General features: G+C 40.1%; 3 protein-coding genes across 10 annotated transcripts; 1 reads left to right on the forward strand and 2 right to left on the reverse strand.

Annotated features, from left to right (window-relative positions):
* The first annotated feature begins 48684 nt into the window (after window positions 1–48684).
* On the forward strand, window positions 48685–308128 carry SLC10A7 (solute carrier family 10 member 7). Of its 7 annotated transcripts, none has more exons than XM_045998437.1 (13): window positions 48696–49320; window positions 56600–56682; window positions 62742–62878; window positions 67289–67364; window positions 120609–120647; window positions 162472–162537; window positions 235373–235408; window positions 256926–257009; window positions 267432–267597; window positions 268508–268559; window positions 277895–277968; window positions 305090–305235; window positions 307319–308128. In XM_045998437.1, exons 1-13 carry the CDS (start codon window positions 49221–49223, stop codon window positions 307364–307366), a joined length of 1107 nt encoding a protein of 368 aa, XP_045854393.1. In that variant the 5' UTR covers window positions 48696–49220; the 3' UTR covers window positions 307367–308128. The 7 variants fall into 7 exon arrangements, with proteins under 7 accessions (XP_045854400.1, XP_045854393.1, XP_045854395.1 ...); XM_045998438.1 differs by having other exon boundaries at window positions 48697–49320; window positions 307360–308128; XM_045998439.1 differs by lacking the exon at window positions 120609–120647.
* Window positions 308129–328514: 20386 nt separating this feature from the next.
* Window positions 328515–338885, reverse strand: REELD1 (reeler domain containing 1). Its single transcript, XM_045998385.1, has 6 exons — window positions 338678–338885; window positions 335310–335532; window positions 334090–334253; window positions 330678–330990; window positions 330092–330155; window positions 328515–329266 (listed from the first exon to the last, which is right to left on the reverse strand). Exons 1-6 carry the CDS (start codon window positions 338883–338885, stop codon window positions 328658–328660), a joined length of 1581 nt encoding a protein of 526 aa, XP_045854341.1. The 3' UTR covers window positions 328515–328657.
* Window positions 338886–360228: 21343 nt separating this feature from the next.
* On the reverse strand, window positions 360229–374195 carry LSM6 (LSM6 homolog, U6 small nuclear RNA and mRNA degradation associated). 2 transcript variants are annotated; one of them, XM_045984842.1, is made up of 5 exons: window positions 374078–374167; window positions 372525–372629; window positions 365794–365909; window positions 362448–362561; window positions 360229–360518 (listed from the first exon to the last, which is right to left on the reverse strand). In XM_045984842.1, exons 3-5 carry the CDS (start codon window positions 365885–365887, stop codon window positions 360484–360486), a joined length of 243 nt encoding a protein of 80 aa, XP_045840798.1. In that variant the 5' UTR covers window positions 365888–365909; window positions 372525–372629; window positions 374078–374167; the 3' UTR covers window positions 360229–360483. The 2 variants fall into 2 exon arrangements, with proteins under 2 accessions (XP_045840798.1, XP_045840806.1); XM_045984850.1 differs by lacking the exon at window positions 372525–372629 and having other exon boundaries at window positions 374078–374195.
* Window positions 374196–548744: the final 174549 nt, after the last annotated feature.

Raw genomic sequence — 548744 nt, forward strand, 5'->3', positions numbered from 1 at the left:
CCTGATGCAGGACTCGAACCCAGGACCCTGGGATCATGACCTGAGCAGAAGGCAGCCATTTAACCGACTGAGCCACCCAGGCATCTGGAAAAGATCACATATTATATGATTTCATTTACATGGACTTCCCAGAATAGGCAAATCTATTAGCTTTTCAAAAACATTATAATAAAATACACATAACATAAAATTTACAATCTTAACTATTTTTAAGATGGTTTGTAATAATAAAAAGCATGTTATTAAGTACATTCACATTGTTGTTTAACCATTACTACTATCCATCTCCAGAACTTTTTCAACATCCCAAACTAAAACTCCATTCCCATTACACCATAACTTCCCATTTTCCCTTCCCTGCAACTCCTGGTAACCACTCTTCTACTTTCTGTCTCTATGAATTTGTCTACCCTAGGTACCTCATATAAGTGGAATCATACAATATTTGTCCTTTTGTGTTTGGCTTACTTCACTTAGCATAATGTCTCCAAGGATCATTCCTGTCAGGATTTCCTTCATTTTAAAGGCTGAATAATATTCCATTATACATACAGATCACCTTTTGTTTATCCATTCATTCATCCATAGACACTTGGTTGCTTTCACCTTTCTGCTATTGTGAATACTGTTGCTGTGAACAAGAGTATGCAAATATCTCAAGTATCTCTGGTCCCAACTTGGGTATACATCCTGAAGTGGAGTTGGAGTCGCTGGGTCATATGATAATTCTATTTTTTGGTTTTTTTGAGTAACCACAGTACTATTACCATCAGCTTTTGTAAGCAGTCACAAGAGCTTACAGTAACTGAATGATTTCATCTTCTCTATTTTTTATATGGAGGCAGGCCAAACCTGCTGGACAGTAGTTAAATTCCAGACTTTCAAACAAAGATGTTAGAAACAAGCAACCTAGCAACATATTCCCCACCAAAAGCACTGCTTTTCATAAACTATCAAATTAGTGAAATGTCTTATTTTTAAAAATTCAGTGACTAAAACCAATATCATTCTGCTTATTGTCTGTTAACTTCAGGAAAACTTTTAAAGGATTACTTTACTTTTAATAATCTTGTGAATCAAACTTTTCTCCATGCTTGAGCAAGAGCCTGCCCATGAATGTTCAGAGGAAAAGCCCATTTGTGAATGGGTAGCTTCTGCATGTGGTCCAAACAGTATATTATACACTGAATTTTAGTCATAGAGGATTCAATTTGCATCCCCTAATGGTATAGTTATATAGTCGTGCCTCAAGGCATAAGAATAGACTGGATTTTGTATCACTTTATTTTTCTGACTCATGAGGATGAAGGCAGATTGAAGCAGTTTCTGACTTGGAAAGAAGGAAAGAAGTACTACCCATTTTCCCTTACCCTCCAGTGCTTTCCTTTTTCTCCCTCCTAAATGTCACACTGTCTGGAAAAAAAAAAAAAAAGATATTCATAGTCTTAAATTCCTCAGTTTATTACTAGCATTTTCTTTGGAGAAGCAATGGATAGGAAACCACCATATGATCCAATCAGTGTCAATGCCCTGTGGGAAGGTCGTGGGCAACGTAAATAATCTTCTTGTGTTGGGAGATATAATTCAAGACTGGCCCTTAAAATAGGCTTCGTTTTAATAAGCCAGTGAATGTTTCCTACCAAAGTCATCTCCTTCTCAATGAAACTCATAATAAGCCATTTCAGAATGCATTCATCCCTCAAACTCCAAACCAACAAAAACTAAGAATCTTAAGTAATTTTTGTTGAAGTTTGTCTCAATTACCTACTCTGTGGAGCACTCATTTTTTTCACTAAAAAGAAATCAATCTGGTCCTCCCTTCCAGGGATGCACAGGGATTGTGTGTTCTTGAGAGCAATGTGTAGAAAACACCAAGGAAAACATGTGCTACATCATCCTTTTAGGGGGAGAAAACCAATTTGTCCCTACTGATGGAAGGCCATCAAGAATGTCTTAGTTAGCTCATCACTAACTAAGGACCCGTTGCCTAAACAGACTGCCTGATGTGCCTGACAGCTCCTGGTACTATTAGAGCCTCAAAATCCATCATCAGAATGACTCACCCATGAACTCTTAGAGCTCCGTTGGCTATGGGTAAGAGCCCTGACTTCCCTCTTGAAGGTACTTACAGCCTCTTCACCTTTGCCTGCCCAAGAACCCACCAGGGATAATCCCATCATATTCCCTGTCCCTGCTTACTTCAGCAACCTCAAGAGGACCACCACTCTTTAGATCATGTCTCTTCCCTCCAGTATTCCTCCCCTAAGGCTCTTTTGATCCCGTAGTAATCTGATTCAATCTTTCTTTCCTCTGCAACCACAGTCCCTTCTGGTGTTCCCTCTAGAACTCACATCTGTATTCAACAAAATCTCCTATATCCTCAATCACAGCCTGCTAAACTCTGACTTGTCTCTCCCCTGAGGATATACTTCCCCTATAGTCCATCAGGTAGTGACTCTTTTTGTCTCCCACAACTGTGCCCAGAAGTGATAACTGTCCTCTGTGTCCTTCATTGTCACTTCCGGACCATGCGTTCTCATCTTCCCTAAACCTATCAAATCCTTTGAAGCTCATGTCTTTGGTCAATTCTACTAAATATCCCTCCATGTTGCAGCCAGCTACAGCCCTCCAAGTCACTCTCCATTGGTCCTTAAAGATCATAGCTCTTGGCTCAATCTCTCCAGTCATCTCATTATCACTGGGACAGTCCTTCCATTCATGCTTGTTCTCAAGCCCTTGACTTCTCTCACCACCTACTCCCAAGGTCATCTAGACCTCATCATCACCTGTTCTATACCTCATTTTCAAGAACTTTTCTTCTAACCCCACTTCACTCCCTTTAATGTCTTGAAACAAATGATTCTTCAACCCCACCAGAACCTTAAAATCCATGGTTTTGGCCACATTTCACTTAGCCTTACTCCCCTTATGTTTTTTACTTCTCTCCTGACACAGCTTAGACTCAATTCTTCTTCATTAAAATTATGTGTAGTAATACTGTCCAAATTAAAAACACAAGAAACCTCTTTTGATTCAGCTCCATTCAAATCTCTATTAGTTATAAGCTCATTCTTTTTTTTTAAAAATATTTTATTTATTGGGTACCTGGGTGGCTCAGTGGGTTAATACTCTACCTTTGGCTCAGGTTATGGTCTCAGGGTTCTGGGATCAAGCCCCACGTTGGGCTCTCTGCTCAGCGGGGAGCCTGCTTCCCCCGCCCCCCCCCCCACCGCCTGCTTGTGATCTCTCTCTCTCAAATAAATAAATAAAATATTTTAAAAATGTTTTTTAAATATTTTATTTATTTATTTGAGAGAGAGAGACAGTGAGAGAGAGCATGAGCGAGGAGGTCAGAGGGAGAAGCAGACTCCCAGTGAGGTGGGAGCCCTAGGCGCCCAAAAATAAAATATTTTTTAAAATCTTAAAAAAAAGATTTTGTTTATTTATTTGACAGAGAGAGATCACAAGTAGGTGGAGAGGCAGGCAGAGAGGCAAGGGGGAACAGGTGCTCCGCTGAGCAGAGATCCCGACGCTGCACTCTATCTCAGGACCCTGAGACCATGACCTGAGCAGAAGGCAGAGGCTTAACCCACTGAGCCACCCCAGGCACCACCCCCGCTTTTTTTTTTTTAAGATTTTATTTATTTAACAGAGAGAGAGAGACAGCGACAGAGGGAACACAAGCAGGGGAAGTGGGAGAGGGGGAAGCCGGCTTCCCATGGAGTGGGAAGTCTTATGTGAGGCTTGATCATAGGACCCTGGGACCATAACCTGAGCCGAAGACAGCCGCTTAACAACTGAGCCACCCAGGTGCCCCATAAGCTTATTCTTTTCTCCTCTTTATAGCAAAATTCTTAGACAACGTTTTCTATTCTCACTGTCTACTACCTCTTTCCCTATTCTTTCCTGAGTCCACTTTATTTTTTAAGATTATTTATTTATTTTGGCGGGGGAGGAAAGGCAGAAGGAAAAGGAGAGAGAGGATCTCAAGCTGACTCTCCACTGAACTTGGAGCCTAATTTCAAGACCCTGAGATCATGACCTGTGCCAAAATCAAGAGTCAGATGGACGCTTAACTGACTGAGCCACCTAGATACTCTGAGCCCACTTTCATCAGACTTTTTGTCTCCACCGTTTTGTTAAGCTTCTCTTGTCAAGATCACTAATAAGCTCTGTCCTCTTCCTACTTGTCTTACCTGTCAGACACAGAAAATCACTCTCTCCTTTTTGAAACATTTTCCGCACTTGGTCTATGAGACTTCACCCTTTCTAGATTCTCTTTCTAGAGGTGTCTGCATGGCTCAGCCATTAAGTGTCTGCCTTTGGCTTGGTCCTGGGATCGAGCCCTGCATTGGGCTCCCTGCCCAGCAGGAAGCCTGCTTCCCCCTTTCCCTCTCCCAGTCTTGTGTTCCCTCTCTCAGTCAAATAAATAAATAAAGTCTTAAAAAAAATTCTCTTTCCAGCTTTCAGGCTCCTTGGCTGATTCCTACTCCTCTTAGAGATTTCTTCAGATCTCTTCTCTCGTATATTCACCTATATTCACCTACTGGAAATTTTTTAAAAGATTTTATTTATTTATTTGAGAGAGAATGAGTGAGAGAGAGCATGAGAGAGGAGAAGGTCAGAGGGAGAAGCAGACTCTGCAAAGAGCTGGGAGCCTGAAGCGGGACTCGATCCTGGAAGTCCGGGATCATGACCTGAGCTGAAGGCAGTCGCCCAACGAACTGAGCCACCCAGGCGCCCGCCTTATCTATTTATTTTTAAATTTGTTTTTGATTTAGAAAACTCCATTTATTAACCTCCAATTATAATAAAACTAAGAGATCTGCACAAGTGTTTAAGAGGACTTTGAGCTTTTCCCCAACACTCTGCTCCCTGAAGTCAGCTCGTTTTTGTTTCTGGAGCCTCTGGATGTTTTCTGAGTCGCTAAGAGGATTTCGTGTGCCCACTTCCTTTGCAGCCTCTCAGCATTTGTGATCATGATGGGATGCAGAGGGAAAAACCCAGAAATCCCCAAAAGTTACTCTACAGGCTCAGAGAAGTGGGCCCCAAAGTCAATTCAATGCTGGATCTGGTTGCTCTGGATTTTTTTCTCTGTGACTGTAGGCCAGTGGATCACAGGAACCCAGCTGCTCCACTGAACAGCCATCCCTGGAACACTGTTACTGCGAGCAGTTACACTGTGGTGGAAAAGCTGGTTGACACAGCCATTTGGGGCAAGGCGGACAGTTAACTGGCCTCCGTGGTAGACCTTGCAGAGGACAGCAGTGAGCGGGTCCCTGGTGCAGCTGGCCTGTGGTGCCAGCACTGATTCCCCAGCTCTACAGTTTCCGGCAGGATGGAGGAAAGATGTGGAGAAGCCCAACTCCATAGCTTTAAATACTCCCTATTGAGTCTCCCAAATATGTATCTTTAGCCCCTTTCTCTCCTCTGGATTCCAGATCCATATAGCCAACTGCATACTGAAACTCCTCATTGATGTCTAGCAGAATTTCATATTGAACATGAAAAAAAGGTCTTGATTTCAGCTATACATTCGTCTCATCCCCCAAAATCTGTTCCTTCTTACAAAGTGACATTTCCGGACGTCTAGCCATTCAGCCCATAATGTTGGAGTCATCTTTTTTTTTTTTTTTTGAGTCATCTTAAATACTGTCTATCACATTCCACATCTATTATCTCCAATTCTGTTGACTCTACCTTCTCAGTATTTCCAAAACCTTACCATTTTTTACTATCTCCACTGATACCGTCAAGTTCTGCTTGATGATGGCCTGTGGTTTCCTACTGACTTCCTAACTGGCCTCTCTGTTGCTACCCTTGACGTTCCACAACCTTTGTCCCTTAATTTTATGCTTGCTTGTATTCCCTTACTTTAATGACACATTTCCCAGAAATATTACCAGCTATGACAGGAATCATCAGTGTTTGTATTTCAAAGAATTATTTAACCAAAACCCAGAAAACACATGTTGAGCACCTACTGTGTGCCAGATATTGTTCTAGGTGCTGGGAATATAACATTGAACAAAACAAATAACATATATACTCTACCCTCATGTATCTTCTAGAAGAGGAGACTAAATAAACGAGGCAAATAAGTACACATATAGAATGTGAGGTCATGTTAAGTGCTAAAAGGAAAAATAAATTCAGGAAGGGAGAAACAAAATATTGGGGTTGACGAAATTAAAACTTTAAGTAGGGTGGCTGTGGAATGCCTGAAAAAGAAGGTGATTTTTGCAGGATGGGAGGGAGCTAGCAAAGTGAGAAATCATACGCAAAGGCCAAGAGAGCATAGACTATATGTTCTGAGACTGGTGAGGAGGTAGTGTGGCTGTGGCAGAAAGAATGGGGTGGGGGAGGAGGAGGTGATAGAGAGGACAAGGGGCTAGAGGAGTGGGGCCTTTCAGGTAACAGTGAACAAATTATTGTTTACTGTAAGTGATGGGAAGCCATTGGAAGGTTTTGAGCAGATAAAAGACATGATTTGACTTAAGTTTTTCAAGGTAATTCTGGCCACTGTGCTAAGAATACACAGCAGAGGGGCACCAGGGTGGCTCAGTGGGTTAAGCCTCTGCCTTCAGCTCAGGTCATGATCTCAGAGTCCTGGGATGGAGCCCCACATCAGGCTCTCTGCTCCGCAGGGAGCCTGCTTCCCCCTCTCTCTCTGCCTGCCTCTCTGCCTACTTGTGATCTCTCTCTCTCTGTCAAATAAATAAACAATATCTTTAAAAAAAAAAAAAAAGAATACACAGCAGATGTAAGAGTTGAGGAGAACAGGCGTTTTCATAATCCCAGGAAGAGATGAGTGGTTTGAACTAGAGAGATGATAAAGCCGATGATGAAACTTGGCCTTATCCTAGATATATTTCAAAAGTAGAGCTGCCAAGTGTTGCAAATGAACTTGTGTGAGTAGCTAGGAAAATAAAGCAGTCAAAGATGACATTGAAGTGAGACACCAGAGGAAGGAGATGGCCAGAAACTAAGGTGGTGAAGATTGTAGGAGAAGGTGAGGAGAATAGCAGGAATTCAGTTTTGAATACGTTTAGATGAAGATGCCTATTATGCATGGATCCAATTAAAATATCAAGAAACAACTAGATAAGGTGATTCTGGATGAAAGAGTTTGGAACATTAAGTCCAGATTACTATAAAAAAAATTTTAAATCTTTACTTGTAATAGAAAGAAAAGGGTGGGAGTGGTCTATATTTGTCTTGATTATCTACAGATTTTGAGCAGGACTAAATTATTCCAGGGAGTTAGAAGTTCACATAATTACTGGAAGAGAGAAGTGTGAAGTCAGGAAGATTTTTCAGGAAATTCAGAAATACAGTATTCATAGAGAAGCACCTCCATTTTCTTGATGAAGACTCAAGTAAAATGCTGAGAATGGGAGGGGTAAAGAAGTTTGAGGAAGGGTTTGGGGGAGCACGAAAAGTTGGATTGGTCACTAAAATATTTCCTCTGAGCCTGCTCAGGATTTGTCAAACAAATGCATGGGATTTCAGCTTAGTTTTCCTTTCCTGCTGCAGCTCTATAGATATTTAAGTAGTTCTGTTTAAAAGATCTTTCAGGAGCACAGTTGCATCCTACTTGTCAATAGGAGGTCAAGCAGAAATTCAACTCTGAGTTTGTAAAAAATGCAGATTTTCAGCCCATCCCAGTGATCCTGACTCATTAGGTCTAGGATGAGGTCCAGGAGGTTTTTTTTTTTTTTTTTAAGATTTTATTTATTTATTTGACAGACAGAGATCACAAGTAGGCAGAGAGGCAGGCAGAGGGGGAGGGGAAGTAGGCCCCCAGTCGAGCAGAGAACCCTATGTGGGGCTTGATCCCAGGACCCTGAGATCATGACCTGAGTCAAAGGCAGAGGCTTAACCCACTGAGTCACCCAGGCAACCTGGGTCCAGGAATTTTTAACAAATACCATAAGTGATTTTGCACACTGATGAACATGCCCGAGTTGCTTGCACACTGCACTGTGACTGTTGATAGAAACAGCTACTGAGAGTTAGGAGTGCCCTTGATTGGTGCTAGAAGCTACCACACTTGCTCCAGTATCAGAGAGAAAAAGTTGTATTGTAACAAAATATCAAACATCTCCGTTATTTTAGAATATCCTTTATTTATTCTAGAATGTAGCTCACGGCCCACTGGCTACCCAACAGCTGGGGGAAAAGTAGAGTTTTCTGATCTTGTGTTGTAATTCTTAGTGAATTGCAGAAAGAGCAATTCTCTCCAGAACATTTCCTGGGGTTCAGCTCAACAACTCTGGTCTATGAATCTTATACAAATTTTTAAGCAGTAACCTGGCCATCGAATACCTAGGCAAGATGATGTATGCAAGAGAAACTTAGAAAATATTAGTTTTTCCTACAGCTAGTATTAACTTTTGACTGTATTTGGCAAAGTATGAGATGAAGGCAGAGAGAATCATACAGCATTTTAAATGTGCAAATAAATACCAGGCAGATCAGCTCCATAGGGTAGCTGTAGATTTTTCTCTTAAAAAGGCTGATTTCATTATAAAGGAGGTTGTTTGTTTTTATGTTTTTCCTTTTTTTCTTTAAGTTTAATTAGCCAACATACAGTACATCATTAGTTTTTGATATAATGTTCCAAGTTTTTCATATTTGCCTTAGAAGATTTTTTAATCCAGGTGTAACTGTATTAACATTAAAGAAGAGTTTTAACCATTTAAATAAAATCACTATGGCAGCGCGTACTTAGTATATTTTCCTAAAAATTTAAAAATTTCTTTTTATTACTAGCAACCACTTAAAAACTCTTAACTAGTCAGCTCAATCAATTAAATTAATCCCATGAAATAAAATGTGCAATAGAGATGATATCTGAAATCATTTTTATTCATGGTTAGAGACTATGAAGATTCTTTTGACAAGCCCTTAAAAATCTTGTGGGTGATGTTGAGAACTTCAACGTACAAGTGCTGACTCAATGAGGGGGGTGTGCTCCTTGTCGGATAAGAGTTAGATCTACACAGAGAACATGAGAATAGCAAACCCCCAAGCTGTACAAAGCCTGATGGAGTTTGCACATGCTCATTACCGGAATTTTCTAATGCCGAACAACTAAGGAATATGAATATGCAAAGCTCATAGACTCTGATCAGCATCTGCCTCTTTCAGCCTCTTCTTCTGAAAAGGAAGTCGCTGTGCCTCCGGCTTTCCAAGCTCTCTGTGCTAACTCCCTAAAGCAAGCAGGAGAAGAGAGGAGAGGGGGTGGATTTGTTTGTTTGTTTTTATAGCAAAAAATGAATTTGCCTTTTATAGAGCATATGCTTTCAGATGAATATCAGAATATAGCCAGTGAGGTCTCATGCATTTGCCTACCTGCCTACTGAAATGAGTGCACATGGCTGTCCCAGAGGGAAAGAAAAGAAATCTCAATGGCTTGGCACCTTGAATTAACCTGAATAATCTGCAGATTCTCTCAGTTCTCTGTTTCTGATTATTTTCACCCAAAAAACTTTTTTTTAGACAAGTAAATATACTGTGTACTTAATGTATTTCTGTAATTACATTTTTGCTCATAAAACAAAAAGACTTTCTGAGAATTAGTGATTGTCCATCCTATGAAACGTCAGGTTTGTATAAGAATGATTAACTCATAAAGAAAGATCTCCTAAATCTATCAGTATACTTTACCTTTTCCCTAGTTTTACCTAGAACCACTCACTGCCTTCTCTCCATTATACCCTCTGTGACCTCATTCCCTTCCCTTCCCTTCTCCCTGCCAACGAGCAACCAAACTATCTTGGGACAACAGTACCACCTACTGGTCATGGTAGTAAATTGTCTAGTAAGATTGCTTTAGTCTATGCACAAACCACATTCTCCCATCATTTTCTGTACTTGAGACTTGTAAATTGTGTTGGAAATTTCTCTTCAATTGCAAATTACATACACCCATGCTATCTCAGTCACCAAAAGTAGCCCCAACACCACACTCATCATTTTAAATCACATCCCCATAGAGCTCTGTCCATCCCTTTCTATGATCCAATGTCCTTCTTTCTCACAACACAAGCTCTTCCACTGTACCCTCTGGAACTCAAGGGCATCAGCAAAATTCCCTATATCCTCAAGGTCTTCTCCGCATTACTGCCACCTCTTTATTCTAAGTGAAATTTGTTGTTACAGTTACGAGTATTCACTGCCAATTCTTCCTTCTCCCTAAACATTTTTGCTTCCTCTGAAGCTCAGCTAGAAGCCCAGAAGTCATCTACTTCTCCATGTGTCAGTCTATAGACTTCAGAGTCACTTCTCGTCATTCCTGAAGATTCTCACGCCTGACCCACTATCACTTTCTCCCAGAGTACTTTTCTCACCGTTTCTTGGTGATTTCAAAATCATTGAGAAGATGCTTGCAATAGCCTCATCTCAGGCTCTTGATGTCTTCTCCTCCGATGACCTTATTCTGTACATCAATTCAGCCACTTGCTCTCACGGTCATGCTGCAGATCTAATCAATGCTGGTAACCGTGTTCCCTTCAGGGTATCAATTTCAGATACCATACACTCCTTCCACAACATCTCATCTCTCCATCTCACTGTAACTATTTGTTGAGCCCCAAGGAGGAACACCTACCTGTTGACCTTAGCATTTTCCCTTACCTCCTCATGTGTTAATTTACCTCTTTAATCAATTAAGACTTAGTGGCTCAACATGGTAATCATTACCTTACACATGTCCCAATTCCCCTGCTCTTCTCATCCACTATCAAATGTACTTGTTCTTACTCCTGTACAAATACCCACTCCACTCCCTTCTGCCCCTGAACTGTAGAAGGTGACTGAAAGAAAACACACTTATGCAAACAGATCTTACTTCAATTACTGACTGCTAATGTCAAGTGGACTCTTAAATTGTTGCCAGGATAGTCTACCACCTTTGAATCATCCCATTCCCCTCTCGTTCTTCTAGACAACTATTTTGCACCTTTTCTCTCTCCTTAAATTTGCAACTCTTCATCCTTTATTTTCACTCTTACTTTTAATGATCTTGCTCTTCTTTTTACTAGAAAACAGGGGCAATTAGAAGAAGCTTCCACATGCTTCTAGTATTTAAATCTACAAACTTTCCTCCCTCTATGCCCTTCTTCTTGCCTTCTCTTCTGTTACACTGAATACACTGCCTCTGCTCCCACCTGAGGACAATCCCTCTATGTACAAAATGGATCTCCTCTTCCATCCAACAGCATCCTATCTGGAGTTGCTTGTCTTCTCTGCGTCAGGGATATTTTCCTCTTTAATTGAATCATTTTCATCTTTAAAAATAAAACCCAACCTTGACCACACATGCCCCTCCAGAAACTATCCCATTTCTCTTCTTCCCTTTTCAGCAAAAATCTTCAAAGTGGTGAGCGACATTTGCTATCTGCATTTCTTCTCCTAATATTTCCTGAACCACCTCTAATTAGGCCACTCAATGATCAGCAATAATGTCCATTTTGCCAAGCTAATAGTTATCTCTCAGTTCTCATTGTCCTCCATTATCAGCAACATTTGGATCAATTGATTTCTCCACCTTTCTTAAAATGTTTTCTTTGTCTGGCTCTTTTTTGTCTTCCTGTTTCTCAGATCATTCTCCCTATCACATCCTGCTCATATTCCAGACCTCTAAACTCAACAATGCCAAAGGATTCCATCCTCAAATCTCCTTATCATTCACTCTTCACATGATCTCACTCACTCCTCTAACATTAAATGTTGACTCTCTATAGATTATTCCAAATTTCTATTGATAGTTCAGACCTCTCCTTTGAACTCTGTATTCATATGATCAACCCCTAGTTGATATTATTATATGGAATTCTAACAAGCATCTCAAACGTAACATATCCTAACTCAACCCACGGTCACACCTCTCAAGCATGTTTCTTTCCATGCTTTTGTTTGTTGCTGTAAATGGCAACCTCATCCTCCCAGTTTCTTGAGCCCAATATCTTGAGCCATTCTTGACTCTTTTGTTACTTTTGTTACAGACACTAAAAAATACAAAAAAATCGGGCGCCTGGGTGGCTCAGTGGGTTAAAGCCTCTGCCTTCGGCTCAGGTCATGATCCCAGAGTCCTGGGATTGAGCCCCGCATCGGGCTCTCCGCTCCTCACATCCAGCTCTCCGTTCCTTGGGGAGCCTGCTTCCTCCTCTCTCTCTGCCTTCCTCTCTCTCTGCCTGCCTCTCTGCCTACTTGTGATCTCTGTCTGTCAAATAAATAAATAAATAATCTTAAAAAAAATACAAAAAATAGATTGAACTTTGATTCCACTTTTTTCATTGACGCTTCATATCCATCAACAAATCCTATTTGTTCTACTTTCAAATAATATACAGATCACTTCTCAGCATCCCCACCATTTTCACTCTCACCCATCTACAATTAGTACTGGAAGAGTCTTCTAACTGTTTAACTTCCTCCTTTTCCACTATATTTTCAAAACAACAGTTGGAGTCATTTTTCTGAAATTCATGCAAGATCATATCACTATTCTGCTCAAAACTCCCTTCTCGTCTCCCTTAAAGGAAATTTTAAAGTTCTTAATATATCTGTGTCCTACATCATCTGACCCACGGCCATGTCTTATTACTTCCCTACTCATGTCTTCCTTCTCTCATCTGGTTTTTTTTTCTCCTATAACTCACTGCCCATACTCTGGCCTCAGAACCTTTGCACTTCTTCTTACTCTGCCTAGAATGTCATTCCTTTACAAAAAGTCCTTCCCTGACCACCGTACATTTGAGCATCTTCCTCCCTCCGCCCTCATCCCTTAGATCCCTTATTTTGCTTTATTTTTCTCCACGTTTCTCCTTTCCACGGGCAGTCCTTGTTTGTTTCAATTTCTTCCTGCTAGAATAGAAATTCCATGAGAGTAAGGACTTTGTTTTATTTACTGGTTTTTACTGAGTGTTTTCAACCTTGCTCAGTGCATGACAGGAACTAAATAAACCTTGCCAAGAAAATCTTTTTTTAATTTTCTCTAACTCTTGCTTCTTCATCTCTCATCTTCTGTCTTTCATTGCGTTTCTTAACATATATTTTCCTAAGGTCTCCCAAAGTAATATAATCTAGGACAAAGCAACAATAAACAGCAACAATAGCAATGCCTTTGGCACCCAGGTAAATTAATGTGTAAAGCAGCGGGTGTAGAAATACAAGTTGGGTGGAGTGCACCCGCCCCACCCTAAACTACCAAATTCAAATTTTAAGAAGTAAAACAATTCATCTCTAAGACAACTTTGGGCAGCAGGCCTGCATTTGCCACCCTCGTCCTGGCCGTGCCCTATACCTCTTGTAGCCAAGAAAATGCCATAAATTTTGAGATTAAATTTGACAAAATACAAACACACAGTAGTCACTTTCAGAATTTCATGTTTCTTTCCAACACTTCATTTACCTAAAATGAAACCCACTTTTCCTCACGTTCTAGCATTTGAAGTGTTGTCTTTTAAGTTTTCACTATTGGCATTTTGACCTGTTTTATAAAATTGCCTTTCTACTACTCCTATGGGAATGTTGGTATTTAGTACATAGTATTTTATAGACACTTTATATGGCCTCCGACCCCCAAACACAACCAAAATGGTGACTCTTCTTACAGGAAGCAGATGGGATTAATGAATTGTGATCAGTGTCTATTTTTTCCTAAGCAAGGTAGACCAAAATCTGTGTGCCACTTTCTAGAAGACAGAACAAAGAAAGAAAACACATCGTGTTTGAAAATCCTCAGCTTAAAGATACTTTATTTTAAAATCTTGCTTGTTTGTATACAAGAACAGGAAAACAATGGCCCCTCAGGGTCCCCAGACAAGGTAAGAGCTGTGTTGGATGTTCACCTATGGCTGTAATCTGTGCCCTACTCAACTAGAATGAATCATAACCCAACCCCTGATGCTACCTTTCCATGCTCCTCTCCGAGTCATCACACAGTTCCTTTCAAAGGCTGAGTCTTGTCTGGACCCTGTACCGTTTCCACAAGGGGCGGATTCGAACAGCAGGCCGGGGTGGATCAGTGTGTGTATCATCTGTTTATTCCTCAGCACTGCCTCTGACCGGCCAGGAGCAGGGAATAAAGGACAGGGCTTTTGTGGTCCTGTAACTCGTTTCACTGAAACTTTTAAAAATCATGCATATTCCACCCTGCCCTCTTCATTCTTGGGAGTGCTTGAATGATCCTCCAAAATGCCTGTGTGCGTTTCAGCCCCTGATTGTTAACAGTTTAGAAAACGAGTTCTAAGCAGCTGGCTAATGGATTAAACTTTGGAACCCCATCCAAGTATAAATTGTCAATATTGCTTCCTCTCAGACAGGACCAAATCTGAGAGAGGAATGCTCCGGTCAGACTGGGTGGCTGCAGATGAAGGTATGGGGAGCCCAGCCCTGGCCTAGATATTATGAGTGTAGGCAGACCTGTAGGAAAGCAAGACTTCTGAAACACATGGGTTATTCTCTTCAAGAGCGTGATTTAATATCGCAAACAAAGACATTTTGCAGAATGAACCAGGTGACACTCAAGAGTGGGTGATGAAGAGAGCTAGACAAGTATGTCCATCCAAAATGGACCCTGAAAGAAGTAGAATTCAGATGTTCCATCCCGAATAAGGAAACTGTCCAAGCTATGAACTGTATTGGCAGTAAAAGGTCACATTGGCTCTGGCTCCCGAGCTCAGCCATAAGATTTTCTGCTTCGGAGCTGAGTCCTAATATGCAAACAGAAAAGTCAAACTCTGAGGCTAACAGGAAACAGTATATTCTCAGAGGTCAAATTTGCTGAAACTTTTGAATAAGGAACGAAAGGGCAAGCAGACCAAAGACCCTGGCGAAATCAGGACCCTGTCCCCTGAAGCCAATGATGAGGGGGAAAATAATTTCATATCCTCATGCCTGGATTTTAAGTGCAGAAAGCAATATAGTGTGGCAAAAATATGGAACATAAATTTAATAAAATGAGTTTTATGAGTTGGAGCATGGCAGAGCTTCCCTAATTAAACTTTATCCTCACGTTAGGGCAATTTTCTTTCTTTTTGAGGCCAGCCTACCCTTTATTTCTTAACTTCCTGTCATTCTTTTTATTGGTAAAGCAATTGTTTTTACTGAAACCAGTGGACAGGGCTCATAAAGTGACATTGTTTTGCCCATACTCTGCATTGTTGAAAGATATAAGGAATAAGTATACACTTTTGGAGGGGAAATAAACCACCCAAGTATTACTCCTCTTGGGAGATTGTGCCCATGATTATAATTTTAAACTAGGTTTTCTGGATGAAGATTAGAAAAATATCCCTTTTCATATAGGAAAACAACGTTTGCTTTTGGACATATTATATGAAATAGATTTCAGATTAAAATATTAACTCATAGGACTGAAGGAAGAAGTCCCCCAGAGGTTTTTTAAATATATTCTCTTTGGTCAGAAAATCATACCTAAACCTATCGTGACTGCCAGAAGCATTGCATGAAAGTGACTCCCAGTGACTTGTTAGCCCCCACAGCCAAAATTGCTACCTGGGATTATATCCACAGGGAACATAAACTTGTGATAGAAGTATCTAGAAACTTTTACCAAGAAAAAAAAAATTGAAGTTTCATGATTAACTATCTTTATCAGTTCTTGAGGAGTTAACCAGTTGTATACCGAGCACTATCCATTGGGAAAGTACCGATACCAAAATGACTTTGATAATTTAAGGCAAAATCCACCTAAAAATATCTTAGTGACAAAGTTTTACAAATCACTTGCTTTATTATATCGGATTAACTTTAGACTAGATGGAGAGACGTTTAGGAGAATGTTTAGACTAATGAGCTCTAGTCCATTCAAAAAGAGTCATATTGTCATTTGTAGAAGGGGATGAAACACACAAGACCATTAGATATAGTTCTGTTGTTGCTTTTAGATAAAAGACCCTAAACTGAGTGTAGTGATAAAACATACTACATTCTTTGAAGTCAGTATTTTCCAAGATATCAATGTAGTCTACCTGCTGGGATTCTATAAAGAAATGCTGAGTGGGGTTGGCAATAGCTTCAGACTGTTTTCTTTGAAAAAATAAAAATGATTCTGATTTATGGACCACCAGATGCCATGTTGGATGCAACTGTAACAAGAAGACCACAAGAACTTCAAAGCGGCTTGTCTAAGATAGTTTCATGAGGCAGTCTCTGTAAGATTAATTTGTTTTTGTTATTTGTTTTTCATGAAAAAAAAAACAAAAAACAAAAAACAAAACAAAAACCTTCCAGGGATTTTGGCAACGTGAAGTGAGTGGAGTGGTGTTGAAACCCTAGGGCTAAATAGATAAGAATCTGGAGAAGGGGACTCTGTTCATCAACATTACAGTTTTTCTCTCAGAAACAAAAGTTTTTGAATATAAATATAGGTGGATACCTTGCTGTGGGCTATGTTCCACAGAACCTAAATAATATGATGCAAGTATTGGTTCAATCGTGTCTCTTAATGTCACAATATAGGCTTTTTCTTAATTTTCAAAAGCAGAGTAGGAAAATTTAAAAAGCAAACCGGTATTCAGGCATATTTTACTTACTATTTTAATAAACCTTTGTTTATGCCTAGAGGTGCCATTAAATTACCAGGCAGACGTGAATATACAGCTCCCTGGGGACCGGCGTCGCCGAGTGACTATTGCCGGGTGTTTCACTCGAGGCTCATTCACGGCTCTGTTTACACGCAGCTGCTGGACACAAGATTGGAAACATAGTCCGTGCTTTATCTATATCCCTATTGTTTTTCTATCAGCCTTGGAGATGAATAGTGATTTATGATGGGGATCAAATGACCATGATAGCAGGTTTGAAAAAAAATATTTAAGACATCTCTAGTCATTTTTCCTGTGATTACAGTGGAAGATAATTTAATTTCTTTTTCATTTGAAGAATTGACTGAAAATACAGTGGTTGATGTTAAACAGTACGATGCCTCACCGGTTCCCAGCCTACAGTGCCGAACTTGGCCTGAGAGTCAAAGGGTAGGAGACTGGGTGTACTTGGAGGAAGACTGAGAAGTCAACTTTCACTTGTACAAATATTCACCACTTATATACTTCGGAAAATCAATCAGAACATTGCCATGAAATCCGAGCCTAAATGTATTTGGTACATTACCTCTAATTATAATATTTAGATTATAAATAATTCATCATGTATCAGTGCAATGGGTTAATGGCATTACATTTCTTTTGATGAGTGATCTTGACTTTTTTCCCTAGAACTTAAAAAATAAGACTGCTGGGCACCTAACTGGCTCAGTTAGTGGAGTGAATGACTCCTGAACTTGGGATTGTGAGTTTGAGCCCCACGTTGGGTGTGGAGATTACCTAAAAATAAAATCTTAAGAAAAGAAAAAAAAAAAAAAAGAATGCTACCATGAAACTGAGACTGAGACTCATGGCTCTCTGTTGATTTTTTTTTTAAGTTTACAATGCAATCTGAGTATAGAAATCTATTCAATGATTTAAAATGCATTTTTATATTGCTTTCACGTGCTAGAAGCAACTATTACAGTAGCAGGATAAAAATCAGAAAGTCATGCTGGCAAAATGGAGTTGTTTTCTTCTGCTAAAGGGAAGTCAGACAGCATTCTTAACTTTAAGAACTGGTGGGATTAAGCATATGACTTCCCACTGTGGCTCTCAGGACTGTCAGCGATCATTCTGTTTGACTGCCCAGCAAAGCTCTATTGAAAGCCTGTTTTCCTTATTTTAGAAAATGTAAATGATCCATGAGCCAGGCCAAAAACTTGAGTAATTAATCAATTTTTCTAGCATCACAAATAATGTAATGAGCCTATAGTAACTACCCCCAGTTATGTATAATTGTATGTATGTTGTATGGGGATAAATACTAAAAATAAATATTGGACATGCAAAGAGGAAAAGCAAAGAGGAAATGTAAACTGTTAACATCTTTTGAGAATGCAATTCTGGACATATCTATTAAAGTTACAAGTAAACACACATTTTCCCTGAGCCATTCCACAAAAATAAAAGTATCAGCACATGGGGGTATGTGTGCAAGGATGTTTACTTGTTTTTGTTCATAGTGGCAAAAATTGAAATACAAAGGAGTGCTCATCTCTAAGGGTCCAGATAAGCAAACTGTGGTTCATCCACACCATGAAAGAGAATGGGTTAGATCTATATTAGTTGATTTGGAGGGATTTTTTACACTATGTGTTCAAGTGGGAAAAAGTTTTTTAACTTTATTTTTTTATGGTAGTGGTGAGGGGCAATGGAAAAGAGAAAGAAGGGAAGGAGATAAATTGAACAAAATGTTTTAAAACTAACCTCAGTAAAATATGTATAGAATATGATCCCAGTCACTCAGAAATTTATATTTAGGTCTGCAATATGAGTCTGATGTAAGTTACCAAAGTGCTAATAGTGGTTATCTTGTCTTGGGTGAATCTTAGTTTCTTTTTTAACATTTTTGGTGCTGTCGTTCTGGTAGACTAGAATTTAACATATTTTATGTGTATAATAAGTTGAAAAAAAGCTTAAAGAATTATCAGTAAAATAACAATTTCAATGTTATAAGTAACATTGAAAGAAAAGACTTTAAAATACAGAGTATATAAACAAGTTTTCAAAAGGTTAAAAATAATATGTTTTCAAATATGAGGCTTAGTATATACTGCAGACAACTGGTAATTTTTTTTTAATTTGGCAGTTTTTAAAAAATTTGCATAAAGGATTTATATTATGCTGATATGTTATGGCCAAAGTTCATAAAGTAGACCATTTGCAAATTCTGCTTCTGTTCATAGGCCCTTAATACCAACTAGATGATCTGTCAAATTGGATTCTCAGGATTGGAAATGTGGGTTTGATACAGAGAACCAGAATGTATAGCAGAGTCTGTTCCTTCTGGGGAGGAGTTAGGTCCCAATTTCCTCCAAGGACTTGAAGCACACAAGCCCAAAGCTTTCAACAAGCCAAAAAAAGCCATCTAGAGATACATATGTGTATCCAACACCATGGATTTTTCTTGTCTTTGAATATAACGAAATAAAGATCTTGGTTGCCACCTATAGAAATAAGAGTAACCTCTCCTTATGGGGAAAAATATCTTTCTCCTCTACCTTCTAAATTCTTGCCTGGAATTTACAACACAATTAATTGATTATACACAACACAACAGATTAATAAGAGAAATCTTATGTGACACAGAGAAGTTCATAACGAAGTAAGACCTGAAGAAGTGAAAAAACCTGTGTTTTATGTGAGGCTCAATGACGGGAGGGAGAGTTGTGGGAAAAAGTGGTAAGAAAAGAAAGGATGGGGGGAAGCAGCAAGGCCCACTCATTCAGATTCCTCTGGGTGTCCCTTGGTCTTCACAGGTGAGGATGTTCTTTCCGAGGAAGGCACCACTCATGTGGGGATTTGATGACCTATTTCAGGAGAAGGTGAGAAAGTCCTGCCGGCCCTTTGCCATTTCTTAAATCCTTCAGCTTGAAGTATTTGGTATGCCAATGTGTCTTATGTTGGGGTATGGAGTGTGGGGTTCTGAGCGCTGTCACCACCATTGCTGATCATCAAGGATGGACCAGGCACTGAGATTAGTGATTTCTGTGCATCGTCTAATTGAATGCTTCAACAACAGATAAGCCATGTTATTCTCACATGACTTGCTCTCACTTCAGATCTCAAACAGCAGCTCCTCCAAGATGCATTCCCTTGTCACTCTGCCTAAGTTAGAACATCTAGTAGGGGTGTGGTTGTACTAGTTGAGAGCCTCTGAATCTTCTAGAACTTCTTAGGCACTCAGTCAGTATGTGCTGAATGAATGAATGATTTTTATTTTCCCAATTATGTGAGGCCATAAGCCTCAACCTCTCTGGTTCCTTTATTCTTTCACTTATTCATTCAACAAACATTTATTAAGCACTGACTATATTCCAGGCCTGTCCTAGGACTTTGGAATGTCTACTGAACAAAGAAATAAAGTTTCTGCTTCATTGGAGCTTACTTTTTATCATTAAAATATTAATTTTTTTCACATAGTTTCACTGATTGCCATAACAGAAGTAACAAATAAATAGACACTGTCCCAGTTGCCTTCTATGTCATTTTAAAAATGTAGATACGCTCTTTTCAGAATTATAGAAATTAGCAAAACCTTTACATTTCATTTTTTGTAAATACATAATTCTATACTTGAGTACTTGGGTGGTCTTAGGTGGCTGAAGACATAAAATGGACTTATTATAAGCTAATAATAGAAACGTCTATTTAATAAAGCCATTGTCCTAATATCCAAGGTCATGATAAAGAGGTCAAGGAAGAATTAATTTTGAATCCATTTTTTCTATTCCTTGGTTGTATCTTTAGATTTTAACAACTGAAAAAATGGTTTTACCAAGCTTAAAATATTACATCCCACATATTTTCTTCTTAGGAAAAAAAGAATGTTCTGTAATTGCCTATGCAAAAGCTCTTTTCAGGAACCAAATAACTTGATTTATTTGTTTGGTGTGAACCCAACATTAACCCTCGGTAAATGTGCTTGGAGTCAGAAACCACCCTGAGTTTTCTTGTCAGTAAAACAGGGGTAATAATATCTGTCCTGTATATACTATAGGATGGGGAGAAGCAAATGAATTCATTGGATTTTCATGGTTGTAATGTACTAAATACAATTTTATATAAAATATAATTTTGGTAAAACTTTAAGAACACAAAAATGGAGACTTTAAGAACATCTATACATATGTAAACAGGTTTGGATTGAGAAAAATTAAATTTAGTGATACTTTTCAACTATGCTTCACCTTAATGAAATGAATGCCTGACTCTAAGAATAACCAATGTCAAGTCTGCATTGGTCATTGACGATAGTGTAAGAATAAGAATAAACCAAGAATTCACTTCACTGCAAGATCAAATTTATAGCTCTTGTAGAATGCCAAAAAGCAAGATCAAACTGCTAGGAAATTGTATCTTTTGGTATTTTTCCTTGATAATTGAATTGGGTGGATTAATATAAACACAGAAAGTAAGATGTTCTTCAATGTAGATAAGAGAAGATTTTGATTCAAAGCACAGGATTAAAACTGATGCTTGGCATTTATGGGATAATCCTCTACAGAGGATGGTGTCGACAGGAAGGATTGGTCCCACACCTGGGCTTTTCCCCATTTTGTATATGGGGGCTCTCCTATAATCCACAGCTGTCTTAGACAATGTCCAGCAAACCTGATCCCCCCGGGGCATGGTGACCTTTTATCTTTTCTATCAATTGTTGCCCAATTCTCCTTAATTCCTTTGCATAGGGTTTTCCACACATCCCGCAGTAGGCGTTTGCTGGGATTAGAGAAACATCATCATCTGCTGTCCTGGGAGTGTGAGTGGCACCTTCTAGAGGAAACAACACTTAAATTTGAGTCCTGAAGAGTGAGTAGAAATTGTGCCAGAGAGAAAAACCACTAAGGCAAGAGAAGACAAACTGAATCAATGAAACAGGAAAGGTTCTAGATAACAGAAGTCCTGGTACTTTATGCCAGGAGGTTGGATTGAGTCTGATAGGCCAAGAGCACCTTGATGGGTTTTAAGAAGAATAGTTAATAACTAAGATTTGGGTTCCACATAAATAAGGTAACCCAGCTACAGATTTGACATGAGAAGGAGTAACAGGGATGGCAAATGGTTAGATGCAGGAGCCCAGCTGGGAAACCATGTAATAGTTCCATGTTTCACTAGTGACCAGAGTAGCTGTACACAAAAGGCAAAATTAATTTCAGCAACATGCATCATGGAAGCCTTTAATTCTGAGAACATCCCTTTATAGCAAATATGACAGGAAGTGAGAGAATGGTACCAGTTCCCTTTTTGACTCTGCCCAGATCTCACAAAATGAAATGATGGTGCAGTGGGCAGAGATGCAGGCAAGTTTGGCCTTAGTACGTGGACTTGTTAACAACCTGCCTCTGTGTCTAATCTCTCCCACCCCACCAAGATAAAGGGACAGAAATGAAAAACATGTAGAGATGGAATCCAAGGGACTCGAGGATTGGCTGCAGGGGGTGAGCAAGAGAAGACCTTGAATGGCTCCCCAGTTTGCCATTTCGGGTGACTGGGAAAGCAGGGTTGTTGAGAATGCTTAGGCTGGCATTTCTCAAAATAAAACTTTCATTAGAAATGAAAACAAATAAAAGCACAGCAACACATAATTTTACACAATAGGAGCTCCTAATTGAACATTAATTAAGATCTAGATATTAATTGAATAGTTGGTTGGTTATCACAGTTCAGGAACCTTCCTTGGATATTTCTTCCTTCTATCAGCTTCAGTTCTCTTATTCACTCAAAGGGAGAGTCAGGTTCATGTGTAAGTTTCCTGCAGACTGGTGGGAATATATATGACTCAGCCAATAAGATTCCCAAATTAGAGAATGACAACTTTATAGGAGAGGCCAACTTCTTATCCAGAGATTTCAGAACCTGCAGTGGGTTAGTTCATTGAAAATGGCTGTTAAAGTAAGGATATCTATGAACTATTTTTTTCAAAGTCTAAGTTTCTACATACTTCATGTGTTGTCTATGTGTATGTTTATATATCCTAAAAATACAAATGTCTATTCAATTTTTTAATCTTTAGGTGTTAGACTAAGGCTTTTTCTTTCACTTTTGCACCACCTTTCTTGAATAACCACAGCCATATGCATCATGTACAATCTTCAATTTCCATTTGAAGTTGTAATAAGAATTGTGAGGTAAAGGTGCCTTGGTGGCTCAGTTCAGGTCATGATTTCAGCATTGTGAGATAGGATCCCCTTACCCCCACCGTGGAAGTGTGTGCTAAGAGAGAAGTCTGCTTGAGATTCTCTCCCTCTGCCTCTCCCCTCACACTATCTCCTTTCTCTCAAATAAATAAAAAAAATACTTTTTTTTTTTTTTTAAAGAGAGAGAGAGGATGCATGTGCACTTGAGCAGGGGGAAGGGGCAGAGGGAGAGGGAGAGAGAGAATCTTAAGCAGACTCCATGCCCAGCACGGAGCCGACCTGAGATCATGACCTCAGCTAAAATCAAAAGTTGGACACTTAACCAACTGAGTCACTCAGGTGCCACAATAAATAAATCTTAAAAAAAAAAAAGAATTATGAGGTAATGTCAATGTAGAATCTTAGCTTCTTTGTGGATTTCCCCCAGAATTTTCTGGTGTCTCACCCACATATATATGATAGCAATGTTAAACAGTGTTCTAGAGCATTCTAGTTAGTCTTTGTAGAAACAATAAACCTTTGGGGGAGGAGCAAGATGACAGAGAAGTAGGAGACTTATATGTCATTGGGTCATGGGAATTCAGCTAGATAGTTATCAAAATATTCTGAACACCTACAAACTCAACGGGAGATCTAAGAAAAGAAAGGAGCAACTCCATGAACAGAAAAGTGACCACTTTATGGAAGGTAGGACATGCAAAGAAGTGAATCCAAGGTGATATTTGGGAAGACAGACTATGGGGGAAGGGACCCTCTGTCAGCTGGCTCCTGGTAAGTGATAGAGAAGCAGAGCACAAAACCAGACCTTTTAGAAGTCTGCTCCACTGAAGGATGTTGTTCCAGTGGCTAAGTGTGGGGTGGAACCCTCCCTGGGACAGTGTGGTCTCAGGACCCTCAGGGTCACAGAAAGAACGGAGGTGTCTGAGTGTGGCAGAACTTCCAGGTATCAGAGTGGGAAGCCGGCTGCAAAGACAGAGCCGAGGAGTGGGCTCTCAGCTCGGAGTTGCCATAAACCATTATCTGCAGCACAGATGGACCGCTACTTTTGGAGCAGGGACCCCATGAGTGGCATATCCAGGAGACTCCCCTTCCTCCCCTGGGAAGAGTGGCATGGAAGCACACTGCAGGAATCTGCTAGGTTTGGAGACTCCGAATGGGGCTGTGTGCCAGAGATAGAAACACTCAGTCACAGGCTGGGTGAGCTCAGAGTGCTGCCAGAGACCAGGGAGATGGGAAGGATTGACTGGTTTTCTCTGAGGGTGCACTGAGGAGTGGGGCCCTGAGCTCTTGGCTCCTTCGTGGCCAGAGATTGGGAGGCTGCCATTTTCATTCTCCTCCTTCAAAGCTGTGCAGAAAGCTTTTAGGGAACAAAAACTCCTGAGAGCAAAAGCAACCACATTACTTAGCATGGCCCCTGGCAAGGGTGGTGCAATTCTGCCTTGGGCAAAGATGTTTGAGAATCTCTGCAACAGGCCCCTCCCCCAGAAGATCAGCAAGAACATCCAGCCAAGGCCAAGTTTACTGATCAATGAGAACTGCAAAACTCCAGCACTAAGGGAATACAGGACATAGAACTCATGGCTTTTTTCCCCATGATTCTCTATGATTTCAAAGTTAATTTTTTTTAATTTTCTGTATTTTTTCTTTTTCTATTTTAAAATTTTTTCTTCTTTTCTTTTTCAACCAACAACTTATCAATTCATCATATTCTATCCCTTCATTGTGTGTGTGTGTATATATATATACATATATGTGCCTATATATATATATATATTTTCTTTCTTTCTTTAAAATTTTGGGATACAGTTTCTTCTAATAGACCAACATACACCCTAAATCTAGTGTATGGCTTTGTTCTAGTCTCCTGTCTGATCTCATTCTCTCCTTTTTTTTTTCTTTCTTTTTTCAACCAACTTCTTATCTTATCAATGCCTTTTTTAAAAATTCTTTTTAATTTTCATCTTTATAGTCATAGTCCTTCACTTCATTGTATTTACCCATATTTTTGTGTATAAATGGGTTTCTCTTTCTTTAAAATTGCAAGAGGCATTTTTTCTAATAGACCAAAATACACTCAAAATCTAGTGTGTGACTCTGTTCTATTCATCGTCATGATCATTTTCTTTTTTTTCCCCCCTTTCTTTTCCTCCCAGTTTCGGGTCTCTTCTGATTTGTTTGGTGTATAATTTTCTGGGGTTGTGTTAACCTTTTAGCATTTTGTTCTCTCACTCATCCGTTCTTTGGACAAATGACAAAATGGAAATCTCACCTCAAAAAGAAGACCAAGAGGCAGTACAAACTGCCAGGGTCCTACAGATATTAGTAAGATGTCAGAACTAGAGCTCAGAATGATGAGTATAAGGATACGAACTGGGTTTGAAAAAAAGTATAGAAGATACTAGAGAATCCCCTTCTGGAGAAATAAAAGGACTAAAATCTAACCAAGTTGAAATAAAAAAGGCTATTAATGAGGTGCAATAAAAAATTTTGGCTCTTACTGCTAACATAAATGAGGCAGAAGAGAGAATTAGTGATATAGATAACCAAATGATGGAAAATAAAGAAGCTGAGAAAAAAGAGAGACAACTACTGGATCATGAGGGGAGAATTTGAGAGATAAGTGACAATCATAAAACAGAACAATTTTAGAATAATTGGGATCCCAGAAGAAGTAGAAGGAGAGAGGGGGCAGAAGGTATGTTGGAGAAGATTACAACAGAGAACTTCCCTAATCTGGGGAAGGAAACAGGCACCAAAATCCAGGAGGCACAGAGAACTCCCCTCAAAATCAATAAAAATAGGACAATACTCTCTCATCTAATAGTAAAACTTACAAGTCTCAGAGACAAAGAGAAAATTCTGAAAGCAGTTCAGGACAAGAGGTTTGTAACCTACAATGATAGAAACATTAGATTGGCAGCAGACCTATCGACAGAGACTTGGCAAGTCAAAAATGACTGGCTTGAAATAGTCAGAGCACTAAATGAGAAAAATATGTAGCCAGGAAACTATATCCATCTAGACTAACATTGAAAATAGGAGAGATAAAAAGCTTCCTGGACAAACAAAAACTAAAAAAAATTTGCAAACACCAAACCAGCCCTACAGGAAATATTGAAAGGGGTCCTCTAAGTAAAGAGAGAGCCTAAAGGTAACATAGATCAGAAAGGGACAGAGACAATATATAGTAACAGTCACCTTACAGGCAATACAATGGTACTAAATTCTTATCTTTCAAAGTTACCCTAGATGTAAATGGGCTAAATGCCAAAATCAAAAGTCATGAGATTGGAGATTGGAGAAAAAAAAAAGACCCAGATATTCTGTCTACAAGAGATTCATTTTAGACTCAATGAAACCTCCAGATTTAAAGTGAGGGGGCGGAAAATAATTTACCATGCTAATGGACATCAAAAGAAAGGTGGGGTGGAAATCCTCATATCAGACAAATCAGATTTTAAACCAAAGATTATAATAAGACATGAGGAAGGACACTATATCATACTCAAAGGGTCTATCCAAAAAGAAGCTCTAACAATTTTAAATACATATGACCCTAACATGAGAGCAGCCAATTATACAAATCAATTGATAACAAAATCAAAGAAACACATCAACAATAATACTGTAATAGTAGGGGACTTTAATATGCCCTTCACTGAAATGGACAGATCATCTGAGCAGAAGATCAACAAGGAAATAAAGGCTTTAAATGACACACTGAAAAAGATGGACTTCACAGATATATTCAGAACATTCCTTCCCAAAACAACAGTTTTCTCTAGTGTACATGGAACATTCTCCAGAATGGATCATATCTTGAGCCATAAATCAGGTCCCAATCAGTACCAAAAGATTGGGATCATTCCCTGCATATTTTCAGACCACAATGTTTTGAAACTAGAACTCAATCACAAGAGGAAAGTTGGAAGTTAACGAGCATCCTATTAAAGAATGAATGGGTTAACCAGGAAATTAAAGAATTAAAAAAATTCATGTAAACAAATGGAAATGAAAACACAACTGTTCAAAATCTTTGGGATGCAGCAGAGGCAGTCCTAAGAGGAAAGTATATCGCAAGACAAGCCTTTCTCAAGAAACAAAGAAGGGCTCAAATACACAACCTAACCCTACACCAGAACAGCAAAGAAAACCTAAACCCAGCAGGAGAAGAGAAATAAAGATTGGAGCAGAAATCAATGAAATAGAAACAAAAAAATCCAGTAGAACAGATCAACGAAAGTAGGAGCTGGTTCTTTGAAAGAATTAATAAGATTGATAAACCCCTGGCCAGACTTATCAAAAAGAAAAGAGAGGGTGCCTAGGTGACTCAGTCATTGGGCATCTTCCTTCAGCTCAGGTCATGATCTCAGGGTCCTGGGATCGAGCCCTGCATTGGGCTTCTTGGTACTGGTACAAAAATAGACACATAGATCAATGGAACAGAATAGAGTCCAGAAATGGAGCCTCAACTCTACGGTCAGCTAATCTTTGTCAAAGCAAGAAAGAATGTTCTGTGGAAAAAAGACAGTCTTTTCAAAAAATGGTGTTGGGGAAATTTGACAGCCACATGCAGAAGAATGAAACTGGACCATTTCCTTATACCACATACAAAAATAGACTCAAAATGGATGAAAGACCTCAATGTGAGACAGGAATCCATCAAAATCCTTGAGGAGAATGCAGGCAGCAACCTCTTCAACCTCAGTCACAGCAATTTCTTCCTAGAAATATCACTAAAGGCAAGGGAAGGAAGCAAGGGCAAAAGTGAACTATTGGGACTTTATCAAGATAAAAAGCTTTTGTACAGCACTCGGGCATCAGGGAAAGACAAATCAAAACCAGTGAGGTACCACCTCACACCAGTCACATTTGGTTAAAATTAACAAGTCAGGAAACGATAGATGTTGACGAGGATATGGAGAAAGGGGAATCCTCCTACCCTGTAGCTGGGAATGTAAACTGGTGCAGCACCTCTGGAAAACAGTATGGAGGTTCCTCAAAAAGTTGAAAATAGAGCTACCCTACGACCCAGCAATTGCACTACTGGGTATTTACCCTAAAGATACAAATGTAGTGAGCCGAAGGGGCAGGCACATCCCAATGTTTATAGCATCAATGTCCACAACAGCCAAACTATGGAAAGAATCTAGATGTCTATCAACAGACGAATGGATAAAGAAGATGTGGTGTGTGTGTGTGTGTGTATATATATATATATATATATATATATATATATATATATATAATGGAATACTACGCAGCCATCAAAAATGAAACAATTGCCATTTGCAATGATGTTTTATGGAACTAGAGGGTATTATGCTGAGCAAAATAACTCAATCAGAGAAAGACAAATATCATATGATCTCACTGATATGAGGAATTTGAGAAACAAGACAGAGGAACATAGGGGAAGGGAGGGAAAAAAATGAAACAAGACGAAACCAGAGAGGTAGACAAACCATGAGACTCTTAATCTCAGGAAACAAACTCAGGGTTGCTGAAGTGGAAGGGAGTTATGAGAGGGATTGGGGGGCCGGGTGATGGACATTGGGGAGGGTTTGTGCTAAGGTGTGTGCTGTGAATTGTACGAGACTGATGAATCACAGACCTGTGATTCAAATAATACGTTTTATATATATATATATATATATATATATATATATATATACACATATACGTATGTGTATATATATACGAATACGAATATAATACGTATATATATATATACGAAACAAATAATATGTTATATGCTAATAAAAAAAGACTAAACCTCTTTCTTTTGTATTCATATTTCACTAGTCTAGGTAAGATTTAATTAAATAATACAATCCAAACAAAAGGTACAAAAGATGAAAACTGGCTTGGGAACAAATGAAACTGACTCTTGGTAAAAGAGTTTCTGCTATATTCCTGAGTAATTCACATTAGCATATGAGAACAGCTCCCAAGCAGCTCTTTAGTAGAGTGTAGGAATTAGAAATGTCTGGGTGGAATCTGGACTCTGCAGTTTATTAGCTGTGTAAGTTATTTATTGAGTCGGCTGTCTATTCTTTCTGAGTCCTGGTTTCTCAGAAGTTAGCATGATAATCACAATTCCCAAGATTCAGTGTTATGTGAATTGCATGGATGAACTCATCTATGAGTTCCTGGGACAGTGTGGATACTAGATAAATACTCATTTCATGTCCTTTTTGTGAAAGAAAGGGAAAATTTTCTATCATCATCACCTCTTCCACCTCTTTTTTCGATGTTATGTGTAGTTATCGAAAGTTCCGCTGAAGAATTTACATAGTTGAATCAAATTGATTTAATGTAGGAAATAAAAGATTCTTAGGATATCTTTAATGAGTTATCCTAAGCACTTGAAAATGCTACAGAATAAAAATTAGGTAAGTATTTCAAAAACAAGTAGCAGGATGAACATTTCATGGGCTCACATACCACTTTGCTCCATGTCTCCCCTCCCAACCTTTCTATAGTAATAACAACTGGTAATGGAGAATGGAACAAAAAAAACAGAAGATAGAGGGAGTCCTCAACACAACAGGTTCATTTCAGAAAACCTCTTGTCCATCCCCCACCTTTCTTCTGTCCTCAAGAAAGTGCTATTTGGTTGGGGTGATAGAATTATGTTTTCCAACCCTTTGCCAGTTTGAATATTCATGTACAGCCATAACAGGCCTATTCTTGGTTCCATCGTGAGTTCTATTCTGGTCTTCTAGAAACCCTCTGTGTTGGGCCTTTTGTGTGCTTTCATTTAAACATTGGGTCTGATGATGATGGGGGAGGGTAATATGGGCTATTTTCCCTCACAGAGATGTTATAAGGATAAATTAAATGATACTCATACAGCACTTTAGGGTGTTCTTATTAAAGGCACCTTTGTAAATATGAAGCATTCTAAAAGGCCAGTGACTGCAACTTCTATTTAAAATAAAAATTGCTGACAACGATTTCAACCCTGGAAAGGAAACACATCAGCTTGAAATTGAAGTGCACTTTGCCAGGTAGCAGAAGACTGTTCTCATATTGGGTCCTTATTGCAAATAAGGCTAAATATTAGCATCGATCACTGTGTACAGTTTATCCCTCTCTGCTATTTGGAAGCTTCCAAAGGCAATGACCTTGTCCTGTTTTCTTTGTGATCCAGGAGTATCTGGAAGTGTGGCTTGATCTTTGAACCTGTCTATCTCAAGAAACCTCAGATCGGGGACATCTCGAGGATGTTGAATTGCAGCAGGATCTAAGCCTGCTCTCGTGATTCACTGCAGTCCCTTGGAGCACACTAAAGCCATCCATCGAAGTTACTCTGAAATCAGGTCAGAATGACTCTCTGAAAAACCTTCAACCTGGAGACGAGAGCAAAACTGTCCTCTCTCAGGTGGCCATGATCTGCAACATGTTTGCTGCTGTGTGTATGCAAACGCTGTAAGTTACCCACTCACAATATACTGGATGGTGTTCCAGCGTTGTCACAGGGTACTGGTGAGTTTTATATTCTATTAAGCAAGAGACGGCCTAGAGATTGCACTCTAAGTTAGCTTCCTGAGAGCAGAAGGCAATGATCTAGCAGTGGTGAGACCTGTGTGAATTGACAGCCAAACCAACAAATGCAAAGGGGAGAAATAGGAAGAAAATGGGTCTTGGGGTGTGCAGCCCTGGTAGCTATCCCAGGCTACTATGTTATGGGACCTGCCCCTGGAATAGCATAGAATAAAGTTTCACAGATTCAGCAGTGCAAGCATAGGAATTTCAGTAAGAGTTAGAGAACGAGGACATCAACCACTGGAAAAAAAAATAGCTTGTCAAAGAACCACAGCCATGGCATCTTCCCGTGCACCTGCTCACTTAAAGACTCATTCTTTACTTTCCACGGTGAAGGTCTCCTTCAGCTGTGTATACCTTCCTGATCTCAATGTGTAACTCACAGAAGAAATATACAAGTTAAAAATAACTCGTGACTTCACCACTGGCTGCTGATACACAGAAATATACACCAATAATATCTCAAAATAACGTGCTTGTTCTTAGAATTTCGAACTTCAAATGTGGAAATTCTGATATTCTTTTTGGATCAGTTCTTTAAGTAACTTTAGGGAAGGTATTAACACTTTGGTGGTTCTGTATTTTTAAAATGAGACAAACTAAATGGATGAAGGAGAGTGGGAGGTAAATGCTTCCCGTTATGGAATGGATAAGTCATGGCAATAAAAGTCATAGCATAAGGAATATAGTCAGTGATACTGTAATAGCAATGCATGAGGACAGATGGTAGCTACATTTATGGTGAACTTAGCATAGCACATACACTTGAAGAATCACTGTGTTTTACACCTGAAACCAATGTAAAATTGTACGTTAACTATATTCAAATATATTCAAAATATTTAGAAAAAGGAAAATTGTAGGGTATTTCCTCTGAGCAAAGATTCTAGAAAGGTATTAGATGTCTTGTCATCATTTTAGGTTTTTCATTAAAAGACTGAGACTGTCATCCTATCCTGTCCCTAAATCCATTTCACAAATATTAATGTTTAGAAACACTATTGACTTTCCCCCTCTTTAAGAACAGGAAGAAGAGTGAAACAGAAAGGGGAAGGAATTGAATTTATTGACCATTAACTCTACAGTGCGGTGTTTTCTCTATATTTAACACTCATGACCATCTTATGATGTAGAATTTATGAACATAGCATGTGCCACTAGAAAGTGGAGAGATCACTCGTCTCTAAATGCAGTAGTATGAGATTTTTACACAATTCTTAAAAGTAAGAAAGGTTTTTTGTGTGTGTGATTTTGGGGAACTTAAGTTTGTCGGACCTTAACTCTGCTCCATGACATTCTCAGATGAAGAAACAGACCTGAAACTGTGGTTAGGTAATTGACTCAAATGGTGGGTGTGGAGTTTGAAGCCTCCAGGTTTTCAGCTCTCTTGCATTCTTAAGTGTTTTAAAGTAAGGCATTTCAAATGGGTTTTAGAAGTGTATTCATCTGTAATCACCACTTAGCCTTCAAAATAAATCTTTAGGTAGATGACTAAAATGATCATGAGAAAGTGATAAAGCATGAAAATGGGGTCATTTAAAACATGTTTATTCTTTCCTTCGTTATTGTTTGTAGAGTGTTTGGTTTTAAGAAATTCAACAAGTAGGAACAATACTATTATGTGTGATAGTCCCCAGCTGTTTGCAATGTGGTACCAAGAGAGGAAGCATATGATTTCAGGGAAAAAAAAGTGGGGTGGGGGGGTAGAGGCAGGCAGGGCAAACGGACTGTTTGCAAAGCACTTTTTAAAGAAAATTTTTGCTTTGTTCTAGAAAGCAGCATAAAAACAGATTTATCTTGTTTTGTCGTTAGTCATTTCTTAAAGTCTCAAGGTTTATACTTTGCTTTCTTCGATTAGGAGGTTAGTGGGTGTATAGGCATGCTTCCTACAACATATGCCTCAAGTGTAGACTCAAGTTGTGAAGAGATCAAAGTATTTGTCAGATATTCCCAGCTCTTTACAAAGTTAACCCAGTGAAGACAGACCCATAACCAGAGGAAATGATGATCTTACTCTTTGAGAAAATCCCAGTTTTTTTACAAGTCTCAGAGCAGAGAACCAGAAATAGCTTTTTGAAAAGATATTTTAGTTTAAAACACAACAGATGACAAATCCAGTCCGGGAGCCCTCTGAGGACTTGGTTACCAAACACTGATATATCGCAGCAACATTTATTTTGTAAGTCATGTTAATGATATCCTCAGAGCTCTGTGTTTATTGTTTAACACTGCTATCATTTATTGATGACTAATGGCCAATAAACAGAGCCTCTTGCCTTTACTCTGGCTTCTAGTCCGTATTTATGGATTAGGCACATTAGTCTCCTTTTGAAAGCCTTTGAGACAATGCAGCTGGTCCCCCGCGGAAGAGGACATGCAAAAAGCATCTGCCACTCAAGTAAAGACAAAGAATTAAACTTGTTGGGAAGATATGCTATAGCAATCACAAAGAAGCACTTATATAAGTACTATTATGATGAGTAGTATCTAGTAGTATGGCTCACATTTTATTCTAGCTTCTATCTCTAATAGTCTCCACATTCTCCAAAACTGAGAGTTCCATGAGAGACTATAGCATACAGTGGTTGAGATCCTTTTGAGGAAAATAAATGCTCAGGCACTTCAGTATGTGGAAATAAAGGAATGACAGAAAAATTCAATTACTGAAGCAAGTGGTTAAAAGAAGATAGCACACAATTCATAGAAAAATACATTAAAAAGACACAATAACTAAAATACTCAAAAATTTTTATTAATTCTATACCACATAAGGAAAGAGGAAAACGATTAGTAGAGTTTTCCTTCTCTAATCTTAATTTAATGATACAGTAGTTCCCTTTTCCTTTGGTTTTGCTCTCTGCAGTTTGAGTTACTGAGGTCAACCCCAGTCTGGAAACAGATCATCCTCCTGACAGCCTCAGAAGGTCAACGATGGCTTGACCCTCAGTCTCACAATGCCTGTGACACCCGCCTCACGTCTTCTCGTCACACAGAGACTCGGTCATCTCACATCATCACGAGAAGAAGCGCGAGTATGGTACAATAAGGTATTTGGAGAGAAAGATGACATTCACATAACTTTATTACAGTATAGTGTTATGACTGTTCTTTTTTTAGCATTACGTATTGTTGTTAATCTCTTACTCTGCCTAATTTATAAATTAAACATTATCATAGGAATGTATGTGTAGGAAAAGACAGTACGTTTAGGTTCAGTACTATATTCCTGCAGTTTCAGACATCCATTAGGGGTTTTGGAAAGGATCCTCCGCGGACAAGGGAGGGATACTGTATACTTGGGTTATCGATGTCCTGCTACATTATTTCCACTTTGCAGCAAGCACCTGTGTACTTTGGAATTCACTTTATCTTTCGAGTGAACTCCTAAAGGCTTATCTGCCAATTGTTTAAGATGACTCTAAATCTCTAAAGGTTTTATACTTTCCCAAAATTGAGTTCTGTATCTAATAATCTTTGCCACTAAAACAGCTCTTCTGGAAGAGGGTGTCCCAGTGTTGTGTACATGGAAGAGAGAATGCTGTGAATGGGAACTGTGACAGCCTGACCCAGCTCTGTCACTCTGTAGTGTGTGATTTTTAGGAGCACAATTGGTTCTTGTTGATATAATGGACATATTGGACGACAGTTATTTTAAAGTTCACCTTTGGTTTTAAATTTCTAAAATTCCAAATAGACAAATTCAAGTAGAATCAATTCCCTAGCAATCTTTTTGATTAAGCCTTTGTGGCAGAAACATGTGAATAACTTTCACCCAGAAATGAATGACTCAACCAGGAAAGTCAAACTGTTTGTCTTATCTGAATTACTTCTGTCTATCTCGATACACGGTCACACTGCTTTTTCCCTATGCTAAATTGTCTTAATTCTCTTTAATTTTACTTATTTCATTCAGCCATATATCTGTCTTCTGGATCTTTTTCTGTGTTTCTGTTCTTGATCTTCGGTCGGTTTTATTTCCTCTGCATTTTTCCTACATTCCAGAAAGGAACAAAAATTATGTCAGAACAACCTCTGGCTACCCAAGGACATAAGTTTCTAGATGAAGGTACTAATTTCCATCCATGTACTTTTTGGGTTCAGGTCTTTATATTGTATTTTCAGGAAAGTGCTCCTTGTTTGGGATTGATGCAGGCAAATTTGTCAGTGGGATTTAATAATAAATTTCTGCTTATACCCTAGCAAAGTTTGTAAGCTGCACCAGGGAGTAGACAGATCCAGGGTGTTATTTTAGGGTAGGAAGACCTTAAAACTCAAAGGTGAAACTTAGGAATCTTAACTTTTTCTTATTTAAGGTTTATGGTATAGGGATGAGGTGGCAAACTTCTTTTAAGAGGCAAACCTCTGAATGGGTCAGATAATAAATAATTCTGGCTTCTGTGGGTGATAAAATCACCTTGCAACTATTCAGCTCTGCTGCTGTAATAAAGGAGCTATAGACAATACTAAAAAATTGGGCAAAGCTGTGACTAAGTTTCGATGTAACTATTTATAAACACAAATGTGTTTCTATTTACAAAATCAAGGGCTTTGGTTTGCTCACTGCTGATGTAATACAAATCCTAGGCTAGCAATTTGGAGATGTGAATTTAAGAGCTCTGCTTTGATAAGCTGTATAGATCAGGAAATGCCATTGGTCTGGTTAATCAACTCTTTCTTTCCAGAGAAACAAAATTGCAACGGCCCCTAAATTAGAAAAAGAAAGTTCCACTTCCTTTGGAGGATGGTAGTGGTACTTGTTTTCTTCCTCATTGTCCAAGAGGGCCACTTGAAATTTGTGAGCCAGCCTCAGCACTGATGCTAAGAAATGCAGTTTATTATTTTTTTTAAAGATCTTATTTATTTATTTGACAGACAGAGATCACAAGTAGGCAGAGAGTCAGGCAGAGAGAGAGAGGGAAGCAGTCTCCCTGCTGAGCAGAAGAGCCCAATGCGGAGCTTGATCCCAGGACCCTGAGATCATGACCTGAGCCAAAGGCAGAGGCTTAACTCACCGAGCCACCCAGGCGCCCCACAAATGAATTTTATTAAAAAATAATACTTATAGCCTGGCTGGTGTGGCTCTAAGGTATTTTCAGATTCAGCTTCCGGCCTCCAGGCCAGAATTTTCTTTCTTCCAGTACGCACAGGGCCACCTGGGTGGCTCAGTCGGTTAAGCAAGTGCCTTCAGCTCAGGTCATAATCCCAGGGTCCTGGGATTGAGCCCCTGTGTCAGGCTCCTTGCTCGGGAGGGAGCCTGCTTCTCTTTCTTTTTTTTTTTTTTTTTTTTTTTTTTTTAGATTTTATTTATTTGTTTGACAGGCAGAGATCACAAGTAGGCAGAGAGGCAGGCAGAGAGAGAGGAAGGGAAGCAGGCTCCCCACTGAGCAGAGAGCCCGATGCGGGGCTCGATCCCAGGACCCCGAGACCATGACCCGAACCGAAGGCAGCGGCTTAATCCACTGAGCCACCCAGGTGCTCCCCCTGCTTCTCTTTCTTTTCTCTACCTGCTACTTCACCTGCTTGTGCTCTCTCTCTCTCTCTGTCAAATAAATAAATAAAATTTTTAAAAATGCACAAGTTGGATTTACCAAGACAAGTAGGCCAACCACAATAGCAAACTCCAGTCTTTATTTTTCTACTTAATAATCAGTCACTTTTCTTCAAGGCTATCAATTGAAGAAAGTACATAAAGCATTGTCAGCCAGCTGCCCAGGCACTGGTGCAGCCTTAGCAGTACAATAAGGCCCATGAGTGTTGAAGATGTATCAAGAGTGATGTGATAAATGTTTTCTAAGAACTTGCCATAGAGGATAGCTGTTGAAAAAAAAAAAAAAACAAACAAAACACTAGGACCACAGCTGCATGTAATGAGCATATGGATTGCTTTAGATGAAAGTTTAAGTATTTAGGTATAATGTTCATAAATGTTTCATTGCCTCAAGAGTGGCATGCAACAATTTGGAAGGAAAAATGAAGAACTGGTCAAGAAGATGTGAATGGGGTGCCTGGGTGGCTCGGATGGTTAACTGTCTGCCTTTGGCTCAGGACATGATCTCCAGGTCCTGAGTCTTCATCAGGCTCCCCACCTTAGTGGGGAGTCTTCTTCTCCCTCTGTTTCTGCCTCTCCCCCTGCTGGTGTTCTTTTTCTCTCTCAAATGAACAAATAAAATCTTAAAAAAAGGAAGACATCAATAAAAGCAAATAAATGATCAAGTTCAATATTTATTTGACATTGATAATCTCACAATAAATGATGTAAAAAACCAAAACAAAACCCACAAAATAATCTATCACCAAAGATTCAGCTTCTACTATGTGAAAGTTCAAAACATTTTATGAGTTGAAAGCAATAATCAGGCATTATTCAGCATTAGCAATTCACTTTTTGATCACTCTTCGGATCAAGAGATTACTGCTCACTTTCCTAGTTTTCAAAAATGCATAAAACATTAAGATTAGCCTTGGCTATAAGTAAAAGAAAACTCAAAATAATAATGATAAATAAGATAGAAGTTTTTTCTCTCTCATATACATCCAATCTGAGAGTAGGCAGTCTAGAACAGGTAGGGCAGCTCCACAAGATGCCTTTTGTGCTTTGCCAGTTTTAGTGGAAAGACAGATGCTGGGATTTAAGCCTTTCCATCCGCATTCCAGCTAGCAAGAAGAGAAAGGTATAAAGAGGTGCACACCCTTTTTCTTTGAGGTTCTTCCTAGAAATCAGGTCCTTCCAATTACATTGCATTGGTATAACTTGGTCCTATGCCAATTTACCAGCTACTAAGGAAACTGGAATCTTTCTTTGGCAGCATGTGCCCTGCTAGAATCAGGAGTTCTATCACTAAAAAAAAAAAGGAGAAAATGGACAAGGGGAGACTGCCAGCAATCTCTACCACCCATTCTGATTACGCAGCCCTTGAATCAGCCAACCCCGTTTGTTCTTTGAAACACGCAGCCTTCAGGAGCATCAAGAACCTAGTAGAATGTACATATGTCTGCAAATTACAGAGACATAAGGTATCTAAGCTTCTTTCAGATCTTTGTTTGTTCTTAAACTGGACTTACTATTCCAGTTGACGTCCAATCTTACGGGACAATCAGAGATATAGCTATACATAACTTTCTAATAGGAGAAAAAAATGCCTTCTGGAGAATTTTAATATGTTTGGCAGTTCTGTGAGGGATATGAAGTGGACAGCTACTCTATAAATGATCTTGGACCTGCCCTAGAGGAATGCAGGCAGCTATCTTTTCCCCAGCAACCAACATTTCAAGAACAAATTACTCAGGTAATTATCATATATTAATTTTTTCAGATAATTGTAAGGTAAATCATACTCTTATTTTAAGCAACAAAACCTATAGTATTCATGCTATTTTCTACACACACGTTTTTGAATTTTTCCTTATCTCCGTCATTCTTCACTAATGGTGCCAAGTTATGTCTTTTGTTTTTAGCTTAGCTAGTTTTTCCAAGTGATTCTGTGATATTGTTATGCACAGTGTTGGCTTTATTTCTTTTACTCTTTCTATCCTTCATCATTTATTAATGACATAGATTGTGTGATGAAGAGTTGTCAAATTATCATTTTTCTATATTTACAGGTATAATAACTGCATTGAAGTGGATTTGTCATCTAATAGCCTTAAATGATCCCTGTCTTTCGGGCTGCATTTCCCTCCATTATTTACTGTGCTTCCCAATAGCTTATCATCCACTGCTGTCTACTCTCCTCTTTGTCCTTAATTTCCTGAGACAGATTTCCACTTAAGAGACTGAAAAACTATTAGATGGAGACTTTCCACAAACCACGGGAGCATAAGGTCTTCTGCAAAGAGACACATTCACACACTGTGGGTTAAGGAAAGAAAGTAGCATTATATCTTCCACACGGACAAACCCAGTTGCTATCAGTGTGAAGAGGGCATAATGGCATTTGAATTGAAGGAATCTACATGCATAACTCTCATTAATACAAATACAATAGAAGCTAAGTGCCTAAATTTCTGTGCAGAGAAAAGAGAAGTGGTTATACTCCTAGTCTAATGTAAAACATGACCTCCTATATTCGAGTTGGAATTTTCATAACTGTTTAATATTAGTCTGTGCGTTGTTCTTTACCAAAGAATAAAATAGTACTCTATCTCTGTAAAACATTTTAGCAACACTCAGAGAAGCTGATTACCAGATATTTATTTCGGAAAGTAGATAGCTAGCTACAATATGTTTTCAAATTAAGCATGTATTGGTAGTATTCTGCTGTAATTGGCGAGGCCACTGTAATTTTTTATCTTTGCTATATTTAGAATACAGGAAAATAACTCAGTATTTTCTTTCATGATAACATTTTGGGGCTAAAAATACTCACTAGCATAAAAGTATTCTCAATCAAAACTATTGCTCTTAAATATACATGTATCTGAAGGTTACATGACATGTCAAGAATTATGTCCTCATGGATCTTTTCATTTAAACTGTAATTACGTCAAATAATTAAAAAAGCATACATGATACTTATTCAATTTCTCAAAAGAAAAATATAAAATCATATCATCATGCCATGGTCATTTTCACAAATCATCCACCAGTGATAAGTGAATTACATGGGTTGACTATTGAACCATACACTTCCATCTAAATTATGTTTCTGTACATCACTGGGGGGCTTTTTATTTAACTTGCCTGAATGGAGTACTGCACTTCCAATTTCCTTATAAGTCCATGCTGAGTCTTGAGTTCTCTCTCTTTCTTATTTTTAAAGATTTTATTTTTAAGTAATCTCTGCACCCAACGTGGGGCTTGAACTCACAACCCTGATATCAAGAGTTGTATGCTCCACCGACTGACCCAGCCAAGTATCCCAAGACATGAGAAGTTCTTGATGGAGAGTGTGGGAGTTGGTTGAGTTAAGAGCAACATAAAGACAGGAAAGTGTTGGTGGTTTGGGTGAAATATGACAGTATAGGTAACCAACTTGGAGCATTGGGAAGGAACTAGTTTGATCATGAACCTAAGAACTAACAGAGGCCAAATTTTAAACTTTTCATTTGTTTTTTTGGTTAGGTTCAAAGACTCATTTCCCTGGTATATACTTCATTACTCAAGCTCATATGTATGTATCATGAGAGACATTTATGCCATGTCTACACTATACGCTCATCAGCATAGGACCTGAAACACCTGGTTTGCTCTGTCAACACAGTTAACACTCAGAATATATGCTACCCACAAGTGAATTGACAAGGTGATATGGAAATGAAACAAATAAATTAATCCAGGAAAATTAACTTCTGATACACAGCATAATAATAACATAAAGGTAAATCCTGCTTTTTTTCTCTCTTTACATTATATCCTCTGATTCTGCATCAATTATTCCAGTCAATAAACATATCAAATGTTTATTATATCTCATGGTGCTATGTTAGTTGGTGTGGGTGACAGTAAAACAAACAAACAAACAAAAAAAAAACTACAATCCTTATTCTTAAGAAGCTTCCAATATAGTAGAGGAAAGTAGGTAAACAAATAACTTTAATGTAACTGTAACAAGGGAGGAAATGCACAACAGGGAAACATTATTTCTGGCTCAAGAGAGCAGGAAAGCTTTCAGAGAAGTTGCACAATTTGATGTGGGTCAAGATATAAGGGAGAAAGTATCATAATTTTTTTGACATTGGTTATGTTTCTGACATATTTACTTATCATCCTAACAGCCCATAAAGGTAGATATGACAATTACCCCCCATTTTCAGATGTAGAAACTGAGGCTAAGTAATGTCAAGGGACTTTCCCAGAGTCACGTGGGAATAGTAGTAAGAAATAGAGCCAGGATTTTAACCTGGACAGTTGGATGCTTGAAGATATATACTCTTAGTCACTAAGGTCCACTGCCTGAGGTTCTGAGGTCAAGCTTACTCAAGTTTGAAGCCTGAATCTGCCACTTGTTGGTCATGGGAAAATTTAGCTTATCTTTCTTCATTTTTACATTTGTAATATGAGGAAAATAATTCTTGTCATAGTTTAAATGGCAATCTACCAGTGGGGAGTTACCAGGAAAAGACAACCTGGCTGGCCACTAAGGAGTTACTTACTGTGGTGGTTTCATTACCATTCAGGGGCTGTTTCCCAGTTTAGTAGGCTTAGAAGTTTGACCCTGTCAGCATCACACAGCTGACCGAATTCAGGGAGGCTTTCATGAACACAAAACCTATTGTGTCCCAGGCACCTTGTAGGAAGATATGAAATATTACCTGAGCAGAGAAGTGGTATTATTAGAATTACAGAGATGGAGAGATCAGTTACGCAGAGCTACCTGCAATGGTCCAGGTAAAAGGAAATGAATAATTGAACGAAGGTAGTAATAAAACAAATGGGGTTACACACAAGTAAGTACAATTTTGGAGGAGGAAAAACTAAAATGGTGAGCGATTAATTATAGACTAGGAAAGGAAGAAATCAAGGCGAATGCTGTGGTTGGAGTGTGGATACTGGAAAATGAGGACTCAGGGCTCAATCCCAGGACCCATGGGGTTCAATTCCAGGATACTGGAAATATGACCTGAGCCAAAGGCAGATGCTTAACCAACTGAGCCTCCAAGTCACCCTGAGAGCTGTATTCTTAAGAGAAGTAGCAGGTTCATGTTTTAAGCCTCTGTTTTGGGGTGGTTTGTTACACAGTGATAATCAGAATATATAGCTGGTCAATTCAGTATCTCTTCTTTTGGATCTGTCTCCATCTGGTTACGTATCCCTTAAAGAAATCCTAAACTATCATATAGAAAATATCTTTTTCCAGGACAAATGGTCATTTGACAGGTTAATATGGTCTGGTGATACAGAGGGGTTGCCTGTGCTCTAAATTCCTCCAAACCTCAGCTATAGGAGGGCCAAAAGATTCTATCCTCCTTCCCATCTTTATAGAAGGGTCAATATTTGCTTTCTCAAGTACTTAAGTTAGCCAATATATGAATTTGCTATAGCTGCTGTAACAAATTATCATAAATTTAGTAGACCAAAACCCCATAAATTTCTTATCCTACAGTTTTAGAGGTCAGAAATCGGAAATAGGTCTTATTGGGCTGAAAGTAACGTGTTGGCAGGGCTGCCTACTTCTGGAGGCTGGTAGAGGGGTGGGAGGGGTATTTCCCTGCCTTCTCCAGCTGGGGGAGGCTGCCTACATTTCTTGGCTCATGGACCCCTTCTAGTCATCTCATCACTTTAAATCTTCTCCTTCCATCTCACATCTCCTTCTCTGACTCCTGCAGCCCTCTTCCATCTTTTAAAGTCCCTTGTGATTACATTGGGCCTACTGGATAATCCAGCCTATTCTTCCTATCTTGAGGTCCTTAACCTAAATACAACTACAAAGTCCCTTTTTGCCATGTAAAGTAACATAGTCACAGGTTCCAGGGATTGAGAAGTAGACATCTTTGGCAGAGGTCATGATTCTGCCTATCATAATCCCTATTTCTCCTTCATTGATAAGGTTTCTCTCTCTCTCTCTCTCTCTCTCTCTATTTATTTATTTATTTATTTAAAGATTTTATTTATCCATTTGACAGACAGTGATCACAAGTAGGCAGAGAGGCAGGCAGAGAGGGAGAGGGGGAAGCAGGTTCCCTGCCGAGCAGAGAGCCTGATGTGGGGCTCAATCCCAGGACCCTGGGATCATGACCTGAGCTGAAGGCAGAGGCTTAACCCACTGAGCCACCCAGGCACCCCAAGGTTTCTCTTTCTAATGGATCATTTTACCAACATATGGAAATGCTCTAATATCACTCATCTTCAAAAAAAAAAAACAACTCCTCTTTGATTCACATCTCTCCACAGTTCCCAGATAGTTCCTGGGTTCAACAACATAATAAAACTTTCTGACTGAGTTGTCTATGCTTACTGTAGCCTTTTCCCAACTATTTCCCATTTGGCTTGGGTATTACTTCTCTATTACTGTGTAATGAGCTCCTACCCAAGTTTCCCATCTTAAAACAACAAACACAATTTATCTCACAGCTTTTAGGGGTCATAAATCTGGGCATCACTTAGCTGGGTGCCACGGGCTGCAGTCAAGGTGGAGGCCAGGCCTGCAGCCTTGACACTCTACTGAAGGATCCACTTCTAAGCCTTAGGTTCTGGCTGGTTATAGGAGGGAGAGATCACCTCCTTGCCACTGGCCCTCTTGACAGTAGCTTACCTCATGGCAGTTGGCCTCCCTCAGCCAAAACACAAGCTGAAGAGAAGATCCCAGATGGAAGCCATAGTTTTTTGAAATCTCCTTTTGGAAGTGCCATGTAATCACTTCAGTCACATTCTCTAAGTCCACTATTATAGGCTGAATTTTTTCCCCTCAAAATTCATATGTTGAATTGCCAACCTCCAGTTCCTGGAAATGTAACCTTTTGGAGACAAGGTCTTTAAAGTGGGACTAAGTGAAAGTAAGACCATTAGGGTGGGACTCCCATCCTACAAGACTATTGCCCTTATGACAAGAAGAAAAAGACAACAGGGATGTGTGGGCACATAGAGAAAAGACAGTGGGAAGAGGCAGCAAGAGGGCAGCCTCCTGCAAGCCAAAGAGAGTCAAACTAGCCATGCCAGTACCTTGATCTTGAACTTCCAGTTCTTCCAGAACTGTGAGAAAATAAATTTTGTTTAAGTCACTCACTCTGACCTGCAGAATATGTAGATCATGGTATGTTAGACTAAGGAATGTAGATTTTGTTCTACAGTATATATAGGACCATTGAAGATGTTTGAGTAGAGCAGGGTTGTATGTCTGAAAAGAGGGTGGATCTCTGGAGGGTGGTAGTTTACCTGTCTTCCTTTATTGTGATTTTTTTTCTGTACACACTAGCTCTCTGGGTAATTTTATCCAATCCCATGGCTTTAAAGACCACTCATTCCAATGACTCCTAAATTTTTAACTCTAGCCCTGCCCCTACTCTGAACTGTTTAGCCAACTGGCTAATTGCCAGGTGAATTTTTAACAGGTATCTCAAGGCTGTCTCAAAATAAATCTTGATTTTCCTTACTAAATTTGCTCTTTTCTATCTTTTTCATCTTTGTGAATGATACCAACATTTACCCAACCAGTGGATTTAGCTAAACCTAGGAGTCATCCTGAATCATCTAAACCTAATCCAGCAGCAAATGCTATCTCTGCCTCTGTAACAAAACAGAAATGATCTACCTTTCTTCCTCCACTACCACTCTGTCTCCTGTGTAGGCCAACAAGAGTTTTCCTTTTAACTACTCCCAAAGCCTCCTAACTGGTTTTCCTTTTTCTTTAAAGCTCCTGCATCCCACAACAGCCAATATGATCTTTCCTTGCTTAAAATTTTCCTGTAGCTTCCCACCACAGTTATATAAAATCTGCACTTCATAATCTGGGGTCTACAAACACATACATGATCTGCCACTTCCCATTCCTGCCCCCTTCCCCTGCAACACACTACATTGGTCATATTGGTCTTTCTATACCTATTACATGCCACATCGGCAGAATAAGTGCCCCCAAAGATGGCTACATTCTAACCCCCAGAACCTGTGAATATGTTACTTTACATGGCAAGAGAGACTTTGCAGTTGTAATTAAAGTAAGGATCTCAAGATGGAGACATTGTAAACTGAGAGAACCCATTATAATTAGAAGGGTCTTTATAAGTGAAAGGAGTGGAGAGTCTGTATCAGAATGATTCGTCATGAGAAAGACAGGGTGGGCAGTTGCTGACTTTGAAGATGAAGGAACCCAAAAGTCAAGGAATGCAAATAGCCCCTAGAAGCAGGAAAAGGAAATAGATGCTCCTCTAGAAAGCCAGAAGAGTGCAGACATTAATATGCTGATTTTAGCCCAGCGAGATCCATTTTTGACTTCTGAGCCTGAGAACTGTGAGATAGCACATTTGTGTTGTTTCAAACCACGAAGTTGAGGTAGCTTGTTACAGCCTCAGTAAGAAACTAATATACATGCCAAGATCATCCTACCTTAGGGCATTAATATAGGTTGTTCACCAATTGCTCCCTGTGCCTTAAAGTGCTCATTTTCCAAATATTAGCATTGTGGACATTTTCCGCATCATTTGGCTCTTTGCTTAAATTGCACACCTTCAGAAAGGTTTTCTCTGATCACCCAGAATAGCCTCTTTGTTACTCTATCATGTGATTTGTTTTCTTTTCATATTGACATTTATCACTACTTATTCGTTTTCTTTTTTATGAAATTATTGGAATACCGAAGCAAAGCTGAAACCTTGTCTCTCACTTTTCCTTGTAACTCCAGTATCCAGAATAATGCCTCACACAAAGGAGCTCAAGAAATATTTGTTGAATAACTGAGTGACTAAGCATCTGTTCCATGCAAGGCAATGTATATACACTATCCCACTGAATCTTTTCAACAGCCTGATGAGCTCGAATTCCTATCAACATTTTATTAAATATAAAGTCCACGAGAGTAATCACAAGATGTACCACTGCTTGAAGTGAGTTGGAGGAAATTGGAGGGGGAGACAAACCACAAGAGACTGTGGACCCTGAGAAACAAACTGGGGGTTTTGGAGGGGGAGACGGTGGGGGGTTGGGTGAGCCTGGTGATGGGTACTATGGAGGGCATGTATTGCATGGAGCACTGGGTGTGGTGCATAAACAGTGAATTCTGGAATATTGAAAAGAAATAAAATGAAATGAAATGAAAAAAAAAAGATGTACCTCTGTTCTTGGCACATAGTAAACATTCATTAATATTATAAGTAAGCAAACCATCTTCAAAGAGACTGAGTGACCAATGTGAATAATAAAGTTTAAAGGTAAATATTTGCTACATTAACAAGTATGATTTCCCGAAGTTATTGTTGAAGAATCCAGGAGCTATAGCAACTCTGTTTCCATGAGCTCAAACCTTCATTTTAGCTACCTTCTAGACATCTCTCCTTATATGCCTCAGTGTCTTGAACACAAGACACAAACTAGATTTAAAATCTCCTCCCCAAATCTGCTTTGTAAAGATTCCCTGGCTGAGTGAATGGCACTGGCATCTATCTGACAGACATTCTGGGAGTTATTTTAGCTTCTTTCCCCATTCCCCTAGAGATGACTGTCATTTGTTTTTGATTCTTTCTGCTTAACAGTTTTTATACTAATTGCCTTTCCCAGCTCCTTTCACTTAGACACTTCTTCCTGAACTACGTGTGCAGAGTTTGCTTCTTAAGGAAACTTTCCAGCAAACTGAACAGGTCACCACTAGCTAGTCTAAAATCCTTTAGTGGCTTCCTAGAGTATTTAATAAAATCTGAATCCTTGACCAGGACATAAGAGGTCACACGTGATTTGTTACCCTGCCCAGTTCTCTCTGCCCTTTCCACATCACTCTCCTTCACTGATTCACCTAGCTACTCTGGTCTTTGAATTCCATGGTGTCAAGTTCTTCCTTGCTGAGCAATAGCTTTCTCCCACCTGCCTGCTCAACCTTCTGATCTCAGGTGACCTTCCCCACTCTAGATTATTCACAACATACTGTTCCTTTCCAATGGCAACTTGTAATTACATGTTTGTTTACATCTGTCTCCTCTACTAGAGTATAAACTCCTGAGGGCAGGTTTGTTTTTTTTTTGGTTCATAACTGAATGTGCAATATTTACATATGCTGGCACATAGTGGAGACCATTAAATAATTGTTCAATATACAAATATAATATTTACTGAACAAGGAGCGTTTCTCATTTGTCTTTTACAGATGTGTGTTTTCACATGTACATTTTCACTGGGATGATGTCAGATGAAGTGGCAGGGGTAATGAGAAAAGACTAAGGTGAAGAGAGAGAAGAAAGGAAAAAATGAATGAAAGAGAAGAGGGATAGAAATATTGAAGAAATAGTAACGGAAGAAAGAGAGGGCAGGAAGGGGTTGTAGTGGGTTGAACAGTGGGCACACCAAAAAACAGGTCCACATCTAATCCCTGGAACCTGTGAATGACCCCAGTTCTAGTTTTCTAGAGTTGCTAGAACAAAGTACCACAAACTAGGTGGCTTGAAACAACAGAAATATATTCTCCCACAGTTCAGGCCAGAATTCAGCAGTCAAGATGTCAGCAGGGTTGGTTCTTTCTGGGGGCTTTGATGGAAAAATCTGTTCTGTCTTTCTCCCAGATTCTGGTGGTTTTATCCAAGGAGTAATCCTTGGCATTCCTCAGCTTATGGACACATCACTCCAGTCTTCTGCTTCCGTCTTCATACAACTTTGTCCTCCTTGTGTCTCTTTTGTGTATTACCACATGTCCTCCTTATAAGGACACCAGTCACTGGATTTGGGACCCATCTTAACCCAGTATTACCTCAACTAATTACATCTCCAAGACTCAATTTCAAATAAGATTACATTCAGAGGTTCCAGGTGCACATAAATATTTGGGGGACATATTCAACGGAGTACAGTCACCTAATTTGGAAAGAGGATATTTGCAAGTGTAACTAAGTTAAGGATCTTAAAATGAGATCATTCTGGATTATCTGGGTGGGCCCTAAATTCGATGGCAAATACCTTTGTAAGAGACACAGAGAAGAGGAAACATAGACAGAAGAGAGGAGGCAATGTGAAGACAGATGCAGAGACTGGAGTGATGTGGCCACTAGCCAGATACACAGTGGAGAAGATGATGTGAAGATGAGGGGCAGAATTTGGAGTGATGTGGCCATAAGGCAAGGAAGCCAAGGAAGGCAAGGAAGCCTCTTCCAGAAGCTGGAAGAGGCAAGGAAGAATTCTCTCTTTAGAGCCTGCAGAGGAAATATGGCCTTGCCAACACTTAGACTTTGGACATTTGGTTTCCAGAGCTATGAGAAAACATATCTGTTATTTTAAGGCAACCAGTTTTAGATATTTGTTAGGGTAGCCATGGGAAACTCATATAGGTCTTACAGTAACAGAACAGAAATCGCAGCACACTGTATTTTCCTTTAAGTACTATTAAAAACAAACAAACAAAAATCCTTCCCATGAGTTAGATTTTGCTGTAAACAGATCAAAGAGCTCTTAGTAAATAGAAATTTGCAAGCAGCCATAAAATTAAACCAGCGCAATTCTCTGTAAGCATAACATTTAATTATTTTTAAAAACACATAAGAACATACCTTCAATGACTGAAAATAATTGTGTTCTAAACTATCTTTCATCTCCACTTATCTGGTGACTGCCTGATAATTAACATCAGATTTCATCACTGCTCATGTGCTTTCTTTTCTGTTTTCAGGTTAAGTTGTTTAATGTCATCTGTGTCTTCCTATTAAGTTCTTTTTATCTTGAGTTTTATTTTTTGCTATTCTGCCTGATGTATAATTTGATGACACTCCATACTGTGTAACCTACACTGGTAGTATAACTGCACAAACTGGCTTAAGTTTTGGGAAAACAAGTCATGTCATCAAGATAAAGCTAAATATGTAGAGGACATTTCCAAATGAGTCTCTTTCAATCTTCGAATAAATTCAGATTTAAAGGCTGGAATCACTGAACAATCCTAGAAGGCTTACAACCTGAGGTTCCACAGTTAGATACCACACTACTTCAAAATGTCAGATAGTATTTTATTTGTTCATTTATTTCGGTGCATATTGGGGAGAAGCTGAAGTCCATTCATGAAATGATCAATGTCACTGAGGTGCCAGAAAACACCTCAAGGGAGAAACTGGGGGACGCAAAGACTCTAGCACGAGGGCCAAAGGAAGGCGGGAGCTCCCCTCTACTCGGTTCCTCATTTCTTTCTTTTTTTTTGGATGGGCAAGCCTTGTGGGGTCAATCAAGAGAGTGCACTCGGGCACCCTCCAGACTCCTTTGCTCCCACACCATCCTGCCCATCCTTAGCTTCGCTGTGGAAGGAGTTTGAGCTCAAAGGAAGACCTGGTCCCCAGCTCCCGGGAGGGGACTGAACGCTTGCAGGACCCCCCCCCCCCCCTCCCAGGGGCCTGCGTGGGTTCGGGGACTCGGAGCGGAGCGTCCAGCACGCAACGGACCTGACTGGTCCCGCCCGCCCTCCCGGGATGAAGAGGATGCTGGAAGGCAGGGGTCTTGTGGACTTGGGCGTTGGCTCAACGCGCAATTTTCAACCCACCCTCGGGGCTAAAACTCCCCGAGAGAAGCAACCGTTTCCCCGCGCGGACCTCGGAGCGACTCTAACTCTCCCGGCTCCCGCCGAGAACCTGGAGACCGCGAGTGGCCTCTCCTTCCCCCGGCGCACACGTCAACGCCGGCGTCGGGGAAGCGTCGTAATGCCCCGAAGAAGCACGCCATCGAAAACCCCCCTGCACCCCGCCGCCGCTGTTGTCAGCCGAGAAATCCCAGCGCAGAGTGCATGCTAGCCTTTCCCGCAAGTTCATGGCGAAGCAAAAGAAACTTTCTCCATAGATTTGCTCCAGGGACGCGGCCATCTGTGCCTAAAGGTTTAGTCGGAGCGGGAACCTTGATAAGGCTGGTGGCTGTGAAGCCTAACGTCGCTCAGAAAAGCAGTCATTCCTAAGGTTCCGCAGGTCCTGGCGGTGGCGAGTCTGTCAGTCCTACCCGGCAGCCAGTTTTCCTTATCTGATCGCCTGCGTTGGCCACCTGGCCCAAGTGTCCGCTTCAGAGCGTTTGTGCTTGGGAGCCGCGGCCAGAGCTGCCGTGGTAAGGTGCGCGTCTATTGTGAGGCGCGTGGTAGTGATGGCGGCGCTCTGTGAGACTTTCCTGTCACTGGATACTACTACTCCCAGCCCTCCTCAAAGCCGCCGGAGCAACCCCCAGGTCTTTAGTTTACAAGTGGCAATTTGACTTGCTCTGCTGCATGTCTGGAGGGACCGCGGAAAGTGTGGAGACGCCCCGGGGATTAAGCGATCTCAGCTTAAAAAGAAAAAAAGCCAAACAAATAAACAAAACCCACCCACCCTAACAAACATGAGGCTGCTGGAGAGAATGAGGAAAGAATGGTTCATGATCGGAATAGTGGTGGCGATCGCCGGAGCTAAACTGGAGCCATCCATAGGGGTGAATGGGGGTAAGTGCTGCACCTCCGAACGCTCCATCGGGATTCCCACTTCAAAACTCATTTTCGAGTCTCGGAAAGGAGGGGAGACCGTAGTTGGGAAGTGGCTGCTTCTCTCAAGAGCACTGACCAGCTCTGGGTGTCCTTTGGCCGTTTTACTGATATTTTAATTTACCAACCCCAGAGATTGTAACTAGGAATGGGGCAAAAGAATTTGAACGCAGGTTACCTTTTCCACGAGCAATCAGTGAGTATCCTTAGTGTTAAAGAGTGAGCTTACTGAGAATGAAACTTACTCCTCCTGCCTTCCAAGTAGCATCCTGTCCTGAGGGACGCTAGGTTGCCAGGAGTTCCTTATCTATCTTGGAGTGGCCACCATTACCTGGTCTATTTCCGGATCCCACCCCTTCCCCGCCCCCACGTTTAAAAAAAGGGATGGGGGAAGGAAAAGAAAAAGGGATACCCCTTCATCCTCCAACTCAGATTTTGTGGCCCACATGTTGCAGAGTGATGATTTGCTGCAATTGCCGCCGCTTCAGAAACTCCCAAGCCTGCTGACACGTTGCACTTTTTCATTACAGGACAGTACTTCCGTGTGCTGCCCGGACTCCGTTGTTAGTACTCGACAGATACAGCCTGTGTTAGGCCATGTGTAGTGTGTATTTTGGCAGGGAAATGTAGGCAGGCTAAAATCATACCCAGATTTCTGAATAGTGGGAGCCTTGTAATGTGGGGGGTAGGCATTGGTGGAAACGGCTGGAAATATCATTAGTCTCTTATTCTCCTCCCTCTTTCCACCCTTAGACAATCATGCCCTACTTTTCATAAATATTAATTGAATTTCCTCAATTCATTTTCTTTTTGACCTTGTCAGTTTCCACCTTTATTGACAGTTTTAATAGGTCAGTCGTACAACATACTTCCTGGTCTTTTAGGAAGTGTTCAGGAGGCTATTTGAAGTTACATGTACGTCTTTGTTAAAACATGTTGGAAGTGAATGAAATGGTCTCTCATTAGAACAGTGGTTCCTTCTACCCTCTACCCTCAATTCCTCCATTTAGAAGTAGCTTCAGGGAATATTTTAAAAAGAATTACTTGAACGAGGATTATGAGGATTAAAACTTATTTATTTAATTTTTTTTTTCCTTCTGTGTTCAACTTAGTACAAGACGTGTAGAATATGTAGCTGAGAATGAGGCTGATATTCATCATGGTTTCTTCTTCTGAAGATATTTGACCTGGCTTCTCTGTGAATGCTGGTATTTCAAGTTCTGCCAAATGAGTACCCTCTGTCCCTGGAGCTAGCTGGATAGGCAGAATTAAAGTTAGAGTGTCTTTGTGGTGATCTGGAATGTACACTTAACTAGCTTCAGTGGCACACTGTCTAGCTTATGGTTTTAGGTCTCTTATTTGCTCATAAGGTGTAAGTACAGGTCATGTATTATCTTTATGTTTAAATCTGCAGGGGCTACCTTTGTTAAAATACTCTTTATCTTACATTCCTAGGATGCTGTGGAAGGAAGGGTTCTTGAAGCCTGAATCATTTTACTAGGGCTTCTTCAAAATGAAATGTGTAAGATGGATTCTGTAATCTTATTTGTTCCTTCTGACTCTGCTTCTCGAAGTTTTGCTATATGATCCTATCTTAGAAATATTGCTTCTGATTTTTACCCGTACATATGCCATTAATCCAGGATAATTCGCTTCTTTGTTTAATTATAAGAGTAGAATGTTAAGAGCTGAAAGGGACCTTTAAGTATTTTAAGTCAACAAGCTGCTTTTACAGTTGAAGATACTGAGACCTGAAGTCAGGTGACTCATCCTTGGTTAGTTGACTAGATCAAGGAAGAGGCACTGGACACCAGGGCTCTCCCTTTTTTTCATACTAGTTGCAAAACCCATACAAATATTCTTGACAAAAAATAATTTGCAATGAATATTCAAAAGAAGGGCTCTGTGCAATAAAGACATTTTCAATGCCTCAATTTTAGCCCAAAAGAGCAGAGCAGAATCAGCTAATATTAAATAACAATGTACTCATGTGATTTGATAACTGTCCATGTGTAAAAGTTACTTTTTCCAAAAAATTAGAACAAATGATTGCTTGGAATTTCTTATATAGGCTGTCAGGCTAAATTCTTGATAATTCTGTTGAGCTTTTAATTGACCTTCCTACCTGTGAAAACTCTTAAGCTAAAATAAACCTCCAGATAGTACCAAATAACACTTTCATTTCACAAGTTAAAACAACAAAAATCTAGGAATAACGAGAGGAATGGTTGCTGAAAATGATTCTGTTACATCTTGCTCTTTAGAATGGTCAAAAGCACCTCTTTTTTTTTTTTAAGATTTTATTTATTTGAGAGAGAGAGCAAGAGAGAGCGTGAGCTAGGGGAGAGGCAGGTGGAGAGAGAAAGGCAGACTCCCTGATGAGCGGGGAGCCCCATTTGATTCGGGACTTGATCCCAGGACATGACCTGAGCTGAAGGCAGACGCTTAACTGACTAAGCCACCCAGGTACCCCCAAAGCAGCTCTTTGTACTTGTAATTTTTATTTTTTTATTTCTATTTTTTTTTCTTGTAATTTTTAGTCATGGTTTCCGTTTACAATTCTGTACTTGGGAACTGTGACTTTTAGTGCATTTACATTGACTGAACAATTTTCAATAGAACAGTTTCCTAGATTCTTTTAAATAGGAAAAGTTTTGGTAGTCTTAAATTTTTTAAGATGTTCACATCATCTTTACCTGGATTAATACCTCAGTGACTACACTCTTCATACTAAAGTGATTTAATTGCAAGACTGCTGCACTTAGAAGTACCATACCTATGATCTAACCTCCCTTTAAAAACAGTCTGTCAGCCAGTAGGTGAGTTATATATCACAGGAAATTTATAGGTAATGGAAACCTGAAAATTAGAGAAGTTGAATGACTTTCCAAATGGGAAAAAGCATAACATGTACTAGCCTAGATAATTTAATTCTTAGTTCACTGTCCTTTTTTACTCAGGTACATTTCATTTTTAAATATGTAGAAGACATTGGAAATAGAGAGCCAGGGTAAATGTAAATGTGTAGATTCTAAAGTGTTGATAATCAGTACCAGTTCTAGTGCAATCCAGGGAAGCCCTGAGCTATGCACGCCTTAGAGTTTACCAGAGTCTTAACACTGTGCTGATCATTCTCTGGAAGAGAAAGGTTTCCTTCTTTGGAAGTACCGAGTAAGTTTCTCATTTCTACCTGCATCTTAATTTAGATTACCGACATTAATAAGACAAAAATCCTGAAAGCAAACTGCTTTGTTTTTCCTTTAAAAACCATAAGCAGAAACATACTGAAGCTTAAGTGTGTTAGCATTAGTATCTTAGATTAAGTTTAGAAGTGAAATTTATTTGGTGATGAGTAGGAGTAGGTTTTATGAAATGGTAATAGTTCATTGTATTCTTAATCATTTTTATTTTATTTTATTTATTTGACAGAGAGAAATCACAACTAGGCAGAGAGGCAGGCAGAGAGAGAGGAGGAAGCAGGCTCCCTGCGGAGCAGAGAGCCCCTTGTGGGGCTTGATCCCAGGACTCTGGGATCATGACCTGAGCCGAAGGCAGAGGTTAAAGCCACCCAGGTGCCCCCTTAATCATTTTCTTAATCATTGCATTCCAAATCATTTTCTTTTATCTCCCCCATTAAAAAGCATGGATTTGGGGAGCCCAGGAATTACCTCATTTTTTTCCTGGCTCATTTTTCTTCTGATTTTGCTACCCTATTCCATTTTCACTGAGAAACATTTTTTTTTTCTTTTGTTTAAAGGAAAAGCTAACACTTTTATTTCTACTTTGAACTTTATAGCCATCTTAAGATTCAGGTCTTATTCATATCTATTTTGGTGACATGGAGGATATAATCATTATCTTAGACATAGGCCACATCTCATTTTTATATGTTGTCTCAACTCTCACCTCTGGGCAAATATTTACCAAGTGTTTATTTTTGCCCTGTGTGACTTCTAGGTCCCCATTCCCAACTTGAGCAATCTATTAGCATTTCAGTTGATAACATATCAAAGGGGCTTTAGGTTTCTCAAAATCAGAATTAATTCCTTCTTCCCGCCCATCTTTTTTTTTTTTTTAAGAGAGAGAGAAAGGTGGGGGAGGGGCAGGGGAAGAGGGAGAGAGAGATCTTAAGCAGGTTCCATGCCCAGCACAGAGTGCCGTGCAGGGCTGGATCTCATAACCCTGAGATCATGCCCTCAGCCGAAATCAAGAGTTGAATGCTTAATCGATAGAGCCTCCCAAGCTTTTGAAAGGTACATTGTAGGAAGCCATGGAATATCCTCACCATGTTTTTCCATGGATTAAAGTTGTTTAAATGTGCATCTGATACGAAAGACAGTATACCCCGTCTCTAGAATTTAAAACATTAAAAGCTGGGAATCATTCCACTGAATTATGCTAATCAGTTCATAGTTATGTGCCTTTATGTGTGTGTGTGTGTGTGTGTGTGTGTGTGTGTGTGTGTCTGTGTGTGTGTAGCAAAAAGAATTAGCTTCTTTTTTTTTTTTTAAAGATTTTATTTTATTTACTTGTCAGAGAGAGAGAGAGAGAGCGCGAGAGTGAGCACAAGCAGGAGGAGCAGCAAGCAGAGGGAGAAGCAGACTCCCTGCTGACCAAGGAGCCAGATGGGGACTCAATCCCACAACCCCAGGATCATGACCTGAGCTGAAGGCAGCCGCTTAACCAACTGAGCCACCCAGGTGTCCCACAAGTTAGCTTCTTAAAAAAATGTAGTTGTTGGCCAACTAAGGTAGATGCTTTAGCTGCCCCAAAGAAACATGCAGTCTAAGTAAACCGTGTCCTTGCTGTGGAGGTACATCTTTGGACACGTCCCCTGCTCTCCCTTGTGACCACATTGCTAATTTTAACTCATCCTATATAGAAATTCTGGGACGCCACTGTGGGCAGAGGTGTAGTTGACAAGAATAAGGTCTCATAAAAAGCAAGGGATTGGAAGAAAAGAAAAATGAGTACAAACAAACAAAGTATTTAAAATTCCTGGAAGGCATTTACTTCCAAAACAAGTCAGATTCCTTGACTTAAAAATATGTTCCTGAGTCAGCTTCCTCAGGTGTAGAGAAAATAGTTCTAAATGTGAGCTGCAGAGACAGATTCACTCACAAGTATAAAAAAACGTACCTCTTTTCAAATTTTGGAACACTTTTACTGCCTTGAAACGTGATGTCTTTTGCACTTGCTTTCTTCCTTTTGCTCCCTTTTCTCAGATCTCAGCAAAAGAATTTGTTTAAATGCCAACTATATGCAAGAATTTATTGCTATGTTTGAGAAGATTGTTTCTTTTTGTTCATTGATATAGTACAAATGACTAAAATATCAGAGTTGCTTAGTAAGTATTTGCTGACTAAATGCTGATTTTTCCTGAGCTTGGTCTTATTTATTGAGCAATACCTGTGGGTATGGTGGTGGGCTGCAGGAAACAGAGGAGCTGTGATTGTGGTCTTTTGGCATAAGGGGGGTTCTTAGTTTCCTAGTGCTGCCGTGCCAGATTCGCACAAACTGGGTGGCATAGAACAGCAGAGATTCATTTTCTAGAAATGATTCTGGAGACTGGAATTCTGAAGTCAAAGGCCATGTTCCTACTGAAGACTAGGGATGAATCCTTTCTGGCTTCTGGCTTGTGGTGGTTGCCTGCTGTCTTTGGTGTTTCTTGGCTTATGACACTATAGCTCCAGGCTTTGCCTCTTTCTTCCGCTGGCCACCTTCCCTCTGTGTGTGACTCTGTCCAAATTTACCTCTACTTGTAAGAATACAAGTCATTGGATAAGGGTCCACCATAATCCAATAAGACCTCATTTTGACTTGGTTACATCTGCAAAGAACCAATTTCCAAATAAGGTCACATTCATAGGTTCTGGGTGGACTTGAGTTTTGGAGGACACCATTCAACTCAACATAAGAGGGTTGAATAGAATGCCAAATATGAGGTGATCACATTTTAAAATGTTGGCATATACCAGTGTTTCTCAACCTCAGCACTATTGACATTTTGGACATGATAATTCTTTGTTGTTGGGAGGGCTGGCCTGTGCCTTCTAGGTTGTTTAGCAGAACTCCTGATTTCAGTCTACTAGATGCCAGTAACACACCCCACTTGCTGAATTACAACAACCAAAAAGAGTTTCCAAACATTGCCAAATGTCTGTGGGAGGCAAAATGGCAGCTACTGGAGAACCACTAGTACATAAGTACAAAATGGCATTTTCTCAGATGACATCTTTTTTTTTTTTTTAATATTTTATTTATTTGACAGAAATCACAACTAGGCAGAGAGGCAGGCAGAGAGAGAGGAGGAAGCAGGCTCCCTGCAGAGCAGAGAGCCTGATGCGGGGCTCGATCCCAGGACCCTGGGATCATGACCTGAGCCGAAAGCAGAGGCTTTAACCCACTGAGCCACCCAGGCACCCCTCAGATGACATCTTTTGAAAGAATGTTGTTCTTTGCTTAACACATTGGGTCTTTAAGACAATTGTATACAAATTATAAAAAGAAGTATCAGGGTTGCCGCTGTTGTCCTCATAGCATTAACACGTTTGGGGAGATGCCAGCCTGATTCCTGAGAGGTTTTTCCAGAGGGCAAAGATCAGTATTGTCTGGTTCACTACAGTGTAGCCAGGGCCTACACGGTGTAATAATAACTGGAAACCTAACCTATTGTTAGTACTCTATTACTCTGTATGCCTTATCTCATTCGCATAGCAAGTGCTCCTTCACAAAGTAAGTGCTGAATAAATAATTGTAGAAATGAACCCCCTTTGGTGGAATTGAATGTGTGCATGAATACCAGTTTTTATTTCTGGTATCCTAGAAAGAGTAAAGTAATATTTGGTAAAGAGAAGGGAACTTCCTCCATGGATTCTCTCTCTCTCTCCTTTTTTTTTTGGTTTGGGGAATTTTGATTGTTACATAAACACTGATGCTGTGGCAGATGCAGTTAGGTCCTAATACTAAAGGATGTTGCCTATCTGCTCTCACCCGGGAGAGTGTTCTTCTGGTCTGAGGATCCTGTGCTGAACTGGACAGCCATGGTCCTTTCTTCTGGAAAATCCCCTTCGGAGTTAGACTGCATCACGGCAAATGCTTAACCCTGTCAGAACGGTAGTGCACTAGGGCAACACTAAGATTTGAAGTACTATTTGCCCTCCCCCAATGGATTCTTCTTTCATACCAAGTTATCTGCTGGAAATTCTTTTCTAACAGTAACTCATTTCTCTCTCTTTAGGACCACTGAAACCAGAAATAACCGTCTCCTACATTGCTGTTGCAACAATATTCTTTAACAGTGGACTGTCATTAAAAACAGAGGTACTGTCACCTATCGGGCATGTGATAACCAGGGAGAAAAGTTTAATTTCTGCTTATTATTGTGAAATTTCAGAATCCTTTCGTAAAGATGTATGTAACTATGGCTTAAAGGCTTCACTGTAACAAAAAATAACTTGAACTTCAGCAAAGGACTGTGTTTTGAAATTGTATATTACAGAAATTTTGTAGTTGAACAACATGGACCCTGAGGGTGTGGTTATAATGGGTATGTTTTTAATACAGCAATTGAACCGAATGAAGCATCTACTTTAGGTCTTCCTCAGATTATGGTGGTGACTATGGTGGTGAAAGCTATGGTACATTTCAGTTGTTTTTTAGTTGGGTTTCCATAACTTTTGTGGATGAACTTTTGTTGTCAGGACTCATGCTGCTCAAGTGATGCATGTTATGCTGTGACTTTTAACTAATTTGTATGTTTTTTTTTTTTTTAATATTTATTTGACAGAGAGAGAAATCACAACTAGGCAGAGAGGCAGGCAGAGAGAGAGGAGGAAGCAGGCTCCCTGCGGAGCAGAGAGCCCGATGTGGGGCTCGATCCCAGGACCCTGGGATCATGACCCGAGCCGAAGGCAGAGGTTTAACCCACTGAGCCACCCAGGCGCCCCAACTAATTTGTATGTTTTAAAGTATATCCTTTGATGGCTTATCTATTAAAATTAATAAGTGTTTTAAGAGAGAAATTGGGATTTTTCATACTATGTCACAGTTCATCATGGAGACATGTAGATAATATTATTTATTGATCCAGGTGTCACTGAACATGGGATTCTCCTAGAATTAAAGAAATCAGACATTTTTAATATCCAAGAGAAGAATTAGTAGAATTTATGATACTCCAACTTATAATAGAAAGGAAAAAAAGGAAAAAATGCCCGTTTATTTTTGAAGAAAATTCTTAGGGTTTTAAAGTTCTTATTCTAAGATGCTTATTCTTATGTAGATAAGGAAATCTTACTAAGCAAGAATTTTTTTGTGGAATAGCTTTAAAAGTTGAAATTTTGTTTCAGCATCATGTTGTGCTTTACTTATTTTCTTTTAAGTGTGATTTGAATGAGGACCAAATTTAGTTACCTCCTTCTTTGACCATTCTGTTGTTATCTGGTTGGTATAAATCTTTCTATTGGAGCTATTTTTATATAGATGGGGTCCCTGGGTGGTACCTGATAAATTTGTCTAAAAAATTCTGAATATCCTTACTACTTGTTCTTCTGGAAATAACTGACATGGAACGTAATTTCCTAAATGTGTTAAATCTAGTTTTTGCAAAGTGTATTGACACGAAAGGACTGTGATCAGTTCTTAGAGGACACAGATTTTTTTCCGTCAACATCTTCGTTCTATTGGTTCTCAAATATGGGACCTAGTGATACAGAAAAGTATTTGCTACTCCCATGGTGCTGTTCTGTTCTTCCTTGGAGGTCTTCCTGCTGGTCGTGGCTAACGTCCTTTGTGGAGCAGCTGCCTTATCCAAGTCCTCTTCTTGGGACATTGCTCTAACTGTGTCCCCTGGTGGTTGCTTAACGGCTACAGCTGTTACTCATGCCATGAGAAATCTGGCAAGAGACTTGATTCTCTCACTCCTAGCTTCTTGCTTAATGTGATTCTGTAAAGCAGCCAACTTTGGGATGCAGGAGTTTAAGAAGGAAGAATGTCGCAGCTTATCAGCATTTCTCTAAGGACCAAATTCTTCTGTAAATACCTAGGAAACCATCAGAGTCATCCTTCTAATTTGGATCTAATGATGAAATGCCTTAATCCTGTGCTTTATCATGGTATCTAAGTAGCCATCAAAGCCATTTCTTCCATCAATGGCCCTTTTCAAACTATACTACATTAAGTCATTTTCAGGATCCATTTAACTTAAGATGTTCTAGGTTGCATCACTGTATAATGTTAAACCATCTTTAAGCCCTGCTAATTTCCTGGGCAACTGAACAGTTTTAAGTTAGGAGGCAGCGATCTTGTTATTTGTTTTCTAGTTAATAATCTTACGTTTATTTCAGCTGGGACTACTATTTTTGATCCCTATTAGAATAGTGCATTTTCACACACAGGAGATAGTAAATTATTACTGACTTGAGTTTCTTTTAGAGCATTTAAATTGGTCCTATTCGAGTTTGATTTGTACTGATGTTTCATATAGTATTACCCATTCATTGACATAATGGTGTATATTCTAAAATTATTTTGCTAATTTATTAAAATATAAAGAACTCTGTGTTTAATACTTAATACTAAAAAGATTTATTGCTCTCTTCAGTTTTATGACTATTGATTTCTAGATTTTAAAAAATCTTTGAAATGTTTTCTGAAAATTTGTTGTATTAAAGTCAGATAAGTCACATTTGAAATATATTTTATGTTTAACTAATTAGGAACTACAGTTTCAGAGGATTGGTCATTCAGCATACCATGGCAAGAACAATCTCATATAAACCTATGAAATCTCATAATACCTATGAAATGCCTGTGGCTACTAGGCATTGTGTTTGGCACAGGGTTGGAAACAAAGATGAGCAAAATGCTCAGGGCCTGGAAAGGGTCCTTAGTAGGGCAGAATATACAGGCCTTTCCTTATTTTCCTAAAAAAATTTATTTTTGAAGTTCTATTACCTTAGAAGCAAATATAGCAAATTTTAAACTTTAGGTTCTTCTGCTTATTTCCAGCCCAGAGCTATGAGACTGATTCTCAGGAAGTGAATCAAATAAAGGTCAAAGAAGGGTTAGAAGGGAAATTGGTATGTAATAGAAGTATTTCTACATCTCAGTCAGAAGCCCTGATTTTAAGCAATTCTTGATACTGTCATTATAACTCTGGTAATCAGTATTGGGAGTATCTCCTTAAGTTTATTTTAATGCAATTTGACCTGTATTACATGTGAGTAAATAAAATGTCATGCAGAATCAACTTTTCAGTTATTCGTGATGGCATTTATCTGAGTGTCTGGCCCTAAATTCTGCATGGGTATGTATGGAATAATACTGTTTTGAATGTTATAGTGGCCACTTGCCTTTTCTTTTCCATTGTTACCTCTGTATACAAATACTTTCCACTGGTACCTTATCTTTGTGGTTGTATGAAGAAGATATGCTGGGCTTTGTGATAGCCTGTTATTTCCCCGTTGTCAAGAGGCCCTTTATGACCAACATGGTTGGCCTTTGTGATTCATTTTGCTGGATTCTTTATTGTTCCTTTGTTCTGATGCAATGGCAATTGCTTAATTGTCGTTTATTGGATCAGATAGTATTTTTAAACTACATTTTGTTTTTCATAACTTTATCTGATTATAAAAGTGGTATTTCCCCATTGTAGAAAGATTAGAAAGAATGAAAACAACTAGTAGTAACACCTCTGTGATTTTTAGTCCCTTTTTTCCTAAACATGTTTTACATATAGAATATTTAAAAAAGAAACATTTTTAAAAATTATGTATATATGCAAGTATACACAGATGTATACTTGCATATGTATCACGTATGTCCACACATAATCTTTTTTCCCTTGTAACATTGTATAATTACGATTTTCCATGTAATTTAATATATTAATTTAATTTTTCTTCATGTATATAAAATTTACATTTTGTTTGCTTTTATGAACATAAATCAAAAGGTACAAAGGTATATATGATGAGAAGTCCTTTTTTCTCCCCTCTATCAGATATCCGGAGAGAACCAGAAAGATAGTTTGTATCTTTCCAGAGATACTCTGTGTAAAACATATGTGCCTCCCTTTCAAACTGTGGTGTTTGTACTGCTTGCCACCCTGTCTTGTTTTACTCAAAAAAACGTGTCTTGGAGATTGTTTCATATCCACACATAAAGAACTCCTTGTTTCTTTTTGTATGCTGGAAAACATTCCATTTTATGAATGTGTCATGATGTATTTTATTAGTCCTCATTGACAGACATTTAGATAATTTTCAAGGTCTCGCTATCACAAAAATGCTGCAAAGGATAACCTAAAAATTGTCCTTTTCCCCACATTTGGGAGCAAATGTGAAGGATTAATTCCTAGAAGGAGAACTGCTAACTCAAATGTTATGTGCAGTGTAAGTTGTGACAGATATTTGAAGTACCTAGAGGAGTGTTGGGTTCTTGGTAAGTGTTTGTTGACTGAAGGAATGAATTGCCAGATTGCTGTCCCCAGGTTGTGCCAATTTATACTCCTACTGGTTAAGTAGGGAAGGGACTTGTGTTACCACATGCTTGTCAACACAGTTTTAACATGGTTTTCACTAACTTGTAACAGTCTTGTTATACCTTAAGTTATTTAATTATTCATTCATTTTTGGACTTTTAACTTGTTTCCTAGTTTTTGCTGTTGTGATCAATTTTGTACAAAATACTTATAGCCACATTTTTTATCCTTAGAATAAGTACCTAGACATAGCACTTTGGGGTCCAAGACTGTGAGTCATATTATAGTCCTTGATACATATTCCCAAGTTACTTTTCAGAAAAGTTATGCTGTTTCATATTCCTAGCTCAAGTATATGCAAATTCCTTAGTAACTACATTCTGGCTAATCATTTTGTTATAGTTAAAAAATTAAAATATTAATATTGACTTGGTATTTATCAAATACATCTGAGTATATCTGAGTGAGATTTGGTTTTGAAACTGCTGAGCATTCTTGAAACTACTGGTGCTCATCTTTTCTCTGGGTGAAACTTTAAGAATTCTAATTCAGCGTAAGGATGGCTCCTTTGATCTTAGATCTGATTCGTGGACCTGGTGTGGCTTCTGGGCTGCCCAGTGCTTTGCATTTGTCTGAAGTTAGACCCAGGTTGCCAGAAATTCCTTAGGTGTCATTAGAGATGTTTTGTGACCACACTGGCACCGCTGTGTGTCTTCATACAGGGAGATATGTAGTGGGAGCCGATGAGACAGATCCCTGAACGTGGCGATCAGAGTCAGCATTAACCTAGTGTCCATAAAACTGATGGGCTTTTGCTAATGTCTCTGAGGCTCAGGATTTCTTGAATGTCTTACTTGAACTAGGGGAGACATTCCAGTGCTTTGCTTATAACCGGTGAATCTCTGGCATCTTTGTGCTTTAATGACTTCTTGCATATTTTATAGGACTTTTTAAAAAAATAGTACTTATTTTTATAGTATTTTTTCTACTTCTTTCTGAATTTGTTTTATTTCAACTGAATAATGCTATAACTCAAAGAAATTTAAATACAAGTGCTTGTTAGTTTGTACATATTTGAACCCCCAAATGTAACTCATTATCCTTTTCTAGCTGTGAGACATAGAGCATGTGCCTGGTTTGTCGTGTTTATTGTGAATTTCTTCCATCTGGGGCAGTAGAGTGGCATGATGGAAGAAGCAGACCTGAGTCTGCTAGCATACCAGAAATGAGTTTGATTCTGAGCTGCTCTATATGGTGGCTCTCCACCTCAATTTCCTCTTCAGTCAAATCGGTTAATAGTATCTAGTGAGGCTGTCGTGATGATTACATGAGATAACATACATGAAGTGACACACTCAGAGCATGGCACATAGCCACTGTTCAGTAAGCATTAGCAAGGAAATCCAGGAAGTTGGTTTTTGGGGGAAAAGCCATTTTGAATTATAGAATATTGTTGGGGAAAACATTATTAAAAATTATGATTTGTGTGTGGATTTGGTAATATCTTGCCAAGGGGAGGCCTTCTTAGAGATTAATCATATTTAATTAAAATGTGATAGGTCCTTAAGTAGTTATATACATGTTTGTTCATAGTGTCAACTCAGGTCTATATTAATGTAAAAGTACTTGGCTCGGTCTTGTCCAGAATTTTACAAACCTAAATTGTTGGGGTATATTGTATATTCAGAAAAAATTAGAATAGTTGAGAAATTTTGTATAAAAATACCTATTTCCCCCCTTATAGTCTGTCTGTTATGCATATACTTAGGGGTAAAGATTTTAGCTCTGAAATAACTCCAAATTAAAAAGTAATTTATTTGATGTTATTGTACTATCCATCTCTCCTCAGAAAAATGGTTTTCTTACCTTTGCTGTTTTGTGTCTTTCGTTTTTGCAGGAGCTGACCAGTGCTTTGGTGCATATAAAACTGCACCTTTTCATTCAGATCTTTACACTTGCATTCTTTCCAGCAACAATATGGCTTTTCCTCCAGCTTTTATCAATCACACCCATCAATGAATGGCTTTTAAAAGGGTACGTTTAAATATTTTGAAGGGTCCACTTTTAATGAGGCATCTGTGGTGACTTTATTGTTTCTGCGGCAACTATATACAAAAGGGCCTATGTGTGGTCTTTTATGAGGAAATAAAACACTTGAAAAACTATATTCTTTAAAATGAAAGTGTTCCTCAAGGAGATGCATCAAAGAATTTTATAACGCGATACATTTTTTTTCTTATTTCAAAGGGTTTTATTAGTAAATTTTTTAAAATTGTAATTTTGCTATTGTTAACATACAGTGTGGTATTAGTTTCGAGTGTACAATATAGTGATTGACAATTCTATATATTACTCAGTGCTCATCGACATAAGTGTGCTCTTAATTATAACACAATCTTAGAATACACCCTCATGTTTAATCCTAAAGTTCTGGGATGGACGCTGTTCTGGGAATTTGAAAAAGCTGTGTTGGGAGAGAGATGGGAGGGAGTAGAGAGATGTAGGTCTGCTGTCAGTCAGGTGCTTTAGTTTGTACATTCTGTATCTCACTGAATGTATACAGATAATGGGTGAATCTAATACAGGTCTCTTAAATGTATGGGAAAGAAAAATTATATATAGGGAACAAACACTTTTTTACTTGTTCTGAGTTTGTTATGATAGTTGAATTAACAATAGATCTTTATTAGACTCTTTTCTTCCATTAAAAATGCCATGTTTAGGGGCGCCTGGGTGGCTCAGTGGGTTAAGCCGCTGCCTTCGGCTCAGGTCATGATCTCAGGGTCCTGGGATCGAGTCCCGCATCGGGCTCTCTGCTCAGCAGGGAGCCTGCTTTCCTCTCTCTCTCTGCCTGCCTCTCTGTCTACTTGCGCTCTCTCTCTGTCAAATAAATAAATAAAATCTTAAAAAAAAAATGCCATGTTTATTAAAAGGATTTAATGAATTTAAAAAATTATTTGAACTGGTTTAAAACTAACCACATTTTAGCAGCATGGTATAACAGTCTAATAGTTAAAGCACTGAACTTAGAGCCCTGAGATCACTTTCTGACCCTATCCCTAACTTGCCATGTGATTTTGAAGAAGTCTTGTAATAGATTTAAACCTCAATTTCCCTGCCTATAAATAATGAGGACAGTCACATTTTTACTGCCTACTTTGGTAATAGTGTGGAGGATCTCAATTGAGATCACTTATTCATCTGTTTAAGTCACTTGTTTACGTGCCACTGTGTGCCAGGAATTATTATGGGTGTTGGAGAAACAATAGTGAATAAAAATGGCAAAATTCCAGTAGTTTTGCAGGTTGAGAAGACTTGGGTGTGATTGGCAATAACCAAGTAAGTGGATAACCAAGATAGAGATAAGTGATGGGAAGTAAAACTTTGGAAAGGTTGAAAGTGGTTGGGTGGGTGGGCCAGTGATTAATTTAGATGACAGAGTTCTAGGGGTAGAATGTTCTAGGCAAAGGAAGAGAATGCACAAAGGCTGAAGGGCAGGAACAAGCCTGGTGTGTTCTAGGGTCAGGAAAGTGAGGAAGAATAATACGACTTGGAGTTGGAAAGGTAGGCAGGGGTCAGGTCACACAAAATCTTGTAGGTCCACGATGAAAGCATTCAGATTTTACTCGCATGCAACAGAAGGCTACTGGAGGGATTTAAATGAGGCATTGTCGTGGTCTGATTTATATGTTCAAATTATTGTCCTGGCTCCTGCATGGAGAATAGATCATAGAGGGGCTGAGAGAAGGCTAGGAGAGCAGCTTGGAAGGCTCCTGTGGTAAGGTCACCATGTAGTAGACAGAAATGGGTGTTGGAGGATGTACTGTAAATTAGAGTTCTTGGGACCTGGAGGGGGATAGGATGTGGAGAGAGGAGGACAGGGAGGAATCAAGGATGACTTCTGGATTATGGGTGTGAGCCACTGGGTAATTGGGGGCATCCTTTTCTTAGCTGAAGAGAAACCGAGCAGGACAAGAAGGGAAAATTAAGACCACTGGTTTGGTCAGATTGAGTTTGAGAGAGTGAGCTTAAAACTTTCACTAAAAAGCATAAAATTCCACAGGACTATGATGACATCATTTTAGAGCAGCAATGTGTGATGCATATTGAGAACCAATAGTTACTGAGTGTTTCCCATGTAAAAGGCACTCAAAGAATAGGAAGATATTAACTCATTTTTCTTGTATTCAGGGAATGTCCAGGGTAGATGGATGTGTGGGAGATATAAATATAAAATAGTAACCAACCACAGTGGGATAGCATGTGAATTTGTTAGAAAAGTAGTATAATGAATTAAAGGGTAAGAGGTTCAGCAAAGGTTGTGTATTCCTAAAATAGATAGTTAAAAATAAGGCATTCAGGGGAGGTAAGGATAAAAAATTTCCTCACAGCCACATTGCAGAAGGCCTGAACTATTGGACTGAGGAGATTGGCCTTGCATCTGTAGATGATGGGGAGTTCTTAAATACATTCAACAAGAGAACAATATGCTAAAAAGTGGTCATTAAGAAAGATTAATCTGATACCATTGTACTGGGTATGTTATCAGTAGAGTAGGGGTTACAATCTCAGGATATGAAGCTTAAAGAAGTACACACTTGGCCTAATTAACTTAAGGAAAGCTCTTCCTAGCCCACTTTTTCTGTTTCCCTCCCCAGTTTGAGAGTACACAATATGTTAACTTAAGGGAGTTACAGACTCCTACCTCAGGATCACGTTTAACTCATTGAAATAAAGATTCTAAGCACATCCTTCTTACTTTGCTATGTAAAGGGAAAGAGTGGAGGTAGAGAGACCATTCATTTACAGAAGTCCAAATGTGGCAAGAAGCATCTGAAGGGGAATGCTGGCAACAGTCATGGAGAAGAATGGAAAGTTTACTGTGGTAATAAATTGATTTATGAGGAGCAAGTGGAGCCACATATAACTCCAAAATTTCAAATTGGATATTAGGGAAAAAACCCCACCAGAAGTATCCTGTTGATAGAAATAAGTAAATTCAGAGATGAAATGGATTTTTTTTAAAAGATTTTATTTATTCATTTGACAGATAGAGATCACAAGTAGACAGAGAGGCAGGCAGAGAGAGAGAGGAGGAAGCAGGCTCCCCACCGAGCAGAGAGCCCAACGCGGGGCTCAAACCCAGGACCCTGGGATCAGACCTGAGCCGAAGGTAGAGGCTTTAACCCAATGAGCCACCCAGGTGCCCCTGAAATGGATTTTTAGAAAACATTAGACATGTTTAGTTTGAGGGGGTAGTCATGGGAAGCTACAGATTTGGGAATGGTGGTTGGGTCTAAAAATGTAATGGCAACAGTACTCATTTTGCTGTTACTTATTTATATTTGTATACTGAATATCCTTGGAGGTAGGAATATATGTATGTGTGTATATACATATATATTCCTTTGTGTAGTATCCTAACTATAGAACACATATGTAGCATGTATTCAGTAACTAGTTAAGTAAAAAGTGTGTACTTTTTTTTTTTTTTAAGACAGGGGAGGCAGAGAGGCTAGAATAGTAGGGCTAGACAAGTCTTTGTCCTGGATTCCAGAATAAAAGTTTAATACTTGGTAGGTAACTTTGTGAATTTGGACAAGTTATTTAACTTCTCTTTTAACTTCCGTTGTCAGGAAAATGAGAATAAAAATAGAATGTATCTTAAACACTTGTGAGGAAGAAGTGAGTAAAGTATCTAGACTAGTATCTACTGTAAATGGTAAATGCTTAGTAAGTATCAGTGATGATTATAGTGATGATCATGAGAAAGGCTCAGAGATTGGGAATTGATAATAAGACAGACAATTTAAGCATCACTTGGGAAGACAGACTTTAAAACAAGACTTAGATTGGACTGGAAATTCTTTTAAAGGTGTTTTCTCATGTTTTCAGTCAAAATGAATTAAAGCTTTCTTTTTCTTTTTTCAAATTCATTGCATTAATTTTAAACAGTATATTCTTACACAAGCAAGTAGAGGTCATCTGTAATCCTGCACTTAATATTTGTTAAAGTCAGGCACTCTGTGACCTCTGTTCCCTGTATGATCTTTCTACTTTTACTCAGGTCAGCTACTCACTATGTCTAGAATGTATATTCAGTCTATGTGGAAAGTGTATCCATGCTTTGGGTGATAAGTAATGTTTTGTAATTTTAGTATTTAGATTTACTACTCATAGTTTCATTTGCTTGTTATGCAGTGTGTTTTCTATTCTAAACTAAGAGAATCATGATCTGGGGAGTATACATATAATTTAATAAAAACAAATTTAGAATAGGTACTAGAATTTACCACAATTTAAATCCAAGAAGTATATGATCATGTCATGCTAGTTCTTCACTGATGTTACAGCAACTTGAACTTTATTTTATGAGTTGAAAGTTTGAGAATTGCTATTTATAATAGAAAAAACCTTATAATTGCATTTTCTTTTATTTTCCAGTTTGCAGACAGTAGGTTGCATGCCTCCCCCTGTGTCTTCTGCAGTGATTTTAACCAAGGCAGTTGGTGGAAATGAGGTGAGTTATAGGGCTAACTTTATTTAAACATAAGTAGATGCTTTACTTTTATTTATATTTTATTTTATTTTTAAATTTTATTTAATTTATTAAGAAGTCATGTCACAGAAAATGCATAACCATAGCAGCTTATGAAAGAAGTGTAGGTATATTCATTAATTCGGATGATGCTTAAATTAATGCTGAAGAGTGGAAGTTAGTATTTCAAAGAGAAGGAGGAAGAGAGGTAAATGAAATAGAGATGGTGGTTTTCCTACCTCAGTGGGAAATTGCGAGACAGAAGACAAGGAATCCAAGGAAGGGTTCTTTTCATCTAAGACTGATGAGCTGAGAATACCTCTATGGCCATTCCTTAGTTATCAAAAAAATTACAGCAAACTACATTTGTGGAGAAAGGGTCAAAATATATTTAATGACAAGTAAAGATTATATAAAAAGGAGAAATGAGGCAAGGTTTCTTTCTTTCTTTCTTTCTTTCTTTCTTTTTCTTAAATATTTATTTATCTATTTATGTTAGAGAGAGAGAGTGCATGGGAGGCCAGGGTGGGGGCAGGCAGACGAATTCAAGCAGACTCCTCCGTGCTGAGCTGGGAGCCTGACGTGGGGTTCCATCTCATGACCCTGAAATCATGACCTGAACAAAACCAAGAGTCGGTTGCTCAACTGACTGCACCATCCAGGTGCCCTGAGGCAATGTTTCTGAGACGAGTTCAAAAAGATTATTCAGCATCTGGGGGACTGTGGCAGAGTGCTTGCATATTGGGACAACAGTTGTCCATTTCCGGACTGGCTGAAAGGCACTACAACTTCATACTGAGGGTCACTGCTTCGTGATAGCTTATTCCTCCTTTTCCACTTACAGTTTCTCATTCAGAAAAGAATACTATTCAAGAAGGGAGGATATAAGGGGTTCCTACTTCACACACACACAAAAAATGTTTCTACTTCTGTTCATTCTAGGATTTTGCTTTCTTAGCATTTGTTTTTACTTTCATCCACTTTATTTATTCTGAAAATATTTATCAAGTACCTGCTATATTCTTTTTAAAAATAGGTTTATTAAATTATTGTGGACATACAATAAACTGCATAAATGATTTAATGTTTTGACATATGTATACCTGTGATACAGTGACCACAGTCAAGATAATGAACTTATTCATCACCCTCAAGACTCTTTCGTGTTCCTTGGTAATCCCTCCTTCCTGCCTGTCTGAGTGTCCCTCTTCCTCAGGCAACCACTGATCTGCTTTCTGTCATTGTAGATTAGTTTGTATTTTCTAGTTTTATATACTGGAATTAACTGTGTGTGTGTGTGTGTGTGTGTGTGTGTGTGTGTGTGTGTGTTCTTTTCTGGCTTCTTTTATTCCCCATGATTATTTTGAGATTCATCTATGTTTTAGTCCTTTTTATTACTGAGTATTTTTTTTTATGGGTATACCATAATTTGTTTATCTTTTCACTTGTTGATGGACATTGGGCATTTTCCACTTTGGGGCTGTGAACATTTGTCTGTGAAACTTTTAAGTGAATGTGTATTTTCATTTCTCCTGAGAATAATTAGGAGTGGAATGTTTACATCATCTGGAGGTGTATGGTTTAGTATCTTTGAACCAAGGGAAGAATCACCAATACATAGTTCTAAGTCATATCTTAGTAGCTTCTGAAGTAGACCATTTCTGTCAATAAACACTCTTTTTGACCACAGGTGTATATTTAACTTTTTAAGAAATTGCCATGCCACTTTCCCACGTGGTTGTACCATTTTATGTTTCAAACAGTGCTCCATATATTGTCAGTCTTTTTAACTTAGCCATTCTAATATGTACCTAGAAGTATCTCATTGTGGTTTTAATTTATGTTTCCCAGCTACTAGTAATGGTGAGCATTATTATCTTTTCATATCTTCTATACGTGTCTTCTTTGGTAAAATATCAAATCCTTTGGCTTTTTTTTTTTTTTTTTAAACTAAGTGGTTTGTTTTCTTATTGATCAGCTTTTTGAGTTTTATATATTCTGGATACAAGTCCTTCATAGATATATGCTTTATAAATTTTTTTTTACCAGTCTGTAGCTTGTCTTCATTTTCTTGTATCTTTTGAAGAGTAGGATGGTTCTAATGAAGGCAGTAAATGTGGTTGGATTCTGGATGTATTTTGAAGGCAGAGGATATGCTGATGAATAGAATGTGGGATACAAGAACAAGAGAGAGGTCATGAATGACTCTAGGCCTTTTGACTGAGTAGGTGAAGAATTGCAGAGGGTTTTTATCATGAATGGATGTTGTACTTTTGTAAAATGCTTTTTCTGCATTTTTCTCATAAAATGCTTTTTCTGTGAATATTGAACCACCCTTCTGTCACAGGAATAAATCCCACTTGATCATGGTGTATGATTTTTTAAAAAAAATATATCGTTGGATTCAGTTTGCCAATATTTTGTTGAGGATTTTTGCATCTGTATTCGTGAGGGATATTGGCTTGTATTTCTCCTTTTTTTAATAGTGTCTTTTTGTGGTTTGGGTATAGAGTAATGCTGACTTCATAAAATGAATTTGAAACTTTTCCTTCCTCTTGTATTTTTTGGAATAGTTTGAGAGGAATGGGTATTAACTCTTCTTTAAATGTTTGGTAGAATTTGCCTGTGAAGTTGTCTGATCCTAGAGTTTGTTTTTTGAGAGTTTTTTGATTACTGATTCAATTTCATTGCTGGTAATTGGTCTGTTCAAATTTTCTGTTTCTTTATGCTTCCGTATTGGTAGGTTATATGTTTCTAAGAATTTATTCATTTCTTCTAAGTTGTCCAATTTGTTGACATATAGGTTTTCTTAATATATTCTGTTACAAATATGTGTATTTCTGTGGTGTTGGTTATTATTTCTCTTCTTCCATTGGTAATTTTGTTTATTTGAATCCTCTTTTTTTTAATGAGTCTTGCTAGAAGTTTATCAATTTAGTTACTCTTCTCGAAGAATCAGTTCTTGGTTTCATTGATCTTTTTTTTTTTTTAAATCAAAGGGTATTTAAAGCAAAAATTGGATGAGATTACTTGCAGAGTGAGCCTAGTTAGAAAAGAGATGAAGTTCAAGGACTGAGCTCTGGGACCCTTCAACATTAAGAGGTCAGAATGAGTAGTAACCAGCAATGGGACCAGAGAAGATTAGACAGAAGGAAAAACAAGAGTGTGGTATCCTGGAACCAGGTAAAGAAAAGTGTTGGAAGGAAGAGGGTCTGATCAGCCATGTCAAATTCTGCTGATATAACTTGTGTAAGATGAATTCTGAGAATTGACCATTGAGTTAATGTGGAAGTTACTGGTAACTTCGACCAGAGTGGTTTTGTGGAGTGTAGGTGCAAAAGCTTATTTGGGATGGGCTCAAGGAAGAATAAGAGGAGAGGAGTTAGGGACAGAAATTGTACACAACTGTTTTGAGGTCCTTTGTTACAAAAGGCAAGAGAGAAATGAGGCTATATTTCAAGAGGGATATGAGGTCAAGATTTTTTAAACTGCAGAAGTGACAATGTATTTTGGTTTTGTTTTTTTACGATTTATTTATTTTAGAGAGAGAGAGCATGAGCAGGAGGGGCAGAGGGAGAGGGAGAGAGAATCTCAAGCAGACTCCCCACTGAGTGCTGAGTGGGACTCAGTCTCATGACCCCGAGATCACAACCGGATCTGAAACCAAGAGTAGGAAGCTTAACTGACTTGTACCATCCAGGCTCCCCAGAAATGATAGTATGTTTCTATCATGATGGGAATTATAAAGTTGAGAGGAAGTTGTTTAGTTAAGAGAGTTTAGTTAAGTTGTTTAGTTAATTGATCAAGTGGAAGAGGAGGGTTTTGGGTTGCATGAGCTTCAGTAGGAGCTTGGATCGTTTATTGATGATAAAGAGAGAAAATAGAATGTATGGATAGAGATCCTTAAAAATGGGCACCCCAAAGGGTGCCCTTCGGAGTTTCTAATGACTTTATTTCTTAGCTCTCTTCTCATTTTCTTTGTTGTCTTCTGATTTTCACTTTCTTCTCAGCAGCTGAGAGGGATGAAGGATTAGATGGTATTAATGTTTGAGATGAGAGGATAAAATGTGCGATTGCCACCTAGGAGAGTGAATTAACTGGAGAGTATGGGAGCATTGCTGGAAGCACTAAGGATCCAGCTGAGACCTGTGGTCATGCATTGCAAATGAAGCCAGGCATCATGGTTGTGTGTTTTCTCTTCAGTTTCTTGGTGTAGGAATGGAATTGGCAGAGAGTTGAATTTAACTGGTGTTTCATTATGCTGGGTAGTTATTTTTAGTTGCCACATAATTAGTGAGCTAGAGGAGTTAACAGGAGTCTTAGACTAGTCCTTGCTGTGATTATCTTTCTTCCCCTTTGAAAGAATTAGGATCTGTTTTTGTATATCTGAGACCAGTGGTAATTGACTTAAAGGTGTCACTTATCTCTTTCTCTCTGATGTGATTCCCTTAAGAGCTTTACAACTAAACAACCTTTTTGTTCTCAGATGACTTTTGGCAGAAGTTCAAAGTTCACTCATTTTCTTGACATTAACATATAGCATTGGAAATTATATTTACATGTTTATTCCCCAGTAGATATTTAAATAATTTACATTAATGTTACATGTTAATAATGTTGAATTTATGAATATTTCATTTGTTTTCTGATATCATTGGTCTAGTTTGTTAAATGATTATATTGTGCAACTTTATCATTATCAAGCATTTTTGTAGTCTTGGGGATTAAGTTACAATTTTTCATAGATATTGAAAATTGAGCTTGCAAAATCCAGTTGGGTCATATCTTCTGATATGAAATGAATAGACTTTTAAAATATTTACATCAGATTGTGGAAGAGAGTGATCTGCAAGTAAGGATATTAGATGATTTTAAGTTGAATGTTTTTTTGAAGTAATGTTATAAGGTAACTGAATATAAGCTTTTACTAAAGTAAATGTAAAGGGAGATTAATCTTTTGTACAATGTATTGGAAATTATCTAATCGAAGGCTGCTTTGTAAATAGGTGCATGTAAATGAAAAAAGGTCCACAAGCAGAGTCCACTGACAGGTACCATTAGGAAAAGGTTTTCATTCTACTTCTCTGTGATTCTCTGCTCTGCCTTGCACGTAGCTGACTTACACCCTCATGGATTTCAACATGCTAAGAAAATGGCTGGGCACCCCTATGTGTCACACTGTCCTTTGAAACTGACTGTTCTCGCAGTGGTTGTGACATGTAAGAAAACTCTTGTCCTTCTAGATTTTGTGTCATTAAACTTGTTCCATTTAGCTTATGCTCTCAAATATTTCTATATACATATTTAGTATAAATACACATGTTTAGGGTATGTTCTCCTGTATTAAAGGAAATGTGAGATTATGTAGCAATTTATATTAATGATTTGGCGGATGTATGCAGATATTAGAGTGTTATTTGAAATGATTTCTTTTTACTTTGCAAAGTTGTTCTATAACATAGAAGAAGGATTTTTCTGTTACACACCTTTTATTTGAAATGCTTTTTCCATAAAACTGTTGGTTACGGAAAGGTTTTGTCATGAATTCAAAGTTACTGCATTCCTTAAGCTCACAGCTTGCACTTCGGCAAGAAATAGCCTTATTACTTGTTAAAGTAAAAAAAAAAATTTTGTTTTTATAAGTTAGATTGCTTTTGTGGCATTGAGCCAACTAGAGTTTACAATTATTTTTAGCATGAAAGGAAGTAAATGTATGTGCATAGCAGTGCATATATGCTAGAATGCTAGCATATCCTTTAGGTATTAAAATGAGACTGTTTAAGGGCATAGCTGACTGGCAGTCTCATTTTGTGGCTTTCAAATTTTAAACTACTTTCATTTAAATATTAGAAACACAGCTTGGTTCTTTTTTTGTGATCATTATTTATTCATTGCAGCGTTTTAAATGCAACTTTTCAAAACTGGAAGATTATAGGGTGTGCTGTTGACATGGTCCGACTGGTGGTTATGTGGTAGTGTGTATGTTTGTATGTGTATGTGTGTGTGTGTGCATGTTGGCACGCATGTATGTGTGTGCACACATGTGATTTTAGTTCCTTTTTTAAATAATAGAAAAAGTAATAAGACTTGGTAAACCCTAATCCATTGCCAAATATAGGGAGGTGATAGGTCAACATGTTTTCTATTTTATTCTAACATGGGAGACATGAGATAAACAGTTATGCTTTGTTTAACTCTGTATACATTCGTTTGGTTTAAATTTATGTTCCAAATGTAAAGTTCTGTAGTAAAAGATGTGATCCCCCCCCCACCCCGCAAAAGCTTCACAAATGTTAAAAACCTTATGGGACTTGTTAAAGGAACCATTGTATTTTTAAATTCAAGGAATTTCTGCCTTGTAGTAAATACCACAGGGATTATGAAAGAAGTTTTCCTTTAAGAAACCAGTACCTTATTTTTCCAAGTTTCGAGAGACTTATATGGTTTCCATGCTGTTGTTACAGAGGTATTTCATTTCTCTTATCACTTACACTGCTGTTTCATGAAAAAAGCTAGAAAGGCAGGGTTTGGGAAAAATTGACACTATCTCCCTTCGCTTCAGTGTTTCTTCTTTTGCAAGCTGAGAAGGGGAAGGATGCAGCTAATAGCCAATGCCTAAAAATATGAAGTAAATACCTAGGTCTTGGTTCCTGAGTAAAGTTACAAAGCTGTATAACTTTGTAAAATTTTTAAGTCTGAACCTTAAACCATGTAGGAGAGAAATATAATTAACGATTTCTGCCTTCAAATATCTGAAAGAAAAAAATAAAGAGAAAAACATTACGAATCATAATAAATAAAAGTCAGGGCAGGGTAGGAAGGAGTTTCCAGTCAAGTCTCAGAGTGTTTTATGCTAAACTCTATTTCATCTGTTTTTAAGGCCAAGCCCGGTAGTTTGAACTATGAAAATAAGGCACCTCCACCACTAAAAGCATTGTCCTGATTACATGCATGTAATTTATGTTGGTTTGTTTATTTTTTGTTTCTCAAGGTGAATCCCATAGGTCACCCATACCAGCATTATGGTTGGGTGATCAGGGTCGGGGGTTGGGGGGACCTTAGATCTATTGAATTAGAATGTGTGATAGATCATCCTCAGGATTCTCCTTTTAAAAATTATGAATTATGTCGACAAAAGGTGTGTAAAACATGCATACAGCTTAAAGCATAATAAACAGTCTCGTGTTCGTTCACCATCTAGCTTTAGAAATAGAATGTAATACTCAACCAGAAGTTAAGCTCCCACCTTCTGTAGACACTGTCTTCTACCACAGGGAATAAAAAGGAGAATGAGACCTGCCTTCAAAAGCCTACATTGAGGGTCAGTGGGTTAAAGCCTCTGCCTTCGGCTCAGGTCATGATCCCAGGGTCCTGGGATCGAGCCCCACATCGGGCTTTCTGCTCCGCGGGGAGCCTGCTTCCTCCTCTCTCTCTGCCTGCCTCTCTGCCTGGTTGTGATTTCTCTCTGTCAAATAAATAAAATATTTAAAAAATAAAAAAGCCTACATCGAGTGTGATATTACACTATTCAAAACCTCTGTTTTACTGTGGCTTTGTATTGGTCCATTTTTTTTTTTTTTAATATTTTATTTGACAGAGAGAAATCCCAACTAGGCAGAGAGGCAGGCAGAGAGAGAGGAGGAAGCAGGCTCCCTGCAGAGCAGAAAGCCCGATGCGGGGCTCGATCCCAGAACCCTGGGATCATGACCTGAGCCGAAGGCAGAGGCTTTAACCCACTGAGCCACCCAGGTGCCCCTGTATTGGTCCATTTTTATCAAATTATTGTTTTCCTTTTTTAGTGTGCAAAAAACCCTAAAACGCACCCCAAGTGAGTTGGGCCCCACTCCCCCATGTAGGACAGCTAGAACTTCAGCTTAGTAATCTGGACTGTGGGGCGCTTGGTTGGCTCAGTTGGTTAAGCAATTGACTTTGGCTCAGGTCATGATCCTTGGGCCCTGGGATCTAGCCCCATATTGGGCATTCCCTGCTCTGCAGGGAGCCTGCTTCTCCCTCTCTGCCTGCCACTCCCCCTGCTTGTGCTCTCTCTCTCCCTCTGTCAAATAAATAAATAAAATCTTAAAAAAAAAAAAAAGGAATCTGGATCATGTTTGCTTCTTGTAGGCAATAGGCTGTTCCCTTGCTGAGTCTCGGCTTCAGATGGCATGCTCCTTTCAATATAAACATATTTAGTTGGCATTTTTATATTTTAATTAGCAGGCTGAAGGATTTTAGAACCCTTTGCTAGTCAGGTAGAATTCCAAATACATTTCAAAGGAAAGTTCTGCTTTCAGCTATAGCAGAAAGGTAATTAAGTTAAGAAGAGTGTGTGTGTGTTTGTGTGTGTGTGTGTGTGTGTGTGTGTGTTTAATTTCATCAATGGGACTATTGCCCAAATCTCTTCAAAGAAAATTTAGGAATGTCTCCTGAGCAAAGAAAATTCTTATATGTGGTGAACTCTTTAAGTCATAGATGAAGGTCATGACAGTCTGATTGTATTTAAGAAAAGGTTTTCTATCTGCTTGGAAAGCAAATGAAGCACTCATTACTAACTTTAAAATTATAGCTATGAGAAGATTTTTGCTAGAGGTGAAAGATCAAGATCATCACAGTCCAAATGGAGACAGAAAGTTCAATTTCTGGCTTATCAGTCAGGCATGAAACATTTCAGGGTTATTTTGCATTATCAGTGGGGAGTTGATCTTGCTAATCCAATGCATGAAGATAAGATTCATTGAAACATTTATAAAGGCATTTTGAGTAGATCTGATCAGCAGAGAGCAGACTAGAAGTGAGAAGGAAATCTGACCTGTCAGTCACTGTCTCAGCTTTCAAAATCACTTGGCTTTTCTGTGCCTTGCCTTTCTCTTCTGTTAAATGGGGTCCATTACTGCTTTTGTTTACAGTGGAAGTTTAATGGCCTCCTGGAGAAATCTCGTATCTGAAAAAGGCTGTCTGTGTTGAGCCCTCTTGCTAGCTGGCATATGGGCACCTATTTCCCTGCAGCCTCCTGGGCTCTCTGGGAAATGGTGCCTTGTCTTCCTCTCTGCCAGCTGGAAGAACAGAACAGCAGTGGCTACAATAGCAGCAGAGAAATTGCATATCCTTACCCTTTTTCTGTATCTACCTTTTAACATGATTATCATCTTCTGGATGGGCTTAGCGTTCTTCAGAAGCCCTACAAAGAGTTGCCTGTATTTGTTTTAAGCTGCAGTAAAACTTGTTTGAAACATACCTAGATTTCTCAAGAATTCTGTGTGTAACTTAGAATATTCTCATTTAACCCCCTAATTCCTCTCCAGTTGTCTTCCATTCATACCACCCTAACCAAAAGGACCTCCTTCATGGTTGGCAGTAGTCTGTGCTCACTGAATTTAGTGGCTCATTCTCAGTTTTCATCCTCCTTGACTTAACTGTAGACTTTGACACCACGCCCGATTGCCTCTTGTATCTTTTTGCTTTCCTGACACTCTTCTCTCCTAATTCTCTTCCTCCTGTCTCTCTTCATTCCTTTTTTCCCTGTCGGTCTCCTTTTCCATCCCGATGGAAATGTCTTCCAGGGACCTGGTCTTCAGATACCTTGTTTAGCATTGCCAGATTCCCGTTTCTGGGCCCTTCTCTCTGTAGCTGAAGTCTTTTGATCCGCACCTTTCAGTCTATCTCTGCCTGAGCCATAAGGATCAGTCCTGATTGTGGGTGAGAAGTATTTAAACAACGCCTGCCTAACTAACTAACACACTGTGGCTAACATCACCACCTGCACAGCTAGGCCATCTGACCTTTAGCAAAGGACGTATTTCCTGAGCAATCAGAGCAGGTGTTTGATTCCTGGTTTTATCATTACTCACCTGGTGGTCTGATTGGTCACCAGGTTAGCCCTGGACCTCTCTGAGCCTTGATTTCCTCACCTGAGTAACAGTGGTATTTGCATCCCTAGTTCATTGGATTGCTTTCAAGGATCTTATGAAATTGAATGCAGAAGTACCTATAAATGCTCAGGAACATATCAAGCAAGCATCAGCATCATCTTTGTAGAGATTTGTCATTGATGAAATCACCTTGTTATCATTGCTTTCTCAGAAATTTGATCTTCTGAGTTTACTCATTCACTCACTTCATTCATTCGAAACTATGTGTTGAGTGCTTGCTATAGCTTGCTATATATAGTACATTCATAGAATTGTCAGTTTAGCAAGTGATATAAAGCATAAATAGTAAGCTGTAATATAAGATAGCTAGTGTTTAAATAAATTTAATAAGCTGGATAATCCCAGTTTACTTGTTTGTATTAGTTTATAGTATAGGTCTTCAATATTTTTGTATAAATATTTCTTACCATACCCTGGAATATTAGTTAGATATTCAAGATTACCTTCTGGGAATGGAAAGGTCATGGGGAAACATATTAGTAGTAGAAAAGTTGCTTTGGGAATTTAGAATCAGATAAAGGACATTGAACAGATTTGTAGGATGTTTCCTCTAAACTGTAAAGCCTGGAAGACCACCTGGTTCCATTCCAGCCAACAAACCAACCAACCACAAGAACAATCAGGTTAACATGTCTCCCTTAAACATTCCTACATAAACACTGAAAATTTGTTACCTAATTCTTTTTCAATATCAGAATGTCTGCATATATTAGGACCCACATAAAATATTTCCAGTAATTTGGCTTATTTCAATTAATTACATTTAAATGTCAAACTTCCTTTTTAGGAAGGTACTCTGGGTTCATTAGTGATCTTGAGGAGACACTAGTTTAAACAACACACTTACAGTGTCTTTCTTCACTAACCTAATTTGATTAATATCATATTTCTGTATCTGCTTATAGAGAATTTGATTATTTTTACCTTTATTTTCAAATTCTGGGCATGTACCTTTTTTAGGTTCTGTGGCTTAACTGTGCATTGACTGTATACCATTTTCTTATGTATTTGTATATCTTTATAAAGTTGTCACTATAGGAGACTTACTCTCAGAAATTTGTTGAACCAAAGAGTTACAGAAATATGAATAAATTGGATGTGAGAAGACTTAGTTTCTTCCCTAACTAGCTCTGTGATCTTGGGTATTTTCTTTTTTAGCTTTTTAATTGTGTGCAGATAGGGCTGTTTTATTTATTTATTTATTTATTTATCTTTCTCCAAGTTTTAATTTAAATTCCAGTTAATTAGCATGCAGTATAATATTAGTTTCAGGAGCAGGGTTGGTTTATTTTCTTTTTAAATTTTTATTTAAGGATTTTATTTTTAAGTAATCTCTATACCCAACATGGGGCTGGAACCTACAAACCTGAGGTCAAGAGTCACACACTCCACCGACTGACTGAGCCAGCCAGGCACCCCAACAGGGTTGTTTTAGATGAAAATACTTTGGGGGGGGAAAAAAAGGCCCTGTATATTTGATTTACTTACCTATTTTTAAATTGAAGTACAGTTGAAGCACAATGTTACATTAGTTTCAGGTATACAGCATAGTGATTTGACAAATCTGTATGTTATGCTGTATTCCTGTTCCGTGCCTTTCATCCCAGTTGCTTATTCATTCCATCACTGGAATCCAAGCCTATACCTCCCATTCCCCTTCACCCATTTTGCCCGTCCTATCACCCTCCTTTCTGGCAGCCATCAATTTGTCTGTGTTTATGCTAAGAGGATATGGGTGGATATGGGAAGCTGTTTGCTTCTTGGTGAAACATGATCAACTTTATTTCATTAATTATAGATCTTTATGTTTTCTCAACTTAACTTCCCCTATGAGATTATATGCTTCATAAGAAAGGATTATATTATATACATGTATCTTTCATTTGGAGGTATTCAGTATCTATCAGACTAAAGGAATCAAGCTTAATTTTTACTGCATTGCTACAAACTTTGAAAATGATCCCTTTAAACTTACATTATGAGGACATCAGATTGTGTCTCCCAGGTACCTAATGAGAACATCTTGCTTAGTGCAATAAGATTTTTCAATCAGGTTATTCATGACCAAGAACACTTGGATCCAAACTAATGGTCTGAATATATTGAGTGGGACTGAGCTGCATTCTTTTTTTTTTTTTTTTTTAATTTATTTATTTGACAGAGAGAGATCACAAGTAAATAGAGAGGCAGGCAGAGAGAGAGAGAGAGAGAGAGGGAAGCAGGCTCCCTGCCGAGCAGAGAGCCCGATGCGGGGCTCGATCCCAGGACCCTGAGATCATGACCTGAGCCGAAGGCAGCGGCTTAACCCACTGAGCCACCCAGGCGCCCCGGGACTGAGCTGCATTCTAATCAAATGAAGAGATACTGGATTTGCAGAGCCCTCTAAATGAGTGATTTTCATTTTTTTTCACATGCCACAGATAGAAATTGAAAAGTTCCCAAAGTATAGTAACTCTATTGTCTAATTCACTTTCTCTTTTCCTCTTCCTTACCCCCTCCCTTCCACCTTTCTCCATTCCTTCCCTCTTTTTCCTTTTCTCTCTTGCATTTTAGAAAGAAAATGCCAAACAGTATTCACTAAATTGATTTTGTGAACTACAGTTTGAGTAATGTTTTCCTAAACCGTAGTGGAAACCTACCATCCATATTTCCTCTTGAGTCAGCTCTTCTGATCCTCTAGACAAACTTATTGGCCTTTGATCTATTCACAGGGGGGTTCCTGGCCATCTGTCATTTGTAGATGTCTCCTTTGGTGTTGGCCCTCAGACCACTTTGGGAACTTTGCGTTCCTGATCAATTCTCCTGCTGTTTGTGGTCAGCTCATTCAAGTGGTCTGTTCCTGCAGTACAGATCTCTTCATCCTCCATGTCTGCCATATGAAGTCCTGCTTATCCATCAGGGTCTAAGTCAAATACCACTTCTTTTCTAGAAGCCTTTACAGATGCTCAGTCAGAACTAATCTTTCCTGCCTTCCGTTGTACTTCTTTGTGCCTCCGTCATGACACGTACCATTTATTAGATGTTTTTGCTTGTATTTGGCTCTCTAATACATTTTTGAAATTTCTTTTCAGGAACTGCTTTTCTCTGATCCTTTTAATACTGTACAAGGGTATCCATAATAACATGACAATGGAAGATTTGGGGCCAGTTTCATCCTTGTCATATAAGGGTCCCAGACAGAGTTGTTCAGAACAACGATGAAGTCACTTACCTGACAGTAATTTCCATAAGTTTGTTTTCTCAATCTCTCCTTCAAGGATATTTTTATATACTTACTGTGCTAGAATAAAGTGGGATAGACTGAAACATACTCTGTCTAGATTAGACATATTTTCTCATTCATGCAAATATATTTTATTTATTTGTATATTTACTTATTTAACAATACATGTAATATTTATTGGCCATTATTTCTGTGTCAAAGTCTAAGTTCTTTTTGGGGGGTGGGGTGGGGACTGCCTATTTATTTTTTAAATATTTATTTATTTAGTTCAGTTAGCCACTGTATAATACATCAATAGTCCATGATGCAGTGTTTGGTGATTCATTAGTTAAGTATAACACCCACTGCTTATCACAGCATAGGCCCTCCTCAATACCCATCACCCTGTTACCCCCTACCTCCACCCTGCTCCCCAGTGAAACCCCCAGATTGTTTCTCGGTGTCCTCAGTCTCTCATGGTTCATCTCCCTCTCTGATTTCTCCCCCTTTGGATTTCACCCCCTTCCCTTATGGTTGTCCATGCTATTGTTTATGTTCCGTGTAAGAGTGAAACCAAATGATAATTGTCTTTCTCTGTTTGACTTACTTCACTTAATATAATCCCCTCCAGTTCCATCTATGTCAATGCGAATGGTGGGCAGTCATCGTTTCTGATGACTGAATAATATTCCATTGTATATATGTACCATACCTTCCTTATCCATTTGTCTATTGAAGGGTGTCTCTTCTCCTTCCACAGTTTGGCTATTGTGAACATTGCCGCTAGGAACATTGGGGTGTACATGCCCCTTCTTTTCACTATGTCTGTATCTTTGGGTAGTGCAATTGCTGGGTCATGGGGTAGCTCTATTCTTAACATCTTGAGGAACCTCCATGCTGTCTTCCAGAGTGACTGTAGTTAAGAGACTTATTGTGGGAAGTTTTCAATTGATGCTCTGTAGTGTTGCTTATTTAATGATGCTCAGACATTGACTCTAAGACAGTGTTATTACAAAGTTCCGGTCTAATTACAATTACATTAAGTTCACACTGTTTTGAAAATGGTACATGTTCTCAAATAGTACCATGATAGTTTAATTCTGGAAAACAGTCTGAGAAATTAACTGTATGAGGTAAAGCATATTTATATATTTATACATACTCATATTTTTAAAATGCATATTGAGTTAGCCTATGAAAAACACTTTTGAATATTTGTGGCTCTCCTTATCAGGGACAAGAGGGAATAATATGCCTTAATTCTCATTTCAGTTTACATTAAGTCCCTATCAAAATAAGCCACTGTGAATACTCATTACACTTGTGCTCTGCCTTTGTTGGCATGCATTTATTCTTTTTGTTCTTACAAGGTGTGATATTTCCTGTTCCTGAGTAGTTTTACTTACCAGCTATTCTGGTTTGCACACTTACCTTTAAAAAGGGGGGATACAGGGGTGACTGGGTGGCTCAGTTGGTAAAGCGTCTGCCTTTGGCTCAGGTCATGATCCTGGAGTCCTGGAATTGAGTCTTGCATTGGGCTCCCTGCTCAGCGGGGAGCGTTCTTCTCTCTCTGCCTCTGCCTCTCTCTGTTTCTGTCTCTCAGGAATAAATAAGTAAAATAAATAAATAAATAAATCTTTTTAAAAAGGTGGGGTACATAGTCACATTTTCATATGAAAAATGAGAGCTGGCATTAAAATTAAACAAGGATCTACTATGTTCAAGTAGTCTATAAAGAGATGTGAATTCTGTTGGGATATCATCATCTTTTTGTAGATAAGCAAAGATAGAATTTTTGTGGGAGGAATTATATACTCCTTAAAAAATTTTCATTTTCAAATTGTGTTTGAAATACTTCTGAGGGTTAAAAAGGAGCCTACTTTAAGAAATAGTTGGCCTATGGTTGATGAAGTTTTAGGACTTAAGACCCAATTCATTATAAGTTGACTATCAGTTGAGAAAGAGGAAAGAAGTTAACTGAGTTAGAAGCTTGTTTGCTAAATAAAGGAGAGTTTCACGGGTTGGAAGGAGCCCAACTGCAGATTTTTACAAAGTCCTTTAGGAACGTGAAGAAATGCTAGCATTTTTCTGCACTTCCCTAAAAAGGCAGAGCAGGATGGTGGAATTATTCAGAACTATAGGAACGCACAATCTAGAAAACACTGTTATTGTGGGCAATCCCTGTGCCCTAAGTGGATTTAGCTAGCTGCTAACCCACACAGTAAGAGACAACTGCAATGATAGTAAGCGCTTGTCATCAAAACAGTAAGAGCCAGGGCTCTTATAGGGCACGATATGGGTCAGTCCTTGTTCTCAGGGCTTTGCGTCCATCAATTCCTTTACTCCTTTTAACAACTTTTTGAGTAAGGTACTATTATCCCTATTTTATAGATGAAAAAACGGACACAAAAAGAGATAAGAAACTTGTCCAGCATTATAGCACAGAAGCAGATCTGGGACTGATTGTAAACTGGCACTCAGCTTCCAGTGCCTTTGTTCTATCCTTCCCTTTTTGGCCAGTCCCGTGGTTAATACTGGAGCTAGGACAGGTGCACTGAAAGCTCTCCATCTATAGATGGCTCAGTGCCCCAGCTACCTAGGTCAGAAAAATAAGGGTTGACCTATGAGTAGATCAAAAAACCAGTAGTTGGATAAAAAATGATCCCTCCGAAGTTGAGTAGGCATTGATTTTTCTACCTGACTGCAAGTCTCCCTTCGAGAAGCTTTTCCGTCTCTCTGACAGGGCCCTGCGGTATTCACCCCATCACGGCACATATAGCTCAGCCAACGCCTCTGTATCTCACAGAAGCTTCTTTCATTTGACAGAAAGTAATGCGTATTTCTTATTTACAGCTGTATAGGTTCTAGTGCAGTATTTGGCCTATGTCAGGGGCCCAGTAAATACAGTGTGGGTGGGTCTGTGGCACAGGTCGGGCCAAAGCTGTATGCATTGTGGTGGTCATGGAGTTAAAAGAAAAGGTCACCACTGCCCTAGTCACAGGGAAAGGCTTCAAATTCATCTCAGCAATTTCCATTCCCTGCCAGATGAGAAGGTGTAACCGTATCTGAGATTTCCTTCCATACCTCAAACACAAGAGGTTTTCGAATTTGTTTTGGTACCATAGGCCCAAACTCCGATCCCACCTAGATATTCCCCTTTCTAGCTGGCATCTGAAACTGTAAGACACATGTAGTTGTTTTTTTTTTTTCTTTAAATGTTATTTAAAGAAAATTAATTTAATTTTTTCTTTAAAGTTTATTTAAAGAAAGATAAAAAAAATTAACTTCAATGTTAGAAACTCTATTAATATATACTCACTTTCCTCCCTAAATCCATGCTATTGATTAGGTTATAGAAAATATTTTCTGGCAATAGGTACATGTTGTTTAGTGTTAATTGGTTAAATTATTAAATTAGCACATATGAACATGCTTTGCAAATTACAAAACATTATAGTTATTTTGCTAATATGTTACTGCCATTAGATGATTGGCTTTTAAAAATTTTGTTTAGGAAGTCTATTTGATAAATTAATTGAGTTAAGTACTGGATTGTCTTATTGAATGTTATGTTACTACTTTGGGGGTTAGGAGTTAAATGTTGTATTTTCCACCTTGCTTTAAAAACTATAGTTTTATCATGATCCCTGAAAAAGCATTTAGTATTTTCTTTCCTTCCTTGCTTAAAGTGCTTCACTTATTTTTTATTTATTTATTTTTTGCCTCAAAAGGCTGGGAAGAGAGAAGAGAGAATACTATGATAGTTTTTTTTTTAAAAAGCTTCTTCATTTTTATTTTTGTATTTTTAAAAATCTGTGTCTTTATCTTTTCAACTTTTCCCTTTTTCATTCCTGTCCTGTTCCTGTTTATCTTTCATCATTGTCTCTCCCTCTTTTCTTCTGATGAATTTTAGTTCCTCTACTAACTGGTCTTAACCAAGCTGGACTTGTTAGTAGGTCTCCGTGTGGTCCTCTGGCACCTTTGTTATTGTCACAGTCCTCAGCATCTCGTCATTGTGTGGTTTCTTCCTCGGCGCATAACTCTATTTCAGCCTAGAGTGGAACATCTCAGGTTTCCAAATCCTGAACCTGCCCTTATAATGACAAAGACATGTACTTCCATAGCACTGTCTCTTCTTATAGAAGCTGTCGGGATTGATCCATCTGCTCTAGCAGTGGACAGGGAATTACCTTTCACACTGGCGCGGTGTATAGCAGGTGTTTGCAGGGTCCCTGGGACTCCATGAGGCCTTTTGCCCTCAGCACCAAGGTGTTAGGAAGCTTCCTTTAGAATGTGTGACTAGGGCTGCCTGGGTTGCTCAGTGGGTTACGCCTCTGCCTTTGGCTCAGATCATGATCTCAGGGACCTGGGATTGAGCCCCTCATGGGGTTCTCTGCTTAGCAGGGAGCCTGCTCCCCTCCCCCCCAGGCCCCCGCCTGCCTCTCTGCCTACTTGTGATTTTTCTCTCTGTCAAATAAATAAAATAAAGTAAAAAATCTTAAATAAAATTAAAAAAAAAAAAGAATGTGTGACTGCTTTGCTGTGACCACAAGACCCATCCTCAAGCCTGCTGCTGTCTTGTACCCTCCGGCCTTCCTTCTAGGCAGCTACCTACTCTTTTTTTAAATTAACATATAATGTATTATTTGTTTCAGGGGTGCAGGTCCGTAATTCATCAGTCTTACACAATTCACTGCTCTTACCGTAGCAGAAAACTGCTTCCTAAGCCTTCTCAGAATGAATCACTGCAGCTTTATTTGGATATTGCAGAAGTCAAGGAGATAGATGGCCAGCTGAGAGGAACTTGAGCTCTAACTGTAACTCTAAAATCTCTAGTCAGAGTCAAATCATTTAATCTCTTTAAATTCCTTTTTGTATGATTCTGTAGAAATAATTCTACATTTGGTCTGGGTATTAGGGTCTAATAGGGAATTGGTTTGGTTATCCTGATTTACACTTTTTTACCTCCTTTCTGATATCTCCCCCACCCCCACCCCAGTAGTGGCAAAGGATGGGGGTGGGATGATGGAAAATCATTGACTTAAGTCCATACCTAAGTTATATTCTGTTTCTGCATTGACTCAGTCTAAGCCAACACCGAATATTAATTCATTGGGAGAATCTGCCCAATTCATTTATTTAGTAAGTGCTCAATTCCTACAAGGAAATAAAGGAAATTCACTGTGTTGCAAGGAAAGGAATTGATTCCCTATGTCTGTCTCTTCAATTGGATATTATTTTCTCAAATTGGCCCAATTTTATTTTATTTACTCATTTTAAAATAGACTTCACACCCAATGTGGGTCTTAAACTCACGACCCCAAATCAAGAGTTGCATGCTTAACCGACTGAGCCAGCCAGGCACCCCAAATTGACCCAATTTTAAACTTTAGATTTCATCGTGGTGATTTTTTAACAACTCCCATTTTTTATATAAATTACACTAATTAGATACAAATAATAGTAATGGATTTTTTTTCTCTTTAAAGAAAACCATTTATTTACATACAATAGTAGTTATATTTAACTGACTATTCTAGTGAATATATGTATCAAACACATTTTCTAGTGCTATTCTCCTTTCATCTTTAGAATAGAACTGCATCTTTCAGCTGGGCACATTGCCATTCAGCTGAGACTGTATTTACTGGAATTTCTGGTGTTCTGATGGTCATGTAACTAAATTTCTGGTGTTCTGATACTCATAAACTTCCAGTGAAATGTAAATGGAAGTATTGCATATCACATTCAAGATATATCCTTAAAAGTGGGTGGTGCAACCTTCATTTCCTTCCTCTCTACCCTTACTGGAATGTTAGTTTGATGGCTAGAGGCTGAAGAGAGGTCTTAGATTGAGAGATGGCCTGCTAATGACAGTGGAGCCGCCAGAATAGGATGCTGGGTCCTTTTGACTGTGGGGCTGCTATACCTGGATTGCCTCCCCCCAGACCTCTTTTACCTGAAAGAGAAGAACATACCTGTCTTGTGTAAGCACTGTTATTTGGAGTGGTTTTTTGTATGCAACTAAACTTGATTACAATTAATGGAATATATCTGTATTCCAGATAATTTTCAAACAATAGGATAAGATAAAGTATGCTTAGTACTGGAACTACACTGAATATAATTCAAAATAATATAATATTTCGAAGCCACTTGAAGAGCAGTAGTTGTTCCTGGGTCCATTATAACTTAGTAGTGTGCAGTATTATAAAAAATATCTCATTGGTTGTCTTGACTTTTCTCTCTCTTGATTCTTTTGGAAATGCAGATTAATATTGAGTAATAGTTTTGTTATTTAGCAGCAGTATTTCCTAGTGCTAAGTACAAAACTCTGGATGTTTAGGGGAATTGTTGAAAATATTCTTTCTGGAATCCTTTTAGCTAATGTGTTCTGAGACTGACTTTGTGCTTTTTTGATGGTGGTATTTCTTGAGTGATGATGATAAGAATATATGTATTAAAGTGTGATTGGTAATCTTCTCATAAAATTTATGCATCTTTGGTCAAAGACAGATATTCAAAGTAAAAGAGCTCTGATTTTTCATTATCTTTGACTTTTTATGTTATTTTGTATCTAATGTAATTTAAAAAAATCATGGTGAATATACCTAACATAAAATTTACTCTTTTAACTATTTTTAGGGATACAGTTTATTGACATTAAATACACTTAACTTACATTGTTGTATAATCATCCCCACCATCCATCTCCAGAACTTTGTCATCTTCCCAAAATAAAAATACATACTCATTAAATAATAACTCTCCATTCCTCTGTCTTCCCAGCTGTGGCAACCAACTTTCTCATTTTCTGTGTCCATGAATGTGACTACTCTAGAAACCTCATCTAAGTGGAATCATATATTATTTGTCTTTTTGTGACTTGCTTATCCCACACTAATATAATAAGTCCTTTGCTTTACTTGGGGAATTACTTAATCACAAATGAATTATTATTGCTTAAGATTGTCTTTTTTACATTTATCTTCTGAAAACTTTCATCTGTAGTGGTGATTCTATGGATGTTAACAGAGTGGATGGTGTTGTGATAAAATAGGATATTGGAATCGTTACTTTATGAAATACAGCCCAAGGTAAAAGTCACTGTATAGTTTGGTGTTTTTAATATTAGAAAGGCAGTCAAAACTTAAAACAAGGACTTTATATTAGCAGATACTACATAAGAGATAAATGTATTAGGTATTTTAGCTAATCTGGTGAATTTCTGGTCATTCTGCATAAGAACATAGATCTCATATTGTAGTGTACCATTTGATATCATACATTATCTGAATATATTAGAAATAGATAAAATGTGATTTTAGGATAAAATATTAAAGTTCACAGATGAAGTGCTTTTCTCACTTGGCTTATATTCTATTTGTGTAACAAATGGTAAATTCATTTTTCTTTCTCAGAATGTATAGATTTTTAGGATTGAACAAAAATCCCTAAAAAGGAATTAAGATATTGATGATTATTTATTGCCTTGGGGAAAATATTGATGATCTTCCATTGCTTCAAAAAAAAAAATTTGTCCTTGATTTAACTGTGGTTTTTTGTTGTTGTTGTTGTTTGTTTGTTTCAATTTGTATCTCTTCTTCTTGCTCCTTCTTGGTTTCCTCAGAGACACTTTACAGACGTACACTTCATTAAAACCCTGCTGGTAGATTGGTGGCTAAGATTCTTTCAAAAAAATCCCAATTAAAAGAAGAAATATGATAGGGAGTTGGCCTAATGGGAGGTATGTAACTGTATTTGCAAATCTTAGCCATTATCCCACAATTTTGGTGTAACCCTTCAGCTGACAATTAAAATCTTTGTTTTATCAGTCATCACCCAACCCTAACAGATGGGTGAAGAATTAATCTGATTTGTATTTTTCCCCACAACTTTCTCTTACATGTTGTAAGATTCTGTGATTTACTTTCGGTGAGTTCTTGAAGATAGTTGATGGCTTATAGATATAATATTTATACCCTATTAAAATTATGCCAGAGTAAAACCACAGAACAGAAGAGCTTCTAAGACCCCTGTAGAAATTTGAAGACAATTTTGATACTCCTGTCCACTCAAGAAAAAAAATCTGCTAACACCGAATGTTTTTTCCCTTGCCAGGACCCTCCTTGCCTGGTGTCATTTCTTGAGCTCTCCTGGGAGGAGATTAGTCTAAAACAACAAAGTAGCCAGATGTCTGGTTCTGAGAGAGTCCCAGAGGCCAGGCTACGGTAGGCAACAGAAACCGCGTGGGGCTGAAGATCAAAGATACCTGAAAATTACTTATGGGCACATAATATGTGTCATTCCCATTATTAGCAGTCTGAGAAAATTTGTTTCTCTAATTAACCCTTTTGTTGGAGTAACTTTAAATTTTAGTGAGTATATTTCTTTTTTGATATGTTTTCTTTTGTGTGGTTTTGAGAAGTGTACATACCAAAAAAGAGAAATGAAAAGGAACCCATGTGCTTAATTGAAATCTCTAAGCACTGTTCTTCTTATCCACAATAGATGTGCTCTCCAGTAGATAATCATTTATCATGAAATAAGTGGGCATAAGGGTTCTAAGTCAAAATTACAAATTAATAGTCAGGAACTACATCGTTTAATGTATGAAGAGCTGTTCTTAAAGCCCTAATCCTTACTTTAAAAGTACAATTATTTCAACTTTTAACTGCTTTAGAGTGGAGATTTTTAGATCACGGCTTCCTGGTCTTAAAATGAATTCAGAATAAATCCCAGTGGTGGGAAATCTGTACCTTATTAATAGTTGACCTCTTTCTTTTTGCATTGGTATTATAATGAAATGCTAATTAAAAATTCTTGCTATCCTTTACCTGTTTGCTTTATAGATACAGTTTTACATTGCGGAGACATAGACGGATTTGGAAAATGTGAATACATTTGCTGTTTTGAGTTTGTTTTAATCCTAAAGCTTCTAAAGGCTTTTAGCTGAATTTATTCCAAGGCATAGGTAAAAATCTAATTATAACTTTTGATATGTTAGCCTCTAGATGAGAGTATCAAAAGAGAGAACAAAAGATTTTGGTTGGCATTGCCACTTATTTTTGTTTCTGTTTAGCATCATCGTGTAACAACAAAATTGTGTAAAAGCCTTATTCCTGCTTTCCATGAGATATAATCATAAACCATTGTTATCAAGAGCCAGCTTTAGCGCTATTAAGTGCTACAACACATTCTTTAACATCTAGTAATATAAACTTGGCATAAAAGCTGTAAAAATGTCTTTAAGCCTAATTGGAGATATGTGTTAGCAATATAGTGCAGAGATTTCATATTCTTTGTGTGGTGGTCAAGGCTTCTTTTAACTCCTTGAGGAAAATGAAGCTCCTAGGAGCAGTTTGTAAGGATTAATTGATTTATCTCTTTGCTTCTAGATTTAAGTATTGAAGCAAGAATAAAATTGTCTTCTTGTACAAAGAATAGAGAGGGAACTGTATTTTTTTTTTTTTAAGAGCTGAATTTGTGTGATGATTGGTGTTTTTGTTCTTTACACCTGTCTTTCTCTTACAGGCTACCCTTTGTCAACAATACCATATACCATCACCCAAGAGTCTGGTTGTGTGTTTTCCTATTTTCAGTGCAAGTTGAGTCAGTTACAACCACTGTGCCATAAACATTTCTAAGCTCCAGTTAATGGCTTACTTTAAACAAGTAGTATTCAGAGTAATGAAACACTTCCCAGCATCACAATGTTCTTGTCAGTTCCTTGGAGTTGGTTATGTAGCAGGATTTGATCCAAAGGAATGAGAGTCCTAGTTCCAGGACTAAAGTCCAGTGGTAGAAGGAGCATTCCATTCTGTTGTGGTTCAGGGGGCTGTTTTTATTTCCTCTTTTCAAGGAACTCCTCACTTCTCCGCTTTTCCCCTCACCCCCAAGACGCACATGCTTGTGTATATACCCACATTTAAAATAGGGATTTGCTAAGGAGAAGACCAAAAGGAACACCCTTTTCCCCTATCTTTCCGAAGTTGCCAATGTTGCTGGTGGCTCACCTGTTAATGTATTTGTCTTAAGCTGCTTCATTGGTTATTGGTGCTCTCCTCCACCCCCACCTTTCTCCCTCTCCCATTTACCTTATGGACTCAATGATACTGTGAGTATCATCTCTTCAGGCATCTCCCACTACACTGTGTACAGAGAGGTGCTTAATTGCACTTTCAAATTATAAGCATTATCAAATGTAAGGAGGTGAAGAGTGTTAGTTTTCTAGTTCTGCTTTTTATTTATTCCCTCTATCTTCCTTATTCATAGATTTCTTTGTACATTATATATTCCTCTACCCAGTCATATTTTGTTTCTCTATTCTTCATCTTTTAGTTCTTAATTCTGTTTCAGCAGTCTCTCTAAAGCTTTCCAGGATGGGTTCTGATTCAAAATAAGAGCTAAGTTGTAAGAACAGGCAATTAAGCTCTCTTTTTAAAATTCTTTTAATAGCTTAATGTGTAATGATTTAGTACTTGAGCGGGTATTGAGGTAATAATCTATAAACTCTTTGTGATAGAATTATGTGCTAAATAAAAATGCTTGAGATATAAATCAAGTTGGCTTTGTTAGAATGTGATGATTCAATATGCATTTTAATTTCTCTTAATTTTAAAAGCTTTGAGGTTAAGTGTGCAGTCTTAAACATTTTTTTCTAATCTCTGATGGAAGATCTTAAGAGCTATTTACTTATTTACCTTTTTTACTTCTTTCCTAAATTTCTTTACTTCTAAAGGAACATTTTTCCTCAGTTGAGGTTTGGAGGAACAGCCCTCAGCACATCTGTCACAATTTAAAATGGTGGTCTTTGACACACAGTTGCCCAAGAGTCTGAGTCTGCAATGTGATAGGGTTAGATCTTAGTGGATGGGAGGGTCTTTTCCCCAGTGGCAAATGAGGGGTAGCTCCCTGCTTGGGAGGGCACTCTTGGAAGGAAAGTTATGTCTGGAGTATAAAATGATTAGTTCTTGAATCCTTGTGACTTTTCACTCTATTGCTAAAACAAAGAACAACATTTTAAAAAGAAGGAATAGAAAATTTATTGTCATTGACTGTATCCAGTATGAGCATTTGACAGGAAAGACATGTTTTAAGTGGCATGTTTTTCCTTTTTCAGGTAAAATTTACATGATTAAATATGGACTGAAACGACAGCCGATAGATAATCAGATACCTCAGAATATGTTTGGGAAGCTGGGCTTCCGGAAGATATGAGGCTTAGTTATTTTAGCCTGGGGATTATGCCTGGGGAAAAATGTATGTGCCTCAACAGCTGAAGGGCTATTCAGGAAGAAACAAAGTAAAATGGCATCTATTTTAACGTGTAATTTTGCTATTTCATACTTAATCTTATCCTTGGCAGAAATGTCAAAATATACTAGCTGCAAACCAGCTCTGACGCCATATCCATACCACCAAATTGAACTGGGTAGCTAAAATCCTTAAGAATCAAATAGAAGAGGGTCCTTTCTAGTTAATTCTCTGGAGAGTAAGGAATGCTCTGGTGGTATCAAAATGAAGATGTGGTATATTTCAAACAGGATCATACAGCCTAAGAAAAGCTGCTCTGGGGAGGGCAGGGGGCAGACTTAAAAGTTAGTTTATCATACTTAAATATAGCTACAGATTCTTTCACATCATTTTCTACCTCTATATTCCCACTTAAATTTAAAATAATACTTCCTCCATTTCTGTTTAGGTTTTTTAAAAATTCTAACTGGATCTCAAATTGAATTGTTCACGCTAGAAATGATACTACAGTTCCCTGTGCCTTATTTCCTTCTCTGCTGTCCCTCAGAGGCTAAATTAGTCTAGCTGTACAACCTGTACAAACTATTTAAGTGAAAATCAAGTTCTTACTAATGGACTAGCTAGATTTCTATTTTATATAAATGCTTTTCTTTTGTTTACCCTGGAGTGGAAGCCTACCCCTTGAAGGAATTAAAATGGTAAAGTCTAGACTACAATTTATCCTGTCATTACATGGCTGTTGTTGATTGTTTTTTAATCAAATATCAAGTTCCTGTATTTAATGACTTGGAAGATGCATTACATTTCGTCAAAATGTAAGAATTTATGAAGAATAAAGAGCCTCTGGAATCCCCAAAAGATCAAGAAGGGGATATGTATAATTTTGCTGTTTAACACATATATAAGCATTAATATTTATTATTGAGTTTAGTATTTTGTATTTTCACTTCCATCAACAAATAATATATTATAGTATATTATTTAGAGACCATTAAGCAGCTCAGGATTTACTCACAGAAAAGAAAATTTTAGGGTGTTTTTTTTTTCTTCTTCTTTTATTTGAATTTTCCCCGGGTTGTTTGGTAAAGAGCAAACAAATTTGTTTACGATAAGGGCATTTACCTTGAATAAAACCCTGTCTGGTATAAGGAAGTAATTCGAAGAACTGATAAGTTGCTGAATGGTCACCATCGTCTGTTAACATAATGCACAGGCTGTTAATGTTAGGTAACAGAGGTAACCTTGACAGTGAAAATCAGTGCCATGTGCAGATATGGCCCTTGATACTTAATTTCTACTTAATTATTAGAGAGCACATAAAGCATATCATGTTGGTAGACTTTAGTAATAGTATTAGTTTCCTAACATTTAAAATTCATAGAAATGTTAGATAAATGCACTTTTGTTTGACCGGAGGATTCATTTTTTATTAAAATAGCCATTAAAAAACAAAAAACCAAAATACAACATGCTTAGAAACTCATTTTTTTGAAGAAACACTTGATCAGTAGAAAATATTTCCCTAGCCAAATTGGTAGCCTCATGCTCTTTTTAAATAGCATCATTTGGAATACTTTAAGAAGTACCTTTTCCCCATAAATGTCCAATTATGCCTTTTCTTTGTAACCTTTGTAAGGGGAAATTTTATTAAGGAACAAGAGCACTGTATGTAATTCAGTGAAGTGAATTATAATTTCAACCATCTGTTTATGATGTTTTAAAGATGATGTATACATATCTATTTAGTGGAATATACCCTTTGGCTTTTCCTTATTTGATAGGTGTTATGGCTTGGAAAGAAAACCACACATACATAGAGTAAATCAAAGACGCTAGGAATGGAGCAGCATTTAATAAAACATGCAGTTCAAATATGCAAACAGTAAAAAGCATGAGCTTCTTTTTGGTTTTCAATGATAACTTAAGATTAAAAAATAGTTTTGCTGTATCTTTTGTGATTCTCTACTCTTTCAGCCAATTATAGTGATCCATACACTTTCCTCATGAGGGGATCAGTGTACACAAAAGCTTATGCTTTGTGAGAACCTTAGAATATATGCTTGGATTAGAATAAAAAAAAAAAATCTACATTTCAAGAAGACATTGGTGTAGGATTTTCCCCACCCTTGTCCACTTAAGGAAATAGTGATGACAGCCGTTCAGATCTTCCCCACACCTCTGGTCCTCTGTATTGATGGAAAAAGCACTCTGGACAACTGATGACCAAGCAGTTAGCTTTACCAGTCTGCGCTTTGGTATTTGGAATTTGGTTTTCAGTCTCATTTCCTGCCTACTGCAGCGATACGGCCTTTAGATAACTAGACTTTCAAAAGTTAAAAGGCAATAAGTCAATCCCCCGGAAATGGAGCAGAAATGTAGATTCACATTGTAAATAAGGAAATGCATTGAGTACATTAAACAGACATAGAAAAATGGATTTCTGTCTTTTGTAGTAAGGTAATTGGGCACCACTGCTTGGCAGGAGCTGGTGCTATTGAGCTGGCTGTAGCTGCCACAGGTTGATAGGCAGGTGATCAGGCAGCTTCCGCCAGGGTCTGCACAGGAGGCCTACCTAATATGCTGTCTGCCCTAAGGGCCTATGGGAACACAGTTGGATTATTATGTTAATGCATGAGCCTGCTGCCCTCTTCCTATCCCAGCTGGGTTCCCTGTTGTTAGGAACTGCTTTGCACTGACAGTGGAGTAATATGCTTCATGATTGAAAGGGCAAAGGGGCTTGGAGGAAGGAAAAAAAAAAAGAATAGGCCTGTACAGATATGTAAATGAGGGAAGGAAATCTGTAGGAAGATTTCACTCTATAGAGAGAGAGTTTATTAGAAAGTTCTTTTTCTCTCATAGCACTCTGTAAAACCACTCATTTCTTAATTAATTTCCGGGCTTGCTCTCCTTCCCAACACTGCTGTATAGTACATGGCAGTGTTTTCCCAAACAGGCACTTAGGTTGATTTTTCAATGGAGATGCTCTAACACATTGGTACCCAGCTGGAGTTCTGACAGTAGTACGTTTTTTTGTACCTTCATTACTCTTTAATACTCATCCTACACCTATCCCACTGTATTTTATAGGAAAGTTTTTTGTTTGTTTGTTTGTTTGTTTTTTTAAGACGCTGAAGTATTTATATTTTGTGTTGATGTCACTTTTACTTTCCTTCGTTTTTGGTGTGGCTTTGGAAAACTGCATAAACCTTTTGGGAGTGAGTGGAGGTGGAAGTGAGGAAATGGCTGGGTGGAATGGAGGGTATTTTCTTGGGTTGATGAGTTTGGTATGAATGGTGGTTCAAATTGCAGTAGCGTGTTGTTTTCAGCTGAGGTGTTTAATGTTGACACCATATCCTAGTGAAAAGAGTGTGGACTTTTTTGTCCCTAGATCTGTACAGATTCTGGCTCTTTTAACTAATAGTTATCCAATTTTGGATAAATTGCTTTACCTTTCATCTACCTCAACTCTAAAATGGGTATAATATGATTTTTAAATGAGAGGATAATGATAAAAATCATTAAGTCTGACAAAGTGAGTAGTCGTAAATGCTTGCCATAATAAGGATACTTAATTGCTGTTATAACAATTATAATTTTCAACTATTAGACCATTATTTTAATATTATAGCTGTATACTTTCAATGGTTTGAAGATTTTCTGTCTTTTCCTGTAGACTTTTTCTTTTAACCAAGCCTCAACAAATGGGAATGACTTCAACCAGAATTTGAGATGAAAATATTCAGACAGATATTATTTAACTTAAAGGGTTAATGTTAGCATATGTTCCTAAACAGTTAGTTTTATAATAAGCCATATTTCAAATGCTAAAAGCAAATTGAATGGAAAAGAAAATCTATTTGCCAATATTCTAGACAGCTTCTGGAAATACTTTTAGTGGATGGCTAAATTTGGAAAGTTTACAAATATTTCTGTATGTTTAACTGTGTCTAACACATTTGTTTATTTAAACTAATTAGAAATGACAGTATATAGCTGGGAATTATTTTAACTCTATCTCTTGTATTTTTTTACTTAGAAGATGTATGTAAAGATGATGTGTGCACAGTACCTGGTTCATTGAGAAATTGAGAAATGATGGTCATTGTTAATTAGTGTCTGTGCATGTTTCATATCCACAGACCAGCCTGCATTAGTAATGCCTTGCCGATTTAAAAGGAGGAACTTTAGGGAGATTCTCAAGGTCAGCAAATATAGAAAGTTGGGTGTACTATAGGATCCATAGGCTATGTTACCATGCATCTGGTGAAAAGAATTCTCATGATTTAAAAATGATCCACTAATCATTTTAATACTCCATTGAAAACTTTGTGTTAAAGTTTGAGGTAGATACTTTGTGTTAAAGTTTGAGATAGATACTTTGTGCTATATTGGAAAAGAGACTCTTTTCTGAAAGGCAATTGTGCATTTAACCATACACATACAGAATATAGGCAGAAGGAACCAGTTCTGTCTAAGCAATTCTTTGTAGTAATAGCAAAATTCTTTTATAACACGGCTTCATATTACCCATTTAGTTGGTTACATATATGGTGTGTTTGGGGCATATGTAGATATGTGTGTGTGTGTGTGTATATATATATATATATATATATATGCATATGTGTGTGAATATATATGTGAATATATATGTGAACACATGAATATATACATATTTATGTATGTGACTATATATAATGTGTGCATTATATAAAATCTCAGAATCTGACTTATACCTAAAAATATTTCAAGAGGAGCTCTAGTCAAGTACATTCCTTAATAGTGGGATTTTTAAATAATGCATTAAGTTTGAGCAATTGTTGCTAACTTGTTAATATTTTGAAGAAAAGGCATTAGAGGAAGCAATAAGACCATGAGATAGGTAAAGAAGAGTCAAAGGAGTGTGCCTTTTTTTTTTTTTTTCCTTTTTTATCAACCAACAGTGCAGGCTGCTTCACTACCTGTTGTCAGAATCCAGTTCTACATCTGCCCCCAGTACAACCATTGTACATTAAAAGAAGCCCATCACAGAGTAAATAAACTCTGTTTTAAATGAGGTCTACTTTAAAGAAAATCCATGGAATCTATTAGGTTTATATAAATGTTTGTCCAATAGCTTGGTTTTCTTTAATGTAGCTGTAGATTTGACACATCTGGTAGCCCCTAATAGGTTGAATGGTATTAAGGACAGAAGTCTTATTTTATAGCAACAACAACAACAACAACAACAACAAACAAAGAAACAAAAAAAGAATGAATGAAAGAAAGAAAGAAAGAAAAAGGAAAAAATAACAATGTGGTCCCTTAAACACAGTAGGAATTCATCAAATGCTCATTTACTGAATAATTGGGTCCGTATAATAATGTACCATAATAGTATTATAGTACTTGGATTTTAGTCAGTGGATCCCAGTGTACATTGATTTCTCTTACCTTTACTTAGTATTCTCTCAAGAAAGCATTATCCATGTGCCCTTTGGCAGCTTTGTGAAGCTGCTGAGTTTACCTTTCCAACCTCTCTGATACCAGTGGTAACTTCTGCCTCTCCTGACCATCTTCCTACCTCCACCAACCCATCACACCTCTTTGTACACTCCCCACATTGTTATTCAGAAAGACCAGCATTGGAGAAATGAAGACTGGGTGAGGTGTTTTATAGGAAAGAATAAAAGAAACAGCCCCAGAGGGGTTGTTGGTTTCTGTCCTGCTAGAAACTATTAGCCTCTCTGCTGACTATGTTGCCCTTCTGGTTGTGTTCCCCATTCACCCTTTGCTCTTCAGAAACTGTAGAAACACCCTGAATGATTCTTTTATTCCAAACCCCGATCCTAACTAGAATTGTTATAAGTTTCCCCTCCCCACAAGACTTCTTTCAGCTTTTTTCAGATGTTTCCCCCAAAGATGGTAAAATATTTTTGTTGACTTTTTTCCTGGGGCCTTACAAATCTCTAAATATCAAAAAAGAATTCTGCAGAACAGGTTATGATTCTAAATTCTAAATTCTAAAATCACAGTGAGTTGTATTGTAAATACAATTGTATTTGTATTGTAAATACAATTGTAAAAAAACTGCATTTTTTAAAAAAGGCTTGCCTTACCTCCCCATTTCCATCTTTCCTCTTCTTTCCCCCTTAAAATGATTATTTGTCTCTATTTTTCCAAATTTACCAGAAATTTTTTCTCTATTTCTGCGTCTCTAATTTAGCAAGTCGTTGATTAATCATTCTTACCACTTAGTAATATAATGTTGATAATGATGATACAGTTAATAATAGATAATATTTATAAGTACTTACTATGCCATTAGGTTATATAGTCTCACTTAATTTTCACAAATGCTTACAAGTAGATACTAATTTTACACCCATTTCTGAGACAGGGAAACAGAGGCTTCCTATGTTAAAGTTGTTCAAAGTCTTCTCTGTGGACCTGGATTCAGACTTGTATAAGCTAAATGTAGTGCCCTCTGGTGCCTATATCTTACGTCTGTTTTAGGTGGTAAACTACATACTGAATCTTAGCCTTTCTTTCCCAGCCACCTCTGTCCTATCTTTGGATTGTGTCCAAATCTATTCTTGTGTAGGAGGTTGTGTCTCATTAGGCATAATCATGTCACATAGATCTAGAAGGATGGATCATGGATAAATAAGAGAGAAACCTTTTTTTTTTTAACCCTGTTTTTCAAGGCTAAATGGGTAGACAGCTTAGTAACTTGGTATTATTTCATGACAATCTCAAAGGAAAAAGTAAGAGTCAGCATAACTAGTCCTTTTAGTGGTAATGTTTGGTAGTGAAAGTGGTGTGAATGGTGAAAAGTTATCAGGAAGCTGATAGTTTAAGGGCATGAAAGCCAGAACGGAAATTTACATTAGTTTCCTTAAAAATAAACCTACTCTTGGAGCTAACAGTCTAGTAAGTGTATAGACGGACCCCGAAGATCAATTGGTAAAGTCACTTGCAGTTATAAAATACAGTTAACCCTTATACAACATGGATGTTAGTGGCACTGACCCCTGGGCAGTCAAAAATCTGTGTATAACTTCTGCCTCCCTAAAAACTTGACTAATAACCTGCTGTTGAATGGAAGCCTTACCAATAACACAAATAGTTGATTCACACATATTTTGTATATTACATATTTTATATGCTATATTCTCACAACAAATCCAACTTCTTCTTAATTGTTTTTAGTATTTCTTGGCTATGCAGTTCATCTGTGAGTTTTTCAAATTGTTGCAAATCTCCAAAAAAATTTCCCATATGGTCATTGAAAAAAATCTGCCTGTAAGTGGACCCATGCAGTTCAAACCCATGTTGTTCAAGGGTCAACTGAAAATAAGTCATGGGGATATAACAGAAAGCATGGTGACTATGGTCAATAATAACTGTATTTCCTAGGAGAGTAGATCTTAAAAGCTCTCATCACAAGAAAAAATGTCTTTATAACTTTGTATGGTGACAGATGGCAATTAGACTTAATGTGGTGGTTATTTTGCCATGTATACAAATATTGAATCAATATGTTGTACACCTGAAACTAATATGATGTTATATGTCAGTTATGTTTCAATTTAAAAAAAAAAAAAGGAAGATTACCAAAAGGAAACAGGGCATAGATTAATAAACCAGATCTTTATTTCATGATAAAGCTAGTCCTGACTATACCAGACACTGAAAAGACAGTGAAGTTATCCTGGCTTTTCAGCAAACCCCTAGATTTGTGGAAAGAACTCCGAGAGCCCCAAGAATGAAACTTCTTGAAGCATTCTAATTGGGCTTACACCAGAGATGAAGGTGTCTTCTCAGGCCACTGAAATCCCAGCAGCCTATTTGAGACGATTATAGCTAAATGGACAATGGAAGATAAGTGCTTTGTCCTAGGCTTTCTTCCTGAGGTTCACATTTATATGACGGTCCTTTTACAAGAGCCTGGGTTTAAGAGTCCTGATTTTACCACTGATTCATTTCACTTACTTCTCTCAACTACTTACCTTCTCTGAGGCTTATTTTTCACATCTGTAAAATGGAATAACACTTATCTCATGGGGTTATTTTAAGAATTAAGTGAAATAACACCTGCTGTCTGGCATAGAGGATGCTTAATAAATGTCTCTTTTTTTCTCCTTCTGCTTGTGTAGTGCTATTTTGACAGAAAAGTAAAGTTAAAGAAGTTAAATCATTTTATTATTAATTCCTGGGTCAGAAAAACAGTTTTTATCTCTTGCTCTTGTAGAATTTTATGCATCACCTCACCATGTGAGCTACTAATCTTGGGGAAAAAATGAAATTCAGTTGGTTAATAGCACCTCTTGCAAGGCAGTTTTTAAACTGTGATGAAGCTAGGTTAAATGGGAGCCAAGTGGGGCCATTTCCAAGGGTTGGAGGTGAAGCAATTTGTTTTTGTACTTGTATCACTGCTTTTACTCCTTTTAATCTCATTTCTAGTCCCCTAGGTTCCATAATAAAGTCTTCAGTACTATACATTTTTATTAAACGTCTTTTTGGACTCCAATTTGCATTTCAGATAGTATAACAAAATGTATGTGTTTCAAATATTCACTGCATAATTGTGATTAGAACATGTAATCCCTCAAAAGATGTTAATTGCAATTTAAATTCACGCTGAATTTAATTAAGTGAGTTGGGGATTAGAAAGTAGATGTAAGGAGTAGTTAAGGGAATACATTTTTAAAAAGCATCCATATTTTTTCTAAAAAAATATAAACCTCTTTCAACTTTAAGATTAGAAAAATAAGAGAAATATTGAGAAGAGGAGAAAGCAGGTTAAAGGACAGATTAGAAAAATCTTAAAGCTATGCTCACAATTGGGATCCAGAATTTAAGCTAATGTGGTTGAAGAAGGAGGGCTGTTTTGAGTATCCTTCTCATTTATATTCTTAAAGAGTTTTCCAGTAGACGTTAACTCACTTGGTGTCTGATAAAGACTTCAGTTGAACAGAAATTTTTAACAACTGCAGACAGTGATTGGGAAGGAAGTAGCAACAGAGGTCTTTCAATCCAGCTGTTTCGTTGTACAGCAATCTTCCTTACAGTGTGCTGGCCAGGGGGCGGTTTATGTATAATTATGTAATAGGCACTTTGTGCATCGACAATTCAGATTTAAGTAGTGCCTTTCTATGATAACTTTGCTGTATTAATGGAAATAAAGTGTAGCGTTAGAAGAAAAACAAATGCCTTATTTTTTCCTAATTTATGAAGAATACCAAACTTGAGATTTATAGTCTTAAAAAAGTGTATGAGTGGTCATATCTTTCAGTGATTGGGAGCATGCAGTGTTTAGTTATTTGATGTTGAATCTGAAAACAGTTTTTCAAAAGGCTACTGGAGTAACATTGTGCTTCATTTTTTACTATGATTATTTTTAAAGATTTTATTTATTTGAGAGAGAGAGAGTGAGCACGTGCTCACATGCCCAAGAGCAGGGGGAGGGGCAGAGGGAGAGGAACAAGCAGACTCTCTGCTGAGTAGGGAGTCTGACTCAGTGTCCGAGATCATGACCTGAGAGGAAATCAAGAGTCAGATGCTCAACTAGCTGGGCCACCCAGATGTCCGGCGTTTCATTTTATTTTAAAAATTTTTTAGGAATGCATTTTAAATCAAGAATCCCTTTTAAGGTGCTCTAAACACAGTTTTAAAGGCAAGGATATTATTTCTACTTTTAAGTAATGTCTTTATTTTTACATATGTCTAGAAGAGGAAAAATTACTTCATAAACCTGTTTTGAATGAGTCATACCATGAATGTGATACACAAAACAGTGTGCGTTAGTTACACATACTGACTACCTGATATTTTATTGGACTCTATAAGCATAATTTTTTAAGAAACAAATTTCAAAGTCTTTTAAAATGTTCTCTTAGTAAGAAATGTTTGAAATGAAAATTCAGATGGAAAGCTCTGTCTTTGTTTCCTAAGAAGCGAGCATCCTAAAGAAAAGAATCGTGAATCTGGCTTTATATCTAGAACAGAGTTCTTCAGGCTTTCTGCTGTGGTAAGGAGTCAGTTAAGGGAATATGTTTTTTAAGTGAGTATAGCAAACCCTTTTTTAAGGGAAACAAAAGCTCTGTTTTTACCTAAGACACTGCAGCTTTAAATATGTGAATCCTTATCCATTTTTGCTTGCAACCTAAAATCATTCCACATAAATGTCTTCATTTATTTGTAATTTAATTTCCCTAAAATGACTACTTTGATAATGGCTGTCATGGGTGCTTTTTCTAATTCCAATAAAATTACTGTTATTCTCAATGAAGTGACTTTTTTTCTTTTGGGTTAGGTTCACATTATTACATAAACGTAATTGTTGACTGATGGCTTATCAAGGAAAAGGCTTACCATCCATTCACTGTCCTAAAGCACATTGTGTGTGGCATCTCCTAGTAACATATAGTATTACAGAATGACTAGGAAATGTTATGTTCTTGTATTGTTTAACATTTTTTAATATCTTAATTTTTTTATTATAAAAGCAGTTATGTATTCCTAGTAATCTAGAAAATATAGGTAAACGAAACAAAGAAATACCATAATCCCACTGGTCACATAACCATGCTGGTATTTTTATGTGTGCTTTCTAGACATTTTCATTTGCATATGTGTTGAGTAAAATGAGATCATATCATGCATACTGTTTTGTAATCCTGTTTGCCCACTTAGCAATACATCGTGATCATGTCGCCACAGTGTTCCACAACACTGTTTCTAAAGACTGTTTACTCTTCTCATGTGTGGATTTGCAGTGTTTTATTTCAGTCCTGGATAATTTTGGCTATTAAAAAATAACTTTATGATGAAGATCTTTTGAGCTAAATCTTTTCCTGGATCTGTATTATTTTCTTAGATAATTTTTTTTTAATGGAATCTCTGGGCAGAAGGGTATGAGTGGGCATCTGTAAGGTTTTGCTGCTTACTGCAACATTACCATCAAGGTAATAAAGAATGTAGAGCCAGCTTTTCCCTGAACTCTTATCAATCATATGAATTATTATTATTATTATTATTTTAAGAAATGTGGAAGTTGTTTTTTTTTTTCCCCAAGATTTTATTTATTTATTTGACAGAGAGAGAGATCACAGGTAGGCAGAGAGGCAGGCAGAGAGAGAGGAGGAAGCAGGCTCCCTGCTGAGCAGAGAACCTGATGTGGGGCTCGATCCCGGGACCCTGGGATCATGACCCAAGCCGAAGGCAGAGGCTTTAACCCACTGAGCCACCCAGGCGCCCCTGAATTATTATTTTTAAAAATCTTTGCTCATTCAATAGTTTTCTCCCTACACTATGTTCATTTTCTCTTCTCAGTGCAAGTTAGTTCATGTTGTAAAGATGGGGAGTCCATGTAATATTTTACAGAAATGCGTATTTAAAAAAAATTTTTTTTCATCCTCCTCCTAGCCACCTGATTTCTTTGCTCATATTTTAGAGTAAAAATATTGATGGCAATATTTAAAATGTTACTCTGTTTCTTTATTTTATTTCAACCAAAAGAAAGATACATTGTTGTTGCTGGAAGTGTTGTTTAACTAGACCCCTAACCGTGTTATAAATGGTGCCTGTGGAAAGATCTGGGGACCAGACCTTTAAACTTTTTTTTTTTTAATCACATCTTAAGATCTTGGAGAATCTGAACTTATATAAGAATGTTTGGGCTGCTGTTATTACAGTTAAACCTTCTGAGAGTATCTTCTCAGGTAATTTTTTTAGAGAAAGTCACTTACAGATATAAAACGTTTGACCAGAAGAAAGCCTCAGGTTGTCACAGTTACTTATACACCATTGTTCAGCTGGGCCTCTTTATTAAATCATCTCTTGGCAGTCCATTAGTTGTGGTGCTACAGCTATTGCATGGCCCACTAAGCTAATATACCTTCAATCACTAACAGAAGGATAACCTTAATAAAAATTTGAAGTCGATTTAGTGCTTCACTGCTTGCTGACTAGTGTTTTACATTTTAGTATGTCTCTACAGTTTCTGTTATGTGGGTTTTTTTTTTTGATATTCACAAATATCTTATATATGTAATATATTGGAATCAAATAAAGATTAACGGCCTAGAGAAGGCAGAGTGTTTGGAAGTTCTCGTGATCCTGTCTTGCCATGGCCAGAAACTGTGTGATCTTGAGCCAGTCACTTCCTACACTGGGCTTGAGCCCAACCCTTGTATGTAAAATTAGGAAATTGGGAAGATGTTCTCTTAAAATTTCTAGCTGTATTACTCTGTTATGTGTAGAAAATTTAAATTACATTCTGAAGAATATAATACCTTGAAACTTGTTTTTTTTTTTTAACTTCAACTATGTCTTTTTAGGAAAAAAGAATTGCTCTATTCTGTCCCTCATAAAAACTTGAGTAACTAGAATAATAAAAGAGAAGATCCATGTTATTCAATGGTAAATGATACAGGAGAAAGCTCACTTAAAGTCAATTAACTTTGAAAAATGAATTAATATTTAGCTACTAACTACTAACTACTAACTTTAAACTTTTAAACTTTTAACTTTAGCTACTAACACTAACTACTGAAAAATGTTTGCTTTTTTTAGATAATGAAACTAAATTATGAAAATAAACCTCGTTTACTTTATTTAAACTTTATTTAACAAAATTTGGGTTATTTTATAACTATGCACTGATTCTTGGAGTGAAGGAAGAAAGAATCAAGTATTGTTTTGGAATGTGGGGATCAGTGTAATTTTCCCAAGAAAATTGTTAAGATGACATGACTTCACATCTTTTGCTTCTGTTTATTTTGCAACACAATAAAAAAGGTACAAATTTACAGAAAGTTGAGGTTTCATAAGTGTTCACAGATGCTCTCATTTCAAAAACTAGTCCAGTTACTCTCCTTTTACTCCCTCCTGTCATTTATTTTTTTCTTACTTACCATTAACATTGTGCCAATTTCATTGACTTCATGAATTCCTGTATCTTCGGGACGCCTGGGTGGCTCAGTCGGTTAAGTGTCTGCCTTCAGCTCGGGTCATGATCCCAGGGTCCAGGGATTGAGCCCCACATCTGTTCTCTGCTTAGCAGGGAGCCTGCTTCTCCCTCTCCCTCTGCCTGCTGCTCCCCCTGCTTGTGCTCTCTCTTTCTCTGTCAAATACATAAAGTCTTTAAAAAAAATGAAATCCCACATCTTCTTAGGACTTACAATTATACTTAGCAACGTATTTGTGTTTTATTTGTGGTGTGTTGTCAGGTGTTTAAAATACTGTGCAATCAGTGAGAGTAAACCAACTGAAGCTGAAGTACAGAGATAGATATTATTGTGAAGTAGTTAGGGTGTGAGTGTGAAGGGAAAATGTCTTCTTGGGAGTCTGTTAGAAATGGTAGATTCATTAATGAGCCTTTGCCTGCTATCATGTCCTCCTTTCCATGTACAATCTATATTCTTCAGGGACTTGGACAATGAATACCTGTGTAACAAAGGCTTGCTGGGCCCTTGAATGGTCCCTTGAATGGTTGCTGGAGACCTTGGGGTTTTATATCTACCATCTCATTTAATCCTGACAAAAATTTTGTGAAGTGGAAGTTGTTATTCCCATTTAATAAATGAAGACACTGAGATTTTTTTAAAAGAATTTTTGTAGCTGAGTATGTGACCAGGTTTTTTTGAAACCAAGTCTCCTGACTTTATTATCACAACTTTTTCTAGTATTTCCCAGATATCTCTGTGATGATTTTCAATTAAAACATTTTACTTAACATGAAATCTTTGTCATCTTTAAATAAGTATAAAACAAAAGTGTCTTTTTTGAATATCAGATCAACCCACAGAGTCTTTGAGTATCAACATCATTATTGTTGAAAATAATAATTTAAAAGACAGTTTTACAAATTACAAGCAGAGCTCTGATGCCTCAGCTTTCATAGGTAATAAGGAATAATGGTAGCTCAGTGGTTTGAATTAATTTATGTTTTTATTAAGTAAAAACATATTAATGATTTTTTATTGAAATTTTCTATAAAACCTCAAAACCAATATGAAAAAGTTAAACCATAATGTCATAGTTATATTTTTCTACTTTTCTGTTTACTTTAAAATTTTTTATAGATTTAAAAAGTCAGGTTGATGGATATATAATTCACAGCAAAATTCACCTTTTTAAAGTATATGGTATGATTCATTTTGGGTAATATAATGTCACATAGAACATAGGCATCATGATGGCAAGAGGCACAATCATCTTTTGTGCCTCTTTTTTCCCTTTTCCTACTTGTAGTCCCTGATAGCCAGTGATCTGAATTCTGTCTGCACAGTTTCGTCTTTTTGAGAATGTTACATGCATGGGATCATACAGTATGTAGTTTTTTGTATCTGACTGCATTTATTTAGCATAATACTTTTGTCATGCATCCATGTTGTTGCATATACCAATAGTTCATTTATTTTTTATTGCAAGTAGTATTCTACTGCATGGATGCATCATAATCGTTTATCCATTCACCATTTGATGCATATTTGGGTAGTTTCCACTTTTGGGCTATCACAAATAAGGCTGCTCTGAACATTTGAGTACAAGTCATTGTATGAACATATCCCTGTCGGTCTCTTGGGTGAATACCCAGGAGTGGGATGGCTGGATCATATGTAACTGTATGTGTAACTTTAAAAGAAATGGCTAAACCTTTCCCCCCAGTGGCTGTATTATTTTGGATGCATTCAGCAATACATGAGAGTTCTATTCGGTCCACATCCTCACCAGCACTGCACTATCCATTTTTTAAAAAGTTTTAGCACTTCTAGTAGGTATATAGTGGTATCTTATTATGATTTTAATATACATATCTCTAATAACTAAGGATGTTGAGCATCTTTTCATGGGTTGATTTGTCATCTCCTTTAGTGAAGCGTCTGTTCAAATCTTTAGCCTCCTTTTTTGTTGGATTGTTTTAGTGTGAGAATTTAAAAAAAATCTATCCTACATATAAGTTCTTTATCAGATATATGTTTTGCAAATATATTCTCTCAATTTGTGGCTTGCTTTTTCATTTTCTTAACAATATCTTTGAAGGAAAGAAGTTTTAAATTGTGATGAGGTCCAATTTATTATTTTTAAATTTTAAAGTTATGACTTTGGTATCCTATCTGAGAAATGCTGTCCTCAACCAAAGTCATGAAGATTTTCTTTATGTTCTCTTCTAATTGTTTTATAGATTTAGCTCTTAGGTGTAGCTCCATGATCCATTCCAACTTACATTTTATGAGATAAGGATTAAAGTTCTGTTTTGTTTGTTGCTTAAAGATGTCAGTTACCACTTGCTAAAAAGATTATTCTTTCCCCATTAAATTACTGTGTACCCTTGTCAAAAGTCAATTTGTTATATCTATATAAATTTGTTTCTGGACTTTTTATTCTGTTTCGTTGATCAATACATCTGTCCTTAAGCCAGTACCACATTGTTGATTAGTGCAGCTTTATACTAAGTGCTGAAATCAAATAATATGTTCACAAATTCTTATCCTTTAAATATCTGAAGGATCTCAAGATGTTACCTCTTTCCTGATATTGGTCATTTCTATATTCTCTTTTTCTCCTAAAGCAGAAATGGAGAAATGGCAAACTACGGCTTGTAGGCTAAATCAGTCTTGCTGTATGTTTTTGTATAGTAAGTGAATTAAGAATGGTTTGTACATTTTTTTTTTTTTTTTTTAGAGAGAGAATGCACAAGCAGGGAGGGGCAAAGGGAGAGAGAGAATCTTAAGCAGACTCTATTACCATTGCCAGGTCTGATCTCAGGACCATGAGATCATGACCTGAGCCAAAATAGAGTCAGACGGCTAACTGACTGAGCCACCCAGGTGCCTTTGTACACTTTTTTAACAGGTAGAAAAAAAGAGAAAATTTCGTGACACATGAAAATTAAATGAAAACAAAATTTTAGTGTCCATACATAAAATTTTATTGGGACACAACCACACTTATTCCTTTATATGTTATCTATGGCTGCTTTTGTGCTATAACAGTAAAGTTAAGAATTTGTGACCGTGTGGGTTACAAAGCCTAAAATGTTTATTATGTTGCTGTGGGATAATAAAAATATGTGTCTAATCTTGGTCCCAGACTCTTGGCACAGAGCTTCAAAAACTGCTGGAATTCCCTGAGTGATTAGGTTTTTGTTATGTTAATATTGCTAATTAGCCAACTCTTGATGGGCTCCTAGGTAATCTTAGGATGTGGGCTGGTCACTGACAAGATCAAGCCTGTGACCAGAGGATTGGAACTTTTAGCCACTCCACCTTCAGAAGAAGAGGGGCCTGGAGATTGAGTTCAATCACATGGTCAATGATTTAATCAATTATGCCTATATAATGAAACCCCGATTAAAAACCTTAGTTACTGAAGTTCACTGATGCTTCCTGGTGAACATACTGATGAACTAGGAGATGAACATACTGATGTGCTGGAAGAATGACCAGACCTCCCTCTGTGTATCGCTTATAATCAAAGTGTAATCTTAACTAGCACGTTCAGTGAGTACAGTGAACTGTTTTATTGAATTATTGAACCAGACAGGGTCATGGGAACTCCTAAATTTATAGCCAGCTGGTCAGAAGTGCTGGTGGCCTGGGGACTCCAGAAGTATCTTCTGAAGTGAGGTCAGTCTTTTGGAGGACTAAGGTTTTAACTTGTGGTGTCTAGGCTAACTTCAGAGGGTTAGTGTCAGAATTGTATTGAAGTATATTTAGTTGGTGCTAGACCAGCTGGGTTGAAATGGAACAGTAACCCTTTACAGAATAGTTTTACAATTCCTATTTTAAGGCTTTATCAGTTTTACTGATTTTTCCCCCCAAAGAACCAGCTTTTGATTTCATTGATCTCTACTGCTTTTATGGTTTTGACTTCATTCATGTCTGCTCACATCTTACTTAATTTCCTTCCTGTACTTATTTTGTGTTTAATTTGCCTTTCTTTTTCTCATCTTTTTAATTTTTTTTTTTTTTTTAAAGTAGGCCCCATAGCATGGGAGCCCAAAGCAGGGCTTGAACTCATGACCCTGAGATCAAGACCTGAACTGAGATCAAGAGTCAGATGTTCAATCTACTGAGCCACCTAGGTGCCCTTCTCATTTCTTATACTTTGGGGATTATGCCAGCCTTCCTCTCTTGGTGTTCAGCGACATCATGTTTGCAGATTGAAATTGGCCATGGTGGGAGTATTTACAGCTCAAAAATCAGCGAATATTACTAACTGATGTTCCTCCCTCCATCCTGAGAGCCAGTTGTTAAACATTTACCAGCATACTACTTGTAACAGCAATAACACAGCTCTTTTTTAATCTTCTCAGAAGACCTAACATAAAAAGATGATCTCAAATGAAAAGTTAATTCAGAAAAAGAAAGACTTGGTAGTGAGAAATGTAGATTAATAGTGAAAAATATAGATTTGAAGTCTAGAATTTTGAAAGAGATTATACAATCTCTGATCCTGAAGATATGAAGAATAGGACAGTAGGTTCCTTCTGTTAGTGATTTCAGTGTAGTCTTCTTTGAGGAAGAGTGCCTTGATTAGATGATCTGCAAAAGTCCATTTCAGTTCTGTGAATCTATGGTAAGTTATTTCCCAGAAGATGGTAGGAAAGCTGTTTTATTTCTAATGAAAAGCTGATGAGAGAGTTATTGCTGAGGGATTGATCCATTGCCCTCTTAAGAAGCTTTGTGATTCCCAGACCTAATGGATGGAAAAGAGCAGAAATAACAGAGGTAGGTAGCTAGAGTTTAAAATTTGTAAGAAACACTAGATGGTTTGACGTAGGTTGTCACTTACGTTTTGTGGATGCCCTTCTAAACAAATTGTTAAGGGAATTCTTGGCCAATTTCTCTGTTGGTGTGCTGAGAGCTTAGTTCATGGTTGGCATTAAGTAGAGCTTCCATTAATTGATCAGAAAAGTGCTTGTTGTCTGTCACTCAGAAGTATTGAAAAAGCCACTTTAAAGGAAATTGTAGTAGTTAATTTCTGTGCTGCCATAACTCCGATCCCATTGATCTTATTGTGGTATAGCCATTTGATGTCTAGCCTAATACTGTGAGCAGATACTCTGGCTTTTAGTTTTGTATTCTCAGTGCTTAGTGTAATAAATTAATAAATTTGTGTTGAAGTGAATAATTAAGGGAGCATTTATTTTATTCCCTCTTGGAAGTACATAGGAAATCCAAAAGGTAGGAACAATTAAATTTCAGGGATATTGAGAAATTGGCATTTTAAAAAAGGTATAATGTCAAGTAGTATGGTTTTATTCAGCTTCATAGAAATTCGTAAGTGCTTAATAAGCTAGTAATAAATAATATGCATTTCAATTTAATCGTTGATAATCTGAATTATAACCACAGTTTGTTCCTGAGTATTCAGTATTAATATAACAAGTAAGTCTAGGTAGATTTTCTTGGTATTATCCTCAATTTCTTTCAATTTTTAGTCAGACATTGAACCCCTAGTATGTACACAACATTAAGGTTTGCCTAAATATTAAAGCGAGAGCCTCTAAAATGTTTGTTGTACTTAATATTAGCATTTTTGTATGCTTTTTTTCTAATATATAATCAATACAAAACCCTTGAAAATCAAGGAAAATCACAAAGAAAAAAAAATCCATAATCGTATTACCCCAGCATAACCGCTATTAGTGTTTTGGTTTATGCCCCTTTAGATTATGTATTTATAAATATCTGTTAAAAATAATACGTAAAATAGATAGTGTGGGTATGATAGAGAGGGTACAGGGACTGTCAGGGGATGAGTTCTATAATAGGCTTTGCCACTAGCCAATATGACCTTGCGAAAGATCCTTTTACCTCTCTAGAGTTCTATTTCTTCACTTATAAAGGGATTGTCATAGTATCTAAGGGCCCTTAACTGGTTGAAAATTCTGATTTCATTGAAATTGAATACCTTTGAAGACTGAGATTTCAGGAGGATGAAATTGCAAGTGTTTGATTCATAGTCTATATTCATCTCAATTATGAGGCAGGTTTAAAAATCTTGAATTTGTAGAAATATTTCCTGCTAATATCATTTGGTTTTGTTAGTATGAAGCAGTTATGCTTAAAGTAACACATTTTTCTTGGAGCAAGAATCACAGTCTCAATTGCTAAAGGTACTTGAGGTAATAAATATGTTTTTAGGAAAGCGTTAAAGTAATCCTCATAAGTGTGCTACCAGAACTAAGAAGTACAGAATCTCCACTATTTTAAGTATGTGCTATTTTATCAAAAAAGCACACCAAGAAGGAAATCAAAGTAGCTCTGTTACTTGATTCTTTTTGCACCTCGAGAAAATTGATTTTGTCTTCCCTCCTCTATGCCACACATGTGGTGAAAATGGTGGGTTGCTGTGCGAGAACTATTGCATATTACACAGCAAAGCTTTAAAAGTGTTAAAAGGTGTCTGTTTTGTCTTAGAAGGGTCAGTTTTCATATTAAACAATTTTCGTTGGACATTTAAGGTGTCCTTTTCCTTTTACTGTTTTGTAGAAGGGGTTTTTTGGTATGCATTTTAATGGTTATTTAAGAGTCCCCATGCGCTTAGAAAGGAATCTGAATATATGTGCCTTTTTTTTTTCAAAGCCTCAGCACAATGTGGGTTCTTCCATCAATACCATCAAATGACTGGGAGCTGTAGTTGGAACAATATGTAAAAATACAGCTTGTGAAAGATTTCCTTTATTAACTGTCATCATCCGCAGAATATATGTTCAAATAAACGTTGTGTAATAACTAAATTTGAGATTAATAGGCCCCTTAAGAAACAGCGAAGTCATTCAGAATAGTCAGTGAAAAATAGCCCGTAAGACTGTAACACGCACATATTGTCCTGCTTACATGCTCTCTCTGGTGTCATTCCCATTTATCACTGTCGGCGGGCTCTGTTCTCATTAAAACACTCTTGCACAAAAGCAACTTAATTTTCTTAAGAGGAGAGGACACCTGATTCAATTTAGCACCCAGAAATGGTAACTTGAATATATTTTTTCCTGGCCTGAATTGAGATGAATAGTTACAAACAAGAATAGCCGCCCCCCATTCACCTCAAGATTAGGGATATTAAATAATTTTTTTCTACTGGTAGCAAGAAATGAACCTGTAGAAGCAGGCACTGAGAAAACGGACTCTGAGAAAAGCAGCTGAACGTATTGGCTGGCGTCTAGATGAACTTCTGTTCATTCCTGTAATGTTTTTAAGACAAAGAATTTAAGTGGTTATTAAGATGGTGAATTTTAATCATTCATGTTCTAAAAGTAATCTTTCTTTAAATTGGGGAATGCCTGGTAGTAGTTCTATAGTCTTCATTTGGACCTCTTTGTTGACAAAAAGTATTCAGCGATGATTGTAAAATAACAGTCTTCTTTTTAGTCACTGCTGCTTAAAAAGTGCAGAAACACAAGTAACGGAATAAAATGAAGAGTGCGCCTTTCACGTTGAGCATGGTGTATAAGCTCACATTTTAGCTGATGTTCCATATATTTACTTTTCTGTGGTATGCTTCAATATTTAAATATTTAATATCAAAATGTATAATTCAAATTTTACTTGTTACTAGATATATACAGTGAAAATAGTGGTAATTAAGTAGTTAGTATTAAAATGCCCTAGCAGCTAAGATGCTTCTCAGAAAGCCAATTATAATTGGCCTTTAAAGCAAATGGGATAAATTTTCCTTCTTTTTTTTTTTCACATTTCTATAGCACTTTGCGAAATACCATACATGTAAAAAGAAGGTATTTTGTGTTTCTGTATTTAATAGAAGACCAAGGATTGGAATTCGACCTTTGATGTCTTTATGTTTTTTCAAACTGAACCTGTGCTTGGAAAGGAAATAAATAAATATTAAATAAAAAATTTAAATATTAAAAATATTATATTCTCCTTGTGAATCAGAGGCTGGACTGATAATGAATTCATATAGTTGAGGAACTTTTCCAGGGCAAGATAATGCAACTTTGATTCATCACTAATAGTCAATTTTCTTTTCCTTTTTTTTTTTTTTTAATTTATCTAACCTGCCTGATTAGCCCTTTATTATTTTCTGCCTTATTTAGGAAGTGATTGTTTCTGTTGGGCTTCAAGTAATAGAAAATCATACTAAAAGTAGCTTAAACAAGGAGAGACTTACTTTCTCAAATACCAAGATGCCTGGAGGTGGGGGTTGCTGGCATTTGTTCTGTGGCTCAATGATACTAGAGTGGCCGTCTCTGTACCGCTCTTGGCTCTTGGCCTTTCTCTTCTGGATGCCAGAGAGCTTTCACTGCTCTGGGCAGGAAGAACAGAAGAAACCAACCTCCCTAACCCCCCGCCATCAAGCTTGTATCAATTTATATCTCATTGGCCAGAACTTTGTTGAATGGCAACCCTAGCTTTTCCCTTTTCATGTGTACTTTTTGTGTCTTATTGAAAAAATTGTTTCCTTTTTGGAAGGCATAAAGCTAGTCTCATTTTTTTTTTTTTTTTGTAGAAGTTTTTAAGTTTTACCTTCCAACTCTGGGTGTTTAATTCAACTAGTATTTTCTTTATTCCCTTTTTCTTTTAAGACGATTTTTTTTAGAGAGAGAGAAGGGTTGGGTTGCAGGGAGCAAGAAAGGGAGAGGGAGGGAGAGACTCTGAAGCCGACTCCCCACTGTGCTGTCGGCTGCCCGCAGATGGAGCCCGTGAGCATGACCTGAGCCAAAATCAAGAGTCAGATACTTAACCGACGACTGAGCCACGCAGTCGCCATCTAGAATTTTCTTACCGTATTATGAAATACTCCGTTTCTCCTCCTTTCCTAACTGCTTTATGATGGTGTCCTCATACACAGCTTCCTCACATTTGACATTTTTTATTGTAAGCTTCTGTTCAGTAGGGATTGTTTTATCTGGGAATCCACTGTGTTCTGGATTGTTTGAAGTGACCCCAAAGAGAAGTTTTCATTTGCCTCTTTCTGGTGCTCATGGGTTCTATTGGTCTTTGACTGGTTTTGTCTTTTGTTTTCTTGGTTGAGTCATTAGGCTGGGACTCTTTTTATTTATTTATTTATTTATTTATTTATTTATTTATTTATTTATTTGACAGAGATCACAAGTAGGCAGAGAGGCAGGCAGAGAGAGAGGAAGAGAAGCAGGCTCCCTGCCGAGCAGAGAGCCAGATGTGGGGCTCAATCCTAGGACCCTGGGATCATGACCTGAGCTGAAGGCAGAGGCTTTATCCACTGAGCCACCCAGGTGCCCCTAGGCTGGGACTCTTGAATCACATCTGTAGTTGAGTGCCAGTTCAGCCCTGTGCCCACCCTTGATGCAGCTGGCCTTAGGTTACTGCCTTGATTCTGTCAGTAGGGTTTTCTAGGTGGCCCATGTGGTGGGGCAGGCCTTCCAGGGTGCTGCTCTGCTTGCCACAGGCGGCGTATCCCCAGGCATCCTTTCGGCAGGTCAAAGCTGGGCTTGCTGCTTCTGGGGCACAGGGCCCAGTCTGTTGTCTGAGAGTGTGCAGCACTGGCTCCCCTGCTTTCCCACCCTGGCTTTGCCTAGCTTCTCTGTGTCTAATCTGGCTTTTCTAGTTTTCTTTCAGCTCAGCTTTACATTTAGAATGTCGTGCTATTATTTTCATCTCTTTATCGAGTGGCCTGAATTTAAAGCTGATGTACGTGGAATGCCATTTCTTCCTCTGTCCTTTGACAGCATCCCTGACAGATCTCATGGTTTTCTGATGTTTCTGAGGAACCTCACACAGAACCTCTGGCAGCCTAGTGAGGGCTTTCTCCCCTTGGTAAACAACCAGCATGGGGCCTCCGTGCCATCTTGCTTCCTTGCAATATCTCCTATGCACACTGTTGGTTCTTTTGTATCTATCGCCCCATTCTCAACTGGAGAGGGGTAGTGGGAGGTCAGCTTTCTCCTCTAAAGAAGGAGTAAAAGTCCAAAGACCTTCTACTCCTGGAAATTTCCTTTTATCAATCCTTCCTGGAATTTCTAGTCTTTTCTTATATAGTCTGCACATTTGGGTTTTTTGTTTCTTTTTTTCTTTTTTTTTTTCCCCCTGTAAGTACTATATGGCTATGTCTGGTATCTTACTTTGAGAATAGTGGGGTATTTGCCACATACTCTCCTCAGTTTGGAGTATTATTAGAAATTCTGAGATAGCTATAAATGTCCCACTTTAACATTTGGGTAAACATTTCTGATTTTGTTGAGTTGGGAAGTGGGGTATGCAACAGTGGAAACTGGAAATTTTATCAATTATCTTGGAGTAGATCATTAACACCGAAAGTGGACAGTGGATTTCATTTCTTTCTTTAGTGGGCTGATGATGATGGAAGGAAAAAGAAGGGGATGGACCAGCATTATGAAAATTTTAGATACTCGGGACACCTGGGTGGCTCAGTCGGTTAAGTGACTGCCTTCGGCTCAGGTCATGATCCCCATGTCCTGGGATCGAGTCCCACAACGGGCTCCCTGCACAGAGTGGAGCCTGCTTCTCCCTCTGCCTCTGCTTGCCACTCTCTGCCTGCCTGTGTGACTCTCTCTCTGACAAATAAATAAAAATAAAATCTTTTAAAAAGATTTTTAGATAGAGTGTTATAAGAAGAGACTTAGGTAGGACCCAGCAGTGTTTATATATTTGTAGCACAGTCATTTCAAAAAAGGGCTACGTATTTGTGTACCTCCAGAGCATGGAACACAGTCCAGGCATGGCTGTAACAAAAGATAAAGGTTTCAAGTTTACTGTCAGTTAGAACTTCATAACATTTAAAGGCATTCGGCATTGGCAGAGCTTGCTTTTATGAATTAGAGAACTCTCCATCCCCCTTGTTTTCAGTTTTTTTTTTAAATTTACGTTTTTGTTTCAAGTAACTCAAAGTAGGTTATAAAGAAATTGTTTTTGAGCTTGCTCAGTTTTCCAAAATAATTTACTGATGACATGCTGTGCAACATATAACAAAATATTAACAAAATGCCATATATTGGGTAAAATTGGGCAGATACTAAAAGCAATATATTATCTAAAAATGTGTAATATAAAGAAAGTTAATCTACTTAGTATCAAAAGAACACCTCAATAATTAACTTTTTTAACTGATCGAATTATACATCAAATGTGATTACACGAATGTATATGCTTTACAGATGGGATTCTTGAGTTAATAATGAAAACATTACTGTGCAGGGCATTCAGTTAGCATAAGTATTCATTTGTTTATTGTTTGACTCAATAATATTTATTGAGGTTCTACTACAAGCCAGGTGCTGTTCTAGGCACTGAGGACATGATCTTGTACAAGTTAGGCAATATTCCTGATGTATTGGAGCATAATGGACAGAGAATGAGTAATTACATTATTTCTAGCAAAAATGATAATAACAAACAAAAGGCTACATTTAAAAATCAGTGGACTCTCTCAGATATAACTTCTGGAAGGCAAGAGAGAGGAAGCATATCCTGAGAAAGTCTGGTTGTATAACCTGAAGGATCCCACCTTCAGAGCAAATTGTCCTGGGTGGCTCGTGTTTGATCCCAGTTCATTCTTTATAGCCATCTTTGCTTTACACAAAATTAATGGTGGGCCTTGTGTTTATTTTTAAAACTAAATATTCACATGCTACAGAAACTCTGGAGAGATGCCCTCTGTTCATCCAGTAGCTTCCTATGCCCCTAGCACCATGATGTCTGCTGCAGTGGGTGCTCATCCTCCACCTTGTCAACCAAGAGAGGTCATGAACCGGCATAGAGATTGGAATGTTAATTTTATTTTAAAGTAACATGTTTCTTGCATTTGTAACACAAAGGGATTCAAAATGCAAACAATAAATGGCTCAACATCTCCCTGCCCAGATGACCTTTTGTTGAAATACAAAAAAGTAACATGTTAAAAACCAAACAAGATGAAACAAAATGAAAAATAAAAATGACCCCCACACAATCCCTTTCAACAAAGGTAACCATATTAGGGTTTTGTTTTTTTTTTTTGTAATCCCTTTTAGAAAAGATAGTATTTTTTTATACTTATCTGTGTATATATACACACTATGTACCTGTGATATGATTTATAATAAGAAATATGTATTTGGTCTTTGTCCCAGTTTCTGGCACAGAGCTCCCAATACCCTTGGGATTTCCTAAGTGAGGAAGGCTATAAAAATTGTCTTTTGTTAATTAGTTAATTAGGCAACTTTTGGAAAGCCCCCTTGCTGTCTTAAGGATGGGGCTGGTTATGGGGGAACCAACCTGAGATTAAAGGGCTAGAATTTTTGGTCCAACTTCTGTACCTCTGGGGAGGAGAAAGGGCTGGAGATAGAGCTCAGTCACCAATAGTCAGTGATTTAATCAGCCATACCTGTTTAATGGAGCCTCTCTCAAACCCCAAAAGGACTATTTAGGAGAGCTTCTGGGTAGCCAAACACGTGAAGCTGCTGAGTGTGTGTCATACCTGGAGAGAGCCTGGGAAGCCCAGTCTCCCCATACCTTGCCCTGGGCATCTCTTCCATCTGTTCCTATAGAGCCTTTTCATAGTAAAGTGCTAATCAAGTGTATAAAACTGGTTTCCTCTACTCTGTGAACTGCTCTAGCAAGTTAATCAAACTTGAGGACATGGTTGTGGCAACCTCTGATTTATAGCCAGTCTGTTGGAAGCACCGTTGATGGGAACTTGGCCTTTGTGATTGACATCTGTAGTGGGAACAGGCTTGTGGGACTGAACCTTCAAGCTGTGGGATCTGACACCAGTTTCAGGTAGATAGGGTCAGAACTGAGTTGAATTGTAGGACATCCAGCTGCTTGTGGGTGTGGGAACAAACATGGTAAAGGAATTAAACATACTTTCGAAACTTGCTTTTTCACTCTAAATATCTTAGCCAGCTTTCATATTGGTAGATGCAGATCATCTTCTTTTTACTGGGTTCAGAGTATTCCTTGTTACATAATTCTAGGTTTTATTTAGCCGACGCTATTGCTACATAGCAGTAGTAAATTTTAAAGCATTATTTAAGCATACTTATGTAACTGTATCATAATAGGGAGGCTACCAGAAGTAAAACAAGATGTGAAAGAGATGCTCATGCTGGGTTGTGACTGAAACCTTCATCTGCCATTGCTGTTGCTTGCCTATGGAACCAGGGCTCAGATCCAGTCTTTGGCCAACCCTTGGATTCTGCCAAACACATAGAATAACTTAGTAGGAGAGGAAGACTTGAGACATTTCTGGGAATCTTATTTATTTCAGCAATTCAATTAAATAAACATGTAGATGCTTAGGATGGGCTTCATTAGAGTCTTTCCTCAGAAGACTTTAATTTCTAATAGGGCAAGGAGGCTATCGATAGGTCATTTCAGAGTGTGACAAGTGCCATGGCAGAGGTATGCTCAGGATTCTGAGCAACAGCTGTAGGGACACTCAGTCCCCTGAGAAGTGTAAATGTATCTGTGTGGGAGAAGGTGATCGAAAACTTTTTGGAAGGAGTTGCTAAGATAAGTAGGAATTACCTAGGTAGAACAAGGAAGAAAGGCATTCCAGGCCAGGGAACACAGAGGTCATCAATAGCACAATGAGTCTGAAGAATCACAAGTAGTGTAGTGTTGTCAGGATATAAAATTGGAGGCAAGAAATAAGATGGACAGAGACCTGTTCATGGAGGGCCTTGTATGTGGTGTTCAGAAGCCAAAAATTCCTCCTTAAGTCTGAAGACTTGCATGCCTTTTATGTATCTATTAAATGCTCTCCAAATAGTTATCATCACTCTTTGGAACTCTTGAAAATATAATCCCCTTATATGCTTCAAAGTAGAACTAAGTCAACTGTTAGCTTAATTATTTGTTACTGTTGAGCCCAAGATCCTTGGTTCTGTGTCCAGTTTCACATGGTTCTTCAGGGTACCCAGAACCTTAATCAGCCATTTCACAAATGATTGCCAGATCTCACAGCTTGGGAGCACCGAGTGTAGGTGTCTGAGTTCACATTCATCAGTGCTGGCAGAACAACTAAGAAGTTGGCCTGCAGTATCTTCGGGTACCTTCAGATAGCCTGTCCCTGTCATCACCATTGTTTTATAAAATGCCAGTCCACATAAAATACGTTGCTTGTGTTTGGGTTAAAGAGAACGGGGTGGTGTGGGAGAATGGTGATTTGATCTGATGAGTAGTAGTTGACTTATTTTGCTTTGACTTCTGAGTCTTTTTACTTTTAACGATCCATGTTTTTTTCTGTTTGTTTGTTTTGTTTTGTTTTTTTAAATGCTATTCCATTCCATCGAATTACCTTGAAAAAGTTGGTGAAAGGCACTGGGAAGAAACACTTTTGGAAGAGAGGAGCTCGAAGAGGAATACCTCATTCCTTTATTAAGAGATGATCAGTCTGTTTTAAGCACAAAATAGAGTTTAGAATTAAACAGTGTGGGGAAGGTGCATTTTTTTTTTTTTTAGGAAGGAAGGCAGTATTTCCAGTTGATCTTTACAACTCATGTATTTATACAGTTTTACCTAATATTTCTCCACACAAACTTTTTCCTGAATCATCCATAATGGAATTCTAGGAAGATGGGTTAAATATGTTGCTATAGTTTACAGTTGTCATCTGTAATGTTTTATTTAGCCAGATCTTTTTTTTTTTTCCCCCACTACTCCCTGTACAACACAGAACACCATATGCCATTGTCCCTGTCAGGAAGCAAAGGTTTCCCTGGTCTGTGCCTGTGCCTGTGTTTATGCCACAGAGGAGCTGTGGTCCAGTGCCATCTTTTATTGATAGGGCCAGCAAGGGAGAAATCTAATGAAATTATCAAAGCTTTGAATTAATTATGAACTTGAATAGGAGAGCTAAGCTCTCTGGAGCCAGGGATCTCATTACCCATGCACTCTCATTGCATCCTCTTCTGGAGCAGAAGGCATTTTCAGCTACGGCTCTTAGCCTGGCTTTGGACTTTATTCAAACTTGCTAAACTGACATCCTTTTCTTACTACGACGTGGCTGCTAATGTCCATGCTGATTAATTTAATTCTGCTCTGGATCTACAGGAGATGTCAATAGGTTTTCTCTACCCCTCCTTTTGCCTTTTGTTATTTTCTCTTTCTCTCTCCTTTTTTTCCTCATCAAATTGGATGTTATACAAGTTTTTATCCTTTTTGGGTAATGTGAGAAGCTTTCAGGATTCAGGTATAGCTTCATGGAGTATAGTGATTGATTTAAATTTAAGAACTATATATTCCATCTACTATGTATTCCCTGGATATTTAGGTAAGCACAAAGTCAAATATTTCTTCTTTGAATTTTGAACACCAAGTGGAAGTTTTTCTTTCTTGTTTCTACTTTAGAATTAATGGTATGGGAGTAACTTCCATGGTCTTAGCAGCATTGTTCATATTTTAATGTGTGTTATATGGGAACAACAGATCTCACTTTGTGGGTGTAGCTTATAAAGCTCCTGATGCAGAGTAATTAATGTTTGCTTTACAGTTCTCATATTTCTTTTCCTGGTTAAAAAAAAATATTTTTTGATGAATAAATCAACCTCTTTTTTAAAGTCCAATAACCAAATCAATAACGACAAGGTTTCAATTTACTATTGGTGATGATTCTTTGGTACTGTCGTATAGATTCAAAGCATCTCATGGCAAGTCTTTTCTGCTTGCTTTGAGACCCATTATTTATGAATTCCTAAGCTGCAACTCATCTATCTTAGTAAAGTACAGGCCACTGGTGATTTTTTTTTCCTCCCCACTGGTGATTTTTGTAAGCAGTGACTAACTTTGCTTTATAGAGTCAATGTTTTTAAAGGTTTTGAATAGTGGGGGTTGGGAGAATGATAATCTCTACTTTTCCTTTTTCTATTTACTTTCAGTGAGTTTTTCCCCCCATTTATTTTCTTTATAGGCAGCTGCAATATTTAATTCAGCCTTTGGAAGTTTTTTGGTAAGTAAACACGATTTAACTTGTCTATTTTAACTTTTGTTGTGATGTTGTTTGTATGAAAGATTTAGTGAAAGTTGGACTTCTTTTACCATTTAGTTAAGTACAAAAGTTCTTGAGTCTTTTTATGTGCCATTAGCCATATCCTGAAAAATTAGTTGATAAATAAAGGAAATGTTCTCTTACAATATAATTTGTAGGCTTGACGTTTAATATTCCATTTAATGGATTCAAGGAATCAATTAAAACACTGTGTGTCTCCTTATAGAAGTTATGTCAATATATTGATCATTTAATGAGGTCTTCTAGATTATTATTATTTTGTATCATGAGACTGAGGATTTTGAAAAGGAAACATGACCCAGCTGGTCAGAAAGGGAATGCTAATTTACTTGTTGACATGTCATTTATTTTGTACATTTCACTGTCAAAGAAGCTACTGGCATGGATACTTCTGAGAAATCTGTGTGAAAAAAATTTGAAATGAGGAAATGATTGAGTAATTTGCAAGAGAATGCAATATTTTTTTGACATGTGATCTATAAATTGTACAAGGGTTAAAAAATAACTCAGTATTCATAAGTAGAACCACTATAATTATAAGAATAATACTATTTTAGCATTTTCAATTGTTTTTTAAGTAATAATATAACAAAGACTTGGTTTGTGTTATCAAAGAATGAGAAGGAAATTGAGTTTTCTGTTAATTGAATATTTTTATTTATATCTTCCCTAAAACTTTGCCAAATTCATGAAAATAAATTAGAATATTTTATTTTTAGGTACATAATTCATTGAGAGGTATGAAGTACAGTGACAATTGAGAATAAAAGCAATGGGGTATAAAATAGTTCATGAATTTAGGCAAAATATTAATTACTTCTGTTTAAAATGCTGTTTATCTCACTTATGATTGTATGTATTTGAATGTACCCAAAGCTTTTAAAGGTATTGTTACACAAGGTTAATTCTATGTAGTGCTACACAGCTTTTCAGGTCCCAATGTTACAGACCTTTTAAGTGATGTAGCTTCTGCAAAATATATGCTTAGAGTATATCTTATTTTTAAAGAAGTAGTAATGTTATTCCCAATGCTGTATTATTACTGGGTTTTTGAAGAGAGGTAATAGTGTCTATTTAATGAAAATGAGCTCTGGAGCTACTTACTTCAGACTCAGTAACATTTTGTAAAATCGTTCTTTCATCTAAGTATTATTTTCCATATGTTGTCACGATTGACAAAATAATATCTATAAAATATGATCTTACTGGATGCCAGATTTTTTTTTTAATGTGGTTTGGAATCCTATACATCTACTATCAAAACATGGTTTCTAAGCTAGATCTCTTACTCTTTAAAATGTCTATGGTTATTGAGAAAATAAGTTGGAGCTATTGTCTGAATAACTGAAGTAAAGTGCACTGTCCCTTAGTTGGAGGGTAAGCTCGCTAAGTATAGTTTGAGTTTTGCACTGATTATATGAACAATGAACACATCTGAATATTTGTTCTCCCAGGCCCAATTCTTTGTAAGGTCCAGGGAAGTAAAACTCATTTTAGGGACTCTTTAGGATTTTTTTTTTTTTTAATGCTCTTTCGCTTCTAAGAAGTTGTGCATTCTCACTCCTTAGGTTCCTGCTTTTTTTCCTCTTTTCATCTTTTTTCTCACCTTAACCTCCAGTAATCAAAAGTATTGATCTCCTGCCACACAGAGGTGGTTTTCTGGGTCCTACTGTGTTGTGGAGATGACACACAGAATAAGAAATATAAGGTAAAAGTTAACAAGTCACACAAAAGATGTTACCAGATGACGTATGATTGTGAGATGGCACAGGTAACAGGCACTCAATTCAAAAGTCAGACAGAAGCAATTTCGCTGAGCTGGACTTTGAAGTATGGTAGGACTTAGCTAGTAGACAAGTGAGGAGAGGAACTGGCAGAGAGGCAGAATTGTCATTTTCCATTTTTCCTTCCTCTTCTGTTCCCTCCTTTTTCTGTTCCAAAGTTGGAAATGACTGGAAAGGGTTTGAGAATGAAAATAATCATTGGAGATGTTTTTGTTCCAGAGTTATAAGAAATAGTAATTCTCTTTCTCCCCCCCCCCCCCCCCCACCCCATCACAGTTAAAACAAACCTTAGATTATGGACTATATTTGAGTCTGGGCTAAACCAGTTAGAATTAGGTTCAGATTATTGATGATAACAAATAACAATTGTGGCATATACAGGATATTTTTCAGTTATCTAAAACCTGGAAGGAGGCTACCATGTATGGTGGCTTCATGGTCTCATTGTGGACAGATATGCCTGTCTTTCTCTTCCATCCTCCACAGCATGCACTTTTCCTTCCTCAGACTTGCCTCAGTGTTGGAGATAGCTGCTGGAACTCCAGCTCTAAAGATACCTGGATAGTAAAGTCTTTACTTTGGGAAAGCACAGAGCAGCTCTCCTAAAATCCAAGTTTGCTTTCTTTAAACAGCACTCCTGCAATTCCAACAGTATACTTGCAATAATATTTTATTGCAGAGCTTACTCATACGATCATACTTAGCCAATGGAGAGGTTGGGACATGTGGCAATTTGCTAAGAGCTAAAAATTGGGTTTCTGTTACTAAGAAAGAAGAGAGTGGATATTAAAAGACAGCTAGCACTTTCTGCCTATGAACAGTGTACAGCAATTGCCAAGAATTCAAAAGAAGAGATTAATCTCAGTTAATGATATGAGAAGGCTTTAGGGAGAAGTTGGTGTTTGAGTTTTGATGGGGAAAAGGACTTATTTTAGAAGAAGAAATTCCAAAGTATGACCTTCATGTTTTAATTTGTAATTCTTTAAAAAAATTTTTTTTTACTTAATTTACTTAAAAACAAAACTTAAGTTTTTATTTTAATTCCAGTGTAGTTAGCATAGAGTTGTTATATTATTTTCAGGCATACAATAGAGTGATTTAGCACTTCCATATATCACCCAGTGCTCATCACAACAAGTGCCCTCCTTAGTCCCCATCACCTCTTCCACCCATTCCCCACCCACCTCCCCTTTGGGAACCATTGGTTTGTTCTCTATAGTTAAGAGTATGTTTCTTGGTTTGTCTTTTTCTCTCTCTCTTTTTCCCTTTGCTTGTTTGTTTTGTTTCTTCAATTACACAGATGACTGAAATCATATGGTATTTGCCTTTCTCTGACTTATTTCACTTAGCATAATATTCTCTAGCTCCAGCCATGTCACCGCAAACGGCAAGCTTTCATTCTTTTTTATGGCTGAATAATATTCCATTATATATATATATATATATATATATATATATATATATATATATATATATATACCACCTCTTCTTTATCCATTCATCTGTCAGTGGGCACTTGGGCTGCTTCCATAATTTGGCTATTATAAATAATGCTTCTGTAAACCTAGGGGTGCATGTATCCCTCTGAACTAATGTTTTTGTATTCTTTGGGTAAATACCCAGTAGTGTGATTACTGCATTTTAGGGTAGTTCTATTTTTAACTTTTTGAGGAACCTCCACACTGTTTTCCAGGGTGGCTTCACCAGTTTATATTTTCACCAACTTAAATTTTCACCAATTTAAATTCTTAAAATTTAGGATTAGGGGTAGTAGTATGGTTTCTGGAATCAAACTGGTTTGATTTAAAGGCAAGTATATAAAATGGAGTAGATAGTACCTAAACTATACATTGTTGTGGTGAAAACTAAATGGGTAATCTGTATAAGATACTTGTGATCTTAGTTTGGTCCAAGCTCTGCCATGAATTTTTTTCTGTGCCCATGAATATCCATAAAATGAAGAATTGGTTCCCTGTGACTAATGATTATTCTCTGGTTATAAGTGACCATTTCTTTTGTATTTACATAACGGAATTTGAAAGGGGTATGTACTTCAGTTTACATTAAAACTTTGAATGAAAGCCTTTATTAGAGGAATTTTTGAAGAAAGAACTCTGAGGGCATTTTTGTTGATTATTAGACATCTGGGTATACCAAATAAAATACTGTACGTATTTATAGCTAGTTTAATAATGTCCCAGGTCTAATTAAAACACAGTGTTTTTAAGAGCTAATTGTTACAGGGAACTGTGTTGTTGTTGTTTTTAAATGTAGCGAGGCTGGTAATAACCAATGATAGATGAATTCAATTTACATAAATTTGAGACTAAGAGAATATTTTAAAATCATGCCACAGAGGATTGCTTTAAGTTAAGAAGTTAATGTCATTATCTCCTCCTCTCATTTAAATTGTTTTGTTTACAATAATTGTGGAGCATAATAAGTGTTTTAAGATTTCCCACTTGATGAGATTTTAATAGAATTTGATAGTCACCACTCTGAATAACTAAACTGTTATCAGAATTTATATATATATATATATTTTTTTTTTCTATGTAAAACCAGGCGTTTCGAGTTCAACCATCTTATGTGTTGCTTCCTCACCAAAAGAAAGATTTTTTAAAAAACAGATATTGGCAACTTTTAAAATAATTCCAATTGAAAAATCCTCTCTTTAATGTGAAAAGATTTAACTATTGAAAAAGCTTTGGTCACATGTTTTGTTACACTTTTGGCATTTTTTTGGTCGGAGGCTGAATTCAGTGTTTCTATGTCTTCAAGAATTACAGGTTAAAATTTAAAAGGAAAAGGTAGAACTTTTACTATTTAGACTCCTCAGCCTATTTTATTATATTTGGTAACTCTTGAGGGAGTTTGGTAACGCATCAGGGGTAATTCTGAGGAAACCCTGGTTAAGTGACAAAGTTGATCGTGCCAAGTTGAGTTTCTAATAACTGTGTCACACAACATTATAGCAATTCGTAAGTGTAAGGATTTTTGAAACGTTATCAAAGAGTTGCAAGCAAAGTGAAATCATCTTTGTGAATGCATAATACCAAGCCTAAGAAAGATCTGTAAGAGTTACTGTTTACTTTCTAAATCTCTTCATTTAAAGTATCAAGAAAAGAGTTTGTTTTACCTAATTCTTTTAAAGTAGTCATTATTGGAACCAGCAAAAGCTATTCTAAGATGAATAAGGATTAAAAGGAACTCCTTGCCTTAAGCTGAAGGAACTAGCCAGAAGATATTTTTCTTCCCTCTTCCCATTGTCGTCTGTCTTCCCTCTTTGCTTTAGCTGGTCCGCCATTACTGCCCAGCTTTGTAGTGAGATTTGAATAGTTACTGATACTGTTATAGTCACTGAAAGAAAAGAAATTTTAAACACAAATGCTATGTTTTAATAACTTAGGATGTATGTTTACCACCCTGTTTTATTCTTCATTGCTTGTACAAAAATGTACTCAGCCATGCTTAGCATGGTCAGAGAGGAAACACATTTACTTTGTTATTCATTGAATGCTGTGTAACAGTGCTTTTTCAAAATCAGAGTAAGAATCTCAAACATTAATGAAGAGGGTTAAGGGTGGTAACCAGAGAAGACTCAATTGTTGCATTTGCTTTCATTTCACCTAAATCTAAGATGTCAATTTTTAATTTCATTTATGTTTATGGAATACTCATTTTATGTAACACTGAAAACTGTGCTGATTTTTTTTTCTTAGTTTGCTTAAAATCTAACCAACCCAAATTACTCAGTTGAGATCTTGGTTTTCCCCCCAAAAGTTCATGACTCTTTTATAAAACAGTTTTTATTTTCATTGAACTTACATGGCAAAAAAAAAACAAAAAACAAAAACAAAGATAAAAAAACCTAAGTTTTTAAGCAGTTTTTGGTACAACCTTATACGATGTTATTTTAAATTCGCCCATTTATTACTAAGGACTTGATAAAACCAGGATTTAAAATAACCTATTTTAGACTTTAAAATACCTTATGACGGGGCACCTGGGTGGTTCAGTGGGTTAAAGCCTCTGCCTTCAGCTCAGGTCATGATCCCAGGGTCCTGGGATCGAGCCCCGCATGGGGCTCTCTGCTCAGCAGGGAGCCTGCTTCCTCCTCTCTCTCTGCCTGCCTCTCTGCCTACTTGTGATCTCTCTGTCAAATAAATAAAATCTTAAAAAAAAAAAAAATACTTCATGAACTACGTTCAGACAATGGGAAACTGGTTTCTCCCTTTATAAAATAGAACCTGTCATCATGCTGTATATATCATTGAATCACCTTTTTGGGCAAATGAATATCAGAAAAGCTGGATTGCTGAGAGCAGACTACTTATTCCTTAAAAAACAAAAGGCAGTTGGTTCAGTTAGCAGTATGGCACAAAATAGAAAAATTGGATATAAATTAACATACATATATTCGGAGTCCATAAGATTCAAGGCACTTTTCCATGAAGCAAATACACAAAACATAAATACATGAAAAGAGTAACAATAAAAGATTTAAGAAAGAGGGAAGAACTGCCTTCAAGACAATGTGTTCCAAATTTTAGGCACCTTATGACTTTTGCCATCTTGGCATATTATTTGTATTATTAAGTTAAAACTCCCTTTTTTGTTAAAGATTTTATTTTTTTAAAGTAATCTCTACACCCAGTAAGTCTCGAACCCACGACCTCGAGATTGAGTCAGACACCCATGCACTGAGCCAGCCAGGCACCTCTAAAACTCACTTGTAAAATTTAACTTTATTTTAAAGTGTAACTTGACATCAGCACATAAACAATCTTGTCATGAATAGACGATAACTGAAATGAAATCAGATGGAAAAAAGCTGTTATTAACTTGTAGCTAAACTCTGCTGCCTACACAAGGCTTTCAGTCCGAAGTCTGCCCCCTTTTTCATAAAAAGTAAAATTAGCACTGGTACCACACCAAGAACGATCTGCTGCGACCTAAAAGACTGAAAAGAGAGCAAGTTTTAGCACTAATTCTCTGCTCGTGTGTCCTTTAAGCCATCTTGCTTTGACTTCCACTTTGAGCAGCACTGCTCTCCCAAGTCATTTCTCAATCATTTCATCACAGAGGTGAATTACAACCATCTGGGGAGGTCAAATGAAGAAACCCGCAGAATCAGGGACTCTAGCAACCTGAACACGTTATTGTTTCTTTCCTCAGAGTTATTTCCCCACATGACATTTGTCCAGAAAAGCAGTATGCCTGAGAGCCAAACATGTTTTTAGAGGTAAAAATATGCTGTAATGCTCGAGGCGGGAAAACCCTGTGATAGCTACATTTGGGTTTGTTTCTAAAACAGACTATTGTTTGAAATGCCGTCATTGTGAATAAGATGGTCTTTGTACTAAATAAAAATGTATAGAATCCTTACCTACTCCATGTTAGCTATGTCTGTGTCGTCTGACAGGACTTGTGTAGCAAGTAAATACATTAGTCACAGTGACCATTTTTCTTGCAAATTTGTGACATAGATTTAATTATAGGAATGACCAGCAACTTACAAATCTAATTTTGGTGGAGGCTGAGGCAACTTTTTTTTTTTATTTTAATAATGATGGATTTTTTTTTAAAGCAATGATTTCATTACTATTTAAAGAAATCTAGTGGTGTAGAACTAGCCAATTGACTGAAGTTATTTTATTACCCTTTAACAAATGCCATGTACTTTCATTTCTGTTTTTATTAATTTTTAAAATATCATTCTGGAAAATACTTGCTCCTATACACATTTAGATAAAAATAAATATAAATGGGGGGAGGTAGGATACTTGTAAAGGGTCTCCTACAAAACATGACCCTAGTGGTTGGTTAAAATGACTAAATTTCCTTACTTCGAATCCAGCCTTTATAGAACTGCTTAGTTTATGGCCTTTAGTAGGAGATCCCCACTTACAAGCCATTGTGGTAGATAGTTCTCATTTCTCTACACTGGAAGTTTACCATGATTAATCTGTTTATTAAGTTAATAATTGGGGGACCTGGGGATAATAATGTGGTGAGCCAAACAAGGTTTCTGTCTTCATCTGCCTTACAGATTCTCAAGGTGAAAATATCAAATCCCATGACAGGCAGGGGAGAGGAGGTAATAATTTTCCATTATTATTAATATACTTCATTGACTCAGACACCACTGCCATTCCAAAATAAATCTGGACATATGGAGAGAAGCAGGAGGGCATCTGAGCTTGCATAAATTGTATTAATTTTTGGATTCCACCAGCCAAAAGAATCTTTTATTTAATTACTGGCCTTTATGATAAAGCAATGCTAGACTAATCTAAATTTCATCTAGGACTCAGGTTTTTGAGTAAACATTTAGCACTTCTCAGTAACAATAGTCTGTGTTATTGGAAATGGCAGACTGTAGTTTGAAATAAACAAAAAATCAAACCTCAGTTTTTTTTGCTCTAATTCACTTCACATCACTGACCTTATATCAATTTTACTTAATAAAGCATTTATGGACTTCCTACTATGTGCTAGGCTCTGGGTGAAGGCTCTTCTTTGGAGTTCTAGAACTCCAAAGAAGAAGAATAAGAAAGGAATATATGATCCTTGGCATCAAAGAGTGTGAAATTTCTAGACTTAAATGGTGTTTTGGGGATGCTTGGGTGCCTCAGCCAGTTAAGTGTCTGCCTTCAGCTCAGGTCATAATCCTAGGGTCCTGGGATAGAGTCCTACATCCAGCTTCTTGCTCAACTCAACTCAGCAGGGAGTCTGCTTCTCCCCCTGCCTGCCACTCCCCTGCTTGTGCGTGCTCTCTCTCTCATAAATAAATAAATAAAATCTTTAAAAAAATAAAATAAATGGTGTTTTTCACTGCGTGATTCCCCAAACTGATTCCTTAGTCATGAATTGATGATTTGGACCTACAAAGTTTGAAGACTACTTATTTTAACGTAGAACTTCAGGTAAAGTAATAGATCATCATCTCCATTTATCATGAAACAAACAAACAAAAACACGATTCCATCTCTATTACAACTTTAAGGAAAACTGGGTTTTAAATTTGTGTGTCTGCCAACAACAAATTTAGTTGTTTTTAAAAGCTATTTGTCAGAGTCCAGATTAGTTTCTAATATATCAAAAGCTGACTTACAAAAGTATCTTACAAATATAACTTATTCTGTGAGAACATTGTGTTAAAAATTAACTTTATAGTAAAGGTTGAAATCGGGTAACGTGATGCCGCCAGTTTTGTTTTTGTTTCTCAACATTTCCTTAGCAATTCGGGGTCTCTTCTGATTCCATACAAATTTTAGGATTATTTGCTCCAGCTCTTTGAAAAATACCGGTGGAATTTTTATCGGAATGGCGTTAAAAGTATAGATTGCTCTAGGCAGTATAGACATTTTAACAATGTTTATTCTTCCAATCCCAGAGCATGGAACGGTCTTCCATCTTTTTGTGTTTTCTTCAATTTCTTTCATGAGTGTTCTGTAGTTCCTTGAGTACAGGTCCTTTACCTCTTTGGTTAGGTTTATTTCCAGGTATCTTATGGTTCTTGGTGCTATAGTACATGGAATCGATTCTCTAATTTCCCTTTCTGTATTTTCATTGTTAGTGTATAAGAAAGCCACTGATTTCTGTACATTGACTTTGTATCCTGCCATGTTACTGAATTGCTATATGAGTTCTAGTGGTTTGGGGGTGGAGTCTTTGGGGTTTTCCATATAAAGAATCATGTCATCTGCGAAGAGAGACAGTTTGACTTCTTCCTTGCCAATTTGGATACCTTTTATTTCTCTTTGTTGTCTGATTGCCGTTGCTAGGACTTCTAATACTGTGTTGAACAAAACTGGCAGCATCACGTTACCCGATTTCAAGCTTTACTACAAAGCTGTAATCACCAAGACAGCATGGTACTGGCATAAAAACAGACACATTGACCAGTGGAACAGAGTGGAGAGCCCAGATATGGACCCTCAACTCTATGGTCAAATAATCTTTGACAAAACAGGAAAAAATATACAATGGAAAAAAGACAGTCTCTTCAATAAATGGTGCTGGGAAAACTGGACAGCGATATGTAAAAGAATGAAACTCAACCATTCTCTTACACCGTACACAAAGATAAACTCGAAATGGATAAAAGACCTCAACGTGAGACAGGAATCCATCAGAATCCTAGAGGAGAACATAGGCAGTAACCTCTTCGATATCAGCCACAGCAACTTCTTTCAAGATATGTCTCCAAAGGCAAAGGAAACAAAAGCGAAAATGAACTTTTGGGACTTCATCAAGATCAAAAGCTTCTGCCCAGCAAAGGAAACAGTCAACAAAACAAAGAGGCAACCCACGGAATGGGAGAAGATATTTGCAAATGACAGTATAGACAAAAGGTTGATATCCAGGATCTATAAAGAACTCCTCAAAATCAACACACACAAAACAGATAATCATATCAAAAAATGGGCAGAAGGTATGAACAGACACTTCTCCAATGAAGACATACAAATGGCTATCAGACACATGAAAAAATGTTCATCATCACTAGCCATCAGGGAGATTCAAATTAAAACTGCATTGAGATACCACCTGACACCAGTTAGAATGGCCAAAATTAGCAAGACAGGAAACAACGTGTGTTGGAGAGGATGTGGAGAAAGGGGAACCCTCTTACACTGTTGGTGGGAATGCAAGTTGGTGCAGCCACTTTGGAAAACAGTGTGGAGATTCCTCAAGAAATTAAGAATAGAGCTTCCCTATGACCCCGCAATTGCACTGCTGGGTATTTACCCCTAAAGATACAGATGTAGTGAAAAGAAGAGCTATCTGTACCCCAATGTTCATTGCAGCAATGGCCACGGTCGCCAAACTGTGGAAAGAACCAAGATGCCCTTCAACGGATGAATGGATAAGGAAGATGTGGTCCATATACACAATGGAGTATTATGCCTCCATCAGAAAGGATGAATACCCAACTTTTGTAGCAACATGGACAGGACTGGAAGAGATTATGCTGAGCGAAATAAGTCAAGCAGAGAGAGTCAAGTATCATATGGTCTCACTTATTTGTGGAACATAACAAAGAACACGGTGGACATGGGGAGATGGAGAGGAGAGGGAGTTGAGGGAAACTGGAAGGGGAGATGAACCATGAGAGACTATGGATTCTGAAAAACAACCAGAGGGTTTTGAAGGGGCGGGGGTTAGGAGGTTAAGGAACCAGATGGTGGGTAATAGGGAGGGCCCGTACTGCATGGAGCACTGGGTGTGGTGCAAAAACAATGAACACTGTTATGCTGAAAATAAAGAAATTTAAAAAAAATTAACTTTAAAAATTAACTTTTTAGAAACTATTATAGTAGTATATATTTATTTCAGAACTTTTGAAAAATAGAGATAGAATTTTCTAGATATAACTACTATTAGCATTTTGGTGTATGTTTTGTGTATGTTGTTCCAATTTTAGTATATGTGCTGTCAAAGTGAGCACAAGTCCTATGTATTCTGTACATACAGTTAACAAAAGTGGTATTGCAGTGTATAGACGATCTTATTTTTTATTTTTCCTTTTAACAATATAAGCATTTCCACATATTCTGATTTCTCCCTTGACAACTTGATTTTGCTTTATATAATAAATAATATAATTTATAATACTCTTTTGTATGGTATATTGATACTTATTTAGTTGTTTCTCCATTGGTAGACATACGGGTTGTTTATATTCTTTTACTATTATTAAAAAAAAAAATTCCACAACATTTTTGTGCATAAGTATTTGTAGTTCTCCCTGTTAATTATCCTTTTTAGGAAAAATCCCTAAAGAGCAATAACTGAGTAAAATGATACAACCTTTTAAAAGATTCTTTTTTTTTTTTAAGACTTTATTTATTTATTTGATAGGCAGAGGTCACAAGTAGGCAGAGAGAGAGCAGGGGAAACAGGCTCCCCGCTGAGCAGAGAGCCCGATATGGGCTCAATCCCAGGACCCTGGGATCATGACCTGAGCCGAAGGCAGAGGCTTTAACCCACTGTGGCACCCAGGCGCACCCTTTTTTTTTTTTTTTAAAGATTTTATTTATTTATTTGACAGATAGAGATCACAAGTAGGGAGAGAGGCAGGCATAGAGAGAGAGAGAGGAGGAAGCAGGCTCCCTGCCAAGCAGAGAGCCCAATGCGGGGCTCGATCCCAGGACCCTAGGATCATGACCTGAGCGAAAGGCAGAGGCTTTAACCCACTGAGCCACCCAGGCGCCCCCAGGCGCACCCTTTTAAAAGATTCTTGATGCTGCTAAATTGCTGTCCAGAAGTAGTGAACAAAATTATCATCATAGTATATGGATGTTCAGAAGTATTCATTTTCCTTTATCTTCACCAACTCTGGTTATTTTTTTTTAAAGTTTAAACAAACTGGTATTTTATCTTAATTATAATTTTTTGAGAAGTTGCTCTTTTATTATCGGTTTATTGGCCATTTGAGATCCTTCTGTTGTCATTATTTGTTCATTTCCTTTGCTCATTTTTCTTAGTGAGATGCTTATTTTGGTTTCAAAGGGCTCTTTATATATTGAGTATATGAATATTCTACGACATATATTGTAGTTTGTGTGTGTGAGTGAGAGGACTTTAAATCAATACAAGTTTAAAATTTCTTTAAGTCAGATTTTTTGAGATAAATCAGTTTTTACGCAGAAAATTGACCCATTTTAGATAGACAGTTCTGACGTTTGACAAAATGTGTACAGTTTTATAACGACCACCTTATTCCAGATAAAGAATATTTTTGTCTCCTCCAGAAGCTCCTTCTTGCCCCTTTGTAGTTAGTCCCCTTCCCTATCTTCAGCCCTTGGCAATCACTGGATTTTCCTGTCCTCACAGTTTGCTTTTTCCCAGGAGGGCATATGAATGGGAGCACACAATACATAGTTTTTCAAGCCTGGCTTCTTTCACTTACTATATGCTTTTGTGATTCATCTTTGTTGCTGGATATACTACTAGCTCACTCCTTTTTGTTGCTAAATAGTATTACATTATCCGTTGACTGGTTGATGAACTTCATAGTGTTTCCTGTGTTTGGCCATTATGAATAAAGTTCCTCTAAGTATTTGTGTATAGGTTTTTGTGTAGATGTATGTTTTCATTTCTCCTGGGGAAAATACCTACGTGTAGGCTTGCTGAATTATATGGTAAATATATGTTTCATATTGAACAAAGCCACCACACTATTATCCAGAATGGTTGTACCATTCTACATTCCTCCCAGGAATGTACAAGGAATGCAGTGCTCCACATCCCGGCCAGCCCAAGCATTAGCGATACTTTTTATTTTTGTCAGTCTAAAAGGGGTACAGTCATTTGTCATCATAGCTTTCAGTTGTATTTCCCTAATGGCTAATGCTTTTGGACTTCTTTTTATGTGCTTATTTACCATCTGTATATCTTCTTGGGAGAGTTTTCAGATCTCTGGCCCTTTTTTTTTATGGAGTTTTTTACCATTGGATTGTGAATTTCTAAATGTATTTTGGACAGCAGTCATTTAGGGATATGTGTTTGCAAATGTTTTCTCCCAGTCTGTGGCTTTTCACTTTCTTAACAGTATCTCTCAAAGAGCAGAAGTTTTAAATTTTTATTTAATTCAATTTATCTATTTTTTTTTCTTTTATGGCTCATGGTTTCTGTGTCCTTGCTAAGAAATCCTTCTTTAACCAAAAGTCACAAAGATTTTTCTCCTATGTTTTCTTCTAGATGTTTTAGAATTTTTGTTTTTACATTTAGGACTTTGCTCTAATTTGAGTTAATGTTTGTATATGGTGCCACGTATAAGTTGGGATTCATTACCTTGCATGTGGTTGTAGAAATTTAAAGTTCTTATGTCTGTCAAATGTATCCATCTTTCCCTTTACAGATTTTTTGTAGCCTTTAAACTTATTAAGCCCCTTTCTACTCACAATGTCAGGTAAAATTTCACATGTATTTTCTTTCAGTTTCACAGATACAGTGTATATCTTCTTGGTGTTAAAAAGCAAAGTCTATTATGTGAGAGTTCAGTAAATACAAGTAAGTTTGAAAGCACTTCACCTGATTATGGTGTCATTAGATAAAGAAGTCAGTTTGTGTCACTACTGTCCTTACTGGCTTTCTTTTTTTTTCCCCATGTAAGTTCAGCTTTGTGGTGTTACTTTCATTGCTGCATAGTGACATATATGCATGTCCCTGAAAATAATTAGATCAGTATTCATGACTGTTAAAAATTGTTTATCTTAGGATATTACACATGACAGTAATTACTACTAATAATTACTAATAATTACTTAAAATTATTTGTTTGAAGTGTAAATGGGTATGTACATAGAAGAATGAAAATTCATTTTGATCTTCATCAGTTCATCTGCAGATAGTCACGCAAATTAACTGCAAAATGTTTCTATTTGGAAGATTGTAGAGTCAGGTGAATAGCTCTCTTAGTAACAGAGTTTTGAGTAATAGAGGACTTTTCAAAAATAAATTTATAATTTAGAAAACCTGATCAATTTGACTTTAGCTTTTATAATTGAACAGGCTCTACTGATTGGGGGAAAATCTCAGAATGTGCATATGGTGTCTTGGGCATTAACATCAGAGTATCACAGACCTCTGTGAGGTGAACGCTGATTTGTATTTTACATGTCCACTGATAATTAAACTATGAGTTTACAGTATATGTGTTTTCTTTCCATTTTGACAGTTCCACGTACTTATTTACTTCTTCTGGGTAGTTTTTTTCTGGGATGTTTTTATGTATTTGTTTGTTTATTTATTTAAGATTTTTAAAATTTATTTGACAGAGATCACAAATGGGCAGAGAAGCAGGCAGAGAGAGAGGAAGGGAAGCAGGCTCCGTGCTGAGCAGAGAGCCCCATGCAGGGCTCGATCCCAGGACCCTGGGATCATGACCTGAGCTGAAGGCAGAGGCTTTAACCCAGTGAGCCACCCAGGTGCCCCTCTGGGATGTTTTTAATAAGCAGGATAATTAAAAATGTCCACTGTGTGTATAGTCTTAATTGATGGTAAAGTTTGGTCTAGTGGTCATTATTTATGGTTTCGTTTTTTATCTTTCAGGCAGTTCTTTTGTAAGCAGTTATTTTCTAACATCTTTTTATTCCTTTATTTAGGAGAGCTAAAGTTTATTAACATTACTGTGCTTTTGGTAATTTCCAAGAGCCAGGGTGATATATTCTGTCTTCTTTCTCATCGCCACCCTGTACGTTGTTGAGAGGCTAACTATCTTCACCACTACGAGGTTTTATGTCACTCCTATGGTCCAGTGCTTTAAGTGGCTCTTACTTGCCCACTCACCACCTTACTGGCCATTCAGCAGTCCTCCCAGTGCAGCCTCCTTCCCCCTCTCTGTGCACCCTTCTCCCATTCTGTGTTCACTACTGATTGACTCTTCTCTACCTTCCCCTCTCACCTCTTCACTTACACTCTTCTCACCCTTTTTCTACCATGTCCATCTCTCGAAAGACTGTCTGCCCCTTGAAGACTACTTCCAGCATTTTTGGTTAATGGTTATTTAGCTCTTAGGAAGACTTTCCATCAAGATTGTAACTGATTAATAAAATTAGCTTAAAATTCTGACCTTCTTTCCCATCATCCTCTTTTTAAATTTTTTTTTCTATAATATGTCTTCTCTAGCATATCGTATATTTATTTATTAGGTTTACTGTCTGTAAAAAAGCCAGGTTTACTGGCTTTCAGATGAAAGCTTCCATAAAGGCAGGTATTGGCTTTGGTTGGTCTGGTTGGTTTGGTTCACTGCTCTATCCACAGCACTGTATCCACAGTATCTGGCATATGGTAAGCACTCAAAAAATATTTGTTAAATGAATAAATAGAAGTCATTCAATGAATGCTATTTTAACCTCTCTTCTTATATCTAAGATTGTAAAATATCTTATATATGATATGCAGTTAAATGTGTCTTAATTTTTACAATTAAATGTTGAATAAATTTTTTTTTTTTTTTTTAAGATTTTATTTATACATTTGACAGACAGAGATCACAAGTAGGCAGAGAGGCAGGCAGAGAGAGAGAGAGGAGGAAGCAGGCTCCCCGCGGAGCAGAGAGCCCGATGCGGGGCTCGATCCCAGGACTCTGAGATCATGACCTGAGCGAAAGGCAGAGGCTTTAACCCACTGAGCCACCCAGGCGCCCCTAAATGTTGAATAAATTTGACAAAAATCCTGATATCACTTTAGTTGGTTATCTACCAAATTTTCTTACTTATGTTAAAATGATTTTAAATTTTAAGTTTTTAGTTTCAATAAAACATATGCTATAACCAAAATATGTATTGCTTTATAGCTACCGTGTTGATTTAGAATGGGAGTGAAAACTCACTAGTACATCTCAATTTGATATTGTGTAATTTGTAAGACTATCTTCTTTTTATTTTATTTTATTTTATTTATTTACCTGACAGACAGAGATCTCAAGTAGGCAGAGAGGCAGGCAGAGAGAGAGAGAGGAGGAAACAGGCTCCCCGAGGAGCAGAGAGCCCGATGTGGGGCTTGATCCCAGGACCCTGGGATCATGACCTGAGCCGAAGGCAGAGGCTTTAACCCACTGAGCCACCCAGGCGCCCCTGTAAGACTATCTTCTTACAATAGCTCTCTGTGAGTAGATTATGGCTGATTATCCCTATATAATAGACTGCCAACCTGTATGGTGTTATCACTGAAATATGTCAGAAAGTTTTCTAGGAAAAATTGCTATAAGTGTGATTACTACATATATAAAGAGCTGGAGATTTATAAATAAGGGGATATAATAAATGAATGCCATTATATGGCATTGAAGAGAATTGTTGCACTTAAGGAAAAGCATTTTATCATTAAAGTTTATTTTTTAAACAATTTGTGAAATTTATGATAGAATTAAATTGACAAGTGAAAGCTGTATTACTAGACAATGCTGAAAATTGTACAGTATCCTAGAGGAAAGATAAAAATATGTCTGAAAAATAGAAGAACCAAATCAATGGTGTATAAAAACTAGATCAGTTACATATCTGAGAGTCATTTAAAGTACTTAGGAAAAAGAAATGATCAGAAAAGAAAAAGAAAAGAAGAAAGCCAAGATGATAATGAGGGAGTAGGTAACTTGAACTTGGCAATATAATATGACAGCTATGAAAGCTAATGCAGTTCCTTCTTTAGAAGCATCATGTTACAGCCCTCTGCATTTGAGTTTGCTAGGTTCACAATTCAGATTATTGCTTCGACTTTGGTCTTATAATCTTGTCAGGGGTTAAAATTTGTTAAATGAGATATAGAAAATGAGATGTGACTTGGGCTGGAGGAGGTTTGGAGAGTGATGTATTTCTATATAATGGAGAAAGAAGAGACAGAATTTTAAGATACTCCAAAAAGGGGTATGTAGTTAATCAGATATGATTTTTTAATAGGAGAGTTGATCCCATTTTCCTATGATAACCTAAAAAAAACTCATGCCATCTATATTTGTTATAGCAAACTAGTAGGCCATTGAGAATTCCTTATCAGTAACTGCTGAGGTATACCGAGTTGGAGCAGAACAGCTTTTCAGTCTTTTCAGTAACTAATATCAGCAAGAAGAAAGGTTATTTCTTGTTTACAGAAAAAAAAAAAAGACAGATTGACATTTTACCTTTTTCTTTTCTTTGTTTACTTCTACTTCTTCAAACTGAAGAAGACAATGAGTAGAGATCATGAAAAACATGAAAGAAATATAAAGGCTTCCTGCCTTTTGTCCTTTAGTTCATGGGCATTTTCTCTCAACGTCGTTGAAAATATAAGGTTTAAGTGTGTAGCAGTGGAAAATATCAACATCAGGAAGAATACTTCCTCCTTTAATAGAATGCTGTTCTTTTTTGTATGGATTTTCAGCATATTTGAAAAGTAACATTGAGATGTCCCTAAAGAAAATCTCAACAAACAACCATTAATCTTGAAATTAATCTTCCATCGTGTCTGGCTTTTTTTTTCCCCTCCAATTCTATCAACATGGTACTATAATCACTATGGGTTTTCTAGTGACAAAATGGTCATCAACTAATGAAACTCTCAAATACCATTGTGCGTCTCTTTTAGTTTTTCTAGATGTTGTTGGCCTTCGTGACTAAATGGGAACTGTAAATAGTGAGTCACCTAAAATATATATTTTGATAGGTGTTTTTAAGAATACAAACAAATTAGAAGGGGAAGTTTTTCTTCTTAAAGGATGAGAAATTGGGTGCCACATAGTTCTTAAGGAAGTTTTTCTTTCTATGCTAGAAATTACTCTTGATACTTATAAGATCTGAGATTTCTTTTCTTTGTTTCAGTCTTTTCTTGGCATGATGTCACCCCTAGGCAACATCAGTAATATTATTGGGTTTTTTTCTTTGACTATTGAATCATCCATTTTTAAGCTATTGAGCTTCTCATTGCCTGGGATGTAGGTGGCATAGACTTTGTAAATTTACTGTGGTCCTCTTTCAGAAACTGATTCTATGTCTCCATCTCACAGGGATGGACTCCCATTGATCATAATCACAGATAGTAATATATAGAGCAATTAATTAAGAGTGAGGGAAAAAATGAGAATCTCTTAGTTGTGTTGGTACCTTCTATCCTCATGGTTAAAACCACATGAGAAGATACTTTAATAAGGGGTTAATTTGGTAGGAATGGAATTAAGAGGAGAGATAGGGAAATAATTCCCCAGTTTGATTCTATCGGGCAATTAAAAGTAAATGTATCTGGCTCCATTGCCCTTGGAAACAGGTTCACCATTCGGACAAGGGAGCTTCTTTCCTAGATGGTGTTAGATACGCGTTCTTAATGGTCACTTTTAGCTATTTTCTCATTGGTTCCATTGCTGACTGGTTTACCCTTTTCTTGATCCACCATACCTTAAGGTGAGGTCTTGCTGACACTGAAACCATTCTAATGTTTTAAAGTGATTTAACTTGTCTTCGTGGCAAAGGCATTTCCTTTATTGCCAAGTTCAGAGATAGGGAAGATACGTTAATCTCTCCATTTTGTATTATCTATACAGCTGAACTGACCAACATGGAAGCCACAAGCCACATGTGGTGATTTAAAATTTAATTAATTAAAATTAAATGTAATTAATCATTCAGTTCCTCAGTCACAAAACTCACATTTCACACATTCAGCAGCAGCACATGTGACTGCTGGTTGCTGTATTGGACAGTGCAGAATACTGAACATTTTTTTCATTGGAGAAAGTTCTGTTGAACAGCACTAGAGAGAGAGATGTTTAGTTGGCATACTATTTTGCAGTTATCTATTTTAATGTAATTTGGAGTCTAATATTTTCATATGTCTTCACTGTGATATATTTATTTCAAATAATAGCCCAACTTACTATTCCAGTCTTTTCCAGTGAGTTTGAAGTCAATCATATACACTTGTTCAGCTTGACAGGGATTTTGTTGTTAAAATACTGGTTGTTTAAGTATGTAGCATTTATGCACTTTACTTATGATAAAGTTCTCATGAATTGCATTTGCAGTTCCCTTCTACTTACTGAGAGGACTGTTTACTTTGATGTATTAGAAAAAACTAGTGCACAGCGAAAACACTTTTTAATGGTTATAATTTTCATAATTTTGACTTCTATAATGATAGATATCTTGCCTTTTCCAGCACTGGACTATTTTAATAAATTAATAATACTCCTTCAGAAATGCTGACATTGCCAGAAAATAAATGCAACCTTCTATGTATAAGAAGTGTCCTTCGGAAAGTAGTATACTGTTATACTAGAAGTGCCTGAAAGTCAATTCATTTTCAGAATCTGAATATGATTTTATTATTAACTTGTGTGCCCTCCTGTGCATTTAACAACTATTCTCAAGGGACTATTGTAGTTTTTTTTAATCTGCTTTAACTCCTTTCACATTTGAAAGATTATTTTCAATGAGACAGGTCTTTCTTGCATGGTGGTTTAACTAGGACACTGATTTTCTAACATTTGAATTTCCCTGATCAGTAAAATTTCAAAAGAAATTTTGGGATATGCCTAATGTTTTTAGTTTTCCATTTTGCTACCACTTCTTATCGTCATCATTTTATGAAAGTGTGGACTTTTAAACATGAAACTCAAGAGGATAGGTGTTATTGTATTCATTTATCCTTGAATAAATTTAACCTGAGGATAGTTATACTATATTCTTCTTATTTTGCCCCTTTATTCCTTTAAAGTTTTGACTAGTCCCAAGCCTAAACTCTTCACTGTGGAAATTATCAACCTTTCTTTTTTGGTTTCCTTCTTCTCCATTGATCTTTTTACCACTTCTGTTCGGTGTTTTGAATTATAATTTTGATTTAGGTTTTATGCTGTTAGTTAGGCAAAGCTTGTCACTATTTAAAGAAATCCTGTAATATGATTAGACCAATTAGAGCATTTGATACATGATAGAGATGTATCAAAAAGTTATTTAACAGTTTTAACCATCCCATCTGTTAACCAAATATTCATTAGTCTAATTCATATTCAGAGTTAAGTTTGTCCAAGTTATACTCTGCAGGGGCTCAGAAGAAATAGATATCTCTTCCAGAGTTGGAGGAAGATGAAAACAAAGGAATAAAGGCAAAATGACTTAATGAGGCTTGAGAATTCAGTTTCAAAGAAAAGCCTCTTGGGGGAATATTTGGATAATATTGCTCACTTGTTAAGAACTTAGAACTTTAGAAAAAATATGTAGTTTGGAAAAATACACTTTTAAGTTAACATTAAGTATATATATTTATTTATTATTATTATTGTATATATAATATCTACTTGTGGACTTTTTATGTGTTTGGTGGACTCATGAAAGAACTCCTTGGAATGTTTTTATATATACTTAAATATATATTTATTCATCCATATTCTTATACACAATTCTTCTTGTATTAGGAAAGGTCACTTTTTACTGAGTACTTTAAGGATAGTGGCTTCAGTGCAGGGGCTGGAAGGAGTACAAAGGTCTCCAGGCACAGCTCCTCTCATAGAGTTCTCACTGCATAGCTAAGGTATGGGCAGTAGGGAATGCCTCCACAAGGGATTGGATGAAAAGAAGCTTTGCAGAATAAATAGAATTTGGGGAAATACTAATGTTTATTGCAGACTGGGGCTATGGGGATCTTACAATTACTGATTCTGTATTCAAAAATCTATCTAGTAGGGTTAGTCTTTCATGAGTTATAATGTTAGTATCTTGTAGACAGAATCTGGAATAGTCCAAAATGAACAAGTAATATATAGAAGGAAGCCTGGTGTACTATTTATCATAGGTGAATTTCTTTGAGAAAGGTATAATTTGACATGAAAAGCCTGCCAATTAATTTATTAGATTTTTTATAATACTTTTATACACGATTAAATTATAGTAATGTTCTTTTTAGATAAATGTAAAAGATGTGTCTGTGTGTGTGGCCTCTATATATAGAACATTAATCTTCACTTCTGTTGAAAATAAATTTTCTTTCAAAAAAGTTAAGGAAGTAAATACTTCATTTACTTTTAATCAATATTATTGACATCTTAGCAGAGCCCTATTAAATTTGGCCTATGGTATGGTCTCCATTATGTTCTACAAAATATAAGAATTAAAGAAAAAGATTGATGCCTAAACTAAATCAATTAAATTAAAGAAAAAGATGTTATAATACATATAACAAAATATGTGTTAATTAGCTATGTGTGTTATCATTAAGACTTCTGGTCAACAGTAGACTATTAGTATATTTTTATTTGTGTATTATATATTAGCAATAGTAGACTATTAGTAACAGTAGACTCTTAGTAAAGTTTTTGGGAGTCAAAAGTTATAACTCGGGGCACCTGGCTCAGTGGGTTAAAGCCTCTGTCTTCGACCGTTCCATGCTCTTGGATTGGAAGAATAAACATTGTTAAAATGTCTATACTGCCTAGAGCAATCTATACTTTTAATGCCATTCCGATCAAAATTCCACCGGTATTTTTCAAAGAGCTGGAGCAAATAATCCTAAAATTTGTATGGAATCAGAAGAGACCCCGAATTGCTAAGGAAATGTTGAGAACCAAAAACAAAACTGGCGGCATCACGTTACCCGATTTCAAGCTTTACTACAAAGCTGTGATCACCAAGACAGTGTGGTACTGGCATAAAAACAGACACATTGACCAGTGGAACAGAGTGGAGAGCCCAGATATGGACCCTCAACTCTATGGTCAAATAAACTTCGACAAAACAGGAAAAAATATACAATGGAAAAAGACAGTCTCTTCAATAAATGGTGCTGGGAAAACTGGACAGCAATATGTAGAAGAATGAAACTCGACCATTCTCTTACACCGTACACAAAGATAAACTCGAAATGGATAAAAGACCTCAACGTGAGACAGGAATCCATCAGAATCCTAGAGGAGAACATAGGCAGTAACCTCTTCAATATCAGCCACAGCAACTTCTTTCAAGATATGTCTCCAAAGGCAAAGGAAACAAAAGCGAAAATGAACTTTTGGGACTTCATCAAGATCAAAAGCTTCTGCCCAGCAAAGGAAACAGTCAACAAAACAAAGAGGCAACCCACGGAATGGGAGAAGATATTTGCAAATGACAGTATAGACAAAAGGTTGATATCCAGGATCTATAAAGAACTCCTCAAAATCAACACACACAAAACAGATAATCATATCAAAAAATGGGCAGAAGGTATGAACAGACACTTCTCCAATGAAGACATACAAATGGCTATCAGACACATGAAAAAATGTTCATCATCACTAGCCATCAGGGAGATTCAAATTAAAACTGCATTGAGATACCACCTGAAACCAGTTAGAATGGCCAAAATTAGCAAGACAGGAAACAACGTGTGTTGGAGAGGATGTGGAGAAAGGGGAACCCTCTTACACTGTTGGTGGGAATGCAAGTTGGTGCAGCCACTTTGGAAAACAGTGTGGAGATTCCTCAAGAAATTAAGAATAGAGCTTCCCTATGACCCCGCAATTGCACTGCTGGGTATTTACCCCTAAAGATACAGATGTAGTGAAAAGAAGAGCCATCTGTACCCCAATGTTTATTGCAGCAATGGCCACGGTCACCAAACTGTGGAAAGAACCAAGATGCCCTTCAACGGATGAATGGATAAGGAAGATGTGGTCCATATACACAATGGAGTATTATGCCTCCATCAGAAAGGATGAATACCCAACTTTTGTAGCAACATGGACGGGACTGGAAGAGATTATGCTGAGTGAAATAAGTCAAGCAGAGAGAGTCAAGTATCATATGGTCTCACTTATTTGTGGAGCATAACAAAGAACACGGTGGACATGGGGAGATGGAGAGGAGAGGGAGTTGAGGGAAACTGGAAAGGGAGATGAACCATGAGAGACTATGGACTCTGAAAAACAACCAGAGGGTTTTGAAGGGGCGGTGGGGGGCGGTGGGGGGGGGTGGGAGGTTGAGGAACCAGGTGGTGGGTAATGGGGAGGGCACATACTGCATGGAGCACTGGGTGTGGTGCAAAAACAATGAACACTGTTATGCTGAAAATAAACAAATAAAAAAAATAATGAAATGGGGAAAAAAAAAAGCCTCTGTCTTCGGCTCAGGTCATGGTCTCAGGGTCCTGTGATTGAGCCCCATGTCGGGCTCTCTGCTCAACAGGGAGCCTGCTTCCTCCTCTCTCTCTCTCTCTGCCTGTCTCTCTGCCTACTTGTGATTTCTGTCAAATAAATAAATAAAATCTTAAAAAAAAAAGTTATAACTCAGATTTGCACCTGCAAGGGGCTGTTGGCACCTTTAGCCCTCATGTTGTTGGAAGGCCAACTATATTCATGATTGGTAGACACTTAAACCATACAGCAGACATTTTAATTTCTGTCTGGAATTGAATTAAATTTAATTTAATTTAATTAAAACAAAAGTTCCTTTTGTTTCCATTTGTATAACTATACTTTTTCATATACCTCTTTATTCCCTGAGATCTTTTTGGTTTTTTTTTTTAAGATAAATTTGGTCTTGGCCTATTATTAGTTTGACTGAGTATTCCAGACTTATTTCAATACCAAAAGCTGTTTATTAAGGACATGCTCTATACATACTATCGAATTGAGTTGACCCACTTTCAGTGGGTGATGAAGATTATAAGACACAATTTCTTTGTAAGAGACAGTATAATTGAAGAAATGAGCTATGTCTAATTAAACACTTGGAGAAAAAATATAGTCAAGTGCTTAAATGTGTGTTATCATCAGTTAAGAATAGGAGAGCAAGAGGGGCGCCTGGGTGGCTCAGTGGGTTAAAGCCTCTGCCTTCAGCTCAGGTAATGGTCCCGGGGTCCTGGGATCAAGCCCCACATCGGGCTCTCTGCTCCACAGGGAGCCTGCTTCCTCTCTCTCTGCCTGCCTCTCTAGTTGTGATTTCTCTCTGTCAAATAAATAAAATATTAAAAAAAAAAAAGAATAGGAGAGCAAGACAAGATAAAATGACCAGGAATGGATTCTTACAGGATGTTAAATGTAAGATCTTGAAAATCAGGAACAACCCAAGTGTAGTTGATCAACCTGAGAGTGGATATAGTCCAACAAAGGCAGGAACCATACCTGTTATATTCATCATCACCTCTCTCTTTGTGTAGCTATAATGGCAAATATAGCGCCTGGTACATAGTAGTCAATATATAATGAGTAAATGGATTAATGGGCAGTCGCAGGCAAGAGACAGTGAAAGGAGGGATGTTTACTGGAGTAAGCCAATTCTTGCTGACTGGTGGAAATTATGTGAGACTGTATTATGAAGATCCTTGGATGGAAGGCTAAACTTGAGTTTGGTACCATATGAGGCATTTATATTGAGGAGTTTTCAAGGAGTGTATCATGCCAGAAGTGGTGTCTTAGGAGGAATGTCCGGACAGCAATGTGTTCGTTAGTAAGATTGTGCATGGAAAACTGGGAAGTAGGCTATTCTGAGTCTAGACAAACAATGATGAATTCCCTGGCTACTGTCTTTCACTTTTTTTTTTTTTTAAACAAAGAAAGAACCACAAGCACAAAAGAAAAAGGAAATGCTTTCTTATTAATTTATTCAGTTATTTAGAAAGCTAATATTAACCTTGAACCTACTATAGGGGAAGCCCTGTACAGAAGGAGTCTCACCACCAAGCTTTGAACCAGGAATACCTGCCTACCAGTACTGTTAAAAAAGAGATTCAGTAGGATCAAGTCTTGGCGATGCTTAGCAGAGTGTCTGGCACATTAACATGACCTTATAAGTGTTTGCTGCTAATATGAGTCCGTTTATTTTAGAAATGATGGCAAGAGGGTCACCTGGGTGGCTCATTTGGTTGAGCTGCAGACTCTTCCTTTCGGCTCAGGTCATGATCTCCAGGTCCTGGGATCAAGCTCCAGGTTGGGCTCTGTGCCCAGTGCAGAGTCTGCTCCAGGTTCTCTCTCCCTTTCCTTCTGCCCCTACACCCCACCCCCACCCCAGTTTGTGTGTGTGTACTCTCCCTAAATAAATAAGTTTTTTTTTTTTAAAAAAGAAGTGATTCTATGACCCTCTCCAATCCCTATGGCCAAAACCCTCTCTATAATCCCATATCTAGACTTTTTACCTACTCCTTAGATAGAATATTTTCCTAAACCTCTGGTTCCTTAAAAGCAACAACACATTTTTTCTCTTAGAGACTTTGAAACTTCTAGAAAGCAGATCAAGTAATATTAGAGAACCTTGTGTACCCATCTCCAGCTTTAACAGTTAAGTCACTCCAGTCTTGTTTCCTCTACACTCCATCCACTTCAGTATTATTTTGAAGCGAACCCTAGCCATCTTCTCATTTTCATAGGAATCTAATAGATAAGGACTCTTGTTTTTCAAATACAACTATAATGTTGTTTTCCTACTTAGAGACTTTTACTGGCCAAGTTTTTCTTGAAAGAGTCTGGGATATCTTTATGTAGAAAACCCAGGAAATGCAAGGAACATAAACAGACTGGAGACCCAAAGGTCTTAGGATTAATAACCATGATGTCATGAACAAACCAAGGGGTTTAAGCAAAAGAATAATTTTGAGGGAGATGATTAACTTTGACTCAATAGGTATTAGTTACATAGTGGTTCAGGGACATCCAGTGGCGGATACCCGCGAATGGATATGTTTGGTATCTTAAATCAATGTAGATCCTTTCAGGTTGACCATCAATTTCTTTCCCTCCTCTCCCTCCTCCTCTTCCTTCCTCTCCTCCCCCTCCTCCCCCACCTCCTTTTTTAACTTCTGATCTCATCCTTTCTGTGTCCCACCCTCCAACTCTCTACTGCTACTCCACTCCATTCCCATTCACTTTGGGGGAATACTAGGGAATCTGACTTTCTATTAATTATGTTTGTTTGAGTTCATTCTGTTAAAATGTTTATTTTTTCCTTTCTTTCTGACCATACTTAGAGTCAATGATGATTAGGTGATGAATGAATATTTATTAGAATGGATGATAGCTTCAATTTTGATTTTATAGGAATTCCAGCTGAAGGCATTTTTTCAAGTAAAAGTGTAAAATAATATCATAGACAAAATCCCACCCATCAAAGGAGCACAGAAGTAAATACCCCTGATTCCTGAAATTAAGTTAGAACTCAAATAAATGCTCATAAGTTAATAACTTCTTTTTAAAAAAAATTCTTAGCTTTCAAAAGATCTCCTATTTCGCCTTTGACAGTAGTGTAAGCAATTTAGCTTATAGGCCAAAACAGAGATCTTATTCTTTTTGATACCTAGGTATCATCACATTAATGCTAATTTGGGTTATGTGTATTCATCAAGAGTAAAAATCAGGCTCTTTTTACCCAATTTAAGCCTGCAGCAGGCATTCCCATTAGAATTATAAACCCTAAATGTTAGAGGTTTGTGTAGCAAGTGGAGGTATAGTAGGCCAGGACCTCCTTCAGCTTTATAGCATACATAATTATTACAGTGATATCCGTACTATTAATGTCGGACACTGTTTGAATGTTTTCTGATAATTTATAGAGTTGATTACTCCAGCCTCAAGTGGAACCTTACGAAGGCGAGCAGCAAATGGTAAATCTTTGCGAGGGTCCCTAGGGCAGTGCTTCAGTTTGGGGCTCTGAGTTATGTGGTTCTTAGCCTCTTTTCCTCCCCAGCCCTTCCTGTGGCTCAGTGTCATCATCATCATCTGTTCAGATGATGCCTGTTCAGAAATCACAGGTCCCCAGGGAGGAGAGACAGGAGAGAGTCCTGTTATAAGCACACTCGCTGCAAACCTTTCACCTTGCTGTCAAGGTGACAAATGTTTGTCCTTAAGGGAACACTAGAGGTTAAATCACCAGTGTTTTTCTCACTTATCTTCTTTCCCATACTATCCAAGCTCTTAGCCAAATTTATAGCTAAGAGAATCTCAGAAAATTAGGCTACCCGTGACCTTTATGAATCTTGTTCAGAGATATGTTTTGTACAAGCTCAAAGTACTGATTACATTATGAATTGGGATCATAGTAATTAGAATTTGCTAAAAGTCATTTATGTCAGTACATTTTCCTTTCAGGGATTACTCAGAACAAAAAGATTTAGGAAAGAAACATTTAAATTTTGAGAGATAGTATAGGGAACTGTACAAACACCATTGTGATAAGGTGAGCAAGGACTTATTTTTACATCAGTATGTGTTAATGGTATATATATATCCTTGCATAGAGAAACACCAAAATGTGCATTAATCATGACAATGGCAGTTGCTCTGGATTTCTTCTTTTTTGACCCATTCCATTCCATTCTCCATTTAGCAGTGAGAATGATCTTAAAGGATATAAATTGATCATGCCATTTTTCCTGCTTGAAATCCTTCAGTTTTTCTTCATATAAATAAATACCAAAATCCCTTATGTGGCTTATAAAGTCCTGCATGATCTAACCCTTGCCTTCTCCCCAGCTCCTGTCATGCCGCCTCTTCTTTACCAACAAGGCAGCTGCCCTATGGGCAAACTTGCAGTTTCTCTAGTTCATTCATTCAGCAAATACTTCATTGAGCTTCTGCTCTGTATGGAGGCTACAAAAATATACAAAACAGACAAAAACTCATGGAGCTTACATTCTAGTTGAGGTGATATAACAACTATAAAATATATAGATTTACAACTGCAACATATATAATGTATATCAAATATGTATGTAATGCCACACATATGTCTTGCCTCATTCTCTCCCTCCCTCCCCCCCATATAAATAAATAAATATCTCTATCTCTATCTGTCTATCTATCTAAATATGGAGGAAAAAATGAAGGAGGAAAGGGAGGAAGATAGGGAGGAAGCTAGAGGGGTTGCATTTTTTTTTTTTTAAGGTGGTGAATGACAGTCTTTCTTAGACTGTTTGAGCAAAGACTCGAAGGAGGTAGGGGAGCAAGCCATGAGGATATTTGGGGAAACAATGTTCCATACAGGGAGAAACCACAGTGCAAAATACTCATGTAGGAGAAAGGCCACAACAAGGTGGGCAATAGAGATAAATTCAGGAATGTTAACAAGGGGCCAGATTATATAGGTAGGGCCTGTGAGGGCCATTGAAAGGCCTTTGGTTTTAAATCTGAGTGAGATAAGTGTGTTAGCCAGCTTGAGCTGCCCTAACAAAATGCCACGGTCCAGGTGGCTTAAACAATAGAAATTTATTTCTCACAGTTTTCTGGAGGCTTGGGAAGTCCAAGTTAAGATATCAACTAACTGTGGTCCTGGTGAGGGATCTCTTCTGGAATGTGGACCATGGCTTTCTTACCACATCCTGACATGGGGGAGGGAGGGATGTGTAGAGAGAGGTCTAGATGGTGCATTAATCTTCTTTGGATCAGGGCCCCACACCACCCTTATGACCTCATTTAGCCGCAGCCTCCTGGAGACCCTACCTCCAAATACGGTCACACTGGGGGTTAGAGCATCAACATGGAAATTTGGCCAGGGGCACACAGTTCAGTTCATAGCAGGTGGGAAGACATTTGGGAGTTCTGAGCAGAGCAGGAGCATGATCTCACTTAATGACCACGGTATGGAGAATGGACAGCAGAATTAAGGGCAGGAGCAAAGAGACCAGTTAGGAAAGGATTGCAGGAATTCAGCTGGAGCTCGTAGTGATTCCAGCCAAGGTGGTAGCTACTGAGCCGAGCTCATTACCACCTCAGGGCACTTGCATAGGTCGTTCCCTGGATTGCTTTTACACATATTGCGTCTTCCAGGCTTCAGAGGTCTTTTATATTCTTTTCTCAGGAAGCCCCCACCTCTCCTGGGAGGCAGGTGCAGTATTGTGAAACTTTTGAATGAGCCTGATTCTGGAGTCAGACTGCCTGGGTTTGTAGTCTCTCACTGTGCCTCTAGTTCCTAGGCACGACAGCTATGCCAACCCTGTGTAGTGTTGGGTAGGGTTGATGAAATAGTCTGTGTTAAATGTTTGGTAGAGTATTTGGCACATTAATAAATAGTAAATATTAGCTGTCATTACTTCTGTCGCTTAATAAATAATGAAATTCAGAGTAAAAAAGGTCAATTGTTTGTCCAGGCTTATCTAGCTAGTAATAAGAACCACAGCTAGAATCCAGTTCCAGTTGTTTCTCATACGCTCTCCTTTCCATTACATCATTTGGTGAAGGAGTTCCATCTTAAAATATAGGATAATTCAAGTTACAGAAAGCGGTAAAATTTCTATCAAAATAGTCTATAAATTGAACTTTTCAGTACTCCATTCTGACTTACACTCTCTTCATCCTCTTAAGAGGGTGCTTTTATTCGTAAAGCTTAGCTTTTTGTTCCCTTGAGGAACCTAGACGTTTAAATCTCCTTCAGATTGTTAAATGAATCCTTCTCTAGAAATTGTTTAATTTCAACTATTTTTTCCTCAACAATTCATTGTTTAGTATATTCATTAGGAACGAAAGTACTGATTTGGGGGTTGTTAAATTAAGGCTTTATGGAGGTATCTGCTCCCATGTCTGACTTTTGCTGCTGTTTTTGCTTGGCCTCCACTGGTGTGTATTTTATTCATGAGTAGTACACAGGTTCCTATAGAAAGTCATGGCCAAATGTCTCTGCAGTTTCTCGGTTCACAGGCGTTTTCTCAGTGAGTCCTGAGCACTGATGAGTTTTATGTCAGCCTCTGGCGGAATTTTGAAATAGGCTAGAAGTGTTGTTAAAAGCCTTATGAGTAGTTCTGGGTTGCTGTGTATTTCAAATGGCACCTTGGTGTCTCCCTACTGGGGCACATGGCCGTGTCCAGATTCCTTGTGCAGGAGCTGGAGTTCATGCTCACTTACCTAGACACCTCCTTTTACCACAGCTGCTCTATTATTTCCCAGTCATGTCGGGACTTCCCAGGAGTTGGTACCTTCCACAGAGCAAATCCTGAACAAGCCGTTGATTAGCTCCTGGGTTCTGGGTTCTGGATATTTCTATATCACCATCTCTTATAAACAAGGACCTTGGTATCTGACCTCCCCATCCTTTTCTTCCTCTGTATCTCTCTGAATTTTCTTTCCTGCAGTTTTAGAAGTATAGCCCACTTGCTCTCGGGGCCATAAAGAGTTCCCTTGAATCCCATCATGAATTTTCTCTCTATGTTTGTGTAAGGATTGCTGTTTAACTCTACTGGATTTAACCCTTAATCTCTAAGAGAAATTTATAGACTTTAGAAAATCCCAAGTAATAATTATAACTTATTAGAAGCAGAAACCTATAGTGAAGAGAGGTAGGTAGAGATACAATACTGAAAACTGAAAGCAAGAAAAGAAATAACAAAATCATTAAAAATGAGAATCTATTGATATATTCCCATGTTTAGAGATACATAGCCTTACCTACTTCACTGATATCGAGGAACCACTATATTATATGGTGGAATATAAGGAGTTTTAATATAATTTTGATTATAAGGCATCAGAAATGATTAAATTTTGTGAAATTTACTTTTTAAAACAAGGTAGAAAATAAATAATAATCTATGCTTGAATGACTCATATTTAAAAGACATGGGAATTAAATTATTTTAAAGTTATCTTAAAGTTATATACACTGAGAAAATCAGTATATATAGAAAATATTATCCTAAATACTGAGGGATTTTTTCTTATATATATGTAGAGCATATATATTTTTTAAGAAAATAGAAAAGTTTGGGTGCCTGGGTGGCTCAGTTGTTGTGTCTGCCTTCAACTCAGGTCATGATCCCAGGTCCTGGGATCAAGCCCCCATTGGGCTCCCTGCTCAGCAGGAAGCCTGCTTCTCCCTCTTCCACTCCCCCCTACTTGTGTTCTTTCTCTCACTGTCAAATAAATAAATACAATCTTAAAAAAAAAAAAAAAGAAAATAGAAAAGTTTAAATGGCCTTTCAGAATCCCTTCCAGTTCAATCTGGTAGATGATCTAAAAATTCATTTGTTTAAAATACATTTCCTGAGTGTTTACTGTGTGGCTGGAACTAAGCTAGACATTAGAAATAGAGTGGTGAGTAAGCCAGGCATCATCCTTACCCAGATGGAGTTGATATTCAAATAGAGAAATGGATAATACATAAAATAATTACATTCTAATTAAGTGCTATGATGGGCATAAACAATACAATGATAAATTAGAAATTTCCCATTTTAGTACAGTTCTTTTCCCAACTACTCATTTTTTCTCATTTCCTGGGTTGATTTCTTAAATCAGACAATTTAAGTGTTTAACCTTTAAGTGTTTGGCTTAAGTCCTTCTTGCAAAGTTGTTTAAATATAGGACAAATCATGTGAGTCATTGACAGTGGATTGGCTTACAGTCAAAACTTGGCTAATATTTATATTGATATACATAAAACTTGAACATAGGTTGTGATAGGCAGATGAAGCTAGAAGAGCATCATTTTAATAACAGCACGATAATAACAAACTTAGAAAAGCTATTTTTGTACTTTACAAATGGTACCAGTCATTGCCTTTAATTTTTTACTTTCCTTTGCTCCTAAAACATCCTCATTGCAGAGGAGTATAGATGCTGTTATTTTTGCTGTACAAAGTTAATAATAGTGTTTGAAAGAGACATTCATGATAAAGAATGACCACATTAATTGTAACTTGTTTTAAAATTACCTTTTGATAAGATAAAGGAAAATGCCTTTCAGGAGATCATGTGAATTAGTCTCTTTTTCAGGCTAAGTAATTATATTCTATAATGCATTTTTTTTGTATTGGATGGACAGAGTAAAGATAAAAGGAAACCACAGAGAGAACAACCTACTTCACAGATGACTAAAGCAGGTGTTAGAAATGCAGATGAAGGTTAGTGACTAAAGACTGTACAAATTTGAAGTAAAAATGCCACTGGTCTGCATGCAGCGTTCTGCACATATGAAGTTTCAGGTAGTTAAATTATTCATTTTATTGTGTGAACTAGTTTAGGAGTTAGGGAAAAGGTGCCTTTCACATTTAAACTGTTTCTTCTCTCTCTTCCTTTCATCTGCACTTGGCAAGCAAAATGAACTTCGTTTTGTAAGTTTTATTCCAGCAAATGAATGACTTACATCTCTATATGGGAGAAAAAATACACATAGGAGCAGATACTTACAGGTTTAAGTGACAGAATAACACAATAGAAACCAGGGATTAGTTTTTCCCTCACTTTTGTTGTAATGAAAGCCACTAAAGACAAGTAAATGCAAAAGTATCTATCTAATAATCATCATTGTCATGAACCTCACTGTGAAATATTTCTCAAATGCCTGCATGGGCATTATTCTGTGCTGGATAAAAAGATTTTTTAAAAATAAGCCATTCCTTCCATAATCTTAACAATCAAGAATTTTGATTTTTTAATATTTTATTTTATATATATATATTTTAAGATTTCATTTATTTATTTGAGAGAGAAAGAGACCAGGAGCACAAACAATGGGGAAGGGCAGAAGGAGAAGGAGAAGCAAACTCCTCATTGAACAAGGAGCCCGACACAGGGTTCCAGTCATTGCCTAATTCAATGATTCCTAAGAATCTTGATTTTTTTTTTTTAAAGGCATAACTGAGGGTGCCTGGGTGGCCTCAGATGTTTAAAGACACAACTGAGATATTTTTAAACATTTAATGTATAATATTATTTTATTTTTTATAAAGATTTATTCATTTGAGAGAGTGAGAGAGATTGCAAGGCAGAGGGGCAGAGGGAGAAGGAGAGAGAATCCCAAACAGATTCCTTGCTGAGCACAGAGCCCAATGCAGGGCTCAGTCTCACAACCCTGAGATTGTGACCTGAGCTGAAACCAAGAGTTGGATCCTCAACCGACCACACCCCCTAGGCGCCCCTTTAATATGTGATTTTAAAGCAGAATTACATTTTAAGGAAAATGTCAGAATTCCTGAAATTATTTCTACTCTCATTTTGGCTTATTTTGCTTTTTGATCTCAAAGGCTGCTGACCTTGCTACAGGGCACCGCGCTGGTATCCAAAGGTTGCACTAATATAAAAATGCCTGTTTTTGGTGAACTCAGATCATTTCAGGAGAGTCAAAGAGGTTTTATATATGTGTAGGAGGAAAACACAAACACTTATTCCACATTTTAAAGGTGACGAAAATGTGAACAAGGCATGCCTGGATTGATTGATTGGTTGATTGAGAGTCAAAGTTATGGAACTACTGACATTTTGACTCCATCTGTACCAAAATATAGGCTTAAAATACCTTCCTTTATCTCCAAAGACAAAGGGCTTCAGTGTCCTACAGATTTGGGTTTGGATCCTGTTTCTTTCCTGTATGAGCTGTGTGACTCTGGCAACAAAATTAGTATCTTTGGGCCCAGGTTTCTTTAAATGTGAAATGGCCGTAATAATACTACTACTTCTAGAGATTGTTATGAATGAATATGAAGTGGTGGACCTGGCACATCATAGGAACTAACAGTGTATCTACTTCCTTTTTTTTTTTTTAATTTCATTTATTTATTTGACGGAGAGAGATCACAAGTAGGCCAGAGAGGCAGGCAGAGAGAAAGGAGGAAGCAGGCCCCCCACTGAGCAGAGAGCCCGATGCGATGCGGGGCTCCATCCCAAGACCCTGGGATCATGACCTGAGCGGAAGGCAGAGGCTTTAACCCACTGAGCCACCCAGGCGCCCCTGCCACAGACTTTTATAGCTTAAAAATTTACATAGTATGTGGGTGACTGCTTTATTGCTAAAGTTCTTGATTGGTTACCACAGTGTAGATTAACTGAGCACATAATAACCCTTTGGTTTCATATCAGTCCCCAAATGGGCCATTTTCTCCCACTAAAAAATTAAGGTATGTTTTACATGTAGTAAAATTCATTCTTTTTAGTGTGCAGTTCTATGAATTTTGACAAATGCTTGTAGTCATGTGCATAGCACCATAATCAAGATGTAGAACATTCCATCACCCCCAAAGTTTCCCTGTGCTCCTTTGGAGACATTGCCTCCACCCACCCTCCCAGCCCCTGGCAACTACTGATCTGTTTTCTGTCCCCATAATTTTGACTTTTTCAGAACACTGCATAAATTGAATCATACATCATGTAGTGCTTTGAATTTGACAAATGTGGCATTTTTGTTAATATACCCTTTTTAAACACATTTTTTCTATTTGGGAACAAAAGCATTATTGCACTTACTTTTTAAAAGAGATTTCCAAAGTTGCATTTTTGGAGTGTGCTTTTCATTTATTGAGAAGCACTGGTTGATGTTTTTGGTTCATAGATAGATTGAGAGTACCTGAATATTCCTGAGCTTTTGCCTGTATGTACCCACTTAAGCTTTCCTTTCTCTGAGTCCCATATATCGGAAAAGAAATAGTTAAATTATCTTTCAGAATGTATGAAAAGATATTTGCTCCCAGGTTGTTGGTTCAGAGTTTTAGAGTTTGTTATTTTTTTTAACCCAACCCCTGAATTATGGAATGTATTGTGTCCTTCCCAAAATTCATATTGTTGAAGTCCTAAACTCCAGTGTAACTATTGGGAGCTAGGGCCTTTAAGGAAATAATTAAGGCTAAATAAGACCCCAAGGATTGGGCCCTAATCCAATAGACCTGGTTTATTTATAATTAGAGAAGGAGACACCAGAGGTGCTCCACTTACTCAGCGGAAAGGCTGGTGAGGTTACAGTGAGAAGGCAGATCTCTGTGAACCAAAGAGAGAGGTCTCTGTAGACACTAAGTCTGTTGGCACCCTGGTATCAGACTTCCAGCCTCCTATATGTAGAAAATAAGTTTCTGTTGTTTAAGCCACCCAGTCTGTGGTATTTTGTTATGGCATCCTAAGCAAACTAATACATCCTGAATATAAGAATCTATAGTGGCACTAAGAATTTCCACATAGCTGCAGAATTACACACAGTATTGCCGTAATGTACTAAAATTTCTAGGAGACTCGAAGTTCTGAGCTATAAACTGTACAATAGAAATTAATAGCATTGAATCTGGCATCATCCAAGTCAGACTCAAAATGGTGATTCAAAATGCTGAAGGCATTAATAGATGATAAGGCAGTAGATAACTGGGAGGAGCAGAAGAGCTGATATTCCTACCAAGTTAGAAATAGAGGATGCTTCAGGGGGGAAAAAAAGGACTTGAAATCTCCCGTCCATGAGTATGCCTCAGTCAGCTTTAAGGAATACAGACATTTTATTTTACCCCATTGATAAGAAGATGGGAAGTAGACAGTTGCTGATCTTCCGATGTTCAACAATATAATCAAGTTCCAAACTCTTTCCATCTCTCTGCTCTGCTCTCCTTAGCTGTCAGTCTTTAACCTGCATGCTTTCTTGCCATCTTGGTAGCAAGGTGACTACTATGTCCTTGTGGCATTGTGTCCTTGTTCAAGGTGTAATGGAAGGGGAAAGGCATTCCTAGAAAGCTTTCCTTTCATTCTTGCCCTTTTAATAAATAAGACATGCATTCACAAGAGGCTTTCAGCAGACTTTCTCTAATACTTCATTGACTAGAAATGAACCAGAGGGTTACTGCTAGCTGTAAGGAAAGGAGACAGGTTGAATATCTACCAAAGGGAACAGAATTCTCCTTTGCTTCTTGACCTTTTTCCCTTCTTGGCACACAAAGGAAAGATGATGGGAGTGAAGAGAATGCTGCTGCTCCAAGCCCTGCCCATTTGCCCTGAGGGTTAGGGGGAATCAATATCTTGTGTATCTGTGGTACATAAGGCTCATATGAGTTGGAATTGACTAGTGGATTAGTCGTGAGTCATATCCTAGGTTGGACATACTGTTGCCCCAAAGCTGGCTTTGTTAGCTGTAAGAAGATGGGTATGGCTATTGGATAGGCAATTCATAGAATCTGGCCCAGTAGCTGTTTGCTTAAAAAAAAAAAAAAATTATGTTTGAGCTCAGAATATACTGTATTTGGATTTGAATAAATATGGATCTGTTACTCTCAGAAGTCGCCCCCCCCCCCACACACATACAGCTTTAATAGTGAAATTATTATATAATGTGAAAGAGGCTGGGAGCTGGAAAGTTGACCTCTTTTTTCAGGCATACTTAGCCTCCCTGTGGTAGTCTGACTTCTGCATATTTTAGACTATCCGGTGGTTGATAGAGGGAAAGCAAGGGGGTGAAAAAGAGTCCATCACCAAAATGAATCGTTTACGTGTGAGAGACCAGAGTTGCGTAGTCAGCTTGTGAAGAAGAACCCAGGCACCACACAGATTGGTGGTAGTTGTCTTCTTTCCAATTTTAGTATATGTGCTGCCGAAGCGAGCACGGTGGTAGTTGTCTTCTAATGTGTCATATTGCTAAGGGTGCTCTGGCACATCATTAGGTATCGAGTATAGTCGGTTGAGACACTCCTCTTGCTCCCCTCCATAGTAGAGAGTGGAGATCTGGTAGGAGCTGCATTGGCAGTAAGTTCCAGGATTTGTCAAGGCTTTAGTCTGCAAAGCGTGGATGAAGAGCTTCTAGATGAAGGTGTGAAACTTTAACTCTTCTGTGCTCCAAAATAAATAGGGTGGAGTGCCTAAGGTAGAAAAGGGAGATTAGTTCATATATTAGGCATTTAGTGATAGTCTCAAAAACAGTATTTCCTCTAGAGAAATAGTTCCTGTGCCTGGAGGTTTGGGATCCTAGTAAGTTCTGAAAATTTATATTAAAATATATTCTATAATTGTATATGGAATTTTCTAGAGAGAAGGGCCAATATCTTTCATCTAATTTTCAAAGATTAAGAACAGAGAATATGCCAAATGTTTAAATAATACGGACTTGAAGCAGTTTTTCAGGTCTCATTAGAGTTATTTTAAGAGAACTGTGGCTTCTAATTGTTCTATAACCTGATAATCTGTTTAAATAGTAATTTCTCTTTGATGTATGAGGTTTTACAGTATATGAAATATGTACCCTAAGTGGCTTTATGAAAGATACACTTCCTGGTGGTGGGTATTATGGAGGGCACATATTGCATGGAGCACTGGGTGTGGTGCATAACCAATGAATTCTGGAACACTGAAAATAAATAAATAAATAAATAAATAAATAAATAAATATTAAAAAAATAAACATAAAAATAAAAATGAACAACAACAAAAACAGATACACTTTTCTCCAAAATATTCACCAGTCCTGAGGCCACAAAATTTAGTTTTTGTCTTGAGGAAGATAAAACCCATTGTACGCAGTGACCCTAATTATACATTGTTTTTGTAAGTGGTATTGCTAAGGAGTCATAAAACCTTCTTCTTCCTCCAAGATTGTTTAGTGTTAAGGGCAAATTACTTACATTTATCAGATACTTAATTGTTTACTAGTTTTTGCAGAATTTGAGTACCCAAGATTTTTAGATATTTGCCAAGTTAGACTTTTAATCATAGCAAAATAGTGATAGATGATAGAGAGATAGACGGGTAGATAGTTTGATATAGGTAGATAAAGAAAAGTGAGCTTTCTCTATTATAAAACAACTGTCATTTCTTCATTGCCTTCAGACTTATTTCTGTCCTTTAGATGTGTGTGTTTAAATAATTTTTCCCCTGTGGATGAAGCTGACAGCATTTTCCAAATTGATTTTCTATCTGTAATATTCCAACCATATTTCAAACCTCATTAAAGCTCTTTTCATCATTTCTCTGACTCCATTAGTTATGGCAGCATCTCAAAATTTAGTTTTCTCAGTAAATTTCATTATTGTGGTTACCAATTCATTACAAAATGATCAGAGGAGTAGGACGGAGAGAAAAGGAATTGACATATGAGGACAAAGTGAAAGATGAGGACTCTTTGGCCAGTAAAGTAGAAATCTATCAAATCATGAATGGTGCATATAAGGTGAACATGGACCAAGATGGTGGATCTGGAAACAGAAAGAGGAAAGGGCGTTCTTAAAACTCCCCAAAAATAACAAGTAAGAGGTACTTAACACAGGCAGGAGAGTAATTTTAAAGGGTTTTTTGGTGAACTTATTTCAGAACCAATGAGAAACTAAGTCGTAGCAAATCTGCCTATAAACTCTGAACAGATCTTAAATAATTCTAAATATTATGCTATACATAGTCTCTTATTTTTTTCGTGTTCTCTAGGACATCCTTTAGAAACAGAATTTTGCACAATTTGGGCAAGATGGGGTCTGATCTAGAAAGATAATACCTATGCTGTTATCATGTGAAGTTGGCAGACAGGACTAGTAATAACCAAAATTACCGCAGCACATCAGTAAAGACTACATCTGTCGTTTATTCTTTTTTTTTTTAAGTTTTTATTTAGTCATTTGAGAGAGCAAGGAACAAAGAGAGCACAAGCAGGGGGAGAGACAGAGGGAGAGGAAGAAGCAGACTCTCCGCTTAGCTGGTAGTCCAACGTAGGGCTTGATCTCAGGACCTGGAGATGAGACAAATGCAGACGCTTAACCATCTGAACCACCCAGGAACCCCTCTTCAGTTTATTCTGACAGTGAATTCATCCTTTATAAAGGAAGTACTTTCATATCTGAAGTTCACTCTAACAAAGAAGCAAAATATAGATGAGGATATTTTTATCTTTAATATATAAACAGTTCTTACAGATGAAGAGGAAGCAAAGATACATACCAAAGGAAAAATGAGCAAAGATTTTAAGCTGGCCATTCCCAGAGGAATAAACAATAAAATAAACTGATGATCATACCAGTGCAAATAAGAGTGAGATATTTTCCATCTATGAAATCAGCAAAGTTTAACAAGATTGACTGATGGACGAGAATGGAAAGACTTAGAAATAAACACTCTTGGTAGGTCTATAAATAAGATATGATCTCTGTAGACGGTAGTTTCACAATGTGGATCAAAACTGGAAGTGCTTAGAATAATAACAACAATAATAGCATCTATCAAAGCTACCATGGACTTGGTGCTGTGCCAAACACTTAGCCTGTATTGTATTTTTTATTTTCAATAACTGTTATTAGTCTTGTATTATAAATGAGGAAACCAAAACTAAAAAGAGTTTGATGATAACAGCTATTAAGTGATGAAGTCAAGATATGAACTCATATCTTTCTAACTCCAGATTCCACAACAAAAACCACCATGTTAGTTACCCTGTTCTTGGTGGATCAGTTGCACTTCTAGGAATTTGTGTTAAAAAGACAATTATCAAATGCCTGAGTGGTACGCATAAGAATGCTGCATACCTTTGTAGGTACTAAATCTCCATGCAGACTTATATGAAATGCAGTTTGGGCATATTCTAAGAGGTGAGCTAGACCTGAGACTGTCAAGTAAACGTGGGAATCTGAAAAATGCCCCCTCAGGGAAAAGAGTATGAGAAAAACTCTTCCCGTTGGCCATGATAAGTGATAGTGTTGTCTTAGGCTGAGAGTTGAATGGAAGAAAATGAGTCTCCTGTAAGAATGGACACTCCAAGCCTGTGCTAAGGATGGTTGGAGAGTATGAATCTATACCATTTTCATGGGGCCAGAAACTCTGAGCATAGAAATTAATATAAAAACCAGTTCCAGACAGGAGTTTCAGAGAGAATAAAGAGAGTAGCCAAGAACTTTTCAGAATTAGCAAAATATGAACTCCTAGATTGGAGAAATTCACCAACTCCCAAGCAGGATAAGTATGAATAAATCCACCCCTGTGTATCAAAATAAAACTTTGATACAACGGAAACAACTACAGTTGCAGCTACCACTAATAGTAATGGCAAACCCTTATATACTGGTTACTTTGTGCCAGGTAATCTCCTAAGTGAGATATATGTACACAAGCATGTACACACATACACAGGCACACACTCACACACTCACTTATTTATAGATAGTGGCTATTGTCTCCATTTTTTTTTTTAAGAGGAAAGTAAGGCACAGAGAGAAGTTACTAAATCTTCCCAAGATTACACAGCTAGTACATGGCCAAGCTCAGATTTGAATCCAGATAATCTACTTCCCAAGTCTGTACTCTTAACTACTACACATTGTGCTCAAAGAGAATATTTTCAAACTAACCACAGAGAAAGGGCAACTTTGCAAAACAATAAAGCCTGACAGCTGACTTCTCTAAGTCAGGAACATTGAAGCTGAGTTCTGCTTCTTCCTGTCCCCTTCCTGTCCTCTTACCCTTCCTTTCCTTATCTTTTCTTTAAAAATAATTTTCGTTCCCTTACCTCCCTTTGATGCAGCTGGAGTTGGGTGGCCTACGGGTCCATGGCTGAGGAGGTGACTGGGACTGGGTCCTGGGAGGTGGGTAAGACTGAGGAGGTAGTCAGGGCTGACAGTGGTTATATACAGGACATATGAGGAAATAAGTAAATTAAAATCAAAGTGATGAGGACATGTCAGAAGATGTCAGAAGCTTGAAGGGACTTGCTCTGGCCAAATCTGCAATTATTTGAGCATCTAAATTAATAATGAGAGTAAAGAGTATAATCCAGTAAATTAAATAGGAATGCATGAGTCCATACTAATATAAATAGATAAATGAATAAGAAAATCATTGGGAGAGAATTCTAGGCAAGAAAGATATGAGGAATTACGGTGTTAGAAAAATCACTGTTTGGCAACTAGTATTCTCAAAGTATTTTAATTACAAAGGGAAATCGTAATTTCACTGAGAAGAGACCTGGAAGACACCACCTGAACCAAGCGGTCAAAGTGAATATCCCCAGTAAAGGGGCAGATGGACATCCTTGCCTCCTGATGTGATAACTGAAGGGTAGAGCATCACTTCTGTGGTGTTCCTATCCAGAATGCGTAACCTGAACTTAACCATGAGAACAGCACACACACAAACCCAGACTTTCTGTGAAAGAAGTGGCCGGTACTCTTCAGAAATACCCAGATTATGGCAGGCAAGGAAAAAATAGGGAATTGTTCCAGATGAAGAGACATGACAATTAACTGCGAAACATTATTCTAGATTAGAAAAAGATTGGGACAATTGGTGAAATTTTGGATGGGACTGTGGATTTGATGGTAGATGGTAGTATCATTATGCAGATAGTTTCCCAATTAAGCAGGTTTTACTGTGGTGGTGTAGAGGTAGGAAATGCGCACTGACATGTTAATGGTTTACCATGGGGGTAACTTACTCTCAGTTCTGAAGATAATGATTTTAAGTGTGTGTTTATCCCTCTTTTGTAGTGGTTGTACAGATGTAAATTTTTATTCCATTCCTGACAGGTCTACATAGCACTTAATTATACCCTTTAATCTGGTTTCTAAAAATGTTTCAGAAAGTTTATTTTGAGATAGTTTTTAGCTTAGTTGACACTTTGCAGTCTCAACAAAAAGTGCAGATTCAGAGCACCCCAAATCGCAAATTCACTGCATTCATGTATTTTTTTTTACTTACTAATTTTATGTTATTTCTTCTTGAATTAATATATTGTAAACATAGGTAACCAACTCCTTGGTGTTTATTTATAATGAGAAGAGACTAGTATTTAGAGTTGGACAGACTTGGTTTCAGTCTCCAGTTCTGTTTCTCTCCGGCTGTGTACATTGGGATAAAATCCTCCTCTTTTTTTTTTCTTTTTTTGTCATGGTTTCCTCATCCATAGGCAACTGAGAATTGTTGTCAGGAACAAACATGGAAACATGAGAAGCCTAAGCACAATTTCTGGCATGTAAGATGCATGTAGTAAGTGTTACCTTCTCTCACTTCATTCATTCTTCCTTCTCTCACAGAAGTATCCGTGTAGGTCCCCTGGGCATAAAGAAATACCAAGATTATTAATACAGGGCCGGAGGAAAAGGACTCCATCCCTGTCCTTTTGTTCTTATCTGGCTTCCCTCCGTGTATCTGACTCTTGCCTTTATTTCTGTAAGTCATCCATCATCATCCAGAAGATGAACCCGGCCAGATGGTGATCCCAGTTCGAGGGGGTGGGGAGGATGGGAGTAGAGCACAGAGCAGATGAGGGGATTGCCAGAACACCGAAGGTTCCTAGGGGACCAGTAGCCAGTGGAAGTGAGGAATATTGAACAGGTCTTTCTAGCTGAAGACATTTACTCTCTGCTACTGCAGTAGCTTATGATCTCTAGGAAAAATACTGATTGATCATGGCTGAATGACTGTCTGATGCTTCTCTCTGACTTGTTACTCAGCAACCCAGTTTTAGCTGTTCTGAGTCCTGGGGCCTTTCAGTGCTTGTAATTTCTTCCCTTTCATTGATGGCTTCATATTTTCTTGTTCTTTTTTGGGTGTTTTTCTTGTTGCTCGCCTTCTTTATACTTTATACATAAATATATATTCCCTGTCGACATACATTTTATGCAATTTTTATTACATGTTAATTTATTTCTGTTTCTTTTGTCTTTTAATATCCACAGGGGTTGGAGAGGTGGGTGAAATAAGTAAAGGTGGTCAAATGGTACAAACTTCCTGTTGAAAAAAACTAAAGAAAAAAATATATATGTGCAAGGCCAGACTGATAACATGTATGTGTGTGGAAAGTAGGAGCTCTTACCGACAGCCTGTCCCTTCGTCTCTCTGTCATCACATCGGTCAGATGTGAACTACAGTAAGTCCAGTGGGACCTGAAGCTTAGCCTACTTTTTTGGTTTCCTTAGAACCAAATTCCACAAATTTACAATTACTGTTCTGCTCCCTAGCAAGAGTTCAAGTGCTGAAAATCTGAGCCCATATCCTTAGTTCTATTCTGATTCCTATCACTGTGCTTTGCATCTAGTAGGTGTTCAGTAAATGTTTCAGTAGGTGTTGATTGTATCAGTGACTCAAAAAAAAAAAAACCCTCAAAATTTTGCTTTCTATCCCAGATATTAATACTAAGCCTCAAAACCAGACTAGGATTGAATGTGGGCCTCTGCTGGACCGCGCTCTTACAGTCTTCCAACTCCCCTTCCAGCCAGTGCCTCATTTCACTGTTCTCCTTCCAAACAATTTTCTTAAGTTTGTATTTAAATTCCAATTAGTTAACGTATAGTGTAATATTAGTTTCAGGTGTATAATATAGTGGTTCCACACTTCTGTACATCACCCGGTGCTCATCACAGATGCACTCCTTAATCTTCGTTACCTCTTCCACACACCCCTCCACCCACCTACACTCTGGTAACCATCAGTTTGTTCTCTGTAGTTAAGAGTCTCTTGGTTTACCTCTCCCTCTTGTCTTTTTCCTCTCTCTCTACCTCTCTCTTTTTTTTTTTCCTTTGCTCATTTGTTTGGTTTCTTAAATTCCACATATGAGTGGACTGACTTATTTGCCTTAGCACAGTACTCTCCAACTTCATCCATGTCATTGCAAATGACAAGATTTCATTCTTTCCTATGGCTCAGTAATATCCTATGGTAATTCTCGGTAACACTGGCTATGGTAGATAAAATGCTTCTGTAAACTAAGGTTTCATGTATCCCTTTGAGTTAGTATTTTTGTATTCTTTGGGTACCCAGCAGTGATTAGTAGATTGTAGGGTAATTCTATTTTTAATTTTTTGAGGAACATACATACTGTTTTCCAGAGTGGCTGCACCAGTTTGCATTCCCACCAACAGTGCAAGAGGGTTCCCCTTTCTCCACATCCTCACTAACACCTGTTGTTTCTTGTGTTACTGATTTTAGCCATTTTGACAGGTATGAGGTGATATCTCATTGTAGTTATCATTTGCATTTCCCTGATGATAAGTGATATTGAGCATCTTACATGTGTCTGTTGGCCATCTGTATATCTTCTTTGGAAAATGTCTATTCCTGTCTTCTTCCCATTTTTAAATTAGGTTATTTGTTTTTTGGGTATTGAGCTCTGTAAGTTCTTTATATATTTTGGATACCACGCCTTCATCAGATATGTCCTTTATAAATATCTTCTCCCATTGTAGATTGCCTTTTAGTTTCATTGATTGTTTCCTTCACTGTGCAGAAGCTTTTTTTCTTTTGATGTAGTCCTAATAGTTTATTGTTGCTTTTGTTTTCCTTGCCTCAGGAGGCATATCTAGAAAGAAGTTGCTATGGCCAGTGTCAAAGAAGTTACTGCCTGTGTTCTTTTCTAGGATTTTTATGATTTCAGGTCTCACATTAAGGTCTTTAATACATTTTGAATTTATTTTTGTGTATGGTTTAAGAAAGTGATCCAGTTTCATTCTTTTGCATGTTGCTGTCAATCATTTGTTGAAGAGACTGTCTTTTTTCCATTGGATATGTTTTACTGCTTTGTTGAAGATTATTTGACCATATAGTTCTGGGTTCATTTTAGGATTTTCTCTTCTGTTCTATTGATCTGTGTGTCTGTTTTTTTTTGTTTTTTTTTAAAGATTTTATTTTATTTATTTGACAGAGAGAGAGATCACAAGTAGGCAGAGAGGCAGGCAGAGAGAGAGGAGGAAGCAGGCTCCCTGCGGAGCAGAGAGCCCGACTCGGGGCTCGATCTCAGGACCCTGAGATCATGACCTGAGCCGAAGGCAGCGGCTTAATCCACTGAGCCACCCAGGCGCCCCTGTGTGTCTGTTTTTTTAAAAGATTTTATTTATTCATTTGAGAGAGAGAGAGAGCAGGGGAAGGAGCAGAGGGAGAGGGACAAGCAGACTTCACGCTGAGCACAGAGCCCAGTGTGGGGCTTGATCCCATGACCCTGAGATGATGACCTGAGCCCAAATCAAGAGTCGGACACTTAACTACTGAGCCATCCAGGTGCTCCTGATCTGTGTGTCTGCGTTTGTGCCAGTTTCATATGTTTTAGTTATTTCAGCTTGTAATATAACTTGAAGTCCGAATTATGATGCCTCCAGCTTTGTTTTTCTTTTTCAAGGTTTCTTTGGCTATTTGGGATCTTTTTGTGGTTCCATACAAATTTTAGGATTATTTCTTTTAGCTCTATGAAAAATGCTGGTGATATTTTGATAGGGATTGCATTAAATGTTTAGATTGCTTTGGAAAGCATAGACATTTTAACAATATTTGCTCTTCCAGTCCATGAACATAGGAGGTTTTTCCATTTCTTGGTGTCATCTTCAATTTCTTTCATCAGTGTTTTCTGGTTTTCAGACTACAGGTCTTTTACCTCTTTGGTTAGGTTTATTCCTAGGTATCTTAATTTTTTTGGTGCAACTATAAATGGAATTGATTCCTTTATTTCTTTCTGCTGCTTCATTATTGGTGTAAAAATGCAACACATTTCTGTCCATTGATTTGGTATCCTGTGATACTGAATTTGTTTATCAGTTCTAGCAGTGTTTTGATGGAGTCTTCTAGGTTTTCTGTGTAGAGTATCATGTCATCTACAGACAGTGAGTTTGACTTCTTCCTTGCTGATCTGGATGCCTTTTATTTCTTTTTGTTGTCTGATTCTATGGCTAGGACTTTTAGTACTATGTTAAGTACATGTGATGAGAACAGAAATCTCTGTAGTGTTCCTGACCTTATGGGAAAAGCTCTCAATTCTCCCCCATTGAGGATGTTATTAGCTGTGGTTTTTGAAACAGCTGTTTCAGTCTTCACCCCTTATAGCACTATGCCTCCTCAGTATGCTCTAATCAAGTCTTCCCCACACTACTAAGAACTTCATTCAGCTCTTATCAAGGTTACCAGTCATCTCCATCTGTCCAAAGCCAGTGATGGTTTCTTTGTTCTTGTCTTGTTCAAACACTTGTGAGTAGTAGACACAATTGATCACTCCCTCTTTAAAACATGTTTTCCTCTTCATTTCTGTGATACCTCTCTCTCCTGGGATTCCATCTACTTTGCCAACCATCCCTTTGCAGTTTCCTATGTGGGTTCTTTGCTCTGCTTAACTTCTAAATGTTAGAGTGTCTCAGTGCTTGGTCATGGGTCCTGGTCTTTGCTCTGTTTACAGTAACTCCCTAGGAAAGTTCATCCAATTCCATGGTTGTTTTGTTTTGGGGGGGCATAGGGCAGAGAGAGGGAGGGAGAGAGAATCTCAAGCAGACTCCACGTTCAATACAAAACAAGCATGGAATTAACCCAACTGAGCCATCCAGGAGCCCCCAGTTCCATGGTTTTATGTAACATCAAAATGCATCAGCTACCAAATTGATATCTTTAATTCTAACTTCTTCCTCAAATGCCAGACTCATATATACCAAAAGGCCAATTTGATGTCTCATCTTGGATATCTAATAAAAGTCTCAAGTTTATCATATGCAAAATAGAATTTAAAAAAAATTATTTTTTAAATTTATTTATTTGACAGATCACAAGTAGGCAGAGAGGCAGGCAGAGAGAGAGGAAGGGAAGCAGGCTCTCCACTGAGCAGAGAGCCCAACTCGGGGTTTGATCCCAGGACCCTGAGACCATGACCCGAGCCAAAGGCAGAGGCTTTAACCCACTGAGCCACTCAGGTATAGAATTGTTGATCTCCCTTCCCATCCTTGGATTGTGTCTCCCTCAGTTTTTCTCATTTCAGTAAATGGCTCTACTCATTATTTGAATATAAGACTATTCCTGAATTTCTTTCCACCATCTCCCCCTTCCTCCAACCTCCCTTTACTTATCAGTAAATCCCACAAGATCTACTTCAAAATATATCTTGAGTTCATCAACTTCTCTTCATCTTCACTGTCACTACTCAAGTACCAGATGCCATCATTTCTTGTCTCCTACCCTATAAATTATTCCCTAATCAATCTTGCCTGCTTCTATTCTGATCCTCCTAAAATTCTGACTTCACTCATCAGCTAAAGTCATCTTTTTAGAATAGAAACCTCACGTTGTATTATCATACTCTCTCCTGACTCTTCCCTAGTTTTAAAACATCTGGTATCTTCTGTTGCTCTTAGAAGAAAATGTATAGCTTCATTATCCCAGCCCATAATGTCCTCTTAGCTAGCCCTGCCTTTCTCGTCTCCACCCAATACAATACCACATACTCAGCACACTCTAGCAATACAAAGTTTCTCTCCTCAAACACACCAAGGCTGTTTTTCCTTAGGACCTTTGCACTAGCCCTCCCTTCTGTCTGGAACATTCTGGGCTTCACTGGATTGGCTCCTTCTTGTCACACAGATGTCAGCTGAAATGCCTCCTCCTCAGTGCCTTCCATAGTACCTCCCCAGTACTTTCTAACATGTCAACTTTTTTTATTTCTTCAAAGCCATTATCATTATCAAAAGTTATCTTGCTCATTTGTCCATTGTATGTCAGTCGCCACTAGAGAGTAAGCTCTAAGAGAGGAGGGACCTTGCCTATCTTTTTCACTGCAATATCCGTGCTGTTTATGTAGTATCTGGCACCTAGTCTGTGCCGGTCTAAACAGCTGTAGAGTAAATTAACAATTTTCCAGGCAAGGCTCAAGATCGAACAAAAAGTCTTGGGACTTGTAAGTCTTCTAAGTTAGTGGTGTGTGATACATATTTGCATACAATGGTTCACTTTTCCCACCTTGGGTATTTTTTCTCTGTCTTTTTTCTTCCTTCAGGGTGGACTTGTCTATATTCCCCTCTCTAAACAAATTTTACAAAGTCGTATTTATCCCTTTTGTCTTTTGACATCACCCAGACATTCTTTTCTGAAGAAGACTAATTCTAGCATGCTGTGGTCCATAAAGCTGTTTCTTATTATATCAAATCAAAGGGCTTCCTGATCACTGGTCCAAGACTTGTCTACTTTTCTTAAAACAAATGTTCCACTGTTGTTATGAACAGTGTAATTTTATATAGATTCTCCTTTGGAGTTTCTGATTTTCTTTTTTTTTTTTAATTTTTTAAAATTAACATATAATGTATTATTAGCCCCAGGGGTACGAGTCTGTGAATCATCAGGTTTGCACACTTCACAGCACTCACCATAGCATATACCCTCCCCAATGTCCATAACTCCGCCACCCTCTCCCTACCCCCCTCCCCCCAGCAACCCTCAGTTTGTTTTGTGAGATTAAGAGTCTCTTATGGTTTGTATCCCTCCCGATCCCATCTTGTTTCATTTATTCTTTTCCTACCCCCTAAACCCCCCATGTTGCATCTCCACGTCCTCATATCAGGGAGATCATATGATAGTTGTCTTTCTCCGATTGACTTATTTCACTAAGCATAATACCCTCTAGTTCCATCCATATCATCGCAAATGGCAAGATTTCATTTCTTTTGATGGCTGCATAATATTCTACTGTAGATACATACCACATCTTCTTTATCCATTCATCTGTTGATGGACATCTAGGTTCTTTCCATAGTTTGGCTATTGTGGACATTGCTGCTATAAACATTCAGGCGCATGTGCCCCTTTGGATCACTACATTTGTATCGTTAGGGTAAATACCCAGTAGTGTGATTGCTGGGTAATAGGGTAGCTCATTTTCAACTTTTTGAGGAACCTCCATGCTGTTTTCCAGAATGGCTGCACCAGCTTGCATTCCCACCAACAGTGTAGGAGGGTTCCCCTTTCTCCACATCCTCACCAGCGTCTGTCATTTCCTGACTTGTTAATTTTAGCCATTCTGACTGGTGTGAGGTGGTATCTCATTGTGGTTTGATCTTAATTTGTCTTCTTTGACTTCTTTTGTGATAAAGAATCTTTTTGATACTTCTTATCTAACTGTACTTTAAACAGAAAGAAATAAAATATTTAAGACTTAATGGATGCCACACATTCATTTGTGTGTGTGTGTGTGTGTGTGTGTGTGTGTGTGTGTGTGTGTGTGTGTGTAAGTATATGTAACTACTACTTTTGTTCCATGGAAGGAAGGTATATGCCAAATGACGTCCAAAGGTTGTAGAGCCATAAGACCAAAGAGAAAGGCCAGCAAATCTAGCTTGATGAGAAATGGTTTATTAAGGGGATTTATAGACAGAAGCCTGTATTGCGTGGTTACAAGATGAGTAGATCTCCATAATCCCACCTCCCTTAGGACCTATTTTTTTAGCTGTAGAGACTGGGAATACTGACGGACCACTCAAGAGGAGAATCTTAAGAAGTAGGTACTTGCCATAGTTATATCTCCAGGGAAGATTAAGGACCTTATGCCCCAAGGGTGTGCTTAAGGATGTGGTAAACAAAAGGATAGAAGTAGTCGGGGGTGAGCAGGGAGAAGGGCTGTGCCAAGAAGGTTTCAGGTCACAGAATAGTCATCATGAAAGATTTGTCTAAAATGACATTAGTCTGGTTCACACAACCTTTTTTCACATGGCTCTTATATCCTAATTGCTAGTTCATTGCCAAAATAAATATCATATTATGTAAAGAAATATATCTATCTTTTTTCCCAGCACAGAATAGAATCATTTTTTTAAAGATTTTATTTATTTATTTGACAGACAGAGATCACAAGTAGGCAGAGAGGCAGGCGGAGAGAGAGAGAGGGAAGCAGGCTCCCCACTGAGCAGAGAGTCCCACGTGGGACTTGATCCCAGGACCCTGAGATCATGACCTGGGCCGAAGGCAGAGGCTTAACCCACTGAGCCACCCAGGCACCCCTAGAGTCATTTTTTTTAAAAAATTGAGGGTGTAGAAGAAGAGGTGCTCATTCCCAGGTATTTGGTCACACATATTCACATGTTTCCAGAAATTTCAAGGTGCTCCTACGAGAACAGCTCCTGTGTTCTGCGTATGATGTTGCAGACAATAACAATGCTCTGTCAATAACACTTGGAACACTTGTGACATTTATGCATCTGCACTGCTTGAAGAGCTAACTCTGCTTAAACTCTGGTCCCCAGAGTCTCTGGCCAAAAGGAACAACTTCTTTTGTTATTGCTTTATCCAATTTTTTTTCATCTTTAGTTTCCACTTTTATTTTGTATTGTTAAATTATACTCTGGAGAATTCTTTTTTTTTTTTTTTTTTAAGATTTTATTTTTTTTATTTATTTGACAGATAGAGATCACAAGTAGAGAGGCAGGCAGAGAGAGAGAGAGGAGGAAGCAGGCTCCCCGCCAAGGAGCCCGATGCGGGGCTCGATCCCGGACCCTGGGATCATGACCTGAGCGAAAGGCAGAGGCTTTAACCCACTGAGCCACCCAGGCGCCCCTACTCCGGAGAATTCTTAAAGGTGTTTCTTCCACTGCCCTGTTTTGATGCTACCCCAGATCTACTCTCTATACAAGGACTACAAACATTCATGCCCTGCTGCAGTCTTTTATTTGCTTTTGAGCCAACCGACAGACCTCAGTGGTTTCAATACCACTTAGGATGAGTGGACCGGCCATCCTGAAGGACTCCTGTTGAGTGATGTCCTTTCCTGACTTGAAGTTCATGAGTGGTATTACTGAGAAGCTCCATTAAGCAGGGTGTAAAGGAATGGTCAAGCTGTCCAATTGCTAAAAATCCTGGACTCTTGTGCTGTGCAGATTCTGTAGCACTGAAGACTGGAGCATAGTCATGGTGTTTTCCAACTAAAGCTTATAGTCCCACGGCAAAGACAGAAGAGTTATCTGTGGTCAGTTGCACATGTTTTGGGGATTGTGTTTCGAAAGCAGACCTATCTTACACTGAATTTCCTGGATGACTTCTTTGTTGCTTTGTAGTTGAACTTGGAAGAAATTCTCAGATGTCTAAAAACTTTTCTGACATTATTTTAGTTGACAAATAGTGTACCGGTGGTCCTGTTTTTAAATGAGTATTATTTAATCCACATTAAACCATCTTTGAGTTCTTACATGAGTCTAAACTTTATTAAAGTCAAAAGTAATGTTTAGGGAGGGTAAAATCATAAATGTGATTCATAAATACTTAAAAAATCAACAATAGAGCTCCTAGTTGAATAGAAATCTCACTTAGAATTGTACTTTATCTTTGAAAGAAAAACTTCTGGGATTAAGAGTAAACCAGTTTTAGAAAAGAAATCAAATATTATGGAATTTGAAAATCTAATTTGACATATATTAGATTAATGCCCTGTAAAATCCTAGAGTCTGAATTCAGTTTACAGAGTGTTTGACTTAATCCTCATATTTCTTTTTCTCATTTTCCCTTTGTTATTTATGTTTAAATCTTGGTGACTTTTCCTTGTATGGGTTTAAACTTGTAGTACTGAATTCTAAAGGAGCAGGCCCCCCCCCCCCTGCCTTTTTTCAGGGAACTTTTGAGGAAGCAGTGGTCAGGCATTTGTGTGTGTGTGTTTGAAATTACTCTTTTTATGAATATATAATCCCACAGTTTCACCAATGTACATATTTTTTGCTTGCAAATAAGTAGGGATTTAAAAATTGGGCACATAAAGAGCAAGGTTGAAAAGGCCTTTTCATATATTTGTATCCCTAATATGTTTTTATTTTTTAAAGATATGCTGCAGCTGATTGAACTAAATTTGATTTTGACTTGTGCCACACAACTATAACTCTGTCAAAAACATGTCAATATGCAATATATTTAAGGTGATGTCAGCAACAATTCCTTCTTTATTTAGAGTAATGTAATCTGAAACTATCAACCTTTTCTACTTTCATGAGCTTTGACTTTCATACCATAATGCATGAAATAATGCATTTTATTTAAAGCTTTTGGTAAAATGTCCATCACTGGAGGGAAAATTTTTATTTAAATATGTTCCTTCCATTGAAATGGGCTTTTCTACCAATATCTTTGTTTCTTTCAATATTCTAAGGCCTTTGAGTTACTTTGGCCTAATTAATTATCTCCTCACTTAAAAGTTAACATAATGATCCCTCTTTGTGGCCAAAAATTGAACTAATCAGGATGTTTAGGGTGGGAAAGAAAATATCCAATGATATCACAACTAGTTACCTCATTGATTCTCCTCATATAGACATGATTATGTAGCATGTGGGATAGTAGATCTGGGCTAGAGAGAAGAAGGAATAATATTGGAAGTATGTGGAGAGAAAAAACTTTGTAGGTTGACCTATAATCAGAACAATCCATGATGCAGAGAAAAGAGAAGAATGACTAGTGACTTGAATTCAAGGGCCAACGTGGCTTACTTTTATAAGGATATCTTACTGATTTTTATGAATGTTAAGTTCTATAAAGTCCAAATTGAGCAAAGAAAAATGAATTACATACATAATTATCTACAAGTCGGGGGGGGGACCTCAGAAGTTAGAAAATACATTGAAATATTGAAAAACCAAAGTAGAAACCCTCTTGTAATAAGATATTTGTGCTGTGCATTTTACATACTCTTGTTATTTTTGGTTTTTCACTTGTTATTACATGTTAGCACCAGAGATCATGTCTGCCATTTGTATTGTTGGGGGTAAAGATATATTAGCACCTGACTGCACATCACTCATAGACAGCCATGTTTATTTATTTGTGGATTGAATTGTTCTGTCTCTTATGTGCATCCATTATGACTAGTGCTATTGTGGAGAAGGAGGTATGAAATTTAATCAGGTGAAAACCCTACCCTGATTGAGCTTCTACTTTATTTATTTATTTTTAAAAAGATCTTATTTATTTATTTGACAGAGAGAGATCACAAGCAGGCAGACAGGCAAGCAGAGAGAGAGGGGGAAGCAGGCTGCCTGCTGAGCAGAACCCGATGCGGGGCTCGATCCCAGGACCCTGAGATCATGACCTGAGCCAAAGGCAGAGGCTTAACCCACTGAGCCACCTAGGTACTCCGAGCTTCTATTTTAAAAAGAGATATATGTGCACATAAATATATGAAATTTAAGGAAGTAGAAACTGTGCGCTTTAATAAGGAAGTATGTATGTGAGGGGCAGGTGACATGGTAACAAGGAGTGAGAACTCAGATTTGGGGGAAGATAGAAATGGTCAAGTAGGGCTTCATGGAAGAAGTAGAACTGTTGATCAGAGAACATGATTTCTTTTAAACATTTCTGATAGCTGAACAAAGTTCATGTATATCTAATAAGGCATGGCTTTTGAAAAATAGAGATTATTCATTTTATTCTTATGAATAAGAATATGGAGGAATGTGATTCTGTGGATAAGAAAAGGGACTTAGAAGGATGATGTCTTTGAATCTTCTGCAGGTCCTCCATATTTTCATTTGTTCATATTTATTGTATTTGTACATGATGGGGTCTGTAAGCTCTAAAATAGGTATTGTTAAAAATAAAGTTACAGACTTTTGTCTTGTTGTACTTAGAAATGCTCATCTAGTTTAATAGGCCTTTATAATTTATGATTTAAAGTATAATATTTGCACTTCTTGGAAAAAAAATTTTTTAATGGCAAGCTGCCTTACATCTTTGGCCATGTCAGTGTTGATTAACCACTTTGTTACAGAAAGGTAGAAAAGAAGAGTATGGGGCGCCTGGGTGGCTCAGGATTAGCTGTATTAATTGAGATAGATCTTCTGTGGGTATTTGAAACAATTTTACTGTAATTATCTGTAATATTTCTTTGTGATTTTAAATGTGTTTATACTTTGAACTTGGACTTGAGAGCTGTGTAGCCTACTCTGAAATCTACAGAGAACTGAATTTTCAGAAAGTGCTCTGAGTAAATTGCTTTCTCAGGTAGGTTCCAGTATAGAGTCAGATATACACAAAGAATTGCCTTTCCCTAAAGACACACTGCATATATTTCCTATTCAGATTATATTTACTATGAAATTCACTGTACTGCATATAGTACTTAAAAACTCATGTCCATTTAGCTTTCCAAAATTAGTGCTTGAATTGGATAGGTAGTGACTTATGATGAGCATTTTTTTTTAAGATTTTATTTATTTATTTGACAGAGATCACAAGTAGGCAGAGAGGCAGGCAGAGAGAGAGAGAGAGAGAGGGAAGCAGGCTCCCTGCCGAGCAGAGAGCCCGATGCAGGACTCGATCCCAGGACCCTGAGATCATGACCTGAGCCGAAGGCAGCGGCTTAACCCACTGAGCCACACTAGAAATGACTCAGTGTATCATATACTCATTTGTTCAACAAGAGATTTTTGTTGATCCCTATGTTCCCAGCCTCATTACAACATCTTAGTGAATAAGGTAGATGCTCTTTCTGCATTTATAGAGGTTATATTCTAATGTGGAAAGCGAACATTAAGCAACTACTTAGATGTTACCAAAGAGTACACAGGTGAAGAGAGAATGTATCACAGGGACCATCTCAGTGAATTCCTCTTCCCCCATTTATAAGCTGTGTGATCTTCCATATATTTCTTAATCTTACTGGGATCCATTCTCCCATGTGTAAATAGAGATGATAATGCTAACTTCATGGGGTTGTTGTGAGACTAAATGAAAAAAATGCATGTGAAAAGTTGGGTACATTGCCTGTTCCATTGTCTATTTAGTAATTATTTCCTATTAAGCTTTAAAGGGAAAGGGTAGGGGAAACCTTCTCTGAGCAATTGACTTTTAAGCTGAGATCTGAACAATGGTAGGAATTTGCTAAATGGAGAACATTACTAAGAGAAAATACCATGTTCAAAGGCCCTGAGGCAGGATTGCCCATGATGTTTCCAAAGAACTGAAAGAAGGCCATTGTGCATGGAGCTCATAAAATGAAGTGGAAAATGGCTTGAAATGAGGCGGAGGTAGGCTGGGGTAGCTAGATCCCATAGGGTCTCCGGGGCCTTGTTAAAGAGGATTTAGGGCTTTATTCTAAGGGCAATGGGAAGAATGTCCACAGGGAGATGACATGATTAGATTTGAGTTTTAGAAAGATTGTTCTGGCCTTAATATTGAGAATGGTTTGAAATCTTTTATCAAGAATTCAGGGTCTGGGTAGTCTCTAAAAGGGCCTTTTAGGGACTAATATTGGTGGATATCTTTGCTAGTGTCACCCTCTGAGGTGTTGGTCCCAGAACAATAGTCAGCGATGTAAATGATGTTGTCAATTTCTAGTTTTTAAGTAAATCTGGGGATCATGGCTATGTGAGTGTGTATATATGTCTGTACATATATACACAAGTATATATAAACATACTATGTATGTGTATGTATACAAATATGTATACACATATAAATATGCACACATGTATTTTTGTGTACACATACACACACACGCATTCTGTCTCCCAATAGGCAGAGAGCCCAACATGTTTTTCTCTCTTATTTTTTCCATCTGACCACTCATCTCAATAGTTTTTGAATAATGGCCTATATGTTTAAGAGATGAGGGAGAGAAAATGTACTTACCAGTCCTTTTAATCTATAAGGTATAATGACCTATCGTGATTATTACTCTTCACGTGAGATTGGAAATTATTATGTTATACATAACAAACTTTATAATATCTATTCCAAAATTTCAATGGTAGAGATGCTGGAGAATCCTCTGTTCTTCTCTGTGTCATGATGAATGCAGCAGTTGTGCATACATAGAAGAATAGATCATACTGAGCATCCCCTGAGCTCTGTTTGCAGACAAGTCGTATCTCTACCATGACAAAATTCCCACAAGATTTTGAATTATTAATGTCTTGGAATCTGCGGGATTCAGCAGATATGTTCAGTGTTATTGATGGCGGTAAACTTTCTCTCTTATTTCTGAGACACGTAATGAAATGGGGAGTCCCTCAAATAACCACAGTTCGTGTTTAGGTTAATTTTGCCGGGGCCAGTGGGCTTTTGCCTTAATGTGTATAAATACGATTTTCTCTCTTGCCGCAGATTGCGTGGTAGATAGAGAGTGAGTGGATTGGCACTAATTTATGAACCCTTCCAGCCTTCTCGGTACTGTACACCCTGTGAGGGCAAGATGCTCTAATGACACTTCCTTCACATAATGAGAGCTTTTAATGACAATTACTGATTCGAGTTAGGGATGTTTGGGGACCTTACAGAAGATGTATTGACTCTTAGAAGAGGACTTCATGTGCCTTTTGTGTGGCTCAGCCCCTGACAACTGACCAGCAGCTTAATGAAATACAGCTCCACAGTCCCAAATATTTGAGCAGACCAGGAACTGAGGGGCTAAGGTATACTTTACTTTTCAACTCAAAATAGGTCAAATAGTTCCAAGAATTCTCTTTGCTTTTAGCAGTGTTTTTAACGCTTCCCCCCAACTCCCTTGGCTGCACAGACACAGACTGTTTTTCTTTTTTGGTAACAAGAATAACCTGTAGTCCATCCTGCTCTTCTTAGAGACATTGATTTGCACAATCACAAATGGGTACTTGACATTGTTTTCCTCTTCACACATTTTTCAGTGTTCATGTTTGGGGGCCAATATCTAAAAACTCTGGTATATTTTGTATTAATATGTATATGAAAATTGTAATAAAGATTTTAAAAAGTTCCTGTGGGACATATTAAAAAAATAGAGTTAATTGCTACTTACTGGACTGAGGGCATGGGTTTATATGGTCTATATATCCTTTTTTGAGTGAAGCAGAAATTTTCTTTATAAGTGAAGATGACATATTATGTTACATCTTTGTAAACAACTAGAAATTTCAATCACACAGCACATCAACATTAAACTAGCAGAATGATAGCACCCCTTTTGAGCTTCAACATCTCTCTCCTTGAAGAAAATGGATCAAGATTTGTTAGTCTCTTTTTGCCTTACAAATTGCTCTGAGTCTTAGTTTGTCCCAAAGTCCCTCTTGCTTTTTTATCGTCTCTATATTTACAACCATTTATTTTCATTTTTCACAATTTGAATTTTCTGTCTTTATGCATGCTAAATCTGAAGTTACAATTAAAAGCAAAAAGTACATGCCATGCAGGCGCATTTAAACTCAGTACATTTAAATAACTTCAAGTAATCTAACTGATAAAGTAAAAGGGGAAGGCTCAAGTTTTCTTGACTTTTCCTGCTCAGAACCTTCCCAGAGTTAGGATTCTGATTTAAATAACTATCTTTTACATATTCTGTATCCTTTTCCTGTTATTTCCCAATTCCTAGCAAACTTTAAGCCCTTAATAACCATTAGGGTGAGCAATGCTATCAGTAATTAGAATCACAAAGCATTATGATTGCCTTTTGTTGATTTCAATACAGTTTCTTATGAGCAGGGTTGCTTATAACCCCAAACCCTATTTCCTGTATTCATTTACTTATTCAGTGGATAAGTAACATACATTTGTTGACTGATTTTTCTGGATAAAGGTATAAAATATGACTAAAATTTAGTCCTTCAAATATCAGAACCTAGGATGTCTTTAACAAATCTTACCATTAAATGATTAAAACTCAAACACTCGAACTTTAATGGTGTCATATATATTACACTTTACATTATCATAATCTCTAAAAAATATGATTTGAGACTTCATAGGTTGCATTTATTAACATTTATTGAGCATTTTTAAAGCTAGGTAACTGTTAAATGGTTTTACATCCATTGTATCACAAATCCTGCCCAGTGGAGGAGTGGTCATCTACATTTTACAGCGGAGGACTCTGAGGCTCAGAGGGGCTGGGCACGTGATTTGCTGAGATTCTCGTAGGCTAGAGACTAGGCTCCTAATTCCAGGCTCCCTAATTTCAAATCTGGAGTTCGTGTGTATAAAACAGTCAGCTCCTTTCTCCCACTGTTGTATTAGAAGCTGATTCTTTGACTTGACCACAGAGACTGAGACTAGACCAGTGAGGCTGAAGTTCTCTCTGGGAGTGTGGATCTACTGCTTGTTTTGACACTGCTTCCTCTTTTTTTAAATGAGCTAATAGATTTCATTGAGAGTATGTCTTTAAGGGGTGCATGGCTGGCTCAGTTCAATTCCTGAACTTGGAGTTGTGAGCTTGAGCCCCATGTTGGGTCTAGAATTTTTTTAAGTAATTTCTAGACCCAACATGGGGCTCAAGCTCACAACTCCAAGTTCAGGAATTGAACTGAGCCAGCCATGCACCCCTTAAGTGGATTGGGCCACTGCCTTCGGCTCGGGTCATGGTCTCGGGGTCCTGGGATCGAGCCCCGCGTTGGGCTCGAGCCCCGCGTTGGGCTCTCTGCTCCGCGGGGAGCCTGCTTCCTCCTCTCTCTCTGCCTGACTCTCTGCCTACTTGTGATCTCTCTCTCTGTCAAATAAATAAATAAAATCTTTAAAAAAAAAAAATGAAATCTTAAAAAAAAAAAGACTGTATGTTTAAAACTAAACACAGTGGTGGTTTGGGAGACTTTCTATATAATTCAGGGAAACAGAATTTGATAAAAGTTGGTTATGCACTAACTTTTTTTCTTTTTTTGTCTCAAAATCAAAGCCTATCAGTTACTTTGGTGTCAGACAACTGAAATTATAGCTTTAAGACAACTGAAATGATAGCCAAGTTATTTCAAGTCCCACAGCCCTGTTCAGCCAGAAAAGTTGTATTTGGCCTGGTAAGCCTCAGAACTGTGAGAAGGGAACCAGATCCCTTGTTTGATAACAGAGGGGCCCTGGCATTGGACTCTTGGCCTGAGCTTTTTCCAAGGTAATAGAAAATATTTAATAGAGAAGTCACAGATTCCCACAGCAGGATTTTGGTAGAAAAGCAGCTAAAATCATCAAGCTCATCACCAGGACCCCCCAAAGAAAAAGTACCTTAATTTTTTATGTGCTTGAAGTGCGTGCTTCTCTAAGTATTGGGCTGTTCATGATAAATCAAAAAGTTAAAAGCTAAATCAAGCTATTATAGAGTTCCAGAGATTATTATGTCACTTTTTGCATATAACAGAAAATATCAACTTTTCTTTAATTTATCTGTTATTAAGTGTGAGTTATTTTTCTGTTTTGGTTTGGGGTTTTTTTTGTTTTGTTTGGTTGGGGTTTTTTGGCTAAATAACATTAGTCATTGAACTCATCTATCTCTAAGTAGGCACAAACATCCAATTTTATTTTTTTTATTTTTTAAATTTTTTTTTTTAAAGATTTTATTTATTTATTTGACAGAGAGAGATCACAACTAGGCAGAGAGGCAGGCAGAGAGAGAGGAGGAAGCAGGCTCTGCAGAGCAGAAAGCCCGATGTGGGGCTCGATCCCAGGACCCTGGGATCATGACCCGAGCCGAAGGCAGAGGCTTTAACCCACTGAGCCACCCAGGTGCCCCGCAAACATCCAATTTTAAACAAGTCATTTTACAGCTACAGGTGAAATGAGCAATATAAACAATAACAAGATAAATGTGACAGAAATTCTAGACCAATACACTACCCGCATAGACATGTTACTCGATCTCTCTACACTTCTGTTTACTTGTAATATGGGAATAATGTCTACTTCATAAGGCTGCTGTGGAAATTCAGTGACACAGTGAATGGCATATATAAAGGGGCTGGTCTTGACAAAAATAAAAGAGCTATTATATATTTTTAAGAGCTATTATTTTATAATTGCTATTATCACTGCTAAAGTTAAATGATTTGTAGAAAATCACAAAGAATCTTTGAAGGGGTTGGAAATAGAATCTTTTTTTTTTAAAGATTATTTATTTATTTAGAGAGAAAAAGAGTGAACAAGAGAGATAGAGAGCTAGAGAGAGAAGAGAGAGTGAGAATGCACAGGAGCCATGCAAGGGGCAGACTGCAGGGAGCCTGATGTGGGATTAGATCCTAGGACTCTGGGATCATGACCTGAGCCGAAGGCAGGCACTTAACTGATTGAGCTACCCAGGTGCCCTGGAAATAGACTCTTACTTCCCTCTGTTTTTCTCACAAACATACATTTATTCAGTGATTTTGCTGGTTGATTTTGCAGATACTTATTGAGGGTTTCCTATTTGCAAGTTGCTGTGCTAAGATCTGTGGAAAATACAAGTTACTGTTGGACACACTTCCTGTCCTTAAGTGCTTGTGACTGTTAGGAATGTGAGACATATACATAAATAATGGTGGTGCCAAGAAGAAAGCATTAAGTGGTATGCAATTGCATAGACAACAGAAGGAAAATTGAGAAGGGAGGCTTCATGGATCAATGGACATCTGAGTTGGACCTTGAAGGGTGGGTAAGTTTTGGATATATGGAAAATGGCAAAAATACATTCCAAGGAAAGGAGACGGTAAATGTATGATACAAGAAGTTGTGGGGGTTCGTTAGGCTAAGAAAGGATCTATGAAGTGCTAGGAGAGCAGAAAGTATGATGAGGCACAGAATACATGCTGAAGTATTTGCACGAGAAGTGTCACAATGTTGGAAAGTCTACCAGTGGGAGGGAGAGTTAGGAGTAGAGGATTGGAAGAGAGGTGCAAAATGTTAACAATTGGTAATTGGTGAATATAGGTGAGGAGTATATAGATGTTCCTTATACCATTCTTGGCAATTTTAACATAGGTTTGAAATTAAAAAAAAAAAAAAAAAGTTGAGGGAAAAAGATCCAAAATATATGAGAAACTACTATAATCAATAAGCAAAGGACAAACCACCCAACCAAAAAATGGGCAAAACACAGGACAGGGGATCCCGCAGGACAATATAATGGTCAATAAATGAATAAAAATATGTTCACCCTTTTAGGAGTTAGAGAAATTTGACTTCAAGCAATGAGACACTGCTTTTCATCTACCCAATTACACCATTTTTTAAGTGTGATCATAGGGTGGGTATCCAGAAAAATTAGATGTTAATACCAACCTTCTGTGATTGCTGTAGGAATTAGAGAGCAGAATCTGTGAAGTGCCTGCCACATAGAACTCAGTAACAACATCTCCTTATACTATTACTGTTGTCTAGTAAATGATAATGAATACCTGAGCCAGGGTCCTGACAGTGCGAATGCAGGGGCATCAGCTGGATTTGGCAGCTGAGTGCCTGTAAGGGACCAAAGAGGGAAGAGTGCTCAGGACAAACTCAGTGTTGTTTGTAAAAGAGAAATTGCTGAAGATAAAGATACTTCTATGGAAAGGAAGAAATGTTAGCTTCATTGATTGTCCGCCATACTGATGGTTGAATATTCAGTCTTTTCAGGAAGGGTAGTTGATTCTTAGAAATTAAAGGTAGACCCAGAATTTGAAGACTTTTTTTTTTTTAATATTTTATTTATTTGACAGAGAGAAATCACAAGCAGGCAGAGAGGCAGGCAGAGAGAGAGGAGGAAGCATGCTCCCTGCGGAGCAGAGAGCCCGACGCGGGGCTGGATCCCAGGACCCTGAGATCATGACCTGAGCCGAAGGCAGAGGCTTTAACCCACTGAGCCACCCAGGCGCCCCAGAATTTGAAGACTTTTTATGTAAATTCTCTGTTTTTAAGAATTATAGCCTTAAAGTCTTAAATATATATTATCGGCACACACACCAAAATAGAACAGTAAATGAAAGTATCCCTCTCCAACATCTTCTTTCGGGAAACCATTGTTAAATTTCTCATGTTTTCTATCAGAAAAATATTTATGACAGTACCAGTATAGTGTGTGTGTATGCCTGTGTCTGTGTGTGTATGTTTGCCCATGCGTGTGTGTATGCTTTTAATAATTCACAGCAATGGTAATATATGAAAGTCTGGGCTTTACTTTTTTCCCCCCCTTAACTCAATGCAGTTTTCATTCTGTTTTAACATCTGCATAAGAGTCTGTTGACAAGGTGTATCATAATGAATTGAACTGATCCTCCATGAATGAACCTATAAAGTTGTTTTCAGTTTTTTTACTATTATGAACAACTGGTCATGAATATAAATGTTCACTTATATTGATGTTTGGTTTTGGAGTATATTGGTAGCATCAGTTCCTAGAAATAGAACTGCTGGGCCATAAATATTTATATTTTTAATTTTGATAAATAACTTCCCTCTTAAAAGGCTCTACCAGTTTTCTCTCCTCACCAACAGTAGGTATTACCAACTATAAATTCATTAAGAGAAATACAATCTTATTTAGATATGTATATATCTAATTTATTATAGTATTACTGATATTATTTATTGTCAATTACAAGTGAGGTTGAGTAGTTTTTAAAATGTTCATTGGCTTTTACATACCTTTTTGTTTTTAATATAATATTCTAATTTTATATTTCTTTAAAATTTTCTATAATAATCCTATAAAATTAATGTACCATTGCCTAAATCCCTATATTTTTATAGGTTGTGTGCTTTAAAAAACTAAAAAAAAACAAAATTACATAATTTATTTATTTAGTTCAATTAATCATTAACTATCTCTCTCAAGGAACTGGACTAGGCATCATGGATACAAACATGTTCATATCTTTTTACCAGTTTTTCTGTTCATCTTTTACATTGATTTTATAAGTTTTTCATAGACTAATAATCTATTTCCATAACATGTGCTGCAGTTATTTTCTCAGGTATCTTTTGACTGTATAATTGTTTTTGTCTTACAATTTTTTAAAAATATACAATTAAATTCAGCAGTCTTTTCCTTTATAGAGGCAAGGATTTTTTTTTTCTTTAATTACTCTTAGTTTGTTTGGGCTGCCATTAACAAAATATCATAGACTGGGTGGCTTAAACAACAGAAATTTATTTCTCCCAGTGGCTAAGAACTCCAAAATCAAGGTGCAGAGAGATTCAGTTCTTGGCAAAGGATCTTTTTTTGGCTTGTGTATGGATTCCGTCTAGCTGTGTTCTCACATGGTAGAGAGAGAGAGATTGAAATCTCTGGTGTCTCTTCCTCCTCTTAAAGACACTAGCCCTAGGGGCACCTGGGTGGCTCAGTGGGTTAAGCCTCCGCCTTCAGCTCAGGTCATGGTCTCGGGGTCCTGGGATCGAGTCCCACATTGGGCTCTCTGCTTGGCAGGGAGCCTGCTTCCTCCTCTCTCTCTCTCTGCCTGCCTCTCTGCCTACTTGTGATCTCTCTCTGCCAAATAAATAACATTAAAAAAATAAACTTAAAAAAAAAAAAGACACTAGCCCTATAATTTAGAGCCCTACTCTTATGACCTCATTTAACCTTACCTCCAAAAGGCCTTATCACCACATATAGTCACAGTATGGATTAGCACTTCAACATATGAATTTGGGGTCAAGGGGCATAATTCAGTCCATAGCAATTACCAAGTTTTATTTTATATTCTGTATTAATCCATCAAATAGCAGTTTTGAGTATCGTGTGAAGCCTTTTTTGGTCCTTAGTCATTGATATTGCTTGACTTAGTGTACACATTTCTTCAGAGCAAGAATATAATTTTATTCTAGTACCCCTGCGCTCATCTCAAGGGCCCCTCCCATTGGTTTATTCTGAGTGGGCAGACTATAAATACAATATTAGACTTGAGAGAACAACTGATACAGTAACTTCAATGTGTATGTGGAAACCGAGACCCAAAGTGGTTGAAGTGACTTCCCCAAATTTTATGGTTAATCAGTACCAGGATTTGGAGCGGAATCCTGGTCTTTTTGACTTCTGTCTAATGTTGTTTCTTCAATAAGTGAATGGATATCTATCAAATACTTAGGACATGCTTGACACCTAATAATGCTTCTAACTTTTAGTATTATTACTTTGCTGATGTCATCAGTATCATCATCATTATTCATAAAGAGCCCAGGTTCTGAAGCTAAACTGAGACTGAATTTCAGTGACAGCAGCAGTTACTTGTTAGTCTTTCTGAGCTCGGCTTTCTTGACCATAAAAGGGGTTGATAATGGAACCTGTGTTATAGGGAGTTGGGAGAAATAGTTGTTTAATTGTTTGTTTATTTAATATATACAAAGTGCTTGGAGCAGTACTTGGATCAAAATAATCATTATGTAAAATATTCACTATGATTGTTATAGAAATACCCAGTCTCGAGGTGCCAGGGTGGCTCAGTGGGTGGGGCTTCTGCCTTTGGCTCAGGTGGTGGTCTCGCAGTCCTGGGATCGGGCCCTACGTCGGGCTCTCTGCTCAGCAGAGAGCCTGTTTCCCCCTCTCTCCCTCTGCCTGCCTCTCTGCCTACTTGTGGTCTCTCTCTCTTGTCAAATAAATAAATAAATAAATAAATAAATAAATAAATAAATAAAATCTTTAAAAAAAGAAAGAAAGAAATATCCAGTCTCCTAGAATCAACTTGAACCAATTAATCTTGTCTAGTTGCTTCTCTTTATCTTCTGAATTCATGACTATAAGCATACTCTAAAGTGGCCACTGGAACAATAAGAAATGTTCACTTATGATATGTGGTAAAAAAGCAGAGCACAGCGGAGAAAGAGACAGATTGAATGTTCAATTGTTTCAGAGGCCTGTGTGCAAAAAGAACATGTGGGAACTGTGCAAGAAGGAGGTGAGGGGATTAGAAGAGGAGTTTAGAAGATACCGAGGAAGCTTTCACCAATATTTATGAGATTTAATCCTCCTCTTTCCCACCACCCAATACTGGTATAAAGGCATAACTCATTTTATTGTGCTTTACCTATTGTACTTCAGAGAAACTGTGTTTTTTCACAAATTGAAGGTTTGTGACAACCCTGTACTGAGCAAGTCTATTGGTGCCATTTTTCCAACAGCATTTGTTTACTTCGTGTCCCTGTGTCACATTTTGGTAATTCTCAATATATTTCAAAACTTTTATGTTGTTATTATATTTGTTATGGTGATCTACAATCAGTGACCTTTGATATTACTATTGTAATTGTTTTGGGGTGCCACGAACTGTACCCATGTAAAATGGTGAACTGAACTGATAAATGTTGTGTGTGTTTTGACTGCTCCACTGACTAGTCATTCCCCTGTCTCTCTCCTCTTCTTGGGCTTTGTTACTCCCTGAGACACAGCAATATGAAATTAGACCAAGTAATAACCCTATAGTGCCTCAAAGTCTTCAGGTGAGAGGAAGAGTCACATGTCTCTCTAAATCAAAAGCTAGAAATGATTAAGGTTAGCAAGAAAGACATGTCAAAAGCCAAGATAGCCCATTAAGCTAGGTGTCTTGTGCAAACAGCCAACTTCTGAGTGCAAAGGAAAAGTTCTTGAAGGAGATTAAAAAATGGTTCTCCAGTGAACACACAAGTACTAAGAAAGCAAAACAGTCTTATTGCTGATATGGAGAAAGTTTGAGTGGACTGGATAGAAGATCAAATCAGCCACAACATTCCCTTAAGCCAAAGCCTAATCCAGAGCAAGGCCCTAACTCTCTTCAGTTCTGTGAAGGCTGGGAGAGGTGAGGAAGCTGAGGAGGAAAAGTCTGAAGCTAGCAGAGGTGGGTTCATGAAATTTGAGGAAAGGAGCCATCTCTGTGACATCAAAGTGCAAGGTGAAGCAGCAGGTGCAGATGGAGAAATTCCAGCAAGTTCTGAAGATCCAGCTAAGATAATTCATGAAGGTGGCTACACTAAACAACAGATTTTCAATGTAGACAAAATAGCCTTATATTGGAAGAAGATGCCATCTAGGACTTTCATAGCTAGAGAAGAGAAATCAGTGCCTGGCTTCAAAGCTTCAAAAGATAGGCAGACTCTTTCATTAGAGGCTAGTGCACATGAGAACTTTAAGTTGAAACCAATGCTTATTTATCATTCTGAGTCCTCACGCCCTTAAGATTTATGCTAAAGCTGCTTTATAAAGCAGCAAAGCCTAGATGACAACTTATCTCTTTATGACATGGTTTACTAAATATTTTAAGCCCACTATTGAGAACTACTGCTCAAAAAAAAAATAAAAGGGATTCCTTTCAAAATATGACTTTCCATTGACAATACACCTACTCACCCAAGAGCTCTGATGGAGAGGGACAAAGAAATGAAAGTTGTTTTCATGCCTGTTAACACAGCATCAGTTCTGCAGCCTATGGATCAGGACCAATTTTGACTCTCAAGTCTTCTTATTTAAGAAATACATTTCATAAGTCTATAGCTATTCTAGGTGGTGATTCCTCTCATGGATTTGGGAAAGTAAGTTTAAAACTTTCTGGAAAGGATTCACCATTCTAGATTCCATGAAAAACATTTGTGATTCATGAGAAGAGTTCAAAATAACATAAACAGGAGCTGGGAAAATGTTGAGGCCAACCCTCTTGAGGGGTTCAAGACTTCAGTGGAGGGAAGTACCTGATGATACAGTAGAAATGGCAGGAGAACTAGAATTAGAAGTGGAACCTGAAGGTAGGACTAAATTGCTATAATCCTGTAATAGAACTGGAATGGATGTAGAATTGCTTCTTATGAATGAACAAAGAAAGTGGTTTCTTGAAAGGCATTTATGCTGTGAAGATGCTGTGAAGATTGTTGAAATGACAACCAAGGATTGAGAATATTACATAGAGTTGGTTTATAAAGAAAGCAGTGACAGGGTTTGAGAAGACAGACTCCAATTTTGGAAGAAGTTCTCCTATGGGTAATAGTTACCAAACAGCATTTCGTGTTGCCCAGAAATCATTCATGAAAGGATGAGTCAATCAATGCAGCAGACTTCATTGTTGTCTTATTTTAAGAAACTGCCGCAGCCACCTAGATCTTCAGCAGCCACCTGATCAGTCAGCAGCCATCAACACTGAGTCAAGACCCTCCACCAGAAGAAAGATTATGGCTCTCTGAAAGCACAGATGATGATTAACATTTTTTAGTAGTAAAGCATTTTTTATTTAAATTCAAGTTAGTTAACATACAATGTTTTGGGAGTAAAATTTAGTTTCTCATCACTTACATAAAACACCCAGTACTCATCCCCAAAAGTATCCTTCTTAATGCCCATCACCCATTTAGCACATCTCTCCCCTCCTCCCCTCAGCAACCCTGTTTGTTCTCTATACTTTAGTCTCTTATGGTTTACCTCCCTCTCTGTTTTCATATTACTTTATTTTTCCTTCCCTTCCCCTGTCTTCATCTGAGTTCCACAAAGGAGTGAAATCGTAGAATATGTGTCTCTCTAACTGACATATTTCACTTAGCATAATACACTCTAGTTCCATCCACGTTGTTGCAAAAGGCAAGAGTTCTTTCTTTTTAATGACTGAGTAATATTCCATTGTGTATACATACCACATCTTCTTTATCCATTCATCAATCAATGGACATCTGAGCTCTTTCCATAATTTGGTTACTGTGGACGTTGCTGCTATAAACACTAGGGTGCGTGTGCCTCTTTGAATCACTATTTTTGTATCCTTTGGATAAAAATCTAGTGGTACAGTTACTGAGTGGTAGGATAGTTTTGTTTTTAACTTTTTATTTTATTTTATTATGTGACGTTAGTCACCATAGAGTACATCATTAGTGTTTGATGTAGTGCTCCAAGATTCATTGTTTGTATATAACACCCAGTGCTCCATGCAATATGTGTCTTCCTTAACACCCATCACTGGGCTAACCTACCCTCCCACCCCTTCCCCTCTAAAACCCTTAGTTTGTTTCTCGGAGTCCATAGTCTCTCATGTTTCTTCCCCCCCCCTGATTCCCACCCCCCCTTCATTTTTCTCTTCCTTCTCCTAATGTCCTCCATGCTATTCCTTATCTTCCACAAATAAGTGAAACCATATGATAATTGACTTTCTCTACTTAACTTATTTCACTTAGCATAAGTCCCATCCATGCTGATGCAAAAGTTGGGTATTCATCCTTTCTGATGATTGAGTAATATTCCATTGTATATATGGACCACATCTTCTTTATTTATGTTGAAGGGCATCTTGGCTCTTTCCACAGTTTGGCTATTGTGGATATTGCTGCTATGAATGTTGGGGTGCATGTGCCCTTCTTTTCATTACACTATCTTGGGTAAATACCCTGTAGTGCAGTTGTAGGCTCATAGGGCAGCTCTATTTTTAACTTTCTGAGGAACCTCCACACTGTTTTCTATAGTGGCTGCACCAATTTGCATTCCAACCCACAGTGCAAAGGTTTCTCTGCATCCTCACCAATATATGTTGTTTCCTGAGTTGTCAATTTTAGCCATTCTGACAGGTATGAGGTGGTATCTCAATGTGATTTTGATTTGTATTTCCCTGATGACTGAGTGATGTTGAGCATTTCATCATGTGTCTGTTAGCCATTTTTATGTCTTCTTTGGAGTCATGTCTTCTATCTATTTCTTAACTGGATTATTTATTTTTGGAGTGTTGATTTTGATGAGTTCTTTATAGATTCTGGATACTAACCCTGTGTCTGACACAGCATTTGCAAATATCTTCTCCCATTCTGTAACAGTAAAGTATTTTTAAACTAAAGTATGTACCTTTTTTTTAGACAGAATGCTATTGCCCACTTAATAGACTATAAGACAGTGTAAACATAATTTTTATATGCACTAGGAAATCGAAAAATTCATTTGACTCACTTTATTGTGATTTTTGCTCTATCCCAGTGGTCTGTAACCAAACCCACAATATCTCTGAGTTGTTCCTGTAATTATATCTTGAAATATTTGGGGTTTATAATAGAGGAGAGTTTCATAAGTCAAGACTGAGTTTTATATTTCTCTTATGTGCAAAAATATAAATGTTATGAAAAGGAAAGCCAGGAAATAAGGTGCTAATCTTATAAGAAATTTGAAATAAATGATGTGATTTTAAACACATCTGGAATATTTTTAATCTCTGGGTTTGGAATGTTGTTCTGGAAGGAGATATTACTATGTATTAAGAATCACTTCATTCTTAGCACTGCTTGGTTCCAATGTGAGCATCTTTTATACAGCTCTTCATACAGTAGCTTTTAAAAATGTTCAATATGCTATGTTAATTCTTAGACTGTTAGGCCCCCTGCCTTTCCCACTTATTTGAAGAGCACAATTCAAAGTCAATTTTTAAAATATATAAATTTCACCATTTAATATTACCCATTTCACGCTCTTATTCAGTAAGTCCACTCACTTAGTGCCTACTATGTGTCAGTGCTCTACTCATCACCAAGGACACAAAAATGAAAACAGTCCCCAGTGCTCCCCCGTCCAGCCCTCAGGAGTTTATAGTCTTTCGGGTGAAACAGTCCCGAGAACTAGTAACTACTCTGTGGTTTAAGTACAATGAGCACAGAGTGCAGTTAGGACAGAGGAAGAAATGACTGATGGGAAATAAACCCCTTCATATAGTCCTTGAGCAAATTTAGTCTTTCCATGGGAGAATAAACAATTACTGAAATGCCAGCGTAACTAGAAATCTTGACGAATTCATTTTTTTTTATACTATGGCCATAGAAACACATGTGCGTAATCTCCACATCATGAGAGCAGTACCTAGCCTTAGATTTTTTTTTTTGCAAAGATTAAAACTCAACCTTTGTAACAAAGCCTTTTGTTGGATTAGAATTTTTTTCTTATCCCATGAGTTTAGAGATCGATGCTTTGTCTATGTTAAGAAGCATTACTCTTTGTAGGTTTAGAAATCATTATTTTCTGTGTAGTCTTCTGTAAACTATTGATACCACACATGCTGCTTAAAAAGTAATTGAATGTCTCTTTTTGCAGATTTTTAGATTCTATGGCTAAGCAGTCTTGGGACAAGTAGACAGCAGGAATAGAAAAAAAGCATAAACGCTGTCTCCATGATTGATAATATGGTTGTCTGTCTCAGGGGCTAGCTTCTGGAAAGGGCCTTCCAAGGGTAGTTTTAAGAACAGTTGCCTAGGGCTATCTTGGGCTAAATGTGTGGTAGAAACAGAACTTGCCCCTTGGGGGGCAGGGAAAAGAAGGCCTTGCATCCCAGAAGACTTATGACTTCTTTTTGTCTGATGAAAGAGTGGCATTGACAGAGTACAGAGAGGATGACAGCAAATCTTCCTTTTCTCTGGTGAAGATTTTTCTTTAGCAGGGTGGAGGGATTCGGATTTTTTGAAGTCTATTTGGGATGAGTTATCTGCAATCTCTCCCTATCCCTGGAGAGAATGAGAATGACTAATTGAGGCCTCCCATAACAGTAATTGAGACAGATTGAAAAGGGAAATGAGTGATTAACCTTGAGTCTCTTCCCGATGCTGTGCATGGTAATGTTAGAGTAGGTTTCTGGGAGGTGCCTTAGGAACTCATTTTCACAAAAGTCTACATAGCTCCTATAATTAAGTTTCAGAGAAATATATTTCCGCCCCAACTTAAGTTTCAGATACTTGTTGCTCTGTTTTACATCATGTCGTTAATGAAAGCTTGTTACTGATGGCTGCAAACCAGAGATGGATTTGTTCAGAAACTAATGAAGCTGAAGCTTTAGGGCTCCATCATTGCATGGGGCCCTTTGAAGAGGCCCTGGAATTAATTTTTCATTCCTTTCTTACAGCAGAGCCCCTAAATTGTGTGACCTTCAGGTCCCACAAAATCTGGATCTGCTGATAAAATTCCAGTTATGAAAGAGTAGTCTGGTATAAATTGAAAAGTTCTCCAAAATGAAGGCCAACATTTCTTCACTTTTTAGAGATTCTGGAACTGTTTAAATTAAATAATGTTTCAGTCTTTGTCTGTTTATGTTATCTAGTTTTTGAAATTCTGGGACTTGAGATGAACAACGTATTAGGTAATTACATGTTTTGTGAGTATATTGATTACTTTATTCCCTTAATGTGGTTGTTAGTACTGCTAAAAAAGGGAAAGGAGGAAAAAACCTCAAACATACAATAATATAAAATTAGCAGTTTACATATTTCTGTGTACTGTCATAATAATTATAAAGAAGAATCAAATGGATTTTAAAAAGACAGATTTTCTATATTTTGAATTGTGATGCAATTCATCACTGTACCCTTTAGCAGTAACTAATTTAATGCTCTGCACATTGTAGGTACTCAAAAGTATTTGTTGAATTGAAGCTAAGTATATGCTGTAAATTGAATTGCTTTAAAACTAAAAAGCAGTGCTGGCAGAATCTGTCTGGTTTGAAAATAATAAAACACATAATGTAAATGTAGTGATTTTCATATTAATGTCAAGTAACTTTGACATTTTGTAGAGTTTGTAGAGTTTGTAGAACAAACTCTCTGCTTCCCCAGAAATTACATAATCAGCCTTTGGCAAGTATAATTAACATGCCATCACAAACTTGCTACCATTTTGTTACTTATCAGTGAGGACATGGTTAACTTGGGCATCTTATGTACCTTGTCTGAAAATTCACATATGCCTGAAAGATCCAGGTTCTTATTTTCTTATTTTTTTATTATTGCTGGTGATTTTGTTTTTCTGCTTTTGATAGGGTTGTAGATTGACCTGGAGAAATGATAGTTGATGGAGTATACTTTTATTTGGCCAATTATGTGCTTGTATCTGAAACTTACATCCTTTGGATGGTTTTCTTCCCATGGATATCAAAGTTTGCTCCAGCTGCTTTCTAAGATATAAGAGATTAGCTCTGTTTTGCTTACTCATAGGTTTGTACACACACCACACACACACACACATTGACAGTTATTTGGCAAGTAGGTATTTGTGTAGTGTGAATCACTGAGTGAACTCTGAACTGTGGAATTTGACAAGAACTGGGACCAGTCTTCAAGCTATCAGGATTTTTACATCTCTCACCTAGGAGTAATATCTGAGTCAATACTCAGTGGTAGGGATAGTCTGGAAATACCAGTGAAAAAGTACAGTCTCTTATGGCCATGCTCTTTGGAGAGAATAAAAAATGTGCACAGGAATAAACGGATTAGAACAAAGTCCTTAATTGCTTTGTCCATCAATGTTGTCCATTTAAAATTTTTTCTTCTGACTGAGTAGTTGTCAAGATTGGGGTTTCCATCTCTGAAGAAGAAGGTTTCTCATTTTTCTGAGCTTCTCAGCTCTTCAGGCAGTTTCACAGGCAATTGAATGAAATAAAATATTTGCTTCATTTTATGCCAGCTCTCCTAGTTTCGAATATACATTTATTGTGCGAGCAACAACAATTACAATATTAAGGTTACTGGAGGTCTGGTTTCTCAAAGACCTGTTTATGACTCTGGTCTTGCTGAAGCTTCTGATAAATCTGCATCAATAAAGATGTGGTATTCAGTAATTAGGCACAGAGCTAAAGCTGCAAACACATGTATTACATGTTTTAAAATAAAGATTGTCACTTTTGATAGAAGAGATAAGTAATTTTTGAGAACATCATAGCCATCTGTGTAACAAAAACTAATATGCACTGTTTTGAGCTGTTGCACCAACATATATCTGAACAAATGGGACCTTAATGGTTTTGTGAGCTAGAAGGTAGATTGAAAGTAATGTGGGCAGTGTTCCTAAATCTGCAATTCTGTTAGACCAGTTCAGACACTCTCCACAGGAAGCGGACACTGAGGTCAGAAGTTGGGTCAAAGCCTTTTAATTGTGAGCCTCCGCGATGCCTCTAGGCTCAGGTCAATAACCTGAAAGGCTCTGTTTGTGGGCCTGGAAAGGGTATATTATGGGGGCTCAGGTGGCCTACTAGACTGTTCTAATACTCAATTGTGAGAAGCAGATTATCTGCTTTGCAGATTATCTGATCTTCTATCATCAACCTTCCCATTGGGCTTTCAGTTGCCAAGGATGGGGCTAAAATGTGAAGTGCAGGAAGTTAGGCACTGTGGACTCTGTGTGCAATCCTATTATAAAACCAAATATAAATCAATCAACAGGCATTGCTTTGTTAAATGACTTTAGGCTTATTTGCTTTGGCATTTTTTCCTGTCTTAATCTGTATTCTCTAGAGTTGCCTAAACCCCATTTATTTTACTCTTATCTCCAAGAAATCTTCAGACTAGAAAACAAAGGTATCATGAAATCCATGCAAAATGGAATTACTGAAACACCTTTCCTTTTTTCATGTACTCTCTAGTGTAGATATAATGTTACAATGTAATTGCATTTCTTTTCTGGAAATTCAGGAAGTCGTTCCAGCCTAGGCTGTCCTTGGTGCCCCAGTAATCTTGCTTGAGTGTGCCCTTCAAGGCATCTGCGTTCACTCAAAAGAAAGATTGGTCATCTCTGTGAGACAGTTTATGGATTAGGAAATCAGGCTAGATTGTGAATTCTGTTTTTATCAAAGACCAGAATATTATCATCATTCCCCCATGTTTTCTGAAACAGAGAGAGAAAGAACAAAAGGAGGAAGGGAAGAGGGAGGGAGGGACAAAGAGAGAGAACACTAATGACATTTTGATCAGATATAAATTATTATAATCTTTTCTATGGCTAAGCAGATAGTACTCCTGATAAATTGTTGATAAGGAAGTGCATTTTTATGCCCTTCTTTGGCATAAGAAGGCATCTCTACATGTTTCAAAGCAAAACGGCAGACTCTTAAATCAAGATCTTTGTTCTCATCATCAAATCATGCTTCACTACCAAAGTACCAAGTCGGTACCAAGTACCTACTTCAAAAGCCAGTCTACCTACTTTGTGCTAGGCACTATTCTAGGGACTTGGCATAATAATAACAAATAAATAACAAATAAAACAGCCTTAGATCTCTGACCTGATAGAGTTTATATCCTAATGGGAGGAGACAGATAATAAAAAAATAAAATAAAAATTAAAAAAAAATGTGAATTGTACAGTTAGTTAAAAAGAGGTGAGTGCTAAGGAACAAAGAAAAAAAAAAACCAACAGAAGAAGAGTTAGATGGGTTAAAGGGGCTGGTAGTCCTGGGCAGGAGTGGGGAGGTTGCAGTCTAAGGAGGGTGATCAAGTTGGCCTTGTTTAGAAGGAACAGAAACTTGAGGGTCGTGAGGAAGTTAGTCATGAAGATTTCTGGACAACATGCGAGGCAAAGGGAAGAGCCAATGTAACGTAAGAACAGGTTCAGAGACCCTGTTCTTATGAATTGAGACTAGGATACTTTTCCTAAGATCAACCTTTCATTATAAAACTCCTATCTATTCTTATTGTTTATTTTTGAAATAATTTAACAATATAGAAGCCAATGGCTTCTCTCAAATTATGTGTGTGTCTAGATACAGTAACAGTAATATTCAACTCCAAGACATCCTTTTAAATGTCTTGCATCTCTTGAGAAGTATAAATTGTAGTATTTGTTAAATACGGTGTTAAAATAATTTCATCTGTTGAAACAAATTTAGTTCTTTTAGGAATTTAAATGAGTACACCTTACTTTTCATAATAGCTCCCCTGGGGTAGCTGTGTTATAAAGTAGAGGGGGAGAATATATATTGAACACCTATTATGTGATATGATAGACACTGTACTATGTCCTTTAAATCTGTTATCTCATATAATCTCTTTACTAATTCTGTGAAGTACTATTGTCTCCATTTTGTGTAAGTTTCAGAGAGATCAAGTAATTTGCCCAAAGCCTTAAAATAGAAAATGGAGAAGCCACATCCAAACCCAGGTCCATTAGAATTCAGGGCCAACGAATAACATTACAGTTTACCCATTTTTGTAGGGGAGAACTTTGTGGAAATTTTTTCTTCATCCGTTGCCCTCACTTCCCATAGGTAACCAGTCCATATATCCTATTGATTTTATCACCTGAGTATCTGTCACCATAAGTGTAGTTACCATCTGTTACCATACAAGGCTGTTACAATACTATTGACTATATTCCCTATGCTTTGCCTTTTATTCCTCTGACTCACTCATTCCATAACTGGAAGAATGTGTCTCCCTCTCCCCTCATCCATTTTGCTTATCCTCCTATTGCCCCCTTCTCTGGCAAACGTCAGTTTGTTCTCTGTATTTGCAGGTCTGATTCTGCTTTCTGTTTGTTTGTTTATTCGTTTGTTTCATTTTTTTAGATTCTAGATTTTTTAGATTTTAGATTTTACCATTAAAATCCCTGAATATCTCTCTTCGAAGGATAAAGTCCAAATTTTTAATATGGCACTTCTTGACCTAGTCTTTCTTAACCTTGTCAGCCTATTTATGTTTTGTCCTGCCCTTGAATTTATTTATAAATCACATAAAATTATTTTCATATTATAACCTCAGGAATATTTATTTGTATTTCTCATCAGCCTTTTGCTTAAAATGTTCTTCCTCTCGGACTTCCTGTCAAATAGTGATTAGCAAACTCTTAGGTACACTAAGGAGCTGTAAATGATTTTAATAGAATAAACAGTTACTTTGAGAAGCAAACAGGACTCTCTGAGATGACTGATTGATATTCTTTAAGACAGACCTTCTGAACGAACAAACAGACTCTGGCAAAATCAAAATTTAGATCTTCCTCATAATGATACTGAAACCGAGATGAATTACTTGGATTTATCATTCATCATTTGCATTGCTAAATGTAGCTGAGAATAGAGTAAATAATTGTAAAACAACTTTTTTGGGCGGTGGTATAATGTTTAATCCCAGCAAGTAATATTCCTTTTTTAATGTTTGATGAAAAGTTAACTTGCCTCTCTGTCTTTTCTTGCTCTGTTATGCCATCATCCTTGCAAAATGCTCTAGTAACTAATTAAGAAAGAAGTTATAATCTTACTAATGCCTTCTTTGAATGAAGTGAGTTTTTTTAAATTAAAAATAAAAGGGAGGCTAGTGCTTTTATGAATCTGTTATTATTAGATAAGCTAGATGGTATTTTATTCAGTGGGTAAGTAAGAAAAACATATTGACCTGGCTTCTGAGTAGACTAAATGGAGATTTTCAAATTTAGCTGTTCGTGAGAACCACTGGAGAAGCTATTTTAAAAATGGAGGTTTCTCGGGGCACCTGGGTGGCTCAGTTATTAAGCGTCTGCCTTTGGCTCAGGTCATGATCCTGGGGTCCTGGGATGGAGTCCTACATCGGGCTTCCTGCTCTGCGGGAAGCCCTCTTCCCCCTCTCCCACTCCCCCTGCTTGTGCTTCCTCTTTCACTGTGTCTTTCTCTGTCAAATAAATAAATAAAATCTTTTTTAAAAAATGTAGGTTTCTCAGCTCCACCTTAAAAATTTAAGGAGTAAAAACTGAATTCTTGAGTAAGAATCTCTAGGTTTAGACCCAAGAGATGCTGTTTCTTATCAGATTGGGGGTCCTGATACACACCCAGGTTTAAGAACCACTGGACCAGAATATATTTAGCAGTGGGAAGAGACATAGAGTAGTGTGATCAAAGTAACCAAGTCACCCATTTGTGGTAAAATACTGCCTCCAGAGTATTTTAGAGTTAGTATATCACTAACTAGATACTGAATCAAAAGGCAGATGAGAAATACCACTCTGATGACCCACAGTTCTTCCATTTTCCTTATTTTTGGAGTCATCCTCCACCATCTTGACTAGCAAGAACATTTATTATGTATGAGCCCCTGTTTAAAGACATGTCATCTCCATTCAATCCTCAATACCCCCTATGACTTGGGTAATGTCATGAGGGCAAAATACAAGAAAAGTGACCTGCTGGATAAGCAAGTTATTGTGACCTTAGTAGGCAACATGATCCCAGCTCGGTCAGGCTGACCTCATAATTCCAACTGTTAACCACGACAGTCTGCTTCCTCTGGGTACACCATGTCCTTATTATTTTTTTTTAACCATGTACTTTTTATAGCTTCATTTTTTCCTTCATGATGGGCCCTTTGCTGAGAATCTCTTACTTCCTATTCTTCTCTATTGAAATCCAACTTGTTCTACGTTCTACAAAGCCCAGCCTCAATTCTGCCCTTTCTTTGGCCCCTTCTCCCATTATCTTCACCACCCTTAGACCAAAGAATTGTTCTTGATTTGTATGCAAGGAGGGAAACAAACTCTTAACCATCTATCAAGGGTACCCGTAAGGTAAATAACACTATGTCTATATTTTATGCAGCTGAAATGAAGCTCAAGAAAGTGGGTGCCTTTTCCAGGAGTCCTCCAGTATGCAGTAAAAGGCATCTGAGCCCCCATCTGTCTGAATTCTAAGCTCTTTATGCCATGACATGTTGATCTGTCCTTTAACAGGTTATTCATGTCCCATCACAGCACATATTATGCTGTAAAATAGTGAATTGTGAATTCCCTGAGGGCAAGCACATTGGATCCATCTTAGAAACCTAGTTCCAGAAAAAGCGCTGCACATATAATGTGCTCGGGAAGGTGTGTGATGAGTGAATTTTAAGGTTCTTCCTATAAACCAGATCTAAGGAATTTTTTGGTGTTAAGCACATAGCCGACGAACGTGGCTAACTTTATTTTCTCCTTTGTCAAGTGTACAGACTACCTCACAAGTCATCAGGAAAATGCCAAATTAACCGTTGAGGGTAGTTACTAGATCATTTCTCCCTAGCGATGATGTGACTTAGTGACTTTATTTGCATTATGATTTCTCTCATTTTGGAGTAACCTTTTGGAAAGATAAATAAGTGAGAGAAAAGAAAGTGTAAGAAGAAAGTGCAGAGAGTAAGAAGAATGGTTTAAAATAATTTTTCTTTCTACAAAGCTAACTTTTTTACCACGAGAAGTGGCAAAGAGCCCTCTGCACTTTGTGGGTGAAGATAAAAACAAAAATGGCTGAATGCTGGTATTTGTTTTGCATGCTTGGGAGTTCTACATTTTTCTTTGTGCCCTTGCAGTTTTAATATAGAAACAGACAATTCTGACTTGACCTTAAGTGCTTCACCAATCTGCTCAGGGGACTCCCTTTAGGAATAGAAGCTGACACCACCTTGCCTGAGCTTCTCTCAATCAATAACATGGTGGAGTACACATGATACGAATAGGCAGACCGATAAGAAATAAAAGCATATCTCTTGATACAAATGGAGCGATAAATGGCCTGGTTTCTATTCAAGGACTTTGAAGGGGAAATCAAGGAGGGAAAGATGGCCAACTGTGAACGGAGAGCAAATTAATTTTTTTCTGAGGGATGAGTTCTCTTTCGTAACTTATGTTCTGAACAAAATGCTTAAGTTGTTCTGTCTAAAAAGAATTTGTTACTCTGATTCTTAGAACAAGCCTCTTGGGAGTGTGCATTTTGTGACTGTAAATCTACAGTGGCAAAATTGTGTTAATTTGACTGACTAGAAGTATTAACCATATTATATCAAATAACTGCCAGAAATAATTCTCTACTGCACCCCGTGACTTTATTTTAATTGACTTTTTTTTTTTACTTTCTACTTCTGTGATTTTGTTTATTCTGACACATGTTTATTAAATGCATGAGGAAAACTGTTCTGCAAATTATTTTTAGTGTTTTTATCTTGTTTAAATTGGTGGGTTAACGCTTTTTCTTCAGAACTCCAACCTCTTTCATTTTCATACTCAGTACTGCTGATTTAGCTTTTTGGGCCCCACTAATGGCATTATTGTCCACATCAGCAGTCTATACAATTAAGCTGTATGCTTAGAAGTATCATTTGATGTTTTCCAAAGATTTGAAAGTCAAGATTGAATATGATTGATTGCTGTGAGATATGTTAATATTGGGATCCCTGAGCTATGTTACAGAATAAATCATTCGCTGTAATAACAAAGATAATGCCTCTAACATTACTCATTTTATGTTCTATCGGTAATCAGGCCTTACGAATAAGCCTCATTTGTCTACGGTGGAGCCCTCATGTTATATGAATCAAATGGTGAGGGTTCATAGAAACATCATTTAGGATGGAAGAATTTAGGTGTCAATATTACCAGCAAAGATATATTCCAAAGAGGATAACCCCATTTGCTTTATCAGCCTTTCTTTTTATTTACCTTGATATCTGATGTTTAAAAATGAAGCTGTTTTGTTATTCTTAAACTATCTGTTCAAAAAACTAATAATAATAATATGTTAACCAGTATTTTTTGAATGCTTACCAAGTACCAGGAACTGTGCATTTAGCATGGATAAATATATTTAATCCTCGTGATAACACTAAAGTATGTAGGTACCATGGTTATCCTTTTCTGGAAACTGAGGCCCAGGGAGATTAGATAGCTTGGATACAGTCACATAGATATTAGGAGGCAGAGCAGCATTTGAACCCAGGATGTGTGATTCCAGGGTCCATGCTCCTAACTAATATAGCACACCTGCTGGAAGAATATGTGAGAGAGGTGGTTCTTCTCCCCAGTGGCTTGCTTCCTATTTTGCAATGATAGTCATGAATAGTAAGTCTTAATAGAAGACACTGCTAAGTCACAGAATAAGTACCCCCTGATAGGTTCTGCAGGTGTGCAAGACAAGACAAGGCCTAGTGTAGGCTACGTAGCTTTCAAAATAACTTGTCACTGTTTACTTAAAACTGAGGTGCCTTTATTTCACTGGATATTTTTTTCCTGCTTTGTCGAAGATTATTTGACCGTAGAGTTGAGGGTCCATATCTGGGCTATCTACTCTGTTCCACTTATCTATGTATCTGTTTTTGTGCCAGTACCATGCTGTCTCTGTGATCACAGCCTTGAAGTAAAGCTTAAAATCAGGCAACGTGATGTCTCCAGTTTTGTTTTTCTTTTTCAACATTTCCTTAGCAATTTGGGGTCCATACAAATTTTAGGTTTGTTCCATACAAATTTTAGGATTGTTTATTCCAGCTCTTTGAAAAATGCCAGTGGAATTTTGATCAGGATGGCATTGAAAGTATAGATCGCGCTAGGCAGTATAGACATTTTTAACAATGTTTACTCTTCTGATCCATGAGCATGGAATGGTTTCCATCTTTTTGTATACAGTGGACAAAAAACAGTCTCTTCAATAAATGGTGCTGGGAAAATACAGCTCTATATAAAAAAATGAAACTCAACCATTCTCCTACACCATACACAAAGATAAACTCGAAATGGATAAAAGACCTCAACGTAAGGCAGGAATCTATCAAAATCCTCGAGGAGAACATAGGCAGTAACCTCTTTGACATCGGCCACATCAGCTTCTTTCTAGACATGTCTCCAAAGGCAAAGGAAACAAAAGCAAAAATGAACTTTTGGGACTTCATCAAGATCAAAAGCTTCTGCACAGCAAAGGAAACAGTCAACAAAACAAAGAGGCAACCCACGGAATGGGAGATGATATTCGCAAATGACACTACAGAAAAAGGGCTGATATCCAAGATCTAGAAAGAATTCCTCAAACTCAACACACACAAAATAGATAATCATGTCAAAAAATGGGCAGAAGACATGAACAGACACTTCTCCAAAGACCATCTACAAATGGCTAACAGACACATGAAAAAATGTTCATCATCACTAGCCATCAGGGAGATTCAAGTCAAAACCACATTGAGATGTCAGCTTACACCAGTGAGAATGGCCAAAATTAACAAGACAATAAACAACAAGTGTTGGAGAGAATGTGGTGAAAGGGGAACCCTCTTACATTGTTGGTGGGAATGCAAGTTGGTGCAGCCACTTTGGAAAACAGTGTGATTTCTTAAGAAATTAAAAGTAAAGCTACCCTATGACCCTGCAATTGCACTACTGGGTATTTACCCCAAAGATACCGATGAAGTGAAAAGAAGGGTCATCTGACCCCCAATATTCATAGCAGCAATGTCCACAGTCCCCAAACTGTGGAAAGAACCAAGATGCCCTTCAACAGACAAATGGATAAAGAAGATGTGGTCCATATATGCAATGGAGTATTATTTCTCCATCAGAAAAGATAAATACCCAACTTTTGTAGCAACATGGACGGGACTGGAAGAGATTATGCTGAGTGAAAGAAGTCAAGCAGAAAGAGTCAAATATCATATGGTTTCACTTACTTGTGGAGCATAAGGAATAACACAGAGGACATTGGGATTTGGAAAGGAAAAGTGAGTTGGGGGAAATCATAGGGGGAGACAAACCATGAGAGACTATGGATTCTGGGAAACAAACTGAGGGTTTTGGAGGGGAGGGTGGTGGGGGGTTGGCTGAGCCTGGTGGTGGGTATCAAATAAGGAGACACATATTGCTTGGAGCACTGGGCGTGGTGCATAAACAATGAATCTTGGAACACTGAAAAAAAAATTAAAAAAAAAAAAACAAAAAACCAACTGAGGTGCCCTAAAAAAGCTTTAGAGTTCCAAAACAACGGAATATTGGCAATGGAAGTAATTTTATAGACTGGAGTATCTTTATATTTACATGTTATTCTATACATTGGAAGGAGCTATGTGTTATTGATTCTAATTTACTCCCAGATTATTTTGAGTATTCATACTTTAGGGGAAACTTTCCTTTTAGAGATCTCTCACCCATGACATAAGTTGAATTTGCACTTGATAAAAATGTTGCACAATCCTAATTTAGTATCTAGTGTATTTAGTATATTTAGTGTATTTTTTATGGTCTTTAGGTCTTACTCCTTTAAAGATATAGGCTGGACCAAAGGATCCTTTGTTTTCTTCAAGTCAGGGCTTGTAAATATATGTAAATATAATATAAGTAACTTGTAAATATAATAACTTGCTAATTTAATGTCAAAGCCTAGAGTGAATTAATTTCCCATCGTTGGTTGTCAACAGCTTTGGAGATTTTTGGCAGTTCTGGTGAAGTAAAACCCTGTGTCACAGTACCATTGACAGAACATTTGTACCATTAAGCCTTCAAACTCTTATTCAGCTGTCAACACATGGGCACTTTCTGGAGCCAGATTCCCTCATGCTGTGCACTGCCTGCAGCTCGCTGGAAGCTCAACTTTGACTAAAAGGGTTGATTTCTCTTCTCTTACCCTTGTTCTCATTTAGTGTTAAAACTTGCTTAAAGTCTGTCTTTTATTCTGAAAAGTACACAGACGTGTCATCTCTTAAACCGTTGTGATGTTGAGGTAAGGGGCTCCAAAGAAATGCTAGACATCTTAGTGAATAATTGATTAGAAAGGAGTCTGGCAGTGTTAATTGTGAGCTGCAGTATAATGACTGCCGAAACAGAAGCTTTCTGGATGTTTCCAAAAATTGGGTAAAATTTTTAATACTGAGCAATAGGGTCAGTGTACTGAGGTGGAATTTAAAGGGGCTTTTTTTTTGGACTATGAGAGATTTTTAATTGGCTTTGTTACTTGCCTTGTTCTGTGATGGAAGGTTCATTTATTAATTGACTGTGTTGTTCCATTGTTGGTTTTGTTTTGTTTTGTTTTTAATGGTTGTCCTCCTGAAGCCACTTTGGGGATATTTATTTATTAGACATAATTAGTAATGTGGGGTAGATAAAGAACCAGAGAATAGATACAAACAAGCACAAACATTGAATGAAGTGAAAAATTCTTTAGCCAACTACCACCAACATAGCCCAACGAAGCAGAAACTTTCATTCATGGAGGGTCTGACAATCTGATTTTCAATGATTCTTTCCAAGTAAAATTATAGGCAGAAACCTTCCAAATTTCATCATATGGATAACATTACAAATCATTTTAAAATAGAAGTGACAGTCAATGTCTCCATTAAAAAGGACTGCATAAACAACTGGAGTTTTGTGGCCTGCACTATCTAATACATTAGTAACTAACCACATGTGGCTAATTAAATTTACATTTAAATTAATTAGAAAATCAAATAAAATTTAAAATTTAGGCCCTTGGTTGCACTAGCCACATTTCAAGTGTTTAATAGCTACATGTGGCTATTGTATTGAATAGTGCAGGCTGTGGAACATTTCCATCATTTGCAGAAAGTTCTATTGGCTAACATTTCACTCTACAATAATGAGGAAGTTTTTTGTTTTGTTTTGTTTTTTGCCTTGTGTTGTTTGGTTTCAATATTTGTTGTAAGTTTAAAATATTCTTTATGGAGGCAGAAGACTGTAACTGTTAGAAGTAATGTGAGAATTTTGGTATTCATCCTGGTATCTTACTTTTATGACATCACACAGTTCACAGATTTATAAATGCATTATTCCAGTAACACAGGAACTGAAGAAATACCTTGTACATTAGCTAAACCATGTTTTTAGTGTGAGTACCCAAAAATAGCCATGTTTGTTTATTGGTCAGAAGAGGAAAAAAATCTGATTGTGGAGTCAAAGAATAAAGTTTCTTTGCCTCTAGTGAATTTATAACCCCAGAACATTTTCAACACAGAAACTCAGAAGAATTTTTGTCTGTGTGATAGAAGAAAACACAAGACAAAGAAAATCTAGAAGAAAATACAGTGACTTGAGAAAGTAAATACTTTTAAATGAAGGCAGAATAAATATTTTCTTAAGTTATATAAAGCTGTTTTATTCTAAAAATAGTAAGTGTCCATTACATAGAATTTATAAAATATAGGAAGCTATAGATAACAAGATAAAATTCATTTGGCATTCCATCAGTCAGCAATCATCACTTTTAACACTTCAATGTATTTTGTAATTTGTCAAAATTATAATACTCTTGATGACAGAGACAGCACTGAGAGCTAAATATGACTTAATATGGGCTGTGTGCTCTCCATGCACATCACCATATAATACTTAGCACAGCCCACGAAGGAAGGATTATTTGTCCACAGTTAGAAACAGAAAAGCTCTGAAAACCAAGAGCAGAACCAAAAGAGTTTGGGTCAGGGAAGTATCTGATCTGAAATGACATGAGACTTTTCTTTATTTCTACTTTATTTATTTCACTAAATATGAATACTAATGTGTTTTGCTTCAGAAATATATAATGTGTTTGATTATAGAGTGCTTCCTCAGAACCCAGCAGAATGGCTACTGTCTGTGTGTGTGTGTGTGTGTGTGTGTGTGTTTGTGTGTGTAATATACATTGTATATAATATATAGAAAAGGTTAATACATGTTCATATGTATTATATATAATTAATAATACATAATTAGTATATATTATATATGATATATTATTTAGAAACCCATCTGGCTCCAAGATTTTTGGGTAATGGATGCAAACCTGTATTATCTGAGTTTTACTGCAGAAGACATAGGGACATTAGCTTGCTTAAGAACTCATGGCCAGTAGGTAACAGAGCCAAGACTGAATGAAATGGATCTCTCTGACTCTAGATTTTGAGTGCTGAAGGCATTGCTTCATTTAAATAAAAGTGCTGTATATTGAGAAATAGAACCTGTATACCAACCCACCCTAAGGAGCCTGAGCAGAACTTTCAAATATTGATAACTTGGTGTCCTGCCCATAACACTAAGTGTTACAATTATGAAGCATTATTTATCAAGAATAAGAAAATTCTGATTTATTAAACTTTTGAGACTGAATCTAATGATTTAACTGTGCTTTAAGTTTAAGAGATAAACTTTAATCTTAAATGCAGTCATAAAGTCAGCCACCATCAACTGCAAGGTACTAAGTAATTTTTTGATGTATACTTTGTAATTTTAAAAATCATGTATGTAAATTAACTGTCTCTTGCATAGACATCCAGATCAAAATTTAAAATAATAATGCAAATAGAGATTCTTGATGCAAAAGAAGCAAACTTTTATTTAATTCTTACTATTGACTGAACTCAGTGTTTCTATAAATATAAAATAGTGTTTTGCTTTGTGCTTTCTAGGAGTATAAAAGATATTATTAATGAGCCATAATTTTTGGTAAAACTTTATATTTTCTATATTTACTGGATATTAAGCTCTAATAATATAATCCTAATGAATAATAATCAGAGGTAGAATTATAGATATCCCGATACCTTGCTCGGTTTATGGATCTCATGTCTTTAGTTGATGCCCAGGATTGGCCAGTGCTTTTGGGGGGCATTACCTCATTGGATACTTACTGTCTGATGAAAGTTGTATTAAAAAAGGAAATGGAAGCAGCTACCACTGTTTACTGGCTTATTTATTTTTTTTCCTCAAACCGTGCACTTTCAGAATTTTAGGAAAGCAAGCAAGAATCAGTGACCTAATCCTCTCTGTGCTTTTCCTTTAGCAGCTCCATTTTAATTGGCTCCATCAAAATAATTCTTCTAAAGCTTTCCAAAGTCTATTCTTCCAGCTTACTTACAGAACACAACTTTGACTTAGCTTAGAATAAACAGCGTACCTTTGACCACCTGAAAGGAAATCTTTGACTCTGCCTGGCATTGCTCTTTTTAGAAATACAATAATCTCTCAGTTTATCAAACGAATACTTATTTCAAGCCGATGATGTGTGAGGCAGCGTGGAAGGAGGTAAACAGAGAACTAATGCATTTGCTTTCAAGAAGTTTAGAGAAGAGGAGGAGTCATTTCTCTGGCAGTGCGGGGATGGTGGCATTAGTAGTTGCTGTATAACTAGCAGCAGCACAATCACAGTGCTTTCTCTGTGTCTAACACCATTCTAATACTTAGTATGAATCCACTGAATCCTTGCACCAACCCTATGAAATAGGCATAGTTACGATCTCCATTTTACAGAAGAAGCTACTGAGGTATATAAGGGTTTATTCATTTGCCAAGGTCATATACCTGGCGGAACTAGTATTTGAGCACAGGAAGTCTGGCTCCAGAATCCACACCAGTCTGTATTTTCATGTGAGGGGAGGCATGAGGTATGCTTGTAGTGATAGATGGGGAAGATCATCCAAAGAGAAGCCTCTTTGTGAGCAATTCTGCTTGACAGTCATATAATAAACATACTTTGTGTAGAAAGCACCACAGAAATGGTAAGATACAGACACTGCATGCAAGGAAATTCAAGCAAGTTTATAACCTTCCTGGTGATCTGGTTGAGGGCTTTTTGATAAAAGAGTTATAATACCTATCGGATGGTTTATTTTGCAGTTTTGTGGACTCGTTGTATTTCTCACCAAACAACTGACGAATCAAAAATATCTTGCCAACATTTTTTTCCTTTGACTAATATTTGCTGCACGCTTCCTAACTAATATTTGATGAGTGTCAGGTATCATGTGTGTGTCATAGGAAGAGTAATAAGCAAGATGGACCACTCCTCCCCTTACAGAATTTGCATTTAATGGAGAAGAGAGTTAAATAAGTATAAAAATAAAATATGATAAATGCTATGACAGGAGAAGTTAGGAAACTAGAGAGTAGGTAAGTAGAGACTTTAATTCTGAGGGACCACAGGAGTGCTAATGTCTGAAAGATAAGATATCAGTTAGGAAAAAGGGTTTGGGGGGTTAAAGAGTAGAGAAAATATGTTCCAGGCAGAGGGAGCAGCATGCACAGAGACCCAGCACAGAGAAATAACCTGGTTCATTCAATGAACTTAAAGACAAATGGAGGGAGTGATCTGATCAGGTTTGTAGACTCTTTACTAAATGACCTTGGGGAAGTACTCTTCCTCTTTAAGCTTCAGTGACTCCATTTGAACAGAAGGAGAAATAAAATACCTCCCTCTTAAGGTTGTTATAAACATGAAGTGAGATCATGGTTATGAACTACCAAGCACAGAGTAAGTGCTGCAGATGACTTAGCTATCACTAACTTAGGCCACCTTGACTGCTAGTGGAAAATGGATGGGAGCAGAGCTGAACTGGAGGTGTGGAGACTAATGAGAAGACTGTGTTGTGATTCAAAGGGAAAAAGAACACTGGCCTAGAGTACAGTGGTGGCAGTGGGAACGATGAAAAGCAAAGATGTATTGATTATTTTAGAAGTAAACTAGCGAGTCCTTGATGAGTATAGATGTAGCAGGGGAGGGGGAAGAGATTAAGGGTGAGTCCTAGGTTTCTAGGTTTAGACCACTGGGTGGATGCCAGGTAAAAGACAGATTAGAAATCCAAATCCAGAGTGCCTGAGTGGCTCAGTGGATTAAGAGTCCAACTCTTGGTTTTGGTTGAGGTCATGATCTCCTGGTCTGGGACAACATGCTCCCGGTCAGGTGGGAGACTGAGCCCCTTGAGCAGGCTCCCTGGTCAGGAGGGAGTCTGCTGGGGAGTGTGCTTCCCATCTCCCACTCCATCTTCCCTTCCTCCTACTCATGTGTGCTCTCTCTCTAAAAATAAACAAATCTTAAAAAAAAAAAAAAGAAAGAAATCCAAATCCAACCTTGTAATATAGTTTTGGAAAATCAACCATAATAAAATAAAATAAACAGTAATAAAATCAACGGTATGGATATGGATGAGCTATCTACTAGGTAGTCAGTGATGGGGTAGACTGGAAACATTTCTAAATTTCTGCCCAGAATCTTTTCAATATGACACACAAACTAGGAAAATCAAATTATAAAAGAAATGTATCTTGGTGTAGATTGCCCTAAGACATCTGATATATATTCACTAATGGAAAGTCTTATGATTCTTCCATATATATTATATATATTTATTACTTAAGTTTATTATATATTAGATATATAGATATGATATATATTTATCATATCTATGATAAATATATATAATAATAAACTTAAGTAATAAATCAGGAATGTCTAATACACACAGTAGGAGATATATATATAATATATATCATATATATAATAAACAATAAATCAGGAATGTCTAATATGCACACTAGGAAAATTATTCATTTAAAAAATTTTTTTGAAAAGCTATGATACATTTACTCCTCAAATGAATCTTCATAGTCAAACCAAGTATAACTGACTTATTGAATGAGCTAGACTCTGTCAGGTACAAGCAGAGAGCAGTATTACTGGCCCTCATTAGCACACTTCTGCTCTGTAAAATCCTTCTCTTTTTTTAGATGAAAATTCAGGATGATCCCATAGTTCTTCCAGCCACTTTTGGGTGCTAAAAAGTCCAGACCATTAGAAGAAAACATAGAACATTTTCTTAAGTTACAAAAATGTAACTGTGTATGGAAAGATTGATCAGTTGGACTTCATCAAAATTAAAAACACCTGTTCAACAGAAACCACCATTAAGCGGATAAAAGGAAACCATGAGAATTGGAGAAGATATTTAGAATAGGCACATTATTTGTCAGATATCCAACTTGTATCCAGACTATATAAGTAGCTCATACAAATCAATAAAAAATATGCATATGTCCACCAGAAGACAAGTTCAGGAAGGTTTTAGCAACTTTTTTTTTTTTTTTCATAGATCAAAATGGAAAAGTTCAAATGTCCATCATCAAGAAAATGGATAAATTCTGATAGAGTGTTCATATAATAGAGCACAAAATATAATTGGAAAAGATGAGCTACTACCCCACCTGAAAACATATTTAACTCTCACAGACATGATTGAGCAAATGAAGCCAAACACAAAGAGTTCATATCTATGAATTCATATATATGAAGTTCAAGGTGAGAAGAGTTACATCATTATGATACAACTGAAAATAGTGATAACTTTCAGCAGGGTGGATATTGCCTTGGAGGAAGCATGAGAAATCTTTCTAGATTACTAGAGATGTTTTCTATTTGTATCTGTTTGGGGGGTTACCCAGGCACATGTATATGTATCAGATATATGTAAAAATTTAAAACATAATGCAGTCTAATGTCTAAACTTTAGTCTTGTATTCAATTAGAAGCTCTCCCTGCCCCCCATCAATTCATAGTCAATAATCTGCAGTAGGGAGGGGATAATTATAATAGGTTTCTTCTTTTTTCATTGGCCTACCTGCTGTACCATTCTTGAGCCACTGTTTTTGTTCCCTCTAGGATCAAGCACATAGGGGAAGGAGGGACTAGAGAAGAATGGACAAAGTCTGATGTGCCTTGGGTTGTAATCAGGCTTTGCCCTCTGAAAATGGCGCATCTCCAAAGTCTAGGTCTTTCTCTTGCAGGGGTGCTTCTGTGGGTTTCTGAGTGATCCTACTTCACTAAAAACATCCTAATTCAACATTGGCTGGTATGGGCAATGATTCTCTTAAAACTATAGCCATAGCTCTTAGGTTTTATTGATCTCCTTCTCTGGGTCGAATCCTGAGCAGAATGACTCAAGACCAGTTTTCCTTTTAGGTCAAGTGACATATTTGCCTGGCCAGTGGAAAACTGACAGTTTGCTCCCATTGTAGCCTCTCTCCCCTTACAGCCTCTCAGCTTCAAGCTTCTCTAGGAAGAGAACACCCTCTGGTATTCCATTTCCCATTCCTTGAAGTCCAGGGGGGACACATTCTCCAGCTGGTTCTCTGAAGATCTCCACACTTACCTTAGGTGGGAACCACCTTGGAGAAGCAAGTGGATAATTATGTGGTCCAGTGATAACTCTCCTCAAATAAGTTGCTTCCACCAATCTTAGTTCTACCTTTTGTGTATAGCTTCAAAGTGGACAATGAACCTATGGTAGAGCACAGTTACTGCTTTAAGCTAGAGGTTGAATGAGTGGTTCCTGCCCCAGAGAGAAGTCCTCATTTTATCTGTTTTACCTTCTTTGCCAGTTGCTTGAGGCTTTTCAGAATGAAAAGAAACATTCTGGAATATTAAATGCTGTGCAGTTGTTTCTGTTTTCTCAGTATTCTGCTTCAAAAATATTTCAGATAGGCAAAAAAGATTGAGAAATAAAGATTTTACCATACGCATACATTCCCACACACAAAGATTATTGGGACCCTCTTAGGTGACTATGGGTGACTGTGAATAACTCTGTGAGCCTCTGTGTCTACATCTAAATATAACAGATAAATATTACCTTCTTTATATTACTGCCACAGGGATTAAATGTAAATGAGTTACATACATACAGAAATAAACACATTCAAATATAGATATGTGCATACATATGCACTATACATATATAACTCAGAACAAAGTAAATGCACAATAAATACTAGCTCATTTTTTCTTTCTTCTTGGATTATGTGACCCTACACTCCCTTTCTTTCAGTAAAGCAGCTTTCTTTAGTTACAGGCTTTGGGTGGAGCAGAAAGGCACAGGGCTCTAGAATTCCCTATAAAGAATGTGAATTTACTCTTAAGAAACTTTTAATAAAGGTGTACTGTATTTGAAATTAAAATATAACAGATGTGGTAAAATTAGCATCAACCTAGAGTTGAAAATACCTGGATTCAAATTGTAGCTCCACAACTTCTAGCCATTCCTTTATTCAACACATTTATTGGGGCTTACTTTGTGCCAGGCACTGTTGTAGTAACTGAGAAGAAGGGGGGGGGGGACAAACAGGATCCCAATCTTGTGGATCTCAACACCTTTGTTGGACAGTGGGGAAATAGACAACAAGCAAATAACTAAATGTAATGTCAAGTGGTGATGGGTTTTATGAACAAAAATAAAGCAAGATAAAGGAATAGAAAGTGGTAGGGAAGGGTAGATAGGTGTGGGGTGTGTGTGTGTGTGTGTGTGTGTGTGTGTGTGTGTGTTGTGTGGAGGGTGGTCAGGAAAGGTCTTATAAGAGACCTGAATTGAGGGAAGAAGATCTAGGAGAAGGTAAAGAGGAGTTTGTAGTATTCCAAAAGCCAAAGGAACAAAGTGTTTCAGGAAAGAGGAAGTCAAATGCTACTGAGTGGTAGAGTAACATGAGGAGCTCTCAGTAGCCTTTGGAACCCTGGACAAGTTGTATACCTTCTCAGAGCAATAGTCAGTAATATATTTCTGAGGATTAAATGAGATAATTTATGTAAAGCACCTGTCACATAGCAGATAGGTAACTGAAGATTTTCTTCACATATCATGTGTATAGTAAAATATTTAAAAATTCGTAGTGAAAGATATTTTTTTTTAAAGATTTTATTTATTTATTTGACAGAGAGAGATCACAAGTAGGCAGAGAGGCAGGCAGAGAGAGAGGCAGAAGCAGGATCCCTGCTGAGCAGAGAACCCGATGCGGGACTCGATCCCACGACTCTGGGATCATGACCTGAGCCGAAAGCAGTGGCTTAACCCACTGAGCCACCCAGGCGCCCGTGAAAGATATTTTTAAATAGTTGAATTTCTCACTGAATTTGCAAAATGTTCAATTAACTGTGATGGAAGTAAAAATATGGAAGTCAATACATTAAACCATGATAGTTGTGCAACTGAGGCTTCTTCTTGTTTAATGGACTGTATTGGTAACAAGTAGTTAATTTGATGTGTTGTGTCATGTGTCACAGGTCATGTGAATTGCAACATCTTTTTCACATTCAAACTGACAGAAAGCAATTGTATAAAAAATAAGAGCTAAGAAAATCAGGTATTTCAGCATTCATTAGGGTCTGTTTTGCTAAATTACAGTTTCAATGAATGATCAACAAATTATTCCCATTTTAAATCTAAGGAATAAGGAAATTGATTTGGTTCTCATCTGTTCCAGTCATTCCCTAACGTCTTCATGTTGATTTTTAAATACACTTTCAATTTTACCGAATTTGGCTTAATAATATGACATGTGATCTAACCTGTATGGTAATGACAAAAATGAGACCGTTGTGCTCTTTAAAGTAATACAAAATTATGGTATCTTTGTCTGGTTACCTCACAATATTTACATGTCACCTAAATTATTTTGTAGAGATTAGGCATTAAAAATTCTACCCAGGAAGTGTTGAAGAATGAGGATATACATTCAAGCATGTGTGTTAAAATTTACATAAATTTTAAGGATATGTTTTTATGCATTGTAGTCCCCTCCAGAAGAGATCTATATGCTTTTTGAAAACATGACTCTTACTCTTAGATGTTTAAAAGCATCTCAAACACCTTACAGTAAAGGAAATAAAGTCATTTTACTCAAAGTAAATCATTTTTCCAAATTTTCTCGAGCACATTTATGTAGGTACTGAGAGAGAATGAGAGTTCTTTTTTCACATTTTAAATACAAAACACACCAGCTGCTACCCCAGCTATTCACTAGAGAAAGGGAGAATAACTAAATTTCTGCAGCAATGTGTAGAACTAAATTTATTGAAATCCCAGTGAAAGCTTTTGTTGTGTTTGGTATAATAGGGAAAATTCCATAAGATATCTTAGATTGCATTTTCTTCATGGTAATCTTCATAGTCCTAGTGCTCCCTGGTCAGTCTGTAAACATGCTTCATTCATTTAGAATGAGAACTCACACCTCAGAAGCCAGCCAGGTTTGGGGATTACAAGACATTTTATTTCAAATAACCTGAGTACTCCTAGTTGTAAACACTGAATCCACTGAATTTGGTTCAGAGAGGTTGGAGCCTGGTGACCCTCATTAGTTATTTTTCTAAAATATATGAGGAATAGATTTGTGTTGTAAAGTATGTGGCTTTGATGAACGAATGTCAGCCTTTCTTATATCTATTTTTTGAGCCTTCTGCTCTAGTTATATTTCTGGTTTCATTTCAAGCACTTTTTTAACGTTCATTTTTCACTTATTACAAGAAGTTAATTTGTGTTTGGAGGATGATTCACATTTCCTTTTAAAGATCTTCCTTCTTGTCACCTAGCTTGTGTTTTCTGAAAGAAGACACAATCAGATGTTTTTGTTCCTCTTAAGAAATCCCTGACAGGCCCACGACACTGGCTACTGCTGTAGCTGTACATTTCTCTACATAATTGATGACTTGGGGCCCAGCAGACGGCACCAGTGCACTAGCCGCATAGGTTGCCATGCAGTGAAGGGTTTTAGGTCTTTGGATTTTTCTATTTCTGAATAGAAATAACTCCTTGCTAAATAAGAAGAATTCCAGAAGGAATAGGTTTAACCTAGTAATAAACATTCTTTAGAGAACAAAGCATTTGCCAGCAGTAGAAGATTTGGACAATCCTAACTTTATTACCCTCTCCAACCATCTCTCCACTTAGCAGCACTGGTCATGTTTGCTTTTGTTGAAATTTGGGTAATAATTTAAAAAAAAAAGTTTACGGCTTAGGAAAGTTGAATTCCAAATGGCACCCTTTGAGGTATTCCTTAATCTTTTTTTTTTTTCCAAGATTTATCTATTTATTTTAGAAAGAGAGAGAAAGTACATGAGCAGGGGAGGGACAGAGGGAGAGAAAGAGAGAATCTTAAGCAGACTCCCTAGTGGGTAGGGATATCCTGATGTGGGGCTTAATCCCAGGATCCCAACGTCATGACCTGAGCTGAAACCAAGAATCAGTTGCCCAACTGGCTGAGCCACCCAGGCTCTTCAAGGTATTCCTTAATCTAATTGCCCTTTATGTTTCTTTGATTTACCAGAAAATGACAAGGCTGGCAGTGTAACTGGTTATCTTTTCATGAGGAATTTGTGACATTCTTGCCCTGGGAGTGGCATTTGTTATGTTCTGTCACTACCTGCTATCTTTCTTTTCCTCTAAACACGTGAGAGCACTTTCTTATCTTTATGTCTTTGTACATGCTCTTCCCCTCTTGTAGACCATTTCTAGGTACCTTTTACCTCTACCCATCTCTTGGCCATTTCTCCTCATCATTCTGGTCTTAGTTTAGCTGTCACCTCTTTTGGAATCCCCTGTTCAGTGAGATGAGGTAAGCAGCCATTCTTTGCCCCATTACATGGCCTTTGCCTTTTTACTTTGCCACAACTAGACTATAAAATCTTTTAAAGTGGAGGTCAGGCCACCTTCATCATGGTTTCCCCAATCCCTAGGATATGCCTGACCTAGAGTAGGTGTCTAATAATTATTTGTTGAATGAAACTACAAAGATTCTAATAATATAAAATTGAACTTAAACATAAAAACGTGTTCTATGTTTTAGACAATAAATTGTCAGGATTTGCAGGATTCCTAGATTTTCACTTTGTTTTTCCTATAGTAATATATATTGTTAAGAATGCTGGGATAACAAAAAAACAATAGATTTGAATTGCAATTATGGTTTGCACTTAAGGAGTCATGAGACAGCCATTTGTAATTTCAAATGACCAGGTTAATATAAGTAAAACCTGTGTTAGTTAAGATATAAACACAGCTAAAAATTTTAAGTCAAATTAAACCAAATTGGGGAGAGGGACTTTTATCTATTTAATTCTGAAAGTTTAGGCTCATTGCTTTATTTTGATATACTTCTGTTTTAAAAAATATAATTTCTGAAAAGACCAAAGAATTTTTTTCCAAATTCTAACATGTGCTGGAAGAGAACATCAGTTTTGTCATTATTTTTGGACTACTGTTATACTCTCAGAAAACAGAATGCATAATAATCTTTTCTTTCCTTTTTTTTTTTTTTTTTAAAGATTTTATTTATTTATTTGACAGAGAGAGATACAAGTAGGCAGAGAGGCAGGCAGAGAGAGTGAGAGGGAAGCAGGCTCCCTGCCGAGCAGAGAGCCCGATGCGGGACTCGATCCCAGGACCCTGAGATCATGACCTGAGCCGAAGGCAGCGGCCTAAACCACTGAGCCACCCAGGCGCCCTAATCTTTTCTTTCTTTAACCAGCGAAACATAGAAATATACTAAAGCTCTAACATGAAAATGACTTCCTGTTGTTTTTTGCAATATCTTAGTTTGAGAACGTATTCCACAGCTCCCCATTAGAATCACTCATCAGTTTGCAAAAGTTCAGTTCTTAAAGTTTGTTCAGTCAGTGGTTGATTTCTCTGGTCCGTGATTTTTTTTTTTTAATTCCCACCTTATTAATGGAGATTAGGCCCACAAACTACAGTACAGTGTTACAGGCTCTAGAATCAATGTGCTTGAGTTCAAATCCTGACCTCAGAAATTACTGTTTGACCCTGGACAAATTAACCAGCTTCTGTGTGACTTGGTTTCTTCATCCATAAGTGGGGAAAATGATTGCACCTATCCATTGGCTTGTTTTCAAAATTATAAAGCACTTGCAAAGTACATACTGTTAACAGTGTCTGGCAGGTATATTCAATAAATGCCACCTATTATAGTTAAAATTATTAATCAGTCCTTGAAACAAGTAGTCATTTATTCCTTTATTCAAAAATTTTAACAGAGCCCCTACTATGTCCTAGGCATTTTGCTAGGTACAGGGAATACAAGGTAGGTAAAAATAAGCATGATCCCTACCCTCATAAAACTTACAGCCTAGTAGAGGACAGGCATTAAATAAAAAATCGTATCAATAAGTGTAAAATTGTAGCTGTGGTTATGTACTACGGAGGAGGCCCATGATACCAGGAGAGTGCATGTTCAGAAGAAATTGATAACGGCAGGAAAGCTTCCTTGATGACTGAAGGATACCAAAGTCTACAGGTAGGAGGGAGAATAACCAGGCAAGGAAATGGACCTAGGGCTGGTGTCTGGAGCTTGGAGAGCCAGCTGGAGAGCAAGGAAAGACAGAGATGGAGAGGTAGGCAAGAAGAGATCATACAGGATGTTGCAGGTCATAATTGGTCTTTCAAGACTAGTGGGAAATTAAGTGAAGGACTGCATTTCAGTTTGGAGACTGGCTTGGAGTCTCCCAAAGTGCAAAAGGTAGGAGAAGGTAGGGAAAAATGATATCCCTGGCTTGGTCCTTCAGGCTAAATTTTGAAATCAAAGGACTTACCATTATACCCTCCTGACTCCTTCTGAATCCCCTCTCCTCCCTGGGTCACATCACCTGGCCCATAGCTCTCAGGCCACTATTTATCACTCTTCATCAAGCTAGTCAGGCCCACCTTGCCCGAGAAAACACTTACTGTTTCAAAAAAAACTCTACCTTGCCTGCTTCTAATAAAATCTCACTCTGGTAGAAGTTTTAGGTTCATAAAAGTATTTAGAGGAGGGCATACTGATAGAATTGACTGAAATGAAGAAGTGAGAGCTTACCTGAAGAACAGTTGTTCTCAAACTTTTTGGGCCTCTTTACTTTCTTTAAATTTGTTGAAGACCACAGAGAACTTTTACTTATGTTGGTTATATCTATCTGTATATATCATATTTGAAATTAAGGCTAGGAAATTTTCATTTATTTAAAAACAATAAACCTGATATAATATGATTTGTAAAACTTACCTATTTTTATGAAAACAACCCTGCATTTTCCAAAACAAAAAGAAACACTAGTGAGAAGAGTATCATTGTTTCCCATCTTGCAAATCTCTTAATGTCTGGCTTAATATAAGACAGCTGGAGTTTCCTGTTTCTGTACCAAATCTTCCAGTATAACATGTAGCCTCTCGAAAACCACTCTGTACAATTGTGAGAGAATAAGGGTGAAAAAGGTAAATGATGTCTTAGTATGATCACGGAAGTGGTTTTTTAATCTCACCAACCTCCCACATTAGGGACCCCTGGGTCCCTGGACCACACTGGAGGAACTGCTGCTCTAGAAGAAGGCCTTCAGTGGGAAAAACGAGATGCTTCATAGGTCAGAAGACCCTTTTCTGAGACGGCCTCTCAGGGAGTCAAAAAAGTGAGCCAAAAGGATTCCGGCAGTGTGGCTCCAATCTGTTTCTACTTTTCAGCCACTTTCTCCATGTATCTGTTTGAACCCATTACAGTCTCAAAAAATTCCAAATGATTTTTAGTGTTTAGTGGAGACTCTTGTGGGTGTTTAGACAGTGTTTGAAATTCCTGAAATGTGATGTTTTTGCCTCAGTTACTGGTGAAAAGCTTATTCCCTATTCCAAGTAAATTGTGGTCCCCTCATGGCTTCCCGGAAACATCAGGTCACTTAGCTTTCTGTGACATAGCCTCGCCTAGAGACTTCAGGTCCACCATGTTTATTATCTTTCAAGAAGAACTGATTTGTGAGGTATGGCTAGAGTCACAAGAAGTTTCTTCATCTCTGTGGTCCTTTCCAGTTCAGAAGTGACATGATTTTATTTTATTTTCTTATGTGGCCCACTAGCTCTATTCTGAAGGCAACTAAAATGTTTGCAATGACGTGTCATTTAAAAATGAGTTTGGCTTCTCTCAATGACAAGCTTGAAGAACAACATTCCTTTAGATGAGTTTTGTTGTATGTGTCAAAAATTCATTGTCATTCCTTCTAATCACATCTTGTACCTACAATGTAAGCTCCACCATCACTACTAGTGAAAATAATTCTGCCCTTTTTTAGTTTAGTCTAATCACATATTTCTACCCATGTGGTATTAAATACTTCTTTTTTGTCCCCCCACGATCATAAAAGTGGGGAGAGGAAAAACCATGCTGATTAAAAAGGCTGCGAGAGGGGAGGCGAACCATAAGAGACTATGGACTCTGAAAAACAACCTGAGGGTTTTGAAGGGTCAGGGGTGGGAGGTTGGGGCAACCTGAGGGTTTTGAAGGGTCAGGGGTGGGAGGTTGGGGGAACAGGTGGTGGGTAATGGGGAGGGCACGTTTTGCATGGAGCACTGGGTGTTGTGCAAAAAGAATGAATACTGTTACGCTGAAAAAATAAATAAAATGGAAAAAAAAAAAAAAAAAGGCTGCGAGATCTATGCTTTTCTTTGAATTAGCCCAACAGGACAATTGGTGCTCTTGACTACTATAGTTTATTTCCTGCGTTAGGAACTTGTTTTAAAGAGGAACGTATATATGTAATTAAGAAAGCATTCCAGAAGAACAACTAAAATACTGTTTGCATTCCTTCATTTGAACTGAAATTCTCGAGTTTTCTTTTAAGATGTGTCACTCACAGGTAAGTGGCTGGGGACAGGTTGGGGCTTAGAGGTCACAGCAGAGTGGCCCATAGGCTGTGCTGCAAACACAGATGTGCTTTCTTTGACCTGTCTAGTGTTTGTGTGTGTGTGTGTCTGGGTGTGTGTGTTAGTTTTGTCTTTTATCTGAATTTGAACGCATACACTCTGTTTTTTCTAGGTTGTCCCACTCCTTATTATTTTACATATCACCTGATTCAGACACTTCCCTTGTCAGTCTGGCTGCTTTCAGCATTTGAATTAACATTGCTACAACAAGTAGCCACATCTAGGGAGAATTGAAAAATAGAGCCCAATAAGATTACTTTTCTGTGACATAAGAAATCTCCTAGTAGAAAATTATTTGATAAGAAATAATTGTTAGGTTTTTTATTCTTGGACTTATGAAAAAATAACTTTAAAGTCAGGTGAAAAATAGCAATTAATTGAGAAGCATGCCTCAAAAATGACATTTATTATATAAGGATGTTTTTAATAGTTTAACATGGGAGTTGAGGTATATAATTATGAAAAGGGTCATGTCTTCCTGAGGTCATCTGTCAAAACTTGGTTTTTGTATTATGTTAATGCTTATTACTTACGTGGCATTGGTTTATCTAGAAACAATATTTAATGTACATTTAAATATATAGAATCAGCCATACAACTAATTTATCTAGAGAAGAACTTCGCGGCATTGGTTTATCTGGAAGGTCCCACAGCACCACCTAGTGCTTTGTATTTTATTTTGCATAATATTTTTGTAAATTTAAAAATTCTGATCACATTTTAACATCAAATATGACACTGGAATAAATATAAGGATTAAGCAGTATTTTAAATAGAATAAGATAAAGTCATTCTTAGCTGTTTAATTAAAGATTTTAAGTGGAAATAAAAAATACTGATTTTATAACAGAAGTATTATAAAAATTTACTATTTCTAGTTCACAACCAGAGATACTCTTTAAAAGATTGTTACATTACATGTGACCTAATGGAGGTATTGGTAAGTTTTTTGTTTGTTTTTTTTAATCCAAAACAGTTGCTGATTCCTTTTATTTATTTATTTTTATTTGCTTCTCTATAATAAATTAAAGGTCATTTTTCCAGGCTTCTTTTTGAAGTCCATGAATTCCCAGTCTTCATAGATAGAACTCTAGGATAGTATCTGGCACATAATGCTCAGTAAATAAGTGTTGAATGAATGAATAAGAACATATCACATTATGTCCAAATTATATAGTAATGGCATGTATTATAGTGGAATTTTACTTTATTTACATATTTTAAGTAAATATGTGCAGTTACATTCTTATATCTGATGTCATTTAAAACATGAACACTAGTAGGTATTATTTCAAAGTCTGTAATCACAATGATATTCAGTTGTACCCTGAGATGTTTGCATTACGGCCTTTTTGTGTGTATTTGTCTTATTAAAGACTTTGTGTATTCACATTAGCTGTATTTGGAGCTCAGTCATAATGAAGTTCAATCAAAATGTTTACTAAAGAACACTACTGTCATCATTTGCCTTGTATATTTCAGATACTGATAGTTCTGCCATAGTGACCTAAATGGTCGCTACTTTAAAGTTTCTGCAATAACACATATTAATCATAAAATGCTAATTACACATTAAATGTACTCAATTCCTAATTATGTATTTAAAATTTCATGACATTTTATAGCTACCTGTTAGTGAAAATCCATTCATAGCCATAAGTGTATTGTTTTATTTTAAACATAACAGTGGTTCTTATTGATGTGGTATGCATAGATTTTTTTTTTTTTAACTGTCAAAGTGTGTAGAAGTTGCCCTCTACTGGGGAACTAGAAAAATTATGTTGACATAGATTTTCAATTTTCTTAAAGACTCTTAAGTTCCTTGGTGTAATTGACCAGATGATCATTTCTTGTTCTCTGGCACTTTTTAGTTCCAAAGATATAGAAGTGGTTAACAGATAACATTTAAAAATAAATCTGATATGAATATCCTTACAGTCATTTCTGAGTGGAAACATTGGCTATTCTTCTTAAAAACTTTTTTTAAGATTTTAATTTTTTAAGTAATCTCCACAAATGTGGGGCTTGAACTTACCTCAACATCAAGAGTTCCATGCTCTATGGACTGAGCCAGCCAGGTGCTCCTCCTCCTTAATAACTCTTTAGTGGCAACACCCAACAGTGCTGATCCAGAAGTAATTGTATAGGAATGAGTCTTCACTGAAACATTAAGAGGAATTAGCTGTATATAATTATATAACCAAAAATGAGGACTCTTTTTAGTAATTTACCCTGGGAATTTGGAGGACCAAAGTCCAAGCACTAAAAAAAATTTCAAGCTAGCTCTTTTGTGTTTTTCTGAGTCTAGAGGTGAAACTTGATTATAAAGGAAGTGGTTTACTTTGATTAAATATTAAATGTTTTTGTTAATTATGTTATGTTAGTCACCATACAGTACATCATTAGTTTTTTGATATAGTGTTCCATTATTCACTGTTTGTGTTTTAACACCCAGTGCTCCATGCAATATGTGCCCTCCTTAATACCCATCACCAGGCTCACCCATCCCCACCCCACTCTCATCTAAAACCCTCAGTTTGTTTCCTGGAGTACATAGTCTCTCATGGTTTTTATCCCCCTCTGATTCACCACCCCCTTCATTTTCCCCTTCCTTCTAATGTCCTCCATGCTATTCCTTATGTTACACAAATGAGTGAAACCATATAATTGACTTTTCCCGCTTGAATTATGTCACTTAGCATAATCTCCTCCAGTCCCATCCATGCTGATGCAAAAGTTGGGTATTCATCCTTTCTGATGGCTGAGTAATATTCCATTGTATATATGGAATACATCTTATTTATCCATTCATCTGTTGAAGGGCATCTTGACTCTTTCGACAGTTTGCCTATTGTGGACATTGCTGCTGTGAACATTGGAGTGCATATGGCCCTTCTTTTTACTACATCTGTATCTTTGGGGTAAATATATAGTAGTGCATTTGCTGGGTTATGGGGTAGCACTATTTTTAATTTTCTGAAGAACCTCCACAATTATTAAACTTTTTATACCAGGAAAAGCACATGATCATAAAATGACAAAGTATGTTTACCAATTGTAATAAGCTGATAAATTAATGTTCTTCCTCATCTCATCTCTGTTTTTCCTTCTGCCTCTAGGAATTCTGCCAGGCTTTGGGGAGCACTGGCTTAGAGAGGTTTAGGGTCTAGGATCCATCCTGTTCAGACCTCAATATCACATTGTATGTTTTTCCTTTCTTGCCCACTGATATCTAATAAAAATAAACATGTTATTAAGGAGAAACCTATTCAAAGTACATGTTGATGGTGATGGGGTAAGTCAGGAAAGGTGACTTCTTAAAGTCGGCCTGAACATCAGAATCCTACTGCCTCTGCCTTGCTAAGGTTGAGGGCTTGTGGAATAAGGATGCTCACATGAAGACCATTGGTAAGTTCCCCTCTTCTCTCAGCTGAAGCCTCTCTGAATCACAAAGCTCAGGACCAGTTTTCTAAGCTGCAGGAATGGCTTTAGCTAAGGAATATGATAAAAACCAGAATAAATCAGGCCATTGATATATGAGACAAGGCAAGTAGAGTGCAGCTGTCTCCATTCATTCTGTCCATTTTTGCACTCAGTATTGATCGTCACAGCCAGATCTAACAGCAGTGTGTGCTGTCACTTAGATGCGTCCAAAAGGAATGGATGGGCTCTGCCAAACCCATTTATTTAACATGTCTAGACACAGTATGGTTTTTCTTGTTTGTTTGTTTGTTGTTTGTTTGTGGTCAAGGTCTATCATAACTCTGAACTCTAGTTTTGATTGCACCGTTCTTTCAAATGTCTTATTTAAAAGAAAATCAATTAATAATTATTCCATATGTTTACTTTAACATCCAGAGGCCTTCATTAAAGGCCCATTCCCTAGATCTCCACAAATCACTTTTCATTGCCTCCCTTCTCTCTCCTCACTGACCCACATATCATCCCCTCTTTTTTATCCTCCACATCTCTACCTTTGCACAAATATTCTCCCATAGCCTTGCTGGAAATTCATGAGCCTTTTTGGGATGGGAGGAAGGCAGCACCTGGTCTAATTTTAGACCAGGTCTCTATGTCCTTTTTGCTTTAGACATATATATACAATAGTGCTGAAGAATAGTTTTCAGGTCTTCTGTAAGTAAGTCTTTCTCTACTCAGCTAGCTGGCTTACAGGAGACAATGAGGTATCAGAAATAAAGAAGTGGGCAGGGAATTTGAAGCACTTAATGTCCACCAACTCTGGGCTGTGGGTGAGAGACACTCTTAGGCCTCAATTTTGCAGTCTGTAAAGTGAGACAGCAAATGATTCTCAAGATTCCTTTTATTTTTATCTATTTATTTATTTTTAAAAAAGATTTTATTTATTTATTTGACAGAGAGAGAGAGAGATCACGAGTAGGCAGAGAGGCAGGCAGAGAGAGAGGGGGAAGCAGGCTCCCCACTGAGCAGGGAGCCTGACGTGGGACTCGATCCCAGGACCCTGAGATCATGACCTAAGCCAAAGGCAGAGGCTTAAGGCACTGAGCCACCCAGGCGCCCCTCGAGATTCCTTTTAGCTAGAATTCTCAGATATCTCTAACTTCTGCAAGAACTCCTAACCACTGTATAAACACATGGTGGTAGAGACCATGGATTCTGGAGCCAGATACATTGCTTGCCTCCCACTCTGCCATTTATTGCTTGGGAATTTTGTATAATTCTTCTGTCTCTATATCTCTGTTTCCTCCTCTATATAGTGGGAATCGTAGTGGCACCATTCTCAGAGGATTGTGGTGAGGATCAAATTGTTAGTACACATGAACAGTGTAGAACAGTTCCTGACACGTACAGAGTAGGCATTCAATAAATGTCAGCTAGTCTCATTATGATGACAAACATAGGGTTTTAAAGCATTTGAGAAAGTGTGTGTTTCTCATCTAAAGGATATGCTCTTCCCTGAAAGAAACATTTGTGGATACACATTCATTCATTTGTTCAGCAAAAAAATGTTAAGTATCTAGTCAAGTGTCTAGTATGTGGCAAGTGTCCTGTTCTGTAAAAGGCGTCAATGAGCAAAATGACAGATACACATTAAATCTTTTAAGCCAATGGGTAGTAAATATTCAGTGTTATTTTCATGGCCTAGAGAGAATTCCTTAGTGCATTCTTTTCATATATTCCTATACCACTGCAGATTGTATTTATAATCTTTGATCCTATTTTTAATTTATATTACATATTTTATGTTGATATCCTACAATCCATTTTCCGAATATCTTTTTACATTTCCTACTTCCTTCTTTGCTCTCCCCCCCCCCCCTTTCTGAAACTTTTCTTCCCTTTGGACCATCTCTTGACCTCTCAACCTTTATTTTTATTTCTTTGGCTGGAGTTCTGCCTCCTGGTACTTCCTACAGCCTAGCCATAGTCTCTATAAGCTTCTCTTTTCTCACCTATAAAATTGGGATAATCAATTTATTATTGGAATTTAAAATTAAATAATGTTTGGAAGCACATAGCACAGTTCCTGGTACATAGTGTCCATTAATAAATGTTGACTATTGTTATGAAGCCCGTATTTGGTATCACTGAAACTACCAGCTCCTGTATGTAAGATTCAGACACTTTGGCTGACCATTGCATAATGTAGGACCATCCTCTTGGCATTTTAAGAGAGTTGTGCTTCTTCTATATAATATTTGTTGTGCTGCTAATGATCTTTCATAGGCTGTTACATGTATTCCCAGGGAAAAGAAAACCACCACGACACACCAAATTGTAACCATGTGACCACAGTGGAGGCCTTGCAGGCCAAATTGAACCTTGACAAATCCTTGCTCAGCCTTGAAAGCTTGTGTCATCAAAAAAGCAATTTTGGGGGCGCCTGGGTGGCTCAGTGGGTTAACCTCTGCCTTCAGCTCAGGCCATGATCCCAGGGTCCTGGGATTGACCCCCGCATCGGGCTCTCTGCTCAGTGGGGAGCCTGCTTCCCTTCCTCTCTTTCTGCCTGCCTCTCTGACTACTTGTGATCTCTGTCTGTCAAATAAATAAATAAAATCTTTTAAAAAAAAAGAAAGCAATTTTGACCTAGTTTCCTTTTGCTGCCTCTTTGATCTAATATATACTCTATAGAAAAGCATTTTTAAGAACCTCCTTTGGAAAATTACTTATTGCATGGTAAATCTGTAAACTTAGAACACGTTTACATGAAAGATTCTTGAAAAATACAGAAAATTTCCACATCCATCTCACTTTAGGCTTTAGTTGATCTTCAGATTGTCCTTATCACTCTTAATCTAGATAGAAAAAGCAAAGTTAATAGTTTTAATACAGATCCACGAGTTTACATAGTCAGAAAGATTTACTTTTTCACTTAAAGGGTAAAAAGAAAAATCGTGAGTTTGAACACTGTTTTTTCAGCCTTAACATATATCACCATATTCTAATTAGCAATGTACATGTTATTTCCCTTTTGTGTTCTTGTATTTATCCTTTTTCTCATACAGCTCTGGATGTTAGGACTCTAAACTCCACATGTTTTGCCCACTATCCAGCATCCTGCTATTCATTCACCACCCGCCCCCAAACTCCCTGGCCCTTCCCTTTGCTTCCATCATCTTTGGCAAAGAGAATCATCTTCAGATTAGAAACGGTAAAGTAAATATTGGCAAAAGGAAAGTAGACCTAAGATTAGCAGACTCTGTCTTCTGACCCAGACAAATTATTTTGTAGGGTCCTGAGAAAACTAACATTTGAGATTGCTGAATTGCTCTCTTTGACAAATCATAAAGAAAAGGAGTAGAATCAGCAGCTGGACATGTGCAAATGTCACTGCAAATATCAAAAAGGGGAAGAAAGTAGATTTTACACACTATTAACTGGTAATTTTGTTTTCAGTCTGGAGAAAAATTGAAGAAAGGGTAATTAAGTAGTGTGGTATAAGCAGTTACAAAGGAACATGCTGTGATATTTGGAAGCCAGAGTGGGTTCACCAAAAACCCAAGTTCTTAAAAGTAAAAGTTTGTTACACTTATGCATTTCTTTTTAAAATATAACTGCTAGGGCGCCTGGGTGGCTCAGTGGGTTAAAGCCTCTGCCTTTCGCTCAGGTCATGATCCCAGGGTCCTGGGATGGAGCCCCGCATCGGGCTCTCTGCTTGGTGGGGAGCCTGCTTCCACCTCTCTCTCTCTCTGCCTGCCTCTCTCCCTACTTGTGATCTCTATCTGTCAAATAAATAAATAAAATCTTTTTAAAAAATAAAATAAAATAAAATATAACTGCTAATCCAAAACAATACCTTAGAGCAGGGGTCCAAACTACAGCCCTTGGGCCAAATTTGACCATGCCCTTTTGTTTCCTTATTGACTTTGGTTGCTTTTCAGCTACAGTAGCACAGTTGAATGATTGTTTGTTTGTTTGTTTGTTTGTTTTTTAAAGATGTTATTTATTTACTTGACAGACAGAGATCACAAGTAGGCAGAGAGGCAGGCAGAGAGAAAGAGGAAAGGGAAGCAGGCTTCCTGCTGAGCAAGAGAGCCTGATGGGGGGCTCGATCCCAGGACCCTGGGATCATGACCTGAGTTGAAGGCAGAGGCTTTAACCCACTGAGCCAGCCAGGCACCCACAGTTGAGTAATTGTAACAGAGCTGTCTGGCCAACAAACCCTGAAATAATTGTTATTTGGCCCTATTCAGAAAAAGTTTGCCTTCCCCTGCTCTAGAACTAAATCAGTTCTTTTTGAATTTTAATGTGTCTACAAGTATTCTGGAGATCTTGTAAAAATCCAGATGATGATACAATAGACCTGGGATGGGGTCTGAAATTCAGCAATTCCTGACAAGGAATTCCTGACAAGCCTCCACACGAGACCAGTGCTGGTGGCCCAAAGACCACAGTTTAGTCTAGCAGGGATCTAGGTTTGAAACATACATTTAGAAAATTCCCCAATTTAAAAAAAGAGAGAGAGCTAAGTATGAGTTGGAAGTCAGCTCAGTTGGTTAGACTCTTACTTATTTTAATCATAATCAAGAAATGTTAGAGGATCAGTGTCATCTTGGAGAGGTTTTTCTGGTCATTTAAAAATCACTATCTAATTATCATTCTCAAAAAAAAAAAATTAATTATCATTCTCCTGTACAGGTAAGGGTATTTGAAGGGAGCAATAATGAGTTTGATCACTCAAATGTTGAGATAACCAGTATCAGCTGGGATGGCCTGCTGGACATTTCCTCTGTTGGAAGGCAGTTCTCCATATATCTATCACATCTCTGTGCCTCTTGTCATCAGAGGCACTATGGCCCTTTGTTCTCAGCTATCTTCTCAGGAATGTTTCTATAGTGAATGGCCTTGAAAGATAAAATATATCTCCCTCTAGAACAAATGGCAGGTACACTTACTGCCACAGAAATATAAAGTTAGTATTTCTCTCTAGAGCAAATGATAAGCATGCTTTCTGTCCCTTATAAAAGATTTGGATACCTAAACTCAGTATTTCTTTTCTGGAATACAACCTACCATAGGTGCAGGCGTCCATCTGAGCCCATTTACACCACCCTGCTTGACTTGGGGGCGAGGAGAGCTGATGCTCACTTAGTCGGCTTCCTTTCCTGTGAGTGATACTGCCCTGTGGCTATGACCCAGGAGTCTTGTGTTTTCTTCCAGCATCCATGAAGCCGTGGTCAGCTAACTTGTTACCTTCACAAGATGGTGAAATCTGAGCCCCATCACTGTCTTAGACACCTGCTCCCATTAGTCACTACACAGGTTTTCCAATCGCTGACTTGCCCGTGCCTGAACTTCACTTACTTAATATAGAAAATAGAAGCTCTTGGGGGCATCTGGATGGCTCAGTGGGTTAAGCCTCTGCCTTCAGCCCAGGCCATGATCTCAGGGTCCGGGGATTGAGTCCCGCATAGGGCTCTCTGTTTAGCAGGGAGCCTGCTTTCTCCTCTCTCTCTGCTTGCCTCTCTGCCTACTTGTGATCTCTCTCTGTCAAATAAATAAAATCTTAAAAAAAAAAAGAAAAGAAAAGAAAGGAAAATAGAAGCTCTTAAATGAAAGTCCCTTCAACTTTCTAACATCAAACACATGCAAGTTTGTCCTTAAGGTAGTAAGTATAATCCCTTCTCTTTTCTAAACCTCCACACCCTCCAGCCCCATTGATTTTTCTCCTCCTCCTCCTCCTCCTCCTCCCCCTCCCCCTCCCCCTCCTCCTTCTTCTTCCTCCTCCTCCTCCTCCTTCTTCTTCCTCTTCCTCTTCTTCTTCTTCTTCTCGCTCCTCTTCCTTTTTAGCCCTCAATCCAGCTTAACTTCCACACTAGTTATTCCATTGAAACCATTTTCTTCTAGGTCTCCTCTGAGCTTTAATGTGTATTCTGTATTCCTGAACGTCTTTCCTTCTCTGTAATAGCCACCGACTGTATGGTGAGGACTCACTCATCTGTAGCCACTCTCCACCCTAGATTGAGCTTCTGTCCCATCTATCCAACTACTTAAAGTGTCTCTAAATGGAGGCCTTATAGACATCTCAGATCCATCATCTTCCTAAAGAAAAATTGATCTACATACATCCCAAGTCTACTGTGGCTCAGTAATTGGCTTCACAACCTCCCTATTTGGCCAAAACTCACTTAACTTAGAAGACTAAGAAGCCCTCTGTCCGTCCTTTTAATCACCATCCCTCCCTCAATATTTAGTAAATCTACCAGTCCACATGTCAAATACTTCTTGAGGATGTGATATCTCTGTCTTGATCATTAAGCTTCTGTCACCTTAGCCTGAATCCACCTCTGTCTGGATTACTGAACAGCCTCCTCATTAGTCTCCCTCCTTTTAATTTCCCGCCATTTTAACCTCTTTTCTAAATTACACCCAGGCTGATTTCTGCCTGAACATGGGTATAATCCAGCCCTGGCCCCAGGCCCTTCCCCTAGATCCACACCTCCATAATTCTCTCAGTGGCTTCCCCTTGCCTTGAAACAAAGCCACACTCCTCAGCATGGATGATTAGGCCTTCCTGCTTCATTGGGCTTCTAGCTTCGTCTCTCCCATGGCCCACCCCACACTTTACCCTTCACCTGCAGTTGGCTGTATGTTCTCCTTGCCTCCAAAGCCTTTGTACAGCCCCTACTCCCTCCCTGTGTGTTTTCTCCCCACCCGCCTTCTCCGGGGCTGCCCCTTCTTTATGTGCCCCACTCCTACTCCGCTTTCAGTTGTCATCAAACTGCTCTCACCTCCCCGTTAAGCAGTCTCATAGCATGCTGAGACTGTAATTTTAAACACTCACTGTTTTACTGTGGTTGCTTTTCTGTCTTCTGTAAAGCACTGAGGACATCATTGTACATGTTTCATTGGCCACTATCCCTCATCTAATGGGGCCTGATGGAGGAGTCACCAGGTAGGTATTTGCTGAATTTATCAGTGACAGATCAAAATCTCAGAAGATACTAGGCCAAATCTAATAAGATAACACTTACTACGTACATAAAACCCTTCATTTTGGTCTGAAGAAACGCCATAATCTTTTGGGAATAAGACAGTAGAGGTATTGCTTAACAGAGGTGTCGAAGTTACAGAAGGTTGGGTAGAACAGCTTTCTATAATGGGAACTCCTCACGGGCAAGAACCATAGCATTAATCATGCACTAAGTACATTAGTGAGGTAAACAATGCCCACCAGTGGTTGTAGGAGAAGAAAACTAGGAAAGAAACAACAAAGGTATTCCAAGATAGTCTTCAAAGACAAGCCAGAGGTTTCACAGAAAGTATTTTTTGGAGTTTTTTGTAAAAGTCCACTTCAAAATGCCTGCAGTTTTATGTGCTAAGGAGACTTTGGAATCTTTTTCTCATCAGCTCCTGTGATGTGTGATACATGGTTAGCACTCAGTAATGTTTCTTTAATTAAATGTATGTCACTGAAACGATCCAGCTGTCATTCCTGCAAGGCCTCACAAGGTACTGTGGCTCCCATGGAGTCCCACAATCTAGAAATAGATCCTTAGCTCTGCAGGTCCAGAAACTCACTGTGTTTAGCACACCTCAATATGGTTGTGCTTTAGGAGCCTGAGGTCAGCTAGTCAGCATGCTCTCTTTCTTTTCTTTTTTTTTTTTTAAGATTTTATTTATTTGACAATAGAGATCACAAGTGGGCAGAGAGGCAAGCAGAGAGAGAGGAGGAAGCAGGCTCCCTGCTGAGCAGAGAGCCTGATGTGGGGCTCCATCCCAGAACCCTGGGATCAGGACCTGAGCCGAAGGCAGAGGCTTTAACCCACTGAGCCATCCAGGCGCCCTGCGTGCTCTCTTTCTACCAAAAATGCTACTTGGAAAACAAAACTATTTTTCAATGTTTTCTTGGCAAACATGGACTCAGACTAGAGAGAACTGACTGGATGTTTTCAGTGGGTGGTGTTATCTAGCTCCCATAGTCTGATGCCACTGTCTTTACTATAGTGCCCTGTGCCTGGCAGACACACCAGAATGCTCAAGCCAGCTGCTAGGAAACTTCTTCCCCTGACAGAGCCATGAACATACTGAGAAATGCTTAATTTGGGGGTGTTGAGCCATTCACTCTATGAAGGTCCAGTTTTAAAGAGGAAAGTGTAGGCGTGTAAGAGGAAAGAAGCCCTTTCCCACCAATCAACCACAACTTTCTTTCCAGATACTACTCCCAATACCTTTTTCTTTACTTTATGAAGTTTACTCTGATGTTTGCTCTGAGATCCGTGTTTACCAGGTCATATTCTCTGGAGACCATATATCCTGACCATACCACCACTTTATAATTTATTGCTTAGAATGTATTGGCCAATCTCACTCATTACATATTAGTTCAACAAGAATAAGCTTCTCTTGAACTTTTTTCTTTTTTAAAGATTTTATTTATTTATTTGACAGACGGAGATCACAAGCAGGCAGAGAGGCAGGCGGGGGGCGGGGAGAGCAAGCTCCCCACTGAGCAGAGAGCCTGATGTGGGGCTTGATCCCAGGACCCTGGGCTCGTGACCTGAGGTGAAGGCGGAGGCTTAACCCACTGAGCCACCCAGGTGCTCCTTCTCTTGAACTTTCTAAGATACCACTGTAAACTGACTACTGGACAACATGTGAAGACAAACTGGGAGTTTTAGTCGGCAATAACCCTTTAAAAAAAAAAATCTTAGCATTAACAAAAGTGCAAGGTTCAGAGTAAAGTAGCTGTCTAAGTAGAATTTTCAAAAGCTGAAAACATGACTTTCTTACCAATATAAAATGAGCTCATGTCAAACATTTATTTAACTGGGGAACCAGCAGGATGGTAAAGTTGATTTCTAAGAGATTATAGAAATGGGGATTCTAGGAGCACCTGGGTACCTCAGTTAAGCATTTGACTCTTGGTTTTGGCTCAGATCATGATCTCCAGGTTGTGGAATCGAGCCCTGTGTTGGGGCAGTAGTGAGGGGGGCTGCTCAGCAGGGAGTCTGCTTGGGATTCACTTTGTCCCTCCGTTCCACCCTCCCCCCCCATAAATAAAACTTAAAAAAAAAAAAAAAGAAGTAGGGATTATATAGTCCACCAGAAAAGAATAACAAAATAAGTTCACTAGGTTAGGGACAAAACTGGCTAATACCTATAGGGTAATAAGACCATAACCTTTGTCGTCTTTTTTTTCTACTAGACAAATTATTTCTGTATCTACTGGACAATACTGTATAAGTTAGCATGTAATTTCTGAGCCTGAATTACTAGTAAATAAAAGTCCAACAGAGGTATATCCCTCCAGGTAATTAAATAATCCTTGGATTGGCCTGTTAGTGCTCCAGGATAAAAACTCCAAGTTTTACTCAATTGTCATAAAATGAGTGCTATGAAGGGATTTGAGGGAAATTGGAAGGGAAGATGAACCATGAGAGACTATGGACTCTGAAAAACAATCTGAGTGTTTTGAAGGGGGGTGGGGGATCGGAGGTTGGGGGAGCCAGGTGGTGGGTATTATGGAGGGCACTGGATGTGGTGCATAAACAATGAATTCTGTTACGCTGAAAATAAATAAATAAATAAATAAATAAATAAATAAATAAATGAAAGAAATGAGTGCTGTGTGCTCTTAGGTTCACCTGAAAGAAATTAGGTCTAAGAGGAGCCTCAGAGCCCTGCCCTAGGGAAGTCATGTTGAGGGAGCTGCCTAATGACCTTTAGCCTGGAAAAGACTTAGTGTGGGCACCCAAATGCTCATCTCGGCATTATTCTTAAATTGTAGGCTTGAAGCAATAGTTGAAGAGTGCAGAGATTTTATTTACACCACTCAAAAGCAGCAATTAAAAGGCCATCCCAAGACAGGAGGGGTGAGACGTGCCCTAAGTTGCTCCAAAGGGGAAGGCAGGGCGACCGTGGAGGTGGTTTGGGATCATTGAAAAGAGAGCTTCTCTGTTGTAAAAGGACAGCGTGTGCCTTCAGAAGAACATTGCCTCTCTGTGGGTTCTCCGGCCAAAGGATAGCCATCATAGCCTCACCTCACGGTGAGCAAGTGAGGGAGGCAGAGGGGGTCACACTTCAGAGGAGTTTCTGTTGTTCTGTAAAAATTAAGTGATTGCCTTTTAATTAAAAAATAAAAAGCACCTTTTCCAAGCCTTAACATTGAACATCCTAGAGACAGACACCTAAGAAGTCAATTTTGGTTTCTGTGTGATCACCACGATAGTTGTTGCAGCAAAGTCTTTTGACAACATTTCCTATTTTTAAAAAATGATAATTCACTTAAGTTTTGCCTTTTTAACTAACATTACCGCCAAGAGGTACATTTACAGTTTTGTTGTTGTTGTTATTTGGGAGTTTTGGGGGGCTTGTATTGTGGCTAAATCTCGGTGTCTGAGATTTGACACTTTTTTTTTCCTTCCCACTGAAGCTATTGAAATATATTCACCCAGTTATTCACATCAGAGGTGTAAATGGATTTTCTGAAGGCTTTTTTAAGAGCCAATCAAAGCCAGTCACTTTGTGACTTGACTTCTTCAGGTGTTGCAGTCAGAAACCTTAGCACTCCATCCCAATTGCAAGGACACTAAAACTGTGTCTTGACCTTGAATCTGCAAGCAGAGGGGTAACATCTTTTGCTAGAAGTGCTCATCTACCACCTCTTTGGTTTTATCCATTTACATAGGATTTACTGGCGAAGAGAAAAGAGACAATCAAATTGAGCCTTCTCTATACCGGAGAGAAAAGAATATGTTTGTCTGACTTTCCATCTCCTAGTGATTGTTGCTGTTACAGTTTACATTTCAGCTCACCCTTTTTACCATCGATTTTGTAAAAACCTGACTTAAAAAAAATGAATCAACTGTGTCACACAAAGGCTGATCTCTCAATTTGTTTCATGTCATCAAAAAGACATACTGAGTTTGAAGCTCCTCTCAGGTTTACTGTAAAAATACAACCCTGAGGAAATAGGGTAAGACTACAAAGATTTTATTTACACCATTCAGGCTCCCAGGCTGTGGAATCAGGGAGACAGAGATTGAATTCCCGGCATCGCCTCTTCCTAGGTCACTCTGTATCTCTGAGACTTAGTTTCCTTCTGTAGGAGATGGGGATAATAATAGTCCCTACCCCATATGGTTGTTGTGAGAGTTCCATAAGATAACATTCATGAAGTCCTTAGCACATCATTGATGTAAGATAAGCTTACATAAATGTTGGCTATCAGTATTTTAACAATTATTGTAATGACTGCGCTAAAATTTAACGGTGTTCTTGTCACAATTAATGGCATTGTGGCTGACTCATTTCCTAATACAATTGAAAAACAGATTTCAGCCCAGTATAACAATTCATTCTTAATTAATGAAATTGAATAAACATTTTTAAGAAAATAATGAGGAATCTTGAATCCAGAATTAGAAAACACATCCTATTTGCCAGGAAATTTTTAATATTTTAGGAACAAATATCGTTAAGTCTTTAGAAGAATTGCAAAGAAGCGATTGTGTTCAACTATACACTTGAAATATTCAGGCAGGAAAACCTGCAGATAATAGCACTCAGCATTCCAAAATAGCGTCATCTTTAAGAATTGGTTATCACCTTGACAGCAAGATCATAACAGCAGCTAATCACTATATGTATGTCCAAAGCAGAACTCTGTCGAAAACTGTACTGATTGCTGAAACTTGACACCTAGGACCAGTGGCATAGTCACTGAAGTGAAGTTCTGGATTTGGGGGTGGGCAAAGCAGGATCAAATCCAGGTTTTGCCTTTGCCATTTATTTTCTGTATGGCTGTGGGCTGTTTGCTTAGCTTTTCTGAACCCCTATTACCTCATCTATAAAATGGGCCTATGATGCAACCTACCTCCTTCAATTAGGGGAGGACCACATTGTAGGAATGTGCTACATGAAAGTCCTGAAGCAAAATGCCATTAATAGTCCTGGTATTATTACTAATACTTTTAGTATTCCACTGCAGCAAAGGAAAATTAGTGGTCACTAGGAAGAATGTGGGTCCCCATGTACTTATAAGATGCCAATGTGGCTTCACCTCCTCTGATATAAGACAAATGCCCTCTGAGTGGTGACAATGCTCAACATTCATCCTAGTGGAAAATTCTAATCCCATCATGAGTGTAATTGGTGCTGTTGATGTTTCACAATTAATATTAATTCAAGTTTCTACTTTCTTTTATCTGGATATGGGTGAATTGATAGATAACAAAGGTAAAACTGGTTAGCTTATACTGTAAGTCCAATTTTTTCTCTATATACAAAATTATGTACTGCCTCACTGTACCTTTACTTGATATTCTCGAGTAGTTTGCCATTGTTGATCAGATCAACTTCAGACTCCCTCTTCTGGCCACGAGGTCCTTGGTGACCTGGTTTCTGATGCCTCCACTTCATATATTCTTTCCACCCTGCTCAACTTTGTATAGCTTTGTGAATTCCCTTCCCTCTTCCTGGAATATCCTTGTTTTCCTTTCTGCCAGATCAGTTTCCACTAATTCTTCTAATTAATGGAACAGTACCTGTCATATAAGTGGACTTTCAATAAAAGTTTAAGCAAATTGACTTGAAATCAGATGGCTCCCACATAGACTGAAATAGCCAGATATTTTCATTTCCACATAGCCTTGTAAAGTTTGGAATTCTTCCTGAGGTCTAAGTATATTCCATGTCATTGAAGGAAAAACAGTAGCTCTTTTTTTTTAAGATTTTATTTATTTATAGATAGAGATCACATTTATTTATAGATAGAGATATAGATTTATAGATAGAGATCACAAGTAGGGAGAGAGGCAGGCAGAGAGAGAGAGAGAGAGAGGAGGAAGCAGGCTCCCTGCTTCCTGCCAAGCAGAGAGCCCGATGCGGGGCTCAATCCCAGGACCCTGGGATCATGACCTGAGCGAAAGGCAGAGGCTTTAACCCACTGAGCCACCCAGGCGCCCCAAGACAGTAGCTCTTAAAATTATTTTGGCATTTTGCACATTTAGCTCTCCTAAAGGTGCTGATGAGAACCTGTTTCATAGACACCAATAGAGTTGATACGCCATAATACATATTTTAATAAACAATTTAACACTTAAAGTGTTGTATTTGTTATTGCTAGCTGCAAAAGTTTGCACAATAAAGAAGCATTTATTCTATTACTTAACTATAAAACAAACTCTTGTGTGAATCTTCATGTGCAAATCACATGTGGTATATTGCCTAAGAAAGTCATAGCAATGTTCATAAAAGGTAGCCCACCCCTCTTGGGTCACATCCAAAAGAATTAGTTACTGTAATGATGAAAAGATTTCATATAAATATCAAAAGGACTTTTTTCCAAATGTAATGAAGTGGTCCCAGACCTTAGATCCTGGGCACCGTATAGTCTCTGTCTGTCTCTTTCTCTCACACCTATACACGCACATACAGACTCTTTGGAATTTTAAAGTTCCAAATGGAATTCATTAATAAAAATATGGAATGCTTTTTCTTGTATAAATCATAATGAAGGGTTGAAATATAAAGGAAGAACTAAAAGGGACAAATAATCATCCACAGCTCTAAAACTGAAACCTGTCATGTTAACTCCCAACTCAAACACCTAGTTTTAAAGATTTACCTTCAAGAAACCCAAAAGCTTGTATCCTGCCTCATTGACAACAGCCTCAAACTGTTTCCTGTCATTGCTGAAAACAAATCTTTTGCTCCTTTCTGCCTAGGGGAGGCAGAGGGACCGAGGTGGTCCTATGTGGCTGAATTAGATGAAAGACTTGCCTTCCACCATGGAGACATGGAGTCTAATCAAGTGAAATGAGTTTTGAGATCCCAGCTCATTTCCTAGGGGAGATCGCCTCACATTACAAAATCACGACATCTCATTCATCACAACTGACGTGGTCTTTGCTCAGGAGAGGACCCCAACTGGGACTGAACCACCTGTCTTCTCTTGAAAGGGGGCACTTTATCCAAGTTAGAGTTGAAAGCCTTGGAGTGGGAAGGCTTGCCAGCTTCACCCGAGTGATACATATGCAACATGGAAAGCAACTTCCATTTTAAAAAGGGCAGACGAGTTTAAGGAAGATTGGTGATTGTACGTTTAACGGCACCAGATACAAATAATCGTAATAGAGATGCTCAGACTTTATGGTAGGGAGAGCCAAGACTGGGGCTCCCTCATCTTTATCAACCTAGATTTTATTAAACGGAAGTGAGAAGGATCAACATTTCCATGCATCAGAGTTTAAAATGGCAAAGAAAGTGTCCTGCTTTCCAGGCTGATAAATGATCATCGTCTCTTTTATTTCTTTCAGGGCATCGTTATAACACCCCTGCTACTGCTGCTTTTTGTGAGTATTTTGATGTTGTTTTTAATATCTTTTATTAAAAGCCATCTACAACCCGTTAGGAAAGGGCATTAGGATGAAATGGAAATTTGAATCCTTTTGCACCACTTTGCATCACCTTTTGTTCTTCCAGTTGAACTGTACCAAATAATAACATGTTGACACAAAGGATCTCTGTGGTCTCATGATCCAAGGACGGCATCAGAGCCCAGTTACTGGGCCTCTGACTCCAGGGCTAAATCATTAATTATTATAAATTAATGACCTGCGACATAGGTCACAGATATATGCTCTCTCTTTTCTCATTAGTAGAACCGAAGTGATTGCTAGTGACCCAGTGTTTGATAGAAAGAGGCAAGGACCAGAGGATCAGAGAAAACTTAGGTCCCAAGGCTTGTAGTAACTGGCTCTCTTACTCTGGGGAATGCTGCCTCAGTTCTTCCATCTGTCGAATGGGAAGCAATAACACCTACCTAGGCTGTATGCCAGGGAAAATGAAATGTGCTTCAGACATAAAAAATGCCAGCCACTGGTTAACTAAACAAAAATTGTTCTGAGAATGAGAACTGCTAATTAACTGTCTCATTTCTTTTGGTGCTAAGCATATGAGAAATTAGATGAAAGATTGTAATAGAAATTAATGTTATCTCATGCTGAGAAAAGCATATGTAATCATGAATGATACCTAAAATATTTTATGAACTGTGCATTTTTCATACACAACATTTCCCAAGTATAAATCACTCCACTCATCACTGAAATGGAGTTGGGGATCGTTTCTGGGTGTGAAATGTAGCTGTTTGACTAGCACTATTTGTCAGAGAATTAAAACTATGGGGAAAATTTATTTAATTATAGTGTAATTAACCCAAGTTGGAATTCAATTAGAGTAATAGTGTGAGGGACTTCATTTCTCACAAGCTGTGCAGGAAGTGAAGAGGGAGAGATGCCCTCCTAAGCAGTTAGATTCTGCATCTTTCATGAAAGACATTACCTTCAAGTAATAAACCTCAGCTTCCCCATCCCTTCTAAAATGCTGGCTCCATGCTGACAAGGTTAGGAAGAGTCAAATCATCAGATCACTTTGCTCAGTATAACAAACCTCATTAATTTAGATTCTACCAATTCGGAATTCGCAGTGAGTCACATTAATACTGAAGTGAATATTGATTTGTATTCACTTGTAAGAGAAGTCTTGGTATGTGCCCAACTGCTCACTCAACGTAAGGAGCTAGGATCACCCCTTGGTGTTCTTTGCAAGACCTTGGATCATGAGGGGGGCAGCCCTCAACAGGCACAGGATCCAGGCCAGTCTGAGGGTCCTCAGAAGACTAATGGAAAGCACCACGGCTATGTGGTGCAGGTTTTCTCCACTGCAGAAGAGTGTCATCTCTTCCTGTGACTCTTTTATGATGAGCTGGGGAGAAGCCACAGCTACAACTATGGGGCTGTGACCTAGGATAGCACTTTGAGTATCTCAGAGTCTGGAATCTCTTGGACCCTGTTTCAGGTCATGACTACAAAACCAGATGAGTTCGTTTCTCCTTCTCCCGCCTATTTCCAGCCATAACAAGAAATGTTCCCAGCTCATTAACATGATGATATCACACTGTTGCAAGCTTTCCCCCGCTCTTAGACACAGAGGCTAGTGAGCTTTAAGTTGGTTCAAAATTTTAAACAATAATAGATCTACAAAAATAGTGAAAGAGACCCCAAGACCCTCAACTTCAAAGTTTAATGCTTCCCCTCTGAGCTAACTCATTAGGCTGTCCCAGTAGGTTCAATGACATCATCACACAGCATCAATAGATATGTCTGTGTTACATGACCTTACGTCACACGCATGGCATATAACACTTTTTGTCTGTTAGGGTTGTCGTGTGTTTCACAAAGCAAGGTCATTCTTTAAACACTTGAATTACCAGGCTTCACTTTTGCACAGGACAAAAACCTGTGCTACTTAAATTAAAACACATTCCGCAAAAGCTGTCGTGTTTTCCTATCATCCTGGTTTGGATTGAATTGTGTACTCCCAAAAGATATGTTGAAGTTCTAACCCCTAGAACATCGGAATGTGACCTTATTTGAAAACAGGGTCATTGCAGATATAATTATTTAAGATGAAGTCATACTGGTGTAGGGTGGGCCCTAAATCCAATACTGGTGTCCTTACAAGAAGAGGTGTCAGACCCAGAGGGAGAATGGCAGGTCATGATGAGGCAGAGATTGGAGGAATGTGCAGACAAGCCAAGGAACACAAAGGATTGCTGGGTGGCAGATATCATGGCTGGAAGAGGCAAGAAGGGATTCTTCCCTACAGACTTCAGAGGGAACCTGGCCTTGCTTGATTTCAGACTTATAGTTTCCAGAGCTATACAACAAATTTCTGTTGTTTTAAGCCACCTAGTTTGTGGTATTTTGTTAGAGAATCTGAGGAAACTAATACAACCACAGAAAATTGAATTGTCTCTTTAAAATCATATCTTGAAAATGGAAATTTCTAAGTGTTCAGGTGCAGTAGCTAGTAAAGGCCATTTTTACTGATGGAATCTCAGTTCTCTGTATTCTTGACCTCTCCTCAGAATGTCCCCCTTCACCATCTTGCTCCAACAGAAACCTGTCCTCTGATTCATGTTTCTACTACAGGTGTCTTTCGTATCACTGAGCCTTGAAATGGAGTAAGGTGTCTCTCTCTCACCTCATTACCAATTCCAGATCATCTCCCATGCCTTCTTCATAAAATATGTTCATTCCTTTGGAGGTTATGCCAATATACCTATATGTCCAGCTAACACTTCTTACTGTAATTATCAATAGAACCCAAGGTCACTCTCTGAGTCCAAAAAATGTTAGCACCTTCCCATTGTCTTTTTTTTAATAGTATGCTTAGATTAATTCTTGGTGTTTTTCAGTTTTCACATAATTGATCCTCCTTATATCCTGGCCTCTAAATTCTTGACTTCTTCTCCAGTAAGAATACCTTCCACTTCATCTCAACCAATCACCCCTGTAGTCACACACACCTTTGACTTTATCACTGCCAATAACCACATCCTTACATAATCCCCTTTTGAAATGTCTTCTCTTACCAACAGCTCCTATCTTTGTGACCTAGTCCCCAAATTTACAAGTCTTCAAATTTGCTAGAATGGCCAGTTTATTTACCTTACCACCTTAACAATGCCTCTAACCTACTCTACCCTCACTCCCCTACCCTCACATCCCATCTTACCTAGCCTAGATCTCATGGTCCATCATTATAATTACTATATCACATATGCCATCAAGAACCTTACTGCTTCAGGGGCGCCTGGGTGGCTCAGTGGGTTAAAGCCTCTGCCTTCGGCTCAGGTCATGATCCCAGGGTCCTGGGATCAAGCCCCGTGTCGGGCTCTCTGCTCCGCGGGGAGCCTGCTTCCTCCTCTCTTTCTGCCTGCCTCTCTGCCTAGTTGTGATTTCTCTCTGTCAAATAAATAAAAAAAGAATAAAAAAAAAAAAGAACCTTACTGCTTCATATTTGCATGATAAAGTGCCAATCCTGCTTAAACCCAACTCTACCTTCCTGCATGTGTACCTGAATATGGCTGGAACACGCACTCGCATGCTGACTGGTCTCATTTGAAATTCATGACAACTAACTGTGCGCCTGGTGATCCTACTGCCTTCTAATTAATCCTCATCCCTACTCTCCAGAGAATCATTTCATACCTTCTCCTTGTTTCTCAAATCTCTGATGTCTCTTCTCGTTTTTCATCTCAAACGATGCAGAAAGGAAATTAGCCTGTGAGGAAATTAGAAGCAATCAGAAATTTTATAAGATCCCACCTACCTGCATCTATATTCTTTGTCTTTTCTCCTGTTTCTATAGATAAACTGTCTTTGCCCTTCTCTAAGGCCAGTCCCTCCTGTTGTGTTATCTCTTATTGCCTACTTAACAATATGATTCACACAGATTTCCCCCTTTATCCTATATTATCAAATTTTCTATCTCTGCTGGATCATTCCTATTATCATTTAAGTATTCTGTAATACTTAAAAATTAATCTTAAAAATTAAATCTCACTTTATCCCACCTGCTGTCCATTTCTGTCCTCTGTTTTATAGCAAAATTACTCAAAAATCGTTATTTAAACTTACTTGTCACTCATTCAATAAGTATCGAGTTCTTCTTACATGCTAGGCACTTTCTTCCAAGGATATAGCAATGAGAAAAAAGATACATCTTTGCTCTTGTGGAGGTTATATACTTGTAGAAATAAACAGCGAACAAATAAGTGAAAATATAGCGTATAAGATGAGTGATACATACTGAAGAGAAAAATAAAGTGAGGAGGAAAATAAGAAGTGCCAGAATGGGTTGGGAGAATTACTGTTCTAAATAGAGCAGTCAAGGGTGGGACTTACTGAGAAAGTCATATTTGGGAAAGGCCTAGAGGAGATGAGGGAGCCTTTGATGCCTTCTGATGGTAGAGTGCTCCAGCTGGAAGGAATAGAAAGTGGAAAAGACCTGAGAGTGTGCATGGTGTCCTAAGCAATAGTGAGCAAGCCAGTATGGCTAGAATGCAGTGAGCAAGGAGGAGAGTAGATGGAAATGAACTCAGAGTCATAGCAGGCGCCAAATGATGTAGGACCTTTCAGTCCTTTGTTAAGGACTTTAAATTTTAATTTGAGAGAGACAGGAAACCATTAAAAGAGTTTTGATAAGAGAATGGCTTGTTCTGGCATACCTTTCCAGTAGATAATTCTGGATGCTGGGTTGAGAATAGATTGTCAGGAGCTAATGACAGAGACAGGAAGAGCAATTAGAAAGCTAGTACAGTATTCTGGTAAGAGATGGTTTAGCTTGGATCAAGGTGGTTGAGTAAATCTGGCGGAAAGTAGTTGGAAGTAGAACTTGAAATAACTGAAAGGTTGAATAAAGGTTGTGAAGAACAGAAGAGTCAAGGATGACGAAGTTGGTGCAACTGGAAGGATGGAGTTACCACTTACTAAGATAGAGAAGACTGCAAGGTTGAACAGGTTAAAGGAACTTATAAGGAGCTCAGTATTGCACATATTTGGATAAAGATGTCTTTGAGACATCCAAGTAAAGAAGTCAAGTAAGCCGTTGACTATTTGAGCCTGGAATTCAGAGGAGAGGTCTGGATAAGATACACATTTGGGAGAGGTCAGCATTGAAATGGATTTGAAATTAGACAGAATGAGATTACCAAGAGAGAGTAAAGAAGGAAAGATATCAGTGAACTACCTTCTGGGGGCATCCTACTAGAAGTCCTAGCAACAGCCATCAGACAACAAAAAGAAATGAAAGGTTTTCAAATTGGCAAAGAAGAAGTCAAACTCTCTTTCTTTGCAGATAACATGATACTTTATATGTAAAACCCCAAAGATTCCATCCCCAAACTACTAGAACTCATATGGCAATTCGGTAATGTGGCAGGATACAAAATCAGTGTACAGGAATCAGTTGCTTTCTTATACACTAACAATGAAAATATAGAAAGGGAGATTAGAGAATCGATTCCATGTACTATAGCACCAAGAACCATAAGATACCTGGGAATAAACCTAACCAAGAGGTAAAGGATCTGTACTCAAGGAACTACAGAACACTCATGAAAGAAATTGAAGAAGACACAAAAAGATGGAAGAGCATTCCATGCTCATGGATCAGAAGAATAAACATTGTTAAAATGTCTATACTGCCTAGAGCAATCTATAGTTTCAATGTAATGTATACTTTCATCCTGATCAAAATTCTACCAGCATTTTTCAAAGAGCTGGAACAAACAATCCTAAAAGTTGTATGGAACCAGAAAAGACCCCAAATTGCTAAGGAAATATTGGAAAAGAAAAACAAAACTGGGGGCATCATGTTACCTGATTTCAAGCATACTACAAGCATAATACAAGGCTGTGATCGCCAAGACAGCATGGTACTGGCACAAAAACAGACACATAGACCAGTGGAGCAGAATAGAGAGCCTAGATATGGACCCTCAACCCTATGGTCAAATAATCTTTGACAAAGCAGGAAAAAAAAATACAGTGGACAAAAGACAGTCTCTTCAATAAATGGTGCTGGGAAAATTGGACAGCTATGTATAAAAAAAAAAGAAACTCAACCATTCTCTTACACCATACACAAAGATAAACTTGAAATAGATAAAAGGCATCAACATAAGGAAGGAATCTATCAAAACCCTAGAGGGGAACATATGTAGTAACCTCTTTGACATTGCCCACATCAAATTCTTTCTAGACATGTCTCCAAAGGCAAAGGAAACAAAAGCAAAAATGAACTTTTGGGACTTCATCAAGATCAAAAGCTTCTGCACAGCAAAGGAAACAGTCAACAAAACAAAGAGGCAACCCACGGAATGGGAGAAGATACTTGCAAATGACACTACAGAAAAAGGGCTGATATCCAAGGTCTAGAAAGAAGTCCTCAAACTCAACACACACAAAACAGATAATTGTGTCAAAAAATGGGCAGAAGACATGAACAGACACTTCTCCAAAGAACACCTACAAATGGCTAACAGACACATGAGAAAATGTTCATCATCATTAGCAATCAGAGCGAGTCAAATCAAAACCACATTGAGAGGGGCACCTGGGTGGCTCAGTGGGTTAAAGCCTCTGCCTTTCGCTCAGGTCATGATCTCAGGGTCCTGGGATCGGGCCCCGCATCGGGCTCTCTGCTTGGTGGGGAGCCTGCTTCCTCCTCTTTCTCTCTCTGCTTGCCTCTCTGCCTACTTGTGATCTCTGTCAAATAAATAAAATCTTAAAAAAAAAACAAAAACACATTGAGATACCACCTTACACCAGTGAGAATGGCCAAAATTAACAAGACAATAAACTACAAGTGTTGGAGAGAATGTGGAGAAAGGGGAACCCTCTTATACTGCTGGTGGGAATGCAAGTTGGTGTAGCCACTTTGGAAAACAGTGTGGAGATTCCTTAAGAAATTAAAAGTAAAGGGCGCCTGGGTGGCTCAGTCGTTAAGCGTCTGCCTTCAGCTCAGGTCATGATTCTGGGGTCCTGGGATCGAGTTCCGCATCAGGCTCCCTACTCCACGGGAAGCCTGCTTCTCCTTCTCCCACTCCCTCTGCTTGTGTTTCCTCTCCCACTGTCTCTCACTCTGTCAAATAAATAAAATCTTAAAAAAAAAAAAAAGAAAAAAAAAGAAATTAAAAGTAAAGCTACCCTATGACCCTGCAATTGCACTACTAGGTATTTACCCCAAAGATACAGTTGTAGTGAAAAGAAGGGCCATCTGCCCCCCCAATGTTTATAGCAGCAATGTCCACAGTCACCAAACTATGGTAAGAACCATAGATGCCCTTCAACAGACGAATGGATAAAGAAGGTATGGTCCATATATACAATGGAATATTATGCCTCCATCAGAAAGGATGAATACCCAACTTTTGTATCAACATGGACGGGACTGGAAGAGATTATGCTGAGTGAAATAAGTCAAGCAGAGTCAATTATCATATGGTTTCACTTACTTGTGTATCATAAGGAATAACATGGGGGACGTTGGGAGTTGGAGAGGAAAAGTGAGTTGGGGGAAATCGGAGGGGGAGACAAATCACGAAAGACTGTGGATTCTGAGAAACAAACTGAGGGTTTTGGAGGGGAGGGTGGTGGAGGGTTGGGTGAGCCTGGTGGTGGCTATTAAGGAGGGCCTGTATTGCATGGAGCATTGGATGTGGTGCATAAACAATGAGTTTTGGAACACTGAAAAAAAAATTAAAATTTTTTAAAAAGTCAGCAAAGACTACCAAGGATTTCCACTTTGCTTAGGAAGAGTACCAAAAGGTTTTGGTGTCCTAGAAGCTACTAGAGAATGTGTTTCAAAAAGGGGAGAGTGGTCAACTACTTCAAATGGTGGTAATAGTTCAGATAAAATGAGAATCAACTGGTTTTAACAAGATGGAGGTCACTGGGGACCCCAGCAGGAGCTATTTCAGCAGAGTTGTGAAGGTAAATACGTAAAGTCAGTTCAAGCATGAAAGAAAAAGAGTTAAAGACCATGGTAATCACTAACTCTTTTGAGACATTCTGTTATAAAGTATGCAGAAAATGGGACAGAATGAAGTTAATGTAGGATCGATTTTTAAGTTGGGAAAATTACTAGGATATTTGTATTGACACATTAATTCAGTTAAAGAAGAAACAATTCATACAGAAAAAAAAAGAAGGGAAAATTTGTGGACTCATGTCTTTGAGTAGGAGAAAGAAGGTGAGTTCTAATGCAGAAAGGGAGAGTATGACCTCCTAAGCACAGATAGTTCATCCATAGTAATAGGAGGGTATCCATGGGATAATGGCAAAGATGCAAGTAAATTGGTTGTGTAACTATAGGAGTCTCTTATGATTGTTTCTATTTTCCCAGTGAAATGGCAAGTGAAGTTAGGCATGGAGGACAAAAAAAAAAAGAGCAAGAAGGTTTTGGAGATTTGATGAGAGAGGAAAAGATATGAAATAGTTCTATGGGAGAGTGAATGGAATGGGCAAAGATACTTGGATGCTCTGGTGGCACCAAGAACCATCCTGAGTCTTTACAGGTGGCATTGGCTCAACTTGGATTTTCCACTCAGATATCCACGTGGCTCTGTCCTTCACTTTCATCTTTGGTCTCCAATCAAATGCCATTTTAGGAGAGAATCCTTTCCTAACTACTTCATGTAGAACAATATGCCCTGTCTCCACCAGTCTCTCCCCACCTATCATCCTTCATCATTCTTTTTAGCATTTATTATCACATGACATCTTCATTGTTTGTTAACCTGTTTATTATCTGTCTTCCTAACTAGAACATAAGCATCACAGAAAAGCAGGGATTTTATCTGTTCTGGTCACTGCTGTAACCCCAGTGCCCAAAATAGTGCCGATCCATGGAAGCCACTCGAACACATTTTTTGAATGGATGGCTAGTGAAGGAAAATGTTTCTGTACTCACAGCACTTCTGACACCAAATGTGTGCAGTTTCCACGCCAAGCAATTCTCCAGTGTTCTGTGGATACCAAGCGAGTGTCCTGCAGTTTTGACACTGCACAGAGTTAGCACAGACCCCCACAGGTAAAGGGCTCACTCCCACAAGACTGCCCCCCACTTCCGGAACCAATGGCACGTAGTGGGTCTCCAAGACACTCACACTTCTGTCTGACGTGGCTTCACGGGATCCCATGACTCCCTCCCCAGGTTTGATAATTTGCTATTATTATGGCTCACAGAACCCAGGGAAACATTTACCTGCTACTGCCAGTTTATTTTACATGATATTATAAATAATACCCGGAGTCCCGGAGTCAAGCCCCGCATCGGGCTCCCTGCTCAGTGGGGACTCTGCTTCTCCCTCTGCCCCTCCCCCTGGCTCATGTCCATTATCTGTCTCTCTCAGATAAATAAATAAAAATCTTAAAAAAAAAAAAAAGAATACAAATGAGAAGACAGATGCAGAGGTACATAGGGCAAGGTTTAGAAGGGTCCCAAGTGCAGGATCTTATGTCCCCATGGAGTCTGAGTGTGTACTAACCACATGCATATGGATGCGTTCACCAATCCAGGAACTCTCCCAACCCTCTGTGCTGGGAACTGGGACAAAACCCAAATATTATAGTAAAAGATGCTTCTATCACCCCCGTGACTCAGGAAGTTACAGGGTTTTGGAAGCTCTATGCTAGGATGAAGACCAAATGCATAACATTCTTACTGTACCACATCTCAGATGGACAGATGAATGAATGCATCTGTCTCAAGAGTTGGGTTAGGCCTGCTTTTAAGACTGGTATTTCCTGGTTACATACTCTACCTTCAGGCATTCATTCCTTTATTATAAAGCCATCTTGGAGGCCCTGGCTTCCCTTTCCCTCACAGTCTTTGTGTAGAGAGATAGCATGGTACGGTGAGAGGCATAGAAATGTGGCTCAGTCTGCAGCCAGATTGTTGTGTAACAGTGGGTTTTCCTTAATCCTTCTCAGCTTCAGTTTTGTCCTCTGTAAAATGAGAATTACAATAAGATGAAGTGAGTTAATTTATGTGAAAGCGTGCTGTAAGCTATAAAGAACCATGCAAGTGCTAATTATTTACATTTAACGCTTTAGAGAGGAAAATAGACAATAATTCCAGGAAGGAGGTCAAGATCCTGCAGAAATGCTTATCTGAGATGCAGCAACAGTCCAACTAGCCTAGACCTTAATGGTGGGCTGAGCCTTAGAACTTAACCTTTAAGATTCTACAATGATTTATAGCGTACAATCTTATAATCTACATGTAAATAATAAAGGTACAGTGTTTACCATGGCTGATTGTGAGAGCAGTAAAACTTTTCCTGAAATATCACCATTTGCTCCTAAGATTTAAAGTGCTTTTGCATACACTACCTTCGTTTTCTTGATAATCCACTGCTGATATTGGCAGGACAGGAAATTATTGTCTTTATGTTCTCAGTAGCTATACACCGGTCCATGGAGTTCTATTGTAAGGATAAATTAAGCCTTCACCCGCTTTTTAAAACTGCAGTTGTCATTCATTCCTTGGAATTCCTTGTTAATTTTCCTTACAAAGCAATGTGGCAAGTGGTAAGCATCCACTAGATTTGAAGTTCTGCCAGGCAGGAACCAGGCATGCCTTATCCATTACCTTATTTCCAACGCCAAATATTCAATAAATGTTTGTTGGAAGGAGGGGAATAGAAGGGTGGGTGAGTAGTGAGTGGTTAGAGTGGTTCAGATGATAAGTGAATGGATAGAAGGTTAGGGTCTCAGCCTGGTGCATAAAATTTTACCCCATATTTGCTATGAGAAAGAACTTACAGTTTTTTTCAATAATATTAAGTAAAACATCCATTCTTTTATTCAGTGTTTTAATGCCTACTGTGCACTGTGAATATTATAGAGATCAATGTGACATTGATCCTTCTCTCAGAGAATTTATGGCTTAATAGAGAAAATAGAATACATTCATAGACAATTAAAATCTAAGCCAGAAATTGTTAAGTATCACAAGTATCAAAATATTTCAAAGGAGATTGCTAAAATAGAAAACATTTCATTTAATAGAAGAAGTGTGGGGGGAGTTACAGAGAATGTTGTACTGAAAGGAAACTTAATTTGAGGAAAAAGAGAAGGTTAGATGGAAACTTCTGATGTTTCTCAAAGGATCTCTTGCTTATTTCAGATTTTTTCATATGCATGGCTCTGATTCTGTTATGTCTAACATCACTTTGAAACTTTCCATGTCTTTCCTTTCCTTTGATATGGTTGTTTACCAGCCATTATTATAGTCTTTGTGCAGAAGCCAACAGTAGAGAACACTGAAGGAGAGAGATTTTAGAGCTGGAACTGGAGTGGAGTGTGGTAGTTAAGGTGAAGAGGCCAGAGCCCTGAATTCAGCATGTAGGTGGTGAGGTCAGCCTGTCAGGTTTGAAATCCAAGTCAATCGCCCTGGGAAGTCAGTCGGGCAGGGTGAAGCTCCCACTTCTGTGGACTCCAGCTCCCCTGAAACCTCCTTTGCTGCCACCCCACAGCATCTAACCAACCCCATCTTGGTTACTCTGAGGAATGAAAGGAAACAATGTGGACTTCTTTTTCACTTCCTCTAAGAGTTAAGACAAAGAGCATAACCGTCTTTACACCGTAGAATAGGTCCGTCTAATTCAATGCAATTGTGATCTAAAGAAACAATATATTAGAGACCATGTTCATGGTCTCAATTGCCATAATTCTATAGACTACCGATGTCTTTAAATAAGTTTATGTTTGGCAAGGGAAGGTCAGGAACACTTCGAGCTTGTGCCATTAGGAGGACAGATCAAGGCCTTGTTTGCTTCCACTCCAGCCATAAAGGTTATTGAACATCAAGGCCGTTGGAAACATGCAGAGTCCAAACTGAGACCACTGCTGTAAGGCATGTCCTCAGAGTCATAGATCAGACCATCTTCGTACATGGGGATGGTCACATCAGTATCTTAGGATATTTGATAAACATTCACTGACACGCTTACCTGTTCAGTAGCATGTAAGCACTCCTGAAGTAAGTGGAAGCACCTCTAGCTCTGACGTCCTGTCACGTGATTGGATATGACTCGATTTCTCAGGAAGCCAGCCTCTCTTCAAGCAGATATTTATAAGGCATTATGATAGACATATACATACACACATACAAACCCGGATGTACACTCACATGCATGCACAGCAGGCTGTTTCTGAGCTAACTCTATGTTCCACTGATGTGACTCTCTCTTCTGATACTTTCCATTTCAGTGGTTCTTAAATTCAGTAGGCTTGAATTCCCACCACACTGTCTAAGAAACCTTGTTTTTCAGGTAGGAGAGGGGGGAAGCAGGAGGAAAGAGAATAATTCTTATCAAGTGGCTATAAAATATACTTCACATGTAATCCCATGACTCCCTTTAGACATATTATCCTCTTCTTATATGACAAAACTTAGACTCAAAGAGGTTTTGTAAGTCATCAGAAGCTATGCAACTAGTAAAGAACACAAGGGACTGTCAGCCAGGCTCTGTGTCCCCTTGAATGTTCCTTTCCAAGTTAAGCTTTCAAAGCAAGGCTCTAAGGAGACACAGTTTATTTTAAGACAGATTACCAGCTCTCAGTTATTATTTCTTGACCATGGATATTGTAGGCAACATAGGAAGGACAAAAAAAAGGCATAATTATCATCCTGAAGAAACTTAAGGCTTATTTGGGTAAACAAGAACAAAGAACACGGGAGAAATTTAGAGGAAAAAATTCACTGCTAACCTACATGGTTCAGACTACATGGTTCAAGAGTTCATGTTAGAGAGAGAGCCAGGGTAGGGGAGACAGATCAGTGACAGCTTTCAAGGCTACAATCATCATTAGTTTCCCTAGTAATTGGCCATCTGTGATAGAAAATTATTGCAGTTTTAGTCCCATCAATATAAACAGAAACAATGAATACAGCCATTAGTGTCATGTATAATACTCTGATTATTTTTTGTAATATGTTCCCAATGATGGTTACATAATTGATGGTCACATACGTGCATGATGTACAAAGTGATAAAACAGAAAGCACTTAAAGAGAAACTGGCCATTTGATTGTCCCAGTTGCTTCACACTGAACCAGTCTCCACCTTGAGCCCAAGAGTGTGCCTAAAGCCAGTGAAGACAAACGTCCTCCTCTTAAACTTGAGAGTAGCTTATCTTTGTGCTCAGAAATTGTTCTCACACAGAGAGAATTTTGTAAACCAAAATAATCTGTGGAGTCTTTTGCAAATGCTCATGCCAAGAACTCCTCCTAGATCTTACTGAACCATGATGGGTGAGGGGGAGCACCTCGTAAACCATTTTGAAGTGCTCCAGAGGTAACGTTGATAAACCCCTTCTCCCTTTCCAGGATCGCTGACCCAGAGAGCCCAATGCTGGTCTGGGACTTCTTAGACTCAACTGAAGGGATGCAGTAACACTGGAGGAGCACCAGGCTTTTCCTTCAGCTCTTGCTTCCCTCCTCAGCACCAGCTGCTGCTGCTCCTGGTGCTCCCTGAGCAGGTGGGGTATGGCCAGACTGAAAAGGGCACTGCATCCCTATGCCACTCTTGCCCTTTGGTCCCCAGGCTTAGAGCACTTTTCTGGGGGAACTTGAATATTTGCTCCACTTAAGGGACTGTTTGGCAACAGTAGGCTCAATCTGAACCAAACAGATTGACAAGACCAAATTCTGTGGTCAGGGAATCAGGAGCAAAGTTTGTTCCCACGTGCCTCTGAGTATCTCTCTCTCCAGCCCTCCGTGTCCCAGAAGCCCGTCTCTCCACAGATTTTCTCTTTGGGTTAGGATAAACCATTTTCCAGTTCTTTTGAGCACATTTTACTAAATAACCTGTGTGGTTTGAGTAACCAGAATTTATAATTGCACACAGTTTCCATCAGTTAATGGAAGGTAATCCCGTGTTTTAAATTAGCATATCACAAAAGGAAAAATTTTACATAATTTTTTACCTTTAAAAAATTATCAAAAGCCTATTTCTTCATTATCTCTCAAAGAAAGAAAAATACCATGTATCTCTATATAAAAAGGCTCATTTCCTCTACTAAGTATATATACCTTCCATACACTAACCCAATTTTAGCTTCATGCATGTGGCTGAATCAATATAGGTGTTCAACAATCATATTTTAATTTTGATAGAAATGATTGTCTTCTTTACATTGAGCTTGTCAGCTGGTGTACATTTAAGTCATTGATTTTGTGTGAGTAATCAGTGTGGTTTGCATGTTTCCCTGCAAGAGAAGGGGCAGCAGGAATGAAAGAAAAGCTGAACGGTAGTTTCTAGGGAAGGATGAAACTCTAGAAGGATTTGGGGGACTGGGGCCTGGGGACACTCTCCCTTATTCTGTCTGAATGCTTGTCTTTCGACAGGAAGGTATTTATGTGTGTGTCTGTGTAGGGAGACAAGAAAGTTTGAGCCAATAGTAAGTGAGCTCCCTCCTTTTCCCCCTCCCCAGGGTGGGCTCTTCGGGCCAGAGCGGAGGGTGGAAATTGGGCAGGAAGTGAACAAATCCCGCTCTGTATCTGAAGCGGCTTCTTCGTGAGTTTCTCACAGAAGAGATTTACCATTCATCATTCTACAGTATAAACTGTAAATATCTGTTCTTATATTTTCCCTGAATGTGGCACTAATGAAAGCAAAGACCAATCACCAAGGGTGAATTATTTAATACAATAATGTCTTAATAGCTGAGAAGAGACACGAATAGTAGAGACGCCTGTGGCTAATGGATTTCCCTGGTAGGAGATAAAAGGCTGATTACACAGCAGAGCAAGTGAAGACCTGGTGCATTAATGACAATTTACAGGTCAGCTCACTTACAGAAGTGATTTAAAACGCACCATCTGTTTTCTAACTGTAGGTTGATAACTATGATTTTACAGGCAGTCAGCGTCTCCATCAAGAATTGTTACTTATTTGTCTTTCTGAGTCTTGGTTGGCCCCATAATATTGTACCCACTAGACCCCCAGATTCTTTCCAAATCAAGCAGTTTCTAAATTGAATGAATTGATAACAGTCAATCCTGCTTCCTTTCAGCCTTTGTCTGCCAGCTTAGAAAATTATTTTTAATTTTCTAACTATGCCCTATGACATCCATTGTGTGTATTGGATGAAGTCTTTCTGATGCATTTACTCTGGTGCTAGCTAGGTCTCATCCTTGACAGAGTAGAGAAGATAGTCACCCAAATAATTCCGTGTGTTTTGTGCTCAAATCTGGAAACCTAATTGAGGAAAGGCTGCATCATCAACTACTACTTACCAATTTTCTCCCCACCCCTCCTTTTGCTTTCTCCTCCCTCTTCTTCCTTCTGCCTGCCCTCCAGTTCCCCACCTTCATGCAGGCACCACACACACGTGCACACACATATACTCCCTCTGTTGCTCTCACGTAGGCAAGAAAGGGGGAGCCCAGCTTTGGCTTCCACTCTGCTCCCTTCCCCATTTCACTGCTCTGTACCTTTTGTAATGAATATGCAGTAGAGTGTAAGAATTAAGTATGAGGGCTGTGAAGGGACACCTCCAGGTTTAGATCCTGGCTCTGTCACTCTCTAGCTAGTGACCTTGTCTAGTGGTTCTCATATATGTATGTATATATATATATATATATATATATATATATATAGCATCTCATACAGATGCTAGTAAGACCTACCTGGAGGAGATGCTGTGAGGGTTAAATTATCTGACACACGTCAAGCTTTTTTTTTATTATTTTTATTTTTTAAAGATTTTGTTTATTTATTTGACAGAGATCACAAGTAGGCAGAGGCAGGTAGAGAGAGGGGGTGGCAGGCTCCCTGCTGAGCAGAGAGCCCGATGTGGGGCTTGATCCTGGGACCTGGAATCATGACCTGAGCCGAAGGCAGAGGCCTCAACCCACTGAGCCACCCAGGTGCCCCACATCAAGCTTTTAGAGCAGCGTCTGGCACATAGAGAGTACTCAAAAAATGTTGTCATTATTATAATTACAGGACATGGTTGGGAGGCCAGGCAACTGATCCTTTCTTAGGGTCTGTAAATTAAGTAGGGCTCGGTAACTTACTTGTGAGTTGGAAGGATGGAAAGAAAAGAAAACATTGTCAGGCCTCTTTTTCTACCTGTGTATGGTAGGCATTCACCAAGTGAACTCACATTTGTTGTTGAATACCTACAATGTACTAGATGAGTGATTCTCAAGGGGTGACCCCGAGCTCAGCAGCATCAACATCAATGGAGCCATATTCGAATGCACACTCGACATCCTCCCCATCCCTCTCTGAAGGTGGGGCCAAGAAATCTGTTTTAAGAAGCCCTGCAGGTGTTTCTGGGGTGCTACAGTGAGAACCACTGCCCTAGATGTAAAATGTAGGCAGTATGCTGGGTCCTGGGAATATAAACATGGATAAGATACTTTCCCTGACCTTCTGGAACATAAAGTTTACTGAGAGACAGATTTGTACACAGAAGCAACCAAGGACCCTGAGGGGAATGATAGAAATGCAGAGCCACAAAAGAAAACAAGTCTGTTTTCTCAAGAGGAGGGTTTGGAAAGAATTTCTAAAGTGGTTATTTAGATTTTATAAAGAATTTATAGAATTTTATAAAAATTCTATAAAATTTTTATTTTATATTTATATTTATATTATTTTATATTATATATATTATATATATTTATTATATATAATATATAATATATATTATATAATATGTATATTATGTATAATAATGTATACATGTATAATATAATATGTATATTATATAATATATATTATATATAATATATAATAAATATATATAATATTATATTTATATTATAAAAAATTTATAAAAAAGATTTATAAAGAATTTTATAAAGAATTTAAAGTGGTTCTGATACAACTCAAGAGGAGGGTTTGGAAAGAATTTCTAAAGTGGTTACTGAACTAACTCTTAGACAAAGACTAGAAATCTTCCAGTTACAAGTGGGGGGAAGATGTTCTATGGAAAGGAACTCGGTGGTGGATGGACATGCATACATGCCTCAACTTTTTTTTTAATATTTAAAAAAAATTTTTTTTTATGAGAGAGAGAGAGAGCTCGAGCAGCGGGAAGAGAGGCAGAGGGGGAGAGAGAGAACCCCAAGCAGGCTCCACGCTCAGCATAGAGCCCGACACGAGTGAGTCTCATGACCCTGAGATCATGACCTGAACTGAAATCAAGAGCAGATGCTTAACCTACTGAGCTACCCAGGTGCCCCTACACCTCAACTTTTAAAAAGCAACTCCTGGAGAGGAGGGGTTTTGTGTTGTGTTCACTGTTGGATTCCCAATGCCTAAAACATGCTCCTGGCTCACAGGAGGCACCAGTAACTATTTGAATGGTTAAACACAAATGTCCTAAGTCTCCGCATATTTTTCAGTAAAACATTTCTTCTCAGCATGATATTAAAACAAATAAACAAACCTGATTGTGAGTTCTGTGCTTTAAAGCATCATATTCCTAAAGGAAATTAGCCAGTGACCAGATTGTTCATTTAACACAGTGTATCTTATAATATGGGTTGGCAGTATGAGACTGTCCCCTTTAAATCAGCCAGGGTAGCTCCATGAAGCCCAGAGCCCTGGCCTGATACATACTTACCCTGAACCTGCAACTCTATCCAAAGTTATAAATTATGGATGCTTCTTATAAACAGACTGGTCTTTACAATAGAAACCCTGGCAGGGTCTTCATTAAAATGTGAGGAACCAAATATCCCAGGCAGCATATTTCCTTCTGCTTTAGTTAAAATCAACTCTGCATACAAAATGATCGGTCTGCTACTTTCCTGGTCATGTTCTCATATGTTACCCTATACCAGATGCTCGCTCTTCTTTCTTCCGGATGCCAAGGTGTACTTCACAGCGTCAGGCACTTCCCCAAGGGTATCTCTGCATCTTCGCACTGACCAGAGTGACAGGTCTGGTTGTCGATTCAAAAGAAAGGACTTATGCCAAATAAGACCTCAGAACTGAGATTTCCTTCCTTTCAGACCCACTTCTAAGGGAGTCATCCTATGGGATTTCCTCCCCAGCATCGCTGCGTACCTAGTCTGGCTTCATGTACCCTGTTAATTACATCCCTGGCCAGCTTGCTCTAGCCTCTGATCTGACAAAGTGGGGGGCTACTCTAACCTGCATTCCTAATCAAGTGGACCAGAGATCGTGGATGTTTTAGAAGATAAAGGGACTTTGGAGATCGTTTCTAGGAACACAAGCCTTTTAAACACTGAATACCCAATAAAATAGGATAAAAACAGAGAGACAAACCATAAGAGACTCTTAATTCTAGGGAACAAAGTGAGGGTTGCTAGAGGGGAGGTGATGGGGAGATGGAGTGATTGGCTGATGGGCATCAAGGAGGGCACATGATGTAATGAGCACTGTGTGTTATACCCAACTAATGAATCATGGAATTCTACCCCTGAAACTAATAATGCACTATATGTTAACTAAATTAAATTTAAATTAAAAAATTTAAAAAATTGAACATGCAGTTCGTCTATTGTGTGGTGGATGGAGAAGTTAAAGTAGATAAAAATTTTTAAAACCAAAGTTGACATGAATTTTCCTTTACCTCTCTTATCCCCAAATGCAATCTTTTAGATAGAGTTGGGATTAAAAATAACCCCCAAATTAACTTAATAAATGATGTTTTAACTTTTCTCTCTATTTGATTTCTGGGGTAACTGCTCTTCAGCAATACTTTCTGGTTAAACCACCAAACCTTCCAGTGTAGGAGAATTATGATCACAGAGTAAATTTGGCTGACAAGTTGCTTGAATACGTTTGAGAAGCACAGCCATTTTCACATCTTTTAAAAAGAGGGAATGAGTCCCCAAATCTCTTGCAGAGTTAGGATTCTATTCAGTTTTAGGTCTTCCCCTCCAGCGCAGCTTTAAGGAGCTAAACTGAGGGCAGAGAACACATATAGCCACCCTCACTCAGCTTCTTACACATGCACACACGCGTGCACACACACACACACACTCACACACACATGCATCCTTTATTCATGTGTTTCTCGTCTTATTTAAAGGCCCTTTGTTTCTAGGTGCATATTGGAATTAATTGTGTTGCTATGATAAACAAGTAGTGAAAAAAATAATGCTAAGTGACTGTATAACGTCATTTGAATATAAGGGTTTTTTTTTTCAATATTTTATTTATCTGTGAGAGAGAGAGAGAGAGAGAGAGAGCACAAGTGGGGGGTTGGGGCAGAGGGAGAGGGAGAAGCAGACTCCCAACTGAGCAGGGATCCCAATGTGGGGCTCAATCCCAGGACCCTGGAATCACAACTGAGCCACCCAGGAGCCCCTAAGAGGTTTTCAAAATATACTCAGTTTCGTATCTTTGTAACTTCAGAAGAAAATAGGGATATGATTTTGAATAAGAGTTTGGTACTTTTTAGCACCTTATATTTACAAATTACTTCATTTGTTCATTGTGCACAGCTTTATTATCTGCAAATTTACTCTTTCTGCCAGGTATTGGATTAAGCGTTGGGCCTACAGAGGGAATATAGCTTGATATGGTTATTCATTAAAACATTTTAAGAACACATTAAGTAACAGTAGAGTTGAGATAGAAAGGGGAACAGCTTTTTGTATATAGCTACCAAATTTTTGAGCTTACCCGTGAGATTCCAGGCAAGAATTGACAGCTTTTACTTGAAGGTTATCACCTGGAATCTTACTGCCTCTCTCCAGACATTGTGAACCTTATGGATTGAGCATTGAGCTGAATGTTTTTGAACTTGAAAACCCTGTTCTTTAAAATTTATCTTTCTATTCATCTAATCCCTCAATTTTGCCATAAAATATACATTTTTAAAGTTTAATTCTTACCTCAGGAGCATCCTTAGGTTTACTATTTGTGGAAAGAAATATATATTTGTTACATGCCTTGCACTTTAAAGACATCATTGCTCTAAAATACGTCTTGATTATTAGCTTTTAATACTTTGGCTTTGCATAAAAAGAAACATCTAACAACCATGTAGCATTTTAACACACCAGGAATCCTATGTGTTCACGTTTCTGTCACAGTTTTACTTTTTCTCTTTGTCTGTCTTCATTTCTTTCGTTCATATTGGTTATGGAGCAAAAGTTTAGAGGCTACAGTGTTTATGAGTTAGATTCACAGCCAGTGGTCAGTGCTGAAGCTAGTATGAGGTAAAGGCAAGCGCCTGATGGGGAGGACATACATTCTTGGCATCTTGAACATGTGCACATTCAAGATGGGGGGCTGAGGATGGCGGCAGGATTTTATAGAATACGCCAGGGTGGAGAAAAGATTATGGTAAGCTAGTTCATGCAGGAATTAGAAATCAGCGAAAATGCTGATCCCACATCATTTTATTCTGAGCTACTGACTTCATTTATCTAGAGATTTCATTTGTTTTATTTAACATTCAGTGCCATTGGTCACCACTACCTCCAACTCTTTCACAACATTTGTCTTCCAAAAGGTATTTCCAAGTTTAATTAAACTGAGGTAAATATGAAAATTGAGGTTTGGTCTACAGAGGAAGGGTGCAAGTAAGTTTCAAGTTCCCAGGAGATCGTTATTGATGACTTGGAAGAACCTGGCTGCAAAAGGGACTCATAAAAACAATAAACATCTATGGGGCAGGCTATTGTTTGTCCAAAGAGGTTTGAAAACCAGAAGGAGGTTTTGAAATCCATTAACAAGTTAATAAGAAGCCTGCAATTCTTGGTGGTTGAGACTAACATGAGCGTGGGGCTGTGTTTACAGGCAAACACTACCTGTGCTCCCGACAGTAGAATCCTTCTGAAGCCGAGATTATAGTCATTAGTGAAAACAAACCAAAAAAATGAAGAGGGAGGAAAAAATGGGAATTATGAGCAGCATCAAAACATACACATTTAGAAGGGATATATTGAAATTTTAGGTTGAAAAATAATGTGTTTCAGGAATTCCCATTTCCTAGATTTTGTATAAGAATACATTTTAAAGGTATGTGAGATTCATTGCCTTTGTTTTGAAGGATAGAAAAGTTAGAAACTATTTCATTTGCACAAATGAAAATGTGATCTTGAGAAGAGAATGATGAGAGAGACCCTTGTTTGTTTTAGGAATCCGCAGCTGGGACAAAGAGAAGAGTACGCAAACTCTGAGTATAGGGGAAATATCACACCATGTGATTATAAACAGTACGAGCACAGAATAACTTTACTACTCAGAAATGTAGTTAATAATAAGCAATGTAAGTTAATTACAAAACCATAGTAATCATTTTTCCTCAATGGTAGTTTCCCATAAAAATTAAGTGGTAAAGCACTTAGTCTGTTGGGTGCTAAATTTAGGAAAAAAGTAACTCCACTTGCTTTTGTATATAGATACCAAATTTTTGGTGCCTGTAAGAGAATTCATTCTATCATTTAATTAACAGCAGTATTGGATAACTGATTCAAAGTAATTCTAACTCCACTTATATTCTTGCTTTACAGCTTGGATCTTCCTCTTCTGTGCCTTTTACATCTATTTTTTCTCAGCTTTTTATGACTGTTGTGGTTCCTCTCATTATTGGACAGGTAAGATCTCCAATTTTACCTGCTTTTTTTTTTTTTTTTTTTTTTTGGTCAAATTGTGAATTCCGATATAATGTCAGGACAATTGAGAGAAAAGATAGAGAAAAAGACATTTAAAAGAAAACATAAAAGACTGAAACACCAGGTTTCATCCATCACCATATTCCCACCTTCTTATTTTTTTATTTAATATCAATCTGCTTTGCAGGTAGCTTTACATAGGGATGCCTGCACAGAATCTTGATTTTTTTTTAATTTATTATCTGTACTTCATAGCCATGTATTTAGCTTAAAAATACTTAGCAAATGATTTTCTTATTCTGCTCCTTCTGATAAAGTCTCAGCATTATGACTGTTGTTGGCAACAACCATCTAGCTGGCTGGCTTCTTCGTAGACCCCTTCAACAGCCATGATCATATTTGTGATCATGTAATTAATAAAATAAACACTTAATTCTATTAGCTCTTAAAATTAGATCTTAGAAAATTTAGTTTCCTTTATCATTCTTATTGAATTAGACTAATGGGAGAAATTCTTATATTTAACCTCTTATAGCAAGTTAATAAGATGGATTGAATTATAACATACAAATTTAAAAACACAGGAATGGAGCACAGAATTGTACCACTAAAAGGAGTGAGTCTTAGGAAAATAGTATGTCAGGATGGTTAAGAACACAAACGTTGGTTAAAGAACAACTAGACTCTAGTTCTTAGTTCTACCTTTTATTTGCTATGTGACTTTAGGCAAGTCATTTGATCTTCTTAGCTCCAAGTTCATAATTTACCAAATTGTATAATAATACCACTTATCTCAAGGAGTTGTTGTGAGGATTAATTAAAACGTGGATGCATGTAGAGTTTTTGTCATCACAGAGCCTGACACAGGTAAGTGCCCCATAGTGTCTATCATCATCATTGTCAAATTCCCTATAAATACTAAACGAGAAGCAACTCTTTGATATATTAAATAGAAAAAAAATTATGTCTGTGCACATGTTACATGTATATACATATAATCTTTACACACCGTCTTAGGCTTGGTTCTCTGGGAAGGAGAGTGTGAAACAGAGGTTTCTATACAGGAAGTTTCCTTGAGGAGAGCCCATTGGATGAACACCTTTGGGAAAGTAAGAAACGTAGGACGGGGAGAAGGTACAAGACAGTCTAGTTCAGCAAAGGCTTCTAGCTGCACTGACCCCACTGAGGACCAATCTTAATAGACTCTTGCACTGAGGAGGCATTAGATACTGGCTTCTCTCCACTCGCCCTGAGAGGTATGACCTTGGCAGAGTCTGCTGTAGCAGTTCCCAAAGAGGAAGTCATCTGGGATCTCTGGGACAGCCAACATGCCCTGCAACATGGGAACAAACACCTCACTCCAGGTGACACCCCACAGCACCTGCTGCATGTCTCCCTTTTTTTTTTTTTTTAATTTTAATGTTATACTTAGAAAACGGACTAAATTTGGGGGAAGAGGGAATGATTTAAAGGTACTCAAAGAATACCATTTAATTAAACATAGAATAATACTTGGAAAAATCCTTCTACAGTGCTGCTCACATCACAGGTCTTCTGACTAAACTTTGTCCCTTGCCTCTCTAACCTCTTTGCCACTTTCCTACACTCTTACTTCCCTGGTTTTTCTCAATTCCTACTTAATTTTTCTGTTTAGAGTATCCTTCCCCATCTACCTTCCCACCCCAACTCATTGTTCATGTGACTCTTTAATTTATACCTTCTTTGAACCACCTATCTGAAGAATGTTTCCCTGGTTGTTTATTGTCTTTATTGTAGCACCTTGATTCCTTTCTTGGCCTTTGCCTGTTTGTCTCTCTCATTAGACTGTAAGCTTCATGAGTACAGGAACCATATTTGTCTTATTCACCATACCCAGATGATAGGCACCCAATAAATAATGTATGGAATGGGTGAGTGAGGGAATGAATGGATGAGTTTTATGAACAATAAGGGAAATGCTGTCTTATAGAGGCATAACAGAACCTGCCTGCCCTTCTCAGCTCTGGACAGTTTAAGCTGTGGTTACTATTACTTTAAACCCATACTTATTTTCTTGTTTCCGAAAATAGTTCTATATAACCCAAGGCTCACACATTCTTTTTTTAGTGGATCTTGGAGATATCTCTGTTGATAATAAATGTTTGGCTTCAAACATATAGATAAAAAATACCTTTGTCTAATATTTAAAGATATATATATATATATTTTATATATGGTTATATGTATACTTAGTTACGTATGTAGTTATATAAGCTATGTCATCAAGAATATATATCCAGAGAGAGTAAAATATTGTTAGAGTGTTCATCATTGCTTGCCCAGTAGTAAAGTATTACGATAAATTATAAAATAGTAAAAGTAGTAAAAAAGTAATATAGGTGGTTTTAAAAAATCCTTCCACTACCAAAGTCCTTTAATGGCTTTTCTCAAAGAGGAAAACATATTTGCATCTACCTGCCCACCTCTTGTATTCCAGTTTTAGGAATTAATAATCACACCCCCAGTCTCTACCTTCAGAAACCACCTGCCTCCTCTTTTTCTGTACATCCTCACTCCCTTACGTCCAGGCAATCACTACATGCCTCCATTTCTGCCGCAGAAGTCGTTCACATCTGGCATCTGCAACCACACCCACACGCCCGAGAGGATGTCTCAACTTCGTCACCTCTCGTCTAAATTATTGCACCTCCTGTCCCTTCTGTGAGCCTCTCCTCATTCCTAGTCAATGTCTTCACTGCCTCCAGGAAAGCCCTAAAAAAATCTAATGTTGTCCTTCTCCTTAAAAAGCCTCCCCTCCCACCCCGTCCCCGCTCCCTTTTGCCCATTCCTTGTGTGGCCCACATAACCCCCGTCTAGCCCCACCCTGCTTCTTCAGTGTCACCTCCCACCATCCCCTTCCTTCTGCGCCAGGCGTGCACCACTTCCTCGCCTGGCCACGCCCCTTCACTGCCCCTGCCTCTCAGCTTTAGGTACTGGCCTTTCCCACCAGCAAACTCCTATTCCTTAAGACTCAGTACAAAGGGGCGCCTGGGTGGCTGAGTGGGTTAAAGCCTCTGCCTTTGGCTCAGGTCATGATCCCTGAGATCCAACCCCACAGCGGGCTCTCTGCTCAGCAGGGAGCCAGCTTCTCTGCCTGCCTCTCTGCCTAATTGTGATCTCTGTCAAATAAATAAATAAAATCTTAAAAAAAAAAAAAGGCCTCAGTACAAAGATGCCCTTTGGTGTGCCATGGACCTGCTCTGACGGCCTCATTCTAGACTAAATGCCAGTGCTCATATGGTACTTGATTCATAATATTCATCAGGAGCTATTATAATTAATCTGGGAGCTCCCGAGAAGCAGAGATGATTAATATATTTAATAAATATACTCAAAAGTAGGATGTGGACTGTATAAAAACATTGGCTGAAAAAAAACCTTCAAATTTATCCTCATGGAGCCCCCAGTAGTTTATTTTATTTTATTTTATTTTATTTTATTTTATTTTATTTTTTCAGGGTTCCAAGGTTCATTGCTTATGCACCATACCCAGTGCTCCATGCAATACATGCCCTCTGTAATACCCACCACCAGGCTCACCTAAGCCCTCACCCATCTGTCCTCCAAAATGCTGCTTGTTTCTCAGAGTCCACAGTCTCTCATGCTTTCTCTCCCCCTCCGATTCCCCCAATTCACGTTTTCTTTCCTTCTCCTAATGTCCTCCATGTTATTCCTTATGCTCCACAAGTAAGTGAAACTATATGATAATTGACTCTTTCTGCTTGACTTATTTCACTAGCATAATCTCCTCTAAGTCCTGTCCATGTTGATACAAAAGTTGGGTATTCATCCTTTCTGATGGAGGCATAGGTACTGGCCTTTCCCACCAGCAAACTCCTACACCTTAAGACTCAGTACAAAGGGGCGCCTGGGTGGCTGAGTGGGTTAAAGCCTCTGCCTTTGGCTCAGGTCATGATCCCTGAGATCGAACCCCATGGCGCTCTCTGCTCAGCAGGTAGCCTGCTTCTCTGCCTGCCTCTCTGCCTAATTGTGATCTCTGTCAAATAAATAAATAAAATCTTAAAAAAAAAAAAGACTCAGTACAAAGATATACCTATTGTGTATATGGACCACATCTTCTTTATCCATTCGTCACTTGAAAGGCATCTCGGCTCTTTCCACAGTTTGGGGACTGTGGCCATTGCTGCTATGAGCATTGGGGTACACATGGCCTTTCTTTTCACTATATCTGTAGCTATTTTACCTAGATTTCCAGCTTTACTAGAGAAACACATAATTGGTCTCATCTTGTTTCAGATTTATGACCCCCAATTTGAAATGTCATTAAACACTTCCTAGAAATCCTACTGTACTTCCTTACAAGATTATTTCATGCTCTCTTATAATTTTAGGTCCTTCCCTAATACTCTCCCACTTTCCCATTGCACCTGGGTCTCACTGACTTTGCTTATGTTTCACAAACATGCCAGCTCTGATCCTGCCTTAACAACTGCACCAGCTGTTCCTTCTGCTTGGAACATCTCACCATCCACCTTCTCAGAAAGACCTTTCCTTACCCCGCTCCAGTGGCTTCCCAATAGTCAGTGTCATATCATCCAGTTTAAACCTCTGCGTAGGATCATGATCTTCCTCTTGTTGATTTGTTTGTTGTTTTTGCTTTCTATTTATCTTCTTAAACTAGACTAGAAGTTCTATGATCCTAGGGACCTTTTCTGCTCATTTATCTCTGTATATGTTTGTAATTAGTTGGCCCACCAAAACTTTGTGATGTGATATCTGGGGACCTTGTTAGAAGGACTCATATGTACTACTTCAGAGAAGGAACCCAGGCAAGGTAGTCTCATCTCTCGATTGTAACTAGAGGTGGCATATGATGTATATTTCTATTAGATTTGTATATATATCTTTAAAAAAAGAGATTTTTAATCATTATCTTTTAAATAAACAATGGGAACTAGAGGGAGAAGAAGAGGACCAGGAAGGAAGAGTTGAAAATATTTTCCTTAATCTTCTAGTCATAATAAAGCTTCATTATTTAATTTTTTACTTGTGTTACTGAGCGTTAATTTTATTCTGTTTTTCTGTGTTTTCCCCATACAGTACTTCTTTTTGGTTGGACTCAGTATTGACTGACTGCAGTGTGATGCAGAGTCTGGTTTGATTTCTGCCACTGCCTGACCATACACACAACTTCTGGCCTCACTTACCTCATATGTAGAACAGGAGTTATCTTCTAGCTCAAAGATGCTGTGACTGTATGAGCTATGTCTTTCCATAGATGGTTGAGAGGTTGCATCTTCTGTCAATTCTAGAAATAAATCAAAGATGTGTCATTGCAATATTTCTTTTTTCTGATAAACCCTTCAATACATCCAAATCCTTGTGACAGTTACTTATTTCATGCATTATATTGAGAGATTTATGAATACATGTTAACAAACTAGAACTTCCACCATCTTTGAAAAACATTTTTCAAAACAGTGTGCTAAACCCCACCTTTATTCTAATAAAATTTTAGGTTGACTTTTCATATTAAATAGTCTTCAGCTGAAGCTGAAGATAATGTTATTAATGCTAGTAAAATTTTACATTTCTAAAATTATACTAGGTATGAACTGTTTTCATTGCTTCACTTGAATGGCTCTGAGAGAACAGGAGCTGTTACATTATGCAGTGAGATATCCTGGTAGACAGTGTGTGATAGAAACAGCACCAAATCAGGACTTGGAAATAAGAATAGCCACTCTTCTCCAGGTACAGGCCCTGGTTCTAAAGCATTTTACATTTATTTAATAACTTAGTCCTCACTACCACTACTACTGGATCCATTTTATAGACGAGGCACAGGAAAGTTAAGGATTTGCCCAAGACTACAAAGAAAGAAGCTCCAAAGTACATACCTTTAACCAGGAAGTTCTGTTCCCTCCCTCAGGAGGTTGAGGTCATATTCCTTGCTCATACACCCTCCTCCCAATGACTTAACATTTTATGCCAGTTTTTCAGGCTCTCTTGCCTTTGTTTTCAAGTAAACTGAGCAGGATAATATCTGCACAACTTCTCTCATGAGACAATTTAAATAATACTTAAGTAGATGATGAGTGTTTACTATATCCCATGTACTAAACTATAAAAAGTTTATACTTTTTAGATATTATTTTGAATCTACTCAATATTTAATAAAATATTTTTAAAGAAAAGTGTTATATACATTGGATTTGATTTTGTATCCCTGGCTATACATTTCAGCAGACGATTGAAGAAAAAGCAAACCACTTTATGTAAATGTATAGATTCAGTGGAATAGAGGATAAAACTTGAAGAAACAATCTCAGGTCACCTTGAAGAAAAATAAATCTTTAAAACTCAGACTTAATAGGAAGAACTATCTATCACATATTTCCACTCAAAAATCAATTTATAAATATAAGACAGAGTAGAAGGGAGAAAAGCAAAAAAAAAAAAAAAAAAAATGCCCCAGAAAAAAAAAATTGGAGAAAACTAAAATGATGGATATTACACATCTCAGTTATCTCAGTATATAAACATTCCTCACCTAAGACATATTTTCTCAGATTTCCAGCTTGGAGGTCATATAATAATTGATATGTGGCTCAGCTTATTAAAAGTACTGGCATTCAAATCTAAGTTTCCCTTTAAGCTCTCCTGGTGTTTAATGTAAAATAGAGAAAATCAAAATGAAGCAAGTGAGACAATAAAGTTTCCTGAGGAAGATGTTTTTCCTTCTCAGTCCTTGGGGAATAGCAAGTCAATGAGGATTTGTCATCTAATGTTGAATTCCTAAGTTTCTGTGAGCTCTGAGTGCAAATGAATTAGTATGGATCCTGAAGAAAGCTACAACTAGCCACCTTATCAAGATGCTTTTTCCCAGGGCCCCTGGGTGGCTCAGTGGGTTAAGCGTCTGCCTTCAGCTCAGGTCATGATCTCAAGGTTCTGGGATTGAGCCTCACATTGAGCTCTCTGCTCAACTGGGAGCCTGCTTCCCCCTCTCTCTCTGCCTGCATCTCTGCCTACTTGTGATCTCTCTCTCTCTGTCAAATAAATAAATAAAAATCTTAAAAAAAAAATGCCTTTTCCCACCTCATCCTGATTTTCTTCCCCCACCCCCCTCCACCGAAGAGGGAATTCTGAGGCAGCTATATCAGGTTGGGTTGCTATCTCTAGCAAAGGCTTGTTTCCTAGAAAGTTATTACAGGTTTCTACAAGGCAAAGAAATTTGAAGAATTTTAAAATGACATAGATTCTTGATAAATGGAGGATGATTGTATCGGAAGTGTAAGTGGCTGAACAAAGAGAAGATGGGGTTTCCTGACGTTTATATCCAAAGCGTATCTTTAACGCACATCAGTGTTACTTCGCCCAGTAGTTCAGGAGAGATTTTAACACTTTTCTCAGTACGCGGTTACAAAAGCAGCCTCTTTGTGAATTTAATTTTAGGCAGGTAGAAAAGCTATAAAATTGTTTTCTAAGAAAACACAGACAAATATCACTACAAGACTAAAAACAGTGAAAGACGATCTGTTTTCACCTAGGGTTATTGCTTAACTTGTGGATCTGTCCGATTTCCAACTTTGTAGTTGTTTTCTTTATTGAGATTAAGTATCCAGCATTAACACATTGATGTGTTTAGAAGACAGGCGTTTTGGCTAAGAGGATGCAGGACTGAGGAGTTCGTATTTCCTGTCATATTGAAAGAGTCCTACTATGCTGTGAGACTCTGAGTACTTGGTATTGAAGAAAGGGGTAATTAGGTTGACTAAGTCAAATTGCAGCTTATAAAGTCGATTGATGATTAGAGATTTGTCTTGGTTCTTAAAATGGATTTGACTTCCAGGTTATGCCTCATTCATATTTATCTTGTTTATTTTGTCAGTGGGGTCAGTGGTGGTAGAAGACACTTCTGCTTTGGGAATTGGGATCATACATTCTATAACCTATTGCAGAGAGAGGACTTTTGTGTCTTTAATCATTGTATATTGAAACAAGATTGGAGGACAGCATCAATTTCAATAACTCTGTGTAACTTCCATTTATTTTATTTCCTAAAGGAGTTGAGTTGTATTAAATTTGGGCAACTACTAGTTTCATGCTACCAAATATAATAGATAATGAAATAACCTCTTACATGAAGTCTCTCTGTTAGCCTTTTAGCAAGCACTTACCCCCACAGGGGTATATCTGAACATGGGGCCATCTGGGTACCTCAAGCACTATTATCCAAAATGTGTGTTCTAATGCATCAGCCCATTAACATTGTGTGGCAGAACTGCTCTTAACTTCTCTCTACCTTACTACAGTTTTCTTTTTTTTTTTTTTTAAGATTTTATTTATTTATTTATCAGAGAGAGAGAGAGGGAGAGAGAGCAAGCGAGCACAGGCAGACAGACTGACAGGCAGAGGCAGAGGGAGAAGCAGGCTCCCTGCAGAGCAAGGAGCACGATGTGGGACTCGATCCCAGGACGCTGGGATCATGACTTGAGCTGAAGGCAGCTGCTTAACCAACTGAGCCACCCAGGCGTCCCAAGTTTTCTTAAGTAATCTCTATGCCCAATGTGGGGTTTGAACTCATAACCCTGAGGTCACGAGTCCCAGGCTCTACCAACTGAGCCAGGCAGGTGTCCCTATCCCTTAGTTCATTTTTAACCTTAAAGAAAAGAACACTAGAACTAAATTACTATGGTTTGGGATCACATCTACAAAAAGAAAAATCACAAGTTTTTTTAAATAAATTCAATGTAATCTTAATTACAAGATCTAATTTTTTTAAATCTTTAACCACTATTTGTCTACATATATAAAAAACAGTTTCTCCCCCTCCGATTCCCCCCAACTCATTTCTCCTCTTCATCTCCCAATATCCTCTGTGTTATTCCTTATACTCCACAAGTAAGTGAAAACATATGATAATTGACTCTCTCTGCTTGACTTATTTCACTCAGCAAATCGGAGGGGGAGACAAACCATGAGAGACTGTGGACTCTGAGAAACAAACTGAGGGTTTTGGAGGGGTGGGGGTGGGGGGTTGGGTGAGCCTGGTGGTGGGTATTAAGGAGGGCACATATTGCATGGAGCACCTGGGTGTGGTGCATAAATAATGAATTTTGGAACACTGAGAAAAAATTAAATTAAATTAAATTAAAAACACTTTCTTTTTCATTCCCAGCCCACCCAGCCTTCAAGGTGTTGTTCTTGTACTTCATGCCAACTGGTCAGCTTTCTGCTAGAATTTCCTTTATTAATACTGGTATTTCACTTACTGAGTCCTTGAGAATGGATGAAGTTGATCTAATAGCCATTTGTTCAGAGGTTCTCTTGAGAGTAGTTTACTTTGTTTTTGAGTATCTGTGAAGGTATGTTCTATTGCGAATTAAATGTTTTTAGCCACAGAGTAGAAGATGACAGAACCCCATCAGCCTTGTCAGGAGAAGTTCCCTGACCTCATTATTGCTAATGGATCATGGTAATTCAGCCTGTTGTGAAATCTCATGTTCAATTATGCAGAATAATGAGTGACTCGAAACTTAATATGTCTCAACTATAGTCCTTATTACAGGGTTTGTTCAGCTTCTCTCAAAAGTGTAAGGTTTTAAGTAGAGTGGTTCACTTTTATATCCGAGCAAAAGTTATCACCAATATTCAGCCTGTCCTGATTTTAAATATCTGATTTGATTTTTAAAGAAGAGAGGTTTGCTGTGTAACTTTATTCACTCATCCTTTTGTGGGAGAGTCAGGACAGGTTTATTCATTTTTAAGTATTAATTCTGGAATTCTAAAAGCATGCAAATGGCATTTGTCTTTGGATTCACAAAAACTCTAGATATTCAGAGTTTGAATTATTTAAACTCCCACAACACATGCACTTTTGCTTTTCAAGCATGAGTTATAATTTAATTAAAAACTTCTGGTGCATTGCTTGCATTTTAAATATTAATATGTTCCATGGATCACTTTCGATTACCTACTGTCTTGAAATTCTTGAAGATGTCAGATTTTTAAGATTCCCAAAGTTACACTTGGAATTGTCTGTTGAGGCAATGGGGACTATGATAATTACACACATCCATTAGGATCAGCAGAGGAGATAAACTTTGGGGAGGCTTAATGGGCATGTCTCAGTGACAGCTAGCAAAGAGCATTTGGCATGATTAAGGATGGATTTGAATGCAGTTGAAAATCGACTCTCATTATGGACACCGGTGGAAGTTGCACTACAAATGCGAAATCCCCCAGAAGAAGAGTGGTGTGGCACGGAAGCTTTGAAATCCACTGTGGCCATCATCCAAATTATTCTCTTTCGTTTATGTCTTTCTGCTGTCAGAATCACTTTGCGATGCCCAACTCCCTACATCTTTGAAAAGAGGCAACCTGTTGATCTCTGTATTTCAGATTGTCCGAAGATACATCAAGGATTGGCTTGAAAGAAAGAAGCCGCCTTTTGGTGCCGTCAGCAGCACTGTCCTCCTCATGATCATCTACACCACCTTCTGTGACACGTTCTCGAACCCAAATATTGACCTGGATAAATTCAGCCTTATTCTCATCCTGTTCATAAGTAAGTTGGAAGATGGAACATTTTTGCTATCCCCTTCGTCTCCTCAGGAGCAAAGCAGAGGAAATTGTGTCCCCCAAACTCATTTTGAATGTTAATTTCATTAGAAAATAATACTGAGCTTCATCTTATATGTGCTCAGTGACTTTATCCTGTGTGTCTGTTCTTTAAGAAGACATCAGTTACATATTTATGATTTAATATCCTTTGTTTTTTACGTTTGATTTATAGTAGTTGATACCAGATGAAAGAAGCCGTGGGATCTGTCACATTCAAATGTTAGATTGAATACTTTTTGCCAATTTATTTTACTGTAACGAGCTAATCTTACCCTTTATTGTGAGTTAAAAGTAGGATTTATTTACTTAATACTGTCATTTTCTAAGTATAATAGTTGACTGAGTTAGTTAAAATGTGGACATTTACATCATCTTTTCTACTAAACTATACCCACGGTAATACCATTTCATTTCAAGAAGCGGCAAACTATGAAATGCAAGTAATTGCAAGGATCAGAAATCAACTTTTTGTTCTGTTTATCCTGTAATAGCAAAGACAACTTTGTAATTATAAGGATACCTAAGAATCTTTTCTTATTAAAAATCAACATGAGTTATTCCAAAATATATATTATATGCCACTGCAGTTATGCAATTTGCTAGAAATACCCACAGCATAAACCAGCTCTTTCTAAATTGAACAAATTAAGTAACCAAGTCTCAAATCAAGGAGGGTTTTAGATTTGCAGAGTAGTAGACAGCACAGATGATGCCTGGGGATATCTTCCGGAAGAACGGATTTAGTCCCACTAACTTTGATGATTCTACCAGTTTAGCAGTGTGTGCTTGTTTTTATGGTAAATACGCTACAGATATTTTTATACCCCTAATTTAGATTCAATTTTTTTTTTCAGTATTTTCTATCCAGCTGAGTTTTATGCTTTTAACCTTCCTCTTTTCAACAAGGTAAGTGATACGGTATCTCTTGTGGTTGTTAGTTTTTTATTTTATTTTTTTATTTTTTTTAGGTTGTTCGTTTTTTAAATGACAAATCGTGCTATTTACTTGGCATCTGTGCCACTGTGCTAACCTAGTGTTTCTCTCGTCTCCTGATCATTCCACCTTCCTCTTGCCACCCTCGGGTTGTAGACATCCTGAAGGGTTTGTCCGTGGCCCTGTGTCACCTGCTCACATCATGTGCTTAGGTGGCCTCCTCCATTCTGCTAGCTCAAGCTGTCAGCTTCCTGCTGTTGATTTTCATGCCGAGACCTTGCATTCCAATGTTTTTCCTGAGTCCCAGCACTATTTATCACTAACCATTTCGATATCTTCACCGGTCTTCAGAAGACATCAGTCTCCAGATGGAATCAAATTTTTTCCCCAGTACTGCCTCTTTCTCTCTCATTTCTTTATTGTGAGTGGGATCACCATCCACAGAGTTACTCAGACTAGAATCCTTTGCATCTTTATTTTTAAAATTTTTTTAAAAAATCTTAAAATATTTATTTTTTTTATTTTTTTTAAAGATTTTATTTATTTATTTGACAGATAGAGATCACAAGTAGGGAGAGAGGCAGACAGAGAGAGAGAGAGGAGGAAACAGGCTCCCTGCCAAGCAGAGAGCCCGATGCGGGGCTCGATCCCAGGACCCTGGAATCATGACCTGAGTGAAAGGCAGAGGCTTTAACCCACTGAGCCACCCAGACGCCCCAAAATCTTAAAATATTTAAAATATAAATATTTTAAAATATTTTAAAAATACCTCTGTAATGTTTTTTGAGCTCTCAAAGCCACTTCCGTAATTCGGGCTCTTGTTGCCTCTTTTCTCCCTGGACTATTGTAGTGGATATCTTATAAGTATCTTCATTTCTAAAATGAATTTTTCTTATGTATTTCATACAGCTTCCAATAACTCAAAGTTCTCATAATAGTCTCTTATTATAATAGCGTCATAATAGCTCTTATCAGAGATCTTCAGTGGTTCCAGGACCTGTAGAATGAAGTTCACTTTGGGGGGCTAAGTGAACTACTACTAGCATTCAGCCTGTCTAAGTTCAGGTTGAGGTAAAATCTTTGCTATTCCCTGGAGGAACCTCATGCATTCTCATTTCTGCTACTTGCTTAGGCTGTCCTCATTAAATTGGGCTCTATGCCCTAGTTCACCTTTCCTATTCTTAAAGGCTCACCTCTGATACACCTTCTTCTACCAACCATACATTCAACAGATAATACTTAAGCCTTCAGTACGAGGAAGTTACCACAGTGAGTACCACAAAGAAGAGATGGTTCTGACTTTGCATGAGTTTATAGACTAGATATATGTATGATAACTAAGTGTCCTCTCAGTGGACAGGGAGCCAACCTGTAGTCAGTTCAAAGAAGAAAGCACTTCCAGAAAGAGTGGTAGAGCCAGGCTTCATGGAAGAGATGGGATTTGACATGAATTATAAAGAATGGCTAATTATTCAGCAAACTAGCAAAACAAGATGCAGAGAGGAGCTTCTTGGTGGAGGGAAAAATAATGCAAACGTGGGACACACACACACACACACAGAGTACGACAATAGGAGTAGAAAAAGATTAAAAAATAATAACAGTAACTAGAAAGGCAGGCTTAGACCAGATTGCTGGGTGATGGCAGTAAGTTGCCATGAGGGAAATGGCCTGGGGGTTTTTTTGGTTTGGTTTGTTGTTTGTTTGTTTGTTTTTGGAGAGAGAGTATGTGTGCACATGCACACTGGAGCAGGGGGCAGGGGCAGAGGGAGACAGAGAATCTGAAGCAGGCTCCACGTTTAGCACAGACCCTGATGCGGGGCTGGATCTCAGGACAGTGAGATCATGATGTGAGCTAAAACCAAGAGAAGGACGGTTAACTGACTGAGCTGCCCAGACCGCCTGGGGCCCAGATTGTTTTTGAGATCTGAAACAGTGGCAGAGCAGCGTTGGGTTCAGCCCTCGCATTGGGCACTTGGCTCTTACAGCACTTGGCATCGCATGAGGCTGATTGTAAACAGTCAATAAAAATTTATTGATTGGTGTAATCAGAACCATTTTCCCTAGTTTGTGGTTGTGATTTATAAAGGAAGAGTGAAGCCTGGAGCCATTAAGACATGGAGAAAATGTGACTTAATTGGGTAGTGTAGGAGTCGGAGCTGTTTTAAAGTTCTATTTGTAAATGGTTTGTTTTGTCGCCCTAGAGAAGATGTTTGTCTTTTCCCGGCTGTTTGTGTGTGGATCCTTGTGGCAGAAGTAGAGCCACTAGTCCTGTCCTGTCAGACTGGTAGGATACAGATGTCCTATCGGTGGCTGAAAACATGCTGAAAAGCACAAAAGAGCTGCTTCTGGAATGGCTGAAGGAGGGCTGGGGCAGAGATGGTGTCCCCACTGGTTGAATGGAAAGTGAGAGTTTTCAGTGTGGAGGAGACTGGATTTCCGTAAGACCTGAGATCTTAAGACCCTTTTATTCTGTGAAGTTCTATAGCCCTTTGAACTTGTTCAGCTGTCAGATATGCGCCTTCTTTGATAAACAGCTGACTAAGGAATGGCTATCACCATGCTCCTCCCACATTGGTCCATTAAAAACCAGGGGTTTTTTAATTGAATAAAATTCAGAAGATGGTTGTATTTTTGTTTTGTTTTGTTTTTTGTTTTTCACTATGAGATACCTCATTTGTGCCTAAGGATTTTTTTGGAGTAATAAAAGATACCAATGTTTACTGAGCCCTGCTTATGGCAGGCACTGCGAGGGACCATACGTATGTTCCTTCATGAAAGTCTGACAGCAAAGACTAAGCTACGATGCATTCTTGTTGCTGTTTTGCTGATGAGGACCCATACTTAGAGTAGTTTGGCTTAATAGCTCTCCCAAAATCAGAGTCTAGTAGTTTAATAACAGATGGCAAAGAGTACGTGTGGAATTGAAACGCATTTCCATTTGACGTTTCCCCACACTTTTTCCACTGCACTAAACTATTTCAATTACTTTTAAAATTCTTAAGTGCTTGTTTTGGTTAGGGAATCTGTAGAGAGTATTTAACTTGATTCTTCAAGTTTACTCACACGAGCAAATTAGTCAAAGGCACCAAGAGTGTGAACTAGGACCCACTGGTTTATATATTCTGTTGAGTTTCATTTTCTCTTCCTACTTTTTGTTTCTTCCTATTTAAAATTAATGAAATTGGCCTGTGGTTTTTTTTTTTAAAGATTATTTTAAATTTATTTGCTAGACAGACAGAGATCACAAGTAGGCAAAGAGGCAGGCAGAGAGAGAGGAAGGAAGCAGGCTCCCCGCTGAGCAGAGAGCCAACGTGGGGCTCCATCCCAAGACCATGGGATCATGACCTGAGCCGAAGGCAGAGGCTTTAACCCACTGAGCCACCCAGGCGCCCTGCCTGTGGTTTTTTTTATTTTTTTTATTTTTCCCCCCTCTCATTTTTTTTTAACCGATTGTTAACCGATTCACTGAATCTATAACCAGTCCAGGTGTTGATACAAAAATCTCAGCATGAAAATCAGTCTTTCTTTTTTTTTTACAGTATGCCACTGACCCCTGATGATGGAAGTTTAGCATAAAGCAGGAGAGACCCAGCCAAGAAAATTCAACTTTTCTACAACACTTCTCCTACCTAGTTAACATTCCTTAGATTTACTGACCTGAAGTGTTAGCTTTCTGGTGTCTGGCATGTGAATTACGACTTTGAGTATTTAAAACACACTTGAGAGTTACTACTCCACATTCTTATTTGTCAGCAGAATAATGTCAGGGTTAAAAATTCCAATTCTAGAGTCAGACAGACATGAGTTTCAATCCTACTTAATAACTTTGTGACTTTTGTCATACCTCATTACTAAAATGGACATAGTAGTAGGACCTACCTCATAGAGTCATTTGGTGAACTGAATAATATGCACATAAAGCCCTCATCAAAACACCTAGCATATACTAAGTGCTCAGTAAATGTTAGCAACTGTCAAATATTTATTCTACCAAAACAATTTAGCTATATTATTGCACAAACTAACGATGGAAGAGAAGAAATTAGCATTTCTAGCTTTGTAGTACATTCTCTTTGATGTTTCACTGTCACAGATGCTAGGAGATGAGAGTCGATTCATCCAGCCGAGAGTCAGCTGTCCATAGGACCCTGTCCATAGTCTGCAACCTGGGGAAGCTGTCAGAGTTAACATAAAATGTTGAAAAGGTTAGAAAAAGAAAGCAGTAATTGTGAACTTTAAAAAATACATAAAAGACAGTTTGGAAAGTTGATAACTGGAATAATAGAAACCCAGAGTATCACTGGAGTGACAAAAGAAACTACTGAGAAAGGAAAAAAGAAGAAAACAAATTTTGAATATTTCCGTAGGTGTTTTCATCCCTGTCTCAGTACATTTTTAATCGGGTGCCTTAGTCGGCCGCTCACTGTAGGTCTGGGAGGGAGGGAGGTGTCAAAGGGAGCAAAGGAGGGAGGGTATTAGTATTAGTATTAATGGTAAGTCTTACCATTTCAGACATGAGGCAACTAAGCCACAGAACTCTGGGTAACTTGTTTAGTGGCATACAGCTAAAGACAGATGAGGGCTTCTCCTAAAATTAAGTAAGGACAAAACACAGGTACAGAGGTTAACAAAAGAAAGTATTTCACATGGACGTTTTCCTCCTCTAAAAACCGTGGGCTTAGACGGAGCTCTCTCAGAGGACCTTTTCTGCTCTACATTCTGTGATTCTACTAGTAAAACCTTCTGACATGTTTTCCTTTGTGAGTACTGCAGAGAAAGGCAAGATAAATATTATGTGGAAAACATTGATTGAAAGCTTTGTAAAAGAGCATAAAAAGACCAGTTGGGAAGAAAAGGAAATAAACATCTCAAGGGAAGACAAAGTGATCAAAAGAATTATAAAAACAGGATAAAAAGAAAATCAATATTAAAAAGAGATAAGGTAGAGTTAGAAGATAAATAGTAATGTGATTCCTTTCAAGAGGCTGAGCAGACACAATAGAGACGTTAATCACTGAAAATAAGTATAGTCGTTACCACTTAAAATACACAGGATACTTCCTTTTTCTGGGGCTTGTCCTGACTTGCTGCCCTTGGGCCATCCCTTGACAGAAGGTGGCTGAAGGAAGGTTACTTATCAAGGTGGCCGCACTCATCCACCAAAGTGTGTGGTGGTGTTTCTGTTTTTTTGATTTCCTTCTCAAAAAGCAGGCTCGTCTCCAGTTTGGGGCAGCCTCCTGACTGGTGATGTGTGACCTTAGAGAAGTTGTTTGCCCTTGTTGTGCTTCAAGTTCCCTTTCCAGAAAAGGCAGGAAGTGGTAGTACCTAAGGCTATTCCAACAAGAATGAAATGCTGGGTGTAGGGAGCCTAGAAGAAGGCTCCGTGTTTCCTGCTCCTCCTCAACATGGATGGAAGCTTCGGAGAGCATTTGCTCTGTTGGCTTTCCCCCATGGCCCGGGGTCGGGGGCAGGCTGTTTCTCTACTGATGGAGTGTTTAGGGAGAATATTGTTTTTAACCTCAAGCGATCCATTTTTATGGGCGGATACTCCCTCCCCACCGACGGACCCTGTGTCAGTAGCACCGTAGGGCAGCGCTTCAACTCAGATCGGGCTGGAAGCTTCCCTGCGCAGGCCTAGCTTCAGTCACCCTGCCTGAAATGGGACAAGGGAAAGGTCTTGCAGATACCCTCCCCAGCCGCACTGTAAGTGCCGCTCTAATCCGTGACAGACCACGCCAAGTTAAATCAGAGCCTTCTCTGCCAGAGAGATTTTGACACACTGGAAATGCGCTACGGCCTGGAAATGAGCACGGTAGCAAGCAGAGCGAAGTTCACTAAAGGAGAAGTACATTACTGGACTCTCTTGGAACAAAAGCAACTGCGTAATCCAGAGGCAGCAACAATGGGTTATAAACAAGGGCCTTTGTAGCGTCACCAACACCGCAAGCACAGGTGGGCCTTCATTCCTGGAGAAGGGCTTTAGTCACTGTGAACTGACTCTGTTTCCTACTCTCTGATCTGCCTCTTGCAAGTTTTCCTGATTTCTTGGGTCCCCGGCTTCAGCCTTAACCTCAAACTCTGGATGAGCAAAGTGCCTCATGCTATACAAAGCAAGTAAAATCTTGGGGTGCCTGGGTGGCTCAGTGGATTAAGCCTCTGCCTTCAGCTCAGGTCATGGTCTCAGGGTCCTGGGATGGAGCCCCTCATTGGGCTCTCTGTTCAACAGGGAGCCTGCTTCCCCTCTCTCTGCCTGCCTCTCTGCCTACTTGTGATCTCTGTCTGTCAAATAAATAAATAAAACCTTAAAACAAAACAAAAAACCAAAGCAAGTAAAATCTCTGACATAAATTGCCTCTCCTTTCCCATGCTCTACCTGAAAGTTTTCCGTATTTTTCACTCACCCTGTCCTCTTCTGGAAGGAAATAAGCCCTCTCGGGCTAATCCCACAGACTGCGCCTCTGGGACCTCTCTAAGGACCTGGTTTCATCAGTTGTTTCTACCCACTGGGTCTGCACTCTCTCTGCATGGTCATGTTCAGATTCCCATGACCTTTTTCTTCTCTTTACCAGATTTCTTGAAAAAACGGTACCCTCTAATACAAATTCTGTTCGCTCCTTGGCCTCCTGCCCAGACCCCGTTGGGCCGCCTCTTCCCTTCCCTATTCCCATTAACACCCTAGTGCTCCTCTTAAGCCTATGTGCTGGAAGCTTCTCATTTCTCTTTAATTCTTCCTCCTCTCTCAAAGTAACAGTAACAATAAAAAGATCAGCTAGCTTGAGTTAAACACTTGCAGTGTGCCAACTTCTTAACAAACACTGGCATTTATCCTCACAATGACACCTAAGAGGCCAGCAGTACTATCCCCATTTTCTATATAAGCAAAAGAATGGTCTGGATTGAAATTCAGGTGGGTCTTCCCCCAAAGCCTGTGCTCTTAAGCTGCTGGGAAGGAATATTTCACAGAGTGACATCAACAGTTGACAAGTTCTTGTAATTTTGTCTTCATGCCTCTTACTAGCATCGCTGCCTCTCTGTGATTCCTCAGGCCCTTTCCACTTCCTGCGTGGCCTCATCATCGCTGGTCTTTCTTGCACCACACTGGGTGGTTATTCCTCCCAGCATCTGTAGCCCGTCTTGTCAATTCCACAGTCCTGGTCACAAGCCAGTGTCCCTGCGCTCAAGTCAGCCTGGAGTCTGTTCTTTGCCAACTACCCCCTTGGCCCCCAGATTTCAGTCTCACTGTCCCCTTACCTGAAATACACACCCACCTGTGTCTAAACCCATCCTTTAAAGCCCAGCTCAATGGTTATTTCTTTCAAGAAGGTTCTCTGTGTGCTCTGTCATTATCCCCCATTCTCTGCCAAGCTTGAGATAATCCTTTTCTTGGTGCCATAACCTCCCACCCCCTCTTTTTCTCTCTTTCTCAATCATATATATATAGATCTATATCTATATATAGATCTATCTATATATAGATCTATATATATAGACCTACATGATGAACAGAAGGATCAAGGAATATGTCAGCTGTGTAGTTCAATGTTTAAGAGGAAGAGGGACACCACAATATAAATATGATAATAAAATGTGGGAACAGTAAGCCAATCTTATTATACTCAAGTAACACATATCCATGAGAATTCTCGACTTTGGTAAGACACCAAAAACTGGGAAGTTGTTACCAAAAAGACCAGATCAGACTAGTTAGGAAGTATGAGCACACATGACTTTTCAGAAGAGAGAACACCAAAGGACAATTTTCATTTTCTCTTAACACAGGGGATGAGGAGGAGGAGGAGGAGGAGGAAGAAGCCCTTCTCCCCTCCAGTGAGTATATATAACACAGAAAACAGGATGTGTGGATCTGTTTAGGGAAGATTTTTCTTCTAATGAAAGTTATATGTGAGGATGAGGTTAGTAAGGAAAGTGGTGGGATCACTTTCTTTAGAGATCCTTAAAAATTGGATTGCTTGTTATATCCACAATTGTATACATAGAGTCGGGTTCTGGAGCATTTTCCATTTGCTAACTCAGGGCAAGGAATGAACAGACTTACTGTACCTTCAAATCCTGATTCTGCAGGAAGGAATAGTTTCTAACATATCAAGTACACTAACAACATTTCTAACCCTTTTGGTGCCTGGTTCTCTAAATCTTTATGTTCTAAAATAGAAAATCTGAATATGAAATTCACTAGTACTGACCCGCATTTAATGGATTTGGACTAAGTGAAAATTTTTTTTAATGCTTAATATATTACATAACAGTAGTAGAACATATTAGTTAAGAGCATAGGCACAGAAGCTACACTTGATTTACATCATGGCTCTGTCGCTCTCTAGCTCTGGGGCTCTGGATAAGTGACACAACTTCTCTGTGCCTCAGTTTTCTCATCTGTACATAGGGGTATTGTATCACTGACCTTATGGGTTAGCTGTCTTCAAATGTTACAGACTTTAGAGGAGTATCTGATACTCCTGCTCAAGGAACGAAAACTTTTAATTTTTACTGAAACACACAGTGCTGAATCTTTGTTCATACCAGGTATTCCTGCAAAGGGAATGTGTTTGCTGCCAGAGAGGTATGCTGCTGCTTTATGCTGCTTCTTGAGGGAAGCAATTACGGAAGTACATTAACTCTTTCTGGCTGCTGAAATTAATAACAAGTGATAGCCTAGTAACTTTGCTAACACAGGTCCTCACTGCATGGTTTTACAAAGCCCTACATCACAGCCTGATTATGTGATCTCCAGAGACCTCCACCACACATTTTTTCGAGCAACTTTATTTTTAATAACCGATATCTAGATACAGTGCTGCTGTCCTTCCATAGGTGAATGGTTAAACAAATTATGGTACATGCGTATCATGGAATGCTGTGTAGCAATAAAAGGAATAAACTGTTGGTACACACAGCAACTTGGATGAATGTCCAGGGAATAATGCCGAGGGGGAAAAGCTGGCCCCAAAAGGTTACATACCATATCCTTCCACACACAGAACGTTTTGAAATGAATTTTTTTGAACGGCTTGGTGGTTGCCAGAGGTTAGAAATGGGGAATGAGAAGTGGGGAGAAGTGGTGTCCACCACACATTTTTAAGACTTTTTCTTCATGGATAAATGACTCAGGAATGATTCTCTAAAAAGAAATTCAGACACTTCTCTACATTTGGGCATAGAATTACTTCTTGTCACCAGGATTGATCAAAAGGGTGTTAACATGAAGGTAGGTACTACATTTGATTTAGGATGTGTTAAGTAGGCTTTTTATACAAGTATTTGTAAAACACTCTTTTTGCCCCTAGGAATAATTCGGGTTTCACACCAGCAGACACTGTGGCAATCATTTTCTGTTCTACGCACAAATCCCTCACACTGGGTAAGTGATTCACAGAGTTAAAAACCAACTGCATATTATCCTCAGACAGTTACATCTTATGATTTTGAAATTTAAGCAGCTCTTCAAATTAAATGGAGTGGAGTATCAATCACTCTGTTAGATAAAGAACAAAAGGTTCTTTATCTGTGAGGTGAGGATGGGTCATTCTTTTTAAATACCATTATTTGATTGAACCAATTTTTGAAGGCCTAAATTTAATAGTGTAGGATTTAGCTTAATTTGTAATTATGTTTGTGATTCTCATAAAAGAGTTTCATTGTAGTATGTGAACATTAAAAGCTGGGGGAAGCAGTGGCAGGGATGTGGAAGGGTGAGGAACTTCTGAAAAGGAATGGGCAAAAACTGGGTTTTGGAAGGCTCTAAAGTTGCCCCTGGAAAATGTTAACTTATTTTTTGGAAGTTGGAGCAGGGTAGAGGTACTGTTACTCTAATGTGGTATTGACATTAAAGTTCATTTCAGAATGTTATTTCAATAAGAAACACAATATGGCTATCATTAATTCAATCTGATTAGCACCTAAACTGAAATATCTGTGTATTTAACGGACAAAAGTAGATCAAGAAGAAAACTGCTGTTTTCTACTAAGCTTTATCCTGTGTAGTGGCATTATACCAATAACCTGTCCAGGCATCTGAATCCATATTTTTAGTCATTAAAAGTCATTAAGAAATCAGGAACCTTCTTGAAATATTTATCATTCACAAACTCCTTGGGGTAGTAGACACATTGCGGTAAAAACTCGCTTCAAAAATTTCTTTACAGGGGCGCCTGGGTGGCTCAGTGGGTTAAAGCCTCTGCCTTCGGCTCAGGTCATGATCCCGGGGTCCTGGGATTGAGCCCCACATCGGGCGCTCTGCTCAGTGGGGAGCCTGCATCCCCCCCACTCTGCCTGGCTCTCTGCCTACTTGTGATCTCTGTCTGTCAAATAAATAAATAAAATCTTTTAAAAAAAATTTCTTTACATTTTGGCATTGAGACTTAAGAGAATGAAAAATCATGAGATTGCTCTGTCTGTTCATGTTAAAGAAGTTCAGTCTGTAAGCTGGAAAATGTTTCATGACGTTTTTACTAACCCTGAGCATATTTGTTTATAGAATCTATTGTCAGTCCTGCCAAATTTGGACAATGATTTCAAAATTGGACAAACTCTTTAAAGAGCACTTGCTATCTAGGCCTCCAGCTTATTTGAATAAATGATAAACGGCTGACCCTTGAATAATGCGGGGGGGTGGTGGCCTAGGGGAACCACCCCCCCGCTTGGTCAAAAATCCGTGTATAACTTTTGACTCCCCAAAAACTTAACTACCAGTAGCCTACTGTTGATGAGAAACCTCACTGGTAACAGTCAACTAATACATATTTTTTATATTACATGTATATACCTTGTTCTTATAATAAAGTCAGTTAGAGAAAAGAAAATGTTATTAAGAAAATCCTAAGGAAGAGAAAACACATTTACAGTCCTGTACAGGGTTGATCAAAAAAAAGATCCACGTATAAGCAGACTCATGTAGTTCAAACCCATGTTGTTCAAGGGTTAACTGTTCTGAATATCCATACCTTGCAGTATTTCCATTAGGCTTTCTTCATAGTATCATCAAACTGAAGTTAAGAGAGCTTTGGAATCCACATTCCAATCCTGATTTTGTGACTCTGGACAAATCACTTCACCTCCCCTGAACGGTAGCTTTCTCATCTGTAAAATGGGGCAGCATAATCCTCACTTTATGAAGTTTATTAAGATTAAAAACAAAATGTGTTAAGTACCTAGCACAGTACTTACACGTAATAGGTAGTCAGTACACGGAGGAACGTGTGCAATCGTTGCACTGTGTGTAGACTGCTATGGACTAAATTCTGTAGCCCACCTAGCTGTTGTTATCAGTTATTATTAACTCTATTACTTACAACTGTGTTACCATTTCCGGGGTCCAGTCCCCTGACCCCTTGTCCTCTGGATTTTCATGTAATTGGTATGGTTTAATTTTTGACTTCAAAGATGTCATCTTGCACTCCCCACCCCCTTGCTGGTACTGTGCTGTGATGGCTCGTGCTCCAGGTCTCCTAAAATGTAAGGCGCTGTTACAAAGGTAGGGTGTCCAAAGGCAAGAGCTGCCCGATGCCTCAGATGTCCAGAGCCAGGGATCCAATGAGCCCATGTCCTCAGCGGAGATGCTGAGCATGGCAGCACGAAATACACTCCTGCATTGCTGCATGGGCTTTAAACCCCACACACTCCAAAGGGTTTGCTTTCCGAAAACACAGATGGGTGTTTTGTCTCTCTACGATGTTCTTCTGTGCCAGAGCTGGCCATGGGGAGCAAAGAGCTCAGCCCAAGAAGCGTGCTGCAGCAGCATCAGTGTTCTTTCCTCTTCTCTAAGTAAAACACCTACCCATCAGATCCTTTACTTGTTTGTCTTTTCATTTTTTTATAATCTCAAAGTGATGTTCTTCTGTTCTTGTTGCTTTCTGAAACCTGATTTTCAGGTAAACAGGTGTGCTGAACACCCATCAGAAGTAGCTGTTTTGCTAAAAAGGGCTGAGTTAACTTGACTTTTGTCTGCTTATGTACTTTGTTTCTGCAGTGTTCTCCCCTGAAGTAGGTCCTTAGATCCTCCAATAAGATACTAGCATGGTAGCTAAGTAACCATACAATCTAAATCCTTTGTTACTTCCATAACATGATAGCCTTGAGCACTCTTAGAATTGCAAGACCAAAATACTTGTCCTCACTCTTCCGCTGAGACATCCCCAGGCTTCAGTTTCCTTAGCTGTTAGATTCAAGAATTTTACTTCCAACCTGACTAGTCTATCATGCCTTGATCATACCTGGCTTCTTTCCTGCAGGCTCCCAGGTACGTTTATAAGTATGACCTCTTTGCTGCTTATCTCAGTGAGGTGCCGTGGATTGTCCTTGTTCCAGCAGCGCCCTTATTTCCTGTAACAAGGGGAGTTTGGCTCAACATCGCTAGAATGGGCTTGGTAAGCCCTATAATTTCACTGTATCCATTTTCACAAAATGCATTGCGTGCTCCCCTCTCCTGGTGACTTGACATCACTGGTATAGAGGATGTGCCATGATAGTCGCCTGAGCTACTGGCCAGTAATTACCCTAAGGGAACACTTGTGTACATGGAAATGAAAGAACATCACGCTAACTGTGAAAAATTCAGATTCCAGAAAGCAGGGAATGTATTTCAGATCATATCACTCAGAGTTATACTATCTCTCACCTCTCACACAAAGATGAAATACAATGGATTATAATATAGCTATTTGGCGTTTAGAAAAAGCATCTATACCTTCTTGAGATCACTATCAAAATATTTCTTGTAGCGATTTTGTAGCACACAATAAACACATGTAGCACCTCTGATAGAATACATTATTAAGTAAGCCTTACGAAATACCATTCAGTCTTATATACAGTATTTGTATTTAAGAATAAATCATTGTAGGCCAAGTAGTACTGAGGTAACTAATGAACCAAAGATGAAAACTCTCGCTTGAGAAGCCTTCTGAATATTCTCTTATACACACGCTTCAGTTTATTTTATTGTTCTTGCTTTTGCCCTGTCTCCATCTCTCCAGTATACTTGCATCTACACAGATGCTAAATTTGATTCATTGCTTTTATTAGTGCATTTGCCATTGATTGATTAGTTCTTCGTATTAGTACTTTTTCTATTGATTGATTGCAGATGAAGTGACTATTTGACCTTTAATTATGAGGCTTCCTATTGAAAATGACATTGAGCTATGGCTTCACATAATCCATCTGGAAAGCCTGACATGATGCCATTCCCTGGAGTTCGTTCAGGAAGAAAGAGGAGGCCTGAAGGAAGCACAGAGCTATCACTGTGCTTCATCTAAAACAATACTACAGGGCTTGTTTGCAGCTCTCCTCGAGCTTCGGCTCGGGGTTGGAGGTAATTTTATACTTTGTCAAGACAAAATCACTTGCTGTGGATTGCCGTAAAAGCCATGAACTCTCCCAAAGTCTTCTCTAGTTTGAGGCCGATATTTGTATAGTGATAGCCTGTGTCATCATAATGACAAGACATTGTACGTAGCAGAGATGGAAGAACAGCTTGCACCCTGGTTAACAATGGCTCAGGGCACGGTCAGTCAAGAGATCTCATCAGGAAAGAAATTCAATCCCAGACACTCTGTGGAATTAGTATTTTACTTTTATTTTATTTACCTTTTTCTCATGAGTATTCAAATCACTTTGCTTATCTGGAGTTCCAGTATGTGTACAAAAGCATTCTCACAACATCATGAAAGAGAATGTTTCAGGGTGTTTGAGGTCCTTAAGTGTATGTTTATGTTCATTTGTCATGTTTTTAAATAGCGAAATGAAAGCACACACTCTCATGGCGTGTCAGCTGACTATTGGCAGTCCGTCGTGAGATTCTCAGTCGTGTCTTCTTTCAAAAAACATTTCTGAGGTGGAAGAATGCCATGGAAATTTTAGAGTATCATGATCAATGCTTATTAAAAGTCCACTGTATGTCTTGCCGTTTGTAGACGCCACACACAAAGATGAATCAAGGCAGGTATTCCCTCACGTTATTTACCCTTCGCTATGAGGCCGTAGTTGCAGCTACACAGCTGAACTGTGACATGAAACCGTGCAAAAAATATATAACTTTTTGCTAAGGCATGGGACTCTGCAAAGAGTGGAAAGAACACATTCCTAATTCTAGTCTGGATTCAACTTCCAATTCTCTCACCGAAAACTGAAACAAATCATGTAACTGCTGTGGGCCTCAGTTTCCTCATCTGTGAAATGAGAAGATGGACAAGACGACACATGATATTCCTCCCAGGCTTAAGTCTGTGCTCAGTGACTGATATTTCTGTTCTTTAAGATAACAGTTTCCCTGCAGGGTGTGAAAGAGAAAAAAGTTCGTAAATAGTTATGTAAATAATGTTACAGTATTACACAAAAGGAAATAATGGCTCTTGCCTCTCCCAAAAAAGGTTAAAAAATACCTTCATATTCCGAAGAGTTTCACCAGAGAAACAGAATCTGCAAAGGATCTTATTTGCAGTTTTACTTGGAAGCTATTTGAGAATGCGACAGGACTACCTGTCCCTAACTTGGGCTGGAAAGATCATTTAATAACACACACGTTATTTTCTCAAGAGGAAATGGGATTGAAATAGGAAAGTTTGCATTTCTGTACTTCTTTTCCCTTAAAGCTTATCTGGGACTCTATTTGGCATAAAGAGACTGTTGTCTTAATAAAACTCCTCCACAATTGGGAAGCACTTTTTAAAGCATTGAGCTCATTAAATCACCTAACCCCAAAACCTTGAATATCAGCAGGTCAGTAATTGTCTTATTTTGCCTACAAAGAAATAAAAGCCTGGAAAAATTTTACAAACATCCCAGATTGTATAACTAACAGAGACTGGATTCCCTGCCTCCTAACTTGCAGAACTGTATTGGATAATAAGATATGAAAGCACTTTGAAGACCATAAAGTTACTGTCCTGATTCCAAATATTATAAATGTGCAATCTCAGTGTGCATTTGAAATATGTTGTTAATTTTTTAAAAAAGAAAATCACTTTTGATGACATTGCTACTTATAAAACAGTTTAAAAATACTTAGTATCTATAATTGTTCCCATAAGCACATATTTCCATAAACTGGCACTCATTCCTTCTACCTTCTTTAGTAACAAAAGCTATATTCTGCCCTTCCCCAATATTCATCTGTTTTTTAAATTCCACATATGAGCAAAATCATATGGTATTGGTCTTTCTCTGACTCGGTTACTTCGCTTAGCATAGTACCCTCTAGTTCCATCCACGTTATTGCAAATGGCAAGATTTCATTCTTTTTGATGGCTGAGTAATATTCTCCTCTGTGTGTGTGTGTGTGTGTGTGTGTGTGTGTGTGTGTGTGTGTGTGTACATGTACCACATCTTCCTTATCCATTCATCTGTCAGTGGACATCTGGGCTTTTTCCACGGTTTGGCTATTGTGGACATTGCTGCTGTAAACATCGGGGTACATGTGCTGCTTTGAATCACTATGTTTGTAGCCTTTGGATGAATACCTAGTAGTGCCATTGCTGGGTCGTAGGACAGTTCTATTTTTAACTTTTTCAGGAAATTCCACACTGTCTTCTACGTGGTTGCCTCAATTTGCATTACTACCAACAGTGTAAAACAGAGAGGGAAGCAAACCATAAGAGACTCTTAACTCTAGGAAAAAAACTGAGGGTTGCTGGAGGGAAGGTAGGTGGGGAGATGGGGTAACAGGTGATGGGCATTAAGGAGGGTACTTAATGTAATGAGTACTGGGTATTATATGCAACTGATGAATCAATATCTTCTACCCCTGAAACTAATAATAGACTATATGTAAACTAAATTGAATTTTTAAAAAAATTAAAAATAAATAAATAAAAATAAAGATTTCAAGACATAATAGCCCAAAAAAAGTTAATTCTATTTTCTAATTAAAGTGAGTCTTGATGAGTCAGCCCTTACCTTTCATGAGGCATCACTGTCTGCACTCTTTTCTCGCAAACTAAGAGCCATGGTGCAGTATGACAATGAACTGTTAAAATGGAAACTGAAATCTGGAGTAGAGACAAAAAACAGAAGTTTGTGTGTGGGCCAGAGCCCTAAATATATTTCTGTCCTGCAGTTTGCCACTGGAATTGCAGTTGTGTAAGGAAAGGCAGTTTGGGACCTCTGCCATTTGACAGATTCTTAAAGATGCCACTAAAATTATAGACACAACGGATTTTACTACTATACTGAAAAAAAGAGTACAGGAGTATCCATCATTTTGTACCATTTTCTGATCCATATAAAGAAAGAAAGAAACGTTAAGTTCTCTAACTGGTACACTTCTGTTCTTCAGAGGTTTGGGGATTATTTTGTTTTGAGTTTTTGGTTCTGAATTTGGTCTCTGAAAATCATTACTAGCATATCTAGACTTACATAATAAAAAAGTGGGAAGTTCCCAGGTTCCAGGCAGCAAGTCTAAAATTAAGGATGATAAAACCTCTTTGGGTTTTGGTTTTATTACCCTGACCCTCAAGTACCATAAATCTTAGAGATACACCAGGAGATATTCATCCAGAAGATCAGTGCCTGAAACCCCCATCCTCCTCCTTCACTTTTCCTATGCCATAGACTGTCAAATGTTTTTAACTGCAACCGACAGAAACACATTTTACAGTGTGATCCCGTATGCGCTGCTTTACAAAATAACATCCACTCTTACTGTATATGATGTGTTTCGTATTCTATCCAAGTGGTAGATAAAACCCATTAAGTTGATTTGCAACTCATTAATGGGTCATAATTTCTGATACCAGGTAGGAATCAGAGCTAAATTAAAACTCAGAAAAATTCTTGATTCAAGGTAATATTTAGATTTTATTAATATATTTAGATTTTAGATTTTATTAATACAGCTTATATTACAGAGTTTCTATACTTTTTAAATTTATTTTTCAATTGTGTCTCTATTCATCATGTTTTCAATAGTAGTAGGAATAATGCTAACAGCTAACCATAATTGGGTAGTTAATAGGCAAACACCGTGCTGTGTGCTGGTTGCATGAAGCCATTTACTTGAAAATACTTTTGTGTTCCCAGTGTGACATCATGTATGTATGTAGTAGTTAACGTTCAGCACCAGGGATGGCCAGTGGCTGTAATGGAAAATACTCACCGAGTGTTCAGCTACTATTTTATCAGAAAGGAAATACTCCAGAGGCAACTCCAACAAATGCTTGTGTTATCTGTATCTCTGTCAACCAGAGATTTTGCTGATCAGTCTAATGAATTCTGAAATGGGTTGTTATTGATGAAATTACCGACTTGTTACTTTACGTGTAATAAATGGACTCTCACTGATTAGTAGACTGCTTGAAAACTGAAGAGACATTTCCTACTTGCTATAGAGAATGTAGCAAACCCAGTGTCTTGAATCTGAGATCCTCAGGGATGTGCTGGAGGCTCATCCCTACCTGGTTTTGGGCCCTGCTGCCCCGAGGAGGTTCTGTGGTTGCCGGAGGCTGACTATAAGAGTCACAGAATCCTGCTTGGAATGTTGCTTTGTGTGCTTTGAGACACCACATCCAAGGGGCTAATGAGAGCACTTGAAAGGTCAGAGCTGGGACTCTGAGTTGACTGGATAAGTTGGGTAAACTGTTTTTGCACGTGACTAATATATGTTCAGTTACAAATACCGGTATGCAAGACAGCTTGCTTTTTCATTCAAACCCGATGGCCGGCTTGTGTGGGTGTGGCTCACCTTCATCTACCTTAAAATTCTTTCTTTGGCCACTACACCTTATCTGCTGGAAAGACTGAAACTTTTGCCTGACGACCCCCCCCCCCCCCCGCCCCGCACCCCGCACACCAGCTCACATCACTCCTGCAATCAGCTCGGATAAGGAAAGTGAGGTTCCTAAGTGATAAGCAACTTGCCCAAGTCACATGACCCAGGGGGTAGGGCCAGAACTTACACCAGGCTGGCTTTTAACCCCCTGCTGAGCTGTAATGGGGGTTCTTCAGGAAATCTTGTGCTCTAGTGTCCGTCCTGTGGCTCACTATCTCTGAAAATTTAGGCTAGATGCTCTCTGGGGCCCTTCTCATTCTAACATTCAGTAATTCTGATTTTAAAAAGGTATTTCAGCTTTAGAATCTTGACCCTTCAGAGGGGTACCTTAAGATCAACATTTCCCCAAAGGTGACCCTCTAAATTATGGCAAATCACTTCCTCTAAGGAAAAAAAAAAAGATTACCAGACCTCATCTTTTAACTTTATTTATTTATTTGACAGAGATCCCAAGTACGCAGAGAGACAGGCAGAGAGAGATGGGGGAAGCAGGCTCTCCGCTAACCAGAGAGCCTGAAGCAGGGCTTGATCCCAGGACCCTGGGATCATGACCTGAGCTGAGGGCAGAGGCTTTAACCCACTGAGCCACCCGGGCGCCCCTGACTCAGAATTTTTAAAAATAAGACCCTGGAGTCTGATTTTTGAAACATACCAAAAAACAGCGTTATGCACCTGAAATTTTAGAGCCGCAATAATACAGGCATCCAGAATCACCTCTGGTTTCCAGAGTTGCTGGCTCACCCTCCCAGGTCTTTCGGGAAGCTTTTGTCCCAGCACAGCATTCAGGCAAGTCTTGTATAAGTGCTTTTTTTATCTTGGTGGAAACTAGTCTGCCTCAGCTTGGCTTGGTTGGTTTTTGGGTGGTGTTGTTTTTGTTTCTTGTTTTTTCTTAACTTTAGTCTGGCCATGATTTGAATACTTTTTGTCTCATTATTACCCAAAAGGAGATACTGAGGACATAGATGCTCATGACATACTACAAAGTAGCATAAAAAGATAAACAATAAAATTTTAAAACAATTCAGTAGGCTTGGACTCCAATTTCTTGGAATCACTCACCTCCTCTTTCCACGGCTTCGATATGTGATTCTGTCGTTGCGTCTAGGAAGGATAAAAACTTGCTCCTGTTTTTCTAATCTATATCTATATTTGTGCCTGAACTTCAAAGGTCTTTTGAGTTCCCTTTGCATCAATGTGGTTAAACCACAGCATTTGGATGTGGAAGTATACCAGTATTTCACAAGGTATAAACTGATCAAAGGAAAGCCATTCACTTAGTGCCTGCCTATCATCCCTAGAAGCCACTCCAGAAGTGAAGCTTTCTTTTTTAAGCTGAGAGTAAAGTTTAAGCATATTCAAAATAATTTCAGCATGCCTGGCATTTGAAAGTTATCCTTATATAAGTCCCTTCATGAAAGGAAATATATATGATTTTTCCTAAAAAAAATTACAGTGTAATTGATACTGTAGAAAATTTTTTTCTTTTTTTAAAATGTAAATTAAAAGCTTTATTGAATAAAAATGTTTCAGACTAAGCAAGACTGTAAGAAAGCAGAATATTTTACATCTCTAAAAAATATTAGAGCTAAATCTCTAAAAATGGAGTACAAAGAAAAGTCTATAGCTTAAAATACCTCTCTCCCCCACATAGATTTGGAATATCAATTATGTACAACAAATGTACTCAAGTTTAAAATAGTCTGAAACTTAACTACTAGAAAACTATCTTCCCGAAAAAGGCCTATAATTGGTTTAATTGCACCCTGTAAATACTGTTTGCCGTAAAAATCAATACATTTCAGAGCTGGTAAATATTAAAAAACTAGTGTCCCAGAAAGGGGATATCAGAAGTGGAATATCGGGTCTGGAAGTCTGGGCTCAAGCGGTTTAAGGCAGTTTTTTCTGTTATTCCTCCTTTAAACTCCTCACTTTTGCTTTAACATGCAACATGGCAAACAACAATACAAAAGATCTTATAAAAATACTGCAGCTTTCGGTAGAAAATTTTTTAAAAAGAAAGAAAAGAGGGGCACCTGGGTGGCTCAGTGGATGAAGCCTCCAACTCTTGATTTCAGTTCAGGTCAGGATCTCAGAGTCCTGGGATGGAGCCCAGCATCAGGCTCCCTGCTCAGTGGGGAGTCTGCTTGTCTCTCTCCCTTTGCCCCTCCCCCCAATCATGTGCTCCCTCTTTCTATCTCTCTCAGAAATAAATAAACCTTTTCAAAAAACAAAAGTTAAAAAAGAAAGAAAAGAAAAGAAACACAAGATAAAATCACTGCTTTCCAGAAGTCAGCACTCTGAAAGGGACAGCAACCCAAACAGCCCCTTAAGCACGTATCCAGAAGTTGGAGACAGGTGAAGGCCTGGGGAGTTCTGGTAGCACCCTAGTGACGAGGTTTCAGTTCCCATGGCAGTCCTCAGCAGTCACCATTCTCGAAAGTTTTAGGAATGCTTCACACCTCACCCTGGATGTTTTCAGTGGCAAACCCCTTCCTGTTCAGTCCTGTAAAGCGCTAAATCTAAGCCCCACAATACTGTCTCATAATGCTATTTCTAACCAGAATCCTAACCCTAATCACCGGCATCTATGCCAGGTGCTGTACTAGGTACTTGACAAACACTGCCTCACTAACACCTCCTTTGAGATGGTTAGTTTAACCTCATTTTGAGCAGATGTGGAAACTGGGGGTATTAGGACTGGATCACCTGACCATGGCATGGTCAGGATTTAAACCCAGGTCTCCGACGTCAAAGACCAGGTCCTTTCTATCACACCACCAGGCTTCTAGAAATATCTGAGAAGGGTGTGGCAGCTGTCCCCACTCGTTCAGCCTCAGGGATGGGGCAGGATCAAGAGGAGGCGGAGTTGGGCTCACGGTGGCATCTCAGACTATGTACGAAATCCTCATCCCGCAGGCTTCGAATGTCAACTCCTAGTGGCCTTCAGCTAGTGTAAACTGGTATTTCCTGAGTTTCGGGTTTATTTCAAAGTAAAAACCATCCCGCCATAGTCAGAAGTGGCTCTACAGAGATCAGTTTTACACATTAATCATCAGTAAAGCACCCAAAGTCACACATACCCCCTTGCTTCTGAAAGCGAAGCGCCACGAGCGATGGCGCACCGTGTGGTGTTCGCGGGGTGGTCCTTTCTGAGGAAGCCCCTGCCGCGTCCTGGAGAGCTGACAAGCCCGTCTCCCAGTGCTTCCCGCCAGCTTCGCACTCGCTGTCAGTTGCAGCGGGGTGCGGTCTTTATTATTATTAATATTTAGGAAGTTTGCCCGTAGCAGTACTAAAATGTGCATCACAGAACAACAGTTGTTTACTGTGTTTGAAGTGAAGACTCTCACCCAGGAGATCTCATTCACTTGAAGTTCGTATCTCTCCATCTCCACTCGCAAACAGAGACCCGTGAATAACGGTTGTCATTTCAGAGCTGCATCTCTCTAATTATTTATTTGGTCGCGTCTCTCGCCAGAAGTTCCCTTAATTGAACCAGACACTATAAACCCCTTCGCATGTATTTGATGACAGCCGGCTCCATGACTCTTTACAGGAAAGAATAAACCAGCCTGCGGCCAAGCGAGGGGAACGCCCACCGCCTCCCTGTCGCCCTCTAGAGCCCCGTCCACACAACTGCAGGCAGAAATTAAAGTTAAGCTGCCTGCTTTTTTTTTTTTTAATATTTATTTTTATTTGTTTATTTACAGCATAACAGTGTTCATTGTTTTGGCATCACACCCAGTGCTCCATGCAGTACGTGCCCTCCCTATTACCCACCACCTGGTTCCTCAACCTCCCACCCACCCCCCACCCCTTCAAAACCCTCTGGTTGTTTTTCAGAGTCCATAGTCTCTCATGGTACATCTCCCCTTCCAGTTTCCCTCAACTCCCTCTTTTTAAAGCCACGGGGTACTGGGTAGGTTTTTGACAAGTTACCGTGGGGGCAAGAGGAGATGTAAAGTCGGGCACAACTCCGATCCCTGGGTCCCCAGAAGCCAGCTCATATGGAAAGTCATCTCTCCTGAAGCCGAGTGCGGTCTTGATAGTGTAGCCATGACACTTCCCAGAGCTGCCTTGGCTGCACGTCTGCTCTGTGTACTACTGCTCTCTGTATTACAACTAGTCTCCTCTAGCACTAGTACTCTCATATTGCTAGAGCAGACTTTCTAAATATTAATTTAAAAAAAAAACAAACCGGGCGCCTGGGTGGCTCAGTGGGTTGAGCCGCTGCCTTCCGCTCAGGTCATGGTCTCAGGGTCCTGGGATCCAGTCCCGCATCGGGCTCTCTGCTCAGCAGGGAGCCTGCTTCCCTCTCTCTCTCTCTCTGCCTGCCTCTCTATCTACTTGTGATCTCTCTCTGTCAAATAAATAAATAAAATATTTTAAAAAAAAACAACAAACCTTTTTGCACTGACAGTGAGTGCAAAACCGAGCAGTATGCACTGGTGCTGATGAAAAAAATGCTTTTAAAATCTCCCTGATCCATTCATTCACTCACCAAGTTTTTATTTAGTGCCTACTATATGCCAGACCCCGTTCCAGGCCCCATGGGGCTACAGCCATGAACAAAGTACAGAAAAGTTCTTGCTTCTTATCTAACAGGATCAAATAGATAAACAGTTAAACATACAACCATCCGGTGATGGTAAGTGTCACACGGAAAGAGAGACTTGTTACACAGTAAGGAGAATAGGAGTGCCAGGGTGGAGGTGGGAAAGTTTTAGGCTTAAAGGGGCCGTTGGATCAAACACCAGAAGGACTCAGCGAGCAAGCCTTGTGGGTATTGAGGGGAAGGAGATTCCAAGTGGAGGGGGCAGTGAGGGCCAAGTAGCTGAGGCAACACTGTGCTTGGTCAGTTGGAGGACGGGGAAGGGGCAGGTGTTCAGGGAGGGGAATGAGGGATGAGGGAGGGAGAGAGCTGGCGGAGATGTGACCAGATAACGGGAGAGGGGCCAGTGATACCGCCTAAGGCCTTGTTGGCGGTTGTGAGGACTTAACCTTTTACTCCGAATGAGAGGGGAAGGCATTGAAAGGTTGAGTAGACTCTTGATAAGATCCAAGTCCACTCTGAAAGGATCCCTGTGGCTGCAGTGTGGAAAATAAAAGCCTGGGGCTGGGTGGGTGGAAATGTACTGCAGTGAAAAACAGGAAGGCCAGTTACAAAGCTTTAATCCAGACAGTTTAAGGTCAAAGGTAATGATGGCGGAAGTGGTATTGGATACTGGGCATATTCGGATCACAGAGTTAGAGGGCTTCCTGATAAAGTAAATATGCTTATAAGAGGAAGGGGAAGGCGTGCCTGGGTGGCTCAGTTGGCTGAGGGTCTGCCTTCAGCTCAGCTGCTGATCCCAGGGTCCTGGGAGTCCCACATGCTCTCTGCTCAGCAGGGAGCCTGCTTCTCCTTCTCTCTCTGCCTCTCTGTGTCAAATAAATAAAGTCTTAGGGAGAGAGAGAGAGAAAGGGGAATTATCCAAGGTGTTTGGACAGAGAGGCTGGAGGGATGAGATTGCCATTTCCTGGATTAGGGAAGATGGTAAAGGAACAGATTCGGGTGGTGGAAGAGAAGGGTGTAGGGGCAGGTCAAGAGTCCCGTTTTGAACATGTTAAGTTTGAGGTGTCTTCTCAACATCCAGTGGAGAGCTAGCCCTGTGCGTCTGGAGTGTTCATTGTATAGGGGTTATTTTAAGCTCACGGACAGGATGAGGTCACTATGGAGTATGGAGACAGAGGAGAAGGGCCCTCTGAGGACCGAGCCCTGAGGCAGTGTAGAGGTTAGAGAGGAGAAGAAATTACCTTGATAATAAAATGGTATGAAATTCTAAATCAGCCAGACACACTGACATCCAAACTTGCAGGCCTGTATTTTTCTCCTGTTTCCCAAGGCTGAGGTGAACATTAAATTGGAAAAGTGGATGCGAAGACACATGGAAACCTTAAAAGGAGCAGGCTCTCGTGTTCTTGGGGTGCCTACTACCTGCCAGGCACTGTATTAGGCACATAGGCTGCCTCCTTACCTCCGATAAGCTTCACGACAGCCCTGCCCAGTAGCTGTTAAGAATCCCACTGCACGAGCAGAAAACTCCGCTTCCATGAGGTCAGATAACTCACCCCAGTTCACACAGTGAGTAAACAGCAGAGCGCGCTCAAGGGCCTTTGTCTGCCTCCAGAATTCTCCAGAGTCCTCTTGCTCCCCCTTCTTACCAGACCTGGCTTCTCAGCTGGGCTTACTTTAGAATCACCAGGAAGCCATCCAATAACCGTGATGCCCTGACCCCTCCCCACAGCTATGAACTCAGATTCCCTCAGGCTAGAGACTTTCTAGAAGCCACCCAGGTGACCACTGTTTTAGACTGCCCTCTGTGTTGATGTGCATTTATGCACTATTGTGTTCCAGAAAGACTGCAAGGTAGGATTTTACCCACTCATTTGTTGATAAAAGTGGCCATTTGTTTGTACTGACTTGGGAAAAACCATGGTTCTCTTCGATTCGTGAAGTACTCAGAGGTTGAGGAAAAAGGAGGGGATTAGAAAAGCATCATTATTTCCAGAAATGGCTTCCAGGGCTTTCTTAATTTTTTCCTCTGCCTAAAAGCCTCCCAAATGAGGCCTTAACTCCCCAAATTTTGTATCACTCAGAATAAATAAAAGGCAGGAGGGGATTAGTAGGACATCACGTAGTCAAGTTCAACCACAGAAACCGGGCCAACTTTTTTAAAACAGATGGATGTAGGGGGGTCTTTGTGGCTCAGTCAGTTGAAAGTCCGACTTGTGATTTCAGCTCAGGTTATGATCTCATGGGTCATGAAGTCGAGCCCCGTGTTAGGATCCGTGCTTAGCAGGGAGTGTGCTTGAGATTCTCTCTCTCTCTCTCTCTCCCCTCCCCACCCCTTCCCCTCTGTAAGCTCGCTCTCTCTCCCTCTCTCCTGCTCTCCCTCAGATAAACCTTTAAAAAATAAAACAGATGGAGTTAAGGATAAATAGTGCTGATTTCTAATCCCCAAATCAAAATTGCCTCATTCTTTTGTGTCAGGAGGCATCTCTTCTGAGGTTGGTGTTCATTATAAACATGGTACCATCGAGAAGAAAATGACTGCCAGAGGGTGACTGATGGCCGTGTTGACAAAACAAAAAACATGTATTAAGAAAACACTGTGCATTTGTGTCCCGGCTTACTCACATTTGCCACTTACCTAAGACTTGGAAGCCTTCCGGAGGTCCCACTATCCACCAGTAAGAGGGTCATCAGAGCAAAATTTTAGGGAGCATTTAGTTTAGAGGGTGGGAGCTGTACCAGAATCCATGAAAGAACGTGTCCTGTCCATCAGCTTCTCTTTGCTTTGGACTTAAAAGATTGGAGTGTTTTACTTCATTTATATAAAAACATATCTTTAAAAAATTCCATAAAATTAAACAAGGCTTTCCAGAGCCAGAGTTTAGTGAGTTCTGTTCTGAGCCAGGGGCCAGGTCTGTATTGGGGATCATGTTAAATGTATTCTGATGACCTTGTGTTATTTTTGTCATACGAAATCCTCAGTCTATTTTGGATATTTTCACATCCTGTGAGCATGAATAGCAGCCAGATTTTCTCTTAAGAAGACAAAAGATTCTTCCTTCACAGCCTAGAAAAGGGAAAAAAAAGCAATCTCAAACTACTTCCTACCTACCTTGTCTCCATAAATATGGTGACCCCTCCAGGAAGGCACAGCCAGCATTTGAATGAAGGCTCCGTGGCTCAGGTCTTTAATTCATTCTGCAATTCCCTGCTTGCTAATTACTCCACAACACTGTCAGACAGGTGAAGGTGTACCTAATCTTCTGAGGCAGAAACCTTCAATTGGTGGAGTTAAATGTTTCATTGTCAGCATCTGGTGAGCCGGCTCAGGCCATTCATTAAACGTCTTTTCCAATCAGAATGTACCAGTTTCAAAACAGAAATAACACCAGCTGCTCATTTTGGTCTTTTCTTGCATCTTTATTTACATACAACTTTACAGAAAGTGATGGGCTTACAGCCCAGGTAACTGAAGACGAAAACACCATCTTTTCTTTTCCTGATGGGCCAAAAACCATCGATCATAAAACTTTTATCTCAAGCAAGTAAAAGGCTGGCCAGCCAAGCACCTGTATTGAAAGGAGTACCTCCTTTTTCCTTCCAGACTTTTCTTGCATAATATTATTTTTCTTAGTTTTCTCCTTCTGTTTTCAGTGTTAATACCATCAAGCATCTCTTTTTTCTGGTGTCCCACAGCACTGTGACGAATTAGCATTTCAGGGGTCGCAGGCACAGGGTCTGGTTGAAGACCAAGGGTGCTGGAGCCATTCTGTATGCAACTACAGCCCCCTCTGGTCACAAGCTGCGCCCAGCCTTGGGGAAGTTGGTCCTGACTGCTACCTTGGGTTCCTCATCTGAGAAATGGAGAGAAGAATGGAAGCGTCATGCACACCATAGACCTGGGGAGTGAACAAATTGATGTTTGCACTCTCTCCGAATGCTCCCTGACCCAGAGCAAGCCCTGCGTGACTACCTTCTACCGTCTGTCTTCTGCCTCACCAACACACAAGTGAAGATCAGAAACATCCGTGAACTCCGGATGTGGCTTCTAAGTTCCGTACAAGATACGACTGCTAAAAGACTAAAACATGACCACTGCTCTTTCATAAAGCTTTTTAACTCCTGGAAAGGTGGTTCTTTTCTCTTAATTACGGCCTTACGTGTGTTGTTTGTGACCTTGTATACTTCTTCATTGCCCTGCTCTTCTGGGGCTAATTCTCCTTTTTGGATTAAAAAAAAGCGGGGGGGGGGGGAGTTCTGGTTTGAATGACAAAGGATAAATCTCTCCAAGTTGTACATCAGAAAAGAAATCTGACATTTAAAGCCTTCCCAACTGTAGAGGGGAAGGTGGTTAGCGAGCAGCATGAGCTCCTGAGAGGAAAACAGGATGTTTGAGGCCGGTTTTGGTTTTGTGAAGCACATTTGTGGACATCTCCTCTGGAAGTTCAAGTGCCCCTTTCCCTCCCAAAGATAAACATATGACTCTTTTCAGGCTTCGGAGGTTAGAAGTTAAAATTCCATTTGTACCTGTCTGTTAAACTGGGGCAAGATGATCATGATTGTGTTTTTCTCCCGAAGGTCTAGCCAAGGGCGTTGTCAGAGATGATCCCGGAGCTGCTGTTGTTGCCTTTGTAATCAGCCATTGGGAAACACTCAACCTCTATGTGGGTTCCATGAACCCCCACACTGGGACAGCGGGGAAATGGCTGGACAGCTCATATTTGCATATGTTACTTAGTTGTACCTCATTTTGGATGACTCTTGGTACGAAAAGGACAAAAATGTTTCCTTCTGTATCTCATACAGCAGCAACAGAGTTTCATAGCAAAGATAATATGGCAGGAAAATCTAGTTAAAGATGGAATGACCCCAAAAGAACAAGGAAGCAAGTAAAATGTAAATCATTGGCAAGGATAAAGCAGCATAATCTGCATATTAAAATACCATGGAGAATTTGAGCCAAAGACCAGTCGTTTAGATGAGAGTGAATGACGATCTGTGACATCCTTTCGCCCTTCCTGAGGGAATCTGCTGGAAGTTGACTTGCCAGCCTTTGGAACATACCAGAGTGGGTTTGGGGGGAGTCCTGGAATAGCCAGGATTATAAGCAGAATGCAATTTGGGGGGGCTGTGCAGACTAAATACCTCCTGCTCCAGAAGACCATACCTTAGAGGTGCTCTTAACTGATCCTTGGATGGGCGGCAAGCCAAGCTGTACCCATTGACCTAGAAGTAGGGGGGCCTTTCTTTTTACCCCTAGTAAAAGAGAGACAAAAATCAGAGTAACCCAGACGTTCACTGAATCCATTTGCCTAACCACTGTGGTCCTAGCAGCAGTGCTGCATTCCCTCACCGCCGTGTGCCATGATTTGTTGTTGGGTGGAATTTGCTCTTGGCCTAGATTTGGCATGGTACTATCCTCTCTCCACGTTAAATGAGTAAGAGCATTCACTCCTGGAAGGCAGTGAGAGGTGGGTGGTTACCCATTAATTCACTGTGCCTAGAAGAGTGTCTGACACATAATGGACAAAGACCTACTACTTACCAATCTTTGAACATTATTTCACTTAGCATTTATTTTTTTTTAACCTACAAAGTAAGTACTTTTTATAGATGTGAAAACTGAGGTTTAATAACTTGCCCAACCAAGGTCATGCAGGTGGTAAGTGGTAGACATGGTACTCTAACCCAGGGCTCTTTGACTCTTGTGTCAGGCTTCTTACCCCCAGCTCCCCCCATCCCACCCCCCACCCCTGTGCCGGGCTTCTTAACTGCTACACTGACCTGCCTCACGTAGGCTACGGGGTATAACAGATTATAAATCACTGCATGAAAGTGACAGCTATATTACTGAAAATTAGCCTGCTTTAGGAGTATCCTAACTGAAAGCCTTTTCTAACCAAATTCCGAAACTGTTGTTGTACTTTATCATGGCATCATTTTGTGCTCTAGAAATGGCATGTAATTGCTCCTTTGTTTAGTAATTGACATAAATTAGTGCCAGTGAGTTTGACTTTCTGCAATTATTTGTCTCTAAAGAGAAGGACTGTGTGTGTGTGTGTGTGTGCGCGTGCGTGCGTGAAGGAGACACGGAGATTGGCACTTAGTAATCCTGGAGAAGAGCGTCTCTGTTCTTCAAACAGTGACTGCCTTCCTAGATTATGTTATGATTGGGGAGACCATCTATCCCAATGACTTTTAAAGGCGAGCACTGTCTTTTCTGAGAGATTGACTGAGGAAGAGATAGAATCCAAATAACAATGTGTGGGACATTTAGATAGTAAACTTATGGATGTTTCTAACTAAGAACAGACTAAACAAAAGCGGGAAGTCACCATGACAACTGAGGAGAGAAGCAACTGGATTCCAGAATTGCCAGCAGCTCTCTCCAAAACTCGGTGAAAAGTCTAAGAAAGCCTTTAAATGGAAAATAAGTCATGTGAATTCAGGCGAATGAACCCCTTAAAGACAGGAAATGATCCAGGTGATTGGAATATACCCAGTCTTCGCTAAGTGTAATATTAGTCTTCAAGGGATACAGAGAGTGTTTTTCTTTTTCTTTTTTTTTAAAGATTTTATTTATTTGACAGAGAGAGATCACAAGTAGGCAGAGAGGCAGGCAGAGAGAGATCACAAGTAGGCAGAGAGGCAGGCAGAGAGAGTGAGAGGGAAGCAGGCTCCCTGCTGAGCAGAGAGCCCGATGCGGGGACTCGAGCCCAGGACCCTGAGATCATGACCTGAGCCGAAGGCAGCGGCTTAAACCACTGAGCCACCCAGGCGCCCCAGAGAGTGTTTTTCAACGTACTTCCTCTCCTACTCCACACTTCAGCACTCCTTTCAGATTTCGTGTTCCTCGGTCAGTCCAGTTTCTTTCCTTCCTGCCACAGCAAATTTTATGCTAGGAAATACAATCCCGTCCCCAAGGGGTTTGTGGAGGTGTTCCCTCTGCAGTCCAGCAAAGCAACTAGTATTCGTTCTAGTTAAATCGGAACTTTTAAATAGGAAGCCTTCCTTTAGTACCTATTCCTAAATAACCATTTATTAAGCAGCAGTCCTTGGGCTTAAATACTGCAGATTAAAGGGAAAATGTAATGCTTTGCCTGTGTTCAGGGGAAAACAGAACCTACCCCGAAGAAAATAATGGCAGCATGAGCAAATGCCACATTATCTGATGCCAGGAGGAAGAGCAACTTCTGTCCTCAAAAGAGGAAGAAATCCGTAGAGAGGCCACCCTCGGGGTGGAGGAAATAGAAAGCGGAGCCTGAATGAACCCACAGGATTTAGGCACATAAGGAGAAAGGGCAAGATCCAGCAGAGGCTCAGCTTTTACTAAGACAAGAAAGTGCTAGACCTGAGCCAGTGACAGCAATTGGCAAGGGAAAGTTGGGTTTAATGGAGTTGGCACGGCTCATCGATTAAAAGTAAATAGACTGAGTTCCAATTCTGCCTCTACTGAAATGTGTGATGTATGATATGAGGCAAGTCACTTAACTGCCCTAAACCCCGGTTCCTCAAGCTTAAATGGGAAAATCGCCCCTACTTCACAGGCTGTTATGGGATTAAATGAGATACTGCAGGCAAAGCACTTGGCATGCAGTAGTCCCTTACAAAATGGCGGCGGCAATAACCGTTCTTCACTGAAGTTGAATAGGGAGAGAATGTGATGAATGGGCACTGGAAAGTCATTGTAATTCTTGAGCAGGCTGTTGGCTTTAATTAATGTGGGTTGGGGGAAGATTAATCTGGCTGGGGTTTTGGAGGATTGATGAAGGGAAGAGTCTGAAGACGGGGTGATGTCAAGAGGCTGTAAGAGTAATCTTGGCTCGATTTTCTGAGGCACTGAATTAGGCAGGTGGCAGTGAAGACTGAGGAGGAGGGAGAGTGGCAGATGGAGGAAAGAATCTACAGAATTCAGTGGCTTGACCGAGGAGTGAGAAGACAAATGGAATTAATCAAAGATAATCCCCAAACTCTGAGTTGTAGAAACCAGGTAAGCCAGTGACAGAAAGGGTTACACAAGCTATGCCGACACCATCCCTCTGATGGAGGAAGACTGAGGTATCAAGGCAAGAGCTACCAGAAGGTGAGACCCAGGAGGGCAGGGACCTTGGCGGTGCTACCGATCTAATAGCCCCAGCAATGAGGACAGTGCCTCACATGGAGCAGAGGCCCACAAGGTATTTTTTTTCCTCTTTTTTTTTTTATTCGTTTATTTTCAGCATAACAGTGTTCATTGTTTTTGCACCACACCCAGTGCTCCATGCAGTACATGCCCTCCCTACTACCCACCACCTGGCTCCCCAACTTCCCACCCCCCCCACCCCTTCAAAACCCTCTGGTTGTTTTTCAGAGTCCATAGTCTCTCATGGTTCATCTCCCCTTCCAGTTTCCCCCAACTCCCTCTCCTCTCCATCTCCCCATGTCCACTGTGTTCTTTGTTATGCTCCACAAATAAGTGAGACCATATGATACTTGACTCTCTCTGCTTGACTTATTTCGCTCAGCATAATCTCTTCCAGTCCTGTCCATGTTGCTACAAAAGTTGGGTATTCATCCTTTCTGATGGAGGCATAATATTCCATTGTGTATATGGACCACATCTTCCTTATCCATTCATCCGTTGAAGGGCATCTTGGTTCTTTCCTGGTTCTTTCCACAGTTTGGAATGACCGTGGCCATTGCTGCAATAAACATTGGGGTACAGATGGCTCTTCTTTTCACTACATCTGTATCTTTAGGGGTAAATACCCAGCAGTGCAATTGCAGGGTCATAGGGAAGCTCTATTCTTAATTTCTTGAGGAATCTCCACACTGTTCTCCAAAGTGGCTGCACCAACTTGCATTCCCACCAACAGTGTAAGAGGGTTCCCCTTTCTCCACATCCTCTCCAACACACATTGTTTCCTGTCTTGCTAATTTTGGCCATTCTAACTGGTGTCAGGTGGTAACTCAATGTAGTTTTAATTTGAATCTCCCTGATGGCTAGCCACAAGGTATTTTTTAATAAATGGATGGATGATGGAGGGATGGTGAGAACATGGGGCGCCCACCAGTAAGTAAACTGAACAGTGATGCGAAGTAGCTAGTTTTTATATTGTGAACAATGGAGCAGCTTCTGTCTTCAGCATGGGTTAAAGAAAAGTCCATATTTCATTCAGAAAGAAAAATGTTTCTCAAGAAAACATGAAAAACTGTCCATCCAATAGGAAGTATAAACTCATGCAACTTGAATCTTGATACAAAGAGAATTTTCTAATTCAGAGAACATAAAATAAACATATTTAAAATAGGGAGAAAAAAAAAAACTTGTTCTTATATGTATTGTTTTATCCTTTCCATCCTGGGTATAGGATAAAAGAAACCCCTTACTTGCTTGTTAGAAGAAGAAAGCTCTCACTTGAAGTTCCTACTTGGCAGATGTCAGTTGAAAGCTCTGCTTACGGAATATGCTGCAGTGTCAAACTCTGTTGGATAATTTTAGACGAATGTGTCATGTGTGACATGGAAATATGGCGTGCTGTACATTACTGATTTCCCCAGTGTTTGGAGCAGATAGTAATGTGCTGGGAAAGTGCTCTTTATCTATCCACACAGTGTACTTGTAGAGCAATGGGGAAATGCTTTTGGTGGAAATTACTTTAGTCAGAAAAAGAATCCATTTACAATATGCGCCTTCTAACATCTTTCAGACAATGCATTGTATTAAAGAGGCATTTTTTGATTAATGTTTTATAAACATTTTTCAGCATGACAGTTTAAAGCCCCTGTAAAATTGTAAATGCGTGCATCGTGTTCACTTCCATAAAGTCAAATGCCATCGCATAAAGTCTAGTTGGATCCTGTCAACCATGGTGACACAGAATCAGTACCTGGGAGCATTAAAATTAATTTGCTTCATTTATATTACTGCCGAGATAGCAAGATGAAAAGAGTCCTATATTTAAATTTTACTTTAAAAAGAAAACTCTTTCTAGTAAGTTTGTTTGTTTTTTTTAAATTATCGCCATTGTTTTTCTCCTACTTAAAGAAGGTAGTGAAAACTACCTAGTGAAAACTAGTCTGCACAGTAAATTTATGATGGGATCTGGGAAAGTACAGATCCATTCACTCGACACACTCCTTTTAAGCACCTACTCTTTGCTCAAAGATGAAGAAAGGGCCAGTGGTAGTAAGTGCAGTAAACACTAGGTTGGAGTGTGTTGCAGGTTGGGTAAGCATAGAGTAGAAAGGACCTGATGGCCAGCGTGGGACTTTGAGGATGGCACCCAGAGGAGACGACCTAAGGCTGAGGGCTGAAGGACTGGGTGAAGCAAGATGTGGGTGATGAGCATTATAGGCCAAAGGAGCTCCTGTGCAAAGGCCGAATGAGTGGGGCAGCACAGGGCCTCCTCCAGGCTGGAGCACAGAGTCAGGCGTGGGGAGGAGTATGACATATAGAGACATGGAGGGATGGCAGCCAGGTCAGGAGGGTCCCTGTGCACCGCACTTAGAAGCTGTCCTGGGTCACAGACTCCTGTGACTCCTGGGTCACAGACTCAGATTTTGTGCTCACTCTGGCCACAGAGCAGGAAAGAGCTTAGACCAGACACACCTATCAAGCCGGAGAGACTAGTATGGAGCCAGCGTGGGAACACCGTTGAGAGCTGACTGGCCGGAAGGAAGCTTATGGGGAGGAGATGGAAGTGGTCACTGGGGCACCCAGGAAGTCACCTCGTACAGGGTTAGGTCACATTCCACTCCTGGAATGCCTCGCCCTTTCACAGAGCCATTCAGCAGTTCCAGAGTGCTGAGGGAAGGAATGAATGATCTAGCGAGTTGTTCAACGAGTGAGTGAAGAGGATGAGAGGGGGCACATGGCCTAGGCTTCTGGCATAACAGCTGCCACTAGAGCTGTGATTTGACTTGAAGACCCCGTTTTGCCCAACTCATGACCAAGTGGCAGAAATCACTGTGTGTTGAGTGCAGGGGCCCCTGCAGGTTCCTGACGTCGCTCTGTTGAATTTTGTGCTGTCATACTGATAGTGCCGGCAACGTGGCAAAGATGCCCTAGAACTGACATATTAAACTCACTGCTTCTGAGTGATGCCCACCAGGGCATGGCACGCTCGACCAGGGAGAAGTCAGCTCTTGCTCAGCGTCTCCCAACTTCTTTTCTACACTGACCTTCAAGGAAATGTAAATGCAAACTGGAAGCCCTCTCCTGGGGTTGGGGGCTTCTGAAAGGAAAGCAGAGAAAAAGAAAGACGGAAAGATGCAGATAATAGGAGATTGAAAAGAACCCTAATAATTGGAGAGGAAAGTAGAAATAAATGATAGAAAAGTAAGGTGAGTTTTAAGACTGAAGGAAGATAAAGGTACCTGAAACAAATAACATGTGACTTGAATCGCTGGGGTCCTCCTCCCCTCACCAAGTGATTGAGCTGTGCATCCCCCATCCCACCCCAGGAGAGGGACAAGCAAGGACTCATGACAGCCACTTGGGTCCTAAGCCCCGGAAGCTAGGCTGTTTGTTATATCATGCTCAATCATATTTTTAACATTAGTCGCTTGGATGGCTAGTGATAGGAGATTTGATTAACGATTAACAAGGAGGTATTGCAGGCACGTAAGGCAGGGAGGAGAAATCCTATTCAATTCGGCAAATGTCTGCAGCAGCTGCTAGTCATCATGGATCCCTTCTCTGTCAAGCGAGGTGAATAACTGTAATGCCAGGCAAAGGGAGAAATGCACGCCCGTACCACCGCCAGGGTTAGTCAGGGGGACAGTGAGGTCGCTCTAGCAGCCCCAGGCCCCTCCTTCTCCAGCCTTCATCTAGCGCCCCTGCTGGCAGAAGCATCCAGGGAGCCGGCAGACAGGGAATGACGTTCGCGGAGTCCTGAGCAGTGTACATCCAGAAGGGTGCGTTTGCAAATGAGACCAGGAGCTGAAGAACCAGCGCAGGGCCAGAAGAGAACGTCACGCAAATTGCGATGAGGGTCGCAAGAAGGTAGAAGGTCACTTGCACACGGGAAGCTTCTTGAGAGTAAGGGCTTGGCTACATCTTCCCGTCTGTGTGCCCTGGCCATTTCTGGGGGAGTCCTAGCAGTCCCTTAGGTCCTCAAGCTTATGAAATCACAGGAATGTCCTGGTATGGGTAGCAGGAGATGAGGCCTTCTGCTTCTGGAAGGGCTCTGCTTCGTCTCTAAGAGGGAGTTCCAAAGAGCTTCTGGACGAGAGTTTTCTGCGTACCAAAAAGCTGCATTTCTGCTTAATGATGCTACAGCCCCCGTGACATGGTGAACTGAAGACCCCTGAGACCTTGAACCTTCTGTGGCACAGAGGACTGGAAATGCAGGCTGCCCGGGTAGCCGTTCAGACTCCCCCACCTGGGACAGTTTCCTGACCCTAAGGTGTCTCCGTTTCCTCATCAGTAGCATGGTGCGAACACTAGTTTTCATCAGCCTCCCAGGCTTATCGCAAGGCTTCATTCAGTGATGGGAGAGCGCTTGGGTGGCATGTGGCATCTAGTAAGCTCTCACTGCATGCTAACGAGGATCAGTATCATTATTGCCAGCTCTGTGTACCTACTTACCCACAGAATCTCTGCTGTGGCTTACCTCGAGATACCTCGTCTCTCTTGCAGCCAATTTTTGGTTTACTGACCCACTGCAGCTGAGGAATGGCACAGAGCCCGAGTCTTTGCCTAGAAAGGGTAGCTCGAGTGATATGGACCAGCAGCCATGGTCCTTGAACTTCGGGTCAGAAACCCCCACTGTTCTCACTTACATGGACAAGTATCTCCATATTCCTATCATTTGCTCCCTTCAGCCCTGCTTTTACTGCTCCCCCCACTCCTGCTCATGAACACCATCCTTTTGCGCCAAATAACCTTCCCCGGAAACAGGAGGAGGGCGCTCAGATCTTCTTTTCTCATCATGATAACTTCCCAGGATCGTAATATCAGATGCTGCTTTTTGACTATCAGTTGATAAAGTCTACTGTTTTCTTTTTTTTTTTTAAAGAAAGCTCTTTTGTTTTTTATATTGGTGAGAAGACAGAAAGTGCAAAACTCTAAACATGTACTTTCCAAGCTTTGAGAGAGAGATTGTTGGGGACGAGTTAAGTGTTTTCAGTTTACGGCAATGATTTGTGAGGCTATGAAAAAGAAAGCGGCTATGAAATACATTTTTGCATAAAGGTTTGAAATTTATTAGAAGGTAAAAATAATTGAAAAAGCAGAGCTTTCCTCAGTGGGTTATAATAAAAAGTTATTTATGTGCCATCAGTGTGCATGTTTAGGAGGTTGGGTCCTTCTCGGAGGCTGTTCTCAAAGAAACAAGAAGGAAGCTAAGCTATTCTGTTGAAAAAGCTGACATACATACACGGTAATTCTGACAACTGGGCCGTATTAAAACAATTGGTAATAACAGTCAAATTGCCGGTGTCTGGTTTCTCTTATAAAAGCTTAATAGGTACACACTACAGACAGCTGTTTACAAAATCTGCAGACCTTGCCCTTGGTGTAATAGAATGGTAGACTCAGAAAGTAGTATTCATTTACCTGAGTTCCATTAAGACCTTCACTGTGGGGTTTAAGCATTCAGCCCTAAACTTAGAATTCACCTGCCATATAATAGCTCATAAAGTGCTTTGAGGTCGTTGGCCAAAAGAGAAGGCACAAAGCCTTTATTAATGTTCATTTAGCAAAAGTACCCTCCCCATTAAAATGGTGTATATCATATATTACCTTACCATATCTTTTTGGTTCTCAAAAGTGAACTTTGGGACGTGAAATGATGCCAGGCAGGCCTCCAGAAGCCTGTTTTCCTACTAAGCAAGGAACGATCCATTTTGAATCTCTGCCTTACTCGTGTTCTTCAGTCTTCTGAGAAGCCATGCCTCTCTCTTCTCCCTGTAGACAGCCTGCTCATTGGCAGTGGGAATTAGTGTTGCCTTTGAACACTGACCACCTTTTCCGTTTCATTTGTTCTGGGTAGAGCTTAGAGTTTTCTGCAGTAAAAGGAAGAATGGAAAGATTTGATAAGTCTGTTGAGACATTCCCTATGAACACAGAGGGGGAAAAGATGGTAATGACCTAGTCCAGAGCTCCAGTTTCAATGGGGTGAGTCTTTGGTTTGATGACAGACTGAATTTACCTCTAGATTTTCTGTCTTCCTTGCTCCCCAGGAATTCCAATGCTGAAGATCGTGTTTGCGGGCCACGAGCACCTCTCTCTAATATCTGTGCCCTTGCTCATCTACCATCCAGTTCAGATCCTTCTGGGAAGTGTGTTGGTGCCCACAATAAAGTCTTGGATGGTGTCAAGGCAGAAGGTGAGACTCTGGAAAGATCTCATTTGAATCCAAATCAGACTGAAATGCTATTTCTGAATTTTAGCTCTTCATGTACTTTAACTTTTGCTAGCATATCCTCATATGACCTCAAGAACATATTTTCTTAACCAATCATAATAATAATGATGCACTGATCCATTTCGATTTGAAAAGGAGGACTGAGAGTTCCATGTGTATATTGTTATAAAAGTACAGCTATACCCAAAATGCAGTTTTGAAAAACTTAAAAAAAAAAAATCCACTCATCTCGGAGGGTGTCATGCAATGCGGTAAAGGTGAGTATACTCAAAATTCCCATACCCCTCCACTCAGGTATCCCCCTTCTTTCCCCCACCCCATCTTTCCTGCATGTCCTGATTTCTCATGTCTTTCTAAACATGATAGCACCTGGCTTTATCTAAAATGTCTACTTCATCTTTAATTTTCCGGACACCTGGAAACTCCTTTGCACAGCACAACTATGCGTTGGCACATTTAAAAAATTTAATTAGCAAAGGAACCCACACAGTGTCAATTTCACCACTTAGCTCAGAGTCTTGTAACTTATTCGATATCCATAGATGTGATTTCCTAAATTAGCAGCCAACATAAAATCAGGGTGATTCATACAAAGTTTAGATGCCGCATATACCATCAAAGCATCCATCGGGTTGGCTGCTTCCCAGTGGCTCAGAACTTACAGGACTTCTCTGAGCCTGGACACAAGATGGTAGCTGTTATCAGGAGAAGAGTAGGAAAAAGAGAGCAAGTGGTGGGGGTGTCGTGTCATTAGGATCCTAAAAGCAGGATAGCCGCACTACCACCTATTGAGCTCTATGTGTGCTGAGCACATCCCATCTTCCCCTGTAGGCATGGACCTGCAGGCTCAGCCGCCTCCTCTCTGGGAGCCCTTGGCTACATTATTTCACTTCTCTGTACCTCAGCTTCTGCCACTCTGAGACTAACAATGATTTCTGCTCTTCAGAGTTCCAGAGGCTTCTCCGGCAGGTGTTTGATAAAAGCTAGCTGCTGTGATTATCATTGTTGTCCTTGTTTTCATTACTGTCTACAGCACTGTAGCAAGTTCTGCTGTTGCCATCGGACAGCTTAGGAAGGGGGCTTGGGGAGTTGAGCAACTTGTGGGAGGTTACGTGGGTGGGTTTGTCAGTTCTAGAGGCGGGACTAGAACCCTGGTCTGTTTGGTCCCCAACATCCTTCCCCGATACCACAAGGACACTCGAGACTGAAGGGGTGCCCTAGATCCCCAGGATCCTAACGGAACAAGTTAGCCCACCCAGCACCTTCATTTATTTTTCCACTTACCAGAATGGAAGTGATTACTATTCCTTACTGGGTACCACTCCGGGCTCTGGTCCGCCCACCCAAGAGTTGGTAGAGGAGCAGTTTAGTACCTTTATAATTCTATCACTAGTTATCCCTTTGAAAACTTCCATTTATATCTGTCAATGGGTATGTGCACTGTGGGTCACCATTGGTACACAAAAATTTTGGCAAAGAATGAAAGCATTTAAAAATCCTAATATTCTGTCAGAAATATGCAGTTGTAGTGAACAACAAATTAAACAGAATGAAATTGTCTTCTCAGTGTTTAAAAGCAGGGTGACACAGGCATTTACAAAAGGGAGGCTAAATTGGGCAATGCTGTTCACTCTCCTTTTGCACAGAAACCACTCCAAACCCAGGAGGTGTTGGCTACCTTAGAATAATCCAGAAAGCGTGGAATATTTGCCCATCCCATTTGACCACAAACATAAATGCAAACTATCAACCATAAGGGTATCTATGAGTATCTCTTCTGCTTTACAAATAAGGCTGATTGAGACACACACACATCCTCCCCCCCCCCCCCCCCCCCCCCGCATCCAGTGCACAGCGGGATGGTATCAGCATCCAGTTAGGGCTGGAGATAGGGCAAAGTCTTCTGGCCAGTGAGGGGGGCAGGTGGGCCTGTCCAGAGGTTTGGATCATTGGTATTGTAATGTTCTCGGGGTGGGCGGGCTTTGTCTTCCTTCTAGTTGCATAAATTACCTGGTGTTAATTGATGCTTTCGTTTTATTCATAGATACTGTCCAGCTCTGAACATCATGTTGTCCTTTCTTATAGGGAGTGAAGTTGACGAGACCAACAGTATAACGAAGGAGGCACTCTTTACGCAGCGATGTATATTTGTACAGAATTGTACATACAAACAGTTCTGAAGACTTGTACTTGTGAATGTTGCTTCGATGCATATTTTATTTTTTTACACAAGAATATGATAAAAAAAAAAAAAAGTTTAAGTGCCTTAAAAATGTATTGGACAGGAGCGTTATTTCCAGAACCTACTTTGTTGGTTACTGGCAGGGGTGGTACTGTATTTTGGAGTCGTTTAATTTTTTTTTTCTTTCCAAACACGGGAAACCATGATCATGACAAAAAGCAAATATGCTTTCCTCGTACCACCTTGGGTGCAGAACAACCCTACACTAGTTACTGTGCTGTTTGAAATGAGGTCACACCATCAGGAAAATGCCCTTCTGATGACAGTGAAAATTTCCAAAGTCTTATTCATGAATACTTGTATTTACTGTGTGATTCTTTGTTTCTACAACTGTGACATGCCTCTTCCTTATCAACTCAGCAGGGGTCATGGATTGCATAGATGCTGAAAGGCATAAGTTATCTGCATTTCTTGACATCATTCTTTAGACATTCCTTCAGATAGTTTCCACACAGAAATTCCTCAGTCCCATTATAAGAGATTGTGGTGTTATGTGTCTTAAATTTATTATAAGCTGCTTCAAAGAAAGAACCTGATGTTTGAGTTATAAGTAAGTGAAGTTTTGAGGTAAACTCCAGGACTTGGTAGTCAGGATTTTTAAAATTATATTTCAGATAGTTTCCCCTTTTCTTTTTTTTTTTTTTTAAAGATTTTATTTTATTATTTTTTGACAGAGAGAGAGAGAGATCACAAGTAGGCAGAGAGGCAGGCAGAGAGGAGGGGGAAGCAGGCTCCCTGCTGAGCAGAGAGTCCGACGTGGGACTCGATCCCAGGACCCCGAGATCATGACCTGAGCCGAAGGCAGCGGCTTAACCCACTGAGCCACCCAGGCGCCCAGTTTCCCCTTTTCTGCCACAATTTCTTTCTTACCTGTTTTCCAGCACACTTGCAAACTCCTAACAGCCAAATGTGAGACATAAAAATGTTCCAGTTTGAGAACAGCAACAATTAATGATGGATTATGTTCACATTCCACAACTGAGACCAAAATTTTTTCTTGTTACACAGATGTCTGAGCACAAATTGCCCCTTTTGGCCAGAAGCAGCCTGTTTCATCCTTGAATTAAGCACACTTAAGGCATTTGAGACAAGTTATTAATGAAAATTTCCTTGGCAGATTTGACAAATGTTTGCAGCAATTTTTTAAAATTAAATCATATTGTTCTTATGAATAAATAAAAATATAAAGGTCATGGACACAAACAAATGTTACATATACACATTCTGTCTAGCCAGATGGAAAGAAAAATGGGCACAGAAAATGCAAAACCATTCATTAACCAAAAGATCAAATAAAACAGTCCCCAGTTGGGCATCAGCTTTCAAAAGAATATTCAATCTTTGCTTCCAGTGGGGTTGGACAAACTTTCACTAGACCCAAATAGAGAAGAAAGCAATACAGAGAATTAGGGGACACCGTTCCTCTGTTTCCTGCCCAGCATTCTGTCACATCCTCTCTGCATGTCCTTTCATGGTTTGACAGACAGTATTGGCATCCTGGGTCACACCGATGCTGACTGTGTGGTCAGCAACAGAAAAGATCATTCCTTTGAAACCGACGAGGTTTATCAGTGGTATAAATTCGTATTATCGTCACAACCAGGTCTCATCTCGTGTTTCTTCTAACCATTTCAATATTACTGAAACTCATAAATTTCACAAGAGTTATCCTCAATGTAAATGTGAAGGCCAGCGCCAGACTCTGCAAAAATCTGTGGTGGACAGGCTGTTTGTCAAGAATTTCACTTATATCTAAAACTCCAGTAATTTTGCTCAATACTTTTGATGCTCAAAAATGGGGCATAGAAAGGTTTTCATGTTTTGTTCGTACAAGTTTCTTGGAATTTTGGAAGCAGTGGGGTTGTCTGTCTGTCTGTCTGAGCTATAAAATTCTTTCTCCCTAGCATTAGAATACTGATTTTTTTTCCTCCCCAACTTATCTACCTCTATTGTCTAACACCTACAGTAGGTGTGATTATGGGATAAGGTTCAACTGAAAATGCTATAACGTGCTTTAAAAAATGTGTTTTGTTTTCAAATAATCTCTACATAGTGCATTTTGGTGGCTTGAGTGATACATTTATGCCTATGTCTTTTTTTAAACAAATATTGTGGCATATTTTTCCATAAAGAATAAAAAATAAAATCAAAATTTATTGTAATTCATGCTTATTAGGATTTAATTATTCCCCTCAAAATATTTTATTATTATGTTTTGCACTGTCAGGCTATCCATTCATGCATTTTTTTGTCTAAATGTATTTATGAAGGAAATACATTAGATTATATTTATGTTTACTAATTTTTCCACCTGGGATTTTTTTAAGTGGTTGTTACAAAATTGGATTTTTTTTTAAATGAGTGATGTTAATCTTCATGTGTTCTTTTCTAAGTTTTAAACTTTGTATTTTTTTTTAAATTCCTTATTCTGTTTAAAACTAACACACCTCTGGCTAATGTTCAGTGTTTGTTTATGCTAAATACCAAATTTTTACAAAAGGATTGGTGAAATAAGAAAGTGGATTATTTATGATGAATGGAAGATGGAAATAATTCTATGATTAAACAAAGATATTTCACAAATCACGAGAAAACCTGTGGCTTATTTTTAACCTGGTTTTAGATGCAGTCATAATGCCTTCTAAGTCTACCTCGATTTCTCTTTATTCATTCTGGCACTATTGTAGCATTTGTGGTTAAAAATACATAAGTTTCATAATCATGCAGGTATCCATGTCATCAATACCTGCACCATGGCATCATGTTAAAAATCCAAAATTCACCCTTGCTTTTTTGGTTAGAGTTGTTTTCTCTGCAACAGGGTTGACAACCAAAAGAGAAACATAGCCAACAGAAGGGGCCAAATTTAAGTGCTCTGAATTTTAGGTACCCTTGTCATATTTGAAGGGATAGAAAAGACGAAGCCTTGGAACACCTTTTCCAAACACGGTGTTTCTTTATAAGCGCCTTACCTTGTGTAGAACTCCATATTCAGGTCTTCTTCTTCAGCTGTCTTCTTGGCTTAGCAATCCTCTTCTCCTGGCAAGCTGTTGGAGATGCCAGCCCCCTCCACGAGGCTTTCCTGCTCTGCCCCCCCGACCCCCAGCCTGTGCCAGACTTGCTCCCTGTGACACACCCTTAGAACTTGTCCTTCAAGTTCTGAAACCTTTGCATCATCTAATCATGACTTTGCATTTGTCTCCTACAGCACAGCCCCCATTTCTGTTTCTCGGCAGTGCCTACCTAGCACAGTGCTTGGTTCAGTGCAGTACCAGAAAACACGCATTGATTTTCTCAATTGTGATCTTAATAGGTAGGATGTGAACCTTCAAAATGATGAAAGAGCGCTTCCCTACATATAGATCATTACTAATTTGCAAGGAAAACGGACTGCTTTATGCTGTTCCTATCTGAGTAAGACACGGGCTGCCTCTTGCTACTCAGAGAAATGCCTTACTTCGTAGCTCTGTAAATATGAACTCTCCAAGGTGACTTTGCAGGGGTGATAAGCAAACAGCTTCCATCATCTCTGCTCGGACAGCACAGTAAACCCTCAATAATTCAGGCTAAATCAGGTTGGGTGAATCGGAATTTGTGACTGCTTTATATGCATGAAAAATAAGAGTTTCCCTCATAGGAGTTTTAACACACTACGAAGAGTAGATACAGATTATTATGTTTATCATCCTATCATTGGTTTGTAAATAGACATAAATGAAAGTCTTATAAGAGTTTACTCTCTCTAGCGTGCCAACTAATCTTACACCATAGGACGGTTTCTCAAATGTGAGTAAAATAGAACCTCATTTAAAGGGGGGAGGGGTGCCTGGGTGGCTCAGTGGTTTAAGCCTCTGCCTTCGGCTCAGGTCATGATCTCAGGGTCCTGGGATCGAGCCCCGCATCGGGCTCTCTGCTCAGTGGGGAGCCTGTTTCTCCCTCTCTCTCTGCCTGCCTCTCTGCCTACTTGTGACCTCTCTGTCAAATAAATAAATAAAAATTAAAAAATATTAAAAAATATAATAATAAATTAAAAAAAATAAAGGGGGGAAAAATTTCTCATAGAGCCTTGGAACTCATCTACAGAACCAGTAAACTGTATTGAACGGTAAATGACTGTCACTAACAATCTATCGGGGCACATGTGTTTGTGGACACGGGTGAGGACGAGACCCATGAAATTCCAGCATCGTTCTGAGACATCGAGGGTCCCCTGGATGATTTCAACAACTCAGGAATTCCAGACAGTCGGAAGGAAGGAGCGCAGGGTTTCTGTGAAACCAGGCCTTAGAGTCTGCTGACAGGAAAAGACAACACACTGAAGAGGCCGATCCTAGCCTCCACCGTACACGTGGATCATTCCCTCAATCCGCACTGTTTCAGATGTGAAATCCTGGCCACGTGGTTGATTTGTGCTCACTAATGGAGGTTCTAGGCTCTGACTCTGGGTGTTCACAGAGAGCGCCATTGTCAGCGTGGCATCCTGGGCTGGTTTTGTCAATGTGCTCAAAACTCATCCTGTATCTTTTCCACCAGGATGTGCCCACCATGACTTCCTACCTGGGCGTTACTGCTGTCAGCGTCTCATGTGTGGTGTGTTCCGACAGCATCCCTGCCCCCTTAGCTGCCGCCACCCCGCAGCTGTGCCCAAGAAGTCCCGTGCCTGTTGGAGATGGAGCAAAATACCGTTTACAGCTCACCTCTCTTTCGCCTCACAAAGAGACTGGTGTGACATCCTAGGTTTGTTACTAGGATCAAATGTGATAATCTCCACAAACAGCTTGTCACAGCTCCTGCCACTTGGCAAGCGCTCAGTAAGTGGCAGCCATTATCACTGCCCAACAACGGATGGGACCTGGGTGAACCATGCTGGACATGTCGAGTCAGGTGTCAGGCTCAGTTCTGCATGACTTCTAATTATGCAAATGACCTATTACAAAGTCCATTAAATGTCACTAGTCAAGTCAGGAAGTGACCAGGGCATGAGTCTTACTTCATCAGTTAATGAAGATATCGGATTCTGAATTTCAAGATGGTTGCAGCAATCCCTGTCTTCTAGCAGGGATAGGAAGTTCCTCCCACCCCACCATTGCTAGCTGGGTCGTGCCTTTTTCTGCCTCCTCCAAAGAACTCCAAGCAGAAATTTTGCCCAACTTCCCCAAAAGCCGTGAGTCTGGCTCGGAACCATCCGATGAAGCACTTCACAGACAGAGCTGCCCCCATATTGATTGCAATTGACTACTGCCTGCCTGGGATGAGGTCTGGTTTAGGGGCTGCTCCCAGAGCAGGCACTGTGGTCATAGCCCTCTCATAGGACAGTTCCTTGAGCTCCCTGCATCCAGGCTGAAACGTTCCCTCTCCGCTCGAGAGTGCCACCGTGGTCCTGGCATGGCTGCCTGTCCATTCCACTCATCCCTTTAAGGTTAACATTTCTAGGAATTCTGGCATCTGATTTCTCTTCCCATCCCCCACCCCCAGCCTTTCCCAGTTCCTTTCCCACAGTTCTAGCATCAACCACCTTCTGTGAACCAGCAAGAGCTCCCGGGTAGGTAGGTAGCCCTACATTGGACATTCCCATATAGGTATCCTCAAGGCACCCCACGTGCCTGAAGCAAAGCCAGCCACCTCTTCCTTTCCCTACACTCAGTCCTCGCCAAGCCCGCCTCTATGCTGCCACAGCAACCAGGCCTGGTGACCTCCCCCAAGACCTCCACCTCTCCCCTTTCATCTTCACTAGTCACCAAATTCTCTCGATCCTACTACAAATCCTCTCCTTCATCTCCACTTTCCTCACTCCACTGCCACTGTCTTAAAGTACCTTAAAAATGTTACTTTTTTCCTCCAATAATACCTTTCTCCAATCCAGGGCCCATTTATCAATCGCCTGCCACATGCCAAGAGCCCCGCTAAATGCTTTATGTGAATCACCCCACTTAACCCTTATGACATTTTTGACATTGGTGTGATCATTCCCATTTTATAGATTAGAAAGTGGAGGCTCCAAGAAGCTAAGTTCCAGGTGCCACTGCTTATACGTGGTGAAGCCTGGATTTCCTCCTGGGTTGCTGACACAGCCAGCACCTCTGCTAATGATTCCCCATTTTCAGGGTCCCACCACAGCCCCCACCGCCAAGAGACACAATCATTGGTTATTACCAATTGCCTACTGAATTTCTTCACTTGCTATGATATCACTTACCAGGTTGTGCCAGACTATCTTTGTCCACATATCTCTCCCCCTCTAAATTAATTCATTTCTTCAATGGGGAATTTGTTTTTTCTTATCTCTGTAACCCTGATGACTAGCAGAATGCTTGCCTGATATTAGGGACCTCAATAAATGTTTATTGAATAATGAGTTAACCTGTAAAGCCCTCCAGATTGCTTTCCTGATTCTGGGGGGCAGGGGACAGATGTCTTCTGATTATGAAACACTATTTTTGGAGAGTAGCATGTAACTGAACTATCACTCAGTGAATGGAAAGCATCATAAGAATCAATATACAAATGCTTCTGAAAAGACTTTTTTTCTTTTCATGAGAACAGTCAATAAAAATAATAATGACAGTTTCAAGGCCGGAGCATCTAGAACTCAGTATCCCTCTCCTATACCCATTTCTTGTTTCGCCATCTGCTTTGGGAGCCATCTCTCTGGCTGCTGTCTGTGCAAGGGTCCTGAGGTCAGGGTCAGACACCTGGCAGAGGCATGTAGCTTTTGGCCCCAAGCTCATCAAAGAGACCCTGACTCTCTGCCCTTCATCTCCCTTCTGCTTCTCACTCTCCCAGGACACACATGCATCCCCGCTTGCCCTCCCGGGACATGAACCACTCAGCCCCAAATGCTAAGTGAGGATCCAACCAAAACTCAAATGGCTGAGGAGCGTGCATGGGCAGATGCAAGAGAGAGCACTGGGCCAGGCATAACAAGGCCAGGCAGGCCAGTTATTGTAGAGGGAGCCCTACATCAGGGCCTTTTACCTCTGGGTCACTGGTTCAAATCCAGCCAGGCCTCGGCTGACAGAAAATCATTACCGGCTCTGTGTCAGGTTGCTTGACAGATGGAAAATGAGTTTCTGTCTCCATCCAGAACACGTGTCTACATCACACTTGGCACTAAGCAGCTCTCGACTCTGTGGAGACAGAGGAAAAGTCAGGCGACAGTCACCCTGGTGTCAGGCAGGTCCCTGAGTTCAGGCGAGCCTGCATTTCAACGTTCTCTGTGTGCGGGTCTGACAGCCTCCTTGTCTCAGCCCTTTCATGAGCGCTTTATTAATCTGCTTGTATTTTTTATTTTTTTGGTCTGAAGACATTGTTTAACAAGTCGTTTGAAGTGACGGAACAGCTGAGAAAATCTGACTCAGTGGCATCGAAAGATGAGCAGCCAAATCGTAACAGAACAATATCTAAATGGACAATTTTCTCCTTGGCTGGGCCGGGCTGGGCTGGGAGCCCTGGTGGCTGAGTCCGTCCAGCGAAAGGCATGGGGCTGCTGGGCAGGGTGGGCTGTGCCACGGCTTTACCCCGAAGCTCCCTAGTAAAGGGCAGTAGGAGACAGTTCCCTTGGGGCATCTGATTTTCCTCTCTTCTTCCCTCTTAAGAGCATTAAAGCCACTGGTCTAAAGGCACTTCAGGCTTAGAAAAATCCTCCTTCCCTTCCTGTCATAGACTAGCACTGCCAGCCCGTCGGAAGGGTGTTGACCAGACACCCACACACGGGGCTTTCCTCAACACAGCCACGTGGGAGGAATTCACACCCAGCGCCGGAATGGTTCTGACAAACACAGAGCACAGTCTTTCTTGGCTGCGTCTTTCCCGGCCCCCTCCCCTTCACGGGGGCTGTGAAATCTGTCAGTGCTGTGCCACTCTGGGGCCATCCCCGGAGACCTTCCCCATCGAAGGTATTCTTCTTTTTAACTCTTTCCAGGATTGCCACCGAGCTGCACCCCTCCTGGCTCATCCAAGAAGCCCCCAGTCCTCCCAAGACTCTGGCTGTGAACAGAATGAGCCCCTTCAGCTGTTTGCGTCTGTCCCCAGCAAGTTTGCTGTCCGGGATTCCCTGGGCCAGCATGAGGCACATTGATGGTCTCCTCTATGAACGGTCTAGAGTGTGAGAGCAACAGGTCCCACGACTCTGCAGTTCACCTGGCTTGTGGGAACACACCTGGTTAAGTCGTGTGGAGGGACCTTCTGAGCCATCTCTGAGAGCAAAGAACCAGGGGACCCATAGCCACCTTTCTGTCCCTGGGAAACCCACTTTCCCCCTCCTTCCTGTGTTCCTCAAACCCCACTTTTTAGGACAGGAGCCTGGGGTCCCCGGACCTGAGCTTGACTCACCTCACCTCTTGTTTGGTTGATGTGGGGGAGAGGAGACGGGAGCACAGAGGAAAGCACAGGGCTCGGACCACAGTGGCACCTGCCTCTCTCACTTCCCCGTCTCCTCATCCTCTCCTCAGAGATTCCTGAAGCAGAAAGAACCTCCGAAATGCCCAGTTTGCATTTTTCATTCTGTTCCCATTCTCTGTGGGACACACCAGCATTATCAAATAGGGATGACCCCAATTGTATCTGTTGTTGTTCACATATACCACACTTTTAATGTAGATTCCCTGCTGCATCTGAATTTCTGCGAGGGCTCTACCCATATGTGCACTCACTGTTACAGCATATGGTGTTACTTTCCTTGACAAACTGGACAGAAGCGACGTTTTAAAGCTCTGTGCGTGTGCATGTGAGCGTACGTGCACGCGCGCGCGCGCGCCTGTGTGTGTGCGCGCCTGTGGTTTTAGTTATAAAGTCATATAAGTTCATGGAAAAAAAAATGGGAATGGAGCAGAGCGAGAGCATGGTCTGCAGAGCTCGCTTGGGAGACTACTGCCGCCCCCCTCCCCCCGCCCCTCTGTCCATCGCTCCTACGACTCCCTGCACCACTGCAGCCCCCAGCCACAAGGCAGCCCTTCAGAGTCGCCAGCAGCCACCTAGCTTCTCCCCAGAGTCCTCAAGGCTACTTTCAAATGCAGCCCCGTGGCCCCTCCACAAAGAGGAACAGAGCGTGAAGAAGCCTGCAGCACAAAACCCCGGGACAGAGAGAAGCCTTTTGAGGATTGCTTCTGTGCTCACGCATGGGAGGTCACAGAGGGGCCAAGGTCAGCAGCAGGGAATGGCTCCCAAAAGGAATGGGGTAGACACCTGCCTGGCAGTCTGGGCCTGAAGCAAGCTGTGGCCCTGGGCCCTTGGACTAGCCCTGATCTTCCAGTACGTGAGACATCTCCGGGAAGGGAAGGGCCCTCCCTGCTGCCCTCCCCAGCCTCCCCGAGCAGGGCGAAGCTCTTTCCACCCCGAGACACACATGTACCCAAAAAGAAGCAGCCGCCTTTGTGCTCTTTGGCTTCCTTCTCTAGCTGTGCTTCTGGGAGAATGAGGACGACTTCCAAGTGAAGGCCAAGGGCTTGCCTTGACATTTAGAGAGCCTGTCTTTGAGGAAGGGCGAGAAGCAGCATCCTCTTGGTCACTAGCCCCGAGCCAGGCACACGGCAGATACTCTGTGGAATGATACGTGGAAGACCGTGAACTGCTGCTAACCCCAGTCCCACCCCTGTGCTGCGTCCCTCGTCAAAACACCACTACTCCCTGAGTCTGGTTTCCTGCTCTGAAATGACACAGACGGTGGCACCTCCCGGAGCTGTTTCCGGGATGGAATGAGGTCACTCACATAACGGAATGACGTTAACTCCAAGGGGTCACAGGAATGTCAGAGATGGGAGAGCGAGGTCCTGTGTCTCAGATGTGCCCCAGAATTGAGGTTTTAGTGGCTAAAAGCTGTTCTAATGTACCCATTGATATTCTTCTGTTCATTGGGTAAGAAAATTGTAAGAATAATCCCTTCCCCCTCTCCCCCACCTCCACCAATGGAACTCAATGGTGTTATTTCTTTTTGGGTACAAAAAATATTTATTTTTCTAATACGGGCTGTGGAGGGTGGGAGGCAGGGAGACTGCTCACCACTCCCCTGGACCACCCTGGCTACACAAAATCCGCACAGCATCCTTCTAGCACCAAGACTCGGTCTTATTTACACTTATTAACATATCGAGCAAGATCTCCATGGCTGCCTGCCCGGAAGCCCTATTTTTAATTGTTGGCCACCCAGCTGCCCCCTGACCTTTCCTGGCACTTTTCTGAGGATTTCCGGCCACTGCTAGCTTATAGGGAAGGGCAGCAGATAAGCTCCTTGGAGGGGAGCTCCGCAAAGGCTGAACTCCAGAGGCCCCGAAATTCAGCGTCTCACAGCCCCTTTTGCTAGGTGAGTCCCAGTCTGTGGGTGCCAGTCCCCCATGGAGCAGAGGGGGTTGGGCTCGGGCTGGTGGGCAGGCTTAGCTGCTTGGCCAGCTGCATCCCATGTGGACAAAAGGACAGGGGAAGGGGGAAGCAGCTGCCTGTTCGCTTCCCAGCTTCCCTCTCTGGCTGCGCTTCTAGGAGAATTAGGAAGAGTTCCAACTGAAGGCATAGGCCGTCTGAAATTTAGATGGACTAGTTGTTTTTTTTTTCTCTTCATTTTAAAACACAGCATTTTCCTAGACAGAGCAATAAAATATATATTGATAAATATTTTCCAAGAGTGCCCTCTAGTGGAAATCTAGAGGCAGGAGCACATTTTAGGAATAAGTGACTTGGATGCCGAACTCCTGAATAAAAATAAAGCACATTCAAGCAAGACCTCCTTCCCACGTGATCAGAAAACATATCACATTTCTCCCACGAGGCCATAAAATGTCACATGGACTTGATTGAAAATGAAGGCTGCCTTAAGTCTTTAAAACGGAATCGTGCTCTACTTTTAGAAGTGGAAACCATCATGTTCTACGGACAGAATTTTGAAACTCTAACTGCAGAAAAAGCATGGGGAACGGGGCCACAAAGGAGACCCACTGGTCGCATTCCTAGGCGGCGCATGTGTTGCTGGCTGAGTGCTTTTATTTTGACTGTGGGGGAAGCCAAGGCGGCAATAATGTCCAGCCCCAAAGGCCACACACACTGCTCGGTTTTTACCTTGGAGGATGTGGGACAATGAGTCATTTGTGCCTCTTCCTGGTTCTTCCTGGCCAAGGTCAGCTTTCCCACTGGAACCGAGCAGCTTGGCACAGGGCCCGAGCCGTCTGGAGCCTCTGAATGGTGCAGAGCCCATGGACGACGGGGTGCGCCCCCACCGCACTCCTGGGGGACCTCCAGGTCAGGCTCCCGGGCAGCCCCCGTCTAGTCACAAAACCTCACTCACTCTGCGCAGAACAGCAGGAAGGGCCTTCTCATGGAGGCCAGAGGAAACCCTCCATCCCAAATACAGGTTCCCGGGCTACGTTCTGTGAGAAGGCAACTCAAATGGCTTCAGGCCCTTCTCATCCTTGCTGGGGGGCCTGGCAAAGATGATTCACTTTTATCTGCTTGTGTGGATTCCGACTCATCTCACAACCACTGCTACTGCTCATAGTAACGAAAGAGCTGCTGGTCATTTATTTCTCCATTCCACAAATATATTTTGAGCACTTCCTCTGTATCAGCTTGTTCTAGGCTCTGGCCACCAAGGCAGATAAGCCCCCGATTTCCTGGGAATTATAGTCAGTGTAGAGATGGATGACATACAAGACATCGTGCTGAGGCTCTGAAGGGAACTAACAAGACGTAGTTGAGTGAGTAGCAAAGGGCCAGACGGCACACTGATTCCACCTGCGATTGAATGTGTGGTTTCGCTAGCTCTTTCCAGCAGCACAGTCTGGCCTGTGCCCCAAAGAGGTGCCAGGGAAACGCTCCTGCACCAAATCAGCTCAGCTCTCTGCCCACACCCCAGCATTCCTCCTGAGCCTCCCTCCCAGCAGTACCTCTCCTCTTGTAGCCCGGGGGACAGGTCTCCTGCCTTGGAGAAAAGATCGCCCTCTGGGGCGCCTGGGTGGCTCAGTGGTTTAAGCCGCTGCCTTCGGCTCGGGTCATGATCTCGGGGTCCTGGGATCGAGTCCCGCATCGGGCTCTCTGCTCAGCAGGGAGCCTGCTTCCCTCTCTCTCTCTCTCTCTCTGCCTGCCTCTCTGCCTACTGTGATCTCTCTCTGTGAGAGAGATTTTTTAAAAAAAAAAAAAAAAAAGATCGCCCTCCACTGATGCAAAATGTATCACCGACCAGACCTCGAGCAGGACCAGGAGGGAAGTAAAGGCCACCAGAAGTGACCGCTGACCATCCCTCAGCCGCTGGCAGGGAAAGTTACTAACACACTCGGGCTACACGCGGCAGGGAGTGTGCTTACTGTTTGAGCGTGATGACGAATAAGGGGATACTGGGATGAAGTGTATGGGCAGGCCTCTCTGAGAAGCAGACACTGAAGCACCGATGTGTGCCAGCTGTTTATAGTGTCGGAGATAGCGGATGCAAAGATAAAGAAAGTGTTTCCCGTGCCTTCAAAAAGTTTGGAGCCCTGTGGTGAAAAAACAATCTCATAGGATTCAAACAACAGGATTTCAAAATAGTCCTAAGTTCTATCGTTCACAATACCCCTGTCAAGTAATCCCTGTCATCCCCATTTTAGAGATGTGGAGACTGAGCTTTGAGACATGGAAGGAACTTCCAGAGGAGAACTCGTCAGTCACACTGCCAAGTTTGGGTTAAGGCAAACTTCCTACCTCCCAAATATTTTTTTTTTCTTTCATACAGCATGTTGCTTTGTGGAAATGGGTATAAATCATGAGATCCCAACGCGTCTCTCAGCTCAAAGGTTTCATGGGGGTACGCTGCACCGTCTCATGTGGGTTAAGAGAACGCTGCCCCCTCACCCCTTTCTCCCAGCATCCGGCTGAAGGACTCTTGCTCCATCTAGAGAAGCAGGTTTCTTAGAGCTGTTCTCAGCCCCAAGTGTCTTGAGGAGGGATGGAGAGACAAGCGAAGGAGATGTGGCCCAGCTGGACTTTTCACACCCCGGAGCAGCTGCGCTTTGGTCCGTCTACATACTCCGCTTCCATAAAGAGCAGATTCCTTTTGACAAGGGAATTCCGAAGCTTGGGAGAAGGGGAAGAGGTGGATTGGGGTCAGGGACTGGGTGTAATAACCTTCAGCTTGGTGCTCGGTCTAGGGCCCAGCCGGAAAATCAGGAGACCTCGCCCCCCTGCCACTGGCCACTCCCTAGAGGCAGGGACCGTGCCTTACTTCCCTTGGTATCCTGAACCTTTAATACAGATTCTGCCACGTGCCCGGTGTTCAGTCACTGTCTACTAAGTGATCTGAATTAATTACTCAGAATTGATTTGAGCTTCGAGTAAGTCTCCAGCTTAGGTGCCCTCCCTTTTCACTCCTTCATGTTCAAACCTCTCATCTTCCGTGTCAGTGGCGGCCATCCCCAGAAAGGGCTGGAGATAAGACAACAGGCTTTCCTCCGGGATCCAGGGAAGCCTTCAGGAAGCATGGCCCATGGAAGGAGGTCCATGCTGCCTCCCCAGGGCTAGTCTATAAAAATAATTTATGGTCCCACAGGTACTACTTCTGCTGTACCCTCAGGAAGACCTGGGAACATGTCGCGTGTCCACTCACGCTAGAACAATGAGGCACAAACATGAGCCTGAGAGCGTGGCTCGTGGGGGCCTGGGAGGTAACTCTCTCCACAGATGTCTTGAATGGCCTCATACAGACTTGTTTCTCTTGCAGAAATGCCTTGTTTCACCCATTACCTGTTCACGCTTTGAATCTACATTCAAGTTCTGCTATGTGCCAGGCATTGTGCAAGACGCTAGGGGATATTGCAGAAAACAAACATGCAAGAATCCCTGCTTTTATGGAGTTTATATTCTCCAGAACTTAAAACAGAGGTTCCCAGCCATGGCAGCACATTCGAAATTCCTGGGAAGCTTTAATGACTATGGACATGGACCCCACTCCCAAGAAGTCGGTTTAATTGGCTTGGGATCCCGATGTCAGTGTTCATAGCTAAAAGATTTGGGTCTAGACGAGAGGAACTCTAAAGGTCTATGGAGAAGTTTCTAGTCTTTCCAATTATGCAATGAGCCAATCTCCCTCCTTATTACTTATTAAAGTTATTTATTAATATTGATGTATTCAAGTTGGACCTTTCCCCTCGCCCCAGGCTGTGGGAGGAAAAGGGGAGACACACAACTTGCTTTTTGTTTCCCCCGAATTTCAGTATGGCTGTATGTCTCTTAGCTTCCTGCATCAGGAGTCTTTTCTTCTGGAAGCCAAGACTCTACCAGCTCAGGTCCTAAAACCTGGATGCTGGAGATGGGTAGCCTGTGTCTTGCCTCTGCCTTCTGTTACCCTGGGCCATTCATCACTGCCCCTGGTTGTTTCTCTTCTCCTTGACTTCCGTTTCTTAATGCTTTGTTTCTTGATCCAAAGCTCTTTTTATCTCCACCTCTTAGATGCAGTTGCCTTCAGTGTTCCTATGGCTCTAGAAGGTAACAGTGATACCTGAGCTGGAGTCAAGGGCTTCTCCCCCTAGGTCCCTCCCTCTCTAATCTCATGCAGTGTCTCTCTCTCTCTCTCCAGTCCTCCTCACCATTCCCACCCCCTGAGCTGTCCCTTCTCCTGCCCTGGCGCCACACTCTGTTTAAGTTTCATCTCCATACCACTGCCACTGGGGCATGGGACCACAGCAGAGAGGAGGTGGCCTGTCATCAAGCAGGTGGGGCGGCAAATTGGACACTGAGCTCCTCCCCCATCTCCAGCTGGTCTGGAAAGCGCCCCCTCCACAAACACTACAGAGAGAGAGCAAAACATGTTTGCTTGTCTGTTTGTTTTTTAATACCCAGAGGAACTGATCTGCAGCCCCAGAGGGTCTGGCCAAGTAGGGGCTGAGCTTAATCAGAGGGCTCGGGCTTACATAATGCCCTGCAAATAATAATAATAATAACATAATAGTACTAATGCTTGCGCTACATTTAGAGCTTGAAATGATCAGTGACATTTCCCCTGATGAGGTTAAACAGCCTGGCTCTCAGGGCCGCACATTTGCATAATAAAGATCAGAAGTCACTGCTGACTACATCTCTCTCTGCACAGGCTGCCTCGTGTCCTTGATTCACGGACACCCCATCCTAATGTACTTCCATATGTGGTCCTGTGCAGTGATTCTAATCTTTGGCTTGCATGTGAAATGTCAGCCTTTTTTTTCCCCCTTTTCTTTCTTCCTTTTTTTTTTTTTTTTTGTCTGAGAGAACAACAAATTATGTTTCTAAATGAGAAGGTACTGCCTGTAATGGATAATATAATCTGAAAATGCAGAGACAACATCTGTGACCCGTGGTGCTAACCTAGCAAGCTGTAGTCTCTTTTTCCAGCCTATCACTTGATAGGAAAACATCACTTTAGATATAATAATTAATCATTGGTCAAAATGGATATTCCCATTGGTTCCTTGCCTCTCAGACAACCTTGCCTAGCCTGACTATAAATCAGGAAAATGCATTCTTTAATATCCAGTGGAATGTATTTCCAGGCAACCTCTTTCCTCCATAAAGTAACAAAACACTTGGCAGAGACAGCCCACCGTCAGCTACGGGTAAATATCCTCCCGACGTGCCATTTGAAGGAAGGACAAGCAGAGACCAGTTCAAGATGGTGGCTACAAACCAGAGAAACATCTTCTAGTAGTGGCTCTTAGCTGGGTAGTGGGACAATGACAGCCAGCACCTTCACCATGTGGGCCCATGGGTTCCATTTCCTTTTGTCGGTCTTCTCCGCATAGCCCAGTGCTGGGGCCTTGTCCCAGCCCAGCAGGTCAGACCTTGGGCCACCATGAGTGGCCATTCCCCATGTCCCATTGTCCTCCTGGTTCTAATGGTAGAGGCAGATTAATCATTCCCGGCATTTTCTGCTTGATCCCAGGTCTCTCTGGATCCACTGAAATATTTACAGCACCCAACAGGCTCCAAGAAAGCAAATGGTCTGCCAACTGTGTTGGAGAGAAAAGGGGATTAGAAATCAGGGTGGAAGGAAGAAGTCTGAGGACAGCCCTAGACTAATTTGTTGTTTCACTCTGAGTTCCCAGCAGTCTTGTTCTTCTCCTCACCTATAAGAAGGAGGTTTTTCAACGAGTTTTATCCACGCTTGTTGGTTAAATTTCTGGGAGCAGTGCCTCAAGGTGAGGGGAAAGGGAGTAAGGGGGAGGGAAGGAAAAAGGAAAGATACAAGCTTAACAAGAGTATCCTGCTCTTATTGTTCCAGCTAATTAAGCAAAGGTGAAAGTTCAAGACCACTGAGTCCGATGACCTTTCAAACCATTTCTAATTTTTGAACCCTATGTTTCTCTATCTCATCACTACCCGCTCCATCGCTGAACGTGGAAATGATGTAGGAAAGCCTGCTTGGTCCCGGGGCCCTGCAGTTGCAACTCTTAGCTGCTACACCAGTGGTCCCCAGTGGGGATGGTTTAGGCCTCCAGGGGACATTGGACGATGTCTGGGGACACTTCTGGTTGTCACACCTGGGGAGGAGGGAGCTACTGTCAGCTAGTGGCTAGAGGCCCGAGATGCTGCTAACCATCCTATGATGCACAGGGCAACATCCACAACAAAGGATTATCCGCCCTCCGTGTGGCGCGTATGCAGACTGAGAATCCGCGTGCCAGACCATCTAAACCGCTCAGCTCTCCTCCGGCCCCACCTCAGATTGGGAGGTTAAGTCTGTTCTCAGCTCCTCCCTGCCGAGAACCGCCGGAACCTGGGATCTGAGACACAGGACATTTCCCGCCCCGGAGACCATGGCCGCAGAGCTCCAGCTCGCCTCCAGACAGCGACCTGCCTCTCCCGATGCCAGAGCGCCCAAGGACCTCCGCGTTTGACTTCAGTCCAGACCCAGGCCTGCGGAGAGGAACACGGACCTTGAACTTTTCATTCACTCATTTAGCAAACATTTATTGATTCTTTACTGTGTCTGAAGAACAACTCTAGGTGCTGGGGGAAGAGCAATGAGGAAAACAAAGTCTCTGCCCTTAGGAAGCATCCGAGTCTGCTGGAGGCCGAAAGTAAACGCACAAATGAATACCGAAGGCGCCAGGCGGGGTAAGGACCATAAATATTCTAAAGCGGGAGGGGCTTTAGAGCCGCAAGGAGAGTGAGAAGAAACTGTAAGGGCCTGGAGAGCCTCTCTGATAAGGCAACGCTGGAACAAAGCTCTGAAGGTTGTGGGGGTCTGAGGGGACCGGGTTCCAGACGACAAGAACAGCCAGAGCAAAGGAACCCAGCGGAGCTGCACCGCGTTCGAGGAGCGCGCAGAACCTCGCAGAGGGGGCGGGGCGGGGGCGGGGCTCCCCGTCTGTCAATCACATGTTGACACTTCACTGATGACTTAGAGACTCTTCGCCCTAAACCGATTTATGTTTTCAAAGCCACAGGGCACCAGGAACCATCTGACAGGCCTCAGTGGTCCAGGCAGCTCCAACCCAGTTGTCCACGGAGCGGGGTCTCAAAATGTTCACATTTCCTTTTTGCATGGAAAGAACAGAATCAGGAACGAAACATTAGACTTCCTTTTATCATAAAGTCCCTCCTGATATTCTAAAACAGAGGTGACTGTCCCTAGTTTTGCAACCCCCTAAGGCCTTCCACCTGCAGAGGGAGCAAAGTTCTCCTGAAGATGCTCTCAAGTTTAATAAAACAAGGAATGTAAATTCTTTTCACTTTAAATAAAAGAAATTCCTTGCCACACACTGTTTTGAGAAGAAGGGGTTGGTTGGAGTGGAATGAAATCAAATCACAGAGCCTGTATTCCAGAAGAACTGGGATCACTGATAAATCCCCAAAGTCCAAGAAAGGGAGAGGGTATGTCTGTAATTTATTCATAAATTGCCAGCCATCTCCAAACAACTTTTCAAATAAAACGTGACACTTGTTTAAATATTTACTGGTTTGTTGACCCATTTTTTTTTTGTCGTTGCTGTTAATTAGAGGTTGTTTTTTTTTTGTTTTTTTTTTTTAAGGAAAACAAACATTGTCACAGCAAATTAAAATCCAGACAGCCTCAACAGGGGATAACTCATCCAGGCTATAGTTGAGCATTAAGTTGCGAATTAGCAAAAGTGTATCCAAAGGGAGAAATCAATAAGAAAAATCAGAGATAGTCTCCCAACGTATAAAGATTGAGGCTCACCCTACTGTCGATCTGCGGTTATTAACACAGTCAATTTGTTTGAAATACAAAGAGTTTTGAAAGTATAGTTTTCAGCAATTGTTTTTCTGTTCTTTTCCCTTAAATGTGTATTTAGCCTAAACCCCCTTCTTGAAGAAATGGCTTGCCGAGCAGTTCTGTAGCTGTTACTACAAAACAAAAAAGCTATGTTAAGATGTTGCATTTGAGTCCTTTGCCTTTTTTTTTTTTTTTAACTTGTAATGGCTTTGTGCTTTAGTAAATGCCTTGAGGTTAACACTTCCTACTGGCTCCCCTCTGGGGCTTCTCTGAAGCCAGGCTTAGAGGACCTTCAAGTTCACAGTAACAGAGGGGTTTTATGTCTCCTGAAGGCAGGTCTGTGGACTCCACTGCCCCTGCTGAAGAAGAGTTTCCTCAGAATGTCTCCGCAAAAATGTGTGACCCCCAGCAGGAGTCGTAGCCAGTGGCGACCATGACAACTCGTGCCGGGACCACCTCCATTCGCTGGGGGGGGGGGGGGGGGCACAGGGGAGAGGCTGTCATGAAAAGGGAGTAACATTTTGGGTGGTCGCAGAGTTTCTCTAAAGGGACTAGATTTAAAGATAGTGTTGCCGCGCAAGGGGACATTAAGTAGTTAGTCATAGCTGGCTGAAGGTCGAACGTGCGTTTGCTCTTCCCGACAACTGAAAGCAGTCAGGAATTCTGTCTTTCTCTGATGAGGAAGCGGAGACTCAGAGGTCTGGCTGACTCTTCTGCCACACGTCACTATTTTGCCCCGGGGAGCCGACAAGGAGGAAACGCCTGACCCTGAGATTTCCCTCACCGGCTTGGATGCTTTGCGGGGAAGGTGACCCAGGGCTCCTCCTGGGGATGAACAGCCCCTCCTTTTACACTCAGAGAAGCCCCAGACAGGCCAGCAGTCTAACCAGAGAGGCAGAGAATTAAAGACAGCTTCAAATCCTTCAAATCCTTTGCCACTTCTCCCATCCGAAAGCGAAATCCACTGCCCTTCCTTTGAAGAAGAAGGGCTAGCGCTTGACTTCCTGTAACCACTGGCAAGTGGCAGAAGTGAAACCATGTTACTTCCAAGGCTAGGCCCCCCAACTTCTGGTTTTGTCTGCTTGGAACACCCCTCTGGGAACGGTGCTATAAGAAGCCAGGAAGAGAAGGAAGAAATTGCTGCCCACACTCATGGGGCCCTGGCTGAGCCCCAGTCAGCAGCCAGCACCAACTACCAGTCCCGTGAGCAAGTCAGCTCGAATGTTCCAGCGCACTGAAGGGAACATAGAGCAGAAGAACTGCCCAGCCGAGCCCAGGCAACCCCAAAACTGTGAAAGACGATGAATGGTGGTGCTAGTGGCTGTTTTAAACCACTGAGTTGGGCGTGGTTTATTTCACAGGCAATTGTGAAGTAATTTTTTATTGTTGGCCAGAGGATGACGGCCAGAGCGGGGCTCTCTACTGGCAGCATTCCTCATCTGCATCTCAGGGAAGATATCGTTGAGGAAGGGAGGGATATGTAGAACGGATAGCTCTGGCCGCTGGTGGAGTATAGTACATTCACTTATTTCCACAGTATTCCTAGAACACTTACATGTGAGAACACACAATTACCTAGGTCTCCATGTTCCTAATGAGGCACTTGACAAAAGCCAGGGGACAGATCCAGGAGGAAACAGTCTTGGAATTAGCACCCTATGAGCTAAAAGAGGCTGGAAAAACAGTAGGATTTATCTCTTTCTCATACACCCAGTTTTTAAAAAAATGTTTTTGTGGTTGAACTGAGATGTCATGAATGCCCCTCTCTCTTGAACAAGTTACAGAACTTATTCTTTATTAAGTTATTGTGAGAGTTAAATGTGAAAATTTACACAAAGTTCTTAGCACAGTACCTGCATAAGTTAGGTAGTTGATAAATAAACACCCTTTCCAAGTTTATAGTGGTTTTTCGTTTCCACATTAAAATGTTTTGTGACTCTGTAACAGGTTTACCTCTGAAAAGGCAGCCAATTTTTATGTGTCATATAAGATGAACATATTCAAAAAATATATTCACACCTGTTGTCTTGGCCTCACATAACATCTATGGGACACTTGGCTAAGTCAAAGTGATCTTCATAAATCATGAGAGTAGAAAGATCTGGTCTTTGTCCACATGTGGTCTTCCTTTTCTCCCTGAAAAGATGAGTAGAGGCTCTTCTTCAGGCTGTGTGGTATCATCATTTTTCCCAGCCTGACCTTTGGCAAAAGGCAGTATGTTTGCTGGCTGTTAGGATACGCAAGCCTCCCATCAAGTGTAAATGGATGGGAGGTCCCAGATCCATTTGCACCTGATGAAGAAGCTTGCTTACCCTGCTCTGGTGTTTATGCGGCACATACACATTCCCCCACAGATGTGTCCGACCAAGCTCTCGAAAGCTCTCTTACTTCAGATCAATTTTCGAGGTGGATTTGCCAGGCTTCTAAGTTTCCAAGAAGACTGAATACCCTTGCACTCACCTAGTCAGTGTTGAAGGCTAGTTGTACAAATGAAACTTCTTCTGGGGGTGGTTTGGAGAGTAAAGTGAGGGCTCCAGCTCTTTTTCTTGTAAGAGACACAACCTCAACATTACTTTTTTTTCAAAGAGTTAGAAGGGATGAGGCTGACATACTGAGGAGGGACAGAATTTCTATTTCTGCAGGTTCCTTAAGGCAACAGAGGAAGCTTGGTGGCCACGGGAGTCTAGTTAATGAGCAGGTTATACAATATTCATTGTGTTGAGTTTAACTCTTCAAACAGAACGTCTAATTGTGAATAGAAAAAAAGCAGCTAAATTACAGATGTTAAGACAACAAAGCTCGGGAAGAACTCCCTCTGTTGATAAAACTGTCCTTTCCCAGCGTCCTCCACTAACTGCTCACTGAGTGAGGGGCACAGAGAATCCCTGTCCTCATCAGCTATTCTCATTAGCTCTGTTCTGGCTGAGGCACTGCAGGGTCTGAGGAGGGCTACTCAGAGGCCTAAGACGACGGTCTGCTCAGAGCACTGTTTTCTCGCCACCCACAGAGGAAGTGGTCCAGTTGTATTCCGCTTCAACCAAAACAAAACTGTTCTCCCTGATCTCCCTGACATGCACTGTCTCACCACTGTCACTCCTGGCAACAGCATCCCCGGCAGGCTCACTGAAGGACACTTCTGTCCGTTTGTGGCAATACTGGTCGTGTAGGCAGCGGAGGCCAGCAGCCAGAGCCATGCCTAAGGTGGCGGAAAGGCAAAGCAGGATTCCCAGCTGGGGAGTCCTGAGCTGGATCCCTGAAGGGGCACTGGCTCCTTCTTGCCCAACCTCAGGCCTTGGGTTGGTCTTCCTGGGGAATCCCACTCTGTCCCCCACATGTTCCTCCCCGACTCTGGGTTCCTTGCGCTTTGGCTGAGTTAAGAAGCTGGGAGAAGGCCTCCATGTTTCTGACTGGGCTGCAGCAGCAGGTGACCTGGAAGTGGCAGAGGAGGGGAAGACAAGGGTTGGGGTGGCTGCCCCAGCCCTGTTGCCAGTAAGTGCTTCAGACAACCAGAGGTGCTGAGGATGGGTAAAATGGGCAGTAGACAGAGGGGACTTCATCACGGTCCTATTAGAGGACTCCATTTTGTCCTAGAAAAGGAAAGAGAAAAAAGAGAATTCAAAAGACCTGGTCTTCTTCTAAGCTTCTACCCAACTTCACACTTAACCTGTGTTTCTTTCGACACCTAACCTGATTTCGTAAAAGATCCCAGGCAGCATCTGAAAACCCAGGCTGGTGCCTGCTCCTGAAAGAGCTCCTAAAATGCTCAAGTAGATAGATGTGCCCTTGTGATTGATGGGGATAAGGTGGCTAATGGAAACCCCACAAAGAGAGCGTAGAGGACCGTCACAAGAATAAACCTAGGGTCCTTTAAGAGGCTTCCAGACCAACATGCATGATTATCATCTCCAAGGGCAGAAAGCTTTGAGTGTCTTTTTATGCTAGGACCCACACAAGATGTCATTTAATCTGTTGTAGGTTCCAATAAATACGAGTAAGTATATTATACCATGTTTTATTTTGTGTTCCTTTTAAGACTTCAAAGGAATAGTAAATCAGTGGGCATGTATATTTTATATTGATCTAACCTCTGGAGCCATACATGGCATTTTGAGGCCGACGTTATAAAGCCAGGGGTAGAGAGGTGGGGAGATAGGAATTATTAACTGAGGCTAAGTGGGAAAACAAATCACTAAAACTATCAATTTCTACAATTGTCGATAACTTTGGAGACACTGTGTATAACAGAAAGGCTGGTATTGATTGGTAAAAAGATGCTGCGTATATATCATACCCTTGCCTCCTTCTCTCAAATTTTGGTTACTAGTCTAATAGCTCTGCTTTCCCAGCCTGGAACTTCCCACACTGGGATCAAAATATCAACCCTATCACCCACAGACAAACATGGTTGTTACCTGTTCATCCCTATCTGAGGGTAGGCAAGTTTCCAATGAATCAAAGCTTGGATCATCCTGAGTCCTAAAGCAAAGGATAGAAGGGTGAAGAGAAGACCATGTATACAGATCAAAAAGCAACATTCCCTACCATTGCTGTATATACTGACAAAATCAGATTTCCTTGGAAAGACTCCTGAGTTTGGAGTTAGGAGCTGAAGGGGAAAGAGGGATGGGGTGGGAAGAGGCAACTGAGTATAGCAACAAAGCCTCACTGAATGCTTTTATTTATTTTATATAAAATATGTATTTATATATTATAAATTTATACATCTCTTCTATAAAACATACATTTATATCTGATTTTATATATAATAGCATATCAGAGATCTCACCCTATCCAAGAAAGTGCAGTTCCCCCCAGGCGATTTTCATACCCAGCCTTTTTGGCCAGTAGTCCTTCTACAATCAGGGTTTCCTGTGCACTTAAGAATAAATACGGTGAGATCTTTTCCTGTCAGATGCCAAGAAGTTCAGACTCCCTCAGCACCCCAGGGTTTGGTTTTATCCCACCCCCACACTGAATGGTCCACGCCTGACCCATTACCTGAGGTGGGTGCTAGGGCTGGAAGCAATGCCCTCTGAGAAGAATCTCCTGAGAGCCATGAGGCTCTCCAGCCCATGGATATCCAGGGATGGCTCAAGGATTGTGTTGATGTCCCCTCTGGGTTGCTGGCCATTGCTGACAGCAGTAGCTGTGTGTGAAGATGACTGGAACAGAGTCTCCACACCCCCAGGAAACTCTGTCACCCAAAAACTTGCAGGAAAGGGATCTAAGGTGTTCTCCTCTGCAGCTCCAGTTGGAGCAACGGCAAAGATGTTTGCACGTTGCTGAGGAAGAGTGCTGAGGGGTCTGGGAGCTAAACAGAGATCCAAAGACACCATGAGAGAGTGAGAGCATTTTCCTTGTATTGATTAACACAAACAACTATGAGAATGGGATAAATACTAGAGAATTTAATGTACCTTTAAAACAAACGATTAAGTTTGGGCTACTCAAAAGTATTAATAAAAGGATGATATGCCCAGTAATATAAGCCCCTGACCAAGTGGAAATGGACTCGATTTGTAATATCTCTTTAAATAGTAAGTCTTTGGCCTTCTGGATTTGGAGTGTAGAAACCACTGTGACCACTCTGTTTTTTCTTACCTCTGCCAAAAACTGCTTCTAGCTAGAAAAAAAAAAAACAAAATCAGAATCCCACAAATCAAAGATTTTTGAAAGCCCTAGATCTTTCCTGCCATATTATTAATAGTAAAAGTCTCTCTGGTGATGATAATGACTTGATCCTCTGCCATGGGCAGAGTCAAGGTCACTGCTCTCCACTGCCCTCCACCATCTCATTTCCCATCCGTGACTGGCCAGCATGACAGCCGAGAGCTTTAGAAATAGAAATTAGAAAGAGCACAGCAAGCAAGAAAGGACCGGGGAGTCGGATGACTGGGTTCAGTTCTCCATTCCTCTAACTCCTTCTTTGGGGCAAGTCCTCCCAGAGCGTCAGTTTCTCCTTTTACAAAATGGGACCAATAATGGTTCCTATAGCCTAGAGCTGCTGAAGGGTGAAAGAAAATCACTGATGTAGAAGCATGGAGCACAGGGCACAGGTGAACACGCAATGAAGGTTTACCGTAATAAGGCTTAGGATGACTATGATGGTGTTCACAGAAAAACAGATTAGCGGAGGTTCCTCTGGCCAGGGCTCTAACTGGGGTGAAATGCACTTTTCCCCCCTTTTGTCCCACTCTTCTCCAAAGCCTTCAACACTCCAAAACATTGAGATTAAAGTGAAAAACAAAGAAGCCTAACGGACACACAGAATGTGGCAAAAGCTCAACAGTCTTACACTTCTGCCTGAACGCGGAATGCATTCAGACATTCCCTGCAGACTCGTTGTGTGATGGGCATCACTGTGAATGCTGGGGGGTACAGAAGAACTGTGTAGTGGCCGTTGTTGCTCCTGAACTCGAAATCCAGGAGGAGAGACTCTCAGATGCCCAGTCTTAGAAATGATGGCGTGATGAGTGCTTTAAATCCAGAATTGAGAAAGCAATTACATTTGCCTCCCAAGAAGTATGGGAGAAAGTTTCCCAAAGGAGATATTTGAACCTCCCCTTGAAAGATAAATAGATAAGCAGGAAGAAGAGCCCAGTTTGAGGAAGTGTAAGAAGGCAAAACATGGAGATCATGCCCAATGGGGTTGGGTAGACCCCAAAGTGTCCTGAGGGTTTATTGGGAAATAAGTTTGAAAAGTACAATATACTATCTTCCTAATGTGGAAATTCATGATTCATCATTTGCCCACTGCAGTCACTTTTGAAATTTTTTTAAAGGTTTTTATTTATTTGACAGAAAGAGAGAGCACAAGCAGAGGGATCAGCAGGCAGAGGGAGAGGGAGAAGCAGGGTCTCCACTGAGCAGGGGGCCCGATGTAGGACTCGATCCCAGGACCCTGGGATCATGACTTGAACTGAAGGCAGCACCTTAATTGACTGAGCCACTCAGGCATCCCACAAAATCTATTTCACTTTGCTAGATGACCTCCCCTCCCCTCGCCACGATGCACATATACACACACACTCCTTTTACCTTTGAGAACCCCTGGGGTTTGTGTAGAGGAATGGGCAGGAAAACAGGCTGGGCCAGGAGGGCAGGATTGTGTGCAGCTGCATACTGAGGAGTTTACCCCGGAGCTGCTCAGAGGGGAGTCTGTCACCCCGGGAGGGACAAGGTTCCCAGCAGTGTCCCAAGACAGAGAGCAGAGACATGATGTCACTTCCTGACACCTCACCTTTAGTCACATTCATATTAAAACAAACATGCTTGGGATTAAAATGCAACATTTGCATGACAGAAAAAGACACATGAGACTTCAAACACATGAGGGGTTTGCAGGGTCTTCTCCAGGCCACACTGTCAGACCCTGAGATCTCGACTCTGCTTTTTGGAGTATCTTGGTGGGAAGGTTGGCTGGGCAGTGGGGAGAAGGTGGTTTGGGGCATGTGCCTGGGTCTGCTAGCCTGAGCCAAGTCAGGCATGAGCATGTTGGCCAAGAACAAAGGACAGAGTCAAGGAAAGTGCAATTGAAAGGATTAAAGACGGGAGCGTCTGTGCAGGTGGCCTCTATGAGTGCGTCCGTTCGGAGCACTTAGCTAGAAATCAATAATGGAAATGAGTTCCCGATCCCCAGCAATTTTCAGGTGACCACTGTATTCTGTAGCTGTATTGTCACTATGTTCTCTTGTTTTGTTTTGTTGCAGAAGTTCATGGGCCAAAGGAGTCTTGGGTTGATGTGGTGAACCAGGGAAAAAGTCCGTTGCCGTCCAAGCAGCCTCTTCCCTGATTCCTTTCTCCAACCCAGGCTGCAAAGAGCCTTCTACCTACCATGGAAAGTAACAATGAAAGCTGGAAGAGTTTTCATGTACAAAGAAGAAAAGATCATCTCTTTCTTGCACTCCTCGTGGAGCTCCAGGCTTCTGAAGAACCCCAAGGAGATGCCATGACCACTGGTAAGTGTGGGAGTGGAGGGAGGTGGGTGCTGTGGTTTGGCTTTGTGGCAGACTTCAACTGTCCACCCCAAGGCCCCCCATAATTTGTGAGGTTGCAGTGGACAAACAGCAACGGCAAGCGTGCCCTCCTGCCCTTGGCCGTGAGCTGCTGTGGCCACCTAAGGCAAGTGTTTAGTGCCTAAGTTGCAGGAACTGGAACTGGCTGTAGTACCTTCTAAGTGAAAATCACATTTTTCCCAGTTTAAGTATTCAGAAGGCAGTTATAAAAATGTGATTAATTTAGGGGCACCTGGGAGGCTCAGTCAGTGAAGCACCTGCCTTCGGCTCAGGTCATGATCCCAGGGTCCTGGGATGGAGTCCCACATCAGGTTCCCTGCTCAGCGGGGAGCTGCCTCCCCCTCTCTTTCCCATAAGCTGCCAGCCAGGCTCTTGAGTCCTGCGGCAAGCTGTACCTGGCGTGGAGCTCTCGGTTGCCTCCCGACTCCAGCCAGAGCTTGGCATGGGTGAGCCGGGCAGCTCGCGACGGTCAGTGTGGGCTCCAAGGTGTGTCTGTTGAGACACAGCAGATGATTCGATCCTCTCCCAGTAAATGAAATATGACTGGACGACTGACAGACTGTGGAAAAAGAAAGCAAAATGATGGGAGGGTTTGGTTTCCCTTAAATAACACCTGAAGAAGAACAAAAGTCTATGTGAACAGGAAAACTGAAGAGATGATTGTATTGCCCTTTGGGTGACTCCACTCTCTTTAGAAACAAAAACTCAATAGCGGCAAATAATTAAAACAGGGAAGGATATGTCTAAATTCCCCTCCTGAATAAATACAGTCATTAGAAAACCTCATTTAGACTAAAAGGTGTCTTCTTGAACTGTTTAGTCTCAAAAGATTCCGTCTTTAACTTTATTATTAGTCATTACTGGCATATTGTTAATTGAGTTACTCTGTTGATTGAAAATTTCATAATTCTGTTGTACAATGGTACAGCTCTATTGTAATTGTCGATTCCATTGAAAATCAGAGATAAATTGTTGGTACTCTAACTAATATTTTGAATACTTAATAGCTTTCTTTAGTAAAAATCCCTTTCACAAACATTATCTCATTTATCCTCCCCCAAATTTCACTGAAGTGGGGATTATAGGCTGGAATCATTTTTCCCAGTTTAAATAATCAGAATGCAGCTATAAAAATCTGATTAATTTAGGGGTGCCTGGACAGCTCAGTCAGTTAAGCGATCGGCCATCTGATAGACAATAAGCCAAGGCACAGAGACCTCAGTGGCTTTCCCTGGGCCTGAGTAAGTGTCCACTTATCTGTCTGCCTCAGTCCCTGTCTTTCTCAGTTTTCCCTACTCTCCCACTGGTCCTTCTTTTTCCTCTGGTCCAAATTTCCTGGAGAGATTGGCCAAGATGCATCTGTGCCCAGAGAGGAGGGGCCCCCAACTGTGGGGCCCCCAAGCTGTGGATAATGACAGAGAGGGGAGCTGGGGGCAACTTCCTTTTTGGTTACCCTCTGCACTGACTGTCTAGTTGGGACAGTCTTCATGACCCTGTCCTTGTCATGAGGTGGCTGGAGGTAGGGGCTGAAGCATGAAGGAAGGGAGAGGAGAACCTCCTTCTCTTCAGAGGGTAAGGCTCCATTACCAAGAAGGAGCACTCCCCTCACTCTTACAGGAATGTGATGTCCCCCACAGGCTGGGCAGGGGCCTTCCACTCGAAGGACAGGTTTCTCTTCCGGGACTTGTCAGAGTGGGTGACAGTGTCAGCCTCTTGAGAACAAGCCATTGCTTTGGAATGAGGAGGCATGAAAACAAAAGTGCCAGCTATTTGATGATCAGACACTCTTCGAGCCTGAAGTAGAAATCCCATGAAATCTTGACTGCTCCTCACAGTCACTGCAACAGAAAACAACCGTCTGAGGTGAGCCCTCTTGATGTGGTTCCATTTGCTGATTTTATATGGGTATTTTCAAAACTAAAAGCTTAAGACCAGCCCCCCAAAAGTAAACACTTTATTAGGGGGAAAAATAGTTGAAGTGCTACTTCACACCCAAAGTAAATTCCATTTAGATCAAAGTTATGTCAAAATGAAATTAAAAAAAAAAAAAACTTGGGAAAAATGTGGTTTTTAAAAATTTTGTAGTTTAGAATGCCTTTCTAAGGAAAACCCAATTGCCATAAAGAAAAAGATGATGTAAAAAATTGTGAATATCAAAGAAATCAAAAGACAAATTATAAACCAAGAAGTATTTGTAAAGATACAAAACAGGCAAATATACAAAGAGTAATGGTGAATCAATAAAAAGATGACCAAATCCCAAGTTATCAAAGGGCACAGACAGAAAATAAAATAAAATAAAATAAAGTCAATCATGATTTATGAAGGATGGCACTTGTGATCAGCACTGAGTGTTATATGTAAGTGATGAATCACTAAATTCTATACCTGAAACCAATTTTACCATATGATAACTAACTAGAATTTAAATAAAGACTTGAAATAAAAAAATCATGATTTAAAAAACAATTATGAGACCCTATTGAGATACCTATCTTTTCAACAAATTATAAAATGTAGAATTATAACCAGTATTGATAGCACTGTGGAAAAACCAGGACAGTCATTCACTAACAATAGAACAATAAACCATGCAACTCTTTGAGGAGGTAACCTAATAATGTTTTCCATATTTAAATTGTAGTTACCTCTGATACATGCTACAACACGGAATGAACTGCAAGACATTACATGTAAGTTTCAGTAAGTGAAATCATAAGTGTAAGTGGATATAAGATGACATACTGCACAATTCCACTTACATGAGGTACCTAGGGCAGGTAAATTATCACAAAGACAGAAAGATTATAAAGATTACCAGGATCTGAGAGGAGAGATGGATGGAGATTATTGTTTAATGGGTATAGAGCTTCTGCTTAAGATAATGAAAAAGTTCTGGAAATGAATAATGGTGATGGGGTACAACATTGTGAATGTCCCTAATGTCACTGAACTGTATACTTCAATTAGAATGGCAAATTTTATGTTTTATATATATATATATATATATATATATATATTTTTTTTTTTTTTTTTTTTTTTTTAACACACACCAAAAAAGCCCAGAAATGCAGTTTCCCTCTGATCTAGCAATTTCACTTGCAGGAATTTCTTTCTTTCTTTCTTTTATTATTTTTTTAAGAATTTATTTATTTATTCGACAGACAGAGTCAGCAAGAGGGGGAACATAGCAGAGGTAGTGGGAGAAGGAGAAGCAGGCCTCCCTACTGATCAGGGAGCCTGGGGTGGGTCTCGATCCCAGGACCCTGGGATCATAACCTGAGCCAAAGGCAGACGCTTATTGACTGAGCCACCCAGACGCCCCTGCAGGAATTTTTCTTACAGACATAAATAATAAGGTAAACTCATTTGTAATGAAATGAGTAGCAAAAACCAGGGTCATAACTTCATAGGCTTGTTCAATGCAGCTTGGTGTCTGTGATCATTTTATTTTCCATGCATTTGAACTCTTAGTAGTAAACATTAGTCCAAGTATTTATTTATTATTTAAAATTGGACATTGTGCTAGGCATTGAGCATACATCCATGAATGGGATAACATGGTCCTTACCTTCAAGGAGATCACAGATTAGTGGGATCCCAGGGGGAAAAAAAAGAAAAAAGAAAGAAAAGAAAAGAAAGTACAGTGTAATCCCAGCACAATAAAGTAATAATTGACCCTCACTGAATCTAGGAAGTGCTCTCTCCAGTTCTTTCTTATATATGTGTCCTAGTTCCAACCACAATCCAATTTGCTTCCTTCAGGTCTTTTATTAGAATTTGGGTGTCACACAGGGGCACCTGGGTGGCTCAGTTGGTTAAGTGTCACACAGGGGCACCTTCGGCTCAGGTCATGATCCTGGAGTCCCAGGATTGAGCCTCACATCGGGCTCCCTGCTCAGTGGGGCGTCTGCTTCTCGCTCTGACCTCTCGCCTCTCATGCTCTCTCTCTCATTCTCTCTGTCTCAAATAAGTTAAAAAAAAATTGGGTGTCATGATATTTTGGGTCATTTTTACAGCTTTTTCTCCCTAATACAGTGCTTCAATTTTTACCATTTTCATTCCCTTAGTCACAGAACACAGGAGTGCCAACATATCAATCCCTTCATGCTGGGGTGCCTGGCTGCATGCTGTGGCAGTTGGAGCCCCCAGGAAAGTTGCCTCCAGCTTTGAGCAGCCCCTCGCATTCACCCCAGCACGCTCTACACATATTATCCTTTCCTCGTTGTATCATGATGTGATGAAGTTTGGGAATCTCTGTTGGAATAGCCTGAATTTCAGTTTGGAGAGTATATTGCTATGGGGGGGGGGGCAATATATTGCTCACAAATTTTTTTCCCCATACTTACCAACAGAACAGAATGATTGGGCAAAACAGTACTTCCAGAGTAAATTTTATTTTGGTTTATCACCTCTAATTGTCATCAAAAGGATCAGCAAAGTCCAAAGGGGATCGAGCCAACATCGCTGATGTGTTTGAATTTACTCGCAGCTGCGTAGACTCAGCTACCGCGTTTGGCACCTGGAGTTCTCTCTGCTTTTGTAGGCACCCAAACTAAAATAGCAGGAAATACTTTTCACTCTGCAAATGACTTTAGTTTTAAATAATGAGAGGCAAAAGCCTGTTTCTCTCTCTCTCTCTCTCTCTCTCTCTCTCTCACACACACACACACACACACACACACACACACACACGCTATATATGAAGTTTGTTTAGGGTGATTACATTTTTATCTTATAAGTAGGACAGATAACTTTTTTATAATAATGCTATTTGTGCCTTCTTATAAAAAGGAATATCAATATAGAGATTAGTTATGTGGTTCTCGTGATACAAATATTTCATAACTTATCTTTGACTAAATAACTGCTTCTTAGGACTAAGTCAAACGTTGGCGGAGGAAACTCCTGCTTGGGACAAACACAGCTTGGGATCGGTCAGTAGGGCCCCATGGGGTCTTGCAAAGCCTCTCCCATACGTACCTGGAACCGTGTCACCTGGTGAGTAGGAAGACTTGCCGGTGTGAATGGTGACGTGGTGGGTCCGTGGGTCCTGAGGCTGGGCTTGAATGTGTTTGGGCTGCAGGTCCTCACAGGCCCCTGAGCTGGCACCATGGGAAAAGGCAGCTGAGCAGGAAGCCAGGCAGAGGGCTGCCCAAGCCCAGCCTCCAAGGACAGCCAAGACCCTCATCTTGCCCTTTGCCTGTGTCACGAGAAACAACAGCTTCAATCCAGATGCTATTTCAGAAAACAATATGACGTCCTTTTGAAGGTGACCGATCTGAATACACACTGCCTTTAAACCCGAGATACCGTTAGCGCCGTCTCCCCAGATTGCAAGGGCTCAAGGTCGAGCTCAAAAGGAGGCTGTAGGAAGTGTTTCAATTTCTAAACACTTTTTTTTTAATACCTCTCTTCTTATAGTTTTCTCATTAGACCAGACAGCTTCTCCTTAAAGAGGATTTAATTAAGTCAAAGAAATAAGACCAGAAAAAACTCGTATCCTAATGTGAACTCTTTACAAGCTGTCTGATATCCAAGGACAGTGTGAGCTATAATATGTTATTGGTGAAGTGAAACACCCAGTATTCCAATATGGTCAGTCAGCAAGGCATATGGTGGCTTGGATTAGTGTCTTATTGCTACAATTGCGAAGTAGAGGGTTGAATGGTACAAAATTTCTCCCAACTATGAATTAATTACTTAGAAGCAACTGTTAAATTTGCAACACTCTGGTATCTTCTTGTCCCTCCTCCTACTGACTTGTTTAGTTATTTCACTACTTTTTCACAGAGAAGATGAGCAGAGGGAGTTACACCCAAGCTGATCCACTGTGCACCTTATTAAATTTACTGGGTGGGGGGGGGGGGTAGAGGGTTAGCTCAGGAATAGAATTAAATGATTGGATAAAATAATATTTAGGGAGTAAGTTTCACTTTTGTTTGCTAGCCCTAATGCCATGGATGGAAAGAATTGAAGTTGACTGTGTAAGGAAGTTCTCAGATGAGAATAATGGGAGAGATAGCAAACATGACAGTGAAGGCTCTCTGAATAAACATTTAGGACTGTCGAGCATGTCTCAAAGGAGTTGTTTGTTCTTATATTTTTATATACACAGGAATTATCCAAATTCAGCTAGTATGTTGATCTAAGGACCAATGCAAGGCAACAGCCCTCCTCTCCAATAAGCTGGTTATGAAAGGTAAAAATAAAATACCTTAAATGAGGCGAAAGTAGCTATAAAAGCAGTGGGCTAAGGAGATAATCCAAACAACCAAGTAACCCAACGTCATCTACCCTCATCCTGTCTTCACCCACCACCTTGCCTCTTACATGGACCAGACACAAGGAGACAGGAGGGTGACCTATAACTCCAATCTTTTGGACTTGTCTTAAAAGTCCTTCAGACAACAACTTTCTCTGCTAGAGTTGCTTGCCATGAGGGAAAAAAAAAAAAAGTCAAAAACCTTTCCACCACAAGGGACCATTCCTGCAGTTTCCTGGGCCCATTAAGAGATCATGAACAACGAGCTATAAAAACACATTCTCAGTTGAGGGGACCCAGGGCTTTTCCATTTTCTTCCAAAAGAACCACAAGCAAATGTCCTTGGAGCCTTTGTTGATAGCAGAAGTTGGTCCCAAATCAGATCAAACATAAGACACCTACAGAGGAAAGGGGTAAAAGGCCATGTCCCACAAAGCCCACCCTCCCCTCCTTAAATCTTGAGGTTTCTGTTTTCCCACAAGCACTAGTCTACCAGAACCAGGAAAACATCCACTTACCTAGAAACACACTTTCCTTCAGGCTTGATGGACCAGCTTCCCCCCTCCGAGTTGCAGAGATACATCTTTTAAGCAAGTCTTTTTGTCTCTCTTCTGTTCCTCCTCTAATGGGCAGGAGAGCAGCTGTTACCGCTAATCCTCGATGTCCACAGGAGCTGTCCCTCAAGGTCCAGAGCCAGCCTTAATCTCATTGGTTTTCCCTAGGACCGCATACGCATACTCACGCAGGGTTTCCACACCAACACTGCTCAAGCCTGTGTGAACTGGAGAGAACCGGAACTGGTGTTGCCCATGACTGGCACTGGCATCCTCTGCGGGAGCCAGAGGCCTTCATCTCGGTCTCCTTCCCAAGGCGAGAATGACCGAATCAAACAGATCTCAGTGTTCTCTGCTTCTTGAGTCAATGGAACCTGAAGAAGTCATCCCTGATGAAGTGGGATTGATGCCATGGACAGAGAGCCATGTTTGGTATAAAAAAGTACCCCCAGCCTGCTCCTTCCCCTTTCGGAGGCACTGAAGCTGGAATTCCTCGAACTGCATGAATATAAGAATCACCCGAGACACTTGCTAATAGCTTAGAGCCTGTAGATTGATGGTTCCCAAAGCGGGGTTCCCAGAGCGCACCATCAGCATCCTCTGGAAGCTGTTAGAACTGCAAATTCCTGGAGCCCACTCCAGGTGAATCTGATACTATCCCAGATCCATAAATACTCACAGCAACATGGAGGAGAGTCAAAAGGCTACATGGTGTATGATTCTATTAATATAACATTCTGAAAAAGACAAAAGTATAGGAATAGAAACAGGTCAGTGGTTGCCAAGGGCTGGGGTTGAGGGGAGGAGGAACTTCAAAGGGCAGCACGAGGGAATTTGGGGTGATGCGACTGCTCTGGATCTGTACATTCTTGTTAAAACTCAGACTGCAGGGGCGCCTGGGTGGCTCAGTGGTTTAGGCCACTGCCTTCGGCTCAGGCATGATCTCGGGGTCCTGGGATCGAGTCCCGCATCGGGCTCTCTGCTCGGCGGGGAGCCTGCTTCCCTCTCACTCTCTCTGCTTGCCTCTCTGCTTACTTGTGATCTCTCTCTGTCAGGTAAATAAATAAAATCTTTAAAAAAAAATAAATAATAAAACTCAGACTGCAGGGGAGGAGGTGGGGGGACCGGGGAGCCTGGTGCTGGGTATTAAGGAGAGCACGGATTTCATGGAGCACTGGGTGTTATACATAAACACTGAATCTTGAAACACTACATCTAAAACTAATGATGTATTGTATGGTGACTAACATAACACAGTAAAAATGAAAACAAAAAAAAAAAAACTCAGACTGCACATCAAAATGGTACATAAATAAAAACTGTATGTAAATAAATATGTAGAATAAACAAAATTGGAGGGGACAACTATACACAAGTAGCCATCAGACAAATGATCAGTGGGTGTCAGAAAGGAGTTCTATGAGATTAATTCCACAACAGCTCAAAAACCTTCACAGAAGTTATGTTTGAACCATACCTTAAACACCGAGCAGAATTCTTCATGGCCACAAAGACTGGAGAACATTCTATAATGAGAGGAAGGTACTGAATACTTTTTACTCCATGTCTTGATGACTGTCCCTATAGAGTGTCCCTGTTCAAAGTGTGGTTCACGGACCAGCAGCACCAACATCACTCAGGAGCTTCTTAGAGGTACGTGTAGACTCGCAGCCCCGCCTCCCATCCCCCTGCAGATCCACGGAGCTCATTTCTGCTTCTTGGAAGTACTGCTCTGGAGAAGCTACCCAGATCTCAGCCCTTGGAAAAGCCCCCACATACCATATGACAATCTCCCATCTCACCTGACTGATTACTCAGAGATGGCCACTTTTCCCGAGACGAGGCAGTCCATTGATTGATTGCGCAGCCACCAATCAGCTGCCTTGAGAATCTGGGCTTTTCAAGGAACGCAGACCACTTGAAGGGAAAGGTTCAGAAAAGCTAGGACTGGAATAGGCGACAGGGCAAAGCCCAAACCGAATTTGATTCCTGAGAGTTCTTGGTGGCATTCTCCTTTCTTCGTTTGAGGGGCTTTTTGTGTATTTGCGTGTTTGTTTTCATTTTCCCACCTATGAAACTTGACCGTGGAGCCCTGAACAGGGTCCGATGTGTTTGAGATATGCTTGGCGGGAGGGCAGCAATGGGGGAGGAAAGCGACCAAACTCTGAAGGGATTTGTATGTCCTAGGGAGGGGGTTGAAGCATATCCAGTGGGAAAGGAAGGGGCTCCCACGACTGCTGAAACAGTGGAGCAAGATATGCAGCTGGAATTCTATGAAGGCAGTTCTGGAAACAGCTGGAGTGCCGGGGACAGAGACAAGGGGCTGCAGAGGAAGCTGCTGTCTTTCAGGCCAGTGAGAAAGAAGGGGGTGGGCAGTGATGGTGGGGAGACCAGAGGGATGGACTCGGGAGATCATCTGGAGGTAGCCTTGGTAGGGTTTGGTGACTGACTGAATGTAGGGTACCCAAGAGAGAATTCTAGCACAGACAGTGTCGGGGGAATCGGAGTGGGGGGTGGGGATCTCCAGGGAGAGCAATGGTCTGACTGTTAGGTCGAGTCTCCATCCCAGAAATCTTAATGAAGTGAATGACTTAACAAGGAAAGCACTCATTTAGAGACAGCAGTCTTATGGCTGCAATGTTTGTTTTAGGAATTCGCCTGGCCTATCAGGCCAAGTATACAGGAGGCAGTGTACCCTAAAAGCACCAGAAAAGATTGAGCTTCCTTGGCCTGGGACTCCAGTATCCCGCACGCAGAAGAAATCAAACTGATTAAATCTGACTCCTCTAAGCCTGTGTCCTATCAGGAGCGGGAAATCTTGAGTTTCTGTTAAGTAATCAGGAAATCCGGGAGGCCTAGGAAAAGAGGGTGAGGGCTTTCTGTTGTTATTATCCTAATTTTCCAGCCTGATGTGTCACTCGAAAGCTGTTTGCTCAGAGGCTTCCAAACAAAGAACGGGTCAAGTCTTCAGCCACTGCGTGGCCTCTCCTCTCTGAGGTTCTGCCACCCCCTCCCTGGGTACGGCCACGAGTGGGGCACAGATTCCTGTCGCTATGGGGAGTGTGGTTAACCTTTCTCCACCCCTGCCCCTCACCTATTCTCAGGGCCAAAGTTTCCCTTCTCTCCCTCCCCTTTCCCATCACCTGGCATAATCTACCCACCACAGGAGGAGGGGAAATGGACCAACACTTTTGCTTTGGCTCTGCAACCCAAACTCCCCTGATCTGGGGGTCCTGAAAAGCCAACTAGCAGGTTAGAGAGGGTAGAGGGCTAGAGCAAACACAAATGGCTCCATAATAATCCTGTCACTCACCCATGGAATACTTCTCCTTGGAGACCAGGAGGACTGGCTTATCCTAGACATGGCTCCCATTCCCCACCCCACCCCCAGCCCCCAGCCCCCACTGAGCCAGCAGCAGGCCCTGTGCCAGGCCCTCCACAGAGCTGACTGTCCCAGAGCCCTCCCCTGATGGCGAGGCAGCGTCTCCGCAGGCAGGGCTGAACCACAGCCTCTCCTGGGAATCTGACAGAGAATAGAGAAGGGGCCTCTATACCAGCACTGGTCAATAGAAATAAAACCGCACAAAAAAAGTATTATGGAGGTGATTTGCGGATCTCTTTGGTGATCTCTTTGCACAGGAAGTCTTCGAAGCCCAGCGTGTATTTTATGCTTCAGTCCAGACCAGCCCCATTTCAAGTGCTCAGGGGTGCTGAGTTGCTGCCCTATTGGGCAGTACAGGCTTAAACCAAGGAAAGTGGCTGAGCAAAATGTCACGATGTGGGGTCAGGCCAAATTGTGCCTTGTGCAAGATACCTAAGAAGAGGCGGCATGGCTGAGAGGACGAGATAGCAAATACAAATATTAACACATCTTCTATGGTGACTGTGCAGTGCAGGCATCGATCTAGGAAACCGGTAGGTTAGTTCCCTCATTTGTACTCACAACACTATGAGGTCCCTCTTCCTATCATCCCATTTTAGAGATGAGGAGACTGAGTCACAGCATTTATATAACTTGCCAAAGATCACACAGCTTTCAGGCTGTGATAGATAGGGTTCCTCACCACGGCTTTGCCACCTGCTATCTTTGTAGCCTCATCTACAAACTACAGATAACTGTAATTCTTGTACCTGTATCCCAAAGTTCTTGAAGTTTCACTGAGATCATAAATAATAAGCTGTTATCCCTTAGCATGGGAAGGGCCCCAAACACAGTTCGTTTGGGGAAAGAGAAAGCTGACCGAGCTGTTGAGATAATAGGGCCTGTGCACAGAGAGGAGAGGCCTCTGTGCCATATGGCCCCCGAGAGGTACCAGAATGTGACCACACGGGAGCAAGGGGGGTGGGGGGGAAGTGAGGACCAAAGCAGGAGCAAGAGAAAGAACCTTCCAGGCTCCTCTGTCATCTGATCCCGTTCCAATGTGAAGAAGGCCACGCTGTGTGTCACCGGAAAGGGAGAAAACACTGTGTTTTTGCTTGAATCGTTTCATACTGGCAGTTTAGCTGGACTTGATACATTAACATGACAAAATTGTGACATTAGCATCCCATGGCCCTGACTAGAATAGTTACATTAGGAAATACAGGACAAGTCAGGAGCTTTGTGTCCTTCCGCAAATCACGTCAATTCCCTGGGTCACCTGAGGTATAACATAAAAGGTTTGAATTAAATAATCCCTTAGATTTCTTCCAGCTTGAGAATGATACATCTTTTTAACGTCTCACTTTAGTCATAAAGGTAGAAGAATGAGCGACTCTGACAACATCTTGAGATGACATGGTTACGGCACATAATTATGGAATGGCATATAAATATCGCCAGCACTGACACCATCCTGAATCACGGTCTTCGCAGCCAGCCTTAAAAGCGTTTTTGCAGATACCCACTGAATCCTCAGAAAGGAAGGACCAACAGGACAACAGAGTTCACTATGCCAGTCCCGCCTCTCCGACCTTAGTCCCATAGACATGTGGGCATTTTCTTCTTGTTCAGTCTCTGAAAATGACACATGTGCCTTTGGTGACTCATGAACAACTCCTCCCTTTTTCAAGACTTGGTCACAAATATCCGTTGAAATTGACTAGTGTGGTTACACAGACCTTGGCAATTCTAGCATCCTTCTTGTAGTGAGCATTTTAATATTTACCTAGACAATTTTGTTTTGAAGCCTACAGATGTCTGGAGTACTGGGACAATGTATGTGAGAAAAGAGAAAAATTCCCAGTTGACTTCAAACTCTAATTTACTTAAAAATGGGAAATTAATGGGCATCTTTGGACATTCAGCAAACTTGGTGACTTTTGCTCCATTCTCCAAGATACAGGGCACTTTCTTCCATTTTAAAAAAAAAGGATGATTTTAGTGCTCTTTTTCTACCCAGTTATCCTCTCTTCCATTCTTCCTTTTAAACAACAGTATAGACAAAGAGGACTTTAAAACCAGTCACTATCTGGATGCTTATTATTTGCCAAGTAATATACCTAAGAGAGTCTGGTGATGCAACAAAGTATCATCAGCACCTCTCCTCTCTAGAAGCCAATGTTTTACTTGGGTGAGGTAGTAAGATGTAGAAGAAAGAGCTCTGAACTCAGACAGCAGATTAGTTTCTTGACTTTAGAGAAGTTAATTACTGTCGGTGAGCTTCATTTTTCCCTCTGGAAAATGGGGAGGCTATTTATTAGATTCTTTGCAAGGATGTCGTCAAGACTGGATGTGTAGTGTAGACATGCACACAGCAGTGAATGCAAGTTATTATCAGAAAGGAGACACGGCGGCGCCTGGGTGGCTCAGTGGGTTAAAGCCTCTGCCTTCGGCTCAGGTCATGATCCCAGGGTCCTGGGATCGAGCCCCGCATCGGGCTCTCTGCTCTGTGGGGAGCCTGCTTCCTCCTCTCTCTCTCTGCCTGCCCCTCTGCCTACTTGTGATCTCTGTCTGTCAAATAAATAAATAAAATCTTTAAAAAAAAAAAAAAAAGAAAGGAGACACGGCCAGGCTACCAGGATTTAGAGCAGAGAGGGATATTTCAACTACAAGCAAGGAAAGATGGTTGATATTAGGGATGAGGTAGGGTTTGCGGGGGAGGGTAATAGAAGATTCAAAGTAAAGCTTGAAGAAAGCCATGGAAGTGGAAGGGGCAGATGATGTTTAGGGTGATTATCCAGAAATAAAATAAGGCCTACCTGACATATGGGTGATGGCGACAGGGCTGTTGACGGGAGGGAATGGAAGTAAAAGGAAGACTCAGTAGGATTTGGAGTCTGTTAGGTAGCCAAAGAGGGTTTAAAAAAAAAATGGTATTTAGAAAGCCTGAGTGAATAATTTAACCTACATCCAAAAGAGGGATGCCGGTGGCGCTCAGTTTTAGAGATGCCGACAATGCCCTCAGCACTCATTTATTCCTTCAGCCAGCCTCTAAGTAAATGCCTGCCAAGTGCAGGCCACGTGCTCGGGGCTGGGGATATGAAGATGAGTAACACAGAGTGTCTGCCTCTCCAGAGCTGACAATGGAGATGAATGCATCAGCAGAGAATCATAAAACAATGGGATAAATGATTAGGAGAGAGAGGATTAGGTGTATTATTATGGCAGTATAGAAAATGAGTATTGGGGGTTCAGAATTTCCTTCTCCCTTTCAAAAAACCCAAACATTCACATCTTGGAAATGGCTGCCAAAAAATCCATCTCAAAGCTCAGTGTTGAAATAATTCTGGGGATTTCTTCATCTGTAATGGTCTCGTAGCATCTTTGTAGGATCCTACACCATGTGCACTCTTTTTTATTTTATTTTATTTTGTTTATTTGTCAGAGAGAGAGCACAAGCAGGCAGAGTGGCAGGCAGAAGCAGAGAAAGAAGCAGGCTCCTTGTCCAGCAAGGAGCCCAATGCGGGACTCAATCCTAGGACCCTGGGGTCATGACCTGAGCCGAAGGCAGCGGCTTAACCGACTGAGCCACCCAGGCATCCCCAACCATGTGCACTCTTTTGCACTCTTTATCCTCAGGGACACTAGGACTCTCTTCCATATCAGCCTAGCTCTAAACCCCTGGAGGGTCAAAATCATCATGAAATTGCTTACCTCCCACGCATAGCACAATACCATGCTCATTGTAAGTCATCTGCTAAACAATTTCATCCTTCTTCCAATTTTTCTAGGGAAGTAGGAATAGTTCCCAGTTACTGAGCTTTTACTGTGTGTCAGGGACACGTCTAACATTTGTGTGAACGTCTCTCACTGACCCTGTAAGATACGTGCTGATACCCTCCCCATTTTACAGATGGGGAAACTGAGGCATAGAAAGATTTTTTTTTTTTTTTTTTTAAATAACCTGCCTGAGATGACACTGCTAATAAGTGGAGGAGTTGAGTTGTGCACCACTGAGGGGGTGCCTGGAGCCTGTGCTCCCAGCCCCTGTGCTATCACACCTGCCATCAGATGTTCAAGAAAACCCAAAGCATACGGAGGGATTGTCTCATGCTGGTTCTGGAGAGCAAATGAAGGGTGGGGGAAAAGACTTCAGTTTCCTATTTCTGGCACCAGGGTTTGGGAGGCCAGTTGGGGTAAGTAAGAAACCCAGTTAGAGCTCCTCCCTGAAGACCTCGCATTCTAACCCTGCAAACCTACCATAGGAGGCAAATCATCTTCAAGGCATGCGAGAAAAATCCACTGCGGCAGATCTGGCCTTCATGGGTCTGCCATATTGAACTCCGCCAGGTGTTCCTCCCACCTTCCAGCTACAGAAGACTTTCTGCAATTAAGGAATGTTTAAAAATACTAAGGATGATGTGCCTGGGTGGCTTAGTCGGCTAAGCATCCAGCTCTTGGTTTCACCTCAGGTTGTGATCTCAGGGTCCTGGGATGGAGCCCAGCACAGGACCCCCCATTTAGCTCTCACTGTGTGTGTGTGTGTGTGTGTGTGTGTGTGTGTGTGCATGGGCCCTTTGACGCACTCTTGCTCTAAAATAAATTAATTAATTAATTTAAAAAATCTTTTTATGCTGTGAAGTGTGTAAACCTGGCGATTCACAGACCTGTACCCCTGGGGCTAATAATAACATTGTATGTTTATAAAAAAAATTAAAAATTAAAAAAAATTTAAAAATAAAAATCTTTTAAAAAATTCTAAGGATATATTTTTCCCCTTTCCCTCTCACTTTTAAAAATAAAGAACATTTAAAAAAATGAAAAGCATAGCATTCTGAGTACCCAAATGCTGTCCTCCATTTTGTCACTCCCCACAATGCCTTTTCCTCTCCCGTCACAGAAGCAGTCACAATGAACAGAGCTTACTCTCCCTTATAGAAGCCACCCAAACCTTGTATCATTTCTGATACAAATCAGAAATCAAAAAGAAACAAACCATTTGGTCAGCCCAACTACCCCCTCCCCTTATCGATGGAGATACCAAAATCTTGAATGTGAAAGCCTTCATCAAAATTTTTATTTTTTCTTTGACTTTTTAGATAATTTTTAAGGCAGCTACAAAGACCAAACTCCAAAAATGAATCTCTGGTTCACTTTTATAGGCCAGGTCTGCAGAACAAATTCCTTGTTTTGCTTTACAACCCTCAAGTCCAGAACTGGGTCTGCACCCCCCCACCCGCCCCCACCACACCACCTGTACTTCTGTCACATTCTGTTACCACAGCTCTTTGTTCTACTAAACAGACACCTAAAACGGACAGGCCTCATTCACTGGCCTCCTGGTAAACAGCCACAGAAGTCAGCCTCTAGGCCACTCAGTGCTACACCCCAAGTTACTACTGGAGATCTGAGCCAGCACTCATGAGAGCAATTTGCCCAGAGTCATTCCTGAGTTATTGAGGTCCTCTGCACACGCCTCTTAACATGTGAGGGTGGCCCCGCCTTCGTGAGTTTGAGGCACTTCAGAGATATGTACTCTTGCCTCCAACCATAGGGCAGTCTAGGAAAGCAGGAGATAGAAATAGCAGACTTCCCAATTCACAGACCAGAGCTTCATTCCCCCTGCACATAAAAAATGCAGGGGCACCTGGGTGGCTCAGTGGGTTAAAGCCTCTGCCTTCGGCTCAGGTCATGGTCTCAGGGTCCTGGGATCGAGCCCCACATCAGGGCTCTGCTCAGCAGGGAGCCTGCTTCCCTCTCTCTCTGCCTGCCTCTCTGCCTACTTGCGATCTCTCTCTCTGTCAAATAAATAAATAAAATCTTAAAAAAAGAGAAGAGAGAAAGAAGAAAAAATGTTACGCTGAAGTGAGCAAAACCCACATGGCAACAACAGCACACTTATGTTTAAGGAGGGGGCCTGGGGGGCTCAGTGGGTGAAGCCTCTGACTCTTGATTTCAGCTTAGGTCATGATCTCAGGGTTGGGAGATTAAGCCCAGTGTTGGGCTCTGCGCTGGGTGTGGAACCTACTTAAGAGTCTCTCCCCCTCCCTCTGCCCCTCCCCAACAGCTTGTGCTCAATCTCTGAAAAAAAATTTTTTAACTAAAAAAAAAATTTGATGAAAGGTCTACTGTAGGCTGAGCCACTCACACCACTTTAACTCCATTGTGTCACTCAACATCAGGCCACTGTATTTGCCTACCTCACGATTTGGAGGAACAACCATATTTTTGTTAACATCGCTGTTATTCCTGCCACAAAAGCACCTGTATTTCCCTCCCGAAGCCAGATTCACACATGTATTACTGAGGGACCTACAGTTAAGCAGAAAATATTAATTATTTGAACACAGTTGTTTTTTTTTAAAAGATTTTATTTACTTATTTGATAGAGAGAGACACAATAAGAGAGTGAACACAAGCAGGGGAGTGCAAGAGGGAGAAGCAGGCTTCCCGCTGAGCAGTGAGCCTGATGCAGGGCTGGATCCCAGGACCCTGGGATCATGACCCAAGCCAAAGGCAGATGCTTAACGACTGAGCCACCCAGGCGCCCTTGAACACAGTTTAAAGTTAAACAAAATTCAAATATGGCAGTCCCTTATAGTGTTTTTCTTTTCTATGTCATGTGGATAGAAATAACACAATTTGAAATATACAAGATACAGAACAGTCCCGTGTAGGATTTACTCTATGTAGCCCAATTCTTTAAAATTACATATACTTTATAACATAAACACATCATTTTAAAAAGCTTTTACCGTAATTGTTACTATTTTACTTCTATGGGTCTTTGAATGTTTTAGACCCACTCAAAATGGATGATAGGCTCAGTCTCTGAGCTTCCTAGCAACTAAGTGAAAAAGGTAAATATAATCAGTTGCCAGCTTCTTCTTATCTTTATAGACCATAGGGAGAAAAAATGGTCTAAAATAACACAAGAACAAGAAGAAGAATTGTAAACTGGCTGAATGACTTCTCCTAAAGGACACTCATTGTCCCCTCCATTCTGTCACCTGGACCCCCGGGGGTCTCCTGTGGTTCCTTTTCTCCAGGGCTATGGAAGGAAGGTGTAGCAGGCAAGCGACTATGGCCTGTGGCTGACCAGCCACTGGGAGGAGCAGGCAGATGAGTGCATGACAAAATAATGATGAAAAACGATCTTGACAGGCTAGAGCAATGAGCTGAATCTAACAAGATGAAATTAAACAAGGACAAATGTTAAGTGCTTTTCTTAGGTCAGAAAAAACCAATGGCATCAACCCAAGATGAAGGAGATATGGCTCACCAGCAGGCATTAAAAAACAAAACAAAATAAAAACAAACAAACAAACAAAAACACTTTAGAACTTTAAGCTGAAAACATTACTAAAAAACTAAACTACCACAAAAACAATTTCAGTGCCATTTGGTCTCTTGAACAAGGAACATAATCGGTCTGCTAAATGCTGAGATTTTATTCCACATTTGCAATTAGATCCTGGGCATCCTGTCTTACTTTCATGGAAGATGAGTCTATCCCAGAATTAAAAACAAGTTTTGAAACAGCAAAGTCGTCATCGATGAACTCCTGCACCAAACACAGCTATTTTCATGGCTTGCATGTCATTTTTTCTTGCTGCATGCTCAATCTAACATGAGTATACAGGAGAAAATGAAATGAAACAGAATAAGCAATAAGCATACACAAACTGGAGTGCGTTTGGAAGCAAGTGACCAGAGCGGTTTGTAGACTCTGGACCCTGCATTTCTGAAGAGTAGCTCTGCAGACAGGGAGGTTAACTTGAGGGGAGACATTCCTGATAGCTGTCTTCAGATAGCTGAAAGGTTACAAGAGGAGAGGAGCCTTGTCCAAGGTCAATTTAAGGACTACAAGGAAGAATAGCATTTGTAAAATCTTTGGAGTTTTTAAAGGCCTTTCCCTTTAAAAAAAAAAAAAAAAAGATTTTGCCATCACATTGGGTTTGAAAAGTATTATTGTTTTGGTATTAGTAATATTTCCATCTTTATAGATTAGGATATTTGGGATTAAAAATATAAAATGATTTGAGCAAGATCATGTGGCCAGTATGTGGCAGGGCTGAGACACAGCCAAGATGTTCAAGCCACAGTAAGACACACTTAAATTCAATATTATGCAGGAAAAAATCTTCCTATGAGTCATATCTGTAAAAAATACAAATCTCTCTATTTCCCCATAGATAGTTAATATTAAGGGTAATGAGAGAAAGGTATTTAAGAACTGGCCATAGCAGTAACTTTCCAATATTTGACCACACTCTGACAGTAGAAAATAAATTTTATCTCGCCACCAAGGGCACCCACAACCAAGAATAAAATGGAACAAAATGGAAACAAAAGCTAACACAATAATGCTAATAATTACCATAAGTGGTGTACTTTGATTTTTTTCTATTTTACTTTTTTAAAATGCTGACCTTTATCCACTAAATTGATTCCATCTCCCAGGCTATATTGCGCAAACTAGAGACAAGGAACTAGAGATTTAGTGGGGCTACTTTGGTGAGCTAGGAAACCAAGAATTCTTTCCAACAAGATTCAGTAATTCTGGGGGTGCCTGGGTGGCTCAGTCATTAAGTGTCTGCCTTTGGCTTAGGTCATGATCCCTGGGTCCTGGGATCAAGCCCCACATCGGGCTCCCCACGCGGCTGGAAGCCTGCTTCTCGCTCTCCTACTTCCCCTGCTTGTGTTCCCTCTCTGGTTGTCTCTCTCTGTCAAATAAATACATAAAATCTTAAAAAAAAGGGGGCGCCTGGGTGGCTCAGTGGGTTAAGCCTCTGCCTTCAGCTCAGGTCATGATCTCAGGGTCTCTGGGATCGAGCCCCGTATCGGGCTCTCTGCTTGGCAGGGAGCCTGCTTCCTCCCCTCTCTGGCTGCTGCTCTGCCTACTTGTAATCTCTCTCTCTCTCTCTCTCTCTCTCTCTCTCTATCTGTAAAAAAGAAAAAAAAAATTAAAAAAAAAAAAAAAGGAAAAAAAAAAAAAAGATTCAGTAATTCTGGATCTCCCCTAACCCCCCCAACCCTAAATTGAAGTGCTTTTTGTTTCCAGTTTATTGTTTTTACTCTTACTCCAGCTTCTTGGGCTTTTTCACTCTTGATTCTATTTCTAGTATTATCCATCCCTGATAATACTACATCCTCTGAAAAATCTTTTGTTCCTTTACCTGAGTAATTGATGAAAATATTAAACCATATAGAAGCAAGCACAGACTGTAACATATTTTAAGTATAGTTGTTCCACACATCTGTGTTTATGTACACCTAAATTCTTTTCATTTCAAGCAATCAGGTACACATCCTCTGATCCTACAAACAACTGTTCTATTTTTGTCTACAAGGCCAAGAAGTGTTGTTCAATGTGTTAAGATTAAGAGAGGTCATTACTAGGACATGGCGTAGTGGGTTCTGAGCATCGGTGAGATGATACATGCTGATTGCTTTCCATCACACTGGCACATGGAAACTGCTGAGTCATCGTGAGCCCAGATGACATTGGTAGTGACTGTGATGATGTCACAATTACATTCCTGTAGTTGAGTAGTTTAGAAACTCTGTCGATTAAATACTGTGATCTTGGGGCGCCTGGGTGGCTCAGTGAGTTAAAGCCTCTGCCTTCGGCTCAGGTCATGATCCCAGGGACCTGGTATCAAGCCCTGCATTGGGCTCTCTGCTCGGCAGGGAGCCTGCTTCCCCCATCTCTCTGCCTGCCTCTCTGCCTACTTGTGATCTCTGTCAAATAAATAAATAAAATCTTTTAAAAACAAACAAATAAATAAATAAATACTGTGATCTTGACAAGCCTCCTTGTTCAAGTGAACCCATCCTACCTTCTAAAAAATCTTTTTTTCTAAGCCTTTAAAAAAAATTTTTTTTAGTTTTTCAAGGTTTTCACATCTTCTACTGTCTATTATTGCCCTAACCTTTTTTTTCTGTTTATGAAACCCAACCCTTGCTCATCTCTCCTGTTCTTGAATCTCACAGGCTCCCACTGGCATTTCCGCTGTGTCAACCGCAAGCTGTTTTGTGCGGTGGTGTTTTCGTTGTCACTGGATACTTGAGTTGACTTAAAAGAAGTTGCAGTCTTCGGTGTTTGTGTGGATCCTGTTTCTCTCCCAGAAATGTTTTCAGTTTGGTGATGACTCCTTTTAAAGAATAAAGAAGTGAAATAAGACTGGAAGCGCCTGGCCTTCTAGCCACCTGTTAACGCCACAGTCTCCTCTTGGCAAATGGACCATCCCTTGGTTGTTGGCTGTATTCTGAAAAGCCTCCCTTCATTTGGGGGTTCAGGCTTCTTGACCTATTCAGGTGGTGGCTTACAGTGTCCGGAGCCAGCCTGATGGTCCTGAATCCCACACCTGCCACCTCCTAGCCAGGTGACATTGAGCAAATTCCTTTTTGGGCTTCGATTTCCTCATTTGTAGAGGGAATGGGGTCTTTCTCATGGGGGTGGTTGTGAAAATTAAAGGAGTTGTAAAGAACCTGGGACAATGGTCAGCACAAACCAAACCTTGAATACCTGTTAGCTCTTCCCTATCTTTACATGGAACTCTCTGAAAGCCGATCCTATTTTTTCTCCTTGGAGTTTGTATACAGGAAGAAGCTTTAAAAAGATTCCTAAACTTCCAGAGCCTCTTCCCACAGGTGATGTTTTCTCTGGATAATTTCTTTTTTTAAGATTATATTTACGAGAAAGAGAGAGCGAGCATGAGGTGGGGAGAGGCAGACGCAGAGGGAGAAGCAACTCCCTGCTGAGCAGGGCTCCCGATGCGGAACTCCATCCCAGGACCCCAAGATCATGATCTGAGCAGAAGGCAGTTGCTTAACCAACTGAACCACCCAGGCGCCCCTTCTCTGAACTTCTTGGCATCTGCTTTCATAAAGGCCAGGTCTGACTCCAGTCCATGTTTATTTTATTGCCTCGTACACATACCAAGGTGACAAAGTCACTTCTGCCCGTTTCTCATCACTGCCCTGTTGGTGAGCATTTCCTCCTTATCAGCCCTCCTTGGTATTTCTCCTGATTTTTAAGCAAGGAAACCATCAGCCAGGCAAGCCAAAAATGTGTCAAAGGGTCTCCTTGTCGCAGGAAGAACTTCCAGCAGATGTTAGAAAATTAAGGTCCCCCTTGCCCTGTAACTTGCCTCCTTGCCAGTGCTTTCAAACTTTCAAGTAATAATAATGGCCCTGACACAGAGGATGAGAGCATTTCCATCTGGAAGCAAAATGCTTGCCAAAGACGAGGTAAATTATTTAAGGGCATCAGGATTGTGTTTCTGTGGAGTGAATTGTCAGCAGCAAGACTTTACAACAATGTGCCAGATGCCTTCAGGCGTTGGAAAGAAAAAGCCAAACACAGCCCTACCCTCAGGGAGCTTCTAGTCCTACAGTGGTTCTCCAACTGACCTGGGCTCCAGTTTCCAATTTAAACTTGAGTAATGTTTCTCTCACTATGCAAGGCAGATGGGAACTTCTTCCTTGATGTTTTGTTAAGTCACCTGGGCTAGGGATGTTCATTCACCAGCCCTCCAAGGAGTCACTGTCTTGGTATGAGTCCTGCTTCCATGAATTTCAACAGGAACTTTAACACACCCCCTTCACCTCCACACAGCAGGTTTGAGGAAGGGTCAGCTTGTTAGAATAATAAAGAAATTGACACAAACCCAGAAGAAGGAGAGAAATAATGCCTGTATAATTTGGGAAGGCTGGTGTCAGGAACTGGAACTGTGGAGTCTAAAAGCTCGTCTCTCCCATACAACAGAGGAGGAAGACAATGTATTGTTTTTGGTAAGTTTCATTCATTAAAGGAAAACGAAGGACCATAATAAAAGTAAGCATATTAAAAGTCTGTAGTGGTTTTTAATAAAAAGAATGGTCTTTAAATTCTCTGTGTGAGAGCTTGATGATTTAACCTGGTTTTCCTTTTAGTTAAAACAATACTTGCATTTCCCTGAACAGGAGAAACAGATTCATCTGGGGAAATAGTTCTAACCGGGGGATGGAGGGTGGGTGTCTATTCTCTTTCAACCTCTATTTTAATATGTCTTAAAATAGGTATTTCTCTTTTCTTCTGAAATGTAAACACAACACGACATTTTGATCAAAGCCTACCGTATCTCTTGCCATCCTGGACTTGGTCCTCACAGTTCTCAAAGGGATCAGTTTCAATTAAAAAAATGACTTTAAAAAGTTTCTATACTAAGCTGAAAAATGATAAAAACAACAAAAGTTAAGTCATAAGTAAACATCAAACAAAATGTATTTAACATGAAACACGCAGATGCCTGGGTGGCTCAGTTGGTTAAGCATCTGCCTTCGGCTCAGGTCATGATCTCAGGGGCTGGGATGGAGTCTTGCATCAGGCCCCCTGCTCAGCCGGGTGTCGGCTTCTCAACCTCTGCCTGCTGCTCCCTCCTGCTATGCCCGCTCTGTCTCTCAAATAAATAAATAACATTTTTAAAAAGATTTAACATGAAACACGGCCTGTTAAGTAAGCAGCACATGTGCCCGGGGCTAGGATGCAGAGAGGTTCCAAGGTACAGGTCGTGCTTCCAGGAGCCAGGATGGTATGTGTGCGCTAAGCACATGTAGGGAGCGTGGGGTGGGCGGTGCAGGGGAGGGTGGTCAAGGGGCCTGGCAAGCCTCACTCTGGACGCGGCCCCAAATTATTTACCTTTATTAGACATCTGAGCAAATGGGTCTGAGACAGAGGACAGAGGATGCTGTCAGAGCTCGGCCGGGGAGCTAAAGGTGATTGAGATTCAAAGAGATCCTCTCTCCATTTCTCTCCCTTGTATGTACCACGTCTGATGACGCGGCTTCTTTTTTTTTTTTTTTTTTAAAGATTTTATTTATTTGACAGACAGAGATCACAAGTAGGCAGAGAAGCAGGCAGAGAGAGAGGAGGAAGCAGGCTCCCTGCTGAGCAGAGAACCCAATGTGGGGCTCGATCCCAGGATCCTGGGATCATGACCTGAGCTGAAGGCAGAGGCTTTAACCCACTGAGTCACCCAGGCGACCCGATGACGCAGCTTCTAACACAAAGACATGGCAAAAGGCTGCAGGCAAACAGCCTGTCGTGGAGTCATTAGGAATGGGGACACTCTGGGTGGGAAAAAACAAATTCTAAGAGACAGTCGTCTCAAGAGAAGCGAGACTCTGCGAACAGCACCCGTGGACCCCAGCCGAGGGGCGGGTTTTTACCTGGGCCCATGTGCAGAGGGCTGCTGGCCGCGGATGATTCTTCCCTGTTAGACCTCAGCAGAGTGACAGCAAATCACCCTTGGCAACACGAGCTCTGAATGCAGAGAACAGCGGTCTGTGTGCTTCCCTTGGGACCTTATTTAGACAACTGGGAGGATGCACAGAGATTGATTTCCTGAGCGCGTGCACACTGGACGGAATCAACAGGCAGGAGCTGGGCACCTGCAGAGCCTGATCGAACAGCCTAGGCAACTGTTCCCCTCGTGGCAGCGACTTCCCACGTGACCCGGGGCAAGTCACTTGACTTCTTTGCTTCAGCTTTCCGCATCTGGAAAAGGGGATGGTCTTGTTCCGTGACGGCCAAGTGAGTGTGAGGATGAGCTTAGGTGGCTAGAGACATGGAGGCAGAGCTTGGCTCCCCCGTGGGTAATCTGCTGCCCTGCGTGCATCTCTGGGATCTGTGTCTGTGCTCCCGGCAGAGGACCTCGGAAGAGGGTGAGCTAGTTCTGCCCCCCAGAAAATCAGGTCCCACAGACAAGTCATCTTTGACCAAGATGGGCGCTCTGTCAGGAGAAAGATACGCACGTGTCAAGGGTTCCAAATATGCTGCGAGGGGAGCGCTGTACAAACCTCACGTGGGAGAAGCGACGAAGTCCAGTGTTAGATGCGCTATACCCCGAGCCTTAGAAACAGTTTACAGAGCATGGCTCTGCCGCACCCCAAAGACTCCACGACCCTCTCCACAGTCTGTGGCCTGAGCTCATGCTTACCTGCTCTATGGAAAGGTGTTTTTTGTTTTGTTTTGTTTTGTTTTAATTTAGGAATGTATTAACTGGGAATTTCTAAGTTATCCTGCACCAAAACCAAAGCAATCTTTTCAGAGCCAGCTTGCAAAACCAGGGAAAGAACCCATCACTTTTTCTTTGGATCCTAAGGAAGAGGTGATTAAGGCACAAGGAGCATGAGGCTCCTCAACCCCACTCTTGGCCAAGAAAGGAGGAATAACATCTGAGGAATAACAACACGGGAGACTGCAGTTTTGGGTTTGGGTACACCTCTTAGTTCCTGTGAGAGAAATTTATAATGAAAAGGATATGGTGAATATACTGTGATGGTAAATTTTATGTATCAAGTTGACTAGGCCACAGTTCCCCAGCTATTGGGTCAAACATTCTAGATGTTTCTGTGAAAGTACTTTTTAGATCAGATTAACATTTAGATCAGTAGAGACTTGGAGTAAAGCCGATTACCTTCCATAATGTGAGTGGGCCCCTTGCGATCAGTTAGAAGACCTTCACAGAAACAGAGTGACCTTCCCAGAAGGGGAAATTTTGCCAGCAGACTGCCTCTGGACTTGAACTGCAACTCTTCCCGAGGTCTCCAGCCTACCAGCCGACACTGAAAATCTGGGACTTGCCAGCCCCCACGATGGTGTGAGCCAGTTCTCTAAATAAATCTCTCCCTCTATGCATACACATCCTATTAGTCCTGTTTCTCTAGAGAATCCTAATACACATACTGTGGTAATTATTGCCACTGTTCACTAATATTTCTGGTTTTCTCTCTTTCTGGATCCTGGAAACTTAAAGGAAACCACGGCCATTAGCTTGCTTTGGCTAATAAAATGGAGGGAAAGGGACTGGTGTCACCCCCAAGTGAGAGCATCTAAGAGCCTGGGCAGGACTGTTTCTGCTCTTCCCCGGCGGCCCCAAGCCTTGAGTCACACAGAGATGGCCACGACACAAGGTACTGCCTCCCCCAGTCGGAGTGTCTGGGTGACCACAAGCAGTAGCAACCCGCTGCCCGGCCCTTGCAGACCGAGAGGAGTGAGAATCATTTGTTGTTTCAAACCACTGAGATCTGGGGATTGTTTGTGATGGATACACCACCTGGGAGAAAAAGTTGTCCTGGTGATTTGTACTTACCAACTGAACCCTTTTCAAGCCCCTGCCAAGAAGTGATAATTTATTGAAGCGTAGCACATAGTGTTTTCTTTTTGGTGTGCCCATAAGTAAAATCTTGTGAGATGTTTCTGTTCACCTTTCCTAAGTTCTTAAAAAATAATTGTTTCCAATTATTCTGATCTTTAAAACAAAACCAGACAAAATGCCGCAGATCCTTGTCCAGAACCAGCACCACCCCTCTCCTCCCTCCTTCCTATCCGGCCCCCACAACCTTCAACCAGGTGACTGTTGAAAAATTATGCCACCGGCTCCTGGACCAGGAACGCTGTCGCGCTTGGGGAGGGAGAGAGGAGAAAGGCCAGTCCAATGTTCACACGACGGTCCGGCATTCATTCAACCTCAGTGCCCAGATAAGTCTGTTGTTCCTAGAGACTACAAAAACTGCTCAAAGAAAGCAGGGCTGTGGAAAGCTCATTAACAAACCATGAAAACCCTCTCAGCAGGAGTCACAGAATGCAGAGGGGCCTCCTTGTGCCAAGCAACGTGAACGCTCGGTGCTGTGCTCCTGGACAACATCAGACTCGAACGTGGCTCAGATTCGAAAAAGGCTGCCCAGGAGCGCCTCCCTGAGCAATGGGGTGAGGAGAAATTCTCCCCCAGTCAAGTGAAGCAACTGGAACCTGAGGAAGTTTACAAAGTCCAGACTTTGCTTGAACCTGAACGACTGCCAGACAGCTGTGTGCACGGGACTGGCTCCTCCCATCCTGGGCTGCATAAACATCAGTGAATGACACCCATGCCCAGGCTCCCGAGAGAAGCAAGAAAATCGAACACCCACGCAGGAGGTGCAAGGCCACTGCAGACTGACCTCGCTCTGGGCGAACCCGAATATGGCTAACCTTTGGAGTTTCTCCCCAGCTCCGTGCACATCCCGCTCCCTTTGTGGAAGTGCCATCGTTAGATCCCCAGCTCTATTTTCTATCCAGGTGACAACAGGATCAGAGGCTGAACTTCTGACCTCATAAACCCTTTTCTGCCTCAGACCGAAAGTGGATTCCTCCGCAGAACGTCTCTCCTCGAGCACTTCAGCTGAAGAAGATGGGACAAAGGAGGACAGGTCTAAAATGGTTTAAGGATCATCATACGCATCCTTTCATCGGACAAGCGAGTGAAGCAAATCCCACCAAGTGACACTGCTTGACACTTGAGTCAAAAATCACGTACAGAGAAACGGATTTCCTTTCTTTCTTTTTTATTCTTTTGCATTCTGCACGCTGACACAGCGGGAAGAGAAAATGCCTGGAACTTAAAGATGGAGGAAGCGCTTTACAACTACAGACACGATTTTGTGCACTTCTCTCACTTGCACGTCAGTGAAAATCACCAGCTCTTATGGAACAGGATAAGTCACAAAAGAACAACCACAACAAAAAAAACCACCTCATAAAAAAATATATCCAAGTATGAAAAGTATTGTCCTCTTGGTGTCTTCACATCCTTCTCTTCTGCGTACTTATATACAATACTGGCAAGAAAAAAAAGAAATACATTGAAAAACACTGTGCTTAAAAATCATAATAGCAAGCCATAAAAGCAAATAGATTTAGGCCTAACATTTCTACAAAGTGAAAAGCAATTTCCATACCACACAATAAATTCTAGGACTACTACAAAAACTAGATTTGATGAATCCAGGCCTGGGTTTGACGTCTTATGGGACTGTGCTCTAGTGTTCGCTATACATTTGACTGTAAATTGTAACCGGGAAGATAAAAAATGGATGTGAAAATCCCTGGAATCTAAGAATGTTTTATAATTATAATAATTCTGCTTGTAGTAAAGTAAATCTACCAGGTGAAACCTCAGATTAACACTAAAAAACGTATTTTCATCCATCTCTCCAATATAAACTCTAAACTGTCCACCATTTTAATTACAACAGGATAAACAAGAGCTGAGGAGTTTGGGGGATTTGGGGGAGTTGTTTTAAGTCCTAAAATCTTTATTCTGAGTTCCCTTTTAAAGTATCAACCTTCGGTGTTCTCCAAAGTTTTGCTTGGCTAGTCCTCTTGTGAGCACCCAAACTGAACTCTTTAGGATATGTGGTACTTCAGAATAAGACAAAACTTAGTAACTAGGTGACTCTGGGTCAGGCTTTCACAGAAGTGTTCCTCTCCTCCCACTCCCGGCCTCCTCAGACTCTGACATTTCTGTTCAAAGTGAACATTAAGAGGTATCTTGACCAAAGAACACAGCACAAACTAAACAAGATCTTTTTTAAGAGACAAGGATGTGAATCTGGGAATCTACAGGTAACTACCACTGATTACATCACAGAAAAAGTTGTATGAAGGGAAGCAGCAGAATGATGGTAGAAACACGCCTGGGAAACTGGACAAGCTGGAGAAGCAGTGTGCATGTGACAGGATCCAGCCTGTCACCACTCACAGGTGACTGCTGCTCTCAGCTGTCTGCAGATAGGGAACGATAGAACATTTCTAGTAAATGGAGGGAGTAAAATAATAATATAAAAAAATAGAAGGAATTCTACATGTTAGAAGGAATAAAAAGCCAGCAAAAGATGTATGCAAAGATAGGATATGAAGAAACATGGTACTGTAAGAACAGAGATAGAATATTTAGTTCAGAGCCGAGATCCAACTGTTAAGGGGGATGAATAAATTATGGAGAACTAAAGAATTCACATCAGTAAAAAATTGGAACTCAAGAGCCCTACGGCTCCATTTGGGGATGGGCCCCAAGGTGGGGATGGGGGATGGATCAAGGGATAATTCCCTCAGTTTTGAGGTTTTTCCCTTCTCCCTGAGAAATTCAAATATGACTTCACTGATCATTTTTTTAAGCAAGGTACTTAAGAGTAACCTTAATAATCACAGTAACACCCTAGCTGTTAAAAAGTGGAGTAACTTTAAAATTGTGTTTCCTATTTTGTCATTTTTGCCAAATGAAAGGATGCAAACCTCCACAAAAAGCATCTGAACGCTGTGAATGCTCCACAAAAAGCATCTGAACGCCTGAAAGGACCATCAGGACAAGCTACCGCCAAACGACGCAAACCAAAGATAGCGGGGAAATAGTGGCCACTCTTACAGCTCCAACTTCCAATGTGGGAGGCAGCATTGGAGGAACATAACAAACTGTATTTGGAGCTCTGGGCCAGTGTCCTAACGCCCCTCGGTTCCTGATCAGTAAAGAGAGGCAAGGTGAGAATGTCTGTTCCAAAATTCCATGAAGCGTCTTAAGAAAAAAAAAAAAAAAAAAACTAGTCACAATGAAGACCTGAGATTGAAGAAGTTAAAAATAAATGGGGCAAGACTAAAACTAACCTTCTGAATTATGCAGATGCAGAAAATCTGCTGGGGACTCCAATTATAAACAAAAACAAAAAAGCTTCTTTTGGATGTCACACAACTGTATGATAGGAGAATCTTACCATTGTTTCCACGGATAAATGCATCGCCGTACTTATTCTTCAGCTGTCCATTTACATATTCTTCTGTCTGCTCCAAGGCTATATTCATGTAGCCATCCAGGCAAGCCAGGACCCCTGCAGGCAGATTTAGTCCAAGAAAAGATATTCAAAGCAAATCAGAGTTGAAAATTACAGGGTATACCTTAGAGCTGACAATCTTGTGATTTGTTAGCTCTTACATACTTAATACAAAAATTCACACTGAAAGTGAAACTCCACGGCTTCGCCAACAGGAGTGACGGCCAAGAAGCATACAGTGCGAACGCAGTCACAAACCCACCGCCGACGGGGGAAACATCAGACTATCACTCGCTTCATGGGATGTGTGATAACAGCAGCAAGTTCTAAAGCCTTCAGAGAAGTCACCTAACGAGCATGTTCCAAACAGCACACCATTCTTTGAAAGCTAAAATCGGAAGTGGGCCAACGTGTGTGGGGACAAATGACCACGGGCCAGGACTCCTCGCTTCCGGTGGCGTTTCTTTCTTTAGCCACGTGGTGAAATATGGGTCTGGCAGATTTAGTGCATTCTCTCCCAATATCTACTGCAGCAGATGAATGTACTCCAGGGTTCAGAGGAAGTCGCCACAATCTGCTAAAATAATAGGAGAGGAGACAGCAGGTGCTCCTGAAGGAACATCTGAGAGCTGTGACTTCTGGCGGAGAGCAGCTTGAGAAGACAGGGCACCATACTGCATTATAACACATCCCTTTCTGTTTTTTTACAGTTAGAAGAGTTTCCAACCCAGACTAAAGGAGAAAAATGGCCAAAAACATTCTAAAGAGCTTTTAAGGAAACTGAGTGAATCTTTTTAACTCTGTTGTTGTGCAAAACTTGCCCCAATAATTTTTCTCAAGAGATGGAAATATATAAGCCTTTGGGTCTCTAACTTCATGTGGTATTTTCTAGAAAACAAGAACCAAGCAAAAATAAATGGTATAAGTTTGAGTCAATTAGCCAAGTCGATAGCTTCATTTAGTCTCTACTTCGTTAATATGCTCCTCACTCCCCTGCGTCTGCCCCCATTTTCCTCTACACAAAAACGTTCCTTTTCCAAATTGTGTGTGTAATGAGAACACATGACATTAATCTAACGGAATTCTGCTAGAAGCCGTACACTTTCAAAGAATCAGAATAGATTATGAACAATTACTAACAATTATTTCCCATCAAAAGAAAGCTTAAGCTCTAAGTTTCCAGTTTATTTCCTGCTGTATTATTTTACGTCTAAACCACAATCCTAAGTGCCCAAGAAACTTCTGCAAGATGATACGCAAATGTTTCAAAGTTAACCCAAAGCATTTCAAAATGAAATATTCATTAATAAAAACATATCTGTTCTCCTAGCAAAGGTTGTTTTAAGAACAAGAGTCCAGGAGGTTGGAATTGTAACCCCCTCCCATCTCTAAGGGATAAACTGCTATGAATAACAGGGGGGAAAAAAAAAGTTTTCTTTAAACAAGAGAAATTGCTACAGAGAGCTGGGGTTTTTTAATTTAATCATGATGGTTACAAGCCATGTGAAAGGCTGTTCAACCTCACTAGTAAACAAAGAAACAGACATGAAATGAAACTATTACTTGTTGCCAGTTAGAATGGAAACGTTGAAAACAAGGCTAATACAAGGGTTGGGGAGAACATAAAGAATAAGCCCATCTGCCCCAAGGGGAGGGCCACTGGGCATGCTCATTAACACAGAAATCCGAGGCGGGGGATCTATTCTAAAGAAATACTTGGACAAGTGCTCAAGAGACATGTCAAAGGAGCAGAGTTGTTTACTCAAAAATAGCAAAAAATTGGTAAACACCTACAAGCCCATTAATAGGAAACACTGGTTAAAAACAAAAAACAAAACTGTGGCTCGTCCACATAAGGCACTCCTTTGCAGCATGAAAAACTCTATACTGTCAGAGAACTGAATGCGTTCTTTCCATGTAAAAAGAGAAAGGAAATCAGGGTATGTGTACAGCTGATCCCATTTATATAAAATTATGCTTATACAGACAGAGGTCCTGACTGGTAAGCCTGATTGTCTCTGGATGGAAGAATTTGGGGAGACTTTGCTTTCTTCTGTATATTTTTCATTATTTATTTTGAAATTCTTTAAAAAAAGAAGAGAAAAAAGCAAAAAGAAAAACACATATGCTACCTTTACAGACAAAAAAAATCTCCCTAATGAGTATAGAGAGAAAAAGTCAGGCTAGGCTGACTGATGTCCTCAATGAAGTAGGTTTGGAGAAGACACTGAACACAATGTTCCCACCCTAACCAACTGCTGAATATGCTCAAATCTCTAGAAGTCTGTTACCTCCTTTGGGCTCATCAAAAGTTCATGGGTGCGAAGTGGTACATAGAGACTTCATAGAGATTTCAGTATAAATCTACTAGTTCCACCAGAATAATCAAATTAAACTGGAGATAGGCCACTGATGACAAGAAACTAAAGCAGTAACTAAGAGCAGAGTGATTTCTTAACCAGGCTTTTAGCCAAGCTTGAATTGGGAGTCCTAGCTCCTCCCTTACTAGGTGGGGAGAAACAGACTTCTCAAAGGATTTATGTGAAGATAAATTGGAAACTGAAATGATTAGCACACACTAGACACACAGGAAGTTCTCAGGAAAATTAAGTTTGCATGTGTGGAAAGAGGAAAAGGCTTAAGACTACCATCCTCATTCAGAAAAGACACCCAAAAAAGGCTTTACTTTGCTAAGGAATTCATAATCTGCACTCATAATTAACGTATTTGAGTTTGGGAAGATTTGAGTATTTGAATAACTTTAAAAAATGGGATTTGGTACCATTCCTCCCACAAACTTAGTTTCAGTGGTGTCACAGCCTCTTAAAGAGCTTTCTCGAAAAGAATGGGAAGGTGTATTTGGAGAGCACGCATTCTGTAAGAGTGGGAAGTTCATGTTGTAAAATGATACTGTCTAAATAGCTGCTAGTCAACCTTAAATACTTCGGCAAAAACAAAGGCTGCTGTGCCAAGTGTTCTTCGGCTTCCGGTTATTCGTGCCTGAGGTGACTGAGAATCCTGGCTATTACCAGGACGCACACATCCAGTCACAAACGAGACAACAGTTACACAACTCACACCGGAAGTCAGAGCACACACTCCGCTATCTACCCTATCTCCAAAGGGAACCATCTCAGAGGCAGAAAAAGAAATGGGCATAAAAACTACTGGTAACCAATGCCGCCCCTCCTACCCCCGCACTGGGTACACTTAAGAGCTTAATAAAAACCAGTTAAGTCATATTTACTCATTTAGTTGCACGAGTGAGGATAAAGCATGAAAATATTACCTCGATAATCCACTCCAGAATTCAATTTTACCACAACTGGTCGTCCAATGATTTGCTTTAAGAAGTCACTGGGGGTCTGCTTCCGTAGACTCATTTTAACAATCCTGATCACAAATCTGAAAAGGAGCAATAAAAGACAAAAGTTAATTATTCACCAAAAGAAGCCTTGCAGCCTTCACCATATTTATAGGCAATCATGTACCACCGGGCCACATATGAAGACTCAACATTATTCACTGCTATTACAACATGACAGCTAGCGTGTTTCCAGTACTTACTATCAGCCAGATACTAAGCTGCATGACCTCATCCAGTTATCCCACAGCAACCCTGGGACACAGCTTCATCGTGGCTGGCTCCCTGTGTGAATAGAGCCCCCGTTCTTAATCACTTGTGACTACTGGCTCCCACACGGTCAGTATACCCGTTACAACCACCGCCACCTCCATCATTTCCAGCATGCTCGCTCTACGCTGAGCCCTCGGCTAAGATCCTTACAAACACGATCCCATTTAATCTTCCAAACCCTGTGAAGAAAGTCATAGTATCTCCAATTTGCTAATGAAAATAGAAGCACAAAAAGCTGAAAAAATGTGCCCTTAAATGTGATGGAACCAACATTCAAGCTCAAAACAGTCATATTTTAAAGTCTATGTTATATGAAACAGGCATATTTGCAAAATGATGCCAAAATAGTGTTTCTGACACTAATTAGAATGATAATCGAGAGCTAACATCTGAGTGTACTAGATGCCAGCACTTACCTAAGCACTTTTTATATATTAATCCATTTAAACCTGACTACCTTATGGGATAGGTACTGTTTTTTAATCTTTGTTTTACAGATGAAGACAGACACACAGAGGTCCTGCCCTGGTCACATAGCTAGTAAGTGGATGACCAGCCTGTGTTCTACATCAACCTTATACAGCCTCCTGAAAGTTACCAATGCAGCCAGAGATTTTTTGACTTATTCTATTACAATTAGAGCAGATATACACTCTATAAGATGAAGAATCTTTTTTTTTTTAAGTTTTTATTTTAATCACCTGGTACTTATCACAGCAAGTGCCTACCTTAATCCCCATCACCTATTTCACCCATCCCCCCACCCACCTCCCCTCTGGTAATCATCAGTTTGTTCTCTATAGTTAAGAGTCTGTTTTCTTGGTTTGCCACTCTTTTTTCCCCTTGTTTGTTCTGTTTCTTAAATTCTACATATGAGTAAAATCATATGGTATTTTTCTCTGCCTGGCTTATTTCACTCAGCATATTATTCTCTAGCTCCATCCATGTCACCGCAAATGGCAAGATTTCGTTCTTTTTTATGCCTTAGTAATATTCCGTTTCATACACACACGAATACACACACTCCACCTTCTCTTTATCTATTCATCAGTTGATGGACCCTTGGGCTGCTTCCATAATTTGGCTATTCTAGCTAATGCACTATAAACATCAGGGTGCATGCATCCCTCTGAATTAGTATCTTTGTGTTCTTCGGGTAAATACCTAGTAGTACAATTGCTGGCTCATAGGAGTAGTTCTATTTTTAATTTTTTGAGGAGTCTCCGTACTGTTTTCCACAGTGGCCACACCAGTTTGGATGCCCACTAACAGTGTGCAAAGATTCCTCTCTTCTTCCACATCCTCGCCAACACCTGCTCTTTCTTGTGTTGTTGATTTTAGCCATTCCGACAGGTGTGAGGAGACATCTCATTGTAGTTTTGATCTGCATCTTCCTGATGGTTAGTGATGTTGAGCACCTTTTCATGTGTCTGTTGGCCATCTGTAGGTCTTTTTTGGAGAAATGTCTGTTTATGTTTTCTGCTCGTTTTTTAATTGGATTATTTGGTTTGGGGAGTTGAGTTTTTAAGTTATTTATATACTTTGGGTACTGACCCTTTATCAGATATGTCATTTGGAAGTATTTTCTCCCATTCCATAGGTTGCCTTTTAGTTAGTCTTAGAATTCAAGAATAGGAGTCTGAAATACAGACAGAGCATTATATACCCAAATCAAACATACATCGTTGCCAATCACTCCTTTCAAAATTCATCTTGTTACAGACCAGTTATCTGGGTCAAAATATTTTGATAAACAAATGTAACAAAACTGTAGTTACTTAAGCAAAACCTGACAGCAAAAGTACTTTGGAAATTAATGTTTCTGTTTCAGTCAAATTCAGCTCACTGTTATTTAGTAGCCATATAGTAGTGACCCTTAAAATCAGTATGGATACAATGTAGTAAGGACTCTCCTCAAGGACTCAAATTGTTTTCAATCCAAGTTTTTGTAACACTTTCTTCCATAAGCAGCACTGCTTACTTCACTCCCAGTCTATCCACTCCATGATCTGAGTATGGCTTCAGGAATATCATTTAGAGATTTTCTCACAGTGAATCGGTCAGCTCAGGCAGTTCGGGTAAGCTAGAATGCTCAGTGACTGGCTTTTCATTTCTTGAGGATGTGTGCGTATGTCCACACACATTTTCGGGGAAATTAAAAAACATGGCATTCACACGGGTTCTGATCATAAAGAACTTGGAATCCAGAAGAATTTAAACCCTTGCTCAAAGGGTATGAGTAAACAAAAGTGATTATAATTTAAGTAAAACAATTTTCTTTAACCCCAAAAGTCAGCAGCCTCAGTTAAATAAAAGAAAACACAAAGTTCACGAAGTATGCTTGAATTTGGGGCTGCTCTTTGGACCATTCCCCACTCCATCTCCCCGAGGTTTGAAAGATTTGTTTAAAATGCAATCCGCTAATTATTTCACTCAGCAAATTTTAATTTAACTTTCCCACTGGATTGCCATTTTATTCTTTTTAGCTCCAGTCTCAGTAGATAACTGGAATTACAACTACGATGCAGGACGACCACTATTGATGACCACTATTCATTCGACACTCAGACCACACAATTTTCTTTATGCTGTTTTGAGTGCAAGAAAAAATATTACAAAGTAAATCCTGTAACAGATTCAGTGCTCTGGATGAGTTTAGTAAAAACAAACAAATCTTCCCATTCGTCTACAAACTGCCTTATTTATGCCTTGAACACGAGCTGTTTTGTGGCTGAACGGGTCTAGAGAGACTATTAACTCTGAAGGCCTGATGGAGACTCGGCTCATGAGTCAGGTGCATTTCCTATCAGATGCGAAATCCCAGGATGGTGCTTTCTAGGTATAAGACTGAGACAAAACTGGCTGTTTACTTTATGTTTAAAATAAAACAAAACAAAACAAAACAAAACCACAACCACCAAGATGCATGGCCATGTGAAAATCTAGTTGATAGGACTATTACTAACTACCTCATCCAAAGTTAAAAGCTAATGACAGCAAAAAGACTCCAGGCCTAGACAAACTGCTGGTATTGGCTGTTTTTTTAAAAAATGTTATTCATCTTCTTTCTTCACCTTTTTAAAAAGCATATTATATGCTTCTAAGCTCATCAAAGGTCACACCTCTGCCATTAAAGCCACATCTTCACTCCAATTAGCATCAATCTCTTCCTGCAGGTGTTCAACACTCCCAACTTCCGGGCAGCGCCTGAGTGTCCGGTACACGGGCAGGGCTTGGGGGGGAGGATGCAACACTAGTAAGACACAGGTACCCTCAGGCCCTCAGAGTTTACACTACCAAGCTAGCCCCAAAACATGTCAATGGAGAACTTTTTAGAAGTTGGATATATGTGGATAGATTTTTGCGGAGAGCGACACACAGAGAAAGCAGCTCACTTGGCACGGGCTTGGCAGAGCAGAGACCTCTGAGGGCTCCCCTACAGGGAAAAGCAGCCCACTGGCCCAAAGGAGAGAAATCCTAGCAAAGGCACTGCACAGCGGTGCATTTGGATTTGAGGAGAAAAACACTACACAGGCCCACAGGACAAAATGCAGCCGACAGAAGGAGCAGGCGCCACGTTCCTGGCACGCATGGCAAGTCCAGCTAAGAGAGCTTGGACTTGAACCGCCAGCTCGGTATCCCCAACCCATAATGGATTGGCTCGCTTGGAGATTCTAATTCGGTTGTTCTGGGGCAGAACCCGGAACCGGTCTGAACATGCCCGGCAGATTCCTCTGACCTGGCAAGTCTGGGGAACACCATGTCAGCTACAGGACAGGGAATGTGACGGGGTCCCAAGCTGAGACCTGCCTGAGCTCAGCTCTCTACCGTGGAGCAGAGCTGGACCAGCTCACCTAGTTCTGACGCGGCCATGTTCCCTGTCTGGTTCTATCTGCTATAATGTGCCACTACTCTCTTTCACATTCTCTACTTTTTTTTTTTTTTTTTTTTTGTACTAGTCTTTTCGCCCTCAAAAGACGGGAACATGTGAAAGACTACTACCGAGCTTTTCATTTTTTTTTTTTTTTTTTTTTCCCTCCAGAGCATCTGCATTCTACTAAATCTCTTGGAAAGAAAAAATTTTTTTCAGAAGTTATTTGAAAAGGGGGTGGCTGCTTCAAACGCATTTTATCCATCACTCTAGGAGACCACATCTTCTACATTCGTCTTCATTAGGCTTCCTTGGTACTCCCCGTTACTTAATGATTTGCCCATAAATCCATTCTGTATGAGCAAATTGGTCTCAACATCACAATTTTTCCCATCACTTTGCTCATGTAATTTTAAGTGTTCATCTTTTAAATTGGTTAAGGCAGAAGGCACAGTTCTGACCATTTCTGAAGCGAGAGAAAAGCCTCTTGAACCATAAACACATAAGAGGAAAAAGGCCTCCTTTCTGCAGGGTCACCTTGATAAAACTTCTCCCTTGAAAATTAAAGCCATAATCACCTCTATGCCTCTCTCCCTCCCCTGACTCCTACTCAGGCTTGTTTTAAATGACCTATTTTCAGAAATGGCTATTAAGTCAAAGGCAGTATATTTTCTGCCAGAAGCTACTGAGAGGTCTAGTGTAAGAACATCTGCACACTGCCCTGCAGAGATTTTTTTTTAGTAAAAGAATGGGGGAGAAAGAACCAAATTTTATTCATCCAACGATGTGCCAAGCTGTGTGAGATCCACAAGCAATTCATACAGTAACCCTGTGAGGTGGCAAGCACAACTAAGGCTTGGTCCCAAAGCCCAAGCCCTTTCAAAGCTGCCCTTTGGAATATGTCTGGATCCTCCCGTGACAGGTGGGGAACGGCCACAGACATCTATGGAGATGTAGGCGAGATCCAGCTCGAGAGCAGGAGCACTGGAGGAAAAACGCCTAAAGGGACAAAGTGCTGTCAATTAGCCTGGGAAGAAATACAGTGGTCAAAGGTTAAGAAATCTATCTCATGTGATTTTGGGTTACATTGCTGAGGAGAAGGCACACAAATTCTTGATTCTTGGCAATGTTTACCTGCAAACTTTCACCTCCTCGTAGAATATCTACAGTTTAGGGTGAAAAAATGTGAAAAGTAAATAATTACAATGAAGTATAACATCACAACCCTCGTAAATGCAGCTCGAGACTAATAACTGGGCATCCAAGAGGGCATCAGACACTGAGAACAGCTCTCTAAACACCTTCCTTCTCAGACCCTTGGGGTACCTAGCCCTCTCCTGAAGACTCCCTACCAATCCCTCCTCCCCACACAGTAGGGGGCTACCTTCCTCCCCTCCCTCACTCCAGCCCGGGACCTAGCACTCACAGCACCACCGCCTTCCACTTAGCACCACTGCCTTCCACTTATCCGGCTGGGCTGTTCCATAGTTTTCCTGCTGACCAGTCTCCCACCTAAATTCTAAGCTTCTCAGCTTCTCAGAGACGGGGAAATGGTATCCCTGGTCCCTAAGCTCAATGGCCAACCCTGTGGGAGGCATCTAAGGTCAATGTCAAGGAAAATCCCTGTCCCTTTCTCCTCCACCCACAAACCATGGCTATAGAGTGACTAGCACAGTAATCATCTGTGCACTTAAATGGCTAGAGCACAGTAATATTTCTGTTACTGACCAGCCCGTAAAAGAAAGATGAAGAAAACAGAAACGTTTCTGTGTTGTACAAGAATCAGCTGCATCTGAGTCGAGAGAGATGCTTGTTAAAATGCAGATTCCTACAGTCTACTCCTAGTCAGACTCCCTAGGCAAGAGGTGCTGCAACTTACATTTTATAAAGTTTCCCAAATGATTCCTACAAGCAAACGTGGACATTGGGAAATATCTAGAGACATTCTGGATTGTCTTGAACGAGGAGGGTGGTGCTAGTACACAGAGGCCAGGGGCATGACTTAACATTCTACCAAGCAAAGACAGCCCTCCACAACAAAGGATTCTCTTGCTCAAAATGTCAAGGGAGGGTGAAAAGCTCTGTTATAAACCCTAAAAAAAAAAAAACAAAAACCACAAACCACTTTTTCTTGTCTTAAATTGACAAGTTTTTTAAAACCTTCAAGATATAACAAATGAAAATGAACAGCTCAATTCTAACGAAATGACAGAATACAAATTATAACTTACAAGGTATTTTATTCTGACAGAAAGGGAATGTGAAAACAACTGTCAAAAAATCTTGCAGGGGTCACCATTCTAAGTAATGGATTTCTAGTCCCCGTCATGAAAGTGGTCAACTTCCCATTTTTCAGTGTTCTATGTCCCTCCGATGATTACAACCTCTGTTATTTGGTACAATTCTAACAGGACAGAATAATCCAAGTGATATCAACATTTTTTAAGGTTCTCACACAAGTATGCCACAGTTCAGCTCAGAGACCACCCAATGCAGCATAAGGAGTACTCACTTGGGAGACAGGAAACCTGAATTCTAATCCCAGTTCTGCTACTTAATTTAGCTGTATGCCTTGGAGAACTCATCGTTTCACCTCTCAAGGCCCCAGGTTCCTCATCTGCAAAATAAGGGAGTTATGCTAGATGATCACTTAAGAGATCATCTCGCTATAACATTCAGTCAGCCTATGCAGTAACTCCAATAATGCATTTACACATACACACACACATACACCCCAAGACAATCGTCTACACTCCTGCACAAAATTCAAGCAACTGGAAATGGGAAACACCACTGAAAAAAAAAATAATAATAAAAATAAAAATAAATCCAAAGAGATGTTGATTATTAGAAATACATAAAATACATAATGAGTTATCACACTTTTGGCAAAAATAGACACAACCTTACACGAATGAGGTAAACTGCTAAAGCTTTCCTGGAAAACAATTAGGTAATGGGCGTAGAGATCGAAAAAAAGACCTCACTAGAACACAGCATCTATTGTAATAACTTCCTTGCTCAGACTCTAGTCCGAGTAAATCATCTGAAATACAGTTTTAAAAATAAAGTCTATCAGAGTATTACCTGGGATGCTAAAGCCAAATGAAAGTTTACAAACACCCTAAATGCCTCACAGTTCGAAAACGGTTGAGTAATTTATGGGACCTACGCAATGACAGAATAGGTAGCCAATCAAAAGATGCAAAATCAGAAATGATATTTGGGAAGAACTTTTAAATCAAAGTGGACGACTACTTATACTGCTGATAAAATAGTCTTAACTCAAATGGAAAGTAGCACACACGAGACTAAAATACAGAAAGAAATTATGGATGGGTTTCAGTGAGTATTACTTCCTTCCCTGGACTCCTGTGTTTTCATTTTTTCAAGAGCCCTGTGTTACGGTGGGGGTGGGGGGGCACATTAAACCACTACCAACCTTATCTCCCATCGTCCTAACGCTAGACACCCTAAACAAAAACACCCGTAAGGAGCGAGTGCGCACCCACCTACAGACCAAAAGCCCGGGTGACAGGACCTAACACCTACAACTGTGGACGTCGGCCACCTGAGAACTCGGTAAGGTGGGGAGTCCCGCTCTTGATTCCTAGGTGTCGGGGAAGCACCCCGATGTAGTCAGTGCAGCCCTGGAGCCCCAGGAACCGGGCGGGGCCGGCCCGTGCATTCGGGGCCCGCTTTCCCGCCCATTCCGCAGGCTCCCGCTTGGTCTCCCGCGGAACCTCAGGCAACCAGGACTGGTCTCGGAAGGCAACTCGGTGGGGCCAGGTCGCTGCCGGTCGTCCCCGCGCGGCCTAGACGCCCCTCCGGAGGGGTTCTCACAGCCGGGGACCACAGATCTCCTGCCTTCCCAGGAGCCCAAGAGAAACTGAGCGCATTTGGGGGGTGCCCGCCACCCATGGGCTCCCAGCGTCCGCGCTCCCTCCCGGCGCCTTTCAGGGGCTGCCTGGCCCAGACCCGGGCTGCCGCTCCCCAAACCCGCCCCGAGCGAGCGAGGCTCGCTCCGCCCGCGCCTCGAACCGCCCGCGCAGCTGCCTGGCTCACCTGGTGGCCGGGATCCAAAACCCCGCTCCAAGGCCCCACAAGCCGGGCCTCCGCCGAGGATCGGAAGAAATCGAAAGTGAAACTGCGGAGGCAGGTGGCACTTTTCTGCAGCAACCAAGGATTGCCTTTCCTGGCTACGGCAGCCTGCGAGGACCGAAAAGGCCAGACTTCGGGGGCGCGCGCAAAGCCAAGAAGCTCGTTTTGCCTGAAGGCCAAGTTGGTGCTTTAGACGTCAAAGGAGAAAGCGCGGGTGCTTCTCTTTTAACAGAAAACAAACACCTCTAAAATAAAATTTTAAAAACCTGGAAGTGATCTTTTAGCCAGGTTTTCCTTTAGGCAGAAATGCAAGAAAGAGCTTGAAGTTATACTAAACTGGAATTTACTGCCAACGTAACGTCTATACTCGGAAAAATCCTTGAATAAGTTAATGCGAATAAATAAAACAGACAGCCTCAAATCTTCACATCCACCTTTGGATTTTGGTTAAGTGTGTGTGAAGATGAAGTCGATATTAGCAAGAGATTGTTTCCATGGCAACGTTAATTGCCACAAAAAGAATTAAAATCACTAAAGTAACTCCGAATTATAATGGCATAAATTGCGATACGTTACAATCTACTTCTAATTGGAAGTGGTGTGCAGACATTTAAGTGCTGCTATGGGAACTTGGTTTGGAATTTTGAATTCTCAATATTCTTGCTATTAATGTAAAGGGTGAAGAAAAAGAAGAAAACTGTTATACCAACACTTGATTCCTTTTTTTCTTCACACACATACCCTCAATTTAAAATTTATACTTTAATTCTATTTGTGATTTGTAACACTATAAACAAAGAAAAAATATCTTTAAACAGAGTCTTAACCGTGTTAAGTGTTATGGATCGAAGATGCAGAATTTTTTTCCTAAGACAAGGATGAGTTTCCCCACTTACAAACCTCTTTTAGCTGAAGAAATGAACCTTTGATGGATATGGCAGAGAGAGAACAACTGGGTGTGATTTGGTGGAAAAGAGATTTCCTTCTTTCCTTCCATAAAAGCTTACTTTGGGTAAAAACCAAGCATTACGGATTTATTGAAAAGGCTGTATTTGAAGTTCTTGCAGTATAAAATATAATGTAAAAAAATTAAGTATCATTTAAATAAAATAATTATCTGTGAAGAACAAACATAATAGGATGTGAAGAAAGCCCTGTCTCTAAAAACTTTCTTTACAAAAGACCTCAAATTGTACCACATTCTTCACTGGTAGTTTCAATTATTTAAAAAAAAAAAAAAAAAGAAAAAGAATTTTTTGATTCATAGCCTTTTTTCCATTACCACAGAACGCTGATGGAGTCATTAAGATTGGCGTGGTGGGCAGGGGGCAACGAGGAGTTTTAAGGGCACAGTTCACCTGCAGAGGTGGTTGCAATCTTTTTCAGGGGGCATGGATCTGTAAGGGCCCAACCAGGCAAATGGGGTGGGGACCATGAATTACTTTATGAGCTAACAAGTTTATCAAAATGGAGTTGTGCCCAGAATCCCCTCAGCAGCTTCTAATTGGCTTTTACTGATTCACAAGGCAACTTACCAAGTTTCACGGAATTTTCTTTAGCATTTTTTTTATACAAAGAAAACACGTGCAAGACATTTTCTGAATGTTAGTCCACCAACACTAACTTCAAGTTCTTCGAAACCCTGAATACAAACACTAAATATAATTTGACCAGATTTAGTTTGGCTTGCACAGTTTAGCTTAGATTTTACAACTGATAACCCTCTACTGACCCATCGTTATCACCCAACTACCTGTCCCTAGTTTATATTAGGGTTCTCTCTTGGTGTTGCACATTCTACGGGTTTTGAGAAACCTATAAGGATATATATTTGCCATCCTCATATCATGCGAAGTATTTTCACTGCTGCTGTAAAAATCCTCTCTGCTGTGCCTATTCATCCTCTCTCTACTTACCTCTGGCAACCACTGGTCTTTTTAATGGCTCCATGATTTCACCTTTTCCAGAATCCCAAAAAGTAGGAATCATATGGCACATTGATTGACTTTTCAGATTAGCTTCTTTCACTTAGAAGTGGACATTTAAGTTTTCTTCGTGTCTTTGTATGGTTTGCTAGCTCATTTTTGCATGTTGGAGAATATTCCATTTTTTAGATGTACCACAGTTTATTCATTCTCTTACTGATGGACATCTAGGTTGCTTGCAAGTTTTGGCAGTTGTGAATAAAGCTTCTATAAACATCTACGTGCAGGTTCTCGTGTGACTTTAAGTTTTTAGCTCATTTGGGTAAATACCAAGAAGCACATTCACTGAATTGTATGATGAGTATGTTCAGTTTTGTAAGGAACTATCAAACTGTATTCCAAAGTGACTGTACCATTTTGCATTCCTACCAGCAATATATGAGCGTTCCTGTTGGTCCACATCTGCACCAGCATTTGGTGTTGCCAGGGTTTTGGATTTTGGCCATTCTTATAGGTGTCTAGTGGAAATTCATTGCAATTTTAATTTGCAATTCCCAATTGACATATGACGTGGAACATCTTTTCATATGCTTATTTGCCATCTGTATATCTTCTTTGGTGAGGTGTCTTTTCTGATCTTTTGCCCATTTTTAAATCAAATCATCCTATTTTTATTGCTGAGTTTAAAGAGTTCTTTGTATATTTTGCAAATACAAAGAACAAATATGTTCTTTTGCAAATATGTTCCTCCCATCTCTGGCATGTTTGCTCATTCTCTTGAGGCTATTAGTCTCAAAATAGCCAAATGTTGGTATAAAATACTAAGGTGAACTCTTGCCATTTCTCTCTTCGTTCCAAATATCTATAGTCCTATGTCTTTAAAAAAAAAAAAACCATGTTCTTAAGTGTTTCATGTTCATAAGAGAGGTATCCTGTCTAGTTTATTTTCTAAAACACCCAACAACACTGTGGATATGTGGGTAATTGTATTATGTTGATGCTGATAATGATAGGTATAAATATGGAATTGGATTGGCCAACAGTTTCCAAAACAGATTTTAGTACCTAATCAGTGTTAGGCTTCTAAGAATATTGGCTGGTCTTGTTCCAGCAATGCATTACCTGCTATGAAGTGCAGGCATGAACTTAGACCTATCCTGGTCGTTCAGACTGGACAATAAAAACACCTAACCTGTCACATCTTAGTTTGGGGTATTTGGATCACTATTATCTACCTTTTATCATGGGATGTGAAAATTATTTGTTAAAGAAGATGAGAAGAAAAAAATTCTATAGTTGTTGAATTTCTTCTTCTCCCTCCTGCTCCCCCTTGCCCTCCTCCTCCCTTTCCCCCCTTCCCCCTCCTCTTTCTCCTCCTCAATTTTTTTTCTTTTTAACAATGTAGCCATTCAAACATCCCAGTTTTATGCAGGGGTCTAATTCCAATTCTCTACCTCAGATGGAGCCAATGCCTTGTCTCTTACGCTCATTCCCATAAAAACCGTCACTCACTTCCATTCTTTCTTCTCCTTAAATAATTCAAATCTTATCCTCTTCTGGCTTTTTGTAACATCCCTAAACCTAGCGTCATCATTTGGAGCCCAGTCCCATTTTCTTCACCAGGCCAACTCCTAAGTACACTTAAGTCTTAGCTCATGCATAAATTCCTTAAGGAAAACCTTTGATAATCCCTCAGACTAGATCAGGTCCCTCCTCTTGTTCACGATCATAGTACACTATACTTTTTCTTTGTACCACTTGTAAATTCTGTAATTAAATAACTCTGTGTGTGTGTGTGTGTGTGTGTGTGTGTGTGTGTGTGTTTCCTCCCTCACTGAACTGTCTGTTCTATGCGGGTGTAGCCAATGTCTCTATTATTCAGCCCTATACAGTTATATCTTCTGAGAAGGAATATGACCTTATTGACTGATGGACAGATTTCTCAGGAAAGGCCATGTGCCTTTTATTTGTGTCTAAAGATGAGATATATTCTACATCATGGGCACTCGGCTTCAGATGCAATGTTTGAGATGTTTAAATACACTTCATTGACCATAATTTTGAATTTCAAAAGAGGTGGGCTCCTGGTCTGAATTCCTGTGAGGGGAGTCTCTCAAATGGCCTGATGGTTTATGCTCCACTGTGAACTCTAGAAAACCTCTCTCCGCTGTAAAATTCAGGGAAATCGGTGTGACGCTGCCCTTGTATTTTAATCAAGATGAACTTGAAAGGTGAACATTATAAGTGGGAGAAATTATTTATAATTTGGTAATAAAAGTTTATGTCTAACATTCCAAATTTCATACATCTGCTAGGTGCTGGCTCTGAGATATAAAACAATTGAAGTTGCCTTTACATTTGGCCTCATATGAAAGGTCATAAATTAGAATGATAGCATTCATCCTCTTTCCTAGCTCACAAAATTTCCATATTAACATCTTCACCTCAAACATAAATGGTTACCCAGCTACAAAGAAAAGAGTTGTGTTGGCCTTTATGAATTATAGTTGATGTTGGAAATCTGTGGTACATAAGGCTGCTGTGCATCTCGCCGCAGAGTGCATCTGCTTTAATGAAGCTAATTCGACCACAGTGAAACTAATTAAAACTGGATGGCTAGCTCAGATAAATAAAGTACAGCATATAAAAATTTAGGAATATTTTAGATATCAGCAAACAACTTCTAAGGCATGTGGTTCTTTTAACTCCTAAAAATGCATTTTGACACCTTTGAGGCATTTTCTCTGCCGTAATACCTGCTAACAAGCTTCTTTAAAATAAATTCAATTTTCAAAATGTTTGTTTCTAATGTGGTTTTCACTGATAATGTGAAAATTTTGATTTTTTTTCAAGTACAAAAAAACCCCACAATCCATTTCTACTGTGACATATCATAACTAAATTCATTCCAAAATGTTAATGAATTGGACCAGTGCTTTATGTTTAGATTTTCAAAAAAATGTTTACAGCAAAAAACCCAGATGTTCTTGATTTTCCAGGGTGGGTTATCAAATCCATATGCTGTTTCGGTGTAACGGTTTCTTTCACCAGCACTGTGGTATAGTTGAAATGCAGCATATTATAAACTAGCAGGGTCAAGTTCAAGAACAACTCCAGAATGTCAGGCCTTCTTCTATGGAGAATGCAAAAATTTAGACCAAATGCTACATTCCTGTAACTTTTACCATTAAAAGATGGATGCTTTATCCCAAAATTCTGGATTAGTAAACACAAGGTATCTGAAAATGACCAATACATTAGCATAAGTTCCTTCACCTCAATTTCGTTTTTCTTAAGTAGTTGGCTTTCTCTCTCTCTCCCTCTCACTCTCCCTCTCTCTCTCTCTCTAGTATCAGCAGAGATGGATGTCTCTGCAGTCACTGAAGTCATTGCCATAAGAAACACACCTGTTGTTACCTAAAACTCTCGAGAGCAAAGACTGTAGTTGTTTCTGTTGTGACAAAAACTGAGCCAATGTCTGGACACATTTCTAGAAGGTCACCACACCTAGAGGGTTCTGGACTGTCTCAAAAATACAACATTCTCCTCTTTTCACATCCATCCCAAAAAGAACTGAGGGAATTGACAATCACCTTCAAAAATTGTATCTAGGAGAAAAAACAATATTTTCTTACCTTGGGGGTCTTCACTACAAGCTGCATTGAGAAGAATCTGGGCTGTGCTTATGAGAAGAATAAGTAAAGCCTTTAGATCGAAGCTGAAGACGCGAGACACACAGGTTGCAGAGCACATAAAACGTGGGGAGGACAGACACAGCTTCCAGTGTAGTCAGAAGCGGGACGGATGTCACAGCTTCTGTCTGACTGACTCTGATCGCGCCGGGTGGGTGAGGTCCTGAATAACTGGCCGAGGCATTTGCTAGGTTAGGATCCAGCCTAAGGCCATGTCCAGGTGACAGCTTGTTCCCTTGTTTAAGTTTTGTGCATTTGTCCAGTACCTGGCAAAGAAAAGCTGCTTCTAAATGTAAATGGATGAATACATGCGTAGATTTGTCAACCCTTGGCTGGTCCCAAGAGAAGACCCTCGGAGTACCATCGCTTGAATAAATACTAAATAAAACACGAAAGAAGACGAAGCTCCCTGATGTGGACTGTACAGGAATCAGAATCTCAGCACTTCTTGAGCCTTGTCCCCCACCCTCAATCACACAATTAATTAATTAATTCACATGTATTTATCATTAATTAATTAATATTTCTTTATCAATGATTAAGTGCTGAAAACTGGTGATTACTGTCCAGATCTGACTTTTCGCATCCATTCCCCTTCAGGGGCAGCAGACATCTCAGAACCCTCACCGAAACTTGCTTTTCCCTTTCCTAACTAGACAAAGAACATGTCACCTTCAGCATATAAATTACTCCCTAATTACACATTAAGGAAAACTAGAGTCTTCTAAGTCCAGGATCCTCCACCTCCCAATAACGTAAAGAAGATTTTCTAGTATAATTTATTGTGAGCAACATTCAATAGTCCATTCGTAAAAATTCGAAAACCAACAGAAAAAGAGATTCTGGAGGAATTCTATTTAAGAGGAAATTGATTGCTCTTTTACAACGTAAACGAAGACGAACTTTGTGTTCTTGGGGTGTGTGTATGTGTTTTAAAGAATAACATTTTATTAGTCACCAGTAGCTGGAGCAGAGGAAGCCTTGGCTCAGCTCTGTGCCGGGCTTCCTTCCATCTTTGAAGTTCCTACATTTCTAAACCACTGGCAACTTTCTGTTGGCCCAAGAGCACTCCCTTGACTTAGAGGTATTATCTGACAAAGTGTGAGGCCATGAATTTCACACAAACCTGCCCAAAGTGCTGTGTGAGAAAGAGTAAAACTTTTTGCCTGAGAGCACCTGCTGAACAAAGCTGGGGCAGGGATGATCTTCCCCGTCAGACCCTTTGCATAAACAACACCAGTACCAAAACAGAACGTGCGCCACCTGACAGGGATTTGCAGGATCGTTCAGACCGGCATCCTTAAATAGGCCACCAGAGTTCACTCAGGCCCTCAATCTGAGAAGGACACGGCAAGGGACAGCAACCCAGAATAAGAATGGCCACTGGAAGACGCTGTAGAAGCAAAGTTGTTGTGGAGACGAGGCCTAAGGAAGGAGTAAGTCTTGCCTCCTGGTAGGGGAAAGAAGGCTCTAGAACAGGGCCATCAGCCTCCCATGTGGTGAGAGAGTGTTGGCCAGTAGGGATGAGCCATCTGAAGAAAGTCGTTGTCTTTAACACCTTCCCATAGATTCCTTGCCACGGTGTATCTCCTTCCCTGATGTCCCAAGCCATCCCCTGACATCACTGGAATTCTCAATAGGGTGTTCCTCTCAAGGGTCCCCATCTAACTGGCTCTGGGCTCTGCACTTCTGCTCTCTGCATGTTTCCCAAGATAATTCATGTGCTATTGGTCTCTTCCCCAGTTTTTCAGTCTAATGTCATCATGGCAAAGTCCTCATAAACTTATTTCTTATAAGGTGATAATAGCAAATCCAATATGTGATTCTGCCCATGTGCATTTTAATAAGAGAGTTCCTTAATAGCCTAAAGTAATAAATCTCTTACCAAAAAGTGAGAACATCAGAGCCAGGTGTGGGGAGGTAGTGTAGGTGTTTAGAGGTGTGATGGCCCTCCCTGCCAAGAGGGACTTAGGCCCACTTGCCCACAGGCGCTGAGCAGCCCCATGCCAGCCTTGCTGGTGGGTAGGGTAAGAGCAAACTACATTAGACTGTGTCCATCTCATTGAAATCAAGGAATTAAACAGCAACTGTTTGTCAGAAAAGGGGAGTGGTGGGAAGGGAGAAGGACATGAGGATGGCATGGGATATGTTTTATTTAACTTGAACGATCTAATATTTATAAGGCAACAGATTGAAGCTTCTTATGGGCATTCCCCCAAAATGGAAGTCCCCTACCCTCCCAGATAATCAGAATAGTGGCAGCTGTCATGAAGGTGAGGGCATCAGAGACATTCCAGATGAGCATGCCTGAGTATTTCCAGAAAAATAGATCCGATTAAACCACGGGGATGATGTGTTATTTAATACCAATACTGTTACCATTTTATATCACACTTTAGAATGTAGTTATGCTCCCTCCATGGACTTGGACGTGGAAGGGCAGAAGGTCTTCCAGAAAGGGCATGTGTCTTCTGAGCTCATGTCCTGTCCTGGCTAACTAACTTTCAGTTCACCTACCGATCCAACACATCTAAGTCTGAGCCAGAAGTTTTTTCCGAGTCTGGAAAAACTGATGGTTTATTAAATATGTGTTTTTATTGAAGATGGACCAAGAAGTGAGGGCAAATATGAACATTTAATGAGACGGTTTTTATTACTCTTGAGGAAAAAGGGGAGCCCTGAGTGAGATGTCGTCATTCTTTTTTTAAAAAATGTATTTTTTTTATCACACAACTTATGACATGTTTTGTTCAGATAGACTACAGATTTTTTTTAAAAACTCACACACCTCAAAATTTGCCTGTTATTTCACAACTCAAAGCAAAACAACACATGAATTCAGAGTTTCCTAGGACTCCCATCTCTGTTTCTTGCTCTCCCTTGCTCAGTATGATACTTGTTGCTACATAATCTTTTTTTCTTATTTAATTATGCTTAGTGAAGGTTATTATAGCAGTATAATACTCAGCCACAATTTAATCTCCTCATTATTAAACAACTATGTATTTTAACTTTTTGCCACAATAAGAACATAAATTTAAATATGTGTGTATGCATTTTTTTGGAATGCTCATCTGAGTATTTCTCCTTAGATAAGTCTCCCTACATAGAGTCCCTATCTAATGATTTGCACATTTTAAAGGATATTTTGCTACAGGTATTGCCATATTTCTCTCCAGGAACACCAATTTGTACTCCTTTCATAGTAAATGAAAGCCAAAAGACAAGTGTTTTCAAAAATAATCTGACTAGTTTGTAAATGTCCATTTATTTTTCTGCCTTTATTTGTGGAATATAAGCTCCTGGGAGACAGGGAGAATGCCTAGTTGCTATTATGTCCCTAGCACCTAGCACATGCTAGGAATCACCCTGAGTATTCCTAGTATTTATAATCTTATATGTCTGTGTTTAAGAGGCACCAAATCGGATATGCTTCAGGCCCTATATAACCTCGAATTCTCCTGCTAACACTCCCTATGTGCCAGATACTGGACTATGCATTTTACGAATATGATTTTATTTAATCCTCAGACAATCTTATGAAGTTACTGTAATTGGTATCCCCAAGCTGTAAATGAGTTGACCGAGGCTCAGAAGAGTAATTTGCCCGGGGTCACATGGGTGTGGGTCTGGAATGTGAACCAAGGCAGCTGACCTCCAGAACCCATGCTCTTTTCATCACTTCCATTTCTTTTAAATTGCACAGATATGAATCCGTGTGTTGCAGTAGTCATGGGCCAAATAGCCAACTTCTTTCCAGTTTTCTATTGTTTCATAGCCAATCACCCCAAAACCTCGTTACTTAAATAAAGACCATTCTGTTCTCTCTCACAGTGTCTGTGGGTGAGAGTTGGGGATGGACCTGGGAGTTTCTGGCTCTGGGTCTCTCCCAAGGTTGCAGTCTAGATCAGTGGCTACATCTATAACCACAGTGGGCTAATGCCACTGGCATCTGTCTCTCTCTCTGTGCTCACGAGGCCACTCCCCATGATCTCTCTGCTTGAGCTAGTTGTGCTTCCTCACAGCATGACAGCCTCAGGAATCAGACAATTTACAGGGCGGTTGAAGACATTTTGAGTGAGTGTTCCAGCAAACCAGGTGGAAGACTGACCCAGCCTCAGCAGTGACAAAGGACCACTTCTCCTATATTCCATTGGTCAGAACACTCACAAAACACTCTAATTTCCAGGGAGCCATCAGCCCCCCTTCTCGAGGGGTGGAGTGTCAAAGTCGCATCATAAGAACACGTGGGATGGCACATCTTGTTAAATACAATCTGCCACGTTCCTAAAATTTTCTTCATCCTGTAAACCACGCTTTAACACTCATACTTCATCCATAGCTACTAATGTGTGTGCTGACTCATTCTTTTTTTTCTTTTTTCTTTTCAGTGTTGCAGAATTCATTGTTTATGCACCACACCCAGCGCTCCATGCAATACGTGCCCTTCTTAATACCCACCACCTCCAGGCTCATCCAATCCCCCACATCCCCCTCCAAACCCCTCAGTTTGTTTCTCAGAGTCCACAGTCTCTCATGGTTCATCTCCCCCTCTGACTTCCCCCAACTCACTTTTCCTCTCCATCTCCCAGTGTCCTCCGTGTTATTCCTTATGATACACAAGTAAGTGAAACCATATGATACTTGACTCTCTCTGCCTGACTTATTTCACTCACATAATCTCTTCCAATCCCGTCCATGTTGCTACAAAAGTTGAATATTCATCCTTTCTGACAGAGGCATAATACTCCATTGTATATATGGACCATATCTTCTTTATCCATTCGTCCATTGAAGGGCATCTTGGTTCCTTCCACAGTTTGGCAACTGTGGACATTGCTGCTATGAACATTGGGGTAGAGATGGCCCTTCTTTTCACCACATCTGTATCTTTGGGGTAAATACCCAATAGTGCAATTGCTGTGTGCTGACTCATTCTTGTTTCCCAGCAATCCATCATTCTGACTGATCAAACATACTTATAAAATGGTACATCAGACGGGGATATGTATAGGAGGAGGTACAGTCTATGGCTTGGGGACATTGAGCCTGGGACCCTGGCCTCAATGTCCATGATGTGTATATATATATATATATATATATATATATATATATATATATATAATTTTTTAATATCCAGGATGTTAAAGCTGTCTCCAGAATTCTATCTAAATGGCAATACACCCTTCTCCTGTTTCTAAGAAAATTAGCCTTCTTGCAAAAGTGCTTTTTATTATATCCATGAATTAGATTCAGTGTTGCTGACTGTTCCAGTGCTGTGGTTTCTGTATGGGGTCACAGATACCCAGTCAAGTGCTTGCCTTCGGCAGCAGGCCAGCAAAAAGGGCTGGGAGCAGAAGGGCAAAGGCAACCTTGACCTCCTCCCCAAGCAGTGATGTCCTTCCCATGGCAGTAGCCTGTCCCCTTTTTGGCTACAATTTCATTTTGTTCACAGCATGGTTTTAGGAAGACGTCTGGAGGACCAAGTAGTGACAAGTGGAGGTTTCAATCCTATTTACTTCTTGGCTGCAGGTAAAAAAAGATAAAGGTCCCTGGAAGGAAAGCCAGTTTGGAGTGATTAAGTCACTCCTTCATGGGCTTGGGGACGTATGATTTCTTACTGTTTGTTTGTTTTATCAAGCTTGTCATTGATTTTAAACTAATGGAGTCCAAGGACACTGCCTTTCCAGATAGGTTAGTGACTTCGATTGATAAGTCACCCCTGCTTCTCTGTGCTAAATGGTCCCACGGGACCTGAAGGAGTCTGAAACAGTTCCAGCGCCTGATCTATTAGGTTCAGCAGTGCAGACTGGCTCAGGCACTGGGCCATTTTACCCGAGTGTGATCATGACTTCGAAGGGAACTGGCAACTGACGTCTCCCCCAGTCGGTACAGAGTGCCCACGGTACAGCTAGAGAGAAAAACATTTCAGCTCCAAGCCAAACCGTGAAATCCAGAAGGATCGTTAAGTCAGGGATTCCCTTCCACGCTCATTGGATCTGATGCTTAGAATGAAGATTTGGTTGTGTTTTGAACTGCAGTTCTTCTGGCCCAGACTCCCCTCGGGTAATTGTCGGGGGCAGGGGGTGGAGTCTGAATGGGCATTTTATTTTTAGGGCACCTACCCTCAGCTTTCACACGCTGCCATTAGTTTTAAGTCGTTAACTTTTGTGACATCGTCTGAATATTCTAAGGCAGAGGAGAAAGGTCCTGCCTTCCCCTTGAGAATTCTCTGTTGATAACTCAAACCATCCTACTACCTCACTAGACAGCTGAGCACTCCAAATTCCTTCTCTTACAACATTGCCAGAGGGGATTCTGTACCACAAGGACCTAGGGAACCTGTTCCTGGCTTCCTTTCATTTCTCTGTATTTGCAACCAGTGTTGCCTAATCTCCCCAAGACTTCCTCCTCTCCTGAGACAGCCATCGCGCAGGCCCTGGCAGGCAAGGCCAGAGATGTGACTTGTCCTGCAGGGCGCATCACACAGGGGCACAGCCAGATGTCTGGGCTCCAGCTCCTCCCTGGGGGTGTGTCTTTTTTGCACCTGGTAATTGGAGAGTTTGTTGCATCTCCAAGCCTGGGGGAGGGGACTTGGGAGTGTGACTATTCTTATTTGAATTAATCCATAGCAACCCACAAGTCATATGGTCTAGACATACTGAATTACTGATAAACACCATCCATACCACGATTTCACCGCTCACCTTGGAGAGTTAGAGAGCACAGCCGGCAGCAAGGTGTCCAATCCAAGAGAGGAAGCATTGTGTCATTCCTGTTCATTTGTCTGTGGGATGGATATGGAGATTTCACATATTAGCCTTTTATGAATGACAAAGGAGTTAATTTCATCTGATGCAAAGTTCTTAATTTGTCAGTGTGAGAAGCTAGGTTCTTCAGGGTCTTTGTGAACCCACAGCCTAAGCCGACTGCGACACACAGCTGCACTATTTCCATGGAATGGGATACCCTGAGTAACTCCCTATCGATCTTGGTGGTCACTTCTGCAGGGAGAGAGACTAGTATGTAAACCACCAAGTAAGAAAAAAGTTCTGAGATGAAGCTCAAAACTGAGTAGAGGATCACTAGCTTGTTCCATGCACAGCTGATCAGTCAGGCTCCCTGGATCCAGTGACGTGTGAGGTCATTTAATTCAGTCTTGCATTGTAGGACATTCCAGAAGGTCTAACTGTTCCTGTGCCTGGAAAGGGTGTGTTTGGAAGCCTCACGGAGGCATTTGGTTATGGGGAGAGTTAGAGGCTGCTCGATAATACCTCTCTATTTGTGTGTGTGTAGGTAGAAATGAAGCCCTAAATTATAGGAATAAGAAACCTTAAAGTGACCTTACTTACACACGTGTACGAGGCCGGGAGCCAGACAAGTTTTACCAGCAAGTGATGATGTGGTGATAGTCTTCAAAAATGTTAAGGAAAAGTTTCCATGCAACACAAAGGCTACTTCATTTGTGAATTAAGGGTGAATTGGGGGTTAAGTATTCTTCTGCCACTTCTTAGACTGGACAAGTAAAAATGAAGTGCTAAAATCATTGAAAATGTCTAATGATTTACTATAAGAGCCAGTGTGAATGCATGCATTAATAAATCTTACTCCAGCCGTATTTCCTATCTGAGCTATGCCAGTCTGCTTTTTAAACCTGAATTAAAAAAAAAAAAAAATTTAAGAGCTATCTTTTCAGAATTTGCTTATATAACATTCAGTTAATATAATGTATATTTATTTTTTAAAGTAATGTCATTGCCAGGAGCCTACTTCTTTCCCTTTGACAGTAAAACAGAGTGCTTATCTTCATATTTTCATAATGAAAACTCCCCAAGCTCAGGCTACTCTGGCAGATTTACAACCTTTGAGCAGGAGAGCTGACAGGCATTTTAATATGAAAGGAGATATGATGTCTTTAATGTGCAGTGATGTCACTTCTAACAAGGGAGAAGCAGCTCTCTGCAGTGCAGTCACCATAACAAGGCTGACCCGGCTACTGCATAAAAGACCTTCGAACCTAGACAAAGGTCACAAACGAGACAGAAAAGAAGGGACGCTCCTGACTCGGGTTTGGGGGGGCGGGTCAGGGCAAGGTGATGGTCACAAGCCTAGGGAGGGTGTGTGCATTAGCCCCGCAAGTGGAAACCAGGCACCATAGAGGCAGGGCTGACCTTGAGAACAGAAAGGTGAGGAATGCTTCTGAATGGGTCCTGATAAGCCTCCCGGGAGTGTTCAAAGGAACATGGGATTGCCTGTTGACCATCTTCTTTCTCTTCTTTCTCCTGCCCTGAATGGGTCTCAGAACTTGAAAGTGATACTGACAGAGACATTGTCATGAGCAGGGGTCCTGATTCCAGTGCCTGCACAAACGGCAGTTAGCAGATGCTAGAAACTTGTGCTCTTTTATTAAAGGTTTGGCATTGTGTGTAGAAAATGTTGGTTCTCGGTCTGAGGGGAGCTTTAAGTTCCCACCCACTCCCGGAAGGAATGCAGAGGGTTTTTGTCAAATAATCAAGGAACTGCTGCGTTGCTAGATCTCGTGGACCAGGGAAAGGTGGGAAAGGGCCTCCTGACTTTCTCACAAAGCCCAAAGCCTCATCCCCAGCATCAGGGAATGAGAGAATGAGAAGACTGGTTCCTGCTTCTCCATGAAAACCCTAAATACTCAAAAGCTGGGTAGGCTCTCGCTGTTCAAATAAAGTTTGATTCGTGAAGCAGAATTTCTGGAAGTGTGAGGGTTAACTCAAGAACTTAGAAGATTTTGCCAGCTCAGAGGATAGCCAAGAATTTAAAATTTGCCAGCGCAATTAAATGTACTTCTCTTTAATTAAATGTAGGCACATTCAGCCATCTACACACTCAAAATTAAGTATCAGAGATTTATGGTATAAAGGAGCCAAACAGCAAAGGCAAGGGTCAGAATTGACCAATATCACAAAGGACTGTAATTTTTAAAAATATGTTATTATCTAATTAATTTTACTGCAGTGAAACTGTGGCTAGGAGCTTGAGCAGCCAGTCCTGGGCTGTGTTCTGTCCCTGTCATTTACCAGTTAAAGGATTTGGAAAAGGTTCCCACTTTCTTTAGGCTTCAGTCTCACTGTATGTGAAATGGGAATAATCATTTTACTTATGTTATATGATTGCTGTAAAAATTAATTGAACTAATCAGTGAAAACCACTTACCACCATGTTGAAAGCTTGCCTAAGCCCTCAATAAATGACAGCTCCTATCACTATTACTATTATTATTGAAAACAGATAGAACTCCTGGGTAGCTCAGTTGGTTAAGCAACTGCCTTCAGCTCAGGTCATAATCCTGGAGTCCCAGGATCGAGTCCCACATTGGGCTCCCTACTCAGCAGGCAGTCTGCTTCTCCTTCTCCCCTCTCATGTTCTTTGTCACTCTCTCTCTCAAATAAATAAATAAAATATTTTAAAAAGATCAAAATCCATATTAGTCTTGTATTAAAATCTCATTTGTAATACTTCAGAATATGTAAAATGACTTATGTATACAGTTTCTGATGGAAATTACTTTTTCTTCATGGTTGCTGAAAGGATCATACTCTAAGCTCTAAAAGATGACATGTGACCGTAACAGTATGGGCAGGTCATTCTTGCTTAATGAAATTGACATAAAAATAGGCATGAAGCTGTATTCAAATTTGAATAGTCATTACTACCCCTCATTCTCGTCCTCCCACCCCCATGCTGTCCTAACTCAGTGGCTCTCAAATTGTGATGTGTACAAGAAAATTAGGGGAGTGGATTATTAACGCAAAACTTTGGGTTTGGTAAATTTGGCTAGGAGCCTAGAAATATGTGATTTTAATGGCTAGTCCGCTGATTCTGATGCAGGTGGTACATAAAAGACCCTCCTAGCCCATTGGCGAATGTTACCCTACTTTCCATTTGTCAAGGCCTAGAGGATGGAACTTTGGAAGAATACGCAATTTCCCTCTTCTTTTTTGGTAAGACTTAGATGGCCTCTTGCTCAGGAGTTTACCTTTAGATCTAAGGGATGGAACTGGGCTGAGTGAGAGCTAAGAGAAAGCAGACAAGGCAGAGTTCCTAGGCCATCTCCTTCCTCTGTTCTCAGGGAAAGAGGTGAAGTGTTTCTTGATATTTATTGGACTAGGACAGGAAATAAAGATATGGTTGGAATCTTGGCACAATATTCAAGACTGTGCATATGGCTGGAGCATCTTCTGTTGTTGTCTCTTAGGTTCTAAGTTTGACAATAAGCGGGCGAGATTTCAGAATCAATGGAGATGTGGGAACCAAACAATAGCCTTGGAACAGAGACAGCAAGCTCATAGCCTACTGCAGGAGCTCTGCAGCTTAGACCAACGCTCACTCCAGCAGAGCACAAGACCTCACTGGGCCACATACCACATTACCTTTCCTGACTTAGCTTCATTTTCTGTTTTCCGTCATCTGTGCATGGTTGATACACACACATACAGCAAGAATGTTGCAATATTACAAGGCATGGTAGGCCACCTTATTAGTAAAATATTGAGTAAAAACTTTTATTAGATAATATTACAACACTAATTTTGTCCATACATGATGAGCAAAAGAAAGTCTTGACCTCTGGTTTCTGATCTAGTGTGTAAGGAATTTTGAAGTCATCACACCTATCCACAACACAAGGAAAAAGCTGAACAAGTTGAAGAGGAATCTTAGATTCTTCAGAGAATTGAGGTCACAGGGCATACCTCTGTCCCCAAAGTTGAAGAGACAGTCAGGTGGATACAGAGAATCACAGCTTACCAGAGCAGAAACCTCTGTGGGAGCAAGTGCTGGGGTCAGGAAGCCTAAACTGTAATTAATTAGAAAATTAATTACAAGTTAGTTACAAATGCCAGGGTGGGGAGCTGTCTTAGGAGGCCTCCACACTTTTGTGCATTTTATCTCCAAGGAGATCTACTAAGTTCTTAGGGTGAAGATCAGAGAAAAATCCCTTTGTATTTCAAATAGGGGAATTGCAAATGTGGCCATTTTGCAACAGCAGAGCTCTTTGTTCTCCTTAATAAAGCCTATCCTCAAGGAGACTCTTTGACAAGAACCTAACAACATGGGATTTACCAGAGCCTGATAGACTGGGGGAAGAGAAATACTCAATTCCAGCCCTTTCTAGCCTTCCTATATCACTTTAGAGGGAGGGGGAAAAAAAAAAAAAACCTGAGAAGCATATGTGAAGGACCTAAACGTAGAACTAATGGCTGGAGATGAGAACCTCATTGAACACTGCCACCAGGTCCTCTGGCTTTCAGGGCATGCCTTCAGTTGGTTTCTAGATGCCCTAAGTCTACTATTTCCTTTTAGCGAGGACTCAACTGCTTCAAAAGCAGCCACACCTACACCACACTTGTTGCCCCTTCCTTACCCCACATCTTACCAACACAGCAGTAGGTCTTCTGTGTAATAACAGGGGATTACAACTGAAATAATGGCACATCTCAGCTTTATTTAAGAAGAAATTTCTAGGGAAACCCAACAACAAGAGGGGGAACAAAAATAAGACCACCAGAGGAAATGTTAGCCTCTGACACCTCCAGCTACAACAAGCCATAAACATATTCTAAGTCCTAGCCAGATAAACACAAAACTTTATACCAAAGGAACATTTACTTAATTCTCTTTATCCAATACATCATGTCCTCCTATGAACAAAAAATTGAAAGACAAGAGTCACATCTCGAAGAGATAAAGCAAGCATAAGGTCCACACTCAGATATGGCAGACTTTGGAATTATCAGACCAGGAATTTAGAACAAGAATGATTAATATGCTAAGATCTCTTATGGAAAAAGTGGGGAACAGATGAGTAATGTAAGGAGAGGGATGGAAATTCTAAGAAAGAATGGAAAGGAAATGTTACAAATAAAAAACATTGTAACAGATAGGAAGAATGCTTAGTGATAGACTGGACACAGCCAAGGAAAGAATCAGTGAACTTGAAGATATTTAGTATATGTGCTGCCGAAGGGAGCACTGAACTTGAAGGTATTTAAGTAAAACCTTCTAAAACTGAAGCCCAGATGGGCCAGGGCATTGTTGCAGTTCCTAGTTTTGTGGAACCCTCACTGTTCTCTCTGAACCAGGACCCCGCTTTCTTGAAACCAGGACCTCTAATCCAGTAGAAGCTAAGTTTGCAGTGTGGGGCCACTCCTGTGTCAATCATCTCCTCTCACCCTGTTGAAGAAGAAGAAATTCTCATTCTAGGGCTATGGGATGGCTGAACACATGACGCCAGGGCTGGACAGGTGAGACTGACAGCAGGTTGTCAGTCACATGGACTGGCAGCCTGCAGAGAAGGACACTGCACTCCATATGGGACCACATGGGGGCTCTGCTTGGAAACAGAGGGAATGACTATGGGCTAGAGGAAGCCAAACTGCGAATCAGGACCAGGTCCCTTTTTCCTCAGCTGGTTGTAGCTCATATCCCTGGGAGAGTTAAGGGAGAGCCATTGGTACAACAGAGGTAAGTGACATAAGATCTCAGCTATCTATAATAATTTGGGGGGGGACCTTCTACATCAACCAGAGCCTGGTCCCAAATATATCGTTTTCATCAGGTAGTGAATCTTATGACTCATGAATCTGATGATACTGAGCTCATGGACACATATCCCCAAGAGAAATAGCTGCCCCCCAAATCCAAAGAGGACAGAAGTGCACAGTACCTCCTAGTGGTAGGAAGTACAGAGGACAACTTTTTTTTTTTTTTTTTCCCTTTAGAGGGGGTGGTTCTGGTATGCTTTAGGCAACTTGACTCCTAAAACCTTCATCAACGTGGAGACCTGGAATTTCTGTGGAATTAACCTGCCACCTTCCGGCATGCATGTGACTTATGAGGTACCTAGGGCTTGTGCAATCTCCCACTGATTATGTTTCATCAGCATGATCGTACTGATATTATGGACCAGCATAATGTTCGATGCAACCTAAAGGTAGTCATTGTCCCTGTGATGTATGTTTTGACAGAGAGGAAGAGAGCTGACATAGCTCTTAAATAAGACTCTAAAGATGTCCTTGCCACTGTTGGGAGAGGAAACCCGCCATGGTCCCCAAATATACCTGCACATTGTTTCGGGATGTGCCAAGAACACAAGCCCCTAATCAGTCTATACCCAGCCATTTCTCAGGGCTATGATTACAGTGAGAAACCTTGAGGGATGAGGCAATATCTTCCCAGGCAGAGGAGGCCTGCAATAAAAGCAGCAGACTCCCCAAAATCAGTGTTGCTTTCTTATAAGGCAACCAGCTAAGCGAATAGGCATCCAACTCTGTCCATTTGTGTCATCTCCTTCCCTGCCTACACTGGGGGACTTAGGGGACATAGGGAACCAATGCAAATGAGTATAAAATTCTGGCTACTGCTTTCTCAATGAGTAGTAAAGTCCTTTGTGTCTGATCCAGGCGTCGCATGTTTTCTGCTAACATCCATAAAACCGTGGCCAGCCAATTTTTAGCTTGCAAATAGTATAAAACCTCAGACCCTACATGGTTCTTAACAGCCACAGAAAGGCCAGCTGCTTCTTTTATTCCCTGCTAATAGCTATGGAGAGAAAAACTTTGCTAAATCAAGAGTTATATCTCAAGTGTTAGAGGCTCAGTGACTATAGTAAAGACACCACATCTGGCACAATAGCTGTGCCTAAGTCTATCCTTTAGTGAAGCTGGTAGTGGTTCACCACCATCCTCTACGATCCCTCTGATTTTTACAGAAGCCAGGGAGTTGAATTGAAGAATATATTATGGGAACCCCTCCATCTTTGATTTTTGATGATGATGTTAATCTCTAATTCTTCAAGGATCATGGTATTACTCCTGCAATTGGCAAGAGACATGGGAATTTCAGGAGCTTCCATGTGGCCAGCGGTTCTCAATCAGTAGTGATTTCTGCCCTCCTCAGGGACATTTAGCAATGTCGGAAAAGACATTTTGGGTCATTGGAACAAGAAGGTGTTCCTGGCAGCATCCAGTAGGGTTGGTGGTGGCAAGGATGTTATTAAACATCCTACAAAACCCAGAAAAGCCTGCACAGTGAAGAACGGTCTAGCTCAAAATGTGTGCTGAGGTTCCACAACCCTGCACGTAGCTCATCCTACCACAGCAACCCTTACTTTACAGGATGGGTAGTCAATTTCAGGATGCTGCCAGAATCCAAGCACATCTGCCTTGATCATTTGAGAACCAGGGAAGTAATCACAAAGTGGGTACCCAAATCCACTGATCTCACCATTACATGGACCTGGCCTCCATAAGCCTTTGCTCTAACCAGAGGACTGTGCTGGTGTTTCAGAGCTCCTGATATCAGTATCAGCTCATGCACTGTAAATAATAGTCTTTGAAAAGTCTAGGTTTGACTCCTTCTCTAGTGTACAGTTACCCTGGTGAATTGCTTCAGTTTCCTCTGGGGAAGGATTAGAGGAATAAGCACTGCATATACTTTCAGTGGCATTGTAGGGTCCTTCCTCAAGGGGATAAGCATCTCCTTTAATCAATGGGTTCTGGGTTTGTTAATGAACTTAGATCTGGAAATTTAATGATAGAGTGCAATTTTCCATCATGAAAGACAATGATAGCCTTCTGCTCAACGGTTCTTGATCTTTTAAATTATTCAAATCAATCATTACCCTAGTCAGTTTCTCACTGCCGTAATCCCAGAAAGTAGGCACCCTCATTCATACTGGGGCCTCGCAGCTCTTAATGTGAATGAGGTCTCTCTTTCCTTTGGTGGTTAAGGGCTGCCACCCAGTCTTTGACAATCCAGACTCCACTGACTACCATATACAAGAGGGGGCCCAGTTCTTGGTGGCATCTCCCACTGTGAACCTGACCTAACAAGGACAGCTCCCGTTGAGCTTCCCAAAGATACCGGAACCCCATCACAACCACGACCACCATTGGTTCATAACAATCCTTACAGCACCATGAGAGGAGTCCTTCTGGGAAACAGAAGGTTTTACAGAGTGAATCCATTCTCACACAAACCCCTCCTTTAGACTTCTGACCTCTTGCTCAAAACTATGTCAAGGAAGTACCAATGTCTCCATTCATTCACTGTAGACCTTCATGATGACTAGACTTGAGGGAGATATTACAGCGGCATATAAGAACCAACTCCAGGTGTCCTTGCCAGAACCCTGAATCCTGGGGCACAGGTAAGTGTCCATGTCAATCCACACCCCCCCAAACCCAGCCTCTCTCTGCCTCCTCCAATCTAATAACCTCAAGATCCACACCCACAGAGTTACCACAGTCACTGCCTGCACATTTCGCCAGGCTAAACATTCCCTTTGGCAAGGAGGCTACTTCTTCCCCAGCCTGGCTTTTACTTTCCTTTATATTTGCCTGGAGATGGTGAGGGCAGGGCAGACTGGATCTTGAGGAAAACTCAAGAGCAAGCCTTATTTTGGGAGGCACCTACTTCAGGTGAGATCATCGACACTCTGGAGGCAAGGGGTGGAGAGGATGCCATCCAGGAAGACTCAAGCTTATCTATACAAACATCCTCATCCCAGGTCCCAGTTTCCCACTCTTTCCCTATCAAGGTCCTGACCTTGACCTAGGAGACCTGTGAAGCTGTACATCAAGTTTCCCTTACAGCTCTGCTACCCTGAACGAAGTGTATGCTTCGAAATAAGTACTGAAATAAGTATTGAAATAGCACTGAAATAAGTGCTATGCTTTTCAGTGGCTGGAAATGAGAACCTCATTGAACGCTGCCACCAGGTCTTCTGGCTTTCAGGGCATGACTTAAGTTGATTTCTAGATGCCCTAAGTCTACTATTTCTTTTTAGCAAGGCCTCAAATGCTTCAAAAGCAGCCACATCTGCACCACACTTGTTGCCCCTCGGATCAAATGTGGTAACTCCATGATTTTCCACAGTCTTGCCCTCTACCCGTGTGTCACTGGGATATACACAGGTGAAACCACAGATAAGAGTTAGCAACTATGAAGCCACTTCTCAGGGCTACTGTGCCATCTTACTTGCCTAATGGCTTTCAGATAATCAAATCCAAAATCAAGTCCAAAACCCTATTCTGATGTTCTCCTTTCTAGAACATTTCTATACTTTCTTAGTAAACAAAACCTGAGGCAAAGCAGGTGTGCTATGCTTTATTTATTGGTAGTGTAACCCCCAGGGCAGCCAGAGTCAAGAAAAAGGAAAATAAGGCAGGGCAGGAGGGGCAGCAAATACAAGGTGGTCCGTTACTGAGCTTGCCACAGTTTCATAGGAAAACACAGCCAATCGCTTGATCATGTGAGGAGAATCCACACAAACTGTTAGGAAACATCTTCTGAGAACAGCCCATCGAGGGGAGCATTCTAGATTTCTGCTGCTATGTAAAAAACTACCTGAGAACATAGTAGCTTAAAATTACTTCCCCCCACCCCCAGTACTGTGAGTCAGAAATCAAGGAAGGAATCAGCTGAATGGTTTGTCTGTGATCCATGTGGCATCAGCTGTGATGGCTGGGATAGAAGATCTACTATCAAGATGGCCTCTTCACTCATCTGTAGCACCCAGTCTGGGATCACCAGTAATTGATGCCGGCTCTTGGCTGGGAGCTCGGCTGGGGCTATTGCCACATGCACTCTCCACAGGGCTTGGGCTTCTCTCAGCATCATGGTTCAGAATCCAGAGAGTGCATCCCAAGAAAAATCACCCCAGGAGAACTAAAAGAAGTTGCAAGACTTCTTATGACCTTGCCTCAGAAGCCCAAGACTGTCACTTCCTTTACACTCTATTGCTCAAGCAAGCACCTAAGGCCAGTGTTGATTCAAGGGAAGGATAAACTAGTTTCTACTTCTCAGTGGAAAAAGTAGCAAAACATTTGGAGCCGTATTTAATCTACAGCAGTCCACAGACAGGGGGAAAGGGACAGCTAATATAAGATGGTGATTACTGAGATGGCTAGAGTTTCACAAGAAAACACAGTCCATTGTTTGAATATTTCAGTCTCCATATAGACTGAGGAAGCCATCTCAGAATAGTCTATTGAGGAGAAGAAAAATTTATTTGCTAACTCCTCACCCCCATATGGTCTCTTGTCTTTCATTGGTCAAAGTTTGCCACATCTGGTGGTAACCCCTTCACTTGGGGTTATGTCACTTAGTCGGCCTTCCTCATAGGAAGCTGCTGGGGAAGCCATATTCCATGACCCATGGCATGGCCCTTCTAAGTCCCAAAGTAAGTGGGAAGACCCAGAGCCTCCAGGTCTGTTTGGTAAAGCTGCTGTAGCTCTTGGCAGTGGTAGGCATGTTGACTCATTCTAGAAGCAGCCCTTAACCTGAGGGAAGTCCTGATAGCTGGTGGTGCTAGAAACTGGTGCTGGTTACCTTAGGTGATGAGGCAGTGGCAGGGCTCTCCGCTGAGAGCAGGTAGGGCTGAGAGAATCTGAAGAGATGCTTAAATTAGGTCCAATGCCCATATCTAAACTTTGTCATTCAATCCAGCTTTCATGAGTAATAAAGCAGATGTTTTTATATTCATCTAAGGTCTCTCGTGGTTAATTTAGAACCATCTGTGCCTCTCTGAATTGGTTCCAAGTTGGGAGAGGTAGTTGGATATTTTCTCTTGCCTCTCCAGATCTCTTACCTTTGTTTATCTGCCTGTCTGAGCTCTGGAAGGCTGCCTTTATAGACTGTACCTGTAGGTTTCTCTGTTTTGTAGTTTCCAGTCAATTTAGCCAATGGGATGCACCAAGAGACCAGCAGAAAGATAAAAGTAAATTTGCCACAGGGCACCTGGGTGGCTCAGCCTTAAGTGTCCACTCTTGATTTCAGGTCAAGTCATTATCTCAGTCTTGTGAGATCAAGCCCCACATTGGGCTTTAAGCTGGGTGTGGAGCCTTCTTAATATTCTTTCTCTCCTTCTGCCCCTCCCTCCACCTCCACCCCCTCCCATCTTTCTCTCTTTCTCCCCCATCCCCACCCAAAAGTAAGTTTGCCAGGGTTGGCTGTGATCATTTAACAAATATCACAGCTTCTATCAAGCAATCTTTTCCTACAGCAATTCTTAAATGGTTCTAGAAACTGTCTTCTCCCCTTACCCTGTCAAGTCTAGGAGTAGTGGGACAGCTCACTTCTGTTGCTAACCCTGGGACACAGCACCACCCCTTGTGGATTCCCTTTAACATGGCCCATACCTCTGTAAAGTGTCCTTTTTATACCTCCTTAATTATAAGTTTGAGCCTGCCTTCCATTTCCTGTTGGGACCCTAACTAATAGAGGTGGGGACAGGAATGTAATTAATTATCACCTCTAGATCCTCAAAAATGAGCCTTAATAATTATTAGTCGATTTCAAGTAAATACTCTTTAGTCATATTTAAAAATAAAAGTTTTATTATTGGTTCATTGTTCTCCTATAAGTAGAAAATAAAAGACTTCATTTTTTAATCAGTCTGAGGCTCACATCAGGAGAGCCCTAGGGCTCCACGAGACAATGGAAGGGATGGAGGGAAATGCCAGCGTGTTCTCAGGGGGAATAGATGGAGCTCTCGTTTCCTACCATCTGCCAGGGATGAACTGAAGTAAAGAGGTAATGAAAACAGCCAATTTACTGTTTTGGGAAATTAGGCAAGTCTCAACACTGATTTTATTAGGGCAAAAGGAATATTACTAAGTGCCAAATATCCATGAATACTTTCATCTGAACATAATTCAACCGACTCTGACTCTAAAGCAGTGCAGTCCAATATGGTGGCAACTAGTCACGTGTGGCTGTTTAAATTTGAGTTCATTAAAATTAAATAAAATTTAAAGTTCAGCTCCTCAGACACTCTAGCCACATTGTAAGTGCTCAGTAGACACATGGGGCTAGTGGCTGCAGTGTTGGACGGCATGCGCTGAACTTTTCCATCACTGAAGAACATTCTATTGGATAGCACCGCTCCTAAGAATGAATCCTGCATTTCCTTGTGCTTTATTTTTTTTAATTACCATGTTTATTGAAATTTTGAGGCAATAAAATATCAGCTGCCAGAGAGATATATTAAGTCTGAGTATGTTATGTGGAGAAGTAAGAGTTCTACATTGAGATCCTTTAGAGGAGAAAAGACTTTATGACTTATTTCAGATGTTTTAAACCATGCATTATAAAATTTATCAAATTTATTAAACAAAATAAAGAAATAAGATATTCAAATCAAATAATTCAATTATTGAATTAAATATGTGTGCTTTTTCCCTCAGATATGAGAATCAACATTACAGCAACTTAATTAATCTTGAAATTAATTCTTGGGGTGAAGATAAAATCTTGCAAGTCAGGTATAATATATTCAGGATTAATCTTGTTTTAGCACATTGAAAGAGAAAGTACTTTTTAAATAAAAGCATGAAAATACATAAGGAAATATATACAACATGCCCACTCCAAGATAAAGAAAAATTAGCACTTTATTTAGGTACTTAGACCTGAAATCTATTTGAAAACAATTGGGAAGTTAATCATTAAGCATTCCGGCCATAATAAGACCACTTATGAAGAAAAAAGGGGGGAAAATCCATGCAGAATTGGTAAAATATCTAAGATATTAGAATGGGTTGTACATGAATAAATCCAAATGAATAGTAAACTTAGCTTAGAGGAGAGGTCTTTAAATTACTTTTATACATCTCAGTATGCATCCTTTATAGAGTTTGAGATTCAACTGGCTTGCAATTTTTACTTTTAAACTCAAACAGAGGAGCTAGAGTTTTCTTAGAAGGGCTCTCATCATGGTTGGGTTGTGCTACCTTCTCCTGGAAAATATGTTACATGCCAGACCACATGGGCGGCCACTGAAAGTGCACTATTGGCTATTTTAAATTGATATGCTGTTTTCTGGCAGGAAAACAAAACCTAGGGACACAACAAGGAGGGAAACTGAGGTCATCTTGGACCTAAGTAGACTATGATCAGTCAGTATAGTAAGCTGCCAAGATTTCTTAAGCACTTTTTAAAAACTATGCTTCTTTTCCTTACTATAAAAATAACTCATATTCATTGTAGACTTGTTAGAAAACACAATTAAGCACATAAAAGAATATGAAAATGACCAACTTACCCTCCCTAGAGACAAACTCTATTAATAGTTTGGGAGGATTCTTTCAGAATTTTTGTTTCCTTGGATAGAAATATGTATTCATTTCAACACTTGAGGGTGTCAAGGTGAAAGTTTTAAGTTGAAACCTGCTTTCTTCATGTTGCAACATCTTGTATCATTAGAAATTTTTAAAACATCATTTCCTCGAAGGGCAGGCAAAATTTTTCTGATCTGTGAGACCATTCAGCATAGTTTTGACGTTAAGTATTTCATTTTCCCAAGTCAATTAAGAACCTGATTCAGACTATTTGATCTAGTGATTCCCGAAACAGTCAGCTCTCAATTTTCTGTGGTCAAGAACAAATGAGGAAAAAAAAAGTCCTCTGCTGGGATCCAGACAAACAGATGACAGATGTCCAATTATGGAATGAGTAAGTCCTGGGAATAAAAGGCACAGCACAGGGAATATAGTCAGTGGTATTAAAATATAGCACTGTATGCTGACAGATAGTAGATGCACTTAGAGTGAGCATAGTATTACTTGGAAGCACCATTTTAAAACTGAAGAAAGGGGTTGGGCTTAGAGGATAGATTTAATGCAGTGTTTCCCTATTACTACAGGACTTCACAGGGCCTTTAGTTTGGTAATGTGTACTGCAAATCTCCAGGAATGAGAGGTATGTAGCATTTCTCAAACTTCTTTGAACATGGCACTTAGTGTTTCTTGGAAAATCATTCTGTAGGCATTGGTGTGTTGGTGTCTTTGAAGGCTGGGCATGGATGAAATCCCCAGAGAAATAGCATTGAGTGGGAAGGGCAGAGTGCTGAAGATGACAGTTTGGAGAATCAAGATATGTCATGTCCAAAGAGTCTGAGGAGAACAAACAGTCCTTATTTTGATTCTTCCTTATTTTGATCTATCCCAGTGAAAACTTTGCTGTTGTTATAGTGCCTTGGAGCAAATGAAATCATGTCCTCAATTTCAAAATTTACTTAGCAATCTTATATGCTCTGACAGTTCCATCTCCATTCATACATTACAAAATTTCTCTTAACTCTTAGAAACTGTACCCCAAACTTAGACATACGCTGGAGAATACCAACATTTCAGAGATGTTCTGCAAAAGAAGAGTCAGGAAAGAGACTGGGAAAGAATCCCAGTGTCCAAGAAGGAGGCCCTGCTTAGAAGCTGTCATAGTTAATTTGACGTTTCAATGTGTTTGGGCTCTGGTGCCCAGACATCTGGTCAAACACTAGTCTAGGTGTTGCTATGAAGGTATTCAGTGAATGTAATGAACATTTACAGTCAGTTGATGCTCAGTGAAGGAGATTACCTTTGATAGCGTGGGTGGACTTCACGCAGTCAGTTGAAGACATTAAGAGGAAAGATGGAGGTTTCCTGAAGAAGAGATTCTACCTCAGGACTCTAACATAGAAATTGTGCGTGTGTCTCCAGCCTGCTGGGCTGTCCTACAAATTTCAGACTCGCTAGTCCCCACAGTGAGCCAGTTCTTGAAAGTACATCTCTGTTTCTGTCTCTCCCTGACAGATCCAAAAGTTGAGCTGAGGAGAACATTTCAAAGAGTCCATGACCAGCACTATCCACTGTCTGATGGTCTGATGCCCTAGAAGTATCAAGAAGCAATAGAAAGATCATCAGACTGAATGGATATTTCAACTCTCCCTTCTTGAGAAGTACTTCAGTCTTTGAGACACATTCCACATCAGTATCACCACCTCCACACGTTGATCACTGTCACTCCTTATTCTTATTGAAATGTTGCACTCATGTATGAGTCCCTGACAGAATTTATTGTTCTTTGTGATGCTGATAGTTGCTTATATGGAACCGGGTGTTGTCAAGGAATGTTAAATTGCATTATCTTTGATTCGATCTTCTCTTTCATCACCTGTAACGGTGAGAAATAAAGCCTTATCATTTCCTCCTTCTTGTTCAGATGTGTCTTTTTTTTCTTTTTAGTTCTTGTTGGCATCACTGCAGCCTACCTTCTCTTCCCCTCTAGTCTTAGGAGCTATGAGGCTAAGCAAGGTTGGTGGCAGTGTGCATGAATGCAAGGGACTGGGAAGACTCCTGGAGAACTCATTCTAAGAGAGGTGATAGGCACTTAGTGTGGGTCAGTGACAACCCCTCGGGCTCAGAAGGAAGGAATTCTTAATATGGTTTGCTGTCCTTCTCTCCGTACCTCCCACTCCAACATCATACGTGTGTCTGAGTCCTTGGGAGACACAAAGACCAAAAAGCCTTTTCCACAACACTTTTGAGACTCTGAATACACAAAGCAGATCTCAACTTTGGGAAAGCACAGCAAAATAACATAAAAGGAGACATGAAAGTTCTGTCCGCTTTATTATAGAACGTGAAAGATTAGCATTTGTGAATTTCAGGCATTGGAGTCCTGATAAATTTTTTTGTCTGGAAAAAAAAAAATCTATAAAAGCCCAAATTTGTAGAACTTGTTGATTTTTGCTGTGCAAACATCCTTACTATTGCCAACTTCAAGCGACCTATGTGATGTCATTAAGCACAGAGCTTGGAATAAATAGATACAGCACATCATTAAGTAATGTTTTCACTATATGGGTACGATAGGTATAAGTAAACCTTAAGAACATAGATCATAGCAAAATCAGGGTGCATGGGTGGTGCGGTCGGTTATGTGTCTGACTCGGTTTCAGCTCAGGTCGTGATCTCAAGGTTCTGGGATCGAGCCCCCTGTCAGACTCTGCGCTCAGCATGGAGTCTGCTTGAGACTCTCTCTCTCCCTCTCCCTCTGCCCCTCCTGTCCTTGCTGTCTCTCTCTAAGAAACAAGTAAATGAAATCTTTAAAGGAAAGAACATCGATCATTGAGGAATAATTAAGAATTGACACATTTAGAGCATTTATTGCTTTTGTTGTCAATAATTTAATTGCAAGTTTATGTAATTTGGTTTTTCATAATGTCTGTGCGTAACAACCGCAGGCAGAATTCCTGAACGTCGCAAACAGCTGTGTCAGCAGTCTTGCCAACAACAGCACACCACTGACTTAGGGCCCCGGAGGACAGTGCACTCAGGGACCATGGGTCCGGAGTATCAGCAGCATCTCCGGTTGTGCACTGACTCATATTTATTGAACTTAACTCAAAACACTGCCAAGCAAGGTCGGCTGCCAGAGGTCCACAGTTCTTCATCTGTGTGACTGTGGGCTCCCTTAGCTCTACTTGATGACAGAAGTAACGGCAGAGCAGGCTCTAGGAAGTCCTCTTGGCAATTCATAGGCAATTCCTCCTCCTTGCAGATCTAAATTCTATCTGAATGCCTTTACTTGCCCAGGATGCCTAGTGAACTTTGTTCTTGTCTCCCAAATTCCTCCGGCTGTTGTTTGCTGTTTTTGTACCTTACCATCTTATTTTTCCAGAATGAAGTTTTTAATTGTGTATTTTTTTCCATATAAAAGAAAGCAATGGTGCATTTCTTTGGGGGAAAATATAGTTTAAAAACATAAGTGTAAAACAAACCTACCTGTTAGGGGCTCCTGGGTGGCTCAGTGGATTAAGCCTCTGCCTTCAGCTTAGGTCATGGTCTCAGGGTCCTGGGATAGAGCCCTGCATCAGGGTCCCTGCTCAGCGGGGAGCCTGCTTTCCCCCTCTCTCTCCCTGCCTCTCTGCCTACTTGTGATCTCTCTCTGTGTCAAATAAATAAATAAAATTATTTTAAAAACAAAAACAAAAATAAAAACAAACCTACCTGTTAAAGGCAAAACACTGTTGTGAAATCACCCTTGTTTTCCCAGGTGTCTCCAGGGCACTGGCCTCACTATTGGAGGCCAACTTGAGGACAGTTTTTTTTTTTTAATTTAAATTTTTATTCATCTTATTTTATCTTATTTCTTTACAGTGTTCCAAAATTTATTGTTTATGCACCACACCCACTGAGGACAGTTCTTAAATGAGTTGGCTTTTTTATGTTGGAGCAGGGGGCGGGGGGTCAGAGCAGAGAGCTTCATAGCTCCTTTTTATTTCAGTCTCATTTAGACTAATGAGAGGTTATCCCCCTCATCCCACTCTGATAGGCTCCCTGTTCCTTCTACTCTTTCAATCTCTTAATTCATTTGGGGTCTTTATCCGGGAGTTGAAGGAGGGACCACTTGAGAAAGGGCAACTCTGTAGCATTTTTCTATAGTGTTTCTCTCTTCTCTACAACCATCAGAGCTGCCTTTTCTAGGTCCTAACCCCAACCCACAAAGAGGGCTTTGTTGTCTGTCTATGATCACACTTACCTGACCAGCAGGGCAGTCCTCAGTTTTGGGGAGAGAGGATGGCTCTTATACTCCTTATTATGCTTCCTTCCATGCTCCCTAACACTCACATTTGTGTCTTTGGCTTGCACAGGAGAATTTTTCACTTTAAAAGAAGAATCCTGAATTCACCGAATCCTGTAATACTACTTTCTTTTCTAACAAGAGAGAGCACAGAGTGAACACACGCACGGTGATTAAAGATTGCCACGGCCACAGTTCCCTGGAGTGAAACACGAGGTCCTCCCTTGGCAGCACCGTCCACCAGGAAGGATCTTTGGGGACATGCTGTGTCACTTGCTTCAGTTCCTGTCTGAGCCAGGATTGGACTGGCATGTTGCCTTGTTGAAATTGGCTCCGCACCTTGTTTAAGTGGGCACCCCGCCATACTAATTGATGGGTATGAGTGCAGACATGCTAGAGGACCAGTATGCACATCAGATCGGGGAGGAGAAGGATTTCAGCCCAGAAATATCAAAACAGTCAGCTGTGCTGAGTTCCTGAGCCAGGGACAGAGAGAAGATGGTATCGGTGTCACTGTTGCAACTTGGAGTTGGATTTATTTTTAAATGCCCCAAATAGCTGAAACAACAAGGAAGGTATGGGCCTGAGGAGGAGCAGGAAGGGGCAAGGTTGCTGACTTCCAAAAGAAATCGCTACTACCTGCCAACTAGAGTACACGAAGTTTTTTTCATCCAAGCAGTTCCTTGGGTAGAGTAACTTTTCAAGCTGAGTATTTCAGGTAGCCATTGAAATCAGAGTCATGGTCTCCCCAGGTTAATCCCCGCGGGGAATGCTGAGGATCGATGCAGGTAACCCCTCCCTACCTGGGGAAGGAGTCTTTCTGCTTGATGCTCCAGCTGCCCCATAGGATCAATCAGCTCTGTAGCAAGTTGGTCCGGCAGGCCAGTGATCGAGAGCAGAGTCAAAGTCCGGCATCCGCTTGTCAGTTGCGTACGTGCTACAGAAGAATCCCTCCATTAAAAGGATAGCATGGCAACAACCCAGTTTGGGGGCAGAAGGGAGAAATTTGACGGTATGAGCATGAGGAAGACTTTGGAGAGGGTTCTGAGTGTATGTTAGCACAGGACTCCAGGGTCCCCTCTGTGGCTGGCAGTGTCCTGCATCAAACAGCCTCGTGACCAAACAGCACAGGAGAAAATTAAGGTGAGGGACCCCAACATTTAATAACAGAGAGAATGGGTCATTAAGATGTAGGACCTGCTTGCTAAGGGATTATCTCACAGGGGATGAAATTTGTACCTCAAAGTAGCCCTGTGTCCCAGTGTAATATACAAAAGCAAATATAAAAAAGCTTTGGCTGTACTTCAAGAAGTACCTGTTTGAAGATTTTAAAAGCTCACTCTTTGAGTTGTTGCATCATTATTTGAACGAATTAACGACCTTCTAGAATATGGATCTATCAGTTCAGCCTCCCTCGGCTTTTGAGCTGACTCCATTTTATTCACAATTACATTCCTGGGCCAAATAGGGAACAGGAGAAGCCATTGCTCCAAGACCAATTTTATGTCCTCTCTCCCTTCTTGATTGTAAAAGTGCCTCATGGTTTTCTAATATTTAACTCATAAAGACAAGATAAAAAAAATTATAACAGTAAAGTAAATGTGATCATGTTTAGCTCATTTTTAGTTTTTCCCTACTTTTTTTTTTTTTCTTTGTGTATCCTTTTTAAAAAGTCAGCCTAAAAGGAGCAAAATCACAGTAAGGTGGTAGGGAACCAAATCAAAAGCTTCTTAGTCTCAACTAAATTAAAGTTATTGGAAATAAGCTTATTTTGATTTTACCAAAAGGCCATGAGTTTTCACTTCAAACTGGTGGAAGGCATTGAATTCAGAAACAAAAGCCAAAAGAAAACTCTTTGTATTACACTTGGACATGGACTGAAAGAACGGAGGGAAGTTGATTGGGCGCCTTTTATTAAAGGTAAGTAAAATCATTCAAGGTTAATTGTTCCATTTCTAATGTCTTCTCATGTTAGATTTGTCCTAAGCTTCGCTCATAGAAATGTGTGTTCACAATTCCCCGTAGTACTCATTAGAATAACTTATTCATGTGGTTATTTCCTTATCTTTGATTCAAATCACATAAATTTTGGTAAGTCTAGTCAACTTTCTAAACTGTCTGTCAGTGAGTATCTCTCCACACAAATAGCACTCTTCACAAGGAGCTTTGAAAAGTTCTAGCTTGGTGGGAGTGAATTTTTCAAGCATTTTCTCTTTGTAGCTAATTAAAGGTCAGAGGAAGAAAGCAGGTCATTTTCCTCTCGGTTTTCCCCATGTAATTTGTTAATTTATCCTGCCTAATAACCTTTAAAATCATAATTCCTCAATTACTTCTGACATTCCAAATGCTGCTCAGACATAGCGTGCCTGCCCAGCTTTTCCTTTTACGGTTTCTGCTTCTGAAACTGTTGGGACATGATTGATTGATTACTCATTCAGTTCTGAGTGTTTTCCTCCATGATTGTGACTTTGAAGACATTCAACAACCAATTCTGTGCAGAGTAAGAAATGACTTCTTTTGCCCCAAAGGCATTGTTCCACAGGGCGCTCAACTTGGTTCGCAGCAGGGAGCTGCGCCTTCTGCAGGCACACCCCATTGGAGCCTCACCTAGTTCCATCACGTAGTCCCGTCACCTAGTCCCATCCGTGCATTGCCCAGCCTCTCCTGACCCAGTGGGAGCCCAGGCCACCAGCTGGTGGGGGCTGCAATTTGCCTTGCTGTAGCCATAGTCCTTCTAGAATCCCCGGACTGAGTCTCTGGTACCTGAGACCCATGAGCGACCCCCTCCCTGTCTTAGTTTTCTGGGGCTCCCATAAGCCTCCCATAACAAAGTATCAAAAACTGGGTGCCTTAAAACAAAAGATATTGATTCTCTCACAGTTCTGGGGGCTAGAAGACCAAAATCAAGGTGTCGACTGGACCATCCTCCCTCTGAAACCTGCAGGGGAAGGACCTTTCCTTGTCTCTTCCAGAGACATTCCTTGGCTTGTGGCAGAATCACTCCAGTCTTCATACGCGACTCTCCTTAGTTCTTTTCCCATACTCATCTGTGCATGCCTGTGTTTACATTCAAATTTCCCCTTTTTATAAGTCACACTGTATTAGGCCTCACCCCAATGGCCTCACTTTAGCTTTACTACAACTGCAAAGACCCTATGACCAAATAAGGTCATATTCTTAGGTACTGGGCATTAGGACTTCAACATATCTTTTGAACATATCAAAAGAACATATTTTGAACATATTTTCAACATATCAACCCATAACACTTCTTCTCGACCTTTCACCATGCTGGCCCAATTCATCTGTTTTCACTCTGCGAATATGTTTATTTGAGCACCTACTATGTGCCACATGCTAATGAGGCACAACAGACAGAGAAGTGCAGAAGACCAAGGAGGGCATGGAGGAGAGAGGGGAGAGAAGGGGAAGTTTTGTGTGGCTGGGTACTACTGCCTGGTTGCCCCATCCAGCCTGTTGGCCCTCTGCCAGGACTGGCCCAGGGCAAAGCTGCCCCCTGCCCACCTGTTATTCTGATACCTGCTTCTCACTCACCTGGCTACACCCTAGATCCCCTGGTCACCGCCCAAAAATCCAGAAAGGATCCTGATGGTCTGGGTCTCAGCAGGCACCACCTGCTAGTGTGAAGTGTGGACTTCTGCTTGGATCCTGAACTCATGGCCTGCCTCTGAGATCAGAACTAGTTTTTATGCCCAAGTTCAATCCCCCCCCCACCCCCAGCCCTCACTACATTTAGCCTCAGCTTCTTCTGCTTTTCCACCCCCTCCTTTTTAAAAAATCTATTTGTTTGAGAGAGAGGGCATGCACGCATGTGCGGGAGGGGCAGAAGGGGAGAGAGGATCTCAAGCAGACTCCCTGCTGAGCGTGGAGCCCATGGCACTGGGCTTGATCTCATGACCCTGAGATCACAACCTGGGCTAAAACAAAGAGTTGTACCCTCAACCAGCTGAGACACACAGGCACCTCTGGCCCACCCTTTGGCTGGAGCCCCCAAACAACCGTGTTTCTGATCCCCAGACCGAATGAACGACTTTCATCAGAGCACCCCAGTCTACTCATTGTGATGGAAGATGATCGGATACAGCCTGACTTCAGTGTGATTCATGGGACCCTCAGCAGTGTCAGATGACACATCTTCTTAGGAAGGAACATAAGACTTGGACCTTTGACCTAGTCCGGACTGAGGAAGAGCTTCCAAAGTCCCTGTCTGGAGGTACTGAGCAGGTCTCCACTCCTTAGGCTAGCTGACTCGCAGAATCAGACCTGCCCTATGTGAATAGGGTGACAGACTGAGAAGGGTAGGGGCTTTGGAACAGGACATCTCTGGCATAACTTAGATCTAGGCACTGATCCCAGCAAGTGAGGGACAGGTTTCATCCTCCAGGAGGTTCGGAGCTCATTTGAGAGGGTCCAGTTCTCAAAGTTCAGAGAAGCCAAAAGGTTTGTTTCTTAAAGGATCATCTCTTAACTAAATGAGAGCCATGAGGCATTAAATCCAACCTTCTAGTCAAAGTATTTCCCACTTCATGACTAGGTTTGGGAAAAGCAGTCATTTTCTGACATAGACTCCTCATTTAAATGAAACAATAGTTATGAAGAGCAGAGATTTCTTGGCAAAGCCCACAACTGGTTGAACACCTGTTCCAAAGGAAGAGGCTTGACAGGTATGATCTGTGGTCCTCATTTCATCCTTTGAGTGGACTGCTTGTCTCCCCCATTCTCTCCTTCTCTTGCGAAATGCTTCTCCTCCAACCATAATGATTTGGTTCTACTGAGCCACAAAGAGGTCAAAAGTCCTCTGAGATTCTAGAATTTGAGACAGAGATCATGAGGCAGGTATTCTTTGGAGATAGCCACATGGGAGTAAGAGACCAACCATGGAGGAAGCTGGGCTCTAAGAAGAGTGAATGAAGCACAGGGGGAGCCAGCCCTGCCTCTCCTCCTGGTTTCCTATGAGATATCACAGAAGTTTTCCTTTGTTTGTCACCTCATTTCAATCGCCATTTAATTACAATCTAGAGTACTCATAGGAGCGTACTGTCCCATTTTACGGATAAGGAAACTGAGTCTGGAGAAGTTAAAAAATTTGCATGCAGTTATATGGCCAGTAAATGGTAGGGGCAAGATTTTGATCTGGGTCTGGAAGACAGGTCTGTGGGAGACTCCAGAATGTCCCACACCCTAGTGACTTCTTATAGCTGTTAAATCCAGCTATGTGTTATTTCTATGAAACATACTTAAAGGAAGCTGTCACTGGCTGAACATAAAAGTGGGCAAAGGTATACCAGCAGAATTTAAATCAAATGGCATATAAAAAAAATTGTCAAATATATAGATTGTAACATAGAAATCATTAGGATAATGTGAGATGTTTTATATTGATTTTAAAATACAATATAGAAAAGATAAAATCACCAAGAGCTATTTTATAACAAATAATAGTGAACAAAATTTATATAACCCCCCAAAACTTGGGAATAGAAGGATTGTCAAACCCACAATCATAATGGGAGACTCATACTTCTCAAAATTTGGCAGGTCAAGCAGTCAAAACCTATAACACTGCAGAGAATTTGAATCACAAACAATTAATAGGCTAGCCAAGATACAAAAACTACACATTCTTTCCAAATCCCCATGGAATATTTAAAATTTTTATTATGTAGCAGGCCATGAAGAAAATCTCAATAAAGTTTAAATATTATATACAGCCACATTCTCTGATCATTATGCAAGAAAACTAGATATTAAGAACAAAATATATCCAAAATAAATCTGAATGCTTGGGGGAAAAGACAATTTTAGTCATTCTTTAAAAAAAAAAAAAACCAGGGGCGCCTGGGTGGCTCAGCGGGTTAAAGCCTCTGCCTTCAGCTCAGGTCATGATCCCAGGGTCCTGGGATCGAGCCCCGCATCGGGCTCTCTGCTTGGCTGGGAGCCTGCTTCCTCCTCTCTCTCTCTGCCTGCCTCTCTGCCTACTTGTAATCTCTATCTGTCAAATAAATAAATCTTTTAAAAAAAAACAAAACAAACTATTCAGAATGAGGTACATCAACATGTGTGGCATAAATATATTTCCAAATTAAATTAGATTAAAATAACAAAGGTCATAAAACAGTTTATAAAACAATTTAATTTTTATACATTTAAAAGGATATTCACATATATGATATTAAATACATAAATAACTTTTCTGGAAGAATGCACAGAAAACTGTTGACATTGGCTATCTTAAGAGAGAGGGCATAGGGATCAGGGGCAGAGAGGGGAACATTATAGAGAATTTAAATCACCCACAATTACCAAGCTTTCCAAAATACAAAATTACACATTCTTTCCAAGTCTATAGTGAATATATTTTAAACCTTATTATGCAGTAAGCTATGAAGAAAACCAATAAATTCCAAATACTGTATCCCGACTACATTCTTTACATGAAGTGAACATAACTTAGGCAAAGGTTAACAAAGATTGTACCTAAAGGAAAAACTACAGACCAAATTTTCTTACCAATATCAACTAAAATAGAGTAAATAAAATAGCAAAAACAGAATCCAGCAGCATACCGAAATAAGAATACATCATGACTAAATGGAGAGGGAATATTTGTTTTAAGAACATAAGAAAATTCAAATGTTTCAAAATCTTTAATTTTTCATATTACTACATATAAAGAGAAAAACCATATGATTATTTCTACAGATGCTCAAAAGCATTTGATACAAATGTATTATATTTATTATATTGTTATTATTTTTAAAAATATTTTTACTTATTTATTTAAAAGAGAGAGTGAGAGAGAACATGAGAGAGGAGAGAGTCAGAGGGAGAAGAAGACTAAGCAGGGAGCATGATGTGGGACTCGATCCCAGGACTCCAGGATCATGACCTGAGCCAAAGGCAGGTGCTTAACCAATTGAGCCACCCAGGCACTCCTATATTGTTATTATTATATATTAATACATTCAAATATACTATAGGCCAAATTCTTGACAAAATAAAGCTAGATGGATAATTTTTCAACACGATTGTTTATTTGTGTATCTGTAGATATTGATATAAGTATAGATGCCTTTTTTCCAAAAACAAGGACTAGACTCAATTATTGGAACTGAATTGGAAATGCTAAGGTTTACCATTTGGCTAGGAGGCCACATTAGAAGCACAATCAACCTGTGCCCCCCCCCACCAGATGTAGGTTTCTCCTGGGGTCCCTGAAAATTGTAAACAAAAATTTCTTTCCAGGGCACCATGTGCATCCCAAGACTATACTTTTTGTGTGGAATCCAGGCATTAACTTGCCTTTCTACTCAAAATATGGTGACCTGCACTTTGTTGAAAAGAGTGTCACAGGAGACATTTAAGGATGTAAGGAATACCATGTGTAGATTGTGTAGCCTTCAGATGACTGTGGAGACCTCTTCAAAATGAGGCTTTTCTTGGTTACTTGGGGTTGCTTTTCACATAGGTATCTTGTTATTTATGCACGCTTATCAAGCAATTATCACTATGAAAGGAAATGGGGATCATTTAATTAGAAAAGGTAGCATAAAATTAGTCTTTTTGTTTTTAAAGATTTTATTTATTTATTTGACAGAGAGAGATCACAAGTAGATAGAGAGGCAGGCAGAGAGAGAGAGAGGGAAGCAGGCTCCCTGCTGAGCAGAGAGCCCGATGCGGGACTCGATCCCAGGACCCTGAGATCATGACCTGAGCCGAAGGCAGCGGCTTAACCCACTGAGCCACCCAGGTGCCCTAAAATTAGTCTTTTACTTTAGCTAACATGATCAATGATACCACTGGAGCCCTGAAAGACATTTAGGTCAGCCTCAACTCACTGACCAATCTTGTTACAAATGATAGAATTGCTCTCAACTTCCTCCTCATGGGCCATGGTGGAATTGGTGCAATCAATACTATATCCTGCTGTACCTGGAGTGATGCCATAGCCAAATGGAAAGATAAAAGCAGAACTTAAGGAAAAAGCCACCTGCCTTTCTAAAGTAGACCCTGACGGTTTATGAGATTTGTTAGGCTCCTTGGTCCAGAACTCAGAGAGGGCATGGTCATGGTCAGTATTACAGGTTTTCCCTCACCCTTCTGCTTGGAATCTTGTTAATCATAGCCCTAATTGTGGTGGCCTCATGATAGCCTCCTAAGTGCTACATGAGAGAGGTTCAGTGGAGCTGGTCCCAGCCTTCATCATTCAGATTACTCAGAGTAGCCACGTAGTGACATGCTAACGGAAAAATTCTCCAGAAGCCAAGACAATGTAACACAAGGGGTGGATATTGTTTAGAGGCCATTGTCTACTGATCCGTCACATTCCTGTCTGCCTTGAAAACAAGTACTAACTGCCCTTAATTCCAGACTATCTTTTCAAAGATGTTTGTGTAGCACAAACATAAAGACATGTCTCCTTCCAGAGCAAAGTGTAGGTTTGCTTACAGCTTTGGACATTAAAGATGATATCTCTCCCTGTAGCAAAGATCAGGCATGCTTACTGCTTAATATAAAAGATTTAAGTTCCATAAGCTCAGGGTTCCTATCTTGTAATGCAACCACTGCATGGGCAGGCATCTATCTGCATCACACTCATAAGACATGGGAGCAAGTATAATTGGCAAAATGTGCTGATGTTCATACTTGTTGCTGTGCTGGGAGTAATAAAGTTCTTTGTCTCTGACCTGGGAGTCTCATGTCGTCTGCCAGCATTCATGCAACTGTGGCAGACCAACTTGTTACTTTGCAAGTAGGGTAAGACCTCATACTCATACTTCTTGACAATAATAGAAAATAAAGACTGACTTATCTAGGCCAGCTCGCAGAGAAAACTATTTCTTTTTTTTTTTTCTAATATTTTATTTATTTGACAGAAGAAATCACAAGCAGGCAGAGAGGCAGGCAGAGAGAGAGGAGGAAGCAGGCTCCCTGTGGAGCAGAGAGCCCAATGCAGGGCTCGATCCCAGGACCCTGAGATCATGACCTGAGCCGAAGGCAGAGGCTTTAACCCACTGAGCCACCCAGGTGCCCCGAGAAAACTATTTCTTAAATGAAAATATTGTGGCTTCTTGTCAATAAGACTTGAATTTGTCTTAATAAACCTTGGGCCTAGAGGCATTGGGAAAACCTTCCAAAGTACCCTCCAAAAATGACCTCCAGGCCCACACATTCTGATCTAGAGTCTTCCATTCTAATTTCTAAGACTTCCCTAAGTTCTGCCCTTGAACCTACTTGACAAAAGTCTTTCTTTATCTAAATACAAAACTTCTCTCCAGGGATATCAGACCATCTTGCAAAAATGTGATACTTGTTTCTTCATTTTTCTTCTGGGGATTTCAATAGTTCCAAGTCCCTAGAAATAAAATTCTCACATAATTCACTTATTTACTCATTTATTCATTTATGAAATATTTCTAATACCATGTACACCCGACACATAGCAAGTGCTCAATCACTACTTACCGAATGAAAAAAAATCTTAATCTACCAAGGAAATCGCCCTCAATCAAATCAATACTTGAATGACGTATAATTACAAGCTGTGAAAAGTGCTGTGAAGGAAAAGTACTAAGGAAAAGGACAGCATTACCAGTAATATAGGAAGTGACACTGAAACTGGGAATTGAAGGAAGAAGAAGAGGAATTAACTGGACAAAGGATGGTGAAAAGCAGTATATTTCAGGTGGATGGAAGAATGTTGGCCCACTTTTCTTGGTTCTCTTCCTTTTTCCAGATCATATTTGATTGCCAGCTGGAAAGGTTGGCTTTTCCTTTCTAAAGACCGCCTCCCTCCCCACCCCCTCCAAACTCACCATTATCTAAATGTCCTCAATGGCAGGTACCATTTTGTCTGCCTCACCAGTCCCTTCACTGACCTTGAACAGGTTTCCCATCTCAGCAGTCTTCAACCAAGCACTTGCTCACTGAGGGGGCACATCCCACTCTCTGATTTGCATACCCTGAGCCCAAATACTCATGCAACTTTTACTAGTTACCACCTCTGTATACATCCCCAGTTCTCATTGGTCTCTCATCCCCCAAGTGACTTTAAGACACAGGAGTTGCATTAAGCCTTATGATACAACATATCTTAAAGAGATGACAGAAATAACAGAACTAGAAAAATAGAATGCCAATTCCTTCTGGGGTCATTTGTGAGCACAGCAAATTCTTGTACTAATTGACCTGGCATTTTCCTGAACAAAGTAAACGGAAAGTTACCAGCCACAAAGAAATACCTAGTGGCCAATGGTAGACTTCATTTTTTATAGTGAATACTGCTTCATTTAATCATATTAAGGTAGTTGCTGTCTCCCCAGACAAGTGTTGGCATTGCAAAACAGTTCTTACTGACCACTCTATAACAAAGCATAGAAATGTCTGTGTTTTAAACATCCTCCTGAATCATTCAGATCAGAAGAGAGATGTGCCTTTGAGTGGAGGAAATATGTGACTGACATTGAGTGTGATATTAGCCTATCTCACATTCAAGCTTTGCTATGGGGCTGGGGAAAGCACCAGTTCTGGTCAATGCCAGCCAAATTTGCTGTCAATAATAAGATAAATCCACGACAGGGTAAGAATTGCTGTCTACTACAGAAAACTACTTCTTGTTAGTGGCATTACTTTGCTGTTCTCTGACCTGCTTCTTGGGGTGATGAATAATATGACAGGCTTTTTGTGTGCTTGTCCAATAAAATTTATAGTTTCTTGCAGTGAAAGGAAACTAGGTATTGAAGCTGTGTAAAATGTGAAGCTGATATTTTCTTAGATATTAACTTGAGTTAAGCCTGTTATGATGCTATTTTGATTGGGGAAAAAATAAAATATTTGATGGTTTTCTGGAGATAGGACTTCTGAGTCTCTGAAGTATTTTCACTTCACCCAGGCTTTCTCTCTTCAAATATTAAGTTCAACACTAAAGACAAGAAGTCATGATTATTTGAGAAACTCTTGTCTGGGGAGTTTTTATTTTAAATTCCATCCATCTTTAGTTTCTAAATTGCAAACAAAATAAGTGCTAATGTGAGTGGTGATTGAAAGAAGATTTCATTGCACATTCTCTTAAGCTTAACACGAAACAAGAGCCCAACAGATAAGGAGTGTCTGTGGTTATAATGCGAAATAGCAGCAAAACTTGTTTGTTATTTTTTTTTTTTTTTTTTTTTTTTTTTAAAGATTTTATTTATTTATTTGACAGAGAGAAATCACAAGCAGGCAGAGAGGCAAGCAGAGAGAGAAGCAGGGAAGCAGGCTCCCCGCCGAGCGGAGAACCCGATGTGGGGCTCGATCCCAGGACCCTGAGATCATGACCTGAGCCGAAGGCAGAGGCTTAACCCACTGAGCCACCCAGGCGCCCCAAAACTTGTTTGTTATTGAAAAGACAATCAATAAAGTCTTTTCTGAAAAACTAAATCAGGGGAACAAAATTTCTTCTTTTCGAGCTGAATAAATAAGGAGAGAATCTTACAGAATTTAAGAGGGATGAATCCAAAGATTGATAGCAGCTGGCTATAGTAGGCACTGGGAGAGCAAATGCAAACACGAGCTCTCCTCGCTCACACCTGGCAGAGCTCTGCCGTCTGTGCGGAGACTGAGGAGCCTGCAAATTGAGCGCTGCGACTCAGAACTCAAACCATCTGTGCCAAGCATGCCTGGGAGGAGCCTTCCATGTGAGAAAACACAGTCCCCAAGTTCAGGTTAATTTTTTAAATAAGGGGTGGGAGGGAGGGAGGGAGGGAGAAAAAAAGCAATTAGTTCATCATTGTACACAGGAGCCAGCCCAGTGAGGAGCTAACCAAGTATCCCACTAAATTGAGTTCCACGGCATTCTCACAATATGGCGCTCACCGCCGGCAAATTTATTGGTGGGGTTAGGAGCCACTGTGTTCTTTCGCTCCATAACCCTACTCATACCATACACCAAGAGCATCCACTGTGAGGAAAGCCTTCCATGGATAATCAGAAAAAGGGAACACAAAGTATACTAACACCGGCCTTCCAAAGCACCTTCCTCCCCATCGAAACTTTCTGCCAACTTGAAATAACTAGAAGTTTCCCCCTTAGTTCTTCAAAGTGTTAAAATCAAATGGGAAAAGTAAATTGCCTGGTACCTACTGGCTACCCCAAGCCCGCCACAACCATAGCCTCTTCTGAGAGATCCCCGTGCATCCGTGTGTGGGGTCGCATCCATGTGACGTCACAGCAACAGCCACAGCTGATTGGACTGGGGATCGGTGTTTGTAAGCCAATGAGAACTTGGCTAGAGGCCTATGAGGGAGTCTGGTACAAGAGTTCAGTCACAAAGGGAGGTTAGGTTAAGAGTTGACCGCAAGCAAAAGCTCTTTGAGACACTGATGCCAAGCATTCTGAGAGAGTCAGCGGGCTGGAGAGGCCAAGACGCACACACACGGAAGTAAGCAAAAAGTGTCAGGTAGTAGAAGCTCTGAGTAAACAAAAATTAGGAGATTAAAAAATAGTTCTTCAAGGGGCGCATAGGTGGAACAGTTGGTTAAGCCTGGGACTCTTGGTTTCAGCTCATGTCTGATCTCAGGTTGGTAGATAGGGCCCCGGCACTGCCTCCCAGGGCTCTGGGCTGAGCACAAGTCCGCTTGAGTTTCTCTCCCTCTGCCCCTCCCTACCACGCCCTCTCTCTGTTTCTCTCTGTCTCTGTCTCTCTCTGTTTCTCCCTCAGATAAATGAATACATCTTTCAAAAATAGTTATTCAATTGTAGTAGTAACAAGAGCAGAAACAGAAGGCAGGAAAGAGTAGAGAATTAGTTCTAGAACATTAAAAAAAAAAAAAAGTGGAGATAAGCAGAGTAGAAGACCTGAATCATGAACATGGCCAGCTGCCAGAGATAGCTGTCAAGTCATTAGATAGACCTACTATGCAACCTGGACTGCAGTCATGTTTTATGTTTCCTTCTCTAGGGCTTAGCTTGGGTTATTTTTACTTTTTCTGGATTTTCGTCTTCTCTTTTGTAATCTTGCAATAAGCCCTGTTAAATGAGATAATAGACTGTTCTGTATTCCTTACATCTTGTAAGAACCCAGCAGTTCTTCAGGTCACTTTGTAAGTGGCTCAGAGAAACACACTCAAATGTAATAAAATTCAAAGATCCCTAGATTGTACCTGTTTTAATAAGCAGGGACTACAATATGTTCCAACCTGCCATTCCCTTTGAAGAAGGTCTTCCAATATGCTTAAGACTCTAAGACCCCTGGAAACTTCACTGATGTGGTGGACCCCTTCCTTTCTTTTTATGGGACATATTTCCTTCTTTCTTGCATACATGTATCTTACCAAGCAAGGCATCCAGGAGTCCCCTTAATTTCAGTTCTTCAACTTCGTTCAGCATGATATCATGGCTGGAGGGGACCACTATGATATTGCATGGGATAATGAGATGTTCGAGGTCCTTGTGTACTGTATTGTGGCATGGAACCTAAAAACTGACATAACCCTGAGGCAAAATAGTGAAGTTGCTCTACTACTCCCAGCAGATGAAGGCAAACTGAACTGTTTTCTCTGCTTAGTGGCATAGATCAGGGGTCAATAAAGTAGAGTCTGAAGGTAAAATCTGGTTCATTGCCTTTTTTTATTTTATTAACAGAACTTATTTTTTAGAATAATTTTAGATTTACAGAAAAATTGATCAGATAGTACAGAGAGCTCCCATATAACTCTCCCCCAACAGTTTCTCCTATCATTAACATCCTGTATTAGTATGATACACTTGTTACAGTTAACGAACCAATATTAGCATATAATTACTAAGTAAAGCCCATTGTTTCACCAGACTTCCTGAATTTTTACCTAAAGTTCTTTTTTTCTGTTCCAGGACCCCAGGATACCTCATTACGCTTAGTTGTCCAATGTTCTTGGGTTGCTCATGGCTGTTGACAGTTTCTCAAACTTTCCTTGTTTTTGATGACCTTGACAGTTTAAAGAAATAATGGTCAGGAATGTTATAAAATGTCTTTCTATTGGAATTTGATCATTTTCTTGTGATTAGGCTGGGGTTTTGGATTTGGAGGAAGAATATTGCAGAGTTAAAATGCCATTTTCATCACATTATATCAAGGTACATATTATCATTCTGATTTATGAGTGTTGATGTTACTTCAATCACCCGGCTGAAGCAGTGTTTGTCAGGTTTCTGTATTGTGAAATTACTTTTTCTTGTCATTCCATACTGTACTCTTTGGAAAAAGTAACTATGCTCAGCCCACAATTAAAGAATGGGGAGTTGTGCTCCTTCTCCCTTAGGGAATTTTTCTGCATGAGACATTTGTTTCTTTTTCCCATTTACTAATTTATTCAGTCTTTTATTTGTTATCAGTATGGACTCATGAATATTTACCTTATACTTCGGATTATAATCCAATAGTACTTTATTTTGTTATTCAAACTGTTTCAACTTTGGCCATTGGGAGCTCTTTTAGTTGGCTCTTTTGACATACCCCCACCAATGTGATTTTTTTTGAACACCTTACTTTTGGTTCATTTTGTATATTTTTTGCTCCAGTCTTAGAATCAGACATTTCTTCAGGAAGAAATGTTCTTTTTCTCAGTGAATATGTTAGAAACCGAGATCTGGGCACTAGATGTGCCTGTTGTTACCAGGAACCTTACTGCCTATTTTTGTAAATAAAATTTTATTGGAACACAGCCATGTCTGTTTGTTTATGCTCAGTCTGTGGATGCATTTATGCTTCAGTTACAGAATTGAATAGTCACAACAGAGGCAGTATGACCTGCAAAGCTTGTATTACATTATTATATATTATGTATGATATATAATATATTTATAATATAGTAGTATGTTATTTATGATATAATATATGATTATATATTATCTGGCCCTGTACAGAAAAAGCCTGCCAATCCCTAGAATAGGGAAAAAAGAATAAACAACTAGTAACTGCACACATAGGCTCTAGTAATTTCCCCACATAGGGAAGGAGACGACATCTGGAGCAGAAGCTGCCATTAGAGTCATCATCTCTCTGAGTTTACAGTAATCCACTGGGCTCTCAGAGATCCATTCATGTTCTACTCCATTCAAACCAGAAAGTTACATGGAGACACTAAACCGCTATCTGCTTCCAACATATAATTATGTCATTAGTCTTAGCAGTCTCCTCATAACTGTTAGATTGGCTTGATTAACTCTTTTTGGGTAGCACCCACCAAAATAAGGACAAATCCTTCTTTAATTTGAATGTATGTTCTCCCCCTCATTGACTTAGTACTCCAGAATCCATTCCCCAATAATATTCCAAAAATACTTTTGATAATATAAAGTAAGGGAAGAAATTGACTCTCTTGTTCTATAAAGCCTCTTGCTTTGATATTTGACTTTGTAATTGCTCACCCCTCCCCCCAAAGGCATGCTGGCATTTTAATTATAGGTCTGTAGACAGTGAAAGATATTTGGAGCTTGGAAATAAAGAATTGACATTTCCTTGTAGAGTAAGTCCTCAGAGAGGTTATTACAGGATTTTCAACTAAGGCAAGAACAACTTCATATAGTTGATGCTCATCAGGACATAGACTGGGGCTTTTCGCTCTTTCTGTAACTAAAATTCAGGAGATTTTTCAAAAACTAGTTGCCTTATAATGCTTCATGGACTGCTACGTATGGGCACATGTTCTTCTGTGCTCTCCTCCCCCAGAAACTCAGTGGTAACTGTGGGATCGAAATAGTGTGAGGCTTCCGAATCCTTTCATATATCCCTGTTTCTCTTCTCAGGGTTCCACATTTCCCATGTTCAGTACTCTACCCGCATGCTGAGAACTCATCAGATCACAGCCAAACTATTGCTTTTGGCTTGCGGAGATTCTGACCTTGCTGCAATGGATTATTTTAGGATAGTTATATATGATCCCCTTTTTTTCCAATCATGCCTTGAGCTGGGAATTTAGTGACTTGAGGTCATTATTTTCTTTATAAGCTGTGCTTGATCACTATTGACAATCACCCCACCCCACAGTCCTTGTGTGTTTCTTCCCATCTCTTCTATTCAATGGCCATAGCTGCTTGGATTCCCCAAACTTGGTTGTTTCATGCCTGTATGCTATAGGCTAACAGATTCTCATTCTTGAGTACTATTACTACAGATTTCTGCTCTTATCCCCAACTTTCCAGACAATTAATCCCAGAATCCTTCCCTCTACCCGTCTTGAGATGTGGAATCACTCCAGTTTCTATTTCTGAACTAGTCGGTGTTATTAGACAAAACCAGACTGTTTTCATCAGGTTATACGAAACCTATAACGGGCTTGCTGGATTTCAAAAGAGACCTCAAAATACAGTGGTTCAAACAACATGACAGTCGAGGAGAATACAGGCAATCCAAGGTAGATTGGTGGCTTGGCTCTATGAAGTCACCCAGGGAGTCTCGTTCTTTCTCTGAATTGTTCTATCATCTCCTCAAATGTTGGTCCTATTCACTAAGTCAAAGCCAGTGTCCCAGTACCATATACACATTCGGTCCATAAGAGGGAAAATGAGGAAGGGAAATGAAAGCAAGTTCCTTTTGAAGAAGTGATATGGCAGTTAGATACATGACTTCTGCTCATGCCTCCCAGATGACTAAATGGTCATCACATGGCCATGCCTGGCTGTGAAGTAGGCTGGAGATTTTAGGTTCCAGCCCTGTGGCCCTTTGCTCCCCTGAAGCTCAGGGGAGGAAGTCCTGTTACTAAAAGGAATGGGGGAAAATAAGTATTGGGAAACAGCAACCTACCACACTGACTCTGGTTGATTTAAGTAGAAAAGAAAGATGAAGGAGCTCACAGAAACACCAAGAAGTTTTGAGAAGAAGGCTCAAAACAAGTAGAAGAAAAGTGGTCCAGAACCAAAGAGAAAATCATAATTTCAGGAATCTAAGTAGAGGGCACTGCTTCTGGTACCACTGATCACTGGACCCCAGAGCTTGCTCTTGCTGCCAGCACAGGAAACCAGGCAGACCATGTTACATGCGTGGAGTGATACTGCTCAGATCTTCAAGAGAGCTCTTACAGGAGCAGAGTTGACTGCAAGCCTCCAGCTGCTGACCTGCCATCACTGAAGCCATGCCTCCCAGAGCTGCTTTCCAAGAAACTGGTGCTGGCCCATTCCTGCCCAATGCAGGATTCTCCAAAGGGCAACTGTGGTCAGCGGAAAGATGGCTTCCCAAAGATATCCTAACCCCAGAACCTATGGGTGTCACTGTATAGGCAAAGGGGGAGTGGCTGATGTAATTTTGAGATGGGAGTTTATCTGGATGATCTAGATGGGCCTGAGGTCATCACAAGGATCCTCATAAGAAGGAAGCAGGAGATCAGAGAGGGGATTGGAGGGATGTAGCCACATGCCAAAGAACGCTGGCAATCTCTAGAAGCAGGAAGAGGCAAGGAACAGCTTCTTCCCTGGAATTCTCAAGAGGAACCGGTCCTGTTGACATGTGGATTTAAGCCTGTTAGATTCATTGCAGACTTTCAACCTCCAGAACTGTAAGACAATAAATTTGTGTTGCTTTAACCCCTGAGCTTCTCGGTCCTTTGTTACAGCCATCAGAAATGAATATAACGACTTTTCCCTGGCTATTCTCCATTGGCTGGGCCAAGATCTTCTGAGTTGTGCTGCTGTCTGAGAATTTTTTTCTTCCTTCCCTCCTCTCACAGCTGTCAGACCTGCCTTTCTGTCTAATGGCTCTCCACCGAATCCCACTCCCTCTTTATCCTCCAGTGCTGTTTTCTCTGATAAATCTTTTGCAGCTTTACTCTCATCTCGACATCTGCTTCTTGGAGAACCTGCACCAAGGAATGCTCCCAGCTCCAGGAAATCGGAGGTTTTAGCTGTCCTCCACCCCACCTATCCCCATTCCCCAGAATGGATTACCTACTTCACCACTTTTTTGACTCACTAGCTTCCAATTCACAGTACAGGGCCAGTGCCTGATTGATGAACCCCAGTACCATGATCCCACTCCCAGGGTGGGGGTGCTGAGGAAGAAAGTCTCTGATCTGCTTGACTCCATAACGGAGCAGGGCTCTAACTCCCAAGACTCACATAGCATCTGAGCCTTCCCTGAGAATGAAAAGTGGGTCCATGTCCCACACAGTGCTCCAAATGGCAAATACCTATGACACTATCTCCCCTCCAATAATCTAGACACCACTCTGTGTGACTAAGAGATATCTAGGGTTCTTTCCCAAGAATTTCTGAGGATTTACGAGAGAAGCTCATGACTTTTGCTTAGTTACCATTACCAGTCAACTCTTGCATATCCTGACCTCATCTCCCTATCACTTGTCTGTCCTGTGTGGACACCCGCTTCTACATTTATTCCAACAACACAGCTGACACCAGCCATAGAGTGTGACAAAACTTTACTAAGCATCTGGGAACAACATGAGGAGTCATACCCCTGAAAAGGGAGATACAAAACCTGCTGTCATGTTCCTATAGCCCACTGACATAGCCTTGTCAAAGGGATCCTTACAACTACACTCTGCTCTACACAACTACACTGCCCACCACTGTAATACTAAAATCCATTTCTCCTCCCTAGGAGCTCCCTTTATCCCCTCTCTGCCCGTCTCCACCTTCCCCTGGCCTACTCCTCTCCTGAGGAAACCTATTAGAGAAAAGAAATCTATTCACAAATACATCTCTGGAGAGCAGCTTAGCTTTTCTGTCTTCATCTTTCTCTTTCAGAATGGAAGCATGGCCCTGTCTTTGTTTAACCAAAATAAATAAATAAATAAAGAGACTATTACAGTGTTTTTCCAATCAAAAAGATGGTCTCACCAAAGATGAATTCTGCTTCCACTCCTTGAGTTATAGGGGCAAATTCTAGGTAGGTTTAAAAATAGCAGTGTCCCCTAAACTTACCTTACCCCACTCCACCCCACCCCCAAACATACACACACATGTACAAAGGTAGGTAGGTAGATGACACATGATGATAGATAGGTAGGTAGGTAGGTAGATAGATAGATGATAGATAGAGATAGCAGATAGAAGATAGATAAAAAAGATGATAGCTAGGATAGATTATAAATAGAAAGAGAGACAGATAGAAATTGTGAGCTTCACTTCCTCAGGAAAACATTCCATTACCGTGTTGGCTTGCCAGAACTCTCCAGTTTTCCCAAAACTGCCTCCAAATCAGCATTCCCCCATGGCCTCTGCTCTCAGGTCAGCAGCACCCTATATGGCAGCACCCTAGCAGAAGCTCACACTTTCAGAGATGCAGTGCCTGCTGGCTGCCCAACCTGCCCAATTCCATCATAGGGATATTCCATGTCCTCCAGCTGACCCTCCTTGGTTCCAATCATCCCATCACACAGCCCTGGGTGGGTGTTTGACGATATCGTGAATTGAGCTCCACCGAATAAAAACCACTGAGGGGACATTCAGGTAACTTTAAGGGACAAAACCACTCCCAGTGGGTTAGGGGGAAGGCAACTGCACAGGAACATTTGACCCTCTCCCTTGAATCTCCCCCTTTATTTAGAATACTTTACTTTCTGTCCCTATCACCCCAATCCATCTCCCCTACCACAGACATAGACAAAGCACCAACCACAAAGCAGAAGAAAAGACCAATTAAAATTCTTCAGAGGTGAGTAGAGAACTTGACCTGAATAGGGCTGTTCTTTTCTTTCACAAAACAAACTAACTAAATAAATAGAAACTTAAATCCCTTTTCCTTTCTTCCTTGGCCCAGGGAACACTGGATTCTTCCAATGGACTTTGGTAAAAACAAAAGAAAACAGTAAAGGATATAATTTTAAAAAATATCTAAAGGCCAGTGCCCCTAAGTGTCTCGGTCATTTGAGTGTCCAACTCTTGGTTTCGGCTCATGTCATGATCTCATGGGTCATGGGATCGAGCCCCTTGTTGGGCTCCCCGTTCAGGAGGGAGTCTGCTTGAGATTCTCTCCCTCTGCCCTGATCATGTTCTTCTCTCTCCAAAATAAATTTTAAAATATTTTTTAAAATCTCTAAAGACCGAATTTATAAAGTGAAGTTTTCTGACAACTGCATTCTGATAACAAATTGGTTGACCCGGGCTAGGATTTTTTTCCTTCTAGTTCTGCTTTTATATTGTTGTTTTGCTTTTATGTTTGCATATGGCCTTGGACATTTGCTCATTCCATCCTGCTCTATTCCACCAACAGGCCAGCACCAATACAATAATATTTCCTGTTACTACAATCGCTGCCATTCATTGATCATCTACCACACCCGGGCACTTTATTTGAGAATTCTAATGAAAATAATAATAATATACAAAAAATAGATATTTGAGGAACAGTTCCTACACACCAGGTTTTATTTTCCTTGAACCCTCACAACTATCCTAAGGAGCAGGCATTATTGTCACCATTTTAGAGATAAGAAAAGTGAATTCAATATCATTAATTTCACTTAGCAGGTGAGTAAATGAGGCTTAGAGAGGTTAAATCACAGAGTGATTAACTGGCAGAGACAGGATTTGAGCCAAAGTATTGATTTTTAAAATCCACTTAAGAAAAAAAAGTATCTTCCCCAAGAAATGAATGCACATCCTCACAACCAGAGAACTCTTTACCCAAAGAGGCTGCATCTTAGATCATTCACAAGGGAGAGATGTGATAAGGCTAAGAATACTGTTGGGTTAGAACAGCACCATTCAGGACCACGTTCTCCCCCCATCTTTTTATTTTTATTTTTTTCTAAGAAGCAAATATACCTTAGGTTTGCTTCCTTTGTCCCCCTTAATCCTCATTACCTACCAAACCCATCCCCTCACCCTTTCCCCTCTGGCAACCATCAGTTTGTCTCTATAGTTAAGAGTATGTTTCCTGGTTTGCCTCTCTATTTTTCTTCCGTTTTGCTCATTTGCTTTATTTCTTAAATTCCACACATGAATGAGATCATATGGTATTTGTCTTTCCCGGACTGATTTATTTTACTCTGCATAATATAATATTCTCTAGCTCCATCCGTGTCATTGAAAATGGAAAGGTCTCATTCTTTTTGATGGCTGAGTAATATTCCATATATATTTACATACATATATACATTTACACACATATATACACACATATACATATGTACTTATATACATATATATGATATATATGTCATAACACATAAATTATATATATATATATATGTATATATATATATATATATATCACATCTTCTTTACCCATATATCACTCCACAGACACTTCAGCTATTTCCACAATTTGGCTACTGTAGATAACGCTGCTATAAACATAGGGGTGCATGTATCCCTTTGAATTAGTACTTTTGTATTCTTTGGGTAAATAACCTGTAGTGTGATTGCTGGATTATATGGTAATTCTATTTTTAACTCTTTGAAGAAACTTCATACTGTTTTCCACAATGGCTGCCCCAGTTTACATTCCCACCAGCAGTACAAGAGGGTCCCCCTTTCTTCACATCCTCGTCAACACCTGTTGTTTCTTCAGTTGTTGGTGTTAGCCATTCTGACAGGTGCGAGTCAATATCTTATTGTAGTTTTCATTTGCATTTCTCTGATGGTAAGTGATAATGGACATCTTTTCATGTGCAGGACCAAGTTCTTAATTAACTCCACTCATCTCATGAAGAATTCTAATTAGTCTTTCCTCTCCCATTTTGGGTAATCCTTTCTCTTCTCTGGGAAAATGCTGGACTTACAAGCATAGGCCATGATATTTAGTATAACATTGTCAACAACATCAAAGAGGCTCAGCCTTCCTAAACTCCTCAGCAGGGACACGGCCAGTCCCTGAGCACACATGGTGGCTCTTCCCTGATCTCAGAGTAAAAAGTGATGAAGACAGCAGCGCTGTCATCAGACAGATCCGCCTTCCGCTGGTTTCCCACATGGAGGAAATGTGACCTTTGTCAAGTAACTAATGGTGCTTTGAGTTCTTCATTTGTACACGAGAGCAGACCTTCTTAGAAGTTGCAGTGTGCATTAGAATCAGCATCTGGAGGATACCCAAATCACAGCAGACCTGTAATAAACAGTAGCTGTTTTTGTAAACTAATTTCCAGGGGCTTGGAAGTTTGGCTACATCTTTATGTTAGGTGAAATTACAGATGGTACTAATGAAACAGATCAATATTTTGCATTTGACTCTTGTGGATGGTTGAGAAGATGGGTTCCTATGATTGTTCTAAATGTTTTCTTTGGGATGGATCTTTGCAGTACAACGGAAGGATAATAGATGAGGTGGGTTGCCAAAAGCCTTCCCCCACCCCTGTGGGCATATCATTAGATGGAATGGGGCTGACTTCAACCAGTTCTTCTCTATCTGGTCTCTGAATTAGTGGCTCGGGCTAAAATGGACACACAAGCCTTAACATTGAGCTGATTGTGCTGCTTTTGGTTTCTTTGACATTATTTCTAACACTAAATTTAACAAGTCGCTACTTCCTCTTTTGTTATATTGTAGTGTGAGTAGTTTAATGCCACCTAATATTCAAAATGAGCCTGTCCATGTTCGTGGTATCAGGCACAAAGCTCTGAGCTCCTTATACATCGTTTCCCCAGTTTCTAGAACAACCCGATGAGATAGAGATTTTGTCTCAGAAATGACTCAAGTTCAGGGAGTTTAAGTGACTTGCCTAAAGTCACTAACCTAATAAGTAGCAGAACCAAGTCTGTCAGATTTCCGAATTGATGGAGGAAATTAAAACACTTCATAAGTCTAATTTTCTTGGGGTTTTATTTTGTTTTGCTTAGTTTGGTTTGATTTAGTTTCTTCATCAGCCTAATAAGTTTTCACCTCCTGGCAGTCTTCCCTGTCTGTCTGAGCTCCCATAGTGTCCTTCACAGAAGTTGATTATAGCTCTTACTACACTGAGTGAAATCTATGGGTGTTTGCCTTCCGGCTTCTCCTTCTAGACGGAGCGCCATGGACAACACCCTCTTAGCTTCCTTAGTGCCTCACACAGCACCATAGCAGGGGCTCAGGGCAAATTCGTGGATGTGAGCTGCCACCTGGAAGGCTTAGGTCAATATTAGAACTGAACATTTGTGCTGAAGTGGAAACCTTAAGGTACAGTAGACCAGTCATTCCCAAATTGTTTGCTAAAGAGTGCGTGCATGGGTATGAGAGAGGGTGTGCATGCGAATGTGTGTGTGTGTGTGAGCGCGTGTGTATGTGTGGGCGATGAAAGCATGTACCTCGAGTGCTCTCTCCTGCCATCATACTTTCAATCTCAGTATCACTAGGCCCATGGAATTTTCATTTCTCTCCTTGAACACCAGAACTCCTCTGTCTCCTTTAAACAAAGCCCCTCATTTGACCTGTTGTTCTCTCTTCCTTATTTCCCTTACTTCACCCAAGGCATGAGCCCTAACCCCACTTTAATTAAACTCTGAATACACTGCCATTTGTTTCATGTTGGAAACAACAAGGAGGACCAGACAACATTGTTCATTCAAAATGAATAGTCTAGCCCCATTGTTCTTTGAAAATAATAGCAAAACTAAAATTATATAATGTTTACCATGTACCAGGGACTGTTCTAAGCCCTTTACTTCCTTCACTCATTTATTCCCCACAACAGTCCTGTGAGGTAGGTACTATTACCCCAATTCTACAGATGAGGAAACTGAGGTACAAGCAGGGCAAATAACTTGCCCTGGGGTCACAGAGCTTGTCAGTGGTGGAGTCAAATGACAAAACCAGGCAGGCAGGCTGTCTCTAGAGCCCACGACAGCCCAGCACCGGGGCCTTTTAGATCATTATCAAATGAAGTCCATGAGAGTGTTGACCTTATTTCAGTTGCCTAAGTCGGAAACTACAGAATCTTCAAATTAGAAGGCACCTTGTAGTTCAACCTAACTCAATTTCCTACCCACTGCAAAATCCCTTCTGGAACTTTCCAGATGGATGGGTATTCATTCAACTCTGCTTAAGTACTCCCAGTAACAGGGAAGAAATACGATAATATGAATGTGAAATATAAACTGTCCATGGATAAATTATTATATAATAAAAACATGCCTAATGGCTACACTCCCCTAATATGTTCATTTGGTTGCTTTTTTTTTTAATATGAAAACTTGTCTTGATAAAATTGTTTCTTAAAAAAAAAACTTTTAGTATAATTTATCTTGAGATACCTAAGCTTTACTTTTCTACCTCCTTAGTAATGGGCTTATTTTCAAAAAGGAAAGTACAACAAAGATAATAGACAAAAAAGAAATAGTCATATTTGCTCAAATTGTTGTTTGGGGGTTAAAAATGAATGCTAACCATGAACGAGAGATCTTTTTAATATTTGCAGTTAATTTCCCACATATACTTTTAAAAACTACTATGGTATTGTTTTCTCCCACTATTTAAAAAACCTGTTTGAGGGATGCCTGCATGGCTCAGTCAGTTAAGTGGCTGCCTTTGGCTCAGGTTATGATCCCAGAGTCCTGGGATCAAGTCTCACATCCAGCTCCCTGCTCAGTGGGGAGCCTGCTTCTCCCTCTGCCTGCTGTTCTCTCTGCTTGTGCTCACTTGCTCTTTCTCTCTCTCTCTCTCTCTCTCTCTGGCAAATAAATAAATAAAATATTTTTAAAAATAATAAAAATCTGTTTGAAATAAACCACTGGAAAAGTTAAAACACCGTAAATCATGTTAAATAGAACAATTTCTTTGATATTAATCCCCAGTTAAGATGAAAATATCCATTGCAGCTGTTTATTAGGTATGTTCTTAGTTCATGTTTATGCCACAGCAGGGGAAGAAAACCCAGAATCCCAGAATATCGAAGAAATTTCTAAATGCTAGTGTTACACAAAACTCACAAGTATAGTACTGTGGGAGACATCACATCTAAAAGTGTGAGCTCTGGAATTAGACTGCCTACAGTCTCCATCCCCTTATGGGAATGGTCAATGTTCTTAGAATAATGCCTAGCATTTTAGGTGCCCAATAAATGTTAATCAATGTTTTCATACTCCAGTGGGATCTTTTTAGAAATGTAGGCATAGCTTGGGATTGAGAATGTGGGGGTCAGGCTCAAAATCCTGGAATCCAAAATTTTCTAACCATTTTCTCTGATTTATCCAAAGAACTGGTGCTCACTGATAGCCCATGGTGGACATATCAAAGCTCCAACGAGAGACCCAGACCATAAGGAAGTACATAAGTGTTGTAGGGTAAGATGTGACCAAGACCCATGTTAGGTAAGATGCCAGCAGCTGGGGCCTCCCGGAGACCAGAGAGCCACTCCCAGAGTCATCAGGGGAATGGACACACAAATATTTCCCAAGCCAGAGGTAGCTTGACACTGAGCAGTCTCTGTGTGCACCTCCTTGTCATGGAGGAAGAGCCCCAGACCAGGTTTTCCAATCACTTGGATTTTTGTCCTGGGTCTGCCCCCTGTCAAATTCAGGCAGGTCACTTAGATTTTCTGAGGCTCAGTTTTCTGGTAATAGTATTTGTTTTCTGTCTACCTTAAGGTTATTGAGATACTGTGTAGGAAAGTGCACTGAAACAAAGTTTCAGAGTACTATCTACACGAATGTCACATTTTATCACTATTACGCCTGTCTTCTAACACAATTACTGACTTCCCCTGGCTTAGCAAGCAGGGCTAGGAGGCCTGCTGAGGCAAAGGAAACTGGCTACATGTGATAAATATGGGCAAAACTTTCTTTTTGTCTTCTTCCTCTTCTTTTTTTCCACCTCCTCCTTCTCCCCCTCCTCCCCATCCTCCTCCCTCTCCTCCTCCTCCTCCTCCTCCTCCATCTTCTTTTTACCTCACAAAGGCTTGTGGGGTTGGACCCACCCAGACTTGCGGCTGGACCCATAGCAAATACTAATGAAGTCTCATGGACTGATTAGAAAGAGTTCACTTTGCCTTGCATTCTTAAGAGAGAACTTAGCAGTTTGTCAGTGGGCAACAATGTTGACATCAAATGCTCAGTTTAAAACATCATGCCAAGTAAAAAGAAATAAGTCCTAGAAACAACTCGAATGGCAGAGTAAAAATAGGGCAGTTTCTACACATGCTTTAGTGCAAGGAAGCAACAATACAGTTTGCTATGTGTGTTCAGTGGTGTGATCAAAGTGAATAAGCAATAAATATTATGTAATAATAGACTATTTGCCTTTCCTTGTTAGGCAATTCTCTAAAATCCCTCTATATTAAAGATTTAAATATGGAAGTGTCCCCAAATAGAAAGATTTGCCCTATTATGTCAGTTTTAGTGATTAGATGTGGCATTTCCTCCATCTTAACGAAATAATTATTGTCATTTAACTGAGTGATTTTATCCATTAAAAGGAATAACAGGGGTGGGGTGGCAAGGTCACAGAGTCCCCCGAAGGTCATAGAATCTTATAGCCAAGAAGGGCTTCGCTAAAACCCTGTCTGGTACCCTCGATATACATGGAAGTCTCCATCTAGAGAGTCAAAAAGCTGGTTTCTGCTGTCATCTGAGCCATTAAATAGCTGTGTGACCCTGGGCAAGTCATTCATATTTTTTTGTCTCCATTTATTGGCTGGTATAAACAAGGGACTTCCAATATTGTGATACTTTGAATTAAGTTTGCTACGCCAGTATCTGTGTACGGGTGTGTATGTGCACATATGTACATATGCTTTTTGAAAGCTAATAAATATATAATAAATATTTAAAATTATTTTAATTAAATTTTTAAAAGTGAAATAAAAATATACATATGCTTTTTTTTAAGCTAATAATAATGTGTTCCAACAGTGTAAGTTTTCTTTATGTTTTTGATGGCAAATAGGGGAACTGGCTGTATTTTTGTTCTCTCTGTTATTAGAAAAAATGATTTTCCTTAATAGGCTATAAGTGCCCTGAAGGTGGGGTGTGGGGTTGATTATTGTGTGTCTCCCATTGTGCCTCAGACCTACCAGAGACTACAAACAAGTGAAGAGCTGTAGAATTTCATTGTCACTGCTTTACTATGTGTTGGATAAAAGCGTCCTGCCATGAAACACCACTGGGAAAAAAATCCTAATATAATGTGTGCTTCTAATAAAGTGACTTTTAATTGTGTTGCCCAATGCCAATTTATTAATGCTTACCAACACATGGCATACACACACACACAGTTCATATATAGTTTTTGAAAAGTATCTGAGGTTTTCCGCCCCGCCCCCATGCTATTGGGTTGGTGCATTCCATCGTTATTTGTATTCAGAGCAATAGTTCCCAAAGCGACTTCTTCAGCAACATGAATGTGGACATGTCAGTTAAAAAGGATGATGTCAACAGCCATTCAAAATATTCCGGACATCTTATTTTATGATGTGAAGTCCACAAAAAATGCTCCAGACATGACAGACATGATAATTTCTCAAGGGAGTCATAGCTAAACACTATGGCGGGCTGAAGATGCTCTGACTCTCAGCTTCTAGACCAACTGTGCCATATTCTTGAGTTCTGAAGCCCCCTGGGGCCTCTCCTAAAGAGCCAGGGGGAGGGTCCCACTCCCAATTTTCTGAGTGCTGTCATGAAGGTCCACCCACCCTGCCAGGAGCGTGTGGCGACATAAGGAGACCACGATGCTCAAGGTTCACAACATGTGCGATTCATTTTCCTCCTGGAATGACTCAAGAAGAGACTTTTTAGAATTCAGTCTGAGACTCAGTAATTCAATTTGCAGAAAGGAGGAGGCAATGCTTTAATTCTATCATAATTCGTTTCATGTGTGAATGTATTGACTAATTGTTTCTCTGGGAACTAGATTAGGTAAGTAGAGTAAGGGGACATGGCAGATAAGGACAACAGAAGAGTCTCCTTGCAGCCCCCATAGACCCGGGAGTAGCTTCATGAAGGCAGACAGTTTGGGGCAAGCCCAGTGCTGGTCTCCATACTTGAACTTGAAAGTACATCCATAGCCAGGATTTCTGTCTGTTCTTAAGGAAGCAAGAACTGGTTTTGCATGCCCTACCCACATGCATCTTTATGAGAATGTAACCTTTTCATTCACTTTCTGGGCTCCCCCACAGGGAAGAAGTTGCATTTCTGTTAGTAATGCAACCAGCTGTTGTAATACTCAGATTGAGTTGCAGTTGTTTTCATGTGAGCTGCATGGCCGTCCTCTCTTCACGTCAAGCATTTCACTAGTGCTTTCAGCAACCACCGTGAGGCTGGGAAAATATCAACACTACTCCTTCAAATTCTGACCCTTGAACAGAGAAGTAGAAGATTTTCTGCGGCCATGGCAAGGTTGTCTGGGTTATGCAACCTCGTCTTTGCCAATACAGTGTATTACCAAGTCCAGGGACAGCTAGAGCTTCTCTAGTTTATGAATAGCGTTGGCCATGATTTCCTGAAGAAAAATCCCCCAAGCCCTTCCTGAAACATTAGCTTGGTGCTAACTAAAGGATTGGCTAAGAAAAGAGTGTGTGCGTGTGTTTGGTGGGGGCGGGGGCCGGCCGTTAACATTCTGGTGAGCCTGCTTTTGACTGTTTTTCATACTGACTTTATTCTTTCCTTTGGGCATATTCCCAGTCACTTTTGGCCTTTGTTCATTTTAAAGGAGACAAGGAAAGATCTATAGGAGCAGAAGAGAAATATAGTTGCCCACAAATGGAATAAATGTGCTCTCTTTCTCTCTGTTTTACGACAAGGTTGCTCGGTTTTGTTGGCATTTGTTAGTAGGGATGAGAGCCCCTGCATTACCGAAAACAAAAGCAAAAGCAAACCAAAAAACCCCGGCACCTTTTAAAAACAAAGAGCAAACCTGGTGGGAAAACATCTACACGCGTAGGCAGCCCCAAGCACGTCTGACCTGACCCGTTTTAACTGGTTATCAGTAAGAAAGTAATTACGAAGGCAGGGAAGGGGACAGCCACCTGCGCTCCGGATCCTGATGGCAGCACGAAGCCAGGGCTGTCCTAAAGGCAGGTTATTTGATTGTCAGGAATGCCTGGGTAAAGCAGGAAGTGCTCTTCTCTTTGAGCAACACATATGTCATTGATGCCATGCAGGCCTAGGCCTGGTAAGAAGTCTTGCACTGAAGGGCTGGGAGGACCAAGCCCAGCAGGAGGCAGCCCCTGGCTTTACGCAGGAGAGAAAATCCTACCCCACTGCTGGCTTCCCCTGTCCTTGTAGGTGCTATAAATATGATCCAAGCCCTGCACTGAATTGTTCACATAGATTATTTTTAATAATTGTTAGACTTAAAGTACTATTATTATTCTCATGAGAAAATGGAGGTTCAGAGAGCGAAAGTCACTACATTACATGATGAGAAAGCAGAGTAAAATTCAATCCCATGGTTTTCTGACCAGAACACCTTGCTCTTACTCACAACATTTGACCTTCGTTAACACCATTCACAGCTGGTGTCTGAGCCTCTTATTTACCTCTAATTTCCTTATTTCTCTATCCCTCTATTTGTCTGTTGCCTATTTCTTAAAATTTCTGCCCTGAAGGATGAGGGGTGGAGGAAGGGAAGGAGTTGGTTCCTTCCTCCCCATTTGCATACCTATCTGGCTTTCCCCCATACAAGTTCATTTAAGTCTTAATCACCCCAAAGCCAGAATATTTCAATGTCACAATCTGCCACAGAATAAAGACTTTGTCCACAGCACTAAATCCAGAAGTGATTACCCACATTAATCAAGATGCCTGAAGCCTTGACTGTGTAGAAAAGTTTGGGAGAAAATGCTCTATTTGGCCTCTGCCCCTACCTCTCTTGACACACGATGGGTCCTCATAATGTGTCCTGCTCAATGCTTCCCTTGATTTCCAAGGGGATGCTTTGGTCCAGATGGAACACATAAGGAAGAGAGCAGTTTCCAGACTGTTCTTTACTATAGACACAGCAATATATAAAGCGGAAGGATCTCTCCAGCAATTCGAAGATATGCTTCAAGAATCTGAACAATATTTATGTTTCATCACTTACATACTGGCAATGACAAGCAGTTTTGCATTTAGTAATTTACCTTAAATCAATAATCATAGACACCTGTAAATATTTGAATGCCCAGCAATGTTCATCAGAGAACTGGATTATAATGGCGAAAACTTGGAATTAATCTAGGGTTCAGTGATAGAGGTTTGGTTAAGCAAATGATGACACATCCATACCTTATACTATTATGCAGTCATAACAAGGAATTCTATAAAGAATATTTAATGATTTGAAGTAATGATCATGAAATATTAAGGAAATAAAAGTATTTCAAGAAAGTTTTGTTCAATGTAATATCTCTAGTCACACACGGCCATTTAAATTTTAATTAGTTATAATTAAATAAAATTCAAAATCTAGTTCCTCAGTTGCATGAGGCATATTTCAAGTATTTAATAGCTATCATTTTGGACAGTGCAGATATAGAACATTTCCATCATTTGCAGAAAGTGCTGCACAAAATGGAGGGCGCTAATACAGAGTATGATTTTATTTTCTTTCCAATGTAAATTAGAAGGAAATAGCCCTAATAATAATGATGATCTTCGGTTGGTGGAATGAGATAAGAGGTAGGCAAACTTGTTCTGTAAAATGTTGGACCATAAATATTTGGGCTTTGTGGGCCATATAGTCAGTGGTACTGGTACTCAGCTCTGCCGTTATACCCAGAAAGCAACCATTAACAGCACATAAGTGAATGGACATGATTCTGTTCCAACAAAACCTCATATACAAAAACAGGTCAGGGGCACCTGGGTGGCTCAGTGGGTTAAAGCCTCTGCTTTCGGCTCAGGTCATGATCCCAGGGTCCTGGGATCGAGCCCAGCATCAGGCTCTCTGCTCCACAGGGACCCTGCTTCCTCCTCTGTCTCTGCCTAGTTGTGATTTCTCTCTGTCAAATAAATAAAATATTTAAAAAAAAAACTTAAAAAAAAAACAGGTCATACACTGAATTTGGCCCACAGGACCAGATGATTGGGAAGTTATTTTTCTTTCTATTTTTTTTTTAATTAAAAAAATTATTTGTTTATTTTAGAGAAAGAGAGAGTGTGTGCATGCAAGAGAGGTGGAGGGGCAGAGGGAGAGGCCCAAGCAGATCTGTGCTGAGCCCAGAGCCCGCCTCTGGCTCAGTCCTACCCTGTGACCTCGAGATCATGACCTGAACTGAAATCAAGAGTCCATCACCTAACCGTCTGAGCCATCCAAGAGCCCTGTGAGGTGGGTTTTTTTTTTCCCCTATACACATATTCATATTTGAATTTTTAAAATAATTTTTATATCTTTTATTTTACAATAAAACTCATTGGAAAAATTATATATATATGTATATATGTATGTATATATATGTGTGTGTGTGTGCGTGTGTATATACATTTATGTTCTCTCTCTCTCTCTCTCTCTCTCTCTATATATATATATATATATATGTATCTCCAGACCTAAAAGTCTGGATATATAGTCTGGAATTCTTTGCAAAGTAATGATGGTGATTAAGTTATTCCAACTCTCCTACACCCATGATTCCCATGTACCTCCTTCCCACTCCTGCCACCAAGTCTGTCTTAGCGCTCCCAGTTTCCATGTCCTACTATACAAAGAACACCTGCTCCCCAAGAACACTAATGCTCTCCAAGATGTTACTCCTCTTCATTTGTTAATTTAATTTCTCTAGAGGACAGCACGTGGGTGTTTGCCTCTGAACTCACCAAGAAGGAAATGGTCCCTTGGAGAAGGCAACAGTGGCCCCATTCACCTCACCTGTTGCCCACAGAGTATCCTACACAAGAATATTTTCAGGGCACATTTCATGATGGTAAGGGTGGTGATGACCTTGCCAACTTAAATAATGTCTAACAAAGACCCCAGGGAATCTCTTAATAAATGGAGAGCTCCAACAGACACTTTCGGTCAGCACATTTGATGAGCACTCTGCACAGGCTGCTGATTCACTCAAAGGGGAACTGGACTGAGAGGCCCCTGACTGGTCCAGCCCCTGGTCTGAAGCCTCACTTGCAGAAGGAGAGGTTTCCACTGATTTCCTGGTTTTCAAACTGGGCTTCTTGGGTCCTGGGAGAAGAATGAAAAGAGCTGTGAATTTTAGGGTCCAGACCCTCACTCTCTTTATACTTCCCCAGAAAAAAACGTTCTACAAATGGGGTTCCTGAGTTTGATTTTGACCTAACTGAATTTTCTGCTGCTGCTGCTGCTGCCTTGCAGTGGGGCTGTGGAAGGGGTGAAAAAAACATTGGGTAAATAGTTGTCACAAACTGGTAGGCCGTGAGCTCTCACCATGCTTTGTTGGTGCCAAATGATGGTGTAAAATTTTGAAATTTAAAATCAATGTTTCAAAATCATAAAATCTGCGACACCTGGGTGGCTCAGTGGGTTAAGCCTCTGCCTTCGGCTCAGGTTGTGATCCTGGGGTCCTAGGATCAAGCCCCGCGTCAGAATCTCTGCTCCACGAGGAGCCTGCTTCCTCTTCTCTCTCTGCCTGCCTCTGCCTGCTTGTGATCTCTCTGTCAAATAAATAAATAAAATCTTAAAAACAAATCATAAAATTTCACATTAAAAATGTGTCTCAAGCTCCTCCTAAAAAAATCAGAGAATTGGCAACTTTCGCCTCCTGGTGTTTCCTGACGAAGATGAGCCAGTGCTGAGAAGCAGCTGCTCCCTTCAGACAGAACATGTCCGCTCTGTTACCCTGTCCCCATCAGGCTCTCTCATATGACTCCTGACCCTCTCTCTTCTTCACTTTACCCGCCTTGTTCCTGTAACCATTTGAGTTCAAGACCCTGAGACTAGAGAATTGCTGAGGCCCCTGCCTGTTCCCACAGTCTATTGGATTTCTATTATATTTATGACAATTATTACTAAAATAAAGTTAAAATTCTTTCCTTAAAGTCACCCTAGGTTTATAAACATCCTAGACACAACTGTTCTGCTCATGATAAGGGCTGAGGTCAAGAGCTATTATTCTTATGAATGAAGAAGGTGTGTGAAACTGCCCAGCCAAGCAAACAAGTTTCTCTAGTAACAAGAGCCATGTCCAGCCTTGTGGGAATCACCAGGGTGGTTCTCCAAATCTTTTTGTTCCTTCTTCACTCCTGAGAACAGGGTAAGATTGTACTATCTGATCCCCTAGAAGTAGTCCTAGCCAGGAAGTTGTGAGCACAAGTGACATGAGTCACGTCTGGACCTTAGCGTTTCATATGATCGGAAACCCAGGGCTCTTACTTCCTCTAGAACAGAAATCAGCAAAGGTCAAGACAGTATAGCGATAGTACCACTGGCAACCTCAAACATCATTCTCTAAGTAACTGGTGAACAGAGATCTTTACCAACTCATGGTAGACCTCTACCTCGAGCAAGAAAGAAAGCGGTGTTATTTTAGCCCTTGAGACGAGGGGTTTTCTGTTACTACCACATAATCTGTTCCGTCCCAACCACTGAGGTGTCCTGACTGCAAGTACCATTCTCAAGCCCCTGGATCTACACTCTCAACTCCATTCTGCTCTGCCCAGCTGTACCTCTTCTTTCTGTGAAATCCCTTCCCCCAATCTAAGCGTCAAGTCAGAATATTATTAAGCAGCACCTGCTGTCATCCCCTCATTTCTCTGCTCTGCTCTACACTTGATCTTTACTACCCTCTCCCCCCGTTATATAATAGATTGGAGGTCACATGTGTTTCCTACTTTGAATAATTCATCCCCACAGAATCTCAGTATTTCAGTGAGAACATTTATTTCCTTCATTTTAATATTTTATCATTTTTATCCTAAATGTATGACCTTAACTGGTTGCCATTCATTTCATTTCTTCTTGCCTTAAATATTTTAAACGATTCAAAGTACAAACATTACTCATAGAAGGCGTAACAAAAAATGCTCAGTTTTAGTTCTGTATTCTTTAATTGTAACTGGGTGTCATTAAAATGATTATTTTTCCCCTTCTGATATCTTTCCAATCTGTTCATCTGTCTTGGAATGTTTCAATGTTTGGCCTACAGTCCCCATAGCAGGAAGGTGGACTGTGTAGCATTAAGACCTCTGGGTGTTTTCCCATGTTGGAATACCAAGGTTTTTCCAGATTTTGTTCTTTTGCTGGGGGCCCGGAATTCGTGGTAGTAGAGCACAGACTGAAGAAAGTTTAAACACAGGGGATAATATTTCCTACATCTGTTGTCATTACAAGGTGTATTAGACTAGGTCTTTTTTAATATAATAGCTTCATTGAAATTAAGTTGTACACAAAGAACTGCACTTATTTAGTGCCTACAATCTGATGGAATTTGGACATATGCCAACCCCTGTGACACCATCACTATTTCAAAGTGACAGACATACCTGATACCTCCCAGAGTTTCAGTGTATCCCTTTTTGGGGGGTGGAGAATAAGAATACTTCAGGTGAGATCTACCCTCTTAAGAAATTCTGAAGTGCACTGGGAGCACCTGGGTGGCTCAGTCATTAAGCATCTGCCTTTGGCTCAGGTCATGATCCCAGTGTTCTGGAATTGAGCCCTGCATCAGGTTCCCTGGGAGTCTGTTTCTAACCCTGCCTCTGTCCTTCTGCCTGCCTGTGCTCTCTCTCTCTCAAACACATAAAATCTTTAAAACAAACAAAAAAAATGAAATTTTAAAGTCCACAATACCATATTGTTTACTATAGACACTACATTGCACAACGGATCTCTAGAACCTATTCCTCTAACATAACTGAAAACTTACACCCTTTGAATAACAACCCCCCAATGCCTTTTTTAATGATAATAAGAACTAATATATATATATATGTATATATATATATTTTTTTTTTTCATAGCCAACCATATGTCAAGCAAGAGTCTAAGGGCTTTATGTTAATTATTACCACATCTTGGGGGTTGGAGGAGAAGCCCTATTTCATCCTCAATCCAGAGATAAGGAAACTGAGGGTATAATTTATCACTGATTCAGTTTACCCAACTCTTCAAGCTGCAGGGAGTTCCTGGCTGACATACAAGATGCCCCAAGTTAAAGAGGCGTGAACTGTGGTGCCGGGAATACCTCACGAATCTCCATGTTCCTTACTTTCTCTTTATTTATTTTAGTTTATTGTGGAAGCAACATGTGATAGATCTCAACATGACATTTATCCCCTTAACAATTTTTTGAGTATACAATACAGTATTGCTGACCATAGGTACAATATTGTACAACAGATTTCCAGAACTTACTTACTTTACTTAACTCAAACTGTATGCCCATTGGTTAGTAACTCCCCCCAACTCTTCTCCACAGCCCCTGACAGCCACCATCCCACTCTTTGATTCTATGAACTTTATATTCTTCTACAGACCTCACGTAAGTGGAATCATGCAGTATTTGTCTTTCTGTGATTGACTTATTTAACTTAGCGTAACGTCCTCAAGGGTCCTCCATTTTGCTTGCAGATCGATCTTGTAGAGTTATGACCACTCTCATGTTCACTGCAGCTTGATTTGCCATAGTGAAAATGTGGAAACAACCCAAATGTTCAATGACAGAGGAAAGGATAAAGAAAATGTGGTGTATACATACAGTGGAATACTATTCAGTCTTAAAAAACAAGGAACTTCCAAGTTCATTAATTTCATTGTGTAACTGTTGACTTTTATACCCTGTTAAGGTAAGTGTGGTGTGATGTGTCTGCCTCTCTGAACTCAGTGTCAAATCTCAATGAGTGCAGTAAATAAATATCACAGTTCTCAACATCATACTTTCTCACGGTTCTCGCTTCTGTCTTTACCCCAAAATTCAAACATGCCAGCCAGACACAAAGCCTAATCCCTTCAAGGTTTTCCCTAAATACTCTGGACCCATTTGCACCAAGAATATGGGATGTTGAATAATAATGTCGATTTGGTGGGCTATAGGAGAAGCTACAGTGAACATCTCCTTCTTTCCCCCGTCCTCACCGCACCTCACCTCACCTCAGCTCCCACCACAGGGAGCCCCCAGAGTAAGTGGTCTAGTCCCTGCTCGGTGAAACCCCCTCAAATATTGGATTCCCCTACCAGGTGCGACAGAAATAACATCCCTCTGTATCATTATACTCAGTAACTTTTTTTCTAAACTGAGTTATCATTGATTCTTGGCTGCTGAGGCAAAACCTAAGAATTACATGTCTGTCCTTGGTGAATTCTCTAAAATAAGGCTTTTACTCAAAGTTAACATTTAATAACCTGAAGATTAACATCTAATAATCTGAAGATAACGAAGTACCAATACTCAGTTGCAGTGAACTTTTGTAGAGACTGAAAAGATTACAATACTGAAAGCAGTGAGGTTCTAGGCCCAGACTACTGAAACGTTGTATCAGCTAGCATCCTGTTAGGACTCAATCGAACAGGTGGTCCTCCCAACACACCACAGGCACTTCTTCTTGTTTAAGGCGCTAACTTCAGAGGAAAGAATCAGTAGTGAATTTCCTCAAGCCAGGGAAGCCTTTCCCTCTAAGTTCCTTTATATTTCTTCATTTCTTGACTGTATAAATCTCTTGTCTCCGTTTCTTCTTTATTCCAAAGCTGTTAGGTGGTTTCCTTTTTCCACCATTGCTAATGTTTGAGCCTGAGCCACTGACTTCCCTGATCTCCGTCTCAGTCCCCACCAGAAGCCATTAATCTACAGGTTAAGTGCAATCCGCTCCTTTCCGGTGTTATGGCATACTTTGAATCTGGCTATAGCTCTGTGTAGTACAATAAACGGATCGCAGCACAGCCATCCAGTCATTCCTGCTCTCCGTTGGCTGGTTTAAAAATTGGCAAGGCTGTACTGATTGAGGAGATTGAAGGCAATGAGCTGAATCGACTAGTTTTACTGCACTGTAGTATGAGTCAAATGTCTAAACATGGCCTGCACCTTGTCTCCTTTCTTTATAGCCTTCCTTAACATCTGTATATAAAACCAACTCCTATCTTGCTTGACTTCATGCCTCACTACTTCACTTACTACCTCCTTAAAAATGCTCTGCTGTATCCCAAACTCAATTTTTTCTATCATGGCTTACATCCCTTAAAATATGCCCTTTGCAGAGTGGAAATACGAATCCAAAGTAACACTAGAAAAAAATCTGTAATTTCAGTTTAGTATTGTTTGTGGGAGCTGGGTAGTAGAACATCAGGTAGAGTGTGGGGCCCTCCTGTATAAATAATGATATCAAATCATACTCTTCCAATGCTCTATTTCTCAAGTGTCTATTTGGGTCACAGTTTCATTTTGGTGACACCCACCCCAGCTTTGACAATTTGACCTTGGACCATGGTTGCTCTGTCATCATTTAGTGATCCCAGCTAATGACTTGATCTGACCTTGGTTTGTGTTCCATGACCTTCCTAAGTGTCTGCTAGTCCTGCTGGTCCACTTGCTCTCCAGGTCCCTGTCTTGCCACACCAGCTACTGGAGAGTAAAAAAAAAAAAAAAAAAAAAAAAAGCCTGGTGAACATATCCACCCTATTTTCCGTTCACTTAACTGCCTTTGCCTGTGCAAAATGTTTGTTTAAGAATAATTTAATTTTAAAATAGTGTTTAAAATTACGTTTAACAAAATGGGGCTTCATTGCTCTACAGTGCCATCTAGTGACTCTGAATGTTGCACCACCCATGGCAGTTCATCAGTCACCCATCAGACAGTGTTTCCCTCAAGGATTTTAGGCCCTAAATGGACAGACCTTGGACTATTTTCACAAGTTCCCACTATGCTTAATAAATAGAGCACATCTGACTGCAGTCAAAGGAAATAAACTTAGTCTCATACCAACAGTACTCTTTATTTCAAAAATTTTTTAAAATTCTTCATTCTTGGGACACCTGGGTGGGTTGCTCAGTCAGTTAAGCTTCTGCCTTGGGTTCAGGTCATGATCCCAGGGTGCCAGGATCAAGTCCCGCATTCAGCTCCTTGCTCAGCAGGGAACCTGGTCCTCCCTCTGCCTGCCACTCTCCCAGCTTGTGCTCTCCCTCTTGCAAATGAATAAATAAAATCCTTAAAAATAAATAAATAAAATTCTCCATTCTTACTGATCTTCTTCTTTCAAAACGAGCATAATTTCAGGCATTTCTTAGTTTTCACATCAAATCATACACATCACCTCCAAGTGTTTACTATGTACCAGGAACTGGCCTAAGTGCTTTAACATATGTCAACTGATTTTCACAATGACCATAGGAAATGACTGGTATTAGTATCCACATTTTGCATTGTGAAAAAAACAAGGCACAAAGAGTGCCTAAAGTTACACAGCTAGTAAGTACTTATGCATTCCTTTTATTTTATTCATTCTCTTTTGCAAAACTTCTTTCCAAGGACTAAGAGAGGTTGGCAAGAAGGCTACTAAGTTTTTTAGTACTTCTTAAACACTATTGGCCTAGAAAGATTGATGATGTTGTGTTATCCCTCTTGAGTCAGTCTGGAGAGAATGAGAGTTTCTTCTACAGGCATGGGAGATATTTCATAAGTTGGAACTAAAGTCATTTCTGATCAGAGATTCTGGCCTGAATGAGTTATGGATCCATAGCTGTCGTCCAAAGATCGTAAATGTAATGGTCTAAAGAAATGAGGGAACACCTGAGATTAACCGAAGTCATGAGATTATACTATGAGGGAGATAGGCCATGAAAGGGATAGAAGCCTGAGAAGATGCAAACCAGTTTAAATGCATTACACCCTGCCTGAACAGCGAGAAGATGGCCATCTTAGAACTTGGAAAACAGGACAATGGTTAGATCCTGTTTAATCAGAACTACCCAAGAGTTTTGAATCTGGAACACATAGACATTTTTCTCAGACAGAAAGGTATGCACTATTTTGGGACAGGGAGAGTTTATTGGAGTGTTTGTGGCCTGAATGATATATTTTTCAAAACTGTCTACCTTTCTTTGAACTCATTTCAAGCTGGCTGACTCGGCAAGTGTGCCCACTTATCAATTTATTGCCTCTCAGTTCTAAATCCACCCTTACTTACCTACTCTATGAGAATGGAGAGGGACCCTATAAATATTTTTCCTTTTCTATCTGGCATAATGTTTTGTAAGTCTGTAGAAAGAACAGGAGAAGGGTTTTCTCTTCCAGGTTCTGGTCCGCTCTCTACCCTACATTCCTTCCCTCTGTGTGGTCTCTCCACTGCCAAGTTTCAGCAGCCGAAAGCACCCAGTTGGCCACCAGCTTCTTCTTGCACCTCCCTGAGTGACTTCATGGTCAGTTTCAAGCTGTGGTGCCTCCCTGTGGATGGCTTCCCCAACACCCCAGAGAGTGCTTCCAGCAAGTTCTACTTGCAGGACATCTCAGTGACTTCTCAGCCATCCAGTAAGCCATAGCTGCTCCTTTCCAGGAAGGTCTGTTTCTTCCTGGGTGCTCTATCTCTGCCCCAGGGCTAGAGGCTGCTCCTTACACCTACTATTCCTCTGATATGCCTTAGAGTTATCTAGATTCTTCACGAGCTAATTCCTTATCACTCCAATTCTCTGTTAGAGTTAATAATTCTTTACATTAAATGTTCCCTGTTTGAATTACTGTGGTTTGTTTCTCTCTCTCTCTCTCTATTGGACCCTGGATGATAGAGCAAGCATTTTGGTGAAATTCACTTAACATTCCAGAAATGGGAATTTTTTAAAAGAGAGGTCCCTGAATATAGAACACAAATAACCTCTTTATGTTATAGTAATACTTACCATTATAATTAAGAAATTGGAATATTGGTTTTTACATCAATCCCTTGTGAGTTTGTTCATTCGCTGTTACCCCAGAGTCCATTCAAATCTGGATGTGTAAATAGGCCTGATTCTAGATCTGAAAATCTGAATACAGATTTGGGACACTTCACCTTGACACCGCCATGATACTGCATTGGTATCCATCTGGTTTCTTCCTATAACACCTCCACTTCAGCTTTTGAAATTACAACGCTTAGTGCTACTTTGCTATATCCGGAAAGATATAAATTTGCAAAAATGGGAAAATTTAATGATGGAGGAAAGAACCTTATTTTCTGGGTCATTTGTCCTTGGTCACCAGTAGAGGTTAGGATAACATGATGGTTACCGACAATGAACTTGACCTACTAATGGGTCACAAGCCGGTAGCCATCAATGTGCCATGAAAACAATCAGTGAACCTCTCTGAATGCTCACTATTCCATTATATAGACTAGAACAATTTTTCTTCACAAAGCAGTAATATTAGCTTAATACCCAACCTCTAAAGACTTACCAAATTTCAATATTAAAGAGGAAAATATTAAATGTTGGTAAAAAACATTTCTACTTTCAATTTGTAGTGTAAACTTGTCCTTAATCTGTTATTGCTACTTTCAAATGAGGGAGTTCAAAATAGACCTTGACCATATTAGGTCAAGAACTTGATCTCCTAATCACATTTTTAAACAACTGCCCTGCATTGCTTACAGATTTGAAGCAAAGCATTTGGGATAATATTTTGTTCTACCAAATTAAAGAATTTAATCACACACAGATACAGTGACAACAGAGAAGAACATTAATCCATGGAAAGGAATGGTTTCTTTCTGTTCCTCTTTCTATGTATCGCTCATCATAGCTAAAAGAATCATAGGGCCTTAAAGCCAAAAAAGAACTCATGAATTCACCTTTGATTTCATGCATAAAGAGGACCCTTGGGGGTTCACCCACTTTATACTTCCAACCAAAACAAGGAGATTCAAGGCACTCTTCAAAACTGTCCAGTATTTCTTCTCTACCCCTCGGTAAGCTCATTCTCAGAGCAGCAAAAACTGTGAACTGCACTCCCCAGATGTGTCTACTAACGGAAAGATGGAGTTCTTCATGAAACACATGCTTTCATCCCAATACGAACTCCTGTCGCCTTATCTTTATAAATACAGGGAACTGCTCAATACACATTGAAGGCTGACTGATCCACTTTTAAAATTAGATTTGGCAGTTTATCGCACTGTTTGCTACTCAATTTCGATCTTTTGGGTGTTGGTTCTTATTAGTTTCATTCTCTGTATTCCCATGTTCTTGGGAGGTATCCTACTGAAACAGTCCTGCATGTGATCTATATTATGGACTTTGATTCTTCAAAACCAGAGTTGGACTGTGGTGCATTTGTAGCGACTAGGGACTCCCGGGTGCCATTAGGGGTCTTTTCTGTCTCTTACTTTGACATCCTCTTTCAGGGCCTGCATGCACACATGGCTATTCGCATGAATGGCACTCTCCAGGGTTGTGCAGTGACATGTGACCACGTGGCAGGCCTCGGTGGTCTAGCCTCCTGCCCCTGTTCTCTCCACCCTTCCTCCTCTATGCACTCAGCTTAGTTAAGAACTCTGAGCTTCTGTCTGGAGGTACACAATGTAGAACTGAAGGCCACCATTGTGGTCACTTGATTTTCAGCAGACGTTTTACAAGATCCCCAAAGTAACAAGGACCTGCTAATTGTTCAATCACTTCTTTATAACCCGTATTGCTGCTGCTATTTTGACTCCTACATTTTTCTTTAATAAATTCTCTAGCATGAAAAAAAGAAGAACAAAAAGGAGTATGCACTTGAATGTATTATCTTTTCTGCTAGTTCAAATGGCAATTGAAAAAAATTGAAACTATTGATTCAGATAAAGTTTCTGGATTTGCCTGAGCTCTCTGATATATCTCCATAGCAAGGATAATTGAAAGCTGACCATACAAAACTGTCCTCATTATATTGCTGTGAAAGCCTACATAAAAATGAATGCATACACCATAAGAATTCAACCAGCAAGCACTTTTCTTAACATGAAAAGTTTAACTGATTTCCAGCTTCCCTGTGATATAAGTCTTTGGAGCCCATAAGTCAAGAGATGCTTCATGATTACATGAAATTAAACAGCTTTCCCACCTTCCAAAACTTAGCCTCTACTCTAAAGCACTTGTGAAACATTGCTCATGGGTATATGTATGTACCTACACATTTTAACACCGGAGACAAGGCAGGGGGTTCAGAGAAAAGGAAGGCCAGGAAAAGGTAAATAGAAAGAGTATGCTGTCCCTTTGCTTCCCTGTCCCCACCCAGAGCCTTTTTCTTTTTTATTTTCTTTTAAATATTTTATTTATTTATTGGACAGAGAGAGAGAGAGATCACAAGTAGGCAGAGAGGCAGGCAGAGAGAGAGAGAGGAAGGGAAGCAGGCTCCCTGCTGAGCAGAGAACCTGATGCTGGGCTCAATCCCAGGACTGTGAAATCATGACCTGAGCCGAAGGCAGAGGCTTAACCCACTGAGCCACCCAGGTGCCCCGCAGAGCCTTTTTCTAATTTACACAAAAGCATAGAGTTTGAACCGATATATACCAAACAGTACTTTGCAAGAAAGGGACCTAGCATTTATTTGGTATACTATGTGCCAGGTCCTTTAAATGAACTCCATTAGACTTCACAATATTCCCCAAATATGAGTGTATATATAGGGGAGGGGAACAGTTTAGTGAGATTGAATGACCTGCCCACAGACAGACCTAGAGTTAGGGTATAATGGGGAGTAAATTGGAACCTAGATCTCACTAACCCTCAGGCCCATTTTCCCTTTTTAAGTATTTGTTTGTGGTTCCATTATGAAAATTATAAACATAAAAATAGAGATAATATATCAAATTAGCATATACTCACTACCCATTTAATAGATGTTATTATTTTACCATATTTACCTCTGATTCGTTTAAGGATAAAATATTATAGATAAAATTAAGTCACCTATTCAATTCCTGCTTCTTCCTTTCTAAAATCAACCATGAGCCTAAAATTGGGGTGCATCCTTCCCATCCACATGGTCATATTTTTTATATATGGTTAATCTTCTAAATATATCCATAAGAACATATGGTATGCTGCTTATTTTACCTTCTTACATTAATGGTATTATGATGCACGTGTAGGTCTTGTCGCTTGGCTTTTATACTCACAGTTATATTTATAAAATTTATTTATGTTGATAGACCCACAGCATGTTGTTGTTGTTTATTCTTTTTAACTATTTATTATTTTATTACTTGGTTATTCAACACTTCATTTCTCCATTTCTTAATGGTGACTATTTAGATTTTTCTAAATGTTGCTATTATAAATAGTATATAACTATGTATATCTAATATTGTAAATAATAGCAGTGATTATTCTTTCTACATATTCCCTGTGCACATGTGTGAAGGTTTCTCTAGGAAATCTTTCTAGAAGTGAAACTTCTGGGCCTTAGAAATGTGCATCATCAGATTTTTTAATGTTGCCAAGTTGTTTCCCCTATTGGACTGACTTCTGTCTCACCAGCAACAAAGGGAGCTCTCATGACCTCCAAACCTCACCAGCATTTGGGCCGCCCATGCCCTTGACATCGTGCCAGGCCAAGGACTCTGATTCCTTGAATGACCTCCCCAAGTCAAGATACACATGAATTTTCCTACATAAAATTACTCAGTTCACACACCTGCGAGAGGTATTTTGGAGGATTTGTGTGTCCAGCCTTTCAGATAAACTAGTCTTTCATATTTGAACTCCTTTAAAATAAAAAATACAAACCACATAACTTGATAGGCACTTGGCTACCAGATGTGTCTCTTTATAGAATGGTGATCATGTATTTTGAACTGGGGATGTTTAAAACTACGCTTATCTCTATTTGTTATCTAATTAACTTTTGCTGTCAAGCAAGGGTTTTGTTTTTGTTGTTGTTGTTGTTGTTTTGGTTTTTGGTTTGTTTGTTTGTTTGTTTTCCACTCCAGTCTTTCTCAGACAGGGTCTGCAAAAGCAACTTGGACATATTTTCTCTGGAGGAAAAAGGAGGTTCTCCATTACTCAGTCATTAGAATACTCAAAATGACCGATGAGAAAAACGCCCTAAACCTGAGGGAGGGTTTGTAACTGGCCCTCTGTTCCAACACATCATTACTGGGAAGAGAACGTTCCCTGGGGGTCTTTCTGGTTCTCGATCCAATCCCGCACGCACACCAACCAGGGTCCTTTCTGCGCCCCCGTTTCAAGCTAGCTCATGCACAGCCTCCATCCCTACCTTTACAATCGCCCCTTATTTAACTGCGCATTAAAAGCCTTTAATCCCGGGGCCACAACCCACGCAGGCTGGATTTCCGGAGAGGTCTCCCTGATACCACGTGCTGGAATCCGTGATATCTAAACCAGCAACGCCGCAGATCGTTAGAGGAGCTCAAGTCAATTAACCTTGCCTGCCACTCCGGCCGCACGCCTTCAAATGAGTTTAGTGATACTTGGTGGCACAACCTGCTACAGTCTGAGAGGTCACGGTGGCGAAATAACCAGTTTGGTCACAAGGTGCTAAGGACCCAGATACTCCCGGCTTTTAAAAATCCTCTTTGGCCTCGACTTAGAGAACGACAGAAAAGGATCTCGCGGGAAAGCAGGACAGGTTGCTCTCTATTTAGACACAGTAACAACAAAAGAGTGTAAACTAAGAAGACAGGTCTTATTTTCGCCTGTCTCTGCGATGACAGAGGCTCACAAAGCCTCTCATTTGGTTGGCCTGGGCGCTCATTAACGCGTTGGCCCTGCGGTTCTCCCAGGGCGGTCAGTGGAGTCCTGCCCCCTCACCCTGCACCCGTCACCCCCCACTCCCCAACCTCTGCGGAGACTTTGAAGTCAGAACTCCTCTTACAGTAGCGGGACGTTATTTGCCTTTGTCCCCGGGTTGGTGTCTGCACTGAGGGCGCTCGGGCGATGGAAGGTAGAGCCGCCCCAGGGCCCCCGCACGTCAAGGCTGGGACTCTAGACCGCCCTGGCTGTCACTCATTCTGCACCGCCGCCCCCCCCCCCCCCCCCCCCGCTCACCCGCGCGGAACACACCAGTTGCACTTAAGAATGTCCTTGAGGAAACAGCAAAAATGATCGATTTTAGTACATCCAGACCCTTCTTTACAGGTCTTGAAAATATTCTTCATGAAGAAGCTGCGAGTTCCCTAAAGCACTTCTGCATTCCAAAGTACCGTGATGGCCTCAAAACAAAAAACAAAAAACAAAAAACAAAAACAAAAAACAAACAAACAAAAAAAAAACGAAAAAACTATCAAAATGTTCAAACAGAGCTGAACGGGCCAATTTTTTCATAGAACATCGTTTTTACTTGAAAAAATTATCCTCAGGACGGCTGGGTGGCTGTTGGTTAAGCCGCTGCCTTTGGCTCAGGTCATGATCCCAGCGTCCTGGAATCGCGTCCTGCGTTGCGCTCCTTGCTCAGCGGGAAGCCTGCTTCTCTATCTGCTTCTGACTGCCACTCTGCCTGCGTTTGCTCTCTCTCTCTCTCTCTCTGACAATAAATAAATCAAATCTTTAAAAAAAATAAAGAAAAGAAAAAATTATCCTCAAACTATAATTTTTTCTATTGATATTTTTGGTAGACATTCCTATTTTTCAAACACGTTCCTTTAAAAAAAAAAAGATTTTATTTATTTGAGAGAGAGAGCAGGCTCCCCACTGGGCAAGAAGCCTGATTCAGGGCTCTGTCCCAGGACCTGGAGATCATGACTTGAGCCAAAAGCAGACGCTTAACTGACTGAGCTACCCAGGAGCCCCTAGACATTCCTTTTTTAAAAAGTGAATGAAATGATCCTGTCACTTGAAGGAAAACAACTGAGAGTTTTTGTTACCGATGATAAAATTTGAGCTTTCAAGTGAAAATTAGAATTTTTGAAAATCTATATTTGCCACTGTCAGCCCGACAATCTTCCTAAAACTTTATCTTTTAAATGAGTTTGGTGGCGACATTAATGAACGTGGTTGCAATACCATATAGTGAGTTGTGTCAACACTTGGAGGAACTTCATACTTCAGTAAACCAGTGTTTTCCAAATAACCAAAGCCCGTTGCAAAATAATTTTTAAATCTATTTATTTCAACACAATAGGAAATATTTACTGGTATGATTTAAGATTTCATAATGCAATGAATCTTTAAGAAACTACCACTTGGCAAGTTTGGGTGAGCTCTTGAGGAAGATGATCCACAATTGTTATGTGAAAAGGCCATCCAAATTCTCTTCTCTCTTCCAGTTACATACCTGGGTAAAGCTGGATTTCTTCATATTTTAACCAAAAGAACACACGACAGGGAATGCAGAAGCAATCTGAGAATTCTGTTGTCCTTTATTATGCCAGAGGTTTGCAAAAATCTTAAAAAAAAAAAAGCATTCTTCTCAATAATTCATTTTTGTTTTAGGGGGGAAAAAGCGACTTTTCATTAGAAGTATTATATACGTTAACAAGCAATTAGGCTTATCATTCTATTCTTAACTGAATTAACAATAATTTAAACTCAGTTTTAACTTCCAATAGAATAAAGAGCAATAGACGTAATGCAAACAAACAGAAGCTCTTTGTTGTCCTTAATAGTTTTTGAAAGTGGAAAAGGGTCCTAAGAGCACATAATTTGAGAACCATTCTGTTAAGCCCCACAGAGATCCCTACAGTTCATTTCTGTTCTGAAGCATCACATATGTCTCACTTCCTGTAGCTAGGGCTCCACGCTAGGCTCCAACTCTGAGTAGTTGCAACAGAAATTAACTTTGACTAACTTGGAAGAAAAAAGAAATTGTTGGAAGGATACTTGCTAGGTCATAGCATGAGACAGGGAGCAGAAGCCAGGAATACAAGGCACAGCCAAGACCTAGTCTCAGTTCGAGATGCTGCTGTGCCCCCGTATATTCCCTTCTACCCTTTGGCTTCTTGACTCCACCTGGCTGCCTAACCTGCCATCTTCCTGCACCTCAGTCAGCACCTGGGGCAGAACCCATGATTGGTGAAGCCTCATTTCCATGTCCTTACCCCAGGGGCCGGGGAGCTGGCAAAGGAAACATCTGCTCCTTCTGGTTACAAAGTGGGAGGAGACGGCCTGCCTTCCACCTTCTCTGGGTTACCCCCACAATAGTTACAATCAAAATCTTAACTTGCAAAGGCCAGCAGAAGCAATAAAATATTAGAGTATGTGGTTTCTGTGTTTATCAGTTCTGTACAAAAGAAAGCATGAAAACAGATTCCTACCATCTTCTGTACTCTCCCATGATGTCATGAGAATTACATATGTGTTTTTTATATGATGTGATGGTTAATTTTGTATGTCAACTTGGTCGGCTTATAATTCCCAGATGTTTGGTCAAACACCAGTTTGGATATTGCTATGAAGGTTTTATGCGTTGGTTTTGTTTTTGTTTCTAGATGTGATTAACATTTAAATCAGGAGGCTTTGAGTAAAGCAGATTACCCTCCTTAATGTGAGTGTGATGGGTCCAATTAGTTGAAGACCTTAAGAGAAAAAGACTGAGGTCCCAGAGGAAGAACTATTTCTTGCCTCCAGACTGCTTTTGGACTCCAGGGACAACATCAATCCTCCCCTGTGGTCTCCAGCTGCTGGCTTGCCCTGCACACATGAGACTTGCCAGCCTCTGGAATGGTATGAACCGATTCCTTACAAATATATATGCATATGCACATCCCATTTGTTCTGCTTTTCTGGAGAACCCTAATTAATACAGCTAGGAAGTCCTAACTTGCCATGATTTTTCCAACATGGCAGGCTCATTGTAAAGGGTTGGAACTTACTAGGATTAACTGAAGAAAATGATTTGCCAAGAGAACTATCCAGCACGGCTTTCTCCAGTATGGTTGTCACTAGCCACACGGGCTCTGCCACGTTGAAATGATAATATTTTGAATATACTGTGTTAGATAAAATAGATCATTAATATTAGTTTCATGTGTTTCTTTTTTAACTTTTTTGTAGAGTATTACTACCAGAAAATTTTAACTTATAGAAGGGGCCCTCATATTTCTGTTGCACAGCACTGGTCTAGCATGACTCTCAAGCTACCCAATTTCAGATCCCCACAAAGGCCTTCTCAGCTTCCTCCCAGGGATGCTCAAACCGGCAAATGGTTGCAAACTGGTCATCCTGGGTGAAAACAATGATTCCCATGCCATCGCTGAGGTCCCTCCCTGAGATTTGATTAGTCTAAAAGGAAGGCTGAGTAGAGCTGGTTGAGAAACAATCCAATGAAACTGCCAAGGAACATGGAGGACTGGACGCAGGTGTCCGAGGGATGGCAAGTGTACAGTAGTAGCTGTCCTAATGTCAGCATGTTGTCCCTTAATCTGTAATCATAAACCAAACTCCAGTCTTGACCACTTGCAAAGGAGCCACATTTATGTGTTTATTGCCTTCATCTTTTTATCTGTACCATGAAGATTCATCCTCTTTGCCTAAAAATCTCAAATGAATTTAGACTGGTTATTACACCTTATAGATATGGATTCACTGGCTTAAGGTGTTGAATGAAACTTTCTGGAACCATGAAGATACAATTCCAGTGGGTGAACTTGAGAATTTTCCAAACGGGTTTTTGCATTCAGTTGTTTCAGCTACATCCTCGTGAGACCTTCAAATGTGGCAACTTCTCTGGATAGAATTAAGAACAAGGAGCTGATTAGTGAACTCTAAGCATAGCCACTGCCTGCTTATACAGGCTAGAGAGGAGAGAATGATGCTTTCTTCCCAGTTTTGAAATGCCATGGTCCTGTGGCTCAGTTGGTTAAGGGTCTGACTCTTGGTTTCAGCTCAGACACTGATCTCAGGGTCATGAGATTGAGCCCCTTATCTGGCTCCTCACTCAGCAGAGGTCTGCTTCAGATTCTCGCTCTCCCTCTGCCCCTCCTCCACCTCTCTCAAATAAATAAATAAATAAATAAATAAACAAATAAATAAAATCTTTTGAAATAAAATAAAATGCCATAGTCCTCCTTCATTAGGGTACAATTCATAAAGATTTCCAGAACTTTCTAACATATGCTAGATTATTTCTGTTATAGTGCCTATATTTTGTTACTAATGCACCATGGTCTCATTTTACTCATCTTTGGAAAAGGAGTAACATGTTCAAACTAAGGTCAAACAGAGTGAAAAAGAGATTAGACCAAGACTAGAGTTCTAGTTTGAGCTCTAGAAAACTTTCCTAGGCTCTCTGTGACTTAGTTTTCTTATTCTGTTAAATGAGAAGGTCACTTACATTCTTTGTGGTCCCTCCCTTCTGCCCCTCATAGCTGACAAGACTACAAGGAATTCAGGAGACCATTTTTCGAAGTCAGCATCGTACAGCCTATCCAGTAACTGATAGCCTTTGACAGACTGCCTTTCAAAGTTCCTTTAGGTTCAGTGACAGTTTAGGCATTTTCTACCCTAGAAAATCAAACAGGGATGCCTGGGTGGCTCAGTCAGTTGGGTGCCTGTCCTGGTATCTAGAGATTGAGCCCAGCGTGGGGCTCCTTGTTCAGCAGGGACTCTGCTTCTCCCTTTGTCCCTTCCCCTCCCCCTGCTCAGGCTCTCTCTCTCTCTTTCTCTCTCTCTCTCTCTCTCTCAAATGAATAAAATCTTAAATAAAAAAAGAAGAAGAAAATCAAACATATACCATAAAATGCCACTGTCTTAGATTCACAGGTGTAGAGGATGTCTTTAAGGTCTTATAATCATTAGAGGCAGCACCACATGGTTCAGCTGTACAGACAAAACTTATTGATTTGAAATAACCACATTTTTCATTTCAGGCCAATTAGGCTGTGAATTGCATGGATGCCATCTGGATTTGCCAGAAGGATCCAGGGTAAACACAGCCAGGTGCCAGACCCCAGGTCCTGCTGAGATGAAACGCCTTAGGGGCTGGACCCAGAAATGCAATTACGAGAAGTAGTTGACAAGCCCAGTTGGAGGGAAATTCTAAATCATGAATTTTAGGCCACTGGGAATTAAAAGGTCAAACTTCAGCAAGTGGGAGAGATGAGGCCCTCGACCTGAAAAGCGGTCACCATGTCAAAGGTCAGTCGGAAGCCAGTCCTGTGATCACCAGGAGAGAGCAGTGCAGAAAGAAGTGTACCACAGTGCCAGAGACAGGGGTGGGCTGGATCCCTAGGTTTAAAACCCCTGGGATGCATAAACACTCCTCGCTCGTCTGCTTGTTAATACGAACTCAAGAGTAACCTCGTTTAACTCCGCTGTTCCAGTGTTGCCAAGTTTCATGATTCGAGAAAGAGCTGAGATTTGTGACTATGAGGTGTGCACAAGTTCACAGTGTCACTCCCGAGGTTTATCATCTTTACACAGATATATAATATTCTGACGAAAATTGCCAGAAAGTTCTGAGGTAACTATATCCTAATCCACTAGTTTATCTTAGCCCACTTCCTTTATGTAACTTCTACCTCTGTGATAAGCAGCTCTTTGGGGGAAACTTGCAAACCCTGTATTGACTAGAAGTTAGCTTCCACAGAATGAATTTAGGAGGTGCTGTGAGCCTTACCCATAAATGTCTAGAATTTGTAGTTTTATGTCAAAGGCTTTCTATTATTTTAACATTGCCTTGAATTCTGTTTTTTACCTTAACTAATGGAGGTGAAGAAGGTTGAGAATTTATCTAGTTGATGGACTGAGAAGCTATGTAGCTGAAGGAAATGCAGTCTCAAAGTGAGCATTTCATGGTGTTGTTTCACTGTGTTCGAAAAGCATTTGCCTGTACACAGCACTCCGAGGAAAACCAGAGACACTGAATCAAGCAACCCTGCCGTAAAATGAATGCCAAATTGGCAAAAAAAATTAAACATAAGAGTTCATATTAATGGCTTTGCATCAAGGTAAGACTTTTTCTTTCCAATAAGGTCCTGCGGTGGCATAATATTTTTAAATAGTCTCATAAACATCACATAATAATAATAACTAGAAGCTTAGAAGATAGACTGGAGACCATATTAATAAAAATGTGAAGATGGTATAATGCTGGAGGGATCACAAATGCAGAAGGAATTGAATTAAAATTCATAAAATCATGACAAATTGGAGCAAAGGATGAGATCAATAAAATGAGTTTAATAATGACAAATATAGAATAGCTATCAGAAGACAGTAATGATTCAATGTACGAATTAAGTAGAGGGAAAGGATTAAGGAGTAATACAACAAAGAAAAATATGATCTTTGGTGCTGTGATTATTTAAAAAGACTCTATTAAAATAAATTGGGTGCTCCGGGCCTGCTTGAGCTCTTTGTTTACTTGAGGCCTGTGACTTCCCCACACACCTTCTCAGTTCAGACTTGGGCTCGGTTCACACTGAAAAGTGGGACTAGGCCAGAGGGTGGGGCAGGGAGTTAGGGAGTGGGGACATGGGGGGTTTGGGGAGAGAGGGCGACAGCTAGGAAGGAAAAGCACAATCCAGGGCACCTGTAAGCTCACAGGGAGGGAGCTGAAAGATGGTTACATCTAAAGAGAGAGGTCTAACACAGCCTTTCTTCTCTGTATTTACAAAAGTTGCCACACTGGCCTTACATGGCAGGGTCAGCAGTCTGTAAAGGAAATCTAATATGCTAAGTTATCTGTCTGACATCCTGAATGAAGAATTTCCAGTGAAATTGGTTTGTCCGGCTTGAGCCCATTAATAACCAGCCAGTTGGTGAGAAGTTCCAGGCTGACTCTCTTTTCATCCTAATGCATTTATTGAACTCAGTGAGTCCCAAACATGCTTGTGGGGAGATGTTTTTCAAATACCAATTCTTGAGCCATTAACTCAAACCTCTTGAACCCAAAATGTTTGAGGACTGAGTACTTGCCTTTTTTTTTTTTTAATTAAAAAAAATTTTTTTTAATTTAGTCTCCCAGATGATTCAGATGTGGCCAGGCTTGGGAGCTCCTGATTGAAGTGATACTGATAGCTTCTATTTAGAGTTCTTAGAAATATAATTTGTGAGACTGTGAACATGGTGAATTGGATTTATATTTATCTTTTTTAAACAAATTTAGTGGCATTTTTAAAAAAGCTTCCTCTTGTTTTAGTAGAACTCTATGAAAGTGGTTAAATAAATGATTTGAATGAACACCAGTATCAATATAGGCACTATCTTCTAATTTGCTGATTAATGAGCACAGGCGATGAAGATAAACAGTTGAAATATGGAGCAGAATTTATCACTTTCATCACCTTTAATGACTGATGACTTCAATCACTTCACTCAGCATGAAATGGACCTCAGAATTTACTGCTCGTTTCTTGAGTACTGAGACGCTGAATACTCAAGGGTCCTAAGGAAGTGCAATAAATATAAAGTATTTTTGCTAGGCTGATTTCTTACAGTGAGTTTCACTTAAAGGCCCTCATGAAACTGCAACCAAATATTGGCTTTAAGGTACCAAGAACTGATGAAAAGAACACCAGTGACAATGACACATAAAAGTTAGGGCAAATCACTATGACTTCCAGGTAACTCCATTTCCCATTCCACAAAATGAGGGTAATAGCAGTTGGTAACTCTCTACTTCATGAATTGAATTAATGGAGTCATAGCTATAAACTCACCTGAGCCAGGCTGCTCCAAAGGCTCTTAGGAGAAAGACGTTAGATTAAATAAGTAATACATTTTCAGGAAGAGAGAATGTGAGAGTGTCTAAACATGATTATTAAGTACCCACCCTGTGCCATGCACTCTATGAAGCGTTGCCTCATAATATTTAATTTGCTGAAATATTTTATTAACACAAACCCTGTGGTTAGGCATTTAGGGTCTTTTAAAATTGGAAGCAAATCCTGCAGGGGAACATATATTATTTTATATAAGTTTCTGTGAAGAAATGTCTATAGAAATCATGCTAGTTTGGCTGGAGCCAAATGTACTGGGCACCACCTAATCTTGAGGCCCTTGGAGATGCCAAATACTCACCTGAGAGAAACACCTGTCAGCACCTTATTTCTTTGAATGAATTGCATTATCTTGCTGGAAAGGGAGGCCAAGCTAAATTAAATGGTCTTATTCATATTAAGAAAAGTGTGTTAAGAAAGAAGTAGGTGTAGGGAACATGAGGCCGGTGCACTCAAAGAATTAAAAACAGAAGCAAAAAGATCCCTTGACTTCCCTTGACCCCTCTGGACTACAGTAAGGAAGGAGAGACAGGAAATAAGTAATAAACACAATGTATAAGTTCAATTGATTTAAAATGATAAGTGCTATGGAAAAAATAAAGCAGAGTAAAGGATGTCAGATATGCGGGTGCGTAGAGAGTGAGTGAATCACAAATTTAAATAAAGTGATGAGTTTGAGCTTCACTGAGAAGATGGCACTTGAGCAAAGTCTTGAAGGAGGTAAGGGAATTATCCTTATAAATATCTGAGAAGAGTCCTTCAGGCAGAGAGAACACCCAGTGCGAAAGTCCTCAGGGGGAACATGCCTCAGGCGAACAATAGTGAGAAGGTCAGTATGGCTAAAAGAGTGTGAATAAAAGAGAAGACAATAGGAGATGATGTCAGAGAAGGAAGGAGGGTGAGATTATGCAAGACCTTGCAGGCCATTGCAAAGAGTTTGGCCTCTACTCTTCACAAGGGTGAGCTATCAGAGGAGGTTGAGCAGAAGACAACCATCTGACTTTCATATTAAAGAATCCTTGTAGTCTGTAATGAGAACAGACTGTAGCAGGGAAAAGGGAAAAGAATGGAGATCGGCTAGAAGGCTGATGGAAGTAAAAAACGATGGTGGCTTGAACCAGGATGGTAGTGGAGTGAAGATGGTGAGAAATGTTGGAATCTGGATGCCTTTCCTAGGTAGACCCTACAGACCTTCTTGACTGACTGGATGTGGGTTGTAAGAGAAGGAGAAAAAGAAAATGATGGTTCCAAGTGTTTTTCCAGATGAACTATAAGGAAGGCATTGCCACCAAGTGGGATAAGAAAAGGCTCAGGGTAGAGCAGATCTGGAGACAGGGAATATCAAGAGTACATTCTGGGTCATGTTGAGTTGGAAATGTCTATTGGCTATCCAAGTGGAGATGTCAAGTAGATAGTTGCCCATTTCTGGAATTTTGGAGAAAGATCTGGGCTGGAGAGATAATTTTAGAGTTTCTTGGCCCATAGATTATTATTTCCATATAAAATATAGGCACCTCATGATATTTGAATTTCAGATAAACAACAAATAACTTTTTAGTACAAGTATGTCCTAAATATTACTTGGGATAACATAACTATTATGAATTATTATAACTATTATTAACAATATTAACATAAAATATAATTACTATAATTAACATAATTGATATACAATTAACATAATATATAATAATAATATATAATATAATATATAATATATATAATTAACATAATTAATATAATAAAAATTCCATGCCTCACGCAATATTTGGGACATATTTATATTAAAAATCATTTGTTGTTTATCTGAAATTCACATTTCCCCATCCATCCTGTATTTATATTTGCTAGGATAGGCAATTCTAACAAAGATGGCGTTTGAAGCAATGAGCAGATGTAATTACCAAGGAAGTGAATGAGAAGGAGACTAGGAAAGGATCAGCTACAGAGCCTTTGATCACTCCAACATTAAAGAGGAGGTAGTGGGACACCTGGCTGTCTCCATCTGAAGAACGTATGACTCTTGATCTCAGGGTCATGAGTTCGAGCCCCTCCTTGCATATGGAGATTACTAAATAAATAAAGGTTAGGTCATAAAAGAGAAGCTAACAACAACAGTGATATGGAGGAACCAGGAAATAGGAGGAAAGCCGAGAAAATGTGATGCTCTAAAAAAAGAAAGTATGTCAAAAAAGAAAGAATGATCAACACCATCAAAGGCTACTGATGGGTCAATTGAGTTGAAAACTGAAAAAGAACCATTAGATTTAGCAGCATGGAGATCAGAGAGAGCTGACAAGCAATTTTAGTGGGTGTGGGTTTGAAGAATCAATGGGATGGGACAACTTTTTTAAGAAGTTTTTTTCTGACAGAGGAGTCAAGATGGCGGAGAAGTAGCAGGCTGAAACTACATCAGGTAGCAGGAGATCAGCTCGATGGCTTATCTAAACATTGCAAACACCTACAAATCCAACGGGAGATCGAACAGAAGAAGAACAACAACTCTAGAAACAGAAAATCAACCACTTTCTGAAAGGTAGGACTGGCGGAGAAGTGAATCTAAAACGACGGAAAGATAGACCGGGGCGGGAGGGGCCGGCTCCCGGCAAGCGGCGGAGGAATGGAGCACAAAATCAGGACTTTTAAAAGTCTGTTCCACTGAGGGACATTGCTCCAGAGGCTAACCCAGGGTGAAGCCCACGCGGGGTCAGCGTGGCCGCAGGTCCCGCAGGGTCACAGAAGGATCGGGGGTGTCGGAGTGTCGCAGAGCTCGCAGGTATTAGAACGGAGAAGCCGGCTGCAGAGACAGAGCCGAGGACTGAACTCTCAGCTCAGGGTTACCTTGAACTGGTCACGGGCTGGGTGAGCTCGGAGCGCGGCTAGAGGCTGGGGATACGGGAGTGATTGGGTGCTATCCTCTGGGGGCGCACTGAGGAGTGGGGCCCCAGGCTCACGGCTCCTCCGGGCCGGAGACTGGGAGGCCGCCATTTTCATTCCCGTCCTCCGGAACTCTACGGAAAGCGTTCAGGGAACAGAAGCTCCCAAAAGTGAACCCGAGCCGATTACTTAGTCAGGCCGCCCGTAAGGGCGGTGCAATCCCGCCTCAGGCAAAACACTTGAGAGTCACTACAACAGGCCCCTCCCCCAGAAGATCAACAAAATATCCAGCCAGGACGAAGTTTATCTATCAAGGAAAGTAGGTTCAAGTCCTAAGAAAGCAGCACAATTCCAGAGGAGGAGAAAGCAAAGCACGGAACTCATGGCTTTCTCCCCATGATTCTTTAGTCTTGCGGCTACTTCAATTTTTTTTTTCTTTTTTCTTTTTTCAATTTTTTTTCTTTTTTCTTCTTCTGCTAAATTTTTTAAAACTTTTACCCTTTTCTTTTTTAACGTTTTTTGACTAGTTTATCTAAATATATATTTTTTCTTTCTTTTTTATATTTTTTCTTTATTTGTTTTATTTTTTAAATTTTTTCTTTCTTTTTTTTTTCTGAACCTCTTTTTATCCCCTTTCTCCCCCCACAATTTGGGGTCTCTTCTCATTTGGTTACAGCGCATTTTTCTGGGGTCTTTGCCACCCTTTTAGTATTTTATTTGCTCCTTCATATCCTCTTATCTGGACAAAATGACAAGGTGGAAAAAATCACCACAAACAAAAGAACAAGAGACAGTACCGAAGGCTAGGGACCTAATCAACACAGACATTGGTAATATGTCAGATCAAGAGTTCAGAATGACGATTCGGAACATTCTAGCCGGGCTCGAAAAAGGCATGGAAGATATTAGAGAAACCCTCTCTGGAGATATTAAAGCCCTTTCTGGAGAAATTAAAGAACTAAAATCTAACCAAGTTGAAATCAAAAAAGCTATTAATGAGGTGCAATCCAAAATGGAGGCTCTCACTGCTAGGATAAATGAGGCAGAAGAAAGAATTAGTGATATAGAAGACCAAACGACAGAGAATAAAGAAGCCGAACAAAAGTGGGACAAACAGCTACTGGACCACGAGGGGAGAATTCGAGAGATAAGTGACACCATAAGACGAAACAACATTAGAATAATTGGGATTCCAGAAGAAGAAGAAACAGAAGGGAGGGGAGCAGAAGGTCTATTGGAGAGAATTATTGGAGAGAATTTCCCTAATATGGCAAAGGGAACAAGCATCAAAATCCAGGAGATGCAGAGAACCCCCCTCAAAGTCAACAAGAATAGGTCCACACCCCGTCACCTAATAGTAAAATTTACAAGTCTTAGTGACAAAGAGAAAATCCTGAAAGCAGCCCGAGAAAAGAAATCTGTAACATACAATGGTAAAAATATTAGATTGGCAGCAGACTTATCCACAGAGACCTGGCAGGCCAGAAAGAGCTGGCATGATATATTCAGAGCACTAAATGAGAAAAACATGCAGCCAAGGATACTCTATCCAGCTAGGCTATCATTGAAAATAGAAGGAGAGATAAAAAGCTTCCAGGACAAACAAAAACTGAAAGAATTTGCAAACACCAAACCAGCTCTACAGGAAATATTGAAAGGGGTCCTCTAAGCAAAGAGAGAGCCTAAAAGTAGTAGATCAGAAAGGTACAGAGACAATATACAGTAACAGTCACCTTACAGGCTAATAATGGCACTAAATTCATATCTCTCAATAGTTACCCTGAATGTTAATGGGCTAAATGCCCCAATCAAAAGACACAGGGTATCAGAGTGGATAAAAAAACAAAACCCATCAGTATGTTGCCTACAAGAAACTCATTTTAGACGCGAAGACACCTCCAGATATAAAGTGAGGGGGTGGAAAACAATTTACCATGCTAATGGGCATCAGAAGAAAGCTGGGGTGGCAATCCTTATATCAGATCAATTAGATTTTAAGCCAAAGACTATAATAAGAGATGAGGAAGGACACTATATCCTACTCAAAGGGTCTGTCCAACAAGAAGATCTAACAATTTTAAATATCTATGCCCCTAACGTGGGAGCAGCCAACTATATCAACCAATTAATAACAAAATCAAAGAAACACATCAATAATAATACAATAATAGTAGGGGACTTTAACACTCCCCTCACTGAAATGGACAGATCATCCAAGCAAAAGATCAACAAGGAAATAAAGGCCTTAAATGACACACTGGACCAGATGGACATCACAGATATATTCAGAACATTTCATCCCAAAGCAACAGAATACACATTCTTCTCTAGTGCACATGAACATTCTCCAGAATAGATCACATCCTGGGTCACAAATCAGGTCTCAACTGGTACCAAAATTTTGGGATCATTCCCTGCATATTTTCAGACCACAATGCTCTGAAGCTAGAACTCAGTCACAAGAGGAAATTCGGAAAGAACCCAAATACATGGAGACTAAACAGCATCCTTCTAAAGAATGAATGGGTCAACCAGGAAATTAAAGAAGAACTGAAAAAATTCATGGAAACAAATGATAATGAAAACACAACAGTTCAAAATCTATGGGACACAGCAAAGGCAGTCCTGAGAGGAAAATATATAGCAGTACAAGCCTTTCTCAAGAAACAAGAAAGGTCCCAAGTACACAACCTAACCCTACATGTAAAGGAGCTGGAGAAAGAACAAGAAAGAAACCCTAAACCCAGCAGGAGAAGAGAAATCATAAAGATCAGAGCAGAAATCAATGAAATAGAAACCAAAAAAAAACAATAGAAAAAATCAATGAAACTAGGAGCTGGTTCTTTGAAAGAATCAATAAGATTGATAAACCCCTGGCCAGACTCATCAAAAAGAAAAGAGAAAGGACCCAAATAAATAAAATCATGAATGAAAGAGGAGAGATCACAACTAACACCAAAGAAATACAGACAATTATAAGAACATACTATGAGCAACTCTACGCCAACAAATTTGACAATCTGGAAGAAATGGATGCATTCCTAGAGACATATAAACTACCACAACTGAACCAGGAAGAAATAGAAAACCTGAACAGGCCAATAACCAGTAAGGAGATTGAAACAGTCATCAAAAATCTCCAAACAAACAAAAGCCCAGGGCCAGACGGCTTCCCAGGGGAATTCTACCAAACATTTAAAGAAGAACTCATTCCTATTCTCCTGAAACTGTTCCAAAAAATAGAAATGGAAGGAAAACTTCCAAACTCATTCTGTGAGGCCAGCATCACCTTGATCCCAAAACCAGACAAGGATCCCACTAAAAGAGAAGTACAGACCAATATCCTTGATGAACACAGACGCAAAAATTCTCGCCAAAATACTAGCCAATAGGATTCAACAGTAGGTTAAAAAGATTATTCATCACGATCAAGTGGGATTTATTCCAGGGCTGCAGAGTTGGTTCAACATCCGCAAATCAATCAATGTGATACAACACATTAATAAAAGAAAGAACAAGAACCATATGATACTCTCAATAGATGCTGAATAAGCATTTGACAAAGTACAGCATCCCTTCCTGATCAAAACTCTTCAAAGTGTAGGGATAGAGGGCACATACCTCAATATTATCAAAGCCATCTATGAAAAACCCACCGCAAATATCATTCTCAATGGAGAAAAACTGAAAGCTTTTACGCTAAGGTCAGGAACACGGCAGGGATGTCCATTATCACCACTGCTATTCAACATAGTACTAGAAGTCCTAGCCTCAGCAATCAGACAACAAAAAGAAATTAAAGGCATCCAAATTGGCAAAGAAGAAGTCAAACTATCACTCTTCACAGATGATATGATACTATATGTGGAAAACCCAAAAGACTCCACTCCAAAACTGCTAGAACTTGTACAGGAATTCAGTAAAGTGTCAGGATATAAAACCAATGCACAGAAATCAGTTGCATTTCTGTACACCAACAACAAGACAGAAGAAAGAGAGATTAAGGAGTCCATCCCATTTACAATTGCACCCAAAACTATAAGATACCTAGGAATAAACCTAACCAAAGAGGCTAAGAATCTATATACAGAAAATTATATAGTACTCATTAAAGAAATTGAGGAAGACACAACAAAATGGAAAAATGTTCCATGCTCCTGGATTGGAAGAATAAATATTGTGAAAATGTCCATGCTACCTAAAGCAATCTACACATTTAATGCAATCCCTATCAAAATACCATCCATTTTTTTCAAAGAAATGGAACAAATAATCCTAAAATTTATATGGAACCAGAAAAGACCTCAAATAGCCAAAGGAATATTGAAAAAGAAAGCCAAAGTTGGTGGCATCACAATTCCGGACTTCAAGCTCTATTACAAAGCTGTCATCATCAAGACAACATGGTACTGGCACAAAAACAGACACATAGATCAGTGGAACAGAATAGAGAGCCCAGAAATCGACCCTCAACTCTATGGTCAACTAATCTTCAACAAAGCAGGAAAGAATGTCCAATGGAAAAAAGACAGCCTCTTCAATAAATGGTGCTGGGAAAATTGGACAGCCACATGCAGAAAAATGAAATTGGACCACTTCCTTACACCACACACGAAAATAGACTCCAAATGGATGAAGGACCTCAATGTGAGAAAGGAATCCATCAAAATCCTTGAGGAGAATGCAGGCAGCAACCTCTTCGACCTCAACCGTAGCAACATCTTCCTAGGAACAACGGCAAAGGCAAGGGAAGCAAGGGCAAAAATGAACTATTGGGATTTCATCAAGATCAAAAGCTTTTGCACAGCAAAGGAAACAGTTAACAAAACCAAAAGACAACTGACAGAATGGGAGAAGATATTTGCAAACGACATATCAGATAAAGGGCTAGTATCCAAAATCTATAAGGAACTTAGCAAACTCAACACCCAAAGAACAAACAATCCAATCAAGAAATGGGCAGAGGACATGAACAGACATTTCTGAAAAGAAGACATCCAGATGGCCAACAGACACATGAAAAAGTGCTCCACATCACTCGGCATCAGGGAAATACAAATCAAAACCACAATGAGATATCACCTCACACCAGTCAGAATGGCTAAAATGAACAAGTCAGGAAATGACAGATGCTGGCGAGGATGCGGAGAAAGGGGAACCCTCCTCCACTGTTGATGGGAATGCAAGCTGGCGCAACCACTCTGGAAAACAGCATGGAGGTTCCTCAAAATGTTGAAAATAGAACTACCCTATGACCCAGCAATTGCACTACTGGGTATTTACCCTAAAGATACAGACGTAGTGATCCGAAGGGGCACGTGTACCCGAATGTTTATAGCAGCAATGTCTACAATAGCCAAACTATGGAAAGAACCTAGATGTCCATCAACAGATGAATGGATAAAGAAGAAGTGGTATATATACACAATGGAATACTATGCAGCCATCAAAAGAAATGAAATCTTGCCATTTGCGACGACGTGGATGGAACTAGAGCGTATCATGCTTAGTGAAATAAGTCAATCGGAGAAAGACAACTATCATATGATCTCCCTGATATGAGGACATGGAGAAGCAACATGGGGGGTTAGGGGGATAGGAGAAGAATAAATGAAACAAGATGGGATTGGGAGGGAGACAAACCATAAATGACTCTTAATCTCACAAAACAAACTGGGGGTTGCTGGGGGGAGGTGGGATTGGGAGAGGGGGAGGGGGCTATGGACATTGGGGAGGGGAGGCGAACCATAAGAGACTATGGACTCTGAAAAACAACCTGAGGGTTTTGAAGAGTCAGGGGTGGGAGGTTGGGGGAACAGGTGGTGGGTAATAGGGAGGGCACGTTTTGCATGGAGCACTGGGTGTTGTGCAAAAACAATGAATACTGTTATGCTGAAAAAAAATAAATAAAATGGGAAAAAAAAGAAGTTTTTTTCTGAAAAGAAAAGGGAAATGGTGTGATAGCTGGTGTCAGAATTGAGATCAAAGGAAGAGTTTTAAAATTTAAAAAAAAACACCAGATGAGATTTAAAAAATAAGACTTCCTCTTTGAGCTCTGTCTATTCTCCAGACCAGTGGTTCTCAAGTTTATATGTGTCGGAGGGCTTGTGAGAACACAAATTGCTGGGTCCCGCTCCCAGAGTTTCTAATTCAGTAAGATGGGGTGAGACCCAAGAAGTCATATTTCAAGCAAATTCCCAAGAGATGATGGATGCTGCCAATCCAGGGACCACACTCTGTGGAACATCTAGACTGTGCCCTGCACATAATGTAAATACTACTACTCAATATTATTTGGAACATTTAGCTAACTGAACAGAAAAGAAGATAAAACAATTGGTAGGCCTATCATGTTAAAAAAGAAGTAAAAGACAGAAGCATATTTATTTGCCTGGGATGCAATTGTGAGCAAAGAAAACCCAAGATGACAATAAAACTACTAGAGTTATAGTTTGATAAAGTATCTCAAATCAAAGTCCTTTCTCAATATGAGCAGTAACTTGTCATGGATAGAAACTGACTTCTAAAATCTCACTTATGGCAACACGTAAAAAGATTGTACTTATTGAGGGATACATGCCGAGGTAACAAAAGTTGGCATGCATGGCAATCATGCACACTAACTTCTGAAGTGTGAGTGCATCTCTGGAAAGAGGTAGATGGAAGAATGTCACCACATTCTCTACTTCTTTATATGTTCAATAAGGAAATCTTAAATAAATATGTCAAAATGTTAAAATCTAAAAAGTATGAGAGGACATTCTTGCTTTGAATATCATTTTCTATACTTCTATACATATTTGAGTTTTTTTCAATGGTACTGCAGACTGACCATCAATCTGGAAGAACACAAATGTAGATCCCCTATCTCACACAATACACAAAAATATGATTCTCGTGCTTAGAGATTTAAATGTAAGGAATAAAGAATGTGAACGTACCAGTCATAGAAGAGAAATAACTGTATGTTTTCTAATAATTATGAAAATGTACTCAAGGTCATTAGAACACAGAATTAGCAAACTGAATAAATTGCGGTTTTACCTATAATTTGGAAAATGATAGAGTTTTTTAAAAAATGAGCCACAGTGTCACTTAGTGAGATAGAGAAATGAGAAAAACAAGTTGCTTAGGTGTGATTGTTTTTTGTTGCTGTTGTTAAACAAAAACAAACTGCACATTATTATACCTGTTTTCACATTTCTGTATAAGCATGAAAAAAGATGTGCACCAAGGTACACCAAACCCTTACCATTGCTTATCCCTAGGCGGGGGAGATGGAAAAGGTTGGAAGACTCTATTAATGCTTCCTTTATATATAGTTGGATATATTTCATTTTTTCAATTAGCGTATTTGTTTTTATAAGCAAGAAAGAAGAATTCTAAATATTTAAGCATATTGGAAAAGAAAAATACTCAAAACCAGTAAGGCATATTAGAGTAAGCCCCTCTAAAGCTGTCAGTTTTGTTTTTTTTTTTTTTTTAATACCAGCAGTTTTCTTTTCAATCAAGGGAAATTTGAATTTTTCTTAACCTGTTATGGAACAGAAAAATTGACTTGTTTTAAGATAAAGAGTGTGGAGTTAACAAAACTTTGATGAGTTCTAAAAGAATAAGGACTGTTTGAAGAGCTTTTGGAAATTTCTCAAGCAGATTCACTAATTTTGGGGTAGTGCTTTGCTAAAATATAAATGGTTATATTTCTTTTTTTTAAAAAAGGCTTTATTTATTTATTTGACACAGAGAGAGAGAGAGGGAGAGTGGCAGAGAGAGAAGCAGGCTCCCCACTGAGCAGGGAACCGGATGTGGGTCTCAGTCCCAGGACCCTGAGATCAATGGTTAATCGGACTGAGCCTCGAATGGTTACATTTCTGTAAATGAAGTCTTCCCCTCAATTTTAATAACTAGATGTTCTGGATGCTAAATTGTGGCAAAATATTGATTTTTAAATTCATTTTAGTAGCATAAAAAAAGAGTAGTTGTCTGTTCCCTGTCTGAGAAACCGATGCCAAGACAGCATTAGAAATACAAGAGATTTGGGGTGCCTGCGTGGCTCAGTGGGTTAAAGCCTCTGCCTTTGTCTCAGGTCATAATTCCAGGGTCCTGGGATTGAGCCCCGCATCAGGCTCTCTGCTCAGTGGGGAGCCTGCTTCCTCCTCTCTCTCTCTCTCTGCCTGCTTCTCTGCCTACTTGTGATTTCTGTCTTTCAAATAAATGAATAAAATCTTTAAAAAAAAAAAAGAAGTCCAGCCTCCATGCAGGCATTTGCCCAACAAAAGAGACTTCTCTCTCGGTGAGGGTTCTGCTGATACTACGGGGGGAGGACAGGGGGAGTAGGTTTTCTATGAAGGCAGGGAGAGTCTTCAGACCGTGAGGGAGGTCTGACCACTCTGAAAGGAATGGGAGAGGGAAGGGGTGCAGGGTGAGAAGAGCCTCCCACCGTAGATCTCTCAGAAAGCCTCCACCCTCCCAGCCGGGAAGCACAGAGCAGAGACCACCCATTTGGGCAGAAATGGCCAGGCTATATAGCACCCCTGCCACGCTCAGTCATTCAAGAGAACATGATTTCAGTGTGTGTAAAACCTGCACAGGATCCAGAAAGTTCTGCAGCTAGAGGCTGCCAAATGACTACCATTCTTGCGGCAAACTCTCTCAGAGGGAGAGCATGGAGTGGTGCAAATCCGTGACCACCACAGTTCACCCATGTGAGCCACTTCTCCACACAAGGTCGGGGGTGGGGAGGGAGCTCTTGTTGTGGGCTATGCTTCCTGAGGAGAAACTCAGAGGAGGGAGGTTAGCATGATGAACCTCAGCCTCCATCACAGCAGCTGGTTGTAGGGTTGCAACTGGTACTCATTTTGTTCCCTCCTCCATTACCCATTGTAAATTCCCTTCACCCTGAGCTAGTGCCTCTGCAAGTCTTGGAGACTTACCTGGGGATGGGACCTGGACCACATTACCCTGGTCTGAGCCCTGGGTAAGCCTACATGTCTCTGGCCAGGGCTGCTGTACATCTCGTTTCCCAGTACAAATAAGCTAGGAGACACCCAAGTAGATCTCCTCAGTGCTACGTGTGTTCTTCCCATGTCCATCGTGTCTCCTGGTCTTACCTACCTCTCATTGATCAAGACCGATTACCCTCACCAAGAAGGTGACTTCCCTTCTCACTTGCTTTTCCCTAGAGACCAAGAGCCTAAGGTGCCTTGGAAACAGCCTTCCTTTGTGTTCAGTGCAGTGCTGGCTACCTCTCAGATAAGAATGCACAGACTTTGAGGACAGGGAATTCTAACCCTGTGGAGCCCACAATGGAGTAGCCAGGAAAGAAAATGTATAAATGAGTTATTATATTAGAAAGGATGAAACAATGTTAAAAAACAGTAGAAATGAAAGTCCTCTTGCTTCCATCCTTTGGTTCTTGGGCCCATCTATGTCTCCTGTTAGGGACAGAGCTCCCATAAAACAGTCTGAGAGTCAGTGCAGACCTTGCATCCTAGAGGCTAACACCTGCTCTGACACTGTTCTATCTGCCCCAGCACCGAGGTTGGACCATTCGAGGCTTGTTCCGATGCTCTTTGGGGTGGCTGCTTCTGGTTGATGTGACAATGGCACAACCAGGTGACCCATTGTCATGGGCTCTTTAAAGTGTACGGGGTCTCCTATTAGATGTTATGTTGTGAGAGATTGTATGCCTGTGAATCAGGCATTCTGTAAGCTCTCAAACAGTGGTGCAGGCTGAGGCTCTTGGGGACAGGAAGTGCAAAGTCTCATACATACATATGCCGAGGGGATCGCATGGAGTCTACTTGCTACCAAGTGGCAATTTGCTCTTCTTAAGAGATGCTCCTTATTGCAGGATTAGCCTTGGTACCCGTTGCTGGGAGACTGGACATTCAGAGACAGCAACAGCTAAATCATGGGAAATTCATGGCCTTGGGCCCATATCTGGCTGCCATCTCTGCTTCGATGGCCCCTCCATTCATGTGCCAGTCATGCCAGTTCTGGTCACATCAACTAACCAAATCCTTGGGCCTATTTGCTTATTCAGAGCAAATTTACCTCTTCCATGGTAAACACTCTCTGGAAGGCTCATGACTTTCTCCATGTTTTGAAGAACCACGCAGTCACAAATTCGCTGTACCTCCCATGGTCCTTGCCAGGATGTTCAAGTGTCTCCAACACAGTGAATTCTTGCTTGTCCAGTGTGACATTCTGGCCTCTTTGGTCACATACCCTTGTCATCAGATGTTGTGAGCATCCCCCTGGCTCCTGCCAGTCCAAACTAGCTAATGGTTCTGGCCCCTTTGGAATATACTCTCTTTCTTCTCTCCTCAGGTTCAGCACACTCAGCAGGGGGATGCTGGGACCTGACCCTATTTCTCCTCCTGGCACCAGGAGAAGAGGTTTGCCCCCTGAGCGGTCATTTGCTGTATTAAGGGAAAGAGGCCTCTGTAGTGTCTTCCTGCCTGGGCAAAGTGCTAGCTCCCAATATGGAGGGATGGGACACGTCTGCAGTTCTGAGAGTTAGGGGAATCTGCCAAACCATGATCTTGGGAGACATTCACCAAATGTCCCCATTCCATGATTTAGGATTCTAAGTTTCTCCACCAGAGCCCTGATCTCAGCATAACAGACTTACTTTGCCTGACCATTCAATTATCTTTGTGGTTCTGCGACCCTGCTAAGTGCTGACTTTACTCTTCAGCTGGGTCCACTTTCTGCTTCTGAAGACAAGGGCTGCTTTGTAAGTTGCCAAAAAAGGTCTTTGACTCTCATACTTCGGTTTTTGGGTTTTGTTTTTGTTGTTGTTGTTGTTTAGTTTGGGTTTATTAAGGTAAAAATTACATATAGTAAAATTTAGATGAATGGTTTGATCGGTCTTGACAAATGGATACGTTTATGTATCAGCCAACACAATTGAGATACACACCATCCTCATAGCCCCCAAAAAAGTTTCCCCACCATGTCTTTTTGTATTCAGCCCTCTCTTCAACCCCAGCCCCTGGAAACCACTGTTTTTTCCATCTCTGGGACTTTTACAAAATGTCATATACATGGAGTTATTCAAGAGGTCTTTTGGATATGGCTTCTTTATTTTTCACTTGCCATAATTCATTTGAGATTCATTCATGTTGTTGTACATATCAGTAGCTTGTTCTTTTTTTGTTGTTGTTGAACAGTATTCCATTGTGTGGATATATTACAATGTACTGATCCATTCCCCAGTACATGAACATTTGTGCTGATCCAGTTTTGGGTGATTATGAATAAAGTTACTGCATTCACATATAGGTCTAGAATTGCTGAGTCATACAATAATTTGTATGTTTAAGTTTATAAAAGAAACTGCCAAACTTTAACAATGTGGCTTTACCACTTTGCATCCCTATCAGGGATTGATAAAAGTTACAGTTGTTGTACGTCTTGCTAGAGCTTTAACTATATGCTTAATTTTAGCCATTCTAATAGGTATATAGTTACATTTCATTCTGGTTTCAATTTGTGTTACCCTAATAACCCATGATATTGGGCGTCTTTCTATTGGCCTAGTTGCCATTCATTTCTCTTCTCTGGGAAAGTGTCTGTATCTTCTTCCAATTAAAAAAATTTTTGTTTTGTTTTTCACGTACAGTTTCTACCTGTTTATTTTTCATAATTTCTTAGCAGGGCATAGGAAAACTTTGTAAAATCCCACAAGACCATTGTCCTTGTATTCACTGTTACCCTCATAACTTTCACAGATCTGATTTCTCAGGTTACCACCAATGAGTGTTTTTTCAACTTGTCTACCATCTTGTGCCCGAGATGACCCAAGCCCCACGTGCCATTCAAGATGGGGTCTCCCTTGCCAGTCAGACAGTGAGAGATCTGGTCCCCAAACCCTTCTTACTGACCTCCTTCTTGGAAGAATTCTTGTTCCAACTGTGTCAGCTCACTCCTCTGGAAAACCAGTGCCAAGACGGAATTGGAAATGCAAAAGATTTTTTGGGGAAAAAACTGTAAATGATACAGGGGGAGGGAGCAGGAGTAGGCAAGAGAAAACCCTCAGATAGAGATGCATGTCTTACTCTGTGAAAGGAAGGGAGCTCGGATAGAAAAAGGTGTCAGCTGAAGTCTAGCTCTGAGGAAATCTCAGCCAGCCCAAGGGAGAACCCCAGTGTAAATACTGGCCACTAGAAGGGTCTCACTTTCAGTTATTGGCTGAGAGCAGCCTGTGGAGAGCATGACATCAGCAAGTGCCAGGGGTGGACCCCAAAGGTACTGTCGGCTCGCTCACCTCCTGGCAGATTCTCTTTGGGAGGGAGATCTGGGTAGCACAATCCCAGGGCTAGCACAACTCTATCTGCAAGGAGAAATGCATAGGTAGGGATGGAAGGGGATGGAGTTGAGGGAGAAAGAGAATGACCCAGTGGCTGGGGATCAGAGAAGGGCTTTGGGGAAAGCATAGAAATACCTGATAGGAATTTTACTGGATTGTACTCCAAGACTTTGGACAATGTAAGTCTTCCCCTCCCCCTCCTCACGAAATCGCCTGTTATTTCAGTATTCTGTCAGGAGGTAACAAAGAGATTGGTTCTACTGCAGACTCATAGGACAAAAAACTTACTGTTTCATATGAAATTAACTTGACTTCAGTTTACAATAACACACACACACACACACACACACACACACAGAGAAATCAAATCTTTAAATAAAACAGTATTCTAGTCTCTCCATGTCTGACTCATCCTTCACCCAGCTACCGATTAAAGCTTCCTAAAATATTGGTCTGCACACGTTGCTCTTGAATAACCTGTTAATGGGGCTTAAGGCCCCATCTAACTCCCCAAACTCTCCTACTATTCTTCCATACAACCATCTGCTCCATGTCTTCTTTTCACAATCACGCCTCCCCCATCAGTCTCTCATAGGAGTCCCACAATCCATCGTCAGCCAACACACGTGCTATGTTGGGCTCACATACTGTTTTAATTTTTAAAAACTGTTGTCAACATTTAAACGTAATACATTTCACAACATAATTTAGATCCCTCTCTTTTCCGAAAAACTCAAAGCTCAGGTAACATGGTGGGGGGGGGGGGTGTCCTCTGACAGCACTCATCTATTGGAAATGAAGCCCTTTGCAGATGAAGCATTGAGGTCCCCCACCATCCCCTCCAACCTGACTCATTTTATGCCTGGCCCTGGTGAGCATTTGAGTTTGAAACCCCAGCTCTCACTGCCCCCTGCCCAGAATTTACTTCCCACACTTTCCCTCTTCCTTCCTGAGCTACTTCCTTTCCTGATCTGGTCCTCTACTCCTGGATTGCTATACCTTCCTCTGTATGCACCTGTTACCTACACAGGTTCTCTTGCAATTGAGGCTTTGCAGGATTCTATTTGTCTTTGTGTCCTGACTGCATTAATTCCTTGAGAGTGGACCTAGTGTCAAGCATGGTGCCCCACAGTTAGCTGGAGAACTATAAATGTTTGTTGGTGGTGCTAACATGTATATTACTTGTGTGTGCTTTTGGAGGTTGCTATAAATCCAACCTGTAATAAATCCAAGCGCTGAAGGAGGGCTTTTGGAGTGTGAATGAGGAATGCAGGGAAGTAGCTGGGACAACTGGAACCAGGAACTTGAATGCTATTGGGCTTTTATTTCTCTCCCACCCTCTGGCTCTTTCTTCATCTCTTCCCCATATTTCTCTGCATGTCTCAATTGTTACTTAGTACTTGTGGCAAGACGGGATGTTTTTTAAGAATTGTTTTATGTTTACAGCAAAATCAGGAGCAAGGCACAGACATTTCCCATATCCTCTCTGTCCCCATACACACATTCCCTACTGTCAGCGTCCCCCAGCAGAGTAGTACATTTTTTTCAAGTGCTGATGCTCATTAACACACCATAGCCACCCAAAGTCCATAGTTTACATTTGGGTGTTGTACATTCTATGAGTTTGGACACGTATATAATGATATACATCCACCATTATAGTATAAAATAAAGTATTCTCTACCCTAAACATTTTCTGTGCTCTGCCTAGTCATCCCCCCACCCCCCCCCCACCCCCCAGTCTCCAACCCCCAGCAAACATTGATCTTTCTGCTGTTCCCATAATTTTGCCTTTTTCAGATCAGGTAGTTGGAATCATGCAGTATGTAGCATTTTCCAATGGGCTCCTTTTACTGTACAATATGCATTTAAGGATCCTCCACGTGTTTTTGTGGCCTGCTGGGCCTCTTCTTTCTAGCCCTGAATAGCATTCTATTGTCTGAATGTACCACAGTTTATTTATTCATTCATCTACTGAAGGACGTCTTGGTTGCTTCCAAGTTTGGGCAATCATGAATTAACATTGGTGTGCAGGTTTTTATGTGGGCATAAATTTTCAGTTCCTTTGTGTAAACATGAAGGAGCATGGTTGCTAGATTAAATGATAAGAGTATGTTTCATTTTATAAGAAACAACCAAACTGTCTTCCAAACTGATTTTACCATTTGCATTTCCACCAACAGAGAATGGGAGTTCCTGTTGCTCCACATCCCCATCAGCATTTAGTGTTGTCAGTTTTCTGTGGTCAGTTTTGGCCTTCCTAATAGATGTGTAGTGGTATTTCATTGTTGTTTTAATTTGCATTTCCCTGATGACATATGGTGTAGAGCTTCTTTTCATATGCTTATTTGCCTTCTGTTTGTCTTTTTTGGCCAGTTGTTTGTTCAGATCTTTTCTCCATTGTTTACTCAGGTTACTTGTTTTCCTATTGTCAAGTTTTAAGAGTTTTTTTGTATATTTTAGATAACAGTCCTTTATCAAAATGTTTAACATTTCTTGCAAAGCGGGTCTACTGGCAACAAATTTCCTCAAGTTTTGTTTGTCTGGAAAAGTCATTATTACTCTCTGTCTACCTGGGGTAATTTCACAGGGTAGAAAATTCTAGGTTGGTACTGTTTTCTTTCAACACTTTAAATATTTCACTCCACACTCTTCTTACTTGTATGGCTTCTGAGAAGTTGAATGTAATTCTTTGTTTTTCTGTCAGTAAGATCCCCTCCCCCCAACCTAACTTATCTTTTTTAAAGATTTTATTTTTTATTTGACAGAGAGAGAGCAAGAGAGAAAGCAAGCATGGGCAGGGAGAGGGGCAGTGGAAGAGGGAGAAGCAGACTCCCCACTGAGCAAGGAGCCCAATGCAGGATTCAACCCCAGGACTCTGGGATCATGACCTGAGGGGAAGGCAGGTACTTAATGACTGAACCACCCAGGTGCCCCCAAGATTTTTTTGTTTTGTTTTTGATTTTTCTGTAGCTTGGAAATGATATTCCTAGCTGTAGTTTTTGTTTATTTGTTTCTGTGTTTTCCTGTTTGGTAGTCCCTGACTTCCTGGATCTGTGGTTTGGTGTCTGACATTAATTTGGGGAAATTCTCAGTGACTTTTGTTTCAGATATTTCTCCTGTTTATTTCTCTTTTTATTCTTTTTCTGGTATTCCCACTATGTGTATGTTACCCCTTTTGTGGTTGTCCCATAGTCCTTGCATATTCTGTTCTTTTTGTTGTTGTTGTTCTGTACTCTTGGCTTTTCAGTTTTGATGTCTCTATTAAGATATCCTCCAGCTCAGAAATTCTTTTCTCAGCCATGTCCAGTCTACTAATAAGCTCATGAAAGGCATTCTTTACTCTGTTGTAGTGTTTCTAATTTCTAGCCTTTTTGATTTCTTTCTTAGAATTTCATTCTCACTGCTTACACTGTCCATCTGTTCTTGCATGCTGTCTACTCTATTGAGAGAGCCTTAGCATATTCGTAAAGTCTTTTTTTTTTTTGACAGACGGAGATCACTAGCAGGCAGGGGGCGGGGGAAGCAGGCTCCCTGCTGAGCAGAGAGCCCTATGCGGGGCTCGATCCCAGGACTCTGGGATCATGACCCGAGCCGAAGGCAGTGGCTCTAACCCACTGAGTCACCCAGGCGCCCCAAGCCTTAGCATATTAATCATAGTAGCTTTACATTCCTGATCTGATGATTCCAACATCCCTTTCACGTCCAGTTCTGATGTGTGGTTTTTCTTTTCAAATTGTGTTTTTTGCTTCTTAGTATGTCTTGTTACTTTTTCTTGATAGTCTAACATGATATACTAGGTGAAAAGAACTGTTGTAAATAGGCCTGTAACAATGTGGGGAGGGGAAGTGATTTGTATTCTTATGATTATGTTTCAGTCTTATAGTAAGCCTATGCTCTAGACAGTTAACTTCACAATAGTTTTTTTTTTTTTTCAGTTTTTTCTCCCCCTTGGGTGGAACAGGATAACTAAAGTGGGTAGGAGTTGTGTGTTCTCATTCTCGCAGATCAATTAAGCTCTGATAATTCCCCTGTGGGTTAGCTCTGGCTAACTAGTTTCTCCTGAGGTCAAACCTTGTTAAAAGAATAGAGTTATCCAGCATATTTCAAAATGGTTTCTTTTCTCCTCTCTATGCTGATATCATGAAGGGATTGTTCTCCAGTATTTATGATAGGAAGCTGGTTGAAGTCCCAGAGGGAAAATTCACAGAAGTATGGGAGGCCCGCTATGACTGTGTACCCTGACATTTTTAATTCTCAGCACTGTCCACCCTGAGCCTCCATAAATTTCGTTAATCACAGTTTAGGGTTTCTGATCTTAGCACTGATTCCCACACTGATTTTCACTCATGAGTCTCTGCTCTGGTAAGGTGTGATTCCATATAATCTCTTGTCTGACTCTCTGGTCTTGAGGGCAGTGGTTTTCCCTGTGTGCTGTGTCCTCCCCTCTCTTACAGATACAGAAAGAGTTGTTGATTTTTCAGTCTATTCAGCTTTTTACCTGTTGTTAGGATGGAGTGGTGACATCCAAACTCCTTACACACAGCACCATAAAGCAGAAAAACTGACAGGATTGTTCACACAGAAGAAGATGTACTCTCTGTCAGCTCTGGGGCTGCCCTTATGGAGGTCCCTTTCTCCCTTTCTCTATTCAATTCAAAATTTTCAGGACAGGACTCAGATGGTCTTGACTCAGTCATATGCCTGACCCTGTGTACATGATGTGAGATGCTACAAAAGGTAAATCCACAAGTGGGCATTTGGGTTGGAGATGGGAGAAACTCTCTAAAATAAAAAAGATGCGTTTCCCAGAAGAAAGAAGTAATATTAACTGACTAGATATTCACAGGGTTATAGTACACGGAGATAATTTCCTGTTCTCTTCTATGAGAAATTTATACTCCTTACATATCAGGTTAATTAACTATAATTTATATAATTCATGATTTGTGGGAGGGTGGAGAGGGTTTATTTATTTTACTTTATTTTTATTTTATTTTCATTTTCACAGAAAAATTATTATGCTTACGTATGAATCAGATTTCTCCAGAGAAACAGAACCAACAGGAGATCTATAGAGGCCATATGTGTAGATTTATCATTGGGAATTGGCTCATGCTAGCATGGAGCCAGAGGAGTTCCACAATCTACTATCGGCAAGGGTGAGACCTAGGAAAGCCAGTGGTGTGATTTGGTCCAGGTCTTACGTCCCTGCGAACTGGTTCCTGAGAGTGAAAATCCCAGTCTGAGAGCAGGAGAAGATGAGATATCCCAGATGAAGTGTTGAAGCAGGAAAAGGGGCAATATCTATCTTCTGTTCCTATTCAGGCCCTAAATGGATTGGATGACACTCACCCAAATTGGGGAGGGCAATCTATTTGACTAAATCCACTGATTTAAATGCCATTCTCATCCAGAAACACCCTTACAGACACATCCAGAAGTAATGTTTAATCCGGCACCCCATAACCTGTCAAGTTTACACATAAAATTGACCATCACCACTTGGTTTTTAAAAATCTATTATTACAAGTCTTCTAATTTTAGAATGAAAAACCTTCCCCTCTCTATCCTGATTTCTGCTCCCAGAGGGAACCATATTCAAATCTTTCAGCTATCATTTCTAGTATATACCTCCATGTTCTTAAATAACATGACTCCGTTACTCTATCTTAATTTTTAAACTTTTAAACATAATGTATTAACTTCTAAATCTGGAAGTTGAGGCTCAAGCTCTTTCCACCCCTTCTTTTCCATATAATCTTCTTCCGTGCTCCCAATGTAGTTATTACACAGTTTTTGGTTAATTCATTCTCATGATTATGAAAATATGGTTAACAGTGGAGACATGTTGAAAACTATGTGTTTTCCTACATAATTCACATGTGTGATCCCCGAACGCCAGAACTGCACCCCTCTCCTTACTATGATCAAATAAATCCTGCAGTCTTGCAGTTGGTTCTGTTTTGTCCCCCGCTGGTACTTTCCTGCCAGAACCCTCTCTCCTCTTCCCAGGCTGGCTGCACAGCTAGTGCACAGAACTTCCCATCACCATCACCCGGGAATTCCCGGTGCCTGTCTCCAGTGTTGGATGCCATTTCCTCTTTCTTGGGTTATTATGTCATGTTGGTGGAGCACATCCTCTAAGAGCTTCCTGAAAAAGAAATGGAAGGGAAATTTGTTGAGACTTTGCATGCTTTCAAATATCATTTCTATCCTCAAACTTGATTGGTACTCTAGATATGTAGAGAATTGTAGATTGGGAATCTTTTCCAGTAAAGTTTTTAAAGGCGTTGTTATTTTTTTTTTCTTCTTGAAGTATAAGAAAAGAGCTCAAGGAAGTAGGGGAATGGGCCACTGAGGAAAGAGTATTAGACAGACACTAGACATCCAGTGTGAAGAATCTTTGTGGGGAGTGGCAGGAACAACAAGGGTCCAGACTGGGGCAGAATTTACGAGCAAGAGAGAGGTAAGAAGTAGAGAGGTAGTCAGTGGCCAGATCATATCAGGCTTTGGAGGTTTTTAATAAGGATTTGGCTTTTATCCTGAATAAGCTGGGAGACAATGAAGGGTTTTGAGCAGAGAAATGTCATGATCTGAATTACATGTTTAAAGGATCATCCTGGCTGCTGTGTTGAGAATAGACTGAGTGGGCTAAGGGCAGAAGTGGGGAGACCAGAGGGGTGGTGACGGAAGTAAACCAGGCAGGTACTAATGAGCTTGTACCCAGCTGGGGTGTTCCATCAGCAGTGTGAAGTGCTGAAAAGTGTTCAATTTCTGGTTATATGTTGAGTACATAGTCAACAGGATACACTAATGATTATATGTGGAATAAAGGAAGCTAAGAGTCAAATATGACACCAATGTTTTTATCCTGAACAAATGAAAGGAGGGAACTGCTGTTCATTAAAATGGAGAAGTCTCCAGGAAGAGCAAGAGCTCAGCTTTGGACATCTCTGCTTGAGATACCCAGTAGACATCTGAATGGAGGTCTCAAGTGGAGACCAAGATGGCTGGGAATAGGAACCTGGAGTTAAGGGAAGAGGTCTAGGCTAGATATATAAGCTTTGAAGGCATTGGCATATGAATAATGACAATACCAGTGAGATCAGCAAAGGCACAAGGGAATTCAGAAAAGAGAAGTGTTCTGAGGAGTGGGATTTGGGGCATGTCAATATATTAAAGACCAGTTTCAAAGGAAGAACCCAGGAAGGAGACTGAGAAGGAGTAGCCAGGGAGGTAGAAAGAAAACCAGGAAATAGTTTCAAGAAGAAAGAATGGCCATTGGCTAGCTGGTAATGATAAATACTGAGAATTAACCTTTGGATTTAACAACACAGAGGTCATCAGTAATTTTGATTAGATATGCCTGCAAGAGTTAAAACATGATTGGAGTGGGTTCAAGAGGAAGGGAAAAACAGGAAATAGAGACAGTGAACATAGACAACTCTTTAAATTTTGTCCTGAAGAAAAACAGAGATATGATATAAAGAAGAGATTTTGATTTTTTTTAAAGGAAGATATTATAGTGCATTTGTTGGCTGGTGAGAACAATATGGTGGAGGAAGGATTGATGATACAGAAGCAAGAAGGGGCAATTGCTAGAACATGCAGTGAGTGAATGGAATCTAGAATGCACATAGAGGGATTATCTTAGGTCAGAGAATGGATAGTCCATATACAGAGTATACCAGTGGGAATGAGCAGAGATACTTGAAAAGTACTGAAAGATAGCTTTCATTTTTTCATCAATTAGGAAGTAAGCTCATTACCTTTACATTTACATAATGGTAGGATAAATGTTAACAGTCATTTAGGAGAGTGAGAGGGGAATAAACGGGGAGCGTTGGCGATGAAGAGTAGGAAACTATGGTAGGATTTCTGAGAGGCACAAAAGGCTCACTAGAGGTAAATGATAATGAATGGAACCACATAGTACGGGTGTGGATTTTCCTCCACTCATGTTAATTAAGCCACATGCATATGTGAGAACATAAGAGGTGGAAGGTAGGATTAAAATTTTAAACTAGGATTGGGTCTTTATCAAGAAAACAGAATGGGGGGCGCCTGGCTGGCTCAGTCTGTAGAGCATGTAACTCTTGATCTCGGGGCTAAGTTTGAGCCCCTCTTTGGGGATAGAGATTACTTAAAAATAAAATCTTTTTTAAAAGAGAAAGAAAACACAATGAAAGGAGACAAGAGCAAGAGTGTTGAAAATAGACAAAGGAATATTTACAATGATGGAGCCCGGATTCTACACTGAGTGAGGAAATGAGGTGGATGAGAGATGGTGAAAAGATGGTAGAATTAGATTCAATGAATTTAGGTCCCAAAGGACTTAAAATATATTTGAACTTGGGATGCTAGTGAGAGTGAACTGGAAAAACAGACTGTGGTCGTCAGAACATCAGAAGTTTGAAGTTAAGATTAAGTTAATATCAGTGCAGTAATTGGTATCGATAAACCTAGGCTCTGATGAGAGAGAAGAAGATGGCTGAAGAATGGTAGAAGTTAATTAAATAAGTGAAGGAAAGGAGGTGAAGGAGTTGAGAGGCCAGGGTTCTAGAAGAAATGTCTATGTAGATACTGAGTTGCTAAGAATTCTTTGAGGATATAAGCCAGGAGTTGATCTTTCTTTTTTTTTTTTTTTAAATTTTATTTATTCATTTGACAGAGAAAGATCACAAGTAGGCAGAGAGAGAGAGAGAGAGAGAGAAGAGGAAGCAGGCTCTCTGCCGAGCAAAGAGCCCGATGTGGGACTCGATCCCAGGATCCTGGGATCATGACCTGAGCCGAAGGCAGAGGCTTAACCCACTGAGCCACCCAGGAGCCCCAGGAGTTGATCTTTCATTCCTTGTACTCATATCATGAGTCTGTCAATCTGGAGACTCATATCCTTCAGTTCTGAGAAAGTTTCTTGAGTCATTTCTTTGATAATATCTTCCCTGTTTTCTACATTTTGTCTTTCTTAAACTCCTATTGTAAATGATGGAACTGCTGGTTTGACCCTCTAATTTACTTGACCCCCTACTTTTCCATCTCTTAGTCCTTTTGCTTAGTTTCCTAAAGACTTTATCTTACAGCCCTGTTACTAAATCTAGGTTTTTTTTGAAATTCTATTTTTGTTTTCCAAGAGCTATTTCTTATTCTCTAAATGTTCCTTTTTTCCATTTATCGTGTTCTTATTTCATCAATGCAATTATTCCCTTACATTTCTAAGATCATTATGAACAAGATTTTAAATGTTCTTTTTACTGTATTGTCTTTGTTTATTTCGTTACCTTTGTTCATTTCTTTGTTCGCTTGTTAGTTTTATTCTTTAGAATTAGTGTTAGAGACTTTCTTCACAGGTCAGGTGATACTTGACCGACTTCATATTTAAGAATGACACACTAAAACTAGTGGACTGAAAACTTTGCGTGTATTTGTAGTGCTTGTCAATTACTACTATTTACTGTAGAATTACCAGTCAGGTAACTCTCTGGTCATTTCACTGGTGGACTTCCAAACGTATATAAAGTCTTTTTACTAACCAGCTGGTTTCATCAGAGATAAATCTTCCAATCTTCTATCTAGTGACTAGAAATCTACCTGCTGGGGTGCCTGGGTGGTTCAGAGAGTTAAGTGTCTGCCTTCCCTTCAGGCTGTGATCCCAGGGTCTTGCAATCCAGCTCTGAATTGGGCTCCCTGATCAGCGGGGAGCCTGCTTCTCCCTCTCCTCCCTGCTCTTGCTCTCTCTCTTGCAATCTCTATCACTATCTCTGTCCTTTTCTCTCAAGTAAAGAAAAATTTTAAAAATCTGAAAGAAACAAAGAGAGAGAGAGAGAAGAAGGGAGGAAGGAAAGAATGAAGGAAGGAAGGAAGGAAATGAAGGGGGAAGGAAGGAAGGAAAGGAGGGAGGAAGGAAGGGAGGAAAGAAGGGAGGAAGGGAGGAGGGAAGGGGGAAGGAGGGAAAGAAGGAGTGGAGGAGGAAAGCAGGGAAAGAAGGAAAGGAAGGAGGAAGGAAAGAAGGAAGGGAAGGAGGGAGGAAGGTAGGAGGGAAGGGGGGTAGAAGGGAAGGAGGGAAAGAAGGAGAGGAGGAAGGAAGTGAGGGAGGAAGGAGGAAAGGGAGGCAGGAACCTAGCTGCCAGTGCCCAGCACTATGAAGGAAAGAGAACTGAAGGGGAGGGGGTCTCACTATTCAGTATATGGTATGTTAACCTTACCAAATCCTCCTTTTTCAGTCCCTCCTTATCCCCACCCTCTACTAAATTTGGTATCATTCAGTCTGAAGACTCTCTGCCTCAGTTTCTCTAGAAATTAAACATTCTGTTGCCAGTTTGGTTGGTGGTGGTGTTGGCCCTTGCCTGCACAGGAGAGGAAAGGAATTCTGAGGGTCCAACTATGGTCTTTTTTTTTTTTCCAGCTCCACCCTATTTCTGAGCCTTTAAAGGGTTTTATAGTAGGGATGCATTTGCTTTTTGATGGTTTCTACGGCAAAGCAAATTTTCTTGCTACTCTGTTAACTTTGTTACCACTCATCCATCTGCCTTCTGTCTTCCAACATTTTGTTGCTAGTTCTTGTCTCTGTTGCTTCTTCTGTCCTGTTTATCATCAGTCATTTTAGAGAGACTTTAGGACAGAGGTGTGATGAATGTATGCATTCAACAGAAACCTCCTTCTAATTTTCTCATCTGAATTACTGAAAAGTAGGTATAGCGGATACTCTTGACACCCTGCGCCATCTGCCCTTTACTCACTTCTGCAGCTGCAGGAAACAGCATCTTCTAAGCATGCTAACAGCTTCCCACTCAAGCTCTTGCATCATTCCATTTGTCTGACCAAGGATTTTCTCCAGAACCACAAAAGTTTGATCAGCCCTCACCTAAGATATCCTAGGATTGGTGGGGATTTAACACCCCAAACAATGAAGAATAGAAATCAGTGGGTTTATAGCCAACCTTCCCATACCTTGGTGGGACTTTTCTGAGGCATTCTGCCTGATTCCTCAGAAGTTCCCAGAGGCACTGAGCCTAAATTCCCTGTAGGAGTAACCTAATCACTAATTGGATTTTTTTCCTTTTCCTCTCTCATTTTCCACACTCTCTCAATTATGTTTCCTGGGATCCTTTCCAAAATAAATTCCTTGTATCTAAGCCTTATCTCAAGGTCTGATTTTGCAAGAACTGAAATGAAGACAACTGGTATTGGAAGTGCCCCCAGAAGGCATATTCTCAATAGTATGGAGACAACAAAGCCCCCATTGGTGGTGGTAAGTTAGATAGTGACAAACCCTGGTGCTTCATAAAACAACAATTACCAAAGTTTTCACCTGCTGTGTCCCAGGATGAGATAAAGGAGAAGCCGGGATTGCATAGTAGTGCTATGCCTGAAAGATATGGGGTTGTGGTAATCATATATGTTGTCTGGTTTATTGTTCACGGGCCAGAAGCATTGAGGAAAGAGAATGATAGGTTTACATCATCCAACTATCAGCTCAGAACATAGAAATGAAAGCCTAAAAAAGCCTCCTTGGAGATCCCCATTTCCCACAGAGGGCAGACTGTTCTGAAAACCCGGGTCCGACTGTAAGGACTACCAAACTGCAAAGGAGATTGAAGATGCAGGACAGGCAGGCCTCTCGGACAAAAGTCCGAGCCCAGGGAGGGAGGAAATGAACCCTCAGACCTGAGATGAAGGCATGTGGGTAGATGCACTAGAAAGGCTTAAACCCTGAGGTGCCCCTGAACCAGCCAGTCTAGTATCCTTTTCCTTGGTAGTTGAAGAAAACAATTTCCCATTGCCGAAAGACTCTAGAAAGTCCTTCTCTGAAGCAGATGAAGCAGATGCCTTGCTGATTATGATTGTCCACCTCAAAGTCTGCCCTTCCCTCCCCTCACTGCCTCTCTGCCAAAAACGAGGGACAGGTCTCAGCATAGCCTGAGTCACATTGTGAGAGATGTGATAGATTTTATTTTCTAAAGAGGGGTGCAACAATATCCATCGTCCCAATGGCTCTTCTAACATGCCAACTTTCTCTTCCCCTATCAAGAGATGGGGTCTAATTCCCCTCCCCTTGAATCTGAAACTGACTTAACTTGCTTTAACCCACAGTGTGCAGTGGAAGTCATGCTGTGCGATTTCCAAGGTTGAGTCATAAAAGGGGATGCGGCTTCAGCCTTGTTCATGGAGACATTTGCCTTTGTGAGCTGGCACCATCAGGTAAGAAGACCAACTGCCCTGAGGCCACCAGACTGTAAGAAACCCAAGGCACATGAAGAACAAGTACATGGGTTGCTTCGGTGGGAGACTCATGCTGACAGTGAATGAGTACCGCTGTCTTTCCTTTGTGGAATACACACTGCTTTAGCAATATCTTCTGCTAAATGCCAAAGGCTGTTGTTTATGGATGCATCCTATTTGTCATTTGCTGCCTGGTCCTAGGGATAGGCTAACTTTCCTCCTTCCTCTTATGATATTGTCTACAGGGACCCCCATCATCTTCACATTCTGTACAACATCATATTGTCCCATTATATGAATAACGGCATGAGAACTGGACTTAGTTTTTAGGAAGGAGCAAGTATGCTGGTTGCTTTAGTAAAATACTTCATGCCAGAGGTTGAGAGAGAAACCCTATGAAGCTTCCAAGTCCTGTCACAGCAGGGAAGGGTTTAGGGGTCCAAAGTTCTAGGACATCTCATCTAAAAGGATACTTGGCATTTATTACCACCAAGAAAGAGGCAAGGCACTTGGAGAGCCACTTTGGATATTTGAGGCAAAAATGACTACCCTAGAAAATACTACTCTGACCCATTTATGAGAACACTGTTGGTTTTGAGGGGACCTGAGAGAGGATTTAAATAGCTTCTTGCAGCCTCAGCGTAACCATCAGGCTAGGGATGACTCCTCCCATGATTGGGTCATTCTCAAGGAGGTGGCATATGTTAAACCAATGACCTAGTTGGTTTATATATATAGATATATATAGAAATATATAGTTAGTTTACATAGGTAGATAGATAGATGATAGATATAATAGTCACTATACGTCTTGTGTCCCCAGTACCTAGAATACACAGGAATGGTAACTAAAGGATCCAAGTAGGAGTGGCCCCTTTCACCATACTCCCACTGACCCATTAGTGCAAATTTATGGTTCTAATCCTTATAACTTCAGGCTCTTCCCGATCAGAGACCTCGATCTCAGGAAATGTGTGTAGAGGGCAACACTTCCTATAGGGATCTATTATTGGCTTCACTGCATCTAAACTATTATTTAAAGATTCCATTTACTCATCTAAGAAAGAGAACAAAAGAGAGAGCACAAGTGGGGGGAAGAGCAGAGGGAGAGAAGCAGACTCCCCACTGAGCATGGAGTCAAATGCAGGGCTCAATCCCAGAACCCTGGGGCCATGACCTGAGATGGAGGCAGACACTCAATCAACTGAACCATCCAGCTGCCCACTGCATCTAAGCAACTGACTGCCACTGGTTGATTTGGGGATTCTCATGTTGATAGATCAGCAGGCGAAACTGGAATTACCCTAATGAGGGGATACCTGATTCTGATTATCTTGGAGAGTTGGAACTGCTGCAATACAAAGGGGCCAGGAAGATGTCTGGAACTTGGGGGATTCCCTGTGGTACTACTTAGGGCTTTAATGCCCAGTGATAAGAGTAGAATGGTGATGGAGGCAATGAGAGCCTGACAACAGTAAGGACACCGGGCCTCAATGGCTCAGAAATAAAGGTCTGGTCATCCTACAGAACAAGCAACTTAACCTAGTGACTGCTAGCTCAAGGTCAGGGAAATCTAGAACAGATGGGAGAAGAGAGAGATGATGAGTATGGAACATGGCCAGGGGACCAAGTATGGCAGTGAAGATGGTAGAGCATCCCACTGATTCTGCTCTTTTCAGTACTGTTTGGAAATCACAGTCAGGTACAACCACGAAATGTCAGTAACAGAGTAAACTTGAGGTGGGTGTAGGGGCTCTGATCAGAGCAAGGAGTGAACATGGTAATCACTACTGACATGCTCATGTCGCTGGTCCACCTCTTTGTTCCCCTGAAAACTGAAGGAAACATTTCCATGCACTGGACAGCCTCCTACCTACTTCTCTGCCAGAGACTCCTCTCAGCCCACACTTTGGGGAACCTGGAAGTTCCAGGACGTAATGCCTTCAAAGTCAACTTTTAACCATTGAGTTTCCAGAAATAGAAGGTAAAAGCTCCAACTTCCCGACCTCTTCAGTAGGATTGGTTCAGAGACATGTTCTATGTAGTTTTGCAGAGGACCCCCAGTGGAGGGAAGCCCCAGTTGCCCAGAGTGGTAGCTTACTCATTAACACATGCATTTTTGGCTTTTCTCTTTTTCTTCTCTTTTTAGCCTGCTCCATCCCATGAGCTCCTGAAATCACCAAGTAAATCACATGCAGACCAGTCCTTATTTCGGAGTCTGCTCTTTGGGGAGCACAAAGATGGTAAGTTTTCATTATAAGTTCGTCTATCAGGGCACCTGGGTGGCTCAGTCAGTTAAGCATCTGCCTTTGGTTCAGGTCATGATCCCAGGGCCCTGGGATGGAGCCCCGCATTGGGCTCCCTACTCAGCGGGAAGCCTGCTTCTCCCTCTCTCTCTCTCTCTCTCTGCCCCCTGCCCATCCCCTACCCCCCACTTGTGCTCTCTCTCTTTCTCTCTGCAATCCCTCCCAAATAAGATAAATAAAATAAAATTAAAAAAAACAAGCTGTCTACCTGTACTTATTTGTCACTTGTTACAAAAATAAACTTGTGGAGAAAAATAACAAAATTTTAGTTGATAGGCCTAAGCAATACATATTGGTAATAATAGTAAAAATGGGGGAAAACAGTAAAAAGAAAGTTATTTTCACTAGTTTATAAAGAACGTGAAAATTGAACTTTGAAAAAAATGCAGTAATACATACACTGTAAGAAGAGGAATACTTTAATAACTATAGAAATGGTTGGCAGGGCTGTCAACTATCAAGGGATTATTTTGAAATTGCTATCATTGGCCAACGACTATGATTAATGAAATCAACATTTTCATGATGCAGGAGAAATAAATGTTATAAGTCAACTTAATAGCTATTCTTTTTTCCTTTAAAAGTTGTTGAGCTATTAGGTTACTAAACCCCCTTTACCTTTCACCGTACAGAGGAGTTTTCACATACATGGGTACAAATACACACACACACACACACACACCACACACACACACACTTTTCTTGGCATTTTAAACATTTTTCAAAGTGTAGCTCTACAGATTCGGAAGTTTTCTTTTGGTAAACTACTACATGCAGTAGTCCCTCTAGAATGGAATTTACAAAGAAATCCACACTGGGGGCAATCCTGCAGTGGCTTTTCCTCTCCCTCCTGCACATAGTACAAAACCCTCCAGAAGTGATCTTGCTAAGCCAGATTTAGAAGGGGCTCCATATTCAGTGCAGAGGAGGAAAACATCAGCACCTCCCTGAGAACACCAGTCAGTGATCAGAACTCAGGAATAAACAATCTTTGCTCATTTTAAACTATATAAATACTTGTTGAATAAATACTATTTTGTCTTCTCTTTTGAGGGAATGTCTGTTTCTGAAACCAGATGATACATAGCTTCTTTCTTTCCGCAGGCCTGTTGAACACTCAGCTGTACTTCTAAACCCCATAGACAGGTTTAGTTGACTCTCTACCTACCCAGTCCTGCTTATCGCTCTTCCTGGTAACAACTCCCTCGCTTTTCAGAGAGAACTGCTCTTTCTCCACTGCAACCTTGGGGTTCTGGGTGAACTGCTAATTATAGAGCCGTGACTTCTCTGTTCCTGTCACCAGGGCAGGAATGTGGTTAATCATCATGTATTATGCACTGGCTTTCCTGATGGCTCCAAGAGGCTATGGAAGCTAAACCAGTTAGAAGCCCTCCCTAGGGTTTTCAAAGGGGAGCTGGGAGGGGAGGCAGAGCCCTTTCTTTGCTAGGGATGATGCCTGAAACAGATGTGTAGCTCCAGCACACAGAAGAGAGCTGGTCGGAAGGGACGAAGCCAACTTGCAGAAGCAGGTGATACAAAGGGTGGTGTCCTGGGGTCCCCAAAGCCCTCTTTGGCCTCCCCTACCTCTGAGCGGTTGGTCCGCCCCCTATTTTCTCTATTCTGTGAGCTCTAATATCTTTCCTATTATCCCTCTTTTCTGCTCAGGGTAAGTCAAGTGGGGTTTCCAGTATTTACAACCAAGAGTTCCGATGACCATAATGCATTCATTTACTCTGTGTTGTTTTATCAAATAGCTATAAAATCACTGCTTCATTAGGCAAAGCATTCTGCTGCTTTCCCTTTTTGGTTTCTCAGTCACTGATTCCTAAGGAATATATGCTCCCTTCCAGGGGTTTTGCTCACCTGTTACCCTCCCCCAACCTGCCCCAGCTCAGATACTGACTACCTCTGAAATGCTGCTGGTCCAGCCACAGAATACAGGAGCAGGTGGGCACTGCCCTTCAGGTGCTGTAGGGAATATCTTTCCCTAAATTATAATATCAGGTTACCAAAGCTAAGGCACTCCGTGTTCTTGGGAGGACCTAAGCAATTCCGAGGACTCCCCTGACCTTTTACCCCAATGATAAAAATAAGAGATCTCAGCAAATGGTCTTGTCCGCCACATGGCAGGAGTGACAATTCCCAACATCATCCTTTGCTACAATTCTGGAGACCTGATTCAATGTTGTTTCTAGAGGGTTTGTTTTCTGTTTCACTGAGTACTCCCCCTGTTTTTCATCTTTTCACAGTCTCTGCGTGACGCATGAATGTCAACCATTTTCAGTTTAATTGCCATTCTCTGTCCTCGTCTGCTTGGGCTGTCACAACAAAATACTGTCGACTGGGTAGCTGATACAACAGAGAGTTATTTCTCATGCTTCTGGAGCCAGGAAAGCCCAAGATCAAGGCACTGGCAGATTTTGGTTCCTGGGGAGAACTTTCTTCCTGCTTCTTGCTGGGCCCTCACTAGCCTTTCTTTGATACGTGGACATGGGTGAGGGGGATCTCTCTCTCTTCTTCTTCCTATAAGGGCCACTAATACCACTGTGAGGACCCCACCCTCATTACCTCATCTAAACCTAATTACCTCCCAAGGGCTCCAAATGCCATTACATCGGGGGTTAGGGCTTCAACAAATGAATTTAGTCTGTAATGCTCTGATCAAAATTTAGATTTTGAAGCGGTGCATTTGACTGGCTTGGTTATGGTCATGGGGCCACCATTGGCTAAGAGATGGTCAGGGTGTCTATTTTAATCCCAATAAATTTTGTCCACTGGGAAATGGTAATTCTGCAAGGGAATTCAGATGCCTTTGGTAAGAAGAAAGGGTGTAAGCAATAAAATATCCACAGCAGACAACTTCCGGTGTTTTCAACAGAGCTAAGTTGAAAGAAATTGGGTATCAACTGCCTCCTGAAATATCACACTCACCGGCAATATATAAATAGATGAGAAGGTTTCTCTTGAAATTCCTACTTTTTGTAATTTTTTAAGTGCTCCCTGTCCCCAGTGTGGGGCTTGAACTCATGACCCTGAGATAAAGAGTCACATACTCTACGGACTAAGCCAGCCAGGTGTCCCCTCCGCCCCCCACATTCATTTTTCCCTTCATGTAGCCTTAGGAAAGGTTCCTAGAATTTTCTTTTTTTCTTCTTTTTATTTTTTCAACAGAAAAACAAATGTTTTCTCAAACTTTCAAAAGGAAGCTTTCCTCTAATAAAAACAACCCCTTATTGGATCTATGGATTCTGATGTGGAAAGTTGTATTTTATGTTTTTAAGTGAAAACAAGCAATTTACAGAATAGTAAGAAGTCTCATTTTGACAAAATATGTTAAAATACAAGTATAATTGAATACATTTCCTGTCAGTGTTCATGGAGATGCACCAAACCTGTAACAGTGGTGGGATAGGCAGAATAGTGACCCTCAAATATGCCCACATTTTAACTCCCAGAACCCCATGACAGAAGGAATTTTGCAGGCATGATTAAATTAAGGACGTGAGGTGAGGCGGTGGTCCTGGCTTATCCAGGTGGTCTCAGTGGAATCACAGGTGTCTTTATAAGTGACAGAGAAAAGCAGAAGAATCAGTGTCCCAGTGATGTGATGTGAGAAGGACTCAGCCAGCCCCTCCTGGCTCTGAGGATGGGAGTGACCCAGGAGCCAAGGGATGCGGATAGCTTCTAGGACCTGGAAAATCCAAGGAAACTTATTCTCCCCTGGAACCTCCAGAAAGAAACTCAGCCGTGGCCGAACATTGATGTTAGCACAGTGAAACCCATTTTGGATTTCCAACCTTCCAGAAATGTAAGATAATAAATTTGTGGGGTTCTTTTTTAAAGCCACTGAGTTTGTGGTAATTCATTAGAGAGCAGCAGTAAGAAAGTGATATGAGTGGTTATTCTTGGGAAGTAGATTTGGGGGAGGAAGGAAGTGGGAGGAGACATCAAGAGACATTAATACTTCTAAACTAGGCATTTTTGAAGAAATATATTATTTGTATGCTGTACACCACTTTGTATACTTTTGGTGATGCTTTGCAAGTAGGTTGTTTGATAACTCATTTTGAGAAGATTTTGCTAAATTTGCTGAAATTATCAGTTTCCTATGAGGGATAATCTTCTACTTAACATTCATAAAAGTAAAAAAAAAAAATCTTTAAGGACTGTATTAGTTAAGAAACGTGTAAGCTGCATGGATGAGTGTGCGTGTGCATATGTATGTGTTTGTGTGTATTCAAACATAGCTATTTATTTATTTACTTGTTTGGCCAGGGTCAGGATTTTTTTTCTCTCATGTAACTTGAAGACCAGAGGTCCAAAGCAAGGAAGCCTGAGGCTAGTTAGAGGCTTCAAGGTTATACATTTCTCAGTCTCCTAACTCTGTGTTCTGCTACATGCAGAGGGTATGGCTTTCGTTCCCAAGGTTGCCTCATGGCCTTAAGATGGCTGCAGGAACTCCATCCATGACATCTGTATTCTGGGCAAGAAAAAGAAAGAATAAGGTGGGGAAGGGGAGCCAAAAGAGCAATTCCGTCTGAGTTGGCCTTTTTAAGGAGGATTCCTTAGATAGGCATCGGCAATAATCTAGCCACATGGCCGTCTCTGTCCACAAGGGAGGCTAGAAAACATAGATTTTCAGCTGGGCACACTGCCACCCTCAATATAATCAGCGTTCTCTTGGTGAGGAAGAAGGATAGAGATGGATTTTGGGTAAACAACTAGCAGCCTGTGTACAGGCTTCAGTGACAAGCAAATTATAAAGCCAGGCCCTTTGTAACTATGTCTTTAAGGATAAACAGTATGCCATAATGAACAGTCCTTAACTGTTTAAGGCCATATAAATAGGCATGCCATAAACATTTTATAACTGTTCAAAGCAAACCCATTGAAAAAATCTGCACTGAAAACGTAAAAACTAAAACAATCAGTTCCCCTATGAGCTGGTTTATAAGATAGCAGGTCAGTAAAAATTTAGTTCTCTAAACAGTTCTAGCTTAAGATGAACTTCAGAAGGGATATAAGCTAACCCTCCCTTTGAAATTCTATCCATCATTTATGTGTGTGAGTATTTTTCTGATTAAACACTCCATAGATCCTCAAACAGGTTGATGCCCTCTTCCCCCCCCCCCCAAAAAAAAGTTAATAACCATGGTGCTAGGTATTGAGCCCATTCGGAAGATGCCAGGCAAACAATCCAACAGAACTCTGAGCTGAGTTGGGAGTTTCGGCGTCCTACAGCTATGTTCAGGCCAGGAGAAATTCCGGACGTGAGACACTACCCAGTGGAGTCAAGAGAGCTGGAGGACGTGGCTGGAATCCAGACGTTGGTCCAAGGGAAGAAGGAAATAATGAAAGGCAGAGGCTCTCTGGCCTCTGGAGGAACAGAATGGACATGGTGTGTCAGCAAGCCCCCCAGGGACTGAGCCACAGGGGCTGTCCGTGGAAGAAGGGAGATCCTAGAGAGGGCACTGTTTCATTTGGAGTCTGAGAAGTAAGAAAAGAACAACACTAGACCATCTGTTTTGACACATCTACAAACACAATTATTTGGCATTTAGTATTAAAACTGTTTATCAAGCTCCCAGTGCTGATGATTTACAAACAGGATCCTCATGTTCTGTGTTGTACTATTGATATAGGGGTGGGGGAGGAGGGCTCTCATCCATCAACCTAATAAATCTACCAGCAAGGGTTGCAGAAGGCTTTCGAGAGCATTGGAAAATAGGACAGAGTAAATGCTTATTTTGTCAAAGGGACCCAAAAGAAAAAAAAAAGTGATCCACTTGCAACATAATGGTTCTCTCTCTCTGTAAACAGGTGGGATTCTATTTGTCAGGACAAATGCATATTGTCTTAAAAACAAGGAAATATGCATTTCCAGTATTCAATATATGGATTGACAGAAACACCAATACTACTAGGTAGCTATGTCAGATGGCCAGGCCTCACTTACCCGTCAGGGACATTTCTATGAGAAGACAGGGGCTTCTGGCTTGGAGGTGGGTGGTGGCAGGAATCAACTCCGGCATCCCACCCCGCCCGCTATTCCAGCATGTGGCAACACATGGCCATTTCTTTATGCCAGGTTTGCTGGATTTATATTTCATGCTGTCTAATTTTACATGGTATCGAATTATCTAATTTAGTTTATCTAATAAACTAGCCCTCACAAAATATACGGATGACTTTAAAAGGATTCCAAAATCAATAAATAAGTAAGGTCTTCTAATTGCAGATCTTCCTAAGTCAAGAAAATCAAGCAGATCATGGCAGAGCTGACGTTGGTGTCGCTGGGACAGGACTCCTGCAGCCATCTCACGCAGTCAAAACAAGAATGGTCTGATCGGATCTCATAAGGCGTTGTTCCCACCAAACGGAAACTATCAAGACTGCTGGCTATACAGCAGCATATCTCCTATCACACATGCCACTCACACCAGATGTATCTCTCCTGTTTACGCTGTGTCTGCCAAATGCCTTTTTCAACTCTGATAGCCATTCAAACCAGTGACAAAGCAAACCGAACTTCTTTAGAAGCAGACCTTCCACTTGCTGTATCACAAAACGTTAAACTACAATTTTCAAAAATAAAGGAGCATGTCTAGCCACATTGTACTGATTAAAAATAGAATTTGGGGGGGGATTTTATGCCATGAATAAAAATTAGTATGTTTTAAATATTGTGTGTTTCAAATTTAGCTCATCCTTTAAACGTGTATGTTTTGTGTTAATATAGTAATCTAGCAGTTCACATACAGAATGAAATATAAATTTATGTGCTTGGGAGTTGCTACTCAAAATGTTATTGGCCCAAAGAATCAAAAATGTTTAGAAATTTTTGCTGAAGATAAAGGAAATGGGAGGGATTGACTCAAAAATGATCTAGTCCCTGTCAACCTGCTAAGTCCTAGATGACTTAATTAATGCTTTAACCCAATTAAATTATGATCTCTCCTTCCAAACTCCCACAGCAATGACACTTAAAGATAACTGTTCTAGAACTTCTACAGTTACACTTGGCCCTCTCTTCTTGAATTATAATTACTTGAGTAGAAGTGTGGTCCTCCTATTAACATGAGAGAAAGCTCACTCGGGACAGGATTAGGGTTTGAGTCATTGTCCACTTAACTACCTCCCATAGACTTAGCATCATGAGATGCTCAACAAAATTTATTTGGAGATTAAGAGAAAATGAGTAAATGTCTAACAGGCCTTTAGGACTGATAACCCGCAGCAGTTTCATTATTTGACCAGTCATTGAGGTAAACCACTCAGCACTGAGGCTTGCCCAGAGTGAGTGCTCTTTCCACAAGAGGTGATTCTTCTCATCCTCTGATCTTACAGGTCATTGTTTATGCAAAAGAATGCTCATTTCTGCTCAGAAATAAATCAGTAGAATCTTCAGCTACTATTTGCGGCTTGGAGGTGCCTAACTCATCCCCGTGTGTTTCTGTATTAAATGAGTCAGGCACTATGTTCCATGTCATTCTCAGCTTGACTTTTGCATTTTGTTCCTAGAAACCAAATTTAATATCATATTTAGCTCATTTATATGTAGATATAGATTTTTTTAATAAGCAATGGCAGATAACCTCACTGTTCAAAATAATTCTAATAGCTCAATCGCTTATAAAATATGCAGTGAGTTCTAATGGACTCCTTGAGAGTAGGAAGTAGGAGGAATCTTGCTTTATGTGCTGACATGGGATGTCTTATTCAATTTTAACCATGTAACTGATTCTCTCTCTCGCCTTTTTTAAGATCTTTATTTATTTGAGAAAGAGGGTACAAGCAAGGAGGAGAGGCAGAGGGAGAAGGAGAAGCAGACTCCCCACTGAGCAGGGAGCCTGACACGGGGCTCGATCCCAGGACCCCGTGACCATGACCTGAGCTAAAGGCAGACGCTTAGCCGATGGAACCACACAGATGCCCCTGATTCTCTTTTTTAATGTCAAAATTATTTTAATATAATCTCTCGGCTTGAAACAGGTACCTAGGTTCCCCTTTGTTCCTCAGTAATTTCTCAATTTGTAAGCCCGTGTCTAGTAAAAATTAAAAAATTTTCCTTTTGCCTTTGCAAGAAAGTCAGTGATTATTTGATAGTAATTTGGGGGCAATTTCTGCCCTACTAAATTATGAAAGATCATGAAAAATTACTAAATTATAAAAAATAAGTGGGAGACGAGTCTCACTAAAGAATTATGTTCTTTTATAACTTTCCGTACCAATTTGCCCATGCTTGTTAATGATGCATAGCTCCTTATTTTTGGGCTTTGTAAAGAAGTGATAACAGAGAAGGAAATTGGGCTGCCCCTGTATGAATATAACACAATCGCCTTCCAGTTATAGGCTTTGAGCTTAGAATCATTTTTCAGAGACAAGAAATGGGTTGAGCTGAACCAGCCATAACCCTACTTTGCAAGCTCCCACTGTGACCCCCGACACAGGTAAGTAAAGTGACTTGGTTAATGGATGATGCCAACGAGACTGAGACCAAAAGTCCTCTTCCCAGGCAAGCCGGCTGCTTTATATAGACTCCATGACATGCCCACAGCCCTAACTCTGTTCACGTGGAAAAGCTACAAGCCTCAGGCATGTCTAAAATTCATGCAGCAAAACAAAAATCTTTAATGTGCATGTTAGGTAGGCATGTGTATATAGATGTGGGTCTCTGTGTGTATACAAATACATACCTCATATGTACCCTTCCATGTGCACGTGAGAGCAAAAGAGGGCTTAAGATTGCCTCTGAGATCTTTCTGCAGAAAATGTGATCAGAAAAACGCAAATGGTTGCCGTTTTCTTTCATTCTTTAATTTTTGTCGTTTAAGGCTCTTAAATTTGATGGGCTCTGTATTTTTAAGACTAGCTGAATACATGGTGTATTTATACTGATTTGCATAAACAACCTCAGTTTGTCAGCAAATTGTGCTTCTACACCCATAGGTAAGTATAGCACAGATGTGAGCACTGAGAGTCCATAATATGGAACAGACACGAGCTTGTGATCTAGGGGAGACAAGACATGTAAACATGTAATTATCTAAATGTGTACATAAATACAGTTCTGTAATTAAAGAGTGAATGGGGAAGGGGGGGTTTACTGGTGGGTTGGTGATGTGTACTTTCTTCCTGCTCCATGCTCTCCTGACAATCCCCCACCCCGCCCCGTACCCTGGGACTGGAATTGTATAATGCACAAGCAGTTCTTGAGCTCCTACATCACAGGAGAATAAATAAAGAGTCATTAATATAAACACTATTTAAAAACTGCCCAGAGATATCTCTTCGCAAAAGGGACCAGGCTGTTCAATCTGCAAAAAGGAAATGGTAGCAAATATGAACAAATGAAAAAAAGGAAATGAGCAAACACTTCTGGACTCGGCTCAGTTTCCACGAAAAGAACAGATTCGGGGTGAAATGGATGGGTGTTCTAGGAAAAGAACCACAAATGCAGCCAAACCCCCATCCTCAATCAGACGAGCACGGTGTGGAAAATGACCCATGTCCTAAGGCTCATTTTCACGTTCTTATTCATTCTTACCCACCTGTGATGTGTTTGGGGTTTTCTCTTTCCCCCCAACAAACACTGGTATATGTGACAAGTAATATTTCTAAGCCTTGTACCTGCGTTAACTCTTTTGATTCCCATAATAACCGTATAAGGAAAGTACTATTTGAATTACCCCCATTTTACAGATGCAGAAACACAGGTGCCAAAGGGTGAAATGGCTCTGCCAGGCAGCTGGGAGCCCGTCCCAGGAAGTCCGAGTTCTGGGCTAGGAAAATCTCACCCACTCCTTCGACTCCTTCCCTGAGGCTGAACCTGGTGCATTTGAGCAGCCAAGGGAGTGGGGAGGGAGTGAGGAAAGAAAGAAAGGTTTTCAAAGTTATCCTGTCATTTGAGAACCCAGAAGAGAAGACAAAAGAAAGGGGAAAGCCCAGATTGGTTATGGAAAGGCCACGGAAGCATTGAAAGGACGGGAAGTGGAAGAAAGAGGCTTCAGAACTCGCATTTTGGCCCACTGGGCTGGGCTCTGTGACGGATCTGGGGGTTCCGGCTGGAGTGGGTGGACCTGAACTGGGCGCCTCTGTTCTCTAGCAGCGGCATCTAACTGGGTTTTGCAGGCTGTCTCTGTGCAATCCCACCAGACCATTTCACAGCGACAAAGAGTGAGAATGGAAGTATTGCTTCCTTACTTAAATACAGGAGCCACCCCCCAAAAAGCAAAAAGATCAGCAGCAAGATTAAACTCCAGGCCCCAGGGGCGCCTGGGTGGCTCAGTGGGTTAAGCCGCTGCCTTCCGCTCAGGTCATGATCCCAGGGTCCTAGGATCGAGCCCCGCGTCGGGCTCTCCGCTCAGCGGGGAGCCTGCTTCCCTCTCTCTCTCTCTGCCTGCCTCTCTATCTACTTGTGATCTCTCTCTGTGTCAAATAAATAAATAAAAAATTAAAAAAAAAAAAAAAGGTAAACTCCAGGCCCCAAAGGAAGATTTTCAGAAGGTGCTCTTTACCATGTGTAAATTGAAAGGAGTTCTTTCTCTTGTTATGACCGGGTGGGAGGTGGAAACACATATAGAATTTGAGGAATACTGGCATTTCTCTGCTAAGTTCTCTTGGAACACTAATGCCTAAGAGGGGTGTTTCAAACAGTACACCCAGGAACTTCTTCTCTCTTTGACCTTGGTTCTCAACTTTGACTCTGTTCTCCAGTGACCAGAGAATGGAATGAAAGGACAAGCACTTGACATCTACAGGGAAGGGTTCCCCTCAAGAACTTGCTATCGGCAACAAAGGGAAAGGAGATTGTCCTCCAGGAGCGAAACAATAAAATCGAAATAGATCGTATGGAGCAGAGACTTGCAAAGTCACCAAGTGGAACATAGTAATCTGACTGACGATATTAACACAGCTAGAGAGCTAATGGCCAATCTGGAGTGGGCTTGGATTCTATGGGAGAAGGGAAAGGAGAGAGCAGAGAAAGCAAACCATGCACTCCATCCACTTTTGGGGTCTGCTAAGCACTGAGTGAGAGAACAAATCTCGTTTGCACTGCCTTTGTGGGGTTCCAAGGCAAATACACAGAGTCACCTATGAACAACTCAGGGACAAAAACCAGCTTGGCCAAGGACATCCAGGATTCCACGCCAAAGGCAGTGCTTGCCAGTTTGTGGCCATGAATATTATTTCCCTTCCCATATTCCCCTCTCAGGCTCATAGATGAGGGGACCTTCCCCCACCCAACTTGCAGACCCTACGGTAGAGAACAGTCGCCATCTTTCCCTTCCCCCTTTTATCCTTTTCTCCCCAAAGGAGGAGGAGCTCATCAGACTGGCGACAGCCTGTCAACTGCTGGAGATGGGGCCATGGAGTTGGGGCCACTGCTCATGCACGGCATGCTTTTTGCTTTCTTCCATCAACCCACCTAGCACTGAGGGCCCTTGAGCTCCCGTCTTTAGGAAGCTGCCTTTTGCCTTTTCTCTGCTCCAGCTTCTCAGGGTGCATCGGGGTGGCTCTGCCCATCTTCAGTCTGGGTGGGTTGGCAAAGATGTGCACTTTGGCTTCAAGCCCAAGCTGAGGTCTCTTGCTCAGATCATGGGAGCTTCAGGGTCCCAGGCTACTACTCCAATGCCTAAATAGTTTCACGGGTGTGTTCTCCTCCACACTGAGAGCTCCACCTGGGCAAAGGGGAGGATTGGCCACCCTCACCTCCGATGCTCATCTCCAAAGGCTGCAGGACTTCCTGACCTGAAAACATTAAATCCTGCTAGCCACTTCTCACCGCCTCCTCTAATGCCAAGGTCGCTAAGCACATTTCTAATGGGTTTTCAGCTCCCGTGGGCCCCTCTCAGGCTTACCTCCAGGGCTCAGGCTGTGCCCTAGTTCTCAACATACATTAATCGATAGGCATTCCAGGTGTCCACACCTCCACTGCGAGCTTAGATGGCATGACTCAGGTCTCGGAGACCTACTCAGTTTGCTGGCAGAAGCAGGCATCTGAGCACACAGACCTGAGGCCTGGGCTAAATAAAGCCACCAAATTCATGGTATCCTGGGAGCTCTGCGCTTGGGCAACCTGCTTCTGTTAACAACTGGAGCCTCAGATAGCTGCTGTCCTTTTATATGTATATATACATATAGGAATGTATATACATATACACATATGTATATGTATATATACATATAGGCCTTCTATAGGAAGGCCTCGTAAGGTCTTTGTGAGGATTAAAGACAATGCAAGCAGAGCACCCACAGGTGCTGGCACCTAGTAGATAGCAAACATGGGAGTTATTGCTGATGTTACCATTGGAATTTTGGAGATAATTATACATGTCTCAAAGAAGTCATAAATGACCACCACCATCTATAATAAATGGGAGAAATTCTTGCCCAATCTGCCTAGAGGCAACGAGGTAGCAGTTAGGCCTCAATACTTCTAAGGGCTTGCAATTCTCTACCGTCTTGTAACTCGTGCAATTACTTGGTCCAAATGACCACGTCTAGCCCAACTCTCTAGCTGACCACTCAAGCTCCACATTATACCCGGGTGCCATCTTGAAAATGGCACACATTTGTGATTTGCTTCAATATCTAATTCTAACCCTGTGAAGCACTGGTCATGGATTTAAATCCTGTGTGTGAGCGTGCCTGTGTTCCCTGTGTGCACACAGATCAGGGTCCGTTCTCAGCTGCCTTTGCCTTAACACCTTGAGGCGCCCATCAACATTCTGGTCATAGAGAAGGGCCATCAAGCTTTTTAACCGCACCCACAGGAAGAGGTCTGAACTCAGTGCACATGGTTGCACACATGCCCACATGAGCAAACATATACATACACCTGTGCAATTGAAACAAAGCCTCATAAAACAATACTCACCCTTACTATATAGATGAACTGTATTTTCTATTATTTTTTTTTAAATAGTGGCTGAGATCTACCAAATCGATTCAAGATGCAGAAATGGCTGAAGACTGGCTATTTTAAAGGATGGTATTGTGAGTCCTGCGTAGAGAGGTCACATGACCTTGGGTCGTGTCCCTAGCCCTGTTTGTCACTGTATTTTCTTCCTGCAAGTCCTGAAAGTGCCTTATGCCTACTGTGGGACTTCGCTGCTATTTTTATTGACATTTTGGTTGGCAGAGGATCATCTAGCATGGTTTTAATATTGCTTAGTATTAGAAACTTATAAAACCTGGTTCCTAGGAAAAGCGTTTTTATTACTCAAAACAAGATTTCTGGGAAGTGTGCATTGAGCCTCTCTGCGGATTGGAGAGGGATCACCCTTGTAATTGTGATTCGTCCTATTAAAGCACTTTTATAAAAGCACAAACACTACGTATAGACTGGGCACCAGAGTATAGACCGGGACCTGCGAGAGAGGAGTGATCACCCCCCAGCTCACTCAGCTCTTACTCTCCACAGGCCCACTGGCCAGCTGCGTGGTACCGTACAGACATAGCTCAGACTTTGGGAGGGATGACCAGGTTAGAAACTTGATGACGCCATTTTCTAACTCTGTGACCTTGAGCACGCCATCTCATCTCTTTGAGCCTCCGTTCTCTCCTCTGTGAAATGGGCATTAATACCACATCCAAGGACTCTACAAGGATCAAATGAGATCTAGAAAATCTACTATCTCTTCCTGTGAGGTTACGGAATGGTCTTCCTTCTCCCTCCACCTATGTGTTGATTCCATGCCATCCTCAGGAAAACAACGTATGGGAGAAAGTAAGAAGAAAGTCTAGCACACAATAACTTAGTTTCTGCTTAATTTCCAGATGCTAGGTAGGAACTAATCCAAGGAACACTGGCGTTGGCTAACATAGGTTATATGTATCTAGACTGTACTACCAGCTTCTCGACCCATAGTTTCAGCAGAATGAACTAGGATTGTCACAAACTGGCATGAAAAGTCTATGTGACTCATACTGAAAGGGACAGGAAGGACCCTCAGCAGAGGTGACAGAAAATGTTGGTACCGTGAGCATTGAAGAAAATGAGCAGTTAGCTCATCCCTGATGCTTTCTCACTCCTTTCCCTTCCCTCATCCCATTTCTGTCTTTCCTGGGGCTGCAGAATTATTAAAGAGTATCTCTGCATGGATAGGCAGCTCTTCAATGCCCACTTCATGACATTTTTTTTAAATCCTAGGTTAAGTGACCTGCTATCTGACACATTGCCATGGCACCACCTCCTTTTGTGACTCAGCTAGTGTGTTCTCAAAAGGCGAACCGCAAACTCATTATAAATTAGCTAAGTCAGGTGTGCAAACATGTACATTTCAATGCTGCTCATAAATTTGGGATTATCAGAGCTACCACTCTCTTCCCTCAAGATACTAATAAAATTTTTATTTGAAGACTATTAAATTGTTTCTTAGCTTACTCTTTTCTAGGATAAATCATCTCATTTTTCCCCATCTGCAGCAAGAATAAGAGCCACTCCACCTCCATTCTACCCCTAGTCCACAGATTATAGGGTGCCATAAACCCTGCGTCAGAAATTGATGCCGCAGCCGTAGAAGAAAAATGAATCGCAAACCTTCTGCCAAGTGTCATCGGAGATAGATCATGCTTTTCTTTAGCACGATATCATTGATCTTCAAAAGTAAGTGTCTGCTCAGTTTGGAAAACCCTTGAGAGTTAAATTGGTTAACGTCTTCGTGTAATGAGGTCAGGAAACACAGGTAAGCAAGCTCTGGAATGGGGCAAAGAGGGCAGAAAAAGGAAAGATTTCAGGATAAATAAAGAGAGCATGCAAAATGGTGGCAGGTCAGGGCCGGGGAACAAAGGCAACCAATGTGAGATTTTCCCCAGATTCTCCACAGTACGTGGTACTAAAGAACTTCAGGCAGTAATGTCCAATATTAAACTTCATTTTAAGTTGGCTCCTGTCTTGGGCTGCGCTAAAATTTTTATCCATTAGCCTCAAACTTTCGCTGTAAGTAGTTGTTCCCAACCGCCTGATGGTGGCCATGATTCTGGGAGCGAAGGAGCAGGGAGAGTGACCGCAGTGGGCAGTCAGCAGGCTGGAAAGAACATTGCAGCTGCAGGACAACTTGGGAGTTAAGGAGGCATTCCTCACCACCTGCTGCAGACGGGATACTCTGACTTTCCTTCATTCAACAACTGTCTTCTGGGACCCGAGACCGGGGCTGGAATGGAGCTAAAAATATAGCATGAATAGCACAAAGGCATCCCCCTCACAGGCTTACAGCCTACAGGAGAGGAGAGAAAGTGGGTCTTCTAGCACTGTGGGATAAGTGCAATAAAATAATCTCCAAATACACATTATACATTAGTAGCACCGTGATTTGGAGGGAAGATCCCAAAATGGCGATCCTCTAGTCGTGTTTCAATTAGGAATGATTTGGCTGAAGATAATAATAAATAGTCAATAAATAAATATAATAAAAATAAAAAATAAATAATCAAAAACAGGCAACCAATTCCAGGGCTATAATTTGCTAGTCTCTGGTTTAAACAAAGAGAAATCTATTTTTCCTACATATAACAAGGAACTCAGAGATGCATAGTTACTAATTCTGGTTCAGGAGCTCCTGACTACCAGTAGGCTCTTTCCATCTGTCTGCTTTGCCTTCCTTCATGCCTGCTTTCTCATGGCACAAAATGACTTGAATAGCTCCAGCTCTGGGTCCATTCATGTTCAAGAAAGGAAGAATGGGGAAGAGGCAGCCCCAGCTGCTCTCCTCTTTGCTTTTTATTAAAAAGCAAACACTTCTCACAAGCCCCAAGCAGATAGATATCCTCTTTGCTTTTTTGGCTAGAACTGAGTACATGGCCCACCATGGCAGCAGAGGAAACTGCAAAAGTGATCATCTCTCTCCTTGACAGGGGACATGAACAAGGAAGAAGGAGCTGGGAACATGGTTGGGTCCCTTGTGCAGCATCTTCCACAAGCTGGATCCTGGTGAACAGGCAGCAAACAGCCAAAGAAACAAGGAAGGGCATGCATGCAAGCTAAAGAGACGACATGCGAGAAGACAGGAGGAGAGGAAGAGAAACACAGATTCTGATTGTTGACAAACATTCTACATGGCTGGAGCCCCAGGGGCGAGCAGGGAAATGGGAAACAGTGGGAGAAGGCAGGGTTGGAGGATGATGATCTCTGTGGCCTCACTGATGACTTTGGGTTCTACGTCTCTTCATATACCTACACTTAACAGTGCCTTCATAAAAGCAGAAACCCAATCAGCGTTAATGGTAACTGAGACCAAAACAGAAAGGCAAACAAACCATCATTGTTAAGAAAATCCTAACTAATTATAAAGTGAAGATTCAGTCAAATACCTGGTAGTGGATGGCAAGTGTTGTCCCTTTGACGTCAATTTTGTTTTTCTGATTAACCAATAGCACCAGGATAAGAGGAAACCAGCTGTACCAGAGGATTACCAGTGCTCTAGAATCTCAGCCCTGGGCTAGCCACAAGCCTGGTGTACCCCTAAATACTGTTCAGACTGCCTTGGCTCCCTTCCTATTTTTGTGTCCCCTTCTCATATTTGATGGGCTGTCACTTCCAACAGCCAGCACCATAGTTCTTCTTTGCAGGACCAACATTGCCAACAGAAATATATTGCTCATGAGTGTTGAGAGCTGGAAGCACCTATAGACTCCCACCCCCAGGGCAGTTCTTAACCAATGACTGACCCAAGGGAGATTAGAAGCCCCAGGTCCCTTGCCTTAGATCAGGACAAATCTGAGGTGTCACTGACCCTACACTTACCATCACTTCCCTGGTAGGATTGGCTGGAAACTATACTCTGCAGGGTTTTCCTCAGATCCCCTCCTCTCTTGGCCTTTTCTCTTCCCCCATCTGCTTCTCCTGTACCCTTACTAGTGTTTCCTGGAAGAACTTTCTCAATAAATCACTTGCTCATAAATTCTTGTCTCGTGAAAAATTTGTTCCTGGGGAATTGGAATTAGACACCCTATCTTGTATATCAAGTAATATTTTAGAGGCTTGGGAACTAGTAGAATTTGGTTGCTAGAAACAGAAACTACCTTAGTTGTGTCAAACAGAAGGAATTCAATACAGGAATGACGCCCTTACAAATCATTCAGAAGTTGGTTCTTAGCTGGAACTGATTGCCTGCACATCACTAGACTAGCCCATAGGAAGGGGCACCTCCTATAATCCTGAAGATGGAACTGGATAGAACTGCCGACTACAAGAACACCCTGACTGTATTCGGAAGGCCATAAAGCCACCATTCCTGCTGCCCTCTTCCACATTTGTATAACTGTAGCCTGGACACAGGAACATTGCTATAGAAAGATACAGTGTGATCTATGCTCATTGGGAACAATAACCAAATAACCAGAATAAGGCCCTGCCATGTTTCTACTCTCCAAGTCTCAGGATCTAATCAGAAGTCCCTAACTCACAACCAGAAACCCAACGCTCAGGGAGTCTGGGACATATTTTTTGTGTTCTGGCCTGTGTGGTTCATGAAGGCATGAGAAGCGGGCATCAGAATGCTGTGGGGCAGTCACCGTATCTACTCATTTGATTAAAGGCCAGCTTTGAATATTCACTTTGGGGAAAAGAGATTTATAACAAGTCACATGTGGCAACATACATTTCCTAAGGAAATCAGCATCCTTTCATGCCTAATTTTATCTTCCTTGTTCTCATTAACTTTTCTTCATATTCAGTAGATCAGGTAGAAATGGATCTATTTTTACCAGATTTCTTGGTTTATCATACACTTACATTTCAAAGTCAAATAAGTAACTAAGACTCAGCAATTCCACTCCTAGGTATCTACCCAATGGAATTGAGAGTTTATATACCCACAAAGACTTGATTGCAAATGTTTGTAGCAGCTTTGTTCATAATAGCCAAAATGTGGAAACAACTCAAATGTCCATGAATCAATGGATGAATAAAGAAAATAGGTACAGTCATACAGTAGAATACTGTTTAGCAACAAAAAGAAACAAGCTATTGATACATGCTATAGAACAAATGAACCTAAAAAATGTTGGCTTTAATTGAAAGAAGCTGGACACAAAGGCCACATACTGTATGATTCCATCTATACGAAATGTCCATAAAAGGCAAATCTATGGAGACAGGAAGTCGATGAGTAGTTGCCCAGGGCTGGAGGGGACCCAGGGACTGAATGGGCATCTAGACGGACACAAGAGACCTTACTGCGGTGATGAAAGCTAGATTATTCTGGTAGTTGCACAACTCACTACATTTACTAACCAAAAAAAAAAAAAAAAAAATTGAATAGTATATTTGAAATGGGTGAATTTTATGATGTGTAAACTCAACATGAAGTTTTTAAAAATAGAAGTAATTGAAATGGTGTTTGGAGAATCATGTACTTAAGGTCACAAAGATCATGTATGACTGATTATAAGGAGATCATGTCCCAATAAAATATTTATAAGGATTTATATTTGGTTGTAAATGTAGAGCCTCTGGTAGAACTATGAAATAAATTAAAACAACATTAAAATTGTTGTCCCCTCCTGCTAACACTAGCCCTATGTGATGGTCCCTACCCACCTGAACATGCTGATGTGTACATGCAGGCACCTGTGCTGGTTCATTTGTGGGTAAACTGTTTTGATTTAATCCCCACAGTCTTCCTTAAAGATGAGAACTGCATCACAGGAAGCACTACGGCAGCTTGTGTTGTAGTCAGAGCACTTAAAATTAATCTTAAGTTATGCACGCTGGGTGTAGAAGTCAAGAGTACTGACCAACATCACAGTGTTGGGGCTGTGCTTCCCAGAAAGGTTTTCTGCAACATTAGTCCTGGGAAACATTCCTTGAAGGAGGTTTTCTTGTCCAGTTTGAGGGGAACTCTTCTTAGAGATTCAATAAGCCTATTGGTCCATCAACAGATTCTGAGAATTCTTGCAAGGCACAAACCAGAGTTTCCCAAACTTATCACATACAACATGCCAGACATGGTGTTAAGCATCACACACACACATATTTGTTACCTCCTTTAGTCCCCATGACAATGGAAGAGCTAAGTCGATTATTCTCACTTGAAGGATGTGGACATTGAAGCTCATGAGAGGCAAAGCAAGTGTGCAGACCAGGAAAGTCTGGCTCCAATGTCTGTGAGAGCCCTACCACAACATGGGCCAATGACTTTGGAACCTCATTGCTTGTAAAAAAAAAAAAAACAAAAACGGATTAGGTGAACACACTTCAGGAAACACTGGTTCAGGGAATTTCTATTTCAATTGTGTCAATAAAAAGATACAGTGAGTGAAGATGGAAGAGGCTGTTCCCCATGTTCCTTTGTCAAAACTGCTCTGTGGCGGGGGGCGGGGACCATTTGTGACCCTGTACCAGTGAACCAGAGTCCAATGACCAGGGTCCAATTAATGTTCTATCAATAAGTAAACCATGTTGAGTAGGATACAATGATTAGTCAAGGAAATGATATAGTTTACAATCACAAAAATGGATGTGGGGCCATTGAGTTCCAAAGACTATAAAATAAAAATAATAATTAAAAAAAATATTCTGCCACATTTCTTGGAAACTTGAACTGATACATCACAAATTATTCCAAAACACAATTCAAATGTCGCTTTAAAAATAGGGTGTGTCAGATTAGTCACATAAGAGTCCATTAAGGGATGATGATGGTGATGAAGATGATGAAGAAGAAGATGATGATGATGATGATGATGAAAGTTCCCAGATTTGAAATGGAGCAAAGCAGCAAAAGGAAGTTTTTAAATATGATGACCATTGATTGTGAACTGTATCCATAATTGATGCATTTCTTTGAATTCATGTATGATCCCTAGACCTACCCTACCCAATCCAGCTGCAGAACGGTGGTAATGAGAAAGCATTGAATGCCATGCCTAAGGTTTAAGTGTGAACATCTGTTTGATCTGTCTCCCAATTCATTTTCTTATGGCTTCTACGTTCATTAGAGATGGAGGGGAATGGGCCTGATATGCTACGTGTACCCAGCTCCAGAATTTGTCATCAGCATGGACTGGCATGAGCACAAGTACTCAGGATTTTCTGAGTTGGCCAGAGTTTCAGAAAATCGGGATTGAAAACACAGAGGATATTCATCATTGCAATAGTTATTTCTGCAAAGAATCCATATTGACCTAAATGTCAACAAAAGGGAAGTGCTAAATAAATGATAGAACACCCAAGTCTGTGGGATCAAGTTTTAAACATTATTTAAAAATATAGTAAAAATTTTATAATAAAATAAAAGTTTATAATAAAAATAGCACAGCAGATGACATAAAACAGTATGTGCAGTATGTCCTAACTCTATAAAATAAATAATTCTATTTCTAGTATAAATACAAACAAGAATTTCATCAAAATGCTTAGGATGGCTATCTTGGAACAATGGGATTACTGTGACATATTTTTCTTCCTTTTCTTTCCTGTTAGTACTTGTCTGTGATTTTTTTACAGTTTTTTAAAATAATGACATTGTTCTATCTTTATAACAACTGCTATGTCTTCATTGAAAAACCAAAACAGATAACAATACTGGATGTCTGAGAGATATAAAATGGATAAAATAGATCCTAAAATGCTAAACTAAAGCTATCTGTTTTATACCACTTGTTCCTGAGGGCTGTGGAACAAGACAGTTCTGGGTTCAACTCTGAGCTCTACTGTTCCTACCTAGGGAACCCTGGGAAAGTTATTTCATTTCTCTTAGCTCCATTTTTCATCTGTAAGTGAGGGCAGATGTGACAGATACAGCAACTTAAGGAGCCAGTATCGCAAATAGTGAGTCCTTGCTAAATGTTCTTATGGCCCTTACTTGTCTGCCTCAGTTCCACAAAGGCCTCACAACTGGGACAGGACATGGGAGTCTGTGACGATCAGATAGATATGTAACAGCCAGACAAAAAGCAGAATTTTGACTACTAAGACGGAGCAGTCTTGCAACCTGAGTCCTCTGTGGTCCACCTCTTTTCACAAGAAATAGCAAAAAATTTGCCATCATCTAGAAGGGTACAGACCACTTGCCTACAGCTAGTAGGAATATTCTTTGTGAGCCAGGGAGAAAGTACAGTTACCATTTTGGTTTATAATAAGTGCATTTCTGAAAATCCACTAAGGCTTAAATCAGGGAGGGGGATATTTTAAATGACCTAAGTTAGTTGAGAACTGAAAGAACATTGTAGGACACCTATTATAATCCTTGTAGTGCAAAATAGGAAAAAACAAAGTCCAAATATACATCAGCAGCTATGTCAGTGAGGGCAGAGCTGCCACCCAATGAGCTTTGTCCATCAAAAGCTGAGAATGGGTGCAGGTGAGTTGAGACTTGTTACTTCAGCTCACAGGACAGCTAACAGGGGCCTAAGGTTTATCCAAGTAAGCCATAAAAGTCTACTTTTCATATAAATTTTTGTGTGGGCCATGACATGAAAAGGTGGGAACACAGGTTAAGGTTCTCAGGTAGAAAGAACAGAAATCAGGTCTGGCTAACTTATTAGAGGCTCTTGGAGACTTAAAGTTCAACAGGAGCCTGAAATACCTTCTTGAGAACCCAGGTGATTCTGAGGCCCTTGGAAGCAGGGACCACAGCCAATAATGAATGGCAGGAATGGTTTCATCAGGACATGTTTTCCTGGATGAAGATCTCCTCCACTTATTCTAATGTATTTCCTTAGGTCAAAGTCCCAGCAGATTGGGTGAACTCTCTGTCTGTATCTAGAGCACGAGAGGAAAGACTGGTCCCTTTGACTTCCTTAGTGAGAGTCAGACACAGGATTTAAGTCCCACCAAGACAAGGAAACCAAAGTGCCATGGAAGCTGGGTAGCCAAAAAAAATGACATGTGTCCACGATAACAGATGGCTGGTTAAAGTATGGTACAACCATAAGTGAGATTCTGCAAAGCTATTTTAAAAAGGATAAGGTAGAAATGTCTGGTTTCTCAACCTGCAACTTGGAAGACTAGAAGTTGCCACTCCAGCCTAACAACAAGTAAAAAGCTGAAGAAATTGAAAAATCAATAACTCTTCTTAGGTCCATTGAACAATGGAGGTCACAGGGCAAACAGCTGCCCCAAAAGCTGGAGAGACAGATATGAGAATGCAGGGAATTGCAACTTAACAGAGCAGAACGCTCTTAACAGAGCCTCACTTACCTGGGAAGGTAGTAGGGGGATTAGGGGTAGTAGGAGAGGGGAAATAGCCAACTCCATCCCCTTTGCCACTTTTGTTCCACCAAAGAGAAAATGGGAGAATGAGAAGCTCTGGTAACATTTACAATCCGTGACACAATCTCACCAAAAGACTGAATGCTTCCCTCCCCCCGCCACCCACCCTACCACTACATTACCACATGCCTACCTAGCACAGTTCCTTTGAACCAGTATCTCAGGTCCACCTCCACACAAAAAAATTGAGCAACATACTAAAAGTCAAAAAGCCCAGTTTGAAGAGACTGGACAATCATCACAACCAGAGTCAGATATGGCAGAAACTTGGAATTATAATAACAGGTATTTTTTTAAAAATCTATGATTAATATGCCAAGGGATTTATTGAGGAAAGTAGACAATATGCAAGACTAGGAGATAATGTAAGCAGAGCTATGGAAATTCTAAGAAAGAATGGAAAAGGAATGGCAGCAATAAACGTTGTAACAGAAATGTAGAATGATTTTAAAGTCTCATTAATAGACGGGATACAGCTAAGGAACTTGATATGACTTAATATGACAACAGAACTTGATATGACAACAGAAATTCCCACAACTGAAAAGCAAGGAGAGAAAGCACTGAGGGAAAAGACCCCAAGACACGCTATCCAAGAGCTGTGGGATAAGCATATGTGTAGTCAGAATACCCGGTGGAAAAGAAGTAACATTTGAAGCAATAATGACTGAGAATTTCCCCCAAATTAATATCAGACACCAAACCACAGATTCAGGAAGCTTAGAGAACCAAGAAGGATATACAAACAAACAAAAACAAACAGATAAACAACTTTAAAAAGGTACACCAACACATACCGTATTCAAAACTACAGAAGTTCAAAGGTAAAAGAAAAATCTTGAAAGAAGTCAGAGGAGAAAAAAAAAATACCTTACCTAAAGCAAAGCAAAAATAAGCATTATATCCAACTTTTCCTCAGAAGCCATGGGGCAGTTGAGTGAAATATTTTAAATGTTAAGGGAAAAAAAAAACTACCAACCTAGAATTCTGTACCCTAAAAAATTATCCTTAAAAAGTGAGGGAGAAATAAAGAATTTCTCAAACAGACAAAAATTGAAAACATTTGTTGCAAGTAGATGTGCTTGCAAAAATGTTAAAAGTTCTTCAGACAAAAGGGAAATAACATAGCTCAGAAATTTGGGTCTACAGAAAGAAAGGATGAGCATTGGAAAATAAATCAGTAAAGGTACAATAAGTCTTTTATTTTTCTTATTCTTAATTGATCTAACAGATAATTTGATCAAAATAATAGCAGCAACAATGTATTTGATTATGTAAGCTTACATGTATGTCAGGTGTATAAATGTGCTTATATATGTTTGTAAGTAGGATGAATGATACAAATGATATACGGCACAACAGAGGAATTCACATTATTGTACTACAGGGTACTTAAACTACTTGTGAGTGGTGTAATATTATTTAAAAGTGGACTTGGGTTAGTTGTACATGTGTATTGCAGTCTCTAGGGCAATGGCTAAAAAAACTTTTTATAAAAGTATAATTAATATGGTAAGAAGAGAGAGAAATGGGGTCATAAAGTGCTCCATAAAAACCACAAAAGACAGAAAAAGTATGGAAAACAAAAATAAGAACAAAGGAAAAGGGCAAAAAATATAAAACAGTAACGACAGGGTGGATAGTAGTCCAACTCTATAAATAATCACTTAAAATATCAGTGGTTTAAATGCACCAGTTAAAAGACAGACATTGTTAATGCAGATGAAAAAACAAGACCCAAGTGTATATTATCTACAAGAAATACACTTCAAATGTAAAGATACACACAGAAGTGTTCTAAAAACCCAAGATTAGGTCTTGGTCTTTTAGTGAGCCTGTGTCTTTGGGCAGGGAACATCAGGAGTGTTTCTCCTTTTTCTTTTTTTTTTTTTTTTTTGCCCCCCTACTTAGGTGCATCAGGATAGCCACAGTGGGCTAGATTAGGGCATTTCCCTTGCTCGAGTCAGTTAGGCTCTGATAAGGCTTTGGTTAACCAATTTCTCCTGAGGGCAGATATGGCTAAGAAGAACAGGATGTTCTGGCATTATTTCAAAATCATTGTTTTTACCTTTTCTCCGCAGGAAAGGATGAGGGAATTCCCCCCAGCCCTGTTACTTTCTTTTTTTCTTTCTTTTTTTTTTTTTTTTTTGGTAAAGATTTTATTTATTTGAGAGAGAGAGAGAGTGAAAGAGAGCACAAGCAAGGGGAGGGGCAGAGACAGGGAGAAGCAGGCTTCCCACTGAGCAGGGAGCCCGACGTGGGGCTGGTGGGGCTCGATCTCATGACCTGAGCCCAGAGCAGACATTTAACTGACTGAGCCACCCAGGCACCCTTTTCCCCAATACTCTCTATGAGAATTTGTTCAGGCTCTTAGAGGTAAAACTCACAGTATCAGGGAGGCCTCCTTATGACTGGGTAACCCTGGAGGATTTTAACTCCGGTCCTTCCAACAGTTGGCAGTTACGTCTCGGTTTTTATTACCATGGCACTGGTTACCGCTGAGGTTCCCACTCACTGGTGAATCTCTACACTGGTGAGCTGTATTCACTCGTCTGACTCTCTAATTGTAAGGGTTTGGATGTAGGCATCCAAGAGGAGTTGTTGGTATTTTAGTCTTTTCAGCTTTTTACTTGTTGGGTTGGACTGGCAACTTCCAAGCTCCTTGTATGTGGAACCAGAAACCAGAAGTCTCCCCAGCTTTATTCATACTTGCCAAAAGTTGGAAGCAACCTGAGAAGGTGAATGGCTAAATCAACCGTGGTACATCTGGACAATGGAATATCCTTTTGCGCTAAAAAGAAATGAGCTATCAAGCCATGAAAAGACATGAGGAACCCTAAATACATATTACTAAGTGAAAGAATACAGTCTTGAAAAGGCTATTTACACTGTGTGATTCCAACTATATGACATTCTGGAAAAGCAAAACTATGGAGACAGTAAAAAGATCAGTGCTTGCCAGGAGCTGGGGGAATGAGTAGGCAGAGCGCAGAGGATTTTTTAGAGCAGTGAATCTATTCTGCATGATATAGAGTGGTGGAGACACATCATTAGACATTTGTCCAAACCCACAGAATGTACCACACCATGAGTGAACCCTAATGGAATCTGCAGACTGTAGGTGATAATGATGTGTCAATGTGGGTCCATCGATTACAGCGATGACCCACTGTGCTTCACAATGTCTGTGGTGAGGGTAATTGTACCTGTGTGGGGACTGGGGCTGTAGGGAACTCTCTGTACTTTCTGCTCGATTTTGCTGTGAAACAAAAACTTCTCTGAAAAATGAAGTTTAGTAGTCAAAAAAGAAAGAAAGAAAGAAAAGAAAGTTCTAGAAGGTCATAACAAAACGGTTAACAGAGGTTCTCTCTAAGGAGCAGAATTCAATGATGGGGAAGCAGGGAAGTTGTTGCATGGTGGATTTCCATTTTCTATTTTAAATACCTTCTCATTATTTGAATGACTTTTTTTTTTTAAGGAGCATGCATTGCTTTTATAATTAAAATTCTCATTTTAGAAAAAGCAAAAGAATAAAAACCAATTGATGAAGAAGTAAAGGTCCCTTTCTGTGCAAACCTCTTTGGGGTCTCCACTGTTTTGTTTTTATATTCTCTTGTCAGGAAGAAATAAGGTCTTGCAGGTAGTAAAAGTTAAGCGACATGATCTATGTAAGTGAATTCCCCCAGCGCCTTGAATGAGCCACTTGTAATTCCTTCTTGTCCCTTTCCAGTTGTTTCCTAGGGCCTGTCTTCACCTTCCCTCCACTTCCTCCTCCTCGCTGAGCAGAAGCCTGAGCAGGTTTTGAAACCCTGTGCTCCTCTTGCCCTCTTTGCAATATCTCGTCTGCCCTCCACTCCGCCACCACCAGCCTCACTCCACCCCATCCCCACCGTGCGTTTCATGCGAAGAATGTATTCCTGGAGACCTCCTATAATTCAAAACTTCCATAATTCAATCTTGCTTTCCCCACAGGGCTGAATATAAAGTGTATGCAGAAGGGAGAAACGCGATCCTGGAGTGCATAAATCTGCAGACGTCATGATGTAGATTTGCTTTAAGATGGCTTTTTATTTTCCCTGTATTTTCCCTAATATTTTGAAGTGCTATCTCTTAAATTAACACGACACAGCATCATGGTGGTTGTTTGGTCTTCCCGGTGGAGATTTAGCACATCTAAGTTCTGTTCCAAAGTCCCAGACTTGCCTGAGTGTTTTACAGCTCTCCCGCTTAATGAACTCTTGGGTGACCTTGTTATGGGACTGTAGGTAAGGTATAAAGATTTTAAATTATCATGGCAGCAAACGTTCAAAGAACAGGGGAGAAGCCATCAGGTCTCTCCTAGGGAGTTCCCACACAGGTAACAGCTGTGGTTCGACAGGCATGCATTTACAAAGGATGGCGGTGGCCAGGGTGGCGTGGCCGTGTGGCCACAGAGCAAACATGGCTCCCGACTACTCAGCCCGCCTGCAAGGACAGTGTGTGATTCTTGAGGAAGGTTTTTAATGGGGGTGGGGGAGGGGAGGGGGGTGAATTTAAGTTACTTTCAATTTGGAACATAAAGTGAGACTGTTAATATTTTATACTGCACTAGTTCCATTTTACATAAGTTCAATAAAATGCCCCACATGTGGAGAAGATGTCTTGCTTCGTAGCCCAGCGTTCCTCTTCTGGCTTCTGTAACTACAGCTCCAACTTTCTCTCCTTGCCACTCCCATCCCCAGCCGCGCTGACACTCATTTTCACTCATTTTCACGCCCCTCTCTACCTCTGCATTAGTTTCAAACGGTTCTGTTTAGAAATGAAGATAATACAAATAAGCAAAAATAAAAGAAGAATCACACAGAGGTAATCATCATTCATATTTGGATGTGTTTCTGTGTGGTCTGGTGCTATCTACAGGTACACAGAAATGAGAGTATGTGTGTACGCGTACCGAGTGCATAATTCTTTTGGCCAAAACAGGATGATTGGGTAAATATTATTCTGGAGCATATTTCTTTCATCTTATGATGTAATTCACTATTCTTCATTATTTTGTTTAAAACTTCCATGATGTAAGTAAGTGTTCCATAATAGATTGAAATAATGCTGTGTTTTTGAACACTTAGACTGTTTACAAATGTGAAGTTTTGTGACCAGTGCCGAAATGAATATTCTTGTTGCTAAATCTTTGCAATCCCCATGACTATTTTTTAAAGAACAAATCCTTGGACCAAAAAGAGTGAAAAATTTCAAGGCTTTAAATACCCACTGCCAAATTGCCCTAGGAAGTTGGAAACAATCTGTACTCCCCTCAGTGATGGCTGTGAGTCCCTGCACACTTATCTGATGGGAGCCTTCTTATTCATCTACCTGCCTATTTCCGTGTGAGATAGGAAAACCCATAAAAGAGACCCCTATTCACTTTTTATGTTTAAAAAATCACTTCTTATTAGTATAGTATGCCTCAGTGGACTCTGCTCAGTTGTCTCTCTTAGACCAGAAGCTCTGAGAATGCACAGATTACATATGCATAAATCTTTCTTGGTACAGGACCACATAGAAACAGGCTCTTAAATGTCAAAAAGCATTTATTAAGTGGGCTGATAAATGTATTTCACTTGCAGACCTGATGTAAGTTATTTGTCTTTCCCTGGTCTCCTGTTGATGGCTTATTTATAGAAATGGATAGCATGAATGAATTTGTGTGTGTGTGTGTGTGTGTGTGTGTGTGTGTGTGTATTGTTTTGCCTTGATTGTTTAATTTTTAATTGATGGATATATGCTCCTAGCCTTTTGATGGGTGTATTTTATAAAATATTTAAAATCAACGAATTAATCTAGAACTAAGTCTATTCTGGTGAAATGTAAAAAAAAAAAAAAAAGAGAGAGAGAGACACTCAATTATTTCTCCTATCATTCAGTACTAAGTGACAGTGGCAAGGTCATGGTAAATACACACACAACCAGACCCAAGTTCATGTGGGAGATAATTGTCTCTTTTGGTAGCCTGTTGCTATATCTTCTAGTTAAGGTTGCTCACATTTTGTAATGAGTCTCACTCCAAATTCATTTCCCTTTCAGGCATATTACTCACGTGTATTTTGCCCTGTGACTTCCAGGCAAGGAACTAGAATTAGCAAGACAACAACAGTTCTTCCCTCCCGCACCTCTCTCTCCTGGGATATCTGGCATTCTGTTAAGAGATAGTCAATCCATTAAGGGATAGATCCATCTGTGCATCTAAGTCATCCACTTAGAAAATGGCCAATTATTTAATGAATACCTCCTACCAAGAGTCTAGGAAAAAGTCTTGCGGCAAAGAGTCACAACAATTCCTATAAAATCACATTAGCAAGTATATACGCTGCTCTCTTTGGACATGTCCAAATGCTTCCTTCAAGTGCCAAAGGAAAACCCCTATGGGATGCCATTCTCTACACGGGGGCTATTTTCTCAAGGTGTTGGCTGCTGCCCTAGGCTCTTGGGAGGTGATTATTGCTTTCTCCTAGGTGGGAGGGACAGAGGGGCTGAGAACTTCACAGCTATGAGAGGAAAGGAAAAGAATTTAAGTGAATAACCCCCACTCTTGGGCTTAGTCAAATGGAAGAGATGGACACCTAGAAGGTATTACCCCCTCCTCACTCACACCATAGTTGATGGAAATCTTCCCACCAATTGTGGCTTCTAGCCAGTTTGCCTCTGAGTTATTATAAATATTCTGCTCCTTTCCTCGGACTTCTTGCAGGTCAAGCCTAGTAGCTGCAAAGGGTGACAGTGAACAAGAAATTTAATTTCTGCACAGTGAAAGCAATAATGTGATTAGGGTTTTGTCATAAAAATCCCAGCACTGATCATGGCACGAGCCATGGTCCTTCCTGCATATAAACAGGTCAACACACCCACATGTGTTCTGAACACCTTGAACACCTTGCAGGTCCAAGGTTATTAATCAGTAATAATTCCTGAATTTCTAATCAATTATCCCACATCAATTATAGAGCGACTGAAGTTGATGATAGACAAACCACTAAAACAAAAACCCCCCTTCATCTGAAAGTGCACTAAGCACGGGGTGAAGTACTCCATATTTGCTCTGCTCTGGGTTCCGTTGCTCTGGCCATTAGCCAGAACTAACATATATATGCCCATCCTAGATGGGCCGCTTCCTCGCCTTACATTTTTTTTTTTCTATTTTGGTTTTTCTGGAAGGATCGAGCATCTCTAGAACTTGTTCTCCTTACCTATAAATCAAATGTTTGACTTAAAAAGCACTTGTCCCAGGTCAACGGACTTGATAAAGTGTTGAGGGAAAATGACGCTTGCGGTGAGGTGGCAGGGAAAGCAAATACAGCTGCCATTTGGAGCCAGCAAGAGACACACATGCTGCCCTGACCAGTGAGACTTAGATTTGCACTCCCGGATGAATTTGACTTCCCAGAAATAAAGAAGCGTGGGACAACACATTGCCTGCAAAGATCCTCTCCCATAGACTTTTATTCAACTCTGTTTCTTTTTCAGAAACGAGATTCACCATACCCAAGGATTTTTCTGAAGCTCAATGATACAGTCGAAAGAGGAATACACATTGCACTCGGGGTCACAACCTACAGCTAGAGCCAAAGTTTAGGTGCCATTGAGTATGTGCCATGGGCTTACCTTTGGTATCATTGAACGGACTCTGCCTCTGGATCTGTTCTGTCCAAGGTGGAGCCATCTTTTGTGAAATACATCACCATCAGAGCGCTTTGTTCTGATAATGTATTACTCTAATACATCTGTTGCTTTAATGATATATTAATGTAATACATTATCAGAGCAAGGACAACTGATGATATATTATGGGAAGTAATGGTGCCATTCAGAAAATGAAGGATTCAAGAAAAGATTCATTAGAATTACAGGATAATAGCCAACATATGAGACTCTGAAAACTGCAATCTTGGTCTGTTTTCTACTGGTTAGATAAACAGCTCCCTTGTTCCAGAAGCTCCCCCCGCCCCTTCCATTCAGGCACCAAATTCCATAAAACATTGGTTGCTACATATTTTATAAACTCTTTATACATACTAACAATGTCTCCCATGAACCTGGGGTCACTGCAGGCTCATTGTATCCAGTTACAATGTTTTTACTAGGAAGTCCTCCTTATTTACCCCTAACCATAGGAAACCAAGTAACATTGACCTCTGGACAGTTAGAACAGCATATCATCTCTCATTACAATAATCTGAACTCCAGTCATTGTTCGACATTAATTATTGCCAAGGCTATAGCATTTTCTTGCTACTTGACAGTTGATCTTCATCCTATCATTAACCTTAGGTCAATTTAATCCCAACCTCCATTTTCAGCACTATACAAACAATTTATTTTTGCATTTTTTTTCAACCACACAAAGACAAACAATGTCAGACTGCTCCACGTTGTTTTATGCATTATGATGATTAAACATTTTTAAAGACATCCAGACATCAAAGTTTGGAAAGCACCAGTCAATGAGAGTTCTGAAAATGAGATGTCGTGGTGGTTTGTTTTCACGGAGGAAAATTATATAAGGAAGGACTCAAGAGTATGTAAGTTCAGGGCTTAAAACATATTTTCTTTGAAGATTATTCTCTAATATGAACCAAGAAGATTTATAATCAGCATCTACTATCCATTATAGTATAGAATACTATACATTTAGTGTTTCTTAAGCCATGAGCAGGAACAATAGCCAAATTCAGACAATTTTATCTGCCTATAAGGTTTCTTTTTTTCCCCCTGGAAATCAAAAGTATGAATATAGGAGAAAGGAAGCTGGAATTCCTGCTGAGAAATTTATTTGGTGTTCTCCATTCTTCTTGACCTGATGCTTATATTGAAATGCCAGAAATAACAGTTTGACACAGCAAGGGCCATTGAAACAATAGTATTTAATGCATTTAACTGAAAAATAAGTAAGCTTTGAATTATCACAGCCAATTGTAAGTTAAAGGACGCTTTGCAGAAATTTGGTGAGCTTTCCTCTGCAAAATAAAATATAAAGCTAAAAAAGTCGTTGAAATATGTAATACTCAGAAAAGCATTGATTTACAATTCTTTCAGGGGATAAACACTTTCACTTATAAAAGGGCTGTTTTATTTCCACATGTAAGATGTTACATAAGATAAGGGTTAAAATCAAACAAACAAACAAATAAACATAACACCGTATACATCAATCTATCTTTATATGAATTTTAATTATTCCTATGGCTTATCAAGAAGTTAAGATAAAAAGTCCAATGTTCTCTGTTATGACTTCGCATGATGACAGGGTAATGGCTTTAAGTGTAGATGTGTTACCAACTGTCCAGGCTGAACCCTGGCCCTTCCTTTGTCTCTTGCTGCACTTATCTCAAAGGAAAAACTGAAACACCTTGCCCTTGGCAGAAAGAGTGAGAACATTTACCTTTTCCAAAAGCACTTCTTTCTTTCTTTCTTTTTTTTACCGAGACTTAAAATGTGGCATAGGAAATTTGAGATTCCAATTTGTCTCCGCACAACTCTTCATGCAGAATGCAGGGTTACAGTACTGCCATGTGCGGCTGAGCATTACCATCCGAGACCGCTCACTATCCTGACCTTGAACAAGACCGGTCTAATTCCATATCTGCCTCAGTGCCCCAGAGTGATTCCCAGGGAAAGTTCTGTGACTGCCTTCTAGACCTTCGGTTATCACAAGACTCAAGGAAAGTGTGCTGCCCTTGTTCGGAACGTGTGTACTATTGCCAAGAGTTTTCTCACTTCCAGGAAGGAATGAGGTCCAGGGACAGAGCGGAAAGGTCCCCTTTGTTGTTGAACTTAGGAATTGACAACAAAAGCAGGTAGGTAATAGGAAGTCTCCCTGCCATCCTGGCAGGCCAGAATTCCGCATCATGACCCAGTGGCCAGATTCGTCCGCAGTTCTGTGGGAGCTCATGGACAAAGGGACACAAGGCCAAGGCTTCCCGGAACCCTAAAGAGTCTGGAATGGGGAGATAAGCCTACAATTCCCCCTTAGCCTTGGGAGAAAAGGCCTTTGCACACTAAGGTCTAGAACTAACTGGATACTGGAAGACTCATCCTGTGAATCTATCATTAATTCTTAGAAAACACAAATTTTAGGGGTGCCTGGCTGGCCTAGTCAGTGTAACATGCGACTCTTGATCTCAGGGCTGTGAGTTCAAGCCCCATGTTGAGACTAGAGATAACTTAAAAATAAAAATCTTGAAAAAAAAGAAAAAAATAAAATACAAATTTTAGCAGGAAATCCTGGGAAATGAATTAGAAATACAATTTAAAGACTGATAACAAATTGATCTACAACGCAACCTTTACACTGATTATTGGCACAGGTTTCCTCAAAACTTCTACTTCACGACAAAATCGTTGTCTGCTTTTCCCCCACTCCTCACAAATTCTCCCGTACCCTCCAAATTCAGTCCAACCCGCTTTTTTGTTACATCCTGGTATGGGAATCTTGGTGCGTAAGAAGTACACATATGAAATCTGCAGCAGCGTTTAGTAAAATAGTCTTTCGTATAGATCATGCAAACCTGCCAGAAGCAGCTGGCACTTCGCATGACAGATGTTGTTAACAATTTCACTGGAATCTCAGAAACCTAATAGGAAAAACTCCGAGTTCTGTTAATGCTGAATTTTTAAGTTATTTAAGTAATTTCACAGTCAAATGATGAGTTCTTCTATTCAGTGATGAATTTCCACATGGCATTAAAAATACCTAAATTTCACATGTCAAATAAAAAATGCTATTACAAGGCATAGGTCTGTGTCTGCACACCCTTGAAGTATGGGGATTTCAAGTGAGATTTGCCATCTAACAGGGAAAGATGGCAGTCTTCTTGAGCTTGTCTACAAGGAGGAAACAGAATCTTGGCACTCCCCACTCCCCACTGCTGTCTTGGAAACAACAGTCTGAAAGTACACAAGGAATGAGCTATACCTCGCTGCGTGCCACCAGAATGTGTTACGATGAATTCTCTCCAAGATCAGGGACCACCTTCAAGCAGTCCTGAAAAATGACACCCAGAACCAGGTGAGAAGACCTTCTGCTGACGGATCGGTGGCTGCTAGATGCAGGAGGTGGGGGAGAGGGCTCGGTAGAAAGGGTGCAGCTAGTCGAAAGGTAAAAACTTCCAGTTACAAGATAAATAAGTTCTGGGGATATGATGTACAAGATGGCGACTGCCGTTAACCATCCTGTGTTGTGTACTTGGAAGTTACCAAGAGAGTAACTCTCAGAAGTTCTCATGGCAAGAAAACAAATCAACTGTGTGAGGTGATAGATGTTAACTGAATTTATGGTGATGATCATTTTGCAGTGTATACATATGTCAACCCTTCACGTGATATTTTACACCTAAGACTGAAACAGTGTTATATATTAATTCTATCTCGGGAAAAAATGGAGGGGAGAAAAGATCTCCTGGTGTACCAGCCCTGAAAGGACCAACCTGTGATCTCACTCCTGGATGACTTTGCAAAGAAAAATTCCATAGGCACAGCTTGGTTTAGGTAGATACCATAAGATATGTGGGAGTGGGGATGGGAAAAGGGGAGGAGTTCTCCAACCTATAGCTTTAAGGCTCTATCACCCTACACAGCCTTCTCTCCAACTGCTGACAAAGAGTTAGTGTTGAAGGAAAGAGATGGGCCTCTCGCACGTTGGGGAAGGTGATGAGTTTTGGCTGCCAATGAAACGGAAAATTCTGACCAGGAAAATTCTGACCAAAAAATTCTGGGATGGTGAAATTTCACTCAAGAGTGGACATAATAAAACCTCAACCTCTCATCAGTGCCCTTTCCCCACGTTTACCCTCAGTCATCACATCCTAAAGCTCACATTATAAACCTGTATTCACAGGCCAACTTGAACACAAAGCTCCACTTTCATGCAGTCTATGTTCCATTGTACAAATCGTGGGCACACATTTTAGCCTGCTTTCATGAATGTTGTTCTATTCATTCAAACATAAGCTTGATCTGCCATACACAGTAAAGCAAGTTCAACAGAAAGGCATGAAAGGACATGACGTAAAAAGCAAATTAAATGTAAGCTAATCTCTCAACAAGCTTTCACTGAGCACCAGCTATACAACCAGTTCAAATAAGCCTCAAATCAAATTCAAAATGAAGTTATGGACACATTAGGGGTCTTGATACACATGTCCAAACTGCCTTCTAACAGGGTTCTGACACTTGGCACTCCCACAAGCAATGTAAGAAAGTCCCTGTTTCACTGTGAGTGTTGCATTAGATTAAAACCTTAAGTAAGAAGGATGTCACACAAACTGTGTATTGCATAAACCCAATGTTCTGCAGCTTTAAATCCCTAGTATTTTAGGTGGTAGATAATCTAGTTTAGAGTCTAGAGGACAGACCCTCTCAACATTAAACAATAGGAAGAAGTTAGGTGAACAGTAAACCTATTTTGGTTATCTTCACATATACACCAAGGTTCTTATGACCACCTTTCCTTTAACTCCAAAATCTATAGATTTGAAAACTTCCCTGCACATCCATGATTTTCATACAATGACAAGTATTATCTCCGGCCCCTTCCCCCTCCTCCCCCCCATTCAGAGACCATAGCTTCATCCATACCCTGGTAAAGTGAGTCTGTGTGTTCATGTTTTATTTAGGCAGCCCAAACGATGGACAAATCAGATGGGACAGAGAGGAAATGCCTAAGCCCAGCTAAGCCAATCAGATTTCTCCTACCGAAGTTGGTTATTGGAATTTTTTTCCAGCTTTAAGAATAAGTCTGAGCAAGGGGTAACAGCCAAATTGAGTTCAAATTTGGCTCCCTGGAAAGTCAAAGCCGAAACTACGGGGGAGCAGAAGTTGAGGGGAAAGTGGGAAAATGAGGAAGTGGAGAGACAGGTAGAGAGAAGACAATGCTCGCCCCGGAGATCCTGGTGCCTGGTGACCGCCTGGTTCTTGCGAGGTCTTCCTGGGCTTCCCGCACCCTGCATCTAGAGATCTTTCTGTGTCCTTAAAATAGATGCTTTTTTTTTTTTTTTTTTTAGGTGAACTTAAAACTTAGCAAGAACAAATTCTCTTCAAGTTCTTACCTTTCTACCGCAATTTTAAGATACACATCTCCCTCTTCCCCCCCCACCACTTGAAAAAAATTCTAATACCCGGATTTATCATACAATCAGTATGTATATTATATACAATGAGAGTTTCCCCCCCTTGAAAAGGTATTAGACTGATGGCGTATCTGGCATATGACAACTTCTCAGAACCCAAGCTTATAGAACATAAAGGAAGTAAGACAGGTTGGTCAGCTGCGTGCTATTTACCCCCCTGCTCCCCAGCTAAAGGAATCCCAATAGCTTCTAGGCAGAGATACCTAGAATATATATCTAAATATATATCACAAATGGCCAAGTAATTTTAAAGATTTATTTATTTATTTGAGAGACACAGACTGCACGTGCTCCATGGGGTTGGGGGGAGGCTCTTAAGAAGATTCCCCTATAGACACAATCTCACCACCCTGAGATCACCACTTGAGCCAAAACCAAAATTTGCAAGCCCAGCTGACTGTGCCACCCAGGTGCCCCCCACCTTTTCTTTAAAGATTTATTTACTTTAGAGAGAGCCCAGAGAATTTTAAAGAACCAAGTGGAGAGACAAGGCTTATGATGTTTATTTGAGCTCAGCCTTTTTGAGCTGAACCCACTTATAACAAAAAGTTCTGTACACATTGCCCCACCTTAAACATAGTTACCTATTACCATCACCATTCCTAATTATATCATGAATTTTTTAAAGTTCTTTTTTTTATTTTGAGAAATTAAAACTTTTTAAAAAGATTTTTAAAAGATTTTAAAGATATTTAAAACTTTTTTAAAAGATTCTTTTTTTTAAAGATTTTTTAAAAAGATTTTAAAGATTTTATTTCTTTGACAGAGAGAGACACAGCAAGAGAGGGAACACAAGCAATGGGAGTGAAAGAGGGAGAAGCAGGCTTCCCGCTGAACAGGGAGCCTGATGTGGGACTCGATCCTAGGACCCTGGGATTACTACCTGAGCGGAAGGCACACTGAGAAACTTTCTACTTCTACCAACTGTATCCCATAGAAAACAGTAAAATGAAGAAATAAAGTTTGCTAGATTTGACTATCACCAGAATTTGCCCTAGAAATGTGTCGCTTTCCTGGTAGATAGACAAGGCACCTGATTTAGGAATTGAGTGCCACTCCATAATTAATACAAAAGCCACACCTTCAGACACCCTTTCCTCTTTTAACCCATCTCCCGCTTTCCCACTACATCAAGGAGTCAAGGAGCCAGCTTTAATCTAAGGGATCCAAGAGTTGGACAGAGAGGACTGTCAAAAGCATGGAGAACACCACATAGAAGAACATTCTTGAAGGAAACCACATGTGTCCGGCATCTGTTTGCCATCTCTGTGGTGACTGGCTTTAATGAGTTCTAATTTCTGATGGGAACAAACAGAACTCTGAATGCACCCAGGGAATCCACCTGGCGAGTACTTTTGTCATTTCTTCATTTCTGTTTGCCTACTTGTTGTGCTTCTTAATTTGTCAAACCCTCTAAAGATGTGTGGTGAAAGAACATAATTACAATTTTTTTAATTACAAAAAAAAAGCATCATACAATATTGGCAGAGTCATGTGAATCCTTCTGCTCTTTCTATTTGAGCTAAAGTTTGATGTTTACTCACACAAAAAGCTTTCTAATTATTGTAATAGAACTATGTTTGCTACCCTGATGGATTGGGATAATCATATATAGTGATAGTACTTCTTCATTTGCTTGCTCTCCATCCCAAAGCCTGCAGAACTGAAACAAATGGAATCAGCCAGCACCAAAGTTAGAAAAAGCTCACCTTCTATTTCACAACCCACCAAAAAGCATAATTAAACAGAATATGCAGTCAAGTTCAAACATTTAAGATCACCACTTTCCCGAGAAGATGAAAGAAACTTTCAAGAAAGTCATTTTCCCTCTGGAACTTGGCTCTCCAAGACAGATGACCTGGGATCATATGAAAAATGAGTGTTCCAGATTATACTGTTTAAGCTCGGAAACATTCCAAGGAAGGAGCAAATCTGTTCTGAACTCCTTACCAGTGCTTTCCAGTGTCTGTCTGCAGTTCCTTCGGTAGAATTTATGTTGGTGCCACAGTTCCTGCTGAAAGCTCAGAGTGTTGAGCAATCTGCAACGGAGACCTCAAGATAATGGGGTAGATGCTATTTTAGGGTTATGAATAGAGCCGTGATGAGGGGAAAGTCACAAAAGCCTTCAAGAGAGATGGGTGTTGAAAGATCCAACCGAAATGAATGTGTGAAGTTGCCAGATGTGGAGGGCTCCATGATGAGCTGCAGGGAAGGCTTCCCCTGAAGGATACGCATAAGCCCTTCTAGAAACCTCTGTGTTGGCCAGACAAAATATTCTGGAGGCCAGATTTAGTGTGTGGGCCTTCCAATTGATGTCCCCTACTTTAAAGATGTTTTAGGCAGTGGGGACAAGAGGCACGGAAACAGGAAATTGGGGGAGGGGTTGAGGAGTCTGGGCAGCTGGCTGGACTGTTTCAGGAGAGGCAGGAGGTAGGATGACTAGGGGTTGGTTAGGAGGGAGGAGGGCTTGGAAAACTACTCAACTGACACTGGACTTTATCCCAAGCACCCTGGTGAGCCAGAGGCTCACTCTAAGCAGAAGGATGATGCGAAGATTCACTTTTAGCAAGAGAATTGCCAGCAGGCCTGTAGAGGAGACAGGCTAGATGCGGGAAGGCTGGTTGGTGATGTGAGAGACCAAGAAAGAGGCCAAGATGGTGGCAATGAAGGTGGTGAAGATGGGTTAAAACTGGGAGATAGTTCTGAGGCAGAAGAGAAAAGGCTGAGCTATGGGAGCAAGAGAGGAGAGAGGTTAAGAATGATCCCAAGGCTCTGGCTTTAGTAAGAGTTTATGTAAAAATACATTGGTCAGAATTGAGAATCAGGAAAGGAGCAGTTAAGAGTGATCATTTCTGCTTAACATATACTAAATTTTAAATACCTGTGGTTTTGACCAGCTGGCAATATTTTTTTTTCTTTCTCTTTGTATTCTTTTGAATTTTGGAACATTCCAAACTTCTGGAAAAGGCGGAAATAGAATAAGAAAAAAAAAACCAAAAACAAAAACCACTACTCTTTATATCCCTGAGCCCTACTATGTCCAAATAAGTTGCTGACCTGATGCCCCATTACCTCCGAATTCTTCAGTGTGTATTTCCTACAAACCAGAAAATTCTCCCACACAATGGGAAGATAAGCACAAAATCAGGAAAATTAACTTGATACACCATTACCACCTTAATCCTCAAACCTCAGTCAAGTTCTGCCAAATGTCTCATCAATCTTTCTTAGCACAAGAATCCGTGCAGAATCTTGGTTGCCAGGTCGCCTGCATCCCTTTCAGTCTGGAACAGGACCCCTGTCTTTGCACGCCTTTCCTATCCTTGACTCCTTTGAAGATTACAGGTCATTTTGTTATATATCCGTCAATTTGGGTTTGTCTGGTGTTTCCTCATGATTAGATTCAGGTTATGCATCTTTGGCAGGGAAATCAATGAAATGATGCTACCTTCTTATTGCATCTTATCAGGTGGTGCACGATTTCAATTTATCCCCTTACTGATAATGTCTGCTTTGATTGCTTGATTAAAGTGGTATCTGCCAGTTTTCTTCCCTTTAATGTTACTTTTTTGCTTATGTAATTAATAAGTGAATTTGCTATTGCTCATCAAACTTACAATGTACTCATTCATTAGTTTATATCAGAATGGATTTGGGATTTCTTTATTCAATTGGTTATAATCCATTACTATCATTATTTATTTAAGTGCTTAAACTGTTCTAGATCTGGACACTGGGATCCCCTTCAGGCTGGTTTCTGTGTCCTTTTGACATGTTCTTATCACTCTTTGAACACTTCCTTGCTTTCTGGAATAAATAAGATGCTCCAGACTCAGCTTGTACTTTTCCTACCAGCCTTGAAGTCAGTCATTTCTCTAAGGAGCCTTGTTTCCTTTTAGTGGAGAAGAATATTTAGAAACTGCATTCTGGGAGCTGGATGTGCTCATATTATTGCAATGTCACTGTTGCCGGTGCTCTAGGAGGACAGAGCTCAGGAATGTATTTGCATACACACATCTACACACACATAAAACATACAGAGATTCATACACACATTTATTTCTTCTTTATAAATCTATCTACATGTATTGAAAACCACAAGTTCATACTGCCAACCTAACATCATAGGGTTTGTTCTAATTTTCTGTCTCTCTATACCCCTAAATTCCATTTCTAATAGTGAAAAAGCTGACTTTCTGGTTACTTTTGACTGAACCACCATATATAGCCACACCCCGGCTCTCCTGTTGTTCTGTCCCTGGCACAGATGCCCTCCCCAGGCCACTCAGCATTCGATACTTCCCTCAGGACTGCCCCCCATACGGGTGCCCTCCTCGCCCTGCTTAGGCTCTGCGAGCCCTTTCTGGAACACAGTAAATCCTTCTTCCACCCCTTACCCCAACTTAGGTTCAGATACCGACCTTGTTCTGCCCCACATAACAGCTTTAGGACCAAATTATTCAGGAAAGGAAGAGAAAAGAAAAGAATGAGGGGGGGAAAAAGGAATGGGAAACTGAAAGAGAGAGGAAGAGAGGAATGTTCAATAGATATATTGATATGGCATAGGGGATAAGATAAAAGGCTGGTTCCAACAGGCTCTCCCACTTGTTTTCTGTGGGCTTGAGCAAGCTACTGTATTTTATCAGATAGAAGATGTATATTTTGTAATTAAAATTTTTTGGTTAATTGTAGATTCTCATGTGGTTTTAAGAAATAATACAGAAAAATTCCACGTACCCTTTACCCAGTTTCCCCTAATGATAACACCTTATAAAAATCATGACCAGTACGTTGACATTGGTGCAGTCAAGATACAGAACATTTCCATCACCGCAGAAGTCTTCCATGGTGCCCATTTGTAGTCATACCTAGTTCTTTCCTGTTCCCATCCCCTCCTTCATCTCTAGCAACTACCAATCTGTTCTCCATTTCTATAATTTTGTCATGTTCAAGAATTTTACATAAATGGATTCGTACAGTTATGTAACCCTGGGGTCAGCCTTTTTTACCAGCATAATCCATCTGAGATTTGTCTAGGTTATTGCATGTATCAACATTTTATTCCTTTCTATTCTGTGACACAGAGTAAATTCCATGATAAGGATATACCACTGATTGTTTAACCGTTCACCCAGTTAAGGACATCTGGGTTGGTCCCAGTTTGGGTCTGTTACCATAAAAGCTGCTCTAAACATTAATGTAGAATTTTTTGTGTGTGAACGTAAGTATTCGTCTCTCTGGGACTAATGCCTAGGAATACAATTGCTAGCTCCTATCGTAATGCATGTAGTATTTTAAGAAACTGCCAGACTGTTGGCATTCTCATGAGCAGCATATGAGTTATTCTGTTTCTCCGCTTCCTCAGTAGCATTGGATGTTGTCATCATTCTTTATATTAGCCATACTGTTAAGTTTGGAGTGGTATTGCAATGTGACGAAAATTTTCATTTCCTTAGCAGCTAAAGATGTTGAGCATATTTTCATGTACTTATTGCCATCTGTATATCTTCTTTAATGAAATGTCTCTTCATATCTTTGCTCATGTTAAATTGGATAGTTTGGTTTTTACTGTGGAGTTTTGAGAGCTCTTTATATATTCTAGATACTAATCCTTTGTTGGAGATATATTCTGTAAATATTTTCTCCCATTCTGTAGCTTGTCTTTCATCCTTTTGACACAGCGTTTTGTAGCACAAAAGTTTTCAATTTGATGAAGCCCAGTTTATCAACTTTTTACTCTTATGGATCATGCTTTTGGGGTCAAGTCTAAAACGTTTTGCCCAGCTCCAAATCTTGAAGATTTTGTCTATGTTTCTTCTTAAAAGTTTTGTCATTTCACATCATACATGTAAGTCTGTGATCCATTTTGAGTTAATTTTTATAGCATATTTGAAATCAAGTTTGAGATTCAGTTTTTTACCTATCAATGCCTTGTTGCTCCAGAACTATTTATTGTAAAGATTATCATTCCTCCTCTGAATTACTTTTAACCTTTGTCAAAAATCACTTGAGCATATTTTTGTGGATCTATTTCTGGGATCTCTATTCTCTTCCATTCATCTATGTGTCTCTCCCTATACCAACACTGCATTCTTTTTTCCTTGTATCTATGTAGAAATTCTTGAAATTGAGTAGACTGATTCCTCCTACTTTATTTTTCTTTTTCAAAATTGCCTGAGCTATTCTACTTTCTTTGTTTTCCCATATAAAATTTTTTTAATAATCTTACCTTTACAAAAAAAAATCTTGTGGAGATTTTCTTACAAAGATTTTATTTATTTGAAAAAGAGAGAGAGAGAGAAATCATGAGGAGGGAGCCAGGGTAGAGGGAGAAGCAGACTTCCCACTGAGCAGGGAGCCCCATGCAGGACTTGATCCCAGGACCCTGAGATCATGATCTGAGCTGAAGGCAGATGCTTAACCAAATGCACACCCCACTTCTGAAGATTTTGATAGAAATTGAGTTAAACCTGTATGTCAGTTTGGGGGGTATTTACATCTTTACTATGTGGAAGTCTTTTAATCCATAAATATACCCTTTCCCTCTATTATTTCCCTCTATTATTTCTAGTATTTCCCCCGTCATCAGCATTGTGTGCCTGTTGTCATGTAAGTTCTGTTGGAGTTTGTTAGATTTATGCTTGTTTATTTTTTAAGAAATTTTATATGGTATTGTATTTTAATTTTAGTGCCCATGTATTCATTGCTGGTATAAAGAAGCATAATTAATTTTTAAGCATTTGTGTTGTATCCTAATTCACTTATTCTTGTACCTTGAATATAAATTCACTTATTCCAGGAGGGTTTTTTGGTAAACTCTTGGGATTTTTCTACGTAAACATTAATGTCATTTGTCAGTCAAGTAGTTTATTTCTTCCTTCCTGATCACTATGCTTTATATTTCCTTTTCTTCCCTTATTCCACTGACTAGAAATTCCAGCACTGTGTTGATAAGAGTGGTCAAAGAGACATCTTTGGCTTATTCTCAACCCAAGGGAGAAGAATTCAGTCTTTCATTATTAAATATAATGTTAGCTATTTTTTGTTTTAGATGGGTTTAGGGTTTTTTGTTGTAAGTGTTTCCTATTAAGTTGAGGCATTTTCCCCTATTCTATTTTTTTCAGAATTTTTATCATGAGCAGGTGTTGGATTTTGTCAAAGGTTTTTCCTGATATGCCATGTAACTTTTCTTCTTTAGTCTTGGAATATGGTGAATCACACTGATTTATTTTCAAATACTGAATCAACCTCACCCTTAGAATAAACCGCATTTAGTCATGGTGTATAATTCTTCTTATGTATGACTAAATCCTATTTGCTAATGTTTTGTTATGGATTTTTGCATCTGCGTTCATGAGAGGTATTTGTCTGTATTTTTATTTTTGTATTATTTTTTGTCTGGTTTTGGTATCAGGATAATAATTAGCTTCATAAAATAAGCTAGGTAATCATCCCTTCTCTTCTATTTTCTGGAAAAGATTGTATAAAATAGGTGTTAATACTTCTTTGAGCTTTTGGTAGACTTCTATGGTGAAACCTTCTGGGCCTGGAGCCTTCTTTTTTGGGAATTTGAGAATTATTAATTACAGTTTCTTAGTAATTACAGGGCTATTCAAATTATCTTTTTCACATTGCATAAGTTGTAGTAGTTTGTGCTTTTTTTGTGTGGAAATGGTATATTTCACCTAAGTTATCAAATTTATGTATGTGGAGTTGTTTGTAACATTCCCTTATTCTCCTTTTGATGTCTATAGGGTCTGTAATGATACTCCATTTTAATCACATATTGGTGATCTTTGTCATTTCTCTTTTTTTCATTGTCACTCTTGATGGACATTTGTTATTTTATGGATTTTTTAAAAACCATCTGTTTATTTCTTTGATTTTTCTCCATTGCTTTTCTTTTCAATTTCTTTCATTTGTTCTCTGCTACTTCCTTCCTTCTGCTTGCTTTAGGTTACTTTTGCTCTTTTTCTAGTCCTTGAAGTTGGAGCTTGAATTATTGATTTGAAACTTTTCCTCTCTTTTAAGTGTGCATTTAGTGCTATATATATTTCTCTCTCAGTATGTGCTGTGTCCCCCAAATTTTAACATGTTTTATTTTATGTCAGTTAAACATATTTTTAAAATATTTTTATTTATTTATTTGAGAGAGACAGAATGCGAGAGAGAGAGAGAGCATGAGAAGAGGGAGAACCAGAAGGAGAAACAGACTACCTGCCAAGCCGGGAGCCCAATGCAGGACTCGATCCCAGAACTCCAGGATCATGATCTGAGCTGATAGCCATAGCTTAACCAACTGAGCCACCCAGGCGCCCCAGTTAAACATATTTTTTTAAATTTGCCTTGAGACTTTCCCTTTGGTCCACAGGTTATTTAGTAGCGTGTTACTTAGTTTCCAAATGTTTAAAGATTATTTTGTCATTCTGTTATCGATTTTCTAATTTGACTCCATTGTGGTTGAAAGACCACACTATATGATTTCAATTTTTAAAAATTTGTTGAGGTTTGTTTTAGAACCCAGCACATGGTCTCCCTTGGTATCTAATTTATGGCATATGAAAAGAAGGTATATTCCACTATTGTTGGGGGATGTCTTCTATAAGTTTTAATTAGAGCTTGGTTGTGACATTGTTGAGCTCTGCCAAATCTTTGCTAATTTCTGTCTAATTGTTCTAGCAAGTGTTGAGAGAGAGATGTTAAACTCTTCAACTACAATTGAGGATTTGTCTATTTTTCCTTTTAATCTATCAGTTTTTGCTTCATATACTTTGTAACTCTTTTGTTTGGTGCATATGCATTGAAGATCACTGTCTTCTTAGTGGATTGACTCTTTATCATTATATAATGTCCTTTTCTGGTTTTGAAATTTTTCTTTTGTTAAAATCTACTTTATTTTATATAAATATAGCCCCTTATGCTTTCCTTTGACTAATGTTTACACTGTATATATGTATATTTCGTGTCCCTTTAGTTCCAACCTGCCTACGTTATTATACTTGAAGTAAGTTTCTTATGGACAGCATATAGCTGGGTCATGTTTTTTAATCCACTCTGCCATCTGCTGTTTTTTAATTGGTATATTTAGACCATGTGCATTAATATGGCAATGGAGATGTTAGGGCTTACATCTGCTGTTTCATTTTTTGCTTTCTGTTTGTTCATTCTCTTTTATTTCTTTTTCCTTTTTTGAGCCTTCTGTGGATTACTTAAACACGTTTTTAGAGTTCCACTTTGGTTTATCTAAAGTGTTCAGAGTGCATCTCTTTGTATAGTCTTTTCAGTGGTTGAACAAGGTACTACAGCATATATACATACATAACTTATGACAGTCATCATTGGTATCATCGTTGTACTAGTTCAAGTGAAGTATAAACACTTTAAACCTCTTTATTCTCCCTTCCCTGTTTATAATTGTCTTAAATCTTCTGCATACATTCAGAGTTACATCAGAGAGTGTTAAAATTCTTGCTTTAACCATCAAACACAATTTAGAAAATTCAGGAAGAGAAGGAAAGCCCATTATATTGACCCATATTTTTTGCTTATGATGCTCTTTCTTACCTCCTAATGTCCCAAGCTTCCTTCTTTCATTGTTGTCTTTCTGTTTAGAGAAATTCCCCATTTTTTTAGGGTAGGTCAGCTGTGTTTGCTTTATAGTGTCCAGGATTTTTAGCTATACTAAGCAGGAAGAATAGGAAAAATTATGTCTAATCTACTCCACGTCCCTAGAAGCAGAAGTCTTAAGAGACACATTTTAACCTAAGTGGGGAGCTGTCTTTTGATTGCTGTTGGTCAGGCTGCAGTCACAATTAATTGTTTCAGTCTCTGTGTGTGCAAATGTGATCAGAGCTATTTATATTGTTTCACTTTAATTGAGTTCGGTACATGGCTTAAACACGGGCTTAGCCTTTGAGAGAAAGGAATTCACAGACATAAGAGGTCCTCTCAAAGAAGGTTGAAGAGAAGAGGATTTTTCCTGGTCCAAAGGTCCCTTAGAGCAGAGGAAAGGAAAGGAGTGGAATGTCATCTGGAATAGCCCTCCAAGAACTCCACACCACCCAACTGGTATACTCTTGATGCACTTTATGGACCTGTATAATAAAGAGGAGCTTGCTAGAAAGTATGGTGATATGGTTGTTATGTCGTTCATGACTGAACGACAACATCCTCTTGACATTTCCATTAACAAATCATTTAAAGACCATCTGAGGAAGAAATCTGAACCCTTATAGTTGTCAGAAACCTTCCATTGAGACTTTCTGGTCCAATCAATAAAGTGTCAGCATCAAAACTTGCAGAATGGGTGTCATTATCTCGGCAGAAAATACAGAGACAATAGTGGTGTTCTCTCCTAAAACTTCTACATCACCAGTGCTGTGGATCGCACAGAGGACAACTTTGTGTGGAAAACCATGGATATCAAGGACTTGGCTTTGAAAAGTAATTTGGGAAATCCAGACACTATTATGATCAAATTCTTTTATTTATATACTCCCAAGAGTGATACATAATAAAAATTACACCTAAATAAATTTATAAGAGCTTTTCCAATAATATAAAAAAGTTCTAAGTAATAGGAAATAATTGTGCTATCATTATTTTCCCTAGTGGTATATGAAATAGGATGTATTTTATACTCAATAGCATCTTTTTTCAGTAGCAGATTAAGAAATACAGAAAATGGCAACAGTGAAGAAAACTGAGGAAAGAGCCCTGTAAGGTATGGAATAAGAGAACCAAAGCTGCAGGGATGGGAGTTTGTAGTCTAAAAAGAGAATAGTGGAGGTTCAAAGGTGGAGGAATCTTGATGATAACAAACTCTAAGGTATGGTCTTGGTAAATGTTTGGGGAAATAGAGACCAAGGTCACTGACCTACAAGGGATTAAGAAGCTATAAGTTATGGTGTTAATGGATCCTCACACGAACACCTATTGTAACCCAAGCAGATGGCAGGAACTGGGTTGGAGAGGAAGATAGTGAATAGGAATTACAATTGCTCCAAAAGAGCAGGATGTTGGAAGACTGAAAAAAATACTGAGGGATAAGGTTGTTATAAATTTATGAATCTTCAAATTCTTAGGAGAAATTTTTAAGCCTGGCTGTATTACAATAAACGAAATATACTGCAATGAGAAAAGTTTAGTCCAATTTTTTGATAGTCATTCATTTTTATGCCAAATGAGATTCCTATTGATAGAGAATCATGGATTATACTGAAAAGTTTAATCCAAACATCTGAGTTTGGGTATTTTGAAACTCCGTCTAATTAAGATCTTGGACTGTTTTCTGTGTACATGTGGAAATCAACAAATAGCCTAGTATCGCAATGTAATCTACAGCCGTTAGAAATAACTGGATGGAAGAAGACATATTTGCATATTAAATAATAAAGCCAGATAGAGTCTTACTGACTTGGTGGTTGATATTTAAAGCCATAAGAACAAAGATAAATATAGCATTTGAAAGTCTAAGACCATTCTATACTTATATAATATTCCCTTGGCACTATGAAAAATTAAACCATTGTGGGCTGGTAAGGCGATAACAAGTGAGTTGGGCATATCATAAATTAACTTCAAACAGCAAAGCCAAATAAGTAAACTCAACTTAAGAAATGATCTCTTGGCTCAGACTTCAATAAACAGAGAAATGGCAGTGGGGTAATCCTTCACTTGTTGTAAGCCAAAGATAGAGATGTGGCTGTGAGAGTTCCAGAAAGCATGTGAAAAAGTGTGCTTGTGTGAGAGTATTCATAATAAATAAATAGGGAGGGCATAGTCACCAAGTTCAGGACAAATTAAATTATAGCACGAGGATCAAACCCATAATTTAAGGAAATCCATTATTTATTAGAATAATCACCACTACTCAAAATGTAGTAAGGGCTGGGATATAGGGCTCAATAGCTGTGGAACCTAAATCTTCCTCTTGATACGATAGGACTGGCTCCAGGACAGGTTGCAAGGCAGATGACCTCTGGGAGAATCTAACCACTGTATGCCCTTAGCATCAAGGGAAAGATGGTCAGAAGAGAGATCTTGCTTCTCCAGAGAGAAAGTTACTCAGGAAATACAACTTGAAAATGACACACTATGTAGTAAATGGATATTGAAGAAGAGCCATTAATACCGCATATTTTAGCACCATAGGAATAGTCTTAGGATGGGGAGATTTTTTCCCCCAAAAGAGTAATAAAAGATCCACTGAAAAAAAATCATTATTGGCCACATGGAAATGAAAACACTCTCACTATTAATTTTTTTTTTTGAGAGAAAGGAAGACAGAGTATTCAACTTCCAAGCTTTTAAAGTAATACTAAACTCAATAAATACAAGTAATAACACTAATGCCTTTAAGCTGGCTATATTGTGGTCAGTTGTGGTGGGGGGGGAGATATAAGAAAGATGGGGAAATGAAAGAAGGAAGAGAAAAGAAGATGATTATGTTCAGTTGTAGTTTTTCATCCCAGATTCTGCTCCCTTCTCAGCCCCATGTGAGTACCTGGGGTGAGAGTGGGGGGTTTCCCTTATTCATTTATCCCACAAACAGCTCCAGTTTCTTCCCCTGCCACCCACCACTGCGCTTGTGTTAATAAAAGAAAGTTAGTCCAAACATTCTTCAGGGGCCTTCAGTTCCCAGTGTCACCTAAGTTTGAGCAGACGACACTATTTTTAACTTTCCGGAGAAGTTCAAAGTGGTTAGATTTAACCTCCCCAACTCAGTAGGTTTTCATCTCTTCATGGTGCCTTTCTTTCTCCCCTCCTAGCTCAGGAAAGACAGTGCCCTTTCTCATGTTCCAGCCTCAGCCCTCCACCTTTGTCCTGAAGAGTTCCTCTGCAGCTTTGTCCTTTCAACCAGCAACTTTCTCTCTCAACATGCATATAATGTAGTAGAAGCAACGATCAGATAAAACATTTGTGTGGTATTTTTAGCATACAAAATGCTCTTGCTCCATAATTTCCTTTGAATCCTTGCAATTGTCTAGAAAATAGGTATTATTGTTTTCCCACTTTTAGTTCCCTGAGAGGTGAGCTGACTCACCAACACTCACACAAGGAATGAGTGGCAGAGTGAGGACTCAAACTTCAGCCCTCCAGTTTCAGACCCAGCATACTAGCTGGGCCACCTCCTTCTTGGAATTGCTATTAGCATGGCTTCCCTACTGGTGAGTGCAGACACACTTTCCCAGACTGGCTGGAAGACAGCTCCCTTCATAAATCCCCATGGTCCTCCCAAGGTCCCTATGGGGCTGAGGGATTGAGAGCGCCCAACTCCTATCAAGGCTGGTCTCACCTATCACCCAGGATACTTTACAAATATGACCATTTTCCACATGCTATGACTTGAACATGGCTGGAAAAACGCTATGGTGACCCATCACTGTGTTTGCCCAGAATTTTCCCAGTTTTAGCACTGAGAGTTCAACACCCTTGGCAAATCAAGACTGTTGATCATGCAGAAAAAGTTCTGATCAGCTCTGTGCCCCTCCCAGGGTACTTCCTATTTGCATCTTTTATTGCCACGTTTCAAATTCATTCAGGAAACACTTACTGAGTCCCTGCTGAAATCAAGAGCACTACACTAGGCGTCTATACATAAAGATGAACCATCCATGTCTCTGTTTTCAGGAGCTTGCAGTCAAGTGGAGAAGATGGTGTGTATTCAAATAAGCACACAAAGTGAAGCGTGATAAAACAAAACAAAACAAAACAAAACCCTGAGTATCATAGCAGCCAGAGGAGGAGAGAATTTCAGGGAGGTGATGGCAACCAATAGAATCAAATCCTGTGGAAACATCCCGAGGTATAAAGCCTATGAAGTGCCCACTGGATTTGGTGCCCAGAAGTGGTGTGAAAGCAATTCAACTAGGACAGCAAGGGCAGACATTAGCAGGAATCGAGAACAACAGCGAGAGCCATCCTCTAAAATGAAAGCCAGAAGACTCCCACTTTGGATCATGAAGAAGTAGCTAGTACCAGACTAGTCCTACCACCATAAACAACTAGAAAACTGGGCAAAACATACAAATCAACATCAGCCATTGCACAAGTGGCTGCTGTCATCACTAGAAGTAATCCCAGAGCCTGAGCTCTCTGCCTCGAGGCATTTACTAGACCTTTGTTCAGGGAAGGGAACCTAAGCAAGACACAGTACCCACTCTAAGCTGATGAAGCGAAGATCAGGACTCAGGGTTGTGGCCTCCTCCCTGCCTTTACTCCACTTTTTCTCCAGAGCATGAATCCCCACCTGACATTATAAATTTGATTTTTTTCATTGTTATCATCCATCTCCTTGTGACTCCCACCTCAGAATGTCATCTTTGTAAAGACTGGGCAGAGGTACTATATTTTTTTATTCACTGTTGTATCCCTGAAACAGTGTATGTGGTGGGAGCTCAATGACTATTGAATAATTGAAACAAAAAGGAAGTAGGTAGGGATGCCTGGGTGGCTCAGTCGGTTAAGCATCTGCCCTTGGCTCAGGTCATGATTCCAGTGTCCTGGGATGGAGTCCCACATCGGGTGCCCTGCTCAGCAGGGAGTCTCCTTCTCCCTCTCCCAGCTCATGCTTTCTCTCTCATTCTCTCTCTCTCAAATAAATAAATAAAAATTTAAAAAAAAAAGGAAGTAAGTCATGAGGAAATACTGTCAGGAAAAACAGACAACTCTTTCAAGAAATGTATAGATGAGGGAAAAGGAGAGATAAGTTGGAACCACAACAGTGTTACAGAGTTTAAGGATGGGAATTTTGTAGAGGAAGGGGATATCTAAAATATGAACATGTTTGTGGGATCCAGGTTGCGTATGGTAGCAGGCTGATGGGCTATAACCTTCAAAGAGCCCTCTGAAGACTGGTGGTTGAAATGTTTGGTCACGATGAAACTGGGAGACTTAGTTATACTATGAAACTTTGTACCTCCAGATGGTTTGGGTTGTCCACTGCTATGCAACAAATCACCCCACATTTAGTGGCTTCAATCCATAATAATGTATTGCTTCCCACACTTCCTAATTTGGGTCGGGAAATGTCTAAGATGGCTTCCTCACTGATACGTCTAGAGCCTTAGCTGGGTTAGCTGGAACAGCTGGGCCATGCCCAGGCCTCTCTTTCTACACATGGGCTTGCATATGGCTAGTTTGAGTTTCCTCACAGCATGGTTGTCTCAGAGTAATCAGATTTCTAGCTGATTTCTAAAAGGGAGGAAATAGAAGCTTCCAGTTGTCTTGAGGCTTGGGTTCAAAGGCCACAGATGTCACTTCCACCACACTCTATTTACCAAATTAAGTTACTGCCAGTCCGGATTCCAGGGAAGAATAAATAAATTGTACATCTTGGTGTGCAGGGCAGCTTCAGTGTACTTGGAGGAGAAACTTATTGGGAGCCATTTTTGGAGGCTAGCCACCATGAAGGTTTAGAAAAGAGCAGTCCTAAATGAATATGGAGTCCAAGATTAAGATGAGGTCACACCAGTGGTTTAGTAAATAGTGGAGATTATTGTCTTCAGAGCCTAAGAGGTCAAGAAACTGAAAGGTTGTTGTAACATTCATGTGAATACCAGAATGAATGGTATTCATTCATTGGCTGTTGGCCATATATGGGACACAGATCTGAAGTCATTGAGGATGACAGAAGTTTTCTCTAAGATGAGAAATGATGGTGGAAAGAATGGAGAGAGGCTGGCATACGTGAAAGGTAGACTTCAGAAAAGAAGGTAGTGGAGCTGTTGCCTGCGATTAGCAGAGATCAGGAAGGGGATCCCTTCTTCTCAGCCCATAAACAAGAACAGGGACTTCTGGTGGAGAAAGATGGTAAGAGAATTGCGTCATGACAGAAATCCTGGTTTCAATTAAACTGATGAAATGGGGGACCAAATTAAAAATGTAAAAGAGATCAAGGGACTCCCCATGGCAAAAGGCACAGAGTAAACTGATGCAGCTGGATAAAGAGTAGTACCAATATCCTGATATCCTGTTAATGGATGTGGGAATAGAGATTTGCTGGGAGAGCTGCGTAGGGCAGTATTTATTAGAGGGATAACATGATCCCTCAGCACATAGGAGGATCCCTCGCTCTTGCATTCATCTATTTATTCATTCATTCAAGGCAGAAGGGAAGGGTAGATGTTGACTGGTGTGGATGGTGTCAGAATTTTCCATCACTTTGCCATCACTTTGCCTCCTTAGCTTCCTTTGGTTCGATGCTGAGGGCAAAGGTCAAGGTGGAGGGCAGGAAAGAATATGAAAGACAAGGAAGGTTTGGCTCAGAGGTTTGTCACAGAGCTTAATAGCAGATGCTTAGTCATATTATCAGACTATAAATCCAGATCTAAAATTCTAAACACTGTTTTCCTCCTAAGGAAGAGGATTTCAGTATTTAGTGCATAAAGTTAGTCAATTAAGCAAAGATGCATACTCTCTCTTTTAAGTGAAGGAAGAAAGCAGAGAAAGGAAGACATTCTGTGGCATTTTAGTTGGCCGAAACAAAACCAGACTAATGTAGTGTCATTTCAAAGGTTGTTGGTTGGTTCGTTGATTAGTTACATAACTTGAGCCAAAGGATTGCCAAGTATTTTACATGTGTGTTGCTCTCTTAGTCTGTGAGATAAATCAGCAGAAAACACAGCTCCTCACTCGTACCTCCCACCCTCTAAAAAGAACATACTTACCAAGATCTATTTTTTTTAAATATTTTATTTATTTGACAGAGAGAAATCACAACTAGGCAAAGAGGCAGGCAGAGAGAGAGGAGGAAGCAGGCTCTCCGCGGAGCAGAGAGCCCGATGCAGAGCTCCATCCCAGGATGGTGGGATCATGACCTGAGCCGAAGGCAGAGGCCCTAACCCACTGAGCCACCCAGGCGCCCCTATTTTTTTTTTAAAGTAAGTTCTACAAGCAGCATAGAGCCCAGTGTGGGGCTTGAATGCACAACCCTGAGATCAACACCTGAGCTGAGATCAGGAGTCAGAAGCTTCACCGATGGAACCACCCACATGCCCTCATACTTACCAAATTCTAAGCTTTTGTTTTCACAATGATATTTTAAGTTTGGAACAAAAAGAACACCTTCCCCCACCCCACTATTGGGGAAGAAAGAGGATGGCCATGAAATAGGCTATTTACAATCTGAATTGAGTTAAATCTTCTTATTTATTTTGTTGTGTGTGTGTGTGTGTGTCTCTCTCCCTCTTTTTTTTTTTTTCCTAAAGAGGCAAAATACGCTGATAATGGCTCCGTGGAACTTGTTACTCCATGGAACAGCCATTTGTAGGGTTGAAGGAAAACACAGGGAGCACTCGTCTGTTTGATGTGATCTTAAGTGGCATTCTGACTTAGAGTACACAGAGAGGTGAGCAGACCTCTCAATTCACTGTGGCCTGTGATTCAATGGATCTTCAGAAAACTTCAGTGACACAAACATTCTCTCTTCTCCGACCCCAACAACATAAGCTGAGAGGAAGGCAGGTTTGCTCCTGGAAGTGGGCTGTGGCTACCAGGGGAGCTGGGGAGAGTCTGTCTCCCCTCTGAAAATGTAATAAAACAAGACATCCACCAAGCTCTCTTGTCTAACACTTAAGCCCAGGCAGAAAGTCATCTGGCATTTACCCAACTTCTCTTAGGCACAGAAATGACTTACTTAAGACAGTCCAGTCAGAGGCAGCTGTAGAAAAATCACCTACTCTTCCTATAAAGCATCATCCCCAGAGGACAGACTCCTTCTCTTCCGTGAAGAAAGGTAATTCACTCCCCACCCATACCCACAATCAGGGCTGAAGCTGTATTAAAACAAAATTCTTTCTTTCTTTTTTTTTAAAAAATGTTTCAACAAAATGAACCTCTCCCTCTTCATGTCTTAAATCATAGGAATTGCTTACGTAAGAGGACACAAGAATTGTGAGGAAGGAAATCTAATTTTCCTCCACATTTGCTAATGATCGTCTCTCATTATCCCTGGGGAATCCAATACTTAGCATACTTCCCTGCAACCTCTTAGATCAAGTCAGGCCTTTTATGCCAAACCAATCCATTACACTTTCCTTCTGGAGCCAAGAGCAGTGGACGTTTGGTTTTTTGGCCACTCAGCGGCCATACACCCTATTCCTTATGACCGTGATCAGGGGCACCCACACCACTCACTCTTGGTCCCTGTAGCTCAGGAGCAAACCACCACCCTCCCAGCATCACAAGTCATTCTAGGAGCTGAGCCAGGCCAGAGACAGTGAGTGCACCATCACATGCTCTGCTGAGGTGCTGTGACTCAGCCAAAGGCAAGTACATGGCCCAATCAGAGCAAATGAAGCACAACGAGACCTAACAGATACTTCTGGGAAAGAGACCCTCTTTCTGCTCATGCCGGATTTGAGAGGACAAAGAGGTTAGAGCTGTGCCTCTTCTTCGCTACAAGGCTGACCTTAGGTGCAAGTCACTCCATCAGGAGGCAGGAACTGAGGAGAGAGAGCAACCCAACCCAATGACACTACAAGAGCCAGGACTCCAGGAAGGCCTGAAGCAAGCCTGTCCTTGGACTCTTCAAAGAGCCATTGAGTCTACCTCTCTCTCTCTCTCTCTCTCTCTCTCTTTTTTTCTGAAAAGAGAATTTTGCCACCCAAAAAGCCAGACCTGCTACCCCAAGCATCATTCCAGGCACCTGTGTCTCGATGCCTGCTACATTGATAAGCCCTCTTTTTTGCACACTAAAATCATTCTCTTGTACTATCTGACACATGTCCGCTGGCAAGGGTTCTGCATTTTGTTGAAGCCATCCTCATTCATTCTGTGCAATCCAATGTGGAAATATAAACTCTTTACACTTCTGCAGAATCCCTTGTATCTTTCTCTTCTTCCTTTTCATTCACTTTCAATTCAGGAACGATTTATTGAGTACTCAGTATGTGCTTGTAGAAGTCAGCAGGTGCACAACAAGGGAAATGAGCAACAGAGTAAAAAAAGTGACCAATGGCATGGGAGAAAATATTTGCCAACTATCTGTCTGATAATAGACTGATAGTCAAAATATATAAAGAACTTCTAAAGCTCAATAACAAAAAAACTAATAGCTCAATTAAAAGTCTAAAAACTTAAATAGACATTTCTCCAAAGGAAACATAGAAATAGCCAACAGGTATATGTCAAGACTCTTAATGTCATTAAACATGAGGAAAATGCAAGTCAAAAGTACAAGGGAGTATCACTTTACATCTGTTGGGATGGCCTTTATTTTTTTTCTAAAGATTTTATTTATTTATTTGTCAGAGAGAAAGAGAGAGAGAGCACAGGCAGGCAGAGAGGCAGGCAGAGGCAGAGGGAGAAGCAGGCTCCCTGCCGAGCAAGGAACCCGATGTGGGACTCGATCCCAGGATGCTGGGATCATGACCCAAGCTGAAGGCAGCCGCTTAACCAACGGAGCCACCCAGGTGTCCCGGGGATGGCCTTTATAAAACAAAACAAAACAAAACAAAAAAGCGTAACAAGTGTGGGTGAGGATGTGAAGAAATTGAAACCTTTGCACACTGTTGGTGGACATGTAAAGTGGCACAGCCTCTATGGAAAACAATATGGAGTTTCCTCAAAAAATTAAAAATAGAACTACTGTATGATCCAGCAATCCCACTTCTGGGTGTTTATCCAAAAAAAATTGAAATCAGGATCTTGAAAAGGTATCTGTCCTCCCATGATCACTGTAGCATTATTCACAACAGCAGAGATGTGGAAGCAACCTAATGTCCGTCAGCAGATGGGCGGATAAAGGAAACGTGGTGGGTACGTAGACTGGAATTCAGTCTTTAAAAAGAAGGAAATTCTACAATATGTGACAACATGGATGAAACTTGAAGTTAATATGCCGAGTAGAAAAAGCCAGTTCCAGAAGGACAAGTACTGCATCATTCCACTCATGTGAGTTATCTAAAATAGGCAAATTCATCGAATTAAAGAGTGGAATAGAAATGAGTCGCTTGTCAACCCACTTCAGTTAAGCAAGATGAGTAAGTTCTAGAGATCGGTTGTACAACATCTTATCTATAGTTAATAATACTGTATTTTACACGTAAAAATGAGGGGGGTAAATCTCAGGTTAAGTGTTCTTACTAAAATAAGATACAAGAAGGTGTGGGGGATACGAAGCCTCAGCAACCGTGCCTGATCATAGAACAAGGCAGTGTGTACTAGGATTGGAGAATGTAAAAATCGATAGAGGACACAGAGCAGGGGCCCCGGTTCCAAGAGCCAGGGCCTCCTGGCATCATCATAAGCCTTTCTGAGATCTCCATAAGGTCAGATATTTGAGCAAGAAAACATTTTCCTACTTCCTTCATGCTCGCTGTTCATTCTCTTTGTGTAGTGGAAAATGAAGTTTTGAAATATAGAAGAAATATCTCAGATGCAAATTCATTCAGCATGGAGCAAACTTTTAGGACCATCTACAGTGTGCCTGACAATGTGCAGGGCCCTGGGGACAGTGTACCTCAGTGTCAGAAAACGTACATTCTAGTGGGACAAACAGACCACAAACAAGTAAAACATCCATAACTGTCTAATATGATGTTAGAGGTTTACACCGAAAGTAGAGCCAGGTTGAGGGATGAAAATGATTGCCTAGAATTGAGGTGGGGGCCTGTTTTAGATAAGGTGACTAGAAAAAGCCTTTCTCAAAAGATCCTGCTTGTGTCCAAACATGAATTCAGTGAGATTAATATGTTGCGTGACTATCGGGGGGAAGAGCGTTTCGAAGAGTAGGAACAGCAAAGCAAAGATCTCGACAAGGCCGAGCGCTTCATCAGGACTGACAAACGCTGAGGGAACCACAAATTGTTCTCGTTTCTTTTAAAATCATAAGGGAAGAAAAGAACTTTCAGATCAAAGGAAGCATTTCCCTATGTAACATTAACGTATTCATCTTTATACCAAAGCAGTAGTGAAATAAAATGTGTTTTTATTATTTTTTTCAGTGGTAGGAGGCCCACAGAAGTCACAGTGCAGCCCTGGGCGCTGGAGCGGAGAGAGCTGGGCCTGCTGGAAGGAGAAGGAGCATGTGAGCAGAGGAGGCAGAGTGGAGGGAGCAGTAGGGTGTCGGGGTGGGCGGGTTCCTGGAGAAGGCAGGGAGCTGATAGCCAGAGAAAGCCTCAGGGCCCAGCTTCGAGTTGGGAGTTGGGGACTGGGTAGCTATAAGGGAAGGGGGAGCAAAGAAAAAGCCCCAGTGCTCAGAATTTTGGACACTTTGTTGAAGTCCACAATTGGACCATGGAACATTTCTGGCCATTTCAAGCAAGGGACTTCTATTGACTTTTTAACTTTCCAGTGATATAAACGAGTGATTTCAGATGGGTTACCAATTCCACCTGTGTCCTGAAATCAGCTTCTGCTGCATGTAAGCTGGCTACTTTCCTTCGGACTTTCTACCTGCTCCACGGGCACAGGTAAGTTAGAACAGTGTGGAAGCACTCGGCAATATTCAAATGCCGTCAAATCGCATGCTGTTGTTGTTACAGTGCATACTAATATGTAATAACGCCTCTGTCCACGGATGGACTTTGGCTTAGCCACAGATGACCTTTCTTGTTGGCTCACTTACCTTATGTTCATATCCAGCACCATCAGGAATCCCTCAGGTACAACCAATATTTCAAGAAGGATTTGTCACACCGTGTCGTGAACACATAAAGTTTATGACACGGTTCGTGGCTGCTCCTTTATTAATACCAGTGTTATTTAAAGCTGTTAATAGTGAAGCCTGAACCACTTGCTACATTGCCCCTTTGCCATCCTACATCCTGTGGAGACAATTGAGGTCATCTCCCTGCATTAGTGGGCATTCTCATAGTTAACATTACCCCGTGGAACCTAAGCCTGAGCCAGCAAGCCAGGCACTCCCTACACCCCCCAGACCTTTCAAGGTCCTTTGCAAAGCTAGCCATTTAAGCAAGGAAGCTTTTTTTTTTTTCCCTGCCTCCCTTCTTAAAAGGAAATCAGCTGGGATGCCTTAAAGTCAGCGAGGTCAAAGGGCTCATGGATTTTGTCAGAGTTTCTTTAGGAAGTCACTTTTTATTATGTTCTCTTGTATGGGCAGATAAATACCAAGTGAGAAATAATTTCAAAGGGCCCCTTTTGGCGGGGAGGGGTTTAGGGAGGGCTCTAGAGGAAGGATAATTGGTTGTGTTGATACCTAAAGGTGGGAGGAGCCCTTCTTGGAAAATTTTAACTTTTAAGCTTTTAAGGCTACATTTATGGTTTAGTAGTAAAAGTATCAGAAAAGATAGTGGGAAAGCACAGCGGGGAGGAGGGGCAGTTTTGTCTTCACTTTTCAGTGCCTCTCCTCTTTGAGTCTTATTTGATTTCTGATGGGCACAGCTTTCAGGCAGAAAAGTCCATGGATGAGCCAGAAAGCTCCCTTTGGTGTCTTTTTCAACTACAGATGCATTTACGGTGGAAATGCAAGCCCGCTCGTGCCGCAGTTCTGGAATCCAGAGAAATGAAGGCATTTCTTGTAGATCAGTTTTGAAGACATCTGATCAAGACGTCATGGTCCTGGAGATCTCCTTTTCTCTGTCTTTCTCCTTGGAGCCATACCAGTAATGCTGGAGACACAAGCTCTCAGGGACCAAAGAAAATGAGGTCAAACCTACCACACTCGTGCCATGCCATGTCATGGGAGGCGGCGTCCGAAGAGTCTGCAGTTAGAGCAAGCGAGGCAAGCTTCCTGCTCACCATCGCACATGCGCTGTGTTCTAGCCTGAGTTCAGGGCCCAGACAGACTGGGAAAACTCTGGAGGAGAGCAGAAAGATGCAAAAAGAAAGACTGGCTGTTCTCAGCCAACATTTGGAGGATAGTCATGAAAAAGAGCAGACTGATGGAATATGGCTTCAGACAGCAAAAGCCAGAGTACAGGGCAGAAATGCTAGGTTTCGTTTTCACATTTTTTTATACTAGTAAAATAGACATACATAAAATTTATCATCTTCACCAATTTCAGGTGCAATTCAGTGGCATTAAATACATTCACATGGTCTGTGCAGCCATTATGCCCAAATTTCTCCAGAACCTTTCACCTTCCCAAGTTGAAATGCTGTGCCCATTAAGCAAAAACTCCCCGTTCTCTCCTCCCCACCATGCTGAGCACTCACCATTCTGCTTTCTCTCTCTATGCATTTGACTACTCTAGGTCCCTCACATAAGTCAGATCGTACAATATCTGTCCTTTTGTGTCTGGCTTATTTCACTTAACAAAATGTTTTTAAGTTTCATCCATGTTGCAGCACGTGTCAGAATGTCCTTCCTCTATAAGGCTGAAGAATATTCCATTGTGTGTCTATACCACTATTCAATCATCAATGGATGTTTGGATTGTTTCTGCTTTTTGGCCACTGCGAATAACGCTGCTATGAATATGATGGTTCCAATATCTGCTGAGTCCTGGCTTTCGGTCATCCTGGATATATATCCAGAAATGGAAATGCTGGCATATCTGATGATTTTCATTCAGTTATTTCAGGATCTGCCGTATTGTTTTCCACAGGGGCTCTGCTACTGTCCATGCACAAGGGTTCCAGTTTCTCCACATCCTTACCGACCCTTGTTATTTTCTGTTTGTTGAGTAAAGGCCATCCTAATGGGTGTGAAGGGAAATGCTGGATTTTGATGGCCTCTAAGAAGGAACTATCTCTCAATAAGATCTGTCTGATAAGAGTCTGCCCCAGTTTTAGGGTAGATAAGTCAAAAGCTAGCCTCGAGAAGTGCTAACCCACTTCCAGAATTGAGGGTCTCTGAATCTGTAACACGCAATGGCACTTGAGGGGCCTCATTTATTTCTTGGGTTGATCCATGTGAGTAATGCATGAACTGCAAGGACTTGTTGGGGTTATGTATAGACAGAGGAGAGACTGCAGCTGGTGGTCCCCAGATCTGATGCACAGATGTGCTTTGTTTAGTACATATGTCCCCCAAATTGGAGACTTCTCAATACATTCAGATTTCCCGCTTCTCCCGAAAGATGGGACGATATGGCAATAATGGGTCTGCAGTCCCTGGAGTAGAGAAGCCAGGAGGTGCCCTGAATTCCCTGTTCAATAGTGTGCAGCCCACTCCCACCCCAGCTCCCATTGTCCATTGAGACAAGCTACTTAATCACAAATGAATGGTGAATTAAGTTATTTCTGTACTTAAAGAGCTTTCAGTAAGTATACAACTCTTTGGCCAAAGCATGTGAAATGAGACGTTACTACATTTATTATTTTTCCCAGTGTTCATATGTTTCATTACTTCATTAAATTTTAGAACATTTTAACGGGATAAAGTCTAAGGTAGTAGCATTAACATGTTTCACAGAAAGGATCGTGACTTGTCGTTGTGGTATTTGTTCCGTGACAGCCGGGACTGTGGTTCCTTTTTCACATTGTACATCCAAAGCATACTTGGTGTAGGTCGGTAATATGCATGCAAGGTCATTATTAAGTATTGAGTGTATTTGCAGTGAGTTGAATGCAGTTGTCCGGCATAGTAACTCGCAGAGTGACACGGGTACTTAAAATAGTGTGTAATTCAAAGCATTCACTTAAGGGCACCCAGGGGCTCATTTGGTTAAGTGTTGGACTCATGATTTCTGCTCAGGTCATGATCTCAAGGGCCTGAGATCGACACCCCCCACCCCCATCTCCAGGTCTGTGCGCAGCGGGGAGTTTGCTGGAGATTCTCTTCTTCTTCCTCTCTCTCTGCCCCTACCCCTGCTCATGCTCACTCTCTCTAAAATAAATAAATAAATCTTAAAAAAAACAAAAGGGCATTCATTTATTCAAAGTACATTAAGACAACTAAATTTGTCTCCTGACTTTAGTTCTTTAAAGGATAAAATTCCAAACTAGGATTTGGCTAAACTTTATTAAAATTTATATATATGAACTTTGTTTTGTTTTGTTTGTTTGTTTTTAATTCAATTTTATTTATTTATTTTTGGTCTAAAAATCCTTTCTCTGAATTCAGAGAAATTCCAAGTTCATAAAGTAAATTTTGTTTTTTACTTTGTTCTTTCTTATTATTTTTAAAAAATTTTTGCTTGCCTATCTGTTTGTTTTGGACATAGAGAAGTGTTAAAAGGGAAAGGGTAGTGCTCATTCAGAACTGTACTTTTCTGTAAGACTATAATGTAGACTTGAAAGTAATCCAATGTGGGTTATGATTTATGTCGGATGAATGCCAAATAATACGGGGTCATTTATTTTGTTTCAGGCACAACAATGGGGGTGGAGGAGGGAGAATAGGTTGGTTTAAAACAAATCAAATCATGAAAACCTCAATAAATGTTTTATAAGTGAAATTTATAACTGAATGAATGCCACAATGCCTAAAATTCCTGCTATTAAAGTCACTGCTCTGGGATAAAGCATGGGGAATCCAGAAAGCAGAGGTAATATATTCAAACTTTGCCTCTAGTAGCCAAAGAAAATGAAAACTTATCCCATGGGAGCCTAGAGGGTAGAGCTTGAAGAAGTTTCCAGCAAAACTTCTTTGAGATCTTGCGTTTTGACTTACAGTTTATGCAGAGTTTGGAACCCATGGCATAGCCCATGCCATCAGGAACATTTACTGTGCCTGGGGCGTCGCACACCGGATCCATTGAAATCCCACACCAAACTCAAAGAGTAAGGAATTTGTAGTCATTAGCCCCCATTTTCCATAAGGAAAACCAAGATACTTGGTATATCCAAACATATCTTAATAAAAGTGTGTCTAAAATTATGTGAATGTTAAGTTACTTTATTTCTCCCCAACAAATATTGGAGTGAAAGAAGCATTCCAGAAAGATGGCCCTGTTTATTCTATGATATCTTGGACTTTCTGGCTACTTTATATATATTCCTCTTTGAAAAAACATGAGAGCAAGCTATTTGTACTGCTGAAGACATCAGCACTGAGTAGCTAACATATTATTGTTGCTGTTTTTAAATGCCTAAATTTTAAATTAAAAGAATCATAACTATATGTTTCAATATTGTGGGCAATAAAAGAGAAAAAAAATGAGTAGCTCTCATTATCCCATTGGCTATCATTTTTGGAGAATATAAACATGCAAATTGGGAGAAAACAAGAACAGGGATATTTTGAATGTAGAAAGATGGTGAGCCCGGCCTGCTGATTGAGGGTAGGTTTGGTGGGCAGTGCAGTAGTTACACTCGATGCTGAAAGAAACAGTGCAGCTGAGAGCACACGTGGGCACCAAACATGCTGCCAGGGGGGAGGAGAGAAGGACAAAGGAGGCAAGAGTGTTGGGCCTGGTGAAAACCTGGGTCGCTTAGTAGTTTTACTAAGAGTGCGGGATTGAGATGGTCCTAGATCCTGGAGGACGGGAGGACAAAGACTTTTCCTTAGGCAACCGATTCCGCTTGCTCTTTTCTTTTCTTTCTTTCGTTTTTTTTTTTTTTTTTTTTTTTTTTACATTTTTTATCATCTGGTATGTTGATCAGCTGGAGTTACCATAACAAAATACCATTGACTAGGTGGCTTAAACCGTAGAAATTTATTTTCTTACAGTTCTGGTGACTGAAAGTCTGAGTTTAAGGCATGGTCAAGTTCTGGTGAGGGTCTCTTCCTGCCTTTGATGGATTGATTGATTGATTTTTAAGTAATCTCTATACCCAACCTATGTCTCAAACTCATGACCCCAAGATTAAGAGTCACATGCTCCAATAACTGAGCCAGCCAGGTGTCACTCTTCCTAGCTTGTAGATGGCTGTCATCTTCCTGTATCCTCACCGAGCCTTTCTCAGAGAAAAAGAAAGACAGAGAGATTGCTCTTCAGCATCTCTTCCTATAAAGGCACCAGTCTCATCATGGGGGGCCCACCTTCATGACCCATGTAAACCTAACTACGTTCCAAAGTCCCCATCCCCAAATACTATCATATTGGGGGGTAGGGTTCCACATATGAATTTGGGAGGGACACAAACATTCAGTCTATAGCATTTATTAATTATTTGCTTCATATTGGTCTGGGTTTATTATTACTTCTCACATAGCTTAATTTCCTGTTCTCAGAGTTCTTAGCTGACAAGGAGAATTTCTGTACTTTAAAAGGAAAAAAACAACAAAAACAAACAAACAACAACAACAAAACCTAAGGGTTTTTTTTTTTTAAGATTTTATTTATTTATTTGAGAGAGAGAGAGTGACAGAAAGTATGAGTGGAGAGGGA

Source organism: Meles meles, chromosome 2, assembly GCF_922984935.1.
Source record: "Meles meles chromosome 2, mMelMel3.1 paternal haplotype, whole genome shotgun sequence".
Classification (NCBI taxonomy): domain Eukaryota; kingdom Metazoa; phylum Chordata; class Mammalia; order Carnivora; family Mustelidae; genus Meles; species Meles meles.

Coding starts and splice junctions, on each gene's coding strand:
- SLC10A7 (XM_045998437.1), top strand. CDS start 49,221: ATGAGGCTGCTGGAGAGAATGAGGAAAGAATGGTTCATGATCGGAATA. Junction 162,538..235,372: donor CTAAGCACAATTTCTGGCAT/GTAAGATGCATG, acceptor TATTTCTTTCAG/GGCATCGTTATAACACCCCT. Junction 235,409..256,925: donor CCCTGCTACTGCTGCTTTTT/GTGAGTATTTTG, acceptor CTTGCTTTACAG/CTTGGATCTTCCTCTTCTGT.
- REELD1 (XM_045998385.1), bottom strand. CDS start 338,885: ATGAGGGTCTTGGCTGTCCTTGGAGGCTGGGCTTGGGCAGCCCTCTGC. Junction 334,254..335,309: donor GTGGGGGACATCACATTCCT/GTAAGAGTGAGG, acceptor CTTTTTCCACAG/TCTGTCAGTCGTCCAGTCAT. Junction 330,156..330,677: donor AGCCCTAGCACCCACCTCAG/GTAATGGGTCAG, acceptor CCTTTGCTTTAG/GACTCAGGATGATCCAAGCT.
- LSM6 (XM_045984850.1), bottom strand. CDS start 365,887: ATGAGTCTACGGAAGCAGACCCCCAGTGACTTCTTAAAGCAAATCATT. Junction 362,562..365,793: donor TTCTGGAGTGGATTATCGAG/GTAATATTTTCA, acceptor ATCTGCCTGCAG/GGGTCCTGGCTTGCCTGGAT. Junction 360,519..362,447: donor ATTTATCCGTGGAAACAATG/GTAAGATTCTCC, acceptor TTTTCTTGCCAG/TATTGTATATAAGTACGCAG.